Source organism: Agelaius tricolor, unplaced genomic scaffold (genome assembly GCF_023055355.1).
Source record: "Agelaius tricolor isolate 1412-34295 unplaced genomic scaffold, bAgeTri1.0.p SCAF_1, whole genome shotgun sequence".
NCBI lineage: Eukaryota > Metazoa > Chordata > Aves > Passeriformes > Icteridae > Agelaius > Agelaius tricolor.
The window spans coordinates 112,551,965-113,128,680 of NW_027269261.1; the positions used below are offsets into that span (position 1 = coordinate 112,551,965).

The 576,716-nt window shown below is 44.6% G+C and overlaps 6 protein-coding genes and 1 long non-coding RNA gene across 9 annotated transcripts in view; 5 read left to right on the plus strand and 2 right to left on the minus strand.

Annotated features, from left to right (window-relative positions):
* Positions 1 to 6,637: 6,637 nt before the first annotated feature.
* On the plus strand, positions 6,638 to 69,140 carry PINX1 (PIN2 (TERF1) interacting telomerase inhibitor 1). Its single transcript, XM_071447986.1, has 7 exons — positions 6,638 to 6,798; positions 13,358 to 13,467; positions 15,245 to 15,337; positions 15,669 to 15,747; positions 19,459 to 19,551; positions 22,019 to 22,095; positions 66,137 to 69,140. Exons 1-7 carry the CDS (start codon positions 6,780 to 6,782, stop codon positions 66,743 to 66,745), a joined length of 1,080 nt encoding a protein of 359 aa, XP_071304087.1. The 5' UTR covers positions 6,638 to 6,779; the 3' UTR covers positions 66,746 to 69,140.
* Positions 69,141 to 74,933: 5,793 nt separating this feature from the next.
* Positions 74,934 to 79,549, plus strand: SOX7 (SRY-box transcription factor 7). Its single transcript, XM_071447741.1, has 2 exons — positions 74,934 to 75,397; positions 77,275 to 79,549. The coding sequence occupies exons 1-2, from the start codon at positions 75,172 to 75,174 to the stop codon at positions 78,192 to 78,194; spliced, it is 1,146 nt and encodes a 381-aa protein (XP_071303842.1). The 5' UTR covers positions 74,934 to 75,171; the 3' UTR covers positions 78,195 to 79,549.
* Positions 79,550 to 103,897: 24,348 nt separating this feature from the next.
* Positions 103,898 to 150,238, plus strand: RP1L1 (RP1 like 1). The gene is made up of 4 exons (XM_071421877.1): positions 103,898 to 104,033; positions 123,769 to 124,426; positions 139,304 to 139,472; positions 141,428 to 150,238. Exons 2-4 carry the CDS (start codon positions 123,788 to 123,790, stop codon positions 148,798 to 148,800), a joined length of 8,181 nt encoding a protein of 2,726 aa, XP_071277978.1. The 5' UTR covers positions 103,898 to 104,033; positions 123,769 to 123,787; the 3' UTR covers positions 148,801 to 150,238.
* Positions 150,239 to 193,537: 43,299 nt separating this feature from the next.
* LOC139587524 (serine protease 55-like) lies at positions 193,538 to 210,958 on the minus strand. Its single transcript, XM_071421981.1, is given in 7 exon segments — positions 193,538 to 193,825; positions 204,962 to 205,122; positions 208,033 to 208,280; positions 209,418 to 209,607; positions 210,471 to 210,680; positions 210,683 to 210,731; positions 210,851 to 210,958. Coding segments are annotated over 7 exon segments (1,254 nt in total).
* A 1,749-nt stretch (positions 210,959 to 212,707) lies between these two features.
* Positions 212,708 to 450,912, minus strand: MSRA (methionine sulfoxide reductase A). 2 transcript variants are annotated; one of them, XM_071447791.1, is made up of 6 exons: positions 450,728 to 450,912; positions 364,516 to 364,584; positions 339,964 to 340,083; positions 309,509 to 309,613; positions 293,975 to 294,081; positions 212,708 to 213,529 (listed from the first exon to the last, which is right to left on the minus strand). In XM_071447791.1, the coding sequence occupies exons 1-6, from the start codon at positions 450,867 to 450,869 to the stop codon at positions 213,365 to 213,367; spliced, it is 708 nt and encodes a 235-aa protein (XP_071303892.1). In that variant the 5' UTR covers positions 450,870 to 450,912; the 3' UTR covers positions 212,708 to 213,364. The 2 variants fall into 2 exon arrangements, with proteins under 2 accessions (XP_071303892.1, XP_071303902.1); XM_071447801.1 differs by lacking the exon at positions 450,728 to 450,912 and adding an exon at positions 433,119 to 434,659.
* A 54,340-nt stretch (positions 450,913 to 505,252) lies between these two features.
* LOC139599977 (uncharacterized) lies at positions 505,253 to 507,959 on the plus strand. Its single transcript, XR_011682378.1, has 2 exons — positions 505,253 to 505,899; positions 506,248 to 507,959. It is a non-coding gene; the product is annotated as an uncharacterized lncRNA (long non-coding RNA).
* Positions 507,960 to 534,201: 26,242 nt separating this feature from the next.
* KIF13B (kinesin family member 13B) overlaps positions 534,202 to 576,716 on the plus strand; it is a 124,492-nt gene continuing 81,977 nt past the window's right edge. For both annotated transcript variants that reach the window (XM_071447761.1, XM_071447768.1), the window contains exons 1-2: positions 534,202 to 534,313; positions 545,897 to 545,990. In XM_071447761.1, coding sequence (XP_071303862.1) covers positions 534,259 to 534,313; positions 545,897 to 545,990 — 149 coding nt within the window. In that variant the 5' untranslated portion in view covers positions 534,202 to 534,258. The remainder of the gene's footprint in view (positions 534,314 to 545,896; positions 545,991 to 576,716) is intronic.

Genomic DNA, 576,716 nt, shown 5'->3' on the forward strand with positions numbered 1-576,716 from the left:
TTGGGCTTGGAGCAGCCTGGGATAGTGGAAGGTGTCTCTGCCCATGGCAAGAGGAGGAATAGGATGAGCTTTAAGATCCCTTCCAATCCAAACCACCCCATGTTTCCATGATCCCATGAAGCCCAGGCTGATGAAACAACAGGAGCAATAACAAGAATATAAACACTGCACTCATGGAATAGAAGGAAAATCATAAAAATTCCTCTCTGCTGCCTCTTTCGCCACGCTCCCTCCAGCGTTCCCAGCCAGCCACTGCCCAGCTCTGTGCTGGCAGCACTTCCAGGAACAGCACTCCCTCTCCCTGAGCCTGTTTGTGCTCCTCAGTGCCCCAGTAGCTGTTCTTTGAACCCCTCGTGTCTCCTGGCTGCGGGCACTCGTTGTGACATCCTTTGCTCCGTGGGTCACACGTTGTTAATCTCCTGCTCCCTGCCTGGCGCTTGATGGGCAGATTCTCCCACCAGAGCTCACCTCTAATCCATGTGCTCCCTTGAATCAGTGTCCGAAATCAGAGCTGTCTTGTCGTTTTAAGGTCTCCAGGCAATCCTTGTCCCTTGTGCTTCCATCACACCTCTCCCAGGACTTCCTCAATAAGCATTTCCAGCCTGGCCTCAGGCCATTTATCGCACAGCAGAGGCTGATTTGCCTCACAAGGGACTTGTTGCACAGCTGGGACTCACATCCTATTTCTTTCCTGGCTTTCCTCCTCCTTTTCCCCCCCACTTTTCTTTTCCTGGCCTCTTCTCCCTCCTCACATCTCCCTGGTTTATGGGGCATTGGAATGGGGCCCTTCTGCAGGGCACAGAGCTCTGGAAAATGCAATTCTCTCCTTCCAAGGGTCTCTTCCAGGTGGAAAGAGGCAAGGTGAGTATCAGGCTCAGATGTGCTCCCAACCCCCCTCCACTTTCCTGCTGCTTCAATTCCCGTGTTGCTGACTCTGTTCATCCCAGCTGGATTTTTCCCTATGACCCTGATTTTGCCTTGGAGCAGCACCAAAGGAATCCCCCAAAGCCTGAAGGGACTCTTCCTCTTCCTTTTTCCCCCCCACTTCACTTTTCCTGGGCACCTCTCCATTCTCACATCAGAGGCTGATTTGCCTCACAAGGGACTTGTTGCATAGCTGGGACTCACGTCCTATTTCTTTCCTGACTTTCCTCCTCGTTTTTCCCCCCACCTGGCTTTTCCTGGCCTCCTCTCCCTCCTCACACCTCCTTTGTTTATGGGACACTGGAATGGGGCCCTTCTGCAGTGCTCTGGGAAATGCAATTCTCTCCTTCCAAGGGTCTCCTCCTCCAGGTGCAAAAGGGTTGGCAAGGTGAGTATCAGGCTCAGATGTGCTCCTAACCCCACTCCACTTTCCTGCTGCTTCAATTCCCGTGTTGCTGACTCTGTTCATCCCAGTTGGATCTTTTCCTGTGACCCCAACTCATCCTGGGAGCAGCATCAAAGGAATCCCCCAAAGCCTGAAGGGACTCTGGAGCTGACAGCAATGGGTAAGGATGTCCTGGGAGGAAAATTCCCTGCTCAGACCCCGAGCCCTGGGTGATCCCTGTGGGGCTGGCTCTCGGGAAACAGCTCTTTCCAAGGAAGAGCTCCAAATGGAATGCCCACCAGGCATCTTTAGCCTTTTATTTTCCAGAGCAGAGCTACATCTCAACCTCCCCAAGCACACTGGAAACAGGAATTTAGGCTATTTTCTTAGAGGGCTGGAATAACTCATAGCAGAAAATATATATTCAAACATTCATATTTTTTTATTTCCTGTGACATCAGCTTTTAGTCAGGAATGTAATTGGGAAACACACATTGCCCCCGGATGGAACCTTTTCTCTGCCTAATTTCACTGCCCCTATGCATATTCGTGGACTTAATTGTTTTATAAACTCCTAATTTGCAAGAGCTGTGTCGGGTAATTTGGACCTTGACCTCAAGCTTCCCGTTAAGCAAATATTAAATAATAATTAAATCAAGTACGACCTCCTTCGTGTTTGCAGTTGAGATTCTTTGCCAGCCAGGAGTGAGAGCTCTGGAGGCAGAAGTGCTCTGATGCAGCCGAATATTAAGTTCCAAAACCAAACAAGAGAAAAAAATCTCAACCTCAAGGCATCCTTTAACAGAAATTACTTCACATTTTCCACCTCCAGTGATGTCTTTATACCACAGCGAAGCCGTTCCAAAGGTGGGGAATGCTGCTCCCTATTGGAGCGATCAAATACAGCACTCAGCTCTCAGCCAGGAGACTTAAACCTCTCCAGAACTAAAAGCAGAGCAGAATTCGGCTGGTGTGAAATGGATCACACAAGTGACCATCCAAACACTCGGCACACAGTACAATTTCATTGATGTAAAAGAGATCTTAGAGGTATAATTCATGGAAATGGCTGCTGCTGCCAGGAAGGGCACTTGGATCGGGGAAGACAGGTGGAAGGATAAGGGAGGGATAAATTCTTTTATTTCAGATCCAGATGACAGCAAAGAGTGGCCACTACAGAGAATGCCTGGGGGGTGGTGGAAGGGGAGGAGGAGACTTCCTACAATTCCCTCAAAGGACAAGGAAATGGCCTCAAGTTGTGCCAGAGGAGGCTTAGATTGGATATGAGGGAAAATTTCTTCACTGAAAGGGTGATCAAAGATTGGAACAGGCTGCCCAGGGCACTGCTGGAGTCCCCATCCCTGGAGAGATTCAAAATCCATGTGGATGTGGCACCTGGGGACATGGGGCAGTGGTGGCCTCGGCAGTGCTGAGGGAATGGTTGGATTTGGAGGCTTTTTCCAACCTGAGTGATTCTGTGAGGATGCTGGTGAGTGACCTGTGAGCACTGCAAAGCAGATGAGGTGACACAGAGCTGGGGAAGGGGCTGAAGTACCAGGAGAGGCTGAGGGAGCTGGGAAAGGGGCTCAGCCTGGAGAAAAGGAGGCTCAGGGGGGACCTTGTGGCTCTGCACAACTCCCTGACAGGAGGGGGCAGCCAGGGGGGTCGGGCTCTGCTCCCAGGGAACAGAGACAGGAGGAGAGGGAACAGCCTCAAGCTGTGCCAGGGAAGGTTCGGTACAGGAATGTGCCCCTTGTTGATGGAGTGACAAAACTATCCTTTGTCCCTTTAAAAAGGAAATAAGCCTAAAAGTTTCTCTCCTCAATGAGAAAAGACCCCTCATAGGACTTGGGAGACTTCACCTCAAACTTAAGGATAGCTAATTGGACAGAAGCCAAAAAGTCTCACCTAGACAATTTACTAGAAAAAGAAGAGAACAAAGAAACTAATCACTTTTGTGAGGTGTTTTACTAGGGGCAAGAGGGCCTCTTGCACCTAAATCGGTTTTTCTCTGTAAAGAGTTTGTTATTTTGCCTTTTATTAAAACCTTTTTGTTTCCAACACTACCACAAAAGCCATCCTACTAATTTTATGCCTTCTAAAGTAGCTAAGCTATCTTAAATGTGAAATAAATCTCCAAAAGCTTATAAAACCTAACTCAAAGAGACTCCTATTTCAGTTCAGGTTGCACATCAGGAGGAATTTCTTCATGGAAAAGGTGGTCAGGCATTGGAAGGGGCTGCCCAGGGAGATTTGGAGTCCCCATCCCTGGAGGTGTCCAAGGAAGGTCTGGATGTGGCACTCAGTGCTCTGGGCTGGGGACAAGGTGGGGATCAGTCAGAGGTTGGACTCAGTGATCTTGGAGGCCTTTTCCAACTTCAATAATTCCATAATTCTGTGATCCTGTGTGATCACAGAAAGAAGGCTCTTTATGGTTTATTCTGATCTCCAAGGATTTCCTCCTGGAGAAAAGTGTTAAGTGAAACTTTTGAACAGGAAAATATCTCTCTGCCACAAAGTGAAGGTCTAGGCAGTATTTACTTGTTTTCCCATCAGTCAAGCCTGATGAATGTGACCTGAAAGTGCAGAGAACTGGCAATAAATGGCAATAAAGTCTGAAGAGTACAAACCCTGTGAGGATTCCTGGCTGTGGGATATGGCTTGAAAAAAGTATAGAAGGACCAGTTCAATACCCTTCTTTAAAGGAGGAAGTGGGGCAGACAGAGCTGCCAGTTTAATAGGACCCGAAGATGAACTATTAAAAATAAATCACCAAGCTAATTATAAATTTAGAGATTTGCCAGGATCAAGCTCTGGCGTACCAATGTAAGTTTGCTGACAGACAGAAGGGGTCTTAGAGAGGTAGAGACACAGATAAAATGTTTGTTTGGTTTGTCTATGAAGAAAAGACAAAAAACCTTATAAAAATTGTCTTGCACAGTGTTCCCAAAGCAAACAGGGAACTGTAACATAAATCCAAAGGCACAGAGGCAAAGCAGTGGGAAAAGCAGAGCTGGGGAGCTGCAACCCAGCTGCCATCCAGATGGGAGGGTGGATGGAGAAAGAGCAGTGGGAAATCTCTCCTGATCCTCTCTGTGAGGAAAGGCTGAGGGAATTTGGCTTGTTCAGCCTGGAGAAGAGAAGCTTTGGGGTGACCTAATTGTGGCCCTCCAGTACCTGGAGGAGAGCTGGAGAGGGACTTGGGACAAGGCATGGAGGGACAGGACACAGGGAATGGCTTCCCACTGCCACAAGACAGGGATAGATGGGATATTGGGAAGGAATTGTTCCCTGTGAGGGTAGGGAGGCCCTGGCACAGGGTGCCCAGAGAAGCTGTGGCTGCCCCTGGATCCCTGGAAGTGTCCAAGGCCAGGTTGGAGCAACCTGGGATAGTGAGAGGTGTCCTTGACCAGCAGTGCCCAGAGGGCAAAGAAGGCCAAAGTGATCCAGGATTGCACCAAGAAGAGCATTTCCAGCAGGTCAGGGAGTGATCCTGCCCCTCTGCTCAGCCCTGTCAGGCACATCTGGGGTGCTGTGTCCAGCTCTGGGCTCCTCAGGGCAAGAGGGACACGGAGCTCCTGGAGCAGGCCCAGCAACAAGGATGGTGGAGGGCCTGGAGCTTCTCCCTTATGAAAAATGCCAATCACTTGTTTTCAAAATTTTAAGAGTTTAATAGTAATAAAATGGTTATAAAAATAGTAATACAATTAGAGTAATAAAAATTCTGGACAATTTGGCTTAGGACAATATGAGACAATAAATACAAAGAGTTACCAACATCTGGGTACCTTTTTCTGGGCAGCACGAGCCTGAAAAAGGACACATGTTAACAAAGGATTGACCCTTAAAAACAACAGCCTGTTGCATATTCATGCACTTCATACATGATGCATAAATTCCATTCAAACACAGGATTCTGTCTGGTCAGTGTCTGCTTCTTCCTCTGAATCCTGACGGTGTCTTCAGGACTGAGTGAGGCGGGAAGAAGTCAATTTCTTCTGATAAGAGAGCAACAAATTCTCTTTCTCTGAAAGATTTAGGTGTCCTGTGGCTGCTATCTGGTGCGAATACCTCAATCCTTTCTTAAAAAAAGTATCCTACATAGCATAGTTTCTATTTTAACCTTATGTTATAACCTAAAACTATATTTAACACACTACTTAAAAAAATTCATACAGCATAACTAACAGAACACATATAATATTCATTTGAATATCTGTGAAAAGCCAATCATAAAATACGCATTTTTCACACTAAAAAGCCAGAAAATATGAAAGACCAAGGGCTCAAGAATGTAACAAAAAAAAAAAAAAAAATTCCAGTATAGAAGTGCTTTGATTCAGAATTCATCAGAGGGGCTGCTTCACTCCTCAAACACAATTTGTGGCAAAAAAAAAAAATTCTCCCCCCCCCCCCCCCCCCCCCCCCCCATTTCACAGAAAGGCAGGAAGGAGGGGATGTTTCTCAAGATGCCTAGATGCCTCTCTATATTCGTCCACAGTTCCCTCCCACGACAGAGAAATTCGGGGAACTCCAGGGACATCCACATCTGAAATTCCCTGGAATAGTCATCCTGCACCTTATTTCCAACCACACACAGCAAGTGCTGCTCATCCTCTTCCCCCAGCTCGGAAACAGCCAAGATGTGTTTTGAGACATTTATTATGTGAAAAATGCCAATCACTTCTTTTTAAAATTTTAAAAGTTTAATAGTAATAAAATGGTTATAAAAATAGCAATATAATTAGAGTAATAATTATTTGGACAATTTGAATTAGGACAATATGAGACAATAGAGACAAAGAGTTATGAACGTCTGGGTACCATTTTCTGGGCAGCACGAGCCCGAAAAAGGACACACATTAACAAAGGATTGACCCTTAAAAACAACAGCCTGTTGCATATTCATGCACTTCATACATGATGCATAAATTCCATTCAAATACAGGATTCTGTCTGGTCATCCTCAGCTTCTTCCTCTTAATCCTGACAGCATCTTTATGGCTGAGCGAGGCGGGAAGAATTTCATTTCTTCTGGTAATGAAGCAATAAATTCTTTTCCTCTGAAAGATTTAGGTGTCCTGCGGCTGCTATCTTGCTGCGAGTCCTTTCTTTAAAAAAAGTATCCTACATAGCATAGTTTCTATTTTAACCTTATGTTATAACCTAAAACTATATTTAACACACTACTTAAAAAAATTATTACAGCATAACTTTCTAACACAACACATATAATATTAATTTTAATATTTGCGAAAAGCCAATTATAAAATACGCATTTTTCACAATTAGAATTGTAGCAAATTTGCAAACTTTATTTTCTTTTCTTTTTTTTTTTTTTTAAATTTTCACTTTGGTGGCCGCCGCGCTCGCCTGTTTTAAAACTTTTTTTAATCAGGCGCTATTCACGCCGCCCTTTGTGTGCGCCGGCAGTCACGAAAGTCCCCCTGCATGGAGGAAGGCCCCCAAGATGGCGATGCTGGCGGAACGTGAGTGCCCATCCGGGTGGGAATGTCGCGGGAATGGGGACGAGCCGGGGTCCTGCGAGCGGCCTCAGCCCCTCCCCACAGCCCTGCCTGAGGGCTCCGGGCCGCGCTGCCCCTCCCGATGGGTGCGGGGGGGTCCCAGGGCCGGATAAAGGGGTTCGGGGGGTTCCAGAGTTAAGGCAAGGGGAGTGCAGGGACTGGGAGAGGTGGGGTGAGGGGTCCCTCTGCCCAGGAATTTGGGTTCCCTGTGTCAGGGGAAGGGGTCATGGTAGGGGGAGACTCCGGGATGGCGGGGAAAAGGGTTCAGGGGCTCCCGGTGTTGAAAAGGGGGGGTGGGAAAGGCAGGAATCGGGGTTCGGAGGAGCCCGGTGTGGGAAAACGGGGGGGTCTGGGGGCTGGCAGATCCAGGCCGCGGCGGAAGAAGGGGCTCAGGAGGTCCCCGATGTTGGAGAACGAGGGGATTGGGGTCCGAGAAAGGCAGGAATTGGAGTGTGAGGGGATCCTAGAGCCGAGGAAAAGGGAGGCAGAGGGGCTGAGGCAGAGGAGGGGCTCCAAGGGTCCGGATTGGGGTCTGAGAAAGGCAGGATGGGAGTGTGGGGGATCCCAGGGCCGAGGAAAAGGGGGGCTGAGGCAGAGGAGGGGCTCCAAGGATCCCTGGGGGTGGGAAATGGAGGATTTGAGGTCTGGGAAAGGCAGGAAGGAGCATCCAGAGGGTCCCAGGGTTAAGGAAAAACTGGGGTCTGGAGGCTGGGAGGGTGAAAAAGGGTTCCAGGGGGACATTGGTGCAGGATAAGGGGGTGCAGGGGGGTTCTTTGTGGGGTCTGTGTGTCCCAGGGCAGGGCAGGAGCAATGGGAATGTCCCATGGACACCTTTAGGGACAGCTCGTCCTGTCAGTGCTTGGGGCCATTTCTGGCCATGTGTTTGAGGGGAGACACCTCCAGCACAGCGGTGTGAGTGCTGGGGACACCCAGGGAACATGGCAGGGCCAGGTGTGGGTGCTGGGGACACCCAGAGGACATGGCAGGGCCAGGTGTGGATGCTGGGGACATCCAAGGGAGGTGGCACGGCCAGGTATGGGTGCTGGGAACACTGAGGAGATGCAGCAGGGCTGGGTGTGGGTGCTGGGGACACCCAGGGGACACAGCAGAGCCAGGTGTGGATGGTGGGGACATCCAAGGGATGTGGCAGGGCCAGATGTGGGTGCTGGGGACACCCAGGAGATATGTCAGGCCACGTGCGGGTAATGCTGAGGGGGACATGACAGGGCCAGGTGTGGGTGACACCCAGGAGATGTGTCAGGCCAGGTGTGGGTGCTGGGGACACCCAGGGGAAGCAGGGCTGGGTGTTGGTGTTGGGGACACTGAGGGGATGTTGCAGAGGCGTGTGTTGGGTGCTAGTGACAGCCAGGGGTGGTGGCATGGCCAGGTGTTGCTGCTGGTGACACTGAGAGGACGTGGCAGGGCCAGATGTGGGTGCTGGGGACATGGCAGAGCTGGGTGTTGGTGACACTGAGGGGACATGGCAGAACTGGGTGTGGGTGCTGGGGACACCTAGGGGACATGGCAGAACTGGGTGTGGGTGCTGGGGACACTGAGGGGACATGGCAGGGCCGGGTGTGGGTGCTGGGGCACCCAGGGGACACAGCAGAGCCAGGTGTGGATGCTTGGGACATCCAGGAAATGTGTCAGCACCAGGTGTGGGTGCTGGGGACACGGAGGGGAGGTGACAGGGCCAGGTGTGGGTGCTGGGGACACCCAGGGGATGTGGCAGGACTGAGTGTGGGTGCTGGGTTCGGTGCTTGGGTCATTTCTGGGGCAGAGCTGGAGCTGAGCTCACCCTGTGCCAATCTCCAGTTCTTAGGGACCCTTCAGAGGACGATTTGGAGATGGGGAAGGGTCTGGAGGGACCAAATGAGCAGTGACCGAGTCAGGAGGGGACCAAGGTCAGATGTTGGGGGTGCAGAAAGAGGGGCTCAACTGAAGAATTTAAAAGATGATTTATTGCAAAGTCAGTCATGGAAGGGTGAGGCTGTGAGATTCTTACATCCAAAGCCATCTCATCAGAAACCACTGTAATTCTAGTTAAAATAATGCCTTTTATAAGGCATTTATTATCCACATTTCTGATTTCTTAACCAATCAGCTGCTTCCACAAAATTCATTAGCATCTTCATAACTAATTGCTACTATAATAGCCAATACTATAATAGCCAATTGCTAATTGCAATTATAATTCTAGTTATAATGCCTTTTATAAGGCATTTATTATCCAAATTTCTGATTTCTTATCCAGTCAGCTGCTTCCACAAAGTTCATTAGCATCTTCATAACCAATTGCTAATTGCTACATTTCACATGATTTACCTCAATTTCTCTTTTTCTATCCATAGAAAAAGATAAATATCGTATCTATCATTATAGATATCATAAATATCTATCATTTCTATCATATAACCACAGAAACTTACTCCTTTTTATCAACTCTTCAACAAGTTCTATTGTTAAATTTGATTTTTTTTCTGCTATCCTGCTTAGCATATTTGTTCACTTATATGAAGCCCATATCTACTTGCTTAAAACATATTTCTGCTTAAACTACAAATCTTTATCTTATTTTGGATCTGTTTCACTACTCTATTCTAAAGCTTTAAGCCTTCTCCAAGGCCTTAAATCAAACTCTGTATCCATCTCTGTCTCTGAGCCTGCATTTCCCCCAGTCAGAGCTCACCAGGGCTGCAGCTTCTCCTGAGGGACGGCTCCAATTTCTGTTCCCTGTGGCAGGGACAGGACCCAGGAATGGCTGGGGCTGTGTCAGGTTTGGGTTGGAGATCAGGAAAACGTTCTTCCCCAGAGGATGCTGAGGCTCCCCAGGGAATGGTGACATTCCCAAGGCTGTCAGAGCTCCAGAGGGTTTGGACAATGCTCTCAGGGATGCACAGGGGGGATTATTGGGGTGTCTGTGCAGGGCCAGGGGTTGGACTAGATGATCCTTGTGGGTCTATTCCAGCTCAGGATATTCCATAATTCTGTGAATTTTGTTGAAATTTCCCTGACATTAGAAACAAAGAGCTTCAGTTTTGCCTCTGAGGGGATTGAGAATTTGGGCTTCCCATTTCTGACAGGACACCCTTGACCAAGAGCTCAGGGTCTGGTGAATTTCTTTGCTGGGTTGCAGGAAATATGGACAACACAAATTACAAATCTGGTGTACAGTGGGAAATAAAGATGTGATTTCAGGGAAACAAATCTGCATTTGCACATGGAACTTTTTAGTTATTTTCAGTGCAAACTTTAGTGTAATTTTTTCAGAATTTGTTAATTATTTTAATTGGACATATCAGTAATGGACTTATTTGGAGTGGAAGGGACTTTAAAGCTCATCCAGTTCCACCCCCTGCCATGGGCAGGGACACCTCCCACTATCCCAGGCTGCTCCAAGCCCTGTCCAGCCTGGCCTTGGACACTTCCAGGGATCCAGGGGCAGCCACAGCTTCTCTGGGCACCCTGTGCCAGGGCCTCCCCACCCTCACAGCCAAGAATTCCTTCCCAAAATCCCATCTCTCCCTGCCCTCTGGCAGTGGGAAGCCATTCCGTGTGTCCTGTCCCTCCATGCCTTGTCCCAAGTCCCTCTCCAGCTTTCCTGGAGCCCCTTTAGGCACTCTCAGGTCACCCTGGATCCTTCTCTTCTCCAGATGAGCACCCCCAGCTCTCCCAGCCTGGCTCCTAAGCCTTGTCCTTCTTGTGCTCCCCCAGATCATCTCTGGGCACCCAGCAGGGGTTTGGATGGGAGCTTTCAGAAATTATGATTAAAAACATGCTCCAGGCATAGAATTCATCTTGGAAAAGGGATTAGTAATGGATCTTGTCCAGATCATAGAATATCTGAGTGAAGGAGTTGAGTTGTCCAGCCCTGGCACTCTGGAGGGATTTAAAATCCATGTGGATGTGGCACCTGGGGACTTGGCTCAGTGGTGGCCTTGACAGTGCTGGGGGATGCTTGGACCCGGTGATCTTGGAGGTATTTTCCAACCTCAGTGATTCTGTGATTCACTAAAGTAATGTGGATTTTCTCCACTGGATGGTGCTGCTCTCCCAGAGTTCCATCACTGTCTGTGGCATCAATTTTGAAGCAGCCCAGAAAATTGGTGTTAAATTAGGAGCTGAATCTTGTGCCTGGTTTCCTCTCCCACTCTAAAGAGATCAGTGAACAAATTTACATTTCTGATAAATTATTGACTAATTAGTGGATTTTGTTGTTTGTTTGGAAACGAGAGATGATTTTATGTTTTCTGTAAAAGGCATGGAGTTGTTCCTGGCTTTCTTAAATACTTCTCTAAAGATGAAAGCAAGTTTGTTTGGGGTTGTTTTCATCCTATTTAAAAATCAGAGTATGTTAACCTGGCAGAAACATGAGGATTAATCCCACAGTGTAGCTAAGAAGGTTGCAATACTTAGATTGAAAGTGCTGGCTGGGAAAGTAATGTCCTTAATTTCAAGAAATATTTGTGTTTGATGCCCTTGTGCTTTGTTACCAACAACCTCCTGGGAGCAAAACATCACAGGGGCTTCTCCATAGGGAGAGATATTTAGGAAAAACCATAGAAATTCACTTCTGAAGCTGTGATTGAAAAGAAGGGCAGCTGCTCAGCTGGGGAATGTAAGAACTGCTGGAACCCTTGAGCCAGAATCACTAAGGTTGGAAAAGATCTCCAAGACCACCAAGTCCAAACATCCCCCAGCACTGCCAAGGCCACCACTGAGCCACATCCCCAAGTGCCACATCCACAAGACTCTGAATTCCCTCCAGGGATGGGGACTCCACCACTGCCCTGGGCAGCTGTTCCAATGTCTAATCACCTTTTTCATGAAGAATTTTTCCCTCATGTTCAATCTAAACCTCCCCTGGCACAACTTGGGGCCATTTCCTCTCCTCCTGTCCCTGTTCCCTGGGAGCAGAGCCCGACCCCCCTGGCTGTCCCCTCCTGTCAGGGATTTGTGCAGAGCCACAAGGTCCCCCCTGAGCCTCCTTTTCTCCAGGCTGAGCCCTGTGGTTCTCCATGGGGCAGCAGGGAATCCCAGTTTATTTGGAAGTTTAAAATCACAGACCACACTGCTGGTTCCTCATCTTTTCTTACCACCACAGGCAGGGCTTGGAGGAGTTGCTGCTCTCAAGGTTTCCTGGTGGGAATAATCACAGAATCCCAGGATGGTTTGGGGTGGAATGGACTTTAAAGCTCATCCCATTCCACCCCCTGCCATGGGCAGGGACACCTCCCACTATCCCAGGCTGCTCCAAACCCATCCAGCCTGGACTTGGACACTTCCAGGGTTCCAGGGGCAGCCATAGCCCCTGAGGTTAATAAGTTGTTTCCTGTAGAGAATGAACCAGGCAAAAGTTGGATTCCCCTCTCAGCCCTCGAGCCTTTAACCCAGTTAAAAACTGTTTAGGGACCGTTTGGAGCTTCAAAGTTTCGGAAGTGGGATAAAAAAATCCCCCACCTTGAATTCTGACAGTCTTAGTTCCTTAAAAATGAAACAAAACTGGGCAAAAAAATGAGTCAAACATCCCTGTAATATTCAATCCCTCTGGCCCAAATCCCAAATCTTGTCTTTTAGGGAACGATGACTTCCTGATTGCATTGAAAACACCTCGTTGGATTTGGCTTCTCCCTGCCTTGTGTGGCCTTGGGTTAACCGGTCATTTTTGATCCAGCATTTCCCATGGTGTTTAATGAAGTTTGTAATCTTCCTGTCTCCCATTCTTTGTTTGTCTTGTTTATTTAGGTTCTCTTCCTGCCTGGGCTTAGGTGCACATTTGGAGTGACTGGTTAACTGGGCTGGCTGCTCTTCCTTGATTTCAAGGAAGCTCTTCCTGGTGGGAAAGGCAACATGTGGGTCTGGGAATCTGTCATTTCTTTAGGAGTCCACATAGATCAAGGGAGCCTTGATTCTTCTTTGGATCTCTTAATTCCTGCAATAATTTCTGGCAGCTTTTCAGTTTCCCCATAAGTCATTTTTGAGAAATCCAGAAGCTGAAATCCTACAGTTTTCAGTTCTGTCATTCCCTTTCTTTGATCACTTACCTTGGATTTTTCGCTTGGCTTTTGTTAGGAAGCCAGATATTAAAATTTCTGTGTTCTGGTTAAAAGGAATCCTGGAGAATTGATTTTGTCCAGAACTGGGAAAGCAGCTTCATAATTTCCTGCTCTGTAGACTCCATGTTGAAGCCAGATGTAAAACAAAATTGGAATCAATATGGAATTCACACCTAAATGGTAATCCTTAAAGCCTCCCTGAACTGCAGCCCATCCTGTGGGACAGCAACTTCCACAGCAATCCCACTTTGGCATCTTTCCATTAATAATTAATATTTTCACTGAGCTTTAATTGTTGTTGTTGTGTTTTTTCGTTTAGTAAAATTAACCCCCAAAACGTATCGAATCTGGCATAAGTTCTGGGGTATTTTTTTCTGCAATAAGGAGCTTTATTTGGACTGATTCAATACCAAGAACTCTCTGGGAATGCCAGTAAAGCCTGTTTGAATTTTCCTTTCCTGCTGCAGCCCGGAGAAAGCAGAAGTGGTCTGTGGATCCACGGAACAGCGCTTGGAGCAACGATGATTCCAAATTTGGCCAGAAGATGCTGGAAAAGATGGGCTGGTCCAAAGGAAAGGTAGGATCTAAAGGAGAACAGTGTAGATGAAGGTTCTAAAACTGCCAGGGGACAGTTTTGATTTATTCTCTTAAGTGCACAAGGAATTTGAGCAGTGATAGATTTTTACACTTTGTTACAAAGTCTTGTTTGTGCCTCTCCTGCTTTCCAGTTTCTCTCCTTTCTTTGACAATCTGAATTCCCATGTGAGAGCAGGAGTTGGAATATTTAATCAGGTTAAAGGTTTTAAGCTGCCTTTAAACCTTCAATTCTCTCCCTGCTTTTTGATACTCTTTAAAGCAATTCCAGGACCTGCTTTAGTCTTTCACCTGGTTTTAAGATTTTTTTTCTGATCTGTTCCTTGAACCCCCAAAATGCTGTGAGCTGTGTCCCTTCCCAGCTCCACCCAGGACCTGTGGGTGAGGGGACTGTTTTCTGACACTAATAAAAACCTCCAGGTCAGCACAGACACCTGCAAACTGCAGGTTTAATTCCACAGAGGTGCCTCAGCAAAGCTGAGATTTGGGGCTGCACATCAGGGTGTTTAGTGATAAGAATCCCCACAAAACCCCCACTACCTTTAATTATTTTTCTAGATTTCCTCTTCCAGGCTTTCCTTAAAAGGCAAAAAATTTAGGATCATTCTCAATTCTGTAAATGCCTTAAAACCTATTTTTGGATTTAAACTGTTGCTTCAGTTGTCTCACAACATTTCCCACTTGAGATACTGGATCTTCCTGGCCAACAGTTGTACAAGAAGGATTTATGTCTCCATTCTATTCCAAACTTGAACAAATGGAACTTTCTCTTGGTCCAATTAAGGGGCAAAAGCCCATATGAGCAGTGAAATTAGGCTGCTTAGCACCAATCCTGTAAATGGGGAATTGGGTCGGGGAAGGATGTGTGACCAAGTGTCCTGCTTGCTTCCATACTTTTTGGTCAGCAGAAGTTTCAAGGCAAATTTTCCACCCCATTGACCAAATAAACTCCTCTTTGTTTGTAACAGCAACAGCATTTTCCAAATAGGCCTCATCCCTTCAAATCTTCCATATCCCAGGATGTGTCTGCTGGGCTTCTCTCCACTGCAGCACCATATAAATGTTTATTAATTCTAACACATTTGGTGATGATTTGTGACAGATGAGGCAAATTGCAGGTAAATACCAGGAACAAAGTTTTAAACCCACAGCTTTGCCTTTTAATTTTTTAGCCTTGACCATAGAGTTGAGAAAGATAACCCTGGACCTGAATATTGTTTCATAGTAAACAACCCCAAAGTTGTTTGCTCCAATATTTTCATCCACTTCTGAGGTGGAAGGAGTTGTGAATGCCCTACTGGCTCCAGTCTGCCTCTCCCCTGCCCCTCCCTGCCCTCCTTCCATGTAAATTTGGTTTGGATTGTGTGTTCTGTGTGGGTCTGCCTCATTCCCTTTTCCCTTCCCAGTGACAGAGACATTTTTGGGGTGAGGCACATTCTTCTTATGTAGAGTCTTGTTTGAAAACTGTAAACAATTTGTGCTGGCTTAGGAATGTCAGGTGGCTTCCTGATTAATCACCCAACTACTTAATGTTGTTGCTATTTTAGTGTTTATAATGCTTTGCTTGAGGCTTAAGTAGTAAATTTAAAAAAACTTTGTGTGTTGTATGGTAATGCCTGTGAATGAATTCAGCTACAGGCAGGCATATTAACAGGAAGTTGTTATTTTTTTGCTGTATTTCCTTGTGAACTGTCTCACAGTCCAAAAGCTCTAATTGCTGCTGTGAAATCCTTACATTTTTACCCTCAAATCCTACTTAGGGTCTCGGGGCACAGGAGCAAGGAAATCCAGAACACATCAGGGTTAAGGTGAAAAACGACGTGCTGGGATTGGGAGCTACCATCAGTCACGAGGTGAGCACTAGACCCAGGGCAGGGAAAGGATCCCATTTCAGCAAAAGCACAGTTATTTGAATGGAATATTAGAGAAACCTGTGGTCACAGCTGGTGGTAGCATGTACCAAACAGGATTGTTTAGGATTTCCAGGACAACCCTTTTAATTTCATTTCACTTTGGGGTGGCTGTAGGAGCTGTGGTTGCTGTTACCACCTGTGGGGTCCCTCCCACCAGCAAGGATTGGATATATCCAATTAATTTAGTTCTAAGAGTCTTAATATCTGTTTTGTAAAACTTGTGTTAATTCTGAAGACTTCTGCCTTGCATTCATGTGGGTGATATTTACAGGACAACTGGATTGCTCATCAGGATGACTTCAACCAGCTTCTGGCTGAGCTGAATAACTGCCATGGACAGGGTGAAACAGGTAGGTTCATGCTTGGCTCAATCAGATGCTGGAAGCTCAGCAGAGTTTCTATTCTGTGTCTTAAAAAAGTTCCTGAGGCCCAGTTTGTGATGCAAATAATATTTTGGATAAGATTGAGAACTCATTCACCAAAATCACTGGGAGCCAAAGGATGTGTTGCCATCCATGAGCATGGATTTGTGGATCTCAGTGGATCAGTTTTGCTCTCAGTACTCAAAGAAAGGTTTTTTCTTGAGGAAAGAAAACATAAAATGTTTAACCTGTTTATTTCATCCAGGATCACAATATTTGGGATGCTTTCCCTGGCCTGTTCCTAGAGGAATATTTCCTTCTTTATAAAGCACCCAGAATCTGAGGGCTCATAACAATCTCTCAGCACTGCAATGCTTTGCCTTCCTTTTGTTGATGAACTGTCACACTTTGCTTCCATGCTCCAGTGGCTTCTTAAATACCTCCTTTTCCTGTCCTTGGAGAGCTGCTCTGTAGCTTTTGCCTCAGAGTTCTACATCTCTGCTTTGAGTGCAGCATTAAGTGATTTTTGTAGCCCTTTTGTTGAGCACACAAGTGGGGAAACTTTCCCGAAAGGGCTATTTTTAAAGTCTTCTATTTTTGAAAAGCTTCTTACAAACTGACCTTGCTTTGTGAAAATGAAGTTAGGAAGTTGTGGTGGGTGTGAGCTTAGAGAAAGAATTGGTTTATCAAGTGATTTATCATCTCTCCTTTAGTTAAATGCAGTTTAAACTCTGGTTTTGTGTCTGAGCACCTCTCTGGAGTATTGTTTAACCAAGGGCTCCTGTTTGGACACAGCTTGCCCTTGTGCTGCTGGGGCAGAATTGCCAGATTAGTGAATTTAGCAACTTTTAATTCATTCATTCTTAACCTTTGAGCACTGACTTTTCTAGGAGAGAAAATGTAGAAAGAAGAGGAGGAAAACCAGTTAGCAAGGAAGTTTTCTAATCCTGGAGTAATAGGATTAAAATTTTGAGCCTGATGCCTCAAAACATCTTCTTTAACTTGCTGTGCAAGCTGTCCTTGTGAAATCATGAGGCCACCCAGGACTCAGTGGTGTCACTCAGCTCCTGGAGAGGTAGGAGAGCATTTCATGGGGAAATTCCACAAGTTCCTGTCTCCCTGGAGAACTAAATCCTGCCCAAGTTGCAACTTGAGCCCTAGGAAGATCAGGGAGATGTAACTGGTGGGAAACCTGCAGATGAGCAGAGAGCCAAAATGACTTGCCCAGGGCCACAGTGAGTCAGCAGAGGCAGACTCAGGGAGCAAGGCTTGGCCCTAAGCTCTGCTCTCTTCCCTGGGTCACCTCATGCAAAGTGACCCTTGAGAACTCTAATTTCTCCCTCTTTCACTCAGTTCTTTTGGTCCTTTTAGGAGGTGGGACAGTTTTTCAATCACTGAGAACAAATTTGGGTGCACCTTGGAAATTCCAGGTCAGAGTCACATTTGGTGATTTACAGAAAGGCATCACTCTGAAACTTGTTTTTTTGGCAATTGTTGAAGCTGGCAAAACTCATCCAGGAAAAGACTCTGCCTGCAGCTGTGCTGCAGGAGCAAATGTAACATTATTGGCCACCCTCCAGTTTCAAACTGCATTAAAAGTCAGCTGAAAAACTTCATTGTTCTTAAAGAACTGGTGCAGTTGCCAGAGCTGGATTGCAATTAGAGGTTGGAAAGGAAAGGCCCTGTAGGGGTTGATGCCAACATTCAGATACCCTCAGTGTCTGTAGCTTTAGCTGTCTTTTCCTTTTTTTTTTTTTTTCCCTAGCTAGGCACTGAGTGAGGGCAGGTTTAGATTAGATTAAATACTAGGAAGAAATTCATCTGCTGGTGGTGAGGCCCTACCACAGGTTGCCCAGAGAAGCTGTGGATCCCTGGAAGTGTCAAAGGACAGGGCTTGGAGCAACCTGGGATAGGGAAAGGGAGTTGGGACTCCATGGTCTTTTCCCACCCAAACCATTCTATAATTCCTGGTTCTTTTGCTGGGATCCTCAGTGATGGTGACTGTCCCTTTCCCATGGATAAAAAGTGGAAACAGCACCCTGCAGTGCTTTGGCACATCCACCTCGATCACATTTGCTGCAAAAATGCCATTTTGGTGGCTTTATTGCCCCGACTAAATTGCTTTGAAAAGCACATTAATATTCCTGCAGCACTTGCTCAGTTTGTCAGAGGATTTTCCAGTCCCTGGAAGACACAGGGATGTATTTCCCTGCCCACTGCAAGTGCCAGCACGTTCAGTAGTGAAATTCCTCCCTGCAGGCACAAGGCGGTGCTGCTGCCCCTTTCCCTGTAGGAATAACGTGGAGGAGGAAGGCTCTGTGGAAACCTTTTGCTGTGTAATGCTCCTTTTGCTACCAGGAGATTGGAAACCAGGCTCAAAGTGCTGCCTGACTGTCAGGATATTTTAGCTGTGATCCTTGCTTTTCCCACAGACCCTTTTTATTGAGGATTTTTTTGTTAAAAACTGGATTTGCTGGTCCTTTCTCTTCCCATTAGTGTGGGAGAGTGGGATTCAGCCTGCTGGCCCTCAGCTCTCCCACTGCAGGCTGGGGATTTCAGTTTTAGCTCAGGGATTCATCAGGTGGCACTGCCTTTCAAACAGGGAAGTGCTGGAGTTCCAGTGTCAGAAAAGCTTGGGCAGCAGAGCTTTCCAGGGTGGGATCATGTGAAAAAGGTGACTCAACTTGGCCCTCAGGGTATGGGTTGATTTCCCTACCCATCCCACAGGCAGGAAAAAAACACCTCACCATAGTAACCCTCTGTGGAGTCACAGAGCAGAGACTCCTGTGGTGCCCCTTTTCAGGACTAGTAAGGCAGTAATTAACTGTACAACAGGTTAGTTCTCTCTTTCTGGCAATGTTTTGTAAATTAACAGGTTCTGTGGTTGCAAAGAGAACATTTGTACCCCCAAAATAACCTGCCACAGCAGAGGAACGTGATCTCTGTGCTGTTAAATAGAGAGCTTAATCCTTCACGTGGCCTTAACCTGCTCACAGTCTCCCAAAGCACTGCTGAGTGACTCTGGGACTGAGCCAGCCCCAGAAACCATTCCCAGAGGACAGTTTAGATGCAGTCCCTCTTCTGGAAGCCTGGAAAATGAGATAATAGGGATGTGGCAATTTGTCCTAGCTGGCCTTAGGGACAGAAAAGCTTTGTCACCATTTAGTTTCCTTGCACAGATGTATCAGCTTATGTCCAAATAAAGGTATTTTGTGTAGGGTTAGAAATGAAAATCCTCTTGGGGGGGTGGTTCCCCCCTTTTTCTTTCTGCTCAATCAGTATTTTATTTCCTACTATTTCTTGCATCTTTCTCAGCCTCTGGTTCTGGAGATACTCTATGAAAAACAGCACTATTATTATTTTCATACCACAGAGATGGATTTGCCTTTGACCTGGAGTACCTGTATCTGCCTTTTCAAATTACATTGGATTGGAAATGGGAAAGAAAGGGGATGGGGCAAAAAAAAAATCAAGCATTGACATATTTCAGACAAAACTTAGAGTGCTTTCCTCAGTAATACTTTATGATATGTTGTTGACTGTATTTTGAGAGAGGGCATAGGTTGGACTTGATGATCTTAGAGGTCTCTTCCAACCTCATTATTCTGTGAGAAAGTTAATTACACTGGTGTTTGAATTTGGTGCTTAAGTGCCTCTAACAGAACTGGACCCTGTTTGCTTGGGGTTTGTTTTTTTTAGAGTCCTCAGTGAAAAAGCAGAAAAAGACATTCAGCCTCGAAGAAAAATCCAAATCTTCCAAGAAACGTGTCCATTATATGAAGTTTGCCAAAGGTGAGAGGAGTTTTGTTGTTTCATAAGCCCTGGCCAAGATTAGAACAAACCCTTCTCAAGGTGATCTGTTGCCTTGTGGAGTCTAAATTTGGCAAGTAAAACCTGGGTTTAGAAACACCCCCTGCAGCTACTTGCTTAAAGCTCTAATGTTGCTGTTCCTCTTTATTTTGGGCAATTTTGGGTGGCCTTAGGCTGCTGATGTTGGGTATAAAACAATTCCCTAGTGAAGGAACTGAATAAAGGAGCAGCAGATATTCCAAGTGGGCAGGGATGGGAACAGAAGGCAAAGGTGAGATGGGAGTGACTTGGGCATCTGTGTGGCACTAACCCCTGCAATCCCCTGCTCAGAGATCATGTGGATGAGATCAGGGATCAGATTAAACCTGCATGAAGGAAGAGGAAAGCCCTCTTACATCGACCAGGTACTTCATGGGATAAATTAGGGCAGCCAGAAAAACTGTCAAGAATTTGTAGAGTTTAGTAATTTCTTTCTTCCTTAGAGTGATGAGATTATTTCAGTCAGGCCAGGTTCTGGCCCTTGACAGTTGTTGAGTCCTTTCCCTTTTGCTCTGTTCCCCTTTCACACAGTGTGTGCCCGTTTCAGGGCATGGATAGGATCAGTTTCCACTAATGGCTGATTTATTAAACTGAAAGCTCTGTGTAATGTTTTCTGACAGCAAATGCCTCTGCTAAAACAGAGCTAATTGATACCTGAATGGAGGCCAGATTTTCATATCAGGGTTTGGGATTTTTGGTGAAATAATTCGATCTTGAAGTCCAAGCTGTTAACATGAGCCTGCCGCTTTATGACATTAAACAATTAAATTGGTTCAGGGCTTGCAAGTACAGAGGCCGTGGCCTGTTTGAGCAAAGAGGATTTATTTTGATTTGGATTTAACCTTTTACTAAATATAGAGGAAAAAAAGAGATGCCTTTTGAGCATGTAAAATACAGCTCAAGGCTTTCATATTCACAATATCCCTGATTTGTTTGGTCACATTTCCACAAGGCAGACCCTCATTTGCTTGTACCTTCTGTGGCCTGACCCAGGGAAATTGTTCTTTTTCAGGGAAAGAGGAAAAGTTATTTGAGAAAGGCTCGTGTTGTCATGGCCCTTGTTGTTGAAGTCCAGTCCTGCTTCCTTTCAGACTAAACAAGACAAGCTCACACAAAAGGGGGAGAAGGGAACAGCGACGGCACCAAACGCGGCTTCCGCTCCCGGGGTTGGTTTGGAGCCTCTCTGCTGGAGGAACAGCCACCCCAGGATCTGGGAAATACACCCCAAGCTCAGATTAAATCAGCTGCTTTTCTAGTAGCTCCTCCCCTGTGATGCTGCAGGAGACTGGGGCTGTCAGCTGAGCTGGTTTTCTGTTAAAGGAAAAATGGGGGATACTTTCAGGGGGAGGCACAGAAAGGAAGCGTAGCCTGAAAATGGGACCAGGAGGGTTTTAGGTGTCACATTTCAAGCCTTGGCCAAGAGAAAGCTGAGAACAACCCCAGTCTCTTCCAGCTTGCTTGGACAAGGCCATTTTGAGGCGGTGCAGTGAGGCAGCAGGAAGCTGGGGAACACTTCCCCCTCTAGGCTGATGTGTCTCTTTACCCTCCAGGGACAGTTAAGGATCCCAGGAAAAAGAAGAAGTCAGATTTGGGATTTTTTTGTTTTGTTTTGTTTTGGGTCTTTTTGGCCATTACGAGATTCATTTTGAGGTCACTGATTTTCAAGTGATTCAGATCCCAGCAGAGTCTTAACAAGTTGACCTGTCTGGGTTAATTTTGTTTCTTTAACTTTTGCTGACCTTTTCCCAAAGAATTTTTTGACAGAGTCAGTGGACAGCTCAACAACTCCTGCACTGTGGAATTGGCTAAACCTTTGCCTGTATCCCTCAATCACATCACCCTCTCCTTGCTCCATGTCTGATATCCAGCTCACCACACAACAATCAGATGGCAATAATGGCCCTCCTGGAAATCTTTGCTTCACCCTTGAAATACTTTTGAGTTGGAATGACCCAGTGGGTGGCAGAGGTGGAGGTTTTGCTTTTCAGGAGCAACATCAGAAATCAGAGAAAAGTCCCCACTGAGTAAAAATGGATTTTTTTTTTTTTTAACTGTGTGGAGGAGCTGTAACTCCCTAATTCTGTCAGAAATGGGGAATCCTCATGAGAATCCGAAGATCCCAGTGCATATACACATTTCCTCTTGTGTACCTTCATTTAGTGGCCTTAGCATAGAACCACAGCATGGTTTGGGTTTGAAGGGACCTTACAATTCATCTAATTCCAACTCCCTGCCATGGCAGGGGCGCCTTCCACTATCCCAGTTACTCCAAGGTCCATCCAACCTGGACTTCCTGATTTTTGTTTATGTCCAAGAGCAGTTCCTCTCTGTCTGTTGGTCACACTGTTACCAAAATGCATCCTCAGATGTGAAGGTTTTGGGGGTTTTTCCCTCTCTTTCCCCCTTCCAGGTAAGGATCTCTCATCACGCACTGAACAGGACCTGTCCTGCATTTTTGGGAGAAGGCAGAAGAGTGCCAAGACCCAGGTAAACAAGAATCTTCTCCTTTCTCTTATTTCCTTGTTTATTATCCCTTATAACAAAATGTCCAAATGTCTTCTGCCAATTTGTTTTTTCTACTTGAAGTGCTGTGCTTGAATTCTGAGGAAATAAGAGTAAATTTAATCCCTGTTTTTATGGATTATCATGATGTAACTTCTATGGAGATGGAGAACTCCAGTATTTTAATTTTTTAGTAGGAAATGTACATCACAAAGAAGAATTTTGCTTGACCTGAAAGGTCAAAGGTTGGACTTGATGCTCTCAGAGGTGTTTTCCCACCTAAATGATTCTGTGAAAGATCCATGAATATCCAAAATAAAATTGGGCATTCAGTAGCAACTGTGCAATCTCCACAAACTGCCCTTTTTTTCACAAAAATTGGGAAAGGCTGAGGAGCTGCAAAAGATTCAGAGGTGGCCTGAACAGTGATAAATATTTGATGAGAAGACCTTTCCCCTGACTTTAGGTAATGAGATCCAGGTTTGGACCAGTTTTTATTTTATTTATGTGTCAATTAGCATTTGCATTTGCAGAGCACAGACCAGCTCTATCAGTGGATAAAATAACTGTGACATGACCAACATAATTCCAGAAAAATTCTTTGGAAAAAATAACACCTGGAAAAGCACAAATGAATATATTGCAGGAATAGCCCAGTTGGTTCCAAGTTCTTGGAAATCTCTGGTTTTAAGGGGAAGATGGGGCTTGGAGTGGAAATTTCTGGAGTACAGAATACACACCCTGTAGTGTGTGACACCTTGCTCCTTGTGCTCTTGGAAGTCGTTGTGGAGCTTCACTGCAGGTCACTGGGAGCTGAAATAAGGATTTGGGAACTTGTCTGTGAGAGCTGTTGGAGCTCTCACATCCTGTGGGTAAACTTGTACCAGGGAGCCCTGTTGGTTCTGATCACATAAATACACCCTGGATCTTCTCCTTGGCTCCCTTGCTTCAGATCAATGGGAGGCAAAACTGGGATTTAAAGGGACAAACTGGGATTTAAAGGGACAAACTGGGATTTAAATCTGCTCAGCACTGCTGGGGTTGAGGGAGCAGATTTTGCCCACTCATGAGTTGTCTCAAGTAGTTGGTATTGTTTTCTCTCTATGTTCTACATCTTTTGAAATTCAGAGTTGGAAAGTTGCTTCTTCTGGGACTTTTTCCTGCAGATCATTTGCTCTTTTGTGGATAAACACTGCAAATCACACGGATTTTATGAAGGGTGTCTAAGTTTGTGCATGTTTTTGCCAATCCCTTGACAGATGCAGTGGTTGGCTGATGGCTGCTGTGCAGATTTCCTGAAATGGTTCAACATTCTGGCAGAAAAGTCACAGGCTGTTCCCTCCTAAGCACCCAAATTTCCTCATGCAAATCCAGGCAGGAGGGCACAGAATTTGGAGCTGCATTGTTGTCTTCTGGCTGCTGCTGAGCAGCCACAGGGGGAGGAAGCCAGAGGCAACACAATTGCTTCCCCCAGCTCCCCCTTCTCCTTCTCTTCATGGATCAGAGATCTGTGGAGTTTGCACAGAACAGAAGTGCATTGCTCAGGCCCTCCAGCTCTGAGCAGTTTCATTGCACTGCACCCATGAACTCTTATGATCCCTTTCCATCATGTCCTGGAGCCTGCTCCTTAAGGTGGCACAAAGAGAAGTGCCCTGTGAGGCTTTGCAGGAATTCTCTGGGTTTGCCTTCTGGTTTGAAATCCCTGAGCTCTGCTGTGGCACAGAGCTCCCTGCAGGAGCAGGAAGGTGCTGCCATTCTCCTGGAACTGAGTTGTTCCTACATGGAGATGAGGTAGGAAGGGCCCTGCTGCCCAGCAGAGCCCTGGGTTTTCCTGCAGGTTGTAGTAGGCCCCAGTTCCCTTCAAATTTCAGCTCCTACAACCCTGGGCTGCTTTCCCTGGTGACAGGATAAGGATTTCCATGCTTCCAGAGGAGCCAGAGCTGCTCCTATCCATGAATCTGATTGCAGGTTCCCAGCTGTGGGTGCAATGGAGATGATACATGGAAGTAATCCTGTGGATCCTGGAAAAGCTGGAGCAGTGGCCACAGGAATCTCATGAATTTAAAAAGACCAAGTGCTGGTGCTGCATCTGGATCAGGGCGACCCCTTGGATCAGTCCAGTCTGGGGATGAAAGGATGGAGCAGCCCTGGGAGAAGAACTTGGGGGTGCTGGTGGGTGAGAGCAGGACATGACCCAGCCCAGAAACCCCTGGAGCTGCTGGAGCAAGTCCGGAGGAGGCACCAGGATGATCAGAGGGATGGAGCAGCTCTGCTGTGGGAACGGCTGAGAGAACTGGGATTGTTCAGCCTGGAGAAGAGAAGCTTTGAGGTGACCTAATTGTGGCCCTCCAGTACCTGAAAGGAAAGAAAGATGGAGAGAGACCATTTACAAGGACCTGCAGGGAATGGCTTCAAACTTACAGAAGACAGAGTTGGATGGGATATTGGGGGAAAATTCTTCCCTGTGAGGGTGGGGAGGCCCTGGCACAGGTTGCTCAGAGAAGCTGTGGCTGCCCCTGCATCCTTGGAAGTGTCCAAGGCCAGGCTGGATGGGGCTTGGAGCAGCCTGGGATAGTGGGAGGTGTCCCCACCCATGGCAGAGGGTGGATCTGGATGATCTCCAAGGTCCCTTCCAACCCAACCCAGCCCTACCTAACCCATTCCATGATTTTATACCTTCAAGTCCTGTCTCTGAGGCTCTTTCTGAGGTACCATCTCCCTCCTCTGTCCTCAGAGATGCAGTTTGAGAAGCATTCAGCACACTTGATGTGCACTGAATGACCCCCACAGAGCTACCATTCCACTCCTGATCTTTTGACAGAGATTTTCAGCTTGGTTCTTTTTCCCTTATTTCTATTTGTTTCAGTCTGGAATCAGAAAAACTTGGGTGTAACTCCATGGGAAGATGTAGGAACTGATTTTCACAGAATCACAGAATTGCTGAGACTGGAGGAGACCTGGAGGTCTCCAGAGGAGTCACCTGCTCACAGCAGGGTCAGCTAAGGCAATTTCTTCAGGAGTTTGTCCAAACTTTTGATTATCAGCCTTCCCTAAAGCCTCCAGTTTAAGCCCATGACAAAATTTCGGGGGGTGGATAAAAGAGGTCACCTAAGGGGCAGAAGAGATCATGGAATCATGGAATTGTTAAGGCTGGAAAAGACTTATACAGTCCTCAATTCCAAGCCTGTTCACCACTTAGCCATGTACTATAGCCACATTTCTTGAACACCTCCAGGGATGGTGACTCCTCCACTTCCCTGAGCAGCCTGTTCCAGTGCTAGACAAACCTTTTCCATGAAGAAATTTTTCCTAAATCCAATCTAAACCTCCCCACTGTTGCACTAGGTCTGGCTGGTTGGCTGGTGTCACACCAAACTGCCTTTAGAGGTTAGGAAAAGAGAAGAAAAAAAGCAAAACACAGGGAATTCCATCTGTGCTTATGCTCCAAGGGGAATTAGTGGGAGAACTCAAGGCTCAGTGATAGTCTCTGGACCAGCAGGATAATCCTGGCTCTTCTGAAGAAAGTCTTGTCAAAAATCTGTCACCCCTGAACTGCTGCAGTGATGAGCAGAGTCTCAACAAATCAGGTGTGTCACTGTTCCAGTCAGTGCTGCCCACTCTTTTCCACTGTGGCCATTAGCAATCATTCTGTGATCCTGACTGTGCAATCTGAGCTCTCTGAACTGTGGGGCTGATCTCAGACTCCCTTTTTATCTGTCTCAGTGGCCAAGGATTGGTCTGGTAATGGATCCTTTCTCTGGTTCCACACCAGCTCTGCAGCAGTAAGTGGGGAATGCTGAAACTTGGATTATCTGCCTTATCAAAGGAAGAGGGAGTTGGCCAGAGGACTGTAAAAATTGCAAAAGAGGGGAATGGCAAAGGATGTGGAAGGAAATGCTGTTTGCCCCTGAGGTCAAAAGGAGTTTCTCTAGAAGTAATAAAACTACAATGCTGTTGTTTTGATGGTCCTGGGATATGTGTTACTAATCAGAGGCAATTGCAACCTTTAATTCTCCTGAATGTTCAACATAACAGTCCTTTTTTTAAAAATTATTTTTGATAAATCATGTGTCCAACTCAAACCTCCTTAATAAACTACACAGGGACCTTTGTTTAAAACAAAAAAAAAAAATACAAGTCAAAAAAATGAGGTGGGGAAGAAAACAATGGCTGGGCTTCAGAGTGGACCTAAATTGAAAACGTCTGCAGTTTTTCCCAGGGAGAGCAAGTGATCGAAAATATTGAATTGTAATTATGATGCTCTCTGGAGACCTGCAGTGAGGACCTGTTTTGCAGGCTAAGATCTGCCAGACTTGTTTTTTGCCACCACTTTTCCCCGTGATTTTCTCACTTGCTTAGGAACACTGGGAGCTGGGGAGACAGAAAAACAAATTCCATTAGTTCCTATCTGGTTGAACTTCCTGGAACCCCCACTATTTTTTTTTGCTTCTCAGAATTTCCTTCCTCCATCCAGCTGTGTTTCCTGATGGAGCCTTATCACTGGAGAAAATGCTCCTGAGTGAAGCTGAGGATTTGGGAATGAGTTGCAGACGGTCCCAACTTGGTTGCTGAACAACATGGTTCTGGCACTGATTTCACTCTGGGGGCTGGGGGGGAGCAGCTCTGATTTGCTCAAACCCTGTTGGAGATGCATAAAAATCTGAGTGTTTTGCATCCATCTCACATGCATGGCTCAGGCCATTCCATGAGTAATCTGCTTCCTCCAAGTTTGTGTAACTTGGATGGAAACCTGCGTAAGTTCCCTTCAGCCACCCCATCCAAGTAGCCCGAAAGTCTCAGGCTTGCAGTGATTTCTTCCTTGTTAGGCATTAGAAATGGAACTGTCCACCCCTGGTGCTTTTTCACTTTTTTTTTTTTTTTTTTTAATCAGGAAATTGTCTTCTGACACATTTTGCAGAACTTCCTCAACTGATTTATATTTCCCAGCACTTATCAGAAAAGCATGTTGGCTAATCTTAAGGGACATAGCTGAAAATTCATTAAAGTCTGGCTTTGCCATGGGCTCCCTAAAGTTATGGGTGAATTGATACCATTCCCTGCACCTCAGCTTTCTCTCTGCAAAATACCAATCATGATATTGGTTCACAATTGTGACTTTTAAATCTTAGTTGTTTTTTTTTTTTTTACCTGTGACCAAATTTGTTGCAGGGTTAGCACATAAATTAATTTGCTGCACCCTTCTTTGGCAATGCCAGGGAAGGGGAAAAAAACTGCAGAAGAGGAAAATGAGTTACAAATTAACACAGATTTTTCACTGTTCTGCTTTGGAGACCACAGTTAGCATGAGGTATTTGGGACTGAGAAGCAGAACAGAAAAAAAAAATACATCAAAAACCTGGAGAGAGTCCAAAAGGATTTAGTAAAATGGGAGACAGGGTTAGAGGGCATGTCCTAGAAGGAGAGAGTGGAGGAACTGGATACGTTCATCTCAGAAAAGAGGCAGAAAAAAGATGACCTCTCTGCCTATAAATACCTGGGGGTCATGGGGAGGGAGGAGCAGAGGAAGGGAAGGGACAGTAATCAGAGTAGGCAAAAGCCAGGAATGGGACTGAGGGGTGAGAACTTCAATTAGAAAAAGGAAGACTCAGACTTACTCTTCAGCAGGCTTCCTCACAGTGATGTCAGCGGGGCACTGGAGGAGTCTCCTGAGGGAAATCCCAGCTCCTCAGTGAGTGACGCCAAGAAAAAAGGTGAATTTAACACTTTTGGACCCGTTGGGATGGGCAGAGATGGATCATGTTAAGTAAAACAGCTCCCAAAAGCCATTCTGTGAGTGGCTCCAGTACTGAAGTTGGATTCCTGTGGGTGTATTGTGCTTGGATTCTGTATGGCTAAAGGAGATGAGCTCAGGCAGGAATCCTTGTCCTTGTGCACATGGATCTCTTGGCCTTCCCTGTTCAGTCATGAAATATTTCAGAGTCTTCGTATCTTTGAAACCTCTGCTGCTTCAACCAGCACATTTTACTTGCTTCAGAATTTCAGTCCCAAGTGGTAGGACAAGGGGGAATGGTCTTGAGATGAGAGGCAGGGGAGGTTCAGATGAGATAGGAGGAAAAATTGTTCCCTGTGAGGGTGGTGAGGCCCTGGCACAGGGTGCCCAGAGAAGCTGTGGCTGCCCCTGGAACCCTGGCAGTGTCCAAGGCCAGGCTGGATGGGGCTTGGAGCAGTTTGGGATAGTGGAAGGTGTCTCTGCCCATGGAAAAGGGTGGAATGGTTTAAGGTCTCCTCCCACCCAAACCATTCTGTGATTTTTATCAAGGGATTTTTACAGCTTCTGTAGTACTGCAGGAACTTCTTTGGCCTCTCCAGCTCTGCTCTGCATCCCACCATGGACTCTTAACAGCTGAAAGGGTCAAAAAGAAGAGAAAAAAACAACCCCAAACCAGATTCTGCCAGAACTGAGCAGTGCAAGGCATTTGCCTCTGCCTGAGGAGCAGCCAGGGCACGCTGGTGACACAAAGTGACAAGGAGGACAACAGGACAGTACAGCTGAAGGGTTAAATCACAGAACCACAGAATGGTTTGGGTTGGATGGGACCATAGAGCTCATCCAGTTCCAACCCCCTGCACAGGGGGTACAGGTAGAGCAAATCTGGCAGCACAGACCAGTGGAAAGCTGATCTAAAGCCCTGTTGCTTTGAGTTGGTGACTTGCAACATCCTATATAGCAAATCAGAAAATTAATTAGGCTCAAGGTGTTAATTTGAGCCATATAGTTAATATTTCTCCATACAGATGAGAGTCTTTCAGGAATACCAGGAATAATTTCTTTTACCCAGCATTCTGTCCTAGTTGTGCTTTTGATAAAAAAAAAGAGGAAGAGCAAGGTATTGATGTTTTGTTGCCTATTCTATAAGCACCTTGTTAATCAACTGGAGGATAAATTATTGCTGTCCAGATATCAGGAGAGAGGGAGAGGAGGAGATATCTCCCAATCTGGAAGTAAAGGTGCTTTTTCTTCCTCTCTTCATTGGAGAATTCTTGCCTCCACTTTTGTTCCTTGGGGGTGTTGTTAAGGAACAGAAAAAAATCTGGGGGGAGCTCTTTTTGATTTATCTTCTTTCCTTCCCTTTTGGTCACTTCCAGAGGCTTAAAGAGCCAAGTTGGCTTTAATGTGTTACCATTAGAGACCAGGCATTAGCTGGAATAACCCATCCTGCCTCACAGTGAAAAATATCCCTTGATTGGCTAATTAATCAGTCAAAGGGGAATGACATGGCCCTCTGCTTGAGGGACTCTGCTGCACAGGTAAACAGGTCATTGATAAATGGTTTACCCACAAATTCATATATCAAGAAAACTTAGTCATTTTTTAACTACGCTTGGTGTGAAAGCTGTGCTGTGTGTTTTTGGAGGTGGATTTTTGCTGCCTTTGCTTGTTTTTGCATCGTGGAAGCTTTTAGGCTGTGGAAGTTTGTGAGAGGAAAAGGCCAATCAGAACTTGGTCACAATTGGAGTACTTCTGGTTTTGGTTTTTTTTGGAATTAAAAAAAAAAAACCTCAGGAATTTTTTTCCCCTCTCAAAAAGAGGAAATCATTGACATGGCTTTGTGTTGAGATTGAGTGGGTCTGAAATCAGGATGGCTCAGTTGCTTTTGTCATTTAAATATCTTGAGGTTGCTCAGTTGGTCGTATCCACTCCTCAGGCACTGCGTGGACAAAAAAATATATCCATAAATGGATCTGATGAAATAATTGGGGAAAATCTGTGGTGTAAGAGGTAGGTCTTTGTTGGTAAAAGGCTTTAACTGAGCTGATTTCCTATTGGCTTTTGGCATTTCTGTGCTGGACCTTATCATCTGTATATTTTATAACACCTAGTGCTGCAAAGGTGGTTCTCCAGTGAGATTTTTCGCTGAGATTTAGAGAAAAAAAGAGGAAAAAAAATTAAAAGGGAAGGAAGGAAATCCAGCTCTAAATTAAATGGCATAAAATGTGATTTAGAAATACTTTTATCCATGGGGTAAATAGGGTTAAAGCAGTGGAATCGTGTAAGGGACCACAAAACAATGTTTGGCATAGCTGCTTAACTGGGTGCTCAAAACAAATCCTAATTGTGCTTTTTTTTTCTTGCAATTGTCTCTTTTTTTTTCTTTTTTTTATTTTCTTTTTTTAACTGCATATTATGTGAGAAAGTAACACACCAGTACCTAAGAATATGGGTTTAGCTTCTAGGGAATAAACCTCACCTCTTTTTTTTGTCCTGTGTAATCCCTTCCTTTCAAGCAGCCCTTGCCATGGGCCTGAGCTTTATAGACCAGCTTTGTTTTGTTTTTCCTTTTAAAAATATTTGTCTGATCAAAGAGCTTTCCTTAAAAATAAAAAAAAAAAAAAAATTGAAAAAAAAATTGCAGTGCAGCAGTTCAAAACAAGGAAAAGTACCTTTTTTTGATCCTATCATAACAGGATTTGTATATGGAAGTGTGAAGTAAGCAGGTGGCTTCCTGTTGATTTTTAAGCCAGGTGGGCAAGTTCTTGATGATGAGTTGGTCTCTCTCCCTGCCCTGCTTTCCTTGGGGCAGGAATTGACTTATTCCTGTGTCTGGAGGAGTGGAATTTGGGCTGACAACTTGTGGGGATAATGCTGCTGTGGGAATGAGAGGGAAACAGCAGCTTGGTCCCTCTCAGAAATCAGAGATTAGGATACATTTTATTGCCTCCATCTATTCAAGCAGCCTGCAAGGACTGGGTGTTCACAGCGATCTGATTTTTGCTGACTTAGTGTCATTAAAGGGTGTCTAACCTTCCTCCAAGGGTGTCTTCTGATTTTGGCCTCATCAAACTGGTTATGAAACTGCTGGTTGGTTCAGATGGGTTAAACAAACCAGAAGCTGGAGCAAAGGAAATTATTCAGCCTGAGAAAGTGCTTAAAATCGAAAGAAACAAGCTTTTCGACTTCCAATCCAGTATTTCACCTTCTCTGCTGGATTGTTCTTTCTTCAGCTGTGAAAATTTGCTTTTTTAACTCTCCGGTTAGGAGAAATATCTGGTGCAGGAGAATGTCTTGGTGGTAAAGTTCCCCACCAGTGTCCAAACTGGTTCTTTGTCTCTCTGAGGTCTCTCCAGCTCCTTGGCATGTTTGCAAACTTGACCATTATTTGAGTTTTCCCAAGATTAAGACAAGGTTAAGAAATCCAGTGTCTGTTTTTCACTACATCTGCAGCCTCCCTCTGCAAACCACCATCAATCCCAGCGTGTTTCCTTTGAACAATGATGGTGTTGCCATACAGAGAGGGACAAATGTGACAAAAGTGCTGATTAATGTCATTAATTTGACCATCTGTTAATAACTGTGCATATCCCTCAGCTAAGGAAAGAGGAAGAGGATGATGGGGAAGACAAATCATGCAGGGGGACAGTTGATGCCTTTTGTGCTCAGGTGGCTTCAGCATCAGCTTTGAAAGATGTGTCCCATGTCAGGATCCTTGTGATGAGGACTTGCTGTTCTCCCTCATGGAATATGCTGTGGGAAAGGTCTCAGATTTGGGGTTAAGGATGAATATTGTCCTGTTTTGATTTGTAGAGAGGGGAGAGCAGGGACTTGTGGACCTGTTAGAATGTTAAAATCACAAGGATGCTCCCAGGGCTGGAGCCCCTCTGCTCTGGAGCCAGGCTGGGAGAGCTGGGGGTGTTCACCTGGTGAAGAGAAGGATCCAGGGGGACCTCAGAACCCCTTCCATGGCCTAAAGGGGCTTCGGGAGAGCTGGAGAGGGACTTGGGACAAGGGATGGAGGGACAGGACACAGGGAATGGCTTCCCACTGCCAGAGGGCAGGGGTAGATGGGATATTGGGAAGGAATTGTTCCCTGTGAGGGTGGTGAGGCCCTGGCACAGGGTGCCCAGAGAAGCTGTGGCTGCTCCTGGTTCCCTGGAAGTGTCCAGGGCCAGGTTGGAGCAACCTGGGACAGTGGAAGTTGTCCCTGCCCATGGCAGGGGGTGGAACTGAATGATTTAAGGTCCTTTCCCACCCAACCCATTCCATGACAATAACTGAAATCAGCCACAGGAAACTCAAGAGTTTTGCTGAGTTGGACAGAGTTACTCTGCTGAAAAGATCCCAAAATTTCCATGCATACAGCATGGTTTGAAGTCTTCCCTGCACTGCATTAAGGGATGTGATCCATCTGTGGTGTGTAGTTTGTCCCTTCTCCCCTTGGGGACAGTTGGTTGTTCCCTCAGGAGTTTAAATTTGCAGAGTCACAGCACTACAAACCCAGTGGGTGTGGGGAGGAGAGGCTGGAGCTTGCTCTGGCTTTGGAGCACGAGGTGCTGCTGTCTGTGATCATTAATTCCTCAGAAATTCTTGGTTGTAGCCTGGGATGGACCTCCAGAAGGTTCTGCTTCGGTGATCCTGGTGGAAAGTTCTGGAGTCCCGCAGGATCCAGAATTCCCAGGGTGGTTTGGTGGCCACCTTGCAACTACCTCTGCTGGAGTTAAAAACCAGCATGCGTTGGATAAACCTTCAGCTCCCACAAAATTCAGGATCAAAGATGATTTCACCACAGATAGTAGAGTGGACAAAGGCTGAGAAGTGTGCCTGTCCACAGCCATCAATTTTTCATTTTTTATTTACTGTGATTTATTTTAAACCTGCTCTGTTTCACCAGGAGCTGACTTTTCCCATGTTCTGGGAAGTGTTTTTGACAGCAAAATCCAGCCCAGCTCAGGGTAACACTGATCCTGTGTCACCTGTGTGGTACAGGCTGTTTTTTAACAAATGAAGGGAAGATCAAAAATATTGCATGCCCTAAAATCCTGTTTTCCAGAATATTGAAGAATTTAAATGTCACTCAGTGTTTCAATACTTGAAAGAAAATTATTTATTCTCAATATTTTTTTACAAAGAAATATCTGAGCTTGGGAGCAGAAGAAAGTTTCTGTAGTACAAGGTAGTCAAAGGCTAATGCTAATTAGGAAATGTTTTCTAGTTCACAGAAAACACAATTTCTTTTTCTTAAAATTTCTAAAAAATATATTTTAATTTCAAATTGTCAGCTTGTGTATTTTGCAATGAATATTTGCAGTTACAAAAGTAGTAATTGCTACAAACATCTTGCTGTGGTCAAGTGCAAGCTTGAAGGTGCTTTTTTATTATTCATTAAACCACTATATCTCATAAGGGAGTAAAAAAAATCTTAGATGAGGAAAAAAAAAATCAAGCAATTTTATTATTGTAGGAAACCTTTTAATTTATGTATTTATTCTTTGATGTCTCATAATATGGATATGGGGTTTATATGTAGTGGAGAAAAAGAGGAACAGTTCAGGTAAATAAGCAGAAGGTTTTTGTTGGTTCTCTCCAAATCTCACCTACTGCTTAAACTCTTAAAAATATTGAAAAAGCACCAAACACTCCAAGTGCCTGGAAAAGTTCTCAGGTTCCATGAAATATTTGTGAAGTCCTCTGGGTATCAGTGGATGTGGAATTTCTCTCCAACTACTAATGGATTAAACCACTAAGGAATTTGATATGAAATATGTCAAAGACAACATCCCAAATTCTGTCTTGGTGCATTTTGGGGGCGGCTGACTCTCCATGTCCCTGCTGTCTCATCCAAGCAAAAGCTGTTCCTCAAACAATTCCCAAATTATTTTAGAGCTTCAGATCTTTATTGACTTCCCTGGCTCAGCTCATCCCAGTATCAGCTCCTTAATCAGTTTGTAATCACCACATTTAGCCCAGTGGATTATTAAGTTTTCTAAATATCTCCCTTTTCTAAGGAGACAGTGCTGTGTAGCACCAGTTCAAAACTGCAGTTGTTCCATGAAGACCACCCTAATATATAAATTATATAAATTATATAAACATCCAGGTGCTGCTCAGCTCCACTCTGGAGCAGTGATATAACAAAACACATGACTGTTGAGTTATCCAACTCTCAAATTGCTTCCCCCTAAAAATATTTCTCCTCCTGACTTAAAGAGTGAATGTTCTGTGGGGAGCAATTCAGCCTTGGCCAAAGTGACCTAAATTCAGCCTTTTAATATCTGTGTCTGTGCTGATGCTGGGAGCTTAAGCATTCATTTACATTTCATCTTAAGAGCAGTGAGAATGCTGGCCCAAGCTTTGAGGTGATGAGAGAAAAATTGGGTAATCCTACACGTCAGCAAGCGGCTGGAAGAGGAAGTTTTTTGTTGGAACTTGCACACTGAGAAGGCACAATGTCCCTGTTTTAACTTCTGCCTTGCTAAACCTCCTATTAATCACTGCTTTTGAGCTCCTCTCTGCCAGCCCCTCTGGATTTGGAGGATGGGATTTGTCTGTAGTGGATCCCAGGAATCTGGCTCAGGTGAGGCACAGCCAGGCCTTGGTTCCCTTTCACCACCTGCTGTGCAGCCTTGGGTCAAGTTTGCATCCCAATTTCCCAACCATTAAACCCAGGGATTATTCACATGCTATCAGCCTAATTTGTGTCGTGTGTGGTTCTTCATGAAGTGCATTGAAATAGTGAGATGATAATTGAGAATTTTGAAGTGCAAAGTGTATCACCCAGCTTTCTCCTGGGGATTATTCACATGGTATCAGCCTAATTTGTGTTGTGTGTTGTTCTTCATGAAGTGCATTGAAATACTGAGATGATAATTGAGAATTTTGAAGTGCAAAGTGTATCACCCAGCTTTCTCCCAATGGTTATTTCTGGCAGAGCTGTTGGAAGTGTTCTGTGCTTCCCTATTTACCTTTTGAACTTTACAGCCACGGCGCCCATATTGTGGTTTTAAGACATTGCAGCTTAATTAAACTTTCAAAAGTCCTGGAGCGTGACTGTCTCCAGCTTTCCTGAAATCCCTGCAGAAGCAGGGCTGTTTACATAAAATCTGGGTGGGAGAGGGGTGCTGTGCTCCGGAGCATCCCCTGAGGGCACAGCTGAGGATGGGGGTGTGTGACCCCAGAGATTCGTGGAGCTTGGGAAGCTGAGCTCAGGCAAGAAGTGCAGGAGTATCCCACCTTTGTGTAAGTGGCCAAGTGGAGCAGCAGCCCTTGTTTTGACAACCAGGACTTTGTGTATCCCTTGAGCTGCTGATTCCCTGCCCTCCTCTCATTCCAGCAGTCCCCTCTGCCCAAGCTTTCCCACCCGGAGTGCTGCAGGCTCAGGGGTTTTTCTCCCCAACAGCAGGGTCAAGTTTTTTTCCTTTTTTTTTTTTTTTTAATAAGCCTGGTGTTTGTCAGTTACCAAATGGCAAAGGAATGCTGTGTGTAGCAACTGTGATGGATGTGGTCCAAAGGCAGGGAGCGTGGCCCGTTCCTTTTTCCGGCGTTGTCGTAGGGAAATGGGCGTCTCCAAGAGACGCCCAGCGCTGAGCCCTCGCTCCGCAGCACCGCCGGCCCAGGGCTTCTGATCTGAGCACTTGCTCCTGGAAAACAGAGCTTTGTCACTCCTGGCAACTGGCTGTGCAAAAACACTGATAACAATAAAGGGCTCCCTGCCCAGGCCAGGCTTGCTCTTGCTTCTGGGAATCTTCCAGGTTAGAGGAGATGCTGCCCCTCTGCTTTAACCCACAGTGGGGTTTTGTAGGGCCCTTCTGCTCCCAAATTCTGTGCCTCCTCAGACCTAAAGCCTTGCAGGGCTGTGGCAGATCCTCTTCCAATCACAGATTTTGAGTCTTGAAACTCCTTTCTTTCCTGTATCAGCAGAACAAAATGCCCTTCACCTTTACAGAGTGTCTGAAGGGATGGGAACTGTTCACACTCTCAGAGGAAGCTTGGGAAGTAGGAAAGCTTATCTCAAGTTCATGTCAGGCAACAAGAGATTAGAATTTTGCCATGACATCTGTAAAGCACTTTTGGTACTAATTTTCCAAGAAGTTTTTATGGTTGAAAGTTTTGGACTGAAAGCTGCAAAACCCTTTTGTCCTAATTAGTAACTGATTTTTCTGGAACTTAGATTGTCAGGCTGTCAGACTCTGTTTTCCTGGGTCTGAAGTCCTTGAAAGAAAAGATGAGATTGCACCCAAGGGGGAGTTGTGGGGTTTGACACCACTTAAGGGCCCTGACAAAAAATCACCTTCAGGGTGTCACGCAGGAGGCACCCACTTGGCTTCTTGTTTTGTCCTTCAGGATACCTTGTTGCTGTGGAGATTTCTTGATGCTGATTGATTCAAGGCAATATTCTCCAATTGTTTCAGAGTTAAGCTAAATGCCTAAAGGAGAGGGAGATTAATCCCAACTGAGAGGTCAAATACATTGATGTAACATCTAAGAAGCAGGGGAAGAGAAGAGCTTCAATGAAGGGCCATTTAACCTGCTTAAGGTGTGAGCTGTGCATTTGAGGGTCACCTCTCTCCATTGGACATGAAGATTGGAGACTCCAGATGTAAAGCTTCCACTAAATATTAAATATTTGTTTTGAGCTTTAGGTACAAAGCTCTTGTACCTAAAGTTCTTTTATATATATTGCAAATATATAAAAGCTTTATATTATTTTCATTTCCATATAGATACTTAGCAAGGCAATATGTTTTTGACAGTTTCTGTCTTATATTTTTCATAGAGCAGAATGGTTTAGAAGGAAACCTTAGAAGGGACCTTCAAAATCATCTCATTCCAACCCCCTGCTATGGCCAGGGGTTCACATTTTTGATGCTTCTAAAAGGATTCAGTCCCATAACATGGCTAGCACCTTAAGGAACATTGGAAGGGATCACATGTACAAAAATTATTCTGTAGATTAATGCCACTTCCTAACTTATCCTTAGATAAATGATCTTTCTGTCACTTCTGATTGCTTTCCTTTCTCAAGTTCTGCAAATAAAAATACCCCTCTGTAGGAGATACAAGCAGAAATCCTTTTTAAGGCAGGAGCTTTATGTGTCCAGGAATTTATAGGCACCTTTTCCCCAGTGTGCAGCTCTAAATCGGTACCTGGCTCTTATTTAGGAGGGCATATTATTCACTCTTCTCCAATATTTGGGAAAGCAGGACATGCTGCTCATTTGAAAATCATACCAGCTCCTTTATCACTGCCAGTCACAGTCAGCAATGCTGCATTCCCAGCTTGACACGAAGGAGGAGGTTTGCCCTGAATAAATAGAGGAGATAAATGGTCTTTCTGTTCCTCAGAGGAATTTGGGCCACTTTTCAAAGTTGGTGCCAGGAGTACAGTAGCAGAGTGGCATGGTTAAAGTTAATTGCCCTCAGATTTTAGTTAAAAGTCTAACTAGCTTGTCAGCTTTGAATTTATATTTTCACAGTTCACTAGGGAGTGATAATAGGGAGGCTTTGATGTAGCTGCCTGTTTTTTGCTTTGTACGAAATGCTCCAAAGTTTAGTAAATAAACTTTTATTGAGAGGGGGCAGGATTGACAGCTTAGAGCCAGCCAGGAGAATCACAGATACCCCCTCACCGAGGGGTAGAGGGGCAGCAGGACATTGGGGCTTCGTGGCTGGAATGATAAAGGAGATTTTCGTGGAGCACTGTGCTGAGCTGTCTAAGAAACAGTTCATCAGAGATTTGTTAATTGGGTGTCACCCGAGACTTGCTGAAACAGTGAAGCTGCACAAAGCACTACCTAATTAACTCTTTAATAGCCCTGGAATAAACTTGCTAGACCCCTCCACCAGGGAAAGTGAGGAATGCTGGATGAATCCCCTGGGGCTGCCCAAAGCTATCCTGAGCAGCATTTGAGAGAAGAGAGATGAGGGACTGATTCAGAGCTTGTAACAGGAGACTGTGGTTTCTAAACCAAGAAAAGCCTCCCCAGATTAATTGATTACAAAGATGGTCATTCTGGCTTCAACTGGAACCAAAGTATCTTTTCCTTTTTTTTTTTTTTTAACACTTTATTTTAATTTCTGCTTACCCTTGCTCTATACTGTACCTCTGCCCTATAGCCAGCTGGGAGGGACCCGAGCTGTTCAAGTACAGAGGCAAAAAGGCACATTCAAAAGCATTTAAAGGATTTGCTACCTTATTCTAATATTATTATCTTATTCAAGGTTACCTAATAATGTCACTCAGAGGGTGGTGAGGCCCTGGCACAGGTTGACCTGAACAGCTGTGACTGCCCCCTCCCTGGAAGTGTCCAAGATTGGATAGGGCTTGGAACAACCTTGGATAGTGGAAGATGTCCCTGCCCATGATATGGGGCTGGAGCTGGATAATTTTTAGAGTCCCTTCCAACCAAACCATTCTGGGATTCTGTTATTGGTTAACTTTCTAGTCACAACATTATTAGGGTTGATACCTTCCAGGCAGCTTTTCTCTGCTTGAAGGTCAGATCAACTCCAAGAAATTGGGGTGCTTCCCCTAATTCTTGCTAAAATCATTCTTGGGATTCTTTTTAGTTTTAATACATTTTTAATCCTTTCTCATTAAATGAGAAGGAATAACTTACTCTCCTGTTTCACCTGGTGCTGTGTGATCAAACCATTGAGCTCCTTGGAGGTACAAGTGGCTTTCTTGGCTCTGGAGCCAGGGTGGATGAATTCCATTGCCAGGATCTTGCTGCCATACAAACCTTGTCTCAGTGGGCTGCTGGTTTTTGTAATCTTTTTTTGAGCTGTTCTTTTCACTGCAGCTGGTTCTGCAGAGCGAGCTGGCTGCCTTTGGACTCAGAGATAAACTTGTGCCTTTGTGCCTGAGCTTACACAAGCACAGATCACCTGCTGGCCACCAGGAATGTGGTCTGATCTTGTTCTGGCTGACCCCAGTGAAAATGGGAACTTGCATTGCCAAAACTATTGGAGCATCCAGTGGCTCCAAGGAGTCCAACAGGCTGCAGACAGGTTTGAACCGTCTGAGTGGGAAGGGACTTTCTGTTTTGCAAGCCCTGCAATATTGATTTCAGCACTGCCTGGCTGGGGCAGAGGAAATGTCAGCTCCTGGAGGAATAGCTGGGGCTCTGTCTGAAGGAAAACTTAGGATTTGTTCACTCTGAAACCATAAGAGTTTCAGAGTGAACAAAGTATGAACAAGATTATTTCCCTCAGAAAGTTCTTAAAAGAGCATTTGAAGAAAAGAATCCATTTGTAAAGCAAACAATGAAATAGTTAAATGTAAAAAGCCATTATTGCTTTAACATAAAATCATGGAATCACAGGAAGGTTTGGGATGGAAGGGACCTTAAGTTAATCCAGTTCCACCCCCTGCCATGGGCAGGGGCACCTCCCACTATCCCAGGTTGCTCCAAGCCCCATCCAACCTGGCCTTGAATGTAAATTTCCTCCTAATTGGAAAATCACTAATTTTTAGTAAAGTGTATGTTTGAGTTTTGGTTCAACTCAAAATTCTGTATTGTTTCACAGTTTCTGCCTGGTGTCATAAGCACTGTACTTGAAAATTATTTGTTTGAGGGAGAGGATGTTGATCTTGGGTTTTTATGGCAAATTTTTGAAAGACATGTCTCTTTAAAAAGTTTATGCCTTTGGGCTGTCTTTAAAATACTTGAATAAATACAATTCAGGAGTCCTGGAATGGTTTGGATTACAGGGACCTTAAAGCTCCTCTAGTTCCACCCCTCTGCCATGGGCAGGGAACACCTTCTGCTATCCCAGGTTGCTCAGGGCCTCATCAAGGTGGGCCTTGGTTACCAATTAATAAAATCCATCAAAATTTTGGGAGATTTCCCTTTCATAAGACACATGAGGATATAATACAAGGAATTGTGAGGATTTCAGTGCTTTGTACTTCCTTCAGGTTGGAATTGCAAGTTCTCCCAGAGAGATTTTGGGCTGCTTATGCTGGAGTTGGTTGAGTGGATCAGGCCTTGTCTACTAGAGGCCTTTATACAAAGCCCTTCTTGTACAGTCAGGAGTTTAAAGTTTATTTCATCATTTTTTCTCCTCTCTGTAATGTCACTTCTCCACATATTATACTGAACCTCATTCAAAATACCAATTTGTGTAAAAAAAAAAAAAAGAAAAAACACCAAACAAAAAGTCCCTAGAAATGCTGAATCTGAGCTTGATCGTGTAACTCGACTCTCTCCAACCCTACAATGAAATTATTTAGACAATCATAATTGTTAATTACATGATTATGTGCTGTTCATTTCTCTGGAAATGGCACTCACATCATGAACAGCTATTGAGTTTTTTGGTTGTTTTTTTTCATGTAGGGTGTGCCCTTGCTCTTTATTTACTACATGCAATTCAGATGCTGTTTAGAAGAGAGGATTTGGAATATTTTTGCTGGGGATTTGGGAACATTCTTTCTGTGTTGTTTACTGAAGTTTTATCTTCATCCTTTCTGGTCTGGGGGTGGTATCAGGTACTTGTAGAGGACAGTTTATTAAATGCTGAAGAACAAATCAAAATCTGGAATTTGGGTGCAGCTGCCCCACAAGCCAATGTAGATATTTACTGATTTTAGGTTTGCAGGTTGAGATGTCTGAGACCTCAGCTCTTTCTGTTTTCATATTGCTTCAAATGGTTGAATTTGAGCCCAAATTCACACATCTAGAGCTGAAAAATTTTGTGTTTTCACTGCCAGTCTCTAGTGAGATAACTGAAGTACCAAAGAAGAGACAGTTTCTGATGTCAGCCCTGCTGCTTTGCTGTTCATTTGTCATACATGGGAATGCTTTTCTCATCCTTCCACATATTCCTGGATGAAAGGAATAAGCATTATTTCAGGTGATATTCATGACTGCACAGTGGGAAGTCACTGTTTTAATAGAGAAGCAAATTATACCTCAGGGAAGTATTCTGGTCATATCACCTTCCATTCAGAAGGCTATTGCATATCTGACGTGTCTGCAAACAAAGCAGACAAATTTGGAATTTTTTTCCACTATTGGATTAAATCTTTTTTTCATGTATTGACACTTCTGCCTTTTTTGGGAGGGGTTACAGTTTCTTAGATCAGTAGAGTCTGCTGGCTCACAAGGGAAGGGATATAAATACCTGGCTGGGAACTCAACCTCTGGAGTTGCTCTATTAATTCATGCCATCCATCTGGGATGCTGCTGATGGATGTCACCTTGTGAACAATGCAGGTGGGAAAATGGAGCATGAGAGCTTTCCAGACAGAGTTTCCTGTAAAAATACCAGGTGATATTTTCAGAGGCCTTTGGCTACCTGAGCATAAGTGATGTCCTTGTGTGTAATACATACAAGCCTGGTGCTTGTCTGTGTGCCTGGAAATGCTTGTGAGCACAAATTCACAGCTTGTGCCTTGCTGGCATGTTTTATTAATCAGATCCAATTGATGGCTCTCCCTGGGAATTCCCTGTGAGCACTTCAGAGTGCTCCATGCACAGATTTTGATTGCTTATACTTCCATCAGGCTGGAGTTGTGTGTGTGTGTGTGTGATTCCTGGTGCATCCCATGTGTGGTGTGGCCTGAAGGCTTCTGGAGTCTGCAGAGTTCCTCATTTGGGATGGATAAAGGTGCACAGGTACAGAGGGATTCTGCCCCACTCACGTGAGACCTCACCTGCAGAGCTGCCCCAGCCCTGGGGCCCAGCACAGGAGGGACCTGGAGCTGCTGGAACAAGTCCAGAGGAGACACTGAAATGTTCAGAGGGATGGAGCAGATCTGCTGTGGGAAAGGCTGAGGGAATTGGGCTTGGTCAGGAGAAGAGAAGGCTTCAGGGTTACCTGATTGCCCTTTCCAGTCCCTGAAGGGAGGCTACAGGAATGATGGAGAGAGACTTTGGACAGCGGCATGGAGGGATGGGACAGAGGAAATGGCTTCTACTAGCAGAGAACAAAGATAGATGGGAGATTGAGAAGGAATTCTTCCCTGTGAGGGTGGGGAGGGCCTGACACAAGTTGCCCAGAGAAGCTGTGGCTGCCCATCTCTGAAAATGTTCCAGGCCAGGTTGGATGGAGCTTGGAGCAACCTGGGAATAGTGGAAGTGTCCCTGCCTATGGCAGAGGGGAACTGAATGGTTTTCAAGGTCCCTTCCAACCCAGTCCATTCTGGGATTCTGGGATTCTGGGATTGATTCTGTGATCAAGCAAAGCACTTTGCTTGATGCACTTGGGTTACAGAGAGAAAAGCATCCCTGTGTGTTTGCTCAGTGGTCTCTTCCTACTCTGGTTTCCATGGTTGCAACCCAAACCTTTTTCCAATTTCCCACCTTCTCCACAATTTAAGTGTCCCAATCATTTCTGGTGTTTTCATTTAATATGAAACATGTCACAGTGGCAATGTAGCAATCATACAGAGTTTAGACTTCACTGAAATACCTCAAAATACCCATTTTTGTGGATGCACAAACCATTTACTTGTTATTAGTGTGGAGTATTTTAAGAGTAGCAGCAGGAGTATCTGTGGGTCAGGTGAAAGTTTCTTGTGCCAGGGTGTAAAAGCATCAATTATTTGTCAGTATTATGAGATTCAAACTTCTCTAATGTGTCACATTCCTGTGCCATACCTTGTCCTTTTTTCCAGCTCTCCAGCCTGAGCTCTGCTTTTGGGGTGCATCAGGGCAGAAAAGGGCAGCTTTGTGTTTCTTGGAGAGCCATTAAATTTGCTCCTGGAGAGGCAGGAGCTGTCCAGGCTTTCTCCCCTTCAGATACATGTTATCACACATTAACTTATCTTGATTAATTCTGCAGCAGATATGGGAGCAGTTCCCTGGAGTTCTTGTGAAAATGAGAGGGACCTGCTATCTCCCCATCATCCTCCCTCGGCGTCAGAGTGTCTGTCTCTGGCATGACTGGGAGCCAAGGGAAATTGCTTGACATCACTTCAATTTCTGAATCTCAGTTTGGCACTGGGAAGGTGAATTCCAAAGCCAGTTTTATCCATTGGATGGTACAGATCATGTTGACACACTTCCTTTGCTCCTTGTACTAAATCTTCCAGGAACACTTCCCCAGGTGAAGTTGCAGCAGCTTAAAAAATTGAGAATTTTCTTTTTTTTCCCCTTTTTCCTCCTCTTTTTTTTTTTTTTTTTTTTTTTTTTTTTTTTTTTTTTTTTTTTTTTTTTTTTTTTTTTTTTTGCCAGAGGTGGGCAGATGCCACCCTCCTCCCATCTAACCCCAGACTATTTCTGAACATCAAATTTTGATTCTGGTCACTGTAAGATCCAGATGGTTTTCCCAGTCTGAGGTAAATCCTCTTCTGCATAATACAAGCAAATTAATGAATTTTGGATAGAAAATCACATTTCTATGCCATGATTTCAGTATAATATCCAGGTAATAGGTCTGCATGTCTTCAAGACAGAATTTATTAAAACATGTCACTTTTGGCTCATTTTAGTTGATGGAAGCTTCCTTTAAAAAAAAAATGCAAATAGCCTAGTTTCTGCTGGAGAAGCTTTCTTCTGAATTGAGCATGAAATGCCTTTTTTTTTATTCAGAAAATCTGTTTCAGATGTGTTTCAGACTTTTCCTTTGATCAACAAATAACTTGCCAATCAGCCTATTGAAATTCACTTTTCCAAAGGAGACCAAAAGAAAATTTAAAAAAAAAATGTTTTAGGAAGTTCATTCCAAGTTTTGTTTCTTCAGACAACACCTCAAAGCCACTTTACCAAACAGATTCCCCCTGAAATGGCTGGTGTCTGTCTTGACTGTCTTTTTGTCCTTTTTATTTTTTTTTTTTTGGCTTTTCATTTTTGTTGTTCTTTGACAAGATTATCTCAGCAGTGTCAGAAAGGACCTGACTTACCCAAAACAGCAGCAGTTAACAAAATCCAGCCTCTGATCCGGGTTTTCCTCCCGAGACTCTGCTGAGTTTATTTTGCCATTCTTGAGAGGTGGTTGCTTTTCCAGTCAGCTCTGCCTTTGATATCCCAGCTAAGTAAAGCTGCTAAATTTGTCCTGGCTGTGTTTTCTTTTTGAGCATTTTCTGGACAAGTGTTTCAACTCTTCCTTTCCTGTCCTGTCTGATATCCAGGGATAAACACACCCAGACACACAAACACACACACACACATGCTGGTTTATCCTCAGTCCTGGACTCAATGCTGCTTTCATGTGATTGGAGTCTTAAAATACTTCTTTCATTCCAGTTTGAAGGAACATTTGACATTTTTTATGCCATCACTATAATTCCTGAATTGCCCAAAGAGCATTTCATCGTAATTTCCTTATTTTTGTATTATTTCAGGAGGTTTGAGTGAGGAAATTTTTCTTTATTGTGGTAGAACTTAAAGAGAAATGGCAGAATGAAGTTGGAGAAATGCTGAGCCCTCATCATTCGCCTTTTGAATTCTTTACTCAACAGCAGTAAGAGTAACAAATTTTGGTGTTCCATGTATATAGAACAGTGTTTTTCATTTAATGGGGACACTAAGTCATGTTTAAGGGTAAAAATGTATCATGAACACGATTATTTTAAAAGCAAAACTTTAGAAGCTTCTTTTAAGGAGGAGGAGAAACAGGAACTTCTAAGAGGAAAGTTCTAGTTTGCCAAAAATGCCAATAAATTGATTATTTCTTCATTGACCTTTGTTCATTTTGGGTCTCCACATGTTCTTTTGTATAGATATACAGAGTAATCTCTTTCAATCACCTGGAAAGTTAGTAGCATTTAGGATCTTGTGTGCTTTTAAAAATGAAACTGGACTGTTCTTTTAAATGTCTCCCCAAACACCTTGTCCTACAAAGAACTGGTAGCAAAAATAAGTCCAGAATTTGGGAATCTTGAAGTTCTCAAGAACTTTCTCTGCTCTGTCACATCCATGAAGTTCTCCCCCCATTTTTTGGCACCCTATGACATCTGTGACGTGGATTTAACAGCTGCTGCAATTACATGAGGGGTGTTTTCTAAAATTGTTTCAATTTATAAATTGATAGTGCAGCCATGATTTAAATAATGATATTGAGGGCTGAGGAGGAGCAAAGGAGCAATTCTTGAGGTTTCTAAATTCTCTAAATTGCCATTTGGCAATTTTGTGTGGGTATTTACTAGATGATTTTTGGTTTTTTCTACATTAGTAGATCCAGGTGAGGCTTTGTGGAGAGCTGGACACACACTTTCCATCTGGAACATTTATTTATCACCTCTGTGTTCAAGTCTTACTTGAAGGTGCCTCCTAAAATGATGTTGAGTCCATCTCACTTATGGCTGACAATGTTTCAACAAGAAGTAACTCCAGTTTTATAGAGGGTGGAGGCTGAAGCACCCATAATTAAATCCGATGTGGGCAGGAGATGGAAAGATGGGAGATAACCCAAAATCCTTGAAGGCTCTCTCTAGCCTGTCCTCTGCACACTAAGAAAATGAGGTGGCAGGACTGAAGGAACATAAGGAGAAGGAGGGAGCAGTAGAGAGAGAAGGAAAAGCAAAAGAAACCATGAAATAAAACTATTAATTTATAGAATGGGCTTTGGAGCAAAGGAAACCATAAAATAAAAATATTAAATTTATAGAATGGGGCTGGGAGCAACCTGGTCTAGTGGAAGGTGTCCCTGCACATGGGAAGGGGTGGAACAGGTTGATCTTTAAGGTCTCTTTCAACCCAAACCATTCTGTAATTCCATGATCATTTCCATATGCAGGGAATGTCCTTTTGCCAGCTAATTGGTTTTATTTGCAAGGGGAAGAATTCTCATGTAGTAAAGATTATTTAAGTTGTGAGATATCTTTTAAACCCTAAGTCATCCTGGGTGTGTCAGAGTAAGTCAGTTTACATTGAGAATACAGAAGATTTTAGGTAGTTTTCAGTACTCCTAAAAATCCTAGCAGAGTTTTTTTCCCCAAAACTTCAACCTTTTGCATTACAATTATGAGAAATACTTTTTTTTTTTTTTTTTTTTTTTTGTCCTCCTCTTGCTTAAGTTTAATTTTTACTGCCAGCCTTGGTGGTGTCTGTTCTGGAGAGTAGCAGGAAAAGCTGATAAGGGCATAGGACAGAAATCTTTGTGCTTATCTCCCTGCAACACATGGAGCTGAGAGTGCATCCTTTTCCTGTCCTAGGACAGGAGACGTAAACTGACCATCTCCTGACAGCAGGGACTTCAAACAGAGCCTCCAGCGTCCAGAGGGTAGGAATCTTCTCTCAACTTCAGAGGCCAGCTAGGTGAAAGTGGGTCACTGGCTGTTTAGAAAGCTGGGTTAGTGCCAAAAAGAATAAAAATTAAAAAAAAAAAACCCCACCACAGTTCTGATAACTGCTGGGTCAATAGGCATCTCTGTAGATATTGTGGTGTTTTGTGGTGATTTTTTCCCCCCAAAGGGCATAAATTCAGCCTGACTTCTGATTGTTTGTTTAGACTTTGACCAGAAGGTGAATTAAGTTTAAAACTAGGGAAAGAAAAAAAGTGTATTCCAAGAGAGTTTTATAAAATCAGAATTTTGCTGTCAGATTGGGAACAAAGGTCAGACAAAAATTGTCCTCACAGAAGGGGTTATTTGGACAGTGTTGTTACAGATGAGCATTCTTTTATGTATTGTCCTTATGACAACAAAGACCTAAAAGTGACCTAAAAGTGAAGGGTCTAAGGCAGAGGGAGTGGGAATTGGAGCAAAGAGAACCTTCCACCAGGAATGCCTGAGCCTTGGTGTGCCTGGAGCTGAGTGCCAAGGCCTGGGCTGTGACTCCAGGTTGGGAACCAATTCTTGGAAAACTCTAAACACTGTCAGGAATTGGTTAGAGCAGCTCATTTTTGCACTTCATAACAGTTAGGGTTCATTCCTAATTTTCACCATTAAGAGAGGCACAGAAAGTTCCAGCTCTTCTGGCTCCATGTGAAAATCTTCCTCAATGGCCAAAGCCCAGGAAGAGAAATGCAGGAAGAAAACCAGGAGTCCCCACATCAAATATTGATGCTGAACAGTTTGGGACAAGCTGCTTCAGTGCTTCCCAGGCCTTGGTGTCCCTGGTGTAGGACAGCCCAAGAACTCCATGGCAATGCCAAGTTCAACAGAGAGGATCACAATGGGAAAGAATTCTTTGGAAGTGTTTTTCTTTTAATTAAGTGCCTGCCTGGCAGCCTGACCCTTTCCAGAGTGGCTTTGCTCTGGAGTCTCCCTTCAGGGGAGCTCAGCACCAGATCTTCATTTTCCCAGAAATCCTGGGACTCTGCAGGTTTCCCAGCTCTGACAGCAGCTCACATCAGCTGAAGGTGCAGCCTCATTCTCTGAACATTTATTTATTGCTCTGACATTGGCAGGCCTTGCTGAGGCAAGTCTCATCTGCTTCATATGTTCACTTGGAGACCTCACCAAGGCTGAAGAAACAGCGATGATCTCATCCTTTCCCTTTGTTTCAGGATTCACAACAGTTCCTCCAGAATGATTGATTTGTTTTATTTTTTTTTTAACAGTCACTTCTAGTAAATGTGAGGACTGGAGGAATTAGTAGCATTAAATCTCAAAGGTTTTCAGCTCTAGGCTGGGATTTGAGGTTTACTACCGTCCTTAATCTCAGCTCGTGGTCACATAACTTTGATAAAGGCTGGCTTTGAGTGGAAAACCAGTAAACTTTTATCTCTTCCCTCCTTCCAATCTGATATTCCTGTCCCAGACAACCTCAAATAACTTCCCAAATGCAGCTCAGGCAGTGCAGAGCATCTCTAGGACCCTTCAGCAGCAGGATGAATGGGATCCCTGGAGTCATGTGATTAATCCCATTATAATCCAAATTTCCTAGTTCTCTTCCAGTCCCTGTGAATCAGATGCAAATTGTACCCCGTGGGGTTGGCTAATCTGTCATCAATACCAGGCTCTCAGCTGCCTCTGCAGGTCTTTTGGTATTTCCAAAATCATCCTCAAACCTTTACATTGTTGTTCTTGCATGACTTTCTGCTCTCCAGGATTCACATTATTGTCGGCTCTGCTTTAAAGACAAAGCACAACTTCTGGGGAATGCTGTAAAAGCTTTCCTAAAGTGCTGTGAATCTGAGACCAGGTTAAATTTGCTGAGATTTTAAGGCTTTTCTGCAGTCTTCAAACTAGTGATGGACTAAAGGCCTAAATTTGAGATTCAAACCCCAAATATAGAGATACTGAGTTTTCTGAGAAGCAGAGGAGCTGGAGCTGGGAGTTCAGCTCCCAGTTTACACCCACATCCCCTTTTCTCCAAGGCAGGAAAACTGGGAACTGGTCTGAGCACAGGGTGTGAAGATCCCAGTCTGGGAGGGAACATTCTTGTACACAGCTCACCCTTCCCCTGGACTTGGCAAAATGAGCTCAGCTTCCTCCCTCTGAATCACTTTTACCTTCTGCACTGGCACAAAGTTGCCTGCTTAGGTGGTGAACTGGGGTAGAAGATGCAGAGGCAGAAATTAGAGTTATGGATGGTTTAGATTGGAAGGGATCTTAAGGATGATCTAATTCCCAACCCCTGCCATGGGCAGAGACATCTTCCACTATCGCAGGTTGCTCCAAGCCCCATCCAGTAACTCTTGTGTAAGAAATTTTCCATTTGCTGTCGAGCCTGAAGAAAAATTCAAGTAGCTGTGGGTTCTGCAAAAATTTCTGTACTCTGCAACTGGAATTTATCCCCAACCTTCCACATCACTTGGCCTCTGCCTGAAAGGCCACATTACCCAGTAATTCCTGCTGGATGTTGCAGAGGCTGTTGCTCATCTCTGGAGCTGCCCAGCAGCATGGTAGGAACCACTGTTAGGTGAGTCCCATCAGCTTTTCCGTGCCCCGGGACATTTGGGAAGCAAATCCCACCACCTGCCAAGGATTTCAGGGCTGTCAGTAAATTCCTTAGTTCCTGGAGAAGTGTTGCCATGGAAGGTGGCCTTTTATTCCTGTTTGTGCTGGCTTGTCTGCATGAGTGTCAATAGCAGCATCAGACTGGGCAAAATGAAACCTGTCAGTAGCTGCCTCCCGATGTTAACGTTGGCAGCAGCTCCTCGGAACTGTTGTAGGGAAGGAGCTCTGGTGGCCAAATTCTTTCAAAATTCAGAGATTACCTGTGTGAATGGTTAACTCCTTCAGGAGAGCTCTCAATCCATTTCCAAGCTGGTTTCTTTACACAGGAGGTAATTTAGGAAAGGATCTAAGAGCTCATGAAATCCATCACCTTTCCTCTGAGAGGGATCAGCTCTGCTCATAGGAATCTTGACAGATATATTTAAAAATCCCTGGTGCTCTTTTACATCAACCCCACAGGCTGTTGAGTGCCTGACTAAACATGGAAAGGCTTCTCCAGCTCTATAAAAAATGCATCTCTGCTGCTTCTGTTTACAATCATTATTTCTTTACCCCAGGGAGTAGAACATGGAGGTGAGACCATCGTTCTCTCCCAACCTTTGACATTCATGTTGCTCCAGTAATCATAAACCCCAAATCATGCATTCCTGCCTGTGTCCCTGGTTAAGGGTTTAATAGCTACTGGCACTCCAGGCAGAGATGAGGCTGGCAGATTTTCAGGTTTTCTCAATCATCAAGGCTAAATTACCATTTTTCTCCTTACAGCAAGTATAACCTGACCAGCCCTCAGTGTGAATCATGGCAGGCTCAGACTCTGAATCTGTATTCTGGCATCTTAACTATTACTGTGACCCTGAACCAGCAGATTGTTGCTGTGTCTGACCTTTCCTCTGCACATATTTTAGGGAGTTAAACAGGAAAAGACATTTAATATTGTTTAGAAAGTGTGTGCGGGAAGGGGGGAGAAGGTGGGTAGGGCAGGTTGGAAGATGAAGGTGCTGGAGCACCAGGAGCAGCTGAGGGAGCTGGGAAAGGGGCTCAGCCTGGAGAAAAGGAGGCTCAGGGGGGACCTTTTGGCTCTGCACAGCTCCCTGAAAACAGATTGTAGCCAGGTGGGGGTCAGGCTCTTCTCCCAGGGAACAAGAACCAGGATCAGAGGAAATGGATCCTCCACAGAAGTAAATTCCCTCCCAAATTCTGCTTGGAAGTGAATGAGGAAACCCCCTCTGAATTTCTGGAGACGGTGTCAGAAACCCATCCCATTCCAGCCATATGGACTAGACTGAACCAAGTCTGGCTCCTTGCACCCCTCCAGCTATTCTTTAATTCCCAAATGTGGCCTTTCAGAGGATGTTGAGCAGGTACCTTCACTTGCACGTTGGGAAAGCAGTGATGCCTGGCTGTCCTGAGTGGGCTTTGCAACAATTACACTGTCATTAATTGAAAACCAGCTTGAATACACACACACAAAACTTGTAACAAGAATTGCCACAGCAGCATCCTATGGTGAACTCCCTCTGAGCCCAAGCTGAGAGATAAATCCAAATTTCTGCTTTTTAACTCCTAGAGATGTGCAGCAAACAAGGGGAAGGCTATTAGGGAATGAAGAATGTGGTCTCTCTCCAGGGAGTTTAATCTGCCCTGGTGACTCCAGGCTTAGCAGGAGATACAAATGGTTCTGTTTCACTGCTTTGTTTTAATGTTGATTTGTTTGTAGTCTGCCCGAGGTACTAATTGGTGTTTTACAAGTAGAAATACAAAGGTGTCTGCCCTGAAGAACTCACTAACAAAAAGCACTGCAGCACCGTCTTAATGACAGTGAAATTTTCTGCCTAATGAACCAATCGCTTTGATAAAATCTCTACCTCCTGGTGAATTCCCTGCTTTGATTTCCCTCTCGACTCCCATCTCCTTTTACGCCTCACTTTGTATTCTCTTTTCCACTCTGCTTTAAATTTTGGGGGCGGTTCACACTCTAATCAACATTTTACAGTGCAGCTGCTGGAAAGAAAGTGAATCACCTCTTTCATTGGGAACAAACAACACCGGGCTGATGTTGCAACTGTGGATATTTCAGCTGAGAAAGTGGAAGCCCCTGGCCTGGCACTGGATTTTAAGAGGATGGTGGCCTGTCATTAGCTTTTAATCCCTTCAACATGCTGCGGTCCCCAACAGGTTGTAACACGGATGTCAGTGCCTGCATTTGCAATGCTCATACCCAGGATAATAATTGAACAATTCCTTCTCTTCAGTGCTGTGTTGGCTTCTTACCACCTATGACTTAGCATGGATTCTTGCTTTTTTTTTTCTTCAGGAGGTGTTGATTGCTGCAAAAATAGTCATGTTAGTGGTTGCCATCCTCACCTTACTCTCACTGCTTCCATTTGGATGTTTCCACATTTCCAGAGGTGGTTTCCTCTCTGGAAGAGGATCTGTGGCTGCTTCTTGTCTGTTTAAGCACAAAATATTTTTCTAAATGGTCTTTAGTGGTCACTTACACTGTTGTTACTGTTTTCCTGTTTCTCGTTGAGCCTCACTTCCACCTTAAATCAACACTCCTTTTAGCACAAGTCCTGTTTGCATGAAGGAGGTGAAAAATGTCTGAGAAATCAGGTTAAGGGTAGTTGGAATTAATGGTAAATAGTTCTGGCACACTTGATTTTGGGGAGCTTTGGACCAATTGGCATTATAGGGATTTTTTTTTAACCTCTATCTGTGTGATATCTTGTTTTTAAAATTGTCCAGCTTCTTTTAGATATGGTATTTTAGACAAGCAGAAGCACCAATGACATCCAGTAACAGGCTGGATGAAATACATCCTGATTTTCTAATTTTATACTATTTCATATTAGGTTCTATATTACCCAGATGCATTTCTTTTTATTTATCAACACTGAATTATTTTGGTTTTATTTCAACTACTTAAAAGACTGCTTCATTTTTAGCCTGTCTTCCAGGTCACTTAAAGAATAGATGATTTATTTTTTGAATACTTAACCGTTCTTGGAAGTGTTTGGAAGACATGTATGTGGCACTTGAGGATGTGGTTTATGGTGAACATGGTGGCTGTGTTGGATTGACTTTTCCAACCTTAATGATTCCATGATTCTGTGATTTTTTTTTTTTTTTTTTGTTCTATTCCATCCTCTCTCACTGATTTGAGGCACAATCCACAGGCAGACAAAGGCAGACAAATATGAAGTTCCTACTCTTTGTGAAAATAAATGGTTGCATGAAAAGGAAAGACAAATAATTTTCCCAACTGGGTTCAACTGTGTCACTCAACATCAAAGAATCCACATGGAGAAAAAGTGTTAAAAACTCCATAACCACAGTTAACAGCTTCTATCAGAACCTGTTAGAAGTTTTATCTTCCTGATAAAACTTCTATTGTGGCAGGATTATCCAGCCACAATATCCAAAAGCAAAGGGAGTGGAGCTTCTTTGCTTAGAGTTACCACAACCATCCTTTTCTAAATGAAAAACAGAGCTCCCACCTTGGAGCAGCCGTGACCTTCACCTGTGCTTGGAATGAGTTCTTGGAGAACTCCGTGGCTCCACCCTCCTGCTTTTCTCCGGGCATTAAGTGTGGGGAAATGAAGGGAATGAACCTGAGCTGGCATTGCTCAGTCACTGCAGGGATCTGAGATGGGATGACTTGATGGTGGAAGGACCACCCAGCTCTGGAAGCAGCAGGAGGGATCAGCAGAGAGCAATCACAAGGAAAGAGCAGGGCAGTGGAGGATTAACTGGAAGGAGGCAAAGCAAAATTAGCAAGGAGATTTAAGGTGGATTTTAGAGTGTAACTGGGGGTAAGCAACATCTCTTGAAGCTTCTGTGATCCTGCTAAATGCGGGGCCACTCAGATCTGCTGGATGAGGGGACACTCCCCATCCCTGGAAGTGTCCAAGGCCAGGCTGGATGGGGCTTGGAGCAACCTGGGATAGTGAAAGGTGTCCCTGTCCATGATCTTTAAGGTCCCTTCCAACCCAAACCATTCTGTGATTCTTTATTTCCCTTTTCTCTACGCCCTTTTTAATGCTCAGCATCGAGCAAGAATTTGCTCTTTGCTCTTCTCTTTCTTTGCTGGCATCTGTTTTTTTCTCTGCTTCAGGACACTTAGGACTTCTTGCTGAGCTCTCCTGAGCCTTCTCCTCCTGATGGATTTGAGACCCAAACCAACAGCACTTCCCTCTCAACAGCTTCTCACAGCTGAAGAACAGGAAGGGGCTGGGGACAGCCAGCTCTGTGTTGGGCTGATACATCCCTGACAGGAGGGTGCAGCCAGGTGGGCGTCAGGTTCTTCTCCCAGGTGACAAGTGACAGGACCAGAGGAAATGGCCTCAAGCTCCACCAAGGGAGGTTTAGATTGGATATTAGTAAATATGGAGAGGGTTGTCCAGCCCTGACACAGCTGCCCAGGGCAGTGATGGAATTCCCATCCCTGCAGGGATTTAAAAGCTCTGTGGATGTGGCACTTGGGGACATGGGTCAGTGGTGGCCTTGGCAGTGCTGGGGGATGTCTGGACTCGGTGATCTCTGAGGGCTTTTCCAATCTCAATGATTTCACAATTCTGTTTTCTTTTCCTTACCTGCAGACTGCAGAGCATTAGGACCAAATGAGACGTTGGGAACAAATTGGTTTTCCCTTTAATCTGACATTTCCTCTTGAGTCTTCATTTTGCTGCTTATTCCTGGAGCAGTTTGCTGCTGAGCTGTGATAAGCATCCCATTCCCACTCCATTTCCAGAGCTCCTGTGCCAGGAGACATTCAGCTTGGAACGTGAGCGCTGCCTGCGGGGTCGCCTATCTGGCAATTATTTGGATTGTTTTGTACCCACTCTGAGCTTTAACCTGCAAGTCCCTTGGGGCACAGGTTCTGTGTTTTGTGTGGTTCACTGGGCAACCAGAGAGCTCTTCACTCCCCTCAGGGCATTACACAAAGTGTTAATAATAAAATCCTAGGAAATCTATCTGGAATTGCAGGCACGGGGATTTTCTCATTGGCGTTTTTTTGCATTGCTGCAGAATCTTTATGCAGTTCCATAAAGCTCGTGCTTGGTGTAATGAAGGATAAGTGTGCCTTTAAAACTCAACCAGGTCAAAACCAGGGATGCAGTCATCACCAAAACAATAAAAAAAAAGGGAAAGCACCTCTTCTCTGGAGCCAGGCTGGGAGAGCTGGGCAGGTTCACCTAGAGAAGAAAAGGGTCCAGGGAGAGCTCAGAGCCCCTTCCAGGGCCTAAAGGGGCTCCAGGAGAGCTGGAGAGGGACTGGGGGCAAGGCATGGAGGGACAAGACACAGGAAATAGCTTCCCACTGCCAGAGGGCAGGGATAGATGGGATATTGGGAAGGAATCCTTCCCTGTGAGGGTGGGGAGGCCCTGGCACAGGGTGCCCAGAGAAGCTGTGGCTGCCTCTGGATCCCTGGAAGTGTCCAAGGCCAGGTTGGACAGGGCTTGGAGCAACCTGGGATAGTGGGAGGTGTCCCTGCCCATGGCAGGGGGTGGAACTGGATGAGCTTTAGGTTCCCTCACAACCCAAACCATTCTGTGATTCCATGAAAAGCAGAGCAGAAACACAAAGGTCGACCATGGAAAGCAGCCCAAAGAAGTCCAAGGATGGGTTTTTGAAGATGGAAAATGAGGCTTCTTACTCTCAGGGGAAGAATTCAGTGTAAACCCAAGAGCAGGTTGGACAGATATGGATGTGAAACGAGAATAAATCAAATGTTTTCACCTTTAATGCTTGGGAGATCACATCTGTATTGCCCATGAGCAGAAAAGCTGAGATTAGATTCTGACTGTGAGGCTACAAAGTGGCTCAACATTATAGCATCAGAGAATCACAGAAGGGCTTGGTTGGAAGGGTCCCTAAAGATCACTGAGTTCCAGCCATTCTGTGGTTTTTTATCAGTTTTGAAGGGCAAGACCTCTCCTCTTGGACATTTACGACTTCCTTTACCACTAAAGCAGACCTGGGAAATTTCTCTCCTGTATGTGCTGATCTGAGCTGTTCTCTCCTCAAATGACCTAAGGTTAAACCAGGTGAGTTGTTCTGCAGGTTAACAGAGCCAAAGTTGTGCCAGGGATGGCAGATTTCACCAAGTGACCATGAGGATCCTTTGTCCCAGGTCACAGCAGACGTGCTCTGTCTTGCTCAGGCTGCAGGGCTGGGTGAGACATCCTGGCACTCTCAGGCTCCAGGGATTATCCATTAGTTAGTGCCAACTGCTCCATTACAGATTTTCCAGCTGCTTTGTGGCTCAAATGTGCTGTTCACTTTCCTGTTTTTAGTGGGGATCACCTCAGTTTGGTGTTTCAGGACAGGATCAGTGGTGGGTGGATCTAAAATCAGAATTTCAGAGTATGGTCATCATTGTTGATGTACTCAAGGCTGTAAAATGTGGAGATTTAACCACATACTTTCTCCCCCCTCTTTCCTCAATATTATTCCTTTGTACATTCCAAATGCCATCTTTCTCCATCCCAATAATCACTCCAAACTGATCATTTATTCTTTTCTTCCCTTTCTTCATCCTCCTTTATGCTTCCTTGGCTCCCCAGCAGCATTCTGCTTCAGCCTTATTGGAAACCTTTGTCTAATTGCTTTGGCACCTTATTTTTCAGTATTGAAGGGATGCCCAGGATTCATAACACTCCCTAGGAAGTGTGCAGGAGCCTGGAAGAGCTGTCTTACAGTAGGAAGCCTCAGGAGTTGGAAATATTTTATTTGCTGCTGAAATTAGAGCGAGTTTTTAGGCTTTCCCTGATAATTGTTACCATTCCCTACAGGCTGTTGTGGGATGTGTGGATGGAAACCCAAGAATAGGTTCTGTCCTTGTCTCCTCCAGCAGTTTTTTTCATCCTAAATGATGTCATTATGTTGGTGTTGCATCTTGCTCATGGTTACAGTCATCCTGTCTTTCCTTCCTTCAGTGCTCCCGTTGCCAGAGTTAATTTAGAACCAAACTGTGTAAATACTCACAACTAGTCGTGTTAATGAGCAGGGAAAAGCAGCAAAGCCTGGAAATCCAAATAAAGTCAGAACATTTTACATCTCCTTTAAAACACAGCATTCACCTTTGCTTTTGTGCTGCCTTGGAGGGGAATTTGTGCCTCCAGGAACTTGGAAGCTGCAAGCGAGCACGGAACAATGCAAGTCTCTGCAGAAATGGGGCTGTGATAACTTGGCTTTTTTGGCCTACATTTCTCAGTGGTTATTATTTGTTAATTATGTTGTAGAGTGCTCACAAGTGGGCTAATTGCTTCCCCAGAGAGCTTGCAAGGAAATGATGGACAGAACAAGGGCAGGATGTTACACATCTCAGATAGCGAGAGGGTAAGGTAGGACACGGGCAAGATGGGTAGGGAAACACTTGGAGCAGCATTTTGAAGCTGAGAGGAGAAGAGTTGTGTTGGTTTTTGGAGGGGAGGATGAGTCCCAGTTGGAATTGATCTGAGGAGCTGATTGTCAGAAGGGTTGTTTAAGGAAGCATCGGAGAGTTGTACCTGACTGGGTTGTAGTGAATCCTTGAAAACAAGGATAAGATCCTTATGAACTGTAGCCACACTGCATGAATGGTCTTCTTTAAAAAATAAATCCCATTCCTCAGACCAACTCTTTTCTTCAGACCATTATAGATGGGAGAGAAGGAAAAAAATGTGCATTCACAGCCCTGCTGTTCTATTTCAAATTTAATTCTCAGTCTTGCTGTTTGTGTTTCTGCATCTTTCTTTTAGCCTACACAGGAGGGCCCTGCTGGTATTTAAGGTATTTCTGATCTGTCCTGCCCCAAATTGGGAAGTTCTGATTCATTTCCCTGTGCTCTGAGTCCCCCTTTGCACCTGCTTAGAGGCAAGGAACCAAGCCTGATGAAGGCACACTAAAAAGTGACAACAAAGTGACACAAGGTATTTCTCAGGCTCCTGGGCCACTGCTGGTGCTGAAAAACAGGAAATGTCTTTCTCCTTGCCCAGAGGTCTGAGCTGGTTTGGATCCATGGATCAGCTCTCCCACAAATCATCCTCTCACATCAGAGGCATAGAAGAGGCTCAAGTGTCAATTTTCCTTTTGAGAAGCATTTTCTGAGGGGAAGGGGAAAGGAGCAAAGCTTTGGTTTAAATTATCTGCTTCAAATGCTCCTGGAAGTACTTTATTTGTACACAGATCTGCTTTTCCACATTTATTATTAGGAAAGAGCCAGAAGAGTTTGACACAGGCAGGTGTTGTTTTCAGATTTCAAAGCATGTGCAGTTTCCTCTGTCAGAAGCCAAAGCTGTGCTGCTGTGACTGTGCTTGCTCTTGGAATTGCTACCAGAACTCCTTTCTCTCCTCTGGGTGCTTCCAATGATTTTTATTCCATTCTTTCTCTCAGCATCCCAAATCTTCAGAGCCCTCATTGATACCTTTGCTTATATTCAGTCTGGCTGGCCAAGCCCACTTGTCACTTCTTTTGGGGTTCTTCTCTATCTGTGGAGCTCAGGAAGAAATCCTGAACTCAAGAATCAGCAAGGGTTTGGTCTCCTGAATCCTTAATAGCAGCTCCCCATTCCACACACATTGCACAGGAATAATAAAAAGTGCCCAGGACATGTGGAGAAGGCTTGGATTGCTTCTGAGCATGGCACAGTACCCACAGAACTGGGGACAGGGATAGGGATGACTCTCCTGGACTTTTGAAGACTTTTTAGACATTTAGAGTCTGGATTCAGGATTAACAAAGCAATCTGCACTGATTTGCATCCTGGGCTGATCCCCAGTGTGGGCAGCAGGGGAGGGGAGGATTCTGCTGCTCTGCCCTGCTCAGGTGAGACCCCACCTGCAGAGCTGCCTCCAGCCCTGGGGCCAACAGCAAAAGGACGTGGAGCTGCTGGAGCAAATTCAGAGGAGGCCATGGAGATGCTCCAAGGGCTGGAGCCCCTCTGCTCTGGAGCCAGGCTGGGTGGGCTGGAGAGGTTTACCTGGAGAAGAGAAAGATCCAGAGAGACCTCAGAGCCCCTTCCAGGGCCTAAAGGGGCTCCAGGAGAGCTGGAGAGGGACTTGGGACAAGGGATGGAGGGACAGGACACAGGGAATGGCTTCCCACTGCCAGAGGGCAGGGATAGATGGGACATTGGGAAGGAATTGTTCCCTGTGAGGGTGGGGAGGCCCTGGCACAGGGTGCCCAGAGAAGCTGTGGCTGCCCCTGGATCCCTGGAAGTGTCCAAGGCCAGTTTGGATGGGGCTTGGAGCATCCTGGGACAGTGGAAGGTGTCCCTGCCCATGGCAGGGGGTGGAACTGGATGAGCTGCAAGGTCCCTTCCACCCAAACCATTCCATGATTTTTCTCCTGCCTACTCCTTTAAAATACAGTACCTGAGACTCCTGGTGGTTTGATTCCTCACAGATCTGTCACAGAAGTGCTGCTGGGTCAGGTCTGTGTTCTGTGTCCCAGCCCCAGCTGCACATGAGTGGAATTCCAGGGTTATTTCCATCCTTGTTCATCTGGGATACCTCTGTGAAGGGTCTCAGAGCACCTTACAAACCCTTTATGAAACTCTTAGCTCTGCTGTGAGTTTCATGCAGTTGATCAGGCATGTTCTGTGCTTTGATAACCTGTGCCAGAGCTGGAGGGAATAACTTCTCCAGGGTTTCCCAGCAGCTGGGAAGAGAACTTGGGAAACGTGACCTTCCCAGTCCTGTGCTCATTTTGCTGGACTGCACTTCCTCTGTTATTCAAGGTGAGAACAGAACAGTTAGAATTGATTTAGGTGCTTTTTGGGAAGATGAAGTCACTGTGTTTGGATCTCTGCTTCGTGCCAATAGAGAGATCCTAAGGGAAATCTCTCCTAGTAGTTTTGTTTATATCCAGTCTAAGGCACAGATGTAATTTGAAGGGAAATGTGAAGGAAGAGAGGTTGTGCTGGCCTCAGCAGAGGAGCTGGAGTGGAATGAGATGTCACAGGGATATCTAAGTGTCTCTCAAGATATGGAAAGGATTTTCTCTGCCATGTGCTGAGGTTTTTTTTTAACTCATTCCTTATGTGCTTTCAGCCTTCTGCACCTCTTGGGAATTATCCCATGGTGTATTCCCCCTTAGCCTCAGCTCCTGGACTTTACTCTCTGCCTTTGTTGTGCAATAACTTAAATAAATTGTGTTCTTTTTCCTGAAAAGTGTAAGAACAGTAGGAGGAAGTGTGTGTGTGTGTGCCCTGTGGGACACAGTGCCAGGATTCCCAAGCTGCCCTTGGAAATACAGGTGCTGTGGCCTGACCAGGATCTGCTCAGGACAGCTGGAATGAATCCCCAGGACTATCCTTGCAATCACGTCCCTGGCCAAAATTTAATCCGTTGCACTTTTGCAACCCTGTTGTTTCCTGTTCTGCTGGTGTTTGCAGGCTGGAGGCAAAACCTGGCTGAGTGTCACAGCTCTATTGTGAAGCTCCTGTTTCACTGATGGGATCAGGCTGGGCTCCAGCTCATCCTGCACCCCTGGAAATGGATTGTTTGTATCACAAACAAATGGCATTTTGCATTCCAGGAGTATTCAGCAAGAGAGATGGGGGTTTTCTGGTGCGTGAATTATAAGAATGAATGAAAATTGCTAAAATTGGCCACTTGCTGAGGTAGGGGATGAGCTTTTGACAAAAATATAAAACAGAAGGACGAGACAGGCTGGGAGAATTCGGATGTGGTCTTAATAGAAACACATCACCACAGAATTTAAAACTGAAATAAAAATGGAATCAGCAAATACAACATAAATGAAAATCAAGCACCTGTAGATTGTTGCAGTGGGGTGAAATGGGTGCTATTAAATGGTGATAAAACCTCCTCATTAGGATGTGGTGCCATATCCAGGGCCAGGCTGGATGGAGTTTGGAGCACTCTGGGATAGTGGGAGGTGTCCCTGCCCATTGCAGGGGGTGGAATGGGATGGGCTTTAAGGTCCCTTCCCACCCAAACCATTCCATGGTTCTGTAATCACAACAGGGATATCCTGAAGGATGGTAAAACCTCTGTCTTTGGAGATTTAACTCCAAAAAAAGGTTCAGCTCCACTAAAAAAAGTGGAGCTGGTCTAGCACTCACAGTAGTTCTGCTCCAGAGGTCAATGATCCTATTAATAACCTCCAGATTATTTTAGGCATAGACTTACTATAATAAAATTCCTCAGCCTTTTGATTGCTAGAGAAACAATCTGCTCTTTTGTAGTTGCAAATGTAGCAAAAATGGATCTTCATAATTCCATGGAAAACATTTTTCCTTGTCCCCTTTCCATTAATTACTTCCTTACCTCTCTTCTTGTCCTTGCTGGGTTAGAGACAGCTGATGGCTCATGTGGAGTGTAGAAGTGAATATCAACTGCAAGTTAATATCAACACAGCTGATGTTTCAATATATTCTGGCATAGAATTTATTTTAACAGAGTCAAACAGGAAAGTGCTTCTCTGTAATAATTGGAACTTGTCCTTTTAACGAGTGTCATGTCACCCAGGTATTGGACCTGCAGGATTCTCATTCCATTTCCCATCAGTGGATCCATTGTTCTATTGGTACTCAGGATAAATCACAGTAAAATTAAACCTTCCTATGGATATGTGGCATGTTCTGGTGATTACACCACCATGGCCAACAAAAAACAGAAGTTGCAGGAGACCTGAATTTTTACCACTTCTGTCCAGGTTGAGTATCCCTGCTTCTCATCTCTTTCATTAAACCCTCATTTATTTTAACAGGCTGCCCATGGAAGTGGTGGAAACTTCATCCCAGGAGGGATTTAAAAGCCGTGTGGATGTGGCACTTGGGGACATGGGTTGGTGATGGTCTTGGTAGTGCTGGGGAATTTTTGGACTCAATGGTCTGAGAAAACTTTTCCAACCTTAACAATTCCGTGATCACCAGGAGGTCAAATTGTATCCCTGTTCAGGTTTTGGAAGCATTACAGAACTGAAAGATGCTTCTGGAGTCCAGATCTTAAATTTTCCATTCCAATCAAGAATTAACTCCCCCTAACACTTCCCTGGTAGCTGAGTTGTTTTCAGTGGTTGAGACTCCCAGTGATTGTTAAGGCTTCACAAACATACTGATTTCTCCTACTGGCAAAGTTTTCCTGTGGGTAATTTCCACCTGCTGCTTGTCCTTTTCCTCATGGGCACAGAGCAATTGTCCTGTTTTCCCTTTGCATCAGCCCTGTCTGTGCTGGGAGTCTGTTCTCATCACCTCTCCACAAGATGCTGTCTGCAATAAACCAATTTTAATTAGGTAAATTAAAAGCATTAGAGCCTCCTGGGTACCTGTTCTGATGCCAGAATTGACTGCAGAACTGATGGTATGTGGCCTTATTTATGCATGTATTTATTTTAATCCTGCTTAAACTCATCAGGCTACAGGTCTTTGTTCACCCTCTCGCCTGTTTGATCCCAATCCAAATGTTAATGCTTGTACTTAACTTGAAGTTGTCAGCTCCTTAAAGCAAGACTCTGTCATCCTTGATGTCTGCAAGCTCCAGAGTGACTCTTCAGGAATCATCTGCAGCCATTCCTGGGATGGAAAGATACAGGGATGCCCTCAGCTCTTGCCTCTCAAGTTTTGTGCACTGCATGGGGGTCCTACCAACCTCTCAGTGAGGATCTGAAGCAGCAGGAACAGAACAGGATTATTTTAATCTTATTGTTACAGTTTCTCAGCAAGGAAGTTGGTAAGAAAGGCAGAACAGCAGTGGCTCCATTTTAAAGCTAAGAGTGATCCTGTGTTTTCCATGGAACTCAGGCTCCATGTGCCTCATCCAGCCCACTTACTGTCATTTAAGTGAGACCCAACTAAAATAGTTTATCTTTATTCTGCCTTTTTGCTCATCCCTTCTAGACTGTGCCTTTTGTGTCGTTTTTGTGAATCAGATTTCACAAAATCATTGTGAATTAGTACCAACAAAGCAAAGTCATGTGAAATTACTGGGCTTGAGTAATAGTAGTTCATATGTAGCAGACAGAGATGGTACAAGAGATTATTTTACTCCCCTGTTTTATGATTTTAAGTTTGAAAAAGGAAATACTTGCATTCTGAAGAGGAGGGAAAGTTCTCTGAATTAATCCAGGCTGCTTCTCTTGCTCCTGTATGTTTCCAGCACCCTTTGCTTTGCCCATGGGTTTCTGTCTCACTTTTCCTCCCAGGGTAACGTGCAGGTGCAGATCTTATTTTTTAATATTAATTATAATAATCCCAGAATGGTTTGGGTTGGAATAGACCTTAAAGCTCATCCCATTCCTACCTCTGCCATGGACACCTTCCACTAGACCAGGTTGGGTTGCAGACCCATTTGATTTCATGTAGTGTCTAAATCCCTCTCCCTTTAGGCTTCTTCTCTTGTTTTCACTGATGTGAATTCCTTTGATCATTGACCATAACTCCCTGCTTTTTCCTTTCACTAAATAACTGAAAGGTGCTCTGAGAGTGGGATGCCCTGGAGATGCAATCCTGATCCTGCAGGATTCGAGGGAACCAGGATTTCCCTCTGTAAGTTTAGTGCACTCCCTTAATGATTTAATCAGCAACCAAAGAAAGGCAGAGAAAAACACGGCGGTACATGGAGTGCTTTATGTCCTTTAGATTATTTTCCATACATTTCACTAATTACATAAACAGATGATATTTACAGGGAACTTCTGCCTGTAATTGACCTTCATCTCTTCCTGTGCACTTCCCAACCTCTCCTTGAATTTTCCTATTGTTTCCTCTTACTCATTCCACATTTAACACCACATTTCAAGCAGTCCTTTTGTTCTGCTTGGGACCATCCTACCAATTCCCTATTCCCAATTCCTTCTAATTTAATCTCAGGCAATTTTGGAACTCATGGCATGGACAAACATAATTTGCAAGGTCCAGTCTTCAGGTTTCCCTCTAGTTTCAGCATAATTGCTCTTTCCCTTTTACCTGATCATCAGTTCTCTGGAGCAAGAATATTTCTGTCCTTTATCTGGTGAAAATTTTGTCTTTCAGAAGCTTCAGCAGCACAATCCACTTTTAGGGATATCTGCCTTATTTTTCTTTGAATTTTTTTCTCTGTGTTGGGTCAAGCAGGGGAGGAATTACATAAACTGTGAGGGGTTAGAGAAGACCCCTGGTTAGAGTTCAGCAGTGTTCTCATGGCTACTGGGACAGGTACACCACAGAAGCAGGAATACCTTGGCACTTAACAGCCCTTCCAGGTGATTTATGGTTTTACATAAGCTTTTCCTAAACTCAGAGGTTTTCTAAGGTTGGCACCTCTTTGCTTGTCTCCATGCCCTGTTAATTCTGTGCTCAGTGGCCCGTGGTTATTAAAATTCTTATCAATAAAGGAGTTTCTGAGCAAGGTTCTTATTTTCTAAACTTGTACATACCTTTGGAACTCCTCTGCTTAACCAAAGGAACATTTGTTTTTATGCCTAATGTACTTCATGAAAAGAAAGAAATGTGTAGAGTTCAAGTAATATTTGCCTTCAATTACAGTAATTAAGTTGTCAGGACTTGAAGTCACCAAGGCAATGAGAAAATCCTTTCCTGGTTGGCCAGGGAGTAATGGGTGTTCTGAGCCTGAGTGTGTTTTACACATCAGGGTGGGGAGGGAAACGGTTCTGGCTGAAAACCTGGGAGTCTGTTTGTCCTTTTGCAATCCAGGGTGTCAAAATCCTGCTGTGGGGGGAAGGAAAATGACCCTGCTTGCCTGGGCTTCAGCAGGGCCAGGGAAGTGATTGTCCCTCTGTGCTGGCACTGCTGGGGCACCTCCAGTGCTGGGGACAGCTCTGGGACCCTCCCAACAAGAGGGACCCTGGGGGGCTGGAGCTTGTCCAGGGAAGGGAATGGAGCTGGGGAAGGGGCTGGAGCACCAGGAGGGGCTGAGGGAGCTGGGAAAGGGGCTCAGCCTGGAGAAAAGGAGGCTCAGGGGGGCCCTTGTGGCTCTGCACAACTCCCTGACAGGAGGGGACAGCCAGGGGGGTCGGGCTCTGCTCCCAGGGAACAGGGACAGGAGGAGAGGAAAGAGCCTCAAGTTACACCAGGGGAGGTTTGGGTTGGACATCATGAGGAAATTCTTCATGGAAAGAGTTGCTAAGCATTGGAAGGGGCTGCCCAGGGAGGTTTGGAGTCCCCATCCCTGGAGGGATTTCCAAGAAAGGCCTGTACATGGCAGTCAGTGCTTTGTGCTGGGAACAAGAATGGTCACAGGATGGACTTGATGGTGTTGGAGCTCTTTTCCAAGCTAAATGATCCTGTGATGACATGGGATTCTCTGTTTGTTGGTTTAGGTCTTACTAAAAGTATTTAATATAAATATAGCTCAACCCATTTATCCTGGGAATTCTGTCTGGTTAAACTTCTTCTGCCACTCCCCTTTCAAATGTAACCTGTGTGGAGACATGTGTGGATACATCCTGTTTTTACCCTGTGTTCCACATCCCTTTTCAGGCTTCTTTGCCAGAAGTTAAATAGTTTCAATTACTTCATAACCCTTCAGGAACACTACAACATATCCCTACAAGAAAAGTCCCTAATTTTGATAAGTGCCCACACAAACATCACTGGAATCTCAAGTGCAGCCTTACTTTCGTTCCACTGGAATAGCTCTCTTGAAAGCAGATGGATGAGGAAATCACCACTCTTAATGCATCACTAATGACACCAATTTTTGCATTCCTGCTCATGGGAGTAAAGGTTATGGATGCATAAGGAGCCAGACCTGGAAAACCTTACTCACAAACCCTAATAAACCCAACTTCAGCCAGCAAGTTTAATGATGCCCTCAAGAGAGCCAGGTCCCTTATCTGCAGCATCACACAATAACTATAAAGTGTTGAGATAAGTGGGGTTTTATCTCCCAGCTCTTTGCTGGCCTTCCTCTAGTATCAGGTTATGGCAGTGAAAGTGGCTGTGAAATCTGACTGCTCTGATTTGGGCAGGCAGGATTCAGGATGTGTGGGCAGAGTGGATGCTCTTACCCATCCTTGCACTTATGAATGGAAAATCAAGGAATTATCTCTGACTGTAATCCCTGTGGATCCCCTTTCCTTTAGGAAGGGGTTGTAGGGCAGATATTGGTGAGGATTTTACACCATCCTTCCCAGCTTTTCCCATCCAGAGGGGGTACCTGTTCCCTGTGGTTTGTACAAGGCTTTAAAAAAACAAGTAATGAGCTAGGGGAGCTGGGAAAGAGGCTCAGCCTGGAGAAAAGGAGGCTCAGGGGGGCCCTTGTGGCTCTGCACAACTCCTGACAGGAGGGGACAGCCAGGGGGGTCGGGCTCTGCTCCCAGGGAACAGGGACAGGAGGAGAGGGAACGGCCTCAAGCTGTGCCAGGGGAGGCTCAGGTTGGACATCAGGAGAGATTTCATCATGGAAAGAGTGGTCAGGCATTGGAAGGGGCTTCCCAGGGAGGTTTGGAGTCCCCATCCCTGGAGGTGTCCAAGGGGTGACTGGATGTGGCACTCAGTGCTCTGGGCTGGGGACAAGGTGGGGTAAAGTCACAGGTTGGTCTTTATAGTCTTGGAGCTCTTTTCTAACCTGAATGATTCTGTGATTCTATGAAACTTTGGGACATTTCCAAGAGTCATTTGTGACTTTTGCCAAGCAAAAGGCTATACCGCAAAGGCTTTGTTTTGAGTGCTTTGGTATGTATGTGAACAAGCCTTAATTTCAGCTGCCTTTCTGGTTTGTTTCTTTTGTAAATGTCAGATAATTTAACAAATTATACATTTCCATCTTGTGGCATTTGTTGCTTTCTCAGTCAATTCTCTTCATGCCATCCATAACATCCAGCTCCAGAGCTGTAATTTGCTTTTAGTTTGATATTTCTTAGTTTGATATTTCCTTTCTAGAAAGGAGTCTCTTCACCTGCAGCTGGAGATGAGCAGCTCTTTATTTCATGTCTGCAGAAACCTTGTAAGATGTAACCTGTGATGTTGTTTGTGCCATCTGATAACGTGTGATCAAATGGAGCCTGTTTAAATAACAACATCTGGGACACCCTGACAGCAGAGCAGCTCTGAAACAAACATTTCCAAAGATCAGATAAGATGGAAGAGATGCCTCAATGCTGGATTGCTCCCTGGATTACAAGTTCTTTGCTGAAGAGTTATTCCAGGCATGGGATTTCCTTTGTGCCACAGGCTAATGGATTGCAGTGGATCATTTTTCATGCTGGTTTATGTCTTGCAGAGACATGTGCTTTGTAAAGTCAGTGTAATGTACTATGTATGGCACTGGTAGACATGAGTTATGTAGGAGTAGGTAAACTAAAACTGAAAATTGTCTTGGTTTGTTTTCTCTTGCTCCCTTCCCTCCTTCCACCTCTTTTCCCTAAACCTACAGCATCTTTCACATTAAGGACTGCCTCACTTCCACCCAAATCTGTACTTTCACAGTTAATTTTCAAAGCACCACGTTGCTTTTCAGTATTTTCCTTATTAGTGTGCAAAAAAAACAGCATTATGTTTAAAGCCATGACTCCTGACTCACTCCTGCTCCTCTCTGTTCTCTTGCAGGAGGAAATTCAGGCTGATCTTGACTCCCAGGAAGAGAAGGAGAGGAACAAGTGGCTCTCCAGCCCTGGAGATGGTTCCAACACAGTGAAGAGTGCTCTCACTGTCCAGGAATATTTTGCCAAGCGCATGGCAAAGCTGAAGGGATCCCAGCAGGAAACAGAACCAAAGGTGGATCATTCCAGCCCAGCAGCTGATGAAGCTGTGGAGCCTTCAGAAGAGCTGGAAACCAAAATCAAAAAGAAAAAGAAGAAGCAGAAGAGAGATGATGAGGCAGAAAGGACAGAGGACTGTGAGAAACCAGGGAAAAAGCCTAAGACAGGGAGCTTGAATGGAAAAGAACTGGATGATCCATTAAATGAATGTCACAAAAGGAAAAAAAAGAGGAAACATAAAGAGGAAAATGAAGGAGAAAACATCAGTTGTGATGAGAATACAGGCAATGGAGAAATTTCTGTGGGAATGTCTGAGGGGGAGGAGCTCAGCACAGAGGAGCAGGAGGAAAGGCAGAAGAAACGCCACAAGAAGAAGCACAAAAAGCAAAAAGAGGAGACAGGGGAATGTGGGGAAGGAACACCCAGAAAGAAAAAGAAGCACTGCAAGAACATTTAACCCTTTCAGGCTCAGGGGTGAGTCTGTGTTGAAGTAGGCTCTGTGTAAACACAGCACCAATCCAGGCTTGGACACTGCTCCAGCTCCAGCTGGATGTAAACACAAACTGGGTCTAAACACAGGCTAGATCCAAACTCAGACTCTATCTAAACACAGCTCTCCCAAGGGGGAAAACGTGGTGATGGGCCAATAGGAGCTTCAGTCCATGTTCAAAAGGGATCCACATGGAGGATCAACACACCAAGACTGTGAAAGGCAGGGAATGACTTTCTGCTTCACCTGACTGTGTTTTTCTCAATCCAGGAAAAAAAATTTGAAAAGCTCCCTAGTACTGCGTTTTTATTAAAATTGTTTTCACTTGTGAGAACCTTCTGGAAGCAGAGGGGTTTTGCAAAGCTGTTTGTGTTTTTTCATTGATTTTTGAAAAGTGGTGTCTAATTTTTACATTCATCTCTTTTTACATATAAAATGAATGTTGTTTCTTCCCAAAATGCTTACTCTGATTAAAAGTTTGCTCAGAAAATGTCAGCACTTAAGGGTGAAATAAAAAGACCTCCCTGTGCCTCCAAACCATTGTCAAACAGTTGAAAGTTTGCACCAAAGCCAAAGGAAATGTGTATTTACCTTATCATTTATTAACCATACCTAAATCTTTGATTTCCAGGCCATACTCAGGATCTCTTCACTGGTACCTCTGGAATCCAGAAAGCTGCCTTGGTTACAGCAAGGCTTTTTCCTGAAAGTGGGAGACCAAAAGATTTTAAAAGCACAGTCAGATTGCTGTTTCAATGTGCCATTCACACATTGAAAACTTGCTATTTGGATTTATAACCGAACTAGAGCTTGTTTCTCATTATAAGCCTGGAAATAAGGAATGCTGCAACTGGGCACTGCCACAAGCAGTTTTGTGGGAGATCTGAAACATTCAGCTTGAATTTTGGCATTTTAATGTCATTTAGAGCTGTCATGAGAGATGGGTGGGCTTGGAAGTGGTGGAATGGGAAGAAGGATTCCCCTTCCTGGTGTCCTGTTCTGATATTTCTTTGGCCACAGCAAACTGACAGCACAACCCTGAAGACCAGAGAGTTACCCTGGCAGAATCCAGAATCCAAATCCATGAGCTGCTCATTTCACCCAGGCCTGGCTGGATTTCATCAGTGTAAATCTAAAACATCCCATTGGCTGCTCTGCTGAAGAAAATGGGTACATTTTTATATTGTCTCAGCTCAGTGGAGTTGCTTAACATGGTCTGAGGAACATTGTCAAGATGCAGATGTTAATAGGGAAAAAAATTTCCTTAAGCTGCCTTTATTGTGCAGTGGAGGAAGCTCCATCTGCAGCACCCAGACCACATGGATGGTTTGGTTGCAGCTCAACCCTGGTTTTTTAAGATCTCTTGGTTTCCAAAGCACCTTTTTTTCCCCATGCCTTCAGGACATGCTCATTCACTGCAGCAAAATGAAGTTTCACTTCTTGTACAGGAGAACAAGATGCCTTTCCCTGGATTTCATATGCCAGGGGTTTTAACCCTTGTTGCATCTCCTTTTCAGGGTGTACAATTATTATTCACCATAATCTGCTTGTCCCTGGCTTCCTTAAATGGAAGACCACCAAATACCATCAGTTATTGTCAAACTGGGAGGAAACTCGTGCTTGAGGTGAAAAAAATCAACTTCTCAGTGAAAGAATACAGCAAAATAATGTTTTATGTTAAACTGAAGCATCCCTCCTGATTTCTTCCTCACCACAAGTCAGAATTTTTGTTATTAGAATCCAAAAGCCTGATTGTTTCCAATTATTATTTTTTAACTCTTAAGCCAATTAAACTTTACAGCCTCTCTGGGATTTCAGTTTAAAAAGGTGCTACTCAAGGAATAAGGTTTCCTTCCCCAAATATTGCTGGGCTTGTTTGTTTGTTCCCTCTGTGAATTTTCATGTGTTCCTGTGTGCTGATTCTTGTGGGTGCTTGGCCACATTCCAGTATTAGTTACAGGAAGAATAAAACTGGGAATAAACCTTTAAATTTGTGCTGTTGCTTCTGTTAAATTCAGGATACCCAAGACTTAAATCTGGCTCAGATGGAAGTATCAGCTACCAATGGAAGATTTTCTATTTCTGCAATAAATACACGGCACTTTATCCTGGGAAATGTGGAATTTTAATGTGCCCCAAGCTCTGCATGTGGTTGTAGGAGGGGAAAATCATAATAAATAAATAATCATAAATCATAAATTGCTTGTATTTGACAGAAACAATTGCTTTAACTGCTCTGCTCTGTGTTTGTGGTCAACATTACTCAGTGAAAAGCTCTTCTTACCAGATACTGTCCAGTGAAATGGATGATTGGAACAAGAGAAACATGTCTCAGAGTAATAAATTACATATATATTTTTTGTTTGTTTGCTTCTAGTGGGTTTTGAGTTCTGTTTTAACCCAACTCTGGGTTTGGCAAGAAGGCCTTTTTTAGAAAGCACAAGAAAAAGAATTACGTCAGTGCCCAGATGGTGGAATTAGCAGAATGCGAGCACAAAGGAGCGACTTGGTTTCATTTCCGCGAAAATCAGACTTTCAAACTCCGAGGCCTTTTGTTATAAATTCATCCATTGTCCTCACAGAATGAGGTGGCTCCCAGTGAAATTACCTGGACACCAAGGAAAATGAGAATCCCTGCTCTGCTGTCGCTCCACAACGGGGAAAGAGGCACTCGCAGCACAGATATTAAAATGTTTTCAGTTTTGGTAACCCCGGGTCAGCAGTGACTGAAGGAAATTTTTCCTTTTTGCTTTGGGAACGTTCCAACACTGGTTTCTCCTGAGCTCCTCCATTCTTTGCAGGGATGGGGCTGTTCTTGGCTTTGAGGCTCGGAATTCGCTGCAGGATCCACGGCCAAGGACGTGATTGGCAAGTGCAATGTTAGAGCAGCAATAATGGAGGTTCAATTGTGCTTGCAAGCACCTGCAGGCACCAAACTACCCTGGAGAGACCATGGAAAAATAGTCCTGGTACCACTGTTGGACCCAAATCTGCGTGAACTTTGTGGACTTTTCGAGTTTTGTCTGTCTGTGGAGTTTTTCTTGGTGCCAAAGATGGGAGATGGCACTGGAGCACCTCAAGTGACAGCCCAGACATGTGGTAAAGGCAGAATTCCTTGAATTTCCTCCCAAGATGTTCCAGCTCTGATGCTTCACATGCAGCCAGCGTAAAGCAGAGGTAGATTTGTAGAATCATGGAATCATTAGGGTTGGAAAACCCCTCTAAGACCATTGAGTCCAACCATTCCCTCAGCACTGCCAAGGCCACAACTGACCCATGTCCCCAAGTGCCCCTTAGTAACAACCAGGGTTTTTTAAAGCATAAATGCAAGACACCATTAAAGATTTCAGAACCATCTGTGCTTGTGTTTAAGTGAATTTGAGTCTATTGGGATGCAGCTGCTTTGTAACTTTTGTGAATTGAAGAGGCTGAAGTGTTTCCAGGGAAGGGAGCAGAGCTGGGGAAGGGGCTGGAGCACCAGGAGGGGCTGAAGGAGCTGGGAAAGAGGCTCAGCCTGGAGAAAAGGAGGCTCAGGAGGGATCTTTTCACTAATTTTGTGAATTTAAGGGGCTGGAGCATGTCCAGGGATGGGAACAGAGCTGGGGAAGGGGCTGGAGCACCAGGAGGGGCTGAGGGAGCTGGGAAAGGGGCTCAGCCTGCAGAAAAGGAGGCTCAGGGGGGCCCTTGTGGCTCTGCACAACTCCTGACAGGAGGGGACAGCCAGGGGGGTCGGGCTCTGCTCCCAGGGAACAGGGACAGGAGGAGAGGGAATGGCCTCAAATTGTGCCTGGAGAGGTTCAGGTTGGACATCAGGAGGAATTTCTCCATGGAAAGGGCTGTCAGGCATTGGAAGGGGCTTCCCAGGGCAGTGGAGGTGTCCCCATCCCTGCAGGGATTTCAAAGCCCTGTGGATGTGGCACTTGGGGACATGGATCAGAGGTGGCCTGGGCAGAGCTGGGAATGGTTGGACTCGATGATCTCTGAGGGATTTTCCAACCTAAACCTTTCTGTGGCTCTGTGAAGTGTTTGAGGACAGCTCAGCATCGTGTCCATGGCTGCAGTTCTCCTTTCAGCTGCCCTGGTGCTCTCTGCCTCCAGCTCCTCAGCTCTCAGCAAGGACAATTAGCTGCATTCATCAGCGTAATTAACCAATTTTCTCCCGTTTAAACACACGAGACTGAAGCTGTTGCAGCATCCACCTTCAAAAGACACAAGTTACGTCACGAAACCTCCAAACCTGCCAACGCCAAGGGAAGGAAGGAAGCTCCAAGAAGAGAGGGAAACCACACAAAATCTGTTGGAAGCACTGCCCAGCATCACACCTGGCTGGAAAAATAAGATCTGGGAATAGTGTATCCTATTGGATACAGGGTGAGGATTGTGGGCATCTGAAGCCATCCTTTGCCTAATTCCCCCTCACTCCTGGGCAGGAACCCCCAGGAAGGATCTGAGCTCAGAGAACTTGGGACAATAACCAAGGCTTTTGTTTCTGTACCTGTTCTATCCAAGGATAAACCAATTTTGTCTTGGATCAGCAAACTTTTAGTGATGTAGGACTGGGAAATGCAGTACAAATGCATAATTTGTGGTGGCAGAAGTGGGAATATTGTAAAACAAATTGAAGCTTCATTTCTCAGCAAGTCAAAATCCGCTTCTGAATCACGCAAATACATTTTTTTCTTATCTTAATCCATCTTCATAAATTTAAAGGTGTAAGAAGGAAACTCTTCCTAGTTCCATTTAACCTAAAGGCACTAAAATACATATTTTTGTAACGTTTAAACTGCATTTTAAAAGCAGTAAGAGCAGAACTATTCAGCACAACGCTGAAAAATTTTGCATTTCAAGGGGCGGGGAAGGGGAGCTTTTCTGCATTATTTTTGTGTAATGGGAAAGCTCTGGGTTTTTTTACCTAGAAAATAAATGGTCCAGGTAGCAATCCCTGGGGAAAACCTGGTGGAATCAAGGAGGATGGGCAGTGGGCAGAGTTGGAAACTACAGCACTGAGGGAATCTTCTGCTGGGAACCCCCAGCTCTCTCTGCAAAAACTTCCCTTGGGAGCCAAGAGTTTCATCAATAATTAAGGAACATGTGAATATTGAGCTAATTTAGGATTTGCACTTTTCTCACATATTTTAATGTCCCTGAAGGTTGGCGGGGTGCGAGATGGGGGTGTGGGAGGGTGAAAATAAACCCTCCCTTTGCAGGGATAAAATTCCAGATATCAGATCCACCCCAAAAAAAAACCAAAAAAAAAAAAAAAAAAAAGAGGGCTATTTTTAAAGAGGTGGTCGTTCCATATAGGGTTCAGCCACTCATTTTCTGCCTGGCCCATGGGAGTTGTTGCCACTGTTCCCCATCCATGAAAATGGGGGAGAACAAAGCTTTCTTCCCCCCTTTGTCTGCTCCATCTATTTTCGCTCGCGGCTTTTCACCGTAATTTCCCTGTTCCCAAAGCCCTGGGAGAGCTCTGCTGCTTCCTGTGCCCCAGATACAGGTGAAGCCTCGCAGCAGAGAGGGGAAGGTGAGCACACACACACACACACACAAAAAAAAGGTAATCCCGAGGTTTTTCCAGACTAATTACCCCGATCCGGTGGTAATTAAGAGGTGGCATTTTCACATGGCCCCAGCCTCCTTTATGTAACGTGGGAGCTTCCGACAGGACAGGTTTGACCAGCATTTTAGGCAGGGTGCAGAATGAAACCCTCCTTACTAATGCCATCAGAATGCCAGGTGCTGCAGGAGAGGGGGAGAAGGGGGGAAAAAAAGTGGTTATTAATAATAGTAGCAGTGTTTGCACTTAAAATTCTGTGTGGGGGCCCTGGGAAGGGAGGAAATCCAAATGAGGAATATTCTGCTGGATTTCTTTGTGCTGTAACCACACAGGAGCCCCAGATTGGGTCTCGAGAGGGTCTGAAAAGCCACGAGTTGACCCCTGTGATACCTTTGGGAGGTCAAATGTTACTCCCAGGATGTGGAGGGAATAATGAGGATCAGGAACACCCAGAGAGGTACTCCAAGAGCTTCCAGGCTTTGGCAGCAGAGGCAGGAGTGGGTGCAGGTCCTGTCCTTGCTCAGGGTTTTTTTCCTCTCCCAAACCTATCCACCCATCCTGCAAAATGTGGAAACACAGGGCAAGGTGGAAGTAGTTCTGTAAAAGGCATCAACTGGAATTCACCCATCTCTTTCCTTTTCCCAGGAAGGGAAATTCTGCTGCTACTACTAAAAATTCCTGGCCTCTGGGGCCTCCACAGAGGTGTTTTTGTATTCATGATAGACAGGTCCTGAGCATCCTGAGGGTTAAAAAGTTACAGTGAGCCATGCAACATATTCACCATACCAAAAGTACCATCCTATTCAAAACAAAACCTTGCAACCCCGGGCAGCCTCTTTTACAGGGCACTCCCACCCTTCCTAAAGGAACCAAACAAAATTAAGGATGTTCCAGGTTTTCTTCCCAAAATAACACTGCCAACCTCTGCAGCAGCTCCAGCCTGCAAAATGCACCCGGGAGACCTGTGCAGGGCAGGGTGGGGAGTTTGACATCCTCCCTCCCTGCCCCGTCCCGGCACTTCAAGGCGTGACAAAGGATTTTAGGAGAGATCTGGAGCTGCTGGGACAGAACAGGCTGTCCCCAGGAGCGTGCCCAGCTCCAAATCCCAGATAAAAGGCAGCTCCTCCGTGTGTGTGTGTGTGTATGTGTGGAAAGGGTTTATAAATCTGTCCCGAGACCAGGAAATCTCCTGCACCTTTTAGATTTAAGAGAAGTTGCCTTCCTGTTGTATTCCCAGATAAAGCAGCTCTGATGGAGCCCACTTGTAAATAGCTTAATAGATTTAATCAGTTCCTTTGGAAAATGTTGTTGCTTCCGCAGGGTTTTAGTTCAGTCCCGGGGAAAAGCTCGGGGAGGGAAGTTGCTGCTTCTGCTGCGAGCGAAGTTGTCGGATCCCAGCTCTCCTGACCCCAAAATCGCTGCAATCCGCAAGAAACCAGAGCCATCCCGCTCCTGTGCAGAGGGAAGGGAGACCAGGAAGCCCAGGCGGATCCTGCCCGGCTCGCATTTACATGAGCTCTCTCCATCACTCCTAATCTGACAAGAGTCAATAGGAACACCCAGGCACGTGGGAAACCTGCCCGAACTCCCCGGCCTGGGATCCGCGCCGGGGTTTTCCCCTCTGCCTAGGGGTCAGATGGGGCAGCCTCGGCCAGCCCCAGCCCGCCCATCCCAAACCCCCGTCCCGCTGCTTCTCTGGCAGCGCGGAGAGGAAACCCACGGCTTCCCTGCAGCCCCATATCTGCGGGTCAAAATCATACAGGAATGCAGGCACCAAATGCATTCATTCCCCAGGGCAGGCTGCAGGGATGAGCCGGGAAAGGGGATTTTCGGCGCCATCACCTTCCTGGAGATCCCTTGTCCTAGTGGGAGGAATGCTGCTTGGATGATTTTCCCACCCAGCTGGGCTTAGTGGGGGACACCACTGTGTGGCTTTGGGACTTCCATCCCATCTTTTTGGGTTGCACCAGCACTCCATAAAAAGCAGCAGCAAGGAAAAATTCCTTTGTCTCCCAGTGTCCAGGGATGGGCAGCGGGGACCGACTGGAGATGTTTCATCCTTTTTGAGCTCCATCCCTGCCTCGTTTTCCCCTAAAAGCTCCCTTAGAAGTCTGATCAGGCTGGACAAGCACCCATCAGCAGGTTCATTGTGTCCCAATTTCCATCCCATACAAAGGGATCTGGAAATCTGGGGTGAAAACCCACATGGGCTGGGCAAAGCACAGCCTGGGCTGGTGGTTTAAGCAGAAGTGGGGAAAAGTTGTCCCTGTCTGTAGGATCCGTGCCTCGATTTCCCTTGGCAAACAGGGTTCCTGCATCTTGTCAAAGCCCGGGGAGGGGCCCTTTGCACCCCAGTGGGATCTTCCTTTCAGTGCCATTTTCCTTTTTTCCCCAGTTTTCAGTGCCTTTATCTCCTCTCTCTGTGTTACCCCCCAGCCTTTAAAGTTTGAAGATGCCTGAGGGGCCGGAGGGCAGCGGAGCTGTTTGGGGGCGGGACATCTCCAGCTCTCTCCTCACTCCCTTTCGGCGAGCAAAATAAAGAAAAAATAATAATAAAAGAGGGGGAGGGGGGAGTGGGAAGGAGGAAGGGGGGTGTTGGGGGTGCTGCTTTCCCGGGGGGCGCCGGGCAGAAGAGGTGGGGAGAAGTTTCCTCGCAGAAACCATCCCGGCCGGGGCTGAGGAGTTTGCAAACAAGGAGGAGCAGCGAGTCCCTTCGGTGTCATTGGAGGAGGCTTTTTCCAAGGAGCTCATAAATACGGGAGAGGCCGGGCAGGAGGCTGGGACTGCGCGGGGACCCCGAGGGCAGCGCGGCGGGGCCGGGGGGGCCGGGGGGGCCATGGCTGCGCTGCTCAGCACATTCCCCTGGCCGGAGCGGCTGGAGGGGGACGCGGGCGAGGGGCTGTCCCCAGGGCCACCCCCCCGAGCGTCGCAGGGCGAGAAGGGCTCCGAGAGCCGCATCCGCCGGCCCATGAACGCGTTCATGGTGTGGGCGAAGGACGAGAGGAAGAGGCTGGCGGTGCAGAACCCCGACCTGCACAACGCGGAGCTCAGCAAGATGCTCGGTGAGCAGCGCGGGGGGCGCGGGTTGGAGGGGGGAAAATCGGGGACCCACCCCGGGCATCCCCGGGGGTGCAAACCCTGCCCGGATCCGGTGCCCCGGGGGGAGAACCCGGGCACCCACCCAGCGATCCTGTGGGGATTCAGTGCCCAGGGGCACCCGCCGGAGATCCCTGCGGGTGCAAACCTGGTCCGGATTCGGTACCCGTGAGTCCAGCAGGGCATTCCCGGGGGTGCAAATCCTGCCCGGATCCGGTGGCACGGGGGAGGCACCCACCCGGGATTGGGATGCACACCCTGCTGGGATCCAGCGCTCCCGGCTTGGTCCCCAGGCACCCACCTGCGGTCCCGGGAGTGAAAACCCCGTCCGGATTCAGAGCATTGGGGTGGGGATCCAGGCACTCTCCAGCCATTCCTGGGGTGCAAATCCCATTCGGATCCAGCACCCTGGGTTGGGCACCATGCACCCACCCGGTCATCCCGGGGTGCAAATCCCATCGAGATCCAGCGCCCCAGATTGGGAATGCCAGTGCCACTGGCCATCCCTGGGGGTGCCAACCCTGCCCAGGTGGGGACCCGGTCTGGCACACGGCAGGAGGGCACCCCCACACTTACCTGGCTAGTTTTGGGGTGCAAAGCCAGCCCGGGTGCAGCGCGCTGGGGCTGCAATACCTGATGGAGTTCAGCAGCACCGTGCCCTGTCAGCCAGGGGTGCTCAGCCCAGCACTGTCCCACACTCCAGGTGTGCAGCCACTCCTCGGGGTGCAAAGCCTGATGGTGTCCTGCATCCCAGGGGACAGGCACCCTGCCACCCCTCTGCTGCAAACCCTGAGGGTGCTGCCCTGCTCTGCAAGGAGGGACCCCCAAAATTTTCTGGCCTGTCCTTGCTGTGCCACTTTGTATTACATGGTTAGGGGCTGTGTGTGTGTTTTTCTGCTGTTACTTTTGGGGGATCACAACCCATTTTGAGCACACATTTGTTTCCCACTCCCCATCTACTATTTCTCCCTTCCTCCTAAGCCCCATTTTAATGTGAAACCAAGAGGGCAAACCAAAATTATCAGCCCAGACAGCCTGAGAAAGAGCTCCCCGAATTGCAACACAGCTTTGCTGCCCAACCTCTTATCCAAAGTTTGTGTTTCCCTGGACAGTTCTGTGGTGTTTTCTTTGGTGGTTTGGGTTTTCTCCTCGCTGCTTTGCCATGCAGCATCTCAGCTTATTAGTGTTATTTCTGCTGTCTCAGGCCATGGGAAGGCATCAAAGGCTTTGATGTGTATCCTCATTTCTCCCCCTTACCCTGAGGAGCAGCCTGGGACAGCCTCACTGTGGGATAAAACCCCCCTGCCCAATGCTGCTTCTCTGTGCTGTGTCTTGGGGACATTTTATCTCAAACAGGGAGGCACGAGGTCATAGGATTACAGAATTATGGAATAGTTTGGGTTGGAAGGAACCTTAAAAACCATCTAATCCATCCCCCTGCCATGAGCTGGGACACCCTCCACCATCCATACCAGCTGTCACAGTGCCCAGGTCTCCTTGTGCCCTGCTGCAAGCCCTGGCAGGGCACAAACTGGGGCACCTTAAAGGACAGCACGTCCTGACCTTCTGCTCAGCCAGGCACGGCCTTGGCTGTCCCTGCTCCACAGGGAGCTGGGAGAGTTCTTCTGCCTGGATTTATTTACTAACCCCAAACCCACCTTGTGTGGGGACTTGGGATGAAGGGAGACCCTATAGCAGCCTCAATTCCCCCCTTCTTCTCCCACCCACTCCCACCACATCCCTCTGCAGGATTTTTGGGATGTGTCCTCTGTGTGTGCCAGATGGGACATTGGGGCACCCTTGGGAGGCTGTGGGTGCTAAGGGAGCGTGTCCTCCGTTTCAGGCAAGTCCTGGAAGGCGCTGAGCCTGTCGCAGAAGCGTCCCTACGTGGAGGAGGCCGAGCGGCTGCGGGTGAAGCACATGCAAGATTATCCCAACTACAAGTACCGGCCCCGTCGGAAGAAGCAGGTCAAGCGCATCGGGAAGCGGGTGGATCCCGGCTTTCTGCTGGGCAGCCTGACACGGGGGGACCAGAACTCTGTGCCGGAAAAGCGGACCTGCAGCCGGGCCGGGGGGGACAAAGAGAGCCCGGGTGAGTACCCCCCCCGCCCGGGGCTGCCGGCAGTGCGGGCGTACCGGGAGCCTCCAGGCAGCGGCAGCAGCACCAGCGTGGACACCTACCCCTACGGGCTGCCCACCCCGCCGGAGATGTCCCCTCTGGATGCCATAGACCCCGAGCAGAGCTTCTTCTCCTCGCCCTGCCCCGAGGAGCATCACCGCTCCCACCTCGCCAGTGCCACCTTCTCCGCGGAGTACGCGGGCAGCTCCCTGCCCTGCGGCCACCACCCGCTCAGCCCCATGCCGCAGCCGGCCACCTGCATGATCCCCCCGGCCTCCAGCTGCCCTTCCCTTCCTCCTCCTCCTCCTCCTCCTCCCAGCTACTACACACCCGCCTTCCCCTCCCTGCCCCCTCCCAACCTCCATGCCCACCTGGGCCAGCTCTCCCCACCACCAGACCACCACAGTTTTGACACCTTGGACCAGCTGAGCCAAGCGGAGCTGCTGGGGGAGATGGACCGCAATGAGTTTGACCAATATCTCAACAACCCCGGCCACGGTGACCACCACCACCACCACCACGGAGGGGCCTTGGCCAACGGGCACGTCCCAGGCTCTGGCAGCTCCCACAGCTCCGAGAACAGCCTCATCTCCGTCCTGGCTGATGCCACGGCCACCTACTACAATAACTACAGCGTCTCTTAGGAGCCCAGCCGGGGCCGCCTGGAGCGGCCCAGGAAGGACCTGACACTGTTCCGAGGCGTCGCTCCCTCAGGGTGACCGAACCACAGGGCCCTGGAGTCTCCTTGGTGCTGTAGGTAAAGGATTTGGGTTGTTGGGCCACCACCGTGCAAAGCCGGGAGTGCTCTGCTCCCACTGTGGCCAGGGAGCACCTCCCGACGCCAAAGCCCTTTGGCCAAGCCCCTCTTCCAAAGCAGGGATGCTCCTTGGAGCACAGGAAGGCTGCCCTTCATTTTGGGGTATCCCCAGCTCTGCTTTGGAGTCAGGAGTGCGGCGGCACCCTGCAAATGTCAGGCTTGAATTCCCCCTGGAAGGGGGAAAGGCAGGGATGGGAGAAGGGAAGATTTTGGTGAAGGTCCATGAGCTGTGTTTGGGTTCTGGTGGTGGCGTTGCTGCCTGACCACCCTGACCTGCCTGACCACTGCTATGGGGATTAAAGCCCCCATCCCCTGCCCCAGAGCATGGACTGGGGGCTTCATCCCTCGGGAAACCCCAGAGGGGATGGGGCACCAGCCAGGACTGGGGTAGCCAGCCCTGAGAGCGCTGAGCCTGCTCTGGAGTGGGGTAAGATCAGGGCATGGAAAGGCAGGACCCGGCCGGCATCCACCCCAGATGGGAGCAGGTCCTGGGATGAACATTTTGGCCAAGAGGTGATGATGTAGCAGACACTTTTTTTATCAAACATCCTTTGAAGGGGAAGGCTCCGTGTTTGGAGCCACAGTGCCCAATGCCTCTCCTAACTCTGGCGTTTTATTGCTTGTAATAAAGCTGTACATTGATTTATTCCTTCCATTATTCCTCCTGCCCCCCCACCTCAGATTTTGTATTGCTCGAGTTCTCTTCCTTTCCATAAAAATGAAGCTTTATTTTAAATCAGTTATATGACATGATTAATCTTAGTGTTTACTGTATGGCACTTGGTAATGATTAGTTAGTAACGTGGTTATGATTTCCTGGTTTCAGTCCCCAAAATGTATTAATAATAATTGCAAAGAAAACTTTTAAAAAACCCCCAAAATTTCGCCGGTTTTTAAGCTAATACATTCCATCTCTTTTGTGTGACTCTATGCATTTTGAATGAGTGTAGATATGAGTTTGCATAAAATATTTAATTTAAATAAATGTTTTTATATGATGATTGTTCAATGATTTAAATTGCTGTCGCTATTGACAACAGTTTTCAAAACAGAAACATTTCCCGTGCAAGTGCTATTTTTTTATATTTTTGTTGTCATCGTTGTTGTTGGTATTTTCAGCCAAATTTTTCTACTTCCATTTTTTTTATAAATAAAACAAAGATCTGTAGTTATCTTTACAAATTGTGGATTGCTTTCTAACAAACAGACTCAGGGGATGATGAGTGCTTACCCTCACTTTTCATGAGTGTCCCGGGGTTTAGGTCACTGTGCTGGCCTTGATTCTGCTTTTGCCTTGATGGCTTTTGCCATCTCTCAGATATGATCTTTGTAATCCTGTTTCCACATTACAGTGAAGTCAAGAGCTTTGCCTTTGGTGTCTTGGTGAGCACAGATGATGTTGCCAATTTATGGAGTGAGTGCCAGTGCCTGGAGCGTGGGTTTTAGTTGCATTTAAGGTTCTCTTTTCTTTCACAGTTTGGGTAATTCACCTTTTAATGTGTTCCACAGTGTGGGGATCTTGAAAAGGATCCTCATTTCAGGTGCAGATCGAGGCAATGAGGCCTCAGAAATATGTGGGGGTCAAATTTAAGGAGGCACGTGAAGGTGATGTTGAGTGATGGTCTTCAGGCCTGGCCAGCAAAGAGAAAAGCTTAATCCCTGTTGTGGTGGAAAAGCATCACAGCCTGCTCTTGCCAGACATTAAATCAGGCTCTGTCCCTGTTGTCCTTGAGGTTACGCCAGGCACAGAGAATCCCGGAGTTGTTAGGGCTGGAAGGGACCTCTGGAGACCCAGGGCAGGGTAAACATCTCCCAGAGCAGTGTCTGCCAGGCTGGGTCCCAAAAAGTGGAGGAGAACATTTCTTAGTGCCCTTTGTGATGCCACCTCTGTGTGATGGCTGGGAGGGGTCTTCAGAGGTCACCCAACCCAATCCAACCCAATCCAGCCCAATCCTGTCCCTTGTCTCCCAAAAATGACATCACTGATCCACGAAGCCCATAATCCCAGAAGGTGGAGGCTGTGTGATTATTTGGGGAGGCACCAATATGACCCACAGAACCCTGTCCTGTTATCCTTTATCCCCCAGTTGTATCCCCTGGATTCAGGTCTCCCATCCTGCCTCTTCCTTCTTCCATCTCTCAGGCATCCAAATTCACCCTTGGTCTTTCCTTTTAGAAAGGAAATGGATGCCTTGGGGTGTCCTGCCAGCCCCAGGTACTGTGGTGGCTCCCTGACTGGGGTGGCTCAGCCCAAATGTGACTCTTCCAAGAGGATTTTGGAGCTGGAGGGAGAGAAGGAGGTGCCAGGATCCTGTTTGGCCTCTCTGCCCAGGAGCATTGACTCACGTGGGACCCTGCCAGGAGCAGGAGTGGGGCTGCTTTTCCCTTCTCCATCTCTCCCTGCAATCCCTGTGGTGCCCCAGGCCTGAGAGACAGCAGAGAATGGTGAAACTGCCCTGAGAAGGAGGCTCAGCTGTCCCAGCCCCCCCAGAAATTCAGCTCTGGGTATTGCCACCAGCCTGATCAGGGATGTCACATTCTTTTCCTATAGGACCCTTTCTCCAGTACATTAGCTGCTCCTACTGGTCCTTCTCCTTATTCCCATGTCCTGAGCAACAATGGGATTAACTGCACCACCCTATGAGCCTTTTCCCTCCTTGCTTTCATCCCATGCAGGGCTGCTGGAAACAAACCCAGGGTCTGATTTCCCCAGGAAAAGGGGTTTCTCCACACACCCCATCCCCAAGGAACCCATCGTGCCCGGATGAACGGAGAGCCCTGCCAGCCAAGCCTGTCCCCACTTGCTCAACCCAGAGCCACGTGAGGAGAGCTGGGATCTTGTCCCTGTGCTCTCTGCACGCCAGGAACAGCTACAGGCCCCAACCGGGAGCTGGGGCCCCCCGAGGGCGTTGGGAGCCGCAGCCAAGGCGAGGTGCGGCTCCCTGGGAGCCACGGCCGGATCCGGGCACACGCCCAGCGCCTGGAGCAGCCGGCTCCCACCTCCAGGACACTGCAGCTGAGATCAGATTCAGGAGCACCACCCCTCCCTGCTCTGGGGGGATGGAAAATGAGGTGCTGTGGGTCAATCCCCTCTACCCACAGCAATTTTTTCCCTGGGAGCCACGGCCGGATCCGGGCACACGTCCAGCCCAGAGCAGCCGGCTCCCACCTCCAGGACACTGCAGCTGAGATGGGGTTCAGGAGCACCATCCCTCCCTTCTCTGGGGGGATGGAAAATGGGATGCTTTGGTAAATCCCCTCTAGACAGCAATTTTTTGGGATGCAGGGTGTTGCTGCAGGGAACAGATGGAAAGTAAGTGGCTGGCAGAGATGGGAAGGAGTGGTTTTGCTTGGAAAATGGGCATCCATATGAAAGACTGCTGGCCATCACCATTTATGGATGTTGGAGGGGGTCTAGACCCCAAGCAGGACTTGTTCTGCATCAGTCCTGGGCATGTTTCTCCTCCCTCCCCCTCCCAAATCCAGGAGCCCATGGCTGTCTCTGTGCATGCTGAGGAGTCATGTGGTTTGTGGCCTGCTGTCCCCAGCCTGGGAACCAACAGGAAAATCAAATCAGGGCTGCAGGAAGGGAAGGGATAAAACAGCCTCACACCACATTTGGGCTCCTCTCAGGGGCGTCAGCTCGGGCCAGGACAGGGGTATCTCCTTGCCACGATGTGAGCAGGGTGTGAGCCCTCTGCCCCCAGTGTCCAGTGGCCTTGGCCAGTCCTTGGCCCCTGTGGCTGTGCAGGTCGTGGTGCCAGGCATGGGGAGCAGGGATGAGGTCACCTTCCTGGATAGCTGGAATTTGGGCTGGCCAGGAGCTGGCTGCCCTGTGTGTCATGCCCTGGGCAATTTCCCTTGCATCCCTTGAGCAGGTGTTGACTCGGTGTTGACTCCTCTGTCCTCTCTCTGCTTGTCCCAGTGCCACTGGACAGGGGTGGGCCCTGGTGACAAACGGCAACGTGGATGTTCCATGCCTCAGTTTCCCTGTCTGTAAAACAGAGATAATTCTTCCTTCCCTCCCACCCTTCTTCCGACCAGTGCTGGGACATGACCTGTCTCTTACCTAGAATGTGAACAGGACCAAGTGCTTGTTCTGCCTTTAGCACGAGGGTCCCTGCCCTATTTGAGGGACCTGGATCCTGCTACAAAATCAGCTGGGATCCAACAATCTTCCCTGATTTTTCAAAGCAGAACCAGGTGAGGGAAGTAGAGGCAGAGAAGCTGGTGAGGTGACTGGACTGAGCTCACCCTTAAAATCAGCAACAGAGCCTCGAGAGACCCTCAGCACAGCCAACTCCCGCAAGTCCCCACATCCTAAATCCCCTATTTCCCCCCTTTTTTTACTCACCTTTCCCCCTCCATCCCTTTTTTTCCCCCCAACCCCACCCTGACTCCGAACCCTGCTGCACCCCACGGCGGGGAGGGCAGGATCAGACCCTCCCTCCTGTCTCTCCAGAGGAGGGAATGAGACAAGCTGCTGAGTGGTTTCCTGCCCAGCACTGCCAATGGGAGCTGCTTGGGGTGCCGGGAGCAGGGGAGGATGTATCCGGAGCTGAGTGTTTCCTGGCAGATAAGGCCAACCCCTCCTGCCGGATGTTATGAGTCCAGGTCCTACCTCCACGTTTCAAGAGAAGGGGCCGAGGAAAGGCTTGGATGTTTATGTCAAGGAAAAATAACTTCTCCCTCTGTGTACAATCCTCTGGCTCCCCCAGGGCTACGTGCGGCAGGGTAAATGCTGGGAATAGGAAAACGGGCGAGGAGGAGGGTGATGGAGAACACGGAGGGATGTGGGCAGGCTGTGGGTCTCTCCCTGCTTGGGAATGTGCCAAAGAGAGGATGGATGTGGGGAGAAGAGCCTGAGGATGGATAGTGCATGCTCAGCACTGTGGGATCAGGCTCATCATCAATCCAGGGTCACTGTGGCTGAACCCAGCGTGTCACCCCTGGTGTCCATCTGGAGCAGATCCAGGCCAAATCAGGATTTCTCCTCATCCTCTAGGTGAGCCCCTTCAAGGCCAGAGCCAAGGCAGCCCCCACAGCTGGAGATCAGGGTTATCCTGCCCATTTCTGACATCCAGGGAATCAGAGATGCTGGCAGAGGGAGGACGGTGGCAGAGTTGGGTCTGCCTGGGGAGGAGGGGGAAGTTGTGCAGTGGGTATGGAGGGAATGAGGACAACACAGATTTTCTCCATATTTTTTGCAATGATTAAGTAGAATCCAGTGCTGGCCAGAGCATCCTCTTCAGCTTGTGCTATCCTGACACCCTTCTGGGAACATCCCCAAGGCTCAAGCCAGAGCCTGTGCACTGCCTGAGGGCTGGTACATCCAGGGCCACCTCTGGATGATGGAAGAAACATGGAAAGACCTGTAGTAGACTTAGATTGATGAAAAAATTAGGACAGGGAGGACCCCCAACTCTCAAGCATTACCATTCCCACTGAAATTACACCAGATCCCAACACAGCCATGCCCAGGCCACAAATCCTGCCCCAGGACAGGGGAAGTGAGGACATTCCCGGTGAGAGTTTGGATGTGATCAATATTTGGATGGGTCCAGACATTGAACCGCTTTTCATGGAGAGTTTTGTCTTCCTCACCAACAGGGAGAAATCTGAAATTAGACAAAATCTGGCAATCTCCTGTCCGGGGTGATTAACAAGAGCTGAGCTGCCTCCTACTCCCATCTCAATCCAAGAGGGACTACTGGAGGTCCCATTCCCCACCCAGTGTGTCCAAGAGAGGACTGAAGGACAAGCTGAGAAGAAAGGAGAGAGGGAAAAGCCCTGTTTTTCCTCCTTTGAGCTTGAGGAACCCAGGGAAAAGCCCTGTTCTTCCTCCTCCAAGCTTGAGGAGCCCACCGACAGCTGAAGGGCATCCAAGGAGCACATCCAGCTGCGTTCAGGGAGAATTTTGGGACAAGAAGCCTGGTGCTGGAGCCCTGACCTGTGCCCTCCTCCAGTGTCCCTCTTCCCTGAGCCCCAGGAATTCCCCCGTGTCCCATCCAGCCAGGACACCGCCTCGGCCAGGCCGAGATGTTGTTTCTTTTCCCTTTGATTTCCAGGAGCTCCCACTCGGCCCCCAGAGCTCCACGGCAAACAAAACATCAGAAGGGCAGGCTTGGCGGTGCAGGAAGGAAACCGGCTCATGTGGGGCTGAGTCACGATCCCGCTGCTCCTCCCGGCATCCCAGGGAGCGGGAGCGGGATCGGGTATCAAGGGATGCCAGGTCCCACCGACCCCTGATCGGCTGGGGCACCAAAAATCCTCCTACAGCACCATCATCTTCACCACCCTGCTTTGTTTTGATAAACAAAGTGTGACTTGTGGGCTTTTTTTCCATTAAGTTGGAGTGGGAAAGGCTGGATTCGCTTCCCTGCTGAGGGAAAAGTCTCCACACTGCCCGTTTGGGCCCCGGCCAAAATTCAGGGAGGCTGCCAAAAATCTGAGTTTAAAGAGGTTCCTCAGCACCCCTGACCTGGGACCAGCTACTTGATTTTCTCCTCTCAGGGCCAGACTTCTTGTCTAGAGCTTCACATCGTTGTGATTGACACAACTCAGACATTTCCAACTGTCCCCCTCATATTAATGTAGATTTTAAAAAAAATTAAAAACAATAAAAAATACACACACACACACACACACACATATATATATATATATATATATGTATAAGAAAGATGGGTATTCGCAACTCTACCCCTCTCATTTACTGGAAGTACCAAACATACATAAATAAATATAAATATATAACGATAAACCATAGACATATAAATATAAACTATAAATATAACCTATAAATAAAACTTTAATATAAATATGTAAATAAAAATATAAATATAAAGATATATATACATACAGGAGATATGACACATACATGTACATATATACATGTATAAGAGATCCTTGTCTATATATATATATATTAGAAAAACTAGTTCAAACTTTTTAACAAGGCCAGTCATGATAGGATAAAGTGTAATTGTTTTAAACTAAGAGAGGGTAGATCTAGATTAAATATCAGAAAGAAACCTGGTCTAGTGGAAGGTGTCCCTGCCCAAGGCAGGGGGTGGAATGAGAGGAGTTTTGAGGTCTCTTCCAACCCAAGCCATTCCTGTATTGCATGATTTTATGATTTTATACGTATTTGTGTGTGTTCACAGAGAGGACATAGAACACATGGCTTAGAGAAAGCAGCATCCCTTGGTGTCCTTTGCCACAGCTCTCAGCACAGTCTGGAGGAACTCTCAGCAGAGTCCATGTCTCATGCGCCCTTTTAGGGTGGAGTTCAGGGAAAGGTTCCTCCCCCAGAGGGTGTTTGGGCACTGCCCAGGCTCCCCAGGGAATGGGCACAGCCCCAAAGCTGCCAGAGCTCCAGGAGTGTTCGGACAACACTCACAGAGTGGGATTGTTGGGGTGTCTGTGCAGGACCAGGAGTTGGACTTTATGATTCCTGTGTGTCCCTTCCAAATCAGGATCATTTATGATTCCAGTATTCTGTGATTCTCACCCTCTTCTGTGCTGGGAGAGGTGACAGCCTCTGGCTGTGCCTCGATGGCCTGGTGGTTCCAGAGGCTCCAACGCCCCTCATGGATGCACCTGTGCAGGAATATGAAGGGATCAGCTCTGAACCCCACTGGTCCATCCTCTCAGCCTCCCAAAGAGGACAACAGCACCCAAACAGTGTCATGGGAATGATTCCTGGCCTTTGCTCACCTTGAACCTTACCTGGGCAGTTGCATCCCTGCCACCTGATCTGGGCTAAAATCACCCCCAACAACTGGAATGTCATTGGGAAGCCTCTGACCCTGCTCCTATTCCTTGATGGGTTCTTCTGGAGCATGGATTTGTCTGCTGGGCTTTTGCCACCTTAGAAAACATTCCTGCTTCCCTCCCTCATGCCCAGGGAGATGGAAGGTGTGTTGCAGTTGCAGAACTATGTGCTCCAGGATTAGGAAAGGTCCTTTGTGCAACCTCCCTGCTCCTTCCAGGTGCCAGGAATTGCAGGAGAGCTGGAGTTGCAGGAGTTCCCAGGATGTGACAGTGCACTGGAAGGCACTGGTGGATCTTGTGATTGCAGGACCACAATGAACTTTTCTCCCCCCTTGGACCAAAACAGCTCGGGCAGATTTGGGTGCATCCACTCAACATTTAAGTTTTAACAAGGCCTGCCAGGTCCCTTCCCAGTGACTGCACTGGGCAAGCCTGATCAGTGATTAAATGTGGTATTTCACTCCCAGGTGTGCCCAGCTGTCTCCACTCTGATTTGGAGGTCAAATCCATCCTGGTGCAGTTTTCATCTCAGTTGGTTGGAACATGGTGCCAACAATGCCAGAGTTGTGGGTGTGACCCCTCTGTGGGAAATTCCCTTGAAAGCTGAACTTGATGATGCTTGTGGGTCCCTTTCAACTCAGAATATTCTGTGATTCTCACAGAAATGCTGAGGTTCTCAGAGACCTCTGGAGATCCCATATGGGATCTGCAATGATCTTTTCCTGGGTGGAGGCCTGGCTTGGAGGCAGAAGGAGGTGGGACTCTCCTGGGGTTGTCTGTCCCTCTCCAAACCAGCATGGCATTCCAAAATGCCTTTTCCTGGTGGCCTGGAGGCCCTTCACTTGAAACAGAACCCATATCTCCACTAGCAACACACAGGTTGGGTATCTCAGCACCGTGGTCCCATAGAGGATCCTTGGAGGTCCCAATTCTCCCAGGATCTCTCATGCCAGAGCTCCTCCCAATCCAGGCTTCTCTTCCCTTCTTTTACTCAAGGGAAAGAAGAGAAGGAAACCCACAGCCCAGATCCTCCACACCACCCTGCCTACCTTCCATCCCCAACCTCCTGAAAAGCCCCAAAAGCCACTCCAAGGGAATTTCCCCAAGGTATGGAGCTCCCCTGTAAAGGACCTGCTGTACTAAATGACCCATCAGACCTTCCTAGTTGCTCTTCCCTGCTGCCTTCCCGGGTTCAAAAGGTGATTTAGGATGACATGCTCTGCTCTACATGAACTTACCAGCTATTGCCAGCTCTTGCCAGCAGCGTGACGAGACACCCCTTCACTGTACATTAATTCCAGCAGGCGTACGGCCCAGCAATCAAAGTGCCTCATTAAACTTTAATTAAATTTCCCAAGTGATTTGCTCCCGGGCGGAGAACCTGCAAGGCAAGCCCAAGCAAGTCTGTGTGTGTGTGTGTGTGTGTGTGTGTGTGTGTGTGTACATGTGTGTGTGTGCCTGGGCTTTTGGGGTCTTTTTTGGTCTTTTTTTTTTTTTCCCAAAACGTTGTCAACATTTCATAGCTGGGGTATGAAATAAAGCCAGAGGTGGAAATGCAGGCCAGAGGTGGAAATCCAGGTCAGACTAGGAAGAAAAGCCAAACTGAACAGACATTCTGCTCCTGCCACTCCTGCTGAGTGCTGATCTCCTGGAAGAAGAGTCTCCAGGGCCTTCTCTTCTCCAGGCTGAACAATTTTAACTTTCCCTGCTGTTCTCCTGGAAGACCAGGAAGATTTTACACTGCAGTCCCTTTGTAGGATATGGACAGGAGATAGAAAGGTCAGGAATTAGAATTCACCCTCAGATCAGTTCCCACAATCAAAGCTTGGCAAAAAAAAAACAGAGGGACAAAGGAATTCCAAACTTGTAATGGATGGAAAACAAAACTAGATCTCCTTCTATCAATGACAAGTCTTAGGATCAGAAGGGTGAGGGTTAGAAGAGACCTTAAAGATCATCCAGTTCCACCCCCTGCCATGGCCAGGGACATCTTCCACAGGACCAGGATGCTCTAAGCCCTGCTCAACCTGGCCTTGGGCACTTCCAGGGATGGGGCAGCCACAGCTTCTCTGGGCAACCTGTGCCCATCCTCTGCCTTGCTGACCAGTTGGCCTGGTCTGGTCAAAACTCTTTCCAGAGCAAGGTGGTTGCACCTGAACACCCCCAGGAATGGCCCTTGGGCCCTGCTGACTCCTGGGATCATTTGGGCTCACTCCAGCAGACTCAAACCCAAGCCAGGAGCGCAAACGAGCGACGTCCAGTCCACATCCAGGCATATCCAGGTTGTCTCTGTCATTTCCTGCAAGCTGCAAGTTGATCTCCAGATTCAAATTCCCTGAAGGCTCCAGAAGGAGCCAAACCCAAGGCTGTGTTCAGGGAGCTGCACAAAACTGACCTGGCACCAACTCCGCGGATCCCGGGATCCTGCACAAGGTGAAATTTCCCTGTGTTTTTCCTTGGGCTGGAGTGGATGGATAGCAAACAAAAGCGAATACTGGAGCACTTATTCACATTGAAAGAGGCATGAGCACAAAACCCAGTCACCCCCTTGAAACTTGGAGTGAGGTGGGGATTTCCATGTATTGCCTGCGCTTCCAGATCTGCAGATAAGGGTACAGCTGGTCAAACATTTTCCATTGATGATTTCCTTGCAGAAAACATCCTTCTAAGGAAAAAAAAAAAAGCCCAGTAACTTAAAGAAAACTTAGAGTTTAGCTTTGTTTCCCTTAAGCACACTTAAAAAGAAAGCGCATTTCATGCAACTTTTCAGGTTTTTCTCGTAGAAAAGAAAAATAAAAGAGATGAGGGACCAGTCAGAGTGAGATTGTTTGATTTTTTTTTAATGACAAAATGTATATTTTTTTAATGTTTTTCATAACAGTATCCAAACTCCTCCAAAATGTCCATAGAAAACAGATTTTTTTTCATGCTCTGTGCTTTTCCCTTTCCATTAGCTGTCCTTAACAGTTTCTTGGTCTAGTTAAACTTCATCCTCATCACCAGATTCTACCAGTTTGAAGACCTATTTAGTTTTAGGGGTCAGAACAGATGATCTTCGAAGATCCCTTGCAGCCCAGTGATTCTGTAGTTTAAACCCTTTCTATTTTAGTATTAACTATATTCAGGTGTAAAACTATGAGTAAAAACAAGAGATTTTTCAATAAAATTGATATATTATTACTCTCAATTAAACAAAGATAAAACTGAAATGAAGAAGATGATTTTCACTCTAAAAAAAAAGAATTTTTTTTTCCAAAAGGCTTTTTTTTTTTTAAATTGAGGAAATAAGGATGAGAACTTTAACTGGGAGAACAATTGGGATTTTCCAGTGGTTTGTTGCTATTTTGCCTGTCCCTTCAGTCAAACAGGCTAAAATATTATTATGAATATTCCCTATTTTCTAGAAGTAGGGAATATTTATAAAAAATACATTTGGAAGCCGAAGGGAAACAGAGATCTGCTTCCTAACTCTGCAGCCTGCATTATGTTAATGGAAGAGAATAATTAGTAATGGAACCAGATCTCTTCACTTACATGATTTTATTCCAGCCAGCAAATCATTCCACACCCTCTTCCATGTCCCTTAACCCCAGTGAGATCTGTCTAAGCTGTGAGCAGTACTTGGATGATAATTCCTCTCTTAAGGGACCTGGGACCATCTTTTATTCCCTGCAAGGCCCTAAAGTGAGCACAGGCTGTTGTTGCTTTCCTCCAAGGTGACACGAACGAGCTGGAGAGAGCTCGGTGTCTTTAGGAGAGAGATGTCTGTAGGAATAGGCTGGGCCCTGGGAGATGAGGCTGAGCATGGAAACATTTGTCTGGGAAGGAAGATCCATGGCAAAACCTGGCAAAAGCCCAGCCCAGCCCACTGGGGAAGTGTTGGATAAACTGATGTGGTGATTAAGCCCAACATTCCCTCGATGACTTTTTGGTGGGGAATATCAGAGACAGCTTAATTACAGGAGGCAGGAGGAGCCTGATGCCCACTGATTCCACTTGGAGGCTCATTCCTGGACTTTTTTTCAGGCTGGATGTCCAAAAATGAGTCATGTCCCGGGAATGGGGTTAGGGGGTGAGACCAGGAATTGACTGGGTACGCCTCGTCCTGCCTAGGCATGAAAAATCTTTCAGGGATCCTGTGGGATGAAGAGGAACAGGTTATTGTTGTGCAAAGTGCCTGGCTACCTCTCTCCAGCCTTTTGCAATTTTAGGTTCAGTAAAAGTGTGCAAAAGAGTAAAAGTGGAGTCTGCATCCTTTGTGCATTTATACAGGAGAAAAACTTGCAGGAATGAAGTCCCCAAATCCTGCAGCTTTGAACACATCTCCCAGCAGACAAGGAGCAATGTTATTTATGGGGAACTGAAGGCCAGAGAGCCAACCCTGCTTCTGATTTGTGCACAGCATTGCTGAATTCCCCTGTAGTGAAAACGGCAGGATAAACCTCAGCATCTGTCTATTGATCAAGATCTTGGAGGTCTTTTCCAGCTTTAAGGATTCTATGGATTCTGTGAGCACAGAATAAAAGGTGGGGTGCTGTTCATCCCACCTAAATTATGGAAACTCAGAGCTTTATCTCCATTAGTTGTCTAAATATTCTAGGGAAAGGTGTCCCTGCCTATGGTCTTTATAGTTTCTTCCAACCCAAACCCTTTTATGATTCTATGATTTTGCTGTGATTATTTTGCCCAAATAGCCATAATATTAAAGATTTTAGGATGGTGCACCTATTTTGCCTGTTGGGAAGCAACCTAGGAAATGCAAACTCCCAAAATCTGCGCAGGAATATGCTGGGTCTGTGCTGGTTTTCCAAGAAAAAACATTTCAGTGCCTTTGCTCTCTATCAGACAGGACAGCAGTGCTCCAGCACTGGTGCCTTGGGACTTCCTGGTTTGCTAGAAGATGAATAAGCAAAAAATCCTGGTCTCAGCTAATTTAATTTGCCTCTAGTCCAAGAGGAGGACTGACAACCTCCAGACATAGTGAGGGTATTTAATACAGCTAATTTAAAATAAGACAACTTGTCCTTTTGAAAAGTAAAAACTAACAACTTTGTTCTTACTCCATTTTTCAATTTTATTCTCCAGAAGGTGTAAAGGGAAGCAAGAGCTTGGATTTCTCCAACTCCAGGGTGTTTCCTGCAGTTCAGTCAATCCCAACAACACGCAAAGAGCCTGGCAGCCTGTGCCAGGGCTTGACAACCCTCTCAGGGGGCACACTTTTCCTAATATCCAATCTAAACCTCCTTTCTTCCCAATATCCCATCCATCCCTGCCCTCTGGCAGTGGGAAGCCATTCCCTGTGTCCTGTCCCTCCATCCCTTGTCCCCAGTCCCTCTCCAGCTCTCCTGGAGCCCCTTTAGGCACTGGAAGGGGCTCTGAGCTCTCCCTGGAGCCTTTTCCAGACTGAACAGCCCCAGCTCTCCCAGCCTGGCCCCAGAGCAGAGGGGATCCAGCCCTTGGAGCATCTCCATGGATCCTCTGGACTCTCTCCAGCAGCTCCAGGTCTCTCCTGTGTTGAGGACCCCAGAACTGGACACAGTTTAATGAGCCTCATCCCAGAGACTGATCATCCTGCCTTTTCCTTGCAGGAAGACATCACAGATCAGGGAATGAACCAGAAATGTTGTGTTTCTACTTCTCACTCATTTTCTTTTTCATCCAAGTTCATCTGAACGTTGGCTGCTGGAAGCTTTGAGCTTCTTGTGCTCCAGCTGACTTTGCTCTTCCAGCCTCTTGCTGGAGATTTCCCTCCATGGAGCAAAGCAGGAAGAGCCTTTGTGCTCTCTAAATATGAAATAATGCAGGGTGGCTTAAAATTCCCATTTAATCAAAGCCATACACTGTGGTTACAGCCATCACCCTCAGGATTTCTGTTAAAAAACCCTTCTAGAAAGGGACAATTTCAAGGCTTGCAGACAGAATACCCAAGCAAGTCCTGCCAGAGCCCTCCAACCCCCAATTTTCATTGCTCCTTGCCCCCCAGAGCTCCTCTCACTCCCCCATTGCCCCCTCCACTGGTCCCTGTGTTTGTGGGGATGTGTGAGAACAAGAGCTGCCTCAGGATTTATTTTTGAGTATTAATTCTTCAGTTACAGGAGAGGAAGTGCAGGACCAGCATGAGAGCCCAAAAGGCAGTTTCTGAAATTACCCCCTCAAAAATGCACTGCCAGAAATTCATCAGGAACTTACAAACCCCTCAAGGCTGTGCTTTCCATCCTCATTTCTTAAACTGAAATTATTTTTTTTTTTTAAATTGCCATCTCCCCACCTCCTCTCAAAAAGAAAAGAGTTGTGGAAGTACATCATGGCTCCTCTGCAGGACTTTGGATTGTCATTAGCATCTCATGCATTATTCAGTGAGCTGATTATGAATGAATCAGCATAGATCCCTCCCCTTGGAAGGCTGAGAAAAGCTGCAGCTCTGTCAGAATGCCCCATGGCCCTTCCTGACCCAGCTGGCTGCAGAGGGAGATGTAATTTCTTAGTGACGTTTAATTAAAATTTAATTAATTTGTGAAGAAGCAGTGGATGTCCTGAAAAGATTTCTATTTCAAAGGGAATGCTTGAGAATTGCTTGAGAATGCCCTGATCCTGTGTAGTGCTGGGAAAGTACTGAATGGACACTTTTTTTATTAGGATTGGGAGATCAGTGGGGCAAGAAGCACCTGGAGGAGGGTTGGGGGTGGGATGTTTGATCCATGGCTGAATTTGTGTTATTTGCAAAATAAATAAGGGATGAATGATTTTTAAGCATCTTCCAATTAGGAACATCACCAAGAATCAAAGATCCCCTCCAAGTTATAAAGCCTGGGATAAAATCCACCTAAACCCAGCAATTTCCACAGTGAAATCCAGCTGCTTTTCCCTTTTCCTCTTTCCTCCCTCTCAAAATTCACCCTGTGACAATTTCCTCAGCCTGAGAGCTGATCCCCGTATCGAATGTGCTGAATGGATAAAATCTGCAGCAGCAACAAGTTGTCTGTGGGATTAATTTGTCTCTGGAATCAACATTATGCAAACGGGACCCACCCTAATTTGTGTGAACAGGCTGTGTATGTTATCTTATGATTAAACAGCTTTGTAAGCATCAAAATATCTCACCTGGCTTCCCTGAGCAGGATCTGATCCAGGACAGGATCTTCCCTTCAGCTCTGCTCTGCACCTCCAGCCTGATCCTTAGGGTTTAGAAGCTCCCAGCACTTTTTTAGGGAGAGGAACCAATTCTGTGTCAAGGTATAAATGATTGGCATCTTAATTTCATTTTGGAGGAGCCCTAAAAGCCCAGTGGGCAAAGGTTTAACCCAGCATCAGCACAACCCCCTGTTATCCCTCTTTAGCCATGCCATGGACATGGATCACCTCCCAAACGTGGGTGATGTGGGAAGAAAACCAGAATATTGTGCAAAATTCCATGGTGCTGCAGCATGATTCCCTCTTTTCTCTGCATTCAGTGCAGGGGATGTTTTCTCACCCAACTGTTTTGTGGAAATCTTTTGAATTGATTGATGGAGCATCACTGGTTCCTCTCATCACTTGGTCTCTTCTCGTTCTCCATGGAGGCACAAAGGGAAAAGGGATCATCCTCAACTTTCTCTTAGCTTGATCTGATTCCTGCCTTACATGCTTCAATTCAAATAAGAAAACAAATTAAAAATACCAAAAATATGGATATGAAAGAGTCCAAGAGGAGGAAAATCCTTATTACACCTTCTGGAGTGCAATGGGGTGTAACAGAACAACATCAGTGTGTCAGAGGGGACTTTTCTCCTTTTTTATGGGAGGCTTTGGTACAGGTGGGACATGTCCAGAATACTGTGCCTGGTTGGAGACTTCCCAGTTTTGAGCTTTTCCACAAGGAGGGGATTGACAAAATGAAGAGAGTCAGGCAGAAGGTCAGGGCATTTACATATATTTATATTTATATTTATATTTATATTTATATTTATATTTATATTTATATTTATATTTATATTTATATTTAAACTGACATGTTTAGGGAGAGGAAGAAAGGGATTTAGAAGCAGAGGCTGAGGGATCTACGTTTGTTCAGCCAAGGGAGGGTATAGAGAATGCAGAGTCAGATTTTCCTTGGATGTCCAAGAGTGAAGAGAAGAGACAATTGATTTTAATAGCAAGAACAGAAATCTCAGACATTAGGGGATTGAAGAGAATTAAAAAATGGAAGGGGTGACCCAAAGATGCTGCAGGGGCTCTCCATCCTTGGAGATAAAATATTGTTGAGTATGACCCTGAGCAATGTAACTTTGAACTTGCATCTAACTTGGAACTGGGTTTTGGATCTGACACCTCCTGTCTGCGAGGAGCCTGGACATGGCCCCAGCTGCAGCTGTCCTGCCCAGCCCTGGAGGTGAAGGAAGCTCTAAGGAAGCTCTCACCAGACCCCATGGTCACAGGTGATGTCCCAAGGTGAGGGAAGCTCTAAGGAAGCTCCCACCAAGCTCCACAGTCACAGGTGATGATCCCAGGTGAGGGAAGCTCTACTGAAGCTCCCACCAGGCCCAGGGTCACAGGTGATGATCCCAGGTGAGGGAAGCTCTGAGGAAGCTCCCACCAGGCTCCACAGTCACAGGTGATGTCCCCAGGTGAGGGAAGCTCTGAGGAAGCTCCCACCAAGCTCCAGGGTCACAGGTGATGTCCCCAGGTGAGGGAAGCTCTGAGGAAGCTCCCACCAGGCTCCACGGTCACAGGTGAGGATGAGAGCCAAGTTGGGGCACACAGGGCACATCCTGTGCTGTGAAGCTGCTCTGTTATCTCACAGGCAAACAAGGGAAGTGTTAATTTGGGATTATTTCTTGGCAGAGAGTGCAGGAGAGAAAGAATCAAACTGATGATGGTTTTAAATGGCCCAACAATGCAGATACTTCAAAGCACTGAAGGACTGAGTGGGTTCAGCCTGAAGCCATTAAGACAAGAGCACTGAGGCTCTTGCAGGGGGAAGCCCTCAGGATACTCTTATTTGTCTATGCCTAAGATATTCTTATTCTACAACCCACAAACCAACAGAGGCAGCATAAAAAACCTTTATTGCAATATCTGTAGATCAAACAGTGCCTCTTCCATTCTCTGGGACTTCATCCACCTGACATGGTTTGGACATGTCCATCCTGTCAAGTTCAGCCTTCAAAACAGGGTGGACCTGTGCTGACTCCTGATCCTCCACACCTGGGATTTGCTCCTGAGAGTGGTGCAAGGTCATGCTGAAACCCTGCCAGGGATTTGACACTGGGTTTAGAGGTAGCCAAAGTTCCCATGACTCAAGGCAGCAGTCAGGTTATCCATGCACAGGCAGGACACACTGCAGGGCTAATTCATTCCTTAAAATTACCAGTGCATTCCTGATGATCCTTGGGGATCACCACTGGAAGGGAGTAGAAAATGCTCCATTAAGAATCATCCCACCTCTCATTAAAGAGTTGGGACCACTTCAGTGGAGAGTCAGAGCTGGGCAAGGTGGTGACATTTGTACAGCACCAGGGGTGGAAGCCCAGCAGATCAAGACATGGGGTTTGGAAGAGAAAAAGTGCAAAGGCAAGCCTTGTTCTCTGGGAAGAATCCATCTGCACTGGGATTTGCAGCAATGGCATAACCAGGCTTCTGCAAACTCCACCCAGCAGAGCCAATTTCTCTCCTCTGGACAGACTGTAATGCCCAGCATGAATATAATGATCAGCATGAAGTGAGGGGTTGAATTCTGGATTTATTTTAATTTCTGGATTTATTTTAATGATTTTAAAGCCACAGTAGCTCCTTCATCTTCAGTCTGATCAGATCAATGCTACTGTGATGGAGAATCTGTATCCAGACCTGACGCCCAAGAACATCTATAAGTCCAAAGCAATACAAGTAAAATCAGTAGCAATATTTTTTACTGCTGTACAGGGCGCTGAAGTCTCAGGGTTTTTATTTAATTTTTCATTTCTGACATGGTTCTAATGCCAAGGGGACTAGGACAGAAGGGCTCTCATCTTCTGTGCTTGTGTTATGCAGCACACCCTTGCATTTGCTGCACCTTGTGAACATACTCTGAAAAGGCTGGGACAAGGAAAGGAGCTGGATAAAACCCAAGACCTGAGTGCAAATCTGGAGTTAAAGAGCCAGTTTACCCAGGAATCCTCACAGAGCTCTGTCTGGGAGGTGTGTGTGTGTTGAGTAAAGCCCCACAGGTACCCAGAGGTGTGCAGGGGCCGTGAGCAGGACCCCTCCAGCCCAGCACCACGGGGATGTTTTCCCTGCCACTCTCAGATCCCTGCTTGGCAGGGCACAGATGGATGTTGTCATCCCTGTTACAACACAGGGAAGCTCTTCACAGCTCACTGGGAGGTAGGGTGAGGGCAGGCAGGATTTCATACCAGTGTGAACACACCAGCAACCCCACCAGACTCGTTCTGCCGGGCTGCGCTCCCAGACACTTCACCCAGAGCATGACTGCTCCCGGTGCCCCCAGCAACCACAGCTCCGACAAACCCTTCCCTTCTGGGCTTATCCCAGCCTGGGGCCACTCTCAGCCTGCTGTGGAGCTTTTCTGCCTGTGTTTACACTTCCTCTCTGAAACAACACTGAATGGTTTGGAGTTAGGACAAGAGGACACGGATTTAAGCCGCACCAGGGGAGGTTTAGGTTGGACGTTGGGAATTTCTTCATGGAAATGGTGATTGGGCATTGGAATGGGCTGCCCTGGGAGGTGGTGGAGTGACTGTCCCTGGAGGTGTTTAAGAAAAGACTGCATGTGGCACTTGGCGCCATGATCTGGTTGACAAGGTGGTGTTTGGTCGCAGGAGGAACTCGATGATCTCACAGGTGTTTTCCAGCCTAGTTAATTCTGGATTTGAAGGAGCCCTCAAGGCCATCTCATTCCAAACCCCCTCCACCTGCTGTGGCCTGGATTTTGGGCTGAACTCCCCACACTATTCATGTAAAACCTCTCTGGAGACATCTTTCCTGTCTGCTCTCCCCACTTCCCCTCACCTCAGGAGACACAGTGGCCAAACAGCTCAAGCGGGACCAGACAAGATCAGTCCTCCATATCCTTGAGGGGCTTCGCATCTTCCTCATTGCTGTTGTAGAGGACAGCACTGAAGATCCCAAATCTGTTTGCAGTGGCACCTTTTGTGCTTGGGAGGGGTCTTCAGGCTCTGCAAGAGGCTTTTGGGAAGGCAGAGCAAAGATCTGGAGCCCCATTAGAAAATTATTGACTCCCACTCTTCCCTTTTCCAGGGAAAAAGAAAATAAATTCCTTCCTGAAAGTGAAAGAAAAGTGAAAGGGAGGAAAAAAATGGAGAGAGTGCCTGGGAAGAACAGAGTGAATTAGCTGGGAGAGTGGATTTTGAGTCCCAAAAGGACATGTGGTGCATCCTGTAACATTGTCATGTTAGGGAGTTTTAACACATTTCCCTTTTCAGCAAAGCCAGGAGACATCCAAGCCACTTTCCCTGGAGTTGTCACATCCCACAGTTGTGATTAAATCTCTAAATCTCATCCCCTGAAAGTTTTTCCAAGAGGACCAGAGTTGGGTGGTGGGTAGGGAAGGAACCTCCACTTTGCACACAGTGTCATTTCCTTGGGGAAGCGTTTCTGCCCTGATTCACATCCCCTACAGCACTTGAGGGCCTGAGCAGAGCCAGATTTCCTTTTCCTCAAGGTTCTCCACCCTCTCCATCATGCTCCTGGCTTTCCTTTAGTCTCCAGCTTTTTCTGCTCTCTGAATCCAGCAAAGTGGTGATGCTGGGAAGAACAGCCAGGGACAAGCACTGGGTTAACTGGTCTGTAAAAGCTGTTTGACCACAATCCCAGGTCTGGCCCAAACTGGTGCCAAAGCCCACCCCTGATCCCAGACAGGAAGCATTCACTTCATTTTGGAGGAAGTTCAATACTGTGGGCATTGCCAGCCCTGATAATTGTTGTCAGGACCAGAAAGTTTCTCAAAGCACTGATTGGTGTCCTGGTAGAGATGTCACCTTCATGTCCTGTATCAGCATCTCATCCTAAAAACTGAGGTATGAAAATTCTAGAGTGAGCAAATCTGGCTGTCATCACCCAGCCTCTCTAAACCAAATATCTGTTGTGGTTTTATCTGAATTCTGAGATTATTACCCACCTCTCCCTTCCCAGCCTCCTGTGGTCATTTGTGGGACAATCCCAGAGAACACAGGACATGCTCCAGCATTCCCCAAAGGGGTCTTCAACTCCTACATCCTCTGGTTAACCATGGCTGCTGATCAGGTGAGATGAAATAAGAGTTTTTGTGTCCCAGGTTTAGAGGATTTGCTAAAGCATTCCCAGCCTGTGGCCAGGGAATGCTTTAGCACAGCCAGGAGAGCACCAGAGCTTTAAACTTCCTACTCATCATTTCCATCACTGTATTTTGGATGTTAAAGTGTCCAAACAAACACCTCCTGGATGAGTGGGAGAGATTTTCCCATGTGCTGACATGACAGGCCAGATCTTCAGTTTCAGGTTTAAGGAAGTTGCATCATTCCTCAGAATACAGAGATTTCCACATTTCTCCCACCTCCACCTCCCCTGCATGGCCTGAGTTTTTTCCCAGCAAATATTTCCCCTAAGGAAGATCTCCATCTACTCTGTAAATACCTACAGCTTGGTTGGGTGAATTCAGGCTGATGCAGCTGAAATTGTGGAAAAAAAAAAATGAGCCATGAAAAACTCTGCTTTGCAGAAATTCCCTCTGGACTGAAGGCAAGGCCTCAGAGTGGAAGGGTTCGGTTATGGCTACAGCAATCAGGCAAAGCAGCTGATTCCTGCTGGGAAATTGTATCACCTGAGGAGAATGGGGAATACCAGGCTGGTCCATATCTGTATTTGAGTACAGCTGCAGATTAGGGGTGATCCGATAGAGGCCTTCCAGAACATGAAGGGAGCCCACGGGAAAGATGGAGAGGGAATTTTTACAAATGCATGGAGTGACAGCACAAGGAAGAATGGCTTCAAACTGCCAGAGGGCAGGGAGAGATGGGATATTGGGAAGGAATTCTTCCCTCTGAGGGTGGGGAGGCCCTGGCACAGGTTGCCCAGAGAATCTGTGGCTGTGGCTGGATCCCTGGAAGTGTCCAAGGCCAGGTTGGATGGGGCTTGGAGTAACCTGGGATAGTGGAAGGTGTCCCTGCCCATGGCAGGGGTTTGGAAAGAGATGAACTTGAAGATCCCTTCCAGCCCAAACCATCCCATGATTCTGAAGCTCTAGAAGATGAGAAATGAGTGCTGGAAGGCACAAGGAGTAGGCAAGGATGGAGCCCTTTAAAGGCCGGGGGCGTGGAGTTGCATCATTAATCAAGTCCCTAATGCTCTTAGTGCTAATCCATTAATGCCTCAGCATATAAGGCAGTTACTTCTCTCTTAGACCAATTTTGGGCCCAAGGGGATTAGGACAGAAGGTCTCTCATCTCCTGTGCTCGTGTTGTGCAGTGCACCCTTGCATTTGCTGCACCTTGGAAGGTGAAAAAATGCAGTCCCGAAACTGCATTGCCCATTGCAGGTGCAACTGTGCAAAGGCCAGAGATTTATCCTCAGATGGCTCCCAACAGCAAGGTGAGACCCTGATCCCAGAGCCCACCCCAGTGAGAGCGTGGCCAGGGCAGGGATGTCACCCTGTGCATCTGCTGCTCGTGTCCCAGCACCGAGGGATGGAGCCCTGAGGAGATGGCAGACAATGCTCTCCAGGTGAGACGAGTGCAGCCAAGGCTGGCAAAGCTCCAGGTCTCCTTCAGGCTCACCCAGAAGAGCTGTTGCTGATGGAGGGTTCTGCTCAGATCACTATGGGGAGCCTGGGGTTGGTTTTAAAGAGGGGCTCAGGCAGGAGGTGAGGTCTGGAAGATGCTTGAGCATTCCACAGTTTTCTCTTACATCTGTGATGGACCAAAGCAAGGTAATGTCACTGTCCTGCCAGTCAAACCTCCACACAATCCATGTTTTGAGACCAGTGCTTTTGGCCTTCAACTCCTGACCCATCCCAACAATCCCACCCTGTGCCCCAGAGCTTTGTCCAAACCCTCCTGGAGCTCTGGCAGCCTTGGGGCCCTGGCCATTCACTGCGGAGCATGGTCAGAGCAAACCACCCTTCTTTCATAGCTTAATGCATTCATACAGCTACATTTCAGGACAAAACACAGCTTTCAGGCTTGTTTGGTTTTCAGGTGTTTCTATTTTTATAAAATTCCAGAGCAAATGAAGAACTCTCTCAAGTGACCCTGCAAGGCTTAAGCAGGATGTGTGTTTGGTGAGGAAAGAGGAGAGATTTGGCAAAGAAATAACTTCAGTCTCAATGGCAAAGAGGAGTCTGCCTGCAGCTGCATTTCTCAAGTTTCTTGATTCTCCTCATGCAGTCCTATAGAATAGAACCATGGGATGGTTGGGGTTGCAAGGGACCTTTAAAGTTCATGTTGCAGTTCAACCCCCTGCAACAAACAGGCACATTTTCAACTGGATCAGGACAGTCTTGGTAACAGCCAGGCTTTTAGACCTCCTAGAATTGGTCCCACACTATGGGGATCACCTAAGCAAAGCAGTCCTTAAGTGCAGTCTGCCTAAAATTGTACAATTCTGATGTGTCACCACGCACACAGTGAGAATTTAATTTTCTCTGGAAACTATTTTTGTAGAGAGCAGAAACTGATAACTGGCACAGGGAGGTCTAGGCTCATTCTCTTTTCCTGGGCAGCACAGTCACCTCTTGATGAAAGCCTCTGGGAGGCTGAGGTCCTTTCACTACATGGAAAATAACTCCATAGGGAGAAAGTGAGGCCCTATTCAGAAGAGGAAAACACTGGAGGATGTTAAACATCTCCTGGAAATGAGGTGCTGGCTCATATTCCTATGGGAACAGGGGCTAAGTGATTTCCCCAAAATAATCCCAGTTGCACCACACTGTTTTTCTGAGTGAAAAATTACCCAACAGCCTCAGTAATTTCACTGTTAAGTGTTAAACCTTTCAATAATGGATTAGAAACAGGTGCTAATCATATCCAAACATAAGGAGGGGTTTATGGGAGTCAAAGGGATTAGGTTCTCCCTGTATGTCAGTCAGCAAATTTCTCTTGTCTTCTGCTAAATTGCTCCTCGAGAGGCAGGAGGTGTTTAGCAGGGGAGGAGGGGATTAGGAAAGGGGACCCCTGTGTTTGTTGCTGCTGTGTCATGTTCACTGGGTGTTTGAGCTCAAGACCTTACAGAACTCTTTATCTGGGGAGGAAATAGGGTCAGAACAGCCACTGTGGTGAGGAGCTGGGACCTACAGCTTTACTTTATTAAAAAGGCTGGAATCTGGGTTAACAGTTACCCACTCTGGTGCTTTCCCTCCCCTGTAGACTTTCCTGGGGTTCAGCCTTGAATTTGAGCAGTGGTCCCAGCAGGAGTTTTTTCAAGCCTAACACGTTTTCCAAAATGCCTTTTCCCCCCTGCATTCTCCCTTAACACTTAATAAAAGCTCCTCAACCACCTTCGTGGGTGAGTCTATTTTCATTAATGCCTTGAAGTTACATGGAGATTTACAGGTAAAATAGTCCAGGGAGGCTGCCAAAATGTAATTAATTATAATAAACAATTAATTATTGAGACAGTCTCGGAGGAGAAAAGTGCTGGAAATCCCACTCTGAGCAACTCTGTGTAATCTCCTTTTGGAACAAAAACCCCAGTCAACCACAGCAGTGTGAGGTCAAGCTGATCATGTGCAGCTTTAGGTGATGAAGACATTGCACGGGGTAAAGCTGGAGAGATTCTGCCTGTTCTGATGATAACAGCCACCAATCCCTGGGGAGATTTAACATGACACCTGCCTGCAGTTACAGCCTGCAATGTGTAGAATCCTCACACATGGCTGAAATCAGCTCCATTTTTTTGAGTCTCAGAAGGGATGGGGTGAGGAAGGAGGTGGGAGTGCAATGCACCAAGGGAGAATCTTTTTACACCACAGTTCTTGTGGCCTTGTCTTTTGGGGTGTTATTTTGGGCCGATCATGCAGAATTTTAGATTTTTCTCTGATTGAATTTAGATTTTTACAACCATTGAATAATTGCAAGCAGCCTCTGGTCTGTCATCAGTGGGGCAAGAGTCACTTGAAGGGGTAATTCAGAGCTAGCTGAGCTTTCCCTGTTTCCCCCTAGAAGAAACAGAAGCACCTGAATGTAGGTAAGAATTCCTGGGACTTTTTATTTACAGCCACACCTCATTTAGGATTATGGGATTCATTGAATAAACTCAAACATTGAACTGTTTATGTTTCTACTGCATATGTTTTGCATATGAGGATATTCCTCCTGAAGGAGACGCAGTCAAGAGGGCCTGAAAAATGGTTCAGCTCTTTCTAAAGCAGGGATTGCAGGGGTATCTGTCTTGCCCTGGAAGGAGTATTACCACTTGTTAGCTGGCTTGGAGCAATGTGGGACAGTGGAAGGTGTCCCTGACCATAGCAGGGGGTGGAATGAGATGAATTTTAAGGTCTTTCCCAATCCAAACTGTTCTGGGATTCTGTGATAGCTGTTCTGTGTTACAGTCAGTTTTCACCCTAGGATGAAGAAGGATTTTGGAAAGTGCTTATCCTCCTAAATGACTGGGCATGATGAGAGGATGCACCCATCCCATGTAATTGCAGCTGTCCATTCCAGAGGTCAGTATCTGAGCTAAAATCTCAAATTTCACTTATTCCCTGAAGTGATTAGGTCATTCTTGAGGGTGAATCATGGAATCACAGAATATCCTGAGTTGGACAGGACCCACAAGGATCAGAGATCCAACACCTGACCCTGCACAGACACTCCAACCATCCCACCCTGTGCATTCCTGAGAGCGTTGTCCAAACACTCCTGGAGTTCTGGCAGCCTTGGGAATGTCACCATTCCCTGGGGAGCCTGGGCAGTGCCCAGGTGGGAATGAAGCCTAAGAAAACAGAAGAATGATGGAGGCATCATCTGGGGTGAGGGTGTTGAGCTTGGCATTGGGACATTGGGGTCTGCACTTGACCTTACTGTGGGGAAAAATACCCCACAGAATGTGAAGATTCCTCTTCTCCACTTAAAGGATTAAACCAGTGAAGGAAGAAAAACACTCACCCTCACCTCTCTGGGGTTGTTTTTTGTCATTCCTTATAGCTTATGATACAATTTAAGAGTCCCTGATGAAATAGTTGAAACTTTGTCCTGGATACTGAATTTTTCTTTTTGCCACCCATGAGAGTTTTTCAGGTCGGGAGAGGCTTTTGCATTCACTTAATCTGATTTAATTATTGCATATCAGAGGCTGGAGACTTAAAACATGGGCTTGGTGATCAGAGAAGGCAAGAAAGCCTTTGCCACCAGGAGCCAGCTTTTCCCTGTGCTCCAGCTCCAGGCTGGAATACACATGGACAGAGGAGGAGGAGGAGGAGGAGGAGGAGGAGGCGCTGGGTCAGGCTGCTGCTCACAGTGATGCAAAATTCTCCATCACCAAACCTGCATGGGGAACAAGAGGAAAAAAAACCCCACAACTTTAAAACCTCATTAGCTAATCATCATCACCACAGATGGTGCCCAGCTCTAAGCTCCTTTCTGCTCATCTTAATCCCATTCCAAGCAGCTCCCCTTGGCAGAGGAGCCTGCTGGCTTTGTTATCTGCAGAAGTGGCAGAGCGTGGGAGCACCTGGCACTGGGGAGAGCTGCAGGAAGGGGAGAGATGTAAAGATTTAGGAAGGGAGGTGGGGGCCCATCTCCCTGTGCAGGCAGGGACTGAGCAGAAGCATCCCACCCTTCACTTGCAGAGGAGCAGGAGCCAGAGGAATTGGAATTCTCTGCCTGGCTTTTGATCTCCACTGTCAGCGCTCGAGGAAGGCCTGGCCTGGGATGGATTACTGACCTGAGCAAAGCTATGTACCTGGATTACCTTCACTGGGGTGAGTGGAACCTGCCTCTCTCTGTGCCTCTATGAGCTCTTGAACCAACGCTGGGAAAAGGAGTGACAAGGGGAGTGCTGGAGGAGTGGTGTTAGTACTGATTGTCTTTTTTCAGCAGCTCTGTCATCCTTTTTACTTTGTTTCTTACTAGGAAATTGAGTTGTTGTTGGTTACGTGGGAGACATAGGTGCCTGTGATCAACAGGAATTCTGCTTACGGGGAAAGGTTCTGATGGGAACAAGCCATAGCTGGTGGCTGTGCTTTGCTCTGTTGAGCAATGCAGATGTTATCCCTGGAAGGCCTCCAAGGGCTGTGTTTGTGTTTTCCTGGGAGGCTTTGCAGGACTCTGGGTCCATCCTTTTTGAGGCATTTCCCAGGCAAACAGGTCTCCTTTCTGACCAGAGCTGCATTCTGGTTTTCCTGATGGAACTTGCCGTGGCCACTTAAAGCCTCTGCTGCTATTTAGGGGCAGCAGGAGATTGAGTGGATCAATCCCATAAGAAGATCCATGCTCCTGTGCACAAAGAGGGGACTCCTGTCCATTTTAAGCAGTGCTGCCCAGGCAGGGAGCCAGGTTTTCCCCAGGCCCTGATGGGAGAGATGTCAATGTCACCACAACCCCAGCTGGAGTCTAAACCAGAATTTTTGCTCTGATTTTCTCTGTAAGAACTGAATAACCACAAGGCCCTTTTTTTCCCCTTCCCTTTTTCTTTTCTTGGCAGCCCCTCAGTCTCTCTAAGCACAAACTAAAAGGGGGGCCTTGTGTTTTTCTGGCTAACATGAGTCTCAGGTCATTAACCCTTGACAGTTCTTTAATGAATTACTATTAAAAAATGAATTGATTTCTTGGGCTGAAGAGAGATTGATACTATTGGTCACATAACGGTAGTTTAGATAATCAAATGTGACTATTTGTACAGAAAATGGCATTGAATTTAATCCCGTAGCTCCTTTGCTTTCTGATCTTTTCACATTGTGTTGAGAAACTCATGGCAGGAGCATATAAACTGAATTAATACAGAAGGGAATGTGAGAACTGATATAAATTCACCAGAAGGCCGCAAGTCAGCATCCCACTGAGCCTTTGAAGAGAAGAACCTGGCAATCCAAGGTTGTTTCTGCTGAAAACCCAGCTGCTTCCACCTGCCTGTTATGGGAGGATGTTTTCTGCTGGCCATACCCCTCATCTGGGAATTTCTGCACCTCTGTACTCTTCTAGGGTTTGTATCAAGATTTGTTATTTCCTTTTGAAAATCTGAAACTTGAGTAGGTTCTTGGCCTGGCTGCAATCACTATGGACTATTGGTTGTGCTGGTGATTGATTTCTCTTTATCTTCCACATCTTCTACTCCCCCAAATTGCTCCTTACAGCAACTGAGGGCACAAGATAGCATTTCCATCTCTTGCTGCTTTTTTGATTTTGGGTTTTTCCCCCCCTGCTTCATTGGATCTCCCTTGGCTCTCCTTTGGAACTTCAATAGGTCTTTTTCTCCTCTGTTTTAATTTATTCCCCTGTAATAATGGCTGTCTTATTTTGCTTTGAAGAAGCACAAACCTTTGGCCAAGAGGTGAGTTTTATTGCTATCAGTTGTTATTGTAACTGTAATTTGTGCCAATTAATTTAGAAGAAGGACAAACTGCACATTTAAGTATAAAATGACATTTATAAGACTTAGGTGGTTTAAATATATTTAAAATCATTTTTGACAGACAAACAAGGCATCTTTTAATCTCTTCCCTTCACAGTGTGATTCTTTCCCCCCTGCCAGAAAACAAAACAATCTCTTTTTTCCCCACTCAGTCTAGTTTTAAATAACCTGTGGGAAGGGGCTTCCGTTCCCTCATTTGAAGATTATTCCAATCTCAATGACCTCACTTGCCCTTTTCTCAGTTTTATCCTATCACAGCTATTTTTACCCTCTTGCTCTACATTAAGCTGTTCCTCTGCATGCCCGGGAAGAGGAAAAATTAGAGCCTTAACATTTTTGACCACTTAGAGAATAAAAAAATACAGGGCAAAATCAAGACCCAGGTGCCTGGCTGCTGCCAGAAATGTTGTTCCAGAAAAGACTTGATTTCATCTCTCTGTGCAGTGCCTCCACTCCTCAGCTTCCCCTCAGCCTAACTTATCTCCTGGCTCCCAGTCATTCCTCATTGCTCACTTCCAAGGCCTGTGAGCTCTCAACAATGGAGATCCTACTTCTTCCTTGGCTCTTGGCTCCCTCCTGCCTGCCAGCTCTTGAATTTTCCCTTGGGCATTAGCTGGCCAAGCAGTGTATATTTAGTTCTTTCAACATTTTCTTTTCTGCCTCCTTCATCTCACCAACCCCTCAATCACTCTGCTGGTTTTCTCCAAAGCATCCCAAAATTGGCATCATCCTGCAGGCTTGTGGTTGTCCAGTGCTGCCCTCAGTCTTCCTCCTCCTGCAGGGCATGGAAGTTGAGTTTTCTGCCTGGTTTTTTTCAGTGTTTCCACTGATGTTGGTGCCCTGGATGGTGTGAGAAGGATCCTGTGTGTGCTCAGAGGGAGAGGTGGGCTATGGGGAAGGGAGAGTAAATCTTCTCATGGCTGTTTCCAAGCAGCTCACCTGGAGACACTGGAGTTGTGTCAGATATTGGGTTTGTGTCTCTCTCTTTGCTTTAATGCAGAAATGTAAATCAAAATATTGGGGCCAAGAGGACAAAGGTTGTGCTCCTATTGCTGTCCCAATGTCCAAGCAACTGGTACTGGGCAGGTTACTTGATCCACCAGAACCTCAATTTTCCCTTCAACCTGTCTGTGTCTTCTGCCTCACGCTCTGAGAAATTGTGGATATCTAATCCTGGAAGTGTCCAAGACCTGGTTTAACAGGGCTTGGAGCAACCTGGGATAGTGGAAGGTGTCCCTGCCTGTGGCAGGGGGTGGAATGGGATGAGCTTTAAGGTCCCTTCCAACCCAAACCATTCCAGGATTTTATGACTATCACTTAGGTTTCTGTCTCCACAGTTCTGATATCGGGAGACCCAGAGCCCTTCAGGCTACCCGAGTTTTCTGTGGTATGTGCTGGATTTCAGCTGGGTCTCAGCATCCACCCTGTGCTTGGAAGGATCCATGCATGGATACAGGGAGAATGCAGAACTTGGAGAAGAGAAAGCTCCAAGGAGATCTTAGAGCCCCTTCCAGTACCTAAAGGGGCTCCAGGAGAGCTGGAGAGGGACTGGGGACAAGGGCCTGGAGGGATAGCTGAAGGAAAATAGATTTAAAATAGATGTGAGGAAGAAACTTTTGGCTGTGATGATCAAGAACTGGCCCAGGTTTCTCAGAGAAGCTGTGGCTGCCCCTGGATCCCTGGCAGTGTCCAAGGCCAGGCTGGATGGGCCTTGGAGCAGCCCGGGATAGTGGGAGGTGTCTCTGCCCACGGCAGGGGTTTGGAACTGGGTGATCTTTAAGGTCCCTTCCAACCCAAACCACTCTGATTCCACAATCTGAAGAGGAGCTTCAGAGGGCACCTCATCACTCCCTCCAGCTCCCTGACAGGAGGTTGCAGTGTGGTGGGGTCAGGTTCTCCTACCATGACTGCACTGAGAGGACAAGAGCAAATGGCCTAAAGCTGAGACAGGGGAGATTCAGATTAGATATTAGAGAAAACAATATTTTCCCTGTTTGGCTGGTCAGGTGTTGAAAGGGGCTGTCCAGAGTCACCATCAGTGGAGGTGTTTAAGAGGCATCTGAAGGTGGCACTGATGTGGTTTAGTGGTTTAGGTGTTACAGTGGCAGCACTGGGCTGATAGTTGGACTGGATGATCTCAAAGGTCATGTCCAACCTGTCCTTGGAGACTTCCAGGGATCCAGGGGCAGCCACCGCTTCTCTGAGAAACCTGGGCCAGTTCTTGATCAGCACAGCCAAAAGTTTTTTCCTCACATCTAGTCTAAATCTACTTTCCTTCAGCTGTCCTTCCAGGCCCTTGTCCCAAGTCCCTCCACAGCTCTCCTGGAGCCCCTTTAGGTACTGGAAGGGGCTCTAAGATCTCCCTGGAGCTTTCTCTCCTCCAAGTTCTCCATTCTCCCTGTATCCACGCATGGATCCCTCCAAGCATGACCTGGATGTTAGCCAGCAGAGGGAGGCTGGCTCACGTTGTGGCCCCTGGGCAGCAGAGGTGACTCTCTGTGTGCTCACACCTGATCACAGCAAGTCTGCTCCTGCCAGCAGGCCTGGGCCTGAGCTGCCTGGCTGTGTCCATGTCCCAGTGTGAGCATTCCCCATCTAGCCTTGGAGCACTGCTGGAATCCAACCTACCAATAAATCTGTAGAAATTATACCTGCTTGCTCAACAGACATGATGCTCATCCCAAAGCCACCTTGTGCCAGTTCTTCTCTTTAAACAAACATGGGTTTTTTTGATTTTTTTTTTTAACCCAGGTGCAGCCAGTAAAGCTGTCAGAATTAGAAAAGGACTCTTTGCTGCCTGATGGATTTGTGTGTACAGATGCCAGTTAACCTCCAGTTTCTGTGCTGGGTTGAACTGGGTTGTTGAATTTGCAGGTCACTCTGACATGGGAAGAGATGAGAATTTTGACTTCATGTTTCAGAAGGCTGATTTATTATTTGATATATTTTATATATTTATTATTCATTATTTTATATATTGATTTATTATTTTATATACTTTATTAAAAGAAAATTATATAATAAAAGTATATTAAAGAATAGAAGAAAGGATTTCATTAGAAAGCTAGATAGGAATAGAATGGAATGATAATAAAATCTTGTGACTGACTAGAGAGTCTGAGACAGGTGGACTGTGATTGGCCATTAATTAAAAACAACTGCATGAGACTAATCAAAGATGCACTTGTTGCATTCCACAGCAGCAGATAATTATTGTTTACATTTTGCTCCTGAGGTCTTTCAGCTTCTCAGGAGAAAAGATCTTAGCAAAAGGATTTTTCATAAAACATGTCCCTGACACTGGGTGATTCTGGGAGTGACAGCTGAGGAGACCCTGCCTCAGAGCCCAGAGAGCAGTGGGGCTCTGGCAGGTAACAAAAATAACCTGTAAAGCTGTAAACTGGGGAAGGGGCTGCAGCCCCAGGAGTGGCTGGGGGAGCTGGGAAAGGCTAAATCTGGAGAAAAGGAGGCTTAGGGGGGACCTTCTGGCTCTGCACAACTCCCTGAAAACAGATTGTAGCCAGGTGGGGGTCAGGCTCTGTTCCTGGATGAGAGGCAGCGGCCTCAAGCTGTGCCAGGAGAGGTTTTGATCAGAGAATAGGAACAATTTCTTCGCCCCACAGGGTTGTCCAGCCCTGGCACAGCTGCCCAGGGCAGTGCTGGAGTCCCCATCCCTGCAGGGACTTAAAAGCTGTGTGGTTGTAGCACTTGGGGACATGGGTCAGTGGTGGCCTTGGCAGTGCTGGAGGAAAGGTTGGACTGGATGATATTTGAGGGCTTTTTCCAACCTAAACGATTCTGTGACCTAAATGTATAATATTTGATCAAGAGTTACTAGGAAGAAACACATTTGCAGCAACTTTTGGTGCTAAAACTGCACCTAAGAATAATGAGGCCACCACAGCTGCTTCAATAAGTTACAACAATCTGGTGGAACTTTTTGTCCTACTTCTGGGAACATTCCCAGCTGCACCAAAGTTTGTTTAAAGTTGTCCCATACCAACTGCTCCCAGGTTTCTCTTGCATTTCACATTCTTTCTGCATTAGAGGACCAGACTTATTCACCAGGTGTCATCCTGGATTCTTGACTGCACAAGCCAATCTCGTGTCACTGAGATGTGGCCACGAGGCCTGGCAGGGAGGGAGTTCTGACTTGCCCTCCACGAACACCTCAGCGAGCCCACGAGCACATTTGGCAGGTGCCCTTGCCATTTAAAGTTCAGGCAAAGTGAACACTGGAGTCAGAAAAACGTGGCCCTTGGCCAACCCATGGAAAAAAAAAAAAAATCAGCACAGATAATCCCAGGTATTTTTTTGCTGTACTTTTCCAGATCTGTTCCCATACTGCTGGCAATCTACTCACCCATTTCAACACACTATCACTTTCAAAGCTTCCTCAAAGGCATGCAAAGCCTCTTAATAAAGAATCTTGCTATTCTTTATCACACCTGCTTTTGAGTGAGAGGCAGGACAAATGGAACAGCGTTCCCATCTGAATCCAGGTCAGGATCAGATATAAGCTGGGAAATGATGGAGCTGAGGAGCTGAGTGATCACTGCAGTGTTATATAAGCTTTGCTTTAACTCCAACATGTTTTAGAAGACCTGTGGTTTTGGGGTGAGTTTGGGGCCAGGGAAAGGAGGTGAATGACAGCAAGGACTGTATCTCTCCCTAAACCTTCACTTGCTGCCCATTCCCATGGTATGAAAACAATTCTTGCTCCACAGATTGAGAGGTTTGAGCTGTATTGGCCAAACCTTGCAGTCCTCAGGACAGGCAGGAGCAAGAATAATCTTCAGATCAGCTGAGCATGGTAAGGGCAAAGGTGAAAACATGGAAAAAAGCAGGAGGTTAGGCACTGGAAGGGACTGCCCAGGGAGGTGATGAAGTTCCCAACCCTGATAATGTTCAATAAACCACTGGAAGTGACACTCAGTGCTGTGGTCTCCTTGATGAGATGGTGTTTGGTGACAGGTCTTAATGATATTGGAGAGGTCTTTTCCAATCTAAATGATTCTGTGATTCTATCACTGCCAAAGTGAAGAATTTTATAGGCAGGATTTTGAATGGATCTTGTATAATACTGTAAAAACTGATATAAGTTTATGTAAGCTAAAGTCACTCAGAAACAGGTGTTTTACAAGAAGAGATGGCAGGAGGTTTGGGAGCAATTTCAGCCAGGAATCTGTAAAATTTGGCAGCATTCCAGATGGGAGCGTTTGGTGTGAAGGAGATGAAGGTGTTGAACATGACACCGAGGTCGTGAGCTTGGGTGTTGTGTGAGTGAGGGTTATTCCAGCGGGGAGAGAGGGGCTGTGCTGGGAGATAAGGAGGTGTTCTTTTAGCTGTGATTAAAGGATGCCCAGGGATTTCATGGAGTCTCCCTCTCTGGAGGCATTCCAACGCCACCTGGATGTGTTCCTGTGTCACCTGCCCTGGTGGTGTGGTTGGACTGGAGCATCTCCAAAGGTCCCTTCCAACCCAGATTATTCCATGATTCTGTGAGAAGTGTTGACAGAGCCACCTCTGGGGAAGCTCAGGAAGGAAAGGAGAGACCCAGCAGTGGAGAATTGCTCCTCATACCATGAATATCAAGGCTGTGGTCACCAGATGACATCACAGGGATCACAGTGTCAGCAGAGAGGGACTGAGGAGGAGGAAGAAGCACCAGGACATTCAGATCCTACTCTGGGCTGAAGGCAGCAGAGCAGAACTGTGCTGGTGTTCACAGGGGTCCCAGGACGAGGGAAGAGATGAGAATGTTGACTCCATGTTTCAGAAGGCTTGATTTATTATTTTATGATTTATATTATATTATATTATATTATATTATATTATATTATATTATATTATATTATATTATATCTGTACTAAAAGAATAGAAGAAAGGATTTCATCAGAAGGCTAGCAAGGAAAGGAATGGAATGGAATGGAATGGAATGGAATGGAATGATAATAAAATCTTGTGACTGACCAGACAGTCCAAGACAGCTGGACTGTGATTGGCCATTAATTAGGAACAACCACATGAGACCAATCACAGATGCACCTGTTGCATTTCACAGCAGCAGATAATCATTGTTTACATTTTGTTCCTGAGGCCTCTCACCTTCCCAGGTGAAAAAACCTGGCAAAGGGATTTTTCAGAAAATATCATGGCTACACAGAACAAGTGTCAAAAACATGGTGTCCATTGCATGAGGAGAACTGGATCTCAACTACAGGTAACATGGAGGAGGAGGAGGAGCAGGAGGTGACTTTTTTAGCTGTTTTGTTTTAAATCACAAGTTCAAATGCGGAATCTCTTAAAGACCCCGAACCATGTCTCAATATAACATTTCTGTTCTTTTTCATGCATTCTTTAAAATGCTTTGAAAGAGTAATTAAGGTGAAGCAAAACTTTTAATTTAATTTAATGTAATTTCTTTTTTACTTTCTCATCTCTCAAGAATATCGAAGGAATGCTATTTGGAGGGTCAGCTCAGGAGGAAATGCAGTGGTCTCTGGGGGCTTTTTCTCCCTTCCTTCTCAGTACTTCAGGAGTTCACTCTCAGTAGTCCTTTTCAATTCAATTAAAAAAAATATTTTAAACATGGTCTTTGAAGGGTTAGCAAGGAGCCATTCAAGCACTCACTTCTCATAATTTAGATCCAGGACACAGGGAATGAGACAAAAATGATGAAACAACCTTATTGTACCCTTCTGTGTTCATCACCTTGAGCTTCTTCTCCAGACAGTGGAGAAAAACAACAGTTCTAAGTTAGAGTTAATTTGGGACTTCCAGTGAAGGATTAAGGATGTGGAGCTGCTGGAATGAGTCCAGAGGAGCCCATGGAGATGCTCCAGGGTGTGGAGCCAGGCTGGGAGAGCTGGGGGTGCTCACCTGGAGAAAAGAAGCGTCCAGGGAGAGCTCAGAGCCCCTTCCAGAGCCTAAAGGGGCTCCAGGAGAGCTGGAGAGGGACTGGGGACAAGGGATGGAGGGACAGGACACAGGGAATGGCTTTCCACTGCCAGAGAGTAGGGATAAATGGGATTTTGGGAAGGAATTCCTGGCTGTGAGGATGGGGAGGCCCTGGCACAGGGTGCCCAGAGAAGCTGTGGCTGCCCCTGGATCCCTGGAAGTGTCCAAGGCCAGGTTGGACAGAGCTTGGAGCAACCTGGGATAGTGGGAGGTGTCCCTGGCCATAGCAGGGGGTGGAACTGGATGAGCTTTAAGATCCCTTCCACCCCAAACCATTCCATGGGTTGAACGCAGCCTGAAGGACATCCCGTCTTTCTGGTGGCTCTCAAGGAGAGCTGGAGTGACATTCCCAGTGGGAGTCGTTACAGACATCCACATCCAGCCTCCAGTACCCTGCCCAGCAGGATTTATTTGTCTCATGTTATCCATGCACGGGCTGATCCTTGTCCCAGTTCCCTGGCTGCACAGGATCTCCCTGACCCTGTTTAGGGTTTGAGCGGTTGTGGAACCACCTGACTGTACAACCCCACCAGGACATTTTGTTCTCCCAGAAGAGGGCAACCCCACCAGGACACTTTGTTCTCTCCAAAACATCTGGGAAGGAGTGATTGTGTCAGAAATACCCCCCATTGTCCCACAGCTGGCAGGGGAGGGGAAGCATTGTCCCTTCTGCTCCTGCGCAGTGCCCGAGCGGAGCAGGTGTTCAATCCCAAGGGATCCCGTGAGCTCTTGCTGCCTCATCTGATCAGAGAGTCTGGCACTGGGATTCAATGGATGGGGGAAATTAAGAGCAGTTTAATTGTGCTGAAAGTGTAGGCAAGCAAAAATCACAGAAAACACCAAATTTAGACTTTGGCCAGGGTGCCAGTATTAGCAATGCTACTCTGCATGAGAGGTCAGAGTTTTGCTGACATGAACTAAAATTGAGGATAAGTAAGAACTGGAGGGATATAAATCTTGGGGTTAGAGGAAAAGTAGCAGAAAAAGCAGGACTAATAATAAATTAATAAGGTAGGACAATAGTTCAAAACTGGCTGAGTTATTTAACACCTCAAAAAAAAAAAATCACCTGAAGAAGAAAACTATAAGAGAGAGATTTGGACAGGATTTGAAGTGAGGAAGGAAGTCACTATAAAAAATCCAATTGGTAAAGAACAAATGGAGGAATACTTGAAAAAAAAAAAAGTAAAGAACATGGATCAGCTTTGCTGATCTTGACAAGTTGGATGTTAGAGAATGAACTGAGAAACCAACTCTGTCACTTCCCAAAGGCAGCTGATGTGAACTGGGATGAATAAAGGAGAAAAAACTGGGATAATATCCCTGATAATTTTTTTCTTCCTATTGCTCAAAACCAAAAGGAGTCACTCCAGGTGAGAAATTGTGTCTTCTAATACAATGGAACAAATGTTGAGGCTCAAATAAGAGTACAGCTGTATGGCAGAAGAATTCCAGACAAAAGGCCAGATAAACACATGATTCTAGAGAAATTTGACTCTTTCTACTGTTTATCAGATTTTACACAGTGCTGGATTTGGCTTGGAAAATTATTTAAAAGCATTTTTAGAAAGAGATATTGTTGGTTGAATAAATGCTGTCCATGGATTCAACAATACATATTGAAAAAGTGAGAGAGAAAGGATATATATGTTGGATTGTGGAGGGAGCTGATTTGATTTAATATATTTTAAAAAAACTTTTTTTAAGAATGTGAAAGACACCTTAATAAAAATCAGAATTGATAATCATTTGGAAGGAGCTGAGGGCATAAGAAAGGAAAGAGAAATCATATAAAGGGGCCTGGAAATGTTAACAATGGTGAGAAAAATGAGATCTGTGCTGAGGAAAAAAAAGCCAACATTTCATTCAAAGGTTTAATAATCTCAGGTAAATGTCTTATTGGAAATGGAAAATAGGGAAATGATGGTGCCATAGAGGAAATTGACTTGTGCCCTATGGAAATGGAAACACTGGGATGCAAATGGTTGTTGGACATATGGAGAACCACGTGCTGAACTCCAGAGGTCTGGGCAGTAAAATGTCTGTGTATTTCCAAGGTTGCCTGTTGTCCTGAGTGGTTTTTGTGGAAACTGGGGAAAAAAACCTTCCAGCCCCTGCAGTTTCTGGAAGCCGTGGTGAGTTCCTTCTCCTGATGTACAACCTTGAGCTGCCAGGCCAGATCCAGCTGCAGATTGGAACCTCTCCTAAGCTCATGGGGATTCTCTCAGCAATCAGCCTCTGGGTGGCAATTTTTGGGCACAGCTTGCCTCAGGTTCTGGGTTTTGTGCATATTCCTGGTTCTTCAGCTTCTCACTCCAATCCCCTGGTTTGCTTCCCTGGATGCTGAACTATCTCAGCCTCTTCCATCATTCCCTGTTACAGAGAGGAATTCCCTGTTAGAGGAATTCCCTGTTACAGAGGAGCTCACCAGCTTAGGAGATCTCAGCTCCTGCTCTATAAACTCCTTGTGTGCCTGAGCTTCCTCCTCTGAGCTGGAAACAGCCCTGGGATGAGAGGTGGGAGGTACAGGAGCCACCTTGTGTGGCTGCAATTAAGGGATATCCCTACCATGGAGAGGAAAAAGATCTGCTAACATCTGCTCAGCCCATTCCTGATCTTTGTGATTCATGTGTGGTTTTGGAATCATGTTCCTTTCATGTAATTAATTGTACAATTTCAGGTTTGAGTTGGGCAAGCTGCTCCAGTTTTGCCATGCTCTCTCCTCTGTCTGGTGTGATGAATAGAATCATGGAATCAGAGAATCTCCTGAGATGGAAGGGACCCACAAAGATCATTGATCCAACTCCTGGCCCTGCCCAGGGCACCTCAACAATGCCACCCTGTGCCTGAGAGTGTTGTCCAAATGCTCCTGGAGCTCTGGCAGCCTTGGGGCTGTTCCAGTGCCCAACACTCTCCTGGGGAAGAACCTTTTCCTGATATCCAACCTAAACCTCCTTCTGACACAGTTCCAACCATTCCCTCAGGTCCTATCCCTCATTATTAGAGAAGAGAAATAGCACCTCTGTTTATCAATTTCCTAATACAAACATGCAGAGCAAGTTGGACATCAAACTTCACCTCAGAAGGAAATACAAAGTTATTCTCCTCAATATTGCCAGAAATGTGATTAAAGGGCAGTGCTGATTGCCTATATCAATATTACTGGGAAATGCCTGGGCCAGCACTAGGAACACCCTCTGATATAAAAGCTTTGTCCCTGATCCTAGAGGTATTTCTGCCCTGTTGCTGGAGCTAAACAATGCAGACTCTGAAACACCCAGATGTGGCTGTGACCGGCCAAATGGGCTTCCCAGGGAGGTGTGGGAGTCCCAGTTCCTGGAGGTGTCCAAGGAATGACTGGATGTGGCACTCAGTGCTCTGGGGTGGGTAACAAGGTGGGGATCAGTCACGAGTTGGACTTGATTGTCTTGGAGGTCTTTTCCAGTTCAACCATTCTATGATTGAGGGTTGTTGTTTCAATAGACCACAGGTGGGTGTTGAAGAGCAAGTGGCAGAACTGGCCTGTCTGCCTCTAGTTTATAAAACCCTCATTTTCATTTTAGGAAAGAAAAATCCTACATTTCTTTAGGAAAAGAAAACAATTCTCTTTGAGTTAGGTCTTGTTTGATGGGAGAGTGTTTTAATCTCACAGTGGACTGTGCTTATCAGCATCCTGGTGGAGATGTCACAGTGTGATTGAATAGAGGGACTCTGAGATGGGGACAACAGGATGTGTAGGGAAGGGGTAACAAACAGGAATCACGGTGTCCCTGTCCCTGCTCACCAAAAACCACAGAGTCATTGAGGTTGGAAAAGCCCTACAAAGACCACTGAGTCCAAGCCTTACCCAGCACTGTCACTCACCCATGGCCCCACACATCTTTGTGTCTCCTGAACATTTTGAGGGATGGTTACTCCATTATTCCCACATGCAGCCTAAGCAGAAAGCAAAACTCACTGCTGAGGAATTTGAACAAGTCTTGGTTTAGAGCCAGTCTTGGTAAGGCCTGTCCTGTCTGAGGTCCTGATCCTGGAACCAGACCTTTAGGGCTCAGTCTCTACTCTCTGAACTGACACCAGGAGTTTGATCTTCAGCTTCATGAATGCCCCTTTTATTTGCATAGTGAAGGCTCCTCTTGCCAAAGGAATAACCACAGAATGGTTTGGGTTGGAAGGGAAACACCAGCTAGTTTCCAAAACCCAACCTCCAAAGTTTCTCAACTCATGTATTTTATTGCATGTTGAAGGCACTCAGTTTCATAATTTAAACCCATAGAAAATTATGTATCAACTGTAAAGACCTTGTTACAGAATTAACACTTTAAAAATCAGGAACATGGGGAAAAAACACCCTGATTTTTCAGCAAATTCAGATTTTCTTTCTTTGCACCTGTTGCTGATGGCTGGAAAATGAACTAGATAATACATCTAGAACAGCAGGGAGATTTTCTGTAGATGAATCTGATCCCTGAGACTAATTCTTATCCTCCAGAAGGCTGGGCTTCTTTATTACCTGGGTTAAGTGCACTGTAATCCCTTGCATTGGAGGGTGCACTTGGAAATGCAACTTGGATTGCTGTGCTTTGAGGTTTGACTTGTTTCAAAATGATATGGACCCAAGTAAAGAAAAATAAGTACATTCTTTTAAAAAAAACCCAAACTAATAAAAACCCCTCCCTACCCTGTTAAAAAATTCCACCAATTTCCCCTGCCCCACCAAAACCCAGAACAACAAAAAGTCACATGTGTAAATGAATATTTGAATTTTTAGAAGGAAATCCAGTGATCACAAAAGGGAAGAGCAAGTAATGTTAAAGAAATTTGAGGTGGAATATTCCATCAGATCACAGAAATCATCTCTGATGATGGAACAGTGGCTGCAAAGGAAGGATCACATTAAACTGGCATTTAGGTGGATTCCAACTGCTACAGGACCCTGACCCAGTGCAGGCAACCTTTGTAGAAGCTGCCTTGCCTTTGCTAAATCACAGAACAAATTAGGCTGGAAGAGATTTCGGAGGTTCTGCACTCCCAGTCTCAGTAGATCAGATGAGTTTTGAGTATCCTCGGATTTGGCTCTACCTCTGAGGCCCCAGTCTCTGATCATCATCACAAATTATTTCTTTCTCCTGCCAAAATGACCTTTATTCTGCTGCCACTTGTGTCTGCCATGTCTCAATGCTTTGCTCTTCTGGGAAGAGTCTCTATCCCAAACCTACACCATGCCCTAGGCAGTTATAGACAAGGATGTGGGTGTTTCCAAGTCCTTCTCCAGGTTCAACAATTCCCGTGCTCTTATCATCTCTAGCCACAGCACGCACTCCTAGAATCATAGATGGGACCTTAAAGACCACTTAATTCCACCCCTCTGCCATGGGCAGGGAACTTTCCACCAGACCAGGTTGCTCAGAGCTCCATCCAACCTGTCCGTGAATGTTTCCAGAGATGGAGCCTTTACCCATCCATCTACCCTGCAAATTCCAAAAAAAAAAAAAAAAAAAAATCCCAGAAGAGAAGGAAAAGAAATTCTTGATTTTAGATGCAGTGAATCCAAACCATCCTAGGAAACAGTTGATGAAAATGTTCTAAGCTGTAGGTGCTGTCAAATTGAGAACATTTTTTGGCACAGAAGACAGAGTTTGCATCTCCAGCTTCCTTTCTGATCCAGCAGTGAGGTTGAAGGAATGGTGTCAATCCCTGAAATCTCCAACCCTGTTCCTACCTGGAGGTGATTTTCCATGGGTTTAAGACCAGCTCTGACAAGGACTGGGTGAGGGAAAGTGAGGAATGGTTTTGGCTCATCCAACCATGGAATAGAATGACGCGTTAGCTATCAGAAATCTCCTAAACAATAAAAACCTTAAGGCCCTTTTGATAACCTTTTCCAAGTAATTTAAGTAACAAATTAATTGAGGAGAAAACATACATTCTATCCATTTTAGTCTCCTTCTTTCAGATAATTATAAAATATTCATAGGGAAATGGGTAATCTGCTTTCCAATTCAATGCTTTTATCTTTTTATGAATCAAATTTCTTGAAGTTTGTAATTTTCCATACATTACTTTGTCTTGGTCAGACCATAAATACTCCTTGTTAATTAAGATCACTTTGATATATAAAAAATATTTTTCTTCATCAAAAAGAGCACGGAGCAAATTGAAATGAGCTTTTTTTAGAAAAAAAAACATGGTTAAATCTTCCAACTGATTCATCTTCCTAGCTAGAAACTCTCACCTGCTCTGGGAAAAATTCCACATGAAATCATTTTGTTTATTATTTCCCCGGAAGACAAACCTGGAGTTTTCAACAACTGCATTCCAAATGTTTTGGTGGTCTGTAAATTTTTCTTCTGTCTGAAAGAAATGACTTTGCAGAAGTAGAAGCTGCAATAGCTTGTATGGGAAGAGAAATTCCTGGCCAAATTCTGCACCCTGATAAATCAAAAAAAGTCATAAAAAATTGACACTGGGACTGTTCAGGTGAGAGGAAAGACACAGATTTTAGTATTAAGTGAGATTAATGAGCTGTCACTGCTGGATGGAATGGATTCTTGATAATTTAAAGTATTTAAGTCGAGTCTGGAAGCTCTTCATAAAGATCTTGAGCAGTGATGCTCAATTCACAGAGTCACATTCCCTGACAGCTCTCCTGCCTTGGCTCAGGCACCTTCTGGGTGACACCTGGATTCCTCTACTCCTTCTACACCCCCAACAAAGAGACGGAGGGGAAAAAACTTTCCAAGATAAGAGCAGTGCAAGGGACAGAAGGTGAAGGCTGATGTGAACAGATGTTAATGCTGCAAGTGAAGGGGCCCTCCAGGAGAGTGGAGAGGGACTTTGGACAAGGAACAGGAGGAACAGGACACAGGGAATGGCTTCCCACTGCCAGAGGGCAGGGTTAGATGGGATATTGGACAGGAATTCCTGCCTGTGAGGGTGGTCAGGCCCTGGCACAGGGTGCCCAGAGAACCTGTGGCTGCCCCTGGATCCCTGGAAGTGTCCAAGGCCAGGTTGGAGCAACCTGGGAGAGTGGAAACTGTCTCTGTCCATGGCAGAGGGTGGAATGAGATGATCTTTAATGCCCCTTCCAACCCAAACCATTCCATTAGGTTTTGGCTAAGGGGTCACACATCTTCCTCTCTGTGAATTCCAACAACAGAGGTTTGAAATGTTGAGAAGTCCAGGACTCCCCTGCCTGTTATACTTTAGTCTTCTTGAGATTTCATTTCAAACTGTGAAAGGAAATTGAAAAACAGGAACCAGCTCTGGTTCCTGGCACAGCCCTGAGTGTGTAGAGAGGCCTCCATGAGGGGTTCAGTCCTTCCCATGGATGGACTCCTACAAATTTTCCTGTAGAGCTGTGACCTCTTATACCCAATGCAAGACTACAAAGAGATGACCTTGGTCCTCTGGGTGAAGGATTCCACAGGAATGGCCTCTGGACCCTCAAAGATGTGTCCACAGCTGGAAAATGCAGTACAAAGAGGACTGTAACAGCTCCTACACTGGCGTTACATTTAGAAGATTCCTGTTAAGGATCTGAGATGTAAACCTCACTGGATTTATTCTTGCAGGATCCCCAAATCCCTGCCCTTGTAATAGAAGCCCTTTATGACCCTGATCTCTCTGCATGTAATTTGTTTCTGCAAAAGAATGTGCTCAGTGTTGGGAGAGAGAGAGGTGCACAGGCTGTGTAAGTAGTGGAATCACAGAATCACAGTCACTAAGGTTGGAAAAGACCTCCAAGATCATCAGGTCCAATCTTCAAGAATTCCAGTCCATGCAGGAGTGAGATTTCTCACTGATTTTGCGCCTAAATCCAACTGATTTTTTTGTTGTTGTTTTCATATGTGTCTTTTTTTTGCAAGTAGGAACTGAGAGACAAAACAGGAAGGCTCTTAGGGGTGAATTATGACAGAACAAGTTATTTCCCTTTATTTGTCATTCATGTGCTTGTTTGTCTGAATTTCATGCTCAAATCTCAGTGATCCAGCTGCTGAGCATCATTCTGAAACTGTGACTTTGTATCTGCCATGGACCTGAAAATTTTGGGGTTAGGGCTCTCCAGACTTTCCTGTTAATATTCCCCTGAAAAAGTTGTTATGGATCTCACCCATCTCTGTCCTGAGTAAGGGACTATCAGCCAGGTGAAAAGTGACAGATCCACACAAATCCTTCAGAGCCATCATTCTTACTCCAGTCCCATTTATTTCCCTGGAGTCCAAAAGTGAAATAAGATTCCAAAGCATTTTAATGAGTGGGTTGGATCAGGAAAGTTTTCCAGGTCTCTGCAGGCCTTTATTTGAGAGAGGAATTGCATTTCCAGGTGTGATTTCACAACAGAGTCAGATTTATGCTGGAGTTACATGGCCACAAGGAAAAGAGGGATTGGACAAATTGTGGCTAAAGCCCCAGTGGATTTGAGAGCCTTCTTCAGCAGCTTAGGTAGCTTTTCTTTCTATCCTTAGCAACACAGCCCTGCTTAACCCTCCAAGCTGTGGTCAGTCATTTTGAGGCCAGTTTGATTGACAGCAGGTAACCTGTTAACATTTTTCCCTGCCTTTTCCAGTGTGTTTGATCCTGCAGGTGGCTGGTTGGATGTCTTGCTTTTCTAAATTATTATTATTTGGTTGGTTTTGTTTTTAATCCCTTGGATATTCCGTAAGAAAAAGTCATCTTGAGCCAGAGGGATGAAGTATTTCAATGTAAGTACAAAAATATGGATTGAGACTTCTCTCTTTTCTCTAAAAAGGTGTATTTGGGTAAGATGAGCATTTTCCTTTGCAGATTAACAGTAGCATTCTCTTCCAACTCTGACCCTTCAAATGGATAATATTAAACTCCTCTGTCTGTTTATATTTTCTTTTTTTGGTTGATATTTGGCTTTGTAAGAGCAGATCTGAGAGACCCTCTAGGCTGGGGTGGGTAATCAGCTCTATCACCCAAAACTCAAGGAATAATATTCCTTTAAATTAGTCATCCCATAGCAATTCTATGAAATTATTTCCCAAGAAAAATAGTATTGGGAAAGCATGTTATGGTTTGTCCTGTATTTAATTTTTTTCTGTATTTTTTACAATATGATTTAAAAACTTGAAAAAAAAAGTACAATAAATCCTTGGGAAGCAGTTTAGATTTCTGGGAATGCAGTCAGCATATTGTGGATCACCATTTGTCCAGTGACTACAATTTGGATAATGGCTTTGTTTGGAAATGGTGCTGTCACTGTTTGAAAGCTGCAGTGTGGGGCTTGTGGAGAAAATTTGAACCCACCTTTCTGGAAGCTGTTGGAAAATAGAGAAATGAGATCTTTTTTCCCTGGAAATGATGAGTTGGAGTAATGGATTGACCTTTAACTGGGAAATAAATAAGTGAATAATTGCTTGGTGAAATGTGTACATGGAAAGAATAAATCATACTGAAATCTTTGGGGTGTGCCTGGATGTAAAAAAAAGCAGGGATTTGTCACAATAATGGTTTTTCAAATGATGCCTAATGTCTTTTGTCACCTTGCTGAGCTCAAACTTCCATTTATTGCAGCATTTGCCAGCGTACAACGTGTACAAATATTTTACTTGAGGGTACTGTGGTAAGCATATAATGGTTTTGTTCTAAAATGTAGAGAAATTCAGCATTTACAGCTTTTTGAGTGCTTCAACAGTGACAAAATTCCCATTAATGGCAGTGGGCACCAAATTGATTCCTCAAAGGATAAATTGTGATTATCACAATTATTCAAACTAGAACTTTATTCAGCTGCTGCAAGAGAGGTACCCAGGAGCAAACTGAATGAACCATTCAATTATAAATACATTAACTGTTTTCTAATTCATTTGTGAGCACTAAAAGAATTTCCTTTCTTGTAAGATATTTTTTGAAAGTTACCATAGAAAACTGATACCAACTAAGAAGAGAATTTGGAAAATAAATTTAATGTAGGTGTTTGTGGCCAAAAACCCCTTCTGCAAGTTGCAATTCTACTGATTCCTTACTAACAATTCAAATTATTTCCTATCTGTGAGCAGATAAATGACCTGAAGATGACATATCTGAGTGCCATTTTTAGAGTCTCCATTGAAATCTGAGTAATTAACTCAGAGTAAACTGGAGAATCACTGCTTGTTTCATGAAATAAAAGTATTGTGCTCATTGCAGCCAGTTATAAAAATAGTGTTATTTCTTTAATTTTTTTTCATGTCAAAACCAAGTTGTCTTCTTTTTTGGGCATAATAATTTCAATCCATGTGAGGTATAAATTTTTTAGCAACTGGCTTCCATGGCAATGGATTTAACAAGGGCAAGTAAGAAGGAGTCTTGTCTTCATCGGGACAGTACATTAAAACCACTTGTGTTCAAAATGTGGCATGCAACCACCAGACTGAAACACCAAAATCAGTTTATCTTTTAAAAATTGGGCAGACAATCCCAACCAATCTCCAATTTTCCCACCCTTTAGCAGAACCAAGTTTTCTAGTCCTATTTGATGCCTTGTGCTATTTGTTACTTGTTTGCATAATTGCCAGAAATTTTTCATCCAGAACTCAGCACATTATGGCATCGCCTGTTCTAAAACCAGACTGCTCTGCCCCTCAGTGAGCTCAGGACTGATTGTGTGCTACAAAATATAATCACAACATGAAGAAATTCAGCTTTGTTTTGGTTTTTGTTATGCTCCAGTCCATGGGGTTAAAGGGTTACATGAGAATCTCAGTGCTGTGCTTGTAAAAATAAATTTGAAGTAATCACTGGCTCTGATAATTTCAGAGAAAACCTCAAAAATATAAGCAAGGAAGACACAAAACTCCAAAGGAAACAATGCACTTTTTGTGGGTTTTGCTTGGGGTCTGACTCATGTTTTTTATGCCTGAGGGGTGACCGACACTGACTGGATTCCCACTGGAATCTGCAGGACCAGGAGGGTTTGACTGTGAGGAGCAGGGTTATGGATGCTCTTCCTGCTGTGCTTCCCTCTTCCTGCCTGATCCATGAATTCCTAAGAGCCCTTGGTACAATCTGCTCATGACGGAGCTGTTGTGAGGAGCACAAACCTTGCTCCCACAACAATCAGGCCCTGATCCTTCCTAACTCAAACAAACCCCACTCTGTTTTTTCCTTCTCTTTGTAGTTACCTTTAAGCAAGAGGGATGACTCAGGTGCCTGCTGACTACCTGTCAACCACCAGCTCCTACAACTATGAGCCACCCCTCCCCTCCGTGGCTCGGGCCAGCACCCTCACCAAGGTCCCTCCAGCCAAGAAAATAACCTTCTTCAAGAGTGGAGACCCTCAGTTTGCGGGAGTCAAGATGGCCATCAACCAGCGGAGCTTCAAGAGCTTCAACGCGCTCATGGACGACCTCTCCCATCGGGTCCCGCTGCCCTTCGGGGTCCGGACCATCACCACCCCACGAGGAATACACTGCATCAGTGAGCTGGACCAGCTGGAGGATGGAGGGTGCTACCTGTGCTCCGACAAGAAGTACGTGAAGCCCATCAGCATCACCTCCGGGGGACACAGGCCGGCCCCGCCGCGGAGCGGTCGCCCCTCCAGCACCATGAGGAGAGCGGCTCAGGAGGGCAAGCTGGAAGATTATTCTGCACCTTTCACTCACCATGGCCCCAGAATACCCAAGAAAATCACTCTGGTTAAGAATGGGGAAAGCGGATTTCGGCGTTCCATCATCCTGAACCGCAGAAATGCCCGGAGTTTCAAAACGCTCCTGGATGAGATCACGGAGATCCTGCAGTTCCCGGTGAAGAAGCTCTACACTATTGATGGGAAGAAGGTAAATATCTCTGGTGCTGGTCAATTACTCAAACAGGAATCATCACGTTCCTTGTGATGTAAATCCTTTAGCTCATGGGTCCAAAAGTTTATCCACCTTACCTTAATCCTTCAGGCTTTGTCACATTAATCACTTGACCATTAATTACACAATAGTTTGATGCAGAAGAATCTTGTTCAGCCACTCAAGACTGAACTTCATGCCAAATATTGTTTGGGGTCAATAGGAGGTTTAATATTTTGCAGTCAGATATAAACCCCCTTCTAGTTACAGTGTTTCTCACCTTTTTTTGGGAGGCATGTCCCAACACATGTTCAACTTTTCCATACCTGACCACTGGGAATTCAGCAGAATAAGGTGGCCTTTAGGTAGCACCCTGTGGTTGCACAGCCCCCCACAGAACAGGGTCCTGCTCATGATGTGGGATCCTCAACAGAGATGATAAGATAACCAATGATGATAAGATAAAATAAGATAAGATGCGGCGGTTTCAGTTCAAAACTGGGCAGAACACATCCATGACACATGATATGATAAGATCACCAATTAATGCATAAAAAAATAATGTTTGAATGGGATCAAGAGACACTTTCCTATTGATGAATTAGTGAATCTGCTGTGGGGGAAATTCTTATGATAAATTCAAGGCATGGCAATCCCTTCATTCCTATGTTCCCAAAGGAATTTTCTGGACAAACCTGAGATTCTCTTGACTTCTTCTCCATCTCTTTTTAGCTAATTAACCTTTACTTCCATTTTTTGAAGGGATCTCACAAGTTATCCTGACTTGTCCCTGTCCCTGCAGTGAATGGAGATTCCCAGCTCCTTTGCCACTTTTCCCACCTTTACAGGGCTGAGTGCCAGCTCCTCAGTGGTAAAAACACAACCACTTGTGGTATCACTTTCTGAGCCAGGTGACTGAAATGACCTGGGTTCAAATGGCCCATTATCCAGGAGGGGAAAAATGTAGGAATATTTTGCAATAAATTCATTTTTACCTGGCAGAGAGAGAGGAATGTGCAATAGGAAGGAGAGAGGGAGGGGATAATTCCTGGTGGAAGCCCTGTGTATTATCACAGAGCTTTCTGCTATTCTCACCAGTCTGGAAAGAGCTTCCAACCAAACCAAATCCTGCTACCAAGATATTTTATAACCTATGGAAAACTAACTTATTTTGCCACAGATTTCTCCAGTTTTCAAGACTTGGACTCCAGCTCAGTCCAGAGGAACATAATAATCTTGTGAACGGATAGCAACTTCCTCTTCTTCACCTTTTGAGAATTTTCACTGATGTCTCAAAAGAAATGTTTTTCTTTCTACTTCTTAGTACAGTCTTAATGCTCCCCTTGTAATTCCTAAATTAATTCCCCACAATTTTCCTTCTAGTTATTATAAACACCAATATTTTAGGTGAGATATGTGTTAAATATGCAGTCTCTAGACACAATACCCTCAACTCAATGTTCCAGAGGTCTTTTCCAACCTTCCCATGTTTGCCACCAGCAGAAATGTGAGTGTGGGTCAAACACCATCGCTTAATCTCTCCACAGTCCCTTCAGATTCTATTTTTTTAATATGAAAATTTTCATTACTGTTTTGTCAATAAGGAGTTGATTTTTATGCCTTAATAATTCTATTTTCACACCTTTAATTCCTGTGCAGAATATCACAGTGATAGGTGACAAGGAGTCCAACCTCAGCCACATCATCATCTTCCACATAATTAGGAGATGTGTGATTATTAATACCATTCCTGGGAATCTTTTACAGTGAATTTTTTGGCCATTATTAATTTTCGTAATTTACCTCCAGCTTTCAAAGTGTTTACTACTGTTCACTTAACAACCATTTCTATTAGGGCTTCCTGTTACTCTAGGCTTGGGTGTAAAGCATTTAAACTACAAAAAATTCACTCTGTCTTGGATTTTACCAATCCTTTTACTTTCACATGGATTCTCTGTTCTTCTTCTAAGTTTTTGTGTCATAGCTCAGCTTCAAGACCTCTGTTTCTGATACACAGTCGATTGTGTCTGAGTTTTCATCAGATATAACTGTTTCATTGAGGAGTGAAAATTGTGAATTCAACTCACAGTTTTGAGCTTTCCTGAGATAACCTCCTTCCACTGGTGCTGGAGTTTAATTTTAGCTGCACATCTTGTCTTTATACTTAAATTTGCATTTTCTGTTAAACACACAGGAAAGAAGCTTCCATTCTTCCATGATCATTCAAAGGTATCTGGATGTTTCATATTTCTTGGGTATTTCCTTTTTTCTTGCTTTATTCTCTTTGAAGAATAAATCAAATTCTCTTTAAATAATTTTGTAAACTTCTTTTATCCCAATTATCTATGTAATTTTTTTTCCCCATGACTTAGCACAGAGATCTTTCTGGGAAAGAGGGCTGGGATTGAGTGGAACAGTAACTTTTGATATTTATTCCCATATTTTGACAGATTAGCAGAATAATTCCTAAGCAATGCATCTGGACAACTGATGGATTGACTTTGTATTTGACTGGCTCAGAATAACAAAATTTGCACCATTTACTAGCAGGTTCACAATGTTTATTTTTTCAGCCAGTTTTTCCTTGAATTCTTGAAAATCAAACACAAAAAAGGGGAAAAATCTCCTGTCTTGCATGTTAATCAATCTTCCATCAGTGGAAGAGATTTTCATAGACCTTAGAGTGTTTGCTCTTCAATGTCCTTTTGTTTCTTCTACTACTGTAATTCCAGATCTGAACTTAAATCCCAAAATGAGTTTAATCACCTCTGTCCAAAATTCCTGGCTCTCTTTTCATCTGCTCCATTTTAATATTCTCACCATTTTATAGAGTAAATTCAGGACACTTTGAAATTACAAATCTTTATGTGGGTATAAACTTAGACACACATGGAACAGGCTTCTTTTGTGTTCCTTTCACAGAGTATTGATTTGAGACAGCAGAGAAAAGGGATTTCTTCCTTTTGTAGTCCACAAATTTTTCCAGTACACCTCTAAGTTTAATTCAATCATAACTCAAAGTAAAATCATAGAATCTGAGAATTTTAAAGCCCTGATTCCCACAGAAGTACATCCAGTTTGGTTCTACTGGTATTTGCATACTTGTATTTTCATTCTAACTCCTGAAGGCTTGAGTGAGGGGAAACCAGTATTTTGAATTCCTAAACATCAAGCAGATTTCCTACTAGGAAATCCTAATCCCACTGAAGAAAGTAGGTTGAAATGTTTGACTACTCATTTCATCAGGGCAAATAGCCCATTTTCCCAAATTAACCAAGATTTTTCTTGCCTAGAAATTTGATGACTATGGATCTGGAGGGAAATTTAGTTCAGTTTTCTGTAAGCAAAATCAGTAAAATTTTCAGCAAGAAGAGAATTGTAAATCATAAATTTTTTTTCAGGTCAAGCCATTCTTTGATGTTTTCCAGGTGATTAACTGGAAATACTTGGATTAACTGCCCAAATAGAGAAATTTTCTATTTAGGTTAACATTGACATGCAACCAATTGCCCAGTGAAACTCTGTGCACATTTTCCCACTAAAAAGCAGACAATCCTGGATGTAATTCATTAATTAATCTAGATCTGATTGTCTTACGAGGCATTTGGGATGGGGGGGACATTTTGCCTTTTGGACCCCCTTTATTAATTATAGAACAAAGGAAGACTGACTGAGACTAGTAAATTAAGCTAGGCCTAAGTTTTCATATACCAGTGGCAAAGTACTAGAGATATTTAGATATTGGAAACACAAGTGTGGGACTTTACACCCACTAGCTGATGAGATGGTTGGAAATCACGTATTTCCTAGTTTTTACTGACAACATCAGTTCTACACCAAAAAAAGAACCAGGTGTGCAGATATCTCACTAAAAAGAATAATTGTAGGTTATCTTCTCCATCAAATGACCTTTTGACTCCATTCTGGGAAGTTTTTATACCACGTAGTGGCTTTTCTTCCTCATGGTCTAAACCACAGGAATGCACCTCTCTTCAGATCCCCACCACCCGCCTCTGGAGAGGGAAGGATGTCTCTGGGGCAAAGAGACAGAGATCACAGAAAGGGCAGAAATCCTCCCAGGCTGTAAGAAATGACGTGTAGGATAATGAGGCAGCGACAGAGGATTTCCCTTACAAATGGCAATTATCCAGGGCCCACCAGCTGAACAGTCATTAAGACTTTGTTAAGTCACAGGAACCCAGCACCATGACTGTGTCCAGGCACAGATGTCCTGATTACTGAATCACTAGGCCTTCCTTTTACTGCCTGTCCTGAATTAAAACAAAAACCAAACCAAACTCTTCCTTAAAAGCCAACGTTCCTCCTCACATGGTGTTTGAAACCACACTGCGAGATGGCAAATACTCTACATAGTTCATGGCTGCTGGTGGCAATTACCAAGAGCAGCTCAAGTGGGATTTATCAGCCCTCAGAAGAGTTTTCCAGGGGATGTGGCCAGTTTTATGTTTGCTGGAGTGAGGCCAAGGCCGAGATGTTTTTTGTTTGGGCGCACTCAAGGCTGACCGTAAGTTGTTACATTAAATGAGTGAATCTGATCCGGTTTTGTTGTGTGGAAAGGTCGAGTGGGAGACCAGAAAGACTCGATTTTGCCTCAGATTCTGCAAGTGAGAAACGTTGCAGAAGGAGCACTGTGTGCCACTGAATTTCCTTGAGGGATCAGAGAATTGCTGTACAGGTTAATCAGGGGAGCAATCGCGAGTTAAGGAATGTTTACTCAGGCACCACAAACTGGGGACTGTAAAGAATTAGTTACTAGAAACTCCTTGGGGTAAGAACCCTCAGTTTTCTCTTGTGTTTTTGCCAAATTTGTGAAATTTGGCATGAGCTGCACTTAGGCAAGACCAACCATTCTGGGGCAAAGCAAGCCATCTTTGACCATGTCCCAGTCTTGGACAAAGACAGAATTGCCCAAATGAAGTGACTCCTTCCCTGGTGCATCTTTCCGATCTCCAGTAACCTGTAGGATAAGATCTTCAGCCCAAAGCAGCACAATGAGCCCTCACAGCTATTCCAGTAGCCAGGAAAGTACCAGAGCACAAAATCTGGCACCAAATGGCACCATCTGTGGATAATCACACTTTGTAGGGCACAAAATAGGGTCTAATTCCCACAGGGGTGGCCACATTCAAACCACTTCTTAGAAAAGCTCCCTGGCGTGTGTTAACTCCCAGATCTGCCCAGGAATTGTTTGGTAGAGTGCCAGCTGATCCAGGCTTAAATGCTCTAAAAAACACTCTAAAAAGAGTGGTAGAGGCAACTCTGTTCCAGTGCCCTGGATCCAGAACTGACTTTTAGCAGTAAAGGCAGAACTTTTATTTTTAGATGTTACTAGCCAAGTTGGTGGCCTAACTATTATTGCTGAGTAGTTCTTGATAATGACTGTATTTACAGCGACCTAGGGGTGCAAGGCCAGGAAACAGGCTTGTCTGACATATTTCCTGACTCAGATTTACACATCCATAGAGCCATTCCTGGGACATCTGTAGGCTGCCCGCAGGCATCCTCTTGGCCACTCATGTGGCTTTCTACCAAGATCATCTGTCTTAATGACAGGTATCATCAAGATGCTGATGGAAGTGCAGGGGGAAAACGGGATACATGGAGGCAGATAAGCTGGTTTCAAATGTGGTGTGTGTATATAAACAGTGGGAGAAGAGAGGTGATAATTTGCCCCCGTGGGATCGTTAATTTTCTGCTTGCAGGTTGATGTATCTGCTGTGACACTCAGTTTCTGTGCTCAGGTATGAAGGATTGCAGTGAATTCCAGGCCCTGATCTGGAGCAAACTGTTGTTATCAAGTGAGCTGTGCCACTTTTCCACCCACCACGTGTGTGACTCATGGTCTAAAAACAAACCACAGGTTTCAGGTTCGATATTCTCTGATTGCATGCCAAAACCACAATGACTCCAACGAGATTTACACAAGCGATCTGTAAACCTCAGCAAAACTTTCCATGAACCTCATCCACAAGAAGATTCATATCCAGGTGTGTTCTGTGAACCTTTGAGATGCCCTGAGATCATCTGGCCAGGTGCCTTACAAGGTAGAGTTAAAGGGACCCCGTGTTTAGCGACTTTCTTATCTAACGTGCGGCAAATCTGATACTTTCTTATCTACCATACACCAAATGCAGATGATTCCTTTAGCCTGAGGAGGTTTTGTTCTTTCAGTAATAATGGAGTAAAGTGTAATTGCTTTCTAATCCTTTTGAATTTAATCCAGGGCAAATACATTTCAAATAATGTTGTTGAGTATATGCAATACTCACGGAATCATGGAATATCCAGAGCTGGAAGGGACTCCCAAGGATCATGCAGTCCAACTCCTGGCCCTGCACAGGACATCCTAAAAATCCCACAGTGTTCCTGAGAGTGCTGTCCAAACCCTTCTGGAGCCCTGGCAGCCTTGGTTGTATGATCACTAATATTTCCTAATTTTTCCTAATAGCAATATAGGAAATTCTTCCACTCATTTGACTTGGCCTTATGGACTTCAATTAGACAGCCAAAAGTTTCTGCCATGCTATGGGTACCTCCTACAACTATTTTTGGCATTTCTGGGTTTTCCCAAATGAACAAATGATTTGGTTTTTAAATGTAAGTAGTTTTGGAAAAAAAGGAATTGATTTTTTTGTAGGTACAATTTTGTCACATTTAGGTTTTTTCCCATTTTAAACAAATTTTAGAAAATACTTAGAGGAAAGTATTATATAGTTACCAACATATAGAAGCTTAGAAGTCTGGAAAGATTACAGACAGTTAAAGAAGAAACAAAATACCCCAGACTTACAAAATGCAGATTTGTCAATGCAACAAAGGGCACAAAAGTGCATAAGAGTAATTTAAACTTGATATAAAAATCCTGTATCGGGGTTTTATTTATGAAAAAAAACATGTATTGAGCCAATAAAACCAGCTCTATGTCAGTAACAGTTAAATTGCTGGGAAAAATCAGGGTTCATCAGAAAAAGTTGTGTTACAAAATATTTTATGAGGAATATGAAGCTTTTCCTGTTGATGGCTCTATTTACAGTCCAGAAAAGGAGCACTAAATAAAAGTGGATTCAGGAGAGTTAAGATTTGTCAGCATGATCTCTCTATTTATTCATTTGCTGAGAGTACAAAAAATAGCAGAATTCCACCCTCTCCTGGAAAAACTGTGAATTTTTTGTAAGTACTTTCAGTAGAAATCACTTTCTTCAAAGAATTTTCACAGGAAAGACTGTGGGGTTTTTTTCTTGGGGAAATCAGGTTTTACAAATGCAGACTTGGGAGTCTTTAGCCAGTAAAAGGAGAGGAAAAGATAGGATTTTTACATTTGCATCAATTTTCCTCTTTGTTTTGGGCCTTGAACATGGAATTCAAAGGATTTTGCTGCAACTCTTAGCAAGGTCTGGAAGTAGAAATAAAAATCTTCCCACTTCTCCCATTTGTACCATGGACTTTGCAAAATGAGAATGAAACTTGGACTCAGTAACAAAAAAATACTCAAATAAACCAAAATTTTCAGCTGAATGTGTCTCTCTTTGTGCCCAGAGCTGCTGGAGTCCACAGATTTTACCCACAGTGGTTGTGCTAAGAGACATCCAAGATGGCAAGACCATGGATCAATTCCCTATGGATGTGTGAACTTGATCCAGGAGGGTTTATACCCTCAACCCCAGCTCCTAGAGATAATTGAGCACAACTATGTTGTCCTTCCCTCCTTCTCCCACAGTTTCCGACTGGAATACCTGCTCATCCATGATGTAAATATTCTCCATATGCAAGGAGTGAGTTTTGACAACTTCTGGTCCTGGGGAAAAGCTTGAACCCCCAAACTGGAACCTTCCCACTGACTCAGCCACCACAAGGCTGAGCACAAGAACCAAATGTTTCACATTTTTCAAGGCACGTCAATTTTTAAGCTAATCCTGCCCCAGGAGAGGATCAGGGCAGGCTCTTGGGGTGGAGTGGATGTTACTCTGACTCATCATTTTCAAAGGCTGGTGTTGGATGGACCAGATTTAATGAACCCAATGCCAAAGGGGCAGGTGGGGGACTCTGATTTCAGTCAGAAGGTGAAAAACATCAACAGCGAAACTTTTCTAGGAAGGCTGTCCTCTCTTCTCAGTTGTAATTTGCACCTTTAACAGCAGTTTGCTCTTTCTCTGGCTGCTTCACAGCTTGAACACTGTCAGACTTAATTTTGAGCTGACAGGGTGGGTGGGGACAGAAAAGGCCATCAAAACTTGCATATAAGGCCACTGCAACGTGGACAGGGGCAGGACTGCTGGCACCCCTCACACAATCAAAACTTCCAAACTGAACCAGGCTAGAAATCACTTTTCTTCCCATTTATGTCCTCTTCACCTCTTTCTTAAAAACATGCTTTCTCCATGCCTTTAATTTCCCCATCAATCCTCTTCCCTTCCCCTTTTCCCTTTTCCCATGAAGTGTTTCTCTTCTGCTGCTACCCAAGTGATTTCCAACAGCCACAGGTTTTCTGATTGCAGTATTTCTCTTGGAATGATGAAAGAGTTGCTCACCCAAAGTATTTTCAGGGCAAAACCCAGTATGTTTATTTGATATATGTGCAAACTGTCACACACGGGGAAAAAGCATCCATGAGTACTCCAGGAAAAGCTGCCAGCAGAGGAATAGCTGCACATGATCTTTGCCTGTGCTTGACTGAGAAAGCAGAGCAGGGCATTATTGCATTTTTCCTCTCTCTTTCATGTATTTTACTTGGCTCATTGAGTGCTTCATGGCCTTCCAAAACTCTCATTTTTTCATGGATCTTTACACTGTGGGCAAACTTGAAACCCGAACAGGTTGTGTCTGTAAAAATCTAGAGGATGCTGATGTTTGGAGAAATGTTGGAATGGCAAATTATCTTACATTGATGCATTTCAGCACATGGAACACTGGACTTACCCATATTCTCATTAAATAAGCATCAAATAAAGGTGGCACCTTGTAATTACAAGAGCCGTGGACACTGGAATCTGTCCTGATATATGCATTTTTCTTTGGTAAAAGAAGGTTTTGTGATGAGTCTTCCAGTACCTGAAGGGAGCCTGCAAGAAAGATGGAGAGAGACTTTGGACAAGGACATGGGGTGACAGGACAAGGGGTAATGGCTTCAGACTGACAGAGGGCAGGGTTAGATGGGATATTGAGATGAAATTCTTCCCTGTGAGGGTGGGGAGGCCCTGGCACAGGTTACCCAGAGAAGCTGTCCTGCCCCTGGATCCTTGGAAGTGTCCAAGGTCAGGTTAGAATGGGGCTTGGAGCAACCTGGGATGGTGGAAGGTGTCCCTGCCCATGGCAGGGGTAGAACCAGATGATTTGTGAAGCTCCTTCCCACCCAAACCATTCCATGATTCTGTGTGGATCTGGGGACCTGACATTTAATTAAGTTTAAGAAACCATGTGAGTTTTGATCTGGGAGATGCAAGGGATGCTGTGTGCTCTCTTCTTGACCAACAATTTGGAAGCTACCATTTCCAGGGGATTTGATCCATTTCCATGCAGTATTTCCTCACTCCAAGTTCAGTACTACCTCTTGTTCTGTGTTCCTCCCGACGACAGGGAAGAGCCTTCTGACCCCTGCTCAAGTTAGAGAGAAGAATTCATGCACTTCCTGATCTCTTCCTCCTCCTTTTCTTCCACTACTTTACTAATTTGTATGTGGGCATGGAGTGGCAACACCCCATGATTCACCTTCTGACCACAGATTACCCAGCCACTCCCCAGAAGAACCACTCTCTAATTCCTCTGGTGCAAAGTTTGGGGAAGGGAAGGGCAAACGGGTTCTTTGCATGAATAAAATGCAAAATTCATTATCATTAAACCACGATTCATCAGTTCAGAGCCTGGATGCCTCTGGATTGGATGTGGCACATCCACAAAACAACTGGGCTGTTCACACTCCAAGGAGGTGTAAGTGGGAATTGAAGACAAAATGGAGCAGATGGAAGAGCTCTAGGAAAGGAGGCAGTGAGACAGCACAGGGCAGGGACTCAGCCCATTAGAGTTCCTCTCTTTCCAGCTTTTCCTGTTTCTCCCATGCATCTCTGCACTCCTTTGGAAGGTGGATTATAGATTTGTCCTCTGAACCATGACTTGCATTTTTTCCACATTCTAAGTCTCAGATGTCTTTGGCTGGCTGGCAGCCAGCAGAGGCAGAGCAGGGGTGCCTCCTTCACTCTGCCTTCATCAGAAGCTGATATCTGTGCTCAGCTTCTGAGGTGAGCAAGGCTGAGTGGTTCTTCTTTCCCTGGGAAGAGCCAGAGGGTGGCAGGTTCTCCACAACAACCAGCTGCTTCTGTATTTTGGAGGTGTTATGTTTGCCTTGCTTCTGTATAGGTATTGATGGCATTTTATTATTAATTGTGTTGCAGTAGCACCTAGAGGTCCTTGCTGAGATCACAGCAGTTGGTGGGTCCTGTAAAGCAAAATTCATGGAGACAATCCATCCTAAATGGATAGCAGCCACACTGGAAAGAAAAGGGGTGTTTCAGAAGAGAGGATGTCTTTTCATTTACACCTCACTTGAAATGACCATCCCAGTGAAGCTTAATGTCTGTAAATAATTTTTATCGGAAAGAACATCGATGTTTTTTGAACCAATCTATAAATGCCATGTCCCACTGGGGCAGGGAGTTCCTCTGGTGGGGGATAATGAATCATAAACCATAGGATGGTTTGAGTTGGAAGGCACCTTAAAGATCATCTTGCTCCAACCCCCTGCCATGGGCAGGGACACCTTCCACTAGACCAGGCTGCTCTAAGACTCCTCCAACCTGGGCTCTCGTCCAGACCTTCACTCACAGCATCCATAATCCTCTTGGATCCTGATCCAGAGTCTGTGAAGGTAACCAAGGTTCTCTCCATCTATTACAGTGGGACCTGGATCAGGTTTTACAGTAAGATTGAAAAACTCGACTTAATTTTCAGGCATTACACAATAAAGCTTTTATAGGAGTTTATTCAAGCCCACCAAGAGCCAGCTGCTAGAGACTGATCGCATGAATTTTGGTGGATTTTTGCCCCTGATAATCCACAGCCTTAACTGTGACTGAGTTACATCAAGAGAACTCCAGAAAGGCTTGAATGGATGCTGAGTGATCCAAAGGAACTCTTTGATAACCCATCAAACACCTCTATCATAAGCCATTATTTCTCTTCCATTTTATTCCTCATTGTTCACTTCTAATTAAAATAGTTCACTTCTAATTAAAAATTCCTGTATTTTGGGACTCAGCTCGCAAATTAAGATACCTCATTTTCTAACTTTATGAATGTGTTTGATGTTTTCTGCAGAGCTTTCCGGTCTCATATTTATCTTTTATCCTGTCAGCCATCCTCAGGCACATATTGGATACTCTAGAACATCTCAAACTGTTCTGTGAATCTACATTTAGACAACTGAGGTGATTGACTCTGAGAGTCAGGCATGTCCAAGGGGGAATGTTGACCTGCATCAGGTGAAATTATCCATTTTCCAAAAATATTGGCTGCTCTCCACCGAGAAGCCTTGATTGTAGATGATGAGTTACAATCCTGTGTGATGAATTAATGGAGAAATATTAGAGCAGGGCATTCTCTTCTCCATCACATCTCCTTCAGGTGATCACCAGATTTTAAGGATTTACAATCCATTGCCTCTGGGTGTATTTCAGCTAAATATGTGCCTGGGATTTAATACTGTTTTCTCTGAATATCCTAGCATGGCTGCTCAGGAACTGTGCTGTGGCAGCCTGAGGGAAGTGGGGAATTTGTTTACCAGTAAAATCTGAGGTTTTACTATTGCTTTAAAATCATATAATTTCATGGGCCTCACCCAGGACACACTGAGTGAGCTGCAAGTTGTTAAACACTCAAGAGGGGATGTGCTGTTCAGTGATAATTCAGCACTAGTAAAAGGTGTCATATTGGTGGCTCTGAAAACAGATGTTCTCTGGAAATCCCAGGCAGTGTGTTGAGAGGATGGGATTCCTGCAGCAGCGTGGGAAGGCTCTGTATGGAGCAGATGGAATGAACTGTTATCCCAACCCTGCACTGCCCTGAAACAGTGGATGCTGCATTAAATCAATGTGAGAAATGGCATTTATTTAACCCTCAGAAAACATTCAGTTGTATTTCAAACTACCAAAATGCTTTTTTGGTAGTTTGGAAGCATGACAAAGACGAACCTCTGGAATTATTAATTCAAAGAGATTAATCTTGCAAGACATTAGGAAGAAAATTTACATTATAGACACAAACACAGCTAAAGTGCTGCTGATGTCAGAAACATCCCATACTACAAATACAGACTATTTGAAGGGACATAACACAAGTGTAGTCCATATAAAAGAATGTATAAATTCCCTAACTCAGCTGGCTGAGCTCCATGGATCCCTGACTCTCTGTCATTGGCACCATCTATTTTCTGCACACACAGCACAGCAGTGATGAGTGTGATTGAAATATCTACACCCAGACATGGAACCACGTGAGAAAATGTGGGCAGAAATAGCTTTCACTGAAAAAAATGTCCTTTACAAATAGAACAGTCCATAAACTTAGTGGGGCTTGAAAGACAGATTCTTTTACTTTAGGAACAGAACACATTTCCTGTCTATTTTTCTTTTTTTCTCTCTTCCTATTTTTCTTTTTCTCTTTCTTCTTTTTTATCCTCTTATTTTTCCTACTTGTATAAGATCCAGGAGAAAGAGAACAGAAAAGTAAAGAAGGAAATTAACAGAATTTCCTTTAAATTAATAAAGCAATTAACTGAATTTCCATTAACAGATGGCAAAAACCTACTCAAAATATTTGATTTATTAAATTCTAGGCTTTCAATAAACTTTTAAAGTGAGCTAGAAAGCTGTTTTCATTAGGACTATATAGAGATTTTTTTTTTTTAGTAATAGATGGACCAGAAGTGGAGTGAACAGAGGCAAACTGAGATTTGTGGGATATTTTTCTGTGTCACGGTACCCATCACATGAATTTGGCAGTTTCGTTGCTTTGCAGAATTTAATGAAAGTTTCATTGAGAAAGGGTCTCTTATTTTAGGTTTTATAGCAAACTGGATGGGCCTAAAACACAAACATTGTTATAACACAAGCAGAAAATAAAAATTAATAGGAAGACAAAGGTTTTTTTATTGTATTCCCACTAAAAAGTTGATGCCATATGTTCTATTGTAAGAAATGCTTTCAGAAGTGATTTACTGGATCCAGAATGTTCTTCCATTTATCTCTGTCTTGCTCTTCCACCCTCCACACATTTATCCTCTTATTTGCACCAGATCCAACACCAATCCCTTAGTGCCTCCCACAGTCCTGGTGGGACATCTTGGAAAACCCCAGGAGCATCTCACAAACTGAGGGCTTGGGCTTCCAAGGGGCTCTGGTTCTTCATTCCTTGGCTGGAACAATATTTAGAGGCCAAGTCTTTCCTTTACACAGTTATTTCAGGCACACATGACAACTGCAGAACTGTCATTGCTGCTCCTCTGAGATTCCTTATCTTGGTTCTCGTTAAGGGGATGATGATTAAGTGAAAGAGTGAGGTCAGGGTGCATCTTGATAAGCCCAACACCAGAGCTGGCTTGGTAACCCATGGCGTGGTCACCTCTTGTTGAAGTCTTCCCTATGCTCTGGAGATGTTCTCCTGAAGGAGCAGGCAGAGGAGGAAGGGACATCCTACGTTGTGGAGATGCACAAAACTGCCAGAAATTGGCCACTCTAAAAGTCCTCTCAGACTGCAAGAGAGACTTCTTCTTTTGAAAGACATCAAATATTTTACCTGAGAGCTCAACTTGTGTCTTTCAAATGAGAGGTTGCAGAAACAAGATGGAAGATGGCTTCAAGAAGCTCCTGCTTCCCACAGGACTGATTCCTGCTCTTTGAGAGAGACAAATGTATTTGGGTAAAAGCTGGAGGGGGATCTGAGAAACTTGATTCAGCTGAAGATGGCCCTGCTCATTGTAGGGGCTTGGACTGGATGGCATTTAAAAAGTCCCTTCCAGCTCAAACTTTTCTAGTATTATACAGTTCCATGATAAGTGACTCATGAAGGACTTGGTGTATGATCCAGGAACAGGTCATGTGGTGAGGACCAAGGGTGCAAACCTGAGTTCTTGTGGAGGAAGAAAGATTCCTTCACAGGCACTTCCCAGGCTGGAGACAATGTCCCTCATTGTCCAGCTCTGAGGCAATGCTTGGGGTTATAACTGAAGCAGTATTTGAGGGAATATTAAGGGAAGCCACAATTCTTCCTAAAAAGTCCCTCTTCCTAAAAAGGATCAACTAAGGGACAAAATGAAATGCAGCATTTTTCAGGTAATAAAAGCTGCCCCATACAGAAATCAGAGGAATTTAAAGGCTATAATTCTCTGTAAGGCAAACTGAAACACCTCCAGTTTCACCCTCTTCCTCACTACCACATGAAATATGCCCAAATTTTTTCAAGAATTTGTGAAATCTTGTATAATACATAATAAATAAGATATATTCTCTCTTAGGCAATCTCTCCGAGACCTTCCCTATCTTAAGAAATCTGATCAAAACATAGCAGAGCTTCTCTTTCAATGGAAGAATTCTCCAACAGGCTCTGGTAGACCCCAAAGTTCTCCAGAACCATGTTTATTTTCATTGAATCACAGAATATCCTGAGTTGGAAAGGACCTACAAGGGCCATCAAGTCCAACTCCTAGCCCTGCACAGGAAAGCCCCAAAACCAACATTTCATGCTCGAGACCATTATCCAAATACTCCTTCATTTAGGTGACAACACATTGTCAGTTGATTGCAGGCCTGGAAGAACCAAATTCTTGTGTCTGGGCTCATGGTGCTCCCCTTGCTGCTCCCTTTGCAGATCGACAGCATGCAGGCTCTGCTCCACTGCCCCAACGTGCTGGTGTGCGTCGGCCGGGAGCCCTTCAAACCTGTATCCATGGAGAATTTGAGGAAACACTCGGTAGAGAAGCTGCCCAATCTGCCTCCCCGCTCCAACAATGGCAACAATGTCAACGAGAACAATGAAAGTAAGAAAAACCTCGGGGCCGCGCCGCGCAGTCCTGCCCAGGGCCGCGTCCCAGAGCCTGGGGATTGCAGGTCCCTATTGTGCTGTCCCAATGTATGGATTTCACGTGGAAAATGCACTTCCCTCTCCCTGCCTCCCAGGCCTTTCCATCCTCCCCTTCTTTTTCTCTGGTTTCCTTCTAGGATTTCCTCCCTACACCCCCTAGTCTTTCTTTTACATGCTCCCCATGTCTGGCTGACTTCCCTTCCTCTTTCATATCTCTGGGTCTCCTTTTCCTTCCAGAACTCCCTCCTTTCCTGTGTCTGTCCACCCAGACTCTGGAGATTTCCCACGAATCCTCTATCCCCTCGTTGTCTGTCCTATCATGCCTTCCCTCCTGCACTTTCCTGCACCAGGACCAGAGGATGCCCAGGTTCTGCCAGCAGGAGACTCAGTTTCTCCTGCAAGTTACAGCTGGCCTTTTGCAAACAAACTCTGTTTTTATGGAAAGATTATATGCAGGAAGGAGTATGTTATGGATTATTCAGGATTATATTTTTTTGGCACCCCATCATGAGTTATCTAAGGTCACAGGTAATTAAACCAGCCACCCTCAGTAGCCTGGGAAAAGAAATTTCCCAATTCCAAAGGGCAATTAATCTCACCTGTATTAAGGATTTATTGTAGGATAAAATTAAGTGTGCCCCAGAGGTATGTTTGTTTCTCTCCATTGTCAATACCAGAAGCTTGGAAAGATTCATTTGTGTGTGGTCAACAAGTTGTAGAAACTCAAGGACAGAGGCATCCTATGCTCACTATCCAAGACATAAAAAATTGGAGGGAAACATGGGAATAATCTGGAGCTTTGCCCATCAAGAGACCGAGCAAATTCAGTTCAATCATTAGGATGGTCAGGGAAGAGCTATTTAATGTGATTTGGATGTGCTCCTGTTCAGCACTTCACTTCCTAAAATGCCCTCCAATCAGCTGCATATCCATATGCCCAAGGAGGCACAGGATTGTCTGGATATATGTACAAGGAAATTTTGGACAAACTCATATTTGAAATAAGAGAGATGAATGTCTTGCAAGACAGCCTGATAGCAATATATTCTGCTTGAAATGAAGGGACCTACACAAACCTGTGCAGATCACTGCATGGGCCATAAAGATGTTCTTCCAATTCAGATTCCTTAATTTCCGTATTCTCACTGATTTCTTCTACAACTCCCAATATTTCTCTTTGCAATTATCACCAGCTTACAATTCCTTTTCTGATTGTTCTTTATGTTTTAATAAGAATTATAATTACTCTTAGTGGCACATCCCTGCAGGGACTGAGTGTTGCTCTGCTGTATATGGCCACACATTTCCCAGAATAAGAGTGGAGAAGTGAATGTTACACAATAAATGTATGACCAGCTAAGGAAGAAGGTCACTTCTCCATATATTTTTCCCTGGTCAAACAAGAAGAATGAAACAAGAAGAATGAAAACTTTGGGCATTTTTTCACGACACAAATATTCTGTTATTTAATTTTCACAGTTAAATAAGGGAATATTTGTAACATGAAAAAATGCCTGAACTCAGAGACTAAATTGCTCCATATGTATATATATTTTTGATTTTTCTTAATTTTACTTCCTGACATGCACTAAATAAAACAGTGTTTGTGTTTCAATTTATTTTCTTAAATAAAGTTAAGGTGTAGAAGATTTTATTACAGATTATTAATTCAAAACTTAAAATTTAACAAGGAAGTTGGACTAGATTATCTCCAGAGGTCCCCTGCAACCTTAACTATTCTATGATTAATGGACATGACTTAGTTAAAGACAAATTTTCAAACTGTGTAAATTGGCATAGGCTTGGCTTTAATGGAATAATATCAGGATTCCCTAGTTTGAGGGCTTGACTTACATATTTTCTGTCACCTTTATGTAAGTTAACCTCTTTCTCCATCTTTCTTCACTCCAGTGAACTTTGGACTGAAAGCCAAAAAAAGTGTTATCCATCCACGGTCAGCATCCAGCAACAGGTCAATGAGATTTTCCTTGTCATCAGAAAAGTCATACCCCAATGGCCTCGTGGCCTCTCCAGACAACGGGGGACCCTTCTCCAATGGCTGCTCTCACCCAAAAGCTGGGGACCTGGTCCAGTCCCTGGTCAACGATGACATCGAGAAGCGGGTCCACGTGAACAAGGACGGGAGCTTGTCCGTGGAGATGAAGGTTCGCTTCCGCTTGCTCAACGATGAGACTTTGCAGTGGTCCACCCAGATCAAAAAGTCCAACCTGATGAACCAGCTGCCTTGTGAAGAGTCAGGAGTGGAGGAGGACAGCGGAGCAGATCCCCTACAGAAAATGAACCCAGAAGCCAGCTCAGAGGCAGATGATTCCTTATATCCCTGCGATATCGATTCCTACATGTCCAAACTTGAGGAATCAGAATATGACGAGGCCCACTGTCACAGCTGTGGAAAGAAACACCAGGACTATGACATTTGGAAGAACCCTATGCACATGTCCCAGAGGGAAGAGCCCGGCGTGCGAAGCACCTGGCACACGCGGTCATCATGCTCCAGCACATCTTCCCGAAGGAGAGTAGTCCACAAAAAAATGACATCTGTGGACAGCATCCACACCACATCCAGTGAGGAATTCTCTGAGCACATTGTGAGAGAGTCCTCATCCTACTCAGAGACTATAAAGAACAGAGTGGCGTATCGATCTGTTAAAAAGTGTGTGTGCCGAAGTGATTTATCCACAGGTGCTTCCAATGGGGAAGAACAGCAGGAATACACCAGGACAAGCACAGGAAACAGCCAGAGACCTTCATCCTTGGGCTTGATGTCACATTCAAGCTGTGAAAACAACCTGGATACTCAAGACAGCCCTGAAGACCAGGAGATCACCAAAATCATTTCACAAAATGAGGATGCAAATTGTTTTGAAGCTTCCTCTGTGAAGTGCTTGAAGGATGACCCAGAAGAGGTTGAAAGCAGCAGAGTCGGGAGTGTCATGTCCAGGTCATCCCTGCAGTCCAGGCAGAGCAAGAAGAACGTGTGTGAGGAAGTGAGCAGCGTGGGCAGGAGCATGTCCTCCTCAAGCCTTCAGAAGGCAAACCAGGGAGAGAACAGCCAGTGCTCCACCCCTGCCAACAGCGTGCACAGCAAGTCCAGTAACTGCACCACACCAAAAGAAAAGGCTGACACCTCTGAGGACAACCCAGTGGTGTCCTCTTTCTCCAGTGAGTCCTGCCCAAAGAAGGAGGCTGAAGAGGTGGAAGCAGAGCAGGAAGAAAGTGAAGTCAATGAAGTCAGCTCAGTGTCAGCAAAAACAAAGCCAAGCCAATCAATCAGGGGTGAGAGCAGTGAAGGGGAACGATGCTCTACGCAGGGAACCCACCATTCCAAGGCTAGTGACAGGAGCAGCAAGAAAAGTGGCAGTGATGAGAATGTTCCATGCAGTGTCTCTTGCTCTTCCAGAGGGTCCAAAAAGAGCAAACGCAGCCACGTTCATTTGGACGCACAGTCTGAAATATCTGTGTCTTCACTTGAATCCACTCTCAATAAAAAGAATTCCCTACATGCAGATGATGTGAGATCAGGCAGCAGGGCATCAATTTATTCCAAAAGCTCATGTGAAACCAAGAAAAAATCTGCTGGAGACACAATGTCTCATAAGTCAGGATCTCTTCACTCAAACATTTCATCTACCAGTGAACCAGAGGCAACTGCTGGTCCTGCTGAGGACGAGAGCTCAAAAAGTACTGCCAATGGCTACAGTGAATGTTCAAAAAGCTCAAAGAAGAGAAGCCATAAAGAAGAAAACAGCAAGCCATCATCCCTCTGCTCAAGTGTTTCAAGTCCTAATGGAAAATCTGGAAAGGGTCATGCCAGGATTAGTTCTGAACCCTCTTCTTCAAAACAGGGAAGCATGAGTGGGAGTGTATGCTCAAAAGTTGACCACCCAAGTGAAGATGGGATTAGGAATGAAAAACCCACAAGTAGCTCCTCAAGAGTCTCTTCAAAGTCCGAAATAAAAGATAAATGCGTGTTGACCCAGATATCCCAGGAAACTGATGATAGGTGTTCACAATCAAACGTGTCTCTGTCTTCAAAATCAAGACAGACAAACAGGAAAAATCTTCGTGTGAAGGTGTCAAACTCCAGCCGGGCATCGGTGTCGGAGACTATGTCAGTGTGCAGTCTGCAATGCCCCGCCCCACCAAAAGGGAAGCCAAAGAGAAAAAATATGCGTGCAACCATGTTGAAGAATTCCTCCATCAGCAGCATCGGCACCGAGTCCGTGCTGACCGCAGGGAGAGAGCAGAAAGAAATTGTGGATTCCTCCAAAGCAACATCCTACGGCTCTAAATCTGCTGCAACCGAAGGAAATGGTCAGAATAATAAAGAGATTGATGATTCTTGCAACAAAAAAACAGAGGAAGAGGTAGAAGATGCTGGTGTTCAGGAGGAAGGAGGTGATTTAATGCCATCAGCTCTACCAAATACATCTCCAGAAGAAGTTGTGCAAGAATGGCTCAGGAAAATCCCTTCGGAAACATTGCTTATGAAATATGAAATGGAAGATGATGGAGAAGAGGAACATGCAGAGTCAACCACTGAGGTGTCACACTGTACAAATGCTGAGGAAGCCCCGGAGGAGGAAAAAGCTGAGGAAAAGAATGAGGAGGAGGAAGAGGCTGAAAAGGATGAAGTAAAGGATGAAGAAAAGGATGAAGCAAAGGATGAAGTGGAAGAAGAGAAAGCAGAAGACACAGCTGTGGTTGAAGAGGCTGAAGAATGCGTGAACCAGGAAGAAATCTCTGAGGTTCCACCTGAAGCTGCTGAAGATGAGCAGGCAGAATGCAACAAGTCAGTTACATCCAGCCAAAATAACAACAAGAGAGACCTTCCAACCTCTGTCCAAACGTCTGTCCAGATCATGAAGGCCTTGCTCAGCTCAAAGCACGAGACCAAATTTGACCGATCAAACAGTTTGCCCGAAGTGTCCCCCACAATGGGGAGGAAACTGAGTAACTCCGCCAACATTTTGATTACTTGTCTTGCCAGCCTCCAACTCCTTGATGAAGAGTCAGAGGATCCATCAGAAAACTCAAAGCATTTGAATAAGTCAAGGTACACGGAGCTGCTGAATATTTTTCAAGCCCTGTGGTTTGGGTGCACTGCTGAAAGGAGTGGCCCAAGTTCAGGCCAAGAGGAAAGCAAGGTGGCAAAGCCAGTGTCTGGGTCTAAAGCCCCAAAATCCATGGATCATGCCTTCACTCCCATGTCCTCCTCTGGGGTTGATGTTTGCAGTTGCTCTGGTGGCTCAGGAGAAGAGTGCACAGCTGGTGCCACATTGGTGGCACAGAAAACCATGGAATGCAAATCAGCCGAGCAAATGGAAAATGCAGAGACTGGCACAGAAGTGACTGAGGTTGAGGAACAAAGTAAAGAGGAAGAGCAGCCATCCCGCCCTTCCACAGCCTGCTCAGAGGCAAAAGGTGAGGAAAAGGCAGAGTCTGCTAGAGAGGAGTCTGTAATCCAGGAGGAAGAAGAGAATAAGGAGGATCAGGGCAGTAACTGTGAGCATGGTCAGGAGGAAGGGGAAGAAAAGGAAAATGAAGAAGGAAACAAATTAGCTGAAGCTGGAGAACAAGAAGAAGTTGAAGCTGTGAATGATGAAGTCCCACAAGAAAACCCTGAAGAAGAAGCTGACCAGCCAGAGACCACTGGTGATGCCAATGTTGGTGATGCTGATGTTGGGATGGAGCCGAAAGAGGAGTTGCAGGAGCAGCCCCAAGAAGAGTCCCCAAATGACCCTGAGCCCAAAGTCAATACATCCACCAGTGTGGGCACATCCCTTGTCCAGCAAAACTCCGTGGATCCAGACCCAACCTGGGTCCTGAGACTACTCAAGAAAATCGAGAAGGAGTTCATGGCTCACTACGTCAATGCCATGAACGAGTTTAAAGTCAGGTGGAACCTGCAGGACAACCAGCAGATGGATGCAATGATACTGGAGCTGAAGGAGGAAGTGAGTAAAAGGATACAAAAGAGCATAGAGAAGGAATTGAGGAAGATTAAAAGCAGGGCTGGAAGGAGGATGCCGAGACCTCCAGAGGGGCCACCCACACGCGAGTCCAAACTCCAAACCGAGCAGAGGAGATGGCGACTGCAAACTATGCATAAAAAGTCCCTCTTTGGGGACAAGAATGGTGCCCAGATGAGGCTGGAGGAGACATCAGACCTATCATATGATGTAGATAATGACTTTAACCTTAGTGCAGCTTTGGAGGACAGCATGAACGAACAATCCCGTGAGGAGGAATATTGTCCATGTGACTCCTGTGTGAGGAAAAAACTGGCTTCCAGGCCTGCCAGAGCGCCTGTGGTGGCCACCAATGCCCCAGTCATGAAAGCCTTTGATTTGCAGAAAATCCTGAGGCTGAAGAAAGATGGCAATGAGGAAGCCATTGTTGCAGAAGCAGCCCAGGACACCAAAACACTTCCCAATGGTTCTGTGGAAGAAGGGGCAGAAAACGAGGAGAAGGATGAGGACCAACCTCCAGCAGGTGAAACAGAAGCGGAAGAAGAAGAAGGAAAAGAGCCAGAATTAAATGAAGATGATGGCACAACATTGAATGGAGATGGAGAGGAACCCGAAGTAGCAGAGAGTCAAAACACTGAGATGGAAGATGAGGCCAAAACTGAAGAAACCAAAGAAGAAGAAGCAGAAGGAGGGGAAGAAACAAAAGAAGGAGAAGAAGAAGTGGAAGCAAAAGAGGAGGACAAAGAGAAAGAGGAAGAAGAAATGGCTAAGGCTGAAGAGGAGGAGGAAATAAAAGAGGAGGAGGGTGAAACGAAAGAAGAAGATGAGGAAGTAAAAGAGGAAGAAGCAGAGGAAAGCAAGGAGGAAGAGGAACTAAATGAGGAGGAAGAGAAGGAAGCAGAAGAGGGAGTGAAGGAGGAGGAAGAACCAGAGGAGGAGGAAGGGAAGGAGGAAGATGAAGAAGGAAAGGAAGAAGCAGAAGGGAAAGAGGAAGAGGAAGGGAAGGAAAGAGAGGAAGAAGCAAAAGAGGAGGAGGAAGCCAAAGAGGAGGAGGAAGAAACCAAAGAGGAGGAAGAAGAAACCAAAGAGGAGGAGGAAGAAACCAAAGAGGAGGAGGAGGAAGAAGCCAAAGAGGAGGAAGAGGAAGAAGCAAAAGAGGAAGATGAGGAAGCCAAAGAGGAGGAGGAAGAGGCCAAAGAGGAGGAGGAGGAAGCCAAAGAAGAAGAGGAGGAAGCCAAAGAGGAGGAGGAGGAGGAAGAAGGGAAGAAGGAAGAGGAAGAAGCCAAAGAGGAGGAGGAGGAAGGAAAGGAGAAAGAGGAAGAAGCAGAAGAGGAGGAGGAGGAAGGGAAGGAAGAAGAGGAAGAAACAAAAGAGGAGGAGGAAGCAAAAGAGGAAGAAGAAGAAGCAAAAGTGGAGGAGGAGGAAGGGAAGGAAGAAGATGAAGACGCCAAAGAGGAGGAGGAAGAAGCAAAAGAAGAAGAGGAGGAAGCCAAAGAGGAGGAGGAGGAAGAAGGGAAGGAGGAAGAGGAGGAAGCAAAAGAAGAGGAAGAGGAAGGGAAAGAGGAAGAAGAAGAAGAAGAAGAAGAAGCAAAAGAAAAGGCAGAAGGGGAGGAGGAAGTAGAGGAGGGAGATGAAGAAGCAGAAGAAGAGGAAGAAGCCAAAGAGGGAGAGGAAGAAGCTAAAGAGGAGGAGGAAGAGGAGGAGGAGGAAGGGAAGGAGGAGGAGGAAGAAGCCAAAGAAGAGGAAGAAACAAAAGAGGAGGAGGAAGCAAAAGAGGAGGAAGAAGAAGCAAAAGAGGAGGAGGAAGAAGAAGAAGGGAAGGAGGAGGAGGAAGAAGGAAAAGAAGAGGAGGAGGAAGGAAAGGAGGAAGAGGAAGAAGCTAAAGAAGAGGAGGAGGAAGGAAAGGAGGAAGAAGAAGAAGCTAAAGAAGAGGAGGAAGGAAAGGAGGAAGATGAAGAAGTCAAAGAGGAGGAGGAAGGGAAGGAAGAAGAGGAAGAAGCCAAAGAGGAAGAAGCTAAAGAGGAGGAGGAAGAAGAAGGGAAGGAGGAGGAGGAAGAAGCAAAAGAAGAGGAGGAGGAAGTAAAGGAGGAGGAGGAAGAAGCCAAAGAGGAGGAGGAAGAAGTAAAGCAGGGAGAGGAAGAAGCAAAAGAAGAGGAGGAGGAAGGAAAGGAGGAAGACGTGAAAGAGGAGGAAGCACAAGAGGAAGAAGAGCAAAAAGAGGAAGAAGAAACAAAAGAGGAGGAAGGGAAGGAGGAAGAGGAAGAAGGAACAAAGGAAGATGAGGAAGAAAAGGAAGATGAGGGTCAAACAAAAGAGGAGCAGGAAGTGGAAGAGGAAGAAAACCAAAAAGAGGAGGAAGAAGAAGAGGGAGAAAAAGAGGAGGAAGAAGCTAAGGAGGAGGAGGAAGAAAAAGAGGAAGAGGAAGAACAAGAAGAAGAAGCAGCTCAAAAGGAAGAGCAAGAAGCTGAAGAAAAGTCCAAAGGTGAAGATGAAGGTGAAAATGAAGCTGAAGAAACAGAGGAGCCAGAGGATGAGGAAGTTGTGGCTGATGATGAGGCAGAGACATCAGAATGCAGAGGAGATGCTGAGGGCTCTGGAACTGACAACAATCCTGAAGGAGATGCTGTGGAAGGAAATGAAGAAGCTGAGCAAGAGGAAGCTGAGGCAGAAGAAGATGCAAAACCAGAGTCAGGAGACGAGGCTGAGGAGAAAAGCAGTGAAAGAGGTGAGAATCCTGATGAGAATGGTGAGGAACCCACTGGGGATGACCCCGACAATGCACATGAAAAACATGAAGACCAAGGCAACAACAAAGTTTCTGAGAAAGCCTCAAGGACCAAAGGCAAGAGAAGCAACAAAAGGTTAGAGACTCTGAAAAAATCCACAGCCTTTTCTTGTTATTCTTCTGTCGGAAACTTCTCACAGCAATCCCAGAAGGGGTCTGATGATGAAGAGGAAAGAGTAGATGAAGAGGAAGGAGTAGTTGAAGAGGAAGGAATAGTTGAAGAGGAAGCAGTTGAAGAGGAATGCAAAGGTGATGATAACCCCACTAGCGACCACCCAAATGGAGAGGTTCGAAGTGATGAGAGCTCCAAACCCTCTCAGATGTATCCTGACAGTGAGGAAGAAGAAGAGGACAAAGAATCTTCAGGTTCTGATCCTGTGGGAGATGAGGAGGAGCCAGACGCTGAAGGTGCAGATCCAAAGGAGGCTGAAAACGCTGAGGAAGTTCAGGCTGATAAAAAGAAAGAAAACTCTGATGAAATTGACCAGGATGACCTGGACTTCTAGAACTGCTGACTAAAAACTGACTTTTTCTTTCTTTCTTCTTTTCTTTCTTTTTTAAAAGTATATTTTCATTACATATTTCAGTATCTCCGGTGAGTTGAGCCCTCGTAATCGGCTTTTCTTCTGAGCTAAATGTGGTAAACTCAATCTTGAATCCTGTGAGTAATGTTGCAATTACCTGCCCTCGTTTCTAGAGGGCTAGTAGCTCATTAATATCCCGTGGTCTCAATAGATAAGTGGTTTGGGGAAAGGGAAGGCTGTTTTGTTTGGGATACCTTCTAGCTCCCACCCTTTAAGCCATGCTGTTTGCTGCTGGAATGCTCTGTGGCTCTGCTGGGCATCGTCTCTGGGTGACTTTGGGATGCCTTTCACCTGCTGCACGCCATTTTCCTGGAGAGATTGCCAACCCACAGAAACACGACAAAATCAGGATTCATTGCCAAAGTCTGGTCAGAGCCCACAGAGATGTACATTGATGTACATTCATCTTCCCCCCCTACCCTACCTTCCCTATACTTCCCTGTGTATTTATCTTGCCCTCACCTACCCCACCTCCTCTGTACCCAGAAAAAAGACTCTGAGATATCAAAGATTTTCCCCATTTTCCCCCTTTTTTTCCCCCCGTTTAGTAGATGTTGAGCTCATTGCTCATTTCACTGGAAGTCTCAACATGGAGAAAAGTCTTTCCAGTAGATCCTCGTCCAGACCCCATCTCTTTGTACTGTGCTCATCACTGTAGTGGTAGATAAAAAAGATGAGTTAATTCACCCTGTCAGGTCTCTGAGAAGTGGTTGAACTCAATATTGACCAAATTAGGGATAGATGCAATCCCTTGTGATGTCCTTTTCTATGCCAATGATGGTTTTGAAGCACTTTACAACCAGCTGGGATCCCTCTGACAATTTTGCACGAGGCCCTGTTCTGGAGCTGACGGGATTTGCAATGGCTCAATGCCCCATCCTTGCACACAAAATTTAAACTAATTTTCCCTTTAACATGGAAAAGCTTTGGGCATTTGTGCTGCAGCAAACAGCTGGAAGAGGCTGAAGCATTTCTTGGAGAGCTTGGACTTTACAAACCACAATAGAACTGCAAACTTCATTTAGCAAATGTTTTTTACCAGATTGTAACTTTTTTTTTTTCTTTTTCCCTTCCTCTGGGGAAATAAAAACATTTCTGAATAAATGCCCAACAAATGTCAGGAGAAGTTTGACCATACCTCAGCTGCATACTTGTGCAAAGCTCTTAGGGACACAGTTCATTTTATCAAAAATTTGCAGGGAGAAGAAAAGAGAGGGGTTGAAAACAAAATGCCTTAAATTGTATGGAGAAAAAGTATGTGTGTAGTGTTGTGTTGGGTTTGTGGAGATGTATGCAAACATGCTTAAATAATCAGTATTCCAAATTAAGCAGTTCCTGTGGTTTTCATTTCTAGAATCCATTTCTTAAACTTACAGCCAGAGATAAGATTCATTTCACTCAAATGAAGAACTGGGTTCAGCACCAGAGGCAAACACCTAATTTTGGGTCTCTGAGGAGTAGGGGAGTTTGGGAGAAGCCACTGGAGAGCTGGATCTCAGCTGAGCTGTTCCCACAAAGGCTGACAGTGCCTCCAGGGAGATCATCCAGGGACAACAGCACCATCCTCTAGATGGAGGAGTTAAAATAACCTTCCTCAAAAGAAGGAGAACCCTATCTGTGAGCCTCATGGAATCACAGAATGGTTTGGGTTGGAAGGGCCTCGAGCATCATCCGTTTCCAACCCCCTGCCATGGACAGGGACAACTTCCACCATCCCAGGTTGCTCCAAGCCCTGTCCAACCCTGGACACTTCCAGGGATCCAGGGGCAGCCACAGCTTCTCTGGGCACCCTGTGCCAGGGGCTCACCACCCTCACAGGGAAGGATTGCTTCCCAATATCTAACTTAAATCTCCCCTTTTTCAATTTTTACACATAAAGAACATCAAGTCCAACTGTTAGCCCAGCACTGCCAAACCCACCACTAAACCACGTCCCCAGGTTCCACATCTTGTACAGAACCCATTTGGTTTCATAATCAGCTTTGTGACACATCAGTCCATGCAGGATTCCAAAAAGAACTGAGCCTGGGTAGTCACAGCTCTGATCCTGACATGAGGAATAGACTGGAAGTGGTACATGTTGAGTGAACTCTAAACATTCCTGGTGAAACCTCTCCCCCTGAGCCACCGGCCAGAATACCATCATAACCAGCAGGGAGAGAGGGGCAAAGACTCTGATTCATCTGCAGCTCCCTTGGCAGGAGGGGGAGTGCGCTGCCAGCAGGCACATTTCCACCTGCAGAGTGCACAGGGAGCCTAGACAACTTCCTCAGATGAAAATCACACAACCACGGAATTATTAGGTTCTAAAAGACCTCCAAGGCAATCAAGTCCAACCTGTGACTGACCTCCACCTTGTCACCCAGACCAGAGCACTGAGTGCCACCTCCAGTCATTCCTTGGACACCTCCAGGAGTGGGGACCCCACCACTTCCCTGGGCAGCCCCTTCCAAAATGTCTCATATGGGAAGAGCTGATCTCACTGTAGCTACTCTAAAGCATCTTCATGACTTTCAGGCTGTCAGGCAACAGCTCAAGCCAGTCATCCCATGGAAGTTTTAAAAGGTGTTTTTTTTAGCTCCGAGATCACAAAGGGAATGGCTTCAAACTGAAAGAGTTTAGGTTGGATATTAGGCAAAAATTCATCCTGTGAGAGTGGGGAGGCCCTGGCACAGGGTGCCCACAGAAGCTGTGGCTGCCTCTCGATCCCTGGAAGTGTCCAAGGCCAGGTTGGACAGGGCTTGGAGCGGCCTGGGATGGTGGAAGGAGTCGTGCTCTTGGCAGGGGGTGGAAGTGGGTAAGGTTTAACATCCCTTCCAACCCAAACCATTCTGGGATTCTATGATTGCCTCTCTGTGCTATTGCTAAAAGCCACTGTTGGAACTTAACAGGTTAGGGAAAGGGCAAACATTTCCCAGGATTTCTCCTGCAGCTGCTGACTTTGATCACTTTAAAGCTGCTTACACAGTCAACGCCACGCCCTGCTCATGTTGAATCAGTCAGTTCCTCACCTTGCAGTACAGGCAAGGAGAAAGAAACTAAAAGGAACACAAAAATGCAGATGTCAAACCATGAAAACTGAAATCACCCAAGTTCCTGCCCAGGAGACCTGTCCCACTCATGTCTGAGTTTGTCACCATGTCTGGGCAGTGACTCACACATATGCCAGTCACAGTCAGGGCAGAGTGAGCTCTGCTCACCAAAATCCTCACTCAGAGGGGCTGGGGAGCAGCCAGTGGGGATGCAGAGACAGATGTTGCTGAAGGAGGTATCTCTTTCCTCCACTAGTCTCACCCAGGATGGCCCAGAGAAGGAAGCAACCAGCTGGAAAGGATCCCTCACAGCCACATCCCTGATGCTCGCTCGGCTCCCAGCGTTCGCATTTCCCCTTGGCTGCGGTGACTCAGGCGCCTGTTGGGTCTTGCAGCTTCCCCTCTCCCTCTGACAGCACGGGAACACGTGTTCCCAGCCAGCTCCAGGGCTGTCACGTTCAGAGGGGCTGGGGAGATCACTCCTGTCACCACCTGGGAGGGATTACAGCTGCTGTCTTTCAGCAGGGCTGAGGAGGAGGAGGAGGAGGGAGCAGAGGCAACGTGAGACTTGCACAGCCGTACTTCGTGTTTTCCTGTGATCCTCTGCCTGTCTTTGGGGTGGTTGTTTTTGTTCCTTTACCAGCCAGACAAATTGCTTCTTGATCTGCCTCGGTTTTGTTTGCCTGCTTGGTTTTAAAATGGGAAATATCCAGTGAAAGATGAGGAGGAGCGTGGTGAAAATTCAAGCGCAAACCACGGAAACGAAGGAAATGTGCTTCCCAAAGCTGAGGTCTTTGCAGATGTGTGTGAGCAGACTCCTCACACTAATGGAGAGCAATAATCCCCCTTTCCTGGTGGCTCCTTGTTGACATAGTGCCATATTTAGCTCCAGCCACTTGAAATCCCAGCTGCCTGACAGGAAAGGGTGGTTTGTGGTTATTTCTGGACCTCAGGCTCCTCCAGTAGCTTTTGCTCTGGAGGGCAGGGATAGTTTCCAAGCTGGTTGTGGATGTGCCCTGCAAAGCTCCCTCTTTTTTTTAATTGGAAGGTGGAGAACTTTGCACTTCAGGGCTTGATGGCTCCTTGGCAAAGTGCAGGAATCAGTGCTCTTCCTGGATTGGATGGGATGGGAGCACTCAAATCCGTACACACATCAAGCTCCAGGCATTTTGGAGGTGCAGTGTTTTGCTCCAAAAGTGTGACACTCCTTTCCTGGGGGTAAATCCATCAGTCCCACTGCTCCTCCAGAGAGGCACTTCCTCAAGGATGCAGGAAGAGTGATTAGGACATGGGATAAAAAAATACACAAAACTGTTTTAAACTCTGACCGTGCATTACATCCTTGGCCACACTCAGTCCCTGCAGTTTGCCCTGCTCCAGCTGGGATTCCTTGAGCCAAACACTTGGGAAAGGGTGTCTAAAGAAGGTTTGAAACAAACACAGGCTGCCTGGGGCTGTGGGATCTCTTGCCATCTCTTCTGTTGGAGCTGCCCTGCTTTTGGTGAAAAATTTTCCCAGAGTTGCAGGATAAACTCAGCAGAGAGAGGGGCTCATTCTGTATTTCTGAATGGTGAATGACCCAGTCTTTATATCCCCAAAAAATGCCAAGACATCTCCTGAGCTGTGTCCATCCAACACAGCTTTCTAGGAGGTGACTCAGCCAGGGATTCCCTAGTCATTCCAGTCCTTACCTTTTTGGTGTGGTCAGCTAGGTGTGTACACACCCCCTACATGCCAGGGAAAGAGAGGGATTATTTAGGGATGAATTCCTGATATTCCAAACCTCCTGCTAAAGGCAGAAGAAGAGGTATTTTCTGTGATCCTCTAGAAAATATGAAGCCTGGAGATGTTTATTTTCTCATGCCCCTCAGCCACAGCCTCCATGACCTTGTCAGGCTCAAGGAGCGACCTCTGTAACCCCATGGCCACTTCTAATTTTAACTCCCTGCCCTCTGATCCGAGCACCAGGGTTTGTGCAGCTCCAACAGGAAACACCCCTGCTGACCTTTCTAATTCCAGGAGCCTGATGCTTGCTTATCCCTGCAATCCACAGGAAAACCCCTACCTAAGAGCCACCTGCACCGTTTGCAAGGAATCCCATTTTGCTGCAGCTGAGAGGATCCAGCCCTGCTTGGAAAAGGACGTGCTTATTCTCAGCCCTGCGGTGTGAAAGTGGGGCTGGAGTGTGAGGGTGGAAAGGTCAGGCTGTGACAGGCTGGTGGTTTTTATTTTCCCCTCAGTAAAAAAGGGGCTCTGCCTATTGCAGAGTGCTGGCCGACAGACGTGACATGTATTAACCTTTCAGCTCTTGCATAAAGGATGGTGCTGGGGCTCATTTTCCAGTTCTAAAAGAGCTGAGCCAGGCTCTTTCAGGCCTGTGACAGAGAGGGAGTGGGCGTAGCAGCAAGGTCAGGACAGTGCCTCCTAAGCGGATGGAAACGCTTCCCTGTGGTGCCTGATTAGTTTATTCCAGCACAGAAATCCTCCCCCTGCACCAGGCCCAACCTAGGAGCTCTCCCTGGTCCCAAGGGCAGTCCAGCCTGGGGGCAGTGGATAATTTGGTTCCTCTTCTGGTACTCCTGATCCCCTTGCAGAGAAGGCTGTAGGACGCAGGCTGATCCAACAAACACCATCCTTCCCACTGCGATCGCAAAGCATCCTCTCCATCACAGCAACCTCAGCCACTCAAGGCTAATTCCATGCTTAGTTTCATGAGTGGCACGGGAAAGTCTCTGCAAAAAAACTCTTTGTTGTGCACTAAAACATTTGAAGAATGATTTGTGAGTTGCTAAATATTCAAATTTCTGTATTTCTTTTTCAAGTACCAGTATTTCTTCCCACATTATCCAGAGCAGGAACTCTGCTGAAGTACAAGGAAACAACTCCTGCTCTTGAGCAGCAGGACTCACCCTCCTCAAGGAGTCAGCAGCAGGCAAGGAATGCAGCCAGGTTTGGCTCTCCCTCTGTCTGTCCTGGGCTGCAGTCCCTCCCTGGCTGTCCCTCCTTGCATCAGACACCTGATTCATCAAACCTCAGGGAGGGCAGGCACAGCCCAGTGCTGCAATCCCAGCAGGAATTCACAGAGTCACAGAATGCTTTGTGTTGGGAGGAACCCTAAAGCTCATCCAGTGCCACCCCCTGCCATGGGCAGGGACACTTTCCTCCATCCCAGGTCGCTCCAAATCCCATTCAACCTGACCTTGGACACTTCCAGGGACAGGGCAGGATAATGCTCTGCCCTGGGCAGGATAATGCATCAAGTTGTCCTTGAGGAAGGACAAAACCCTTCTGCTCTCTCACCTTGTGGGCTGCACATGCACCTTGCTGACCCCATGCACCAGCTAAGGTGTATTTGGGGAGTTTTAATCTTGCCTTGATCTTTATGGTGACATCAGACACGTTACTTGGTTTGGGCTGATAAACCCAGTCACGTGATGGAGCAGAAAGGGAACAGGGATTTCACATTAAAATCTGCAATGATTTAAAGAACGGAGGGTTTGCTGTTAATAAAAATATCCCTATTTTTCTGATCATCCAATTCATATTTTATGGCAGAAGCCTTGATCTCTCCCCAGCCTCCCACCTTGTCCCAAACCTAACCTTGAATGCAAACACCCATCAGTACTAACGTGCTTTATTTCACTTGGCTTCCCAAGGAACCTGAAGGGTAAAAATAGATCCATAGGATCATAGAATGGTTGGAAGGGACCTTAAAGATCATCCAGTTCTGACCCCCTGCCATGGGCAGGGAATAGAAGGACACTAAGGAGGTAACCTGGGACAGAGCCATAATGCTTGTCCCAGAGGTAAGAAATATTTCATTACACCTGGCACCATATTGAAAATTCCACCCCAAGGACACAAATTCACATCAAGAGTAAAATTCTGGGAGTTACTAGTGTAGTAATTTAGCTTTCTGAGCAGTGATGTAGTAACTTTAGTTTTCAGCCCTGGGGATGCACTTCATAAATAAGAAAACTTAAGGAATGAGACCAAGGTAGTGAGGGCTCTGGCAATATCAGCCCACCACAGCAACGTGTGCTGGGAGGGAAGGAAAACTGAGGAGCAAATTGCACCTCTCACATGTGAGAGATGTTTCTTATCTCACCCCTGCCCACGCTGCAAGGATTTGGTTACATCAGATGTCTTTTGGAGCTGTCAACCTGTCCCAGCAAGGGACCAAATCTAATCTCATCAGGTTTCACCTTCCTGTGACACCCCTGAGCAAGGAAAGAGGATTGTGCATCTCTGGCCACACCCTGGATTCACATCACATGTGGGAGGGCACTGCTGGAGAGGAAGGACAGAAAATGGGGAGAAAAATGAGCCCCCTGTCCCCCTCCCTTCCCTCACTTTCCTGTCACTCCTCCCTATCTCTTCCTGTCTGGTGATCCTGGCAGACCTTTTCCCAGCAATATGACAGGAATCCAATGTCCCTCTTGGGCTCGGGGCTGTTCCCTGCCAGGGAGGCAAGGAAGGCAGCAAGCGGAGCTGGGAGAACCCACAACCCCCGGCCATGGAAGAAAATGAGAGGAACAGAGCATCCATCCTCAAAGAGGGTTCTGGAAACATGAGCAAGCACAGGAGTCTGAGTCTCCTTTCCAATTCAGGAGTGGTTTGAACAAACCTGCTCTTGGTTTTTGCCACAGTTTTTGGAGCAGATCACCTCATGGAGAACGAAAGGGTGGATTTGTATTATTTTCATTAACAATCATTAATTGGAATTCATATCTATACTAATTACTTTTGCATTTGGTGCTAAGATGGGAAGACTTTTACAGTTTCCTGACCCTCAGGATCTCAAGAGACAACTCCATGAGCTGGGTATCCTAAAAGAGTCTTATTGATTTGTGGGGATGATCCACAGAGAGAGGAAGATCCATTTTGCTCTGGCATGGATATACAAACCTGGAGAGGAATTTGAAACAACACCACTGCCTACATGTTATCAGGAACATCTACAGGCTGGTATTTCTCCAGTTAACATATTCATAGGCCTTGAGCATCATAGAATCATGAGTGTGAAGGAACTTTAAAGCTCATCTTGTTCCATTAGAAGGGACAACTTCCACTACCCCAGGTTTCTCACCTGTCCAGCCTGGCCTTGGACACTTCCAGGGATGGATCAGCCACAGCTTCTCACTTCTCCCAGAGGGAAGAATTTTTTCCCAAATATCACCTCTAAAGATCTGGTCAGTGTTTTCAGAGCAGGCTATGCCATGCACAGCCAGCAAAAACAGACACAGAAATGTTTTCTCAAGTCCCACCAGTGTCTTTCAGTCAGGGGTATAAGCAGGGAGTTGAGCTCTTGAGTAGTCTCAAGATCTCCCATCTGGAAAGTGTTTTTCTTGGCATAACTTATCCATGGGGAGAACATGATCTTCCATGGCAATGCCCTAACTTCTGGAATATCCAATCCTTGCCATGCACCATTGGATAATTTTATGGCAGAGAAGCAGTGCAGAGTACCTATGGATTAGTGCCCTTTGCTGTAACACAGGAAATACAGGGTCAAGCTCCATATGGAGCTATTTTAACAAGGGCACCCTGGCATTGAGGAGAGAGGGTCTAACTGCTCAAAAGGCAAGAGGTTCCTTCCTCCTGCTGCACAAATTTGTGCAAGGAACAAGCTGGCACCTCCTGTGTGCACCCTCTGGATCAACCCCCAAAGCCAAGCAGGTAGGGACACGCTCAGCTGGTGAATCCCAGCAGGGTTTAGGGGTGAGTAAGCTCCTCACTGATCATCACTGCTGAGAATCAGGCAGCTCCAAACACGTCCTGAAATGGAGAAATTTGTATGTGGTGAGGACTGGACTGATGGGAATAAAGAGCCACCGGTGCATCTAGGGGTAGGTGGTGGCAAACTATTCCTTTTGGGAATTAACTGCTCTAAATGTCTGCAGCACTGAAATCCCAGGGGAGATGAATAGCACAGGGCCTTTGTTAAGCTCAGGGAACTCAGAATACCAATTTTTTGAAGAATCAGACTCACTAATTTTCTTCACCCCTGATGAAGCAGAAGCAGAACTGGACCTTGTCCTCTGCTCTTTGGTGACCAGGGACAGAACACAGGGAATGGCTGGAGCTGTGCCAGGGAGGGCCAGGCTGGATACCAGGGAAAGGTTCTTCCTCCAGAGGGTGTTTGGGCACTGGAACAGCTCCCCAGCAAATGGTGACATTCCCAAGGCTGCCAGAGCTCCAGGAGTGTTTGGACAACACTCTCAGGGATGCACAGAGTGGGATTGTTGGGGTGTCTGTGCAGGGCCAGGAGGTGACTGGATGATCCTTGTGGATCCTTTCCAGCTCAGGATATTCTTTGATTGCACAATTTCCTGTGGCAATGAAGAGGAGGGGAGAAAGGCCACTACAAAGACAATGGAAGTCTCATCTAAAGACTAAGGAATTGTCTCCCAGTTTGGGGAATGCTGGGTGAATATTGATGGGTGATGAACTGAAGCTTCACCCTGCCTTCCTGGAGACCCTGTCACCCTGGTGGAGTCACCCAATCAATCACAGGAGGACACAGCAGGGAAAGAGCAAAGCAATTCTCATCCTCACCAGATGTAAGGGCACGTGTAACCTCAGGTCTGTACCAATCCCTGTAGCCTTTGGACATCCGTGCCAACATTCCATCACTTCCTTGCATCCATAAATACATGCAGCCCTCCCACCTCCCTTCCATTCTGGACTCCCCTCAGCAGCAAAAGCTGAAATTCAATTTACCAGGGATGAATGAATTTGGGTTAAATTGGTGCCACTTGTGAAAGTGGCAGCAGCTGTTTTGTCATGCACAGCAGACTCTCCTGAATATTTCCTCAAACTCCACTGACAGGAGGGGTTTGCCCTCTGCATGTGGGAACCAGAGAGCACCTCAAGTGGCACTTGCTACCTGTGTAAGGACAGGTGAGTCACACCTGCTCCCTGTAACTGGAATTTAACTGGAAGTTCACCTGGGGACACCTGCAGGTGCCCTGGCTGCCCATGCCCATAAACTGGAGCTCTCTGTAAAGTGAGGTGAATCCTGCCCTGAGCATCAAGGAGAGAAAGGATTAAAAGTAATAAAAGTAATAAAATCCTTTAATGGTTTGGGTGGGAAGGGACATTAAAGATTACCCAGTTCCACCCACTGCCATGGGCAGGGACACCTTCCACTATCCCAGGTTGCTCCAAGTTTCATCCAGCCTGGTCTTGGACACTTCCAGGGATGGGGCAGCCACAGCTTCTCTGAGCAGGTACTCACACAGTGAGTCAGAGACTCACTGAGGGAGAAATTTCACCTTTACTGAGTAGTGCATCCCATTAGTGCATCCCAGTAGTTCATCCCAACTGGCAGAGAGCTGTATTTTATCAGGAATGGTGTTTACAGCTGCAGTAACCCCCAAACCTGGGGAAATAAAATATAATCCAAGCGTAAAATATGAAGTTCAGCCACTGGAGTGAGTTCCCTGCTGGTTCTACTTTTTCCAGAAAAAGGTGTTGCATCATTTGGATCTGCATCTTCCAGGTGGGGGAACCTAGGAAAAGACCACCCTGTCTCCATGTTTGCAGTCCCTTCCTCCTCTGTGAGATCTCTGTGGAGTCTTCCCTCAATGCCTAAAGAGAGGAAAGATAAAACCCCACATCATGGGACAGAGGAGAAATCAGGCAACTGGACTGAGACACCACTGGAACAATCCCTGTGATTTCAAATAATGGTCACATGGAGATATATTAATGATGGCAATCCCAAGAAGCCCAGCAATTTAAGAAGGCTGGAGTGGGACTTTTTACAAGATCATGCAGTGACAGGAGAAGGGAGGATGATTTTAAGCTGACAGAGGGTAGGGAGAGATGGGATATTGGGAAGAAAATCTTCCCTGTGAGGGTGGAGAGGCCCTGGCACAGGGTGCCCACAGAAGCTGCGGCTGCCCCTGGATCCCTGGAAGTGTCCAAGGCTGCTTGGACAGGGCTTGGAGCAACCTGGGATGGTGGAAGGTGTCCCTGCCCATGGCAGGGGGTAGGAACTGGATGGTCTTAAAGGTTCTTTCAAACCAAACCAATCCATGATTCTGTGATTTTGGAAGAGCTGAGTGTGAACAGGAAATGACAGATTGTATCCCAACCCTTCAGAAATGGAATCACAGAGAGACAGAGTGAGACCGGGAAATGGGTTAAGTCAAAGAAAAATAGAAAAATGGGTTATAGAAAGATGTAAAAAGATCAAAAAAGAGAGGGTGACAAGACAGCAAAATTGACATGGAGGGAAGTGCTCCACCACTACAGACAGCAGTGTAAATAGATCAGGTGTGCCAGAAGTAAGTGAAACTACCACATCATCATCCAGTTCCTCTCTCTCCCCTGAAAAAGAGTTTCTGCCTGTCTCTTCTTGTCCAGGCAAGTTTTAAAACCTCCTGAGGTTGGGTTTAAGGAGTGTGGTGTGTGTTTTCTTGCCTTATCCATAGCTGCAGTTCTCCAGTGAACTGCAGAAATAAACACAGGTGGACAAAGCATGGGAATACTGCAGCAGGAAAGATGGGAAGAATGAGCAGGGCAAAGGGAGGAGGCAGCAATGCAAAAAGGCAGCTGGGAATAGCTGGGGATCAGCTGTAAGAGGAAGGCTTCAGTTTGATATATGGTGCCAGAGACATTATTAATGATTTGCTGGGTTTTACCTTTAAGAACTTGGGGGGGGATTATTTATTATGTCACCACAGAGCTGATATGATCTATGAAAGGGTCCATAATATGTACCTGTTCCTGGCCTCTCAGATTCACTGTGTTTTTACAGCCTTTAATTAGGATTTAATTCTGCACTCCTGGCACAGAGGAAGAGTTTGTGGCGTACTTAAAGAAAAGAAAAACACTTTCCCCCCTTGCTTAAAATATCCCATTAGACCATGAATGAACAGCTCTGCTGAGAGACATCACAGCATTTTCACAGGCCAAAGGATTTATTTTCCTCTGAAAATAAGGAATAAACCAGGGAAACACAACTGGACTAGAAATATTGATAAAGCCCTTCCTTCAGTGAAGTTAGCCAGGAAAGCAGTGGGCATTAGCTGCATTCTGAGTGGGAATCTCTGCAGCAGGTACTCTGCATTTGGGAGAAAATGCCTGTGATTTGGGTCCAGAATCATCATTTGAGGCTGGGGAAAGGCAGGAGCTGCACATCCAACATCCCCACTTGCCATGCACAGGCAGAACTGCAGATAACCCACAGTTTTCTGTGTCCTCAACACCATCTTAGTGTTTTGCCCTGGAAATCTCTTCTCTTCTCTTCTCTTCTCTTCTCTTCTCTTCTCTTCTCTTCTCTTCTCTTCTCTTCTCTTCTCTTCTCTTCTCTTCTCTTCTCTTCTCTTCTTTCTTCTCTTCCCTTCTCTCCTCTCCTCTCCTCTCCTCTCCTCTCCTCTCCTCTCCTCTCCTCTCCTCTCCTCTCCTCTCCTCTCCTCTCCTCTCCTCTCCTCTCCTGCAGCCCTGAGCTGGTCCCAGATGGGTGACAATGGCCTTTCAGAAGCCTAAATCCCTCTTGGCCTCTGTCTCCTGTCCCCAAAGGTCACACTGCAGACCGTGGGCATCCTCTCTGAGGATCCAAAGGGATCGTTCTGGGCATGGCACAACCTGGCAGTGAGTCAGCCCAAAATTACAAGGGCAGAGAGGAAAGGTGATGGGTGCCAAGGAATGGGATGAGTGAACTGTCAGAGAAGAGCAGCTCAGTGCAGGCACACCCACGGGTGAAGGTCAGAGCAGAGGAGGTGGATGTCAAGTGCTCCTCCCAAAGCTCCAGGATGGAGAGTGCCTGGATCACTCCAGCTCTGCCTGGCACTGAAATCTGGGGTGAATTTTGAAGCTGTATGACTGAGAAAAACAGATTTTTTGGCTCCCTTGGTTCTCTGCACACACTGTATCAGGCTGAATTTGTTTTTTGGGCAGGAGAAGGTTCCAAACTTGCAGGTGGAGTATAGCCATGGCATTGAGAAGGAGACATCAAAAGCTGTTTTATTACATTCCTGTTCTCCTCCATGAGCAGAGCACCTATTCCTGGTGGTTTGGAGAAGAAAAATAATAAAACAATCAGAGTAAATATTCTGAATAGAAGGAAAGTGCACTTTTATCCTGCTCCTGGCCTGATTCTTCCCCTCCTCAATGCCTCACTGAGTGCTTTTGTTGGTTGATAATTTCAACATGCGTGCTCATTCAATAAATACCAAGGGCACTTGCAATGGGCATTTTCCTGCCCATGGGGCACCCAGGCTCCTTAATTCCACCTGCCTGGGATTTTGTGGGTGGAAATTGGGTGTTGGGGAGGTCAGGAGGTGACTTATCTGTGGTTGTCTCATGGTGGTGATGGCAAGTTTCTAACAGAGGTAGAATATAAAAATCCTGGAGTGGTTTGGGTTGGAAAGGACCTTAAAGCTCATCTCATTCCATCCCCCATGGACAGGGACACCTTCCACTATCCCAGGTTGCTCCAGCCTGGCCTTGGACACTTCCAGGGCATGGAAGACCACTGTTTTTTGTGTGATTTTATAGATTTAGTCCTCAGGACATGGTTTGTTCTCATCACTCCTGCACCAGTGGGATATGACCTGCAAATCCTCACACTGGACTGTCCCAGGATGAAGCTATGAGAAAGAGGAAAAGGGATGGCCCAGGTGTCCCAGACTCATCCACAGTGATCTTTTAGCAGGAAAGTGAGGTACAGACAGCAAAATGCAAGGAATAAAGCTCAGGACAGAGCTGACATGGGATGAGAAGAGTCAGCAATAATTCAAAATGTTCATTATTATGTTCATTAAACTGCAAGGGGGCATTGAGAGATCATGGATGATCTCTCAATGTGATGTGGCTTTCCTGAAACCACTCCAGACACAAACCAATTCTTGTCCTCCAAGATGCATTCCCACCATTTCTCATCCTAGCTGCAAGCAGAGCCTCATATCAGCCCAAAACCCCAGCTGCTGCCAGTCAGGATAAAAAAGAATTAAGAAAGGACCATCTGAAAAATCCAGTGGTCCTTGAGCAAAGCAAGAGGTGTCCATATACCCTGGTGGTTAGACTTTAACCTAAATTGATATTAAAACAGAAATAAGACATGGTCCCTGCTTAATTTAGAGCAAACATTTGCCATTAAAGCATGCTTCAGTTATTAAAATTAATTACATAAATGAGTAGCAGCCTGAAATAACTTTCATTTGAACCATTTACCCAAGCTGAGAGACTCTGGGGCTCATTTTTCAGTTTCAGTCTTGCTGGGGATAATCTAAAGCTCCTCATAACCTCTGTGGCCTGGAAGAAGCCAGGCTCAGTCAATACCCCCTCAGAATGACAGGTCCCAAATCCCCCTGCAAGCCGTGATGGATTGTCCTGGGGTGAGATTTCATACATCTCCTGCTTTCAGAGGGGAGCTGACACGAATAATTGGTGTCACTTTTGCTGGGACCGTGCCAAATGCTGACAAAACAGTTCCTAATCAGAAGTTCTGGGATTTGTGACAACAGGGAGGTGTCACTGTGGCAGCGAGCCCGAGGGGTCTCAGCTGGCTGGGACAGAGTGGCCTCTTGGCTGCTGTAAAAGCTCGGTGTTGTGACAAAGGTTGGTGGCACCAGCTTGGCAAGAGCTCTGCAAACACAGAAACCCCGCTGAAGTCTCAGCCTGAGCCCTGGAGAGCTCAGGAGTTCAGGAGAAAGGGCATCAGCCCCTTTTTCTGCAAGTCAGCCCTTAATCCCCTCTTGAAGACCCACAGGATGCTGCCGTGCAGGATGGGGAAACATTCTCTGCTGCCATAGGGTGCTGCATTGCTGTATATGGCTTCAACCCCAAAAATCTGATTATTTCTACATTTGTTCATGAGTGACAAGAATTAGTGGCTTTCCCAACATCCCAAAGGGAGTCTGGATCCAGGGCCTGACCCTGTTTTCCCACAAAACTCCTCCTGTACCACAGTCCCCACCACTTTGTTTCAGCCAGTGTCCCCCACCTGCTTTTCACCAAGAACAGGCTGTGCCCCCAGCCCTGACTCAGCCCCCAGCACCAGCAAAACATAGCAGGGATAGGGAGCTGTTCCCTGGGAAATTGATCCATCCTGACAGGCTCCTGGGATAAATCACTTATCCCCACTAATCCAGGGATGTGACTGATACCACAGCACAAGGAGGAGTTCCAGGCTGTAAGAGGGATTCACCCAGTAAAAACACCCCCATTTCCATCCTTCAGAACCCGGATTTGGAGACACATGAATAGGGGGAGGCTTTTTTTCATCTCCCCAGGGCTTTCAAACCCTGCTGAATTGTCCTGCTCCTCTCCCACTTTTCCTTTGCCGCATTGTTAGCGTTATCAACAATTCCCATGCTCCAGCACCACGCAGGAAAATAATTCCACACCTGGCACTGGGCTCGCATCCTGTCTGCGGGGGCCACAGGGCGAACAATCGGCTCGGCAGCTCCCGCATGGCACCGAGCACGGAGCGGGGAAGGAAACCCGGGGCAGCGGCACAATTGGCGGGGAAGCATCGGCCGCGCTCCGAGAAATTTTGGCCGCCGTCGGATTTGCTGCTGGAGCTCGGGATTTAGGGACACGCGTGCGTTGGACGCCCTCTGCTGATGATAAATGTGAGGTTGTCTTGTTTCTCTTTTCAGGGATGGAGTTCCAGGCCGGACCCAAGGTCATGGAATCACGGAATCGCAGAGTTGTAGAAATATGGGATCATAGAACCTCAGAAACGTGAGACCGTGGAGTCATAGAACAGCAGAAGCATAGAAAAAAACATGGAATCGTAGAGCCAGGACATCAGAGAATCATGGGACCATGATATCATGGATTCATGGAATCATGGCAACCACACAGCCATGACATCACAGAATCATAGAACCATGATGTCACGGAATACTGGAATCATAAAAATAATAAAATAATAAAATCACAGAGCCAGGACATCACGGAATCATAGAACCATGATGTCATGGAATCATGGAATCATAAAACCATGGAACCATACGGCTGTGTCATCACAGGATCACAGAACAATGATATAGAATCATAGAACCATGATGTCATGGAATCATGGCATCATAAAACCATGGAATCATATGGCTGTGACATCACAGGATCACAGAACAATGATATGGAATCATAGAACCATGATGTCATGGATTCATGGAATCATAAAAATCGTAAAAATTATAGAATCATAAAATCACAGAGCCATGACATCACAGAATCGTAGAATCAAAATATAATGGAATTGTGAAATCATAGAGACCGAACAGCACAGAATCATAGAACCATGATATCATGGAATCATGGAACCATACAGCCATGACATCATAGAATCACCAAACCATGACATCACAGAATCATATAACCATGATGTCATGCACTCATGGAATTATAAAATCATGGAATCATAAAAATAATAAAATCATAAAATGACAGAGCCATGACATCACAGAATCACAGAACCATAATATAATGGAATCAGGGAATCATAGGGCCAGGCCATCACAGAATCATGGAACCATACAGCCATGACATCATAGAATCACAGAGCCATGACATCACAGAATCATAGAACCATGATATCATGGACTCATGGAATCATAAAAGAATAACAGAATCATAAAAATCATAAAATTATAAAATCACAGAGCCATGACATCACAGAATCATAGAACCATAATATAATGGAATTGTGGAATCACAGAGCCAGAACAGCACAGAATCATAGAACCATGATATCATGGAATCATGGAATCATAAAAACCACAGAACCATATGTCCATGACATCACAGAATCACAGAGCCATGACATCATGGAATCATATAACCATGATGTCATGCACTCATGGAATTATAAAATCATGGAATCATAAAAATAATAAAATCATAAAATGACAGAGCCATGACATCACAGAATCACAGAACCATTATATAATAGAATCATGGAATCAAAGGGCCAGGCCATCACAGAATCATGGAACCATTTTATCATGGAATCATGGAACCATACAGCCATGACATCATAGAATCACAGAGCCATGACATCACAGAATCATAGAACCATGATATCATGGAATCATGGAATCACAAAAACCACAGAACCATATGTCCATGACATCACAGAATCACAGGGCCATGGCATCATGGAATCATATAACCATTATATCATGGAATCATGGAATCATAAAATCATAAAATCATAGAGCCATGTCATCACAGAATCATGGAATCTTAGAACCAGGGAATCACAGAATCATGGAATCATAGAATCATAGAATCAGAGCAATGACATCATAGAATCATGGAATCATAGAACCAGGGAATCACAGAGCCATGACATAATAGAATCATAGAACCATGATATCATGGACTCATGGAATCATAAAATCATGGAATCATGGAATCATAAAATCATAGAGCCATGACAGCATTGAATCATAGAGCAATGACATCATGGAATCACAGAATCATAGAACCGTGGATTCACAGTATCATGGAATCATAGAATCAGAGCCACGATGTCATAGAATCATAGAGCCATGACATCATAGAATCATAGGACCATGACATCACAGAATCACGGAATCACAGAATCATGGAATTATGAAATCACAGAATCATAGAACCATAGATTCACACAATCACAGAGTCACAGGATCATGGAAAAACAGAATGAAAGAATGGTTTGGGTTGAAAGGGACCTTAAAAATCATCTCATTCCAAGCCCCTGCCATGGACGACTCTGATTTTGCATGAGCATAAAATAATAACAACAATATGGAATGGAAGGGCCCAGTAGTCCATGCCCTACCCCCAAAACAAAATAATTTTTGCTTGAATTCTGATTGTTGCAGCTTTTTCCATCTTCTTCTTCTTAAACCTTATTTTTCATTATATTTTTTCACTGCTCCATTCTGCTCCTCCACCAGTTGACCTCCAGTGCTGCATCCCAGTGGTACAAATGCAGCCATTGGCTCTGAATTCCTCAGCAGCTCATCCAAAATTTCTCTTTTCCCAGGAAAGCTGTGTCTGCCCCAACCCTGGAAGTGTCCAAGGCTGGGTTGGATGGGGCTTGGAGCAACCTGGGATAGTTCAAGGTGTCCCTGCCCATTGCAGGGGAGTGGAATGGAATGAGTCTTAAGTCCCTTCTAATCTAAACCATTCTAGGCTTCTATGATTGAGGTCCCCACAACCATCACTCCAATATCTCACAGAATTGCTGAAATTCTGGAAAGTCTGGCTCAGCTTTATCTCCCAGGATCATGACTTTCTCCATCCCTGGATGGCACAGCTGAAGTTGTGGACACAGACCTGACCTTTCAGGTTGAATCTTCTTCCAAAACCTCTCTATTTTCATTGACTTGCCCACCTTTTCTGAGAAGATCTCCACACTGGGCTGGCAGCCTCCTGAGGTTGCCTGATCACTGGAGAGGGAGAAGATGCTCTTTAAAAGGTGTATTTTGCTTTGGGCAAAGGCTTGAAATTACCTGATTTAATAATTTTGGCTGTGCCACAGGGATTTTATCCAGCCTGAAATATGTTTGGTGACCTATGCAGACAGAAAACACCCTGCATTTTCCACTGGTATCAAGATTTTTTAATTTGAACTTTTAAGAAATCCCCTTGTCAATTCAATCCCTCTTTCTCTCCAGCTGTGCTGTGATCCTGCAGCCCAGGGAGCAACCTGAGGGAGCACATGTCTGAGAGAAAGTGCCTTGTGGGGTCTCATGGAAACATACACCTTGTGTGGGACTGATTTCTGGAGTCCTGGAGTCAGAAACAACATCCAGGCTGTGCTCTGGCTGATTTTTGAAGGCACTCTGACCGTCTTTCAGCACCTTGGCATCCAAGAAAAATCCTTAGGGAATCAAAGACCCAGTTTCCAAAGTTTAGGTACCCATTCTGAATCCTTTTAGAGTTGTAGGAAAACTTCATCCTCACCTGTCTGCTGATAAAAGCAGTCAGGAGGATTAGGGAAGAATTAGGTTCAAATTCCTCATCCTAAGGGTGCTTCAGACCAACACCTGTTAATTGCATCAAGGTGTAATGGACCTTAGGATGAGCCAGGCTGTGATCAGGGGTCCTTTACTGCACAAATGACATTTGCCCACCCTTTGGGCCTTTCAGAGCCACTGTCACTTGGGGAGCACCTGTGTAAGAGCTTTGCTAGTGGCTTGCTTCAACAGTTTATATACCTATAAAGAGCAGGATTTTATTCAGGGTCCTCAGCTGCTTAGGACCTCTTCCCACCCAAATTCTGTTTGGGACATCTTCTCACTCAAATTTCAATTCCTTGTGCCCACCCTGCCCAGCTGTGTCCCCCCTGCCAAGGGTGTTCTCTGTTTTACACCCCCAGCCAGCTCACACGGGTGACTTACAGCTCCCAGACCCCGTCCTTGTGGGTTTGATTCTCGGGAAATCCAGGGCAGTTTGGATCACTGTTTTTGGGGTTTTTTTCCCAGTGAGAGGAGGCACAGTAAGTTTTCCAGTAAGGGATCTGAATGAGCTCCCCACTCCTAGGGGTAGCTGGATGCCTCCTTCAGCTCCCAGGGATGAAGGCACTTCCAAGCTGTGTCCCACGATGTTCCATGGTGGTGCCAAACCCACTCCTGTCCCTCTCTCTCCCTCACCCCACCTGCACCCAGATGTGGCAGCACTCCAGGCTCCCAAGCCCTGATGAAAGTGTGGAGATTTACTTCTGGCATTGGGAAATATTTCATCTCGACAAAACAACAGCCATATTTCCTGTATCTGTACACAAAAGAAATAACAGGCAAATGTGTATCGAGTGGATTTATCTACACAGGATTTTGCCTTACAAGGAACAATGGAAACTCAAATCCGTGTGGTTGCCCAACCACAGCAGAGTGTTTGGAATTTTTTTTTTTTTTTGGAAAATATTGTGCATAGGGGAGTTCCTTAACACAGCAAGACAGCAGGCAGCTTCCTGTTATGAAAACAGTCAACAACCTGACATTCAGCAATCTGACATTCCCTGCACCCAACGTGATAAACAGGGCTGATAAAGATCTGCCACAATAGGTACAATAGCACCCCCCCATAAAGGAATAGGACGTGGACAGAGCCTCAATACACAAATATCCCAAGCCATCTCTTCCAGCTTCTTTTATACAGTAGATAATCTCATCCTGCTTTCCATATTTTCCCAACATTGATTCATTTCCCCTCAGGCAGGGGTCAAAGTGGGAGCTGGGTGTTTGACACCACTTTCTCGCAGGTCTTTGTAGTTCAGAGGCAATGGGCTGAGATCTGAAAACTGTTTACTGGGTTTCCCTTCCTCCTGCAATTCATGATCCCTGCATTTCAATGCCACAGCTGCTGGAGTCCTCTGGCTTGTCCCCAGAGTCACCTCCTCGATCTGAATTAAATCCCAGAAGCAAAACAAAAAATAGTGGGAACCTCTTCCCCCTTCAGTGACCCTGGAAATGGATGCTGGAGCTGCCTTTTTTTTCCTCCCTGATTCCCTATGTCCTCCACCACAGTGATGCTCTGAGTTTCTCTGCTAAGCCTGCAGAAGAAATATCAGATAATATTAATTTCCCACCAAGTAAGTGTTGGATGAACTCTTCCTCCATCTGAAAGTGATTGCAAAATAAAAGAAGAGGATCTCCTTTACAGCTACTCAGCTCCTAGGCTGTCCAGAGAAGCTGTGGCTGCCCCTGGACCCCTGGAAGTGTCCAAGGCCAGGCTGGACAGGGCTTGGAGCAACTTGGGAGAGTGGGAGGTGTCCCTGCCCATGGCAGGGGGTGGGACAGGATGAGCTTTCAGGTCCTTTCCGACCCAAAACATTCTGGAATTCTGTGATTCCTATATTTATTTTAAAAGGTCTTTGGCCATTTCCCAGCCCTTCCACAAACTCCAGTGAGGTTTAGTGGAGCATCTCCCAGCTCTCCCCCACAGACTGCAATTCCTTTTCTACGTCCTATAGGAAAATAGCAAACACTCAGCTGCTTTGTACTAAGAGCCTTTGGGTACCTCCCAGGCATCAGAAACAGGAGGGACACAGCCTAATCCTCATATTTTCCTCTCACAGAAAGGACAATCTCTCCCTGGCTGGCAGGAGCCTTTGTGGAGGGGAGGATATGATCTGTAACATGGAAAATTTTGAAGCACTCCTTGGAGGCACAAATCGGTCCCATTGGCCCCTGATTCCGCTGCTCTCTCACAAAGAATCTTCCTTTGAAGCTTCCTTTGAAGGCATCATTCCCATCCAGCAGGAGATGGGAATGAGGCTGGGCATCATCCCATGCAAACTGGGCACAGGAAGATTGTGTCTCACATGCAGCAGCTGGTCAGAGGTGTGGTGGTGTTCGCAGGGGTCCCAGGATGAGGGAAGAGAAGAGAATGTTGACTCCATGTTTCAGAAAGCTGATTTTTTTCTTTTATGATATATATTATATTAAAACTATACTAAAAGAATAGAAGAAAGGATTTCATCAGAAGGCTAGCAAGGAAAGGAATAGAAAAGAATGGAATGGAATGATAATAAAATCTTGTGACTTACCAGACAGTCCTGACAGCTGGACTGTGATTGGCCATTAATTAGAAACAATCACATGAGACCAATCACAGATGCACCTGTTGCATTCCACAGCAGCAGATAATCATTGTTTACATTTTGTTCCTGAGGCCTCTCAGCTTCTCAGGAGAAAAAAATCCTAAGGAAAGGATTTTTCATCAAACATGTCTGTGACACAGAGGCAGCATTTATGCTTTACACAGAATTTATTGCTTTCAAAGGTATTTGAGTTCTTTCTGCCACGCTTTGTTACAGGAAGCTTTCTCAGGCTGGTCTTGCTGGTGACTTGGGGACAAGGCCAAGAGCTTGTCCTGCTGCTCCCAGACATCTGAGGAATCCCTCTGAGATGGGGGTGCACAACCCTCATGTCCCTTGAGCTCTGGAGCCTGTGCCTGCCCCCCAGGGGAAGCAAGGACCGTGGCTCCCTTTGAAAGCACAGCTGGAGGAGGCACTTGCTCAGCAGGTTGTTGTTTCCATGAGGATGCTGAAGCACCTTTGTCACTTCACCACGAGGCCAGTGCCTGGAGAGGTGGGGCCTGACATCAGGGAATAATTCTTTGTAGCCAGGAGTCTCCCGGGTCATCCTTCTGCCACTCTGACACATCTGACTGCTGCCTCAGATCTCACTCAAGGAACAGGCTCCAGTTTTTCCCTCTATCACGTGGCCCTAATTCCTTTGTGCACCACCCCATCCAGGAAAAAAGGACAGGTGGTGGTCAAAGCACCAGTCCTGTGGAGGTTTTTGATGGGTATCAGGGGAAGATTCTTCCCCCAGAGGGTGGTCAGGCACAGAAGAGGATCCTCAGGGAATGGTCACATTCCTGACGCTGCCAGAGCTCCAGGAGTGTTTGGCCAATGCTCTCGGGCCCAGGGTGGGATTGTTGAGGTGTCCTGTGCAGGGCCAGGAGTTGGATTTGAGGATCCTGGTGGGTTTCTTGCAACTCAGGACATTGTAGTCTAGCCCAGTCTAGAAAACATCTGTGAATTCAACCCATATTACAAAGCATTAGGTGACATCTGGAAGCATTTGTGTCACCCATCAAGATCAGTCAAGAACACTCAGAAAAACCATCCTGCAAGCCAAGGAGACAAAGAGAAAAATCAAACCCATCAGCTCAGAGAAGCCCCTTCTGTTCAGCCAAGTCTCCTTGTGTGGCTGAGACTGCGAGAGAAGGAGCTGTGCTGCCTCAGGTCGTGGTGACACCGTGTCTGGCACCACTTGGAAATCACAAGGACCAGCATCTTGACCCTGGGGCAGCACTTGAGAGCAGCCTTGGCTCAAACCTTGCAGGGGAAGAAATGTGAAGAGCATCGCGGGCAGCGAGACCTGCACTGGGGATCTGGGAACCAGAGCACGTTTTCCTCCTGGGGAAATGTCACTGCCATGCAAACACTCATTAAAACGGGCTCATGCTCATTAAAAATGGGCTGTATCTCTACCAGCCACTGCCAGGACTTGCTCCTAGCTGTGCCCCTGGGGAATTTGCCCTCTAACCCATAGGACAGGGGTCCCACACAAGATTCCCAGTTGGTCACTGCTCAGTGCTGATGCCTGAGCTGTTCCTGGGCTGGGCCAAACCCCTGTCAAAGATAACTCAAACAATCCAGTGGTGCACATGAAGGAATTCCTGTCTGGGGTAATTTACTGGTGTGATGCAGCCCTCGAGCCCTCCCTGACCTCCTTTGGTCACAGTATCTGATTTATGCCACTGTTAATTGCCATAATTCACTGCAGTAACAGCAAGGAGCCTCAGGCTGGGGAAGAAATGCTTGTGCTTGGTGCTGCTCAAAAGCAGAGCAAGCCCTTTCTGCTCTTCAAAGGGTCTGCAAATCAAAATATAACCTGTGAGAAGGAGAACCAGCACCCACAGGGGCAGAGGGAGGTGGGTGCAGTGACAACTCACACCCCTGTAATCTCCTGAAGGGGTGGGAAAGGGCTTTTAAAGCCAAAAATGAGACTTTTTAGGTCAGATCAGAAGGAGAATCCTGTGTGCATGCACAGGAAGGTCCTTGCTCTCACAGGGCACAGTGAATTTGTTAGAGTGCACCCAGTGCTACCTCCCAGGCACCCACCCTGGAGCAGGAGGGTGCAAAACCTTCCCAGGCCACTCAGAGAATGGGTCATGTCCTCATTTCACAGGTGCAAAATGACCCAAAAGCAAACACTCTGGTGCACGAGTGGCTCATGTGTTGCACTTGGGTTGTTTGCAAACCCTTCAGCTTTTATGTGCTCTGTGCCTGGGGGGTGCTGAGCTGAGCAGCTGTGTTTGACCAGCAAACTCCCCAGTGCCTCCTGGTCCCTCATTGCTGCCTCAAATGGTCTCAGCATCAACCCCAAAAAGTTGCTCTTCCACCAACCAAAGGGACTTTCCCTCTCCCTTTCCATTAGAAATGGAAAAAAAAAAACCAACTTCCCTCAGTTTCTGTGTGCACCAAAGTGGCCACTGCATCATTTATAAGTGGGTAACACAGATTTGGGAGGGATTACAGCAATTTTTTACATCTTTTTTCTTCATAGTTGAGGTCCGTGGAGAGCCTCACTCACCTCCTTTGCTCCCCATTCCTTGAGAGGCATTTTTTGTTAACACAGAGCAGGCAGGATTTGCCCTTGTGCCCCATCCAAGAAAAAGAGAGAAAAATAACCCCAAACAATTGCAAAGCTTTCATTTGAGAAACTAACCCACAAGGGAGCAAGGTTAAAAATAAAGTTCTTTGGCCAGGGCCTTTATAAGCTCTAGCCATATTCTCTGGAATATAATTCATAAGCACAATATGTTTTTTTGTTGTGAATGAGTGTGAAGTACCAGAAAAGGAAAGAGGAAACCCCTAATGTAGTCCTGAATAGACCTGTGAAAAAGGATAATAAAACTTGTCCTGGATTTCCTTTAGCAGCAGGTGCTTCCTTTGGAGCTTCTATTCATTCAGACTTTGGGCAGACACAGCCTGCCAATTTCTTTTTTTTTTTTTTTTTAACTTTTTGTAAACACAGCACTCAGTTGATCTGAATGAAGGTGAATTCGTCTTCTTGGCCACTGTCAAGCTCGTGGGCTCACAAGGTCAGTGGCAAAGCTCCTCCAAGATTTTGGGGTGGGTTCCCCTCCAGACCTGACAGGTAGAAAGGTGCTACCTCGGGTCAGGAGGTTTCCTCAAGAATCCAAGGCTGGAAAGCCCCAAATTTTCATTTTAAATAGACCATTCCATCATTCCTGGTGAGACATCCACACCTGCCCATCCACAGCAAGACACCAGCAGGGGAATGCAGCTCCTCAGCCTCCCAAGGCTCATTTCTGGGGAAAAAAACAGAGATATTGAGCACTGATTGGTATAAAAATAAAATCTTTAACCAGAGGATTAAATTGCGCAGCTTTTGAAGGCCTACATTGTCCAGACCCTTCAGCTTTCAGCATCTCCCTGGTCAACACCAGGAAAACCCAACTTGTCCCTGTCAAACACAGCCTGGCTTCCCTCCCAAGCCCTTCTCTCAAGCAGAGACAGCACCACAAACTCCATTCATGGAATTCTAGAGTGGTTTGGGCTGGGAAGGGACCCAAATTTCCATTTTAAATAGACCATCCCATCATTCCTGGTGAGACATCCACACCTGCCCATCCACAGCAAGACACCAGCAGGGGAATGCAGCTCCTCAGCCTCCCAAGCCTCATTTCTGGGGAAAAAAACAGAGATATTGAGCACTGATTGATATAAAAATAAAACCTTTAACCAGAGGATTAAATTGCGCAGCTTTTGAAGGCCTACATTGTCCAGACCCTTCAGCTTTCAGCATCTCCCTGGTCAACACCAGGAAAACCCAACTTGTCCCTGTCAAACACAGCCTGGCTTCCCTCCCAAGCCCTTCTCCCATCCAGAGACACCACCACAAACTCCATTCATGGGATCCTAGAGTGGTTTGGGCTGGGAAGGGACCCAAATTTTCATTTTAAATAGACCATTCCATCATTCCTGGTGAGACATCCACACTTGCCCATCCACAGCAAGACACCAGCAGGGGAATGCAGCTCCTCAGCCTCACAAGGCTCATTTCTGGGGAAAAACCAGAGATATTGAGCACTGATTGGTATAAAAATAAAACCTTTAACCAGAGGATTAAATTGCGCAGCTTTTGAAGGCCTACATTGTCCAGACCCTTCAGCTTTCAGCATCTTCCTGGTCAACACCAGGAAAACCCAACTTGTCCCTGTCAAACACAGCCTGGCTTCCCTCCCAAGCCCTTCTCCCATCCAGAGACAGCACCACAAACTCCATTCACGGAATCCTAGTGTGGTTTGGGCTGGGGAGGGACCTTACAGCTCATCTTGCTATGTACACACACAGAAAAAGGCCGTTTTCTCCAAGGAGCTGAAAATCTGAATTCACCTTTCCTGAAACTGCTGAAACAGTTGACACTTCCATGAGGAAAATACTGAATATATTAGAATATATCACAATACATTACAAACTTTCTTGTCTGCCTAAAGGAAGGAGGAATTGGAACAAAAGGATCTTTAAGGGTCCCTTCCAACCCAAACCATTCTGCACAAACTGTCAGAGCTGCTGAGGTTTAGGTATATAAAACAAATATATATTATTTCAAGTATATATATTTAAATATATTTATTTAAAATTTATATTTAAAATATTATATTTAAATATATTATATATTATATTATAATATAATATATAATATTTAAATATATTATATATTATATTTAAAATATATGTATTTTAAACATATATATTTTAAATATATATTTTAACAAATATATATTATTTTCTGTAGTTGCTTTTTCTTGCCAAACATCCTCACTGCCTGCTCCAGCTCACTCCTACTGAGGAAAACACAAACAGCTCATCCCATTCCCTATATTTAACTTTCCAAACCTGGCACAGATCTGTACTGGCCCTGGTAACAATGGCATGCAACACCTGTCAGTAACTGCATTTGCCCAGGGATTCACTCTGTTCCATGCTCTGTGTGTTTAATAATTCCTGTGAACAATGGGACAAGTAATTTTTTTTGTTGTGGTGGTTTTTTGGGTTTGTTTTTTTTTTTGCTCAGCTCACACTCAAGCCAACACCACTGTCCAAATTGTACATGAGGGGCCTGCAGAGGCTGGTGGTTGTTTCCTAGACTTGAGGCCTCTTTCCCTCAAAAAAGATGTTGTCAGCAGCTCTGAGCTCAGAGAGGGCATTTTCCACTTGTATGGAAGGAAGGAAGAGGAAGAATGAGCAGGAAAGGGGCAGTGTCCTGCAGGGCTCTGAAGGCAAAGGATGATGAATTTGAACTTCAAGCAGGGGATGACAGACAGATCTTCTGAGAAGGATCTGAGCACAAGGATGAGGCATGTGGGGAGGGCATGGCCAAGGCTGGAATAACAAGGGGTTACAGGAGCTGGGAGCTGCTGACCAGAGGGACTGAAACAATCTGCAGCTCTGTCCTGAACAGTGCATAGGGATGGGGATGGGGAGAATGTGGAGCTGGTGGAAAGGGTTCAGAGGAGACCACGGAGATGCTGGAGTCCCTTTGCTCTGGAGCCAGGCTGGGAGAGCTGGGGGTGCTCACCTGGAGATGAGAAGGATCCAGGGAGAGCTCAGAGCCCCTTCCAGGGCCTAAAGGGGCTCCAGGAGAGCTGGAGAGGGACTGGGGACAAGGGATGGAGGGACAGAACACAGGGAATGGCTGCCCACTCACAGAAGGCAGGGAGAGATTGGATTTTGGGAAGGAATTCTTGGCTGTGAGGGTGGTGAGGCCCTGGCACAGGGTGCCCAGAGAAGCTGTGGCTGCCCCTGGATCCCTGGCAGTGTCCAAGGCCAGGCTGGACAGAGCTTGGATCAGCCTGGGACAGTGGAAGTTGTCCCTGCCCATGGCAGGGGGTGGCACTGGGTGATGATTCTTTCTATGGCTCAATCCAGCCTCTTCATCCCAGCACAAAACTCACTCCCCCAGATCTTATGTGTCCTTCCAGAAATCATTTCCCATCCCTGCACCAGCCCCTATCCCCAGAGCAGGACCCCAGAGTCACCAGCCAACCCCACCCTCCCACGTCCCCTTGTCCCCATGTCCCCATCATTGCCCCAGGGGTGCCAGTCTGAGCACAGCTGCCCTGAGTCTCAGCAAACACCACCAGAACACACCCCAGGCAGAACTTATCACACAAGAGTTATCATTTTAGGTATCTCAGCCTTCCTTAAACAGCAAAAAATCCATCCCAGGGCTGTACTTGAGCACCTTGTGCAGCCCAGCTGGGGACAGGTGATGCTGAGGGACACCCCAGCCTTGATGGACCTCCAAAACAGGAGCTTTCCCTTAAAATGGGCTGCTAGAGGCTGTTCCTGCTTGAAAAACAAAGTCTTTTTAGGTCATTTAACCTATTCCCAGGGTTCAGCAAAGCTTCTTGCAACCTTGTTACAGATATGATTCACACAATGATATTTCAATCACTTCCTCTGGGAGACTCTTTCCAACAATGCAGATTTCTTGGCAGGGGAAGAATTCCCAGGGACTGAGCTGAAGTTTTCCTTCGCCCTTCCAATGCATCCTCTCAAACAGCTTCAAAATGAGAATTTCCCTCCCTTTTCATTGCCCTCCTGAGGCGCCACATCATTCCCCAAGGGCACGTGCCAAGCCCAGGAAAAAACTGGCATGAAAATCCAAAAATCAGAGCTACAGTGATCCTAATCCAGTTCAGAGAAACCCACTGGAGAAAAAAATATGGCAGGTTCTCCACAACTCCATGACAGGAGGGCTGAGCCAGGTGAGGTGTGCCAAGGAACAAGTGATAGGATAAGAAAAAACAGCCTCAAGTTGCAGCACCAGGGGAGGCTTAGACTGGGTATTAGGAGTAATCCAGGGAGGTGCTGGAATCACCATACATGGAGGGATTTAAATCCTGTGGATGTGGCACTTGGGGACATGGATTAGTGGTGGCCTTGGCTCTGCTGGAGAATGGTTGGACTCAATGCTCTTAAATGACTTTTAAAATCTAGAGGATTCCAATTTTTGTCTTTTTCATTATTTCCCAGCTCAGAGGGGTTTTTTTTTGGACCAGGAAAATCCCAGTGACACACCCCAGGTTCTATCCCATGGCTTTTCTGCAGGTGAACCCCAGGTGTCTGTACAGGGATACTAATCCAAGAGTCTGCTAATCCATGAGTCTCCTGATGTCTGACAGGACGAAACTTTGCCATGTCAGACTTAAAAAATGGCTGATTTCTGAAGATTAAATATGCCTGAATGTCATGTAGCACAAACTCAGAATCCTGGAATCGCTAAGGCTGGAAAATCCCACCAAGTTCATCAGGTCCAACCGTTCCTCTAGCAGTGCCAAAGCCACCTCTGACCCATGTCCCCAAGTGCCACATCCATAATTTAACCTCTCCAGGGATGGGGATCCACCACTTCCCTGCCAGACAAGCCACCCCCGTTTTACCAGAAATGAGCACCTAGTCCTGGATCTGCTCCTGGAAAGAGGGGACAAAGCAACGCAGGATGCAGATGAAATGAGAAATTTTTAAATTGTCTTTGAGCAGAGGTGTGGGAGAGGGAGGAACAGAGGCATTTTCCTTGCCTTGGAGACACATCTGTGTTCTTCAGGTGAAAATTGAAGTAGAAAATTTCATTACCATTGGTTGGGTTTTCTTGCTGTACCAAATGATGGTTTGGCCATGATTTTCCTCCCTCTTGCAGCTCAGTCTCTCACTGTTTGTTATTTTGAAGAACTCTCTCCCCCAAAGTACAGGAAAATAAACTTCTTATCCCTGCAAGTAATTGTGGAAGGGATCCAGTAGACAAAGAAAAAGTACAAATACATCCAGATTTGTGGTTTTGCAAAATATTAAATTGCAAAGAAATAGGCTTTGTATTAGAATTGTTTGTTATTACCCATCTCTTGAGCATCTCTGAAAACAAACCTTCTCCCCTGGGAAGGAATAACTCATCCCTTTTTATTATTTTTATTATTATTACGGTGCTCAAGACACCGTTGTGGAAGTGCTGTGGTATCAGATCAGTTATCAAAGATGAGCAGTTTTCTCTTGTATTAAGTAACGTGGAAACATCATGAGACAACCCCTGATGCTGCAAATTTGCAATTTAAATAACTGAGCACTGGGGAAAATCAAGGAGGAAACTGAGGCACAGGAAGGTGTTTTGCCCCCAGTGTTATTTCAGTGCTTCTGAGCAGGAAACTGAAGAGATTCTGAGGGTTTGGGCTGTTTGAGGTCACACAGAGAAAGTTTAGGGTGAACTCAAGAGGTGAAAGCTGAGCCAGATTTCCCAGTGCTTAAATCCAGCAGTAAATCCCTGTTGGATGAAACAAAGGGAGCAAAACTGTTAGGAGCATTATTGCTCATGTCCATCTGTCTTGGTCAAAGCCTGAAAACATGGAATCAGGGAATGGCTTGGGTTGGAAGGGGCCTTGAAGTTCATCCCAAACCTTGCCATGGACAGGGACACCTTCCACTACCCCAGGCTCCAAGCCCCATCCAGCCTGAATAAGGTCCCCTGTGTGATATGGACACGCTGAGATCTTCCTTCCCACATCCCACCAGACCCTGGAGCCATTGCAAGGCCCTGGAAGGAATCCCAAAGTTTAGGGAAGATTCTGGTGAACCCTGTGACACAAAATATCCCTATGTGGACAACAACGCTCAGGCAGGACCCACAAGTGTCATCCCAGCTTGTGCAGGTGGCGGGGTGGACATTCCAGGTGGAATAAATCCCCAGGTGTGAGGCTCATTGGCACCCACTGAATGCTCCATAGGAATTATTTTAAGCAAGGGATGAGGTGGAGAAAGTCTCAGAACTTCCCAAGCCTGGAGTGATAGTGATTGTGCCATCTCTGCAAGCATTCAAGGCCAGCTTGGACAAGGAAGGCTTTGAGCAACCAGATCTGGTGAGTGACATCCCTGCCCATGGCAGGGGGTGGGACTGGATGACCTTTAAGCGTCCCTTCCCACCCAGACCATTCCATGATTCTCCAATCACCGTCCCTGCTGGTGGTAGAGCCTCATGTCAGGCTTTATCCCACCACAGGACATCTTGCACAACCCATCCTCTTCCCATTGTTTGTGCACACACGCACACAAACCCATTTTTCCATCAGCCACGGGCATCCCAGCAAAGCCTCTGGGAAATGGAAGCTGCCCACCAGCCTTTGGGATCTGCTCCCTACGGACCTGGGAAGGGGATGCGAATCCCTTTGGTGTTGGGTCACGTTTGGCTTGTTACGAACACTTTTTTTTCCCTCTTTTCTCTCTGTCTCCCTGGATCAGGATCCCGGGATGAGGCCAGCATGAGAAAGTGGGGGCTGTCCGTGCAGATGTTGCCCGGGGAAGCCGAGGTTCCCACACCGGGTAGGAAGCGGGGCCTCACGGAGCCGGGATGGGGCTGCGGAAGTGGCAGCAGGGCTGGTCCAGGGATGATGGGAGAGGAGAAGCCAAGCAGGGGGGGCCCCGGCCTGGAGAGGGGGGACATCTATTCTTGGAGAAAAAGGGAGGCCCTGGTTGGGGGGGTTTTATTGTAAGGCTTTGTTTACACCCCGAGCTGAATGAATCAAATGACCTTGTTTATTGTCGGTCGCCTGAATGGACAGCACAGGGAGAGGGGGGAGGGATGGGGACAGGGTAGGGACGGTTGTATTATTGTTAATTCTGCCATTTACAACTTCTTCTTCTTATTTAATTTTTTTTTCCCCTACCACGCATTGTTGCCGTGATAAAAGAATAAAAGGTGAAACTCTATTCCTTCCTTTCCCCATCTCCGCAGTATTCTCCAAATCCCCAGGCTGGAGACTGTTGGGATGAAAGTGCCAAACCACGGAGCCATGGATGAGATGCAGGGCCTGATCCTGCTGCTCCTGACCTCATTCCTTCCCAAAATCCTTTCCCATGGGGTGAGACCTGTCCTTACAGGGCTCACTGTGTCCTTTCCCACACCAAACCTTTTACCACCGCCCTGTGATGGATCCCATTTTGCCCCTGGATAGATGCAGCAGCATGCCCACTGCTGCCACATCCAGGGACATTATTCCCAGGGAATAGCAATATCCAGGCATGGTTCCTTACACCCCTGCAGTTTTTGGGAGCTGAACTGAAGCCTTCATTGAAGGACCCAGCTTTGCAGCAAACTACCTGCGCTTGGCGCCTGCTGCATGGAGATATTTTGGTGCAAGTCCTGATTGTGATTTATTTTACCTTTTAATTGGCCCCTGGTGATCCCCACTGCTGCTTGATGACTCCCCAGCCAAGAACTCAGCAGTTTTTTGGAGTATTTGACTTTACAGAGCTATGAAGATCCAGGTTTGAGGATTAACAAGATTGCTGAGGGCATTAAATGGTCCTTATTGGTTTGAGCATCACAAAAACCCTCAAGGAGAAGGACAGAGGATTATGTTGGGTTTGAAATAACAGTTTTCTCTCCTTGTCACAATTTATAAAGATTTTTACATCTCTAGGATGAAGAGAAAGAGTGAAATGTTTCCCAAATTCTGGCCCCTCCAGGGACATCCCTTGGGGTACCCTTGGCTCCACTGGAATTCAGCTCCTGCACTGGGATTTGCCATATTCATGGATGTTTCCTCTATCTCTTCACCTCACCTCTCTTTCCCTTCAGCCTAAGGTATTTTGATTCCTTCAGGATCATATTTTAATTTCTGAAAGACTTCTGGATTTTATTAGCACAGTGTCAGAGATTCTCACTGGGGACAAGTTGAAACCTCATCCCAAAAACCTCATCCTGGCTTCTTCCTCTCTCTCCCAGCAACTCGCAGGTGGTGATGGAGCTTTCCTGGCTGAGAAACATCAGTGCAACAAGGAAAGCATCCTAAGTAGCTTGTACAACCAATCTTCTGGGAATTCAGCACTGGAAAGCTGATTTTTCAGGGGGACACAGGTGTCTCAGGTACTTCAGGGCAGCTCAAATGTCACCGAGTGCCCACATCCTGTGTGGGCAGCTGAATCACACACCCGTGGCACAGACATCCACATCCCAGGAGGGTGTTTATCCCACAGAAACCCAACCAGAGAGTCCATGAAGTGACTCAGCAGACCACAGGGAGGTCTCTGATTTATGGGGAGGTGAATCACTGCCTGGGAATATTTGCTAGAGATCCATAGCAGTGTAAGAGGCTAAAAACCTGAGCTGATAAAAAGACATAAACACTTAGAGGCAGGTGAGATGAGTTGTGGCATCCAGGGCAGCCACCTTGGGAAATGCACCTTCCCAGGACAGAACCCAGGGAATTCCTGGGCTGGAGCTGGGGTTGTGCTGAAATGAGCCTGATCCTGTTTCCCTGAGCTGGCTTACAGAGAAGGAGAGAGATGGGCATGAAACCCCAGACCTGGGCCTACAGAAGAACTCAGATACACATTTTTAGGTCCTTTCTAGCCATCAAAGCTATGCATTTATTGTTATTTCAAGGAATAACAAATAATCCAGCCTTTACAAAGGCACCCTGACCACACTCACTACTGGAGGAGACTGGATGGAATCATCACTCAAGTCATTCAGTCATGACTTTGTACTGCTTTATATTCTGCCTTATGAGCTTTTCCCATTGTTGGTTTACCTCTGCAATCCATGCTTGATCACAGATTTCTCACTAATTAATATCAAGGATTAGCCTAGGTTCTTTGGTCAGTGTTGAGCTAAAATCAAGGTTTTGGTCCTTGGCTTCCTTCATTCATGTGCTCCATTTTACTGGCAGACTCCTTTTTTTTTACCTTATATCCTTCAGATTTCCCCATGGTTGGAGGCAGGTGGATGGATTTAATGAATTTAATGCAACCTGTGGGTGTAGGACACACTGCCAGAGCATACATGAATCTTGAAAATTTACATCAGCATTAGAAGAGCACATTTTGGGCCAAGGTCAAGAAACCCTTGGCAGAGAACAGAGGTGGGAAAAGAGAATTAAAAGCACAAAGAGGTAGAAATGAGCAAAGAAAAGCCCTGTCTGTTACCCAGAGCCAGAAGAGGCGATGGACAAGGTGTATTTTGGCTGTGACACCACGGGCAGGTGGATAAATAAAAGCCCTCTTTCCCTCTCAGTGGCCCAACCCTTTTTTCAGTACCATGTGAACACCCTGTTTGCCATCCATGCCATCACTTCCCAACCTGTGCAGCCCCAGGGGGACTGGGAATCCATAAATTTCAGCAAAGGAAGGCATGAGGCTACAGGAGTGCAGCAGCAGTGGTCCTTGAACAAAGTGGGTGTCCCAAGTAGGAGGAATTAATCACTTGTCTCACTCCATGGATAGCAAAAACCAACCATGAGACCTCCTCAGCCTGGATTCTGAACTTCTAGGGACCAATTTTTACCCCCATACCTGATAATTGTATCAACTGGACTGTGCCAACAATTCTGTAATGCCCCCATCTCCTCTCCATCTCTGCACCAATGCATCCAAATAATCCAATATTTATACTCTGAGCTCATTCAGATTTACACTGAAGGACACCAAAAAGCCCTGGGATCTGTCTGATAAGAGGACAGGGAGATGCATTTTGGCATAAGATTTGCAGTTTGATCAGCAAAAGCAATTTTGGTGGGGTTTAAAATCCACTGATGTCACGTCATGGAATGAGATCTTGGAAAAAGCTGAGTATCATAAATATTGATACTTGAGATTATCCCATGCAGGGATTAAAAGAAACCAAAACACCCCAAAAGAGGGACTTTCTGCCATCTAGGGGTTGTGTTTTTCAATTACAATCAGGACTGAAAAAGGAAAACTGTGATTTCACCTCTCTTGAAACGATGCTTGTAAATATGTCAGTATATAAAAAATAAAAAGAAATTCTTTCCAAAAACAAGTTTTAAAAGGAAGAATTTGAGAAACTCCCCTTTTTTTTCTGTGAATATGCAGAAAGAAACCCCATTTAATTTCTGTTCTACTGCAACATCTCGGCATTGTTTATGTTAGAAATGTGCTGGATAAAGCACATGAGAAAACACAGTTTATTTTCCATTTCCCACCTGGGAGGAAAGTTTTTAGAAAAATCCACAAAAGAGGAGGGAGAAAAGCCAGAGATATTTTATTTTTTTCTGCTTTAAAACCTCAATTTTTCTAAGATATCCAGTAGCATCATTAACATCACATATTTTTATATTTAACACCCACAGCTAAGCTCAGCCTATAAAAGAATTCAACTTACAGTTTAAAAAGTAAAAAAAGTGATTTGATATTTAAAGCGTGCCCCACTCTTCACTGCTTGGGCATTTTGCTGAAGGATTTAAAATCTTTAACAGCTAATAACAGAATAATATTTTAATATTTAATACTTCATTTCTGTGCTACACAGATGGCAAAATTATGCGATGAGGTTTTTTTTGGGTGATGGTCTGGAGTGCCAGGACAAGGGGGAATGGCTTCCTAATACCAGAGGAATAGATGGGATATTGGGAAGGAATTTTTGGCTGTGAGGGTGGTGAGGCCCTGGCACAGGGTGCCCAGAGCAGCTGTGGTTTCCCCTGGATCCCTGGAAGTGTCCAAGGCCAGGCTGGAGGGGCCTTGGATCAGCCTGGGACAGTGGAAGGTGTCATGTCCCATGGAATTTCACAATTCCATGAATTTCCCATTCCTGTCCCATTGAATTTCACAATTCCATGAAAATCCAACATGCCCAGTTTATGACTGGTCACAGCTTCCTCATCTCCATCTCACGTTGACCAAACTTTGCCATCTTACCTGGCTGATAAAGATCCAAAATTTAGTAAGCACATGAAAATCTTTTTTCTTGTTTTCATAACATTTCATTTCTTCCCCAAAGTGGCAACTGAAGGAAGGAGTGCCTGCAGTCAGATCCAAACTGCAGCTGTTTGTCCCAGTTTTGTGTCTCCAGACTTTGTAAGTGGATGATGCCCAGGGGAAAATTTCAAGAGATGATAAGGATAAAATAATATTTTCCTGGTAGCTGAGCCATTGGAGCATCCCTAGCCAGGAATCAGCTGATGAAATCCTTGGGTTTATGGCTGTAGGACACCATACTATCCACCAGTCCAGGATTTTCCCGGAGGCAGCTGGATTGAGGGCACCCATATGGGGAAGGGAGAGTTTTTAAAAGCCTGGAGATGGCCAGACTGGGTCACTTGGCTTTGTGAGGTTGCCACCATTGTTGGCACCATTGTTTATTGACATTAATGCACCTACAAGTGGCACATCAGGGATTCCTACAGCCCTGCCTGGGCTCTGCTTCAGGCTGGACCAGGAGGCGCCTTTGCTTCCCCTTCACTCCTGCATTTACTTTGGGATTTTTCAGAATTCTTCAAAAATTAAGAGTTTTACGGCCCCTCACTGCCAGAAGGACATTGAGGGGCTGGAGCATGTCCAGGGATGGGAACGGAGCTGGGGAAGGGGCTGGAGCACCAGGAGGGGCTGAGGGAGCTGGGAAAGGGGCTCAGCCTGGAGAAAAGGAGGCTCAGGGGGGCCCTTGTGGCTCTGCACAACTCCCTGATAGGAGGGGACAGCCAGGGGGGTCGGGCTCTGCTCCCAGGGAACAGGGACAGGACAAGAAGAAATGGCCTCAAGCCACACCAGGGGACGTTTAGGTTGGACATCAGGAGGAATTTCTTCACTGGAAGGGGCTTCCCAGGGAGGTTTGGAGTTCCCATCCCTGGAGGTGTCCCAGGAATGACTGGACGTGGCACTCAGTGCTCCGGGCTGATGACAAGGTGAGGATCAGTCACAGGTTGGACTCAATGGTCTTGGAGGTCTTTCCCAATCTAAATTATCCTGTGATTCTTTGTCTCTTACCCTTTTATCCTTGCAAATATTCATTTACAAGATGCAGAGCAGCTCCCACAGTGACTCCCACCAACAGCCCATGGAGTTGTGCCCTGGATCACACCTGGGGAGGGAGGGGATGTTCCTCCCACCAGAGTGCAGCAGGTGACAGGAAGGGGTAATCAGGTTGGGATTCTGCTTCACAGCATTGTGCCTGGACATTTCAGGATGCTTTTGTCAAAATGCAAAAGCTTCAGTTTAACCACAAAGCACAACAGGAAAAATCCTCATCCTCCCCAACGTGCTCCTGAGATGGGATGCTCCTTTTCCACCCGTGTCTAATTGGGATTTCTCCTGCTGAAATCATCTGAGGCTCATTATGCAGCGAAGCAGAAACCGATTTACCTTTATTACAGAACAGCTCTGCCTTTCTCCATGAGATCACAGTGGGATGGCACCATTCCCTTCCCTTTTTTGTATTGTTAGCCTGTAATTGTGCCGTGGATTGCTTTGAAACCCTGGCAGCCGAGCAGGGGCGTGGGTGGCATTGAGAAGTTTGGGATGCAGCCCCTTCCCAAATCCCCTGGCAGCAGGTCGGCCCAAACCCTTTTCAGCAGTGACTCAGGGTGCCCCCAAACACAGTGGGGGGAACAGAACACCAAAATGCATCTTTCAAAGCCATTGGAGGGCTTCAATAACAGCTTTGTGACTCCAGCGAGCCTGCCAGGCTGTAGGAGGATGTTTGGGATGGCTGCAGAGCAGGAATCATTGGCAGAAGAGCTGGGAAAGAAGCAGGGTTTGGAGGAGGGAGCTCTGTGCTGGGAAATCAAATAGGGATGAGTGGGTACAGGATTTTTCTGCCAACACAGAGCAGAGATGGCTGAAACCAACCCAAACACAGGCCAGGGCCCTTCGCCAGGAGGCAGTTTGGATCAGCCACCCTAAAACAGAGAATGTCACCAAATGGGTCAGGCAGGACAGGGACAGTTGGTTCTTGGGGTGGAGAAGAGGTTTTGGTACCATTTATGGGAGATGTGAAATATCAACATCTGTGTGCTGGCAGCAAGGAGAATAAAATAGAGTCACCTCAAGATTATGTAAGGAGCAACCTGCAGAGGTGGTTTTTAAATGAGTCTTTGGAGGTGCATGAGTTTGGGATTTAAAATACCAGGAAAGTGGAAGTGCAGGGTCCAGTGTAAAGGCAAAAATCCTCCAGGGTAAGCTAAAGGCTTAATAAGTGAAGCAAAGCTGTGTGCATGCAAAGAGGCACAAGAATCATGGAATTACAGAACGGATTGGGTTGGAAGGGACCTTCAAATTTAGCCCATCTCAACCCCTGCCATGGGCAGGGACACCTTCCTCTATCCCAGGGTGCTCCAAGACTCATCCAACCTGACCTTGGACATTTCCAGAGATCCAGGGAGAGCCACAGCTTCTCTGGCCAACCTGTGCCACCGTCACAGCCAAGAATTCCTTCCCAGTATTCCATCTAAATGTCTCCTCTTTTATTTTAAAACCTTATGGAAAGGCTGAAACACACCCCCTTTCTCCTTCCTTCTCCAATATTTTACTGCTGAGCATGGCACTATGGGGTATGGAATATCCCTGTGGTCATTTGGGGTCACCTGTGTCCCCTCCCAGTTCCTTTTGCCCTCCCAGCCTCCTCACTGGTGCGGTGGGGTGGGAAAACAGGGAAAGTTTTGATGCTGTGTGATCCCAGCAACAGCAAAATCACTGACACAGGTTTGGGGACAAGTCTAAGACAGAGCACGACATGTGTTGGCATAAAGAATGTGAATTCCATCCCAGCAGAGCCAGTGCATGGGGCAGGAAGGTCCTGACCAAGATCTGACTCCCGACAGAGGAGGAACAGCCAAAAAAGGACAGGACAAGGTCACACTCAGAGATCTCCCAGAGCATGGAGCATTTTGGAGAGAATTAAATTCCCCTGAGGGATGGGAGGTGCCAAGATCCTCTGGGAAACAGGTTCAAATGTGAGGCACTGGAGAGATCTGCAAGTGGCAGCACACCCTGAGCCCACAGCCCTGGCCCCTTGGATGTGATAACCAGGATGTGCTGGGAGGTCCTTCTGCACCAGAGTCTTCATCCCGAGATTCCAGCCGTGCAAACGCAGCCACAGCAGCTCAGCCATCCACAAAACAACTCCCTTGTCACCAGGCACCATCAACTGGACCCACCCTGAATAAGCATTTTGGGAATCTTCAGGCTCCCCTACACATCCAGCTCCAGCTTCCCACTCCTGCTCCTCCTCTGGGAGCAGAGCTGAGCATGGACAGTGGCACTCAGACAACTGGAGTTTCCCAAAATGTCCCTTAAGCTCCTGCACCACTCCTAGAACCAGAATATCCTAAATTGGAAGGGACCCACAAAGACCATCAAGTCCAAATCCTGACCCTGCAAAAGACAATCCCCAGAATCCCACCCTGTGCATCCCTGAGAGCATTGTCCAAACCCTCCTGGAGCTCTGGCAGCCTTGGGAATGTCACCATTCCCAGGGGAGCTGTTCCCATTTTTGGGTCCCCTCCCATCCTAACAAAGCCCTCTGCTCTGTAGAGCATCATTTTTGCCTCAAGTCTTTGGCCAAAAGTTGCACAACAGGACAAAATATTAGTGTAGCTTGGAATGGAGGAGTACATGGAGCATTGGCCCCGCAATTCTGGGTTTATGGGGTTGTTTGTAATCTCGTGCTCAGAGTTAACAGATCACTTCCTATTTTTCCCTTGGCCTTTCCCATGATTCTGCTCAGACCAAGGCAGATCCCAGATTTTTTCTAGGCTCTCAAAGTGTAGCTGCAGAGCTGCACACTTTTGTCTGCACTGAGTGCCTAAATCATCCTTTGCCCTACTTTATTTTCCAAGGCACACAGGCAGCTCTGGAATTGTTCACATTGCTGTCAATGCCTGCAGAAGTGGTATGAAAACACATAAGTTCAAAAGCCTTAAGGAAGAGGAAATTTTACATTCCAGCATTGTGTTGAAGCCCAGACTTTGCAGCAGAGGAGCCAAACGCACTTTGGCAAATCATTTTGGTGGTTTGGTCTGTGGGAACAAAGGGAATTCCATATTGAAAAGCCCTCGGAGCAATGAGTCACCATGGGACAGTTGTGAGTACAAGAATTGTTAGAGAGCACAGGACTCCCCCCCGAAAAGGACATGGGAGGCAGATAGTTGGAAATACCCAAAAAGAGGAGGTTTCCTGGTGCTGCAGGGTGTTGTAAGCTCAGCTGCTGCCATTTTACAAATTCTATTACCCACCAGGAGCAGTGACCAGTAACAGAACAGTGAAGGAAGAGGGGTCAGCCCAGAAGTGGCCAAGTTGCTCCTCTTGTTGCCCAGAGAAGCTGTGGCTGCCCCTGGATCCCTGGAAGTGTTCCAGGCCAGTTTGGACAAGACTTGGAGCCACCTGGGATGGTGGAAAGTGTCCCTGAGTGTCACTGTGATATTTTACGAAAAATCCCTTCAACAGGATATCTTCTTCTGGCAAGATGAGAACCCTCAGCTTCTCCATGTTTTGCCCCTCTGGAATGTGATTTGGAGAATTGTTTACCCAGCATGTGAACTGTTTTAACTTAATGACCAATCCCAATCCAGCTGTGTCGGGACTCTGGTCAGTCACAAGTTTTTATTATCATTTCTTTCCTAGCCTTCTGATGTCTCCTTTCTCTTTCTTTAGTATAGTTTTAGCATATCATTTTCTTTTAATATAATATATATAATAACACAATAAATCAGCCTTCTGAGAACTTGGAGTCAATTCTCATCTCTCACCTCATCCTGGGGACCCTCACAACAACACTGCAACACCTGAGTGTCTTCAGCCTGACACAAGAAATGTTCACCAGGGTTTTTTTCAACAAATCAAGGAGTCAGTGGTGTTTTCTGTCTTCTTATTGTCAGTGGTGTTTTCTGTCCCAGAGCCACCTTCAATTAACATCAGTGATTAATCACTCTCACCACTGGCGCATCCCAAGGGACATCCCTGCTCTTTAATTATTCCCATGCTTACAGAAGGATAAACAGAGTCCCTCACTCTGAAAAATGCCATGAAAGCCATAAGGGAAAGCGCTGGGAATTGTGGGAATAGGTTCTGATCCTGTGCAGCCTCCAGTCTCCACCTCAAATCCTAGATTAATATCAATAAAAATCACATTTCACTCCATGTAGTGCATGAGGAGTGAAAAATGGATGGCAGTGGTCACAGTCAGAGCCATGTGTGCCCTCTGCCTCCTCCTCAGAGGGACAAAGAGGTGTTCAGGGTGTGTCACCGACATATTTTCTGAAAAATCCCTTCACCAGGATTTCTTCTCCTGGGAAGCTGAGAAGCCTCAGAGAAAAATGAAAACAATAATTATCTGATTTGCTTCTCCTGTGTTTTGCTGCTTTGGGATGTGATTTGGACATTGTTTGCCAACTGGTCATTGTTTGATTGGTTTCATGTGAATTGTTTTGACTTAATGACCAATCATGGTCAGGCTGTGATGGACTCTGAGGAGAGAGTCACAAGTTTTTAATTATTATCTTTTAGCATTCTGTGAGTATCCTTTCTCTAATCTTTAGTATAGCATAATATCATATCATATGATATCAAATCAAATCAATATTATATATATTATATTATATTATATTATATTATATTATATTATATTATATTATATTATATTATATTATATTTTAATGATATTATATATTATATAATATATAATATATATTATATATATTATATATATACACATATATATTATTACTTTTATATATAATATAATATAATATAATATAATATAATATAATATAATATAATATAATATAATATAATATAATATAATATAATATAATATAATATAATATAATATCCTTCCAAGAACATGGAGTCAGATTCATTCCTTCCTGCCACAGGAGACCCCAGAAAACACCACAGGGATGCTGAGGGGAGCAGGAGAAGACAAACCTGGGCTTTTCATTGTGTTTTTTACCCCTGTGAAGAAATCCAGGCTGGGAAAGGAGAAAATGGGAAATCTCAGTCCCCTCCAAGGACAGCTGCTTTGTCTTCAGATCCCCCAGGTGACATGTACTGAGAAGGAGCTGGGTGACAGGTGTGGGATCATCCCCTTGAATCACAGATTCATGGAATATTTGGGGTCATCCAAAGGCTCATCCCATGGGCAGGGGCACCTTCCATCAGGAGGATGAGTAAAGGTTGGATTTCTCCAGGAGCACTTACCTGTGACCAGGGATTGAATCACAGATTCATGGAATATTTGGGGTTGGAAGGGACCCTAAGGCTCATCCCATGGGCAGGATGGGATGGGTGCATCAATTCCACCAGGAGGATGAGTAAAGGTTGGACTTCTCCGGCAGCACTTACCTGTGACCAGGGGATTGTTGCTTTTCCCACCTTCCTTCTCTGGGGTGGAGCCACACAAATGTGCTTGGAGCCCTCCCCGTCCTTCACCTCCACCAGCTCTTGCTGCCAAAATTGCACAAACATCATCATCTTCAACTCTCCCAGCTCCCTGCTCCAGCTGGGATTGGGCAGACAGGGAAACACAAAGTGGGTACACAAAGCCCTTAATCTCTGCAGAACTAAGCCAAAATTACTTTGATGTATTGGCTTTTAAATTGCTGCCTTCAGTGCTCGGGGGGGCTTTTCTTCTTATCTCCTCAGCAAAACGTGCAAGCAGCTCCTGACCACCTCTTTTCTCTGCTTGAGTACTCATATCCTCCTATTTTTTTTTCCCCTGAATCCTCTTACAGATGTTTTCCCAGGTCTCTAAGCATTTCCATATCCTGTTTATTTGCTGCTAAAGGTGTAGTGATGCAAGCAAAATCTGTCTCTGGAAAGACGGGAAGGGCAATAAGAAATGAGCTGTAAGTTAGGACAAAAAGTGAACTTTGCCAGCTACAGACTGAAGCATAAATGTTGAGGTTCTTCAGCATGGAAAAGCTGCATTTTGATGTTCTAAACCCAAAAGAGAAGCTATGGCTGCCCCTGGATCCCTGGAAGTGTCCAAGGCCAGGTTGGAAAGGGCTTGGAGCAAACTGGGACAGTGGAAGGTGTCCCTGGCCATGGCAGGGGTTGGAATGGGATGATCTTTTAGGTCCCTTCCAACCCAAACCATTTTGGGATTCTACAAATACAGAACACTATAACATAATGAACATTTTACTCCAATGCTGGAAAACTAAAAAAGTTAATGTGTCCCATTGAACAGCTGCATTTTGATTTTGAGTGACTCCAAAATATTCCTGTCAAGTCCACAATCAGAACACTCCCTGAAAACCCAAATACCCTCAGAAAAAAAGACAGCATCAAGATGTTTTCATCAGACCTAATTGCAGCCTGGAAAGTTAAACAGACGTGTCCTTTCTCACCCTAATTATTGAACAGTGGAAGAAGTAACAGAGACGAATTCACTTTACTGAGTTTTATGATGTTTTAAATAAGGAGGGAAAGGTTTTTCCTGTTTATTTCTCTGCTGGTCTGAACTTGCAGAAGTGTTGCTCCACATAGGAGAGTGAGCCTCTTTCATGCTCTCAATTTACAAGCAGGGAAATTGAGGCACCAAGCACAAAGTTATCCCCAAATCCATTGAATAAATAAAGAGCAGGATGAATCAAAGCCCAGAGCAGCAGTGCCCTGCCTTCATTTAGCACAGACCATGATCAATTTGCAAATGCTTCTGATGGAAAAGACCTACTGGGTCATTTTGCAGGCCCCTGTAAGCCCAGGCTTTTTCCCTGCCATGTGCTGGAGACAAAAGTGCTTTATACAACCCCTACATTAAAATAATTTAAGCAGGAGGACTTCTCTCATTTCCTCTGGGGGAAACAATTCCGCAGCTGAAGAGATTGCAACATTAGGAAATATTTCCTGACGTCCATGGCTTCCAGAATCTGTTGATATATTATTAATAGAAAGGAAAATAAATATAGGTATTAATGCCAGCAGACACTGTCTGCTACTAATAGCTGTTAAAGTAATATATTCCCCTTGTTTTTAGCTCTTATTAGTCTTTTTGCAAAGGGTTACAAGACCCTTATGCATCCATTAGCCAGTCAGCCATGTGAAATTAATGTGGAGCAATTTTCATAAGCATTACTCAGAACTAATAATAATTAAGCATTATTTTCTGCTCAGATAACACAGAAAATAAAGCCTGACTTTTATGCCAAGATGGGTTTGCATTAGCTTAAGGTAAATGAATTAATTCTCATTTACAAGGCTTTTCTGCCAGCTAGCCAGAAAATATCAAGGTAATTAAAACCAATTTGTGAGGTTCTGTCCCATTGCACATTCACTGGGTTTTATCATTGCTGCAAATTGCAGGTGCTTTTATGCAAAGGTGGGACATGAAGGGGACTTTGCTGCCTCTCTCCTTCCCCATCACTTCCAAGAAAAGCTGAAACCTCCTTGTGAAGAGCAGAACATGTTTGGAATGCTGGAGATCAATAAAGGAAGGATGGAAGGATGTGAGGGACCAGCTCAGGCTGGGATGTGGAGCTGGGATGTGAAGCCCTCAGCAATTCAGGAAAAAAAACACTTCTAATAGAGTGGGCAAAAAAATCTCTTTCCTTTTACTTTGCCATTGACTTGCAAGGGATTAATTTGATTATTTGTAAGACTGAAGGGTTTTTGTTGGCATCATTTTGTGGATAGTCCCCAAATATTTCTCTCATCACAAAATCCTAAAATGGTTTGGGTTGGAATGAACCTTAAATCCCATCCCAACCCCTGCCATGGGCAGGGACACCTTCCACTATCCCAGATTCCTCCAAGGCCCATCCAGCCTGGCCTTGGACACTTCCAGGGATCCAGGGGCAGCCACAGCTTCTCTGGCACCCTCAGTGGTTCTGTCCCAGAAGTTTGACAGCACCTGAGGAGGGGCTGAGCTCTATGTGGGTGCTCTTAGTAAAAATAAAATTAGTTAAAACCAGACTAAAATAAATTAGTCCAGCTAAATCTGTAAGATTCAAAAGCCCAGAGGTATCCTACAGCAGCTAATGATAATGAGTGAGTGAATCTCTTCCTCTGGGTTTCAACTTTCCAAGGGGATCGGCACCTTCAGATACCATATCTCCACTTAGCAAACAACTGAGTCCAGTGTGACCCAGCAGTGTGGAATATCTGTGTTTTCCAGAGAATTATGGCCCTTCTTGCCCAAATCCTGCCTCCTTCATTTCATTTCATTTCATTTCATTTCATTTCATTTCATTTCATTTCATTTCATTCCATTTCTCCACCCTCTGCCTCCCTCCCTGTCTCATCGTGACATCTCCTGTTGGTCCCTGTGTCCATGTCAGGGACATAGAGCAGGTTGGCCTCAGAAAAAAAGAATGAAGCAGCAGTTCTGACTTTTATTTTCAAAAACCTCCTCTCAGGGTAATTTTATTGCTATTAAAAAGATGAATAAAAGGAGACAATACCCCAGAAACACCACCTGTGTTCCAGCCCTGGAACGAGCAACCCTGACGTGTGTTCCACTGTCCACACCCTCAGTGAAGAAAGGTTTTCCCCTTATGGCTGTTTCCTTCTCAATCCACTCCTGGTAGCTGAAAACAGGTGTCAAAATCCTGTGGTTTGGGTTTCCTCCACTGACGATGCCGACCTGGAACCACTTCATGGTGTCCCAGTAGCTGCAGACCAGAGGTCCCCCGCTGTCCACCTGTGGCAGAAGCAGGAATGTTACAGCTGGATCCAACCTCAGGTCCCTCAGAGCAGCCTGAGTGGGAAATTCAATCTCTGTCCCAGGTTTGTGAGGATTTGGGGAGGGGGAAAAAGGGAATTTGGATTCAAAATCTGGCAGCTCAGCCCTGAGATCCTGCAGAATAAATAGATACAGGAGGCAAGAGGAAGAGATCAGTCCCAAGCTCTGGCTCAGTGCACTGAGTCCCTGTCATTCCCAGCCTTTCCCACATGCTCCTGTGGCCCCAGGAGGACACCTGAGACCTGTCAGCAAGAGACACCATCCCAGAGAGAAAAGGAACATTTGCTGTGACTGCTCACTCAGTCCTTGTCTCCTGTGCAAAGCTGCTGCTGGAGGTGCTGGGTACCTTCCACTGTGAATTTTGGGGGCTGGCAGCCAGAAACTGGGCAGCAGATGAACAATAATCCTGACAAATCCCTCTTGAAGCCACAGTCACTTCCCTGAAAACTTTCCTGCTGCTGCAAGGACCACTCACCCAGCGTGGGCAAGGCTTCAAATGCAGGTTGCAGCCACCTCAAAATGAGGAATATTCTCCTGGTGGCTGCTGTAGCTGGAGCACCCAGAGCACATCCAGCTCTGGAATCTCTGGACACAAACCCAGGGAGAAGAGAAAGCAGCACAAAATCCACCCAAGGCAGTGGCAACACTTTTCTGAGGAAAGGCTGTGTGAGAGCTGGGGGTGCTCACCTGGAGAAGAGAAGGATCCAGGGAAAGCTCAGAGCCCCTTCCAGAGCCTAAAGGGGCTCCAGGAGAGCTGGAGAGGGACTGGGGACAAGGGATGGAGGGACAGGACACAGGGAATGGCTTCCCACTGCCAGAGGGCAGGGTTAGGTGGGATATTGGGAAGGAATTGTTCCCTGTGAGGGTGGTGAGGCCCTGGCACAGGGTGCCCACAGAAGCTGTGGCTGCCCCTGGATCCCTGGAAGTGTCCAAGCTGGACAGGGCTTGGAGCTTGGATAGTGGAAGGTACTAGGAGATTTTTAAGATCCTTCCAAGCCAAACCAGTCCGGGATTCCAGGACATCTTTAGTGCTGTTCAGTCCCTGCTATAAAAAAATTTCCTTCCACAGTGGGCTTGAATCTTTTTTTCTACCTTTTCTGACCAGCACTCGTGGTAAACAAATTCAATACAAATCCATTTCCTAAGACAGCAAACTTTACTGGGAAATGTTGTCCTTCTCTGTTTGCACGCTACTTTGGGAAACATCTTTGTCATTAATGGATGAAACCCCTTCTGCCAGCAGCTACCCTGAGCTAACACACATTAATTAACAAGCAAGGAAGGGGTTGAAGTTCCCTGTGCAGCTCATCAGCACTCGCTGAAGTTTATGGCTGAATTCCCACTCCAGTAGCTGGAGGGCTCTGGTCATTAATATTCTTATATTTTCTTTTTTTTTTCCTTTTTTCTTTCAGTTCAGTATTCATTCAGGAGTTAAAAATTAAGATAAATGCAGAGGAAATGTTTGTAGAATCACAGAATATCCTGAGCTGGAAGGGACTAACAAAGACCAGAGATTTAGGCTGGAAAAGACCTTTCAGATTATTGAGTCCAAACTCATAAAATCAACACTGTTTGTTGTTATTATAGCCACATCCTTGTATCTCAAGCAGTGCTGCTGGACCCTCTTCAGACTCAGCATCTAAAAGAGGTTTCCCGACCCCATTTCAGCCAAGAATTCCCGTGAAAACCACAGAGGTGACCTTGGAGCCGCTCCTTGGCAGTGGCATCCCGTTGGGATCAATGAGCATCCACACAAGATTCGATTCCCGGGGATTTCACTGCGGATACCCTCGGGGCAGGAATGGGCTAAGGCATTATCCTGGAGGCGAGAGGAAGGCGCTGGGAGCCTCCCACACCGGGATAAGCAGCGGAGTCTGGAGAGCGGGACCCCGGGATGCTCCGCTCCAGTTTTTCCCAGCAGCACAAAAAAAAAAAAAAAAAAAAAAAAAAGGAGTATTTCAGTACCGGTCGAGCTCTTGCACAGATCACTTTCAGCTCCAGTTTGGAGGCTGTTCACACTCGTAAAGTATCTTCCTTCCCGGAGCAGCAGTGAATTCCTGATGCCCTGTGACTGTCCCCGCGGGAATTGTCGCATCGCGGCAGGGCAGGGATGCGGACTGGAGGCAGAGCCAGAGATCCCCATTTAAACCCTGCTTCCCTCTCAAACCAGATCTGCTCTTCCCTTCTTTTCCTCTTTAACCACGTCCGTTCGGTTCCCTGCCCGGCTGGTGGGGAAATGGGGATGTTTGGGGGATCGGTGATTTAAATCTTGGGCAGGGAAGGAGTTCAGGAATGCTCTGAGCAGCCCAGGCAGCAGCTGCAAATCCATTTCCCTAATCCACGAGCCCTGGCACCCAAATCCTGATCTCTTTCCACATGGGCTGCGCTGCTCTGCTTCCTGGGTGCTATTTCTCACATGCCATTTCTCTTAACTTCAGCTATTTTACATGAGGACTTTATCACAAGATGGGCCAAATCATCCTCTCCGTATGATAACCTCACATAATTACAGCAGCCTGGATGAATCAAGAGCCTGGTTTTTATAGGACTAAAGATGGAGAGGATAAACTCAGTCCTCGGGCACTTCTAAATATCCCTGTATCCACCTTAAGCCTTCAGGAATGCCGGCCCAAGGTTTTCCATCCTTGTGTAGGAGAGGGTGTGGGAGGAGCGAGTTTTTGAGTGCTGGGACAATTATCTCAGCTCTGTGATGCTTCCAGTAATGCTAATTTAATGAACGCTCAGGTTAATGACTCTGAGGATCGAAGAATTATTAAAGGCTGCTTTTTCAGGCTCCTGCATCCTGGTGCTGAAACAATCTGGTCAGCAGCACACACCAGATACCTGCTCCTGCCTTTCCCTCTAAGTGCCAAGTTTCTGGATGGGAAAAACCAAACTAAAAATAGCAGCTTTGCTTCTGTTTCATGTTTCTTGTCATCTCGAAGATGACTGAAAAGCAAATGCAACAAATCAGATCTGGTGCTGAATTTCTGCCTTAAACATGTTAATCCTCCCATTAGGAGAGGTGAAAGCAATGATACATTCACTGATAAATAGCTGTGGGTTGTATAAAATCTGTCACTGCCTAACGAGGTGCTTTGTTCACTGAGCTGACCAAAAATTTCATCTTTTTCACTGCGGCCAAAACCTTTTTTTTTTTTTTTGTGTGAGCATCAGGAGCCTTTCTGCTGCCTTTAGTGGGCTTTGGATCAAAAGTGTAATCTCTCTTTTACATTGGTATTTGCGTCTGCAGCACAGCCATTGATCAGAACAAACATGTTCAGCCACATAAATCTTCCGAGGTGGGAGAAGCTCTGAGGGTGGGAGAACAACTCATCTGATCCTCATTAGGTGGATGCACAATTTGGATGCACAAGTCATTGCTGCTTTCATTTTCATGTTGGTGAGCTCTGTGCAAATTGGAGATAATCAGCAAGGGAATAACAACACTGGGAATAACAGCAGTGCCCATCAGAGCTGCCCTGGCTGCTGGAGGCAGAATGTCATTTGCCCAGATGTTCCCAGCTGTCTCTAAAGTGGGAGGAAGGAGGTTGTGGCCACGTTAATGTGCAGGTATCAGAAAGGCAGCAGGTAATGCAGGGCAGCTGGACTCCTCTCACACAAACCCTTTGAGAACCTTCAGCTCCTCTGTCCCTCCATCCCCTGGCTGGAAAATGGGAGAAGATGACCCAAATTCACCCAGTGTGATGTCAGCAAGGCCATTAGTGACTGCAGTGGCACAGACAGAGCAGATGCCTCTGGCCAAAGCCCTGTGGCCCAGACTCCTGTCTCTGGCTGTCAAGTGCTCAGGGGAGGAGGAGGAACAGGACCAGTATTTACAGAGTTGTATTTACATCCCAGTGGTTAATGGCCTCAGAGAGATCTTCATCCAGGAAATTGCCTAATTGGTTTTTTGAATCCATTTATCCCTTAAGGATAAATACCCACAACATCCTGGTCAGCAACTCCCGTAGTTTAATTATCGGATGGAAGAAAAAACACTTCCTTCTCTCTGTTTTAGGTCTGCTGCCTGATAAGGCCATCTGACACCCCTCCTTCATGTGCTTGGAGCAGCAGTGACACGAGGACAGCTCTTGACTCCTCTCCATGCTGCCCATGAGGCTGGAAATGTGTCACATCCCCGTCAGACATCTTTCCTGCAAGCCTCAGAGTCTTGCTCTGCTATTCCCTGTGCTGCCAGGAGCTCTTCCATGTCCCTGTTCACTCTTCCTGTTCCACTTCCCTCTTCTTCTGAAATTACCACTCCTTTCTCAGATGGAATGGACAGGAATCACACACAGGGAGGCTCCCGGGAGTAGTGCCCTGGCACAACACATTTGCTTTGCCACTTATTCCCATCCTAACAATTCCTAATGCTCTCATTGCCCTTTTGACCTCCCCAGAGCCTCAAGCTGATGTTTTTGAAGGACTAGCCATAGTTCTTCTGACATGGTAATAGCTAAATTAGAGCCTATTATGGCCAGTGTACAGCTGGAATTGCTTCTCCATATATCCATTACTTTTTCTTTATCAATGATGAGCTGCAGCTGCTGTTTTAACCCCCACTCACTCAGAATAATGGGACCTGCTGCACCTCTGCACAGCCACCTTTCACTTTGACCCCTTTGAAAAATGCTGTGGCATTGGCCAACTTGGTCATCTTGGCATTTGCCCTCCTGGAACATCAAAATTCCTTGCATGGATGCCAACAAAACTATCCCTGTAAGTTCTTTCTCTGTTCAAATCCCTTCCGCTTCATGACAGCTCAGTTTCTCCATGAACCCTTGCTGAGGAATCTCCTTGCAAGAGTTTTGGGAATCTCAGAACATGTTAGATGGTTGAACCACCCTCTTCCACAGGGCTGGCAACTCCTTTAAAGAATTTAGATGTGCCTGTGAGTCACAGCTTCCCCTCAGAGCTGTCATTGAATGAGAAATGGCTCCTCTGAGTCATCACAGCCATTCCCCACTCCCAGGGCAAGCTGGGATTTTGTGTTCAGCTGGATCCAGAGGAGCTCTGCTCCCCACCAGGCACACAAAGCCAAGCTGGACTCCCAAACAGCTTCAGTCTGAGGGAGTAAAATCTACAACCCAGAGGAAGAAAGCACAAGAGACGCCCAACATCATCCTCCTCATCATCCCAGGGTCTTGCACTGGGAATTAATTTCTCACAGATTAAAGAATGAAACCATCAGAGCCTGCCTGTGCTCACTTGTCTGCCCACACCATAAAATGATAAAGTGATGAAAGCCCTAAAAACTCATGGAAAACTGTTCTGATTCTTGTGAGCTGCACATCAAAGGACCCTTCAGAAGAAAACTGAAGGGACTGCAAATGCAGAAACACCTCTCCACTGCTTTGTTCTGAGGCTTCCCACGACACCTTCCTGCTTAAAGCAATCTGTTCCTTTAGGGAAAAGAAACACCTCATGGTGGTAGCAATAGTTCAGTGATGGGAAATCCATGACAAGGGTGGGGAGTGGATTACTCTCTTCCATAGGAAAAAAAGGAAACAGCCTCAAATTGCACTACAGGAGGTTTACATTTAATATTATGAAATATTCCTTCAGTGAAAGGGTTGTCCAGCCCTGGTACATCTGCCCAGGGTAGTGGTGGAGTCACCAACCCTGGAAATGTTCAGAAAACAATTGGATGTGGCACCTGGAGACATGGTTTTGTGGTGGCTTTGGCAGTGCTGGGGGAGTGGTTGGACTCAATGATCTCAGAGGGATTTTCCAATCTCAGCGATTCTGTGATTCTATTTTTAAGGTAAGATACAATAATAAAGTACTTTTATGCAGTTTGGAATAACTTTGGAGTGAAATGTGGATAGTTTTGCCTCCTGGCCCTAGGGAACATTTGGCTGATAGGCAGATGTTCCAGATTGCAAGGCAAGATATATTCTATCACCATCTGTATGGCAGCTGTCTTTTGTCAAGTGGGCAGCTTGCCTTATCTCTTCCAAAATCACTCCTCCCTCTGGGGAGACATCTGCTGATAAGAGGCTGTTGAATGTCACTGCATGACTGATAAGAACTACAGCATCCCATTGGGAGATGTGAGCCCAGAGGGAGGAGCCAAGCATTCCTACCTGGATATAATCTGGAGGTTCTGGAATACCAACACAAATGTTTCACTGGATTCCCCAGAGGAACAGCAGCTGCCTCTTTCTTCCACTGGATCTTCAGAGGAAGCCTACACCCTGTTCTACAGGATCCCTGCTCCAGCAGAACCGCACCTGACACTGCAGGAGGGCTGCAGCCACATTTCCAATGGGACTGCTACCAACACCCTGACCAACAGGGTGTCAGGTTGGGTTCTGACTCTGGCAGTGTTGTTCTAGTTTACTGCATTGTTATTTTTATAATTTTATTTTCTTCCCTATTAAAGAACTGTTATTTCCTGCCCCCATTTTTTTTGCCTGGGAGCCCCTTAATTTTAAAATTTATAGCAATTCAGAGGGATGGGAGGGTTTACATTCTCCATTTCAGGGGAGGCTCCTGCCTTCCTTAGCAGACTCCTGTCTTTTCAAACTGAGACAGCAGAAGGACCTCAGAGCTCCTGTGGATGCTCCCCATCCCTACAGACTGCAGCCAGACCATAATTTAACCACCTCTGTTCAGGTGTTTCGAGCAGCTTCAGGGACTGACCACACTATCCTGGTTTGTGCTCTTCTCCTTGAATCCATGACAACTGCCTATAAAAACACAGTTTTTGCTGGATTTTGCTGGATAAAAACACAGATTTGCTGGATCCTTTCCTTCAGAAAATTCTATTTCACAAGTCTTTCTTGGCAGTTTTGGGGCCATGTTCGGACCAGCAAAAGGAGGCAAGACCTTGTGAAAGGATGCCAGAGCTTTTCCAGTGCCAGTGTCAGGCTCCCATTGCAGTCACTGGAGCAAAGGTTGAGGTGGGAGCAATGGGATACTGGGGGATATCCTGGGGTGTCTAATAGAGAATTAAATGTAAACAACTGTCCTGCCTTGGAGCCAAGTGCCCCTCTCTGAGCTAAACCCCTTCAGCTGGATTTCAGTTCATGGGGAGCAATAAACACACACAAAGGGCTTGATGTCATTTTAACACAGATGCTTGAATCAACCTCAGTGATTCCCATCACCAGGGGATTTTTTTTTCTCCCTTTTGATGGAAAGGTGGTTCTGTAGATGCTGATGTTTATAAAATAGACATTTGTGAAATGGCTGGAAAACCCCATCCAGGTTTGCACAAAAACTGCTGCTTTTGCTCCAGCTCTGTGGGGTGAGAGCCTTGAGCATCCCAGAGGCTGTAAATGGCATTTTCAGAGATGGGACAAGGGGAAATGGCTTTAACCTGAAAGAAATCAGGGTTAGATGGGATATTGGGAAGGAATTCTTCCCTGTGAGGGTGGTGAGGCTCTGGCACAGGGTGCCCAGAGAAGCTGTGGCTGCCCCTGGATCACTGAAAATGTCCAAGGTCGGGCTGGACAGGGCTTGGAGCAACCTAGGATAGAGGAAGGTTGGAACCAGATGATCTTTAAGGCCCCTTTAAACCCCAACCACTGTGTGATTTATGGCCAAAATCCCCCCTGCTGCAGGCTGTAGGAGGGGGTGGATACCTGCAGCCCAGGACTCACCTGAGCTGGAACCACCCCACCGCTCCTGGGGGTCACAGAGCAATTCCTGCAATTCCCTGGAATCAGAGCAGGGCCTGGCCCCCCTTCATGTGCTGCTGAACTGTAGGTGACCTGTGACTCCAGCTGAACACACTTTGTCCTAATCACCACATCAGAGCTCCCCCCACAGCCCCTCTGAACTATAATTGGGCCATTTACTGAATTTTGCCTGGGCAGGGAAGGCACTGAAGGAGGCATTTGCTTTGTGAGCCCCTTATACTCTAATTTTTGTTCAAGTTACCATTGCATCAGAGCCTAACAAAAGATGCTTAAGAAAGCAAGGAATGAGACATCAATTGTGGTTCATGGGGTCACGGAAGAAATGTAGCACACAGAAAAATAATACATAGGCCATCTCCAGTGTCTGTTCTTCAGCACTTGTACCCCCTGAACATCCATTAATGTTAATGTTTATGACTAAATAGAACTATAAGTCAATTACAGCTCCTGGTAGTGTTAATTCCCAGCCAATCCATATATTTGTCTGCAGAACTGCCAGGGAATTGCGATAGAATAGATTTTTCTTTTTAAGGGAATGGATTCTTATTTTTAGGTACAAATACTTGGGAGCTCTGCTATTCAATCTCCTTGAGTTATTGGAGGAACATGGTCAGTTATCCACAAATTAGGCTGGTCTGGTATGAGGGCAGCTGGTGAAATGTCTGAGTCTTTTTATTCTTGGCTTTTCTATTCATGGGGTGGCCTCAAGCTGCACCAGGGGAGGTTCAGGTTGGACATCAGGAGGAATTTCTTCCACTATCCCAGGTTGCTCCAAGCCCTGTCCAGCCTGGCCTTGGACAATTCCAGGGATGGATCAGCCACAGCTTCACCTGTGCCAGGGCCTCACCACCCTCACAGGGAAGAATTCCTTCCTAATATCCCATCTAAGTATGTCTTCTTCTGGTTTAAAACCTTTGTCCTGTCACTGTCCCTGTGTGAAAAGTTGTTCCCTCCATCACAGTTCACAGATTTGGATCCTGATGTGGATCATGTGGACTTACAACCTCGAGTCCAGCAACTTCCCTGCCTTAGCCTGGCTCTGGACATGAAAGCATGGATCCTGATCCTCAGCAAATCCCAGGAAATGTTAATACCAGGCTTTTATCTCCTCTGTGTCCGGACTTCCTTGGGCTGCAGCTACTGGAGCCAACTCAGCATCTCCAGGGTTTGTTCCCTGACCAGGAATCTCTGCCTTGCCAGAGCTTTTAATCCTTCCTGGCCTCTCCTCAGGGACTTGTGGGTGGCTCCTGATCCATGCAAGGGCTGAGCCTGGAGGTCCCTCAGGAGACAGCTGGATGGAGCAGACCAATGCCATGCCTAGGGCTGCTCTGTCTCCATGACAGAGATGAGGATGTGAAGGATTTGGGCATTTTGAAATCTGGCCTCACTCTCATCTGACACAAACCCTGCAACCCTTAGAGGCAATCCTTACACTGTCCACAGTGCAGATGCATTGTCCAGGTCTGTCCCTCACTCCAAGAGGGACACTGAGGGGCTGGAGCTTGTCCAGGGAAGGGAATGGAGCTGGGAAAGGGACTGGAGCACCAGGAGGGGCTGAGGGAGCTGGGAAAGGGGCTCAGCCTGCAGAAAAGGAGGCTCAGGGGGGCCCTTGTGGTTCTGCACAACTCCTGACAGGAGGGGACAGCCAGGGGGGTTGGGCTCTGCTCCAAGACAAGACAAGGCAAACCAGCCTCAAGCTGTGCCAGGGGAGGTTTACATTGGATACTGGAAAAAATTTCTTCCCTGCAAGGGTGGGGCTGCCCAGGGAGGTTTGGAGTCCCCATCCCTGGAGGTGTCCAAGAAAGGACTGGATGTGGCACTCAGTGCTCTGGGCTGGGGACAAGGTGGGGATTGGTCACAGGATGGACTCAGTGATCCTGGAGGGCTTTTCCAACCTAAAGAATTCTGGGATTCTGCCCAGTGGTCCCTGCTGCAGAAGAAGCATCAGGTTCAGCCCTGTCCTGTCCCAGGCCATGACAGGGACAAGCCACAGGGTTGCTGACCCAGACTGGTGAGGTCAAAATGTGTCCCCCATGGCTTTATTCAGGACTTCTCAGAAATCCAGGAAACCATCCAGCAGCAAAACACTTCCCCTCCAGCAAATCAGCAAAATCTGGTGGCAAGTCCTGTCATTGTTTCATCCCTGAAAAGTACAACTTCTGTCCTCAGCTCTGGTTTTGTCCTGTTCCCTTTATTCCAGTTTACAAAGCATTCCTGCCTGGTCAAGATCCCACTAAAATCAGAGAGATGCTGAATTCTGAGTTTTTTCACCCATGCAAAGGACATGTGCTTCCACTGCATGGAAGTCTCACATTCCTACTTCATTCCTCAGAAAACTCTGACAGGATTGTGGATCTAAATAGCTGCTTCATCGGCTTTCTGAGTCCAGGAGATTAATTTTTCTGGGAACAAGCGCTCCTGCTATTTCACCAGCATCATTCACCCACAGAACTTCAGGCTAGGCTGGGCTGGGCAGTGCATCCTTTAATCATGTTAATGTTATCCTCTGGCAGGTTTCTTTCTAAGATTTTTTGATTTAATTTAATGGGGGTGAAAGTCACTCCTTGGATGGTTTCAGAGGCAGATGCACTCTGGCTAATCACAAAATCATTTTGCAAAGGAAACTTTCCCTCAGAGTCCCATGGTCCTGGTGCCCCCAGCCTGTGCCTAAAGGTCGGGGGATCTCTCTCTGTCCTGGGTGCTGGTTTAGTTCCTCCAATGAGTAATTCCTACAGGATGGAGATGCCCAACCATGTGTCTCCCCATCCAGACCCCTCCAAGCCCGTGGACATGTATAAAATACACCTGGATGGGTCATGGAGCAACCTGGGATAGTGGAAGATGTCCCTGTCCGTGGCAGGGGGGTGGAACTGGGTGAGATTTAAAGCTCTGTCCAACCCAAACCATCTGTGATTCCTAAAAAAAACCATTTCCCAGTAGAGGAGGGAAATCTCAGTCTGGAACCAGAGGCTGCAGGAGAGCCCAGTCCTTGCCAGTCTCACAGGAGAGGGGTTGGAATTTGGGTGCCATGAAAGACAAGGTGAATTTTTGGCTTCCAGACTTCATTTGACACCAGGACAGTGATCCTGGGGGTGGAATGTGCTGTGAGGGCACAAGCTGTGAGCGAGTTTTGCCTCATTTGGGTGTTTGTGTCAGCTCCCTGATATCAAATACTGCTCAGACTGTAATTTAGGTTTGAAAAGTCCCTCATTCTCTGCCACCAGCACACTGCCACAAGATGTGACTCATTCAGGCACCCACAGACCGGCCAAGCACATTTGGGTCAGAGCCAAGACCTCATCTGAGAAATGTTTCTTATTTAAATTAAATAAGAATACCCTCAGATTAAACTTCCCTCCCAATTATTTTGCCTTGAAGCTCCTGGACAACCATTCCTGCCTCCTTTCATGGTGTAACCTGAAGCAGACCAGGATGGTCCCTTTACCTGGCAGCCTCTTCCTCCTCCTCCACCTCCTCCTCCTCCTCCTCCTCCTTCTCCTTGCTCTGTCTCAGCACACATAATGCCCCCCACGAGGTGTGGGATGTGCTCCAGGCATTTCTCCCTGCTGATCAGCTTCACCCTTGTTTTCTGCAGCACAGGGGATGCTGCAGCAAATGAAAAGAGAAGGATCAACAAAGCTGCTGGAGATTTCCCTTGGGAACAACCTCAGCTGGATTTCTAAAGCATCTCAGGGCAATGGGGTCTCTGGGCAGAACTGTAGGGTTTGGGGTCACAGGGGTTCCCCAAGTGTTGGCAATGATGAGATTGTGCTCCTGAATTTCTCACAGAAGCACAGAATGGTTTGGGTGGAAAAAGACCTTAAGGATCATCCAGTGCCACCCCTGCCACGTGCAGGGACACCTTCCACTATCCCAGGGTGCTCCAAGCTCTGTTCAGCCTGGCCTTGGACACTGCCAGAGATGCCAGACTACTGGGAAACCCCCAAAGGGATGGATTTTCCTGCTGGGGGTCACAGTGACCGTCTGAGATGAGCTGTCCTGCACACCTGGGGTTCCTCACTCATGGTTTTTTGGGAATTCAGTCTGAGGGGCTTTTCATGGCATCTTGTGCAAGCCCCTGCAGATCAAAGTCCACTGAGCTTTCCCCAGAATTCTAATCTTAGAATCATAGAACCATGGAATAATTTACATTGGAAACAACCTTTGAATCATTCAGTCCAACCATTCCCCCAGCACTGCCAAGGCCACCTCTGACCCATGTCCCCAAATGCCACGTCCACATGGCTTTGAAATTCCTCCAGATGTGGAGACTCCACCACTGCTCAGGGCAGCTGTTCCAATGCCCAACAACTCTTCCAGGGAGGAATTTTTTTCCTAATATCCAATCTAAACATTGTTTTCCCCAGGGAGGACTGCAAGGCCACACCTCGCCCAGCTGTATCTTCACAAAGTGACACAAAGGAAATATCTGCTTTATTCTTCCCTTGGGTTGGGAATACAGAAATCACAGCTGGCACCTGCAAGTGACAGAAAGACTGAAAAATGCGCTGGGCTACTTGGAAAGCCCAATTATTTCACCCACGTTTCTCTCCAAAGAGAATCTGAGACTGAAGGATAAAACTGAGACCTTCAGATTGTTTGGAACTCACTCCTTGTTTCATATTTCGCTGTGCCAAATCCTCCCAGAACCTGCAGGAAACTGACACTCAATGACAAGACTCAAAAGATGGAAAGTTGTCACATCCCTTTTCCAGCTAAGATGGAAGTGCCCAAAGATGAAAATGCTTTGGTGAAGGAATCTCCAGGAGGGTGAAGCTCTCCTGTTATGGAGAGAAGCTGGGAGTGTTCACCTGGAGAAGAAAAAGCACTGGGAAGACTTTAAAGCTTCTTCCAGAGCCTACAGGAGGTCCAGGAGAGCTGGAAAGGGTTTTGGGACATGGGATGGAGGGACAGGACACAGGGAATGGCTTCCCACTGCCAGAGGGCAGGGATAGATGGGATATTGGGAAGGAATTTTTGGCTGTGAGGGTGGTGAGGCCCTGGCACAGGGTGCCCAGAGAAGCTGTGGCTGTCCCTGGATCCCTGGAATTGTCCAAGGCCAGGCTGGATAAGGCTTGGAGCAACCTGGGATAGTGGGAAGTGTCCCTGCCCATGGCAGTGGGTGGCACTGGATGAATTTAAAGGTCCCTTTCAGCTCTAAACCATTCCATGATTCCATGATCCTATGGATCAAGTTCAATGCTATGTAACTACTCAACAGAAAACAGGAACATGTTACCTTGGTGAAGTGGGAGAGCTTCAAAACTATGAGAGTGTTGTGTGTTACTGTTGAGTGAGGAAAATGAAGCTTAAGAAGGCAAATGCAGAGTTTCATGGGAAAAAAACAAACAAACAAACCAGCAATTGGAGCAGAATAGCAAGGACTCAATGGGATGTTCACTTACTGCATCCTTGAGCTCCAAGGCACCCCCCTGCCCTCCCAGTCCTGATTAATTCTTCCAGTAATGAATCAGCTCATTGGCTAATTAGTGACATTTGTTCAGGGCAGACATTTTGGGTCACACTCAGTGCTGGAACTGCTTTCATTAGGGCCTAAATGAGATCAATTAGCAGCAGCGATCTGCAGTCCTAAACGAGTGAAGGAAGGAGTGGCCAGAACCAATAAGTCAATCCAGCTCATAGAGGCATTAAGCCAAGACAGCCCCAGACCTTCATTTCCTTTAGTCCAGACCATTTTAGACCCAGCCTAACTGGGTGATTCATAGAATATCCCAAGCCGAAGTTACTCACAAGGATCCTACAAGGTGAAAAGTGTTCAAGACCCAGCTGGATGGGGCTCTGAGTAACCTGGGACAGTGGAAGGTTTCCCTGCCCCTGGCAGGGGGTTGGACTAAGATGAGCTTTAAGGTCCCTTCCAGCCATAATAATCCCATGATTCTGTGCTAATTTACCCACCAGGGTGAAGCTTGCCCTCATCTGGCTGCCAAAATGAGGTCCAAAGTTTGGATGTGGTGCCAAAATGAGGTCCAAAGTTTGGATGTGGTGCCAAAATAGGTCCCAGATTTTGCTCTGGGGGTCTGTTGGTGTCTGGTTCTTGCCCTGAACAGGGTGGATGTGCAGAGGCTGGGGGGGTTTGGATGCATAAACCATCTTGGCATCTTCAGTGTCATGCTTTCTATAAGCTACAAGAACGTAAAGTTTGGTGGGTGATTGGTCGATGATTTATCATCATGGTTTGTATTTTTGTTTGGTTTTTTGGGGAGGGTAGTTCTGGGATTAATTCTATGTCTGTTTGGGAGTGGTTGTAGAGTGATGATAATGGTTGATTGTTGTTTTTGATATTAGGAAATACAGAGGAAGGTTAATTGAAAGTGTATTGATGACAAGTGATTTGGACAATGTAGGGGTATATGGTTTAATTATTCGACAAAAAAAAAAAAAGTCAAGATAAAAAAAGGTGGGGAGTGAAACTTTGATCTGGGAAACCCCTCATGGGAGAGGACAGCCACAAACCCCATCTTCCATCAGCAAATGCATGTCCCCCCAGCACCTCACCTGCACTTGTGCTCTCCCAGCCAGAAGCCCAGCAGTGCTGCCAGGTGTCCCTGTCACACACGAAGGGCAGGCAGACGGGAATCTTCTCCGTGCTGAACTCGATGGGGCTGCTGAGCAGGATCAGGGCAATGTCATTTTGCAGGCTGGTTCTGTTGAACTCCTCGTGCAGGATCAGGCTGTCTGGGTTGCACTCTTCCAGAGGGAGGCTGAGGTTAACTCCCCCCACTGCCACCGTCAGATCTGGTGGCCTTAAAAACAAAACAGGGCACGGAGAACATGAAGGATTTGGGTTGTGAAGGTTGGTGGCTCCTCCCCAGAGCAGGGCACGATGGTGGCTTAGGCAGCTCAGCTGTAAATATCCAAGGAATTTACCCTCACTCCTAGGAAGGGATGGTTTCCAGGGCAGAGGGGTGCAGAGGTAGAATGTGAGTGAATGTTATAAATAACCCAGCCTGTACCAAACAGATGGAATGGTGTGGATCTTTTGGATCTCTGTGCCCTGAGCTGGCTGCTCAGACCCTGCTGTCCCCAGCCAGCTGCTCCAGGCTGTGCTGCCACAGGTCATTTGTCACCAAGCAGTCTCAGCTGCCACATTTTGGAGGGGACTCACAGAGGGCTGGACTCTGCCCCTGGACACTGCATGGAGTTGATTTACCCAGAATTTGGTGTTTTAAGCTCAAAGTCTCCATGAGGTAAAGGTGTTTGGTATGTGAAAGCAAAGGTAATTTGGGGGATACAATGAGCCAGAAATGGAATACACCACCTTTTACAAGGTGCTGGAACAAGTGCACAAGATGTGCTATCAGAATAGCATCAACAAGTGCACAAGATGTGCTATCAGAATAGCATCAGGGCCATTTATCCAAGGCTGCTCAGGCCATCCCTCAAAGTACTGAGGGATGAACCCAACCACACCCCTCAAAGTATTCCCCTTCTGCTTGAACCCAACCGCATCTCCAGAAGTCAAAGCTCTGGGGACACCAGGAAATTAATTAACCCAAGAAACTCAAAAAGTCCAAAGGCATTGGAAATGGTTATGCAGATTTCTGCACATTTCTGTGTTCCCCCAGAGGAGACAGCCCCTGCTTTCAGGGCTCAGTCACACAAGTGGTGGCACAGGAGGAGATGCACAACCTGCACCCACCAGGAGGAATGCCATCCCCACAGATGGTGGCACAGGAGGAGATGCTCATCCTGCACCCACCAGGAGGAATGCCATCCCCACAGATGGTGGCACAGGAGGAGATGCACAACCTGCACCCACCAGGAGGAATGCCATCCCCACAAATGGTGGCACAGGAGGAGATGCTCATCCTGCACCCACCAGGAGGAATGCCATCCCCCTCCCCATGCCTGGGCTGCCCTCCCACCCCTGGAGCACTCACAGCTCATCTGCAAAGCAGTGGGCTGCAGTCAAAATCCACAGGGCACTGATGATGGTGCCTCCACAGATGTGCTTCCCATGGCTCTGGATGCTCACGTGCCACGGGAATTCCCCGGGGGTGACGTCTGTCCCTGTCCCAATCCTCTTGCCAGTGCCCTGGAAGGACTCATAGGATGGTCGGAGGCCACAGCCTGGGTACAAAAAGGGACATTTTGGACACATTCAGCAGTGTCACAGCCTGTGCTGGACAGGGGCAGGGACATCCCTGAGCACTGAAATAGAAATATCCATGGAATCAGAGGAACAGAGAGGTTGGGGCTGGAAAAATAATTTTTCCAATTCCATTCCAGCTCTAATTTACACCAGACCAAGTTGATCCAAGTCTCATCCAACCTGGCCTTGGACAATTCCAGGGATCCAGGGGCAGCCACAGCTTCTCTGGGCAACCACAGCCAGGTCCTCCCCACCCTTACAGCCAAAAATTCCTTCCCAATATCCCATCTGTCCCTGCCCTCTGGCAGTGGGAAGCCATTCCCTGTGTCCTGTCTGTCCATCCCTTGTCCCCAGTCCCTCTCCAGCTTTCCTGAAGCCCCTTTAGGCTCTGGAAGGGGCTCTGAGCTCTCCCTGGATCCTTCTCTTCTCCAGGTGAGCACCCCCAGCTCTCCCAGCCTGGCTCCAGAGCAGAGGGGCTCCAGCCCTTGGAGCATCTCTGTGGGTTCCTCTGGTCTCTCTCCAGCAGCTCCACGTCCTTCTGCTGTTGGAGCCCAGGGCTGGGGCAGCTCTGCAGGTGGGGTCTCAGCAGAGTAAAGGGTGAGAATGCCCTCCCTGGATCTGTTATTTGATCCCTCCCAAAGAGACATCCCTGTCACCTCCCCAAACCTAAACTCTGCCAAGCACTGCCCAGGAATTTGGGGTGGGAGGGACCATTGACCATGTCCCATAGGCAGGTGGGATAAAATCCTTGTTTAGGGGGTGGAAGGTGCATCAGGCTGCAGCACAGGCCACACGTTTATTCCCTCAGTAGAAGGAATGAGCCCAGACCCATTTCACTTACCCACATTTAAATATTCTGCAGCTCTTCTGTGCTGAGAATGCTGAGAAACAAAACCTGCCTGGACACTGCTGGTCAGGGAAGCCAAACAGGAGAGGGTGAGGAGCAGCATCTCAATCCAGCCTGGTCCAACACTCTCCCAGAGCTCTCAGAGCAGTGATGCCTCTGCAGATGCCTCAGGACATGGCCTGCATTCCATGTCAACACAACCCAGGTGACATCACAGCACCCGCTCCTTCCTGGGGGTGCAGCACTTGGATGCTCCTTCCCAAGGCAAAAGGGTCACTGAGGGCAAGCTCAGGGATTTCCAAAAGGTTTGTGGTTTCCTCTGGCTCTCACAGGGACAGGGCAAAGTGGAATTCCTGTCTGTATCCTGGGCTAACCTCACAGGGTATGGCAATGGAGGATTTCATGAGCTGGGTGCTACAGCCTTTGCTGGATCTTGAACCGTCTTTGAAGACCTCAGGAGCTCTATCAGCTTTCAGCTTCATCTCCAAAGCCTATCGTCACTTTAATTTTCTCATTTCCTGATAATTTTCTCAGTTAGACCATGCCTGGGGTATTGACTTGAATGTACTTAAACAGGAGAGTTGCTCCATCCCTGGAAATGTTCCAGGCCAGGTTGGACAGGGCTTGGAGCAAATTGGGATAGTGGAAAGTGTCCCTGCCCGTGGCAGGAGGTGGGACTGGATGATCTTTAAGGTCCCTTCCCACCCAAACCATCCTGGGATTCTGTGTTTGTAGGAAAAAGCAGCTCTGTCAAAGGACAATTTTCAGAGTGCCCCATCAAAACCCTCAAATCAAAATCAAATCAAGGATGCCAGTAAATAATTCTGTGGTACCAAAATATTTTGGTGTGGGCCAGTTGTAGTACCAATGGAGCCATTATGCTGATTTTTAGACCAAGACATCATTTCTATCAGGACAGGACTCAAAAAAAAAAAAAAACCTCAGCCAGGCTCAGACTTGAGGATATCTATAATAAAAGTTTTTCCCAAAGACTTACCAGCTTGTTCCAAAATAATAACTACAGCACAGAGTGGGAGGAGAGGGAGGAGAAGGGAAGGGAACCGGGAGACATTTCATGAGCCCCCAGATGATTCAGCACCTGAAATGCTTTGCCTTGGAGCACATCAGGAATTATCCCACTGGAGTGTGGATTTCACAGAGGCTGACAATGCATAGGATGAGGGTAAGACTTTATTTCCCTCTCTTTTTTGCTGCTCTGTCACTTCATGCCAAGGAAACGAGACACAAGTGCTGGTTTACTTGGCTGTGAGCACTGAAAAAACTCCATGGCAGGGCAGGTTAGGGACAGAATCAGTTACCACAGAAACCAAAATTCTGAGTGTGCTGTGGACACATTTTGGGGCATCTCCAGGAAGAGCCTAATGGGGCAGTCCTGCCTGAGGCAGCTCCTGTAAGCCTGGCCCAGGTGCAATCTGCCAAGAGGACACATTTCCTCTGGGTTTTGAGACTGGGATGAGCTCAGCATCAGCTGAGGAGCACGAGGGAAGATGGGGAGCTGATTTTTCTGGCACAGATTTACTCCCCATCTTTGGAAACAGTGGGCAGGGCTGCAGCACTGGATTTACAACCCCAAGCACTGACTTTGTGGGGAGCATTGTCAGTTGTCTCCAAGCTTGGAGCACGATCTGCTCTGCTGTGTGGGTACAGAAGATGTTCAGGGAGCTGTTTTGGGCCTTTTTGAGCTTTAAAGCTGAGCTGGTGAGCAGGAAACATCAAACCAAGCTGTGGAGAGCAGTGCCATGGAGAAGGAGGTGCTGTGGATTTGTGTCTCTGAGTGCCACCCTATGTCCCCCAAAACTGGCTCACTCCTTGAGCTCTGGACCCACAGGATCCCATTTCCACATGGGATAAACTGTGCATCCCTGCATCCTTTGTCTGCAGCTCTGAGTCTGCACTCTGAGATCCCCATGAATAAACCCAAAAATTGATTTTTTTCCCCTTTCTGGCTGGCCTGCTATTTTGACTGCACATTCACTGGAGGCTGCCCCAAGTTACCTTTCCCATGAGTCTGCTCTTGGTGGGGGCTCCCCAAGTTATTAAAGAATAAATAATTAATCATAGGGACAATTCCACTCCTCTGTACTGTCATGACTGATGATACAGATTTAAACACCCTGGTGTTTAATTAGAGAGCTGCAGCATTTTATAATATTTGATAATTTTCTTTTAGATCTACCCAGATATCCACTTGGAACACATCACAGAGAACATTGTTCTTTTCTTATTCTGCCATTTATTGCAGAGCAGGACACAAAACTGATTTCTTTTTGTGTTTATTCACTTATTGGAACTGTCAAAAAGAAGCATCACATGACAATTTTATTTTTTATGGCTAAAATAATTTCATAAAATAGGCACTACAGGTGGTACTAAATGCTGTGAAAGTGGAGTTGTGGTGGGAGAATCACTGATCTGATCAATTCATCATTCCCAAAGACATCAAATTCCAGGGCTGTGACAGGTAAGGAACCCAACCACATATCCAGAAGTCAAAGCTCTGGGAACACCAGGAAATTAATTAACCCAAGAAAATCAAAAAGTCCAAAGGCATTGGAAATGCAAAGCAGCTACGGATGCAACCACCTCCTAATTCACCCTTTTAACAGCATTTCAAGCCAAACTTCAGAAGTTTGGAGCTCTTTCCACCTCTCCAGATGACAAGGAAACCCTGGGAGATGCACAGAGCAAGAATGGGAGCAATTCCTGCCTCTACTTTGGCTTTTGAAAACTTATAATTATGGAAAGCCTCCCCAGCAGATTCCCAAATCTTTATCCACAGATGCTGCAGGAACATCCACCAGGGTTCCTGGTCTTTTTTTTTTCCCAAGCTCCCTACAATGAAGAGGAGGTGGTGGAGCAAGCACAGGCTATTTCCTGATGCCCATGGGGCAGGACACCCCCGTCCCTCCCAGGCCACAGTACCCTCCAGGGTTCTTGCTGAGGTACTGCTGGTGATATTCCTCGGCATAATAAAACTCAGGAGCCTCCCGGATCTCCGTGGTGATGGGGCCAAAGCCTTCCTCCTTCAGCACCTGTCAGGAAAGACCACGGAAAGCCATTAGTGGTTTGCTGTGAACGACCTTGGGATTCCTCCCTGAAGGAGCCACAGGCGTCTCTCAGTGCTCACATTCCCAGCTCATCCCTGAAAGCTTTTCATCCCTCCCTGCTCTCGTGGTGCTCTGCTTTGCTGTGGGCACAGAGAGGGAGGGAGCCATCGTCCCCTTTTAATGGCTCATTTGTTTAATCTGCCACGGCCACGCTTTTATTCTCTTTATTAACCCAGGCAGTGATGTGGAGCCATCAATGAAAGTGGAAAACAAAGGGAGAACACGCTGGGATCCACCCTGGGAAGCCGCAGTGTCCAGGAACCTTCCCTGGAAAGTGCCTTGGCTTCAAAATCCACCCCCAATGTCCTTGTCCAAGAAGAATTTCTGGGTGAAATTTCATCCCCAAGGATGTCCTTGAGAAATCAGAGCATTTGGGCTTTTTTATTTTTTTTGTGCAGAGTCACTGCAAACTCATTCTTCAAAGAGAAAAGTTCCATATTGACCAGAAAGTTTTAAGTTTTAAGGCAAATTATGGCTCATTTTGGAAAGATTTGCCAGTGCCGTGGACCAGGAGCAATAACCACTTGGCAGGAAAAGACAGAATGTGGGTGGGGATTTTAAATTAGACTTTAATTGCTTTCTGATATCCCCTAGCTGAATTTGAAACTCCTGAGAGGTTTCTGACAGAGGGAATTTCTTTTTAAGATGAATTGCTGTGACATTTTCCCCATTACATTGTCCTTTCCTAAAGAAACTGGTAAACACCAACATTTTGGAGCCAATTCTCTTCTCAGTGTGGACATAACTTGTGCTCCGAAGTCTGTGCTAAAACCTAGTAAGCACTTTTAATTAATGTCAGAATCCTGTTGCAAATTGTAGTTATAAATACTGGACATAGATAGAATTGATTGAAGGGTTCAGCATTTAGGATTCCCAGAAAAATATTTGTTATCTCATCATACTATTAAATATATAAAATATAAATAAAGGGAGATCATCACATGGAATCACAAAATTGTGAATCTGCCATCAGTCATCAAGTCCATCCTCTTTCATCATGGCAGACTGAATGGTAGCAGCCTTGATCCCAAAAAACATTGGTTATGGAAGATCTTTGGAGATGGAGATCTTCATTCCAATATTTTCCATCCTTTTAGAGAGTCCCTCCTAAGCCTATCCCAGTTAAACCCAGTTCTTTCATTTAAACCCAGTATTGTGGGTTTGCTCATCCTGGAACTGGAGAGGAAATTACTCCCTTCCTCTTTCATCTGCTACATGGCTGGGGAGAGGCAAGGAGGACATGCAATGGAAATACTTCACTTAAACAACAGGTGATTATTTGGGATAAAAAGTTCCCAAATTTCCCCCACTGGAGTTTCCAGATCCTGCCCCAGCACAGCCAAGCCCTGCCCACAGCCTGACAGCAGCTGCTGGGCTTTGGAGAGCACTGCTCTGATTTATTCCCACAATTTCACTGTCTAAAGGACACATTCTGCTGTGTTCAGCCTTCAGTCAGGAATGAAGTGGTAAGATGGATACAAAATCCATGATTGACCAGTCTGGAGAGCCCCGAGTTCCCAAACCTGGACCAGATTTCTCAGCACAGCTTAGGAAGGTGTTGACTCATTAATTCCTTGTGTTCCCACACAAGGAATTGGGATCAGAAGCTCCATTTCACAGGAACCTGGCCTTATTTCCCCATGTAAAACCACCAACCAGCTTTTGTCCACCTTTTGGACTGGATTTATCCTAAGGGAATCAGGTTATTCACCTGTCAGACATGTGAGTAAGGAAGATAAAACATGTGAAGGTTTGCACTACAACACATCAACAGCACCAAACACAAAGAGGTGTCAATACAGCTCCTTTCACAAAGCACTGTTTCACTTTCTAACCTTCCCAGCACAGAGAAAAAAACACTTTGGAGTGATCTTCACTGCTGAAAGATGGCACAAACTCTGCCATCCTGGGCATTACTCATTTACCTGCTGCTGCAAATGCAGCCAAAATTGGCCTCTCACCCTTCCCTGAGTCATGAGGATGCTGCTGGAGCAGGAGAGATTTTTCCACTGTGTTTTCCACAGTGTTTGTTACAGATTTTTAACCTGGGACTTTTCCATTATTGGCTTCATTTTGTCAGTTAGGGAATCCATTCCGTTCGATGTGGCACCACAAGAGGGCATAAACATCATTTATCCCTTCCCAGCCCATTAAAACCTGAATAAAGCAGAACCCAAGATGAGTCCTTATATTGCACTTTGGTGCTGTAATCAGTGGGATCCCCTGGCCCTTACACTCTGCCAAGTCCCACCTTGGATGTTTGGATTTTAAAGGGAAAATGATTTTCCTCACACTGGCGATGTTGATGTGGAGATAAAAACATCACTGGGAGACATGGGGAAGTTCAGGATGTGCTGGCTCTGGCAAGTGTAAATCAGCCCACTCTGGATTGATTTCCTGCCACTGAGGCTGATATAATTTGATGGTAATCCTGTTCTAGAAGAATTTTTAGTCCTCTCTGTCTCAAAATTCCTGAGCCACCCAATGAGACCTCTCATTACTCATGCTGCAATTAACCCTTGGGATTTTTAACTCAGCACAGGAAATTTTTAAGGAACCATTGGATCATTTTCCCCACCAATATTCCACTGCAATTCAAACAGAATTTATTCCTTCAGAGGATTTCTGTGGCTTTTGTCATAGGAGAGATCAAAGCCCTGAAAGATCATCGACTCCAATTGTTAACCCAGCACTGCCAAGTCACTGCAACATCACAAGAGACCCTTTAACTGCTTATAATCCAGCCCAAAAATCCTGTCAGATTCCACCAGGGAGGGGCCAAACCAAACCAGATCTCAAATCTCACCCAGCTGCAGAGGGGACACTGGAACAGGAGCAAGGAATCACAGAATCACTAAGGTTGGAAAAGACCTCCAGGATCATGGAGGTGTCAAAGTCAGCATTGGGAACCTCAGCACTACAAGTTTGTCAGCCAACCTGTATTTTCAGGTTGTAAAAGATGTTTTTGATGATTTTCCTAATTCTTTACAGACTGTGAAAGTTTATTTCCTGTTGTTTGCTTTAAACCTCTGCCTGACCATTGATGACCAGAGTTGTCATCAGATCCTCTGTCACAAAACACTGGATCCCAGAATCCCAGACTGGATCTCAGAATCTCAAACAGTTTGGGGTTGGAAAGGACCTTAAAGCTCATCCACTGCCACCCCCTGCCATTTGCAGGGACACTTTTCACTATCCCAGGTTGATCCAAGCCCTGTCCAAGCTAACTTTGGATACTTCCAGGGATCCAGGGGCAGCCACAGCTTCTTGGGCACCCTGTGCCAGGGCCTCCCCACTCTCATAGGGAAGAATTTCTTCCTAACATCCAATCCAAACCAACTTTATTTCAGTTTGAAGCAATTCCCCCTTGTCCTGCCACTGCAGGCTGTTGTAAATAGCCCCTCTCTACATTTCCTTCAGGCACTGGAAGGTCCAAAACTCACCTCAAATCCTTCTCTTCCCCAGGGTGAACAACCCTAATTCTCTCAGCCTTTCCTCACAGCAGAGATTCTCCATCCCTCTGATCATCCTGGTGCCTCCTAATACAATTCCTTCTCCCCTCTCTCCATAGAAATCTGGATTTTACCCCTTGATCCTGCCGATTCATGTGTTCAGCCAGACCCACAGCCTTTCACTCCCAATCCATAACCCAAGATTATGTGTTGTGGATTCTCACCCTTTTCCTGCATCTCTCCAGCTCTCCTTCCCCACTGCAGTCACCGGGGTGACTGGAATTCCACTGTGCTCAAGAGCCCCAGGGATTTATTCAGCCCTGCACTTACATTTCCTCTTTCATTCCCCATCCCTCTCCCAGCAATTCTTTGCATTCCACTTGCCTTCCTGACCTCTGCTGAGCACGGAGCAGATGTTTCCAAAGCACCATCTGCAATGACGCCAGAACCTCTTTCCCGGGCTAATTTAAATCCTCTCATTGTGCCTGCACTTGACTTTTATTGACATGGAATTTCAGCAGCTATTTTCTGTATTATTGTCGGATTCTTCTACAACTTTTTTGTAGCCGTGCCTGCTTTGGCTCACCTGGAATAACTCCAAACCCTCAGCGGGTTTTGGTGCGTCACCATCCTCTTTTTTCCAGCCTTTTTGTGAGGATATTGAACTGCACAGCTTCCCAAGACAGGTTAATCTCTCTTCACTGCAGCAACTGCACAGTCATTTGTACCTTTTATTTCCTATTTGTAACCAGTTCTTCACTCAGAAGGGCAACTTTCCTCTTATTCCACATGTGGCACCTCATTGTGCATCCTTTCTCTTCAAAAAAAACCTGTATTATGTGTGCAAGACATGAGTCTCCTCATGCTAAAGTCATTATAAATTTGACAAAAAGGCTTCAAAATTGGTTTTGCTAAATGAAACCATTTAATTTTATGAGCAGAGGCATTAGTGAAGCAGGGGAGTATTAATTGGCTTCAAGCATTTTGTGGCTTTTAATAAAAATGGCATCACCCTGTGTTTGATTCAATAGACACTTTATAAACCAGCTTATACCAACATCCATCCACTTTGTCTCGTGTCCCAGTGAGTTGCATGAAGCTGCTGCATTTCTGAAACCTCCTTGAGAAATCCCTGATGTTGGAAACAGCACAGAGCATCCTGACATGTGTGACAGCTCCTGCACCATCACTCCTGATGTCAAACTCTAACAGCAATCTCACCAAATAAAATCTGCTGGGCTCTCCCTTCCACTGCAGTGTCTACTCAAAATTTCACACCAGCAGCAGCAGCAATTCTGAATTTCAGCTCTTTTTCCAAAAGTTCTAAGAATTAAAGGAGCTGCATCATGGAGAAGAACGGCAGGAATTAGTTCTGTGAACTCTTTAAGATGGGAGGCTGTGGGAATCCCAGACACTTGATCCCTGTGATATTTTTAACTGGAAAACAACTTAACTGACTTTGCCAGGCTTGTGGATTAGTTGCTGGCAGGTTTGGGGGCAGAAATCCAGCCCTACATCCTCGCTTGATCCAGAGAAACAAAGTTTGGTCCAGAGGAATGAGCAATCACCAATGTTTTATTTTCTCCTTCATTTATTTTCTCCTTCCCTTCCCTCTCCTTTCTGGCAGTTCAACCCACTCTGCTGTGTCATCAGTGATATATGATCTGAAATTGTTTCCTTTGTGCTGCCTTCAGTTGGCTGGAACAGCTCAGCTTGTCACACTGGGTCCAGTCTCCTCTATGTCACTTACTGATGTTGGCTTTTCCAGATTAATTGATGCCAGCAACCTCTACAAGCGCCGGAATGGGCTGAAATCCTGATTATCTGGTAAAATCTGCATTCCCAGCCTGTAGGTGACCTGCTTCTGGAAATCATGGGTTTATGACAGGAAGAAGGACCCTGCCAAGGGAAATGTGGGAGCAGTGGCTGGTGAGTGCTGAAGTCCAGCCCCAGCTACCACAAGGACTGGGACCAGATATCCACATTCCACTGTTTCCAGCTGGCTCTGCCCTGTGGATTCCATGGCATTGATGCATTTGATAGGTGGTGCTGGGATTGATTAGCAAATGCTTTTCCACAGGGCCGTGGAGTGCTGCATAATGAGCTAACGCTCACAGAGGCTTTGGAGAGCTGTGTAATTCCTGAGTATTGTTAATATCTTTGCAGGGAAGCTGTCTGGTCTCCGAACTCTCCTTGCAGAGTGCCTCTGGCAAATCAGGCAAGACCAAGACTGGGAATGATGGAATCATGGGGGTATAAATTCTTCATCTTTCACAGAATGGGCACATGGATCTAAGGGAAGAAATGGTGAAACCCACAGACTCTACGCTGGGAGCGAAAAGCAGCTGCTGTGGGACTAAATCTGAAGAAAAATGTTATGGAATCATGGAATGGTTTGGGTTGGGAGAGACCTTAAAGACCATCCAGACCATGGGCAGGGACACCTTCCACTATCCCAGGTTGCTCCAAGCCTTATCCAGCCTGGCCTTGGACACTGCCAGGGATCCAGGGCAGCTTCTCTGGGCACCCTGTGCCAGGGCCTCACCACCCTCACAGCCAACAATTCCTTCCCAATATCCCATCTATCCCTGCCCTCTGGCAGTGGGAAGCCATTCCCTGTGTCCTGTCCCTCCATCCCTTGTCCCCAGTCCCTCTCCAGCTCTCCTGGAGCCGCTTTAGGCCCTGGAAGGGGCTCTGAGCTCTCCCTGGATCCTTCTCTTCTCCAGGTGAGCACCCCCAGCTCTCCCAGCCTGGCTCCAGAGCAGAGGGGCTTCAGCCCTTGGAGCATCTCCATGGCCTCCTCTGGACTCTCTCCAGGAGCTCCACATCCCTCTCAGGTTGGGATCCCCAGAGCTGGACACGGAGCTTCAGGTGGGGTACACCAGAGTGGAATCAGCTCCCTTGACTTGGTCACAGAGCTTCGGATGCAGCCCAGGATACATCCTGCAGGAATTACCCATTCCCTGGCCAAAGAGGAGCAGTGCTGCTGCAGGAACCTGCAGGAATTTTTCCTAGGAATGTATCCTTCCAGGGCAGCACAGAGGAAATGCAGGTGAGAAGGAAATAGGATAGAAAAAGAAGATGGTATAAAATCCAAGCTGAAGAATCCTGCTTTTCATCCATAAAACTGCAACACTGACTTTGTCCAAGCTTTTCCCTGTTGACAAATCTCCCACACAACAGAATACATCACTGAAATGGAGAAACTCATCCTGGCTGGAGACACATCTCCAGGAGCCTTAGGGAAAGCTGGGTGTGTGTGTAAAGTGTGTTTTGAAGATCTGCTCTCTCTGAAATGTTTACCTCTTAACCACTTTGCTTGGAGCAGGTTGTTTGGTCACTCCTCCCTGCCAGAGGGGAAGGAATTGCTGGGCTTGGATATCCATCAGTCCTGCCAAGGTAAATCACAGTTGGATGAGAGCCTGGTATTAACACAGCCCCAAGTGGTTGTGCTCAGAGGGTCTAGGGAGGACCAGGAGTGCAGTTAGCCTGATATTTCCTCCTATTTTACCTCTGAGTGTAAAACCTGAGTGTTGCCCACAACAATGAGCTCTGCCAGCTGAAATATCACATTTATCCAGCCAGATTTCATGGTGCCTTCTCCCACAACAGGAAAAGAGGAGCTTTGAGTTTGTCCTAAATCATCTTAAATGCAACTGACAGTGAAATAAAATCTGCAATTCTATTTTTTCCTGTTGGATGCTGATCCTGTGAACATGCATAGGAAGGAAGTCGTATCCTGCCCTCCATCATATCCATCTAATTCTGGATTCAAAGCTTTTTAGCTCCAGATACTGCCTGGTTTAACAGGATCAGCTTGACCCAGAGTCTTTACAAGCTTGACCTTCAGCGTGGAGCTTCCTGAACACCCATCCTGTTTTCTCCTGAGGGAAGAGAGATGAAAGTGGGGAATGGCACGGGCGGGCATTTAGGAGGTAGAGGGAGATAACATTAGCAAAGATAAAAGACATCTTGCTCCAGTAGCATCTGGGAGCTAATTAGGTGTTGAAGGAGCCATTGAGAGAGATGGAAATTCTGTTTGTCTGGCCAATTTGAAGGCAGCCAAACAGCCTCTTACTGCACATCCTGCATGGATAATTGATGATGCCTAAGAAAACTCCTGCCCCATCCTGACTTCCAGTGATCTAAAGCTCAAATCTCCTCTGTGGCTGGAGACAGCAGAGTCTCCTCCCCCAATCACTCATCCATTACTCTCATATTCCTGAAATAACAACAGCCAGGGCCAAGCTGGGATGGGAGAAATGACCCACACACAGAGCAACAAAGCTCAGAGCAGAACCTTCCATGCTGGAGACCACAAGTGGTTTAGCCCTGGATGACTCTGAGAAACCAACTCAGGTCCAAAAATACTCTAAGACCAGGCAGCCCCAGCTGCCCGTGGACAGAATAAAACCCTCCACATGTAAATACTGTGTTGACAAGACTTCCCCACCTCCATTAGCTCAGTTATCTCTGGATCACGTTTTGTTCCAAGTGCAGAGCAGCTTGTGGTGCTCCCTTGGGTGTGAGCCCTTGGCAAGGAATGTAAGGCTCTGCAATTATTTTTTATTAAGGGGAGCAGCAATGAAGAAGTAAAAGTGTTCATTTGAGATATCAAACCCAGAGGGCTCAGGTCAGCTCTGCTGTTACACTGCCATCATTTTATTTTTCTCTCTGGATTTCCATCAAGTATTTCTTCCATGATATATAAGCATGACAGTTTCTCAGGAACACATATGAGTTTTCCAGAGAAACAATTTATCTTTACCTAAACTCATCCTGAAAAAATACCAGAAATTATTTCTGTTGTGATTGGAGGGGAAAACTTCCAGACAAGAGACCATGCACAAATATTTACCACTAAAATAATAAAATTTGCTATACTGGAATACCTTGAATATCCTTGCACTGGAAATTCTTGGGAAATCTGTCATCCCTGCTACCTATTTTGCCTCTAATAACACACTGGGATTTTCTCTTCAGCCTCCTATGACCATTGGTTTATAACCCTAAACCATTTAATCCCCCAAAAAAGCTGGGAGGGGGTTTGTATTTTGCTGACCATTCTCTGGAGAGGTGAACAACTGACCCTGAACACCCACCATGAGCCTCACCTGCTAAACTGGATGCTGTCACCTTTATTTTCAGTCTGTATTGGCAGTTTCTTATATAAGGAAATATCTCAGAAGGATCCAGCATGGGTCTAATAGTCCCAACAATTTACACCAAAACTATTTATGTTACACATTGAATGTTCCAGCAAAACAGAATCATAAAATCACAGAATCTTTTTGGCTAGAAAAGCCCTCTTAAGACCCCGAAGTCCAACCATCCTCAGCACTGCCAAGGCCACCACTCATATATGGCCCATCAGATATTGCTTGTGCTCTAGTGCAGCCTAAGGGGAAGGGATGATAAAGGATGGTCCTGGGAAAGGGAAAAATCAGCACCACGTTTTTCTGGTTTTCTGGATATTGTCCTTTATTTTTTCCCCCCATGGAGACTCCTTCTCCAAACATCTTAAATACCCCATGGCTGCCCTCTCCAAACATCATCAAACAGAGAGGAGATGGATCCAGCATGAGACTGATCTAAACACCACAACACTGCACATCAAATGAAACAGAAAATCGAGGTCCCTGCACAGGATCTCAAGGATCAGTGCAGCTCTGTGAAGTTTCCAACTAAAAATCCCACTCTGGTTCAAAACAGAACCCAAATTCTTCTGCCTCTGCCCAATGTGTGTTGTCAGGCAGCTGCTGCATTTCCAGCCTAGGTCTTTCTGACCTTTCTGTCCAGCTGATTTCAGTGGAATATTTGCTGGATTTTTAATCCACGTAGCAGATCAGAGAGAGGCTGAATACTTTAAAGCAATTTGGATCCTTCAGGATGACAAATTGTTTCTGTTATCGAATATATGCATAATTGCTACTAAAATTATATTTGAAATGGCTACCAGGCAATACAATTTTTAGCCCATTCCAAGGACTGAAAAGTCAAGAGAAAATGAACAGAGCACGTTTTAATCAGAAGATAAGTAGTTTTCCAGCCACTATAAATAGAAAAGGCTGGAAGAACCCATCCAACAAGCAGGAGAAAGTGCGAGGAGGGTAAAATTCCACAGTGTTTTGGCTTTGGACTTCAGAAGGTAGTGAGTATGAGATAGTGTGAAATACAAAGAAGTCTTTGTTGTTTACATCTGAAGTTTAAAAGTGGCACAGTGTGAATAAACAAAGGATGTTCCATGAAACGCTGCAGCAGGGATGCGCTCGCTCCGTTGGAGCTCCGCGTAAACAGAGGCATCGCCTCCGTGCTTGAAAAAGAGAGGGAGGTAAACTTGAAAGCTTTGCCTTCCAGAAAATCTCATTTACCCGGATCCTCAGGCTTTTAAGTGGTAGGAAAAACACACACAAGCTTAATAAGACCAAGATCTGGATCATTTAGCATTTGCTTTCAGGTTGGTTAAGCTCCTTCCTAACGATAACAGTGCACGTGCTCTGCAAAACCCGAATTAGCTGTTCCTTATCTTTCCAGGGAAAATAAGTTTTGTCCTCAAGAACTGGGATAATATCAAGCAATTTCTTTTCTGGCAGACAATAAAGAATACTGCCCTGATAGTTTCATGAGTTAACTGATTGTTTTCCAGGAGGGTGCATAGGATAATTTGTAAGGACAGAATTTAAAGATACCCAGATTCAGTTTGATATTCACTATATTTTCTGTTGAGTAGTTACTCAGCATTGAACTTGATCCATAGGACCATGGCATCATAGAATGGTTTGGAGTTGAAAGGGACCTTTAAATCCATCCAGTTCCAACCCCTGAAATGGGCAGGGACACTTCCCACTACTGCAGGTTGATCCAAGCCCCATCCAGCCTGGCCTTGGACAATTCCAGGGATCCAGGGACAGCCACAGCTTCTCTAGAAAACCTGTGCCAGGGCCTCCCTACCCTCACAGCCAACAATTCCTTCCCAATATCCCATCTATCCCTGCCCTCTGGCAGTGGGAAGTCATTCCCTCTGTGCTGTCCCTCCATCCCTTGTCCCAAGTCCCTCTGCATCTTTCTTCCAGACTCCCTTCAGGTATTGGGAAGCCACAATTAGGTCACCCCAAAGCTTCTCTTCTCCAGGCTGAACAATCCCAATTCTCCCAGCCTTTCCTCACAGGAGAGATGCTCCATCCCTCTGATCAATTGGGTGGGTTCAAGTTAGTTATGGTACCTGTATATATCTTTCAATGCAAAAGTCTCCCCTTATTTGACAAATCTGGTAAAACTTGATTTTGATTCAACACATTTTCAGCTATTTCCTATGATGACAGAGGGTAACTTTTGATGAAGCTAAAAATAAAATTGTAATGATTTCTGCCTTGTCCTGTCCCTCCCGGCCCTTGTCCCAAGTCCCTCTACAGCTCTCCTGGAGCCCCTTTAGGCTCTGGAAGGGGCTCTAAGATTTCCCAGGATCCTTCTCTACTCCAGGCTGGACACTCCCAGCTCTCCCAGCCTGTCCATGATTTAATACAATTCCCTTTCCTATACAATTGTGAAAATTGTTGCAGCAAAACCATTTTACCAGAGGAGGAGGAAAAGATGCACTTGGGTGGAACAGCAGCTGCAAACCCAGCACCATTTCACAGCTGCCAAAACTGCTGAGAGTTCAGCAACAAGGGTGAAAATAAAAATGCTTCATAAGGAAACAGGGTTAATCCTACAGTTTCAGCTCCTTCCCACACCATCCCTACTCCTTCTGGGCACAACAGGGAGTAACAGTGTGTACAGGGCACCTACAATCACAGAATCACAGAATGGTTTGGGTTAGAAAGCATCTTAAAGCACAGCTAGTTGCATCCCCAAAACTTTCTTTTAACTGTCCCTACCTTTTATGAGCAGCAGATTTCTTTCTCAAGCTTCTTGATCAGCTCTAGTGATTTTTTTTATTAAAGGGGTGCACCTCAGGCTTCCAGAAAAGTATCAGTGAAGGAAACCTGTAGAGCTTCTTTAGCTTTTCCACCTGCCCCAGGCTCTGCCAGCTCCCTCCTGGAAGAGTTTAGGTACAATTCTGATATATTTGATTAGTGACCCTCACCACAAACAAACCCCATAGGGGCTGAGATTTGAATGAGACTTACAGTCAACAAGTTAATTTGTCAGGAAGCTTAGAAAATACAAGACCCTTTTGGACTTCAGGGTCAAATTCCACTCATTGTATAAATCACCCACCACCACTGGAATGGATTTATGCGTCTGGAAAGGAGATTTGAATTTGGCCATTAGTAAAACAAAATACCGAGCTGATTGAGGCTGGAGAGGAAGCAAAGAAAATGCAGGGAATGCACTTTACATTTCAGAGAGAACCTGGCATTTGCAGCACATCATCTTCCTGCCAGCTACAGAACAGCAGTGACTTGGCAGAGGCTCCATGGCCAGATGTCACCCTCATCTGGTTCTCTTGGCTCAGGCTGCTCCTTTGAAATGAGCAGCAAAGCAGGGCGAGGATGGCTCTGCCTGGTGCTCCCTGCACAAGGAATAGAAGGAGGAAAAGTTCCCCAGTTCCCCAAACCTGGCATTGCTCTGCACCATTTTGACAAATTCACAGCCCTCACCAGGCAGGATCTGGGAGGTGGAAGCAGAGTCAAGAACCAAAGGGATTTGTTTGACAGCTGCCTCTCGCTGGGTGATGGATACAGCACAAATCCTCTCCGGGTGCTTTCCCTGCAGCTTCAAACACTTCAGCACTCAGAGCCCTGGTGCATTTCCCAGGATAAAACCCTGCACTTGGATTTCTTTGTTTAAAGCCATTGCTGTGTCTCTATTTCACTGCACCTTCCTAACTGGTTGTTTTATTTAAAGTGAGAGATCCTTGAAATGAGACAATCCTTAAGATCCCTTCCACACATCCTACTCTGATTTCTGAATTTCTGTTATATTAATTATATAATCAAGAGCAAGGAGAAAAATATCAGGGCATTCCCTACCTAAAACCTGCCTCTTTTGGAGTTAATTGCTATTTAGGCAATTAAGGATTTATGACAGATATGAAGGGACACAGCCTAACACCACATGTTCCTTCTAAAACCCCTTCAGATACACCAGGAGATCTGAACTAATGGCCAAATTTTTGTGGGGTTTTCACGTGGCAGCAAAGTCCCCAAATTCCTTTAGACCCAGGGAACAAAAGAGACAGGCACAGACCATCCTGGCTAAACCCCCCACATGAGTGACCTTCCCTCAGAAGGAGAATTCCTTTTGAAACCCAACACCTGATAACATGTGTGTGTTTGTATACACATCAATATGTGTGATAAGAAGGCTGCTCCGTGGCAGAACCTGCCAACAAACCCATTTTTTGTCACCATCTGCTAGGAAGAGAGCAAGCACCTGTTAGGAGCAGCTGCCTGAATGCAGAATGTAGGTAAGAGAGAAAAATCAGTTTCATTTTGGACTTGGCCTGCTGCAGGTAGCACATGGCTTCCACCACCAAGGATGCCAAGTGGTCCTTTTTAAGTTTGTCCTAATTAAGAGCGTTATGAAACCTCCAAATTGTTCATTTATAGGCTGTTACAGCAAGTAAAAGAAGCGATGGGGGCCCCCAAAACACCTCCCCACCTCCACTGGGGTCTCTGCCCTGTCCCCTGCCTTTTTCTTCCCTTGAAGCCAACGGAGCATTTGGAGGAGCCACGCGTGGCTCGGTGCCTCTCCTGGCACAGCAGCTGCCCCAGGACATGTTGCTCTGAGGAATCCCAGCATTAGCAATACCCCTTGACTCCTTCCTTTGGAGAACAACTGCTTCCCTTTGGCTGCCTCCTTGTGTCCATCTCTGTGGGGGTCCTGGGAGGGATTTTGGAAGGATTTTGGAAGGAACCGAGGGCGCTCGGTCCAGGCGCTCGCTGTGATCAAGGCACCAGCAGCTGCCAGCCCTGCCATGCTGTCCTTTCTCCGGGGGGAGCAGTGGGGTTGCCACCACCCAGAGAACTTGGAATGGGCAGAAAAAACACATGAAAGGATTTCCCACCCTCATCCAAGCAACAGATCCAAGTTCACAAGTCAGCATGGCCTCTCCCACAGCGCCTGACACCACGGATGGTCTCAAATCTGCTGCCCTTAATCCCCACTTATGGCATCTGTGCATCCATGGAAGGAATGAGGTCATTCAGTTTGTTCTTTCCCAACCTCCCAAGCATGGGCTGTTCCTCATTCTCTTCAGCAAGCAATGCTTTGTGTCCCATGGCTGACTGTGTGACACAGCCTGTGTGACACAGCCACAGTGACAGCACCAGCACCTGCCCATCCCTGGGTGTGAAAGGGCTTTTGGTCCTAAAAATCAGCCATCCTGCAAGGAATCTTCCTCTTCCCCTTTACCACACAGCCCTACATCTAAGAATCATTTGGGGAGGAACAATAGGACTATGAGGAGCTCCTGTCTCCATTACCAGCAACAGGAGGTCAATGGATGGGCTTGCCTTGGAGAGGGAATATTTGAAATGGGCACCAATATTTGGGAGCCCTTTCAGCTCCAAACATGTTCCCATTTTTCTCATTTCCCTGATTCCTCATTTTATCTACCATTTCTTGTCTTCCCAACTACTTCTGTCCATCTTCTGATCTACCCTGTGTCACAATTCCTGTTATGAGGAGGATAAATATTTTTTTATAAATCATCTGTCCGACCCATTTGACCCCAGAAATTTGTATTTTTTTTAATGGCAGCAGAGAACTGGTGGGACTGTCACAACCTGTGAAAATCCAGAGGCTTGTGCACACAGGCAGTGCCTTAAGGAATAAGGGAGATTCCCAAAGTGCTTTTGAGGCTCCAAGCTCTGTGATGTGCTTTACAGACCAAATGCTGATCCCCAAAAAACCCAACCCTGATTTCCAGGTGTGAAAACAACTGTTCAGCTGGATCAAATGCTGATTCAAAAAAAAGCCCCCAACCCTGATTTCTGGATGGGAAAACAACTGTTCAGCTGGATCAAATGCTGATCCAAAAAAAACCCCAGCCCTGATTTCTGCATGGGAAAACATCCATCCAGCTTGAGAGCGAGTGCACGAGGTTGAGGAAGAAATCCCATTTCTCCTGCTTGTAAAGGAGTAAATCTGTTCTTGCTGCAGAGGAACCTGGATAAAATCACACAAAGCCATCCCACAGAGTCCCTTCTCCCTGCAAAGCTGTGCCTCCAGTCGCGTGGTTTAGCACAGATCCGCCGGTCAAGCAGGAATTCTTTTTCCTAATGCAGATTTCTCTCCGTGAGCACATCTGTAAGCTATAGATCCCTGCCTCCTGGGACAGGCCTAATGGGCTCTGCATCCACTCTGCCTCATTTCTTTGGGAAGCACTGGCTCTGCAGTGGGAGGGCTGAAGAGGGGCTTGCACTGAGGGATGTTTCTTCGTTCCTGAATTTAAATGCACAAACAGAGACTGTGGGCTGTTATTGCCGAGAGAAACAACAACAGAGGGCTCAAGAGCCACAGACTGGGGTGTCAGTGTCACAGAAGCATCCCAGGACAGGATGGGGTAGCTAATTAATGTCACCCCTGCACTCAAAATTGGTCATATATTTCCTTAAGAGCTTCTGCTCCCTACCAGCAAAAGGGCAGCAATGCAAGAGCACAGAGAGGGCAAGTTTCAGCCAGGAATCTCCTCCTGGTTCATATCCTGTGATTCCCTGATGGATTTGGGATGTCTGAGGAAGGCAGGGATATTGAACAGCTCAGTGCTGACTTTGCATGCAGAAGAGAAGGGGAAGAAGCTGGAGTTGAGCTCAGTTCTGGATCATGAGAGCAGAAATCAGAGGTGTCCATGCCCAGGTGGGAGGGGATCCCACCAGGAAAGCTTCCCCTCAGAAGAAACATGGGATAAATCCATCCTTGAGAGCAGCCCAGTGAAGCTCTGCTACAAAGCAACCCCCTTTGGGGCACCCTGAAATATTAAAATGCTAAAATTCTCCAAAATTTTACCACCAGCACGTGCTCAGATGAAGAACCTCAAATCGAGAAGAGCTCAGCCTTAAAAACAATCTGGTGAAAAATCCAAACTCTCCTGCCTTCAAAAAAAAAAAAAAAATCCAGCAACTGAAAGGGAAAAAGAGGAGGGGGAAAAAAAAATAAAATAAAAAGGCTTGTTCATGCTGTTACAGTTTAGGAACTGCTGGCATCCCTGTCTCTGAGAGGAAGGGATGGGGAGCTGACTGCTCAGCAGCTGAGAACGTGTGTTCTGGAAGCAGCTCCCGGAGCAGATGGTGCAATGATTACTGCCAGTAAATGTTAGAGCCCTCTTTTCCTTCCTTTTTTTTTTTCTTTTTTCTTTTTCCTTTTTTTTTTTTTTTTTAGCTAGAATTCAGAACAACAGGGGAAAAATAATTACAAAGAATACATGAAAGCAGCTTGATTTCCTTTCTTTTTCCCCTCTTTGAGTGTGTCTTGCTCCTTCTCTAACACCTGACGCTGCAGAAGGGGATGTTCCCTGGGATTGCTGGGATGATGGAATACACCACCAAGCACTTTGTTCCGGGGAGTTTGACACTGCTTTTGTGCTCCAAGCTGTGTTCCCTGGGAAATGAGGAGCTGCAGGATCGTGTGCTGTGTAGGGGATGCTGAAAACAGGGAAAAGGAGAAGGGATGCAGCTGTGTATAATGGAGGGTGTCCCTGCCCGTGGCAGGGGTTGGAATTGGTGGCCTTTGAGGTCCCCTCCAACTCAAATCATGCTGGGATGCAATGATTCCATGATTTAAATTGTCACCCTGCTGGCTTGTGGTGTGATAAACAGTCCTTGGGCCAAGAAATGGGAATTATTTTTCCCTTTCATCACCAGGGTCTGGCTCCCCTGGCCCATCTCCCCCTCCAATATCTCTGAGCAACCCTAAAACATTTCTCCCACATTTCCTCTCTTGTTCCCCTCTCTTTGTCCCAACATTCTCTTTATTTCCCCCTTAAAATTTGATTTTTTTTTTTTCACTTTTTTGCCTTCTAGCAGGGCAGCTTTTCCCCCATCACTTTAAAATCAATTTAAATCCCCAGGAGACTCTGGCTCCCAAATTTTTCAAGAGCAAACATCAGCCAGGATGGGAAGGATCATCCCTGTCATCTTGGAAAACACACCGTGGTGCTGGAGCAGACACAGCCAGAGCAGAACAACACATCCTCCCCCTGCAGCATCTCTTGAGGGCTTCAGCTTTTAAATGCTGTAACATCTCTCCCAAATGTGTCTTGGGGTTTTGGTTTTTTTTGTTTGTTTGGTTTGGTTTGGTTTTTTTGAGTTTTTTAATGTCTATAAATTAAGAAAAGCCAGGGAAATTTCCACTGGGAGATCAAAAAAAAAAAAAAAAAGCAGGATATGCGCAAAAAAAGCCTCCTTCCTGAAATTCACATCCCTGCTCTGCAGCAGGGAGGTACCAAAGCTCCTCGTAGACAGGCTGGGAGAAATATTTTAGAATTGAAAACAACATGTTTTTCTCCAGCTTCCTGCTCCCAACAATTTTGGCTGGAACTTTAAAAATATCAGTCTGAGGAGGCAGAAAACTGGCACAGAAAATGTCACCCCCCCCCCCACCGCAAATTAATGTTTGCTGAAGTATCAATCAACTGAGGGAAGAGACTTCTGAGAGGAACTGTCAGACATCCCTAAAATGGGGAGCATCCAGCTCCACTGGCAAGACTGAGGTGCCAGAATTCCACAGTGTGATTCCAGGTCAAAGCAAATCACATTTTCAATTAGAAGGCTGAGGTTTCTTTGTGACCATACAGGAAAAGGAATGGTCAACATCTGCTAAATTATCAAATTCTTCTTACTATTAGCCATGAAATTCCTCTTTGAAGGTCAGGCATGGTTTTTTCAAGGTGAAGCCTAACAGTGTTTAAAGAATAACATTTTTTAATTTCAGTTATAATAATTTTGAGGCTTTGTTGGGATGTTTTCAATTACAATCACAGCTCTCATCCTTTGACAGCTTCCAGGGAAGAAAAGAGGGGAGTAAATGAAATGTTGCATCTTCATTCAAAGCCTGCAGCACTCACCAAACAAAACTGAAATGAAGGGTTCCAAGAAAGTCAGCACTGGACCATCCATGAATACTCCTCTCCTTGAGATGCAGCACTTGTATCAAGGACACAAACCATCAATAATGACAGCAGCAGTGTTTGTTCTGCAATTTGTGGGTATTCAGAGCCCACTCCTCAAATCCCTGCTTAAATTATGGCAGCACAAATGGAGTTGGACAGAGCCTGCTCCTCGAGTCCTACACCATTTGCTGGGTTCAAAGGCTGAGCATTTTAGCTGTGTAATAATGGGTGGTATTAGCAGGTATTGTGATGAAAATAAATGTTTCTTGAAATGAAAATACCCTCTTTCCACGGAGCATGAACCTGGCTTTCTCTTTCTTCTCTGCTGGATCAGTGGTATTTGCAGAAAAACTCTTGTGCCACTTGTGGGATAGCACTTCATGCTGAGCTATCAAGGAACAGGTCAGGCTTGGGAGTGTTTTCTTTTAATTTGTTGTTCCAGCTAACTGAGGACACCAGATTTAAGATTGGCAGTGCAAACACAGATGCTGCATGTCTGACACACCTGAACATTTCTTGTCTGACTGATAAATTAAAATCAGTAACAGTGAGGAAATGTGCAAGGGATTTGATTTCTTTTTAATATTTTTGTTGTCCTCTCCAGGCTGGATGGGGCTTTGAGCAATGTGGTCTAGTGGAGCCATGGCAGGGGTTGGAACTGATGATCCTTAATGTCCCTTGCAAACCAAAACATTCTGTGATTCTCTTTCAGAGTACATTTGCTGAAACCCCATTTTTCCTGCCCATTAAAAGCATTTGCCCCCAGCTACTGAAGGGTTTTATTCTCTTCTCTGAGCCTGGCTTGGTGAAAGGCAAATTCCCCCCATCTCTTTCTTTATAGGGTTCATAAAGAGATCTTGTGGTCGAGAACAAGGCCAAACTGCATTCCAAGACCCCTTTACAGCCCCAGAGGTGGGATATTGTCTTCATTATTTTCCTGACTGTCTTCATATCTTGCCTGATGCTGATTTCACAGGATTACAAAGAGAGGCTTAGAGATCTCACTAAAAATATCACCAAAAAAAAATGTCTTTGGGGAAAAATTGATTTGTGATCCTGTAAAGTCAACTGAAGATTTATGAGGCTGCAGAATGAGAGGCTGGGGCAGGTCCCTTCCCTTCCTGTCCCACTATGTGCCTGCCTGTAAGGCAGATGTTGCAACATCTGTACTTGCAGCAGAGCTGAATTGTGTGATATGAGGGCACTGCCTGACCACGTGGGAGCCGTGGCATTGCCTGACCTGGTGAGGAGTCCCAGGAGATGCAGCCATGAAGACCATGGTGGGAAAACTGATAAGGAACTGGCACAGCTTGCCCAGAAAAGCTGTGGCTGCCCCTGGATCTCTGGAAGTGTCCAAGACCAGGCTGGAGCCACCTGGGATAGTGCAAGCTGTCCCTGCCCCTGGTGGGAGGGTGGGAACAAGCTGGTCTTTCAGGTCCCTTCCAACCCAAACCACTCCATGATTCTCATGCCTGCCTTCCATTTCTCTTCTCTCTGATTTTTAAACTTTCAGCAAAGCTTTGCTCCTCACCTTTACCCAACGAGTGCCTCTGAAGTGCTTTGGGAACCTGAGGCCAAAAACTGCAACGCAAAACTTCAACAAATCCCATGCTGGCCTGTTGATACCAGGCCTCTTAATGAGGATAATTTATAGAATTCCACTACCATAAATGCATTCCAGCCATCCCTGCCCCCCCACCCCAAACAAGGAATCAATTGAGGGAAAATGGCCCATGACAGGAAAGAAGGAGAGGTGGATTAAATATTTAAAGCGTTACTGTAAATGAATGTGCCGAAGCCAGGTCAGTAATGAGCTTCCCCCGAAGCCACTGGGAACTCACATTAATGCTGCACTTGACTCCTGCAGGTCTCTCCCACATGCCAGCAAAACTCTCCCAAGTTGCCAAGCAGACACATGGAACGAAGTGTTGTGTTGGGCTCTGTGTGTGTGTGCAGGATTGGGAGAGAGATTTAACCCCTTCTGTACATCCAGAGTCGTAAAATAAGACAAAAATCAGAAATTCCTCTTATTTGGTTCTGGGGTTGACTTCCAGAAATGAGATAATCAATTCCCATGAAGGCCTGTGGTTCTCCTGAAGAAGTTGAACCAAACATAGAATAAATGGATTCTGTAGGTTGAAACTCTGAAGTGTCTGCAGAGGAGAGGTGCTGGAAATAGAATCATGGAGTGGTTCTGGTGGGAAGGGACTTAAGGATCATTTAGTTCCAACTCCCCCACTGTGGTAATTAACACTCATTTTACTAGATTTTTCCAAAGAATTCATTCTATTACGTGTGTAAACTGTGTTCTGCACTTAGTATTGTCCAATCACCCTCTTGGAGCCCCTTCAGGCACTGGAAGAGCTCCAAGGTCTCCCTGGAGCCTTTTCCAGACTGGACACCCCCAGTTCTCTCAGTCATCCTACTGTCCCACAGCAGAAGCAGCTCCATTTCCAGCCTTCCCAATGGATCTTTTCCCAATCTTTTCCCATGTCTTCCGGCCTTGCTGTTTTCCACTCCAAATACAAGTTACATTCTCTTGCCTAAACCAGAGCCCTGTGAGCTCCATTCAATGCAACCTTCTCTTTTGACACAGAACAGATATCAAAACTCTTGTTAAATTCTCTGAGTTCAGACTTCCAGCAAATTTCCTGCTGACTTTCCAGCAGTTCCAACTTTCTAGCAGTTCCATGTAGACCTGGTTGTCTTTTCTTGCTTACAAGAATTTTGTGAAGGCTTTCATTATTTTGCCAGCATGTTTCAAGGAATTAGTGTGGTTGATGTCTACACTGCCAGGTTCTCCTTTCCCATTAAGACAGGCACCAAATATTCCTTATTCCAGGCCCCCACTACCTCACCCATCTCCTGCAAGTTCCAGCCCCTTGGAAGTGCCAACAGCTCCTTGGTCAATATGAAGAGGATTGGAAAACCATGAAAAACAACCAAGATCATCAAAAACAATTCTTGTTCATCAAGAGTCGAGCACTCAGAAATGGATGAAAAAGGAAGATTTAAATCCAGGCACGAAAAGCAAAATCTTCAACTATTAAAAAAAAAGGTTAAAAAGGCTCTTGAAAGGGTTGTGGTGCCCAGGACACTGGGGGAGTCCCCATCCTTGGAGGGATTTAAAAGCCATGTGGATGTGGCACTTGGGGACATGGATCAGTGGTGGCCTTGGAAGCACCAGGGAATGGTTGGACTCAAAGGTCTTGGAGGGCTTTTCTTACCTCAGTGATGGGCACAGGCAGAAGAATTTCATAATCAGAACTGAAAGGGTTTAAAGCAGTCCATGGCATGTTTTTATCCCACTAACTCCCCTTCCCATCCTTTCCCAGCACAGTTTCAAAGATGGGGGGCCAGGGATCATTCCACAGGGCAGTTTGCACATGTCCAACCTGTTTCCAAAAGTAGATTAAAAGTATGTGTAATTAATAATACCATGGATGAAAACAGGCTCTGCCCTTCAACCTTCACCCACGAAGCACCTCTTAATGAGGCAAGTGGAATCCAGGGACAGAATCATCCAAGAAATCTCTTGGACAGACATGGACATTAACCACAGCAGGCTGGCAGGCTGGGACTGTCCAGAGCATCTCCTACATGGTTTATTCACATTACAGAACTTTTACACTGCACAATTTCTGAGGCTGTTTGGGGCATCTCTTAATCTGTTTCATATTAATTAGCGTTGTTGCGCTGCTTTTTTTTCTTCCACCTGTACATTATCAAGCAGCTGAAAACATTATTCCACTAATTTATCTGCTGATGACATGAGCTGGGGTGAGCAGTCTTCAGTCATTTGTCATTTGGATGGCACTTTGGCTCTGGCATTTCTATCAATCTTCTCCCACTGGATGATATTTTGCAGATAAATCTTTCAGAATTAGGTGATTTCTACCTCCACGATATCTCTAAGCCTTAGGAGCTGATCTCCACTGTGCCACTGAACCAGAACCTGCATCAGCCATCCTCAGAATGGCAGGGTGCTGAATCTTTCCAAGATTTTGGAAAGATTTCCAGAGAAAGATTTCCAAGATTTTGGGATCAAACTGGCTGTCAAAATAAGCTTTTTTTGGCAAGCCAGTGGGACCTATCTCAGGATTCTGCCACCGATCCTCTTCCCCTGCTCCTTTGGCAGCAGAGCATTATGACTGCATGATCACAGAGGTCTTTTCCAGTGATTCCATGATTAAACTTCAGGACAACTCACTCCATCCTGGTGCCTATTCATTGCTCCATCCCCATATTTTTGCTGTGTTGGGGATCCACAGCCTCAACTCCTGCACTGATGAAAAGCTCACTCAAGCTCCAATGCGAGAAAATCCCTAAATCCTCCATGGTTTCAACCTCCCAAATCATCCATTATCAGCTTTGTTGTAGTGGTTGGCACAAGGAATTAGTCCAATAGGCAATGACTGACAGTTTTCTCCTAAAAAATGGCACCATCTGGCAAAGCAGAATTGCCATTCCATGTTATCCCGGTCCTCCAAAGCATTTCTGTCCCCTGTCCAAGGCCCATGAGCAACAAGCAGATGTGGACAGGGTTGGAGACAGAATCTAAACCACAGCTGTGGCTCAATTGGCCATGAAGACACATGGAAATGAAATAAAAAAAATATTACAACCAAACCTTTTACTCTCGGATAAATGAGGTTATTCCCCTCACAACAGGAATATCTGGGAGAAAATCCTCACTAGGTATTAAATGGTACTTGATCCATTTTTATGGGAAGGATTCTGTGAGATGGTTGCCCAGAATAACAAGGAACCACATTAGCTGACCCAGGGAATCCTTTCCAGACCCAAGTTTCTGTTCTCTTTAAACTAAATGAAAGGAAAATGCAGTTCTCATCTCTGAAAGGAAAATCAGTTTTCCTGGAGCCCTGACATGCAAACAGGATTTTTTTTTTCCCATCTGCAGCAGTTCAGACAGATTTAATGTGATTAATGCTGCTAAACTATGTCACCTATGGCATTTTTCTGCTTTCCAGTAGATGAAAAGGCTTCTGTTCAAAAAGAAAACTGCAATATGTGCCGCATGAAATGCCAGCTGGGAGTGGAGGAAGAGAGTGTAGTGATGGCAGATACTTGATTTAGCTCTGCATCAATAAAACATCCACATTTGTAAGAGAGAATGTGATGGAAAACATCTTAATTGAGTGATATTTGTACCAGGACACTGGGCCACTCACCTGGAATCACTTCCAGGATGCCCTGCTCTATTGCTTGAATTCAGACTTAAATCTCCCCCATTCAAAGCTGTCACTGAAAGCAATGTCACAAGGAATGAACTGAATGGGTCTGAGGCAAATTTCCATCTGATTTGGGTGGGAAGGAAGACCCACGAGGATTAGCCCAGCAACCAAGTTCAACAGGCTGGGGGTGTTCACCTGGAGAAGAGAAGGATCCAGGGAGACCTCAGAGCCCCTTCCAGAGCCTAAAGGGGCTCCAGGAGAGCTGCAGAGGGATTTTGGACAAGGAATGGAGGGACAAGACACAGGGAATGGCTTCCCACTGCCAGAGGGCAGGGATGGATGGGATATTGGGCAGGAATTGTTGGCTGTGAGGGTGGGGAGGCCCTGGCACAGGGTGCCCAGAGAAGCTGTGGCTGCCCCTGGATCCCTGGAATTGTCCAAGGCCAGGCTGGATGGGGCTTGGATCAACCTGGGATTGTGGGATGTTTCCCATGGCAGGGAATGGAGTGAGATGAGCTTTAAGATCCCTTACAACCCAAAACATTTCATGACACTTTGACCTCTAAGGCTGCTGAGTCCAAAAATTCACTGGGTAACATAAAAAATCAATATACCACTATAACAAGCAGAGGGGCTGGTGTCCCCTGGCCAAAGGCACAAGTGCTGCTGAGCAGGGACCTGCTCAGATCTCCCCAATCTCCCCAGGTGAGTGCTGGAGCTCTTGCTGCCTTCTGGACAACTTGCCATGGGAATTGTATCAGTGGAAAACTAACCCACAACGTTTTGTGCCAGTTTAGATCTCTGAAGTGGCTCAGCACACAAATCCATGTGGAAAGGAATCATGGAAGGGAGCAGCAGGAGAGGGGAGAAGCCAGGATCTCCTCTTTTCCCAGCCGTGTGACTGCACCTGGATCTGATCCTCCACCTCCTCCTCCTCTTCCTCCTCCTCCTCCTCCTCCTCCTCCTGCAGCTCAGACTTTGATGCCAGAGGAGCTATTTTGGTGCAAACTGGGTGTGAAGGGAACACAAGCCATGGTGTCCTACATAGCAGCCTGCTGGCAGTGATGGCACAGAGAGTCCTGACTCACGTCCCCTTCACGGAAATTCCTTCTCCAAAGTTTACATCACCTGGCAGCTTTTTATTATTTTTATTATTTGGGTACCTGGCAGTCAGTGTTTGCAGCTCCTCTCTCTGTCAGGAGTCCAAATACAGCAGAAGACAACATCCAGGATGCTACCAGTGATCAGAAATTAACTGTGGTTTTATAAAAGGCAGGATTATTTTTGTTCCTATTTATCCTGATGAAAGGATGTTGCTGACAGGGGGTGTTTTACTTTGTTCTCACTGTTGGGGTTTTTTCACATTATCAGAGTTTAGCCTCTCAACCAACTTTTAAAGGTTTGTAGCAGCAAAATAATCTGAAACATTGTCCTTTTTCCACAACCACATCCAAGCAGGGTTCAGGATATTCTTCCCCCAGTCTGGCCAAGCTTCCCTGTGGCATCCAAATCTCTCCTTGTTCCACGCCATAAGGTCTTGCAAATCCTGCTGAGGAGTGGCTCCAGATCCTCATATTATGGAATTTTCTGCTCTTCAGCACAAGCTCTGAGCTGTGCATGTCCCAAAACATACAGGAAAACCCCCAGAGGCTGGGATTTGTCAGTGGGCACTGGAGCAGATGGCTTTGGGAATCTGGCCAGAGCAAGAGTTCTCCATCCCAGCCTGGTCAACCAGGTGGGTCATCAAATCTGTTCCACTGTCTGAAAAGTGCTGGATCAAAGGCATGCACAAAGAAGGATCTCAGATTCCTTCTCAAGTCCATTCTAAATCTCCAAGACAACACCTCCTCTCTGCATCTTTTTTCTTTGAAGATAACAAGGAATGACATCACAATCTTCCAGTACCCAGAGCTTGTCCTTTTCCTCCTAATACCTTCTGAAAAAGAAGGAATTGTTTTAATCTGGGGGTCTCACATCCTAGTCCAGTCACCTTATCTCCAAACCTGACTGGTTTTGTCTGAAAAAGGAAGGCTTGAGCTGTGCTTTTCCCACACCTCATCATGTTTAAACTGAGATTAAGGCCCAGCCCAGGTGGCTGCCATGGGAGCAAAGGGCTGGGTGGACCTTTGGTCACCCCCAGCAAACCTGGTCCTGTGTTTTCATGCAGTTTGCACAATTTTCAGTGTTGCAGAATAACAGATTGTGTGAAGGAAAATTGGCCTCATGATGGCAGAAAGCTGCTCGCAATTCCCTGCCCACAGAACAGACCTGTCTCTTAATCTGATTCCTGCTAGATTTGGGTCCACATCCACAAACAAAATTATTCCAGGTTTGCATCAGTAGTGCCAGGGGCTGTGAAAATGCCTGAAATGTCCATTAAACCCCATTTGTGCACATTCCAGTCTCCCCTCCACACCTATCCAGACATTTTATTGATCTGATAAGAATATTTATTGTGGGGAGTGCCTTTGGGGAGACGTGTAAATATGCTTTACAAGGGTTTGTCCAACTTTCAAAACAATAAATGCAGCAGCTTTGTAACTCCTGAAGTTCCTGAAAAAATGACCTAATTTACATTTTGTCAAGGTACTTCTGCCTCCTGGCCAGACCTGCTGGGTAACACAGGGCTGGTACTTGGATAGAGCCTTCCTGGGTGTTTGGAACACAGAGAAGGTTCAGATGGGAAGGAAAAAAGCCCTGATTCTCTGAGAGCACAAGGATGAAAGCAGGATTTCATGGAATCACAGAATGTCCTGAGTTGGAATGGACCCACAACATCATCCAGCCCAGTTCCTGGCCCTGCACAGACACCCCAACAATCCCAAACTGTCCCTGAGAGCATTGTGCAAATGCTCCTGCAGCTCTGGCAGCCTTGGGGATGTGCCCATTCCGTGGGGAGCTGTCCCAGTGCCCAAAAAGCCTCTGGGGGAAGAACCTTTTCCTGATTTCCAACCTAAACTTCCCCTGACACCACTCCAGCCACCCAAGTCAGATGGCAAGCCCAGGGTAAGAACACCAAGAGCTGCCATTCCCCCAGCATCACCTCAATACTCCACCTCCAAGTGCTGTGCATTAATTTAGGAATTTATTATTTAACATGATCTTCCATCTGCAGGGCTGTGCAGATTTGTGACTTTGACACCAGAGCTGGGAGGTGGCAGCACAGCCAGGCAGGCACATTAAAGAGCAGAGCAGTGACACTGCCTGCTGAGAATTCAGGTTTTTCTCCTAAGAAGTTACAAGAGGAAACATTTGTAGTGTGTCTCGGTGACATGTCTGGGAATAATCCCCACTGAGCCCCTTCCCCTCTGCTTCTTAAGAAGTCACTACCTACCCTTATGTTTGGAAATCTGTTTCTAAGCAGCTTTACCTCATTTCAGCTCAGTCTTACAATAAGGGAGCTTCCACCATCCCCTGCAGCAAAATTATGAATACATTGTATGTCACTTTCCCAGGCCAGGTTTTCCTCCCCAGTTGGAACCAGTTGCTCTAGGGAGCAGTGTGACTGTGTTCAGGGGTCTTAGGTTGAGGGAAGAGATGAGGATTTGACTCCATGTTTCAGAAGGCTTGATTTATTATTTTATGATATATTTTACATTAAAACTATACTAAAATAATAGAAGAAAGGATTTCATCAGAAGGCTAGATAAGAATAGAATAAGAAGGAATGATAACAAAGGCTTGTGGCTTGGCTCTCTGTCCGAGCCAGCTGGGCTGTGATTGGCCATTAACCAGAAACAACCACATGAGACCAATTACAGATGCACCTGTTGCATTCCACAGCAGCAGATAACCATTGTTTACATTTTGTTCCTGAGGCCTCTCAGCTTCTCAGGAGGAAAAATCCAAAGGAAGGGATTTTTCATAAAAGATGTCTGCGACAGAGCAGCATATGCAGAGAAGCAAAACAGCCTCAGCCTCTTCTTGTTTCCATCAAGACAAAACTCAGGAATTTCAGCTCCAACCCACCAGCTCCTGTGGAAGTGCCAATGTCTAAAGGTTGCCCAGAGAAGCTGTGGCTGTCCCACCCCTGGAAGTGTCCAAGGCCAGGTTGGAGCAGTCTGGGATAGTGGAAAGTATCCCTGCCCATGGAATGAGATGAGCTTTAAGGTCCTATCCCACCCAAACCATTCTGGGATTCTGTGATTTCACATTCAGCTGATGTCTGTCAGAAAGCAGCACATCCTCTGATACTGGAGAGAATCATGCACAGCCCAACTTACGAATATATTATAAATTAGAATTATAAATGTGGCTTGCAGCTGATGTCACTTCAATTCACATCATGCAGATCCCATCAAAACAATGCATCTCCCGTGAAATAATTCAGCATCCTCAAGTAGCAGGAAAGGGGCTCTTTGCCTATAACGTGCTTCTCTCCTTTATTTTAATATAACATTAAATATGCACAGTTAAGCACTCAAAAGTCAGGAAATGAGAAATGCAAGGCTCATAGAGCTTTAACTCTGCCTCCTCGAGGATATTAATTATGTTGTCATCTTTTATCAGATCATTGCATACTGTTTCTTAAATAATCTTTTTCCGCAACCTTTCCCACATCCATACATTCCAGAGCAGCCCTGGATGGCCCTGCTGGAAACCCCACGGATTCATAATGAGCAGAGGACACACTGAAGGATTCACATTTCCATTCTGCCTTGGACTTCCTTGGCTTCCCAGAGTTAAAACGTGCAACTTAAAAGGTTAAAATCCCGCTTGGTTTTCACTGTTGTTCATCCCATTGCTGCAAAGCGTTACCAGGAATCAGAATTGTGGGATGTCCTGAGCTGGGAGGGACCTATATGAATCATCCAGTCCAGCTCCTGGCCCTGCTCAGGCACCTCAACAATCCCACCCTGTGCATCCCTGAGAGTGTCGTCCAAACGTTCCTGGAGCTCTGGCAGCCTTGAGGCTGTGCCCATTCCCTTGGGAGCTGTCCCAGTGCCCCAGCACCTTCTGGGTGAAAGAGAACCTTTTCCTGATATCCTTCTAAGAACCTTTTCCTGATATCCAACCCAAACCTCCCCTGACACAGCTCCAGCCACTCCCTAGGTCCTGTCCCTCGTCAGGGTCGAAGTCCCCCCATTGTTCCCCCCTCTGTATTGAACACTAACGTGTCGAAACTGGCCCTTCCCAGTGCTGAAAAACATTTGAGGAAGTAATAATTCCATTTTATACAGTGAAATTTCCTTCATACTTGCAATATCATATATAATGTATAGATATATAATATAGAAATATCTATCTTACATATAAGAGCATCTTGTCTTTATCTACAGACTAATTTTCCATACAGAATGGAAAAAAATTGCAAATTTTGCACTTAATGATGGAATCAGAGTACCCTGAGTTGGAAGGGCCACACAGAATAATGATGGGTACAGAGAGGCCACTCTTCAGGAAAGACACAAAACTTCCCACCCTTGAAAATTCAATATTAATATTCCACCTCCTTTTAGTTTCACACTGTCTTCCCAAGACATGATCCCATCCCACTGACCTCCACTGGAGCTGAACTTCTCCCTGCAGAGCGTCTCTACAGGGCTGGAAAAATTAACCCCTTTTTTCTTTTTTTCCCTCACCTCTGGTTGTCTCCTCATTGAATATTTAAGGAATAGAGCACACAGGGAAAACAGCATCTTCCCACCTCCATGCTGGACTTTTGAGGTGTCACTAAGAATGACAGACTGGCTCTTCCTGCAGGAGAGCCCCAAACACCAACAAAAAGCCCAGGTTTGTATTGGGTAAAATATAAATAAGCAGGGTTTATTTATTATAAATTATAAATTCTAAATAAAATAGTAAAATAAATAAATAAATTATGATATAAAATTTAAAAATTAAACAAAAATTACTTTATTAAAATTTAATTATAAAATTAAGTAAATAAATGAAATATAATATAAAATTATAAATTCTCAGGGCTGCAGGAAGAGCTGACTTCCTCTGGCAGCCAGGTGAGGTCCAAAGCAGGGGGATGCTCCCACTCCCCCCAAAAAAGCAGCTGCACAACCTTATGGAGAGTTTTTGCTCCCCCAGGGGTGGGTTGGATGCTGTTACAGATAAGGTAAGTGGTCATATGGTTGATTTGAAATAAGAGTGGGTCTGTGCATGAGCTTAACTGCATTTACAGCAGCTTTCAAATCACCATGACAACCTTGGGTTTATAGGCAGGATGATTTTATACATATATATATTTATTTAAATATACATACATATATATATATATCTCATATATATATATGAGATATATACATATCATATATTTATATATATGATAGATAGATAGATAGATAGATAGATAGATAGATAGATAGATCTATATCATGTTGTACCAGCAAGACGTGTATGGCCCTTGTTGGGATAATAAGGAATGACGGGTTTCTGTCCCAAGGAACTTTAAAACTGAATTTGGAGCATATCCACTCTGTGCAGTTGGGAGGGTGGGAAACAGACCACAGGTATCTTCTGCAATGATTTCAAAGCTCAGCCAGATGAATCCACACTACACACATGCGATTTCTTATCTTTTAGCAGGAAAAAGAGTCGGGGGGGAGGAAAGGGGAAAAATCTCTTCTTCTATATAATAATGCTTCTCCATGACATTTTTCTCCCACAGAAAGAGCTGAGTTGCAGGATTGTTTAATCCCCTGAGAGCAAGGTTTGGTTGGAGATTCCAAAAGCACTGGGAGTGCATTGCATCCCTGGCCTGTGCTCCAGGCATGTGGCACAGATAACCAGGTTATCTCCCAGACAGGGAAATCCCAGGCCATTTCCATAATTTATAGATAAGCTCAGCTGAATGAACCCGACACGAAATTGTCACCGTCTGTTGAACAAACTGTGTGGAACTGTTGAACAAAGGGACATTTTCGCATCTGGCATCGCACAACAGAGGCCCCACACGAGCAGCTGTGCAAAGCTGGGGCTGGTAATTGTGTTGCAGCAGGAGCATTTCTGCTCAAAGACGTCTATTCCCAGCCTAACACCATCCAAACACTATTCTTGCTAGTATGTGTGTAAAGGTAATCTAATAATATCTTTTCTTGCAGAGGATGTTTACAAGAAACCTTCTTTTTGTCGGGGAAAATCACTCATTGATTCCTGCCTCCCGCAAAATGCACCTGAGGCCTCGCTGTGGCCCAGAGGCTTAAATGTTACAGCCCAGCTCACAGCCATCCATTAACCTCTCTCAGGCCCCCAAGGTGGGTTTCCATGTGCAGATTCCACACTGGGAATGCTCCTTGGCCTTTGTTGGCTTGTCCACCATGGCCAGGAGCCAGCCCCACTGTGCCAAGGATGTCCCCAAAAGGGACCCGTTGTGGATGGGCCAAGGGGCATCTCCATGGCACAATTTAATGCACAAGGATAAGGCTGTGCTTTATGCATTAATTTCCACTGCCAGGGGGCGAGGTTAGGTGGGATATTGGGAAGGAATCCTTCCCTGTGGAACTGGGGAGGCCCTGGCACAGAGAAGCTGTGGCTGTGCCATCCCTGGAAGTGTCCCAGACCAACTTGGAGTAACCTGGGACTGTGAAAGTTTTTCCTGTCCATGGCAGGGGGTTGGAACTGGATGAGCTTTAAAGCTCCCTTCCAGCCCAAATCATTCTGTCATTCCATGATTTACACTGGGCTTATTTCCCACTCCTGATGCACAGAGCATTTCCAGATAAGTGATGGTATCTCAGTTCCTCCGGATGATGCCTTTCCTGGGTGCTATTTTTTCCACTAATGTGTTAAACTATTGAAACATTGCTACACTGGGGGAGAGAGGCAACGGGGAGTAGGACTATTTTAAAACTTTGCTCTTCCTTCTCTCTGTAATCATGGATCTCTTCTGCTTTTCATTGCTATGTACAGCTCAGTATCCAGGCAGCTTCCCTCTCCATCTGCCACAAGGAGCTGCAATTCAGGGAATTATTTCAGCTTAAGATGGCTGCTCTCAGAGAAAAGAAACACATCCTGTGTCCTACCCTTGGATTTGGACTTCCTGTGTCCTTCTGCTTTCATCTGAAACCAGAGTCCTTCACTCTCCAGGGATGCTGTTGCTCTTGATTTGTGAGCAGGTGCAGCAGCTATGAAAAGAGGCTGTTCCTGCTCTGTCAGAACTCACTTTTTGGCTGAAGGGACCACAAAGGCAAATTCCAAAACTTCTGTTATTCACAGACTAACCGGTCTGAATCACTTGTGAGCACTTGTGCCACCAAGCTTCTTTAGGAGAAAAGGAAAATCTTTTTCACCTCAAATATCCCTGACAATAAACACAGAGACAACACCTGTGAAACCATCAGGGTTTGTCTCAGCTTCCTGCTGCAAAACTTCAGACTCTTTGCAAAGGGCTCAGCCGGCTCCACCCAACCCTTGAACCTGCTAACCTGCCCCATACAAAGCTAAACACATTTTTTACTGCACTGCAGGTGCAGGTTGGAAAGGCAGAGCTGCTGAAAACGCACGAAAAATTCCACGTTGCAAACATGGAAACAGCTCCTGAGAGACAGAGAAACTCTTCAAAATAGCTCCTTGATTCATTAGGAACAACAGCAAGGTTGACACATCCCCCACATTTCATCCCACCCATGGATTCATTACAGGCACCAGAGAGATGCAGGCGCTGAGGAACCTAATTCCTTCCCCCACCTTTCTTCCCCACAAAGCCTCTCTCTGGGTTTTATCTGTAACTTCAGCAACAGCTTTAAATGCTGGGGAACTTGACAGGGTGATTTATCATAGCTTGTTGCATTTTTCTCAAAACATCCCAAGCAGATGATATTATGATATGAAGGAGGGGGGGAAGAACAAGATGTAGTCATTGTACATGACAAAAGCTGATTATTAGGGCATCACAAAACAAAATAGAAAAAGATTGGGGCAGATAATGACAACAAGTGCTGAAGACAGACAAAAAAGAAAGATAACCAGGCAATTGAATAAACAAAAAAAGTGTAAAAATAGGATGGGAGGGACCTCTAACCCAGCCTTCCCTGGGGGCAGGTTGGGCTCTACCTGTGTCAGTCCCAACAGATGTTTGTGACAGAGTCCACAGCAACACCAAAGTCCTGTGCTAAGTAATCACCTGAAAAAACATCAGTGGAATTCTGAAAAGCCCCACACTGAGCCACAGCTGCTGATGAAACAGAATTTAAGAGGGAAGAAATAGCTTGCCATATTGCAAAGGAATAGGAACCCCTTGGTGATACAGAAAGAGCTGACTCTACAAATTCCAGGGGCCTGGGGAGGGGGGCCTAGGAAAGAAAATATTTCCTTTCTCCCCAGAAGAGTCTCTGCTTTGGAATATTCTTCTCCTTTGAGCTTGCTTTGGGATGGCACAAGCTTATGACATCATTTTACAGCAGTATTAGAGACAACAATACTGAATAAATAGATCTGTAACATAAAATTATAATGCTTTCCCTTTTTTTACACATCTGTCTGGGAAAGGCTTCAAAACATCCAGGAGCAACAAGGATTCTGGAAATGTCCTTCACATTCCAGAAATCTGGAGGGCAGGGTGGGTTTGAGCTCACACCTCCATGGGTTGGTTTATTTATTTGGGATGTGAAAGCCAGCTCCAGCTCCAGCTGTTTTATCAGACCAGCTCACAGTGCTCATTTCTGATGACCCTCATGGAGACCTGGAGCCCATCTTTTATGAAAGGCTGGAAAATCACAGAGCTATGAGTGAAAAAGCACTTTAAAACCTGTAAGGCAGAATAACGGATGGGTGACCTTACAAAGCAGAGGCTTCTTTTGGTGCTTATTGCACTAAACATCGGGGAGAGAAAAATAAATCTTTTCTTGAGCCAGTGGTGAGTCAGAATGAAACAAAACCCTCACACTCCACCTGAAAGATGCCTCAGCATCCACCTGAAAGCCACGATGCTTGAAGGTGAAGTTATCCCTGTGTCAGGGACAAGGTGACACTTGAATTCAGCTTCAGCCCTCAGTGGGGTTACACGAAGTTCTGAGCCACTGCTGTGACCCACTTGAGAGTACTTCATCATTCATTTCATAATACAAATTTCACATCGGCTCTGGAGTCAATACAGCTCCTCAAAAAGGAGAAACAGGCACAGAAATGTTTAATCTGTGACCAACAGCATCTCCTGAAGGTGCAGATTGGTCTGCCCTGATTTGCAACAGCGCAGGTGACAAATGGCAAGAAGGATAAACTTAACAGCTCTTCCTTAAAATCTGTGGAATAAATTCTTCTGCATACAACATGATTGTATGTCAATTAAAGAAGAAACAGCACAGAATAACAGAATCAGAATTGGGTGGGAATAGACACCCAAAGCTCACCTTGTTCCAACCCCCCTGCCATGGGCAGGGACACCTTTCACCATCCCAGACTGCTCCAAGCCCTGTCCAACCTGGCCTTGGACACTTCCAGGGATGTGACAACTGTCCTGGTTCTGTTTAAGAACATGCAAAACAAACACTTCAAAACAAGAGGCCACATCCAAATGTCACTTTGGTACCTGGCATGTGCTGCCTCAGCCCCCATCTGGGAAAGGCCCCATTAATCTGGCCAAAATCGTGTCAGAGGCTTTACTAAAAACCCTAGGCCAACATCTGAGCCCATGTCCTGGCTGCATTCAAGTTCCTAATAGAGATGTATTTATTAGGCTCCAGTTGGAGCATATTAAAGTGGTTGTGGGGGGTTGTGGGATCCAGCTCTGCTGGGCTTGGCTCACAACTGGGCTCAGCTCAGTGCAGCTGGAAGTCAGCAACCCTGCCTGGTGTCAGCTCAGCTCCTGTGGGCTTTTTTTTCATCCAAGGGACATTGCCAGCACCCACTGCATATGCTGAACATAATTAAAGCCTCTTTCTTCAATTAAACCTTTTGTCTTTGTCTAATAAGGCAGAATCTGGTCAAATCTCTGTGTAACACAGAGAAATGTGTAAAGAAATGGCTCAGAGAATTCCTGAGCACATGTGCCTCTTGAAAATTAGATTTATTTCCTTTGGACCTTTACATTGTGGTCAGGCCCTGGCACAGCTGCCTGGTGCAGTGCTGGAGTCCCCAGCCCTGAAGGGATTTAAAAGCAGTGTGGATGTGGCACTTGGGGACATGACTCAGTGGTGGCCTTGCCACCTGGTCACGGGTTGGGCTTGCTGATCTTGGAGGTGTTTTCTAACCTGAATTCTATTCTATACAGAAAACAGCACTTGATTGCAGGACACTGGGCTCTCTCTGAGGCTTCTGTCCTCAGGCCTTTCTCCACTTTTATTTCAATTTTTTATTATGATTTTGGATCCCTATCACTGTTAATAGATGTGGAATCAAAAACGTCTTAACTACAAAATGTGCCCGGATTAAAATACCATGAACAAAACCAGTTTAGGAAAAGCCAGAGGGAACTGTGTCCTTTAATCAGGCAGTTTATTAATAATGTACCAAATTCTCTCAAAGTTCTCTCAGGGCACACGACTTCCTGATGGAAGATTTTGCTGGAGGGATGTGAAAGGATCTTGTGCTCAGTGAGCCAAACCACGCTTGGGGCATGAGCTGGACTGCTGAAGAAAAACATTTAAAAATGGGCTTTGTGTCACCTTCATGGGGGGAGATGTTTAAGTCAAATATAAATAAATAATTGCAGAGCCCACGGGAAATAAAACCGTAAAATAAATACACAGCAGAGAGATTTGCCCACTTCCAGACCAGCAAACTCCCAGGGATGCTCAGGAAGTGCTTCTGAGTTGCCCTAATTAGAGGGAGATTTAGGATGCGGCCATCTGTAAATCTATTTTGTCAAGATGAGGCGTTAATGTGAAAGGAAAATAATTTGGAGAAAGCTCTTGGCTAAAAGCTTCCTATATATACCCACCTGTTCTTCTAAAGGTTTTCTATAGCAACCACCAACAAAGGGCTTTTAGAGCAACAGCATCACTGAACAGAAATGTGGAAGCCATTAAATTTTCTTCTGAAAAAATGAATTTTGCCTGGAAATGAAAACTTCAGTGGCAAAGCTGCATTTTTATGAAATATTCTCATTTTCCTAAGAAATCACCATTTTTGAACTCTGAATTGGGGTTCTTCTGGTCTTCTTTGTGCATCACAATTATGTTCACCTTTGTCATGCTTTTTATCCCTGTCTTTTTCCCTCACTTAGCATCAAAAATAATAACAAGGAAATAAAAGATGGCCAAGAAATAATGAAAATGTAGCGAAGAACTACATCTTTTATTATATTACAGGTCAAAATGGGGATAACAACAAGGTGAAGACACAGCAAAATGTGATTTCCTCAAAATGGTCTCACAATGGAAAGATATTTCATTCCTTTCATACAAAGGAAAAGTGTAACTTGAAAATGCCAACATCTCAATAACTTGCCCCCTCCTTTCCACCTTCTTCCCCAAAATAGCTCAACTGAGAACTCACAGATTGGAAGGAGCTGTATTAGAGAATACACTGTATATACAGAATACACACATATGCACTGAACATCTCTGACCAGCCTCAGGTTCCTGGCTGTGAATTTCCCCTTTTTCTCACTAAATTGATGAATTTATTTCACTCCAGGAATGTTACTGCCTCTAGGAATGCGTGACAGGCAACAGGTGTTTCAGGTTTTTAAGGAAAAACTGAAAACACCTCCAGGAAGAATGTCTCAACCACTCTTTGATGAACCACACCAAGGAACTGATTCAAACTAAAATGAAAATCAGCAAAAAACCCAAGAAAAGCCTTTTTTTTTTTTTTTTAACAACATGAGGAGTCTTTTGATCTGGTTTCTTGCATGTTCCCATCAACAACTCCTCTGTGTTGTAAGACTCAGCCATGGTGCACAACCTTCCTGGACAGCCCATAGTATTGCAAAATTATCACAGAAACAGGAATTCAGGAATTCAGACACAGGGGCTTGAGAAAGGTATCTGGTGTCCTGGTAAAAACTTCAAATAAATGCATCATTTTGTCCCTGCCTTGAAGGTCACTGGGATTGTTGGGGGTTTGGGACACATCAAACAAAGGAAGGGCTGAGAATTGGGATCCTCCAATGAAGGGAATGCTGATGGAGATCCCACTGCTTTCTTAGGCTATTAAAGAGGGTACAGAAGACAAATCCAGACTCCTTTAGAGGTGCAGAGTGGAGAGATGAGAAGCACAAGCTGTAACGGGGAAAAGCATTTCACTCACTAAAAATTCACCTGGACACAGCCATGAGCAACCTGAGGTATGTTGGACCTGCCTTAATTGGCAGGCTTGGACCAGAGACCTCCAGAGGTTCTTCCAGTCTAAATTATCTGAGTTTCTACAATTCTAACATTCAAATATCTTCAATTTTACTGTCCCAGGTTGCTGGCCTTGGACACTTCCAGGGACCCAGGAGCAGACATAGCTTCTCTGACTGTAGCAGGGCCTCACCACCCTCACAGGGAAAAAAAATTCCTTCCTCAGAGTTAATCCAAACCCACCCTCAAGTATTCTATTCTATCTCATTTCCATGACTTTCATTTCCAAATGGATCCAGAATTGAACAAAGGGTATCAATGACTGTCTTGTCTCAAAATCACAAGAAATTCCAAGATTTCTCCTCAATACCCTCACTCATGCCATGTCTGTTACCTTTGGATCAGACATAAGGCAGCAGCTCACTGACTAAATAATTTTTTATTGGATTCTGTCTATTTTTCCAGGATACTGACTCCACAACTTGTCTTCTCCATGGCTGAACACCTGCACAGTCTTTGTCTCAGCAAACTCTACATGACATCAATGCTATTTTTGTGGAGAGGGTCAAGCCCTGTCAAGTACAAAGAGCACAAAGAGCACAGAACTTTTGAGGTGGAATTCAGTCCACAGCCCCCATTCTCAGCACAGGAGTTGAACATTTCCTGAATTCCACCCTCCCACAGACAGCATCTTAACGCAGGATGAGTCTCTCAGAGGGAAACAAATGAATGGCTTCTCTCAGACTAAAAACATTCCTTTCTCCAGACAGCAGAGATGCTGCCCAGGCTGAGAGAGGCTTCACTGAAGAATGAAAATGTACATGGGAAAAGTTCTCTCCAGCTTTTGTCCTTCAGTGATCCTCTCTCCATCATTTTTATGAACATTTATACCAACTGCTTCTCAGTGACATCACTCCCATGGCTAAATCTGACCTCAGCAGCTTCCTTTGCCCAAGTTTTATCTATTTTGGTCTTATAAATGGCCTATATACAGACCTAGAATTAATTCTGACGGGCTTTTCTTTATTTCTGTTTCACAAAATGGACGAGTCCATTTATATCAGGATGGAAATGAACTTCCTACCAATTACATCCTTTGCAGCATTTCCTTTCAAAATGACATAATTCAGATGACAACAGTCTGAGAGTCCTCCATGCATTAACTTGGGCACCACACCAAACACAGGGTTGCTCATTGTGCCTTTTCCTTTAAAAAGTTTGTTTTTCAATTAATCCACCTACCATTCCTATGCTTCCTCGGTTTCTTATAAATAACAGTACAGGGGTTATGGACACTAATACATATATATCTCAAATGTTTTCGTTGATACATTTATTTGGGCTTTAAAAGCTTGAAGTTATTTACAGGACTGGAAGAAAAATATGATGCTTGATCTTCTGTGGATAATTCCATCACTGATGGCAACAACACTGTGAAAATACACTGACTTTCACAATTTTTTTCCCCTATAAAAAGTTCTTTAACAGAGACATCAAAGAGATTAACAGTCAAACACAGATTTATCTTCCAGAAACTTGAAGGATTTGGATTCTCATGGCCTGAGCCCACCTAAAAAGCCCAGAACTTCTCCCAAAATGAGAGCAATTTTTTCCAGGTGCTATTTCTTGTAGTCCCTTTTTCCTTTTCTCCCTGACAGCTGCTGAACATTTTTGGTGGCTGACCTTCAGCTTAGGCACAAAGAAGAAACCACAAGATTTGCCCGTAAATGCATTTACTGATAAATGCAAATCACAGAACATGATCTAATCCTTCATCCTCGCTTTTCTAAAAGGAGAACTGTTTTCAAGTGTTTCTGTGAGGTTTAAGAGCACTGGATAGCTGGAATTAAATTCTGATGAAGCGTCTCTGAGACCTTGGACAAGGGGAAACAGATTTTTTGCTAATCCTCAAACACAGCTGGCAGGTGAAAGGATTAGCAGGGGCTGAGCTTCTCAGTATGAATGAGGAGAGATGTGACACATCAGCAACCAGAAGAACTCAGGGTTTGTGTTGATGGCTTTAAAACTCCTACTTTGCCTGTGAGTAGGTTGAATGTGCCAGCCTGAAGCTCAACATGGGAAATTTTCCCTGTTCAGGACCATTTTGGAAGCAATTTGGGTATCAATATCCTCCACTAGTTTTTCTGGAGCTGCAGTAAAGTCACATCTCCCAGCTTGATCCTCGCCACCCTCAAGCCCTGACTGAAGTTATTTTCTTGAGTTTTAGGAGTAGTTTTAGCCTAAACCACCTTTTGTGAGACCTTTGGGAGAGGAGGCACTGGAGGAAATTCATTGAATACCTTCACTAATGGATCTCTTTGTTACCCTGCATTGCCACCATCTGTTCCTTGAAAAATACTTCCTACCTCTCTTCTTATAAAGGAAACAGAAGTGGGTTTAGAGACAGGACAATCCTGTGATGTGTGGCAGCAAACACTTGGCCTAAGTGGATTTGGGGCTTGTAGTAGCTACTGAAATATGAGAACATAAAAAATGCAGGAAGTTCCAAAAGCAGAGTCTGGGTTCTTGCCTGGTCCTGAGCAAACCAAGCAAACCTCGGGCTGCTCCAGGTCCCTGTTTAGATTTTATAACACCTAAAATGCAGGTGCCTGGCAGGAATTCAGAGCACTTCAATTAAGCACGTTTCAATTGAGAGACTCCAGCTACCACCTAGACTGGCAAAAAATGGGCCAGCTCCCATTTGCTGCCCCTGAGGCCCAAAAAATGTGTCATGGCTAAACTTTTTTCCTTCCCAAACCTGCTGGTTGCATCCAAAGAGCCAACTGGGAATAGCTCCTTGTCTGCTTTCTAACCATGGCTGGTCACTGTCCAGGTCCAAATCTGTCTGATTGTACCAGGAACCCTGATATAATTTTAATAGTGTGGAGAATGACTTTCCAAGTGCCCAAAACTCTGCTTGGCTCTTCAACAGAACAATACTAACTTGGCCCCAGGTACTTCTGAAGAGTAATTCAGAGTTCTAGACATGAAGATGGGTCAATCCACTTGATTTGAAGCTTAAACATCTGAATGAAGCATTGCCACCACAGACATCCAGCCCTGACTTGGAATATAAAGTGGTCTCCTGAGGCCAAGTGTTCAACTGAAAAGAGCTCAGCCTTTTGAAAATCAGTGAAAAAAAAAATTAAAATGCATCTGTTGGATCCTGGCAGAAGAAAGACCCAGTGTGTCATTTCTGGAACAAAAAATGGGAGGCAGCATCTATTTCAGTAGGATTCATTTAAAATATAGTCACAGGATCATGGAATTCCGAAATTGATTGGTTGGAAGGGACCTTAAAACTCATCTAGTTCCAACTCCTGTCATGATCAGGGACCCCTTCCACTACTTCAGGTTGCTCCAAGCCTTGTCCAGCCTGGCCTTGGACATCTCCAGGGACATAGGGATTGCAGGCAGGTAGTTCTAGTTAATTTTTTTAGATTCAGCAGAAAGGTAGGGGGAAATTGCCATTGATTCAGACTGACTCCAGACCAATCCTGGGACGTGTTGGATTGTTCCCAGGAGGAGCTGCTGTCTTCCCATGGATAATGGAATGTTTAGGTTAAGGCCATTACTTTTAAACAGCCAAAGCCAAGTGAGATCAGTCCCCCTCTGAGTGCTTAAGTAATCAAATTGATGTGCTCCTGTTCTTTGGCCCAAAACACAAGTTCCATCCAGGTTTACAGATCCCAGAGGAGATGCTGCTGGAAAGGAGTGTTGCTGAGTGTTTAGCATGTATTAGGCACTACAGAAAACCCATCAGACTCTCACAGGGTGCCCCGGGCTGAGATAGAGACATGTCCATTCTGTGATGATTCCATTCGGAAGGATTAATTTGCTATTAACAAATGGATATTGCTCCAAATGCACCTTTTCCACAGTTCTGGGAGATGACAATAGCCTGCTATTATCCCCTGTGCTGGAATATGCACTTATTTTCCCCTTTACAAGAAATAAATACATTGGAAATGCATATTGTGGGCTGACATTTCCACACATTCCTATGTCTATGTTCCTGCACGTTCCATTTACTGAAAGCAACTGATTTAATTGGACTTGTCACTATCCATGATTCCTTCACCAACGAGGATAATTCCAGCACATTGCCTGAAGAAACCACCACATTAAAGCAACTTTTTAGGGCTCAAGAAATTTTAGAACCCTGTGGAAGTTTGGAAGAGGAGAGAGAGAGACAAATGAAAGACTCTTGGTAATATCTTAACAGTTTTTTCACTGCCTTTCATAACAGGCCACAGGTTGGATGTGCTGATGGACTTTTCCAAGAAGAAACATCAGCTGAAATTATGGTTTAGATCCCAGGAACCATGACTGATCAAAGGAACCATGGTCAGTCATCAGATCTTTTATTTAAGCACTTTTACAAGCAAACATCACCTGTGGAAACCTTCACTGCAGGTACAGAGTGTGGGTGTTGTTTGAGTTCAAAAGACTTCTCAAGGCCCTGTCACTAAGACAGAAAATGGTACCATTGGTTTGGAAGGAACATTTAAGATCACTTGGTCCCAACCTGCCCCCTGTGGGCAGGGATATGTGCTAAAGCCTCATGATTTTTTTTAAAAAAACAGGAGAATGTGCTTCTCATTTTTCGTAAATTTATTATTTTTCCTCATAATGACTGAGATTAAGAATTTGGGCAATTTAGATCTCCACAAAGTTAATACTCTGCTACAATGGCAGGCACTCATTTCTTCTGGTGACCAGGGACAGGCTCCAGAGAATGGCTGGAAATGTGCCAAGGAGGTTTAGGTTGGATATTAGGAAAAGGTTCCTCCCCCAGAGGGTGTCAGGCACTGGAACAGCCTGGGAATGGTGTCACGAGGGAATGTGACATTCCCAAGGCTGCCAGATCTCCATGAGCATTTTGGGTGGGATTGTTGGGGTGTCCTGGGCAGGGTCAGGAGCTGGACTGGATGATCCTTGTGGGTCCCTTCCAACTCAGGATATTCTGTGATTCCATGACCTGCCTCATTAATTCACAGCTACTCCTGTAGTCATGAAAACTGTACACACATGGCACACTGAAGGCCAGGAACTTGTGAATATTTAATTTTAAGTATTTGAAGACAGAGAAACTGAGGCACAAGGAGTGTTTGACTCAAAAAAAAAAATGTCAGAGGGTACCAGGCTATGCACAGAAACCAGTCCTGGATCCTACTGCTCCAATCCACCAGCTCCTATGAAATTGCCTCTGTCTGAAAAAAGGAACAGGTTTCCCAGAGAAGCTGTGACTGCCCCATCCCTGGAAATGTTCCAGGCCAGGTTGGACAGGGCTTGGAACAACCTGGGATAGTGGAAGGTGTCCCTGCCCACAGCAGGGACAGGTGACTTTTGCTTGTAAAACCCAAACCATTCCCAGATTCCATGATTATCAAGGAGTTTGCCTTTTCAAGATTAAAATTCTCAGCCTTGTCATCTCACTCCCAATCAGGTAACCAGCAAAATTCAAAACTTTACCTCTCCAACTTTCCCCCCCTTGACTCCCCTCCCCGCTCCTTTCCAAGGCACATTTGGTATTTGTTTTGAATCCTGGCCGATTTTCAGTGCGCAAAACCTGATGCCGAGAGTTGCTTGATATTCCGAAGGCGTTATTTTAAGATGAAACAATGTAAATTCTGCCTCGGATGGCAGATGGCTGGCAGTTCACTGTTTGGCAAACCAACTGGTGGGGTATGTTGGAAAGTCGGAGCAGCAGGTAGTACAGCTCAATTTGAAACGACCACAGATGCTCAGAGAGGCGCGGGGGAAGGGCACAAGCTGGTCAGGAAATTAAGAACAGTAGTCAGAGCTCACAGGGGAAAAAAAAAAAATTAAAAGAAAAAAAAATGACAGTAATTAGCTGAAAGTTTTCTTCTCCCAATCAGCACTTTTTGGATGGGAGTTAGCAGAGATGAGAGCGAGCGCTGTCGCAATTCACGCGAACGCGGCGCTCCCTCGCTGAGGGCTCCTTTCTGTGCTGTGCCCTGGTGGCTTTAAAGCTCTGCACCACGCACATCCCACATGAGGGCTGTGGGTTGTACAAGCCTTGAACAAAGCTGCTCTTTCCAGAGGGATGGATGTCGTCCCTGCTGTCCAAGCAGGCCAGGTGCTTGCTCCTCGGTGCAGGCCTCTGGTGCTTCCAACTGGATGGACCAAGCATGAGGTTGGACTCGATGATCCTGGAGGTCTTTTCCAACCTTAATCATTGAATTGTACAATTACAGAATAGCTTGGGCTGGAAGGGACCTTAAAGCTCACTCAATTCCACCCCCTGCCATGGGCAGGGACAACTTCCACTATTCCAGGTTGTTCCAAATCCCATCCAGCCTGGCCTTGGACACATCCAGGGATCCAGGGGCAGCCACGGCTTCTCTGGGCAGCCTGTGCCAGGGCCTTGAACAATTCCTTCCTAATATCCAGTCTAAACCTACTATCAGTTTAAAACCATTACCCCTTGTCCTGTCATGCCAGACCCTTGTAAATAAACTTGCTCCATCTTTCTTGTGGGCTCCATTCAGGTACAGGGAGGTCACCCCAAAGCTTTCTCTTCTCCAGGATGAACAATCCCAATTCCCTCAGCTTTCCTCACAGATCCCTCTGATCATCCTGGTGCCTGCTCAGGACTCTCTCCAGCATCTCCACATCTTTCCTGTGCTGGGCCCCCAGAGCTGGAGACAACTCTGCAAGTCGAATTTCACCGAGTGGGGAAGAGGGGCAGAATCCCCTCCCTAGGATTCCATGATCTCTGCTCCCATCACTTCCCACAGGAGGAATCTGGCCTCCCCTCACCATCAGCACCCGCTCTGCCACGAGATGGGAAGGCTCTGCACCCTCTGCCTGTCTTTCCCAAATTGGTAACTAAGTGGGATGAGCCACCCTTTGGAGAGCCCGGCTTTCTGCACTCCCGCAGCTTTGGGAGCTCAGAGGAGCCATCTCACTTCGTGGTAGCTAAAAGTAGCTCTGCTGGATCCCAGTGCAAAGGGTGGGAGCTCTAAACCAGAACTTCACTCCAAGTGAGGAGTGAAATTTTACACCTCCACAGCTCAGCTGACCCAGTGCCAAGGGCCAGCTGGCACGGGCTGGCCGTGCCCATGATCTTCTGTGCTCCAGAACTGGGTAGCAGCATCCAAACTGCCTTTTGGGAATGGTCGTTGGAAGGTGCCATCTCCCAAAGAGTGCTTGGGAAGGGTCTGGAAAGTTCACCAGGGCCAAAACTGTGCCAGGATCAGGCAGAAAAAGCATCCCTGGGAGTGTTTAAAGCTGGGTTGGCCAGAGCTTGGAGTAACCTGGGAGAGGGGAAGGTGTCCCTGGACACAGCAAGGGGTGGAATGGGATGATCTTTAAGGTCCATTCTAACCCAGGCCATTCTATGATTCAACAATTAAGGTTGGAAAAGACCTCCAAGATGATTGCAGCCTGTTCCAATGCCTGACCACGCTTTCAGTGAAGAAATTGTTCTTAATATCCAGTTTAAACTTCCCACAATGCAACTGGAGGCTGTTTCATCCCATTTCTACCCAGAGGACAGATAATCCAGCTGTAACACAGGCTGAAGCTCTCCTGTGAAAACAACTGCAGGATCAGCCTGCCATCCACCTTTAGTCTCAACCTCACCTCAACCTTCCCACAACCCAGTAACACAAAGTGGTTTTGGACACACTCCTCAACTTTTAGCACCTTGCAAAAAAGAAGCAGCATTAGGGAAGATCAGCTCATTACAAGGGAGCACATTAATTAACTGATCACATGCTCCAAAACTCTGGATCCATGTTCAAGCTTTCCTGTGTGATCATTTCCAGCCTGGATGCTTCTTCCAGGTATTTTTGAACCATGCCCATGTTGCCTGCTGTGTATCACTGGGTGCTAACGAGCTCTGAGTGGTGTTCAGTTAAAGAAATTCCACTCTGAGCCAAGTGTATGAGGAGTTTTTGTGCAATTAAGCAATCAACAAAATCAGGAAATGCCACCTGCACACTTTCCTCTGGCCCCTCAACAGCACACATGGTTCCTTTCACCTTGGAAAGGGCTTGGAGCAACCTGATCTGGTGGAAGGTGTCCCTGCCCATGGCAGGGAACTGGAACTTGATGGTCTTTACAGCCCCTTTCAACCCAAACCATTCTGGAATTTTACAGTCTTGCCCAGATTTGTTCTGATCCAACTCCCCTGAAATAAATGAAGTTATTTGTAGGAGGAAAGTTTGTTTTTTAAGGCGATTCTGCTGTTCTCTGCTGTCTGTAATTTCATGGACCTCCCTCCAGCAATGGTGTGTCTATAAGAGTGGGCAGCATTCCTTCATGGATACTTACGCAGTTTAACATCACCTTAATCAACTTTAAATGATCTTTCCTCCCTCTAAGATGTGGATTTCAATATTTCAGCAAGCAGCAATCGAGCAACACAAAGCTCTACAACCCCTTTCTGCCAACAATTCATGGAAATTAAGCAGTTAAGCACCAAAGCAATATACCTGTGAACACACACAAATTGCAGACTGGCAGATGAGGTAATTAGATACAGAGTTAATTTATATGAAAAAAACTTAGCAGAGCTGGATATTTCCTCAGCTGTACATTGGTATTCTACAACATTCACATGTAGAAGATTATATAGGAGTTCTGTATTACTTTGCTCATATCATGCTGGAATTTTTTTTTATAAATTGTAGAAAATGTGTGTAGAGAGCACTGGATTACTTGGAAACCTGTCTACAATCAGGAAATTAAAGATCCCTGTAAACCAAAAGCAGGCAGGGGAAGCATTAAGGCTGCTTGGGAAACGTGAGCCTGAAATGACTCCTGAATGTTCAGAGGTTGATGCAAGTTCTTGATGTTATTTATTGAGGGAATTTCATAGGGGCTTGGCACCCCAAATTAGAGAGCCAGAAGAAGGGAAGATCATTGTTTCCATGCTGGGGAGAAGGAATCATTCACAGGGCCCAGGTTCAGGCAGGAGAGAATGCTGACATCCTTGAACAGGCTGCAGAGAGAGGAGGCAATTCCAGGTGTCCAAGTCCCAGATCTACTCTCTCCATTAACCCCAGCAGGAACAGGGAGAGCCCAGCTGGCTGAGTTACCTGCCCATGTTTGCCTCATTTTTACCCTTTTTTTTAAAGGGATTTATTGGACAATATTGACCAGTAATAAACATCACAAGCATGACTACTCCCCATTCATCTGCACCACTGAGAACCTGAGAATTATTCCTACACACCCCCTGCTTCCCACTGGCTATAAAATAAACCACTCCAGCCATTTCCCAAGTGTTGCATCACCTTTTAAAGGCCTTCTCTTAGGTATAACACTATTAAATTTTCTTTATGGGAGCTGGAAATAAACACAAAACCATTGCTGATAACATTTGTGAATGACACAAAGTTTGACATCATAATAAGTATTAAGGAGTGTGAGGTGGCCATAAAATCAGCTCAGATTCCTTAGTACATTAGGCTCAATCAGCAAACCCATATTTTAATATATGAGTGTGTGTTCAGCTAGGAGAGCAGGAAAGCAGGAATGGAGAGAACAAAGGATTACATAATGGAAAATAGCATCTGAAAGTAATTTAGGGGTCACAGTAGCCAAAAAGCTTAGCACTAGGATCCATTAGGATGCTGTGATGAAAAGCACTAATGCAATTCACAGACATGTGCACAGCAGAGGAGGAGTGGGAGGAAAGAGTGACTTGATTTTCATTTACGGCAGCATCGAGACTAATGCTGGAATATTAAATCCACTCCTGCCAACCACGTTTTTAAAGGATCTTGAAAAACTGGGGATGCAGTGAGAAAGGCCTGCAGTAGGAATGGCAGGACTGGAGAGCCTGTCTTTGGTTTCCAGGTGACTTCAAATTCTGCACGTCCAGGAAACACAAATTATTATCAAATCACAGAATGATTTAGGTTAGAGGGAACCTTAAAGTTCATCTCATTCCCTCTCTGCCACGGGTAGGGAAACCTCCCACTATCCCAGATGACTCCAAGCCCTGTCCAGCCTGGTTCTGGACACATCTGCTGTCATAAATTTTCCTCTGGCAAAAGGAAAAGTGACTGAACTGTGCACACAGGGGAATTGATGAAAATTTCTAAGATGAAAAAATCCCAAACCTTGTTCGATTTGGTGAATGATCAGTCCCAGAGCTTGGTACTTCATCAATATTTGACCATCAAAATTTGAGAGCAGCAGCTAATGAGGCAAATGAAAAACTTAATGTTACGTGTACAAAGATGATTAGGATCCAACTGCGGTCATCAAAAGAAACTGCCTCGGAAATGAATTCCTTAAATGTCCTGAGGAAACCAGGGAATGCTGCCCTCCACTACACTGACATATGCTTGGGACTCATGGACTGAATTCCCTGATGCCCTTGAATGACAGATCACAGAATACATTCCTAAACAGCCTGAGTGACACCCAGGATCAGGCTGAGAGCGCTGAGCCCAGGTATCCACACAGACTGGGATCAGGTACCCACACATCAACATCCAGTGTCAGCCAGATGACATCCAGAGGGACCTGGACAAGCTGGAGCAGTGGGAATCTCATGGATTTAACGAGACCAAGTGCTGCTGCTGCACCTGGGTCAGGGCAAACCCCAGGGTCAATCCAGGCTGGGTATGAGCAGATGGAGCAGCCCTGGGAGAAGGATTTGGGGGTGCTGGACATGATCCAGCCCAGAAACCCCCATGGGCAGCAGGAGAGGGGAGGATTCTGGATAGCTTCCACTGCCACAGGGCAAGGTTAGATGGGATATTGGAAAGGAATTCTTCCCTGGGAGGGTGGGGAGGCCCTGGCAGAGGTTGCCTGGAGAAGCTGTGACTGCCCCACCCCTGGGAAGTAAACTTGCAAAACACATTTTATAGTAACTGTATTTTTAATTAGCCCATTGCTACAATAATTCATAATGAACTCAGAAATATGGGGAATCTGAATGTTATGCTAAGAAAACACTGGGGTTTGTCATGAACATCTGCCTATTTTGGGTTGCATCAGGTGAGAAAGAAAATGATTTACAAGAAAAAGAGCATTTGCTTATCTTTCTGGGACCTGCACAAAACTGTCTTTAAAAAAATCTAAATTAAAATTGTTTGTCAGAAATCAGGTTCCCCCTTTTCATGCTGTCACCTTTAGCATAGAAAACACATCCATTAGGTTCCCTTCGTACTTTTTTTTTAAGATGTTTGCATTCAAAAGTGAAGAGAAGAAGGCACAGAGGATTGGATTTCCCCCACCCAATTATGAGACCCAACAAGGCACAGCCTTTGAAGAGTGCAACTGCAATGATAGGATGACACCCTGGGACACTGGGAGTTGTTTCCCAAGGGGCAAAGAAGTGAGGGAGAGGATGAAAAAATAAGGCTGGAGTGGGACTTACCTAAACAGGATTAACTTTTTTTTTTTTTTTTTTTTTTTTTTTTTTTTTTTTTTTTTAATTAGGAAAGGAATAATTGAATCCCAGAATGGCCTGAGTTGGAAGGGACCCTAAAGTTCATCCCCCATGGGCAGGGACACCTTCCACTATCCCAGGTTGCTCCAAATCCCATGAATTTCCTGGTGGCAGAGGATGAACACCTTGTTTTCCTATAACATTTCTATTTCCCTATTGCTTTGAGATATACACAAAAGAAAGGGCTGATCATCACCAAAATCTCATTATTTCTGTTGTCAGTACTCAGGGTTCAGGGGTCTGTCCAGCTTTACTTCTATTTTAGGAGCAGGCTAAGAGGCTTCACTCCTATTTTATTGCAATCCTCTGCCTTTAACACCTTCCCCTAAAAAATATCACCCCCAAACTCATTATCCTTTGGCACTGACATCTAAACCAGCACTAAGGGAAGTAAAAAGAAATTGCCCTTGAGAAGGTTTTCAGAAGATAAAAGAATTTTTCTCCTGAGCCAAGGACAACACAAAGCTCTCCTTTGGAAAGACCCAGCACAACCCCCTGTGTGTTCACAGTCCCCCGAATGCCCAAAATGCAGAGTTCCCTCTGCTGCAGCCCTCAGTGAAAGCTCAAACTCCACTGGTGCCACAGGTGAGAACTGGTTCAGTACCACATGGGCAAGAGACACAGAAGTGATGTCCTCAGGACACAGGGCTAAGCTTCAGTTTCAATTTCCAGACTCCCTGCAAACCCCAGGGAATGGATAAATTGCCTCTCCTGCTGCTGCCCATGCCATGCACTTGCAAGAGATTTTTTTCCTTGATTTAGTCTATTAGAGATATACAGAGTTTAAAAGTCCAGAGTCAGCACCTGCCTCTTGCAATTGGGCATTTATAACACACAGGCAATGGCCAGAAGCTACGAATTACTGATAAAAGTGGAGCTGGTAGGAAAATTCTTTCCGTTCCCCTGAAGAACTCAAATAAAATAAAACAGAAAAATCACATTTTAATCTATTCTTACCCCACTGATTTTTCTAACTGTCATGATAAAGCCAAAAATTCAGATAATGGCTGTTTATACAGCACGTACACACACCCATATGTCAACACACATATACACAATCAACAGTCCAAAATGGATTTTTGAGAGGCTTCAGTATCCAAAGATTTTTAAAAAATCATCCTAATGAGACAATTTACCTTAGTTAAAACCCCATATTTTTGGTCAAAAAATATTTCTGTGCAAAATTTTCAGGGAAGTCTAATTTAGAGCTCTAATTTGCTGATGGTTGAAATCCTTTCTAGTCTCTTTTTTTTCCCTCGAAATCCAAGCTTCAGATGTAAAATGGATAATAAGGCTTTTCTTTTAAGGAATATGCCTGGAGCTGAGGGTTTTAAATTTAAATCTCAGGAGCTGTAACACTGTTCCATCCAAGAGGGGCTCGTGGTGGATGCAGCAACCCTCACCTGGTGTTTATCCAAGTAGGATTCAGAGCAGACACCAACCCAGCATTTCTGCTGTGGCAGAGGTAGGGAGAGAAGGGGATGAAGAGAAGAAATGCTGCAATTCCAGCATGAATCCACATGAATCCACCCCAGCACTCTCTGATAAAGAGTAAGGGAGATGAGAAAGATCCAGGGAGAGCTCAGAACCCCTTCCGGTGCCTAAAGGGGCTCCAGGAGAGCTGGAGAGGGACTGGAAACAAGGGATGGAGGGACAGGACACAGGGAATGGCTTCCCACTGCCACAGGGCAGGGATAGATGGGATTTGGGAAGGAATTTTTGGCTGTGAGGGTGGGGAGGCCCTGGAATAGAATTCCCAGAGAAGCTGTGGCTGCCCCTGGATCCCTGGAATTGTCCATGGCCAGGCTGCTCAGGGCTTGGAGCATCCTGGGGTAGTGGGAGGTGTCCCCGGCCATGGAAGGGGGTGAAATGAGGTGATTTTAAGGTCCCTTCCCACCCAAACCATTCCATGATTCTCTGATTGTGCCACATGATCCCAACACAACAAAACAGCTGCAAAGAGCTGCCCACATGTGAAGTCCAACTCCTCCAAAAGCTGTGGGGCACCAGCCTGGCTGCAGCAGAAATGGAATGGAATCTCTGTCACTGTTCTAGAAAATGCCTGAATTATGTTTGCATAAGACTGACAAACAGAATTAATACACAAAAGGTGAATGAAGTCACTTATCTGCCACTGAGTTGCAAAAGCAATCTGTTAAGAACACAAAAAGAGAGGGTTTTTTTCTTTTTCTTTTTTCTTTTTTTTTTTCCCATTTACAGCTTTTATTTTTAACCCTAGGAATGAAAACAGCTTACATCTACTTCTGTAAGGACTGCCCAGGCACAGGAGTACTCACTCCTTCTCAGACAAGGAGTCAGTCTGCATTCTTTTTGTACGTTGTCTGTAGAAACTTCTGGGTTATTGATAATGTGAGGACAGCGTAGGCAAATAAAAGGTATTAATGCATCTCTTTGTATTTGGAAAGACACACCATGTTCCCTCTCTCCACAAAGAACCCCCCTAGAAAGTTCTGGGTTTTTATATTTCTCTGTGTATATACTCTTGAGAAATGAAGTAGACACAAATGCATTTTCAGAGACTTTGGGACTCAGTGTCATGAAATCAAAGTGAAAATTATTTCAATAACATCACCCAAAGCCTTCTCATTGTGGTGGCAGGGAACCATCCCTTGTTAAAGGACTTACAGGGAGCTGAGCACCTATTTAGACACCACTGTAAATGAAGACAATGCATTTATTTCATTGCTATGGTTACTGAATCAAGTCTGAAGTATAGAAACATGGTGCACAAGGAAAAAAAAAAAAAGGAGATGAAGGAAAATAAATTATACACTGCTTTAGAAATGCAGAGGGAAGATCAAGCAAACAGGCTGCACAGTTTGAGAAACAATTAATTATTAGAACTTTCACAACACATTTGATATGATCTCACTGTAAGCTGATTGCAGCCATTCTTACCCCGGTGTTATCTCATCTCCTCACTTGTACCCATCTCATCTTTTGTCCTGCTGCCAGAGTGGGAAAAGCTGCTGGTTTTTATCTGTGAGATGGGGAAAATGAGGAATCACTGCAAACCTAAAGCTCTGTTGGGAGGTTTCTCCTGGGATGGGCTGGACAGACCAGCTCCTCCTTTCTGGCATCTCCCTGGGACCTGTTTGACACAAATGTGCTCCTGGTGGGGCTGAAGGGCAGCACAGGCTCCTTTCAAATGTCTGGGGGATTTGAACACAGTCAAAGTGTTTCCTGGGGGATGGCTTAAATCACAGAATCATGGAATGGTTTGGGTAGGAAGGGACACTAAAGATTATCCAGTCCAACCTCCTGCCATGGGCAGGGACACCTTCCACTGTCTCGAGTTGCTCCAAGCCCTGTCCAACCTGGCCTTTTCCATGAAATGGAAAACAACTGCTTGGTGAGTGAGGAAAAGTGTGGAGAGCAAATTGCAGCAACCAGCAGTCCTGGTGGATCAGGCACAGTGTGCTCAGGAGCTGGGATTTCTGCTGGGTCAGATTTTGGTGGGCTTGGCAAGTTTTATATGTCTTTGTGACACTTGGGGACATGGTTTAGTGGTGAACACAGTGGTGCTGGGTTAATGCTTGGACTTGGAGGTCTTTTCCAGCTTTACTTCCAGGGATGGAGCAGCCACAGCTTCTCTGGAAAACCTGTACCAGGGCCTCACCACCCTCACAGGGAACAATTCTTTCCCAATACCCCAATATCCCATCCATCCCTGCCCTCTGGCAGTGGGAAGCCATTCCCTGTGTCCTGTCCCTCCATCCCTTGTCCCAAGTCCCTCCCCAGCTCTCCTGGAGGCACTGAAAATGCAGCAGCTCTGATGGCCAGCAGGTCAGAGCTTTGTCTCAGTGACATTCACAGCACCCAGAGTTCTCCATCCGGCCTGGACACAGCTGAGAAGGAATTCCTGCCCAGCAGGTCTGGTTTGGACATTTCCCCACCAAGGGAGCAGATCTAGGCCAGAGATGTGATCCAAAATTACCAAGATCAGACAAGTAACCAGCAGAAATGGTCAACATCACATTTTAATGCTTGGGAATGCTGCAAAGCTGCATTTTTTGTATTGTCCAATCAAGGTGTTAAAAAGGTTTTCTGAACAAAAATTTTAAAAACTACTGGTCAAGACTCTAAATCCCTCTCTCCTTTCTTTAATGACACACAGTCAACAATTTAATTCCCCTCTCTCACCCATGGAACATCCCTGGCTGTGGAGCTGACAGTCAAATTCTATTTATTTCACAGGATCTTCATCAGAACAATTCCAAATTCAAGGCTAAAAAGGCTGCAGTCAAACTCCTGAGCACAGTGGGTGTGAGGCACAGGGATGACACTCTGAGAGAGGATGTACAGAAACCAGGATTAATCCACCTGACACTCTGCTGCCGACTCCTCAGAGCAAATCCAAACAAATTCAGGACAGCAGTTGCAGCAACAGCCTCTCTCTTATTTAGGCAAAGCCAACCACTCAGGCCACTGTGTGCACTTGGCACGCTGAGAAATCACTTTGCCACAGCCAATTAGGAAGAGATCTGATTAATTAGGACTTCTTCATCCTTCTTTTCTGACCAACACATAGCAATGGATTATTTAGTGCATTAAATGGGGTTGTTCAGCTACGCTGCCTCAAACAAGAGCTCTTGTGGGGCCACTGAATAGAGCCAAGAAGATCCAGATGGAATTAAAGCATTCAAATGAATGCTGTTCCCACACAGCCCCGTGCAGGAGCACAGCTGTACCCCAGCCATGGCTATAAAGGAGGACAGGCTGGCTCTACCCTGTCACTGAACATCGTGCCACAGCTCCATGACATGGCACTGGCATCGCTCCACGGTGCTGGCACAGCATGTGACAGTCATTGTCCCCGTTAGATTCCAGAGGAACTTGTCTGAAATTCCCCCAAGTGACTGAGGAGCCTGAACTTTGCTAAATTTATTGAGGCTGAGCCTATTCAGCCATTTCCGACTCCAAAAGGTGAGAAAAGAGATGGAATCAGACTAATAACAAGGACAAGAGACTGAATAAAATTCCTTCTTTTTAATCTCTGACACAAGAAGCAGTTACCAAACAGAGACCAGAAACAAGGCAGGTGCAGAGCTCTGAAAATAAATTTGTTGTATCCCTTACAGGCCCTGGGATCTCTGCTCCCAGAGATCAGCAGTTCCAAAGTCTCCCTAGGAAAGCACAAGTGAGCATCTCAGTGAAAAACAAATTGAAAACCACTTTGCTGAGGTATTTCAGTCTGATTGAGCTTTGCACCAAACCATGTAATTTCCATGAAATGGAAAATAACTGCCTGGTGAGTCGCAGTGAGGAAAAGTGTGGAGAGCAAATTGCAGCAACCAGCAGTCCTGGTGGATCAGGCACAATGTGCTCAGGAGCTGGGAGTTCTGCTGGCTCAGATTTTGGTGGGCTTGGCAAGTTTTATATGTCTTTGTGACACTTGGGGTCATGGTTTAGTGGTGAACACAGTGGTGCTGGGTTAATGCTTGGACTTGGAGATCTTGGAGGTCTTTTCCAGCTTTAAAGACTCTCTTTATATCTGCTCAAGGAAAGGCAAGGTCAAGAGCTGTGATGAACACTCAATTCCCTTTTGATAAAATCTGTGAACCTCATCTTCATCTTTGCTAAACCTTGTTGTGAACTTGCTGCAGTTGCTCTGAGAAGAAGCCACGAAGTGAGGATAAAAAGCTCATGGAATCACAGAACCACAGAACATCCTGAAGGGACTCACAAGGATCATCAAGTCCAACTCCTGGCCTTGCACAGACACCCCAGCAATCCTACCCTGTCCCTGAGAGCGTTGTCCAAATGCTCCTGGAGCTCTGGCAGCCCTGGGGCTGTGGCCATTCCCTAAGGAGCCTGATCAGTGCCCCAGCACCCTCTGGGGGAAGAAACTCTTCCCAAAATCGAGCCTAACCCTTCTCCAACTCAGCTTCATGCCATTCCCTTGGTCCCAAAGAGCTTAAGTAAAGGCAGGCAATACAAAAATAATCAGAATCCAGAATTTTATTAGCATCCAAAATCCAAATACTTGAATTGAAACATCACGAGACTAAAGGGGGAGAAGCAGCTCAACAGAGAAAGAAATTGGGGCAGCTTGGAAACAACTTTCAGTAGAAGTTGACAGAGAATCACCTCATCCTAGAGAAAAAGTTACGTGAAAAATGAGCCATTAGAGCCTGAAAGTCACCCATTATTTTGCTTAAATGAGAATGAACTTGTGTTTCTCTTCCTGGAGGTGGCCCAAAGGAGCAGCCAACAAGTGCATGGAGAAAACTCCAAAGACTCTGGCACAAAGTATTGAAAAGAGAGGTTTTCTTTGGAAGGTAAACTCACTCTCCCAAAGGGGATGAGTAAGCAGACATTTCCCTTGCAGGCAAACGAAAGCTTTCAAAGATGTCATTCACAAAACTGCCCTTCATGGGAGAGCAGAGTGACTAATCCAGGCAGGAAATTAAGAAACGGAGCAGGGACGGTCATTTTGATGAGGAGACTCAAAGAGAACAGAAAAAAGAAACAAGGGGCTCTGTGCAGTGCTGTTATCTCCTTTGACTGGGTCCCATTAATACAAGTCATTTAAGAGAGTGATGAAAAGAACAGGAATCTTTAAATAAAACACAACTCTTTCAAAGGCATAACTCTGAGTTTCCGAATTTCTCTTCCCAAATACACCCAAATACATCCCAGCAGGACAGACAAGCTTGTGCTGTATGGATTATCCAGTGACAGGGGTATTGTCATGGAAACATGAGCTTTGTTCAGAAGTGATCACTAACTCCTGCTCGCCCTTCATATCTTAATAATAGAATTTTTTAAAACTTTTTTTTTTTTTTTATTAAATTAGTGACAGACTATTGGCCCAAATCTTCTCCTATCTCCTGTATGGATTTCATCCTGGATTTCAGCTGGTTTGTTTCTCATTTAAAGCCTGACTGCAGCAGTGGCCCATGGGCACAGCCACAACCCACAGAAAAAACTGGTCTGGTTCAGAAAGGAAACACAACATTCCTTCATTTTCATGGATGGACACAACTGTTTTAGTCTAAGGGCCAGTGAACACATGACAGACGTGAAGAATACAACTTCCACCTCTAATCTAATAAAATAAATGAAATGGGATTCTCCTCTAGAAACTGTGCACTTGGGCATTTATAGGAAGAAATGCAGATGTGGCCCGTGGGGACATGGCTTAGTGGTGGCCTTGGAGGTGCTGGGAGAATGATTTGCCTTGATGATACTGGAGGACTTTTCCAACCTGAGTTATTCTGTGGTGAATTCACAAAGTTATACAGGTTTGGGAGTGCAGTCTGGTGACTTTGGATCATCTCATAATAGGTGTAGGTTTAGAAAAGGCTCTTCCCCCCATCTTGGGCCCAGCCAGCTGCAACCCTGGACCAGCATGAGATTGGGAGAGATAAAGGCAGAGGCCACAAGAAAAAAAAAAAAAACAAAAAAAAAAAAAAAAAAAAAAAAAAAAAAACAAAAACAAAAACAAAAAAACTAGGAAACACAGTAAGAGGAAAGTCTAGAGACATTTGGGTTGGGTAGGAAAGGATTTTGAAGATCATCTCATTCTACCCCCTGCCATGGGCAGGAACACCTTCCACTATCCCAGGTTAATCCAAGCCCCATCCAGCCTAGCCTTGGGCATTTCCAGGGATCCAGGAGCACCCACAGCTTTTCTGGCCAATCTGTGCCAGGCCTCACCATGCTCATGAGGAAGAAGAAGAATTATTCAGGCTGGAAAATATCTTTAAGATGGAATCAGAGCTTTTAACTACAACTTACTTTTCCAAAGTTTTCTGTGCAACTCTAAAAAATCTGATCCTTTTACTGAGTAGAAACATCAGTGACTTCCACCACTGCAGGCCCAGAAAAACCGAGGTCAGATTTATTTCTCAGTTGCATCTGTGTAGCTGCACCCTCCAGATGCATTATTTAAAAATGCAGGGAAACGGTTCTGCTTAATTATTTTGCACACAAAATAGTTGGGATGATGGGTATTGTTACTTTAATGGCACACGAGCACCCTGAAGGCTGCTGGAATGGTCACTGATGAGCTTGGAACAGAGTTTTACAACAGTGCAACATTTACAGCAGAGTTAATTTTTAAAAAGAGTGTGAAATGTCCACCACCCTCTTCCTCCTCCCTCCACCCCAAGCCCCCCAAACCCTGGGTCTGGCTGGTTGTTCTGATCCCTGGAGTTTGATGCATGTTTGATTCACAGACTGCAGCATGTCTGCACCAGATGGCCCCGAGTTAATGAACACAAACTCATCACTTTTACTCACGAGGGAAATGTGCAGCTCAATCTGACTTGTACTCGACAACTAAAAATATTTGAGTATTTTTAGTGAGCGTTTTACTGTTACAAAATGGCATTTGAGGAAAGCAGTAAAAGAACACAGCCTACCCAACAAATGGACTTGCACAGATGAAGAGCAGCACTGCTGCCTTTCGCCCTTCTCATCCCAGCTTACATATTCCCAAACCTTCAAACTGGGAGCAGCACAGAAGGAAAGCTGTAAGACCTGGGCCTCCTTCAGGCACCATTTGCAGAATTTCTCCTGAGCTTGCTGAAACCAGGATTGGGATCTGAGTTTGTTACCACAGCAGGTTGGAAAGGATATGGGTTATAAAAGAAAGGGAATGCCTGGAAAATCCCAGAAATGTGATTTTTTAATGCTGGTTAATGAACTGTCTGCTCAAGGTCACTGTGACCATGAAATCCTGGAATGGTGTGGGTTGGAAAGGATTTTAAAGCTCATTCCATTCCAGCTCCCTGCCATGGGCAGGGCACTTCTCACTATCCCAGATTTCCACAGTTGTGCACAAAATACAACATCATGAGAACACAAAACACAGGCAAACCCCAGCATTACACTGCCAGGATATCTGAAAGATTTTTCTCCAAGAAACCAAGAGCTGTTTGTTAAAGGATGGAACCCAAATTCTTCAGTCTACAATCAAAAAATTGATTTATTGTTTCCCTTAGACTCAGCAGACACAAAGTCAGGATGGCAAACACGTGAGTGACGTTCCCAGAATTTAAAGGAATATTGGTTTCACTTTTACTCAAAAAGCTGTTTGGCATGCCAACAGTTTAATGGAATTGTAGCTGGAATGTGACTTCCTGACTACCCTCCAGCATTTGATTTTACATAGAATTGTTTGGTTTGGAAAAGCCCTCAGAGATGACTGAGTCCAACCATTCCCCAGCACTGCCAAGGTCACCACTGACCCATGTCCCCAGATGCCTCTCACAGCTGTTGGAACAAGATGATCTTAAGGGTCCCTTCCAACACAAACCATTCCATGATTTCATGATATACCAAGTTCATTATAATTTGTGGATCCCAGCTTCCATTGGCTTTGTCTTCCATGAAAAAACTGCTCCAGAATAGATTTATCTTTGCAATGATGACATTATGGAATCACAGAATCATTAAGGGTGGAAAAGTCCTTGAAGATCATCAAGTCCAACCATTCCCAGCACTGCCAAGGCCACCACTGACCCATGTCCCCAAGTGCCACATCCACATGGCTTTTAAATCCCTCCAGGAATGGGGACTCCACCACTGCCCTGGGTAGCTGTGCCAGGGCTGGACAACACTTTTGGTGAATAAATTGTTCCCAATATCCAACCTAAACCTCCCCCAGCACAACCTGAGGCCATTTCCTCTCATCCTGTCCCTTGTTCCCTGGGAGAAGAAAGTGAGGAAGTCCCACTGAGCCTCCTTTCCTCCAGACTGAGCACCCCCAGCTCCCTCAGCTGCTCCTCCCTAGACTTGTGTTCCCACACCTTCATAAGATGCAATTCCTAAAAAAAAAAATATGGAAAACTCTGGAAACTTGTCAGAGGCTCTGCATGTTCATGTAAATGTTTCAGCAGCAGTACACAAACCCTTCAGGTGTTTGTGTACTGCAATTCCAGCTCCACAGGAGTATTCCCACAGAGCATGTGGATTGTCTTGATGGCATTTTACCTCTCTAACTACAAATTTTCCCAACTAATCCCATCTCCATTGAACACTGGAGACAAATTATGAGTTATTAAAGAGCAAAGTACCAATCTAACACCGGTGTCAAGCAGGGTATTCCCAATGGTTGAGGTGATAAAAAAGAAAGACGAAAACCAGAGGATGCTGAGAGGCCTCTGTTGTCTCCTAAGACATGGAAGAACTATCCAAGGGAAACACCCATCAAGGTCCCATTCATCGCTAGGTGCTGGAGGAAATCCCAAAGCTTTGCTTCCTGCTTTGCTTCCTTCCAAGGTATATTTGCTGCTCGCCATGAAGGGATCAGCTCCCATCAGGGCATTGCACCATGCCAGGGCAGGAGGTCCCATCTCACCAGGGTCATCCAGGAATCACTTCTGGGGTGCAATCTCACAGCCATCACAAACTGGACAGGATGCACAAACCCTGCTTCACTCAGGATCTCTGTTCTCTCTCTCACACACACACACACAGATAAAATAATTCCAAAACTTGCTTTAATGTGAAGCAAAAGCAAGCACGGAAACCTTGACAGCCTTAATATTTTCTAAGAAACAGAATTTGTTTTCTGACATGCCGTACAAAAAATCTACAAAGTATAATAGCAATATTGGAAATAAATCTGCTTTAATCAATCAAGGGAGTCAAAATTCAATTTAGAATGGAATATTGTGACTTCACCACTCCAATAATTCCTGTTGATATGCACTGTGATGCAGTGAAGCTACAACCTGGACACATTCTCTGTTTGGAATTCTTTCATTCAGATTCCTCTAAGGACTCAAATGGCTCTAGGAAGTACTTCTTTATCTCATTTATCTCTCCTCCAATACAAACTTTCTGATGCACAAGTTGTTCACTCTCCCCATCCTTTACAACTGGGTGGAGTGGAATGGATGTGGAACCTGAGAGGTCTTTAAGGGAGCAGGGACCATCTCTCACCTGTGACAGGACAGAGTAATAGGACAAGGGGGAATGGTTTCAAACTAAAAGAGGAGAGATTTAGATGGGGTATTGAGAAGGAATTCTTCCCTGTGAGGGTGGACAGGCCCTGGAACAGATTTCCCAGAGAAGCTGTGGCTGCCCCTGGATCCCTGGAAGTGCCCAGGGTCAGGTTGGACAGGGCTTGGAGCAACCTGGGATAGTGGGAGGTGTTCCTGCCCATGGCAAGGGGTGGAATGAGATGATCTTTAAGGTCCTTTTCAACCCAAATAATTCCATGACTGTATAACATTACCAGCATTTCCTACACACTGATTTCAGCTCCTTGCAGAGCAGGATTGCTCTGCAGTGCTGGGCTGGGGTCTCTGCTATCAGGAAAACTCAGCACATGTTCCTAGGGCAGATTTCCCCCTTCACCTTCTCATTCTTTCCTTACTCACCCCACTTTTAAACATAAGCTGAGGAAAAAAATTATATTTTAGCCTATGCCCATGCACCATTAAAAATAGGCATGCAGCACTTCCCATGCATAATTCATTCTTCCTGTATTTCCAGTCAAGACGTCTTCACTTTGCAAGTGCAAAGTGACAATTCTTGCAGATTTGGGAAATAATCCTTTACATCTGTTACAAGCTAGCAGACACCATTTGGCAAGTGTTAAAAAATACCATATAGGACCAGGACTGCGGTGTCTGTTTGGTTATGAGCACTCATGGTCTAAAGTCTGTAGGAAAAAAAAAAAAGAGATGGCTTGAATGTTCTTTCCTTCCAGCAGACATATTCCAGTTTTCCAGCCATTTATCTCCCTTTGTGTGTTATATCTTCCTTATTCCTCACTCTCTTATGTGTCAGAGAATCTCCTGAGTTGGAAGGGGATGATCCATAGGGATCATCAAGTCCAAATCCTGGCTCTGCACAGAACACCCCCAAGGATCCCACCATGTCCCTGACAGCATCATTTCCCTAGGTTTCCTTGTTTTGCACATTTGGGGTTAGATTTTTATTCCATTTTTCAGTCTTTAATGCTGACCCTTCAGCCACCTTTACTATGCCAGACACAGAAGAAGTTTCAGGCTCTGGTGCCCTGTTCATGCAGCCCAACTCCATCCCTTCTCCCCGTCTCCATTCCTCTCCCCATCAGCATCATTTCCCTGGGTTTCCTTGTTTTGCGGATTTTGGGTTCGATTTTTATTCCATTTTTCAGTCTTTAATGCTGACCCTTCAGCCACCTTTATTATGCCAGACACAGAAGAAGTTTCAGGCTCTGGTGCCCTGTTCACACAGCCCCAACTCCCGTGGGCCTCTCCCCATCTACATTCCCCTTCTCTCTCTCTGCCTTTCCCACCAGCCCATGCTTTTCCATCAGCCCAGCCAGTCTCTACCCCTGCCTTCACTTCCCCATCTCCCTAATTTAGCTCTGCTTTTAAGTCTCATTAGCCCTGCCTCAAAGCGTGAGCAGCAGCGCTGTCACAACAAAAGGAGGGAGCGCTCGCAGCCCCGCTCCGGCAGGGCGAGGAGCATCTCCCTGCATACTAATGCTGCTTTAATAACGCTGCCCGAACACCCCGAGCCTGTGCTCGCACTCTGCAGGCTCGGGAGGAACTGGGAATGCTGGATCTGCCTGCACAGGGGGAGTTGAGATGATGGGTGAATGCACATTTCAGCCGAGATTGCCATCACACTAACATCCCCCAGCCCCGACTCTTCTCCCCGCGTCTCATTTGGATGTTTTCTCCTACTCTAACATCACCCTTTTCTCCCTGCGCTTCAGTTGTCTCCATTTGCATTCCAGTCCTCTGTTGGAAGCGGTAATAGGAGCGGTGCCATCCGCACAGCTAAGTAAAGCAATACATTATTTAATTAAAATGATGCTGACGCGGCAGCCGCGCTCACGCTCCGCCTCCGCTGCCGGCAAAGACGGGTCAGCAAAAACATCCCCAGTGCTCCGGGGACACGATCCCGCCACCTCATCTGAAACTGCAAAAGCTCCTTGAGCATCCTCTGGGGTTCCCCCTCGGAAAGAGCCCGGGACTTGCAAGCGCTGCCTCGGGCATGGCTGGAGGGAGCCCGGAGCACGCAGGGACCGACAGAGCCTCGGCTGCGCTGCCCAAGGAGGAATTGGCTTTTATTGCTGTCGTGCTGGCAGAACAGCTGGGAAAAACACACAGCCAGAGTCACAGCCAGGCAGGTTCTAAGAAGTCACATCTAATCACGGAATCACAGGACGGTTTTGGGGTTGAAAGGGATGGTAAAGATCGTCTGGTTCTAACCCTCTGCCACGGGCAGGGACACCTCCCACTAGAGAAGGTGTGAAGGGGGAGGAAGAGAGTTCTAAGCTTATTTCAAGTTTCAGAGGTGAAACTCTAAAATATCTGGGTTTTTTTTTTTTAAAACAAGGGAGGGGGAAAAGCCACTCTCAACTTGTCCTTTTTCAGGTTGAATTTGAGGAACTTTAGACCCGCTGGATGAAGCATATTGATTTTTCCATTTGTGGTTTTGATGGGAATTTAATTGCAAAGCGCTGTAAACGGGGGTTTGAAATTTGTCGGCAGTGTGTTCCACAGGAAAAATGTGAAAAAAGGGGTTAAAAAAACCCCAAACACCCAAGGATTTTTTTTTCTTATCTCCCATCTCCCAGAGTTTGAAATCCCAAGCACTTTACTCACTGCCTGTAGAGAGACACCACATTTTGTCAGTACAACTCATCATGAAACTTGCTGACAATTAATTTTTCATCTTTTATTTTCCTCCTTTTTATGTAATTGGAAATGGTCAGAAGGATTTACATCAGCAACACTTCAATAAACTGAAAGAGGAGGTAACACCCCAGCCCTCTCCTTTAGGGTTGATTTGCTTAATGTGAAACATCGGGGCAAACAAAATCCAACACTTCTGAAGTTGTTCCACAAGCCCATCATGGGTTCAAATACCCTTTATTGTTTCTAGATCAAAAAAATGCCAAGGAGAAGCCTGGAGAAGGAAGGAGTGACAGGGTGGCATGCCACATGGAGGGATCTTTTTAACAGCAAACAGGAAAGAGTGACACATCCCACAGATTTCCTCTCCTTGTTTTTTAGAGAAAAATACCTGCACAAGGCTTTGGTGGTGTCACTGTAGGAACTTGCCAGTGTGTGAAATGAGCTTTTAATTTAGTTCTGGCCTGGAATGTGAGTTTTTTCCCAAACTTCTCCCACTAGTTGCAGTCTTTGCCACAGCAAGGCTCACAATGGGAATGTGTTCTCCCAGAATTGGAGCCCAAGCTCAATTCAGACCTGAGCTAAGGGATGACACAGCTGTCTGTTCATTTAGTGACAATTCCACATGTTTTGCTTTCTCACCTGGAAGTGTTTCCAGTTTGGCATGGTAGTTAAATATTCCCTTTATCTGCAAAGCCTCAGACAAAACTGGATGTGTTTCTGCATTTCCCCAGCAATCATGGAACCATGGAATGGTTTGGGATGGAAAGCACCCTGAGGATCACCCCCTTCCACCCCATGCCATGGGCAGGGACACCTTCCACTATCCCAGGGTGCTCCAAGCCCTGCCCAACCTGGCCTTGGGCATTTCCAGGGATCCAGGGACAGCCACAGCTTCTCTGGGAAAACATTCCAGTGCTTCCCCACATTTGTCTGCACCAGGAGATTTTATCTTTCAGCTTCCCAATGCCCAGGAGAAAAGGGTTGCTTTTTGATAGATTTGAGGAGGATCTCAAGGAAATGAGGATATTTGCATCTAACAGTGACACCCTCTTTTCTCAACTTTCCAGAAAGCTCCTGGCAAACTTCTCCACTGAAATAATACTAATTAAACAGATCTATCAGTGGGATGCAGCAGTTTTTCCTCTCTCTAAGCTGTGCATAAAATAATATCATGTCTCTCACAGCCTAATGGTGGCACATAGAAATGGAACTGCATTATCAGTGCAGTGTGAGGATGAGAAAGCCATCACATGGCAGGCAGTCCCAGGATGATAGTATCTGTCCCACATTGTATTATTTTGGGAATAATAAATATTATATGTAGGAAAATACGATGCCAAAAGAAGCTTGGTCATCCCACAGAGCTTGTGACAGATGGCAATTCCAGCTCTATAATCAAGGCAATAATTAACCTCGTAGGTTAAAAAAAAAATCAAAGTGCATTTGCAATCCAGTTCTCCACATCAGGGATATGCTGGAATATTCAGCAGTGTTTTAAAATACTCTGATAACCTGAATTAAATATAGTTCCTGAGATGAAAGCTCTACTCCTGCTGCAGACACCATGGACCACCAACATCTAGGATTTACTTGATATCTTTTGGAAAATGGAGCCTGAAATTTGAAAACAGGATCTGTTCAAAAGATCTAAATCCACTTTTGCATCCATACCCGGACTATCTATCATTTTACTCCATGAATCACAGCTCTTTTTATTCTATTTATTCAATACCTGAAAAGGCTAATTTCAGTCTTTTAGCTGCTTGTGATCTGTATTCCCTCTGAATTCAGTGGTGGTAATAAATTCTATGTCTATCATTTGTGAGTTGAACTTTCTGTTTATGTTAATGTTTATCATTTCCAATAACATTTTCAAGCTGGAAATGGTAAAATTAATTTAAAAAAAATAAATAGGATACATGTGAGTTTGTAACAAATGTGACCTGCTGGAGTGAGTCCAGAGGAGGCCTTGGAGATGCCTCAAGGGCTGGGGCCCCTCTGATCTGGAGACAGGCTGGGAGAGCTGGGAATATCCAGCCAGGAGAAGGGAAAGCTCCAGGGAGTGCTTGGAGTTCTCCCTGGCCACAGAATTTGTTGATTTCCTGTAGATCAAATCTTTTCAGTCCATCTGACTTTGCAACTTGTTGACCAAAAACTGGGAATAGTGGGACACACAAAACATAGGGCCCAGGAAATTGAATATTGATCAACTGGCTCCCCCAGTTAATCTATAAATTCATAATGGCCAGGCACAGGATGCAGTACAATGGTTTAATGTAGTCACAGCTTTTTTCTTTTATATGGGGAAAAATTAAGAAATTAGTTCATAAAATAGTAGCACTCTGTGGTGATGGAGCCACAAGTCTGGAAAACCTCCTCCCATGTTATCCAGCTGAGTTTCCTGCCACTGGAAGCTCACATCCATCCTTTCATAAACTTTGCATACCCTGTTGCATAAATTGTCAGATTTCTCACCTCTTCTATTCTGTTTGGGCAGCTGTTCCTGAGCCCAGCTGCTCTAATGATTATAAAACAACAGATTTCCAATCCTAAACATAAAGATGGGCAATTTATACCCACCTGGATTTGTGCTACCATCATTCTTCACTCTGAACAGCTTTTTCCCCTCTTCCTGAAATTTAATTTTACTATTTCTAAAAAAAAACAACAAAACAAAACAAAACAAAACAAAAGACCTATTTCCTTGCTCAGCTTGTTTGCTAGGTAACAAATCACAGTCTTTTTGTGCTCAATACTTCCATGTTCCCTGATCAGCCCATTCCTCAGTTCTACAGAAAATATTTCAGCCAACAGATCTCAGATTTACCCAGTGTCACCCAGTGCCTCACAGTGCCACCCACAAGTGTCCCCAGGTCACAGAATCACAGAATGGTTTGAGTTAGAATGAGCCTTAAAAGCTCATCTGGTCCAACCCCCCTACCATGGGCAGGACCATCCAATGGTCCTTGTCTGCTTGGATAATTGAGAATCTCCAACCACCAGAGAAATTTATGGGGTTTTTTGCCAAATATTCCATCAGTTTTCTCAGCAGGCATGAAGACATCCATCTGCATGAGGTGGGTATTGTAGGAGTATTGCTTGATTTCATCACAATTCAAGGAACCAGTGTAAGTCCTCTTCATTCCCAGAAGTAATTCCGTGGAATGACTTCATTCATCCTGGAAAACCGAGTGTGCTGAGTCATCCATCAGTCCCTGAGGTCCAGAAGAGCAGCTGGGCTCACATCCAAGCAGCCAGACCCTGCTGCTCCCAAGGGTCTGGTCCTGCTGGAACTGCCTCTTGGGAAATATCCCCTTGCCACCCTCAGCCCTCTCCTGGGCTTTGGGGCTCCTAAGGCTAAAACCATGTCAGGGACCACTCCAACAGCTGAGGAGTGTGCTCAGGGCAGGGCAGCACCTGGGCCCAGCACACCAAGGTCAGCCTGGCTTCCACCTGGACCCATAACAGAGAATAAACCAGCCCAAACTGGGGTCCAATAACTGCAGCTCGCCCCAGGACCCAGTTCTGTATGACTCCTCAGCAGAGAGATCTGCTGGAAAACTGGAGATTGGATTCCATTGCTCAAATTCAGATTTGCTTTGATGTCCATCCGCTGTTCCAGAAGCTCACAGGACTTCTCCAGATCCTTTCACCCTACACAGCCCCACATGAATGGCACAGATGTCCTGAAGAGTCACACATTGCACCAGGGGCTATATCAGGCAACCAAATTTTTCCTCGACCATCCCCTACAGAATTCCCAAGCCATCGGATATTTGTGTTCAAGTTTTAGAAACTGGAGTAGCTCATCCAGGGTGGATCAGCACAGGCGCATACTGGGCAGCTGTACAGGAAAAAGGTTTGGGAGTTCTACCTCAAGGCTCCACTAACCCAACCCAAAGAGGGAAGATGGCCAGAGAAAGAAGAATGAGAACAGCCATGGAGAAAGAAAAAAAAGCCAGCAGGGAGGTGAGGGCCATGATGGAGCTGCTGGAGAAACTCCAGAGGAGTCCACGGAGATGCTCCAAGGGCTGGAGCCCCTCTGCTCTGGAGCCAGGCTGGGAGAGCTGGGGGTGCTCACCTGGAGAAGAGAAGGAACCAGGGAGAGCTCAGAGCCCCTTCCAGGGCCTAAAGGGGCTCCAGGAGAGCTGGAGAGGGACTGGGGACAAGGGATGGAGAGACAGGACAAGGGAGAATTGCCTCCCACTGCCAGAGGGCAGGGATAGATGGAAGGAATTCCTGGCTGTGAGGGTGGTGAGGCCCTGGCTGTGGTTGCCCAGAGAAGCTGTGGCTGCCCCTGGATCCCTGGAAGTGTCCAAGACCAGGCTGGAGGGGCCTTGGATCACCCTATGATGGTGGAAGGTGTTCTTGCCCATGGCAGGGGGCAGGAATGGGATGGGCTTTAATGTTCCTTCCAATCTAAACCATTCCATGATTGTAAGATAATTAGCAACAATTAAGGCTTCACTAAAAGTGAAGTCACTGCACTTCCCCTCCGTGCAGGGTTACAAAACCACACTAGAAACAAAACCTGCTGACCATGATATACTTTGTGCTTTTTTGCTCAGAGATTGAATTATTTCATTTTTGTCTTTTCTAGCATGGGCAAATTCCAAATGGACAAGTTGAAATGGAAAAACACTCCGTGGCTTTTTTTTTTTTTTTTTTGCAGGCTGCATTTTTCCATTGACCCAGCAGCATTAATAAACATTGCAGAGCTTTCTGAGGGGAAGATTTCCCATCCCCTCTGTGCTCTACCTCATTACCTTTTCATTTTGTTTTGTTTGCTTCCTCCTGTCAGGATAAACACGAGGCACTGTCAGGCAAACAGCAGGTCGGGCGATGACATTTTTTAATGTTCACAGAACAACCTGACCTCCTGCTCACAGCCACTAAAAGGGAAAGAAGGAAACCCCCTGTTTTAAGTCCTAAATACTAACGAGGTCCTCTATTTCATTTGTTTCTCCTTCCCAGCAACACTAATTTCAAATTGCACCACTGACTCAATTAGCAAAATGTTGAATTTCGTGAGACTTTGTATAATAAAATGTCCCAGTAACAAAAAGGAAGCCAGCAGTGGTTTGGTGTCAGTAACTAAATCCATTTTAATGGGCTATTTTAATTAAACAATTAAATTAATGATGGCCTCTGCACAATGATGAATTACACAATTTAATAGATCATTGCTACACGCTAATCCCTTTTTTAATATTATCTTCTAACATTGATCCACGCGTAGACACACAAGTCATAAACTAAACTCAAGTAAGAAAAACAAACAATGGGTGCAAAAGGGCCAAATAATGGAAAACGTGGGATGATCTTAGTTAAAAAAAAAAAAAAAACAAAACAACAAAACCATTTTCAGTTGAGGTTATGGCAATTATTCACCATTATGGGATAATGGAAACCAGGTGGAATCTACAGTGCCCTCCATGAGGGGTTCAGGTTGGATATCAGGAGGAATTTCATCATGGAAAGGGTTGGTAAACACTGGAAGGGGCTGCCCAGGGAGCCATCCTGGAGGTGTCCAGGGAAGGCCTGGATGTGGCACTCGGTGCTCTGGGCTGGGTGACAAACTGGGCATCAGTCACAGCCTGGACTCAGTGGCCTTGAAGGTCCTTCCCACCCTCAATATTCTGTGAGGGGGAGGACCCAGATAATTTTATCATTTTTAAGGAGATCTAACTTTTTTTTTTTTTTTTGCTATGTTTAGAAGGCAAGGGTAGGATTTAAAGATTGGAAGTGGTGACATTGGAGGTTTTTTCTGACCTAAATGTTCTGTGATTCTGCATGTGATTTACCCAACACCTCGAGGGATTCAAGTCAGAGCTGAGCCAGTCCAGAGGCTGCAAAGCCTTTCTGCTCACAGGAAAAAAAGGGGAAAAAAGGTGTTTATAAGGATTGCTAATGACAAATAGAAATGGAATGTCCTTAGGGATGGCTGGGATTGCCATGCAACTGGAAGAGGGTCCATGAAACACATGGGAACCTGAGCAAGACTGGGGGTAAAACAGGAAAACAAGCAGCACCTTAAAGCTGGGAAACAACCATAAATACTAGGGATTGTGGCAAAGGATCTTCTTGTGCCCTAGCCTTCCATAAAATATCCAGTTTGCCATACTTTTCCATTAAAAAGTCCCATTTGGGCTGTTTCAGAACTGCAGCACAGCTCCACAGACACCAGACTCCAACTGATTTTAGAGGATTTATTTATTATGTCATTGACAACTACTGAGGCTGAGGGGATCTGAGGTCTGGCTTGCTGATAAAGAATCCAGGAAAGATTATACAGGATTAAATGGGAATAAGTGACAAAATGGAACGAAAAAAAAAGAGGCAAGGTGCAAACACAGCTGGATAATTAAATCATACAAAGTACATCAGGAATGCTGAAGATGTAAAATATTCTTCACAGAAGATGAAACATTTGGCTTTAGAATCCTGGAATTCCAAGGATTACAGGAAATGGAATAAAAATCACTTTTCAATGAAAATAAATAAATAAAAGAAGCATGGACCTGAAAAGAACACGTTCATCTGCCACAAAGAGAGCTCTTCAGAGTTCTCTGAAGTACATCCAGCACCAAACTCCCCTCATCCAGGCAGGACCTGTCTGTCTGGAGATGTGTCAGAGCTCAGGACACACAGCACACACGGGAACAGGAGGCACAACCTTCATCCCTGACAACCTGTCACCTCCCAGCTGTTGGAACAAGACGATCTTTAGGGTCCCTGCCAACCCAAACCTCTCCATGATTTCATGATTTACCAAGTTCATTATAATTTGTGGATCCCAGCTCCCGCTGGCTTCATCTCCCATGAAAAAACTGCTCTAAAACAGATTTATCTTTGCAATGGTGTGGCATAATGACATTATGGAATCACATGATCATTAAGGGTGGAAAAGCCCTTGAAGATCACTGAGTCCAACCATTCCCAGCACTGCCAAGGCCACCACTCATCCATGTCCCCAAGTGCCACATCCACATGGCTTTTGAATCCCTCCAAGGATGAGGACTCCCAACACTGCCCAGGGCAGCTGTGCCAGGGCTGGACAGCACCTTCCATGGAGGAATTGTTGCTAAAATCCTTATTCTGATTCCATTCTACAAAGAATGTTTAAAAATGAAGAAGTGGGCTCTGTATTTTAGTCAACTCCCTTTTAGCTGAAGTTGAGAATCCTGGCTCAGAATCCTGGTGTTTGTACCTGAGGGGACAGAGGAGTGAAGATGCCCCAGACAATGCGGCAGGATGCTAATTCAGGCTTCCTAATGAATTCAGAGCCAGAGCAAATCAAAGAAGAACTGCATTTAAAATAAATAAATAAATAAATAAATAAATAATTTTTTTTTAAAAAAGCACAGCTACAGGTGTAGATTGTGAACTGGCATTATCCTCCCTTGTTTAAAAAAATGACATGGTAATTCTAATGACAAACTCTGTTATAAATAGACACCTAATTACAACTTGGGTCTGGCATCTGCATTTTCACCACCTTAAAGGCAGAAGCCGAGGAGGGTTCGCTGCAAACTGGAGACCTAAACAAGACAAAAGGAAATGTGAAGTTCAACCAAACCCAAAATCTGCCGCTCTTCACACCCTTCATTTCACTGCTGGCCTGCAGGTTCTTTTTGCCAGGAGAAGGAAGGAAATGACCCTGGAATGTCCCGGCAGCTGCCACCCATGGGAGCCCCTCTCCCAAAACATCCCAGCCCTCTGACCAAGGGAGAAGGGACATCCTACACCTGAATCTGGTCACTTGGAGCATTTTTTTCCTCCCCTTCCTCCTAGTCCATGGGTCCAGTGGCTCCAGCAGCTACCATAGAAACCAAAGTGCTGCTCTGCAGCACAAGGAGCAGATGTCACACACGGAGCAGCAGAAATGGGAGTGTGGGGAGGGGGTGGATGCAGGAGGAGGAGGAGGAGGTGAAGGAGGAGGAGGAGGAGGAGGGAAAGCAGCATCACACATTCAGAATGAAATGTTCCCACCAGAGGGAGTGAGTCATTCCTGAAGTAAAGTGCAAAGCTGCAGGATTTTTTCCCCCGCTGCTCTCAATGCACATCTGCAAACACAGGCATACAAATCTCCACCCTTTGCTGGATGCAGAGGGAATGGAGCAGCAAAGGATGAGGAGCAGGTGGGGGTACTTAATGTCTTCTTTGCTTCATTCTTTAACAGTCAGACCAGTTGTTCTCCAGAGAGAAACAGGGTGCAGAATGAATCCTGTAATCCAAGGCTGTCATCAACCTGCTACAAGCCCATGGGGTGGGATGGGATCCACCCAGAGATGCTGAGGGAGCTGCCAGAAGCACCCCCTGAGCCACATTCCGTCATTTCCCAACATCCTGGCAAACCAGGGAGATTCCAATCCACTGGAAGGCAGCAAACGTGACTCCCATCACACGAGTGGACACAGAGCCATCGCTTGTGGATGGTGAATCCATCACACAGGACAACAGGAAATGGCCTCAAGGTGCACCAGGGGGGTTTAGATTGGATATTAGGAATAATTTCTTTCCCAGAAAGGTTGCCCAGCCCCGGCACAGCTGCCCAGGGCAGTGGTGGAGTCTCCTCATTCCTGGAGGGATTTAAAATCCATGTGGATGTGGCACTTGGGGACATGGGTCAGTGGTGGCCTTGGCAGAGCTGGGATGGTTGGACTTGATGATCTCTGAGGGCTTTTCCAACCTAAACAATCCCATAATTTCATGATCCTAAACAATCCTGCTTTTGCCTCTTGCACAGGTGCTTGATTCCCTCGTGCTCTGCTCTCTGATGATCACTGTGATTTCCTCAAGATGTAAATTAATGCCTGACCTATCCCAAGTATCTCAGACAGAATTACGCTGTCATTTCCAAAATGCTCTTTAGAGCTTTTTCCCTTCCTCTCTTTCCAGGACAGTGCAGAAATACAACTTTGTATGAAGCCAACATATATTAAACAGGGATTTTACATCAAAAAGTCACTCACTTTTTAAGAGCAGCAAGCCATAACACATTATTATTATTTTATATATACATTTGTAAATTGTTCGCTAATTCAAAATAAAATATAATAACAACCAGTTTGGAGCCATGTTTGATTTCCTTTCATTTTACTGTTCAAAATTCATCTCTTTGCCCCAAGGGATGGAGGGACAGGACACAGGGAATGGCTTCCCACTGCCAGAGGGCAGGGATGGATGGGATATTGGGAAGGAATTGTTGGCTGTGAGGGCAGGGAGGCCCTGGCACAGGGTGCCCAGAGAAGCTGTGGCTGCCCCTGGATCCCTGGAAGTGTCCAAGGCCAGGCTGGATGGGGGCTTGGAGCAACCTGGAACACCTGGGAGGTGTCCCTGCTCATGATCCTTAAGGTCCCTTCCAACCAAACCATTCTAGAATTCCATGATAAATCGCAAATAAATGGGATGGAAGAATTGCCAAGCCCTCCTTCAGCTGGAGTGTGGGATGAATTCACAATTCCACACAAACTACAACAGCAGAAAATTATAAAAACCTGATATCTGCTTCTCCAGATTGTAAATATTTCAATGACAACCCAACATCTATGAGTGTCCTCCCCAAAACTCACCTGGGGAATGTTCATTTGGGAAATGCCCATCTCCTGCTTCCCACAGCAAAACACAGAAAGCACAGAATCCTCTTTTGGTCATCATTTATAAACCCCAGCAGGATAATTCTGCCGTATCTGATCCATGAAACGATGCTCCAGGAACCACACAAATATGGACAAATAACTGAAATTACGGAAAACCTGATGGTTTGTGTGGCACAAAGAGAAGGGGAAAGCTCTTCATTCCCTGCCCTTGCAGAGGAGCTCGAGCCCACTAGAGGGCAATGAAAGAAATCAGGATTTCTCCAACCCTGGAAATCCCCCTAATTTCGCACTGAAGGTTTTTTCCTGTGATAATAGATCACGGGATAATGGGGAAATATATTTCCTAGGATCGTTGGCACATAAAATAGCAGCCACATACATACAACGGCAGGAAGAGCTGGAGGAAAAATCACCACCCAGGTTATAATTAGCTGATTGAGATAAAAATAAAAAATATAACAGAAAATAAAATGATGATGATGATGTTAAAAGTGCACATTTGTGTATGTGTGTGTGGAGAAGGGGGAGCAATGCTATAATCCTCCACTGCAATCTTACAACTCCTCTTTTTTTTTCCCATAATTTTTCTTTGGGTGTTTTTAATCTCCACAAAACTTCATTGGTTTGGGCTGAAATTTGTCATTGCTGGAGAAACCTGATTTTTCTCAATTTCTAGGACAGCCACTCAGCCATTTGTGACAAATACAATGGTGTTTATTAAATACCTAATAAATAAATATACAAATTTAATTATTGCATTTTCCATATTTAAAAAATATCTAGGTCATCTAAAAATATCTAGAAAATATCTTTAAAGAGTGCAAAAACCTTTAAGTTTGGGTGTCCTTCAGCATGAAGCACTGGCCAATAAAGCAAAATTTGTCTAAGTTTTTAGCTTTTTAAGGAAAATGTGGGTTTCACATAGTTAATTGATGATTAATACTGAAAATTTTAGAAAAGGGAATGAGCACCAGTTCCATGAGCACTTCAAATGGGAAAATAAGACAACACAAACAACACTGGGCCAATTTGTACATGGGTAAAAAGAAAAAAATAAAACTAAACTAAACAAACAAACAAAAAAATCCACCCCCCAAAAAAGAAATAACATTCAAATGATAGGGAATATAATTAGTGCCAATCAATGTTTTTGTAGAAAACAGGTCAAATATAAACCCAACATCTGTCTGTGATGCTATTACAAGTTCAGCTGACACAGGAAAATCTGCAGATCCAATGCAATGAATATTTTGTGTTTGATTAAGTATCATAAAATTATTTTAATTTAAAAAAGAAGTGCAAAAAAAAGTGCAAAAATTAGGGAATGAAAACTGGATTAAGATGGACTTTCACCAGGATTGTTGTGAATTGCAGTGATCGAGGCTTAGAAATAATTTTAAAATTAGTGCTGGTACAACTGGGAGATCACCTGAAGGTCAGAGTTACTGTTCTGGACCACTGAGATCATTGGAATGGAGTTAAATCTCAAATTGCCTCCATGGCTCCCCTGAAAAAATCCAAAATTCCACCTTCACCCATTGTCTGGATACAGCTCTTCCTCCTGCCCTTCTCTACCACCTCACAAAGGGTCTTGATGTGTAAAAGAGTTTTTTTCTTCTGGGAACACCTTTAAATACAACTCCTTTAAAACTTGAAAGAGACCTGGTTTAACCAAGCCAACTAAAAATAACCAAAGCACAGGAGAAAGGAGAAGCCACAATGGAAATACATTAACCCCAAAAATCCACAGCAGGCTGCTTGCTCAGGGAAAGGTCGGGATTAAAAACTGGATTTAACACTGGGGCTTGAAGCAGGGATTCACTGAAAGTGATTTCTCAGTCTTTGATGACTCTTCCTGCACAAAACTCCATGGCCCTGCCCTAGAAGGTAGCTTAGGATGCTCTAGGCAGCAGGAATAGGAAATATATTTTGTCCACTTTATGTTGGGTAGTTGGATTCACTTTCAGAGCCAGAGAGTAAATGACACCTAATAAGTGTCAGCTGGAAAAAATACAAGTTTGTCTTTGGCTGCAAAGATAAAAAAATAGGGAAGGTTTTTCAGAAACACAGGCCTAAGGGGAAAAAAGTAGAAAATCTGAGGACTGAGGAAAATGTGGGAGAAAAGGATGAGGGACAACATCAAATGACAGAAGATTCTTCCCTGTGAGGGTGGTGAGGCCCTGGCACAGGGTGCCCAGAGAAGCTGTGGCTGCCCCTGGATCCCTGGAAGTGTCCAAGGCCAGGTTGGACAGGGCTTGGGGCAACCTGGAATGGTGGAAGATGTCCCTGCCCATGGCAAGGGTGGGAATGGGATGAGCTTTTAGATCCCTTCCAACCCAAACTGTTCTGGGACCCTGTGATTCCATGATAAAACAAAAGGAAAGACCAGCCTACAGGAGATCTGTGGCAGTTAATAAAAGAGAAAAAAAACACTTGATGGAAAAAGATCACAAGATCAAACCAGACATGATAATGTTGCTGGCTAGAGCATCCTCTGATTTCTCCTTCCAGGAAGTATTGATTTATTTTCCCCAAAGCTGAAAGTTCTCTTTGATGTACACTTCATATAGAAAATAAAACACACAATCCTTCTTTGGGCAACAAAAATACTGAGAGGCACAAAACTCTGAGGCCAGATTTTCATCTCAATTGCATTGCTGGGAACCCAAAGTAATTCCATGGATTTGAATGGTGTTGCTCTGGATTTGCAGCTCATGGATGATCTGCACTGGGTCCTCTGAGGGAATCTTGAGACATCAGCTGGAAAAGAACTTCAGCAGACATGAATTGTCAACACAATTGGCTATCAACCATCTGGTTATCAAATCATGGGCACCTGAGTGTTTAAGTGGACCCTCCTCTGTCCATATTCAGAGGCCTGAGCAGGATATTTTATAAATGTTGAGTATCTGCCATTTCCACATGAGAGCTTTGTGGAACTCAGAACTTCCTGAAGTGTCATCATGCTCAGATACATTTTTTGTTTTCAGAGTGTTTCAGAGTTGGGTAAACAGTGGGAAAGTGTTCCATGAGCATTCATTTGAATCCTGGCTCAGGCACACTTCTGTCCCTGAGCAGATGAGGTTTGAGGAGTGTTCCTGGATCCCACAGCTCAGCACTAGGGGTAAACAAACTGTTTGGAGAGCAGAAATAATGCTCCCATGTTCATTAGAAATGTCACTTTAAAAAAGGCTTTTTCCTGATTTTTTTAATTTGTATGGAAACCTCAAACCAGGCCAATGTCTCTCCCCCTCTCAGCCCATGCAGAGATCCCCACTTCAAATCTTATCCTTCACCTGGACATGGATGGATCCAAAGGGCAGAGCATTTTCACATATGATGAGACTGAACACATCTGGAGATGATTCCTCAGGTTTATTTCCTGGAAATTTTTCCATAGGTCAGTTTTAAGGGCTGTGTTTAACCCAAAGAGAACAAGAACAGCACCAGCTAATGACCATCATGTTCCTTTTACTTTGACCTTTTTCTACTTTATCCTGTCCTCCCCCTAACTAATCTCTCAGTTAAACTAAACTAAACTCCTTGAGAGCTTCCTGAAGAGAAAGAAATTCCATCCTATTCCCTGTAAATCCTGTGTTCACTTAAACCACCATTATTAAGGTCATCATCACATTTATGCACCTGACATTTAATATGCTTGTGACACTTTCAGAACGCTGTAACAGATGCATAATCAAGATCAAGAAATTCAAAAGCCTGGACTAGAAGCTCTTCAGAAGGATCCCAGATACCACTGAATTATGTTAGAGAACATTTCCAGGCTGATGGGAAGGGATTTAACCTCTGTGTTGGCATCTGTGCACATTCCAATACTTTTCCTTGGCACTGGGATGACCCAGGAGAGCTGTGCCCAACTGGAGGCCAGGGCACACATGGCAGAACCCCTCAAACAACAGCTCAGCCCTTTAAAATCTTCATTTTCTGAAGAAACATGAGGATCTGCCCTGGAGATTGAGAATTTATCTGCCTAAGGACATGAAAATGGGATGTCTACACAAATCCAGCATGTTTTTACATTAATGGCAGGCAGAACAGGGCAAGCCACACAAAGCAGGAAATGTTTTATTTACAACCCACTCTTAAAGTCAAATCCATTTGATATTTACATTAGTTTATTACAGGGCAATTTCTAGCATTAGTTTAAATGTCCAATATAAACTTCACATTCCCAGTGCAATAAAGCAAATGGCTCCTTCAGTGACCCCCATGACCTCCCAGATGAAAAAATGATTGCAAAATACAAAGTCTGGTTTCATCCTGCTCTTCCTGGTTCTAAATCCAAATACAGGATAACCTGCATTTGCAACAGCCAAAGGGCCAAATGAAATGCCTGGCCTTTATCAAGTGAAGATAATAAATGCAGAATTGGAAGCTATATAAAAAAAAAAATCTTGCCTTTCTCAGCATTAATAAAAACAAGCACCATGTGCTGCATTCCTGGGGAACAGGAAGAGTAGAAGGATGCACTCAGCATGGGATGGTGGCACTTCTCTGCTTCAGGGAATGCCCCTGGATCCCTGGAAGTGTCCAAGGCCAGGTTGGACAGGGCTTGGAGCAACCTGGGATTGTGGGAGGTGTCCCTGCCCATGGCAGGGGGTGGAATGAAATGGGCTTTAAGGAATCCACCTCCTCCCTGGGAAGCCCCTTCCAATATCTAATCACCTTTTCATGAAGAAATTTTTCCTGATGTCCAAACTGAGCCTCCCCTGGCACAGCTTGAGGCCATTTCCTCTCCTCCTGTCCCTGTTCCCTGGGAGCAGAGCCCGACCCCCCTGGCTGTCCCCTCCTGTCAGGAGTTGTGCAGAGCCACAAGGGCCCCCCTGAGCCTCCTTTTCTGCAGGCTGAGCCCCTGTCCCAGCTCCCTCAGCCCCTCCTGGTGCTCCAGCCCCTTCCCAGCTCCATTCCCATCCCTGGACAGCTCCAGCCCCTCAATGTCATTCCCAGAGCTGTCCCCAGCACTGGAGGTGCCCCAGCAGTGCCAGCACAGGGGACAGGCACTGCCCAGATCCTGCTGCCACCCCAGAGCTGGCACTTTGGCCTCTTGCCCACCTGGGCACACCTGGCTCATGTCAGCAGCACCCCCAGGACCCTTTCCAGCTCCTCTGCCCCAGCCTGGAGTTGCAGAGGGCAGGTGTCACCAAGTGCAGCATCATTCCCCAGCACTCCCTGTGCCCAGCCATCACCAGTTCTCACCCCAGCCCAGAGGGAACCTGCCCAGGCCATGGCTGCTGGATTTTCCAGGGATAAACCATGGGAGATGCTGTCAAAGGCTTTGCCGAAGGCCAGGTAGAGACACATCCACAATTTCATCCTAAATTCATGCCATTAATGCTTTTATCTTGCTGCCACTGTCTTCAAGAAATGGATTAGGATTAGTTTTGAGAGATTTCCCCAATTTGAGGTGCTCGAATTTTATCAGAGTGGCAAAGTCAAATTTTCTGCAGTTACAGTAACATGAAAAGAGTTCACAAGTGCTCGCACAGAACCTCCTCATCCATAGCCAAATGTAGCTTTCTCCAAGAGGCATGAACATACAAAGGGTATCTCTGCAGCACAGAAAAGTGATTACAACCCAAAGAATGGCTCAGCTTATCAGATCAGCTTTGCTTGTCTCCACAAGAGCCACCACCATCAATCAGGAATCAAGTCGTTGCCATTCACAGCAGAGTGAAGCAGAGATAATTTGACACATAAAGCTCTGAATTAGACATAATTTGAAGAGGAGTAAGCAGGTGTTATTTTTTTATTGACTATTGTATTGCTTTAATAAAAACAATCTCATTTTAAAGGAGCTATTTAACTTCTCCCAGCCAAAAATCACATGAAAAACCATCTCCCAGGCAAAGCCTGTTCTGAATTCACACAGCAGTCAGATAAAACACAGATGAAGGTTGCAAATTCCCACTGCCAGGCATTCCTTCATGGAATTAACCACTCAGAACTGCAGATCTCAGAGGTCTGTAAACAGCCCTGCCTCCAGCTTTGACAAGTACAATCCTGACCACTTCACCTCCTTGCAGGTTGCTGCTCCAAAGCTCATTGCTTTTGGAATGCTTTAGGAAACTCCAGCTTTTCAATCTCTTTCCTTGATACCAAATGTAAAGGTCCTATTTTTGCACCTGAGGGTTTTGCTTGCTTGTTCCCACATCATACCACAGAAAGGTGATGGAAGCTTCCCAGTGTCTGCTGTGCTGCAGGCATTGCTGCATCTTCTGCTAATTCATTGTGTTCCTTATCCCATGGAATTCATCCACCCAAAACCTCTGCTCTGGGGCCAGGCTGGGAGAGCTGGGGGTGTTCACATGGAGAACAGAAGGAACCAGGGAGAGCTCAGAGCCCCTGTCAGGGCCTAAAGGGGCTCCAGGAGAACTGGAGAGGGACTTGGGACAAGGGATGGTGGGACAGGACACAGGAATGGCTTCCCACTGCCAGAGGGCAGGCATAGATGGGAATTTGGGAAGGAATTGTTGGCTGTGAGGGTGGTGAGGCCCTGGAATAGAATTCCCAGAGAAGCTGTGGCTGCCCCTGGATCCTTGGAAGTGTCCAAGGCCAGGCTGGATGGGCTTGGATCAGCCTGGGATAGTGGGAGGTGTCCCTGACCATGGCCCATGGATGATTTTTAAGGTTCCCTTCTAACCCAAACCATTCTGTAATTCCCTGCAGGGGAGGCACTCAGTGTATTCTTGCAGCCTTACAACCCAGTGCTAGTGCTTGACAAAACAACTGCAAGGTCTGACTCTGAAAAAAAGAAAAGAATACAAACTTCTTCCCACCCTGATTTCATTCTCTGGATTACAATTGCCTCGATAATTCATTTGAAAACTAAACCCAGCTGAGCAACTGTCTTGAAAATTGAGTAACCTCAGGTTCACCTGTATTAAAAAACCTCAGCTTCAGGCAAAGCTGCTCATTCACAGTGATTTCACCAAGGCCTGGCCCTCATTTGATGTTTTTCTGATTACAGTTCCATTGTGTCACCGTTTAGCAGCAGCACTATTGTATTACAGTCTGTCACCAGCAGCTGACTCTGACTCCTGCACTCAGCTCCCTCAGCAGCTCCAGCCCCATGGCTGGATGTGAATTCAGTGCTCTACTGCCACTTCTCAGCTCTCAAAGCAGCGGCAGGAATCAGCAATAAGTTCCACAACTTAAAATAGATGGGACTTTGCAGGCTACTTGGGTTCGGGGCACCCCGAGGGTCTCACTCACAGCCTAGTAATAAATCTGATTATTGTCACTTAAAATTGAATCTCAGCATCACTGAGGTTGGAAAAGCCTTCCAAGATAATTGAATCCAAGCATCCCCCAGCACTGCCAAGGCCACCACTGATCCATGTCCCCAACTGCCACATCCACACAGCTTTTAAATCCCTCCAGGAATGGCGAATCCACCACTGACCTGGGAAACCCATTCTAATGCTTGCTCACCCTTTCTGTGAAGAATTTTTCCCTAATATCCAGTCTAGACCCCAACTTGGCACAGCCTGAGGCCATTTCCTCTCCTCCTGTCCCTGTTCCCTGGGAGCAGAGCCCAAACCCCCCTGGCTGTCCCCTCCTGTCAGGAGTTGTGCAGAGCCACAAGGGCCCCCCTGAGCTTCCTTTTCTCCAGGCTGAGCCCCTTTCCCAGCTCCCTCAGCCCCTCCTGGTGCTCCAGCCCCTTCCCCAGCTCCATTCCCTTCCCTGGATACCAGAAGCCAGTTAGGAAAAAACCCCAAACCTCATCTAGCAAACCCATCATTTTCTGGTTGAAGGCCATTTTTAGGGCTCTTTCAGCCCCTCAGTTCAAACCACATCTAAGAGCACATGCACAATTATTCAGTGAACAAAAAAATAAATGACATTTTATTTTTCTTCCTTTTCAGTGCTAAAAAATGCTGGAGTCACCCATGCACACTGCAGTTATTGTAATATTTGTTAGTCCTTCCTCCCTTGCTGCAGGCAGCACTGCTTATCACAGAAAAAATTGTGCCATTCCCACATTTTTATCCATGATTATCTGGCATGTGTCACTGCCAGAAAAAGCTTGATATTTATTTTAAATTGCTGCAATATAAGGAAAGTGGCTGTATTACATTTACATTAAAATAATGGAATGCACAGCATTTAATATGAAAAGGGATTCCTGAACAAATTGTTTGCTCAGTGTGTTTCCCACACAACCATTCCACTGCTCCTGCAATACCCCAGTAGATAATATTGGAGATATTGTTGTTAATAATACATGGGAAACACACATCCCTGAGGAATTTCAGTGCATATTTGCTGGGTTTCCTTAGCTGGCAACACCGTCCCTTCCTTCCCCACTTCAGTGCAAAAACAAACTCTACATGTGCTCACTTACAGTTGTGCCTAATTATATAAATGTACTAATTACACACACTTTTCAAAGTAGGTAAATTTTAAATGGTGCCATTAAGGAAATCTATTTGATGATGGAAATTTCTGTAATATCATATTGCAATCTCACACATGGCAATTTTGCTCTCATGTCAGTATTTATTTAATGACAAATAACAGCAGAGGATAATAGAGTTGGGAAAGCAAATTAAAGCTGTAAGATTTGCAGGGTGATGTTGGTCAGCAGATGCTAAAGGAAAGGAATAAAAGGAATTTGGAAAAGCAGTGGATCTGAGGTAAATAATGAGTAAAAAGAAGTTTGGAAGTATAAATATCTTCCAAAACCACCAGATAAACACCTGCAAGGGTGACTTACCCCCCTCAGAAACAAATATAAGTCATTGAGCACTTCATTTATGCACACAGATGTCAGATCTGGAAATCACTTACCGGCAGTCCTGAGCACCTCTTTGCACTCACAATAATTCCAATTGCAAGTAGGATCCAGTCCTAGGAGCTCACCCAGTCATACCCACACTGGTAAAAAAAAATCTGCTGCCTTTTGAGACCTTCTGGCTGATGTAAATAGAGCTTTTTACTTTTCACACCAAATATTCACCCAGATTCCTGGTTCTTTAACATAACACCTGTGAGGTGATTGTACAATTAAATATAATGAACACTGATTGTCTTTTGGTACTACTTAAGTTTACTGCCCTGATGTCCCAGGTGAGTGGGGTTTTTTTCATATAAATTAGAATAATTTAATATTTTTCTGCTGCAGAATCTGGATTTTGCAGAGCACTGGGCAGCACCACAGTGCAACAACACTGCAGGATACTAATCCCTCTGCCTTTACTTAAATAACAAAGTGGCAGGAAAGAGACAGAATGCATTCTCCCCGGAAAACAGGGGAAAACTCAGTGTAAGAAAGGGAATTGGTTGATGTTCTCTCACACAAATCCTTGTGTCACAACAAATACTCTCAGTAAGTCACAGGCTGTCACACCTCAGCCAAGACATTTATGGAAAGGCTTGATAGAAGTATCTCATAAGCATCAGGTGGGTGATCCTGAGTTATCCAGCTCAGTTATTGATCAGCAATGTTCAGGAACTCTTGGATCTGGGATTTTGGGTTCACCCTTCAGGGTTTGGGGTCCAGAGAGGCTTGAATAGCTTTAAGTTCACAGATTTCTGTTCTGCTGAACCCACACTTAATAAATCTGTAGAAGAGACTCAAAATATCTCTGCACAAGGAGCTATATCTCTTTCTGCGTGGTTATAAAATTACACCAAAAAAAAAATCCTAAAAGTTGGAATTTAAAGCAACTATGATGCAAGTTGGGCATTGGACTGAGGAGCAGCAACAGCCGCACAGAGAGTGCAACGCACAGGGAGTGTGATTTTGTGTTAATTGGTGACATCTGTGACCTTGTGCTCACAGCTGAAGCCATTCCACCCCCTGCCCAGTGTTACCTTCTGATATTCTTCCTTGGATCTCAGGGCAGCTTCCATCTGCTCCTGGGAGAAGGTGTAGATGGCCGAGCGGTACTGAGTGCCGACGTCGTTCCCCTGCCGCATCCCTGGGGGGACACAAGGCAGGGGGATCAGCTTGCCTCCTTCCCTGGGGGCTGGGAGAAATCCAGAACCCCCCATTCCAGAGAATCCCAGCATGGGTTGGGTTGAGTTGGGTTGAGTTGGGTTGGGTTGGGCTGGGTTGGGCTGGATTGGGTTGGGTTGGGTTGGGTTGAGTTGGGTTGGGTTGAGTTGGGTTGGGCTGGGTTGGGTTGGGTTGGGTTGGGTTGCATTGGGTTGCGTTGGGTTGGGTTGGGCTGGGTTGAGTTGGGTTGAGTTGGGTTGGGTTGCGTTGGGTTGGGCTGGGTTGGGTTGAGTTGGGTTGGGTTGGGTTGGGTTGGGTTGGGTTGAGTTGGGTTGGGACCTTAAAGTTCATCTCATTCCAACCCCTTGCCATGGGACACTTCCCAGTAAATTCAGCACAGTTTCTGCCATGCACACTCAGCAAGGAGCATTAGGGAGTCCAAGTCTTTGGCTAAAGAGTCCTGAAGGGATTCAATGCTGATATCTCCTTTTAAATGTCATGGAAATGAAATATGAGCATTTTATGGTTTTGTTCCATCACACAATAGTCAAATACAGATGTCAAACCCTAAATAATTAATCTGCAGTCACTGTAATCATGGTGCTCTTAAAAAACCCTGATTTTGGACCATGCAAATGGTTACCAAAAATGTTGATTTTATCAAGTGCTCATAATCTTTCTTGTGGTGTGGGAATACAACTTAATGGGAGAGAGGTACAAAATACTTTTGGAGAAAAATAGTTATTTTTGGGACAGGCTGCCCAGAGAGCCTGTGGACTCCCCATCCCTGAAAGAGTTCAAGACCAGGCTGGATGGGAAATTTTGGCACCAGGATTTTGTGATATTTCTGCTGATACGTGTAACCCCTTCAAAAGACCTGATGTATGAAGTCATTCATGTACAAATTTGAAATATAAGGGATGGATTCTCCCTGAAAACCTACAAAACACTGGGCCAAAGCAGAGAGGGCACAACTGTCCCCTCAGATGACCAGCCCAGATTTGGTTTGGCACTGCAGTCCTGGGAAGTCACTGTTCATTCCCTTTCCCACTCCCATTCCCATTCCCATTCTCTCCAGCCAGCTTTGCTGTGGATCATTCCCTAAACTCAAACACCAGCCTCAGAGCAGCTTTAGCATCAAGAATTCTCTGGACATGCACTTCTGCAGCTGCATTGGCAGCTTTGTTACCACTGCTTTTCTCCCCTTCTTCCCAATTCTGTGTTCAAGAACCCGACTTTATGCTTTGCTGGAATAAAATGTGTTAATTTTGACTTTGCTTAAGAAACTCCAACTTTTTCACTCTCCCAAGTTCATCTACACCAGCAGACAGAGTCCTCCCAAAAAGCTGCAATCCAAGACAAATTGGAAATCATCAGGATTGGTGTTAGGATTGCCACCAGGCTGCAGAAGCCCCTCTGAGGATTCCCATCAAGTGTCAGGATTGTGGAGATGAAATGGAAAAGGAAATGGATGTCCTGATACCCCCCTGGCAAAGGACAGAGGGTGGAGAAAGAGCCTGTGGTACTGGAGGGAAAAAATGCCATCAGCTCACTACTCCTCATTAAATCATGGATTTATCCCTCTTAGACTCCCCAGGGCAACAAAAAAATTATTTAAAGGGAAATACAATAAACAAACAAAAACTGCCTGAAATATTCATGAAAAACAAGATACAAAAATATTTTAAAATATGTATAAGGACAAAAATTCCATTCAATGACCAACAGTTACATGAAAGAATCTAATTCCAAAACATCTTCTGGAGTTTTCTGATGATTTGGGTTATTTTTAGCTGTTAAAATGTATTATTACAATAAAAGCAATAACAATGTTCTTCATCAATACTTAATAGTGGCAAGTGCCACCAGAGGATATTTTGCTCATTCCTTTGGAAGTTCTTCCAGGGTGGCAGGAAGCTCTGGTAAAGCCAATTTGAGATAAAATGAGGACAGGCCAGGAAAGCTTTAATTTTGCCAGAATATGTTAATGCTGATTGATGCTTGAGCTTAAGCATTAACATTCTGCAAATCTATTTATTGCTTAACAAACTGTTTAACAACCAACTAGGGAGGAGATTACAAAAATCTCTCTAAATGGAGGATCAATACAGAGGGTGCTGGTTTCCAGCATGAATTTAGGAGTGTAAGTTTGGTATGAGCTCACATGCACAGTGCTCTGAGTGAAAAAATCAGATTATTTAATATCTGCACGTGCCACCATGACATAGTATCTAGGAACCAGTCAGCTTAATTAATTTATTGAAGAGAAGGTTAAGAGGAGAACTGACTCTAAATTAAAAATACATTTCTAGAGGAGAAAAAAAAAAAAAAAAAAAACAGGGAAATGAGGCTCTTCAGTCTTGCCAAAGGGGTTTAACTTGGAAGGGCAATTGAAAGCCAAAGTATCCAAAATCCAGGTGGGAAATAAGACAACATCCAAGCAACAAAGAGCATTTATCTCTTGAACAATGCACCCAAAGCCACATTCTGTTCCTGAGGGCTTCACTTCAAGGAAATACATTTTCATAGAATCATAAAACAGTTTGGGTTGGAAGGGACCTTAAAGCTCACCCAGTGCCATCCCCTGCCATGAGCAAAACCTGCCAGTTTAGGGATAGTTTTTAGGGTAGCTCCAGTAAATCAATCTTTTCTTCAGGGATAATAGGGAAATCTGTCAGTAGGACCTGAACCTTCCTTTCGTTCAGGACTGAGATGAAAAACAGGTTCCTTCTTAAAGTTGGAACATCTGAATTTCTTAAAGAAAATTTATTAACCCTGAGGAATCAGAGAATCACTGAGGGTGGAAAAGGCCTCAGAGATCACCAAGTCCAACCATCCCCCAGCACTGCCAAGGCCACCACTGACCCATGTCCCCAGGTGCCACATCCACATGGATTTTAAATTCCTCCAGGGATGGGGACTCCACCACTGCCCTGGGCAGCTGTGCCAGGGCTGGACAATTCTTTCCATGAAGGAATTGTTCTCATCCAGATCTACTTTAGTAATATCAGTGGGGCAAGACAGAGACTGGAAAAGGTAAACCCTGTGTCCCTGACCAGGTGATCAGGAACACATCCAGCAGGAACAGGAATAAACAGACCTCTGAGGTAACAGCCGGGCACTCACTAGTGAGGCCTGAAACAAAGAAAATCAGCTGATGCGCTGGGAACAGCCAGAAATCCTCTTGTCAAAGAGATTCTTTGATAGAGAGACTGATTGTAGAACAGAGAGAAAAGCAGAGAATTTGCACCTCTCTGGCAAAAGACAAAAACATGTGGGGTTTGGATATGGTTGTGTGGTGCCAAAGTGTGAAAAAGTCGAAAATCCAACAGCCCAGATCCTGTGTGAGCACTGGGCTGTCACTGTAAGCTCTTGTCTCTGGAGAGCCAGAGTAGATGAGGGAGCTCCAAATGTGTTCAGATGTTGGGCATGGATCATATTCAGGAATTTCCCTCTGGCTGACGAAAGCATCTCAGCAGAGCTCAGCCCTGACCACTCTGGAGAACACAAAATGTCCTCACTGTGCCAGCAGAGCCCGGAGCACCAATTAACCACAAAAAGCCCTCAAGAGCTGAGCTCTGACGTATATGAAATGGAAATTTGTGGTGAGAGGATGGTGGCTGGAGAGAAGAGGGCTGTGATGAGCTCCCAGATTCTGTCAAAGGAACAGCTCCCAGGTTGAAACTGCCATGGAATATAAACACACTGCCACTGGGAAAGCTGATATTTGCCCAAGTGTAGATAATAGGCAAAGAAATGGCTCTAAAAATCCCTTTCTTACCAACACTTTGGTGTCTTCTGATGCACCTGGGTAGGAATGACTTAGTTTTTGTCTTCTTCACATTCTTTGGCATCAAAGCAATGAATTCTGGCTCTCCTTTGGTTTGAATGACAGGTATATGGACTGTAATATGGAATCCCCATCCCTGGAAGTGCCCAAGGCCAGGTTGGACAGGGCTTGGAGCAGTCTGGGATAGTGGAAGGTGTCTCTGCTCAAGGGCAAGGGGTGGAATGAGATGATCTTTAAGTTCCGTTCCAACCTAAACCATTCTGTGACTTTCTGATTAATAAAAAATCATATTTCCCAGTACTATTTTTTTTTCTTTAGAAACTGCAAACAAGCAGATTTGATTCCAAAAAGCCGATGTTTAATACATTACCTACAGAAAGCTAAAGCAAAAGACACTTTATTTCATTGGCTAAATCAAGGAATTCTTTCAAAGACTCAACCCTCTAATGACTTGAAAGTAACACTTATACACCACTCCTTATCTTCCCTCCATTTAAAAATAATAAAAAAAAGGTAATGGCATCATCCGTCAACTTTGCTATTCTCGGAGGATCCCAGGCATAATGGAGATAAATGGCTGAGGTCTCTTCGACTCTTCTCTGCCATCCAGTGAAATTTTAAAGGGCAGTTCATAGCTCTTATTTTTATCATAATTTTTCCTGTGATTTATAGACTTTCCTGCAGCTGTCACTTATTTTCTTATACCTGCAGCAACCTGAGATACAGATTGGTCATTTTCTTCTCCCCAATCAATCCTTGCTGAGTTAGGACTAATAAAACTCCTTCTTCCAGCTCATCATATCATTATTTAGTAAAAATCAATGGCACCATGTCAGCCTGGCTTGATGTCATCACTCACTCTAATGATTACATCCATACAGCTTAAAAGTTGCCAGGGGAAAGTAAAACTCTTTATGGCACATGATTAAAGGAGAAAAATGTTAATAAGAAAGAATTTCGTTACAGTGTTGTGTATTGAGAGCTCTGGACGATTTTCAAGGTGCCGTGGTGCAGGAAGTATAAATTAAATAGAAAATAGTTTCTTCAGGAGGTTTAAAATAATTAATGAGCTTGTACATAATAAAGAGAAGTTTTGCACTGTCAACAAGGTTTAGAAAGTTTTCAATATACACAGTTTTTAGTGTCAAGGAAGAAACACTGGTTTTGGTCCTCTTTTGGCACTAAAAGATTTTTGAAGTCTTTTCCAACCCAAACCATTCATGATTCACATAGCAGGGGCAATACTGCTCCTCTAACACTTCAAATATTTTATACATATTTTTAAAAACTAGAAATTCTCCAGGAAGACTTGGTTTAGAAGAAAAGTTTCCTGTATATTCATTACTTATTAATTCCCTCAGATATAACAATGTATAAATGCATTTTTGAATGCTCTTTGACCTTTGAAGGAAGTGCATCATCAACCTGAACCCAGAAAAAAACCCCTCACAGGTTTGTTTTGGATAAGTGCAACAAACCTCAAGTGTTAACTCAGGTATCACTGGCAGGCAAAAGTGTTAATCCATTTCTAATTATTAATTGAAAATTCATATTTACCAGTAGTGCACAGAACAGATGAATAGAACAGTGAATTATGCACATAAATCATCCTTAATGGCACTAAACTTATTGTAGGGGACTTTTGCTTTAATCAAACTTGAACTTCACTTTAATCAAAAGTTAAATGATTGGATTTAGACAGGATTTTAGACATTTTCTGCCATAAATAGGCATTAGGCTTTTTCAGAGGTACTTTCTCTTAAAAACCTATCTGGGAGCTGGATGAACCTCAGCCTGCTGGTGAAATTCCAGAGGAAACTACAAAGATGCTCCAAAGGCTGGAGCCCCTCTGGATCCAGGCTGGGAGAGCTGGGAATATCCAGCCTGGAGAAGGCTCCAGGGAGAGCTCAGAGCCCCTTCCAGGGCCTAAAAGGGCTCCAGGAGAGCTGGAGAGGGACTGGGGACAAGGGATGTGCAGGGACAGGACACAGGGAATGGCTTCCCAGTGCCAGAGGGCAGGGATAGAGGGATTTGGGAAGGAATTCTTGGCTGTGAGGGTGGGGAGACCCTGGAATAGAATTCCCAGAGAAGCTGTGGCTGCTCCTGGATCCCTGGAAGTGTCCAAGGTCAGGATGGACAGGGCTTGGATCAACCTGGGATAGTGGAAGGTGTCCCTGCCCATGGAGGGGGCAGGGGGGGTTTGATAGTTTTTAAGGTCCCTTCCAACTCAGATAATTCCATGATTCTATGAATATGGGAAGGGAATTAAATTTTTATCCATATTTATTGGTGAAGCTGGAACTGAGGTTTGGTTTAGGCAACCAAAACTGACCAAACACTGATGCCTCATTTGAGTCAACTGTGTTGACCAGCTCTTCCCACACCAGTGGGAGCTGAACCCCTCCATGCCCATGGAAACATCTAAATTTAAGTGGATTTAGCTCAGCCTTTATCCCTCCTGGCTGTGTGGCTGTGCTGGTGAGACAAGCCTGCCTGGAGATCCTGATAGCCTGCAATCCCAAATAAAATGCATGCAGCAGGGATGTGTGGAAGAGGAGGACACAACAGAGGGCAGAAATGAGCTCCACATTCTCTAACTGCTGGAAGACAGGGATAATACCCAAAAGCATCTGATATGGCAAAGGCACTTCTGCTTGGGCACCAGAACTGGGCCCTCATTGCTGATTTTCTTCAGGGCTTAACTTTGCTGTGATGTTACCAAAATCTGGACAACAATTGATGATGGGGAAAAATATAATTAAGAAATGCAGGGATTCAGACTAGTTACCACATGGGCTCAGCTATGGAACCACACAGATTTGCTGTTGTTTTCTCCATGTGCCTTCTCCTTTCTCTTCATTTATCTGCTGTTCATTAGTGCCTTGCCACAATTTAGGCATTTGCCAGCACTACGAATCCAAACCCACTCTGATCCACCAGGTGCTGTTGCAATAGTAATAAAAATAATTAGTGATAATAAAAATAATAGTGTTGTCATTTGCTTTTATCAGCAGATAAGCTCATGGGACACTGCTCTCTCAAAACACAGACAAGTGTGCTCTTATAAATATGCACAAGGAAATTGCAGGCAGAGAAAAACAGTCATTCATTGAAAATATTGTTGTTCAGAAGAGAGTCAGCTTTGACCTCTTGTACCTAATTATACACGAAAACAAAGATTAAAAGCCTACTAATAATCACCATAAACTATGATTAATGATGCCACGCTTCAGTGCCTCAGATTTCCAGACCCAAGTACAGTAAATTCACTATTATTTGAAGAATAAAACAATGTTTGGTATCTCTTTGTTTTGACATCATCTATTGTTTTCCTTGCCTAAGGATTAGGAACAATCCATCAAAAAAATCTGCAGAAAAAGACTTTCTAAGGTGGCCCTCTCCTAATTCTACAAACACATGAAAATTTAGATGCTGTTATTCCCACCACATACCCCTTGGCTTCATGGATAGAACCACGGCATCATGGAATGGTTTGGGTTGGAAAGGACCTTTAAAGATTGTCTCATTCTTATATCACAGAGTCACAGAATATTCTGAGTTGGAAGGGACCCATATGATATTTTATTTTATATAAAAATATAAATATAAATATAAATATAAATATAAATATATATATATATATATATATATATATATATATATATATATCCAGTATAAAATAAACCTCACCTCCCTCAGGTGGATTCATGTTTCCCACAGTGTCAGAGTTTTAATTTTCAGTAGTTCTGGGGGAATGGTCCATATATCCTTGTCAGGTATAAAATAAAGAACCTAAAAGCAGTTGAACAAGGATGTCAGAGCCCGGAAGGACTTTTGCCCTTGAGCCAGAATTGATTCAGCAGCACTCACTTCAAAATGCAAAGTGTTCAGCCCACCTCAGCAAACCACTGCTCTCCTTAATAATCCCCTTATTAAGAAAGATGCAGGGAAAACATCATCTCCTAAACTGCAAATATAGGTCAGGAAAAGTCTATTCTAATTTATATGGATAAGAAGAGTCTAACGTGCAAATTAGGGCACAGCAGCTGAAATTCCTGGGGATACAAAGCAGCCTAATAACACCAATTTATTTTTAATGCCTGTTTACTCCTGGAGAAACACAAAGAGTGGAAACAACAAAACACAAGATTTCAATTCAGGAAGGAGATGAAGCTGCATTCCCAAAGTACAACTCTGGCAAAGACTTTGCTACTTTAAAAAAAAAAACCACAGACCACAGGTATTTTGGAGGTGGTTTTGGGCAGGGGATTAAATTCATAGTTGGTGGGATGAATCACCATCAATCAACTGTCCCACCACTGGGATTTCATTGGAAAGAGCAAGGAATTAGAAGAAGACAACAGAAAGACTCCTATCAAACAGCCCAGTTCCACTCTTGAGTGTCCATCCCTGCAGGAACCACCTCACATTTATCTTTATTTTGTCCTGGCACATCGATTTCCATGGCTTTTGTTAATTTATCAACACAGGGCTGTGCTTTATTCACTTCCTTCAAGAGCCTCCCAGCAATGTCTGTACCACTGATTTAATTAGCATCCTCTTCACTGTATCCTCCGAGTCATTAATGAAAATATTGAGGAGTATTGGACCAAGAATGGCTCCCTGAGGGGCTGGTAATTCTATTTTGAATATATTAAATATGCCTGGTGACAATAGGTTTTGTATTTCTACTGGTTTTTGTTACACCTTGTAATAATGCTGAGACCATCAAGGCTCTTTATAACGTTTGAAATATATGACAAAGGTGCTTTAATCTGAGACTCACAAATCTCACTCAAATTATAAAGGGAAGCGAGTTACAAAAATGTAAAGGCAAAACATAAAAATGGTTACATTTTACAGGGAGTGATTATTTTTTTCCCTTTAATCTCCAAATGGAGTTCCAGGCCTGTAGCAGAATACCAAATGTTGGTTTAGGGTGGCTGCAGCGTTTTTTATGTGTACAGCTGTTCTTCCACTGGTATAAGTAGACACATCTGCTCATTAGCAACACAATGTCATTTCTAGTGTCTAATTTTAATTATTTGCAGATGATAGATTCCTTATGCAATGTCTAAAAAAAGTACAGGCCTTCAAAGCTGGGGAGAAATAAATATCCCCTCTGCAAGCAAACTGGGTCAGCACAACAAAAAGCAGATATTAATCTGGAGAACTCCCGTATCAGCACCAAGGCTAAATGCCAGCGTGTTTGGAAGGTCACAGGGAGGAGAAATGGCTCCTACATTTCTTCTTTATCATGGATACACAAGACATATGGACTGAGAGATGTTCTGAACAAGTCTGGCAGGTGATGAGTTTGTTGTAGGACAGATGGTCCTCAACTGCTGGAAAAACATCAGCCCTGCTTACATTTCCTGCACAAACACAGGCAAGATAAGGGCCTGTCCCTGACAGGAAAGGGGGGAATGAGATGCCCTACAATGACTTTGGTTCTCTGGGTGTTCACAAAGGATCCACAAGGCTGGAGTGGAAATTCCAGCAGCCCCTGAGCAGCAGTGGCCACAGGTTTGTCCTTCACCCCGTGGTCAGTGACCAAAACTGTGGAGTGCTGGCTTCCTCTCTGCCACTAACTCAAAAATGCAAACAGAAAGGCAGAAGGAATGAAAAATGATGGGATTTGTGGACAACAGGCACTCAGCACAAGGAATTGTAGCTGTACCTGAGTTGTTTCCTGTGGGCTGGGAATGATTGGGAACTTTTGAGGAATGTGGGGAGCAGAACTACCCAAACAAACATCTGATTTGGACTGTGCTCAGGAAAGAACAGAGCTGAAGGAGGCAAGTGGATTTTTCATTTCTCCCAAACACGTTTTCACAGCATCACAGAATGGTTTGGGTTCAACAGGACCTTAAAGATTATCTTGTTCCATCTCCTGCCATGGACTGGGACACTTTCCACTAGACCAGGCTGCTCTTAAAATAAATTAGTTTTGTTGTCTGCTTGACTTTTGTACAGACCATGAAAGCAAGAAGGAGCCTTTCTTTAAAGTCACCTTGAGCTGGCTGAAATCCCTGACAGATAAAGGACTTCACCCACACACAGGTCAGAAGAACTTCAAGATTAAAGCCCTTTACAGGACTCACATTTGCACCACGCCACTCTTCTCTGGTATCAGATTGATTTTTCCAAAGGTCTGGAGAAATAGTTTTTGACACCCCACAAAGAGCAGCCAAACTTCCTGATCTGATCCAACATGACACATTCCTCCCCAACCAGGAGCACAGCAGCAGGGTTTGGAATTGGCTCAGGCACTGCAGGTCAGTGCTGATGCCAGGAGGGTTGATCCCACCAGCATCCCTGCTCCTGGCAATTTAAATCCTGGCTGGAAACCACGTTTCACTTCCATTCATGCAGGGTTAATTTTCAGCCTGAGCAGAGAACTTTGTGATTGCCAGAGTCAACACAAACAAAGAGCTTGTATCTGGCCGAAAGGTCGGGGAGAGAGGAGAAAATCACCCTTTTCCCTAACAGGGAAGTCAAATATTACTTTACAGAAATTGTGACACTACAGAAGGGGCACAAAACTGATGGGCTGAAAGTCCAAGTCCCTCTGTATAGGCAACAAGGAGGTGCCAGCAGGACCATGGACCATGGTCAGGGTGCAACTTTAAGAAGACAGTCAGGCTCACAGTCTAAAAAAATCTGGAAAGCTCTGAGGATGGCCCCATTAAAAAAACAGGCAATACAGACTTTGCCCAACACCTCTGCAAGCATTAAAAAATAAAATTATCTACAAAGATTTTTTTGGTAGTATTTTTTGCATATCCCATTCATCCCCCTTTTCTGTATCAATGACAAAGAAACAACATCTCGAGCCCTTACAGAGCCATCCAGAGCAATCCTCTTATAGATCAGCTCATCCCTGGGAGAGCAGGAATGCTGAGCAGGGCACTGGAGGCTGAGCAGAGATGACAGCCATATGCCACTTGGCAGAAGTCAGGGGGTTGTTTGTTGCTTTTTCAGTCTCCCAATTCTAATGAATTATAAAACAGAGCCTAAATTAACAGTCAGGAGGACTTTGTCAGGGCCCCACACTTTGGAGATGCTCATTGGGGAGGATCTCTTTCAACTGTTTGATTTGATCAAAGGTTCTTGCTTTTCAATTGACTTCTGTGCACTCCAGAGCTCCCCTAAACAAGAGCCAGGCTCCTTCCCAGGGACAATTTGAATCCCAGTGAGGTGTCAGTCTCTTCTAAAGGACAACTGCTTGGAAAGCAGGAGTTTTTGAATATTAATACACTCGTACAATGATGAATGATGGGACTGGCAGTCTGTACTCTTCAACAACTTGGTACCGACTAAACCAATACTGAAAGGTCTTAATCTGCCACAGAATGTACACATTTGATGTTTATTGACATCAGAACAATGAGACAAGTCCATTATCTGTGCTGGGGGTAGAAGAGGTGAAATGGAGATAAAACACACTGAGCTTCTGTATTTTTGAATGAGAGCTGTACTCAAGAAGTTCAGCACTTGCTGCATGAGACACTGGATTCACCCAAAGATTGTGCTGAATTTTATTAATAAGAAATCTTCTCATTTACCTTCTTAGTCAAAATCTTCTCATTGGCAAACTGAGTCCTGCATTCCCACAAGGCTGCCTGAATAAAACTCATTGTGTGCACACAGCTCAACCACAAAGGAGAAAAACATTGCAGGTCAGAGAGGGAACTCTCACTTACAGTATCTCTACATAAAGCCACATTTCCCACAGCCATCTAAAAATAGGGAATAGGAACAAATCAAGGCAAAGAAACAATCCCAACTTAGAGGCCTTCTACCCCCCCCACCTTACAAAACAGAAATTTGACATTGGGACCTTGTGGTTCAGGTTTTTCTCAAATCAAGAAATATGAATGAGGCAAGAAGAGCTTTGCAAAATTCTTGGACTGAGATCAGACCAACAGTATCACAGAATCACAGAATCATTTTGGTTGAAAAAGACCTTCAAGACTTCCAAGATTAAATCCAATCTCCACCTTGTCACCAGCCTAGAGCACTGAGTGCCACATCCAGTTTCAATGTTCCTTGGGGACTTCCAGGGATGGGGACTCCAACAGGAAGGGGACAGCCCCTTCCGAAGTTTGACAGCCCCTTCCATGAAGAAATTCCTCCTGGTGTCCAACCTTTCCTGGTGCATCATTAAGGAATCACAAAAATACCCAGGTAAAGCAACCTGTGCAAGGCGGGGGCGTGCAATGTCTTCTGAGAACAATTCCATCTTTTCCAGGGGTAAAGTGCTGGTCTCACTTTTGGCAAATTATTATGGAAGAACCACATGGAAATTCTGTTGCTCCAAGCTTAGATGAAGGTTTGGGAGTGTTTCCACTAAGCACTGCCATGCCACACAGATGCCTGAGACACTTGTGAAGGACTTGGGTATCTCCAGGGCTGGGTGTCACATGGAGACAGGAGCTCACTCCCAGAAGGAATTCAGCCACATTAGCACGGCCTCCTGCCTGGGCTAATTAGGTGATGCTTCCCAGCTGCCAGAAATCCAAGAGTGAATCACACATCTGCCACATGGAGCCTTCTTCTGAAAGCACAGACTGGAACGGTGCTGAACATCAGTTGTGTGAGGATATAAAGACATAATGTCATGATTTTACTTTGGTTTAGAGCCAGAAAGAATCATAAATTCAGCTGATGAGTTTATCTGACCTGTTAGCACAACTGCTACACTTCATCCACATAGCAGTGTGCCCAGATAATGAACTTCAGTCATCCTAAAACCCTTAAGTCCTTCAGGCACTTCCCTGCTCTCAGCAGGCCACAGGCTGAGCCCAACCACTTCCAAAGTCAAGACCACAGACATGGCAAAAGATTGACTAGGTGGGTGCTGTCCAAATTATTTCAGCAGAAATCCATTCCTCATACCTGGAAGATGAAGAATCATAAATTCCTGACCATCAGTTCCCAGCTCTGGCAATCAGGACGAATCCAAGCATGAGTACGACACATGGACCAATTGTCCTGATGTATCAAAACAACCAGCCCAGAAGAGTCATGGAAACCCAGAATGGTTTGGGTTGGAAGGGATCTTAAAAACCATCTCACTCCACCCCCGCCATGGGCAGGGACGCCTTCCGCTATCCCAGCTTGCTCCAAGCCCTGTCCAACCTGGCCTTGGACACTTCCAGGGATCCAGGGGCAGCCACAGCTTCTCTGGACACCCTGCCAGGGCCTCACCATCCTCACAGCCAATAATTCCTTGACAATATTTCATCTAAACCGACTCCCTTTCAGTTTGCAGCCATTCTTCTTTTCCTGTCACTCCAGGCCCTTGTAAATATTGCTCTCTATCTTTCCTGTAGGCTCCCTGTGGGTACTGGAAGGCTTCAATGATTTCGCCCTGAAGATTCTCTTCTCCAGGCTGAAAGAAAGCAGCCACCCTCTGCTGATGGCCAATTTCTGATAATCCAAAGGAAAAAAAGAGAAAGAAAATTATCTAAAACCAGAAACTGGTAGGACAGGAAGAGCAGCTCTTTCATAAACTCTACAAGAAAGCCAGGAGGGCCCATCAGTGTGATTTGAGGGTGGAGATTGTCTTAGAATCACACAATCCTGGAATGGTTCGGAAGAGACCTTAAAGATCACCTCGTTCCAACCCCCTGCCATAGGGAGGGATCTTTCTCAAGGCCAAGCTCCTTGTTTTTCAGGAATTGTTCAGATGAATTATCCTGAACACAGCTCTAAAGGAGGGGGTTGGAAAGGGAGGCTCATCAATCATCATCATGGGCCACTGCATTCAACAGATTCACAGGATGCCTTCTCCTGACTGGAATCAAGCCCCTCTTTTAAAATGATGGATTATCTCATCTGAAAGACTCAAAAGGATGGTGATGGAAAAAGACTCCAATGTTTAATTACACTGAGGGTGTAATTAAAGCTGCTTCATTCCACAGTGGAGCTTTCCAAACTTCAGCTCCCAGCTACTGCAGCTTGTTCTGGTTTATCGGGGTCAGGTGCTCAACCTGTCACAAGGTCCCTGCAAGGATGACTTGATCATGCAATCACAGAATATCCTGAATTGGAAGAGACCCACCAGGATCATTGATCCAATTCCTTGGGGTCTCCCAGGACACCCCAACAATCCCACACTGCCCCTGAGAGCGTTGTCCAAATGCTCCTGGAGCTCTGGCAGTCCCAGGTCCGTGACCACTCCCTGGAGAGCTGTTCCAGTGCCCAACCAACCTCTAAAATAAGAACATTTTCCTGATATCCAACCCACCCCCACATGGCATGGTGCTCTCCCTCTTTCATGTGTCTATTCCCAGCACTGGGGCAGTTTTCCGGGCTCTATATCCTTTTATTGCCCCTCTTCAAATCCCCAGCAATCTTTCCATAGATCCTTGGGATGGCAATAGAGGAACTGCACGAAATGTTCTGATTTCCTGGCCCCGCAGACAGAAAATTCCTGACTCAAGCCCTTTCCATACAGGCAGAAGTTGCAATAACCACTTTGGGCTCAGTGGAAGACACTTAATGCACAATAGTCCCTGGATCCCTCTTTGAGTTTCTCTTTCCTGGGATGGCATCACATTTTGGAGGTATCATCTGCAATTTTTTTGTTCCCAGATGCGGTAACAAGTGGCATAATTACGATGGCTGTTCAAATATTGAAATGAGTTACTTGTGTGCAGCATTTCTGGGAGATGGGAGAAGGGGTGAGGTTTATTGGAACTCTATAAACATGCAAAATGTTTTCTGCACACAGTTTCCCATTTCTGTTTGCACAGATGTGGGTCGTGTCAGCACAAAACCTCTGCCAAGAAGGATAAATTAAATCCAAAGGTTTGGATAAGGCAGATAGGTAGAATGATCCACTGGTGTTTCTGCACATCTCTAACTCCTTTTTGCTCCCCTTCTTCTACTCACAAAATATAGTCAGTACTGGTGAAAAATGTAAAATCCCAAGTTGTGATGAAGGATAAAGGGCCTGGGTCGAAATAAAATAAAGTAAAAGAAAAGAAAAGAAATAAAAGAAATAAAATTTTAAAATAAAATAAAATAAAATAAAATGAAATAAAATAAAAATTTTAAAATAAATTAAAATAAAATAAAGTAAAAATTAAAAAATAAAATAAAATTTAAAAATGAAATAAAATAAAGCAAAATAATTTTTTAAAAATTTTAATAAAATTAAAAAATAAAATAAGGTAAAATAAAATTTTAAAAACAAAATAAAATAAAATAAAATGAAGCAAAATAAAATAAAATTTTAAAAGTAAGGTAATGTAAAATAAAATAGAATAATAGAAATTTTGAAGATGCAAAGAAATACACTCTAATTGAAGAGACAAAAGAAATTACAGAATAAATTGTCATAATCAAAGTTGAAGAGAATTTTCCATTGTCTGCCGTGCCACTCTGTGGGAATTTTCCCAGCCCAGGCAGCTGTAAGGGAGGAGGGGCACTCGGAGCTTCTGTGCTCCCATTCTCCCTCTCCCTCTCTTTCTCTGTCAATAAATGTCTGCAATCATATTCCTGAGCTCCAGTGTGATTTCAAGGTTCATCTCTTCCATGCAGCTCAAACACTAATTATCCCAGCTGTAATTAGTAAGATAATTAAATACTGGCTCGCTCATCACTCTACCTTGTGTCGGGTCATGATTCTCCCAGAAGACCTTGAGCAGTTGCTCAAAGCTGATGTTTTGTGGCTCAAACACCACCCGGACGGCCTCAGTGTGCCCAGTTCTGCCTGCAAATTCAAAATGAAATCAGATTTTAGCAGTGACAATTAGCCAGGGCACACTCAGGGTTTTGTCTCTGCGATTCCAAGCACAGTCCTTTGGTTTTGTTTCATGTTTTCCTAAAAAATACTTGGATTTAGCACCATTCATACCTGAGCTTTTTTGCACAATGTTTTATATTTATGTCAACTCTACTAAATCTGTTTGTTCAGACAGGACCATCATGAAATAAACTGTGTAGAGAGACAAAGAGAGAAAACAGCGACGTTATTCCAGCAGTTTGTTAGCTTAAAGGAGAAAAAATTAAAAATTCTAACAAATATATAACTGAAAACCAGCAAAATATTTGAAATATTCCAAATAGAGCATTAAAATATGAAGATTTCTATGTCTAAGCTGTCTTGACTGGATGTTGTTTCTGTGGAGATATGGATAATATAATTGATTATTAAATAATTATCATTACTATAAAATATCAATAATATTGATGATGATAAAAACAGATGTCAAGGGTGTGTTTACACACAATCATACAGATAATTCCAAACTGTTTCACAATATCCGACAGGCTCAAAAGTGTCAAAGAAAGCCTGGCTGAACTTCAAATTTTATGACAGCAGAAATACAAGGAAGATTAGCAGATGTTACAGCACTTACAAAAATATTATTCCTATTTTTCAGTTACACTTTGGACAATTTTTTTTTCATTTCTGACTTGTTTATGACTCAATTTTATTGAAAGATCCAACTTCTGAAGGATCTGGCCACATAATTCATTTAAATTTTAATTACTAGTGATATTGATGAGTGCTCAGACTTCTCAGGTGAGAGTCCACTGCACAAAGTGCATTTTATGTTTTATATATGTTTTATATTTTATAATTTTAAAATTATACATTCATGAATGGGGGAAAAATCCCATCCTTCAATTAAATCATAAGAAGTAAATATCAAAAGAATAAACTGGATCTGCCTTTTGGTGGGGACCTATTGAGCTCCTTGACCACATTAGGGAGGTTTTTATTTAATTTACAGCAGCACACACCCCAGATTTATTCCACTGATTTCAACAGAATCAGGGAATTCCACAGAGGGTGAATCTGGCCCAGTGCTGGCTCCTGAATGAGCTGTCACCAAACAAGAAAAATCAGATTCAGGGAGTAACTGAGGAGGGTTCAGTAGAGGCATGAGGAGAAATTTGAATTTTAAAAAAATAGAGAGAAATAAAAAGGATGCTGGGAAATACTAAAGAGCCATGATGAGGCAGTGTGACAGCATTTTATCAGTTAACAGGGCACCTGAAACAAAACCTGAACAAGGCACAGAGAGCTGATAAAAGGGATTTGAAAGACTGGGATTAAATTTAGTCTGGAATGCAGAGGAGCAAAGGAGGACACATCTGAGATATCTGTAGTCTAGATCTGATAAAATCAAATTGCTCCCTATCTCAACCTAGCAAAGATCTGCTCAGTGAGATGAAAAGAGAATATCCAGGTTTCCTGGGAGCTGGAGTGAAGCCAGGTCCCCCTGTCCTGCAGGATGTCCCCAGCTGTGACCCAATTCCTCTCTGCCTTTTACAGTCCAGGGAAGCATCTCATAACCTGAAGCCAAATTCAGATGGTGGGAAGCAGGAAGGATCACCCATTCAGCAGAATAAAAACACAAGTTAGAGATAATTGGTTCAACAATGAAGTGAAATGGTCTTCAACAAGAACTGACAGCCAGCTTAGGTCAGGGATGGAATTTATTCCAGATTTCGTGGTTTAATGCCATTGATGAGCAAAAATAATGAATTTGGTGGTGCCCAAATTGGGACTTTTGCTGCAGCTTGAGGAGACAAAGGAGAGACCATGACCAGTGGTGTGTCCAGCTCGCCCAAACCAACACGGTTCTTGTAGTCACACAGGTGCAGGGCAGGCATGGCACATCTCGGTGGGCACGTGTCCTAGGGTGACGTTATGATGCTTGTGTCCCCATTTGTGTGTTCTGTTCATACTGGATATTATGTTCTGTGCCTTCAAGACTGGCTCTGAAGAGTGAAAGCTTTGGTTTGGTTTTGTTATCAGCCACTCCCCCACGGCTGGTGGGACACACAGATGGGGCTGTACGTAGGGAGGCTTTTGCTTTTTGCTTGGCTTTTTGCTCTGCTCTTGCTTCTGCTTTGCTCTTTTTCCTTCTGCTCATTAGTTAGTTTAGCTAAGCAGTCCAAATTTTTCCCTGGACTGTTTTTCCTTTCCCTTTTTTGGAACCACTCAAACCTGCTCTGGACTGGGACCTGGGAAACACTCAGAGTTTGCACCTTGTGGCTGCAGCAGCTGCCCCAGCGCCAGAGGGACTGATAACAGAGTGACCACCCCCAGGAGAGACTTTCTAAATTTGTCATCTTTGTCAGAGCGGTGACAGAGTGGTGTCACTCAGTGTTGTTCATTTTGTGTGCTGGGGGGTGCTGTGCCTGTTAAATAAACAGGTTCTTTCCACTTCTCTCCAAGGAATCCTTCCTTGATTGGGGAAGGGGCCGTGTGGGTTTGCTTTCTGGAGAAAACCTTTTGGAGGTTTTCTCCCAAATTCGACCTAAACCAGGACAGCATGGCATGGAAGTTCGCATGGCAAACAGGGGCGTGGCACATCTCTGTGGGCGTGGCACAGCAATTTGAGCAGTGAACAGGGGTGTGGCACATCCCTGTGGGCATGGCACAGCAATTTGCACAGGCAGGGTTGCAGATTTCCTCCTGATAGTGGGTTTTTTTGCTGTGTTTTTTTGGTTGGTTTTGGGATTTTTTTGGTTTCTTGGGTGTTTTTGTTAGTAATGGTTTTTACACAGTCAAAAACTTCTGTTAGTGGAAGTGTATGTAGCCAAATAGAACCCTCCAGAAAGGATATGTCTGTCCAGACCCCTTCTGGTGCAGAGTGTTTGAATTTATCAGTGGTACCAGGGGGTGTTCCAGAAGATGCCTGCCTGTGGTGTGAATAGGTGAACCATCTCCTTCCACTGGTGGCCGAGCTTAGGGAGGAAGTAGAAAGGAGTATCGGGGAAAGTGAAAGGGAAACAGATTGATGGGGTTCTGCTCTTCCATCCTTGAGGGAGGCCCACCAGGAGGCAGAGGAATCCCACTCCTCCCACCATCAACAGGAGGACACACCTGGTGGATGAAGGGGAGTGGAAATGGGTCCCTACTCCAGGAGGTGACAAAAATTCCTCCTGACCTCCATCACCTTCCCAGGAGCCACTTCAGAGTAAGTATGAGGCCCTGGGTGAGGAAGGTCAGCCAGAGGATGTAGAAGAAAATTAGTAAGATAATTAGCCTCCCAATTAGGATTCATCTGTCAGACAGGTCACCACCTCTGACATCAAAAAGGAAAGAAGGGTAGTTGTGGTGGGTGACTCCTTTCTGAGGGGAACAGAGGGCCCCATATGTCAACCAGACCCATCCCACAGGGAGTTCTGCTGCCTCCCTGGGGCCCATAATATCACTGAGGAACAACCTGGGCTGATTCAGCCCTCTGATTATTACCCACTGCTGATACTCCAGGCTGGCAGCAATGAGATTGAAAAGAGGAGAACCAGGCTAAGGAGTATTAGGGAAAGTGGAAGGGAAACAGATTGGTGAAGTTCCACCCTTCCATCCTTGAGGGAGGCCCACCAGGAGTCAGAGAACTCCCATGCCTCCCACAGGAGGACACACCTGGTGGATGAAGGGGAGTGAAAATGGTCCCTACTCCAGGAGGTGACAAAAATTCCTCCTGACCTCCATCACCTTCCCAGGAGCCACTTCAGAATAGGTATGAGGCCCTGGATGGGGAGGGTTAGCCAGATGATGTAGAAGAAAATCATCTGCCCAGTGAGCCTCCCAATTAGGATTCATCTGTCAGATCACCACTTCTGACATCAAAAAGGAAAGAAGAGTAGTTGTGGTGGGTGACTCCTTTCTGAGGGAACAGAGGGCCCCATATGTCAACACAGACCCATCCCACAGGGAGTTCTGCTGCCTCCCTGGGGCCCATAATATCACTGAGGAACAGCCTGGGCTGATTCAGCCCTCTGATTATTACCCACTGCTGATATTCCAGGCTGGCAGTGGTGAGATAGAGAAGAGGAGCATCAGGGCAATTAAAAGGGACTTTAGGGCACTGGGCCAAGTTATTGATAGGGCAGGAGCACAGGTAGTGTTCTGCTGAGTCCCTTTGGTGGCAGAGAAAAATGATGAAAGGAATAGCAGAGCCCACATTATCAACAAGTGGCTCCAGGGTTGGTGTCATCAGCAGAATTTTGGGTTCTTTGATCATGGGGCGACTTTTCTGGCACCTGGCCTGCTGGAACTGGATGGGCTCCATCTCTCTGTTAAGGGCAGAAAGGTTTTAGCTCAAGAACTGGCAGAACTCATTGAGTGGGCTTTAAAGTAGGTTTGAAGGGGGAAGGGGATGCAGCTGGGCCGTCTGGAAGCAGGCCCAAGGGTGGTAAGCCTGAGTTAGGGGTGAAATCAATAACCAAGCAGTGGTGGAGTCCCCATCCCTGGATGTGTTTTAAAAAAAGATTGGATGTGACACTTGGTGCCATGCTTTACTTGAAGTGTTAGAGCATGGATTGGACTTGATCTTGAAGGTCTCCTCCAACCTAGTGATTTTGTGTGATTCCGTGTGTGATTGTACAACTAAAATCAGATTAAAGAGTGACTTCTGGCTTCAGTATTTTTATTTTTTGTAAGCCAACATTAAGCTTATGAAAGGTTTTTATCACTCAGGAGCAAATTACTTGCCTAAGATGAACAGGTTTAGACCACAGGAAAGTTTCCTAAAGAACTTAAAAACAACAGAGGTTTTACCTTTCCTCCTGACTGAAACAGCAATTACACCTTGTCAACACTGCCTGCTCCTGCTAATCCAGAAGTTCAAAGGATCAGCCTCCTTTTTGTCCCAGAATAAGGAAATAATGGTGCTCCTCTGAGAACTATAGCCTGACCTCATGAAAAATATCCTCAGATGTGTGGCTAAGAGACTGTTAGAATAGATTTAAAATCAATATTCACCCTCAGGGGAAAAGAAAGGAAGTAATGCTGCTGGTCCTACCAGATTCACCTCTCATTTTCCTCAAAGCCTTTCCACCATACAGTGGATTTTCCTTCTGCTGTGGCTCTTTCTAATTACAATCTTGGCATTGGTGACTTTTTGCGATAGGCTTGAGTCTGACTATGAAAAGAGAATAATCCCATTTCGTATGTGTCTCACGCACTTAATCCAATGCCAAAAGAACACAGCATCAACCCAGCTCACTACTCCTCTGTATGGTGAAAAAAACAATTGAAATATTTCTAATCAAACCATTTTTGTAAGAGTTCTTAAAAATGGAGAGGCAGCAATCAAAGAGAAACAATAACCCCACTTGTTCTCCAAAAACCTGCGTGCCTTTGACATTCAACAGCCTGACACTGAGGAGCTGCAAGGATTTCAAATGATGTGAGTGGGAGATGTGATTTTCTCAGTGACATCCAGCTCTTCACCTTAGTGCCTCCTTCAGAACTCCTCCTGAAATGTCCACTTATATTGTCAGAGAGTCACAGTGTCCTCAGTTCACCCTCTACTTTTAATTAGCGAATCTTTAATATCCCACAGCAAAAGTTTGAACGAGTGTGAACATTTCTAGAACCCTCAATGTCTGGATCACATTTTTAAAACTATTTATGGAATTCTAATTCCATAGTTCCATGTGCTGCTCTCTGTGCAAAAAGAAACCCTTTCTTTATCAGAGCCATTATCAGATTTCCAGTGCTGGGGCTCAGTTCTTTCAGCTCTGGAAGGGTTTTAACCATTGAAGAACCTCCCAGCAGAAGAGAAGACTTTATTACACCAAGGCAGAGAGGGCTGAGTGCCAAGAGCAGATTGTCTGTTTATCCTGGATCCATTTCCCACTTAGAAAACACGGCCTCTCCCAGAGGATTAACTCCAGCGAGCTCCTTCAGTGGGGATTCCAGCCCTGGCAAAAACACCCCCCCACAAAGAGCAGGAGAAAAAGATGTCTGAGTGACACATTTTCAATTCCTTTCCTCCCTAAGAGCATTTAGACTCTCACCTCCTTAATCATGTCCCAGGTGAGTGCCCAAGCCGAGGGATTAGGGAAGAGAACTCATTCTTTTTAACTGGCTGGATCCAGGGAGTGTTTAATTATCTCCAGCAAAGTGGAGCAGCTTCCTAGGGCTGGCTGGAGAGCTCCTCACCTGGGAGTGTCCCAGCAGCCACCTCCACCTGGCCCTGCCTCAGGTGAATGAAATCCTACGGTGCAAAAATTCCAAAACTACTCCCTCCTGCCTCCATTCTGCAATGAAAAAGGACCTGGCTCTTTTGAGAAATAAGGTCCTGACTCCAGTAAATCACAGAATCCTACAATAGTTTGGGTTGGAAGGGAGCACAAAGATCCTTTTTTCCCATTTATTTGTACTCAGGCCTATTTAACAGCTCTTCATTACAAGAATGGCCCAGAGTCTGAGGAACAACTTATCCATTACAGCTCCTGCTCCCAGTCTATTCCATAAAGAGCAGATAATGACTTCTCACACATTTTCAAAGGGTTCTCAGAAAATAACTCCCTCTTTTCTCACCTCTTCCAGGAATCCCTGAACTGCCCCTGTGCTTGTCACACCAACAACACCAACCTATTTGGGATCCCAGATTGCGTTTGGATTGCAAGTGACCTTAAATCTCATCCCATCCCACCCTCTGCCATGGGAAGGGACACTTCCACCATCCCAGGTTGATCCAAGCCCCATCCAACCTGGCCTTGGACACTTCCAGGGATCCAGGAGCAGCCACAGCTTCTCTGGGCACCCTGTGCCAGGGCCATGATGCCAATGTGGAATGTAAAGAAACACAATCAAACTTCAGCACTCACTGATTTGGGAGTTAAACCAAACCCTGCTATCCAAAGTCACGGCCCAAGTGGAAATGCAAAATACTACCAAAAAATGGTCATGAGAAGGTCTTTTGAGCTTCTCTTTCTCCAAATCAGCCTGGGAATTTTTATTAAGTAATGGTTATTGCTTCCAAAATTTCCATCGCCTTCCTACTCATTAAATAAACAAACCAAAGTTTCAGCACTAAAATACTGGGAGCCCAAATTTTGGTTGTCCCCTTCCCTTTATATTTTTTCCTTGAAACCAATGAGGATAAAAAGAATGGAACTAATCCCAGATTCATAGATTTTAATAAGGTTCCATTAAAATATTTTTATTTGAATTCCTGCCCCACACTGAAAGAATTTAATGGTACAGACCCTTATTTTGTACTTCTACACTGGCACTAACATGTGGCTAATTTATTTTACCTCCTTCTTTATATTTTAAACCACTTTAATGACTTCACCAGCACTGAACTAGGAGATAATGCTTGGTTTGTTAACTACTGTGAATTTCTGCTTTAGAAAATATCATTGTTTAACTTCTCAGTGTGATCCACACTCTTTTTTCATCCAGTTCTATCAAAACATGTCAATCCTCTCCAGCAAGAAGCCAATTTATCACCATGGGCTGGCCAGTCCTACAGTTCTAAACCAAAATAAATTGTCCATAAATTCTAGAAACTTCCTGAAACTTCTGCCTGGACCACAAAAAAAAAGTATTTTTTAATACCTACAGAAAGTACCTCATACAGTAGCTATGGTGTGGTGCCTCTGCAGAGAAAATTCTATTAAATTTTGTTTATTTGGTTTATTAGAGGACCGGTGAATCACCCAGTAAGTGAAAATTCATGAAGATAAGAAAGTTTGCTGATAAAACAATGAACTGCTATTTTAGAATGACTTCATTTTTTACCCCTTAAAAACAAAACCAAGAGAATAAAATTGCCAGTTAAAAATGGGTTTGAACATGCTGTTATTGTTACTTTTTTTCACAGAAATGCTCATATTTTTCAGTAAACTACTTGAATTAAATTAAAAAAGATTGGCAATTTTCACAAAAAATACTGATTTTTTTTTTAAATCTGCCAAACAAAAGTACTAAATGAACCTGTTTCTTATTTGCAAGTATTTAAAATTTCTGAGGCTGAGCTGTAAAAATTTTCACTGTTGTTTGCTAAAATCCTGTCTGTTCTTTAACAGCAAAATGGGTTTGATAAACAGAGTATTGATTGGTTTTGCTGAACAGAATATCTGGAAGCGAGACCACTGCTATAAACCCTTTTTATTTGTAAAATGGCTGTACATTGAACAGCCAATAAAAGGGGGAAAATAAATTACATAAACCTGTAGGAAAAAAAGGAGATGGTAAAACTTTCCTTATTCACCATACTTATTATAGGTTATGTTTTATAGGTTGAATGTCCACACTAAAAGCCCTTAAAAGGGGATTATTTTAGACTCCCTCTGGCCTGGTCCTGTGGACCAGATGCTGTTCCCAGTTGGAATGTGCTCCTAGAAAAGATATTCTGGTTTAATTTCAGCCAAGTGAAGGGAAAATGTCGAAGATGGGCTTATAATTAACACCATGGTCCTATGGAATACAAGGTCTTGTCAGCCAAACTCCGTTTCATCCTCCCATGAAATTACAAGTCTGGCTGTAATAAATGTGGGATGTAATAGCATGGATGGAACTTAGGCTTTATTAGTGCATTTGACTTATTACTTCATGACTGATTAAAAAATTAACACTCCCCCATATCAATAGTGCACATGTTAAGTGGATTAAGACTTGTCTAAATGACATCTCTAAAAAAAAAAAAAATGGTGCAAAGGGAAAAAGGCTTGAATGGCAGCATTTTTATCTGTCCTCTGCAGGGACTGCTACAGAGCCTGTTGCTCTTAAAGCCCTTCATCAGGAATTCCAAAGAAATATAAAGTCTCAATTTATAAATTCTGTGGATAACTCAGATGAGGAGCTGATGGGATGGTCTTACAAAGCCATTTCTTGCTGCACTGGGGCCACTGAATCAAAAATGTACTAAAGTCAGAGGTAAAATCTCTGCTGGAGGGAAAAAGGGACACACCTGGCACCTGCAAGTGGGGAACAACCTTTAAGGTAAAGGCAAGGGTGGAAATAAACATGGAATTTCATTGCCACACTGCAATAAAAAGAAAATAGGGCCTGAATTGGGATGTCAAAGAGAAAAGGGGTTGTGGGAACAGCTCTGGTGAGATCAACCCTGACACTAAGAAATCCTGAAAAGTCATTTCAGTGACAAGTTCCAGATGAATTTACCCTTTCCAAAAGAAACCCCTGGAGGTTTTTAACTCAAGGCGATGAGCACAGAAGGGGAAGGGGATGCAAAAGGGGCCTTTGAGAAAGCAATGGAAAGGCAGATCAAGAGTCAGAGGTAGGGATGAAAACCAGGGAATTCCAGATGGAATCCAGCTTTTAGATATGGATATGGAAAATGGTCCCTGCTCAGTTGCTCCACTGGATCTTGGGTTGCCCCTCTAAACCCATGTCCTATAAAGCACCTCTCCATTTCCTGACATTTTCAAATCAGATCAGATTTCCTTCTGGGAGAAACACTTCAGTCAAATATCAGCTAAACTTAAAGGAAAAAAAGTGATAGGTCTTGATAAAACAGTAACACGATGAAACATAATGATCTATAATATAAAAATGTCAAACTAAACAATGCAGGGAGCCCTTACCAGCCTTAAAGTCTGGGAATATATGAGTGAATTTTCCCTTTTTCCTTTGTTCATTTGGCTTTAACGAAGCTTTTCTCTGCCAAACTCATCTGTGCAAAGAATTGGGACTTTTCAGTTGTCTTCTTTTCATCATGGTTGATAAGGAAGACTCTGACCCGACTACAAGTTCTATATCATTTCTATATAGTGGAGTTGAAATCTTTTAGCTATGGAGTTGGGAATAGGAAAAAAAAATCCACATTCTCACATTAAAAAAATTCTCATTTAAAGCCCAAATTTAACCCTTAACTGACACATCCAATGGATAGAGCCCGTTACATTCCAATAAACTGCATTTCCTGGCAAATGGGTTATGCAAAGGTGCTCCCTGGAAGTTGGATGGGGCTTGGAGCCCAGAGCAGCTGTGGCTGCCCCTGGATCCCTGGGAGTGTCCAAGGCCAGGTTGGACAGGGCTTGGAGCAACCTGGGATAGTGGGAGGTGTCCCTGCCCATGGCAGGGGGTGGCACTGGATGAGCTTTAAGGTCCCTTCCAACCCAAAGCATTCTGTGATTTTATGCTTAAAATTATCACATTACAGGAAAGATGTCGTGACTGACGATTTCAGATTCTGTGTTTGGGCAGAATTCAGCCTTGAACTGCCCAGTTTAGGTTCCTGTTGGATCTTTTGGGCTGAATGAACTGTTTCCTCTAGGGAAATAATGGAATCATGGAATGGTTTGGGTGGGAAGGGACCTTAAAGCTCATCCAGTGCCACCCTCTGCCATGGGCAGGGACACCTTCCACTATCCCAGGCTGATCCAAGCCCTGTCCAGCCTGGCCTTGGGCACTGCCAGGGATGCAGGGGCAGCCACAGCTTCTCTGGGCACCCTGTGCCAGGGCCTCCCTGCCCTCAGAGCCAGGAATTCCTTCCCAATATCCCATCCATCCCTTCCTCAATAGCCCAAATACTGAGTTTTACCCATTTGCTTCAACTGTGACTCGTTCTGAAGAAGGCAAATGGAAAACAAGAATTCCCTTTTGGCTGGAAAGGGAATGATATCCTAGGACACAGCAGGAGCAGAAGACCCAAATCTTCAGAAAAGAATTTTAAGACATGATTTATTGCCAAAAATGGGTGTAATGTCCCCAGCCAAAGCCATTCTGGGGGTCTGCTCTTGTACAGAAAAAGCTTATATTTAAAAGTCAATAATAAATACATAAACAACATATCTGGATTTAGTAACCCAGCTTCAATCTATAAAGAGAATTGTTTTCATGTCAAAATAACAGAAAACATGATTGATTTTTTTTCCTGAAAACTTTACAGCTTTTAGCTGCCAAGCCTCTGTGCCACTGTTATGCAACACAAAGAATTTCCTTAAATAAATGGGTGTAACAAAAAGCAGAGAATAATAGGAATGTGAGGAATATGTCATATGAGAAGAGCTTTGAAAAGTGATAAATGGAGGTAAATATAATACCTGGGAACATCTATTAATAGCAAGTTGGAGAGTTGGAAAATAATAACTAATCTGGAATTTAAAAAACAAGAAATGAGAGTAAGAGATTCTAATATTTAATATTTTCTATTAAAACTACAAAAATTGTGGTTTTCTCCTTGTCTCTCTAGAGTGAATCCAGTTAGAGATTACTGCTTGGAAGAGATCTCTGATTAAAAGGTTTAGTTTCTGAAATGTGACAATTCTGACTCTTTCTGAAGCTGGAAACCACCAAAGAGCTTAGAAAAAATTGTGCAGATCTTATACCTGAGAACTTTAGACAGAAACCTATTTTTAAAAAAAGTAAAGGGGTTTTTTTTTGTATTTACTGTGAAAGCTTCTTCTTCATAGATGATTTTTATTAAACTACTCTGACAGTTCTATTATAAACATAAATAAAACAAGGCAGCAGAGCAAAGTTTGTGATGACAAACAGACACTCAGAGGGCAAAAAGGGAGCTGGGATGAAAATTCAGAATTAATTTGCACTAGACAAATACTTCTAAGTCCACCAAAATTAATAAAAGAATTCTATAAAGTTCTAAAAATGCCCAAGCAACTATTTGCTGAAAAAGTCTTTAGGAGAAACTATTAAAGAGATTCAAAAGATAAGATTTTGACAATTTATATATCTAGAACAGCTATTAGACACATAATTAATTAAAATTATATTTAATAATTTCATTTACAGTACTTTCCCTCAAAGAGCTTTAGAAATCCTGCTATTTCTTTTAATTATAAATTACAGCCATTGCCCCTCTTCAAGTGATATTCCTGCAAGGTTATTGGATGAGGGGGCTAAAAATTTGCCCAGTAGAGATATTAAAAATTGAAGTATTGAAGTAAGGTCAAAAACTGGGAAATCAGGAATTTGCAGTCTTGGGTGTGTAGTACGAATGTCTGCAAAGAGCAAAAAAGGAGAGTTCAAATCACAAAAAGTTACAAAATTGGTTGTCTGGTTGATAAAAATATATTTAAACCTCTGAAAACTCTGTTAATCAAAAGAGCTTGGAGGCAGAAAATCATCCTGGGAACTCATTTTTGCTTCAGCTCCCTGACTGTAAGTTTATTTTTCCCAACCACCCTCATGAAGGTCCCTGCAGGGAGAAGAATTTTGCTCCATGCCCAGCATCATTGGAGGCTTTATTCCAGAATATCCCATTTCTGATGGTGGAGAGAGGAATTCCTCATTCCTGGAATCTGAGCACAAATCCCCACTTAGTGATGAGAAGAATTTTCTTAAGGATTTGTGAGAAATACACTCCACAAAGCCCATTAAGCACAGAACCACATCAAATACCAGCTGAGAGACTTCTACAGCTGCACGACCCAGGTCTGAGACCACGTTTAAAAAACAAAGAGGAGTAGATCAATCACTGGCCTTTAATAAATCTTTACAGATATTTCTCCTTTTTTTTTTTTTTTGTGGCCAACTTTTTAGACATTATTAATTCTCAATTTTAATGAATGGCTCTGCAAAGCTTAACCTCAAGAAGTCATGTAAAATGAATTATTACCATGATTAATTATGCTGGGATAAGCCAATAAGAGCAGCCTTTATTTCAGCCACTAATACAATTAATTAAAATTAGTTCCAGTAAACAGTGCAGTGCTCGCACAAAACAAAAAGTATTTTTGCTTTTTTTCTTTTGCTAAAATGTAAATATCATCATTCACATTAGACCAGTAAAACCATTTCCCTCCAGTTTAAGCCTAATGAACATTCACTGTATTTGATTATCCATTATTACTGTTCAACCAGCCCCAAAACAAGAGTTTTCAACTACACATCACTTGTATCCTTTTTATATTCCCATTTAAAGGGGATCATTTCAGCAAAGAAGGGATTTTTAATTCAAGTGAAACCAGTATTCTGCGACATTTACTCCTCCAAAAAGGAATGACCAATTTGGATGCCCCAAGGGTATTTAGAAGACAATGAGAAAAAAACCCTATTGTTAAATTATTAAAAAAAAACCCCAAACTCAGAGAATTAATATATGGAAATAATGTGGATCACTGTGCTCTCATTTATGGATTTGTACATCCCTAATACTTGGAGAATTTCTTAGATTTTAGGAACAACAACTCTGGCAAAAGGAGGGGTACAAATTTCCTTTCTCACAGCTAAGAAGCCTCGGATATTTTTTTTTTCTTATATGGAAATGAGCTCTGGTTTTGCTGCACTGGAAGATCCTGTGGCCAAAAGCTGAGGTTACATCAAACCAACCTGGAATAAAATGCAATTTTGCAACACTGAGGGAGAAATGCTTGACATTATTTATCTTCTTAGGATATAATGGAATCACAGAAGAGTTTGGGTTGGAAGGGAGAGTAAAGATTATCTCATTCCAACCCCCTGCCATGGGCAGGGACACCTTCCACTATCCCCAGCTGATCCAAGCCCTGTCCAGCCTGGCCTTGGACAATTCCATGGATCCAGGAGCAGCCACAGCTTCTCTGGGCACCCTGTGCCAGGGTCTCCCCACCCTCACAGCCAAGAATTCCTTCCCAATATCCCATCTATCCCTGCCCTCTGGCACTGGGAAGCCATTCCCTGTGTCCTGTCCCTCCATCCCTTGTCCCCAGTCCCTCTCCAGCTCTCCTGGAACCCCTTCAGGCCCTGGAAGGGGCTCTGAGCTCTCCCTGGATCCTTCCCTTCTCCAGGGGAACACCCCCAGCTCTCCCAGCCTGGCTCCAGCCCCTGGAGCATCTCTGTGGCCTCCTCTGGATTCATTCCAGCAGCTCCACATTTTCTTTTTTCAGCAGGGATTGAGAGCGCAGCAAATGACAACAGCCATGTCCCACAAGGTGGAAGGCTCAAGCAGGACTTTTGGACAACCTCTATCACCAGGAGGACCATCCTGCAGTGCATCCCTTCTGTAACCCCCACCCTGGAGCTGTTCCTGGATTGGCCTGATGGCCTGATGAGTGTTGGAGATAGTCCTGCTTCCCACGAGAACTTGGAGTAAAGACCTCCAACCCCAATCTCCAGGATCCTACTCCTTGACTCTAATTATGGCCACAAATCTCAGCTCATTCTCATCATTCTCCATTTCAAATCAGAAATTTACTTTAGGTGAATCAGACCAGTCTGAACATATCAAGAAACTCTGGCATCTTAATTACCTTTAGCAAAATTTTGGAGTTACTTTACTTGCAAATACACAGTACTGGGAGCTGTCCTAGGTGCTGGGCTTAGATTTCTTCATTTGTCACTTGTTGGAATGGTCACTCCATGGTATTGGATCATCCTGTAAATGCCTCTCTCCCGACGCACACAGTGTCCAAGGCCAGGCTGGACAGGGCTTGGAGCAGTCTGGGATAGTGGGAGGTGTCCCTGCCCATGGCAGGAGCTGGAATGGGATGAGCTTTAAAGTCCATTGTAGGATTCTGGGATTCTGTCATTCTATTCAACAATTTTTTTAAAATAAATTTTTTAATATCTATTTTTCATTTTTTTGTATTATTTATTATGATTCCACTTATAAATTTGCACAGATATAATTCCTGAGTTGGGAAATAAGGCGAGACAAACATGAACCCTCCCCAGAAATGGGATGTAAGTGTGTGAGGGATGGCCCCCCTGTATTATGGGTCATACAAGAGTTCTCACGCGCTCCTTCAGCACCTGGAATGGTTCAAGGATCAGAAATGTGTGCAAATAATCATAAAAAATTATCCTTTCTCATATTTTATCTCTTCTTAAGCCTTCCAGAAGTCCCAACTCCGCTATGGCCTGGCCCAGCTGTTATCAGTCACATGAGAGACTCTCCTTTACAAATCTTCAGAATTAAAGATGGGATTAAAAATAAAAATAATACAAAAGAAACCCCACCAACTTGCATTTAGCAAGCTTATAATAAAAATTAAAAGATACTAATAAATACTGTGCTTATAAGCTGCTCTAAATCTATCCAAAATGCCCCGCAGTGAAGTCTTACATCAGTTATTATTGAAACATTAAATGCTTTTCTTCCAGGCTTCCAGCAATCAATTTAACTTTCAGTCATCTTGTCCCCATATGTGCTGCTCCTGTTGATGAAATGGCTATTAATAAAGGAATAGATGGCTATGAATCAAAGCAAGCTCTACTTAATCACATTAATCCAGAGTATGTTAAAGGCTTCAATTTTCTAAATAATTTTGGGCTTAATGCCTCTGAGATGGGCAGACTGCTCTATTGATGCAGCATCTGGTCCAATTTAAGCTGCATTGTGAAGGAGGAATTGTTAGGCCCTTGCAAAATTAAGGAAGACTGACAGTTTTAGGGATGCAACCAAAACTGCTATGGCTGAGACAAAAGATCCTGCAAGATATTGAAAAAGGGCCCGTGACAATTAAAAGGCAGCCCCTGCTCTGCAAATGCAGCTCCAGTGCTCAGTGAATTGTGTATGATTAACTTACTCCTCCTGATGGGATGAGCACTCCACACACTTCACCAGCGCCGTATTTTCCAGTCATTGAACATCCAACAGCTGCTGCTGTGAAATATGTTCACTTACCCATTACATTGGGATACCAATTAGGGAGGAATTATTTCAAAGGGAATGGCACCACCACCAACACTATCCTTGCAAAAGCAGAAATTTCTGGCTTTGGGATTTTTTTTTCCCCCTGCAGAGCATATTTTTTATTATTATTATTATTATTATTATTATTATTTTGTAAATGGAGGAATTTTGCAATGAAATTAGATTTGCCTTGGCTTGTAGCACTGAAATGCTGCTGCATTCAACTCAGATTTTTTTTTTTAAGTATTTTAAATACTTCTAGGGGGAATAAAATCCTTCATTGGGGAACTGGTTTAAAATGTTTTCAGAATATTTCTGTAGAAGAATGAGTTTTAAAACCCAATCTTCATAGAAAGTTGTCAGTGAAGGAGACAACATGGTACAGTCCATCTACATTTTAATATTAAAACTAACATTACATTTGCTATTACATTTTAATAATATTTAATATTAAAATTGCAAGAGCTTCAGAAGCAGATATTTTGTCAGTAACTTGATTAGAAATTAAAAGTAAATCCAATGAACTTAGTGAATTTTCACTCCATATGTAAGGAATGAATGAAGCCAGAAAGTCACATTCTGCAGAGCTGTAGAGATCTGTCTGAAACCTTTAATTTCAATTAAAATAATGTTTTAGTTAAATATACAGAGCAGTTTAGGGGGTAGACATTGAATGTAGTTTGTAATATTAAATATTGCAAAATGTGGACAATTATAAGGTGCCCAAAGAAGATTTTATATTACACACTGGAGCATCTACTTCATCTTACAGGACTTGAGAGGAATCAGAACTTTAAAATAGAGATTAAAATTAAGCAAAATATTCAGATCTATAGTTCCTCTTCAGCTGAATAAAATAATTTAGATGTATAAATGTCACCATCATATTTTCTGAAAAATCCTCTTTGCCCAGGATTTCTCTCCTGGGAAGCTGAGAAGCCTCAAAGAGAAAGGAAAACAATATTATCTCATTTGATTTTCCTGTGTTTTGCTGCTTTGGAATGTGGTTGGAGATTGTTTATCCAACATGTGAATTGTTTTTACTTAATGACCAATCACGGTCAGGCTGTGTCAGGACTCGGGAAGCAGTCACGAGTCTTAATTAGAATCTTGTTAAGCCTTCTGTCTGTATCCTTTCTCTATTCTTTAGTATAGTTTAGTATAGCATTCTTTAATACAATCTAATATCATAAAATAATAAATTAGCCTTCTAAGAACATGGAGTCTGATTCATCTTTCCTCCCCATGACAGGGGACCCTGAAAATACCACATATAAACACCAAAATATATCAGCTAAAGTTCTCTATGACTCCAGGAGACAAAACACAACTTCTGAGTTCCTTCCCCTTGCTACCTGTGCTTTCCTCCAACACTCAGTCCCAGAAAAATCCATATATCCATGGATTTCAAAGCCCTTTAGAAGATAAGATAAACTATCTCCCTTGTTTTCATGAGTGAGGACAATGGGCAGGAAGAGCTGAAGCTCACCCAAAGTCAGCCTTGGAGCCAGGAATGAAAGGGAAAGAGCTGAACCTGAAGGTAACAGCCCAGCTGCCCCTGCTCTGTCGCCCTGATTTTTTAAGATTTTCTAAGCCTTCTGATGTTTACATTCTTGTAGCAAACATTCTCACACACTTTCTGTAAATAATTCATTGTTTTGCATGCTTTTATGGAGGACGAGAAATCTGATGGACTGTTGGTTTGTCCAGTGTCATTGGAGAGGTGGCACTGTCACCCTCCAATCCACTGGCACTTTTGGAAATCTATAAATGTTGGAGTCAGAAAATAAACTTCCCTTTTTTCACCTTGAGAGCAGCAGTGTGTGCACTCGTGTGGTTTCATGGCCTACAGCAACACTGCTCCTCCACCCATCCTGCTCCAAAGGCCTGCCAGGCAAATTCCAGCAGGGAACCACTGCTGAGGATCACCAGGGAGGCAGGAGCAGCAAAGGGCAGGAAAACAGATCCCAGCACATCCCCTGAGACACCTGTGCTGCCCTCGGAATGGAATGGGAATGGCTTTGGCTGCAGCCAGGGAGAAGCTCCATTCCTAGGAAGGGTTTCAAAAGGGGTTTTATGACCAGCAGGGAAGAGGGGGATTCTGCCCCTCTGTCCCACTCAGGTCAGACCCCACCTGCAGAGCTGCCTCCAGCCCTGGGGCCAACAACAGAAGGATGTGGAGCTGCTGGAGAGAGTCCAGAGGAGGCCACAGAGATGCTCCAAGGGCTGGGGCCCCTCTGCTCTGGAGCCAGGCTGGGAGAGCTGGGGAAGTTCACCTGAAGAAGGATCCAGGGAGAGCTCAGAGCCCCTTCCAGAGCTTAAAGGGGCTCCAGGAGAGCTGGAGAGGGACTGGGGACAAGGGATGGAGGGACAGGACACAGGGAATGGCTTCCCAGTGCCAGAGGGCATGGATAGATGGGATATTGGGAAGGAATTCTTGGCCTGTGAGGAACAATTCCCTGTGAGGCACATGGGGTTGCCCAGAGAAGCTGTGGCTGCCCCTGGATCCCTGGAAGTGTCCAAGGCAAGGTTGGATGGGGCTTGGATCAACCTGGGACAGTGGGAGGTGTCCCTGCCCATGGAGGGGTGTGGGACAGAATGATCTTTAAAGTCACTTCCCACCCAAACCAGTCTGGGATTGTGGTGTTGGCGTGACAAGCACAGGGGCAGTTCAGGGATTCTTGGAAAAGTGAGAAAAGAGGGAGTTATTTTCTGAGAACTCTTTGAAAATGTGTTGAAAAGTTGTATCTTCTCTTTATGGAATAGACTGGGAGCAGGAGCTGTAATGGATAAGTTGTTCCTCAGACTCTGGGCCATTCTTGTAATGAAGAGCTGTTAAATAGGCCTGAGTACAAATAAATAACCACTTGTCGTGCCGCTGATTTATAAAGAACTCATTTCTAGGTGTAATTCTATGGCAACAGCTTTCGTAAGGCACTCTTTGACACTGCAGCAGAGCTCCTGTTTAACAATTCAAATGCAGAAAAGATAGGAATAAAGGAGGCAAAAAGCAACTCAGTGAGATCCCTGCTTGCAGCTCAATTGTTTTGATGAATTCTGCCCTCACACGTTATATGAACATCTCATGTGCAGACAAATCCTGTTTCATGGGAACAATGGGTGTGCATGGAGAAAAGTCTCTTATCATATGGAAAATAAAGGAATTAGAGGAGAATCAGAGGCGATAAATAGATGAATATGCAGGGAGACACTTGGCTTTCCACTCAGTTGGTCTGCAGGATTTGCCTTCCATATCTGCTGTGACACTGATTATTCCTGCACTTGGGTGGATCAAAACTGCCTGGCAGAAAAGCAGGAGCAACAAATGCAGTTCTGCTGCAAAGCTGTGCCATTTTTAATTCATTATTTTATTTTCCAGAGCTGTCTGAAATAGTCATCCCTCAAGCAGGCCATAGAAATGATTCTCTTTATTATGCAAAGTTCCATAAATCTCAACTGCTGTACATGAAAGATACTGCTAATCTTTAGAGACTTTGGGTTGGAGTCTGTAAAATTTTTGGGAAAGATCAGGAAAAGTATTTTGTTCTTCCTAGTTAAATAGATCTGGAACTGTGGGAGCTGGCAGTAAAATATTGCCAAATTTTGGTGTGACAGCCCTTGGTTCAAACACCTGCCCAGGGAGTTTGGGGTCTGGATCCCAAAGGACTCTCAAAATAAGAGAATAATCTGTTGAAAGTCTCCTAACTCCAGGTTTAGGGAAAATGCTCAGGAAGCACATTCCTTACATGTCCTGATAAAGCCAGGCCACTGATGAGACCCAAGTGTGAGATTATAAAATTAAAAAATCATCAGGGTCGGAAAAGCCCCTCTAAAATCATCAAGTCCAACTGTTCCCAGCACTGCCAAGGCCACCACTCATCTGTGTCCCCAAGTGCCACATCCATGTGGCTTTTAAATCCCTCCAGGGATGGGAACTCCACCACTGCCCTTGGCAGCCCCTTCCAATATTTGACCACACATTCCATGAAGAATTTTTCCTAATAATCATCCTGAGCCTCCCCTGGCACAGCTTGAGGCCGTTTCCTCTCATCCTGTCCCTGTTCCTGGGAGCAGAGTCCAATCCCTCCCAGCTGTCCCCTCCTGTCAGGAGTTGTGCAGAGCCACAAGGGCCCCCCTGAGCCTCCTTTTCTCCAGGCTGAGCCCCTTTCCCAGCTCTGTTCCCTTCCCTGGACACCAGGAGCCAGGTGAGAAGTTTGCTTTCTTTTACTGCTTGGGGCAATCTTGGCAGGGAGAAGAAGAAGTGATAGAAAGGAAAGGTCCTGGAATCCATTCCCAGAGTTAACATCTGGGCTGATGCACCTGGCAGCAGCTTCATGCCAGGTACACTGTGGGAAGCCAAATCTCTGCTTCTCCCTGTGCAAGAATCTCATCTTGTTTGCTTCTATTTCCACATTTTGGATTATTTTGATTATTTGGATATGGATTCCATTTTCCCCTTTGGATTACACATTGCTGCACATTGAGGAGAAGAAGGAAGAAGGTCCTCTCTCCACCCAAAATCTGACCTAGTTAATACAAACTGGATCCTACTTTCCTTTTGCTTCCCAGTCTAAATTCAGCTCAGACTAAAGACACCAGATCCCAGCCTATACATTTCCATTTAATTTTAGCTTCACCTAAAGACTTCTGACCGGCTCACAAAGGCAGCTGGGACATGAGGGGAGAGCTCATTACACATTGCTCCTGTCTTTGAACACCTCTGAACACCTGCAGAAGGGTTGAGCTGGCCCTGAACACAGAGCAACGAGGCAGGAGAGAAAATGAAACCATTTGTTAAAACAAAATAAATGAAGCGGTGAAAAATAATGGTCCCATCTGCACCTACCACTGGTTCAGGGTCAGCTCTGCTGGAGCCAAAAATTTCAAAGGAGAAGGATGGAATAGAATCCTGACCACCTCCCCCACCATCACCAGCCCATTCAGATAATAATAATAATAGCAAAAATGTCAATATTTAGCACTCTTGCAATGCTTTGTAGCTTCAAAACATTGCAGAAACAGGGCAGGATCAGTGAGACTGGAACTTCTTTTTCCAAGGTCTGTTTGCTCCTTGGTAGCCACATTTTTATCTTATCATCCTATTAACAGGCTGAGAGAAATGTCTTCCTGATGTAACACCATTAACATCAGCAGAATTATGTCTGGGATCAGTTTGACCCAATTTATTACTTTTTTTAGGAGATGATAAGTGTGCTATAATGGTGTTCCATTTGACTTGGAACAAAGAATTTTCACAGCATTCAGCAGAGGGAATGACATGATTAAGCCTTGTGTCCTTTCCAAATAAAAACCTAAGCTATTATAACACAAAAAAAAAGTAAGTGAAAAAAAAAAAAGGAAAAAAAGAAGTAAACAATGTGAATTATGATAGTCAATGATAGTTCAAACTTTCAGTTTAGCCCATGGTACCTGTTACCTTTCAGGATGAATAAAGCAAGTTTGTGGCCAGGATAAATCAGGATCTCCTTAATCCCAGGTCATGGATCACCTTTTTGCTTTCTACAAGACACTGACAGGAGGGTTCAGAGAGGTGATTTCAGACTCTTCTGATGAGACAAAACAGCCTCCAGCTGCCTCAGGGAGGTTTAGGCTGGATATTAGGAACAAATTCTTCATGGAAAGGGTTATCACACACTGGCTTAGGCTGCCCAGGGCAGGGGTGGAGTGACCATCCCTGGAGTGTCCAAACAATGTGTGGATGTGGCACTTGGGGATATGGTTTGCTGGTAGTGCTGGCTGATGGTTGGACTCGATGATAAACAGATTTTTTTTTTCAAATTTTCCAGCTTTTCCAGCTTTGCTGATTCCATGAATGGAGGCCACAAAAACAGGAATGCAGCTCTGTTTTCCATGGCTTACAAGATCCCTGAGAAGAAGGACCAACCCCATCCATATCATGCTCCAGTGAAACCCCAGTAACAGCCTGGGAACCCAAGGACAGCAGAATTAAAGCTGTTTTCCATTCCCTTCCTCTCTACTCCAACCCAGGCAGTGACATTTCTGTACACACTGAGATCATGGCTTTTCATATTAATTTTAATTCTCCTAAGCTTTGATTTCTCCAACTGTCTGCACAATCTGCTGTCTTTTCTCTCAGTCTAACACAACACTTTGGGAGTAAAGGACTTTCTTTTTTTCCTCTGTTTTCCCCACCAAGGTCCCAGTCCACGCCAAGTCCAGCATTCAGAACATTAAACCCACTTTTTTAGCATTTTTTTGTTCTGCTGCTGCACTCTCTTTGCAGAAAGCAAAGCTTTCCTAGATTTTATGGAAATGTGACATTAGGAGAGAATCACTCGAAGGCATTTCAGCTACAATTAACATTCCTCACTCCTCAGAAAGAAAATAAAAACAGCTCCTAATTGAATCGCTTGACTGAATAAACACTGGATTAAACCGAGAGGGGAAGGAGTCGACAAAAAACTGCAGTTGGACAAATGTTGGGATTTGGGTTTGTTTTCCCAGGAACATTTGATGTGTGTGGATACACTGTGGGAACACAGACACTGCCACTGCCACAGAGCTTTTCTGGGCTCAGTAACAGGCACAGAAATGTCTCCAGGCAGAGAAATCTCACGATTCCTTCTTGATTCTCCCCAGACAGAGCATTCCAAAGATCCATGGATTTAAAAGGGGTGGTTGGGAATGTCAGTACAGACAAAACACCTCAGAAGGATTGAAAACAAGAGCAGGGCAGTGCAAAGAGTGCACTGAGCTTCCTAGAGCAAAATATTTCCTGCTAAGTACAAGTCTAGAAAGAGTCCTGGCTATGAAGTCTAGGAAGAGTCCTGGCTATGTAGAATCATGGAATTAGAATGGTTTGGGTTGCAAGAGACCTTAAAAGTCCCATCCCCTGCCATGGCTAGGGACACCTTTCACTATCCCAGGTTGCTCCAAGCCCTCTCCAGCCTGGCCTTGGATGCTGCCAAGGAACCAGAGGCAGCCACAGCTTCTCTGGGAATTCCATCCCAGCTGCTCAGCACTCTCACAGGGAAGAATTTCTTCCCAGTATTATCCCATCTAAACCTACTCTGTCACTGTAAACCCACCCCACCTTGTCCTGTCCCTCCAGGCTCTTGTGAAAATTCCCTCTCCATCTTTCTTGTAGGCTCCCTTCAGGTACTTCTGTGTTTTCCTTTTGCTTTTAACAAAGAAGCTGCCTTGGAAGACAAACAGGATAATCCTTCAGCTGATTTTTAAGAGCTCCAAGAGGGTTTCATCCAAGGCAGGCAGCTTCTCCTCCTTTGGAAGGACAAATTTAAGGTCAGCCTGGAGATGTGGACAAAGTGACCAGCCTGAGGTGACCTCATCCACGTAGAAATCAGGTTCGCTCTGAGGGCTGTAGGAACCAGATCACCTTAAGGTCCCTCCCTAATTCACAGCTTGGCAGACTCAATAAGTGGCTTTGTAGCTTATTTTCACTTTACAACTGTCTCCAGAGCAAAAACAAGGAGTACTTCAAGTACAAGAAGTACAAGAAATACAAAAAGTAAGGGACCCCACTGGCTGCCATAACAACAGTGAGCTTGTTGATAACATCATTTTCACCAACTCACCAAACTGTTCTAGTGCTGGTGGCCACAGTTCACATCCCAATGTTAATCCTGAGCAGGTGAATAACAGCAACTATTTGAACTATTGGGTAAGAAACAAGACAATCTGACAGCAGCCTTGTGCATAAGTGATATTTTCAGACCTCCTATGTCAGATCTGTCTTTTTTCCCCCATTACCTTGTTTTTTCACCACTTCCCAGCTCACCTATTGCTCTGAGCCCTACTGATGGTACAAAGGTACAGCACATCACTATGGAATGCTCATAAATAAGGGAAGACTATCAGTAAAGGAAATTTTTCCTTCCTCCTCAGAATAAATACTTAATTTCCAGTCATGTTGATTTGTAGCTGCCAAGAATTAACCTTTAGCAAAATATCCTTTAACAAGTTCTCTTTGAAACTTCCTGCACGGGCTCAGCACTGGAGTTAATGAACCCCCAATTTCCCCTCCTATTTGTGAATGCCAGGAATAAAATCATATTAAAGAGGTGGATAAACAAATTAATACAGAAAAGGTCATCAGTGATGATTAAAGACTAAATCATTAATACCTGGAAGGTGGGAGGTAAATGAAGACAGAACTTGGTCTGGTTTGGATGGGAAGGGACCCTAAAGTTGATCCAGGTCCAGTTGACCCTAGCCCAGGCTGTTCCAAGCCCCATCCAGCCCAAGTCATGCTGATTTCTGCTGCAGTAAATTCTTAAATCAGCTGCATCCTTGGTGAATCAGCACAGTAGGTACATTCCAAATAATCCAAGATCCTCCCTTCCTTTTATTGCTTTTCTGAGATTCTATATCCAAGGAATTTCCAGAAAAGTAGCTTAAGTAAAAAGGTGATTTGGTTCCCAAGAGAAGGGCAAAATAAACCTTTGAGTGACCCAGTTATGCCAGCAATGGCCAAGGTATTCATTCCATAAACATCCTGGGGTCAGGAGAAGAGGGATCCACCCTCCCTCCTGCCCCTGTTTGTAGGAGCAGCCAGGTCCTACAACAATTTTTGGGAAGGGTTTTGAAGTCAATGAGCAAAAACCAGCAGGAGCCTCAGCCGTACCTCAATTATTTTTTGTCAGAAGCATTTTGGGTGCCTTGTGGGTGATCCCTGGGGGTCTGCAGGCAAAGACCTCTGCTGCAGTGTTAAAAAGAATTAACTGAGTCCTACAAATCATTTAAGAGGGGGGTTGCACACTATTATTGTGAGGAAGTTGCCCGCAGATGGAAATGGTGGAATTTCCATCGTTCTGGGCGTTCAAATAAAAATTGGATGAGTCTTTTCCATTGCCTACACCCAGGGCTTCCAACCTGAAAGATACAAAGGGATGGATTCTACTTTGCAATAGGTTTTGATGTTTCATCCAGAAGTTTGCAGGTGCCATCCTACACCTTCTCTAACCCCAGCTCCACAATCTGCCCTTTTTTAGTGCACCAAAGCTTCTGAAAGGCTTTTGTCTCTTTTGTCTCTCTGCAAAGAATTCACCTACAATGGATGTGCTCAAATCTTAGCCCACAACAAATCCACGAGGAAATCCAGGAACACCCCTGAGCTCTGGCTTTCCCCAAAATCCTTCTCCAAATACCCTCTAGATTGTTGCTGCTGCAGTGCATGACAGCCATGAGGATCCAAAGGTTTTCCCTTTCCTTTCACTGGATGGAGTTCTTGTCTTCCTCATGGACCAAATTCTCCTCACCTGGAGGAAGCTGAGGTAAAAATGAGTGTCTGCAAAGGTGAGACAGAGCACAACTTCTCTATCAAAATTTACTTATTAAAAGCTGAACTACAACAGTTTGGGAACAGCTGAGCAAATATAAGCTAAACTCCTGGGGTTTGACAATTTTATTATTCATCCAACACCTAGAAACTGTGCAGGTCACTTGAAGAATTATTCAAAATCTTAATTACCTCTGTGAGACAAGAGTTAATTCCTAAACTTTTCTATGCCAGCACAGGAAGACGTTCCATAAAACAAGCAAGTCAGAGGGGGTGATGTTTGCACAGAGTAATTGCAGTGCTCTCCCAATTTCAGGAAAAATACATTATCAGACATATCCACACTGACACCACAGCATTTCAGTCCTGTGCCTGAAAGGAAGGAAGATTTCACCTGGAAGAATGAGCAGCAGGACCAGCAAAAGAACAGGAACACGACCAAATAAACAAGAAAAGCAGGGAAAATACCAACATGTTCCATTACCTGCTTTTATTCCAGAGTCATGGTCTCCCAAGAGCTGCAGCTTCTCCCTGGTTTCATAGACAGTGGTTTGGGCTGGAAGAGGCCTTAAAATCCATCCCTTTCCACCTCCTCTGCCATGGGAACTATCCCAGGTGGCTCCAAGCCCCATCCAACCTGGCCTTCGACACTTTCAGGGATCCAGGGGCAGCCACAGCTTCTCTGGGCACCCTGTGCCAGGCCCCTTCCCTCAGAGGGAAGGATTTATTCCCAAATATCTACCACCTGTAGTAACCACCAGTTCTGGGGGCACAGTTTGAACACAGACTAACTGCCTTTGTAGCTTATTTTTTCTTTACAAGGTCTCCACAGCAAAAAAAACAACAAAAAAAAAAACCAAAAAGTAGGAAACCCCCCCACCAGCCACAAAACAGCACTGAGATTTTTTACAACACCATTTTCACAAACACGACGTGTTCTGATAGTTAAAAAGAAGCAGCTCCGTGCTGCATCTTCTGTTTTCGGGCCCAGTGACACAGGGAACATCTCAGCCCAATCCTGCATGGGGTCTCCTGTGAAAATGAAGCTCCTTTGGGAGCTTCCTGTAGGCTCCAGGTCAGAAGATTTTGTCTTTGACTTGCTCTGTAATGGCTCTTTCAACCTCTGGGGCTGCCACATTTTCATCTTGTATATATCTTTAATAAAGCAGGAGACAGGGAAGATGGAAATGACATATCTCAGTGGAATACGATTCAAATAAAGTTGTTAATAATAAATAATATATTTGGTATTTATATTGCTGCTACAACCCAAGCCTGTGATTGTGGGCAATGCTGGGATAAACAGATGAAAGGAGCAGAGGACAGCAGTGAGGCTATGAGGATTTTAAATTTGCTACAAGGCACAATCAGGTATCTAAATAATAAATATCACTTAGGTTTCTTCAAGCCTGAACCAGACAAGACATTGACCCTGAGAAGTCAAATTCTGAGATGGAAAATGAACTCAGCCTTGATTACAGATGGAGCAGAGCTCCCTCAGCAGAGCTGCTGCCATCCCTTGTGGACAAGGAGCTTTTTGTTTTTCAGGCAATGGCAAATTTACTTACCATTTCTTTACCATGAAAAATACATATTTATTCTGCCTTTCATTTTTAAATGACAAATCTACAGACTTCATTCCTGCACGCTGGTTTTTAAGGTGTAATAAAGTTTTCTTGGTCAACTTCTCAGCTGAAAAATAACCATGTGTCAGTAGTGTCAGCTTTGAAAATTTGGGGGTAGAGCTGCAGAGGAGCAGGTAAGTGAAATTCAGTGCATCTGTTGGGTTCTTGTTGCCAAGGTTTTATCATTACAGCAGCATCTGCCATCACCATTCCAAATTATTTTTGAAGTGAAATTGCTACATTCATTTTATTTCATGACTTAGCAATTCAATGGAGGACAAATTATAGTTTCTAAGGTCATATCAAGGTTTAGATGCACATCCAGGAGGATCCTAGGACGATAATCTCATGATTGCAGAGACACAACTTGTTCCAACTGTTCTAGTTAACAAAAATTACAGATTTTCTACAAAATCCTTTTCTTCAATTGCTACAAAAAAAATACACAAAACAGTAATTCTCACATTTCATGACATTAACTTTGATTGATGCAGTATTTTGTACTTTGGCTGACCTTTCCTTCCTTTCTCACAGGTGAACTGGGGGGGGAAAAAAGGGGAGAGGTGGAGCAATTGGCCAATCCTATCAAGGCACAGATCAAGGGCATGGTGAACACCGAGATTCTTCACAGTCATTAAAATTCCTATATCCTGTTCTTATAAGGATTTAAAAAAAAAAAGACCAGACAAAGGCACAACAGGAATCTATTCTCTTGACAGCAATTTAGTAACAAAAGAAAATGTTCTGAGCCACTCTCATTACTGCTTGGAAACTTTAATCTTGAGGACTTAGTTCCTGTCCATGGAAACCTTCAGATCCCTTTTACAAGCCACAGAAAAGGAAGGGAATATTTGTAGTTTAATTATACATTTAAACACTTTGGAGAGCCTGAGCCACTTTGGAAGAGTGCTGTAGTGTCCAGCTGAAGGGTTCTCCAAGGAGTACAAGGCCATGCCTGAACATCAGGAGAGTCACAAATTCATCACAGCCCTCTGCTCTGGAGCCAGGCTGGGAGAGCTGGGGGTGCTCACCTGGAGAAGAGAAGGATCCAGGGAGAGCTCAGAGCCCCTTCCAGGGCCTAAAGGGGCTCCAGGAGAGCTGGAGAGGGACTGGGGACAAGGCATGGACAGACAGGACACAGGGAATGGCTGCACACTGCCAGGGGGCAGGGATGGATGGGATATTGGGAAAGAATTCTTGGCTGTGAGGATGGTGAGGCCCTGGAATAGAATTCCCAGAGAAGCTCTGGCTGCTCCTGGATCCCTGGAATTGTCCAAGGCCAGGCTGGATGGGCTTGGAGCCACCAGTCTGATTTAGGTGAGGAACCCAAGTCCAAGAGCTCTGGTTATCTCTGTAATCAAGGGACAATAACTGCAATTTCATCATCAATTTATATCTTCTGCAGGACACAGGGAATGGCTTCCCACTGCCACAGGGCAGGGATGGATGGGATATTGGGAAAGAATTCAGGGCTGTGGACCTTGAATAGAATTCCCAGAGAAGCTGTGGCTGCCCCTGGATCCCTGGAAATTTCCAAGGCCTGTTGGATGGAGCTTGGACCAACCTGTGATAGTGGAAGGTGTCCCTGCCCAGGGCAAGGGGTGGAAATGGATGAGCTTTAAGGTCCCTTCCCACCCAAAATCATTCCAAGATTCCAAAATTCCATGAGCAAAGTTGATAGTTTGTCACAGGACTTTCTCCTGCATTTTTAAGGAAGGGCAAATCCAAGAAGCCAAGAACTTTCCTATATTACGTTTTTTTTCTCTATTGCTATCAACAACTCCTGAAAAATTCCCATCAGATTTCCCATTGTTGCCTTTAATATCAACAGTTTATCCACAAATATGTAAAATTAACCCCACGTTACCCAGCCAAACCCTCCCCACACCTTTCCACCCTTAAATAACAACATCCCAACCACCACCCTGCTCTGGGCTTATGCAATTAACTTGGGAAATCACCAGCTGACCACAGGAACAGGAGGTAACAGAGCAAGAAATTAATTTTCCCTTTCTCCACTCTCCTCCATCAGCTATTTAGAAGCCTTCCAGGTGAACTTTGGAAGCCAAGACATTTTAAGGAGAACTGGAAATCCAATATGGAAGAATCGGTCAAAATAATAATTCTTATGGAAGAGGCTGTAGTATTTCTCAGAAAAACATGGATTTTCTGCTTAGGAGATGTGAAACAACTTCACAGCCAAATATTTTACATAACTCAGAGCAGAAACAAAGTCTATGTGGCACATTTTTATATTGAATTGTTAACTATTAGAAATTGTGATGTGTGCATGAGAGAAAATGCCTCAGAAAGATGAGAATTGACAAGATTATAAATTGGTTTAATTCACTGAATCTCAGCCTTCTAACTAATATCATATAATAACCAGACATGCTTTATTTTTCTCTACATTCCAGTCACTGAAGATAAACAAAGAAAACAACTGAAAGCAAACCCAAATGACCTGCTCACATGTGAACAGCCTGAACCACAAGCCTATAAACGACCCTGTTTTTAAGGAAATCATCGTTAGCTGCGTATTTTATATGGTAATTGTACATCCCCAGTTTATGAATAACAACAGCAGAGTTCTTCCCTTCTGATTTCAGTGCCACTTGAGCTATGCAGATTTCTAAAAGCTTATGAATATACAGAGCAACAGAATTGTTCTGAACATCTGTAAGCAAAATATGAAAAGATGTTTGGTGCTGAATGAACATCCTGGGTTGTCTAATGCTGGCCAAAAATGGTGTATTTATGTATTAGGAGAACACACTGAAAATAGCTCCAAATCCTGCACACCCTCCAGAAGGCTTTTTCAGATTGTCCTCTGTATGGCTGTCACCAGAAAATGGAAAAAGAATTTTCCATTCCATTCTAATCAAATTTAATTTCCCTTCCCTTCCTCCATAAAATGGAAAAATAATTTTCCATTTGATTCCATTCAAATTTAATTCCCTTTCCTTTTCCCTTTCCCTTTCCTTTCATTTTCTCTTTCCCTTTCCTTTTCCCTTTCCCTTTCTTTTCATTTTCCCTTTCCCTTTCCTTTTCCCTTTCCCTTTCCTTTCATTTTCCTTTCCCTTCCCTTCCCTTCCCTTCCCTTCCCTTCCCTTCCCTTCCCTTCCCTTCCCTTCCCTTCCCATTTTCTATTTCTATTTCTATTCCATTCCATTCCATTCCATTCCATTCCATTCCATTCCATTCCATTCCATTCCATGCCATTCCACCTCAAATCATCCCTTTTCCCACTTTTCACCATTTCCAGCAAGTTTCTGCCTTTTTGGCTGCCTTGCACCACCTCTGCAGAGGACTTCAAGTGCCCATTATTTGCTCGTGTCACTTTTCACACCCTTTGCATGAAGCCCATGTGAGAGTTTGTCACTAAGAACAAGCCCCAATGTCAGCATTTGGCACAAAAATGTTAACAAGAAAATAAACCAAAGGAAAACTTCCAAGTGTGTCCAGGACAGCCAGGATTTTCTCCACCAGCAGCATTAGTTGGCTGCCAGGGGTTCTTCCTGTGGTTCAGATCACAGAAAGAACCTGCATTGGAGTTTTGTAGTGTAAGTAAAAAATAAATTGAAGGGTTTGGCCTGGAAATGGCAGGATACTGTGCACTGAACTGTGTGAAGAATTAACAGATTATTAATCAGAACAGAGTATTTTTTCATACACTGACTCATTAATTATTAGGAGACAGCAATGGGATGGGCATCCATAGATTTCAGTACAGTTTAGGATGTAAATCCAACCCCAAATCTCCTCAATCACTGCAGTCACTCATTTCACTCTTCATTGTCATTCATAATTCAGAAGTCCACTCCTGACCCTTAAAAACCAAAGAAGAAAGACTCACCTGAGCACACCTCCTTGTAGGTAGGGTTTGGGGTATGTCCTCCTGCATAACCCACTTGAGTGGAATACACTCCTTTCTGCCTCCAGAACTTCCTCTCAGCTCCCCAGAAACACCCCATACCTGAAGAGGGCACAAAATACACATCGAGAGGTCAAAATCTGCCAATGCTCAATCACTCATTTGCATATTAATTGATACAGGGCATAGTGGAAGGAATATCTATAGGCAGGACCTGCTGGTCAAGTGTTGTCCAAGTTTATTTATAGGGTAACTATAAAGAGAAATCCATTCTGCATCAGAGCACGACTCAAGCACAGCCTGATTTATGCTTCTGAATATCAATTTATCACAGAGGACAAACCTTGAAAGGGTTTGAGGGCCCAAACAAGGCGAAATCTCATGCACACACCAAAAAATAGTTTCTTGTAAGGCAATTGTGCTGTTTGTGCAGCACCATTTTTACCTGAACTGATTAGGAAGCTGTCAAAACACAATAATTTGTATTAATGGCAAAGAGTTATTTAATTTTCTGCTTTCAGGCAGAGGTGGAAGCAATAATGGATTATATTATATGTTATAAAAAGGGGAAAATGCTTCAGCTTAACAATTTATGCAGAGATATTTGATGTTCAGACAAGGTTTTTGTAGTCATTCGCCTCCATGGCCAATTATCAAAGGACATCAGACTGTTTAAGGGTCTGAATTAAAACATCTTCTGGTAAAAAGGAATTTAGGAACAAGCACCACCAACACTGACAGTTGTCTGATGGCTTATTTAAATAAATGTTTAAGGGACTATTTATTAAAGTTTTTATTTAGAGTGTCATGGAGATTCCAGTATTGTCAAGTTGGAGCAATGAATTTTCCTTTTCAATGGTAACATCCTGTTATTATTCCCTTTCTAAAACAGTTAAAATAAAGGCAGCAAAAATAAACTAAACATTAAATATGCTATTTCTATATCCACAGAAATCAGTGATCCATGAGAGTTTTCTCCAGGTAACCCTGCAGATATGACAGGGTAAAAAGTTACAGAAATGATCCTTCAAAGCAAAACCAGAAGAGCAGAGCAGCCCCTCCTCCAGCCTTGGTGGCTCGCAATGTTCCTTCTTTGAACCTTCAGAAATTACCTTCAAATATAAGTTTTAATGCACCAAAAAGTACAGAACTGGGATTTCTACTTCTAATTCAGGTGCTTAAGCAAGTTGCAGCAATTTAGAGTCAAGGCTGCTCCTGGAGATCCTGGAAAGAGGCAGGAACCTCCTGAGGACAATTCCTGCAGAAGATATAAACTGATGATGAAATTGCAGTTATTGTCCCTTGATTACAGAGATAACCAGAGCCCTTGGACTTGGGTTCCTCACCTAAATCAGGCTGGTGGCTCCAAGCCCCGTCCAGCCTGGCCTTGGACACTCCCAGGGATCCAGGAGAAGCCACAGCTTCTCTGGGAATTCTATTCCAGGGCGTCCCCATCCTCACAGCCTGAATTCCTTCCCAATATCCCATCCATCCCTGCTCTCTGGCAGTGGGAAGCCATTCCCTGTGTCCTGTCTGTCCATGCCTTGTCCCCAGTCCCTCTCCAGCTCTCCTGGAGCCCCTTTAGGCCCTGGAAGGGGCTCTGAGCTCTCCCTGGATCCTTCTCCTCTCCAGGTGAACATCCTCAGCTCTCCCAGCCTGGCTCCAGAGCAGAGAGGCCATTGGAACTCCCATGGAATTGGGAACACCAAGGCTGTATGAAACTCCTTCCAAGGGTGATTTTACTTGTTTTGGGTGTTTTTCCTTAAATCCCAAGTCTGGATCTGCATGAGACACATGGAAAATAAACTCCTGCCCATCTCTAATACTTCAGTGCTTTGCATCCTTAATATTCCAAGGGAAGCTTGAGGTCCAGCTGCCTAAAATCCCAGCTGTGCCTGCAGCAGGTGAGGCTGAGGTTCTCACAGGAACAGCTCTGGAGGCAATTTATCAAACTACCACTGGCTGGACAAACACATTGAAGGGAGGCCAAGGAGCAACATCATCCATGCCAAGGAATGGGACAGATCCACATTTTCTTCCACTTCATATTCCTAGGCCAGCACCTGAGTGTGAATGAGCAACCCAAGATTAAGAAGACAACCCAAACTCAGGTTTGAGCTCAGATACAGGCCCAGCTTGAAATACAAAGCAGAAATGCTCATGCTTGGTGTTTTATTTCAGGGATTTTAATGCTCAATAAATCCCTAGGGTTGCTGTTGAAATCCCTGATCATCAGAGCTGTGGTCAGTGACCTGATCAATAACTATTATTTGGTATTCTCTCATTGATAATCATCTCTGACCCCTCTTTCCAGGGTAGGGGTGGAGTCCTCATGCCTGGTGGGATTTAAAAGCTGTGTGGATGTGGCACTTGGGGACATGGGTGAGTGGTGGCCTGGACAGTGCTGGGGGATGTCTGGACTTGATCTTGGAGGGCTTTTACAACCTGAACCATTTTGTGACTCTGTGGATTTCACCATGATCTGTGCCCCCATCATGGATTCCTCCATTTTTCCCTCTTCCAGCTGATCCCTGAGTTCATTGTGCCGCCCTTTCCCGGACAGAGAGGGATTTTATTCTGATTTTATTCTCCTGAAGAACTGCTCTCATCATTTTCTCAAGTGTGCTGCCACCTCACACAAACAATAAATCCTCCCATCCCCGAGAACAGATAAAATTGAAATCTTTGTCATAATAAAACAACCTGCTGGTAAAGAGACATCATTTACAACAATCCAGCACTAAATTGCTTTCCCCAGCATTAATCCATTCAGCTGATGTTTGTTATTCTGCTAAAGTGGTGCCACGTTCGACAGAGAAATTGTCATAAGGAGAGAAATATTAACAATAAAATCCCACATAATATTCTGGAATTAGACACGTGAGCTCATGGAGTGCCTGTTTTCCAGAGCATTGGCTGCCTCTAGCCATAGTTCATGTGGACAACTATCACCAAAACAGGGAAATAATTTCAGTTCAAGATTTCACATGGTCTTGCAGTACAAAAAAAAAGTTTACGTCCCTTAATTATTACTACTTTAGTAAGGAAACTGAAGAAATAAATAATTTAAATAATAAATTTAAAGAATTAAATAAAAACTCTGAGGGGGAAACAAGTAAAAAAAAAATAAAAAAAGGAGGCAAAGAACCATAAAAGCAAAATAAGCCACCCATATTGTAATTTAAAACTCAAAAACATGAATGTGATTTTAAACTATTCATGAAGAGATTTGCATAATCCCCAGTAGTGGGGAAGTGAGTGCAGCTTGGAGTTACAGAGGGAGCTTCCGGAGGCATTCCTAAGAGGAATTAAAAAAAAAAAGGAAACAGGGAAACATGCTTCTAGAAAAAAAAAAGTCTTATTTGAACATAATGGGTATTGCAGAGGAGTGTTTAAGCACTGAAGACATTTGTCACTTTTTAATTGCTAATTTGCAAAACAAAAACAAGAATAGTGATGGGTTTTGACTGACTCCTAATTGAAATTTCAAAAGGTGTTTTAATTTTTTTTTCTGGTTTTGAACTTCAAACCCAAACAGATTCAGACAGGAATCTTTAAATGTTCAAGCATCCCTACGAAAAAATATTAATCAAACAATTGGGGATTAAATTATAGAATCTATATTCCTTTCCAGCATCCACATCCATTTTCTCCAGCTATTCTCTTTATGGATCCATACTCCTATAGATCCTCTGAACAAGGTTTTTTGTCACCAAGGACCTTGTGTTTCCATAGGCAACCCTGTAATTTGCATATTCTTAATAAATAGTCAGCATAAACTGAAATATTCTTCTAAAATAATGAAAGCAAAGTGCTAGTCTGATAAGAGAGATAAGCACCCCATTCTTAGAGATAAAAAAAATTTGAAATATTCCAAGACAAACAGAGCAGAATGGAACTTCAGGTGTTAGCAGGGATGAGCAGCTTTATGGATTAACCACATTGACCAGGTCTCTGTTGGCTGCACACGAGCTTCAACATCCAGGGATTTATTTATTTCCCTAAATGGAGACATTTGGGATCGTTTGAGATGCCTGAGGATATCCAGGAGATCTGTGTGCACAAGGCTGACATAAATGACACAGAATTCGGGAGAGACACGTGAAAGGGCAGGGAAAACACCCCTGGACATGGCAAATGGAACTCATGGAATCAGGAATGGTTTGGGTTGGAAGGGACCTTAAAAATCATCCAGTCCCACACCCTGACATGGTCAGGGACACCTCCCACTATCCCAAGCTGATCCAAGTCCCATCCAACCTGGCCTTGGACACTCCCAGGGATCCAGGAGCAGCCACAGCTTCTCTGGGCAACCACAGCCAGGACCTGTCCACCCTCACAGGGAAGAATTCCTTCCCAGTATCCCATCCATCCCTGCCCTCTGGCAGTGGGAAATCATTCCCTGTGTCCTGTCTGTCCATGCCTTGTCCCCAGTCCCTCTCCAGCTCTCCTGGAGCCCCTTTAGGCCCTGGAATAGGCTCTGAGCTCTCCCTGGATCCTTCTCTTCTCCAGGTGAGCACCCCCAGCTCTCCCAGCCTCGAGAGCAGAGGGGCTCCAGCCCTTGGAGCATCTCTGTGGCCTCCTCTGGACCCTCTCCAGCAGCTCCACATCCTCCTGATACTGGGGATCCAATAGCTCCAGGTGGGTCACACCAGAATGTCCCATTTGCGTATTTTAAGGCAGGTGAAACCAGTCCCTACCCTAGACACAGACATTACAAAACCCTGAGAGTCTCTGAATCTGAAGTTGAATCAAATCTCCCTAAATACAGTTGTGTCTGATTTTGTGTCTATTTCTCTTCCACATCCATAAAAAATGACCAACCTGACAAGCTCAGTAAGACTCTGTGCTGCAGAGATGAATCCCAGACAAAATTACTAATTCCAAAGTTGTCTATCCTCATAATAATGTTCACAGCTTGTAATATTGTTAATTCCTTTTTTTGTGTACTGTGTACAGAAGCCATCAAAGAGCACCAAAAAACCTACTGGAAAACTTATTTGAAAATTATTCAACATTCCAAACATTTTCTCCCAATCCCACAAGGAACTCCACGATCTCCAAAGGAAACCTTTCCTCACCTTTGTTCCGATCTCTTCTCCAATGCCTGTTCCTATCGTATCTGAATGATCCTTGGTCTCCACGCGGATTCCCTGATGTAAATTCCTATTTATGATTCCATTATGCAAATGAGCTCGGGCAGTAAATTTGCATCAGAAGGGTGCTCCTGACCCAAACTCCAGCCTCACAAGCTGCACCCATTCTGTGCTAATTAACACCCATTAACTCCAGAGCTCAATGGAAGCTTCGGGGACCCTCAGCCTCCCATTTATTCCATTTATTTAAAGAAACTCACAGGGGTGCATTGTGCTCTGTACTGGCCAATTATGTACACATATAAAATGTTTTCATTTGTGCAATATTTTTTAATGCCTTTTGTCCTTTATTTTTGAGGAATATCCTTCTCTGACAGCATCAGGTGCAGATACACCTGACTTCTCACCGACCTTTCCCTCCTGCCAGCTTTATTTCCAAGCCTTCCCTCTCCCTGCCTTCCCACAGCAGATCCAACAGGACATCCAGAAGACTCCTTTTTTTTTTTTTTTTTGTCATATTTTGAAGAATGAATGCATTATTTCCTTGGCATGCCAAGCCTCTCCTGGCCCGCCGCCTGCCATCCCTACACCCACACTCCAAGGCACTTTTCCATGCAGCAGATTAAGGAGCTGTTCCCATGCCAGCAATGCCTCGCTGAGGAAGATGAACTGCAAAGGACACGGATCCTGCTCCTCCTTCTGTTAGCAGGATTTTGGGATATGTTCCACCAGCTGGGAGGGGTGTGTGGGGTGGATGGGGTGGGGGGGCAGGGGGGAGAAATGTCAGCTTTAAATATAATAAAACGTGCTGGGAGAACAAAGAGCAGAGGAAAACCTCTTCCCAATGCGCAGAGGAGAGGAAGGAGTGGGACGGGATCTTTCCAGACTCTCATGCCAGGCTCTGCTCAGAGTCCCTGGGAGCAGTGGCTGTGCCAGCTGCTCCAGTGCCACAGGATCCAGCCACAGGCTGCTCCCATACATTGAGGCAGCAAAGGACAGCCAAGAGCACATCCCACCGACTACCTCAGAGCTTCCTGCCCGAGCCAGCATCTCCGGGAGCTGCAGGCACAGCTGCCAGGATCCTGCTTCCCTTGGCCAGCACAGGACTTGGCCCAGATTTTGAATACTATTGGTTTTGTTCCCTCTATAAAATCTGGAGAAGGAAATGCTCAGCTGCTTCGACCTGAAATGATTTTTTTTTTCTTTTTTATTTTTTGTTTTCCCCCCCTCCCTGTCCTTCCCCAGCTGGAAGGAATAAATTGAGCCTCGGCAAGTTCCATCCCTATAGAATAATGCTCATTCCATACATTTCAGCCAAATGCCGAGTGTGATTGGCATTTTCCTCCTTAAAAAACTGTGGAGAGCAGTTGGTACAGCTGATTGATTGAAGACAGTCCAAGTACTGATATTTCTGAGCATGGAGCCAAAGAGATATTGATGCTCTGTGCTCTGAAATCGTGGCAACCATTAATTCTTAGAACTCCTCAGGCTGAAGAGGGGACCTTGGCTTCACTAAGGAAGGTCAGGATGAGACCTTGGTGAGCACCATTGTGTTCCCTCCCCAAAAAACACTGGCAAGTAGGTGGCAAGGAAGCTGTGATGGGAACCTGCAGATCTCTGGAGGATCTGCTGGGGAGAGTCCACAGGAATCCATGGAGATGCTCCAAGGGCTGGAGCCCCTCTGCTCTGGAGCCAGGCTGGGAGAGCTGGGGTGCTCACCTGGAGAAGAGAAGGATCCAGGGAGAGCTCAGAGCCCCTTCCAGGGCCTAAAGGGGCTCCAGGAGAGCTGAAGAGGGACTGGGGACAAGGGATGGAGGGACAGGACACAGGGAATGGCTTTCCACTGCCAGAGGGCAGGGATGGATGGGATATTGGGAAGGAATTCTTGGCACAGGCAAAGGTTTCCTAGAGAAGCTGTGGCTGCCCCTAGATCCATGGCAGTGTCCAAGGTTGGACAGGGCTTGGAGCAGCCTGGGACAGTGGAAGGTGTCCCTGCCCATGGCAGGGGTGAAACTGGATGACCTCTAAGGTCCCTTCCCACCCAAACCATTTTGTGAGTCCATGATCTCCCTGTTTGGATAACCAGATAAAAATGTCCTGGGAACCCAGGAGAACATCCAGCATACCCAGCTGACAACAGTGGATGTTCTCCTGGCTACAATAATTTTTCTTGACTTTATGTAACTCCATAGCACCAATAACACCACAGCACCAGGTTCCCAAAAGATTCACTTTTGTTCTCCAGAGGGAAATACTCCTGTCAGTCCCTTTGGCTCCACTCTGATTGTAGACACAAATCCAAGAGCAAACTGGATCCCAAATCCCTTGGGAAGGGATACAGCTTTGTTGTGCTGTATCCCTCAGATAGAGCTTTGTTGAACACTTTGATACTGTCTGTGCACTTACACAACTCTTATTAAGGCCTTGGAAATCTAAAATGATCAAAGCCACGTCCTCAAGATAAAAATACAGCATGAAACTACCCCAGAGCCTTTGTTCTGAGTTTCTTCAAGTTCTTGTCGAGGATCTGGAAAGAATTCCAGAGTTAGATTGAAATGCACTCTCATCTTTTGCACAGCACTGAGACACGTAGGGTGCTTTGGAAGCCATCTGGATCCATATAGGATTAATGTTATCAATCAGGATTTAAAACAAAGTTGTACCACTGATACCCTCAGGGGTTTAACATCCAACAGTCCCTGAATATCTGAGCAATCACAGAATATTTGAGATCACTGGGAAACAATCAGCTAAGAAATGGTTGGGAGGAATAGGGGGAAAAAAACGGTGAAACAGAACAAGTTGAGCTGAAAGAAATAAAACTGCTGATGACAGATGGCATTAAGAGGATGATCTTCCTCAATGAGCGTTGGCTCTAATGCTCCAACAGGGTTGATAAATATGTTGAACAGCTTGCCTGGGGCAAGTCAAACAAAGCCCTGGGCAAGAAATTTAAAATGCAGTTTGCCTAACAGAGCAACTAAAGAGGAATTTCTTGGCTCACCGTTTTGCCAAGATGTGTTCTGTTCACACTGCATGAATTCCCAAGTGAAACTGTTGGGTTTGCTTCTTTTTTTTTTTTTTCCATAGGAGAAGCAGAAGCCTCATGTTCATTCAAATTAACAAATGCCCAGGAAATTGGTTCCTGCCTGTGGCTGCTGACGTTGGACGCGGGCGTGGGCACGTGTTTGTGTACGGATGGATGTTTGGATAAAAGCTGCACAACAGATTATTGCAAAAGGAAAAGCAGATTATCATCAGAGGGAAGGAATATTTTACTGTCAAGAGAAAAACTGCCATGTTTTCAGCATGGGAAATGTGTCAGAAGGATGACTTTGGAAAAAAACCCTTGAAGACAACAGCACTCAAACTGGGAAAAGCAATGGGGAGATACAGAAAACGACTTCAAAATGTGTTTATCAAACCCATCCTAAAGCATGTTACAAGTTATAAATAATACAAACTCAACAGGATTCAAACAAAGCTGAAGCCAATATCCAGAATGTTAATAAGGCACAGAGCACAGTTGCTCTGAACTTCCCAGGCAGAACACAAGAGGTTTCACATATTCCTATTTCAATGCAATTTTGAGCTTAACCAGCAGAGAGCAGGGACAGACCCAAGTCAGTGAATCCCAGCACTTCCCAGGGTGGCCTTATTCACTGCCTCCATATCCTTTCCCACACAAAAAGCAGGAATATTTAAACCATTTTTTTCCTGAAAATCCAGAGAGCTGCTTTCTGGTGACTCCACACAATAAAATTCCATCACCAGAATTCTCTATTGGAAAACTTGCACCTAATTCCCAGAAACTGGAAGATACAGCCCAGCCAAAAAATTCATTTCTGATGACCTGAAAGGTTCTCATCGCACACTGGAAGGAGAATTTGGAAAAGCAGCAGAGGCCAAACTTTGAGACCTTTGAGAGCTGGCCCAGAATATCCCTGTGCCTATGACACTTCCCCAGACCTGGCAGAGCCAGGAGAACATTGGTGCACCTCAACTTCCACCCATGAGCAGCACCTGGACCCTCCAGAAGTTCCCTGTGGATCTGAATAATCAGAATCTCAATAATCCACTTTTCAGGAAGAGAAGGAGAACTTGTGAGAGTGAAGAAAGCCAAAAGCCTCAGTTTTTCCCTCTTTTTCCTTAATCTTGGGATACAGACTTTGTTTCTAATCACTGCAAATAATCAAACTCCATATAAATTATAATATGTTATATATTATTTAAATACTCCACAACTGAGGTATGAATGGTACCAAAGCAAAACAAAGAATCCCCTTTGGAAAAATACCAAAGAATCCCAATTACAGGTCATTGTTAAAAATCTCTTTTTCATGCCTTGCCTGTGACTTTCAAAGGTTGGACTCGATCATCTGAGAGGTCTTTTCCAACCTTGTTGATTCTCTGATTTCGTGTCTGTTGACAAACACCACCTGATAAAACTATGTATTTTCAAACTTTTTCCTTCCCTTATTTTGCTTGGTTTTGCTTGTATTCTTCAGTAAAACTTGGGATGAGTCAAGGGAATTGTCATGGCCCCAAGCTCCAGGAGGGGCTGGACAATGCTCTCAGGCACAGGGTGGAATTGTTGGGGTGTCCTGTGCCAGGTCATGATTTCAATCAATGATCCTGGTGGGCCCCTTCCAACTCAGGATATTTCATGATTCTCTGAAGATCAAGCATGGGAGAATAGGAATCAGAAATGCCAAGCAATAAATAGAGAATTCATCCAAAAAACAGCTCAATGTCTTACTCCTGAAGGTTTCCATCCTTAAAAATGCACTTGGTCTTCGATCATGGAAACATCACAGACCCCAGAAGGGTTTGGGTTGGAAAGGACCTTAAAGCTGATCTCATTCCACCTCCTTCCACTAGACCAGGTCGAGGTCCAGTCTAGTCCATAGATTAGATTGAGTTTCATTCATGAAAATTAACTAAAATCTACTTGGCTTTGTATAAATCATCAATCCAATTATATTTAGACAGGTGGAGCACAGGGAAAAATGAGATGAGCAGGAGGCTTTGGGAATTCAAGGCTGAACTCAGACTCTAAAAGTTTTTCTCTCTGAAGCTGATTTCCATCATTAGTGGTGTTGCTATTTTCAAACCCACAGCACATAAAGCCTTTGCCACAGATTTGAATTCCACTGTGCTGGGTTTTGGGTACAAACACAGAACAAAAGAGAAACATCCCCAAAAGTTGACTTTTTCTATTTACAGGGTCATTGATATTCCTACATTCCATAAACATCAAAGAGAACTGTCACAAAACTGTAAAATTCAGGAAGGGGAAAGCAATAAACACCTGTTTCCTTTCATGTTTGGGGATTTGGGAATGCAGCTGATTGAATGTTTGTGGCTGGGATCAACAGGCAGCATTTTCCATGAACAACTGACTGACATCCAAAGCAATATTGCACCACAAATGGATCTGACCTGCAGGAAAGAAGAGCTACTCACAAAGCAGGGACAATCAGTCCTGAAGTGCAAAGTGTTGGGATTGAAATTGCTTCTGTTTCATGTCTAATCCATTAAAGAGTCATCTTGAGGAGTCCTGTAGACACCTGATGTTTCCAGGCCACAAATATGATGCCTGAAGCATCCCAAGGACACAGAAAACAATGTAAAAATTTATGGTCAAAAATCTGATTCGTTGAACTATTTGTTTACTCCTTCTAATTTCTCCTACCAAATAAATTATTTGAGCAATGAAAATGTGATGAATAAAAGCTTCAGAAGTTCTTAGCTTAGCCCTGAATTGTCTAAAAATGGACTCAAAACTTATCATGGAATGGTTTGGCTTGGAAGGGACCTTAAAGATCATCCAGCTCCACCCCCTGCCATGGGCAGGGACACCTTCCACTATCCCAGGCTGATCCAAGCCCCCATCCAGCCTGCCCTTGGACACTTCCAGAGATCCAGAGGCAGCCACAGCTTCTCTGGGCACCCTGTGCCAGGGCCTCCCCACCCTCACAGGGAAGGATTCCTTGCTAATATCCAATTTAAATCTATTCCCTGTCAGTTTGGAGCCATTCCCTCTTGTCCTTTTACTCCAGGTCCTATTCCAAAGTCCCTCTCCAGCTCTCTTTCAGGTTCTCTTTGGGTACTGGGAGGGGCAAGTAGGTCACCCTAAAGCATCTCTTCTCCAGGCTGAACAATCCCAATTGTCTCAGCCTTTCCCACAGCAGAGCTGCTCCATCCCTCTGATCATCCTGGTGCCTCCTCTGGACTCTCTCCAGCAGCTCCAGGTCCCTCTGATGCCGGAGCCCAGGGCTGGAGGCAGCTCTGCAGGTGTGGTCTCACCTGAGGGGGGCAAAGGGGCAGAATCCCCCCCTCCCCTGAGGTTTCTGGGCTGGGTCATGTCCAGCTCTCATCCACCAGGTCCCCCAATTCCTTCTCCCAGGCCTGTTCCATCCCTTCATCCCCAGCCTGGATCAATCCCAGGGACTGCCCCAACCCAGGTGCAGCACCTTAATCTGAATGAGCACAGCAGAATGAGCCCACAGATTCTGTCACTAATCATGCCTCAACCTGGCCACCCTCCTCTATTCTTTCAAGAAGAGAGCAGTTTCTTAATATATTATGTTTCCAAAGCCTGTTAGGGATAAAAAGAACCTCTGCTACAATAATGTGGTGAAGAGATTGAGATAGAGCTACACGGTCCTATCATCAAGCTGATTATTTGCTTCATTGCAAAGCATCACATCTTTAGTTCAGCCATTGATTTGAGGCTTTCAAATCATTTTGTGATCTTCCTTCACTCCGAGCATTCCAGCGCTTGGCAGAGATTCATTTTAGATCATCCCCGGTCATTTGCCACACTTTAGTGCTCCACTACTCAAGTAGAACTTGATATACACAGAAAATAAGAGATGTCATCAGGGCTGTGTAATCCATTTCATATAAATCCATCTCTGCAATAACACCGAAGCCTTACCCTTGTCTTGTGAAAATCTCTCTAATCTCCCAAGCCACCTCGGGGAGCTTGAGATAGAGAGAAGCAAAACAAAATATATTCTACTCTTATAAAAGCAAAGAGCCACATTTTGTTACCAGCAAAATAGGAATCACTTCTAGGGCCTTGCTGCAGAAAATAATAACTTGTTTACAAGGTTTGTTTACTGCAAAGAATAGAAAAATTGACTTTTCTTTACTTTTTTTTTTTTTCTGATGACTATTGCTGAGTTAAATGAACTGCCATAGCCACATTCAGCAAAAGTAATCTCATATTCCTTATTATATTCGTAGCCTTAGATTTCAAACAACAACAGAAAGCTGTAGGCACCCTGACAATTATTTAAACCTACAATCTATAATTGCTCAGGAGCAAAAAAATAATTACATTCATATAACAAGCAATTCAACAAGCAGCCCTTTCGTCCTCCTTTCCCCTTAACCCTTTTCCAAACCAATAAATGCCTTCCAAGAGCACCTAGATCATTCAAATGGATCTATTTTGAACCATAGCTGTCCTTAATGGAAATATGGAAGTTCCAAGGGTTATTTTCTCATCTGTTGCAAGGCAATGCAACGATGGTGAGTTCTTACTTGCAAAAGAGGATAACTCTTCCTCCCCATCTCCAAAAAAATAAAACCCAAAAGATAATTACTCAAGAAAATACCAGAGTAGATTGTTAGAGAAAAACTAATTTATATCCAGAGGGGCAGACAGAGGCCAAATATTAATGTGGTTAGTCATTTGCCCATGTGTGCAGCACAATCATTCCCAAGAAACCTGGACTGGCAGCATTGGAAATAAAGAACTATAAAAAACTCTGAGGCAGAGAGGCACCAATGGCTCAGCAAAGGAATTGCCATCACTCACAGCAAAGTCCATGACCTGCAGCTCTCCAGATCCATGGTTTCCTTAGACATCCCAAAAAAAAATCACCCTGTGCCCTCCAGACTGAGCTGGAGGGCTGTGGTAGCACAGTCCTGCTGCAATAAACAGCCCCTCTAACCCTGAGCTGGACTTCAGGGAGCCTCTGCCACAGATCCTTGTGGGAATGTGTTTGGATAACTGCAGCTATCCAACCTGGCTGGGATAACTCATGGGGAAAGAGCTGTGGTGGTCCAGGATGGAGCTGCATCATTCCACGCTCTGCACCCAGCCCACCTGAGCCCAAGCACATCTCCCACATCCACGCCTGTCGGAATTCAGGACATCCCTCTGTCTGTCCTGGACTGCCAAGACCCTGCCAGGGGGCTCAGAGACCCTGGCACAGAGCCCAAGATCCTTGAGGTTTTGATTATGACCCATGGAGCAAGTTACCAACCTTAGATGAAGATCTGTAAGCCACGACAGTTTAAGTAGAATGATGGTGAACTTATCACGGGGTGAAAAATAGATTTTTGGGGGTTTTAGAATGGGGGTTCAGGGGGCAAGATGGAGGGATCTGGGCATGTCCAGCCTTTCTCCTTCTTCTTCTTGGCCTCCATCTTCTGCTGTGATGTTGGCACTTTTGGATTGGTTTAGAGTAGAAGCTCACTGTCTAACATAGGTGATAGGTATTGGGAAGTAATTGTAAATATTGTACACGTAGTTTTTAGTATAAAAAGATAACACCAAGGCAAGCAGAGTGCCTCTGACTGTCTTGCTGAGTGGATCTCGGCTGGACAGGAGAAAGAATTTTATAGATAAGATACAATAAACAACCTTGAGACTGAGAAATTAAGAGTTCTGACTCCTTCTTCGAGTGCCAGGCTGGGAAAAGAGACTTTCTAACTCATCCTGGGGTCACTCTGACCAGCTAGAGAGCCCGAGACATGCCAAGCCACAGACACATCCACAATGAGCTGTTGTCTCGTTTACAGCATCATTGTGCAATCAGTCGCTTCATCTCCTTTGGAATTTTGGGGATTTTTATGGACATGCAGCTTCAAGGCAGGTCAGGGATGATTATTGGAATGTTTTATCAAGTTTGTAAAATTTGCCCAGCAGAAAAAGATTCACAAATATTTTAAAATCATTATTTCTCATGACTAATCAAGGAATGAAAAGATGGGTTTGGGTGGGAAGGGACCTTAAAATTCATCCAGTTCCACCCCCTGTCATGGGCAGGGACACCTTCCACTATCCCAGGTTGATCCAAGCCCCATCCAAGTGGCCTTGGACCCTTCCAGGGATCCAGGAGCAGACACAGCTTCTCTGGGGACCCTGTGCCAGGGCCTTCCCACCCTCCCAGCCAGGAATTCCTTCCCAAAATCCCATCTTAATCTACCCACTAGCAGTGGGAAGCAATTCCCTGTGTTCTGTCCCTCCATCCCTTGTCCCAAGTCCCTCTCCAGCTCTCCTGGAGCCCCTTTAGGCACTGAAAGAGTCTCTGAGGTCTCCCTCAAGCCTTCTTTTTCCAGGATGCCCAAGTTATCCAGGATACTCAGGGTGAATTACTCCCAGATTCAGACTGAGATGTCCAGCAAACGACACAATGGTGTGAAGAGGGACCCTGTGAGTGACCAAAAATCCTTCTACATCTAAAAAACTTGCCCAAATCTTCAATGCAGTAAAATGATCTTGGGTTTATTGGTCTCCAGATAGCAAAGAAAATTAAAATCTCTTTATCCACCCCAGGGATAAACCCCATCCCATTGGGTGAGTCCGAGTGTCACCATTCTAACACTTAAACCCCTGCACTTGTCCTCTCTTGGATTTTCAGGAAAATCCCATAGAGCCACCCAAGTGAACCCCATCCTGCTGTGCAGGTGGATGTTGGGAGTCAGGGATTGTCTAGAGCCTTGGGATGTCCTCACTGGTGTAAATTCAGAGTCTGAGGGACAGACACAGTGACAACAACATTCCTCACCACACTTTCCATACCAGAAGAGTCAAAAAGAGCTGGATGACCATTAGACAAACGAGGCTCCACGTCACCCCTTTGGACAGGAGGAGGACACCTTGCCCTCTCTCCATCCCTGTCTGTGGATGCCACCCCTAATTCCAAACACATTCCAGCATTCCAGCTCCATCCCCTCGACTCGAGCACGTGTCTGCTTCTGCATAATTCATTACATGACTCTCAATAATTTTCAGTCAAGGTTCAAGCAGGAATATGTCACACCAGGATTAGATTATTTATGAGCATAATGTTGGATTTAAGCCAATGACACACCAATAAATTTTATCTCCAAGCCTGACATAACTCATGCTGTTTTTCCTGGCTCACAAACAAATAACTACGCCTGTCTCAGAATTACTCACATTCAACTTAAATCAGAATTATATTTTTTTTGTGGTTAGCTCTTATCTTGCTTGAAAAACTGATCATGTTGTTTCTTTCTTTCAGAGGCTGAAGTGTGGTTTTGCCTTCATTTCCCAAGTGTGTCCTGCACAGAGAACAAAGTTAGGTGTTCCAGAAGAAAAATCTGGAATAAGGTGCCGTTTGAGCCTCTTAAAGGATGGAGTTTTTACTCTTTTCTAAAGACCAAAGACTTTTGTCACCCAGGAAAAGCAGAGTCTGTACCAGCCGGCATTAACTGCCATTGAAAATAATCTAATTTGAGAACTACCCAAAATAAAAGAATAAATAATGTGTAATACATAATACATAAATACACATTATATATATGTTTAATACATATATATGTTTAATACATAAATACAAATTATATATAAATGTCTATTAATATAAATATTGTTACATAAATATGTACTGGGACATAAAGGATTCTCTGAGCAATTCTAGGAGCAATTCTTCCCATCCAACCTCATGCAAACTTGGAACAACTGCACTTAAATCTCTACTATTTGTGTTCACATGTGAGAAAATGTGCCTGAGCTCCCATGACAGTCACTGGAGATCCAGTTCCAATGGAATAAAATTACCTTTAAGGTCCCTTCCAACCCAAGTTTTCTGGAATTCTGGGCTTCTATTCCAATTGAGCCCTCCACATTTCAGGAATATTTCTGAGCCAGTATTTAAAAAGTTGGTGGAGGTTTTTTTATCTTTGATCTATCTAATTATATATTTTTTCAATAACTTCATCAGGTGAGAAAAACTCCTGAAAATCAGGAAAATCACTCTAAATTCTCCCAAATTCAATAACCCAAGAATAAGTAATCCATTTTTTTTAATATAGAACCCTGTTTGCTCAGTCTAACATGCCCAGATCTAAAATTTCCAGGCTGTGCCAGCAGCCTTGTGAAGATAAATCCATTAGGATCTGCTGACAACACTTTGTGGATGTCACAATATATCTCAAATTATCAAAACAGCACCATTTTCCCCCTCCAAAAACCCTCTTATATTTTTTTTTTCGTGGCTGAACAGAATAAATCATCAGCACTCCACGTGTTTTATTCCATGTCACCACTCTCTTGTGCTTTATTAGCAGAAATCCAAGGATAAATCTGATGGTAAATGTGCCCATCCCGGCACATAAACAAACACACACACAAATATATCTCCTGCAAAGCAGCATCAATCTGATCAGGGCAGCCTCCAGTCATTAACAGGATAATTTACTTCTATTTCCAACTTCAACCAACTCAGAATGATGCCAAGCATATGTTCCTCCTGCTCACTGATATACTCCTATTTATCACAGGCAAGGAATTACTTCTCTGCAAGGCTTTTGCAATTGCTCAGTGTGCTCATGCTGCCTTTTTTGCATGGGAAATAAAACAATAAATTAATTTTTTTTAAATCCCTAAATAAATAAAATATTATTAAAATTTTAAAATTAATATTTAGATAATTAAGAAAATAATTATCTTCCTCAAGAAAATTCCTGCTGTCGGAGATCACTGAGCCCTATCCCAGAAGTCATGGAAATTAACTGTGTCTCTTCTACTCTTTTCTGTGGCAATATCCCAGAATTAAAAGGTTGTTTTAAGGTGAATGATGCTGATTAAAAAGCTGCAGTCTGACTTTTAAAAACCCCCAGATCTTCCCTAATGCGCAATAGCCACTCCAAGCAGCAATCCACACAAAGCTGAATTCTTCATTTCCTCAAGAAACCTAAATTAACATAAAAAACTCCCTGATGGAGGAGCACAGAGATTGTGTTTGAAGGCCACATTACTTCAGTTTTCCGAAGGAAAAAGAGATGTGGCTCCTTTGAAAGCAAAGGATGCTTTGAAGGGTTGTGTTCATCAAGGACATCTTTCACTTTGTGTTAGGGATATTTTATTGTCCCTTATTAGTGTTTATAAATGTCAGGAAATGTCTTTGGTGAGGACTGAGCAGAGCTGTAGCATTTTGTTTTTATCAGGGTCTCCTTGCCCCGTGCTTTGCCCATTTACATTCCCACAAAGCTGATGCACAATACCATCAAATCAGAGCAGCAGCATTTAAAGCACAATGCCCAGGATATTCCACAGGACAAGAGAAACTGAGCATTGAGATTTTTATTTCAAAAGGTCCCAGAGTTAAGGTTTTTTCTGTGTTTATCACCTTATTGTACAACAGGTTCAGGGGTAAATTTTCAGTTCAGGGCTTTTCTGCTTAGGCTTTAAAATCTAAACAGAGAACATTCCATGGCAATGATTTTAAAAAACAACCCTAGAGGTTTGAACAGCAAACCAGAGCATCTCACTGCAGGCAAGGTTGTGAGGAAGAAGATGATCTGAGGAGAAGGATTTGGGGATGGTGGTGAAGGAAAAGCTGGACACACCCTGGCCAGGAGCACTTGGAGCCCAGAGCCCCCCATGTCCTGGGCTGATCCCCCAGGATGGGCAGCAGGGGAGGGGGGGATTCTGCCCCTCTCAGGTGAGACCCCACCTGCAGAGCTGCCTCCAGATCTGGGATCCAGTATCAGGAGGACATGGAGCTGCTGGAGAGAGACCAGAGGAATCCACAGAGATGCTCCAAAGGCAGGAGTTCCTCTGCTCTGGAGCCAGGATGGGAGAGCTGGGGATGTTCCCCTGGAGAAGGGAAGGATCCAGGGAAGGATCCAGAGCTCAGAGGAGCTCAGAGCCTCTTCTAGGGCCTAAAGGGGCTCCAGGAGAGCTGCAGAGGGACTTGGGACAAGGGATGGAGGGACAGGACACAGGGAATGGCTTCCCAGTGCCAGAGGGCAGGGATAGATGGGATATTGGGAAGGAATTGTTCCCTGTGAGGGTGGTGAGGCCCTGGCTGTGGTTGCCCAGAGAAGCTGTGGCTGCCCCTGGATCCCTGGGAGTGTCCAAGGCCAGGCTGGACAGGGCTTGGAGCAGCCTGGGATAGTGGAAGGTGTCCCTGCCCATGGCAGGGGTGGAACTGGATGAGCTCTAAGCTCCCTTCCCACCCAAACCATTCCATGATTCCATGTTTAGGCAGTGGCTGCAATAATGATGAACCAGGGCCACACAGCAAAGGTTGGGAACTGGGCTCAGTTTCAGACCTCTCAAGGAGGCAATAAAAAATTGACAAAACAGACAAAATCTGTGTCTGGAACAGAGGGAAAAGGAAAATGGGAACTAAGGGTAGATTTCTTTAATAAACACACTGGGAAGGTAAGAATGAGTCCACAATTTGGTTTAGGGACAGAGCAGCCTCCCTTTAGGCCATTCCCTTTTGTTATGCCCTGATTTCCCAGGCTTTTTCTCTCATTGCACAGCTGCAGAAATGCTGTGTCCATTTTCCCATCACTATAAAACAGGAAAAAACCAGGACAGCATTAATTCCTGAAAACAGGACAGCATTAATGCCTCAGAACTCTGCAAGGCCAGACAATTAATACACTTTCTTCTCTTTTCCATATGCTGAAAGAGAATTAACACAAGAGACATGAACCCCTTCTGCAATACATTCCCTCTGGCTCCCAATTCTTCCACAACATGATCCTTGCACCATGTGATGATATTGCTGTGGATGTTTCTCCTCCATTTGGGTCAGAGCAAACACTGTTTCAACATCATCAAGTCTTACATTTTCTTCAGATAGAGATAAAAGATCTTCTAATGTGTAGCATTGTTATAAGTTATTTTTCTTTTTCTTTGAGAAAAATTGCTTGTTCTATTTTTACTGTCTACAAAAAAAAAAAAAAAAAAAAAAAAAAGGTGTTTCTCTTGGGGGCCAAACTTTGTTCCCTGTGATTTTCTTTTCCTGGTGAAAGTAGTCATTGAAAACTCAGCTGGACCAAAAGACTTCCTGACACTGCTCCTCTTCTGACACAGCCACCACAGCGGTTCCAGGGGGGACAAAAAGAAAACCTGTATGAATTTATCTATTCTTGAACCCATCATCCCACTTCCAAGGGAAATCATTTTCTTTTAGTTGAGTAGTTGCCCTAACGAGGCCTTTATCCACAGAAACAGAATGGTTTGGGTTGGAGGGGCATTAAAGCTCATCCTGTTCCACTCCCTGTCATGGGCAGGGATAAATTCCACTACCCCAGGTTGCTCCAAGCCCCATCGTGTCACTGTCATATTTTCTAGAAAAATCCCTTCGCCAGGATTTCTTCTCCTGGGAAGCTGAGAAGCCTCAGAGAAAAATGAAGACAATAATTACCTGATTTGCTTCTCCTGTGTTTTGCTGCTTTGGAATGCGGTTGGAGATTGTTTATCCAACAGGTGGGTGGTTGATTGGTTTCATGTGAATTCTTTTTATTTAATGACCAATCACAGTCAGGCTGTGTCAGACTCTGAGGAGTCAGCCATGAGTTTTTCATTAGTATCTTGTTAAGCCTTTTGTAAGCATCCCTTCTCTATTCTTTAGTATAGTTTAGTATAGTATTCTAAATATAATATCATATCATAAAATAATAAATTAGCCTTCTAAGAACATGGAGTCAGATTCTCAATTCTTCCTTTCGTCCTGGGGACCCAGCAAATACCACACTGTCCTGCCTTTATGGGAAGGAGTTGAAGCCCCCAAGGGAAGAAGTTGAAGCCCCCAAGGGAAGGCTGTGTTGGAGGAGCTCAGTTTTCCAAGAGCCCCAAGGAACAGCTGAGACCTCGCTGGACAATCCTGGTGGACCCTGGTTGAATTTTTAAATAACCTTTGGAAGCAGTGGGAATGCAACTGTGACAGGACACAATAACTCACAATAACTCAGGCAAAACACAACAATAATCCATAACAATTCCATAATCCATGGAATTACTGGAATGTGCTGCTGTCTAATAAGTGCAGAGCAGAAGGTGACCAGGCCTGGATCCGTCTGCCAGCTCCAAAATATCCATAATTAGACCTTATCAGTTCCTTAACATCCCATTTCTGCCTGCACTTTGTTTACATCAAGAAACCAATTATCCCATTACAAGCCACTCTATGTCAAGCAAATACAGCTCAATGTGCTCCTACATTTTAAAAGTGTTGTAATTACAAATCTGAGCTATTGCCAGATTTCACTGGAGGTAAAAAAGAGCCTTTCTATGCTCACATCATATGTATGATGCTTCCTCTTGGAGAAATCAGGTGACATAGAAATGTTAGGGAATACAGAGGTGCTCTGGGATTAACTGGAGTCTTGCAGCAGCAGCTGATAAGGAAAAGCAGTGATTAAAATTCAACAGAAACCTGATCAGAAACATCTCTGAGCATAATTTGCCTGCCCATGGCAGGGGGTTGCAATGAGATCTTTAAGGTCCCTTCCAGCCCAAACCATTCCATGATGTTATGATAATGCAGAAGTGCATTTAAATGTGTTTAAAATATGCAAGAGTTACAATGGTGCTGAGGAAAAGACTAATTTCTTGAAGTCGTGAATGTTCTGGAGCTTTCAGGCATTTGGGGTTTTTTTTACTCCTGGTAAATAAGTTGGATTTAGACCTTAAACTGCTTATTTTCAAAATATTATCACCCTCCCTTATTTGGATTTTGATTAGGTTTGGGGTCAAAATCATTCTCTTAAGACAAAGAACTTTTAACTGAACATATCCATGGCCATAAAACTTCCAAGAAAACTTTCTGGACAGGCATTCATTGAAGGGCTTCTACTTTATCATTCATAACACAAACATGTAGCATTGAGTTCCACTTGTTCCATGGAAACACAGAACCCCAGAATGGTTTGGGTTGGAAGGGACCTTGAAGACCACAAAGTTCCAACCCCTGCCCCAGGTTGCTCCAAGCCCCATCCAGCCTGGTCTTGAACCTCCAGGGATGGGGAGTCCACAACTTCTCTGGGCAGCAGTCAAGGAATTTGGGAATAAGGAATTTTTGACACAGCACTCCAGTCAGGCTGTGCCTGTGCACATCAGGTTCCCTTAGTGCTTTAATCTTAGCTGGGAGCTGGATTACGAGGTCACCGGATGGGGAGCATTAAAAGATTTCCATTAAAGAACCACCCTCACCCTTGAAATGTGGCTTTTTTCCCCCACTGCAGAAACAAGGACACATTTCTTTATCCTGCTGAACAATAGGTGCATCTCCAGCAGCTGGGTGATGCTGAACAGACAACAGGAGAGCCTCGAGGTAATTTAAATAATCCTTTGAAATCTGTGAGGTTCTGCTGTAGATGGGAAAGCTGCAGGAACAATCCCTGAGTACATTCACCCTGTCCCTTGATCCAAACAAGCAGTCACACCATCAAATGAATAATGCACCATTAGGAAAAGCATCTTGAGGAGGTTTTGCAGGAGAGGGAGCTGTGGAATGAAATCCGGCTGCGTTTTGCAGCAGGTGGAAGGCTCAGTGTTTACAGCCCTGCTTTATATTTCATTCTCCTGCTGGTTTATTGGTGCATCTAAAACCATCCAAGCAAGAGGAAAACTCACTGCAAATTGGCTGTCTCTATACAACCAACTTTTGGGCTTTGCAGATCTTTTTAAGCAATCACAGGATGGGTCAGGTTGGAAGGGAGCACAGTGGGGTCATCTGGTTCATCTGGTCCAACTCCCTGCTCCAACAGGGTCATCCCCAGAGCTCAGGGCACAGGTCTGGAATAACCCCAGAGAGGGAGACTGGGATAACCCCAGTGAGGGAGATTGGGATAACCCCAGAGAGGGAGATTGGGATAACCCAAATGAGGGAGACTGGGATAATCCCAGTGAGGGAGACTGGGATAACCCCAGTGAGGGAGACTGGGATAACCCCAGAGAGGGAGATTGGAATAACCCCAGTGAGGGAGACTGGGATAACCCCAGAGAGGGAGATTGGGATAACCCAAATGAGGGAGACTGGGATAATCCCAGTGAGGGAGACTGGGATAACCCCAGAGAGGGAGATTGGGATAATCCCAGTGTGGGGCAATCCACACCCTCTCTAGGCAGGAAGAAGGATCTCTTCTAACTACTGCTCTTCCCTGTGAATCCCAAGGATTAAAGGATCTTTCTGGAAGAGGGGTGTGAAAATCCTCTCTTGGTGAGGTGGAGTCAGAAACTCGACTGGCTCAGGCTCTCTCCTGAGCTTGCAGAGTCCCAAAATACAAAGAACTTGCTGTTAACAAGAACACACATGGACAGGATGAGTAATAATCCCAGGAGAGGAATTCCCGACTGATCGTTTTCTTCTTCTAGTGCTTGTTTTAGAATCAGAGAATCCTGGAATGGTTTCATTTGGAAGGGACCTTAAAGCTCATCCAGTTCCACGGGCAGGGACACCTCCCACTGCTCCAGGTTGCTCCAAGCCCCATCCAACCTGGCCTTTCATTCCCATTCACATGGGTTGGAGGGAGGAAAATGAACTGCAGCTCCCTTTTCCCAATCCCACCCCCCAGACTGGGATGCCAACACCAACAAATGCCAGGGATTATCACCAGAGTTGTGTTTGTGCATGATTCCAGAGTAGGTCTAATAGCAAAAATCAGGATGTGGAGGTTTTCTGTTCCTTCACAGCACAGATGGCACCAGCCTGAGCTTTCACCACTTAAGCCCAACACTTGCAATCGCAGCCTAGTGGAAAATCTAGGGCAAGTGAAAAACAATGGAAGTTCCCAGGCTTGATAGGAATGTTACAGAGTTCCTCAGGAACGTTTTAAAGTGTGCTGTTTAATACGATTTTGCATTTTTCCAATTAAATTCTGTTGCTTTCTGCGATTCTTTACAAATTGTGTACAACAATAGAACCAACACCCATCACAAACACTGATCTGATCATGACACAGAAAATTTTTTAAAACCCAAAAGGAGCTTATTTAAAAAAAAAAAATCTAAACAGCACAAACTGCATCAATATCAGACTGTACCAGAATCCTCTGACCCTTTCTGCTATAAGAAATTCAAAGAAGAATTTCCAAATCCATCTCAGCCTTGGAGCTTAAAAGGTTAAAATCATTTTCTGTTTGCTCCAAAAGAAAATTATGAAACAATCACTCATTCCACCACTCCAATAATTTGTTTATGCTCCCAAAATCCACAGAGAAGGAGACACTGACAGAAAGGCAACACTGGATTGGAGGAACTCTGAAGAGAAGTTGAATAAATCATGTTGGAAACTGAAGGGTGACACCCACAAACCATTTCTCCTCTTCATCCATGAAACTACACCAACATTAATTCCACAGGAAAGATGACACTCACCGAGATTTTTTTGCCATCATCAATTTAAAAGATCATTTTTGGAGAATTAAATTAATGTGTATCAAGGAGTGCTTTAAGATTTACTTCAGCATCACAGACAGAGAAATATTTAATAGAATATAACACATTTCCTAAGGCACTTTGGACCATCCTGCACATGTTAGTAGAGAAATATATCCTTTGTAAACAACTCAGTTGTATCAAAACAGCATTAGGAAATTTTTCATTCTCTGTAGCAATTAATTTTAATAATAACTGCCATAGAAATCCACTTTTTTCTTCCCAGTACATCCCAATGGCTTGCCTTACATCAGCACATCCCAAAATGAGAGCTCTGACAATTTCCAGGTTTGGGTAAAGTTCAGATCCTGGTTAGAAAAGGATGATTTTGATCCATTTTAGGATGTTTATTACTTCCAGAAGTAATTAATTTCTCTGGAGAAACACCTTTTCAAGGCTTCAAAACAGGCTCAAAGAATGAAATTTTCATAGAAAAGAGAGAGATAAAGAGAAATTAAACTTCTTCTCTTCTCCAGCAGGCCCCTTCTCCAGCTCTGATGGTTCCTGACAGGAATTCCACAGGAATTCACAAGGTCAGGCAGAAACCAGCAGGTTTGGTTTGGGGCATGTAAAAGGTAAAAACCCTCCAAGTCCAGGAGATCCCAACCAGCTGGAGTTCCTTGCATGGTTTAAAGTGTGGAGAATCATGGATCATCTTCAGAATTTTGTTTAAACTAATGAATGATCTTAGACAAATTATCATACATAAAAAAAGCAATTACTTTGGAATTTCTAGGGAACAAAATACAGGATTTACACTTTCTGTTTGTGTAACTAAGAAAAAAACATTTTTAGTGTATTTCTTTATATGGAAATGACATATAAAGGACATCTCCAAAATGCACAGTGGCTTTAGCTGGTGTCAGTGATTGGAAAAAGGCAGGAGCAGCCCAGGTTCTGACACTCAAAGGAGTCAGGCTGAAATTAAGAAATTTGGAATGCAGGAACACCACAGAATTTTGAGCTTTTATTTTCAAACTGATGCCTTACCAAACAGAGCCATCTGTGTTCCCTCTGGGAAAGGTTCAACCATTCTGTTCCCATTGACATGATGTTTATCTAGAAGGGAAAAAAAAAACAAGTTAAAATGTGATAGAGTATTTGCTCTGCATAAAATCAATTGTTTATTTCTCACAGATCCATTGAAACCTGAACAATTCCTATGGGCAGGGACAACTTTCACCATCCCAGGTTGATCCAAGCCCATCCAACCTGGCCTTGGACACTTCCAAGGATCCAGGGGCAGCCACAGCTTCTCTGGGCACCCTGTGCCAGGGCTTCCCCACCCTCACAGGGAATTCCTTCCCAATATCTCATCCAACCCTGCCCTCTTGTAGTTCAAAACCTTCTCACTGCCATCTCCACATTGATTTTTTGCTGCTCAGCCACATTTTAAACAATGGTTTCAAGAAATGAAACCGCCTGAATTCAAAATACAACTTTCTGTTCACAAAATATTTCCCAGGGAAAAAATCAAGATGTTTTCTCAAAGCATGCATTATTTTAATTCCTTTAGTCCTGATGCTGGTGAGGAATAAACCAGGTCAGATAAGGAATGTGGGCTCACTTGTGAATTCTCTGCAAACAATATTTCTCATTAGCAGGGAGGCACATTCCTAATCCCAGCTGGCATCCAACATTTACCAACAGTCAGTGAAAAGGGAAAATCAGGGTTATCTGCAAGTGGAGCAAGAGGTGCCACGAGTCAATTGGTGGCATTTAGGAAAATTGATTGTCCTGTGCCTCAAGAGGGAAGCTTTGGGAAGAAAATTGTTGGGAAGCTCCAGAGTGGGAGTAACATGACCAAGGTTTCAACCTTGTTAGCTGTAGCTGCTATTCCCAACATGATCTACAGCCACGGGAGAGGAGTGAACAGTCAGAAAAATTACAGAACATCTTGTAAGATCAAATAAACTAACCCTGCCCTCGCCCTGATAGCTGCCTTCATTTACAGAGTGAGTGACATCCATGATGTATGAAGCAGTTATCATTTCAAATGGCCAGGCTTTCAATATATTAAAATTAAAATTAAACTTTCAGAGGTGAGACGGGCTTGAATGAAAGTAATATTTTCAGAGTTCCCAAGTTGTCTCCCAATGTCTTCATACTTTAATTTCTAAGATCTCAGCCAGATAAAATGATTCATTTTCTTGTCATTCATACTTTGGCTCACTATTTTTTTCCAGTATTTCCTGCACAGATGCATTAAATAGTAAAAAATAAACTCAAAAAACCCCAAATTTAAATGGGCCTTAACAAAATACACATTCAACCTTAGGAAGAAAGTAACAACAGCTAAATAGCAATGTATAAGTAACAACAACTCTCCCCAAGGAGAAGTAAAGAATGTCCCAGTTTGAGGCTTTTTACAGAACAGTTTTCCATGTGAAAATATTTTAATTCTCACCTACAATTTGGATTGACTGAATCCAGAAAATCAGGAATACTTTGGCCCCATGGATTGAGGAAAAAAAATAGGACTATCCCTGTAGCTTGCCAAGAGAAAGAATAAATTACTTTTCCAAGCTCATTGTCATTCCAGAGACAAGGGATTGCAGTAAGTAGGATAAAACCTGGTGTTACAGAGCCATGGAGAGATTTCCAATGAGCACTGGACTGGCTGTGAGTTCATTTCAGATTCCTGGGGCTGAAAACAGCACATTCCACCCAAATACTGTCAGTTTATGGAGTTAATCCATTATTGGGCACAGAAAAGCTGAATTAGAAGGACATGGATCATCAAATCCCAGGATGGTTTGGTTGGAAGGGACCTTAAAGCTCATCCAGTGCCACCTCCTGCCATGGGCAGGGGCACCTTCCACTATCCCAGGCTGCTCCAAGCCCTGTCCAAGCTGGCCTGGAACATTTCCAGGGATGTCTCTATATCATTTTTTTTTTTAATCTCCTTGGTCCTCAGGGTTCCCAAGAAAAGTTAAGGAATAGATTCTTACTTTTATTTCATTGATATTCACGCAGCCCGAATTTTCATGAACATAAATTCATGAACAACAACCTCTAAAAACTTCCAAATGCTGCTCCATCATCAACTGCCAAAACTCTAAATTTTCCATGCTAAACCTGAGAGATTCCTGTGACACACTGATGAAAAGAGCCAGGAGGAACTGAAAACCATACAGATCCTGGAGGACTTGACATTCAATTTCTGCTTCAGGCAAAGTCTGTTTCAGACAGGTGCAGTGTCTGCCCTGTACTCCTCAGAATCTCTTGATTTTAACAGAAACAATCCTTCACAGATCGAAGATACATGGAAAGATAATCAAAAGTTGCTAAGCAGATCCTCAGTATTTCTTAGGCGTTGCTCAGTTTTTGCACCTCTCACTGGATAGTTTCTAACTATGGTCCTACAACAGCCCTTGGCTAAAGAGTCACTGACTGCAGGTGAAGCTCTGTCCACACATGGATTATCACAGAATCATGGAATGGCTTGGGAAGGAACCTTAAAGACCATCTAACCATCTAAAAAATCCAACCGTGTGCCATGGGCAGGGACATCTTCCACTGTTCCAGGTTGCTCCAAGCCTCATCCAGCCTGGCCTTGGACACTCCCAGGGATCCAGGGGCAGCCACAGCTTCTCTGGGCAACCACAGCCAGGGCCTCACCACCCTCACAGCCAGGAATTCCTTCCCAATATCCCATCCATCCCTGTCCTCTGGCACTGGGAAGCCATTCCCTGTGTCCTGTCCCTTCATCCCTTGTCCCCAGTCCCTCTCCAGCTCTCCTGGAGCTCCTTTAGGCTCTGGAAGGGGCTCTGAGCTCTCCCTGGATCCTTCCCTTCTCCAGGTGAGCATCCCCAGCTCTCCCAGCCTGGCTCCAGAGCAGAGGGGCCCCAGCCCTTGGAGCATCTCTGTGGCCTCCTCTGGTCTCTCTCCAGCAGCTCCACATCCTTCTGCTGCTGGCCCCAGGGCTGGAGGCAGCTCTGCAGGTGGGGTCTCATGAGGCCAATTAGAACCATCTCCCTCCCTGCTGCCCTCACCATGAGTCTGTACCACTAAACCACTCAGACAAGTTCTTATCTACAAACTATCCAAGAGTTAATTAGCCTGGCTGAAATCAGGTTTGATCCTATCCCAGCAATTTATCAGCGTGGACAATCGAGTTCCAATGCCCAGACCTGTTCTCTGGCACATTTTAATTTGTTAGGATGCATTTTATTTATCCTCCCTGTTCCATGGGTTGATGGTATCACACCCATGATAGATAAAGGCAACAATGAAATATGTTCAAATGGGAAAGTTCTGTAAAAAATATTTCCTTTCAAACTAGCCTGACTTAGGTCCCAAACAGATTTACAAGCTCAGGGAAATTTAAAGAACTCGGGGTTAAGATACCCTCAGTCATTTAATGAACATCACTTCTCTTTTTGTGGACCCAAATGAAGACACTTAAAAAAGGTTTGGCTTTCAGAGAATGCTTATCCAGCAGTGAATGAAAATCAGGAATTTTCTGGTCTCAAAATATTCAATCTCTAGCAATCACAGCAAAGATTTCAGAACATTTAAATTCTATTAACAAGAGATTCATATGTTCTTCATATTTGTCTTTTGATTTTTTTTAAGCCATTAGGGAATATTTAGATTACATATCCAAACTTGTTTCATCAGAGCAGCCAGAAAGTTATTATTTTTAAATGAAAACTGAGATTCTCACATAATCAAATTAATCCAGGAGTAGGGGTCATATTTATATGCAAGGACTGTTAATTTTCCATGGTAAGTACAGCCAGGAATTGAATTGAAAATAGCTGATTAACCAATTACCAGGAGCCTCCTCCATCTCCTAAAGCACAGTCACGATGGGAACAGGGGAAAGGAGGAGGAAAAGGGAAAAGCAGGGATGGGAACATCCCAAAGAAATCAGCTGCTACTTGAAGGATTCCTTTCCCCTTTCTTTTTTGCCTTTTCTTACGTTTTTCCTACATTTCCTATCACACCACCGTGGTGGAGGATTTGGGATACTGAAGGGTTAGGAATCTGGGAGAAAAAATAGATCAGGGAACATAAGAATTTTTTTTAAGCAGTTATAAAAGGATCTCACAGGTTACTATTTCCAAAAGTGGAATATAAGGCATAATATAACTTAATTATATTTCATTCAATTGCTTTAGAAAATAGGGATCTGACCTTGGTTTGTGCTTGTGCCTGAGTAAATGAACTGATTCTAGGAACTTCTGGGCTCCAGAATTTCTGTTCACTTTTCACTTGTGAAAGCCACAACTGGCCAGTATTTCTATAAAATAAGTCATTCATTTATAGGTCATTCATTTATAGGCCTAAATATCTTCAAGCCTGATTTTTTAAATCTAAGGATGTTTATTTATTTTTTCACTGTTTTCTAACCCAAGAGATACTTCCTTAAAGAATTGTTTAGTTCATTAAAAAGGTACATGATGTGTGTGCCAGGAGAAGTCACACACGCCTCATGTACCAAATTATGCCAAAAATGAGAATTTAGTAAATTGTGCAAGGATGGGATTGTTCCAAATCCTCACTAATTCAAACAGAGAGTGAAATCATTCACTTTATTTACATCCATCCCCTCTCCCAAACTCTCCTGGACACCAGAAAATGCTTTTGGGATGGTCTGCAAAGGACAGAGAGCAAGTTTGGCTGTTAAAGAGAAAGACTGAAGTGCTTCTGAAGGAATAGGAATTACCTGCTAAATCCTCCTTTTCCAATCTACACTAAGACCCTCCCATTTTTCCTTGTTCCTGAAGGTGGAATTTGGATTTCAAAATCTAGGATTTCAAAAACTACCAAAAAAAATGGGAAAAACAGAGCAGGAAATCAGAGATTCACTGGGGCTCTTGGAGGAAGGACTAAAGAGAGGCACACAAGGGAGAGGGCTGCTCTCCTTGAGTGGGATGAGATTTTTAATTTATGGCAGAATTTCATCCCTAAATCCTTCCTGGCTGGTGATGAAACAGAAGCTCTTCTTTCTTTTCAGGTCTAGTTCAACGAGCAGAACTGTCAGTTCTAAAAGCTCCTGCGCAATAAAAAACCTCCTGTCATCTCAGATAAACTCTCAAGTGTTACAGTTCAAACCCCTTTGTGTCCCAAAGGATATTTTCAGCACAGAGACATCGATCCCCAATCCTGGTCATTTATGTCTCCACCTCTGATGAGTCTTTTGGATCCTTAGCATTGGCAAAGATGAATGGGATTTGCTGGGTTTCTTTTACCTCTCATTTCTCCAGTTCCATCCTCTCCATCTGGAGAGATCTGCTCATGACAAATTAAAAGGAGAGGTGGCTATGTCACAGCAATTCAACAATTTGAATTTTGAATTATTTTAATTATTGGACCCACAACTCTTTGTAGTACTGTGGTGCTGTGCTGACATGAGGGATCCTAGCTATTATTTTAAAAAAACCCTGACGTCACTCAATGGAATGTAATAATCACAAATGTTGTTGAAAAATATATAAGTTTATTTATCAAAACAGATCAGGAAAGGGAAGAGTGGCAGCTGAAACCAGTTTGGAAATGTATTCTGGAGATGATGTCCCACAATGTGACACACTGTGCTCTCTGCATCCAGGCCATCAAACAGATTGGGACACAGGAACTGACTGATGGCACAGAATGTGATGTGTCCTAGCACAGCGTGTCAGCTCAGCCTCCAGAACACATGGGCTCCTCAAAAAACAGAGGTGCTGCTTAATGAACAAAGACCAGAGATCACACACTGGGTTGGTTCTACAGCTCCTGCCAGGAAATGGACCAGGAGTGACAGGAAAATGAGGTTTTGGATTGAAAACGAATAAATTTCTTAAAGAGGGTGGTGGAGGTGCAGAGGAGGAGAAATAGTGATTGTGAAATTCCCAGTCCCCTGGGGTAGAGGTACTGGGGACTGGGGGAGTGAATTCATGGCAGCTGGGACAGAGGAGTGGGGTGTGAGAGTAAAATATGAGGATTGGGGATATATTTGGGGTATAAATAAAGGAAAGTATCCTGGAAAGTACAGTAACACTTCCTGCTGTCGAGGAGACAAGGTCACAAACTATGGATTGGCTGAGGGAGCTGGGGAAGGGGCTCAGCCTGCAGAAAAGGAGGCTCAGGGGGCCCTTGTGGCTCTGCACAACTCCTGACAGGAGGGGACAGCCAGGGGGGTCGGGCTCTGCTCGCAGGGAACAGGGACAGGAGGAGAGGAAATGGCCTCAAGCTGCACCAGGGGAGTTTTAGGTTGGATATTGGGAACAATTCCTTCCTGGAAAAGGAAGGAATTTGGCTGTCCAGCCCTGGCACAGCTGCCCAGGACAGGGGTGGATTCCTCATCCCTTGGGGGATTCAAAAGCCCCATGGATGTGACACTTGGGGACATGGATCACTGGTGGCCGTGGCTGTCAGGAATGGTTGGACTCAGTGATCTCTGAGGGTTTTTCCAACCCAAACAATTCTGGGATTGTGAGATTATGTGACCCATGGCAGCCTTATTGTGACCACACATTCTGCTTGATCTGTTCTCTCACTCTGTAGGTGTTGAACTTTGGAGGTTTGGAGTACACAAATTAAATATTCTTAAATTTGGACCCTTGCACTTGGCTTTCATCTTCCACACTGGATATCTGCATCTGAGTATTCAGCCTTGAATCCTCCTGTACTCTGGAAAGAATGAGACATTTGTGTGGTGATTCATTTGGCATACTGTTTTCTTCAGGATAAAACCAATCATACTTAAAAATGTCACTCTCTGAGCACTGATTATAAGGAAAGTAGTGACAAACTTGGATGAATTCCACCTATAACCCTGAAGTAATATCACAGAGATTCAGGATCTGTTCAGGGGAAGGATTAGATGTACCTGTGTGTACACAAATATTTATTAAAATATTGCCCCTACACTGATGGAGATTATGTGTTATGAACCAGAACAAACATTAACAGTAAAATACATTATCAAAATGGCAAAGGAAACAATGGCAGAGGAAAATAATGACACCAACCAAAAGGAATCTCAGATTGTGTAAGAATCCTGTCTAGAAGGGCTGCCAGATCAGAAAGATAACATAGACAGATATATGAGACACACAAAGTAATCAGCTCTTGTGGTATTTTTGAGACTGTGACATCATTTCATTTCCCAAAAGCCTAGTTCATGGAGTTCTGTCATAATATAATGAGCAGTTGTCATTTTTAAAACTTATTCCTTTTAATCTCCCAGAGAAGCTGTGGCTACCCCATTCCTGGAAGTGCCCAAGGCCAGGTTGGATGGGGTAACACAAAAGAAAATAATAAAAATACAGACACCTTCCACTATCCCAGCTTGCTCCAAGCCCTGTCCAGCCTGGCCTCAGACACTTTCAGAGATGGGAAGTCTACAGCTTCCTAAAATATAAAATTGAAAAGAAAATAGAAGAGCCTTAAAGCTGAAGCAGAGCCTGGCATTGAGGTATTCACCTACCACAGACTATCCAGGCCATCTCTGCCATTCCTGCTTTTCATGGAGCCTCTTATTAGAACAGGAACTGAATGAAGATGATAAAACACAACTGGATTTACTTCATAATTACAGACAACACTTCTCAAAACACCACTTGAAACCCTTATATTAACCAGCTTGGGTAAGAATGGCATCAGACAGGCTGGAAAACCAAGAGATCCAAACAAAGGATGGTGATAAACAGAGCGTGAGGCAGCGGGAGGAGACGTCCAGTGGGGTGTGGCGAGCAGGGTTGTTAAGCCTGGGTTTATTTAGCAGCTTTATTAATGAGCCCAACTAAGGGGTGAAAAGCACATGAATAAAACATGCCCTGGATGCTCATCTGGAACGTGGTGTGTGCACCGTGAAAAATGGGAAGCAGCACAAAGCCCTGGGCAGGAATTCCAGAAAGGATCACGGAGAGAGGCAAAGCAACTCCAGGAACACTCTGTTCTCCTGTTGTGGAATATGAGTTTGCATCCCATAATTATTGAGGAAAAAACTGTCTACAAAGTGCAGGAACCACCTGAGGGAAGGCCTGAAGATTCATGGGAGAAATAAACTTTTATAAAGTCTGGAAAGCCACGGGCTGGGGTCTGATCTCTGCTGGTCAGTGAATTTCTGGCACTGCTCAGTTCAATGTCTCCTCACTTGGGAATCAGCAACAGAAATGTCAAATTCTAGGGAAGCCTCTGCAATGCAAAACAATGCAGATGTAGAAAATCCCCTCCAAACTGCTTTTAATCATATTGTTTATTAACAATTTCCTTTTACAATCCTAATCCTTCCCCTGAACAGATCCTGAATCTCTGTGATATTACTGCAGAGTTATAGATGGAATTCATCCAAGTTTGTCACTACTTTCCTTATAATCAGTGCTCAGAAAGTGACACTTTTAAGTATGATTGGTTTTATCCTGAAGAAAAACAGTATGCCAAATGAATCACCACACAAATGTCTCATTCTTTCCAGAGTACAAGAGGTTAATATTTACATAAATAACCTCCTAAGTGTGACTTTGGATTTAGACTGCTCCCTTTTTGAGGGTTCACCCTGAGAGCAGTTAAGCCTCATGGCACCTAGCACTGATGAGCTGGTATTGATTTTCATGTCCATGGCTTCTCAAAATGAGACTCAAGATAATTTTTGCTGGATGTTCACACTCATGTTCAAAGTGGGAGAAGACCTTTGAAATCCGTGTCTGGGCGTGAATTTGTAGACAAAATGCAGAGTTGTGTTGTTTCAAATCTTTAATTACATATATGGAGATTGGAACTGGACCATCTTCAAAGTCCTTTCCAAACCAAACCCTTCTAGGATTCTACAATGGTATGATGTTAAAACTTTACATCCCAGAAAGGTACTTTTGGGCATATTATACCAATAAGACAATGACAGGTTAAAGAACCTCACAACACCATTGGTAAAACATGTCTTGATTCACAAGGCCCTTATTCCAAAGGGTTTGTCCAACTCCCTCTCCAGCTACTTGGAAAAATGTGTTTACTGGGCTAATAAAACCCAGTGGAGGGAATTCAAAAGTCACTCTCTATTAATGAGTTAACATCACTCAGTCACCTACAATTTAATTTTTCTGAGGCCCTGAGATTTTAATTTGGGTAATACTTCTATTAATTACAATGTCTAATAACAATGTCAACTTCAGACATCTGTTAAAAACATGTAATGTTAATTTATTGGAAAATCTCCAGCAGTGCTCAATTAAAATGTTCTCCAGTTAAGGCAATGCATATGATTTGTCATGAAAAGCAAAACGGGATACAGTTAATAAAAATAACAGCAAATTCAAAACAATAAGTTTTGAGTTGCAGAGTGACCAAATTCAAGATGCAAAACTTTTTATGAGGTAGCAGAACAAGAATTTTTGGGATCAGGATATTCTCACACTGGCTGGGGAGCCTTGCTCTAAATTAGCACCTACAGGAAATATTTAATAGAATTATGGAATGGTTTGGGTTGGAAGGGACCTTAAAGTTCATCCTCTTCTACCTCCTACCATGGGCAGGGACACCTTCCACTATCCCAGGTTGCTCCAAGCCCTGTCCAACCTGGCCTTGGACACTTCCAGGGATCCAGGGACAGCCACAGCTTCTCTGGGCAACCTGTGCCAGGGCCTCCCCACACTCTCAGGGAACAATTCCTTCCCAATATCCCATCCATCCCTGCCCTGTGGCAGTGGGAAGCCCTTCTCGATGCTCCTGTAAACATTCCATCTCCACCTTTCTTTTAGGCCCCCTCCAGGTACTGGAAGGGGCAGCACTCCGAAGCTTCTCTTTCCCAAGCTGAACAATCCAAATTCCCTCAACCTTTTTTCCCCTGAACATTGCAGAAAATATGTATAAACCTTCCCTGATCAGATTTTTCCTGCTGCTATTTCAGTCTTCTATCACAAGACATTTTTCTGGTTCTTTAAAATATTTAGATTCACTGAGGCCTGTATTTGCCAGGGTGGATTTTGCCATTTTTAAACAGACTTCATAGCAGAATTAAACTGAGATGTGAAGCACCCAGCCCTTTCCATTCCATTATCATTCCTTCCCCATGCATCCCCACTGCTCCATCCACCCGGATTCGCAAATCCACAAATCCACGGCAGCAACGCCCAGCCCTGTTTTAGCCACACATCCCAATTCCCCCCATCCCTTAAAGCCCTGCTGCTGTTCCCTTTTCTCAGAACCCAAGAAATTCCCCTGGCTGCCCTAGAAGACTCGAGCCCCTGCCCAGAGGGCTCAGAGACCTTGGCACAGAGCCCAAGACCCCTGCGCCTCTGATCTTGACCCATAGAAAAACAATTACCAACCTTTATATGAAGAATTACAAGTCAAGAGAGTTTAAGTAGAATGACAGTGAATTTATCATGGGATGAAAAATACATTTTTAGAGTTTTAGAGTTTTTTAACGCTCATTTCTATGAATAGCCCCAAAAATCGCAGCGGATTCCAGCTGAAAATGAGAATTTATTTTTTTTAGAACGGGGGCTCAAAGCCCCAAGATAGAAGAATTTAGACGTGCCCTGTCCTTCTTTCTTCTTCCTAGCCTCCATGTTCTGGGTAATGCTGGCAGTTTTAGATTGGTTTAGAGTAGAAACTCACTGTCTAACATAGGTGATAGGTATTAAGAAGTTATTGTAAATAGTGTACACGTAGTTTTTAGTACAAAAAGATAACACCACCCCAAAGACGAGCAGTGTGCCTCAACCTGACCTGCCAGACAGACCTACAGCAACTCAGAGAAAGAATATTATAGATAAGAAATAATAAACAACCTTGAGAACGAGAACAAAAGAATCCTGACTTCTTCTTCTTCTACTGCCGGGCTGGGAAAAAGAAGCTTGTACGTATCTCAGAGTCACTCTGACCAGCAGAGATTCTAGGATCCTTTTGCCTGGTGGAGCCATGGGGAACAGTGTGGTGCTGGTGATAGAGTATCTCCCTCGCACACATTCCCTCTCCATGGCAGATTATCTGCCCGGAGGTTGCGCCAGGCTCCCGTCAGCTGTCACTCCGTGGATGAGCGCGAACGCTCCAGTGCCTCGTCCCCCCTGGCCCCGCTGACAGTGATAAATGACCAGCCCCAATGCTCAGCTGAGCCTCCCAATCTGCTCCAGCCTTTTTCCTGGTGATTTCCCCCCTCGGCACAGCGAAGGGAAACTGGGAGAGCCAAGTTGTTGAGAAAAAGGGAATTGTGATTTTACCGCCTGAAGCAGCTCAGAAGCTGATGGCAAAATGAAGGTGAGAATGGTGTTACCAAGCACTGGTTTGGTCACACAGGTGATCTTTAAGGTCCCTTCCAAACCCAAACCATTCTATAATTCAACCAAGCTGAGCTTTGTTGAGAAAAAGGAAATTGTGATTTTACCGCCTGAAGCAGCTCAGAAGCTGATGGTAAAATGAAGGTGAGAATGGTGTTACCAAGCACTGGTTTGGGTTTGGTAGCCAGGTTTGGTCACACAGGTGATCTTTAAGGTCCCTTCCAACCCAAACCATTCTATAATTCCACTATTTCATGCAGATTCTAGAGCCTTTCCCCATGTATGTACAGGCCCAGTGGTGCCTGGCCTGGGAGAGAATTGGCCAAATGAACACAAGATTTGTAAAAGAAATAATTCCTTATCACCAATGTAGCACCTAATTTCACTTCAGTTTTACAGGGAATCCATTAGCCAATGAATTTCACTCCTCTGAGGAAGAAAACAACCTCATCAAGCCTGGTAAGGGCTGAACTGTGCTATGATATGGAGTGGATGGGGAAGGGATTCTAATAAGAAACATTTCTGAATTGAAATGGGAAGTAATTACCCTGATTCTAAAAAATTGTGATGACTTCATAATGAGCAGCTGACACAGTTTAAGGCTGATATTCTCTTTCTCAGTGATGATAATTGCAGAATAAAATATATCATAACCAACAAATTTTTCACTTTTACCTTAAGCCAAATAAATCACTCAAAAATTTAAGGGTCAAATTCTGTTTCTTTACTGGAGCTGTGACCATCGAAAACCAAACCAGCCACCAACCACTACAAAACTGCATCTACAGGATCCATCCTGAAGGGATGGCTCACAGTAAACTCCCAGTTGGCCATTTTGCACCTTCCCAAGTGTATGAGTGACTTAGGATGGGATGCAAAAGAGGGTTTGAAATGAAGGAGGATGAGTTTGGCTGCTCAGAAAACCTCAGTAAGTGACACAAGTTCGCAGAGGCAGCCAGGCTTTGGCACTGAACCACAGAATCATGGAACTGGATCCACAGAATATCCTGAGTGGGAAAGGAACATGAATTCCAGCTCCTGGCCCTGCCCAGGACGCCCCAATAATCCCACTCTGTGCCTGGGAGTGTTGCCCAAACGCTCCTTGAGCTCTGCCGGCCTTGGGGCTGTGAGCAGAGAGCAATTCAGACAATCTAAAATCAGGTTTCAGCTTTGAACTTCCTTCTGAACAAGGTTTTCTCCCACTCTCGGTGCCTCCATTGGCTGTGGAACAAGAAACATGGGAGATTTTAGCTCCCTCATGCTAAAATTAGCTTCTTTATGCTCATTTCTATGAATAGCCCCACAAATTGCAGCAGATTTCAGCTGGAAATGAGAATTTATTCTGAAAATCATCAAAATTAACATTTCGACCTGTTATGGCAAGAGAGATAAGCAAATAAAGCGTGGAGTGTTGTAGGCTGGAAATTCTAAACATGATTCATCTCATCCTAAAGCCATCAGCTAAAATATTCCAATCATTCCTTGAGGACATTTATCCTGTTGTGATGTGATGCAGCCAGGGGTGACTGGCCTGGGGTGAGATTGGCCAAATGAATCCAACGTTTTTTTATTATTTGTAAAGAAGTGATTTGTCATCTCCAATGCAGCACCGAATCTCATTTCAATTTTCCAGGGAACCCTGTGTTTGCAACGAATTTCACTCCTCTGAGGAAGAAAACAACCCCATCAAGCCCAGTAAGGGCTGACTGTGTAATTATGTGTTAGTTGAACCCCAAAATTTATTATTTTAGTAGATAAAATTCCATAAGTAACAGTGAATCCACTTTCCTTACATAACAGAAATCCAACCTTTCCCTCAATCAAGAAACATAAAGTACTTGTACCCAAATCCACAGCCCATTCCTTTTTTCTTAAAAGTTTTCTCCTTTTATTAACAAATAAAGGTCTAATTAATGAAGTGCCCTGTTCTTCCCAGTCTTTTTTTCCTCTGAACAATCATAATAACTGAATTTAAATATTCAGATCTGTCATACACTGAAATTATTGACAAACTGCACTAATGCTTGTGGTTTCATGCCAGCCAAAGCAGATTTTTGGGACACAAAAGAGATGTAGGGGTTTTAAACAATTTTTTCCTTCCTAAAACGACAAACCTAATGATGGTTTTAGTCCTTTAATGTGTCTTGATTTACCAGAAATAAACATAACAAAGTGCCCAGAGTTTTTAAAGCCTATTTAACAGAAAACCACCTCAGTTCTACAACATTTTTACCCTTCTGTTGCTGAAACAGTGTCACAAATGTGACTCCAATTTTGCACTGATTTTTCTTGCCTCAGCTGCAGCTTCTGGTGCTACAGAATCAAGGATTCTTTTCCACAATGATTCAACAGCTCCCATTGAACTGATGGCAGCTTTTCCTGAGAGCTCAGCACTTAATACTGTAGGATCTTTCCAAAAACTGGCTCCTGGGTACTATTACAACTGGTATTCAAGGAAAATAATTGGATTTTAACAGGGTTGGTGCACATTTGATCACATAACCAAGAGAACCTTCCTCGTGATGAGGTTCAAGTTTCTTTCTAAGCTACAACTTCTCACAAATTATCCAGGTGCCAAATTTTACAGCAAGCAATTCACAGAAAGATCCGAGCCTGGAAGTTATGGTTCTGAATTTGTGCTATTTTTCAATTTAAACTTATTTTGGAAAGAGGAGGAATCTTTATCTTTGTACAAACAGAGATGGAATGGGGTTGAGCTGCTGCCCAAATTCAGACAGCAAGTTTTGCCTGCTCCTGACTATCAAAGATTCAGGGGTGATGCCAACAGAAGAAAGGCTCTAAATGACATTACCAGAGCTCAAAAATATCCAGTTAATTGGTGAAAAAAACCCCTATAATTAAGTTTCTCTAACCTTCTCACATTAAAACATTTCCAATAACAATAATTATGTTTTTCTCAACACTTTATAATACCTCTCAAAGTAAGATAATGTTTATTGCTCTAGATCCATAAAACACTCCAAACCCAATTTAACAAGCAGCGAGGGAATAATGAAAATATAATTACTGTCTTTATTAAGTTACTGCTGAACTTTCCCTGGTATTTGAAAATTGGCAACCAAAATTGTGCATTCAATATAAATATATAGAGAGAGGGACGATGATTTATCAGGTAGGGTAATATAAGTTAAAAAACAGTTTTGAGTCAGAAATTACAAGGGATCCTAAAGCTCATCCTATTCCACCCTTGCCATGGACAGGTCCACCTTCCCCTATCCAAGGCTGATCCAAGTCCCTCCAACTCTTTGCTTACTTGAAGGCAAAGTTTCTCTTCCAAGTGAAAAAGTATTCAATTCTCTTTCAGGAAAACCACTTCAAATTTTATTTACTGTAGCCGTGGGATTCTGGAAGCCTTTATTGTGATGGGTTAGAATTGCACCATAAAAATGGGAACTTGAGGAGAATGACAGGCTCATTGTTTCTGAAATAATCAGGCTGAGCTTTTTGTGACACTGATGTTCAAAAACATATTTCATATTTCAGGAAGAGACCACAGAAACAGAATCTCCAAACCAAGCTCTACATCAAAACACAAAGCATCCTTCTAATCTTCCCTATTTTTCTGAATCCTTGCAATCTCAAGATTCTTTCTGAGCTCAGGGTCATGTCTCCATTAATGTTCTACATTGTCCTGCAGAGTGGAGCACCACGTTCCCAACTTGATGTGTCAGTTAAATCAAATAATTATTGTTATTATTGTTATTTTATTTAACAATGCAGCGGCAGAACTTTTAATAAAGGACTTTTCATGATGATGAACGAGAAAATTACTTTGGGGGATAATAAAGGAAGCCAGGTCTACACCTGCAATGATACTTGAAAGTTTAAAGACTGGTAGAAAAAGCAGATCATATTTATCTGAAGAAAAAAAAGAAAATTTAAAATACCAATGGTCACTTTATACAGGTTTTGTTCCTTAAACCTCCCCAACAATAGCAGGTAAAAGGTTTAAAAATATCTCAGCCCAAAACACCTGGAATTCTGAAACAAGTTGGAACAACATCATTCATGTAATTAATTTTAAACCTTCCTATACCACTAATTTCTTTCATACAAAAAAAAATATATATATAAATTGAGACACTTGTCTTTCAGACTCTAAGTTTTCTGCATTAAACACAGCTTTTCATTATTCCTGATCTAATAAGTCCTATTCTCATCTGGGCTATCAGCAACTCAATAAGTAATTACCATCCACCTTGGGCTGTTCCAGTCCATTAGACCAGTGCTGATGACTCAGTGGAGGCACAAAATGAGGAGCACAGGGGCTGACAAAGGCACAGAAAATAAGGAGAGGAAATGCTGCAGCTGGAACTCCTCCCCATGGCTGGGTTTACCGAGAAACGCTCAAATAAAATAACATAAAATTGATATGATCAAAGGTAGACTGAATTTGTAAGGTGTTGCACAAATAAATATAAAAGCTGTCCTCCCTGATGAGGGATGTGAGGGCAGGAATTTATTCCTGATCTAAGCATTAGGAATTTATTCCTGCCTAAGAGACACCACTGGAAGCAAATGGCACCGTTCATCTCCACACAGCACAGGCTCTGCTCCCCCCCTGAAAACCAGGAGTTACTCCATGGAGTCAAAGAGGTTTGGAAGTTAAATTAAATCTGATTCCTTTCTCACCCAGACCAATCATTGTGGCCTTCCAGCACCTGAAGGGAGCCAACAAAAAACGATGGAGAGGGAATTTTTACAAGAGTAAAAATTCCCTGGAGTGACAGGACATGGGGAAATGGCTTCAAATTGAAAGAGACTATGGTTAGATGGGATATTGGGAAGGAATTCCTCTCTGTGAGGGTGGTGAGGCCCTGGCACTGTGGCTGCCTCATCCCTGGAAGTGTCCAAGGCCAGACTGGATAGGGTTTGGAGCAACCACAGAATCACAGAATTGTTGAGGTTAGAAAAGCCCTCCAAGATCATTGAGTCCAATCACTGTCCCAGCACTGCCACAGCCATCACTAAGCCCACAGAATCACACAAGTACAGAATCATTTAGTTGAAAAAGGTCTCTGAGATTATCAAGTCCAAACCATTAAAAGCCAAAGGCTTTACCCAAAAAATTGCTGCTTCTTCACTACTTGTTGATCTATGAAAGCAGAGGATGATCACTTAAAATCCTGTTAGGCAAAGGAAGGAGCAGGAAGCTGGATTTCTCCACTGAGAGCATCCATGTTCCAAACCTCTTGAGTAAACTTCAGCTTTTTTTTGCTTTATGTCCCAAATTGATACACTTGGGTTTAAATCCATGTCCCCAAGAGCCACATCCACACAACTCTTAAATCCCCCCAGGGATGGGGACACCACCACTGCGCTGGGCAGCTGAACCCTTTCCATGAAGAAATTGTTTCCAATATCCAACCTAAACCTCCCCTGGAACAACTTGAGGCTGTTCCCTCTTGGCACAAATTGAGAGGGAAGGTTCCAAGTGGATGTAGGGAGGATTTGAGGGTGAAGCCCTGGAACACTTTGTACAGAGAGATTGTCTGACCCTGCTTTGACCTGAGGCCTCCTGAGGTCCCTCCAGCCTGAGTCAGTCGTGTTCCCACCAGATGATTTGTCCTTCTGAAAGGAGAAATTTCAGGAGATGATTGAAGGGCCACTTCTGTCAGGACAAACAGATTTATAGGCAGCATCAAGTATCCAATAAAACCACTTGGTAATGAACTTCACACCAAGTTTTCAATCCCAGCTCTTAAATTAAAGATTGCCTGACACAGCCTGTCCAGGGCTTGTGACTCACAGATTTGCTCCTCGCTGGTGTTTATACAAATGAATTAAAATTACATAACAAAACCTGTCAACAAAACCTTTACAGAGGATTGAGATGGTTCTGCTGACCAGGGTAACAGCACAAAAACCACTTCTAGATAAGTGCCTGCAATTAAAGGGACATCCAAATATTGAAATAAAGATGTAGAGTTCCCAAATGTAGGAAAAAATATGGCCTGGTTTGTGTGAAGGCTGTTTGTCATTATACAGATAATTTTACATTTGATTTCTCTACTCAGGATGGCTCGTTAGTTTAAGTAAAACGAATGCTCAACACTCATTTTATTGAACTCTGTCTCATCAAATCAAAATCAGAGTTAGAGCAAAAATGCTTTCACCCTAATTGTATTTTTCTGGAACATTCCAATTCAATCTCAAATTCACAACAGCAGTAAAAGACAGGGTATTTTTAATATCAATATTTCTAACACATTCCTTTCATCAAAACAATCCTCTGACCATTTGGCCACCTCTGTTATGTCCCCATTTTACAGACAGAAACCCACAGAATTTTACAGGATCAGTCACAGCCACTTTACAGCCTTGCAGATGACACGCACTAGAAAATTTTTAATGAGCTGATCTGTAAGGAAAAATGTCTTTATTAAGATGTGTTGTTCCTCTCTCAGTGGCTAAATGATTGTTTCCAGAAGCAATAATCAGCTACTGATATGAAAGCACCCAGTTAATTAGCAAAGGGTTGTACTATTCGAGGAAGCTGCATTATTCAGTCAACCATAGGAAACAGTTTTATTTTACAATATTATTAAATGCAGCTTTTGAAATGTTTAGCTGGTAATGCAATTTTTGAAACACGATTTTCACTAGAAAAATATCTCTGTTGGTTAATAACTGCAAAAGAAAACACACAGAGTCAGGCAGCCCTGTTGTTGTGCAACAGGATTATTTCCTTTTATTGCTTTTCATCTTTTAATTATTGTAACAGAGATTACAATAATCTCTAATAAACAATTATATAAAATTCTTGGACAGTGAACTGAGAATCAAAATGCAATTAAATTGCTTTCCTTGTTGTATTTCATGCAGAAAGTGGTGGATAAAGTCTTTCATATCTGACTTTTTGGAATTCCAGCAAACCACTAAAATATTATCTTAAGTGTCAAGGATTGGGAATGAAACTTGGTTCAATTACATAGAGAGAATGTTCACACAAAGACAAGGGACTGCTTTGTTTGCTTCCTCAAAAAAATAAATCCAGATCAACTGAACAGCAGGAAAAGAAGATCTGTAAATTTAAACTGTGACACATCCATTCACAGAATCACAGAATGGTTTGGGTTGGAAGGGATCTCAAAGCTCATCCTGTTCCACCTCTGCCATGGGCAGGGACACCTTCCACTATCCCAGGGTGCTCCAAGCCCTGTCCAACCTGGCCTTGGACACATCCAAGGATCCAGGGGCAGCCACAGCTTCCCTGGGAAAACCATTCCAGCATCTCTGATGGAAGGTTCTGGACTGGACCTCGCCAGTAGTAAATGAACATTGTAAGGGGAGATGTGAAGGCACAAAAATAAATCACCAGGACACAAACAGATCATTGATTTCACCACTGCAGGGAGTGACAGCAAAGAGAAAAGGGTGCATTTAAAAGGCAGAAGTGAAAAGTTATCCCAATTTCATCAAAAGGGGGGGGTTGACAGTGGGATTGACAGATTCTGAGATGTCACAGTTCAACAACCACTTACTGGGGAGGGGAAAAGGAACAAAACAAAAATATGAGCCTGGAGAGAGGTTACAAGAGTCCCATCTTCTCCCCTCCTCCCTCTTCATCCAGTCCAGATGTTCCATATGAATTTCACTAAAAGAAATACATGAAAGGATAAGGGAAGTGTAGGAGAAGATTCTCATTAAGAAGTGAGGATGAGGAAAATTTTATTTATTGACTGTAAATTTGGGCTAAGGAAGCAGCAACTTTCAACCACAGCACTTCCAGGCACTAATAAGGATCAATAATGACAAAATGACACTTTGATTACAGCCAACAGAGAGGAAAAAAGATTTGACACAGTTCATGGCAGCAGGAAAAAGTAGGGACTGGAAAAATGCCAAGCCATTTAATTTAGAGCTTGATTAGGCCACCTTCCCCTTACACCCTTCCACAAACAGCAGAGCAAGATAAGGGCCAAAGCACTCCTTGAACTGGAAGAAGGGGACTTGATTTAATATCAAATTCTGGGAGATTTCCAAATCTGAAATAGGCTGTCAGCTTGTTGATAAGTTATAGAACACGACAAGCAATATTTAGTTTGGGAACTGCTCTCCAAAATTCCTCCTCCTTTAATCTCTCTCCCTCCTTTTTCACTAATCCTGCCTCACCACCACCCCAGGCATGCAAGGGTTGTAAGGAGTTTTTTAGGGCCATCACTTCAGCAAAAGAGTGGCTCAACAGCAATTCAAGGCATCCTCAGAAGCCTCCAAGTGTTTTGAATTTGCTTCTGTTCAGTGTTTTCTTTAAAAAAAAAAACTTGATTGATTGTTTGCTTATCACCTCAAGCACATTCAGTGAGTGCTCTCCTCATGCAGGAGAAAAAAGGAAAACAACTGGAAAACTCTTACTCATCCTGCTCCTCTCCAAGAGACCAAGAACAGGCACAAAACCTTTGGAAAGACACTCTGCCAGATGGAAGACAGCAAGTGGCCAGAAACACGGAGTTCAATTATTTGCTGCATTGTTCTCCAGTGTTAATTCAGAATTTGGGAGAGCTGCTCAGTGGCTCTGGGCCAAAATAAGCATCAGCAAAAATCCCACCCTGCTGAGGGAATAACTCAAAGGAGGCAAGAGGCTCACACTGCTGGTACCAATATTTATAAATGTATATTTAATGTAGTAAAAGAAGAAAAAAAAAAAAGAAACAAAAAGCAAGGAATTTACTGAGTTACCCTGCACACTGGAAATATTCAGGCACTTAAATACGGCTGATGTTATTTTATAGGCCTGAGGTCTCTGAGATACCTGCACAAAAATGAACAAGAGTGAGAGATTTACAGTGATGTTGTGGTTATTACAGTTCATGGAACACGTGTGGAATTCTACATGCCCAGGAAAAGAAGAAAAAGCCTCTAGAAAGAGGGAAGGCTTATTGCAGGAAAGTGGCATAAAGACACACTATTAAAAACACCAATTCAGTTATATTCAAGCTCAAGAATCACAGAATCCCAAAATGGTTTGGGTTGGAGTCATCCACCCCCTGCCACAGGCAGGGACACCTTCCACGATCCCAGGCTGATCCAAATCCATCCAAGTGGCCTTGGAAAATTCCAGGGATCCAGGGGCAGCCACAGCTTCTCTGGGCACCCTGTGCCAGGGCCTCACCAGCCTCACAGCCAAGAATTCCTTCCCAAAATCCAATTAAAATTTCCCCTCTTTCAGTTTAAAGAAGATGACCATGAACAAAAAGTCCTGTTTAGAAAGGAAGGATTCGTAAAGATGATAAAATGATAAAATGGAATATGGGATCATCCAGACTGATTAATTAGCAGACCATTGCATTACATTCATTTATTATCAGAGTTTTTCCTCTATTAAACCTAGTGGAATATCTATCACAGCCACCAAATGGAATCCATCATCCTCACCAAGGAGAAGTCCACAGGTAGAGAGTGAGGACTGATGAACAAGGATGGACAGATCGTGGAGTAAATTAATGTACTGGGAATGGACAGGGCTCCAATTACCACAAAAAATATATCAAAAAAAACCACCCATTATCACCAGCCAAGGGAACAAAAGGAGGTAGGGGAAGAAATTCCTCCAAGCTCTCCTCACACTTCAGGAAAAATGCTGCACCAGAAATTGTTTGTGCCCTTGTGATCCATAACAGATCCAGCACAGCCCAGGTCAGGGGGAAAGCTCCAAACCAGAGCCATTAATATTTGTGCTTGATTAGTGGTTTTGATGTTCAAATCAGTACTAAATGTTAACGACTTAATCAGCAACGGAAAGAGATATAATTTGAATTAGTGCTAGATCTTGACAAGGAAACAAATTTATTACAGGGAAATGAAGTGACTCAAGTAAAGAAGTCACAGTTGCTACAACAGGACATAAAAGTGTGGGAGCTCTAAAGATGCTGAAGTCAGACTTGCAAGATTTGGATTCTGCCCTCAAGTGTCTCACAAGCTTTCTGAACTGGGACAGGACAAATCATTACAGTAAAACATTTGTAGCTGGTGAAAAGCAGAGGGCAAGGCTTGCAAGAGAAGCCCAACTCAGAAATGGAAATCAACAAGCTGCAAACCCAAGGCCTGACCCTGTGAAACTGAACCAAATCACTCCTCCAGTCCAACTGAACTCTGCTATAGGACACATAAAATCATATCATGGAACGGTTTCAGGTGGAAGGGACCTTTAAAATCATCCAGTCCCACCCCCTTGCCATAGGCAGGGACACTTTCCATCATCCCTGATGGGGTCTCTGAGGTCGAGATGACCCCGAGGTGTTAAAAAGTCTCTTTTTCACAGCCCCGTGACTGAAGAAGAAGATGGGATTCCTTGGCTCACATTTTCAAGGTTGTTTATTTGCTCTGATCTATAACATTCTTTCTCTGACCTGCTGAGGTCTGTCCTGCAGGTCGGGTTGAGGCACACTGACCACCCTTGGGGCAGCGTTATCTTTTTATACTAAAAACTACCTGTACTTTATTTACAATAATTTTCCAACACCGATCACCTATGTTAGACAGTCTGTCTCTACTTTAAACCAATCCAGAAGTGTCACCATCACAGCAGAAGATGGAGGCCAAGAAGAAGAAGGAGAAAGACAGAACACACCCAGATTCCTCCATCTTGCCTCTTGAACTCCCATTCTAAAAACCCCAAAATTCTACTTTTTCACCCCATGATAAATTCACTATCATTCTATTCAAACTCTTGTGGCTTTTAACTCTTCACACAAAGTTGGCAATTGTTTCCATGGGTTAAAATCCAAGGCACAGGTGTTTTTGACTCCATGCCAAGGTCTCTGAGCGCCTTGCCAGGGTCTCGAGGCCTCCAGGGCAGCCAGAGGAATGTCCTGGGTTCTGACACACCCCAGGCTGCTCCAGTCCCATCCAACCTGGCTTTGGACAATTCCCGGGATTCAGGAGCAGTCACAGCTTCTGTGGGAAACTTGTGCCAGGGCCTCACCACCCTCACAGCCAACAATTCCTTCCCAATATCCCATAAAAATCTTCTTTTTCCAGTTTGAAGTCATTCCCCCTTGTCCTGTCCCTCCATGCCTTCTCCCAAGTCCCTCTCCAGCTCTCCTGGAGCCCCTTTAGGCCCTGGAATAGGCTCTGAGCTCTCCCTGGAGCCTTCTCTTCACAAAGCTGAGCACTCCCAGCTCTCCCAGCCTGGCTCCACATAATTGATGCACAAAACAAACTCCAACCAAACCCATTTATACCATTACAAATCTCCAGACAGTAATTAGTGATGGAGAAAAACGCTCACCACAGGTACCACTCTGCATTATTTTATAGTGCGTGACACATTAATGCCCCAGCTCTCCCTGGGTGAAGGACAAGAAGAACAAAGGGGCTCCTGGGGGTCACAAGATTTGGGCATCCTGCACTAGAGCTGATCCCAAAACATTCCTGTGGAAATCTGGGCTGAGATTCCAGCAGGATGAAAACCCTGGAATCTGCTCTATTTCTGCCTCAGCAGAATTTGCTGCACAGGATTGTGCTCAGGAACTGGGATTTAACAAATTAATCACACAGGAAGGTCTTAGTCAGGTGTAGCATCCACCAGGAAAAGGGGCAACACAGGAGGAATAGTTTGCAAAAGGCCGATATTTGCTGACCAAACTTCAATTTCAAGAAGTAGCAAAATATTGGAAATCACTCCTAGAAACCACAATCATTCATTGTGAGGAAAATATGGGAACAAAACCCAGGGATTTTCCATCAGGAGCTGCAGTGTCCATACACTGGTAATTGAGCTTGACCATTGCTCACAGTGGATTTATTTCACATTGCCTATAAAACTTCCATTGATCTAAGAAAAATTTTGTGCTTCATTCTGTCTATCCAGTTTTTATAGAAAATTTTCCCATTTCAACATTTCCATCTATTCAATTTTATAAATTTTATATAACTTTAATTCAGCTTCCTCTCAGGACACATTTTAAGAAAATAACGGAATATTTACCCATATTCAGAATAAAAATCTTTCCTAAATTTGAGAGTTCAAGTTGCCCCCTTTATTTTAAAGCAGGAATTTGTCTGTAAATCTTGGCTTACTCAGTGTTAAGTATTCATTTGGATTTCTCAGTCTGGAATTCAAAGCAGAAGCCTCAAAGCTCACTGCTCTCTTCAATCAATCTAAAAACTGTCAAAATCATCTGCTCTGGAGACAGGCTGGGAGAGCTGGGGGTGTCCAGCCTGGAGAAGATGCTCTGGACTTTGTTATTAATTACCACTGACACACCTAATTTGCATTTATTCCCTCACATGTGTCAGTATCCCACATTAAATCCCAGAAATTCCCAGCTCAACAACCTTATTTAGAAGATTTTAAACAAATAAAATTTATAACAATAAATAAAAAACAAGCTTCAGGTTTAAGCTGATGAAAATTCCTGCCTTAGTGATGACTATTAATTAAGTACAAACACACATCTTAAAGAATTAAGCCATTCTATGATTCTTATTAATTTTATGGTAATAATTTGCTATGACATCATTGGAGTTTCTCTCCATAATTTTTCCAAAGAAAAACAAAAAACAGTAGCACTTCCCAGAGCTTTGGTGAAGGTTGTTATCTTATGGTTTGTTTCATTTTCGTTTTAATTTGTAAAAAGGTTCAATTCTTTGTACACTGTAAATCAAATTAAGGCCTGCCTGGGGACTCATCAGCCCAAGCATCTAATGAAGAAAATACATCAGGGCTGATGCAAATTTATTGGCTGATTTCTGCACAAAGGAAACAACAAAACAGCCAAGAAGAACCGCATGTTAATGAGGAAGCAGATGATATTTAATTAAATAAATATCCTCGGCACTGCTCCAAGGAATGGCATTATAGGGGTGTTGGATGGCCAAATTTTGAAGCAGATTACTGAGATTTAAACTACACTGGGTTTTTTGCTACTTATAGAGCAAATGAAAAGTTCCTAGAAATCAAACAAGTAAAAGCACAATAACAGCACAGGTTCTCTGCTGATGTTTAATTGCTTCCCTGAAAAGAAAAAACCTATTTTTGTTAATGACACACTGATACTTATTGAAAGTATCTTCATTCCTTCCAAGAAAACAATTCATCAGGTTAATTATTCTATTACTAATGGAATCTCAAATGATACACTGAGAATAGGTTAGAGAATTTTAAGAATTCCTCCTTTGGATGACAGATGAAGGAGGGCATTGAGGAACGGGTGTCCTCTGAAGTGTTTTAGGAATAGCGCAGCAATTTAACCCTGACAAAGAACCTGGGCTGGGATGGAGATGAGAGAGAAGATTCCTTTCACCTGAGTGAGGCTGAGACACAGCCCCAGCAAAGGTTCCTTCAACTGGACCCATGCAATAGGCTGGAACTGGATCACCTCTGAGGTCTCTCCCAACCCAAACCATTCCAGGATTCCATGAAATTTAAATTCTGTTGGTCCCAGAACCTATTTCAGTCTTGGACCCTCAACAGGAAAAAGCTGTAACAGAACCAGGGTCTCCGTAACAAAACAAAATACTTGGTATCCTTTGTTCATATGGAGTGTGTTTATATTTACTGGGAGGGTTTTGCTATGGTTTTATTTTAATTAGTGAGATGGGGAGGGAATGAAGTTTTAGTGGATGACTAAAATGGTTGATTCTCCTAGAGGAAAGTGAGGTTTAATCATGGACTTCAACTTAATCCTACTTTAGTCTAAAAGCAAGAACATGATGCAATCTCTACTGATTTTTGACCTGTCTCATTTGGGATCTCAAATCCCTTCCAGACCACAAACACCATCAACCACCAGTAAAATCTGACTAGTTCTAGAATCACTTGTGCCCATTTTGGCAGCCAAAAAAGTGAAATTGCCTTCAGTGCAGTTGCAGGGAATTCTCTAAAATATGTCAGGTTTACTCACACTTTTTAATGCATGCATTGTGTGATGTCTCCCAGTTTTCTGTTCCTCCGTGTTCTCTCTCCTTTCATCCCATATCCATTCAGCAAGGGACGAAAATCCACTTTTTATGCTGATGAGCAAACTTTGATTATTACTTTCATCCCTTACATGTTCATTATCAAATACAAACCCAGACAAACATAAAGGATTCCATAATCTGCAAACAGTCTGTGGTTCAATTCCATACAGGATTTCATTACCCTCAACAAATGAGAGCTGTTAAAAAGTCTGAACAGAAAAATCATACAGAACTAATATCTATATATCTGCAATATCTACCAGGGTGTTTCTATCACTTCCATTAAATTATGTAATGCTCTCTTCTTCACCGTAATTCCACCAACAATTTTTTTTCCCGGACTGTTACTGAGCTTTGAAGATTTAGCTGACAGGTTTGTCAGCAAAGCAGCGATAGTTTGAATCTTCCCCAAATCACTCTAATAAACCACAGCTGTACTTTGAACTAAAACATCCCATTATCCCTCTTTTTGCAAGATTCATGTTGATTAGTCCTCAACTAAAGGAGAGTGAACGCCTCTTGAACATGTTTTACAGTGAAGAAACATGCTGTGTGTGTGCATGGGAGATAAAAGGAACGTTCATCTCGGGAAAGTTATCAATAAACTATCTAAAAAAATGCAAATTCTCGCTTTCATTATTATTAATCACTGATTTGGGCCCTCTCTCTTGCTGGGAGCTGAGCAATCTGGCTCCAAGCCAGCAAAGCACTTAAGCATTTTCTTATCCTGCTGCACTGAAGATGATATCACCATTCACACGCTCCAAGTTAAGCCTGTGTAAAACAGAATGTTCAGCCTCGCTCCAGCCTGAGCACCCCAGAACAGTGCAGCTAATGGAATATGGAAATGGGAGAATCAAATCCTAGGCCAGGATGTTCTACAGATTGAAATAATGCTCGTTTTTAAATAGCTCTATTCTTTCCAAGATCTGCTCCGTTTCCTCAGGTTGACGGTGTCTGACGGAGGAGAAGGATGGAGGATTACAATTCAAATATTATCTTATCCTATTTATCCCTGTATCCTATAAAACTGTGATTGCTGGGGACTCAAGCCATGGCTGGTGGAGCTCTGGCTGAAATCAAAGTTGCAGCAGGGCTGAAACTCTCCCCGTGTGCTTTTTCCGTGAATGTTGGGAGACTTCAGGACATTCAAGCTTTTGAAAACCTCCATTAAAGAGCTTTTATGAACTCCTGTTGCAGTTTCCATAGAAACAGCTGATCATAATTTCGGGGAGAATATAAAACCTTTTTCAACACATTTGATAGTAATTTTCTCCAAATGACCTCCAGGTAATTAATGTGATGGTTTGACCCCTGCTTTAACATTATTTTCTAAGAAACAAGCTGCAATGCTCCATTAAAAACCTGAATGCATTGTTCATACCAGGCAAAAAAGACCTTGGAAGTTTGGGATCTACTCAGGCAGGGATTGTGTACGTGGCCACTTCATGTTTCTGGTTCTTTTAAGACGTTTCTCTGATCTTGGGAAAGATCACATTGATGTGATAACCTCTGTGCCTTTGCAGAATTTGCAGTCAGAAACCTTGACTTGAAACCAAATAAAACCAGAGTTGTCCATCTGTCTAAATCTCACTGGGAATCTGTGATGTCAAACTTCAGGATTCACTGCATGACTTGCACACAACATAAAACATTTTATAGTGGTCACCCTCCATCAGAGCAGTGCTGCCTTTCTGGAAATGCTCCTATAGCACCAAGATAATAACTCATTGTTCAGAATTTCACTTTATTTTCTCAAGTTGAAAAGCAAATAAAGTCAAAAGTATATTCCTGTAACACCAGATACTTAAAATGAGTTGACTGATTTCTGTTTACTTCAAGAATTATTTAGGATTTGGTTCTGATGGTGGTATTAGACATTCACAATTTTGGAAAAGTCATCAAATCATGGAACGGTTTGGACTGGAAGGGACCTTAAAGCTCATCCAATTCCAGACTCCTGCCATGGGCAGGGACACCTTCCACTATCCCAGGCTGCTTCAAGCCCTGTCCAACCTGGCCTTGAACCCTTGAACCTTTTTATTGTTCCAAATATTTCACTTTTCTTTACCTTTCCCAGAGGAACTCTGTTTATTCAATTATACTTCCAGTTCTGCCTACAGTCCTATATTTTCTTTTGTTTCTAATTTTGTTTTTAATTCCATAAGAAACAGATCACCTGTTACTTTTCAGAGATCTCATCCCTGCTTATGCACTCCTGTCTTTTTTTATCATTTTACACAGAACAGCACCTTTGCTCAAAAATGAGTAAGTCTAAAAAACTCAAAGGAAAAAGTAAAAGACTCAAATGAAAGGATGCTGCTTTCTGTACAAAAGATTTGCGGTCTTCTCCAAATGGGACTATTTGTAAATGGAATCATAGAATGCCTGGAAAAGGCCTCTCACACCATGGAGTTCAATCAGTATAATCATCAATACATGAAAACCAGCAGCTGATCAAAAGTATCCTGACAAATAAATCCCCCAGAGCATGTCCTCAAACAATCTGGGCTATTTTGTGCATTTGCTTAGAGATCTCTGCTGAGGTACAAAATAGACACCACTGCTTAAGGGAGTGTTAAATCGTGCAGAGCAGAAATCTGTGTCTGACTCAGATCCTTAAATTGTTCAGCTCACGTGGATGTTTCATTTTCCATTGGGTTCTGTTACCATTGGAAACGCTGCTGCTCTCCTGGACAGAAATTTAAAATACAGTTATGATTATTTGCCATGGATCTCAGACACCTTCTAGCTAGCACAGGAGGAATTCTGACATTCCTGGCATGGATGATTTGAGTTGTTTGCTGCTCGCTCCAAGAAATGGGAAGTCCCTGCATAACCTCCCTGGATCATCTCTTTCCACAACCTGAGACAATGTAACTCCATTTATAAGGAATAAAAAGGCATTTGTACAACAAAAGCTACTCTAATTGACTCTTGGGTGGAAAAGGAAGAAAATTTATTTCAATACTTCAGTGGTTTTTCCACAGTTTTCAGGATTTGACCAAAGTTTTCAACTATTCCAACAGATTCTTCAGGCTCCAGGGTGGAAACCAAAGGTTCTTCCTGACAGTGGCTGTGTGACCCATGGGTGATGCTAAAAGAAACAAGAGGTGAATTCCTCCAGTGTTTCTCCCTCACACAGGAGGCTTTAGAGCTGTATTTCCATAAACAAGGAAGAAACCCCTGCCTTTTCTTCTTGGATTCTGCATAACCTTGTAAATGTGCATTTAACCTCATCACTTAGCTGGAAGGGACAACATAAGTTTAGTTTTGCAAAGATACCCTCACTGCTGTCTTCAACCTCTTTTTCTGCCATCTGAATATCCACTGGTTTATTTAGGCTTCTTCCTTCAAAACTCTTTTTTCTATTTTTTTTTTAATATTACACTTTCCTGGAACTTTACACACCAGGAAAATCATTACCTCAAGTTTCATGCTCCAGTATTTATTGCTACAGGACACTGATTGCTGGGTTGGCTGTCCAAAGGCACCGCTGTCCTCCCCTGAGGGTCAAAAGCTGCTCTTTTTCCCTTGAAAAACTGCAGTGGGTGCAAAAGTCCTGTAAGGTCATCCTGCTACAGAAACTGGTCTGATTCCAAATTTTACTGTCAATAAACTTTCTCTATAAATGTCTTTCTTGAGGGGGAGCAAAATCATGGAAATAGAATGGTTTGGGTGGAAGGGACCTTAAAGCAGTTCCACGCCCTGCCATGGGCAGGGTCACCTCCCACCATCCCAGGTTGATCCAAGCCCTGTCCAACCTGGCCTTGGACAATTCCAGGGATCCAGCAACTTCTCTGGGCACCCTGTGCCAAGGCCTCCCCACCCTCACAGGGAACAATTCCTTCCCAGATTCCCATCCATCCCTGCCCTCTGGCAGTGGGAATCCATTCCCTGTGTCCTGTCCCTCCAGCCCTTGTCCCAAGTCCCTCTCAAGCCCTCCTGGAGCCCCTTTAGGCACTGGAAGCTCATTCTTTTTAATCTTGATTTATTATCTTCAGTTTTGTAAAGAACATTTTGTCACCTTGCTAGTCTTTAAAATGCAAGAAGAAAACTGTATTTCCACTCCACCAGAATTTGTTCAATTTCTGGCGTGCATCGCTCAGCTTCAGCTTCTTCTGAAAGAAACCTGACACATGAAATTGAACTTTATATCCCCAGACGATCCTTAACACTGTTCAGGATTTCCAGTAGAAATGTGAAATGCTGAATCTACTGCTCTGTTGTTAAATGAGTGGAAAAATTCCCTTCTTTGTTGATTGTGAACCCTTAGCTTCCCTCAGCTTATTTATTGAGGGGAAACACTTTGAATCCTATTAAAATCTCTACGGAAATTTTGTTCTACAAAATTCAATGTATTGGATGATTACAGACAGAGCCAACCCAGTTTGTTTGTGCTATTTTTAAAGGAGTGTCCAAAATAGAACACAGCACTCAAACCAGGCAAGTAGGGCAGAATAATGACCTTATTGGAGGTGTTTGACATTTTTAATAGGATCACATTGCTTACTCTCTGAAATTCCTCAGCTCCTGCAACCATGAATTCCAAACCTGCAAAATCCAATTTTCTAAGACAATTCCAAGCCCTTTATGTATTTTCTATACACCTCACACAGTTTATTTGCACTTCAGCTGTCATTTCACCACTCTGCATAGCTTTAACACCTCAATCCCTTTTTTCCCCTGCTTGCTTCAAGCTTCCTAAAATTTATCTGCAAATTCTCACGAGCGCACTCACTGGAGATTGTATTTTAGATCATCCAGTGATAATCTCTTCTACCATCAAACTGTAGTTGCAGTTTGGATTAAGAACAACTCAAAGAGAAAACTGGATTAAGAACAACTCAAAAGCCCCAGTTTAGGACACCTGGAGCGTCCTCTGCAAATTGAATGTTTGGGTTCACTTCCCTGCTACAGTGAATGTTTATTTATTAAGTGAAAAAAGGTCATGGAATAACTTAAATTGGAAAAAAAAAACTCTGAGATCATCAAGTTGAACAATTAAAGGTCAAAGGCATTACCTAAAAAAAAAAAAAAGTGTTTTCTTCACTGCTTGATGATCAAGGGAATCCCTTAGAAAGCAGAGGAAGATCATTTAAAATCCTGTGAGGCAGCAGCAAACTGGATTTCTCACATCTGCTGAGAGCATCCTTGTCCTAAAACTCTTGGGTAAAGTTCAGCTTCTTCCTGCTTTATGTTTTCCTAGAGGTGTCCCAAATATGGGACACCCAAAATGGTTGGGTTTAAAACAGTTTTACCCAGTTTCCTTCGTTCAGCAGGAATATTCTGAATTATGTCATAGAGTCACAGGAAATTTTGAGCTGGAAGGGACCTTGAAGCTGATCCAGTTCCACCCCCTGCCATGGGCAGGGACACCTCCCACTGGACCAGATTGTTCCAAATCCCATCCATAATTACTTAAATCAGAGTTGTTAACGAGACAGAAGAGCTGATTGGCTGCACAGATCCATTTCCACCCCCTTGTTTGTACCCCCTTTAATCCCAGCAGGGAAAGATTCCTTGCCCAGGGGCAGGACAGGGACACCCCTCACATGTCACTGCAGGGCCAAGAGCCACCAACAGTGACTGCAATGGGAGCTTGGGAAGAACTGCACTTAAACATCCCTAAATTCACGTGTGTTAGCCCTGAGCTGAGTCCAAGCCCTCAAGGTGCAGTTCTATCTCAGCAGCTGTTCAGATTTTTGGCAATTCTTCCCCCAAGTATTTCCCACCTACTCCTGTGGGGATCAAGTTGATATTATGCTGTTGCTGCTCATTTTTACACTAATCACTTCAGAAAGAGGTATGTAAAGTGTCCAATTTCCATTTATTCTTGAGAGCTCCATACTTAACTCCCTTTTGTCTTCTTAGAGACATTCACCATAGTTTACAGGTAAAAATAAGAGGGATACTGATACAAATTCTTATTATTACCCAATCATTTTCCAAAGAGGAAATTATGATTTGCTGGCACTCCTCAAATAATAACTCAGCACACAAATCTTACTTTGCTCAGAGAACAGGTCCTACACAAACACATTTATCCTGCTGTCAGCTGTTTGCCAGTCGCTGCCTAATTCTCTCCAGCACTTCTGTTTTCCTAAAGAATATTAAAATATTCAATCATGTCTTAAAAATGAGATGATAGAAACAGCATGATAAAAAAAAGAAGAAAAAAAAAAAAAGAGAGAGGGAGATCTGGCAGTTATCACCTTGAAGCTACCCTAGAATTGGGACACTTCCAGGGATCCAGGGTCAGCCACAGCTTCTCTGGGCACATATAAATCTATATAAACACACAAATACATATTCACACACATAAAAACATAAAAGTCCATCTCTCTAACAAGAACAAATTGACAAATGACAGAAAATTACCATTATTTCTTGATGCTAGGTTCCAGAGTTCATTTGATAAGATCATGAGGAACATGATTACTTCACATTTTTTACATTCTTGGATATGATGTAATGTATCCACACATTAATTGGACGTGTGGTCACAATTAGCATGCAATAAATTCCTGATTAGTTGTACTCATTTAGAGGACTTTAATTGGTTTGTTTCCATTGATAAAATGTAATGTGGTTTAAACTCTGTAATTTAGAGGTTGTAGTTAGTTATCATTGATTGGCTCATCAATAGCACTGTCACAAGTGTGGGAGGGCTGCCTTAATTGTGGCTGCAACTCCCATTTCTCAGGAAACAAGTGATGTAACAATTTTCCCTCTGGCTGTGTTAGCACTGCATTTGCTGCTTTTATTAAGTGCTGTGGATTCTAAGATGAGTTTGCATTCTGTCCCTTTTTTTTTTTTTTTTTTTTTTTTTTTGTGAAGCACTTGAAATGTCTCACAGCTCAATTCCTGTCATTAATTTCTTGTAAACTTGTAACTCCAGTGCTCAGAGGAAATATTTACCACACCTTCACCGCAGTGAAATGAAAAGTTCACTCAGCACAGACTGGAAAACAGGCAGCCCTGTAATCACAAATTCTGTTTTGTTTTGAAAGGTTGTGTAGGGTTTTCAGGATTCTTCATTGGATTATGACTCTAAAAATGACATTTAGGCATATTTTAAAAATACGTCTCTTTACTACCTATCTCTCTACTTCTACTCTGAGTTCTTTTTGCAATTCCCCATTGAAAATTGATTTCCTCTGTGAATTTACCCTCCTCCATTTATCCATTTATTTTGTTTTTCTCTCTGATTTCAACTGAACTGAAATCTCGCTTAACATTACCTTCAATTATTTGAGATCTATATCACTTCAAGACATTCTCATACAACTATTTCAAAGTGTTACTCAGCTAATTGTGAGAAAGATCATAAAATCACGGAATCATGGAATGGTTTTGGGTGGGAAGGGACCTCAAAGCTCATCTTGTTCCAACCTACCACCATCCCAGGCTGCTCCAAGCCCTGTCCAACCTGGCCTTGGACACTGCCAGGGATCCAGGGGCAGCCACAGCTTCTCTGGGAATTCTATTCCAGGGTCTCACCACCATCACAGCCAAGAATTCCTTCCCAATATCCCATCTATCCCTGCCCTCTGGCAGTGTGCAGCCATTCCCTGTGTCCTGTCCCTCCATCCCTTGTCCCAAGTCCCTCTCCAGCTCTCCTGGAGCCCCTTTGGCCACAGGAAGGCCACAATAAGGTCATTCCTGAGCCTTCTCTCTCACATTTCTTAGTAAACAAATACAGTGACAATACAATGAGCTTTTGAGGTTGTACCAAAATCCCAGCAATAAATCCCTACAATGGCTGTAAAATGTCTGATGCAGAACTACCAAATTCACTTTGCAGGCCTGAGGCAAAGCAGAGAAACAAACCTTGCTGAGTTATTTCCATTTTTCCCTTGACTCCCACATCAGAGAGTCCAGACGTGACCCCCAAGTTCTGACTTACAACCAAGGAACATTGTAAATGTTCCCTAAACCACCGCAGTAAATTTTCAGGCACTGAGTTTAATGCTTTGGCCTCACAGTCACAACATAGGCCAAGACATTTTAGAAATTGCAAAATAAATATTCCCCCATGTTGGAATGTCAATGACAATTCCCCAATGTCTCTCTCCAGTGGGAGACCACAAGGTTGCATCATGGTTTCATCTGGCTACCAAGGAGGTTTTGGGAGTCACCCAGCAAGGCAAGGGCTGGAGTGGGCCTGGTTCATTCCAAGTCATCAGGAGACTCCCATCAAGGTTCTCATCTCAGTATTCCATACACATCTAAGAACATCCATGCTGGATCTGGCCAAAACCACATCTGGGCTCCTTTCTTTGATGGCGCTTTAGATGTTTCCCAGTGCAGCAGCAGAAGGATATTGTGGAAATCCCACACAGATCTTTCATTCACAGCTGCACTAAAGGCATCCACTAAAGGCATCTCCTGGAAGCTGTAGCTGCTGTTTAACAGCTTCTCATTGACTTTTCTTCTCTGAATTTCTCTCACTCCTGGAATTCCCCTCAGCCTTTGCCAGTGAGCTCCATAGGCTGCATGAGCCACCGAACCAAGAAATTCCCAACCTTCCAATAATGAAAACGGCATTTTCTTGGAGTATGAAGAGACCTCCAAAACAGCAGCTGTCCTAACTGCCTTTTAAAGAATAACCAAGGAATTTGGTTTCAATTTAGGGGTGTTTCAGATGGAATTAGCTATAATTACCCTGTTCCTCTGCGGCTGATGCAGTTCTATTAAAGTCATGTCCAAGTGCTCAGCCTTTCAAATTAGCAAGATAAAAACACTCCAATAAGAACTTTCTGCACAGAATGTGTCATCCAGCAAACTCATGATTTGTTGTGGTACAAATCCTTGCTAAGTGCTTGATTTGGATGTCTTGTGCTTCTCACTAAACACTTGGCCACTCAGAAAGAACACGGCCAATTCACATTCCTGTAAATAGAATTTTTATGTCTCACCATGCACAGCTTGTGCTCTCTTCTTGCTGCTCTCAGTTGTCCCAGTGAACCCAAATGGATCTTGACCCTCTGCAAACTCCAGGTCAATTGTTTAAAGAATCAGTGAAAACAATTTTTATTTCTTTCCACCCACAAAACAGAGACAGTTACAGAAATGTGCTTGTGACTAATAAAACTCCCATCTTAGGAAAACATTTTAAAGGTTAGGCTGCTCAGAGAATGCAAAATTAAAGATTTTCAAACTAAAGGAACAATGTGTAAAATTGTAAACAACAAAAACACAAAGAAGCTTGCCTTACAAAATAGATGATAATACAGATAGATAGTCAGAGGAGCCCAAACAGGTATTGTGCTTTGAATTATGTGAAAAACTCATAAGAAATTGGTCTATTTTCAATTTCAAAATACAAACATCTTGAGTGTAGTAGAAGCTGTGTAAGGACTGATTAAATAGACACCAATTTCCTTTTGAGAGGTCTTTAAAAAGTTCACAAAGAATGACACCTAACCTGAACCAGGTGACACTATCTGCATGCCCAGGTGGGCAAGAGGCCAAAGGCACCTGGACTGTCCCAGCTCTGGGGTGGCAGCAGGAGCAGGGCAGTGCCCATCCCTTGTGCTGGCACTGCTGGGGCACCTCCAGTGCTGGGGACAGCTCTGGAACAAGAGGGACATTGAGGGGCTGGAGCTGTCCAGGGATGGGAACAGAGCTGGGGAAGGAGCTGGAGCACCAGGAGGGGCTGAGGGAGCTGGGAAAGGGGCTCAGCCTGGAGAAAAGGAGGCTCAGGGGGGCCCTTGTGGCTCTGCACAACTCCCTGACAGGAGGGGACAGCCAGGGAGGCCTGCTCTGCTCCCAGGGAACAGGGACAGGATGAGAGGGAATGGCCTCAAATTGTGCCAGGGGAGATTCAGGTTGGACACCAGGAAGAATTTCTTCATGAAAAAAGTGATTAGATATTGGAAGGAGCTTCCCAGGGAGGTGGTGGAGTTCCCATCCCTGGAGGTTTTAATGTCTGAACATGGCACTCAGTGCTTTGGGCTGGTGACAAGGTGGGGATTGGCCACAGGCTGCCCTCAGTGGTCTCAGAGCTCTTTTCCAACCTCAATCGATCTGTGAACAGTTTGTTCAGCAACACCAGCTCTGCTTTAGCTCCCAATTCACCAAACATTTCAGAAGAATGTATTTATTTATTTCTGTGTTTCTGGTAACTGGAAGGATGGCACTCCAGAACTGCACAGAATTACATCACTCAGCTCCCCTCAGTGACATCCCTTCCCCCTCTGGGGCCACTTGATTCTTGACTGAGCTAAAGCACTGAAAAATTAGACTTCATTTCAGTATGCTAATAGCAATCTATCCAAAACAATGTAATCAAGGCCTCATGTGCTCCTATAATTTCATTCTTGACATAAGTCTGACAGCTATTTATTGTTGGAGTGAACTGTGGGGAGGGGAAGAGAAAAATTCCTGTAATTTCCCCTCCCCCCCAAACAACACAACAGCTTTGCAGTTTGAAGCAGGATCTTTGTGAACCACACAAAATGGGAATAATCAGGGGGTTTACATATGTCTTGTCTTAAGCAATCAAGGCCCAGAGTTAACGGAGAGGCACATTCAGATGTGCCAATTCCCAAACTGGCCACCTCTGATGAGCCAGCTGTGAGCTTCAATTGTCACATTATAATTTAGGCGAGGAGGAGGAGGAGGGGGGGAAGAGAAAGGCATCCAGCTCCACACTGGATGAACATAATTATTCACAGCAGGATGCTGCAGAATTAATTTAGCCAATCAGAATTATAGTGGGGGGCTGGGCATTGGCAGCAGAGAACAGGGGAAAAAAGGAGAGGAAAGGAGAAAGAAAATCAGGAGAGGGATCAAAACAATGTGACTAACACCTTGCTAATGTTTTGATTGTGCATCCTTCAGTGTACTCGGGATACAGTGAAGTGGAAACAAAACTGTGACATAGATGGGCCTGGCTCTACAGGGCTGGTTGGAAATGAGAGATGCTGAGAATTTGGTTCATTGGGGGAAAAAAAAGCATCAGTCTGAGGGGGGTTTTGTCAAATATCACATGAAATGCTACCTGGCTGGATCATACTGATGATGTATTGTCAGATAAAGGTTAGGCTGGACAGGATTTGGAGCAACCTGGGATAGCAGAAGGTGTCCCTGCCCATGGCAGGGAGTGAAACAAGATGAGCTTTAAAGTCCTTTCCAACTCAAATCATTCTGTGATTCCATGATGAACATAAATCTGGGAACAACACTTGCAATTTCACATCCTTCTGGGGCAGAACTTGAGAAACTCTGCCAAAATGCCACTCAAGTAACAGAGCAGGCAGGAAAACAACCCCCAGCCCAGGCTGTGCCCAAACAACGTGATCCTCTCAATTTCAGCTTGAAATCCACCACGAGTTTTGTGATGACAACTTTGGGTTGTGTGAGTGAAAGGAGCTGCCCTGGGGGAGTGAAGAACAGGAGCTCTTCCTTCAGAGAGAAGTGTTTTGTCTAATGATTCCATTAAATTCATCTCGGACGAACGCTGAGCAATATTGGTCATCACTTCAGCATAAAACCCCTGCTGAGAGGAACAGGGACTTAAACTCTTCTCATATGTTTTTCTGTGAGTTTTGACTGCAGTGTTTCATCAATTTACAATTTACCAACATCTTATGTTTTTGCTTTTTTCTGAAGGTAAATTATATTTTATATTTTTGGCAGCAAAGAAAATAGTAGGATATATTAAAGGAATCAAGCAGAATTGTCTATATTTAAGCTCTCAGCGTCCAGAGAAATATTTCAACCCAGGTCACCATGTGAGTAAATTTAGATGGAAAAAATTCTCACCATTTCTATTCCCCCTACAGGGAACATATCAGGACCAGGGAATTCACACTCTGACCCTTTGATTCTCCTTTACCTGAAGAAGGATCATAAAACCTACACCTGTTTGTCCCTATTCCTGCTAACACCTCTTTGCAGCTTCAAAAACAGAGGGAAGATTGAAAAATAGGGAATATTTTAGATACCCAAACATGGAGTGTTGAATCCTCCATAAAAATAAATCTCTCTGTTTTCAAATTTCTGATGCTTAGGTGATCTTAAGCTTTAATTCTCCCTTAAGAGATGCTCAAAGAAGGGATATGTAAACAATGGATCTCCAGAATACTCAGCTTAGTTCCACTTAAATGAAAAATAAAAAGATTGTACTGCTAGGCAGACGGCAAGGCTTGGTTTGGGTTTTTTTTTTTCCTGGAATTGTACAAGTGTGACAGATGGAACGGAAGCAGAATCCTGGAGTTTCCTGTAAAAGTTAACTCAAGCTTCTGCTCTCTGCTTCTGGTAATGGAGAGGAAAATGCCAGGAAGGTTGGTCAGGTTTTATTTCTGGCGATAATGTTTGATGAACACCACTGTCAACAAGAGCTGTGATTTAATCTGGAAGGATATAAGGCCTTGTGGTAAAAATGGTATAACTACAAATCCTGATTAACAATCACTGCAACAGTAAAATTGGTTCCCATAGCAACAAGAGTGGAATGATACAACAAATGGCAAAGCCACATAGGATAAATTACCCCATGAAATGGCCCTTTTTGGAAGTCATTTGCCTTTCTGCTGCCTTCATCTTTAAGGACTTGCAAATACTACTTTCAATCTCCTGATCCTTGCTGCTCATCCTCTAAATTCCATCATCATTTGTTCTTCTAATAGCCAATGTAAAAGAATAAAATAAAAGTAATAAGAAGACAATATGGTATTTAACATCTGAAAGCTCATGGCAGAGCCTGACAGTTTTTTAAAAATACACATTCCTATATATATTATAAATTTTCCTCTTTTCTTCCGCTCTATATTTATTTTATGGTATTTCCATAACTTCAGCTTCCAAAAGCAAATAGCAATTTTAGATATTTTGCATTTGTAAAACAAAGGACTGCAGCCACCTGCTTTGCAGGCATTGCTTAGGGAGCAAACATGGAACGGAGGAAGAAAATAGAACTTAGAGATGGAATCGGAGATTAGATATTCATCACTTAAAACACTTAGAAAACATCTTTCAATAAGAATGGCCCTTTGAGTTAAAAAATGTCTAGTTCCAGCTGTGTAGCTCATGTAGCCACATCCAGCCTGGCCTTGGACACTTCCAGGGATCCAGGGTCAGCCACAGCTTCTGTGGACAACCTGTGCCAGTTGTACCCTCACAGCCAAGAATTCCCTCCCAATATCCAATCCAACCCTTCTGGCAGTGGGAAGCCATTCCCTGTCCCTCCAGGCCCTTTTCCAAAGCCCCTTGTTGCTCTCTGTCCAGCTGGAGGATGTAGGAAAATGAAACCAAACTCTTCTTGGAGGTGTAAAATAAACAGACAAGAGACAACAAGGAGAAGCTGAAACAGTGGAGATTCCAACTCAGAAGAAGAAAAAAGAATAATAAATTTACCACAAACCTGGTCAATGAAGGGTTTGGAAAGACAGAGGCCCCCCTGGTTCTCTGACAGTCAGCGCCCTGAGTGATAGGAAATCCCTTCCATCCAATGTGGTCCTGTTTCCCCTGGGCCAGAGACAGCATTCTACTTTCAAATTTTAGTGATCTATCACTCCAACACAGTAATTTTCTGAAAAGAGCTGGAGAAATGAGTCACCCCATAAAACACCAGGAAGCCTTGTGAGCTTCACAGAGTCAGAAAGCAAAACACCAAAACACCAAAACACCAAGCCAGGAGCTGCTTTAGTGTAGTGACTAGGGACAGGACCCAGGGAATGGCTGGAGCTGCGTCAGGAGGGTTTAGGTTGGGTATCAGGGAAAGGTTCTTCCCCCAGAAGGTGTTGGAAACTGAAGAGGCTCCCCAGGGATGGTCACGGCCCCAAGGCTGCCAGAGCTCCAGGAGCATTTGGACAACTCTCTCTGGGATGCACAGGGTGGGATTTTTGGGGTTTCTGTGCAGAGTCAAGATTTGGACTGGATGATCCTGGTGGGTCCTTTCCAGCACAGGACATTCCATGATTCACTTTGTACTTTGTCCTAGGGTGACGTTATGATGCTTGTATCCCCATTCATGTGTTCTGTTAATGTTGGATATTATGTTCTCTACCTTTAAGACCGGCTCTGAAGAGGGAAAGTTTTGTTTTGGTTTTCTTATCAGCCTGGCGGGACACAGAGACTGTAGCTTTTGCTTTTGCGGCTTTTGCTTTTTGCTTTTGCTCTCTCGCTCTTGCTTGCTTCGCTTCTGCTTGCTTTTGCTCATTAGCTAGTTTAGCTAAACTGTCCAATTTTCTTCCTGGACTGTTTCTCCTTTCCTTTTTCTGATCATCTCGAACCTGCTCTGGACTGGGACCTGGGAAACACCAAGATCCTGCACCTTGTGGCCTGCAGCAGCTGCCCCAGCGCCGGAGGGACTGAGAACAGAGTGACCACCCCCCAAGAGAGACTTTCTGAATTTGTCATCTTTTTTCAGAGCGGTGTCATCCGGTATCGTTCATTTTGTGTGCTGGGGGGTGCCGTGCTTGTTAAATAAACAGGTTCTTTCCACTTCTCTCCGAGAAATCCTTCCCGAACCGGTTGGGGGGAGGGCTGTGTGGGTTTGCTTACTGGAGGAGCCCTAATTTGGAAATTCTCCTCCAAATTTGCCCTAAACCACGAAAAAGAAAGAGTCAAAATGACCTTTTATCCCAGTGGCTTATAAAATCCTTTTATTCCTGATTTCTAGGAGGAGAGCCCTGGACACCACATCTGCTCTCAGTGATGTGGAAACCCAGGGCACCAGGAATATTTCCCTGTCTGCTCTGGGGTGCCCTGACCCCAGGGGAGCACTGACTTTGACCCTCATTCATGGAGAAAGTTTTCTGGACTTCAAGACAGACTGGAATCCACAAAAGTGTGGAATAGATTCTAGAGAGCAGTGTAGGTGTATCACTTGGTGAGAAATTTAGGTTTTGGGATTTTTAGTATGTTGTGGATGGAAGCAAGATGGAGGGCACAGGGTGTTTTCCTGGGTTTCTTCTTCATGGATTTGGGTGGAATTTTGTAATTGGTCAGAAAAGTCCACATTGTGGGCTCTTTGGGATCAGTTATTGGGTTAAAAGGGAAAATAATCCAGGTGTCAGCTCTTAATTGGATAGTTCAGTCTTAAAAGACCTTGGAACAAGAGACTGTTGGCCATTTTGTGCCTTCTAAAGAAAAGCTGCCGGACTCACAGTAATGAGACTGTTTTACTGATAAGAAATAATAAACACTTGAGTCTGAACACGAATTACTGTCTCAAGTGCCTTCAATCCAGACCCAGAAAAACCAACGACTGGTACCCCCCCAAGTGACATGAAAGGGTTGCCAGAAATCCCTGCTTCCATTTGGATTTCTGTACTTCCCAAGCCATACAAACCCTTCCTGTCCCCTCAATCCATCCCAAGTTCCTGCAGCACCACTCTCCTCCACGCTGGAGAGTTTACATGAGAGAATTCAAATAACAGAAGAGTGAAATCACCAGGTCTCAGCTCTTCAAAGAGGAGGGTGAAGAGCAGAGCTGCTCCTCCATACTGGGCAGTGCCCTCTAGAAGGGATTCCTGCCTTAGTTTAAATCACAGAACCACAAAATATTTGGGTTGGAAAGGACCTTAAAGGCCACCTAGTTCCAATCCCCCTGCCGTGGACAGGGCCACACGATGCAAATTATTTCCCTGAAAATTAGGAGGGAAAACAGAAAAATTTTTCTATAACACACTAAAATGTAATGTTTTAGCATTTAAAAACGAATTTAAAAATACAGGTGATAAAGTTGTAGTTCTGAAGTTACCCAACCCTGTATAACCTCATATTTCTCCCTTCAAAGCAGCAGCTACTTGGAGGCAGAATGGAAGTAGAAAATCAGTTTAATATCAACTTCCCAAATATCCTGAGTGCTGAAAATCCAAGAAGCTTTAAGACCTATAAAAGGATCTCACGCAGAACCATGCAGGTATGACAAGAATCAAAGAATTCAGCAGAAAAGAATGCCAGGAAGGAGCAAAAATAGCAGTTTTAAAGAGCTTTAACGATGAGCTGGCACCAAATAAATAAGCCTGAAGGGCAATCAAACAATTTTCTGCTTCTTAAGTCTTCAAAATTTACTTTGTCCAGCTATTATTAGAGCTGAATAGGTATGAAGAAAAGAAAGACAAAAGCTTGGGAAGGAGATGTTTGTTGTATCCTGCTCTGAAAAGCAGCATCACGAACCGAGCTGGAAATGTTCTTTTTGTCTCTGGGCAGGAGAACTATTCATACAGAACAAAAAAAAGAAGTATATATATATATATATATATATATATATATATATATATATATATAGACAGATAGATATGTACACATTCAGGTCACTTTATTCAGTGGGGCTATTTAAAGAAGTAGAATATTTTACCATGAATTTGATCAACAGAGTTTATATAGACTGAGTACAGCAGCAAAATATCTTCTATCCATTCATCCCAATGCCATAACTGGGGTGAGCAGTGTGAACTTGGGAAGTTATTCAGATAAATATGAGCATGGAAGTGGCCAAAATAATTCCTCCATCATTACCTTGAATCTATTCCCAAGCTGTTGATTCAGTTTTGTAAGGATAACATCAGCACATTTCCATCTGCTCTTCCTGCCTGGGAGAGAACTTCAAGTCTGTTTGCTGAAAGATCCCCTCAGCATGACTTTACAGGCGCTCGTTGTATAAAATTAATAAAATCAATAAATCATGCATTCAGCTACTTACCTATTGCAATTAACTCAATTTCAGTCCTCAAAATCGTATATTTTTAAGCCCCCAACTGGTTTAAAATGTCAATCACCATATTGAAAGGCCTCTAAAGATATACTGGTCCAATTCTAATTAGAATTAAGATGAAATTTGTGGAATGACTTTGTTGAAGTGAGATTCAATGTTAAAACATTTTCCAGAAAAAAATAAACATTTATATGCACAACACAGCACTTTGGAAAAAACTTCAAATACTATGAAAGGAGACAACCCCCTTTTCTAAAAGTTTTACATAAAGAACATAAAAATAATCTTGTAAATGGAGCAGAGTGAATATTTACCACCCATATGAAATAACAAGGTTTTTCACATGTTTAAAATGTAATCATTTTGCTCTCAGTAGTTACTTAGGCAAAGTAAACAGAATATGCCAGTGAAAGAGAAAATTAATATACATCATATTTCTCCATGAAATACGGCATTTCTCCATTATTCCACTGGCTCAAATTTACAGGCTGATGTACTCAGTAACCCAGAGATTTACCATAAAAGCTTCCTTCATAGAAATATGTGTTTTTAAGAAGCTGAACTGCAAATATCAAGGGTTTTTTTAGCAGAAGGTATGAGTTAATCTTCATTCTATTAACATTGACTCTTGGAATCTAAGACGGCATCTTGCTGGGGCATTTAACCTCAGCATTGAGGCAGCCAGAAATCCACAACTGATAAAACCAAGAGTCAAATCAGATCCTTGGTCCTGGCATTTACACTCAGAATTTGTTTTTAAGTCATAACTTGAAGACAGGATTATTTATGATGTCATGTCAAACAGACACAGACCTTTTCATGAGCTAAACCCACATTATTTGATGTCACACTGGGCTTGCCACCTTCTGAACATTCCCATCATCTGGAAATTCCCTTTTTATGGCAGCAGTTACTGAAGTTCAGATGTTTCACCCCTCAGTATCTCAATGTCACTCCTGAGGGGCCACATTTACACATTTTATTACAGGAGAAAACGAGTACTTTGCTATTTCAAAATATTATGGCCTTTCCCTCTTCCCCTCTAATTAGGGAGGATTTCCTTTTTATTGATTCTTTTTAACTGTGTTGCAAACCCTTTATTCCTTTTCTCTTTTTGATATTAACTCCTTACTGATCCAATGCTTTTTTTCCTCCCTCCTGTAGGAATTCCAACCACAGAGGAGCCCCTCCAGACAAGGGGGACATTGAGGGGCTGGAGAGTGTCCAGGGAAGGGAACGGAGCTGGGGAAGGGGCTGGAGCACCAGGAGGGGCTGAGGGAGCTGGGAAAGGGGCTCAGCCTGCAGAAAAGGAGGCTCAGGGGGGCCCTTGTGGCTCTGCACAGCTCCCTGACAGGACAAATGACAGGACAAGAGGAAATTACCTCAAGTGAGGTTCCAGTTGGATATTAGGAAAAATTTCTTCATTGAAAATGTGGTCAGGTACTGGCCAGGGCAGTGCTGGATCCCCATCCTTGCAGGATTTAAAAGATAGGTGGATGTGGCACTTGGGGGACATGGGGCAGGGGTGGGTTAACAGTTGGATTTGATGATGGATTAGAGGTCCCTTCCAACCTAAAAAATCCTACCCTAAATCATCCTTTACTGCCACATGCCTTCAGCTTTAGGGAACACACCATCCATGGAAACACCAATATCAGGAAAGGTTCAGGGGACACCTGATCAAACCTTTCCCACCGTGTGGCAGAAGCCTTACTTTAAAAAAACCACTATTTTTCCACCATTCTGTCATTCCCTGGGCCAGCACAGCCACACCAGGACACAGCAGTATGCTCTGCACAGACAACATGGCCTTTATATTCTATTTATAAAAATGATGTGATCGTGATGAGACTTGAGACTCCAGGAGCTGAGAGAAGAAACCTCAGGCAGGGCTTCTGCTTATCCAGAATAAATTCTCATCTTGTTATAGAGGATCTTTGGATGGCTCTTTTGTTATTGCAGAAAGAATCTGACAGTGTTGATAACAACACAACCCTGGATCTTGCAGTGCCTTTGAAAGCTCAGACAGAACCTGTCGGTTCAAAAAGTAACAGAGAAAATCTTCTCCTGACTTTAAATCCCGGAAAGAAATCAACACCTCCACAAAAATAGAGGAAAATGCCTTGAAAAGCCTTTGAAGGAATAAAGAACCAGCAATAACGACAAAAAAAAAAAAAAAAAAAAAACCCAAGAAACAAAATCCTCACTGCTTTTTGGGTGACATACACAAAATCCAGCAGTGCAGAAGCCAAAATGTTAAAATTAGTGCTGGTGCCTGAGGGAGTTTGCATTAGCACAACAAAAGTTTGCATAGAGCAGCTTTGATGAAGTGAGCAGGCCCTGCTCTGAGCAGGAGATGGAGTTACAAGGATGTCAAACCCGCTGTGCAGATTCTTCTGATGGTGCCTTTCATGGAACTGAGAAAAAAAAAATTATTTGCTAACATTTTATAGCCTCCTCATGGTGGAGGACATGCCACAGTACAATGAACCAAAGTAGGTCTTCCCAGGTGACAGAACAAAATATTTCCAGGTGTTTAAGGCAGGTAACAGTCACTGGTGAATGGTCCTAAATTCATCATGGAAATAAAAAAGGCAAACAAAAATACTAAGGGCTAACTGAGATATCCCAGTGCTGTTTGCAGCACTCCCACAGCAATAATCTACAACACCTCTGCCTTACTTCCCAAGCCAAACAACCAGGGAGAGCCCAAGATATTAGCAGAGTAATTTGGACCTAGCTAAATAATTTCAAGCACTTCCAGCAGAAAAGGATCTTAAATTCAGGGAAAGAATTCTAAAGGTGCAGAGCTGTGCTGAACTCGTCACTTAATTGAAAGCTTCTATAAAGTTTTGAGGTAAATTAGAGCCCACACAGTTGTATTTTAATATAGAAACACAAGAACTAAGGTCTCACCACTGTTCCTATTAAAAACACTGAGTGCAAGGTTCACCACATGCTCTGAGAGTCAGACACCCCTGATATTCAAATTACTCAAACCATGGAATGGTTTGGATGGGAAGGGACCCTAAATCTCATCCCATTCCCTCGCTGCCATGGGCAGGGACACCTTCCACCATCCCAGGCTGCTCCAAGCCCTGTCCAACCTGGCCTTAGACAATTCCAGGGATCCAGGGGCAGCCACAGCTTCTCTGGGCAACTTTTGCCAGGGTCTCACCACCCTCACAGCCAAGAATTCCTTCCCAAATTCCCATCCATCCCTGCCCTTTGGCAGTGGGAAGCCACTCCCTGTGTCCTGTCCCTCCAGCCCCTGTCCAAAATCCCTCACCAGGTCTCCTGGAGCCCCTTTAGGCCCTGGAAGGGGCTCTGAGGTCTCTCTGGAATCTTCTCAGAATAAACAAAGGATTGTCCAGCCCTGGCACAGCTGCCCAGGGCAGTGCAGGAGTCCCCATCCCAGGAGGGATTTAAAAGCCCTGTGGATGTGGCACTTGGGGACATGGGTCAGTGGTGGCTTTGGCAGTGCTGGGGGAACACTTGGACTCAATGGTCTGAAAGGGCTTTTCCAAACTAAATTATTCCATGATTTTCTGATATGAATAAAAATTCTGTTGGCTGCTCCGAGTCACCAGCAGCATGTCAAGAAGCCCTTTGTCACAGCATTGCTCTATTCAAATAATTCATTCAAGTCACGTTAAAACCCCAAAATCAGGTGCTCAGAAGTTTGGGAATGCCAGAATTATTCCTGTCTACATCCATCCCAGCAATCCTGCTAGGTGTCCCCATCCTGACACTGACTCTATTTTGTCATTCCAATTTTCTGGCAGGATTTCAGCCCTGTTTTGTGACCAAGAACTTATTCTGTGCTTCACTTTAAGCCAGCACCTGCCTCTGTCTCGTGGTCTGTGCAAACTCTTTGCAGCTACAACTGATGGCAGCCATGGAATTGCTCAGCCAATGCTGCAGGTCCCCGTCCACCTCCCAACCCTCCAGGTTTTACAACTCACAAGAGCCACCTTCATCCACCCAGCACAATTAAACTTTCATAATTTAATGTACAAAAGCAGAGGGTTATTCCAACTGCTTCATTAAAACCTCTGTATTTGTGATAAATCAATAAATAACTGTATTCTATTTATTATTCAAGCTGTTTTATGAACATGTTCCCACGGACTGCCAAGATCAAAGGAAGTTGCCAAAGCTTCTCAGAGCACAGGATGCAAAGTTGGGCTCCACAATTTAATTGGATCATGTGGAAAATGCACAGAAGCTGAAATTTAAGTGATGATCACATTTTATCTTACCAGGACCTGGAAGAACACCCAGCAGCACAAGGACTGAGGACAACAGGGACAATATCCATCCCCTTCTCCCTGCACAAGCCTGGAAGCCTTGCCAGTCACAACTTCAAGAAATCAAACTGGTTGTTTCTTATTTGCTTCGTATGTGGTGACCAATTAAATTGGGGCAAAAAAAAATGCCACTCATTTTGATTTGACAGAAATTCAGGATTCTGTGAAGTGTGGGGTTCAGGGCACTCAGCACACAGAAACTTACTCTGAGAAAGGGAGAGTTTTTTAAATGTTGGAGAAAAAAAAGAGATTTGGACTCAAAACTGCCAGGCAGATTCCTTAGGGAGGACCTAGGACAGTACTAAACAAGAGGAATTTGGCACCTTCCAATCCCAGATCCAGAAAATTCATATATTGAGAGGTGTGCCATGGCTCCTGCCATCCATCCCACAACTTGCTTAATGCTGTCTACAAGGCTGGAGGGAATTAATGACAATTGTCGTTGTGTCCTCAGAAAATGACAGACATTACTACTGCAAATCTCACAAATAAATGCCAAAAAAAATCATAAAAGGCACCATCATGGGCTCGAGTCTCATTTTCAGTGTGCAATCACATTTGAAAACCACCCATTTAACAGCAAATGCATAAATACACAAAGTAATCATTTTTATCAGGTAGCTTGCAAGGTATGAGTCTGCATCTCAGACCTGGCTTTCAAATTAACTTGTCATTTTTTTAAATTACAAAGAGTAGTTTCTGCCATAATTTAGTACACTGTGAATGTTGTATCTAAATAAATATTCACTTCCTGTCTAAATATGAAAATAATGCTTTTCCTAACACATAAAACTAATTACTGGAGTTTTGCATGGCCATTTTTTCAAAATTGCATTATGAATTATTCATGATGCTGAGTTTAATACAGTTATTTTAATGATAATATCTCATTGAAAAAAAGTTTTTGAAGAAGAATTAAACATATCTTTAAACAAAAGAAACAAAGGGTACTGAGTTAAAATCATCCTTTTGGTAGTTTCATGGAGATTAAAGTCACAAGCAAATAGAAACTAGGTCTCTTCAAAACCAGGCATTTCTTTGGCTCCAGGGTGACACTTCAAATTAAAATGTAACAGCTGAGCTAGGAGACAGTATTTGAGCAGAAAATATTTCCTTGGAAGTACTATATTGGATTGGGCAGGTGGAGAGGATTTGAACTTCCACCCTCAGATTTTTGACAATTTTTTTACAGTGAGAATGAGGGTGAAATGTGAATTTTGGAGACTCATGCTGAAGGAGGGGGCAAAAAAAGGACAATCCCCTGAATGACAGTTTATTTCACTGCTGTGTGTAGGAAAACCTTTACATGGAAAGCCTGGCTTGGCTTCACACCTTAGAGAGTCACAGAATTCCAGAATGGTTTGGATTACAAAAGATCTTAAAGATCACCTTGTTCCACCCCCTGCCATGAGCAGGAACACCTTCCACCACCCCAGGATGGTCCAAACCCTGTCCAACCTGGCCTGGAACACTTCCAGGGATGGGTTTTCTATTTATTTGCAAACTTTATTCCTTCTACTTTCTCACTGATCACAGCTCCTCTCCAAATGTCAATTGATGCCTTTTTTTTGCTGCTGGAGAAGCAAATGGAGTTTGAGACTGAATGTGGACACAACCAGGACACCCTGATCCATGTGACAAGAGCAGAGGAACTGAACTTTCCTGCCCCTGCACCAGTGTGAGCCCTCCCTGCTCTGTTCCCCTCAGTTCATGCCATCCTTCCCTCAAATCTACCGGAGGAACAACAGGGACATGTGGCACAACCACAGACTTTTTGTGTGGTTCTAACACAGAGCTACAAGCTGGAAGTATTTTTTTTACACCTTAGGCAGAAGGAGATGAAGAAGAAATAACAGAGAAATACGACCAAAATGGCCCAGATATTGAATGTCATAGAATCATGGAATAGTTTGGGTAGGGAGGGACATTAAAGATCATCCAGTGTCAACTCTTGCCATGGGCAGGGGACACCTCCCACAGACCAGGTTGCTCCAAGCCCCATCCCAACCTGGCCTTGGACACTTCAAAGGAGAAATCTTCTCTCCTTTGTCTCCTCCAAAGTCTTCACAGCTTTCAGCAGGATAAATGAACAGTCTTGAAGGCATCTCAGCAAAATGATTCCTCCATTAGGCTCCAGTGGCCAGTGAGAGAAGGTTCCCATTCCCCCATGAAGAGGAAAAGGGGGTCAGGTGGTCACACACATTCTCTCCTCCTCCACAGCAGTAATTCAAGCTGGTTTTCTGCAATCAAACTGTCTTAGTGCTTTTTTCTTTTAATAAAAAGCTTTTTTCCCCCAATTTTTCCTGCAGCTGAACACATATAAAAGATCAAGATATGAGGACCATGGATTGTGTGTTATCTTCTGTGTCATTATATCAGATCTGTCTATCAAAGCTCTCCTTCACCTCTCCCCTGCCACAGTTCATTACAAGGACCTGTTCTTTTATGACTAAACGATGGAATAATATTAATCCCTGCCAAATGTAAAAGGGGAGATATGATAGCAGAATTTAATAAAAATACTTTTATTCGCCAAGGTATTTTTCTGCAACTATCAAATGGAATAATAGCACATCTCAAGACTCCCAAAGAATGGCAGCGTATTTTCCTCAATGAGTTAAAATTTTATCTTCAGCCCCTAGTTGTACAATTCATAAAGGCTGAAGAGTCAAATCATTTTTTAAAAAAAAGTCAGATCATCCGATAAACACAACTCATATTGGAAATTATTTTATATTCTCAGTTACTGTTTAGTTGTTATTCTATTAGGAAGGGACCATCTGGGTCACTGAGTCAATCCCATGCTCCCAGCAACACCCTAGTCCCTTAATTTCTTTATACAGCATTTACATCATTTGCCTCATTACTGCCTTTGGAAAGCCAGTACAGAACTTGATGTTTGCAATTTTTTGAATTCCTCTTCCAATTTTCAGGTAATCTTATTTTTGGCCAGTATTTATTTACTGCTCTAAACTGAAAGAGGAGAGGTTGAAATGAGATGTGAGGAGGAAATCTTCCCTGTGAGGGTGGGGAAGCCCTGGCACAGGGTGCCCAGAGAAGCTGTGGCTGCCCCTGGAACCCTGGAATTGTCCAAGGCCAGGCTGGACAGGGCTTGGAGCAGCCTGGGACAGTGGAAGGTGTCCCTGCACATGGCAGGGGGTGGAACTGGACGAGCTTTGAGGTCCCATCCAACCCAAACCATTCCATGATTCTCTGATACCCCAAGCTGATGCGTTAAAAAGGAGAATTTTAAAAGTCATGAAAGTTGGCAAAAGAGGAGAGCTTACAGGAAAGCCTATTTTTCCCAATAAAAAGTACAGCTATAGAACATGCCTTCTAAGATCTTCTCTCAAAAAAATTATTTCTTTCTCTCCTTGGATAATTACTGAGTAAATTATGTGGACCTCCAAGGGCATCATCCCAGGGCTTTGCCAACACCCAGCAGAGCGAGGTTACAACTGAGCCTGTCCCCCCTTCAACCCCACCACATTTATTTCAGTCAATCACCTCTTCATGTCCTGCGTGTCAGAGAGCAGCAAGAACGGGGCTCACCCTTGTTTTGGGGGTTAAATTTCCTTGTGTGTGCTTCTCACAGCGTTAAATCTCATGTAGAGCAACTTTGTACAAAGAACCTCCCGGAGCTGAGGGTTCATTAGCATTCCAAAGGAAGTTGTTCCAGCAAAGATGATTAAGCAAATACCCCTGTGAGAAGGGAAGAGTTCTTTGAAATGTCTCTCGTGGTTCAAGACAGCGTCTTGGAAAGCGCAGAACGATTTCTGAGCTCCCCAGATCTGCGGCAGGAACAGATTCTCGGCGAGCTCGTCCCCATTCTGACAGGGTTCTTGGTCCCCTCATCTAAACCAGGATTAGAAACCGGCGTTTTTACTGGGACAGAGAAAATCAGTGTGCAAAATGTAAATAAGTACAAAATGCTTTCCCTTAATTATAAAAATCCTCCTCTGGATGGATGAACAGACTTATGTGACTTTGTTTTTTAAAAAATATGGAAAATGGGCAAAAAAAGTCCCTTAAGCCAATTATGGCATGAAATGGTAAAAAGCTGAGAGATCAAGATTTTTCCAGCATTCGAGTTTATCAACAATAACTCTTTAACATACCCAAAAGCTTGCAGTAACTACAGGTATCAAATGCAAAGGTTATGCCTTCATATGTGCTGCTTCTGCTTTGTTTAAAATACAGTTTGCTTTTAAATGCAGGTTTAACTAATATTTAATATTAATGCTCACAAGCATCGATTATGCAGGGATTGTGCTGTAAGACAGAGTGAAAACATGAAGTAGATTAAGCTAAACTTAAAATCCTAGTAAAGTCATTAAATTAATCAAATTAATCTCAAAACCCATTTGGGCAGTGAGCAGAAATCAGGAATTCAGGGACTTCATAACCCACTGGTATAAAAGGACATTTAGAAACTTTTAATCTGGTATAAAGTGAATCACAGAATCACAGAATCCTCTGAGCTGGAAGGGACCCACCAGGATCATCAAGTCCAACCCCTGGCCTTGCACAGGACACCCCAACAATCTCACTTAAAAAGTATTAAAATACTGAAAAGTACTGAGCAAATAAAGAGGAGTGAAGATCTTTTTTTTTTTTTTTAAATATAGCTGCAGTTTTCCCAATTACTAAGAGCATGAAATGAATACATAAGTGGGGAAAAGCAGATTTCTCCATACACAACCTTTTTTTTTAATTGACTTCAGCTGCTAAGACACTACAATTCCAAATCATCAATAATTGTGGACATTATATTAAATTTATCTTTATTAAAGAATGATCAATACAACCTGTAACTTTAAAATTATGTGAAATATCTTTTAACTCAAAAAATTTCTAACACAGTAACTCAATGTCTTGATAAAGAATGTTTGATACATAATCATAGAATAGTTTGTGTGGAAGGGACCTTAAAGCTCATCCCATCCCACCCCCTGCCATGGGCAGGGACACCTTCCACTATCCCAGGTTCTCCCAGCCCTGTCCAGCCTGGCCTTGGAAAATTCCAGGGATTCAGGGGCAGCCACAGCTCCTCTGGGCACCCTGTGCCAGGGCCTCCCCACCCTCACAGCCAGGAATTCCATCCCAATATCTCATTTCTCCCTGCCCTCTGTCAATTTGAAGCCATCACCCCTTGTTCTGTCACTCCAGGACTTTGTCCAAAGTCTTTCCACCTTTCTTGCAGGCTGCAATAACAGAATTATCACTGACAGATTCAAACCAGAGAAAATTTTCAGGTAGCACAGCTCATCCTCTGCTGTCCTGGCAGGTACCCCCTGCCACAGACCAAGAGTAATTTTAAACAGAAACTACAGAAAAGGGGTGAAAGAACTATTTGGTACTTGTGGATAAGGTGAAGCTGCTTAAAGACATTTTAACCTGTGACTTCTGCATCATAATCATAATCAAAATTGAGGTTTTGTGTGCATTTACAATGCAAGGAACAAGGTGGTCTGGCTTGGCAACCAGGATAAATCCAGGTGTTTATGGAAATTGATCTGTAGTTAGCAGAGCCTTCACTACACCAAAAGCCAGAGGGAGGCCATTTGTGCTTGAATTTGTGAGCATGAGGAGCATGAATGTTCCTGGGCTGAATAATGAACCTCCTTGGTGCTTTGGGGCTTTGGTTTATGGTTCCTGGAAGCAGCTGCTTTGTATTCAAACGCAGGATTTTATGCAAGCTTTAAAAAAGATACTTTTCACATTTAGTGAAACCTCTTGATATTAAAAATGTGGGCACATCACATGCCCTAATTTGGGGAGAGTACTCATGAAAGAGATAAACTAAAACCTTGCTGCTCATGGGCTGTTGGGGGATCTGTTTCCAGCACAGGAGGAATCTGAGGCTCCTGCTGGGGATACTGGGGCTACTGGGAACCCCAGCAAGGGGAGCTGCCTGCTCATGGTGTGGTTGGTGATGAGGAGGGAACACTTCAGATTCTTTTGGTGGCCTCATGACCTTAAAAGCTGTCCCTTTAAAATTCCACATCTCCTTCCTGCTTTTCTGAGTTGTGTCACAGCTCCCCTGACAGCCCTGGGATCTCACTGCTCACCTGAGTTCTCCAAGTCATCCTCCTTCCTTCCCTTCTCCCACTCCTCCATTCAGATTTCCTGTGGCTTCATTCTTAGCCCCTTTTCCAGCTTTCTTACTCCTTCATCACTTTACCTCAGGAGGAATTTCAGGAATTTCAGGAATTTCAGGAACTTCAGGAATTTTCATTGGAAGGGGCTGCCCAGAGAGGTTTGGGGTTCCCATCTCTGGATGTGGCACTCAGTGACAAGGTGGGGATGGGTCACAGGTGGGACTCGATGGTCTTTGTGCTCTTTTCCAACCTGAATGATCCTGATTCTATAATTCTGCCTCTAATTCTTTATTCTGTCATGGTCAAATTGGCCTCCTGACTGTCAGCCAGACCTTTGGTAATATTGTTGTTTCTATTCTTGAAAGAGAAATAATAATTAGCAGATCTTTTAAATTAACATTCTTACCCTTAGTCCATAGAGACAGGTTATAGCAGATTCCTTTCTATACTGCAAAATACTTTTTCATCATTTTTTTGTTTTGACATTGACATTCTGGCCACTAAAAACTCTCTTAATAGAGACAGCTCAGAAAAACAAAAAAATTCAAATTTACTTTCCACAAATAAAATATTTTTGATAGAGAGCCTTCTACTTCACCTCCACAGACCTGAAGATGACTCTTCCAACCTACACTACCCTACAATGACCCAACACAATGCAAACCTTCACTTTTTAGTTTTCATTTAAAATAAATTATTACCAAAAAAACACAAAAAAACCAAAAAACCCCAAAAAAACAATAAAACCATAAAAAAAACCTGCAAATGTTTCACAAGTATTAGCTGTATATTTTTGAAACAAAAATAGCCATAGCAAGAAAAACTCCACGAAAGGAAAATATTCTTCCCAATGGAAGTAGTTAAGCACAAGAATAAGGTGCTTAAAAATGGGATTAAAACCTTGGAGATTTTCAGAAGTCAATGAGCAAGGCCCAAACTTTGAAGGCTGCCTTGCTCAGAGCAAGGAACTGAAGTATAAGAACTTCCAGAATCCCTAACCTGTCTGGAACAGTATGAAATAATGATATTTTAATTAATCATTGTCCGTTTTCAAATTTAAGGAGGATAACAACAATTTTAAATGGACAAAAATACTTCTAGATTTTAAATATCTTAACATTTTTACTTCTTTTAGTTTCCTCATTTGATTCCAGGTGTTTCTGAACCCTAAAACACACAACAGACCAAGCTGAACTAGAAATCAGTTCAGAACCTGGCTCTCCCTCCAAGAAAAGAGCAACTTCCTAGAATATTTTCCACCTCTATTCTATATCCCCCAGTGGTTCTTCCGTGAGTTTGCCCAGTCCCTTTTAGGAATGTGGACACTCACAGCTCACAAACCACAGCTGAGATTCATGTCCTGATGTCCTTTGCAGCTTTAAAGCAATTCTGTACCAGGCTGATTTTTTTACAAACACTAAACAATAATTAACTGGAAAAGAAAAGCTTTTAGAGAATATTTTTCCTTAGTCCTAATTCAGTAGGTGGTTTAATATGAAGAGGTGCCTGATCACTTCCCCTGCAGCAGCTGTGTCATTTCCACTCTTCAAAAACCCATTCTCCAAACCTGCCACTGGAATTCCTCTCATTAATCGAGCTCAATAAGTCCTCCAAAGCCTTTGGTAAAACAGACACTAGATTACATTAATTAATCATTTAAATTTTCTTCTGATTTTGCTTCGACTGCCACAGGCAGCTCTGCCTCTTCAAAGGTACCTTCAATGCCAGCACAATAACTACAGTTCAGCAGGGCAGCAGGAGAATTGAAGCCGAGCTGACTCCACATTAAGGGAAAATTTGAGCCAATTTATTTGCATCATATATCCTACCAATTATTGCTCTAAGTGAAGTTAAAACCCCCTCCTGCTCTAACTTCATTTGCACAAAACAATAAGAAATTAAGGGGTGGGGGTGCAGGAATGTATTTCATTTTTAAGGGATGCCTCTCCTGAGGATACATAAAGGGAAAATATTTATTAACCTGCATGTCTCAAACCAGGTGATGGCACATGAGGATTCCTCTTTTCTGAATTTAAATTGGTTCTTCATTAGAAGCCTTTTCAGAGATTTGCTGCAACCAAAACCAGCAATTCAGCCCTTTAAGTGCACAGTACCCTTTTCTCCTGCTGCTTCCCAAAACTCATCCTCCTACCTTTGCATTCCTCCTAATTCTACTTGACAGTAAATAATCTCTTTGATAATTGAATATGTTTATCCATTCTACCCAAAATTTAGACACAGTAAAAACAAAAATGCACAGTACAAGCTATTAAATAACTGCAAATAATTGTAAATAATACAACACCATTCATCAGTATGCACTGTTCAAGAAAACCCTTTTGATATTGTAAGTGTTAAACTGATTTACATGGGTAAACTGAGAAATATTTTTACCTGTTCAAGAAAACCCTTTTGATATTGTTAGTGTTAAACTGATTTACATGGGTAAACTGAGAAATATTTACCTTTATTCTATGGTTCAACATGTTTCAGTGGTGGCTTGGCAGTGCTGAGTTAACAGCTGATGATCTTAAAAGTCTTTTCCAACCTGAACCATCCTGTGGTTCACTAATATTCAAGAATCAAAGACCTTTGTAAAACTGAGGAGTCATCAGCACCAATCACTTAAATCAAAGACCTGAAAAATTCTCATTTCTTGGGCGATCACACCTGTTACCATTTCACACCGAGAATGGCAGACTCTGTGAAGCATCCAAGCATCAAGAATTTCTAGAGGTATCATGAATTCCCTCAAAAACAACACTGAGGATCAGACACCCAAAATCCACTGTCACCATCAGGTGGTGAATCACCAGTGTCTGATCTCAAACAAAATTCAATAGCAGAACACAGTAATCTCCCATTTATATGTCTATAAAACCCATTTGTTACTGCCTGTATTTAAAAAAACCACAAAAAGCAGGGCACAGAGTGTCACTGTGAAACCTGTGCTCTGCCTTATTGGGTGAGAAAGAGGAGTGACCCCACCAGGAGTTAATAACCTCCTTGTAATTCAGTCAAGCACAAGAGGTTCTTGCATATGGAGTGTCAAAAAATTAGTGTGATCTCAGTGTGTGAGGTCACTGAGCTGTCAGGAACAGAAGCAGAGACAAAACAACAAAAAAATCATGAAGCTGAGGAAGACAGAAAAAGGAGAAAAATTCTAATTTAAGGAAATTTAAACATTAGATCCAAGCTGGTCTAGTGGAAGGTGTCCCTGCCCATGGAGGGGGTTTGGAAGGAGGTGATGTTTAAGGTCTCTTCCAGCTCAGGCCATTCCATGATTCTGTGATCCAAGAGAGTCCTGATGGGCATTTTTCTACTCAAAAAGTGTCAGTATGGACCAGGAACCTCCCCAAAAGCTGTTTTGAGTGTTGCTGTAGTGCTCTGTCAGCTGAAGGAGTTTAACAGTGGTCAGACTGACTCAAAATCAGAAAACTCATTTTGGTTCTTCATTAGAAACCTTTTCAGAGATTTGCTGCAACCAAAACCAGCAATTCAGCCCTCAGGAAGTGGAAAAAGACTTAAAAATTTTACAGAAGAGCCCAAAAAGGTCAATCAACAATATTTAGGGGTTCAACACCCATCTTGGTGCTAACAAAAGTTATATGTTATAGCCTATCACAGACAGAAATGTATTCCAGGTGTGATCCTGGGATGGGTCAACCAAGCATGGGCTGAGCTCCTTTCTGTCAAGTATTTGAAAAGTTTGTAAATATTCCCCACTGTATTCTCACCTCACTGGCGATGCATGGATTGAGAGGAGCTGACTCCACAAAGCTACTCCACCAACATTTTGAAAACATTAAATCGAATCCCACTGGGAAATTAAATGGAAATGTCACCTCTAATACTGGGAGAGCCCCTAAAACCAAGGGAGCAGAACACTTGTGCTTGTCCCACACACACAGACCCCAAGGGTGGATTCTCCAGCTTATCCAGAAGTTTCTCCACATGGAGAAACTGCACAGTTCATGAACTTCTAAAGCAGGAGAATGAGAAGATGGCTCCCACAAGCAGTGAGAGCACAGAAAAGCTGTCTGACATGGAGGAAATTCACTGGAACCCACAGCAGCACCTCTTACTTTCAGTCACTGAAGGATGCAGTGTGGAAGGATCACTGAGGGGTGGTATGAGAATGATCATTTGAGACCCCATTTTCTTCATGTAGGAAAAAGCCCATTCTTTATTCTCATAACTCATTTTTATACAACTTTCACAGACCCTGTGTGCAACACCGACTGGTTAGTAGCTTTCTTGCCAATTACTCTATTGGTTAGTAAAAGACATTTTACTTGTCCACCAAATCTCTCTATTATTAAATTGTTTGAAGATTTTCTTCACTGATTCTCATAGGATAGATCTATTGTTATGCAGGTGCCACTCATTTTTCTCCTTAAGAACAGACTGTTCTCCTTCTCAAGATATTTTCACATGGGAACTTAACTAGCTGCTCATCTGCACTTAGAAGAAGTGACAGGCTAGCTGATAATCTAGCAGAGCAAGGGCTGGTTTTATGAGGCCTTTCTTTTATAATTCTTTTACCTATCATAACAATGTGGAGCCCAAACCCCCTGCTCACAGTGGAACAAATCCAACATTCAATCCAACTGCTCAGGGTCACTTCCAATCAAGTTTTTGAATTCTCCAAGGCTGGTGATTCACACTCTGACTATGAAGAATATTTTCCTTAACGCAATCACGCCTTTCCCTGTCATGGTTTTGCTGTTCATCAAGAAAACAATTGATAATCATCATTGATGTAGAGCTGGAGGTGTGATAAATCCTCCGTATCAAACATGGCTCAGGAAGCTGCTGGTCACACACAAACAGCTTCAGCTTCCAAATTATTTTCAAGCATAGTGCCCATTGTATGGAGGCTGATACATAAATAAATCAGGAATGGTGATGCCAAGCACAAATCATAAATGTGACATCCAAAAATACCCATTCCCTCATTGTGCACTGAGCAAACACCCCTCGAAAAAGACATCAGAACATTATTCACACTCCTCCTCAGCACACAAATTACAGGTGATGTTACAAATCCCATAATCTTCCAATTTGGACAGGGTCTATCAATTTGGAACCGTGCTTGGCAACACTTCCAATCTGACTGTCCTGCCAGCTTACCTGGAGTTTGGGAAATGTCCTGCCAGCAACCACCTGAGCATGGCTGTGAACGGCTCCTTGTTATTTCAGCTATTTCTGGACAGCTCCTTTCCACTCCCAGAAAGCCTCAGGAAGTGGAAAAAGACTTAAAAATTTTATGGAAGAGCCCAGAAAGATCAATCAACAATATTTAGGGGTTCAACACCCATCTTAGTGCTAACAATGACAACAGCTTGATGGGGGCACCATGAGGTATCAGGCCACACTTCCAACCTAAGGAGATTCAGGAAATTCAAATAGGTGGTACCACTGGAGTTCCTGGCTAACATTTATTCATTGCAGGTTTATACATATCAGTGGCTGCAAAAACAAGTGGATGTGCGGTAGAAAGTCGAGTAAACTGTGCTTCCTCTTTATTTGGAGAAAATAACTGTGTAACATGCTCATAGAAGAACTCCCAGATTGGAGATTAACGTTCGAGTGCCACAAATCGAGAAAAAAAACTCAGCCTTTTTTTATGAATTCTCAGAAAACAGGACAAAGGCATGAAGGAAAGGAACAGGGATGCTGTAAAACACAAAGTACTCCATGAGCAGAGATTTATAATTAATCAACAAGAGGAATGCAGCACTGTTTTACAAGGCAATAATCCAGTCCCATTCCCTAAGGAAAAGCCTTGGAGAATGAAGGCCAAGTAGCTTTTTCAAACAAGGCAACTGGATTATTGCCCCATAAAGCAGCACAGCTCTGTGATTATTACCTTGGTGCTACATGCCCTTTTTAAAATGGTTTTCCCCCATAAATGTTTAAAACCTCCCAAGTAAAAAAGATCAGGGGAAGGGAAAGGATACGTGGGGTAGAAAGCAACACATTTAATGTTTTGTTCTAATTTCCTGGGAAATACCAAGCACACGACGTAAAAAAAATGCTTTCAATCAGGGTTATTACAAATAGCAGCAATAAATCCTATTAATAAGCAGCATACTAAGATTTTATGTCTCTCTTATTCTTCACATGTTGTTTCCCCTCTCTGTTTGTTCCCTTCCTTTTTCCCACTCTCCCAAAAGTAGAAGCATTTTTCTTTATTTACAATTTTTGTAACATTTCAGTTTCACTTTATATTTGATACACCAACCCCAAAGCAAGGCAGAGACTCAAATATCACCCGGAATCTTATTAGTGACGGCTGATAAAACTTCAAGCCACAATTAGCCTTTGTCCTATACTAAAAATAAGATATTTTTTGAGAACACAGAGTCTTGTCCCCTTGGCTGAACCCTGCCTTGACCCGTGACAACTCCACGTGTGCTCAGGGTCAAAAATCACTTTTATTTAGAACAGGCATATCCAGGACAGCCTGTCGATGTCCCATCAGAGCAGTAATGTAACAAAAGTTCAATATACCAGCTGAAAAAAATATTCCTGGTCAGAATACTCTGAATACTCCAAGGATGGACTAAATTCCTCAAGTGTGAATTAAAAGCAAAGCACCAGCTCCATTCACAGCACTAAATATGCACAACTCACTCGATGAGAACAGGATCAAAACAAGAAAATTCAGCAGACTCCCTAATTCTTGGTTTCTGAGAATATTTAGACATGTCCCAGCTGCCTCACAAGTCTGACATCTATTCAAGGTACCGAATTTGAAAGAAAATAACAAGTGCAAGTTTTACAAATATTTCCTGTCTAAAACCTCTTCTTTCTTCCATTCGAAAAACTTTGCAATTCCCCTCATAAAAAATTTCTTTGTAAAGGCAAACAACCAAAACAAATATGATTTCGACTGATGTTGTTTTGAAAACATTAAATGGAATCCCACTGGGAAATTAAATGGAAATGTCACCTCTAATAATGGGAGAGAAATGATTCATAGGCAGACTCTAACATTTTAAAATATGTTACCTACGTAATTAGAGGAGCCTGATTTTCCAAAGGAGCAGTCTCACACACCTTCCAATAAAATAAAAGCCCAAATACAGCCTGTGAAAGCCACTTTCAACATATGTGCTTCAAATATTTTGTCACAGTGCAGGAATTAAATCTGGGAAGCCCTGGAAGCCTGTTCCTGCTACCTAAGACATGGAACTCACAGGGTTCCAACTGCTTCAGGAATGTCTGTTTGGAATAGCTGCTGACACCAATGACAGCTTGGTTTCACAATGTTTGAGCTACACAAAATATCTGTAATCATCTTTATGACCACTTAAACTTAAGCCGTCCCATTAAAGGCACTGGGACTTTGGAATCTGCGACTGCTTGAGCAAAAAAATCATCAGATAAAGAAGGTGACACTTCTCAGGTAGCAAGGGGAGAAGAATTTCACTTTACAATTTTAATTTCACTTACTGGCAAACAAAACAAACTTTTAAAGACTCAAGTTTTATGTAATTCAGAGAGAAGATGTGTGGGGATAGTAAATGCTCAAGTCCCATCATTCCAGTCCAATCTCAATACAACCTGAGTGAGGTGTAAGTTTTGATTCAGCCAAAAGAGAGTTAACAATACAGAACATTTTCTCCTGGCTATTCAATTTTATACAAAGCCAATTTTATCTGAAACTGCTAAGCAGTATTCATAGGTTATGAATAAAACTACTTAAAGGATAATCTAAGGGAGTCTTTCCATCGATGTTAAAGCCATTGCACATTATACTGAGTTACTGGAGAAGGATATTCCTCTAACTGCTCCCAAACTGTGATTCCCAAACTAGGAATTGCAGCCTGGAATATGGGATCTGCAGGTGATCCATACAAAGCTTTATTTTCAGCTGTATCTTCGGCTCTGCAACTCTGACAAGAAGTTTAAAGTCCTTTTCTGAGCACACACAGGAGTGAGGAAAAAGCCTTTTTTGTATCATTTATTTTCTCACTAAGGAGCCAGGATCTGGGCGCTTTTTTTTTTTTTTTTTTTAATACAGCAAGTGGGGTTTATTTGCAGGGAAAGGTGGGAACATTTTCATCAACTGCATTGCATGTCTCAGTTCCCCCTTCTGTAATTGCAGCATCTCTTTGGGGTAGAGCATCTTTGGGGTGAAGCATCATGGAATGGTTTGGGGTGGAAGGGACCTCAAAGATCATCCAGTCCCACCCCCTGCCATGGGCAGGGACACCTTCCACCATCCCAGGTTGCTCCAAGCCCTGTCCAACCTGGCCTTGGACACTCCCAGGGATCCAGGGGCAGCCACAGCTTCTCTGGGAAACCTCCCCACCCTCACAAGGAAGAATTTCTCCATAATATCCAAGTTGGCTTCACAGCAAAGCCTCACAGCTTCCCAGTAACAGGGAGGAATTTTCCATGCTGCTGCCCTCTCTAGAGGATCCTTAAGGACAAGAACTTTGAGATGTGAGTGTCTGATCCACAAAGACAAAAGGCCCCATCTGGACAGAAAATGGCAGGGGAAAACTCAGGTGACTCCAGCAGAAATCCCAAATTAAGCAAATGGTGCAGCTGCCCTTCAAGGCAGCAGAAAGACCAGTGGAGGTCCTGGCTTTCAGTTCATGAATGGTTTTAGGATCACAGGAAGCACACTCCAAGTTTTCCATCAGGTTTTTTTGACTTTTGGGTCACACAAGCCTCCTGGTCTCATCCTAAGACACACAAATGACAAATTTTATTTTATTTTTTCACGTTCCCTCAGAAAGGCAAGTGAAGGGTCAGCATGTCCCTCATTGCAGCATGAAACAAAAGCCAGCCAGCCTGAAGCTCAAAGGCACTTTTTAAATCTAGTAACTGCTTTCACTACCTAAATCTATAAACTTTTTACAAATAAAAGTGACTTGTAAAAGAAAAACTATGTATTTGAGGCAACATGAGAAACTGCAGCTCCCACCACAGGCTTTTAAGGAAATGCTTCACTACAGGGTGGGCAGACAAGGACTTTACACATTTCCTTGGTTTAGTTTTAACTATTATAAATGAAATTGAAATTATTTGCTACTAAATAATTACAGAGTTTTTGGTCTAACTGTCACTCAGAAACTCAAACTGAAGGAGGTGTACAAACTGAGTTGAATATCAGAATACTTGGAAAATTTATCAGAAAAACAAAAAAAATCTTTAAACAAACTTTACAATACCTGATTATAATGCAAAAATGTAAATGGTTTGATTACCTCAAAGAAGCACATAAGCAAAAAGTCTTTCACCACACACACACACATATATATACATATACATTTACATATTGTATAGATGCATACACACCCCTCTCATCTTTAAAAAAAAATCTTCTATATGAAAGATTACGTTTATTAAAACACGCCAGTAAGCTAAGAATAATTTTTAAAGATGCATATAAGCACATTGCAGTGACCCAAAAACAAAGGAAAAGAAAAATATCTTGAACATAATGAAAAATCCAAATATGCTAAAAAATTCCAAGCAAGTAGAGGGTGCAAATAGCTTTAACTGACATGCAGCTGTAATACAATAGGATTACTGACTCTTAATATGCTGTCCAAAATTAAATTAATTTAATTGGCTCTGTTCCCTCATACCCCAGGAACACAGGATAAAGATAAAACTCTCCCTGCCAGCACAGGAGGTTGATCATTTGTTACAAAGCATGGAGGGCAAGGAAAATCAATGCTGCAGAGTAAAAGAACTCTGCATAACCAACAGATTTCTGTTCCTAATAGCAAAAGAAAAGTAACCATGAAAACTTGTCTGGAGTCACTTCTTGGCAAGACTTCACCTAAAAGCATTTTCTCATCCCCCCCTTTTTTTTTACTTGGTTTCCTTCCTCCTACTTCTGTCGTTTTTTGCATTTTTCTCACTATCTCATTATGTTAATTTTTTTTTTCATTTTCAAACTACCTTTGGGTGCTGAATACCCAAAAGATTTGTTTCAGTGAGCTCCTTGCAAAGGAAGCCACAAAGCAAATCCAAGCCTGGCCACTCCAGGGCACGGGGCTGTGCCCTTTCACAATGAGACACAGTCAGGAATGTTTTCCAGTAATATCAGGCATAATTCCTGCCAGTGGGATTGTGCCTGATCCCAGAGGATGGAACAGGTGAGAGGAAATACCACAGGCAAAACTCTCCACATTTCACAGACAGCTCAAAGGGGGCGTCTGCAGTCAGGAGCACTGAGATTGTCTGTGATAATGACAATTCTGAGGACATTTGTCATGCAAGGGACACACAAGTTTCATGTAAAAAAAGGACAACAGAGCACAGAAAACACTTCCCTGTTTAAAAATAAAAGAGTAGGAAAAAATCCTAAAAGTTCACAAAGAGTGATCAGAGCATTGTGAACTTTGTGGCACTACAAGGTCATAAAATCCAGAGATGCTGTTGGTTGGCACAGGTGGATGCAGGATTTGAAAATATCCTAGAATGGTTTGGGTCAGGAGAGACCTGAAAGTGCCACCCCCTGCCATGAGCAGGGACACTTTCCATTATCCCAGGCTGCTCCAAATCCATCCAAGTGGCCTTGGACACTTCCAGGGATCCAGGGCAGCTTCTCTAGGCACCCTGTTCCAGCGCCTCACCACCATCCCAGCCAGGAATTTCTTCCCAAATTCCCATCTTTCCCTGCCCTCTGGCAGTGGGAAGCCATTCCCTGTGTCCTGTTCCCTCCATGCCTTGTACCAAGTCCCTCTCCAGCTCTCCTGGAGCCCCTTTAGGCCCTGGAAGGGGCTCTGAGCTCTCCCTGGATCCTTCTCTTCTCCAGGTGAACACCCCCAGCTCTCCCAGCCTGGCTCCAGAGCAGAGGGGCTCCAGCCCCTGGAACATCTTTGTCCTCTTGTCTCAAACCTTTCACACATGTCTGTGTCTTTTTATGCTGCATTTAGGAAAAAATGATTTAGAAGATTCTGAGTTTTGCTAGGAACTATTCCACCTGCAGCTCCAATAGCTTGGAATTAGATAATGACCAGAAGTGCCCAGCTCTGGCTGCTGATTCTGAGGGAAAACAGGAGTAATGAGTGCCACACATCTACACTGCAGATCCTGATCCTGCCCCAATTCTCTCATGAGAGTCTGAAGAGACCATTTCAAGTTAAAAATCTCACAGAGTAACAGCTAAGACCACAAGAAAATTAATTTACAAGTTGTTAATTGAGCATCCATAAAATTATTCTCCCTTTTAATCAAGACACATTGGGCAAAGTGCATCACTCTTAAAATTGTTGTCTAAAAAGTTAGAAAGGTTGGAGAGAACTGGCAATAGTTGGGCCTTTACATTAGCATAAACACATCAAATATTCATTACAGCCGAGCACTCATTATGTCAGCAGCTGAATTAAATAACAAGAATAATGTTTCCCAACTATAAAAATAAGTGCCACAACAGTCTCCTGCACCAGAGCAATTTTCAAGAGGACACAGTGAGACAGTGTTGCAGGAGCCACATTGTTCTCTCTGCTAAAACTGCTTCATTCACTACAAATATATTGGCTTTTAACAGTTCTTTTTCAGATGAATTTCTACCAAAGAGAAAGAATTATGTTCTACAGCATGCATCCGTATGAAAGGAAAAGCATTATGCTGGGACAATAGGGTTTATTGCAACAGCAGAATGTATCTTAAATGCAAAATTATACCAACACTATGAGTTTACCAGTTTAATCATAGCTTGAAAAAAAATAAATACAGCAGACATTACAAAAACTCATTTATATGAAGTTTTTACACTGGGTGCACAAAAACAGAAAAGTAGAGCCAGAAGTGTAATGGCAGCAGAACAGAACGTCTCAAGCCCCTGAAATGCATCACAACTGTGAACAACTAATGGAAAGACTTATAAAATATAAATATAAAGCCATAGATATAAACAAAAGCCATATAAAAGGTAGGTAATAAAGCCATTAGGACAAGGAGGAATGGCTTTAAACCAAAAAAGGGTGGATTTAGATTAAATAGAGGGAAGGAATTATTCCCTGTGAGGGTGGGGAGGCCCTGGCACAGGTTGCCCAGAGAAGCTGTGGCTGCCCCTGGATCCCTGGAAGTGTCCAAGGCCAGGTTGGACAGGGCTTGGAGCAACCTGGGATAGTGGGAGGTGTCCCTGCCCATGGCAAGGGTGACACTGGATGAGTTTAAGGTCCCTTTTAACCCAAAGGATTCCATCATGTCAATGAAAGCAATAAACCTTAACTAATTAAGGAAGAGATCCTCTTTTTCCTTGAAGTCCTTCCTGCCTTCCCACCTTTCTTTTTCAGGAAGAAAATGGGCAATGAACAAACGATTCACAGCCAAGGACAGAGCAACAAACTCTCTCCAGCTGGTAACAGATTATAATGGAAACTCATGGGCAAACACCAGGCTGGTGTTAGAAACGGGAAAACTGCCAAAAACAAGAGGAGGCTACAAATGACCTGGAGAAGATTTTCTCAGTGGATAAAATCAGTACAAAACTTCCCGACCTACCAAGTTCAACCATTTCTACCAAAACAGGTCAAAACAAATTGAGATTTGATTGAGATTTTCTGAGTATGCTCCTCCTGAACCTACACATTTTCTCGCAGTCTGTCCTCTCCACAGCCTCTGCAGGTGCTTTAATCTGGGATGGAATTTTTATTACCAAAATTTTTATTAGCTGTGGAAAATGAAAATTTTAATCATCTTGATTAACGCTGTACTGTCTGTAGAGTTCTTAGTTTTTACTTGCTGTGCATTAGATGAACAAGAAAAGACTTTATTTCTATTCCTGTCTGTAGGACCGGAAAAAACACAGCAGTGGGGCTTCCAAAACAAAACCACACAGAAATCTTTCATGGAGCAAAGCTCTGTATCTACTCTTACACTCCAGCTTGGTGTTATGCTGAGGTGTAAAAGGGACGAAGCTTCGCATGGAAAAACCAATACAATGGAAACCTCTTGGTGCTGAAATCCAAAGTTTGCATTTGCAGAATGAGGACTAGACCCTTGTTATGTGTCAGGAAAAAAAAAGAAACTCTTACATGCATAATCCAAGAAGATGGTCAAAGAAATTTTCCACTTTGATGAAATTTAGCAGAGAAAAAAAAACCCAATGTTTTTATCATGCTTCTTCTCTTATTCTTTTAATTTTAATTCATATGGAAGAGCTTTTCATTGTAGTTTACTGAACTCAACCAAACCATTCCAGTTTCCTCTGGCATTCAGTAGAAGTGCTGCGTCCGTATGAGTGAGACACTTTTCTTGGGATCTGATCAATTCCTAAACTGTGGATCTGAAAGCGTCTGAACCATCAGTCATGGACCAGGGAACTGCTGGATGTCCCATCCCTGGAAGTGTCCAAGGCCAGGCTGGAGGGGACTTGGAGCAGCCTGGCATAGTGGAAGGTGTCCCTGCTCAAGATCAAGGATTGGAAATTCCCGGATTTCTCTTCTATTAATCTGCTGATTAACAAGATAAGAGCACACAGAGCAAACAGTGGTGCAAACACTGTGCATTTCCTGTCATAAAACCCCAAAATTTGATAGTACAGAGGTTGTGACTTCAGATAAACCAGAATTTGACACAGGCTGAAGAGGTCAGCAGCAAACAGGAGAAAAGATGACACCAAGACTCTGCTTGATCCAGGCAAACTTAGCAAAAATAGGTGATAAACAAACGTAAAGGAAAGACAATAATGGGATTTTTTTGCATGAGCTATGATTTATCCCTAAAAACTTTTTCAATTTCATAGCATCCAATAAATATGGAAAAACTGTTTTAGTGACTCAGAGGGACAGATGTACACTGGGCATAACTTATTTATAGAGAAAAATAGGAAAAACACAGATGTCCATAATTATTAACAGTACAGTCTTCTATTATTTCTAAAACAATTTCATTAAGAAAATTATCAGAATCAGCTCACAGATCCTAAACAACTGTGAGCTATTCCTCATCTACAAATATATGACAATATAACTTAAAAATACTACAAATTAGTATTTTTATATTCTCACCATTTTTTCTTCTTTTTCCCAATTATTTATGGTCAATAAAGAGAGTGGCTCAAAGGACTGATGGGACAACTTCCCTAATCACCTCCTAAAGGTGTTTATTCCTCCACAATGACTACAAGAGTAACTCAACTCACTTAAATGACATTTTAAGAGTTACAGTGGACGAAATAATATTGACTTTGCTCAAATTTTTTGTGGCATGGATAAAGACTGTGGCTTATATGGAATAAAGAAGTGGAATTCCACCCAAGTCAATCCCACTGTGCCAAGAGAAAACACCTTGGAATGGTGGACTACAAAATAAGCAATTATTCTGGATTAATGGTAAAGAATAAATGGAAAATTGAAAGAGCCTTAAAATATATACATCAAATATAACTTTTTAAATTTTTTTTTAAATATTGTTACAGATGCTGAGGACACCTCAGCACATGGAGTTCTACCATATGCAGAATCTCAAGACAACCTCCCATGGCTACAGAAATGCAAAATAACACCCAAAACCTCTATAAACTGCATTTTAACATTTGTATTATTGTCCTACAACCATTTTTAGGGAGAATCCACAGTCATACTGAGAACTGCTCATCTCTTCCTTGTCCAATAACCACAAGGGTTCAGAGTAAGAGCTGATTTTTTAAAATGTATTGATATGTCAATATAAAAGGCACAAACTAAGCCCATTCCAGGCCCATTTTGATCTCAAACTACTTTGACACTAATTAAAACAGCAGAGTAAACCTTGGTTTATGTCTATTAATCACCACAAGTGAAATCAGACATTGGCCCATCACAGTATCAAACATGATGCTCTAATGTGAAATACTATCTGTAGTTTAATAACAAAAATTAAGTTAAACCCCAACCACCAACCCTCACCTCCACACTGAAATATGCCACATTAAGGAACTGTACAATCCAATCTAAAATAGATATTAATGATTCATTAAGAATTAAACACAAATTGTTAATTTATGAAGTTATTAAACCTATCCAATAATTAAGGATCATAGATGAATGGTGGCAATGAATAACCAGATTAAAGTATCCAGAAAAGTCCAGCTGATAAAGAAAATACATAAATACAATAAACCATGTCAAATTACACCAGAAATTCCATTTGTATGCAATCCAACCAACGTTCAGGTTCCAACCATTTAAACCTTGCTATTCCAATTTCCTTTTTAAATTGCCAAGTTGGGATATTTTCCAAAAAATTAGCACTTAGATGAACTTTCAAAATCAAAGAGTTCAGCAGGAACAAAAAATATTTTATTATGTAGGCCAAAAGAAATGAGCAGTGGTGTGTATCTCATTTAGGAACCCAAAATGTACTGACGAGATATTTGAGAGATAAACAGTGCTTCCAGCATTGTAGGAACAGCTTCAAAATAACTTCAGTGAACACAGATGTTGAAACATTTTTACAAATATCTCTCTTTATAAATGCACTGCAAGCACCCACATGTTGATCATGTTTAAAACCTGAATTTATGAAATTATGTAGGTACTTGGGAGAAAAATGTAGTTATTTTAATGTATCACTTAGAAATGTAATGGTCATTTTAATATTTCCCTTAGAGGCAGCATCATAAATGTTTTCTGTTGTTTTCTGAGTTTTAATAGGGACACCCAGTAAAGATTTGGTTTGGAATGGCACGATTAAAGAAAATAGCAAATGCTTTGAGACTGCACAGGATTTCTGAGAAATAATGGGAATTCCTTCCAGAATTCCCCACAGACAGACAAACTTAGGGCACTGTTGTGATGCAAACTCAGCCCAGCACATCCCCGTGTCCCCAGGCACATCCCATGGCAATGCCTGCGCAGGAACAACAGACAAGAACCACACAGAGAGCAGAACTCAACTCCTCCAAACACTCCCCTTCCACCCAGGATCCATTTGAAATCCCCCACGGCACACCTATTCCCACACTGAGCTGCTGAGGATATCTTTTAAGGATTTAGAAAGGCAGAATAATAGAAATTTTTCTTCAAAACTCCCTAAGAAACCTTATTAAAATGTTTCAGTGAACCAAATAGTAATCACAACAGCATCTTACCCACTATTTAACTACAGCATCTTTCAAAAGGCTCACTGATGTAGTAAAAAATCAAACAGATCATGCTAAGAAACCAATTTAATGTAATATTAAGTAACCCAAGTTTTTGACATCATCAAAAAGAGCAGTTAATTTTAGCAGTCTCATAATCCAAATGCCACAGTTAAAACACAAACACATTCCTACTAAAAACCTTTCCATTAAGGTTGTTTCTTCCCTTCAGCAGGGAAGAATGAGGGAAATGCACTTGTGCAGCATGCCAGGAATTGCACATCTCAGGCTGAACAATCCGGTTTTTAAGGATAGGGTAATACTTACTCCAAGCGAAGCCGATCCATAAAAATCTACGGTTTACAGTTACTCCCTGAAATAATAATGCTGATTGTCACAGCAGCAGGAGGATAATCCCAGCACATCCAGGCCTAATAGGCAGTGTGATCATATTTGCTCCCAGGAAATCAGAAGGCAGGTACCTCTCTCCCTGAAAAACCAGGCACCTTTGGAGAAAACAATGGACTTTTAGGTCCTTCATTTTATGGAAATCGTAAAGCGTCCACGCTTCAGCCGTCACTGATTTTCTTAGTCCATTTTCTTTTAATTCCTGAGAAAAGAGCAGATTTTTTCACTGTTTGCAGCAAACAGGTCCTGTAACTACAAGCTGAAGTTTCCATATCCAGTGCCATCAACTGTGTCATCTTCAAACATCCCTCACTTGGCAGCAGCCGATATTTTTCCATCTCTTGTTGCTTCTAAAAGTAGAAAATTTCAGCGATTCCAGAGGCTCTCTAGGAAGATGCACTGAAGGGAATGTTTGAGAGCAGGAGCAGAAAAACCATGCTCTGATTTTGCCCTTCAGGCACAGCCTGGGTGTCTTCGGCGTGTCCTGCTGGGTCTTCAGGTTTGTCCCTAAAGGCTGGGACATGGAGCCAGGACAGCACCAAGCAGCAAAAACAAACGTTGTGGCTTTAAGAACATACTCACTTTTCTATTGAAGTCACAACTTTCTCTCTACTCTTATTTCACTGCTGGGTCAGATGAAATCTTTAAGGAGGTTCCATTAAAAGTTCGTTTCTGTCGAGAGAAACGCTGGAATTCCCGTTCCGAACGTATTCCGAAGGAGGTCAGGTTCGGTTTTAAAGCATGTTTGTGTCGATGAAAAGTTTTTGTTTTGCTGCAAAAAAATTAAAATTCTCCCTTTTATTTACACATTCCCTCTGTAATCTTCCAAGTTACTCGGCTCCCTTACAGTTTAATCAGACATAGGGGAAAAAAAAAAAAAAATCACCAAATATCGTATTTCCCATATGTACAAACTGACATTGTGGAGGCTTCATTAAAAGCTTTTATTTCTCTGCTCACTGCTAACTGGACGTCATTTAATGTCACCACCACTTCCCAAGAGCCCAAGAGACTTAAAAAGCGACGGAAGTTTGAAAACCAAAAAAAAAAGTTGTGAGTTTTTCTGTACCCTAGGACGGTTTTCTTTCGCGAAGCTCAAGCCGAGACAGCAGACAAAAGAAGCTGATTTGACTGAGCCGTGCCAAGTCTTGCCTTTTTTTCTTCCCTCGCCTCGCTCGCTCTCTCGCTCTCTCGCTCGCTCGCTCCCAGCATGGCAACCTTCCCGAGCAGTCTTGGCGGAGCTCCAGCCTGTGCCAGCCTGTCTGAATCCCTGTTTTCCAAAAAGATGCTCTTTGCGAATCAATTAATAGATTTCCAAACAGGAAACTGTGGGTCAGTAACCAAATCTTGGCACCAACAGCAGCTTCTCCTGCCAAATCGGCTTTATAGATTTCATGGTTGCCTACCTTTTACAATGGATGCAACGTTTGTGCTCCCGGATCGTGGAGCACTGGAAGCCATTCCCTGTTCTCGCAGGGATAAGAAATCTGCTCGCTAAAAATGTCCGCATGCGACACATGAACAACCTGCAGTAAATCAAGACTCTTTGGAAGGCGGGCGTTATGTGTAATTTTAATAAGCACCAAATACTCCTTAAAATAATGTGTTTTCATTCTCTCCTCCCCAGAATCATGGGAAGGTGCCAGGAGCAGGAGACGTATAGATTTGAATTAAGATCACACTCAGAAGTCACACACGTTTTAACTTTATCTGAACCCCAGCTTGAAAAGAACCAGTCTTCTCAGTTCCACCATTATTAAAAATCAGCTGAAAATTAATAAGAAATTGGATCCCAGCTCATACACAAAAAATCTCCCCACATCCATAGAGCCAATGATGTCATCTGTTAATTCAACAGCTCAAGTTCTTGTGGCACTCAGAGCAGAAATGGCTCAGCATTAACAGTCAACTCTGGTGGGAAATTTTCTGATGCGTTGCAAGACTTAAAGGATAGAAAATTATATTTGGAACTTCATTCAAGATATTCTAAATGACAAGAATTCATGTGAGGAAAATTACAGGAATAAACTTTCTTTTATCTTCAAGCTATTTGCCAAGGCAAAATGCCAACTTTTTAAAATACATGCATTACATTAATGAGCTAAATAGAATATTCTGAGGGAAAAAACCTTCCTGAAATGTTTAGTTTTCTAAGTTTATCCAATAGAGAGTCTCAGAAGTTCACAGGATCATAGAATGGTTTGGGTAGGACACTAAAGACCATCCAGTTCCACCCCCTGCCATGGACAGGGACACCTTCCACTATCCCAGGTAGCTCCAAGCCCTGTCCAACCTGGCCTTGGACACTTCCAGGGATCCAGGAGCAGCCACAGCTTCTCTGGGCACCCTGTGCCAGGGCCTCACCACCCTCACAGCCAACAATTCCTTCCCCCAGTATCCAAGGAAATCCCTCTCTGTTTCTAAAGGTTCCATTCTGACAAAGATTGGGTGACCTTATCTAATGATTTTTTTTTAAAAAACAGGTTCATTCTCCACCCTTCAGACCTCAGACACCCACACAAGGTTCCCCTTGTGTGACTGTAACAGACCCATCCATGTTTCTCCCAGTAGCCTCCCAACTTCAGAAGAAACATCATTAACTTTAAAATCACATTTTTGCCTCAAAATATTGCACACTCTCTCATTTCCATTTGCACCTTGCATCCTCACGACAGGGCCAACTTGGGTAAAAAAAACTACGTATAGTCTTTCTATTCCTTTTCTTTGTGCACTTGACAGCAAACTCTAATATGTCACTTTGCCTTTACTGAAAGACCATCAGGCATCAACACGGGAACAAAAAGATCTCATGGAAATTATTGACAGTGGAATTAACTCTGAAAGGCTACACCACTGCAGCAGTCACTATTAAATGCTCAGCTTTTAATTAGTTTTCCTTCAAAAAAATGTATGTATTGACAACAGGGGACTGCAGCAATACTAAAAATATATATAAAATTCCAAGAGAGATGAATTATTTTAACTATTCCTTCTTTACTCTTAATGAAAGTTAAGGCAGTAAAAGCAAATATATTCCTCAGCAGCCAAATGTTTTCCTGAAAAGAATTTGCTAACAGGATGAAGAACCTTATTTTATCCCTCAAAATACTGGTCCAAAGGCAGTGGACCCAACAAAAGTGGATTTCATGTGCAGGAACTCTCAGGAGTCCACTCTTCCTACCTTAAAGCCTTTTGTCCAAGGTGTATTTTACTGCAGCTCTCCTAATTCTCTCTCTCAAGGACTCCAACTGCACCACTCCACTGGAATTGTTCCCAGCTCCCTCTGTGACACATTCCAAGATGCATCCTCCAGCCCAAGGTGTTGATATCTCTCAGTGGAACTCATTTCTCCTCCTTCACTTCTTCTCCTTCACATAAAAAAGTTTCCAGCCCAATTAATTGAGCATTCAAGTAACCTCCAACCAGGAAGAAAACATAAAACTTTCTCCACATCTTGTTTTGGGCCCTTTTTTCACATTTTCTGCCTGGTTTTCACTGTGTTCCCTCCTCAGTTCCTCCAGTTTGCTCTTCTTCTTGTTGTCTCCCACAGTCCTGAAGTCAGCCCTTTCCTCTCCTTCCTGCACAAAGTCTATGGGTTTTTCCTTGAAAGGCTGCAATAATCCAGCACTCAGCTTCCAAATAACTGGACCTGACACTAGGTTCTATATTAGTGACTCCATAAAATGCTTTTCTACCCTCACATGCTTCTCCTGAGCCTTCTCCCCTCTTCAGCTGTCCAACTGATGTTTCTTTCATATTATTCTCTTCCAATGCACAAAATATGGAAAGAGTCAAATTCCTCATCATTCCAAGTATTTTCCTATCCATCTCCAATTCAAATTTGACCATCTTTGATGTTTACCATTACAGAACCACATGAAGCTCTGTCCTTCAACACCATCTATATCCCCATGTTCAGAGAAAAATCCCCAAATTTGTCTTTTTGCAGTATCCTAGCTATCACTGGTCTTTCTTTGAAGAATTAGGAAAAAAATTAATATTGATTTGTGCCTTGGTCATCATTCACTTCAAATTTTTTTTTCCATCTTGGACTTGATGATCTTAGAGCTCTTTTCCAACCTTAATGATTCTGCGATCTTTTATGCATTTTACCTTCATGCCCCTGGAATTTGTTCATTTAAAATTCTCCCAGTGAAAGCCTCCTGATGTCATCATATTCCCTTTTATCCAAGTATTTTTCCATCTCTCTCAAATGCCTCTGTGTCTCCCCAGTGGGGTATACCTGGACACCTGTCCCTGTGCACCTGGGAAGTGAGAATGATTTCCCTCCTCCCAAGTGGAAAACTTCAGAATAGAAGAAGTAACTCATTCATTTAAGCTGTTCTATTCGGAATATAAGCCCAAAATGTTACTTTCAAATGTCAGATATAGCTTTTTATTTCCCTTTTTCTTTTCCTTGCTGGACACCTCAGTGTCATGGACCAATGAAAGCTGTGTAATGCTTCATCCTGACCACCTGACACGAAGTCAGTCTGGCTGTGACAGCCCCCAAAATATTTTATTTTAAAAACAAACACATTGGAATATCTGGTGTATCAGGGCTAACTTTATCAGTCTTTCTGCTACCACACTCCTGTTATCATTTGTGGGCATTTCCATTAGAGACAAGTGAAGCCAATGCCTCTGAGGACAAGCCAGAGGTTTTTTAGGAGTCTAATTTCGGAGCCCGATGCTTTGCTGATTTATTATTGAAGGGTGAAAGTGCATCATGTGACAGGAAAAAGGCTCCTTTTACCTGGGCTGTTCATACTGAGATGATGGCAAAGAATTTCCTATTGACTCTCTATTTTTCTGGGTTTTATTATTAAACAGCAAACACTGGGGAAGCTCTAAGAACATAAAAGTGACTGTAGCTGTTATATAGAAACCAATAAAACAAGAAGGAACACTGAGAGAAGGAAAAAAAGAAGGAATATTGCAGCCACCCAGAAGAGGCAAGGGAAGACAGTGAGAGCTGAAGTCAACATATCCAGAATTAACCAAATAGAATGAAAAACAAAATACAAGAACACAAGAATGAAGTCCTATAAATTCATGAAAAAATGGACCATGAAAGACTAGACCTGCAAGGGCCTCGGGTCCTGCAGATTCCCAAGGTCAGTCGATATAGTGACCACCTTTGGCAACTTCTTTTGCACAGTTTTGCACATCCCAAATTAATTCTGGTCCAGGGTGGGCTGTGTCCTCCTGGCAGCTGCCCCCCTACTAGCTGCACTTACCATTTATCATTTTGACAACATTATTTATGCCTGACTGTGGTCCTTCCCATGCCATGGAAAACATTAGCCCCAGGAATGGAGAGTTCCAGCTGAATCCAGGTGAAAATCAAAGCAGCGGATCCGCAAGCCCCGGTGGGTTTAGGGCTGGCACTGTCCCACTGTGGGGTGGAGTCTTCCAGCTTTGCAAGGCAAATAAATGACAAGATCAAACTCTATGGGAAGCTGTCAACAACTTCCTAAAATCACTGTGGGATTATCCTTCAACTGCTCATCATGTGCTGGCATTCTGCCCCAGTTTGAAATTCCAAATCCATGGGTCAATCTCCACTAAACGTGCTCTTCTTCAGTTCCTTTAAAACCAGATGGTTTCCAGAGTACAGCAAACTCAATTTGCATTCCTAGGTTAAAATATTTTCCCATTCTCTCCATCCAGTATCACCCAGAACACTTCCAATATAAAATGTAACATGGATTTTTAAATATCGTTGGTATCATTGTTTATTATCTCCTTTTAGTTCTCAGGAGAAAAACAGTTACAGGCAGGGATGAGTGGCATTTAAAAAGTGATTGCAGTGTGCAACATGAAAAATAAATGCACAGAACTTGAGGTAGAAATAGTTATTCTTAATAAAATCCACTTACAGTCAACTTGGGTGGAGTGAAAATAGACTTGTGGCTAGAAATTCTCAAATATCTTCAATTATTATGAAAACAGAAGCTCTAAAAAAATCAAATAACTAAGAGAATTCATCCAAAATTTGGTCCAGTTAGGCTCTCATAATTCCAGGTATGAGGAATAAGAACATATTCTTTGTTTTGCAATAATAAAGGAATTTATTGTAAAATTCAGGTACAAAGTGCATTGTGTTCAATAACTGAATTTTCACTAATTAAATATTTTAAATGGTTCTACAGAGATCAGTATCTCAGAATTCCTCATATTCATCCAGCCATCAGCACAGAGGGTTCTGGGTTTTCCTCATTTTCCACTTCCATTATACTTTATACTTTCACAATAGGAGTACCTGGGAACATCTGTGCACAGGTATCCAAAAGGATAAAATACACATTTGGTGATTTTTTTTTGCCTCTCACTCAAAAAGTTTGCTTTTACTTATTGTAAACTAAATCAAACACAGAGTAGGTTTTAATTGGTGTGTGAATGTTTAACACAAAGATGACTCCTTAAACAAGGACTGGAGGAGAAATGAGTTAATGCAAAAGGGCGAGTGTGGGAGTGTGCAATTCCACAGCACCAAGGACTGGATGGAGGGACACTCAAATCCTGCTGATGGCTCCTCCATATCCCATCCTCTGGACTTGTGTCACCAGCCCAGGCACAGCCAGCAACATCCAAAATATGATGTTGTGCCCAACTGCCAACTGGGAACGCTTCCAAATCCAGGAATTTCAGAGGAATGTACTGGTTAACCAAGGAAAGGACATACCCAGGATCTCTCCAAGGATTTAAGGATGATCTGAATCATCTCCATGTCCCCAGCCAGGGGCACATTCACAGTCACAGAAACAATCTGCCATTCCCACCCTGGAATGCAGCCTTAGGCTGCACCTAGCTTTTCCTGAGTGGGATGGGATCCTCCTCCAGTAAAAGACAGCGTCTTTCAGGCCATTTGAAAAGCAATTTGATGGCTAAGAATGGCACAAGGGACCAGGTTACATCAAACAGCAAGAAGTGTAGACAACTGGTAAAAAACCAAATTCATTAAAACTACTCGACAGGAAGATATGAGGTGTGAGGTCCTACCCCAAATCCCTTCAGTGCTCAAAACTCGGGTTTTAAACAGGAATTGTGTTCAGCTGCCAACAACATGAGATGACCTTTCAGAAGCAGAACTTCAGAACTGAGTGTGGCAAAAAGATGGGCCATTGGTCAGGCTCCTTCATTCCAGAGGATGCAGCTGCTACCCCAAATCCTTTCAGTGCTCAAAACTCGGGTTTTAAACAGGAATTGTGTTCAGCTGCCAACAACATGAGATGACCTTTCAGAAGCAGAACTTCAGAACTGAATGTGGCAAACAGATGGGCTGTTGGGCCTGCTGCTCATTCCAGAGGATGCAGCTGGACTCCAGAGCAGTTATATCCATTTATGACTGGATTTATGAGAAATGCTAACAAAGTGGAGGGTTAGAACATCCTAAAATTGTTTTCAAAAATGGCTTTTCTCTAAGTTTTGACTTTCTGAAATTAATATCTTATGGACCAACTGTAAAGTTATCTCTAGATCATCTTATGAGTATTTTTCTTCTTCACATAAAGACGTATTAGAACATATTAGGACATTCTGCTTAAGAATCCGCCCTCTACATTTGGTTTGCCTGCTCATTTGTTCCCTTTCCTGTTCCCTTTCTGGATGGTAACTCAGAAAATTGTCACTCAAGGTCCTACTGAAATGAAGCATGACTATTCTGTGAGAAGCCTATTTTATTAGAAGTTGTCTGAGTGCAACCTCTTCAGCATGAGATTTTATCTCTGCTGCTCCCCAGGACAAGCTCAGTAAGTGCAGAAGGAGGTTTACATATCCCTGTTTAGGTAAGAAGGAGAATCCTTAAGGAAGAACATAAAAAAAAGAAGAAATATAAATAGTCCACATAGACCCTATATATTGTCATGTTATCTCTGGTGCATTTATTTTGATCTGATGATCTTAGATGAAATCTTATTGCAGTTTGCTAAATCAGCCACTGATTGCCTGACTTGGAATTTTGCCATTTTTTAAAATGTAAACTCAGCATTTAGGAGGAGCAGATGACAGCAAACATTTTTTCTCCAAGAGAAGCAGATCAGCTGCCAATCTACTGCTCCCAATCTCAATGATCTCCTGAAGTCCCTTCCAGCCTGGATCATCCTGTGATCCCATTCTGCCATACACAGGTACCAGTCCGTGCCAGTCCCACCAGGAGCTGTCTGGAGTCATCCCTCTCCTCCCTCAGCCTGTTAAGTCATCAATGCCAGACTCTCTCAATTCCTGCTCCCATTTTAGGAGTTCTGGGATGAAATTTTGAGGACTTGAATGTTTGATGAACCAAAAAGTGTATTTCCAAGCCTGTAAACGGTGATGGGCAATGTCAGAAACACGAAGACACTTCCACTGTCTGTCCCTTGCACAACACTTGTCATTCCTCACTGGGCTCCTAAAAGTTTTGAGCCAGAGGCTCAGGCAACAAATCTCTACCGCCAGAGTCCTCAAGCCTAAACAAACTTTCTCAAGAGGAGGGATTTCTGTCTCATATTGAGGACACTAAAAAAATTCATTGCCACTGGAGTTCTGCTTCTCAGCCATTCCTAAAATGTGGGCATTCCTTAAAGCATCTCTGGAGGCTCCTAGAAAGTCAAATTCCTGAGCAATCAAGCCCAAACTACAGTAAAAATACAGGTATCATCTACCTGGCCACATTTCTCAACAGAAAATAACATCTTATCTTCAAAATAAAGACCCATACAATATCCACTTATTCCAATTTTGCCTTATATGCAACAGGAATTAACTACAAGCAATACATAAGAACCTGCAATAACCAACCCTGGATTGTGATGGGTTTTATTTATCTGATTTGTACTAAGGGCTTATTTATGTGCATTATTTAATTGTACTGGAAATTTAAATGCAAGTTTCATACGTATCATAAAAATTTGCAACAAAGTAAGTGCAATAATCAAATGTATCCATATCACAGAAATTCCATACATAATAATTAAAAGATAAGCATGGAAGGATAAAGCAATGCCTATCACACAATAAATTATAAGCCAAATAATTCAGTGATTGCAAAGTAAAAATAAATTAAATAAAAAGTACATAAACCTGAAGTTAAGGCAATGTACACCACTGTAATTTGAAGGTATAAATTTGACAGGAAGACATTAATTAAACCAGAGAAGCTTTTAAAGCTGAAAAAATTCAAAAGGAAGTATTGTACATCAAAGAAACAGAGAAGGACTAAGACACAGGAATTAGTACCTGAAATATTCAAGCTACCTTAAATCTGCCTTAAGGGCTATTCTGCACTTATCTTCTCTCAAATCAGTTAAAGTGAGGATTTTTATTATTTACTCCTTGCGTCTTCTGAAGGAACTAAAGATGCTGCACCTTTGCAGCTCCATGTGTAAACAACTTCACTCTCATTTGGATAACCTGACTTTGGAAATTCCTTCATTATTAGCAATACTGTATACAAGCATGAACCAGGAAAATTAAAGAAAGTAAAGGAAAAAACTTTGATTCTGTGAACTGGTATTTGATGTAGAGAGTTAAATAAAAATATAGCTTTTGACTCTGGGTAATAAATAAATTTTAAAAAAATTAAAGGCTTTATACTGACTATCATCTACATGGGCAGGTCATTAATACAGCAAAGCCAGGGCTCTGTATGTGGCTGGTTATCACACAGACACCTCCATGAGAGCTGGTCACTGGACCCTCCTGCAGCCAGTGGAATAAAACAGCATTTTTGGGCACCATTTCCCTGATTTAAATGTCTTTTGATGAACCAAACACACCAGTGCCTGTTCTACCTGTGACAGCCAAACTCTGGGTATTCCTGCAGCACCACCCAGCCCCTTCCAGTGCTCTGTCCCACCCTGTTCCCACTGCAATGGAAAGTTTGCCCCACGCTCTCCTACCTGCTGTAGAAAGAGAAGCAGTGGGAAACCTAATTCCATGTTTGTACCTGGGATATTCATTCACTTAATTATGGAGGAACATGTGGCATCCAGGGCACAACATGACCTAAATGTGTAGTGCAGGGTCATTCCTGCACTAAAGATAAATGGACACAATCAGCCAAAGCAGCCAAATGTATCCTAGGGTGTTGGGAAGGATGAAAGTTTGACAGGAAAGTCTCACAGATATGTATCTTTAGCAGAAAGATTTTAAAATGTAGAGTCTGACGAAGGAATAGAGATGGAAGCAAGTTTTGATACAGAAGAAAAGAATTGCTGAGTCTTACTGGATAACCAAGAAGGCAAAAGTTATGTTAGTTAGAAGGGGTTTTTATGACTTAGAGCAAAACATAAACCCACCTCAAACAAGATGTTTTTGTGTACCAAGCAGAAAGATAGCACAGGCAAACAAGTCAGCTAATGTTGCAAGTAGAAAAAAGGTCTCAGAATTTTCCACTGCAAGGAAACTGAGTAACAACTTCTAGCTTAAACTGTAATATACTAACTTTTAGTGATTGGAGAATAGTAACGTGAATTATAGTAGTTATGATAGGCTATAGATAATAGTTAAGGTATAGATTGGCTCTACTGTATTAAGATGCTAAGCAAAGAAAAGTATATAATGCAATGTAACCAAAACCAAAGGGTCTCCTGCAGCTGGAGCTGACAGCTGTAGGTGTAGGCTCTGTTGCCCACCACCCTGGACTGCTGTAGCCTCTTAGAATAAACTGCATTTTGGAGAGCCGCCTGGAGTCCCACATCCCTCATTTCAGCTCTTACACTAGGACTCAAACAAAATCAGATACAATATTCTCTAGTCAGGAAAAATAACCTGAGTAAATATAACCTTGTGTTTAACTCTCATAACTGATAGGTTTAACACCCCAAATCTGGCAAATTCAGACATTTACATCCCTTTTCAAAACAGCAGCACTGAGAAGCTCCTGAACCCTGCTTACCACAACCACCTTCACCCAGGAATAATTATCCCCTTTTATTACCCAGCTCTGATCCCCTCAGAGCAGCATCCACACACAACCCTCTAGGTAAAGATCCTCTGCATTCCCTTTTCATTTCGGAGAGGGAAATTACAACATGAGCACGAGAAGCCTCCAGCAAGGCTCATTTGGATGCACGAGGCTGCCAGTTGGGTGAAGTTTCTCCCCATTTAGGCGCTGCTGTCTCCCAGCAACCCGGGCTGTTGCCAGGAGAAGCCCCGGGAGCGCTTCCTCCGCACCCCTCCGGCTGTGAGCCGCATGCTAAGCAGAGCTCCAGGAACTCCAAGGCCTCAAACAACAAATTTTTTTTTCTCCACTTTTTTTGTTGTATTTTTGAGGGGTTTAGTGATGAATGATGTCAGCCTTTCTCTTGGGATGTAGTGAGAGGTGATAAGTAAGCACAGGGTGATTCCGTCAAGGTTATTCCACCTCAAAAGCAGCATTTGGCAGCTGGATGTGCAGCTCTGTAAATATATTTCCTGTATGCTTTCCATCTCTCCAGCATCCTCTGTGCCTGTTAACTTCCTCTGGGTTGTTTTTTTCCAGCTGCCAAGAGCAAAAAAGCACGTGCAAACAACAGCAAAAAAAAAAAAATCTCTTTATATTGACGTAAATCTTTGCTTCTCCTTGCAGCACCTTCCAAAATGTAGAATGCAACGGGGGGCTTAAAAGCAATTCCTGTTTTTCCAACAAGAGCACAATATTTACAGCTGTACAGTTGGCTTGAAAATTAGGTGTTTAGTGTGTGAATATAATTACCTGACAAAGCGCACAAAAAAAAATTAAGAGAACTGAAAAAAGCCATGATAGGCAGGATTTCCAAGGAAATTCATCCTGCATGTACCTGTAAAGGAGTTGCAACCACAAATTTGAGAAGTCTTTTCAGATAATAAACAATCACTGGGGTGAGGTGTTTTCTCTGCTGTGCATTCTGCTTTCAATAACAGAATTGTAATGAAATTTAATAATTTATGGAAATTGATGGCTTGAGTGTGTTTGAGGCAAAAACTGCCTCCTAGAATGAAGAAATAAGTAATTAAGTCTTCTGAGTTAGAAAGGTAAATTGCAATTTGCAAAGTGCTAAACCACATATGACATTGTTACTCAACACACTCCGCTGAACTGCAATGGAAGTCAAATCTCACATTTTTTGGCCCATATTTCATAGAATCTCAATAAAAATTGACAACTAATTAATTCATTATGTAGAATTGTACCACATAAATAAAGTGGTGGGAATTTTGAAGAAACAAATCCTCCTAAACCTTAAGATGAATTTTATTTTGAGGTTTTGTCCTGAGGTATGATCTCAGGAATCTTTATTTTAGACCTAAAATACAGTGATACTGATTTAATGTCTGAAAAAATTTTGTATTTGCTCATTATTACAAATTCTTTTAATCAGTAAAGGAAATGAACATGGATATTTTTCATTTTATTCCTTATTTTGAGGACATAGTTTAATAGTGAGTGGAAGTACCAGACCACAGAAGTACCAACCAAACCACAGACCACTGGTTTGATCACAACAATTTCTGTTCAGTGTCTTAAGAATGGTAAAAAAAGACTAACAGGGAGAGCATGTGGATCCTCTGTCAAATGACATTTTTAATCAATGTTTTCTTTAAAGAGCGTGACCTGATTCAAGCAAGAATTAATTCATGGCAATGCTGTGCTTTTTTTTTACACAGAAGGTCAGACTAAAATTCACCATGACCTCCTTCACATTTGTAATTACTGCTCTATTAATCTTTAGCTATAAAGCTAAGAAGCCTAATGGGTTTAGACAATCCTAAGGCTCTCTACCCATGAGCTGGACTTTCTCTGCCTCAAAAAAGTCAAATCACTACAGATGTGTAAGATATTCTCTGACACTGGTCATTGGAAAAAAATTCTTTTAATTTATTAAACATTGCTACCTCAGGATATTTAGCAGAAAAAAACCCTCTATATGCATATATGCATGTGTGTGTGTATATATATATATTACTCAATGTCTACATTCATAGGCTCCTTGACTACTGCTCCTACCACTGTCATAAAATAAAACAGTTCATTAAATAGTGTAAGCAATAAATCCTCACATACTCAGAAAACACAGACATGTTTCAGCAGCAATCAAACTAAAATCAACTCTGAAAAGTAGAGTTATACTGGAAAGGTAGGAGCAATAAATAATCTGTGTTTTTACTATAAAGCACAACATCTTATTGCACCATTATACAAGGATATGAAAGAAGTAATTTAAAGAAATGAAAGCAGATGCTCTATTGCAAGGAAAGAAAACTGCACAACAAACTTTAATTCCCAGATTATGAAATTTTTACAAGACCTGATAAACTCAACTTGCTTACAAAAAAAGTAAGTGATGTTTCCTAATGTCTCTACTCCTTTCAGCTACTCCTTCAGAGCAGTTTATCCAGGTCTAACTGCATGATTTTCTGGGATCCTCAGTGTGCACTAACACCTCTGGAACTTCAACCTCCCTCCAGATGAGCTCTGGGAAGAGCCTGGTGCTCCTCCACAGGGATCTCAGCAGTGGCAGCAGCACTTTTGGGAGCTTTGCTGTGGCAGATGGAGCTGCTGCAGCACAAAGACGAGCTCCAAGGATGTTTTATCCCATCAGGACGAGGAGCAGGGAATCAATGGGATCTCCAAGACACAAGGAGTGAATGTTCTGCAGCTCTTCACCTAGGAAAGTAAAAGCTGCTAGCACCACTGAAGGTGAAGAGGATGGACACTGCAGGTCCAGAAAGCTCTGGAAGAACTTTTCCCTCAAGTGTCTGCACCCTAAAGCAGAGCTTGGCTCACCTGGATGTCCAGGTGTGGTCACAGACCTCTGATGTGACAAGAATCAGAGACTGGCACAGCACACACAGCTGGAGCAGGGATCAGAACAGGTTATGCAGGATGTAGGAATAATCCTTCCTAGCACAGAAAGGAGCTGCACTCTTCTGAAACACAACTCCTTGGAGCACAGGGCTCCAGAGGGAAACAGTCTTGTATGTAGCCAGAAGACAGTGGAGATGGGGATCCAAAGGAAGGCTGGAAAGGGACACAGAGTTAGCATTTTCTACTTGCAGAACTCTGGCTTATATAGGGAATTATCACAGAATAACAGAATCTCCTGAGCTGGAAAGGATCACTGAGTCCAACTCCTGACCCTGCTCAGGACACACCAACAATCCTGAGCGCATTGTCCAAGTGGTCCTGGAGCTCTGACAGCCTTTGGAACGTCACAATTCCCTGGGGAGCTGTTCCAGTGCCTGACATCCTCTGGGGGAAGAACCTTTCCCTGATATCCAACCTAAACCTGACACAACCCCAGCTGTTCCCTGGGCCTTGGTCACAGAGAGCAGAGATTGGAGCTGCAGCCCCTGAGAGGTAGAAGCCCCTGGGAGGCTGCCAGTGGGAGAAAAAGACTCTTCAAGGTGGTCTGAATTTGGAAAAAAAAACCTTCTAAGAGAGTTAAGAAACAAAACATCATGTGGAAAAAGTAGGAACTTCATCAGAAACACAGAGCTGCTTAATGGATTAAAATACAGAGACCAAAAACAAATAACAAAGGAGGCAAAGAAAAGCACCACCTCAGCATTTAGACACAAAATCAGCGAGGCCAAAGCTGGAGTTCAGCCTAGCTGGGGACACAAATGGCAACAAGAAATGAATTCGCAAAAATTACCGGAGTAAAAGGAAGCTCAGAAAGAATCAAGGTGCATTGATGCATCCGGGAGACAGCCTGGAAGTGTGTACAGAAAAGACTGAAGTACTCAAAACCTCATTTGCACAAGAAACAACAACTGCTCCAAAACCTCTCCAGGCTGGTACAATCAGAAAGAAAAGCACCAAACAATGAGAGGAAAAATGGGTTGTGGTTACTTAAAGAAGCTAAATGTGTTTAAATCCAAGGAGCCCTATGGAGTTTTCCCAGAGCTGGGAGGCCAAGTTTGCTGGTGAGGCCATCAGAAATAATGAAAAATCAGAAGGATCAGAAATAATGAAAAACCACAGAGACTGGGGATCTCTGATGATGAGAACTCAGCTACAGTAACAACTGCTTTTAAGAAAGGGAAAAACAGAACTGAGGGGGTATAGGATGCTCAGCTTCAGCTCAGTCCCAGGAGATGCCATGGAGAATGCCCCCTTCCCTATTTCCAATCATGGAACAAGAAAGTAATCAGGAATAACCAATATTTACCAAAGCCAAATCATGCTTGTCCAGCTGAGCTGCCCTTTCAGGCTGAAATGATGGCTCTGCAGAGCAGTGGCTGTAGCACATGTTGACTTCAGCAGGGTTCTGACACCCTCTCTCCCAGCATTTGCTGTGGAAGCTGACAAAGTCCTGGCTGGAGGAACAGCCTGCATGTCAAAAATGGGCAGGAGCAGCAGGCTCCAAAGGCAGGGATCAATACCTGCATGTCTGGTGGGCAGCAGGTGACCCCAGGGGCTGATGTGGGGCCAGAATCATTGGATAGCTGAAACAGCAAAGTGAGTGATGTGACAGGAAACAACGCTCAGCAGATCTGAGGGCAGCGTTAAACACACAGCCAGAGCAGACACAGCAAACAGCAGAGGAGATCTGGAACAACTCCAGGTCTGAACCAACAGAAACCTCAGGGAGGTCAACAGCAAGAGCAGGATGATCTCAGAGCTGCTGGGAAGGAGCTGTGGTTCTGCTGGATGCCAGGTTAAATGTGCTCACGGTGCACATTTTCACAGAGAAAGCAAACTGTGACTCTGGACAGCAGAGAAAAGAAAAATCCCTCTCTTCTGTGCTGTGCTGGTGAGAATTCACCTGGAATACCAGGTCCAGTTCTGGTTCCTGACTCACAAACAACATTATTAACATGGCAAGGGTCTGCAAGGTCAATCAGCCTTGAGTTGATCATCAGCCTAAATTTTAATTGCTATTCTTTTCTGAGCAATTTACATCTTAACACTGACAGTCCTCTGGAGGCCCATGCTGCTGTTAAATACATAATACCACATTCAGCCACAGAAAAACATTTTAAAAAATTGAACTTCCTCTTATCAGGATGCTTTTTCTACAGCAGCCCAAATTTGTTCTACCTGTGCAGTTACTCAGCATACAATGAGCTTGGTGTGTCTTCTGTTTTCTCAACAAACAACCTGAAGCTGCCACTTCAGTCCAGGCAATGTGCTACTGTTGGTGCCAATTCTGGCACTCCTGGTATCATCTCTGGAGTTCACTGCTGTATTTGCACCTCTGCACCCCTCCTTTGAGTCTGCTTTCTCTACAGCAGAAATAGCATTCTTCCTGCTACCTTTCATTCCACCACCACCCTCAGCTTTTTACTAAGTATCTGTAACATGCAAGATTTTATTATCCTCTTGACCACTGGGCCTATGCCATCATCCATTTATAATTCTTCCACCAGCACTTATGCATTTAAGGTGTTTAAGCATTATTTAAGCCCTAAGTTCTCATACTTTGTTGGGGCCCATAGGACCCTGCAAAAAAGATACATATAAATAACACCTTGTTCAATAAATAGCTCATATGTCAACTATCCAATACATGTGTTAGAGCACCTCAGCGCCACTAAAACTCCTCCTGAACAGCGCTGACTGTCCTCTTGGAACACCTTCAGTTCCTAGGACTGTCAGAAAGTAAATTCATTAATTCTAGTTTGCTTACCTGACAGCACACATCCACTCAAAGGAGAAAAAGAATAGGAAGAATTATTAGGAACTTAAAAGCACTTTGTAAACAGAATCACAAATTTATTTGGGTTGGAAGAGACATTAAAGCTCATCTCATTTCATCCCCTGCTATGACCAGGGACACTTTGCACTATCCCAGGTTGCTCCAAGCCCTGTCCAGCCTGGCCTTGGATACTTTCAGGGATCCTGAGGCAGCCACAGCTTCTCTGGGAATACCTGTGCCAGGGCCCCACCACCCTCTCAGGGAAAGATTTCTTCCTAAAACACCCACAGAAGATACACAGCATGTCATGGTTTTATTTTTAAGTATTATTATTTAACAAAAACAGTAAGAGCTAAGGAAATCTGCTTAAAACCCTGTTGCTGGCTTTAGTAAAAAATAAAAGAGAAAATTCATATATAGCCAAGAGAAATTATGGAAAATAATCACAGGATGGTTTGGCTGGAAAGGAATCTTAAACCTCATCCAGTTCCATCCCCCTGCCATGGGCAAGGACACCTTCCAGTATCCCAGGCTGCTTCAAGCCCCGTCCAGCCTGGCCTTGAACACTTCCAGTGACCGGGCAGCCACAGCTTCTCTGGGCCAACAAGAGCCGCGCTCGCTGGCTGCTCCAACAACCCGTCCATCCCTATTCTTACGGCACACAAGAAACGTCACTGCGAGAGCAAACCTCGACACGAACCCCTTCCCAAGGCACATTTACCCCCCTGTCCCCGTCCCCCCTCACGGGACGCGCCCCCTGCCGCCGCCGCCATGTTCTTCCCCACGCCCCCATCCCGCCCCTCAGCGCGCACGCGCCGCGTCGGCCCCGCCCCGCCGCCGGGGCACCGCGCATGCGCACGGGGAGAGCGGGGAAGGGGCGCGCGGCTGAGGCGGCGGCGGGGGACGGGGAAGGAGAGGAAGGGAAACGCAGTTCGCACTTACCTGGCACCGCCATGCGCTGGGTCCTGCCGGGCAGCGCTTCGCTCGCCTGCGGCAGGCGGGAGGCCCAGTCGCCCATGCCGAAGGCAGAGCCGTGCAGGGTGCGGAGGAAGAGCAGGAGGTGGAGGCGGTGGCGCGGCAACATCGCCCGCTGCGGGGCTGAGGGAGCCCCGGGGAGGGAGGGGCGGGGAGTGCGCCCCCTACCGAGCGGCACGGCAAGGAAATTCAGTTCACCTCGCCGCCCTCAGGGGAGCGCCTCAGGTGCCCTCAGTGACTCTTTAACCCGAAATGTCCCTTTCCATGGGCTCTGTCCGCTGGGCCGCTTTCCTGGTGTGAAAAATGCGTATTTTATTATTGGCTTTTCGCAAATATTCAAATGAATATTATATGTGTTGTGTTAGAAAGTAATGCTGTAATAATTATCTTAAGTACTGTGTTAAATATAGTTTTAGGTTATAACAAAATGTTGAAACTATGCTATGCAGGATACTTTTTTTCTAAAGAAAGGACTCACACTGAGATAGCAGCCACAGGACACCTAAATCTTGCAGAGAAAGAGAATTTATTGCTCCATTATCAGGAGAAATGAACTTCTTCCCGCCTTGCTTGGGCAGGATGACGCCGTTAGGATTATGAGGAAGAAGTTGACGATGACCAGACAGAATCCTTTGTTTGAATGGAATTTATGCATCATGTATCAGGTGTATGAATATGCAATAGGTTGTTGTTTTTAAGCATTAATCCTTTGTTAATGTGTGTCCCTTTTCGGGTGTGTGCTGCCCAGAAAAAGGTACCCAGACGTCCATAACTCTTTGTTTTTATTGTCTCATATTGTCCTAATTCAAATTGTCCAAATTATTATTACTCTAATTATATTGCTATTTTTATAACCATTTTATTACTATTAAACTTTTAAAATTCTAAAAACAAATAACTGGTGTTTTTCACACTGGGATGCACCTCTGTGGAACGCTGCTTGCTCTGAAGTCTGCCCACAGCGTTGTTCCCAAGGTTTTGGGACCCTCATGGAGTCCACACTGCCTCCACCTCATGTCTTCATCCGTGTCACATCCACCCTCTGGCGTGTCCACGCTCCTGGTTTTAGAGGGGCTTTTCTGACACATTTAAGAAAACACGCTACACATTCCTTTCATGTTGTAATGTGCTTTATTTGTACAATTACCACAGAGTGGTTTGGGTTGGAAGAAGCTTTTAAGCTTATTTTGTTCTAGCCCCAATAATATAAATATATTTAATTTTTTTCCATGGCTGTTAATTTTGACAGCATTCTCCTGTGTTGTGTTTAGCCAGTGTACTGTACCATCCCAACTTTGCAGAGTATTTCTTTATTGAATATATTTCAGATAACATAAATCTCTCAGGAGAATATTCTGCACCTATGTTTGCAATAAAAACACATAAAAAGTGATCAGAGTGTGAGTGCTTGTGGGAAATACCCTCTGTGGATTTGGGGGTAATACAGTGTAAATTCCTACAATCGTAGAATAATTTGGGTTGAAAGGGACCTTAAAGTTTATCTCATTCCTCCCCCTTGCTATGGGCAGGGACACCTCCACCAGACTATACAAGAAACATTGATTACAAAATTCATCTGGGTGGGTTTTGAAAAAAATTGAGTTGTTGGCTGAATAGAGAGAAGATGATAAGCAAACAGACTAATGCCTTGTCTGAGAAGAAGGTCAGATAATTCTCTCAAAAAATTGCCTATGACTGATGCAGTTCCATTCAGTTTATAATCAAGCTGGGTTTTGCATGGATACTCCTGAGGCCTGGAATTTAATTCATATATATAAAGGTGTTGGATATTTACAGCAATATTGAGAGTTCCCAGGTGCTCTTGAAACAATCTAGAGGAGTGGGAAAATCATGTTTTAGGAGTCAGGTTTTCTTCAAAATTAAAAATTCAGGTAGAAACAGGAGACACAAAACTGTCCCACCTCAGCTTTTAGGTTCCCTGTTTTGTGTTTGAAAGGTGAACTAAATCCTCTTGAGCACAGGTAGTCCCAGGATTGCAGTCAATTTTTCAACTTTTTTTACATGAACAAAATATATTATTAATGATAAGTAAAATTACTGAGGTCAGGACTGGAGAGGATCTCAGATGACCTCAAAAAATATCTTGTAATAACCTGGGGAAAATCCATTGAATAATGAGTATAGAGATGTTTGTCATAAATAACTGTGATATTTTGAGAGTACAAGTAGGTAAGAACCAGAAATGCTCAATAACAAAGTGTGAATTCCATTTAAAACACATTTGCCTAATTAGTTACTCTCTCATTATGGTCCCAATGTCAAATCCCAGCTCTTTCTTTGTAAGAAACCACTAAAGATGACGACATCCACTGGTTTTACACTGCCCATCTCTTCATTTTCACCACACCCCTCTGCCAACATGTTCCTAAAAAATGCACTGCTCAGTGTCACGATGGATGGCAATGGAATTTTCCCCTCAGAATTAATGTCTCCACCTGCGAGCTTGATTTTTTTTTGCCTCTTTGTGACCAGTTTTGTTTTTATTGCCATCTTTCCTGCATGAACTGAGGGCAGTCAGAGGTGAGGGGCAGAAAAACAGGCTGCTCAGCCTCACAGGTCAAGTGGCTGAGGTGCTCCCAATTTTGGAGCCCTGATGTGCTCCAAAATTCCAGCTGCTGAAAATCCAGCCTTGCTCCTCCAGTGATCCTGGCTGAATGTGCTGTCCTCGGGTGTCGATATTCTGTATATTCCTCAAATCATGGGTGCCTTTTCCACTGCTTTAATTCCTCCAGGGAAAATTGCTTCGTCACCCATCACCCAGTCGAGCTGCTTTGTTCCTCTGCTGAAAGCAGCAGAGGATTGGGATCCAGAGCAGTGACAGCAGGACTGCTGATGCTGGAAAATTACAGCTCTTGGGGGCAGGAATCAGCCTGGCGTTCCCTGTTTGCGTGGCACTTCACGCGCCCTGTCCCTGACTTGTCACTGAATCCCAAGTATTAAATGGTAATAAGCCACCGTGCCACTTAACAAATAAAAACTGATTTTCACAAGGGTTTAGTGCTTGTTGGCTCCATGGAAACAGAAGACTGTTTAAATTAGATAAATCCCACTTATATTTCAGGAAAGTGTGGGCTATCCCCTCCTCTTGTTGCAGAGGGTGAGGTCTGGGTGAGAGACTCAGAAAATTACACTCTAACTTTAAATAAAGTTTACTTATTTTTTTACCTCTCCAAGCAACAGTAGAATGTGATTATTTTTTTATTTATGGTATATTATGCTTCACACTTAAACATAGACTTTCCATGTACTAACACAATGAATTAAGAAATATATCAGGAAAAAAAGCCTGGCTTATGGCACCTACATGGTGCTTGCATTCTCGTGTAATTATCACAGTATTCCCAGCACAGCAATTTTATGGCAGATGCTAAAAATTTTCTGTGAACGTGGAAAAAGAGAGGAGAGAGAGAGAGCAGGAAGAAAAGGGACATGGGCTTACCTCTCTCCTTTCAGCCAGAGCTTTGCACAAATTCCTACTCATCCAGTCCTAGGAACTTGCTCAAAATACACACAATTTTTTTTCCAGGACCTGACATTTCCTATATATAATCCATCAGAGTTAAATTTCCTAGTCTTTGTGGTTTGGAATAGATGCGTTTTTCCCGTGTAACAAAATCTGCCGTATCTTGAAACTGATAAAGCCCTGTGTGGCCATCTCCGTGGAAAAACAGGGATTGGGAAGGCAGGTTTGTGCTGCAGTGTGCATCTCCTGGAAAAGCAATCTCTTTTTTGTCTGAAAACATGCAGTGAAAGAAGATCCTCCACAGGCTTTAGTGGATTATTCAGTGCTTGATTACTGTTAAAAATATGCAGCTTATTTTTAGGTTGGCTTTGGCTCCCACCCGTCACAGCTTAGCTTATCTTCCCTGGAATGAAGAGATTGCTTTTATCCAGGTTTTGTTATCCAGACTTAGTGCTGCAGGCTGCGGTCATCCCTCAAGGAAAGATAAACAGGACTCTGGGAGTTCATCACTGTCAAGGATGTTTTCTAATTCTCTTAAGTCATTGCACATCTCTGGACGCTGTTCAGGTTTTCAAGTGACGTATTTCCTGATTTTTTTTTCCTGCTTTGATGAAGATGTGAGTGAGGAATTCACCATTCTGGTGCGGCTCAGACCAAGCAAGTGCCAGTATAATCTGGTTTCTTGATTCCTGGTTGGATGTGCCTTAATCTGTCCAAGAGCAGTATTAGACCTTCCAGCCTCACAGATGCATTGCTGTTACTTCTCGAGGATTCCCAAAGGAATTGATTACCAAAGTATAGAAATATAAAGGTGATTATGGCAGATATGTAGAAAATTGAGTTCTGTGCCTAGACCTTGTCATCATTTAAATCACTAATCTAGGCTTGTTCCAATCCCTTGTCTTTGTTGCTATTGCTCCTGCAGCTTCTCCTGAGCTGCTGACAGAAATCATTTTCCCAGCTCCACTCCATAGCTGATAAAACTGTCAAATAGTGAATCACAGAATCACAGAATATCCTGAGTTGGAAGGGATTCAACGACGATCATCAATCCAGCTCCTGGCCCTGCACAGACACCCCAACAATCCCACTCTGTCCATCCCTGAGAGCATTGTCCAAACACTCCTGGAGCTCTGGCAGCCTTGGGGCCATGACCATTCCCTGGGGAGCTGTTCCAGTGCCTGACCACCCTCTGGAGGAAGAACCTAAAGACCCAAGAGGGGAGGATTGTACCCAGGGCATGCCCAGGGCTGCTTTGGGTATGGGGACATGTCTGTGAGTCCAACACGACCCAGCCTGTCCTGGCTGTCTGGCTGCTTCTGCTGGGGAAGGGCCTCAGGGGAGTCCCCCTCCAGGACTGCCTGCACTGCTGGCAGTCACTCAGATCTGGGGACTTCTTGGTGCCCTTTGGGGCTTGGTGGCTCTGCTGTGGGGCTCAGCGATGCTTTTGCACCTCTGGGCTGCCATTTCCTGGGGCCCTCTGCACTCCCTTCCCACTGCATGCAGACAATGAGAGGTTATGGATGGAATTGTTTTAATGGAAAAGCAGAACAGTGAACATCATCTACATCTGAATCTACAGCTACAGCTACAGCTATAACATCAAAAACACCCTGGCTCCATCCCCAAGCAATGGGAGCCCTCAAAAGGCCTAATCCCACATTTCTGCTCCACCTCTGCCTGTGGGAGCCTTGAGCTTGCTGTCAGCTCTGGGCAGAGGGTCCTTCTTCTTCTTCTTCTTCCCTCACCTTTCCAGCCTGGTGCCATGTGTGGACACGCTGCCCTGGGCTGGTGGCACGTCTGTCCCTGCATCCTGCTGTGGCTCCTGATGATTCCTGCCAGTGGCCCTGCCATGCTCTGTGCTCAGATGACTTTGGAGCTCTGTCCAGTGAGGGGCACCTTCCCAGGCAGCCAGAGCTGGGGGGTTTTGCACTGGAGCTGGTGCCACTGGTTCCTGCAGAGTCCATGGGGGCATGGGGACGCTTCTGGGGTCACCCAGGGCCCCCAGGACCTGGCAGAGGAGCTCTCAAAGGTCTGTCCTGGGCAGATGTGGCCCAGGCAAGGCCAGGGGTGCTGGCCTTGCCCTGCTGAGCCCACTGGCCACAGCTGGCAGGGGCACAGGGCTGCTGGGGGGGCTTGGCTGATCCTGTGGGAGGTCACAGCCGAAGCTGGGGGTCAGACACTGAGGGCACTGAGGAGGAGGAGGGAGAGGGTCAGGGCAGGAAGGGCTGGGAAATGTCCCCACACTGCATCCCTGGGCTGCTGCATTCAGGATCAGGCCCTCCCTGTGCTGCAGGAGGCCTTGGGGGAGAGCAAGGGCTGCAGGAGCTGGGCCATGGGGGAGCTGTGGCTGCCACAGCAGAGCCACAGAGCTGACAGGACCATGGTCACTCAGGGTCTGGTCAGTCTGCTCTGGTGACTGGACACAGGTCTGGACTCTGCTCTTGGAACATCTCCAGGGCTGCAATGTTGGGGTTCCCACTGTCCTGTCACACAGCCAGGAGTGCTGGGGGTCCCCTTGTCCTGTCCCAGCCACAAACAGCTCTGCCAGGTCTTGGCGGGAAGAGAAAGGGTGAACCACAGAGCTGGAACTACAGAATATCCTGAGATTTATGAGACCTACCAGGATTATTGATCCAACCCCTGGCCCTGCACAGACACCCCAACCATCCCACCCTGTGCATCCCTGAGGGTGTTGTCCAAATGCCACTGGAGCTCTGGCAGCCTTGGGAATGTCACCATTCCCTGGGGAGCCTCATCAGTGCTCAGCATCCTCTGGGGGAGGAACCTTTTCCTAATATCCAACCTACAGCACCTCTGGCACATCTCCAGCCTATACCTCAGTTTGTAATGGAGCTGAGGATTGATGCTGATATTATATCACTATAAATACAGCAACCCCATGATGGCTGTCTCATTGCAATCCCATTTTGTGTCTGGTCACATAACAAGACCTTTGAAAAAGCCCAAATTTTCACCAGGACACACAAATCATTTTCCCAGTTTTAGCAAAAAAGCCACAAGATAGTTCTCAAGGGTTTTCAGTCAAGGGCCCCAGAGACTTTAAGTGCCACAGTTCTTTTTGGAAACATGAATTCCTGTATCAACAGCTGTATCTATTACTCCAGAAGGACAGCAAAGATGATAACACAGTTAAGGAGCGATGTGAGATGGTTTCTAGAGAGAGGAGGGAAGATTAATCAGTCATTCATCTGCCTTCCATTTGGGATCTAGATGAGCATTGAGATAGAGATTAAGCTACATAAATTATCCTAAAAATGGAACTGACGTAGAAGAGCCATCAGCGCTGTACCTCAGGATAATGCAGTGGTTTGGGATTTACAGAGGGATGTCAAAAACAATCGGCAATTTCATGGAACACAGTCTACCATATGTGCCAGGCAGAAGATGAAAGCACAGGATACAAACAGTCTCTTCACACAGGTTCTTTATTTTTCCATGGCACTGTAGCAATGAGGGAGAACATGCTAATAAAGCACAAGCTCTCTGCAGGGAGAACCTTTGGTTCTCTCTTCCCTTCACCAGCATTCAAGGGACACTTTTATCACCACACAATCCCAGGTTGTGGCTGCCCCACCCCTGGAAGCATCCAAGGCCAGGTTGGATGTGCTTTGGAGCAAACTGGTCTGGTGGAAGATGTCCCTGCCCATGGCAGGGGTGGAATGGGATGAGCTTTAGGGCCCTTTCCAACCCAAGCCATTCCATGACTCTGTGACAGGCATCTGCACTCTGGTGGCCCATCTGCCTGAGGTCAGAATTCACACTTTGCAGCCGGGTACCCCCAGCTTTAGCAGAGATCTCCTTCAACAGCATGGCTTCTCTCAGCTCCATGGATTTCCTAGGATTGAATTCCAAGCAGCTGAGGCTCGGCCCTGCAGCTTTTAAATCATGATTTCCCACTGTGGTACAGAATACTCTGTAGTCATTTTCAGAAGAGGAAAAATTCCTGGGCACATCAAGTGGCCAGTGCTGTGCACATCAGATTAGATGGTCACTGGCAGTGTCTTTGCCTAAAACCTGACATTTTAATACAGATTTCACTAGTTTGTGTCATCATGACACTGCTTTTTTTGTAAAGCTGTAATTTTGGTAAGATATTTCTCAATAAATATTTTTGATTCAGTTTGCTTTGGGATTTCTATGGTTTTATCACCCTGAGCTCTGTTTTTGCAGGACTGACTTTATGAACATTTTTTCTTTTATTTAAATAGGAAAAATTGGAGAATTTCAAAGCAAATTTTAACCCCATAAAAATATTGCTTATATTACACATTGATTAACAACTCCAAAATAAATTTAGTCTTCAGCACAAAATCCTTCACATTCTCCATCCTAAGTAGCATTTTACATTCCCTACTCCTGATTTGCCATATTGATCTCATAGTCCTCAAGATTTCATCCCTCCCTTACTAAAAACTTTTTTTCTTTCTGAATCCCAGATTCCTATTTGCTCAAATATTTGTTTTTAATCACTGAAAATCTGAAGTCCATTCACAAGCAAGTGGCTGAAGTATGTTAATGACTTTTATTTACTTAAATTACCATTAGTGAAGAAATAAGCATGATATTAAATTATCATTAGTGAAGAGATGAGCGTGAAAACAGATAAACTGTTAACTTTGGGGTAACATTTCACCAAGACAACTGCTCTGCTGGAGATCCTGGTGGGATTGAGCTGGAAAATACAAGGGGATGGTGAATAACTGGGTTTCCTTTGTATCTCCCATAGTAAAGAATGATATAAAAAAAATGTAATCAGTTATATTTTTTGGTGGAAAATTAAGGATGACACCCATGTTCTCATGGTGGTTCTAAATGCATCGCCTCAGCCTCATCAGTGGGTGCTGGTTTGTGTTCAGTAGCACTGATGACTTTATAAAAACAGATGACAGAGTTGTTTACGCTGCCCTGCTAAAGAAAATAATCTGATTTAATGGTGCTGGTTTCCCAGTTTAAAAATAAAAAATAAAAAGAAAGAAAAAGGAAAAAAAAAAAACCACCAAACCAAACAACTCCTTTGCTATGTGCTGTAATAAGCTTTTTATAAATGTGCTCATGTGGTGCTGAGCAGAGCCCGCTGTGCCGACACCATAAAACCGAGAGGGAGCTTCATCAGCTCTAAGTGCCATCGTATATTCCCTGCAGCAGCATTCCCCAGGATTAATAAAGTTTGTAAGAAATACACAGGCAAAAGATTAAAAATACATGCGTGATACTACCCGTGGTAATAAAAGCTGATGTTGTTTGGACTGCTTGTTTATTGGCTTGCCCTAGATGAGATGTTTTAAGGTGAATATGATTGAAGAGATGAGCTTTCCCTCAAGGCCCTGCTTTTCCCTGCCCAGCAGCTTCCCAGGGATACTGGTCCAGGGCTGCTTCCCTGAGCCCTCTCGTGGGCTCCTTCCTCCACTGCAACAGCACATCCTGCAAACGAGGCATTTACTGGTCTCCAAGAAGGTGATCTTTATGGAATGTGAGCTGTATTCCTCAAGGAAACATGCAAAAATAAAGCAAAATTAGTATTTCATTAAAGGCATGAGAAATGTTTATGGTTTCGACCACAAATACCTTGTCTTTGTTGTGGCATCCAGCAATAACAGTGATTATGGAATTGCAACACAGGAAGCTCTTCTGGGAATAGATCTGCAGCGCAGCCTGTCACTGCTTGGCAAAATGCACTCAGGTGCTGATGGAAATGGAAAGGTTGTGTATTTGAGGTGGTTTCATTGAAAAAATCAAAATAAAGTGGATTAAGAGACACCTGAAATGCCTCCTGGCTTTAAACAAAAATATTAGGACATTTCCTGACAGCATCTGGATCCTTGAGGGAAATTAAATGCCAGGTAATATTCTGTTTGGAAGAAAATTAATTAACATATATATGTAAAATATATCTGATGCCCATTAGATTATCTTTAATCATCCATGGGTTGTTGTGACTTTTGATTCCATTCTTTATTGGAATTGCTACACTGCTTGATGCTGTGCAGTGCTTACAGGAAGACACAGGTCCAGATCATTGAATCATAGAATGGTTTTGTTGGGAAGGGACCTTAAAGATCATCCAGTTCCACCTCCTGCCAGGGGCAGGGACACCTTCCACTATTTCAGGTTGCTCCAAGCCCTGTCCAGCCTGGCCTTGGACATTTCCAAGCATAAAAGATCCTTAGGTATTTAACTTCTGTTGGTATGTAGATATTTTGGTCCCAGGGAAATCAGTGGGACTTTGTCACCTACTCTGACCCCCAGGAAGTTGCATTCCAAATGAGATAGAACATCCCAAAGTGGGGCTCTGAGCAACCTGGTCTAGTGGAAGGTGTCCTTGCCCATGGCTGGGGATTGGACTGACTGACCTTTGAAAAGCCCTACCAACCCAAACTATTCTATGATTCTGTGAAGGCCAAAACGAGCCTGGTGCAGATGTTGTTTATTGAATTTGTTTTTCATTGTGGTGGGGTAGAATTGTGAGGCTGGTTTGGAAACAGGAACATGAAGAGTAAAAAGTACAGACCATCCACAGAAGAGTGTCATGACTATTGTGGGGTGTAAGGCACCAAAATGAGCCTGAGAGGGTTAGCAAGTGACACAGAGGATTGGGCTGTTATCAAAACAGATTAGAGAGAGGAATAGAAGATGGGAGAGTGGGATATGAAGAGCTGCAAAACCAGGCATGACTTTTAGGGGCTGTCAACAGCAATATTTTCACAGACAAAGTGGGCAGAGCATAACTTACAACCCATGTCCATGGATTAAGCAAAGGTTGTGACTTTGAGCAGCAATGTGCTTGGACAACCAAGTGTCCTGCAGCTGCTGTGAATAAAAATTCAACATTTGTCATATCTCAGTAATTGCAGTCCCTTGGTACCTTCTATTCTGAGTGTTGGAAGTTATAAATATTATTGATGACTCAGCATTTGCTTTAGACTTCTTGGGCTTTACCAGCCGTGTTTGCACTCCTTATTCCTGTTGTCACTGTTTGTCAGTGTGACCCTTCACCCAAGTGGAGATTTACAATGAATTCTGGGGGACATTTGTCTTAAGTTCATCTTACACCAATTTGGACCTTTCTGTCATAAAGATTTCTAAAATTGATTTGCTTTTCATTGGACGATGCAAAAGAGGAACAAGATGATGCTGTTTTTACCTCACTTTGGGAAGGGCATGTTCCTTCAAATATTTTCCAGGATGGCTGGAAGGATACAAAAATCCTGATTTGGGGATGAGCAGTTCTGGCACAAATACCAAGAGACGACACTTCCATCCTTAAAATAAGCCCCCCGACATAAGTGATAATTTAATATACATCATGCCATCTGCTTGCAGAACTGTGCAAGCTGCTCCCAAAGAAGTCAATGGGAAATGTATTTTTCCTATTATTTTAAACATTCTGGGATCAATCTTGATGTCACAAAGGCAGGCAATAGTCACCTTTCCCCAAAGACAAATACAGCTTGTCACTAGAGAGAATAACCACTGCTGCAAACCCACCATTTCTACTCCTCCTCCTCCTCGGGATGAAAACACAGAGTGCTCTGCCAGTTAAAAAAGCAGATGGGGAAAGGAGAAGGTTTCAGAGCTACAAAGCACAGGAGCCCTGGCAGCAGCTTTTCCCTTTATCCCCTGTGAGCTTCCATCTTGGAAACTTTTACTGATCTTGACCTGACCTACAGAAATGTGTCAGCAGCATTTGAGGTCGGAGGAAGGTCTCATTTCACTGTTTTGCCTTTATTCTAGTTTATGCAAAGGCTGGGTCAAGCCTTGCAGATGTATTTTTGTGTGTGAGTCTTCTGCTGCTTTACTGCAGGCTCATTGGAACTTGGGAACACAGCACAGACTCCACTGGGGTGATTTCTCTTTCTGATGAAATCGCTCACAAACACGTAGAAAAAAGGGAGATTGAGGCTGACTCGTCCCCAGCTCCTCGCTGCTGGTGAACCTGTATCTCAGGCATTTGCTCACATGATCTCTGGATCTTGGGCTGTGAAATTATAAATGTTGCCTGCTCATCTCCTTATAGCAAAGGAGCTCCCTCCCTCTTTTTTCAGCTCAAGTGTGCAGTTTAGTCAAATTCCTCTCTTCTCATGTTAGCGCTGTTCCAACATTCCCATCATCCTTATTCCTGTCATTCATACTTTTCCAGCTTCCCAGCATCCTTTTTGAGGGGGGAGAAAGGAGACTCAAGCAGCACAGATTTTTCAAGGTGCAGAGGCACCAAGATTTAGAGACATGCAAAGCAATCCTGGATGGGAGAAATATTTTGATGTCTCCACTCAAATAGTAGAATCATGGGATTATGGTATGGTTTTGGTTGGAAGGAACCTTAAACCTTATCCAGTTCCACCCCCTGCCATGGCCAGGGACACCTTCCACTATCCCAGGTTGCTCCAAACCCCATCCAGCCTGACACTTCCAGGGATTCAGGGCAGCCACAGCTTCTCTGTTATAATTCCAAGCAACTTTGTCTGCCCAGACACTTCAGATTCAAGTTATTTTGGTGCTCTTTGATCCATCCACTATGGCCTGCGGATCAGAAGTTACTCATTTTACACCCTGCTCCTTTCTTGGCCCTCCACACTGCCTGGCAGGCTTCCTAATCCACTCGTGTTTGTAAAAGGATTGATAATTCAGTCCTTCTCTTAGAAAGTAGTTCTTCAAATCTCTTAGTCTACCTTTTAATAGAATGCCTGCTCTCTATTTTTTCAGTGTTTGAACACGAAGTCTTCTTACTTGTAACAGCCTCCTTCGCTCTGATCTTTAATTACAGTAGCTTTCTTCTGGTCTTTTTAAAAGTCTTTTTTGATACACTCTGAGCATTTTCTCTGAGCCTCTAATATGGTGTCTTTAAACAATATCTCTGCTGCTTGCAAACATTTCACCCCGTCGTGGCTCGTACTAATTTCCTTTGAACGAGTCGCCTCATTTTTCGTAGGGCTCCTTTTTAAATCCAGCGCTGTGCTTGCTGATATTTTTGGCTGCCTTGTTCCTATGACTATAGTGGAGCTCAGCACATTATGGCTCTTCTCTTACAGAGTCTCTCTCTCTCTTTGATAACACCATAATGATCCTGGGCTGCACAAGGAGTTCTTTCTCCAATGACTAAATCTCCAAGGAGTGTTTGTTCACAGGTATCTAAACATTTACCCTCAGTATCCATTATATTTATCCATTGTACATAAACAAAAAGGTTTCCCCTTTTTATTGCATCTTGTGTACCCACAGTGTCTTTGGGGTCCTCTAGGACACCTCAGGCAGTGGCACTGCCCTGGCCTAGCCATTGAGGAGTAGCTCTGTTGTTGTCCTATTCTTGGCTCATGCCCAAAGAGATCTTCACCAGTTCCCACCGTGTCTTTCTCACCTTTCATCGTACCCTTCACTCCAGAACAAACAATCCTTGGCCAAGATTCAATTTCCAGACAAACACCATCCTTTACACTCACACCAGGGCACTTGTACAGCCAGGAGGGATGAGCTGAAGGTCAGAAGAGCATCTTCACAGCTGGGAGCAGGAGTCTGGACTCTCAGCAAGGAAAGGACATTGCCTGGAGGGTGGGAGATGCTGCTTTTAATACACTTCATGTAATGACTCTGAAAATTGGGCTCTGAGCAGCCTGGTCTAGTGGAAAGTGTCCCTACCTATGGCAGGGGGTGGTAAGGAGATGAGCTTTAATGTCCTTTCCAGCTCAAACCACTCAGTGATTCCCTGATATTATACAATACATCTTATATAACTTTATGTTCCTTTATGTCTATATTTGATCCTGTTTTATGTGCATTTGCTCATGTTTTAGGGGACTAAATCTTTCCTCAGCCCTACTTTTTGGAGGGGACTGCCACCAAACCCCAGTGGCATTGTTGATCTGCAAATTCTGGAGCAGCACGAGGCCCTGCTGGAATCCAGGCATTGTCTTCTGCATCTCGTGAGAGTGGAGCTGCTGATCTGGGAATGGAGTTGGAAAACATTCCAATGCCAGGAGCTGTGTGTACTTGCTGCAGAGCTCGTACAGGTGTGCTAATGAGAGACTCTGCTCATCACAAGCCTGAGACCTTGGAGAATATCAGTAAAAATGCCAATTTGCATGTCTTGGGGTTAATTGAGGAAATCTCCGATGGAAAAATCTTGCTGTCACTTCAGAAGCCTGTTCTGAATACAAATTGTGTGTCTCCATTGGATATTGCAAAATTTTTTCAACTTCTTTGCAAACCTGTAGGAACAAGGAATGTTGTTGGCTCCCAGAAGTTTTCCTCAAAATTTCAGACATTTTTTATCTGTGTTGACATTAGCATGGGACTCCTACACCAAGCATGGAGAATATGTGGGATCCTCCGCCAAACAAACAAGAAAGGGGCATGAATATTTTCTCAGATATTCCCCAGGCCACGTGTCTTTCATAGGAAAAGACACATTTCTGCATGCAAAATACCAATTCTTTTCAAGTGGGCAACATTCTTGTTTTATGCCTGTACTCTAATCCAAGTTTCTTGCATATAAAAATAATTACTGGATGTTTTTATCTTTGCTTGAGCTGAGCAGTTGTTTGACAATATGCAGTTGTCTCATTGAGAAACAGGGAAGCAGACAATTGCTTCATTCACCTGATCCTGATTAAGAATCAGAGCAGGTTTTTATTATCCTCGGATCACAATGTATTTTCTCATCACCTGGTCTTCCAGGGGGGTTTCTTTCCTTTTACAACTGTTTTATTGTATGCCATTTTAAGATTACCACCAACAGGGTAATGCACAACTAGAAATCCCGTATATTTCTGTGTTTAATTGCAAATGTTTTGTGATGCTCTGATCATTCCATCAGCCATTGGGGGATTTTATAAATGTCTTGCTCCACATTATGTCTGTATAATTAACTACTCTTGTTGAAACACCTAATTTTTGGAGGAGTTTATGGAAGAACACGAGGGAGAGGCATGGGTTTGATGCTGATTTTAAATGAATTATTCCTTGGTTTTCAAAGTTTGCTTTTAGTAGTTTTGACATTCAGTCTTTCTTTTTTTAAACTAGCATGTCCTATGGAACAAAAAGATAAAAAGTTAATTAGAAAAGACAAGAAAAGAGAGCAAAAAGGCCAAATTTTCCCCTCAGCAAAAGTTTCTTAAAACCAAACTCAGTTTCTGAGCGTCCAGCAGAACAGGAAAGTTTCACCAAATTCTTTTCACTTCCCTTTCTCCAGTTTTCTCGTTTGAGCATTCCGATGGGGCTGTGCGACACTGCTGATTTCAACGTGTCACAAGGGGTGTAATTAAAAGCAGAATTCTGCCTTGATTATGGCTCTGATACGTGCCCTTCCCAGCAGTTGGAAGATGATGAGCTCTAAAACCATGGAACCATGCAAAGCACTGCTGCATGGATAATGCTGCATGCCGTGGTACGGATGAGTGACAGGACACAAGGACATGGCCTCCAGCTGTGCCAGGGGAGGGTCAGGTGGGACATCAGCAGGAATTTATTCATGGAGAGGGTGGTCAGGCATTGAAAGGGGCTGCTCAGAGAGGTTTGGAGTCCCCATCCCTGGAGGCGTCCAAGGAATGACTGGACATGACACATTGGTCTGGGTGACAAGGTGGGGATGGGTCACAGCTTGGACTCAGCGGTCTTGAATGTCTTTTCCAACCTACACGTGCCCTCATCTGGGGTGGGTTTCTATTTCATGCCACAGAGGCACCTGTGGGGGCAGAAAATCTTGGGATGAAATCCCAGGGGCATGCCAGAGCCATGTCTGGGGTTGGCATCATTGCTCCAGTGTTGGCTTGGGTGAGTCCCAATTCTGCAGGCCCAGGAGAATCTGTGGCTGCCCCTGGATCCCTGGAAGTGTCCCAGGGCAGGAGCTTGGAGCAGCCTGAGAGAGTGGAAGGTGTCCCTGCCCATGGCAGGGGTGGGATGAGATGATCTTTAAGCTCCCTTCCAACCCAAGCCACTCTGTGATTCTGTAGAAATTCTGTAGAACACCACATCCATGAAGTGGGGACAAGCACACAGTGTTTCTCTCCTTGCAAAGGCAAGGGGTGTTGTGAGGATAAATAAAATTAATTACTGCCTGAAATAGTAAAGATACACACTACGCTGGGGAACTGTACAATGAGGACAGGTTTCAAGATCTGTCACAAGCTGCTGAAGGAGAAATAAAAATCTATTTTTTTCAACAGGTTTAACATGGGAAAAGCAACCCAGGCAGTCGCTTTTGAAGAGAAATTAGGAACAAAAGAGAACACATGTGGTAAAATGTTATAATAGTCAGAGCCAGAAGATCCTACTCATTTCCTGTAGGAGGAAAGTCACCAAGATTTGGAGAGGGGAAAGCCCACATGATTAAAGGGAGAACAAGATTGACTTCTCCCTGACTGACAGTCTCTGCATCAGTGCTGTTCTGTTCCAAGACTCCTGTTCCCAAGGTAGTACAATCCGGCCAAAGATAAAGCTGCAGGAAGGCAGAGAGAGAACATCAAAGATTCGCTTACTGATGGAAGAAAGAGGCAGAAAATTAAATCTCAGGTGGCAAATGAGGTTTCCACCCAGGCTAAGATTGACCAGCAAGACAACCCTAGTATGAGATATGAAATAGCAAGTGCAAGACTGGGGAAAATGGGGTGTTGTGGGTGTGTTTTATTTGTGACACACAGAGTTCTGGCAGGGTGTTGAGCTCCATTTCCACCTCTAGTCACAATGTGGGTATGAGTTGGATGAAGCCACAGCAAAGCTGCTGCATCCTCAAGTTTTATGGTAAAATGAATCCTTTGAAAGAGACATGTTTTCCTATTTACTCTTTCTTGTGAAATTACTTTAAAGTTTCAATGTTTTTGTGTGTGTGTGTGTCAAAATCAGGTTATGTAGATGTGTTTACATAGAGTAAAATAAAAAGATGTGCAAATATTTGTATAAATAGATACTTGTCCTTTCACCCATCTCTACTTTTATATACAGCTCTATGTGATAAGCCTCACACATGGAACTCATTTCTTTGCCAGACCGTAATTTTCTCTGACCACAGACCTGTGAGCAAATTTTCTAGGACCAGAACTAAATTTTCCAGGACCAGAACTGAATTTTCAAAGGAGGCTTGCCATGTCCCAGAACCATAAAGCCAGGAGCAGGAGCTGTCTCAGCACCTCGGTGTGCTGTGTCTCCTGAGATCTGCAATGCCCCCCTGCACTGGGTCAGGGCTGGGATGGGCAGCACCAGCCTCTGCAGCTTTTCTGTGGCATCAAAAGGGCACTTTTGGGATATGTTTTTCCATGTCTTATATAGGAGCCTTCCCCCTTATAGATTTCACAGTTCAGATACTTGAGACTTTGCTGTCATGAAAAAAAAAATGAGGTTTTCTTTTCAAACTCAAAAAATCAGTGCTGTTACAACACATCCACTCATCAGTAAATTGGTGAGATGGACAAAGTTTGCCCTCACATTTCTTCCTCTCAGGGAGGGAAGCCTTTTAACTCCCTGTGCTGAAGCTGTTGAGATGGGTCTCTAATGGGCCATATGTTCCTGGAGCTGCTGGGAGAGCCCTGTGACCCAGCCCTTGCTCCATCAATTAATCCCTCACCTTCCTTCTCACTGACAAACTAAATGGGAATGAACGAAGCCCAGGGAATGGCTCTTTGCCCTGAGGCCAAGTGGTACAACTGAGCTCCCTGTCCCCAAAACAAGGCTGGCCATGTCCACACCATTCCCTGGGAATGAGCCCTGGCCCTTGGATGTGCCTGAGGAATTTTTGGGTCGATGTTAGTTGGCACTGACCTAAACTAGGCCAGGGAATGTGCTGACCATTCCTCTGCGCTCACAGCCTTATAGCCCAGCACCACAGGACTCACCTGGGCCTCCCTTCCGGGCTAAAGGGCTGTGTTTTCTTTAATTTAATATTCAAATGCCAAGTAAAGCTGAAAAGCTTCCAATGAAGAAAGATAATGCACCTACACCCCATCTTGGCATCAAAGCTCTGAAGAGAGATTGGGGCTGAAACTCTTCAGAGAAAGGAGGGCATAAATCCCTGATATCCAGCATCCTGCTAGAGAAACCCATTCCCAGAATTAATGGAATAAAGCCATCCTCCAATTCTCTGGATTGTGCTGGTCCTGACTCACTAAAACCTTGCTACCAAATTGAACCTCTGAAGTGGGATTGATGGGGGAAACATAAAACATGAGCCATGACAGACTCAGTGCCCAATCTCATAAACTGGATTTAGGAATGGCACATTTAATAAACCATTTGACCCATGAGATTTACCCAAATACCTTTGAGAGTCTCGTTCACATCTCCCCACTCCTCACCTCAATGAGAGAATCACACAAAGAGAGACAAGGCATTGCTGGGGGCTGAGGCCTTGTAGAAGTGGCATTCTCCAGGCCTGTCCTGTTAGCAAAATCTGCAGATTCCCTGCAGCAAGGTATCTCTTTCATCAACCCTTTCAGCTGTGCCTGGGGAAAGCAGGTTGGATATCAGGAAAAGAATCCTCCCCAAGAGGGCGTCAGGCACTGAAGAGGCTCTCCAGGGAATGGTGACATTCCCAAGGCTGCCAGAGCTCCAGCAGCATTTGGATAACACCCTCAGGGATGCACAGGGTGGGATTGTTGGGGTGTCTGTGGAGGGCCTGGGGTTGGATCAATAATCCTGGTAGGTCTCATAAATCTCAGGATATTCTGTAATTCCAGCTCTGTGGTTCACTCTTTCTCTCCCCACCAAGACCTGGCAGAGCTGTTGTGGCTGGGGCAGGACAAGGGGACCCCCAGCATTCCTGGCTGTGTGACAGAACAGTAGGAACCCCAACACTGCAGCCCTGGAGATGTTCCAAGAGCAGAGTCCAGACCTGTGTCCAGTCACCAGAGCAGACTGACCAGAGACCCTGAGTGACCATGGTCCTGTCAGCTCTGCGGTTCCGCTGTGGCAGCCACAGCTCCCCCATGGCCCAGCTCCTGCAGCCCTTGCTCTCCCCCAAGGCCTCCTGCAGCAGAGGGAGGGCCTGATCCTGAATGCAGCAGCCCAGGGATGCAGTGTGGGGACATTTCCCAGCCCTTCCTGCCCTGACCCTCTCCCTCCTCCTCCTCAGTGCCCTCAGTGTCTGACCCCCAGCTTGGGCTGTGACCTCCCACAGGATCAGCCAAGCCCCCCCAGCAGCCCTGTGCCCCTGCCAGCTGTGGCCAGTGGGCTCAGCAGGGCAAGGCCAGCACCCCTGGCCTTGCCTGGGCCACATCTGCTCAGGACAGACCTTTGAGAGCTCCTCTGCCAGGCCCTGGGGGCCCTGGGTGACCCCAGAAGTGTCCCCATGGACTCTGCAGGAACCAGTGGCACCAGCTCCAGTGCAAAACCCTCCAGCTCTGGCTGCCTGGGAAGGTGCCCCTCACTGGACAGAGCTCCAAAGTCATCTGAGCACAGAGCATGGCAGGGCCACTGGCAGGAATCATCAGGAGCCACAGTAGGATGCAGGGACAGACGTGCCACCAGCCCAGAGCAGCGTGTCCACACATGGCACCAGGCTGGAAAGGTGAGGGAAGAAGAAGAAGAAGAAGGACCCTCTGCCCAGAGCTGACAGCAAGCTCAAGGCTCCCACAGGCAGAGCTGGAGCAGAAATGTGGGATTAGGCCTTTTGAGGCCTTTGCTTGGGGATGGAGCCAGGGTGTTTTTGATGTTGGAGCTGTAGCTGTAGCTGTAGCTATAGCTGTAGATGTAGATGTAGATGTAGATGTAGATGTAGATGTAGATGTAGATGTAGATGCAGAGGCAGATTCAGATGTAGATGTTGTTCACTGTTCTGCTTTTCCATTAAAACAATTCCATCCATAACCCCTCAGTGTCTGCATGCAGTGGGAAGGGAGTGCAGAGGGCCCCAGGAAATGGCAGCCCAGAGGTGCAAAAGCATCACTGAGCCCCACAGCAGAGCCACCAAGCCCCAAAGGGCACCAAGATGTCCCCAGATCTAAATGACTGCCAGCAGTGCAGGCAGTCCTGGAGGGGGACTCTCCCAACCACCAGGAGTTTTAGTTTGAATGTCAAATGTTTTTATTCACCTCCTGGTTTTTGCAAATGCTCCATGTTTTTCAAGAGTCATAAAATCCTAGACTAGTTTGTGTTGGAAGAGACCTTTAAGATCTTCTAGTTCCAACCCAGCCCTCCATGGGGCCCAACTCCTGCAATATCTCTGCAAGTGCAGGTGATAAAAAGTTCCTTCAAAAATGAAAGTTGGTTTTCTCATGCAGGGAAATAACAGTTCTTGGGAAAAGGTCCCAGGATTATTCTTAAAATTGTGAGATGTGCAATGAAATCATGGGCGGTAGTGACCTCACCTTTCTGCCTGGGTAGGACACTCTGTGTTTTTCATATCCTAAAGGTACAACAGTAAAATATTTCAAAAAGAAAATAAATGTAATGTATTCATAATTGCTAATGTGATTGAGAATGTACATTTAAGAAATGTAATGGCATAAACCTGAAGAAATCTAATTCTGAAAGGAAGCTGTCTAAATTTAGAGTGATGTAGTAATAATTAATCCATTTAGCATTCCATGCTGGTTTCAGCCCCAGGAATGACTAAACAGAGGACTGCCCCCAGCTTAGGAGGGGCAAGGAAAATGGAAGAGATTATTTATATAAATATATGGGCACTTTTTCTGCCAAGTCAAAACAGATCATCTCTGATCATCTCCAACAGAGATATTTTTTCCAGGTCAATTTGCACTCTGGGTTAGAAGAAAATGCTTTACAGCAAATTGAGGGCTAAACTAGACCACTATCCCAGGTTGCTCCAAGCCCTGTCCAGACTAGACCTGGACACTTCCAGGGAACCAGGGCCAGCCACAGCTTCTCTGGGAAACCTGTGCCAGATCCTCACCACCCTCACAGGAAAGAATTTCTTCCCAATATCCCACCTATGGTTTTGTTGGAGGTGTCCCTGCCTGTGCCAGGGGGTTGGAACGAGATGAGTTTTAAGGTCCCTTCCCACCGAAACCATTCTGGGATCCTGGGATTCTATGGAGCATCTCATAAAGGGAGTGTGTGAGGGAGATGAACCTGATCAGCCTCAAGGAGAGAGGATTGAGAGGGGATCTTATCCATGCACACAAATAACTTAAGGGCACCTCTCTAGAGGATGGGCTCAGGCTCCTTTTGTGGTGCCCAAAAACAGTGCAAGAGACAATGGACACAAACAAAACACTCAGAAGTTCTATCTGAATATGGGGAAAAACTTTCTTATTCTGAGGGTGAGGGAGTCTTGGGGCTTCTGCTGGCCACAGTGACCCCGGGATGCATTAGAAAGTCTCTTTTCCCAGCCCAGCAATCTAAGAAGGAGTCAGAGCTCTTCAGTTCTCGTTCTCAAGGTTGTTTATTGTTCCTTATCTATAAAATTCTTTCTCCTGGCCTGCCGAGGTCTGTTCAGCAGGCCAGACAGAGCCACTCTGCCTGCCTTGGTGTTATCTTTTTATACTAAAACCTATGTGTACAATATTCACAATAACTTCCCAATACCTATCACCTGTGTTAGACAGGGAGTTTCTATCTTAAACCAATCCAAAAGTGCCACCATCACAGCAGAAGATGGAGGCCAAGAAGAAGGAGAAAAGCTGGACATGCCCAGATTCCTCCATCTTGCCTCCTGAACCCCCATTCTAAAAACCCCAAAAAATCTATTTTTCACCCCGTGACAAACTAACTATTTTTCTACTTAGACTTTCATGGCTTGCAGATCCTCCTATAAGGTTGGTAATTTGCTCCATGGGTCATAATCAAAATCACAGGTGCCTTAGGGTCTCTGAGACCCCTGGCAGGGGTTCAGACAATCCAGGACAGCCAGAGGGATGTCCTGAATTCCGACAAGGAGCACTGGAACAGTCTGCCCAGGGAGGTTGTGCAGTCTCCTGCCCTGGAGATATTCCAAAGCCACCTGAATGAGACCCTGTGTGGCCTTTTCAGTGACCCTGTTCTTGCAGGGCGGTGGCACTGGGTCATCTCTAGAAACCTCTGCTAATGCCAACTCTCCTGGGATGCCATGAAAAGGGTCTGCACTCAGGTCTTAGTCCTGGGGAAGAAAAAACAATGAAAAATAACCAAAACAAAACCAAGCAAGAAAAAAGAGTCATTGAGACCATGGGACATAAATAGAGACAGAGATAAAATCCATTATCATTTCTGGCCTTTGAATCACGGTAACCATAATATAAGCAATGTTCTTGTTTAATTCAGTGGATATCAATGAGTTCTTCTCAACTGAGCAGCATCAAATCCCAGTCCTTTTGCTTCCTGTCAAATATTCAGCCTGTTGTTTAACTATTTTTGTTCTTATTATTTATTTTTCCCCCTGCTCCTTACGAAAAACCTGATAACTGTTTTCAAAACCTAAAGTCTGAACCAAAAAGTTAGTGAAATGTTGAAATGTCATACAGAGCTCACTGAAACACACACAGCTTCATTCTCCATGAAGCTTGCAGTGAAAAGGAAGCAATTACATTGTAGGATTGAAGACTAAAGTGTCACCTGAGTGTCTTGTCACACAGAGCAGGGAATGTGGAGACCCCAGAGGCAGAACTGTCACCTGAATTGAAAGCATTCAGTGTCAAGGGACATTACCCTGAGGGATGGGGGACAAGGGAATTTTTCTCTCTGTGTTGGTCAGACATATAAAGCTGTGGGGCTCTGGTCCAGGTGTGCAGGAGCTGGTGAATGACAATCAGGCCACACTTGAGCTGTCACTGGCTCTGGGCAAACTCTTCCCATGAAAATATCCACTGGGAAGCCCCAGGACTGCAACCATATCTGACACTGTGACAGGGAGGTCTCCTGGGGGACTGCCATGCTGGGATGAGCATGATCCTATTGGCCTCTAAAAAGGAAAAGCCTGCGAAATCTAAAATATAATACATATATACATATATTTATATACACATCCATCTCACTCTGTTTGTGAATAAATAAGATTTTTTTTTTTTCCACATTAGACCCTTTCTTCATACCCAGCCTGGCCTTCAGGTGCTATAAAGTGATGTGCCAGGGCTGTCTGAGCTCTGCTGGCTGCGGACATGAAGCCACAGGGAGAAGGGAGCAGCAATGAATGCGGCTTCGCTGGAATTACGTAATTACTTTCTTCAAGCTAAAAGTATTTCAAGTGTTTGATTGCCAGTGCTACATAACAATCTGGAGTAATTATATAATTAGCAAGAAATTGCAGCTCCCATTAGGTACTTAGAAGAAGTCAGATTTAGGTTTGATTTTTTAAAAAGGTGGGAAGTTGTGCACATGTGGGTTTTTTGCATAACGATATGACCTCGAAGAAGTGAGGGAGTTGATTTTTTTCCTTTCTATGAAGGAACATTTCAGTGTTCATTGTGAAAGTAGATCAAGTAAGACTTGCTTGAGAAGATTGAGGAATCTAGAGAAATTGGTGATTAAAAAGTTCATTAGGATTAATTGCTTCTAATTGTTACCAGAAAGCTTGCCAGGATAGGTAATATTGGATTTCAATACCCCTCTGAATAGCAAAAGACTTGGATTAGCTCCAGGGACAGTCTTCCTGGGGAGAAGGCCAGAGAGTGGTTAGGGTTGGAAAGGACCTTGGAGATCACCTAATTCCAGCTGCCATTGGAGATGGGAGAAGACCCAGATCGTGATTGTTCCCCTCTGTTGGGAGCTGCCCTCTGACACAACAGTGTTATCTGGTACTTCATACCCAGGGTTGGAGAAAAGGGCTATCACATCCCTGCCATATTGCTGATCCTGTTGTTCAAGTGATCAGCATTTCATTCATTAAAGCCACTGGAGCCTTGCCATAAATATCAGCCAAATTTCCTCCCGGAGTGAGCTCCTGACTCTTCCAATGATAAACAATTTTATACAAAAAGAAAACCAGCATAAGAGGGGGAAAAAATACCTATGCATTTTCCACCCAGATGTGCAAAATGAAGATCCTGCCTAAGTAACCTCTTTTAAAGTCTTGAGCAAGGCCCAGGAGATATAATTGATTTGGATTTTTTAAAAGCTGGTGCCAATTTCATCAGAAAGATGCCTTGTGCAGCTCAAACCCACCGGGAGCCGGCATGAAATAATGGAATGGTTAAGTAACTTATTATGGACAGCAAGGAGAATTTGTAGCAGAAACTGTCGGCATGTCATTCCAGTGCCAGGGCAGAGAAATCAGTTCTAAAATTGATTTCATTTGGTGGTGATGCAAAAACACAGCGGTGCCAGACAAAGGGAGATGGGGCAAGTGTAATATTCCCGTTGCAACACCAAGCTGCTGAAGGGGGAGAGAGCAGTGAAACAATGGGAGAGGAGGGAAAATGGCTTGAAGAGCTGCATATGAGACTGAAATTATGCTGCAAACTTTGGAAGCTCTGCTGTCACGTGGAAAAGTAATTTAATAGCCAGGCAGACAGAGGACTGAGCCTCGGTTAAATGCAGGGCTGAGCAAGCCTCATTGATTTCCATGGAAGGCAGCAGTGGATGCAGACAGATCCTGCACTGGGGCCACAAAAATAGGGAGCATCCTGGCACAGGGATGGGGTGGGGACCAGCATCCCGTGCCACGTGTGTAGCACCAACCTTTCCCCACCACCAAGCCCCAGCAGTGGGATTGTGCCCGAGATGGGATGGGAGCTGCTGCTGCTCCCTGCACAGATTTTACAGTCAAAAACGGGGGAAAAAAGCAATAAATTCTACCAAGGACAAGGAATTTGATGGTGGAGGTGGTAAAGCGGGGAATGGCTTTGGGAGATAACCGGTGTCACGCCGTAGCGGATGTAAATCCCCGCAGCCGGCTCTGGCCGTTTACACCGTGAGGATCCAGCCCTTTGTTCCCCGCAGACTCCGGGATTAGGGAAAATGAAAAGGATAAAGAACAGCCCTCCTGAAGCTGCGATTCACCCGCACGTTAATGTATGCGCATAAAGGAGCGGCCACCCGGGCCAGGCTGCGCTGAGAAAAGATGCGAAGGTCATTCAGGAGCAGATGTCACCTTAGCAGAAAACAAAGCAGTAAAATGAACAAGCCTCAATGGACCAAATGCCTTTTCAGGCAGGCTCCAGAATCCGTGTTCCAGTAACAGAAATAAATGTACAGGGGGAAAATGTGTGTGTTTGTTTCTTTCTCTCGCGGCAGTAGAATCACGTCCCCGCGTCTGGGCAGGAGCTACTTGAAATAAAGCTAGAACAACGCTTATCTCTTATCAGCACTCGGGATTTGCAATAATGAAAAGATTTGCATAACAAATGCTTCTTCTCCTTCGGGTTGGGATGGAAGTATTAATTTCCCCTACTTTTCTACCTTTTTTTTTTTTTTTTAAATATATCCACCTTCAAGCCAAAACACAAACCTTTCTACTTTATAACCACTGCCTCAACCCTCATCTATGCTGACTGTCTCCTGCTGCAGTTTGGGGATTGAAAGAAACACATTTTTGGCCTCATTTATATCCTTACAGCCTCCTTATGGCTCCTATGCACTTGCAGAGAAAATAAAGACAAAAGGCCTCATTCATCCCTCGCGTGGCCCCATTTTACACCCGTGCCACTCTGCTCCTTCAGAGCCGGGGAGGTGAGAGAAGGATCCTCCCCGCGTAGTCAATTAATTATGAAGTCAATCAGGAGGTAAATATATGCATTAGCATCGGCGAGGGCTGGAGGGGATCTCTGCTGCTGTATCACAGCTTCTCCCTGTACATCAGCCTGCTCTGCCCTTTGATCATTTATGCTGCAGCCGGGCCCCCTCCCGCGAGCGCGTGTTGGAGCTCCCAAGCTTTGTGCCTCGGCAACGGGAAGGGCTGGGAGCCAGAGGGATGGATGGATGGATGGATGGATGGATGGATGGATGGATGGATGGATGGATGGACATCCAGAGGCTTTCCAGGATGGTGGTCAGACTTCTCTTACCCCAGAGTAGAAAGAAATAGGCTCAGTGAATATTTGACTCATCCCTTCATCCCACCAAGGGCTTTCTGGGACCTTCCCAGGCCATGCACCAACATAGAAGCATGAGTGAGTGATCAACACAGAAGCATGGGAGAGTGTTCAACACAAAAACATGGGAGAGTGATCCCCTACAGCCAGGACCTGTCTGAAACTTGATGTGGGTCATGTCAGATCCATGAAGTTCCCCATTCAAGCCACAACTGCTTCTTGAAGTTGTCGCAGTCATATCAACACATTATTTTTTTACCAGGTTCTTGGAAAAAGTCTTCTTCCACTCTTAGAGCTTTCCTCCACTCTTCTTCTTCCACTCTTAGAAGATTTCCTTATATCTAACCCTAAATCTTCATTCTCCAAATAAAGCCTTTTTCTACCAGTCCTTTTACTGGGGAACAGCTGCATTTGCTCCATGAGTGCATGCACACTGTGCATGCCCTTCTCATGCCACATCATTGTATTTCCTGTTTGGTAGCAAAAAAAAAACCCCAAAACCTTTTTTCTCCCCTTCACTTTCTCTTTATTCCTGCATCAGCAAAAAGTAAAAATCAAGTGTCAACCTGAACTGACAAAGCTGAATTACACCTGTAACCTCCTGCAAAATCATCATTTTACTGACTTTATAACCAAGGCTGGCCAAGCTGACTGCAGGAATTTTCAGCTGTTTTCAACCCCAGGTCACTCAGGAAGAACATCCATGAGCCTCCTCTGGAAAACTCATTAGAATTTGTAGCATTGATATTGTTTTCCCAATAATGAGACTGCATTCTGAGATCCCCACAAAATCCAAGATAAAGGCCAGAAGTCAGTGTATCACCCATGTGAACATTACTGTGGAAAAGCATCTATTTCTCCCCAAGAGAGGAAATTAAAAATTTTACCATTCTTTCCAGTTCATTGTGCTGGAACAGTCCATATTAATGATATCTATAGGTCAAAAAGGAAAAGGGGGATGCTTCTTCATTCATGGACATTATGGAGAAAATTTAACAGCCTTTTTATTTGTTTCTTTTTCTTTATTTAGGACATTCATGCATGCCATCTCTTATTTCAGGGCACAGGGTTTTTTAATTAGGGCATAGACTTTGAAATGCACTTTGGAATTCCTGAAGAAATAAAACCAGAGGACCTAAAACTAAAATGACAAGGAATTAAAAATTTATATGATTTCCCCCAATTTTGAAATTGTTGGGCCAGGGCCATCACTTTTTTTTAACTTAAAATAAAAGAAACTTTTCTTTCCCTAATAGGGTGGTGAATCTCTGCAACATAACAAATAATTGTTGGGTTTTGAAATTCCACACTTAGTAAAGTCTAATTCAGTATCCAGACACCATTCTGCAATGACAATGTCCATGACTGACTTCCACATTCCTAACTACTAAAGGAAAAAAAGTCAGGTATTTCTATCTCCAATGTTGGTCATACAAGAAATGATGCCTGTCTCCCTCAATTTCTCCTCTTGACAGTGAAGTGCCGAACAAAAAGCAGGAACAAAAAGGATCAGCATTAAAAGTTAATGCTGTAGGATTCGGCTTTTGTGTCTCACTTACAGGGGAGGAATTACAATGACAGGTGAATTGATCTGGTTTTCCTGCCCAGGGATGGGTGACAAGTTCAGAGAAGTTATGGATAGTCTAAGGATCTTCTTCCAGAAGTCTTCAGAGTAGAATCACAGAATGATTTGTGTTGGAAAAGCCCTCCAAGATCATCCCAACTGTTAACCCAGCACTGCCAAGCCCACCTAAACCATGTCCTCAAATGCCGCATTCAAATAACTTTTTAATACTTCCAGGGATGGTTGCAGTTGCGCAGTCTCAATCCTTGGGTGTTTTTAAGACCTAACTGGATGAGCAACCTGGTCTAAACCCAGGGCTGACCCTTCTTGGAAAAGGAGGTTGGACCAAAGACCTCATAAATGCCCTTCCAGCCCAAATTCTCCTACAAACAAGCAAGACAACACCTCGTTAATTTTCCTTTTTTAGCTCGAACCCCTCACACTCAATACTGTCCCCATCTTTAAACAAGGGACTCTGGTAGTGGTTGATGACCTGGGATATCCCATTTCAATCTCTGCTTCACCTGACTTTGCTAAAGGATTCTCCATGTCTCCATCTCCATCTGCAGAACAGAGACATTTCTCTGTCTGCAAAAGGCAGCTGCGAGATGAATTTGTTAGAGATCAACGGGTCCTGAATTCAGTGGTAATAAGGGCCATAAGACAGACAAAATACAGGGTGGGAAAAATCTGACAAGATTTTGATATCTGGTCTAGTTGCCTGGATACTCTCTCCTGGCACAGAAAACTCATGCGCCACAGCCACCGTCACATGGTGTGAGCTCAGAAGTTGATTCACTTCAAGGCAGGAGGAATAAACAGAAAATAGAATGTCTTCCACGATTATTTCAGGGCCAGAACATTAGCAGTTATAAATTGCTCGGGACCTTTAGCTTTCACACCTAAGAGTACCTTGGCTGATGCAGAGGAGCAAAATTGTCTTTTTGCCACGAGGCTTGGGCTTGGAGCAGCCTATGGGTGCGTTGTGTCGGGAGCATGATTTTGGAAAGTGGAGTGTGTTAGACAGTCAAGATCTGCAGCCTACTTCCATATGGCCACATTAATTTCACGGCAACTCTGCGGAGAGGAAGATGATGCACCTCCCACCATCCTTGTGGGGGAGAAGCAGTGCTCCTGCCAAGCAGTTTGCACAGGACAATAATTCTGAGCACTGTCCCCTCTGTGAACAGCCTCAAATGGGGCTGCTGAATCCTCCCATCACTTCTCCAAACCACTGCCAGGGTAACCCTTTGTAAATCTAAGAGCCCAGTGAGTTTTTTTTTCTTCCTGGGCCACAGCAGAGTGAAATGAGAGAAATAGAGTGAAATAACTTCCCTTTGCTGAGGAAGGAGAAAAAGTGTAACTGCAGTTCTTAAGGAGCTTGAGGAGCTTCCAAAATAAAAGGGTTGGAAGTGTAGCGAATTCAGGGAGATCCTTTTAAAGGCATTAAGGGCATTATGATACTGAATCACCAAGAAAAGTAAATGTAGATCCAGCTTGAAGACCTGTGGTTCTCTCATGACAAGGAATGAGCCAGAACATGTTCTGGAGCATCACCACCATGGAGGGTCCCTGCCAGCTCTAAGTCAGTGTGAGCCTGCATCATTCAAGGAGAGACCAGCCTGCTGTATCCCATGAAAATGCCAGGCTGGGATTCATTTAGAGTTAGGAAAGTCTTTCAGGAAGTGGGTTATTGGCACAGTGTTCTGGTGCTGTGGGCATTTATCATGAAGAAATTGCTTCTTCAACATTTTTTCCCCCTCACGTTTTGTTCCATTGGAATTTCTCAGTGAAAAGTTTGATTCCCATCAACTTGGGTCAGAATTTGAAGCTTTAGATTTGAAGTTTCAGGTTCTAGATCCACAATGGAAAGGTCCTGACCCAGTCTCTCCCTCTTTGTGGCTGGACAGGAGAGGTGAACAACAGGAATTTGTAACAAAATTGGTTTATTTATTGGATTTATTGGATGGGGCCTAGAGCAACCTGATCCAGTGAGTGACATCCCTGCCCGTGGCAGGAGGGGGAACAAGATGAGCTTTAAGGTCCCTTCCAACACAAACCTTCTGTGATTCTTTGATTACAAAGGTTCTTTCAGAAGACTTTATGAACTTTGGTTTGGCTCAAAATTTAGGATCCCACAGAGACAAACCAATTAATCCCAGCAGAGCACCCATAAATATCGCACTGTAGGAAAGGTTTTAAAACTCCAAAGACTGATCATTTTAATAATTTAAGGACCACACCTCAAGTGCCAGCTGCCAATCCTCAGGCCTGGAACACGCCTGTTCTTGGCTGCTCAGCACTACAATTGCAAATGGCCCATTTTGCTGCTTCCCAACATTAGCCCAGTGAGAAATACACAGAAAAAAAAAATTACTCTGCAGAACATCTGAAAAGGCATTTTCTGTTCATTCAACAAACTGCCCAGTGCAAAACCTACAGGCAGGAGGTGCCTGCTGGGTGGGAGATCCTCTGAAATTGCACAGGATTGGCTTTGGCCAAAAAATGGCAGGAACTGAAGTGAATCCTTCTGTTTGCTCCCTGGAGTCCCCCCATCACTGGGAGACTTGTCAGTTGTAGATGAACAGGATGGATGGATGGACAGAATACTCATATCAAAACCCAAGTTTCAGCCTCTGGAGTTAAACTCACATCCATCTTCCTCAGAGCAAATTAAATATTTTTTAAACAAAAAAAAGCAAAAGGCAGCCACTCCTCCAATAAGTTTACTATTTAAACTAGGAGGAGCTTCTCATGTTAAAGATTCTCGATTATCACTACCAGAGATAGCAATTAATTTTCTGGAAGACTGCATGACAATAAAGCCCAAATCAGTCCTGGCACTTGGTCATGCTGGACAATGTGCTGGTGTTATTAAAAAGCCAATTACCATCAGCTTGTGTTCCAGATGACAGCAGGAACAACTTGGATGAAGTGGAGTGTTCTAGGGAATCCTGACATCCTTGCACCACTCGTGATAGGTGCAGCTCCCACCTAAGTAATCATTCAGCTGCAAAAGCAGCCCTGATTAAAATGTTTATGGGAGCATTTCTGACAAGAAAGGAATTTCATCCTCACCCACTGATAGATGCCTTGCTCCTTTCTCTGAAACATTCAGCAGCAGCGTCACAGGGGTCGGCTTCAATCAGCTAAGATAACTCAGATATTCTTAAATTAAAATCCAGAAGAAAATAGAATATTTCCTCTTGACTTCCACCTGGCAAGTCAAATGAGGACAAAAAAATAAATGAAATTTTATGATCGACTTATTTGGTCTCTCTTGCAGGGGGGAAGGAAGACTCATCTCATGGGTTTTGATAGGAACTGTTACAGAGGTAGGACTATGAATATCAAGGATATTTTCCATTTCAGAGATCCCTTTTGGAGAGAAAACACTTCCTAAATTCCTTAACATCTGTGAGTATGGGTGGAGAATGCTGTGATGGCTGGATCCACATCCTTTCAGGACAACTTCTGAGAAGGAAGAGAGCGTTCTATCATTTTGTTGGTCTGTATTGGATGGACATCTTTAAGCTATAACAATCCCACAAGTCCTGGCTGTACAAAGTTGGGATCTGCAGCCTCTGGCTGATATGGAATGTTGCAGGTGGCTTTCACTCCTGTGCTTGAGCAGCCCTGGGTGTGTCAGTGCTGCTCTGGCCTCCAGAGGAGGCCTCAAGCTTGGTTTGTGACCACTGGTGACATTCATGGTGCCAGCACACGTGTCCTTCTGAACAGAATTAAATGCAGTGTTCTGCCAAGCTCTAACTTGAATAATGATGGTCTGTTCTGCAATTTCTCTTTGAGAAACTGAGTTTGGTGCTCTAAAGAAGGGGCTCTTCATCATGAGCATGTGAGATCCCATTTCATGGATGTTCATGGCTACCTCCCCACCACAAAGGGCTGGATTTTAGTCTGAGGTAGTGAATCTTTGTGTCCCTGACGATGGAATCACAGAATCACAGAACTGGAATCATCTGTGTTGGAAGGAACCCACAAGGATCATCAAAGTCCATCTCCTGGTCCTGCAGAGGACAGCCCCAGGAGTCCCACCATGTGCCTTACATGATGGATCACAAATCACCTTCTGAGGCACTTGCTCAGTCCATAAATGCAGGACCAGCCCGAGGTCTGGGAATTGTGAGAGAGAGGGAATTGTAGGTGCAAGAACAACATGAAAACCATGGATGACACCTCCCAGGAGCACCAGTTGCTCCAGTGACTGCTTTAGGGATGGACTGTCCTGTGGTCTGGGAGGTAAAACTATAGATCCTAATGTCCCCAACTTATTCACAGGGGACTTCAGTGCACTTTCTTTGATTAATACTTGTGAAGGACTTTCAATAAAGGCCCAGCAAGCAAAGTGCCACAAGGTTTGTGGCACTAATCATGGAATCACAGAATGGTTTGGGTGGGAAGGGACCCTAAAGTTCGTCCCATTCCACTCCCTGTCATGGGGAGGGGGACCTTCCACTATCCCAGGTTGTTCCAACCCCCGTCCAATCTGCCCTTGATGGCACCAAGGGTGGTTATTCTGCCACTTATCTGTTCATTTTGTCTTGAATTTTGATTTTTTTGCCAGGTTTGAGGACACCAGGTGGGAGATGGACCAGACCAGACATGTGCAGAGATGCTTCTCTTTTATTGTCTGATATTTCCACTCTTCCCATCTTATTTCCTTCCCAAAGAAGATAGATCCTACAAGAGGCTATTACAAAGTGCAATGAGTAACTTCTGGTTGTCAGGTTTTCTCCCCTAATTGACTGGCAGAGAATAATAAAACAGCAGCAGCAACAGCTCCATGCTGTCTTTCACTTGAGCTTTCCCAAGCACTTTGAAATCCTGAGTGAAATAAACTTCCCAGCCTCTCCCGAGGCAGGTGGGGAGAATAGGAGGGAAGGTGGAAGGGAAATCATTTCCTGAGCTTACCCAATAAATCGAGACATGGTTTCATCTCTCTGGACTCACTGTGATGAGATGGCTACAGGATGGGACCCAGCATGGAAATCAGGGTTGTGTTTGCTGGGGAAGAGTGAGGAAGGTCCCCCTGATGTGGAAAAGAATCTTAATGCTGGAAGTTTATTCCCTGCATTTTCCCTAACAGTCAAACTGACCTAACTGGATTCAGTGCTTTGCTTCCTATTCAAGCCTGTGGAAAGGAATAATCACCATTCATCCCTCCTTCTTGTGTCCTCTGCAACCTTCTTAAAGCCAACTCCTTCTCCCAGAAGCATCACTTGTTTGCAGGATGCCCTAAAAAGTCGCATTTTTCCCCAAAAGCAGCAAGCACAGAGTGAAGACTGTAGCTCCAGCTCTTTGAAAACCCCAGCTGGGCACAGCCCCACTTGGGTAGCTGGCTCTGAGGGTGCTGGGTTCCCTGGAGGAGCTGCCATCCCCGACACAGAGCGGGGCATCAGCTGCTCGCCGCATGCCAGGGCTCGACGTGCCGAAAGTGGAGGAGGACGAGCTGCTGCCGCCCTCTGGGAGAGCCGTCAAAACATCTGTGATATTTGGGACCGTTCCAGGGCTCGGGGAATCAGAAGTGGATCCTGGAAATCTGCCTATTATCCTAATGAGGATGTTTCCATGTCGTGGCAGGGAGGCTGATGCCGGGGAAGGGCTGGTCCAAGTGACCTCCTGCTGTCCCAAAGGGTGGCCCAGCACAAGGGCGTCCCTGTCCTCCCCATCAGGATCACTTACTGGGTTGTGTCGTGTGTTATTGCCTGTGTAACTTCAGCTCCCAGGAGTGTTTTCCCATTAGGAAAAGGAGGGGGGGGAGAAAAAAAAAAAACCCAACCAAAAAACAAACTAGAAGCTTTGCACGGGCTTTTAAGCAAACAAAATGTGGAACATGTGTGCACACAAGATTTCACACCCACGCACAATTTCCCTTTTAACGTTGCAAATGGCTCGTGCACAAGGACCTGGCGTAATGCAAGGCAGGGAAAAGTGGGAAAAACAAGGGGGAAACAGGGAAAAAGACAAAAAAAAATCAGTCATTGTTTCATTTTAGGGAAACCATATAAATTTTCAGCAATGAAAATCAACCCTCATCCTGTTTTGTCTGATGTTTGATCAAGTTGAAAACCCTTCCCATGCTCTACCACAGGGATACTGTAACGCAAACAAAAATTGGGAATAATAATAACAAAAACATATCTGGGGTGGCAGAGTGATTTTATTTAGCACTTATTGCCATCAGTCATTCCAGGTTTGCTAAAGCCTTTTGGACTTTCAGGTGGGAGCCATAGCCTGGCTCATAGGGGAACAGCCTGAGGAAGATTCTGGATCATAATTAAAAACTTCTCAAGATTTTATGAATGACAATGGGGATGAAAAGTCCTGCTATTCCCAACTTTATTTTTTTAAGGAAAAAAAAAAAGATAAATGAAACCCACAGTTCCACAGTTTCTCTGTGCACATCCAACAGTGGCACTTTGCAGACTTTTCTGAATCCTAAAAATATTCCGCTAGATTGGTGTTTTATTACCATGGCCATTTTTGTCAGAGAAGGTTTTCCATTCAATGATACATAGAATTTTGGGAAGATATTAGGAATTAGGAAGAAATTCTTCGCTATGTGGGTGATGGAACAGGTTGCCCAGAGAAGCTGTGGCTGCCTCTGGTTCCCTGGAAGTGTCCAAGGCCAGGTTGGATGGGCTTGGAACAACCTGGGATAGTGGAAAGTGTCCCTGCCCATGACAGAGGGTGGCACTGATCTAAGGTCCCTTTCAAAGCATTCTGGGATTTAATGAAAATTACTTTAAGTCAAAACCACTTGCAGAAAAACATCCCAAATGAAGTCCTGGCCAGGAATCCCACGTGCCTCATCCCCCTGATCTTCTCAGAGCCAATTTCTCCTGATGCTCATTGAGTGTCCGAGTGCTTCCTCCCCACCACGTCAGAAACACAAATGTGAAACACGTGCTCTGCTTCATTAAAAATTATGCTAATGGGAGGCATCATTTAAATTGCTAATAGGGTTGGCTGTTTCTAGTAAGACATGACAAACTGTCTGGAAGGAATTTTTGCATTTTTAAAGATCCCCTTTATTCCCAAAGGGAAGCGAGTTGTTTCAGAGGGGAAAATATATATATGTATTTATATACACACACGAGCACGCACACAAACACACACACAAAGACAAACAAGTTGTTTTTTCTTTTCCTCAACAAAATGCAAGTGCTACAAATCAGCTTTTCTTTTGTGGGTGCATCTTTTTTAACCCCAGTGGCTTTGGGAAAGGGGTGTTTGGGTGCCACTGTAGCAGGAGCTGCTCGAAGGGTGTCCCTTCAGCACCCGACCACCTCCCCACACCCTGCACACACCAACTCCTGCTGCAGATTAACAGCTGCTCTTTGCAAGGAATGCTGATTAGCAGCAGGCAGGGGAGGGAAAAGCCGCAGGGATGGATAAAAGATGAAGCCAGAAGAGCAACCAGGAGTTCTGCTCCCTCCCGGGACCGGCTTGCCTTGGAATAAGTTATTTTTGTGACAGATTGGAGCAAACCCTACAGCAAAGGGGCAGCCTCGTTTTGTCTTCACTGGGCAGGGCAGTGTCTATCCCATTCTTGGGCAGAGTTTTGAGGTGCCTGCATCCCACCAAGAGATATTTGCTCCCCTCAGCAGTGAAAGGAGGGAAAACCTGACCCCTGGAAGCGCTCAGGGAGCCCATCCCTGCCTCTGGATTGTGCTGGCGTGAGGGGGACAGATGGCAGCACGTCCACTGGGGACACCCCCTGCAACACCACCAATCTGCCAGAGGGAAAGGGCTTCCAACAGGGAGCAAAGGAGGACAGGGAAGCATTGGGAGGTGAAGCCAGGAGATAAAGTCAACCGAGGACCTCTGGCAGGCGCAGGCGGCTGCTGAGGGACCGCAGCTGAGCTTCTCCGAGGGATCTGGGCACCTTCCACAAACTTCCCAGCAGCCCCCCCAGCTGCATGGAGCATCTCCACGTGGTGTTTCTGACATCAGTGGCCTGTTTGCATCCTCATAATAATAATGTTTTGGTCAAAACCTGAATCAGCTCTTGCCCCTCACCTGGGATGAGCTGTCCAGCAGCAGCTCATGAAGAGTCGTGGCTTAAATGCTGCTGTTGGTTGTCACTTCATCATTTCAGTGGTAATTAATAAATTGAAGCTTTGATAGGGATGTCCATGAGTTAATTGGTATTTTAGATGACCTCCTGTCATGATTTGACACTGGCCCACCACCATCTTCTTTCAAAGGCATTTGTGTTGAATGTACCTGGTTCTGTGGGGGCTCCTTTCAATCCTTCAGTTTTATCTATTTGTCCTTAGAGTTCCATATTTAAGAGCAGAAAAAGCCTCAATATGTGGGTTTTCCTTGTGCTTCAAGCAGGTTTGGAAAATTATCTTAGTCCAGATAACCACGTTGTGCTGCTTGGGGTTCCTCTGGGTTTTTCAGCAGAAATGGGTGCAGAGAGATGTGGATTCAGCACTGCCCTGAGCTGATGGGAACTGAGCCGGGAGCCCAGCTATGGAAGAGCCAGCACAGCCAGAGGAGGTGACTGTCCCCCTTCTACCAAGGCTGCCACATCACCTAAAGATGATCTTATCCCAGGAGTACAGGAAAAGTGGCCATTGTGCCCATGGACAGACACAAAATCTCTTTGTTTCTGCTCTGGACTCAATTCCAACATCAGCTCCTTTCCCTCTCCCAGTCCTGGCACAATATTTATTATTAACAGCATGACAACCACGAGGCTGAACTTGTCTGATATTTTATCTCACTGTTATTTTATCTCACCTAAAACCACTGCTTGGCCATTCCATCTTGGCATTTTCACCTTTTCTTTTGCCATCCCTTTTTACCAGCCTAACTCAGCGCGCCAAGGTCCACAAACAAGAGTCCCAATAACCAATATTTACATGTGTCATGGAAAAAATAAAGGAAAAAAACAGCAAAACAACAAACCCAAGGAAGGCCAGTGGGCCTGTGCTGCACTTAGCAATGAAGGACACACTGGCTAATTCTGCCTCTGATGGAATATGATTATGTCTGGCACACCATACAGAAGAGCTGCCCAACAACCAGGCAGCCACTAAATTAAATTCCAAGACTCCAATTGCAACTTTCTCGCTGCACAGCTTCAGGAAATGCAGATGAAGCTCACGATGCAATAAATACCCAACAGCACAGGAAAATGGCTCCTCCAGTAACAGGCTGGGATTCCAGGACATTTGTCCTGGTGAAATGAACAGTGCCAGGATCTGTCCCTAATCTGGGTTTGAGGATTATTCCACAAAAACATCAAATCACAGAATGGTTTGGGGTGGAAGGGACCTTTAAGGTCATTTAATCCAACCCCCTGACACAGGCAAGTACGTCTTCAGAGCCCCTTAGCTTGGCAAAACTTATCCCAGGCCAAAACCATTCCAGAGTCATGATGCTGATGATTTCTGGGCTCCAAAACTCTTTGAATTCCCTGTTTCTGATGGACCCTGCTGTAAGATAAACACTGGTCCTCAAGGACATGAAGTTTGGGTCTTGTATCTGATTTATAAATTATGGCCTGAGGTAGAAACAATGGAAACAGAGATTGGATGAGGCAATCCTGGAATATCAACCGGCTTTCTTGGGCCCCTCTTCCCTCCTGGGCATTATCCCATGGGACTGAACCAAAAAGATCCCTGAAGAGACTGAAATTTGCTCTCCCGAAGCCCAGGGTAATGCGCTTGCTCTGCACCCTCCTTGCTGCCCCAAGGGTCCCCAACTCCACCATTCCATGGTCCCAGCAGCCCAGGCTGCCCTTGAGCTTTCACACATCCCACCAGCCCCTCCTTTTTGATGGGAACAGGTCCAGCCTGGCCCCTCTCCTCCTTGGCTCCTCTCTCCCTTGGAGGAGGAAGTTGTGGCAGCACATTCCAGGAGTGGGATGGATCCAGGTTCTGCTCGTGTGAGCGATGCAGAAAATATGATACACACTTGAGTAAACAGGTGAAAGTACTTTACCTGCCATGTTTCAAGGGAGTTTAGTGAAGAAATGTGTTTTTTAATATGAAGAGGCTGTTCAGGAAGATCTTGTAGCCTCTTTTTTTTTTTTCATGAGAGAAGAGTGAAGTGTCAGAACCACCTTCAAGGCTCACAACAGGAGCATTGGAAAGATGGGAAATAGTGTTCAACCCTATAAAAAAGGTCCATAAGATCTGCTGCAGCCAGAGGTGGAATAAAACAACACAATTGTTCCAGGTGGAGATGGTACTCTGAGTTTTATAAGATTGGGATTGAAAGGATTACCTCAACTGCAGATTTATTTCAGATGTTAGATTGTATCAGCGCAAGTTTATACCAAGAGAAGGTCCCAAAGGAGTGGGTCTATACCAGAAAAAAAAAAATCCATTGTAAGCCTTTAAAAAGGTTTTTAAGGTCATTAAGAGATGTGAACCTCATCCACTTCTGTTCTCTTCTGGTTTGCTGTATTGATATTTGGAATGTGTCTGAAGTTTAAGGCAGGACACAGGGAATGGCTTCCGACTTCCAGAGGTCAGGGTTAGATGGGATATTGGGAAGGAATTGTTCCCTCTGAGGGTGGTGAGGCCCTGGCACAGGGTGCCCAGAGAAGCTGTGACTGCTCCATCCCTGGAAGTGTCCAAGGCCAGGCTGGATGGAGATTGAAGTAACCTGGGACAGTAGAAGGTGTCCCTGCTCATGGCAGGGGATGGGATGGGATGGGATGGGATGGGATGGGATGGGATGGGATGGGATGGGATGGGCTTTAAGGTCCCTTCCAACCCAAAGATTTCCATAATTCTGTTTTTCTAACCATACAGAGCCTGCAGCAACATGGATTCTGCCTCTGATGAAATATGATTATGTCTGGCACACCATACAGAAGAACTGCCCAACAACCAGGCAGCCACTAAATTAAATTCCAAGACTCCAATTGCAACTTTCTCGCTGCACAGCTTCAGGAAATGCAGATGAAGCTCATGATGCAACAAATACTCAATAGCACAGGAAAATGGCTCCTCCAATAACAGGCACTGGAAAATCACAGAAGAGTTTGGATTGAAAGGGACCTTTAAAGGTCACCAACCCCCCTGTCATGGACAGGGACACCTTCCACTATCCCAGGTGGTTCCAAGCCCCATCCAGCCTGGCCTTGGACACTTCCAGGGATCCAGGGGCAGCCTCAGCTGCTCTGGGTAACCTGTGCCAGGGCCTCACCATCCTCACAGCCAAGAATTCCTTCCCAATACCCTATCTATCCCTGCCCTCTGGCACTGGGAAGTGAGTCCAGGCTGCCCAGGAGAGGGTGGCTAACCCTGACTGTGTGTGGCACGTGGCACCACTCGTCCCTAGGGCTGAGTGCACTCTCCCGGCCTCCGTTTTTGTTGTATCTCCCACTAATCCTTCCCCCCAATGCCTCCCCTAATCTCTCCGAGCCTTTCCCCCGTTGGCTGGCACCCCTTAATCCTATTACAGAGATTTCTATTCTAAAAGTTTGGCTGAACCACCCCTCAAGCCCTGCCCAGGGCTTCACCTGGGTTGCTGAGGAAGCCGCCAGCCCTTCGGCCGCTCTGGTTCTTTCGGGAATGATGCATTGGAATGCTACTCCTGAAATAAAGCCTGAATCCCCTGTCTCTTCTTTAGCCCTTGCTCAGCACAGCCACTCACAGGGTTTGTCCTGAGAGACCTCTGGGGAGATCAGGGAAGGCTTGGATTCAGTCATTTTGAGACTGGTTTAGTGATACTGAGATGGGAAAGAATTGAGGATAAACAGCAATCAGGATCGCTGGTCTCAAAACCCATCCTGGCCTATTAACACTTTTAGGGTTAGACCCATTTTTTTTGGATGATCCCATTTCCCATTGCAGCAGCTTTCCCCAAGCATTGGAGGGGGCCTGACTTCAGCACAGTCACATCATGGAGGGGAAAATGGGATGAGTTCTCATTTGAAATGCAACCTCCAAATCTCACCTTTTGCTGCCTGCTGTGGGATGAGTGATGAGACAGAAAGCCAGGAGACCTGGACCCACATCTGGTTTAACCCCAAATTTGGGCACTTCACACACTGGGCTCACCCTCACATTCACTGTCTGAGCAATTGGGGATATTTTATTTACATTTCAAATAACTCACAGGCACCTGTGTAAGCAGAAATCTCATCTAGCTGAGGCTGGTTTGGAGACATGAAGTTTAGCTCCTCATCAGCCATTTCTCTTTCATACACTTGATGATAAATAATTCTCAGACCCCTAAAATTTCATTAAAAAAAAAAAAATCTCCATTTGGAGACAATAGCATTTAAGTGTCGTGGCCCTTAAAAACTCCCTCCCCAAAAGGCACTGATTCCTCCCAGCTCTGTGTGCAACAGAAATGAAACATCAACTGCTTGAATTTCCCTGTTTCAGCCAACAATTGATTTCCAGAAATAAATCCCAAAATACTCACCAAATTTTCCTCCCACATTGCCTAATTTTCTGCTGACATTGCTTACTTTTTCAGATTAGTGATACTGAAAATAGTCAACCTTCTAATCACATAATCCAAACAAGACTGGTTTCAGTTCCTCTTCCTATAGATTTATCTTCTGGTCTCTCTCTAGGACATGAATTATAACAAGTTTGTGGGGTTTAAAAGTTGGATTTGATGCTTATTTGGCCTCACAGTGGTGTTTTTTCATTACCCCAATCCTTCTTTGTGTAAATAAACTGACCAGTGGTTGGGAACTGGTTCCAGAATTTCTTCCTAAAGCACCAGCAGGGGCATTTTCCAGGATAGCATAAACCACAGCAAATTTGGGTGAACATTCCTGATGCATTTACAGCAAATCCCACCCTGGCCAAGGCAATGCTATTCCCAGGCACCCTAATCCACCCAACACCAGCTCTCTCCCACTGCTGCAAAATCAAAGGAAGGGTGACCATCACCTGTAAAGCTCCTCCAGGTGCCTCCAGGAACCTTCCATGTGATGTGAGCTGTCCCGCCATGCACAGCCAGGCAGCTTAAAAATAGGCTGAATATATTAAGTGGTCAAATCAGGTTATAAATATTAAACTGTCTCTGCTGCCTGCTGGCACATTGAGCTCAGCTGAGCCAGCCCAGCGTGGCAGGGGGGGCTTCATTTGCAGGTCTGTGCTCTACGGGGCCACAGCTCAGCTGTGGGGTGGCAGGATCCCAGCAGAACTCCGAGGTAATCACAGCCCTCCCAGAGCTGACTCCTGAATTTCTGCTCCTGTTTGTGGCATTCATCAGGCTTCAGAAGAAAGGAGAGAGCAGGAGCACTCCATCCACTAATGAGCTTCCTCCCTCTCTAATTTCCTCACTGCTTTATTCTCCTGTCCCACCAGAATCCAGGAAAGCCGACTCTAAGAGCATTTGAACTGTAAAAAAAGTGCCTTTCACCATTAAACATGGCTCCATTAGCAGGACAGAAGATGAATACCTGGAAAGAAAAGGTCCAAATGCATCTCCCCATCCAGAGCGACCTGGGATAGTGGAAGTTGTTCCTGCCCATGGCAGAGGGTTGGAATGACATGATATTCAAGGTCCCTTCCAACCCAAAGCATTCTGATTCTAGGTTGTGACCCAGCACTGACAGTAGAACAATCTCCTCCATGTCAACAGCACAGCACATATTTTACAGAATTTAAATGCACATTGCAAATGCCTTCCAGACATGCCACAAGTGACCATGCATGGATCCTGGTCGTGAATCACAGATCAGGGCCAGAGCAGCCATCATTCTGCAAGATCAAACCTCAAGAACACTGTGCTTCTGCTCAGAGAGAAAAAATCAAAGTATGATTGAGATAATTCTAAATCAGCTTGTGTCACAAGCAGCTCTTTGCCTAGATACAGGAAGAAGAACAAGTTAAGAGTCTCTTCTGCTTCAGGAACCAGCACTGGTGATTGAATTCTGACAGCCAAACTCGGCATATGGTCACAGAGCATGGAAGAGAAACAAAGAGAAGATATTTTGATTTAGTAGAATCATAGAATCACAGAATGGTTTGGGTGTGAAGGGACCTTAAATCTCATCTCATTCCACGCCCTGCCATGAGCAGGGACACCTTCCACTATCCCAGGTTGCTCCAAGCACCATCCAGCCTGGCCTTGGACACTTCCAGGGATCCAGGGCCAGCCACAGCTTCTCTGGAAAACCTGTGCCAGAGCCTCCTTACCCTCATAATAAAAAATGTCTTCCTTCACTCTAGTCCAAATCTCCCCTTTTTTAGTTTAGGTTTACATCATTACCCCCATTTTAGCCAACACTTTTATTTTCTCCCAGATCCATCTTCTACCCACTGGCAGAAGTACCACAAGATGCAGGACGTGGCTGTGGGAAGAAGAAGCCATGGCTGCCCCATCCCTGGAAGTGTCCAAATCCAGGTTAGACAGGGCTCAGAGCAATCTGGGATACTGGAAGTTCTCCCTTCCCATGGCACAAAGTGAAATGAGATAATCTTGGCATCCCTTCCAACACAAACCATTCCATCATTCTGTGTCTGTAAGAGCAGCCCCAGCAAATTCATCTTCCATATGTGCCCAAATCCTTCAGGGAAAGCAAAGCACAAGCATAATCATATGCTGCCCTGAAGGAGGAGTCATTTTGTGTTTCCTAAAGGACTTTCTGGAATATTGGGGTGACACTGGCGAATGAGTAAAAAAAAAATCTATGCTTTGAAGGCTGTGAGGGATTTACAGAACACTGAGCCTTGGTGGTAAGAGGAGGGTGATCCCCCTGTACAGCAAGCCAGCCCAGCTGGCACCAGTGCTGGGAGAAAACATGGGTTGCTGTGGAATAAAACCTGGCTGGGGGCTTGCAGATGTTTCTGCATTAAGGGGACGGCTGCTTAATGGTAGAATTAAGTGCTGGTATTCAAAGTGTGGCTGTAAATTGGTTAAACAAACAGATCTGCTCTGTTGGGCTGTCTGTGATCATGAAATCACAATCAACAAACAACTGGTGGAGGAATAAACCTGTTGGGAAGAATTGATGCACCTCACACCAAGGCTGAGCATTCCCAAGCTCCTTCCTGCACCACAAGAATTGATTTGCAGGGAAGAGATTGTTGCCAATCCGGTAAATCTCAGATTAGACTGTTCAATCCAGCTAAATTAATTCTGCATAGCCCTCTTTAGGCACTCTGGAAAAAGTCATGGCTCTGGGACAGATCCCAACATCCCTTTTCAGGTGCTTTAAGGAACCCACGTGTTACAACTCCTGGTTAGCCCTGGCTGTGCAAGATTTGCCTGATGCACTGGAGATGGTTGTGTACAGATTTTCAGATTTATTCCTACATGGGCAGCAAGCCCCACATGAAGCAAATCCCTCTGCCAAAAAGGTGAGTCTTGAGTAGTGTCCTGAGCTTTGTCTCGAGGAGGTTTCATGCTCCATCCCCCCTGGTCTGGCAGCAGTTTTTGTGTGCTGGGTTCAGCACTCAGGCCCTGGCACAGTGGTGGAAGGAGGGAAAGGACCATTTCTGCCTCACATGGTGGCATCTTACCCCTTAAATTTGTCCTTGGGGTGATCAGGCTAAGGGGGTGAGGAGGGCAGCAGAGCACACAGGGCAATTTGGGGGTCTCCAAGCCATATTAAAATACGATTTTGTCAAAAATGGGGAAATGCTCCCCTGCAATTTGATTTTTCTCCTCTGGTTAACTGAGCCAAGATGACATTGAAGTGGGAAGTGGAATAAATACACACAAGAAGTCTTTTCACCAAGTTATTTAATTCACCAGAAGGGACACTTAACCATACAGCAGCTCCTTATTTACATCGAACTGCTCTTTATGCATCCTGTAAACATCAGAAGCAATTTCTAATAAATTACAATCCAGGGAGCAACAAATCAACAATATCACTGAGTTGTTTAAACGAATTCATTACAAAATATATTGCCTTTTTCCCTGTGACTTCATTCAGACTGCACTTGAAAGCATTATTCTCCTGAATTTTCTGTTCAGGATATACATGTGCAAAAATATCTCCAAGCAAGAAGATATTGTACTTTAAACTTCATTGCCCTTGACCTCAGGTCCTTTTGAGTCTGTTATGTTCCAGCCTCTCTGGCAACACCATCACTGGTGACATCTAACAACAAACAGCCCCAACAGCAGGTCCCAGCTAATTCAAATTGAGATCACAGATTCAGCCATGTAAGAGTCTGAAAAAGAAATCCCTAAAATTTCTATAACCTCTGGGCTTCTCTTTACCAGAAAGGATGTTCTACACAAAGTAATAGGAAAATGTAATATTGTTTGCCAGTTTAATTGGATGTGCTCCTGTTATGAAAGAGATTGGCTCTTGCTGACCGTGTATAAAACACAGGATGAGAGCAGATCCTGGTTGTTCAAAGTGACAAAAAAAGCCAGCTTTGATTTGAGATGATGTGACAGCGATGGGGACATTTTCTTGGCCTCCATTCCAAGTGCAGGAGGGGGCTTTGAACAGGTTCTTTGGGATGGACATCACTTGGTGGAGGACAACCCCATAGTGCCCAAACCTCTGCCTGTTTAAAATGAGGTCCAAGGCAGCCCCAACAGCACAATTCCTGATTTTTGAGGTTAGTGGTGGTGGTGCCCTGCATCCCACTGCCCCTGGCCATGCAAAAATCCACTGTGGAAGCAACGTGGATTCCAGGGATATGATGGAGAGCAGGATAAAAGGCCGTGTGGGACTGTTCTCACTCATCCCTCACAGCCCTGACCACTATTTTATTATGAAACCAAGAGCTGGAAGAGCAGAAAAGGGAACCTGGGCAGAGATGACAAAGCAGCAGGAGGTTCATCTGCGGCAGAAAAGCCTTGTCCCAGCATTCCCACAAAGCTCTTGTAGCCTAGGACTCTCGGGGTGGAGTGGTTCGAGTAGCTGCTGTCTGCCTCGCTTTCTCTGCCTTTACTTACGGAAAGCCACAAGAAATATTTCATCCTCTTTGTTGAGACAGTTTCCTTGCACTTAGAGAGGCAGAACAAGTGCATTTATGCTCTCACTCCAGGACTTTGCTGATGGCTGTGAGAGGCAGCTGGGGACCAGGACTGGGCTTGTTACAGCTTCAGAAATTCAGCGCTGGAGTGCCTTTGCTCTGGGTGAGAACGAGGAGAGCTCTGAGCTGCCTGACCTCAGCTCCCCTCCTGAGCTGCCACAGGAACAGGAGAAGGTTCCCTGCCACGGGAAAGTGGTCTCCAGTTAATTCCCAGCATCACAGAATCACAGACTGTCCTGAGTTGGAAGGGACCCTCCAAGATCATGCAGGACACCCCAACAATCCCACCCTGTGCATCCCTGAGAGCGTTATCCAAACACTCCTGGAGTTCTGACAGCCTTGGTGCCCTTCCCGTTCCTTGGGGAGCTGTTCCAGTGCACAGCCACCCTCTGGGGAAAGAACCTTTCCCTGATATCCAACCTAAACCTTCCCTGACACAGCTCCAGCTGTTCCTGGGCCCTGTCCCTGGTCACAGGGAGCAGAAACTGGAGCTGTCCCTCAGGAGGAGCTGCAGCCCCCAGTGAGGTCTGGCCTCCATCCCCTCTTCTCCAGGCTGAACAAACCAAATGACCTCAGCTGCTCCTCATAAGGCTTCTCCTCGAGGTCCTTCACCATCTCTGTAGCCTATTTTGGATGCTCTTTGACAGCTTTAGATCATTCTTCTTTTGCAGTGCCCAAAACTGCTCACAGTGTTGAAGGTGAGGCCGCCCCAGTGCAGAGCAGAGCGGGACAATCCCTTTCCTCTCCCTGCTGGTGATGCTGAACCTGGGACATTCTGAGGGACATTCCTGTCCTGACACCCCCAGGACAGGGATATCCCTCCTGGCTGCCCAGGGCACTGCTGCCCCAGATCCAGCCTGCCATGAATCATGGAATGGTTTGGGTGGGAAGGGGCCTAAAACCTCATCCTGTTCCAACCCCCTGCCATGGGCACCTCTCAACTAGACCAGGTTGCTCCAAGCCCTGTTCAACCTGGCCTTGGACCCTTCCAGGGATTTGTAAATTACAGGAATAAATAAACCAGTTCCATATTCTCTTTCCTTGGCTATGAGGCCTTGTCTTTGGGGTGGGGGAGCTGTCACCACGGGGTGCATGTGCAGTCTCAGCCTTCCCTTGGTGCCCCCAAATTGCTGCTGGTTCAGAGACACCTTCGAGCAGATTTTGGCACTGGGCAACAACATTCCTGAAGTTTGGAGGGGTGAATCCCACTCACCAGACCTGAGTAAGCCTTCTTCTTTCACTCTATCAAAGAGCTGAAGCACATTTTGCTATTTTTTAATAAATTAGGCCATGAAGAATTGTTTAAGAAGGGTTTCCTGTGCTCTCTGGTGGGATGCTGTCAGCAGCAAGGCTTGCCTGTCCTCCATGGAGCTGGTGTCAAACCCAGTCCAGCAGAATCCTTTTTTGTTTCTCCATCCATAAAATGCCTTCCCTAACTTCCAAAAGGAGAAAATCCCTGCACTTTGGTGCATCTCTGCAGTCAGCCATCCCAAGATGGAAGATGTTTCCTTGGCTATAATTATTTCCTTGGCCATGGTAGACTGGTGCTCTACTTATCTCTCTGCAAGTATTGGCGTATCTCCTGAATTTTGGAAAAGGTGCCATTGTTTTTTCTGCCAATCCCAACAAATGGAGGTCACAGCTGAAAGGCTCAGCCAGGGATACCCCATAAATGGACAATGGTTTATCCCTTTTAGGAAAGAACATTTTCTCCAGAGAGCTGAAATTTGAAGTTTGGGTGGTGACAGGAAGAATGCACCTCAGGGATTTGGGCTGTAATGGGAAAAGTCTTAACAAATAAAAGCAGATTCTAATTGTGCCTGAAACACCGCCTATAAACACCTAATTCAGCTGAAGAAAATGCTGAGAGCAGGAATGGGGAGAGAACCAACTGCATTTTCTGCACATGGAAATGGGACAACTTCTGGAAATGGATAAGATTGGGCAACCTGAGTGAGTCCATTTTTGGAAACCAAACCCATTAACCTCTGTCTTGGCACAGGGTGGGATTGTTGGGGTGTCTGTGCACGGCCAGGAGCTGAGAATCGATGATTCTCATGGGTCCCCTCCCACTCAGGATATTCTATGATTCTAAGATTCTCTAATAATTACTATGAATTCCTGTGTTCTGTTAATGACCTGGGTATGATGAGCTCAGGAGAGGACCAGATGAGGCTCAGGCCGTAGCAGAGGGCTCAGACTGTGAAGATGGAGCTCAGTTCTTGCTGGACTCCCTGGGCCACCCTCATCCAGGTGCTTCTCCTCACACCTTAATTCTGCATATGCAAAATAGAGCTAATTCCCTGTAATTTACTCAGCGTGTGAGCCTTAATTAACATTTTTAGGAGAAACCCCGGGCAGACCTGGGCTGGGGAAGTGGTTGTTGCCGTATCAGAGCAGGCATCATTCCAGGCCTGGGCCAGCAGCAGGAGCTGGCTGGGATCCAACCTCCCTCTGCTCCGCGCGCTCCGGGTTTGTTAACATCCCAATCAATACCACCACGACACAAAATCCACCTTCAACTTTCCAGCTGCAGCACGGGCTGTGGGTTTGGGGTTTTTTTTTTTTTGTTGTTTTCCTTCCCAGCTCACACCCTAAATCCTATTTTTCCAGCTCCTTTGAGCCCCGCTGGGAGATATTAAGGTGTTATTATCGTTCCCCGTTGCTGCGGGGGAACGGGGGGAATGCTAACGAGGGAGACGCGTCCTGTCCTCTCCATCAGTTCACCTCTCCCGCCGCTGTGAGCTTTTAAAAATAACAAATTGCAGGTTATCCTTCCTTTCTTTGGGAGGGTGACCTTTAGGGTTCGCAATGCACTTCGCCGAGGGATAAAGAGAAATTTATTTTCCAGGAGGAAAAGGAGAGGAAAGCTGCGATTCTCACAGGCGTCAGGAATTGGACCTTAAAGGGGGGGGGGGGGGGAAAGAGTATTTTGAGGAGCTTGATAAATTTAAGAGCTGCTGGAATGTGGATTTGCCAGGAGCAGGTCGGTTCTGGCTGGCGTGGGAACCAGAGGGATGAGGGATGGGGTCTAAGCAAATATGAGCCTATTAATAATCAATAACTGCTCGCAGGGCAGAGATGATTCAGGCCAGGTTGGTGTCTAATTGCCATTATTGTTATTCTGGTTTAAACCCCGTTCCTCTCCGCTGCTGCCACCAGTGATCTGAGGCGCTGTATTTTTAATTTGTTCCCAGGCACGGCACAATCCATCACATGCCTGGATCCAAATGCCAGCGCCGGAGCAGCAGCAGAGAACACATTTTTGTTATTTAAGTTACTGTATGCTAAGTTTATGTTGATTGCTCTGAGTATCATCTCCCAAAGTTAACTAGCGTTAAAGTGTTGATAATGTCCCACTTTCGCAATCAGATTTGCATAGTGCACAACGGAGTTTAGCAGGAGAAAAAAATTAGCTTAAGTGCTGTTTTTCATCAGCCCTGTCAGTCTCACACTGTTTGCTTCATCTGGGTGCACGGGGCGTTTGGTGACAAATGGTTATGACATTTTCCATCTCAGCATTACGTCATTACAGAATCGCTGCCGTCCTCTGGCTCGAGGCTGCGTCCTGGCCTGGCAGAGAGGGAGAGGGGAGGGGGTGAAAATGGGGGCAGAGAGGCAAGAATTGTCTTTGGGGTTTTTAAAGTATTTTATTATTTAGGATTTTCATTCTCTCTGAAAAAAAAATTTTAAAAAATTTCAACCTCTCTCCCTTCCCTCCCCCTCTGCTTTAGGTAGCATCCAGGAATATTCCCATGGGCAAAAGGAAAAGCATCCTGTTCCCGTTGAAGCCAGTGGTAAATCCCTGGATGTGCAGGACCTGGATACAAACAGGGGCGACCTCTCTTTGTTCGGGGTGCAGATCCAGGACCACTCTTCCCAGAGGCCTTCCCTCCCTCCCAGCATCCTGGCTGACATCCCCCCCACCTTCCCATTCAGCCCCGGATAAACGATGGAGAATCAGGCTGGAGATCGTCCCTGCAACACTGTTTTATAAAATATAATTCAACCATTTCCTCGGTGTTAACAGCTCTCAAATAAAATCCCCAGAACGCAGGAATATGTGATATCCATAGCAATTTTGGTTTGGTTTTGTGTTAAACTTCCCCCCACCACTGTCATCCCTTACTTTTTATCTTGGTTTAGTACCTAAATTAAGGAGTAATTTATTCAATTTATTCCTACCCTGGATCAGGCAGAAGTTTTCACCTGCATTTTGTGGGGTGTTAGGTGTCAATTCCTCATTTTGAGGCTCTGGTTTCTGTTTCACCCCCTTGCTTTAGGGGTAAATACAGAGCTGTTAAAGCACAGCATTATCCTGGGATGTGTTTTTAGCCTGAGCCCCCCCTCCATACATTAAGTAATTCATCCTTATTGCCATTAGGAATTCAGATGTTATTTTACAGAGGGGGAAGGGAGGATGGATGTGCAGAGCAGAGTACAGCTTATATTTTACAGATATTCCTTTCTGCTGTGCGAGTTGCTGATTTATTCTTGGAAACCTGCTGGAGAAAGGTTTGAAGGACGCTTTATGGGGGAAAAAATAGGGATTTTTGATGTAATTCAGGCTTCTCCCTGCTCCCGTGCAGCTCTCGCTGGCTGGGTGTGCAGAGCCGAATAGGGAACGGCCTCCTTTGCATTAATAATAGTCCAATAAAACCAGACAATATTCCTGCTTAAACGCACTGAGTTATGTAGATCCTAATTCTAGCACATCAGCAAGGAAAGAAAAGCAGATATTTCGTCCTCGCCACAACAAATTCCGTGATACAAATGCGAGCCGACATATGGTAAAAATTGCCTGCAGCCCTGCTGATTTACAGAACTGTTTTCACTCACAGATAATTCATTAAAAATCATTTCATACTGGCTGTATATACATAAAAAATATTTACTTGTGTAAATATCAGTCAGGAAGGTATTGCTTTTTTTTTTTGCTTTTTTTTTTTTTTTTTTACCTTTCCCCTTCTTTTTTATATTATTGACAGCTGATGGGGAGGGGGGAAAAAAAAAAATCCAGTGATGTATGATGGACATGGGGAAAAGCAAAGGTATTCCTGGCATCCATCCATTCATCCTGGATATAGGTCAGGCCCGGGGGTGGGCTGGGACAGCTTTAAATCCGCTACCTGAGCCATCTGCTCCTCCATGCCAGTGGAATCTGCGTTGGGGAAACGCACACTAGGCAGACGTGGATATTGTGGGATACAGCACAAAAGGGACTTTTACCTGATTCAGGGCTCTCTGCTGACCTGTGGAACAATAGGGGAATGCACACCCTGGGAGATGTCGCTGGAAAAACGGGAGCAATGGGATTCCAAGGCCGCTGCTGCTGCTGTGGCAGAGCAGGCTGGAAAATAAAGAGCAAATCCCAGCAAGGCAAAGGGAGTTTTGGGGGTTTAATCGGTTTTTCAAATTGTCCTTAAATGATGGAGGCACCAAACACAAGAGGGACAAATGGCACGATGGGTTTTGGGGCTCCTAAAGATGAACATTCCAGGTATAACTGAGACAAGTCTTGAAATCTCCCTCGCAGCCCCACGTTTTTCCCTCTAAAATGTGTTACACTACTCAAAATGCTGAACAATGCTCATCCCAACCCTGCATCTTTCCTCTTTTCCCTGTGCTTGCTCCAGTAGATTTGCCTAAATATGATGCACATTTTTAACCTGAAGCTTGGAGACCTTTTGATGATTTTTTTTTTCCCCTCCTCAAGGAAAATTCAGAAATAAATAACGGAGTATGAGAGATTTGGGGTGTTTTGTTCGCTGGGTTTTTTTCTCTCTACAGCCAGCAGGTGAAACAACATTATTTAAAGTATGGAAGGGGAATAAGTACTTGGAAGAGGGATCTGGTCCATCAGCTTTCATCCTCCATAAAACCCAGTAGTAAACAAAGCAATAATATTTGGGGGCTTGGAGAGGGCAGCTCTGGGGAGAGCTGGGATGTTGATTAAGATGGAATGGCTACGTGGGGAAAGGGGGGGACGCTGGAATCGCATCCCACGGCTGCGCCCGGCACGGCGGCAAGGGGAGAAAGTTTGGGCCCTTTTCCTCTGGAATTTGGTGCCATGTCTCACTCCGTGGAGCTGCTGCATCAATGGGAAGTTTTCCTATCAAGCTGAACCTGAAAGGGAGGGTAAAATCAACTCTCACTTCCCCATCAGAGCGTCTACAGCACGAAAGCCTCTCCCGCTCTATTTATACGCTGGATAAATCAGTCTCCAGACTGTTACCATAGATAACAGAGTTTTTCTCCTGCTGTTGTCTCTAACAGCTTCTTTTTCCCCCCACTATATTTTGCACGGTTCCTACCTATCACCTCAGTGAGTAATTCCCCTGCTTTAAATCAAATTACTTGGGGGAGAGACGGGTTTTTCAGGCAGAGGGAGATTTTTCATCCCCCTCTTGCCGAATTTTGATCCCAGTTCTCTGAGTAACCCTGAGAAATCCTGCAGAAAGGGGAGCTATAGGTAACTGCTTCTGATCCTGATACATATTTAACCTTCTCACAGTCTCCAGGAATTAACTATTTAGGAGGTGAGCAGCCAGCGCAGGCGTTGCTCCAGGATAACACGGCCAGGCTGGTTCGCAGTGATGCCGAAGCTTCCCACAAAAATCCCTAATTCTCACCACGGAGCTTCTGCAGAAGACATTGCCACGGGCTGGGATCTTTATTTGAAATAAATAACTCACTCGATGCGGCAGGTCCCTATTTCGGGGACCAGTGGATGCAGAGTTTCCCCTCCCAGGGATGGGGTGTTAATGGGATTTGTTGCTCCTGGCTGGGGAGCGAGGGGGGTTAATCCCTTTCTCCATGTATATCCCTGCTAAGCTGGTTTAGGTCATGTTTAGAGCTAAGTTTTGTGGTGCAGGCTCTGTCCACCCGTCCATCCCGCAGTGCCAGGCACAGGGATGAATCCAGCTGCCATCTTTGCTTCCCTCACACAGCGTTTAACAATTCAAGTGAGCCCCAGAAAGAAATTAAAGGAAAGGTTTAAATTCCACCAAAGTGGTGAAAAAGCCTCTAAAGGCTTTTAGAAACCCTGCGTTGTCACTCGGGGAAAGCTCCCAGCGAGGCCCAGAGCCCTTTGTTTGCTGCAAGGGGATTTATCCTGGAGTGGGTAGGGAAGGAAAGGGACTTTTTCCCTCCACCTGCAGGGACCTATTCCCCCAGCATCACCTCTGCCATCATCCCCAGCAGACGTGAAGCTGCTTGTGGGGAGGTGGCTTTGGGGGTTTGGCATCATTTTCTAAAGCCTTCAAGGAGGCTGCAAAGCGTTAAATAGCCTCACCTGACCTCCTCCAGCAAAGCCAGGCTCTGCATCCTTATTTAGGGACATACATCACCTCCACAGCTTTCCCTCTGGCGCTGGGGGTGGAGCAGAGAAGTGAAATGTCGTGAGAGGAGGAAAAAAAAAAAAAATTAAAAAAAAAAAGAAGTAGCTCTGAATCCATCTGAATTTGCCTTGAAACCCCTTTCCCAGCCCAGCCTGGCCGAGCACATCCCGGCCGAGGGCCGGACACATATGCTGTGCCATATGGAGCGGCGCGATCCCAGTCAATCGGATCTTTGGGAGTTTTACCGTTTAATTTCTTAATGTGCTAATAGTGCACAGGGAGGGGATGGATCACCGCTTAAGTCCGAGGATTTATGTTTTTAAGGGAGGGTAATGTATTTCCGAGCGGGCTTTAAATATCCTCGGCCAACGTGACGGGCGACGGGCAGGAGGGTGAGCTGGAAAAGGCCCTGGAAGAGCCCTTTGAGCTTTAATCCAGCACAGGTTTATAACGTGACATCCAGCCCCGTGTCAGCTGAAATTCAGGCAGAAAATCCCCGTGTCCATTTGACAAAGCCATTTTGCCCAGCCCTGAGGGCTGCAAGCCCTGTTCTGGGTCTGTGTCCCCCTGCTGCTCCCATAATTTCCATCCATGGTTCCGTTCCATTTGAAGCCATGAAGGATGGGTGACAAAACCTCCCCAAAGCCCCCGACCCTCAGTTTCCCCTCTTAGAGAGAGAATTGCATTTCCTTCCTTCAAATTGCCATTGGGATCAGGGCTTTTGCAGACTCCCAAGGTGCCTTCGGCTCCTCAAAAGGAAAGGTCTTACAGAGAGATAAAAAATAAATGTTCATAAAAAAACAAGCAGAAGTAATTTCAGGGGAATATTGAAATTGCAACCGTTCACCTCTAACCTGCCACGAAACTCATCTATTTATTTTTAAATAAACCACCTCAGCTCTCCATAAATCTCCAGGGCAGGGAACCAAGGAGGGGATGAATTAGGCAGCACCGTGACCCCATCCCGGTCCCCGCTGGGCAGCTGCCTGCGGGGCAGGGATGGATGCTCGCGTGGCCCCGTGGCTCCAGCTGCGGTTGGAAGCGTGGCAGTCTCAGAGGGATGCTCTGGCTGTTGGCTTCTGTCAGCCAGACCTTAAAATCTGCGCCGTTCGAGGCCTTATTTGAATTGCAAACGGCTCAAGGGAGGTGTACTGTGGAGTTGCTCTCTCAGGGTAAATAGGGTTTGGGGTTGTTTTTTTCTTTAAGCTAATAATATTGTGTCATGCTTTGAGGGGGGTGATGGTATAAAGGGCAGGCGGAAAGATTTCTGTGGCTGAGCTGGTGGCTCTCCCCAACCATTTTTGACAGCTAATTTCTAGCTTTTCCTTGAAAACTCCTCAGATCTGATGCGTTAAGTGAAATGTCATTAAGGCAATGGGAACACAAACGGTAGGACTGTGAGACAGCACTAAGGGGAAAGGGCAAAGGCTCCCAGAGGCTTCCAGCCACATGTTTTGGACCCCCAATGTGCCCAAGGTTCTTGTGCTTACTCAGAGCTGGACGCTCCTGCCCCTCTCTGAGCACCCAGACCCACACTCAGGGCACCGACCACCTCCTCGCGCTTCCATGCGGGTTTTTCTCAGCAACTTCTAGGCCTCGACTGAGGAGGGAAAAAGGAAAAGAGGAGAGAGGGGATGTGTTTGTGTTCGTGCAATGGGAAGGGATGGAAGGAAGAGACGTGCGCTGCGACTCGGTGCGGCGCTGGAATGATCTCAGGAGCTGCGGCTTGTGCAGAGAGATCCCAGGAGCGGGCACATGCCCTTGACACCAAATCACCCGGCGAGTAATAAAGGATTTCCTGCCTTCAGAGCCTGCTTGAGCCGAGGTTTTAGCCCAGGTCAGGCTGTGCAGCTCCCTGACAAGGTTACAGGGTCTAACAGGGTGCCCAGCCGGGACTGGTGATGCTGGGAATGTGTAGATATCCCTGGATATAAACGTGTGGATAACCACGGCGTGCGCTCCTCGCCACAAACAAAAACCGCGCTCTTCTCCTTGAAATTCACCTTGAATGCAGTGAGATGGGGTGGGTTCGTTGCTTGGTTTGGGTATCATTATTATTATTATTATTATTATTATTATTATTATTATTATTATTATTATTCCCCCCCTTTCCTTTTCCCTGACAACTGTCAGCAGAGAGGCTGCAAAAAAAGCTGAGGAGCCACTGCAGGCTGCGCAGCGCTGGGAGCTGTCAGCCCCACGCCACTGCAGTGATGTCAGCCGCAGCCACAGCCACTGCCACCCCCAGCCCCTGCACACACGCGAGTCGCAAGAAGAAGAATTCATAATTACAGTAGCGTAGCCATGAAACCAGCAGTGCTGGGGGTGAGGGAGGGAGGGGGAGAGAAAGCGAAGCCTCGGCCAAAATTGGTACTTTCTTTTTTTTTTTTTTTTTTTTTTTTTTTTAAATACCTTTTTTTTTTCTCTCTCCCCCTGCAAAGCTGCACCCAGCTCTGCAGCATCCTTTCTCCGCAGCGGGGTTTGGGGGGGCCAGGGCAGGGGGTTCCCCCCCGCAGCCCCCCCAGAGCGGGTGGAGGGTGCGGGGGGCTGCGGGGGGAGCTGGGCAGGGCTGGAGGCTCTTTCCCCGCGGGTCGCTCCTTGTTTTAAAAGGCAGCATTTCTGCGGACAACACCCGGAGCATCTCTGCGGGAGCGGGGCTGGGGGCGAGGGCTGCAGCCGCCTTGTTTGCGGCGCACGGAGTCAGCAGCTGGGATTTTTTTTTTTTTTTTTTGGCTGAATAATCCTTTACGGGGAGGGGGTGTGCGGGAAAAAACGGGGAGGGGGGGGGTGTGGGGGGGAGCTGGGGGAGGAGGGAGGGAAAGTGAATCAACATCACCGAAGGAGGACAGCGAGCAAGATTAGGGCTGGCTAATGATAAATGAGAAGGCGCCGCTGACAGCTCCGCGCTCCGCGCAGCGCCCGCCCGGCTGCTCCGCGCTCCCTCCGCACCCTCCGGCCGCCCGCTCCGCTCCCGCCGCCGGCCTGGCTCCAGCCCCCTCCTTCCCTTTTCTTTTCTATATATATAATTTTTTTTTATTTATATATATATATAATTTTCACCCCCCTCCGCATAGCGCGGGGGGGGGGGGGGGCACATCCCACCCCCTGCCTCCCCGAGCATCCTCCGCGGGATTACGCGCCTGGCCGCGCTCCGCACCGGCTGCAGGACGGAGGGACCACGGCGGGGCTGCCGCAGGGGGTATTTCCTTCGCTCCTCTTCTTGCGGGGGGGGGGGGTCGGGTTTGGGTTGGGGTCGGGCCGGGAGAGGGGGGGTTGGATAGACAGGACACCCCTCAGCACCCCACGGGGGAGGGGGGATGCAGTGGGGGCTGCGCTCCCAGCGCCCCCCCCGCGCCCTTTCTTCCCCCCTGGAGGGCTGGGGCGGGGGGGGGGATGAAGGATGAAGCCAGGGCGGTTTATCCGTGGGCTCTGCCCGCCCCCCCCCCTCATCGTACCCGGTTGACCTTTCAAATCAAAGCCCGGCTCGTACCTACCAAGGTGCATTGGGCAGCCAGGGCTGGGGGGTGCTGGGGACGGGGGGGGTGATGCACCCGGGCTCTCCCCCTCCCTCTGCCTTTCCCCCTCCCTCCTCCCTCCTCCCTCCCTCGCTGCTCCCTCCCTCTCCTCTCTCTGCTGCATTTTGCATGAGCTATCTAGGTCATTAGCATTTTAGCGTATGCAAGACTTGACAAAGCTGATGAGAAGCCAGATGGGCCCCTCTCCTCTTTTTTTTGCACCACTTGGGATCTGAGCGAAAGGATTGACTGCAGCAGGCGAACGGGGGAAGGTTTATTGCGCTCCTCCAGACCCCCCCCCGCTTATAGCAGCGCGGCGGGGCTCGGGGCAGGCGGCAGAGAGCGGGCAGCGCTGGGCAGAGACGGAGGGCAGGTAACGGGGCCCCCCCGCCGCCCCCCACCCCACAGCCCGGGGCTTCTTTGATTTGATAGAAGGGTGGGTTTTTTTCCGACGGGGGGGTTGGGGGGTGTTAGGTTGGGTTTTGTCCCCCCCCTCCCCCCCCGCCCATGGGGAAGGGCGCGCCGAGCCTCCGCGGGGCGCGGAGAACAAAGGCTGGGCTCCGCGGGGTCCCTCTCCCCCCTCCCTTCCTTCCCCCCTCCCTTTTTCTTCTTTTCTTTTCCCGTTTCCCCTTCTCCTTCTCTATATTTTCATCCTTCCCGAGGAAAGGCCCCTCTCTCCGTGTTCACAGCGGACCTTGATTTAAATGTCCATACAATTAAGGCACGCGGTGAATGCCAAGAACGAGGCTGACCAGCATCGAGGCCGGAGGCGGCTCCGCGGCTCTCCGCACCCGCGGAACCCCCCGCACCCCCTGACATCGCCCCCTCCATCCCCCGAGCTCGGCCGCGGGGCGCGCAGGCAGCGCTGCGCACCGGCGCAGGTGGCACCGCAGCGCGGGGAGGGGGCGGAGAGGGATGCACGGCATGGGACGGGATGCGATGGGATGCGCTGGGATGGGATGGGGACGCACGGCAGCATTAGGGGGGCTCTCCGGGATGAAGGAGAGGGGGTCCTGGCGAGTACAGGAGCCCGGGGTGTGGAATCCGGAGCTGTCACTCGGGGGTGCCCCGCGGGTGGGCCCCGGGGGGACGCGGCTGCTGTCCCCGGGGAGGGGTCGCGGCTGCTGTCCCCGGGGCTGCTCCGCTGCCGCCGCTTTGTGCTTTGCCTTTTCTCTCGCCTTTTCTCCACAGAGCGATGGGGTTTTTCCCTGCTAAAAGCAAGGGCAGGTCTTGGGGTCACCGGGGCTCACGCTGCTCCCCCGGCGGAGGCGGGTGGGGGGGCCATACTGAGGCAAAGCCGCTTTTTTTCTTTATTTTTTAAAAGCTTTATTATGATTTTTTTTTTCCGGTGGCTGTTTGTGTGTTTTTCCCCTCCGCCCTCCCTCTCCTTTTAATCCTTATAATTTAAATCAAAAGTGCCGGGTAGAAGAAGGGGGGAGCGCTGTGTCTGCAGGGCGAGGCCGGGCGTAAATCTCTCAGAGGGATAAACATGTCATTTGTTCCCTTTGTATGGTAATGCTGTCCCCCCCCAGCTGCCCCCCACCCCCCAGCAGCTGCCCCAGCCATACATCCTCCCTACAAAAGATCCCAATTACCCATCGGCTGCCTCATTATACTCCTTACACAGCCCCGGCGAGAGGCGTGTGTGTGCGAGGAGCCGAGGGGAGGTGGGGGGGAGGATGAAGAGGGGGGAGAAACAGCACCTGAATTATTCAGAAAATAAAATAAAATTCAAAAATCTGGAGGCGGTGGGAGGGAGGGATGCTGCGACCCCGCAGGGATGCTGCGACCCCGCGGCCTAACACGGAGCAGGTGCCCCCCAGAGCCTTCTGCAGCACAGGGGCTGCTCCCCCCTCCTCCCCCCGACACGCCATTGCTTTCTTTTTCCCCTTCTTTTTCACGCTTTTATTTTTATTTCGGGTTTTTTTTTCCCCCCTCCACCCCTGTAGCCATCCCCACCGCTCTGCCCTGCTCCCCGCTGGGGCCCTTCACCTCCTTTCCCTTCTCCCATCCCTCTCCTCCCCTCCCTTCTCTTTGCAGCTGGAGGCCGCCCTGCATCCCTTCATCCCGGCCCATCCCAGTGCTCCCAGCAGGTGCCTGGCACTGGGGGAGGACAGGCCTCACTGCAGGGGACAGTCCCCCACCCCTCAGGGCATCTGCAGAGCTGTCCCAAATTCGGGGGGCCCTCGGTGACAGCGTGGGGGGTCCCATCTCTCTTTGCAGCTCCGTGCACAGAGCCTCACCTCTGGAATGGTGCCCTTGGGAACACTGACAGCAGCCTGGGCTCCCTGGGACGCCTCTTTGCAGCCGCCGAGGGGTTCTGCAGGTATTTGGGGCCATCCCTCCCCCTGGGCTCGCATCCCGGCCGGTGCGGATGCCGCAAGGAGCCCGTCGGGTCGTGCCAATAAAGCTCTTTCCTTGCGGGTTCCTGCATCCTCTCCTTTGTTCCTGGAGGTTTCTCGCCCATCTCTTTACGGTGGCGGTGGCAGGACCCCCCCTGAAGGACCCGCACTCAGCACCAGGTGGGGGATGAATGTTAAAATCCGCCCCAAAATAAAAACCTCAGCCTTGCAATTCAGCAGCCCACGGTCACCTGCTCAACCCTGGGTGGGCACTGCTGCATCCTGGACCTCCAGGAGGGTCTGAACAGCCAGAGGGCTCCTGTGTAGTGAATAAAAGGGGGGAAAAGAAAGAGATTTGGGGGTGCCTTCTCTCTGGGATTGCCCCCATCTCGGCAGGCAGATCCCTGCCATGCCGCACTACGTGCAGAACATCCCTCTGCGGCACCGCCAGCCCCACAGCGCCCGGCCCTCACAAACAGGATGGATTTTGTTTTAAAGCTGCGGCATGGGAGAGGAAAACAAGACCTAAATAACCCCAAATAAATACACAACCTGTTTTCTGTCTTGTGAAATGGCCGGGATGAAGAGACGCCATCACCGTGCATCCAAAGGCCTGGTACCCCCGGCGGGGCCCGGCTGCCTCCCTCGGGCTCAGCCCAGAGGGATGGAGAGGAGGGGGCAGGAGGCTCTTATTAATACTAATCCCAAGAAATATTGCTGTGCCCTGAATAAATCAGGTCGGGGGTTCCTCCAAGACCTTTGCCCCCTTGAGATGAGCTGCAGTGCAGCCCCTCCTCTTTGGGGTGGACACTTTGGGAAGGGAATTGGCACGGGGAGGGGGGGGGTTGGGGGGGTGGACAGATGCGTTTGATTTTTTCGCTGAGGGATGGAGGAGGAGGTAGCATGGTTTTATTCCAAGCACGTCAGCTCCCCCCTCCCTCCCTGTCCCCTCCTTCCTCCCTCCACCCGCAGTCCGATGTAAACATAACGGCAGGGACCTGCCAGGCTCCGTCCCCACTTGGATTATGGGGGGAATTAAGCAGCTTTGATTAACACAGCAATGCCCCCGAATAACCTTCAGGCGTCTGGCCCTCAAGGTCGTGCGCTAGAAGGGGCTGGGGACAGGGACCCAGGGGCACCCATCCCGTGGGCAGAGGGAAGGGGTGGATGGAGAGGATTTGTGGGGGGCAAAGATCCTTCCATTTGCAATTTTATGCTGGTTTTTTTCTCCCTGCCCACGCCCACCCCTGACCGATTCGCTCGCCACTGCAGCACTGGTTGGGCTGGAGATGCTCCGGCTCCAGCAGGGAGGTGGAATGGAAGATGTGGGAAATTCCTCTGTTTCCCTCATTTCCCAGATCTCTGTCGAGTGCCAGCCCCACTGTTCACCCAGTCCCAAGCAGGATGATGGTCTCCATGTAGAAAGATCTTTTGCTTCATATCCCTGCAGCATCCAGCTCCTTTTTTCCGTTTATTTTTATGCCGTGCACCTCCATGAACCAAAAGCCAACACATCTCCTAGCAGCAGCAGTCAAAGTGGGCGTTTTATTGGGAAATCTAATCAGGTTTCGAGGGGAAAATCCTTTCCTAATGTCTCAGCTTAGCAACGAGCTCAATTAAATTGGTTAGACTATAAAAAGGGCCGAGAGTCCCATCTCCTTTTTCCTCCCTGCTCTTCCTGGACAGCGCTGTCATCTCCGCGCTCCACTCCACCGTCTTTAAAGCCCAAACGAGCCTCAATGACACAGGACTCACATGTCATTCCCCGACATCCCCCCCCGCCCCGCCTCCCCCCAGCAACACAGTCACAAATCATCTCAAACACTCTAAATTTAGCCCGGCAGCGCGACCACGAGCAGGGATTTCAGTGACATCACTACGGGAAATTAAGGGGTCAAACAGGGAGGCTGAACGGGGCACCCTGAGGAGCGGGGATAGCGCTTCACTGATCCTTCCACACAACGAGGCCACCCCGTCCTGAGACATCCCAAAGCATCCCCTCAAAATACATTTCTCCCAAATGCCCAGAGTGGAGCAGGCATTAGATTAATTCCCATCAGGAGCTGTGCTGGAAGGCCCCGATGGATCAGCACTGCGGAGATGCGCGGTGCGACCGCGAGAACCCCAAGGAGCAAAGCCAGTGAGCTTTGCCCAGGGCAGAGGCTGGGAGAAAGGGGACCGCATCTCACCCTGGAGCTGGAAGGTGGGTCCAGCACTCCCTGCATGGCTGGGAATGCCAGGCCAATGTTCCCATGGCATCTGCAGAGCTGTGTGTGCTCATGGTCCCCACTGGTGCTGTGGTTACAGGGCAGGGGTGCTGCTGTGATATCCCAGTGCCTGGAGTGATTCTTGCTTGCTTTGCTCTGCAGAGCCAAAGAAACCACTGCACATGGGGAAAAGGGAGCCAGGGCTGGGTGGGAATGGGGCTGATCTGATGCACAAGGTCCCATATTGCAGAGGATGAAGAAGAACAGAGATTGGCTGCGCTCTGATGGCTGCTCTGCAGTTAGAGGGGCAGATCCTGAGCTCCTCAACAAGATTGGATAGATTCATAAACTCACACAATCACAGGATGGTTTGGGCTGGAAAAGACTTGGAAGAACCTCTCATTCCACGCCCCCTGCCATGGGCAGGGACACCTTCCACTATCCCAGATTGCTCCAAGCCCCATCCAGCCTGGCCTTGGACACTTCCAGGGATCCAGAGGCAGCCACAGCTTCTCTGGGCACCCTGTGCCAGGGCCTCCCCAACCTCACAGGGAGGAATTCCTTCCCAATATCCCATCTATCCCTGCCCTCTGGCAGTAGAAGTCATTCCCTGTGTCCTGTCCCTCCATCCCTTGTCCCAAGTCCCTCTCTTGGATCCCTTTAGCCACTGGAAGGGATTCTAAGTCTTTCCAGTGCCTTCATTTCTCCATACTGAACAATAAATTACTGCTTGGAGGGCCATAACCAGAGAAGCTGAGATGATACTTTTAGGGACCTGTTACTCACAGCACCTACACCATTTAGTGGTCAGCAACCCTTCACTTCTGCTGTGTTTTTCTGGCAGCACAAAAAGGCTAGAAAATGCTGCCTCTGCCTTTTGAATGTCATGTTCCCCTTGCCACAGTGGTGAGCACTGAAAAATAAACCAACAAGCCAATGTCTCCTGCAGCATAAATTCCTCCTACAGGCACAAAATATGATGTGGTGGGGAAGAGGGAAGAGGTTAGGGACTAAAATCTGCTAGAAATCCCTTAAACCACAGCAGCGCACGAGGATTTCTCTGCCATTAATGCACACGGTGGCAATTCTGTGAGCATTCACTTATTTTTATGGAGATTTTGCCTTTTCAGACCAAGTGTTTCCATGTGGCACCAGCTGTAGGGATGAGCTAATGCAAAGCTCAGTCATTTCCCTGCTCACCCAGGCCTTCCTCCACAGCCACAGAAGCTCTCATCCAGGGAGAGACAAAAGTGATGCGTGTGCATGTGTAATTTCCAATGTCAATGTGTTCAGCCAGGAGCTGGAATCATAGAAGTTATTTCATTTATTACAATCATACATAAAGCCTCTTAGAGCTGCAGACTTGGAATAGGCAATTATGCCCATAGGTTAATAACACACAGCGATTTGACTGACAACTGGAATTAGATTTAAACACGGCAGAGTGGCAGCTAAAGGCACTTTATTAAAACTGTGGCTGGGGATTTGTTCAAAATACCAGTTGCATACCTTTCCTGGTAAAATATTTATAGGTAGCACCATATTGTGGCCCATTATATCGCATTTTCTCCTCCTTTCCCTCACCACTCTGCTGCACGAGGAATTTCTCTGGTCAGAATTTCCTGGGAGGGAGGGAAATGCCTGGGGTTGGTTCACATGGGATGATGTGATGGGATGTGATTCACAGTGGGAAAGGGCCCTACAGCAGTGATTAACTCTAGACCTAGGAGGGACCTGGATTTACCTCTCCATCCTCTCTCCTTATCATTCCCCAGTGCCGCATCCTCTTAACGCTGCCCTCATTAGCCCAGAGTTAATGATCCCAACAGCCCAGAAAAAAACAGGGTCAGTGACTGATAAAATCAATACAATAAATATTGTTTGATTCTGTTGATACTGGGAGTTTTTCTTGCTATCAGGGGAGATCCTCCTTGTGAGATTAGTTTAGTGTGAGATGGATTACCCGCAACCAGGATGGAGTCCCTGCTCCTGGGGGACTCCTTGAGATCTCCTTGAGATCCAAGTCAGAGAAATGTGTAACAGGAATGACAGGAGAAAATACTTGATCCTGTCTTAGGATAAGGGCCTAGGTTAGAGCCCAGTATTTTCCATCATTCTTGGAAAAAAAACCACTAAATTGCTTTAAAATAACAGCTAAGGACCAGCTGGGGCTGGGCCAAGTGAGATCCAAAGGTCTTGTTCCACCCTAACATCAGTCCATCAGTCCAGCTAACCTGAAAACAACAATTAAAATCCCAAAGGCTCTTTGTGTGCCACTTCCTTCACTGGCAGCCAATGGAGAAGAGAGGTGACACCTGAAATGCCCTTAAAAATAACTCCCAGTTCCCATCTCTTTCTTTCTTGCCTCATTTGTGTGGTGTGAAAAATCTCTGTATCATAAGAGCTGCCTTGTAACCATCCATGGGCCAGGGGTTAAAATTCAGGAGCATTGTATGGGATTCAAGGATTTCCCTTTAAAATTAGCAAGGCCAAAATCAGCAGAGAAGAAAGGGCAATACAGTGTCTGGAGAGGGAAAGCTGACAGTTTTTAACCCACTGAAGGATGGTACAAGTAGATCTCCAAGCTGGTGGCCAAATCCAGCAAGGTACAAGGAGGAAAGGAGGATTCTGCATGGATTTAACAGAGGGAAAACTTCCCAGCCAGCACCTCACTGGCAAACCAGAGTGTACACTCCAGACCCCCAGATTCCCATTCTTCTGCAACAAAACCTAACGGCTCAAAATCTGAGTTCAATCCAAAATACTTCCTTTAGTTTCAGGGAAGGAGAAGCTGGAGGTGCACTCAAGTGAAAAAGGAGCTTGAATCCACCATTCCATCATCATTCCATCATCATTCCCTGCCTGGCTCCAGCAAATTCCAGACCAGGAGCCATTCTCTGGCTGAAGATGTCCCAACTCCTTGCAGGGGGCCGGACTAGGTGACCTTTAAAGGTCCCTTCCACCCCAAACTGTTCTGTGATTCTGTGGTCCATGGGGTCCCCAGTGGTCCCGGTCCTCAGGATAAGGAATTGGCTCCAGCAAAGCTCTAACTCCAGATTTTGATCCTACAGACCTCTCCTGCCAACCCAGGGGCCCAACCCCAAATTTCAAACCTCTTATTACCCAACAATTAAAATAAAACAAAGTCTGAGAGCATCAACTATAAAAAGATCATCCCAGTGCTCCCCATGCATTAAATATGAAGGCTCAGATCCTTCCTGTGATGCCATGGCAGGGGAGCAGCTCCCTGGGCTGGGATTACCTGCTCCTGATGCCTTGACCTTTCCCCAGAGAGCAGCCTGTGGAGCAGGGTCAGCAGTGGCCATGGCAGAGGTGGCACCAGCCCCACACACAAACACAATTCCCAGCACCTTTTTCCAGCAGATTTCCTGAATGGCAGCTTTGGAGGAGAAAGTGCCAGGAAGTGAAATAACCAGAGTCATGTGAGGGGCACAGACTCAATCTCAGGGCAATCCCCTTTGTTAAAATGCCCAGGGGAGAAGAGACCTCCTTTTAAAAATTTTTTTTAATGTCCTGAAAGATTTATAACCATTTTTGTCATTTTCTTTCTCCTATCACTGATAAAACTCATCCTGGCACGACTCGAGCCCAGGATCAGCTTTTAAAGCACGGCAGAGAAAACCTCTGTGATTTAAAGCAAGCATCCAGTCCTTGGCTGCAGCCCAGCCCAAATTCAGGGAGTATCCCAATGTTTCCAGACATGGAAAGGGGGTTCATGTGTGAAACCCACAAGGGATCAGCTCAAATGAGCCCAGCCAACCTTTGCCCTCTCACCTCAGTCCCTGTTGCATTGGGTGTAGGTGATTTGTCACCCTCTCAAAGAGATTCTTCTCACCAGCTTGTTTAATTTTACCATTTTATGAAGGCATAAATATCTGTAGGAATATATATCCATACATATATATATATATGTTGTATTCCCTAAAGCCCCTGACCCCAAAGGCAAAACTCAGTTCTTAAAAACCTCAGTGTCCACAAGCTTTGAGGGATGAGCTGAGTTTACTCAAGCAGCTAAAAAAAAAAAAAAAAAATAGAAGGCAAACCCAAAGTACATTAGAAAGAGAACTAAAAATACAATCAAGAAATGGGAAGCAATTTTGTGATCCGGGGGTTTCTTGCTGGGTTTTCTGGGAGTTTGGGGTTGGAGATAATGGCAGTGGGAGTGGAGGGCAGCATGGTTTTATTTCAGGATCAATATCAGGGTGGAGCAAATGGTGTATTTATCTGCAAGGCTGAGAAGATCTAATTGTGCCCTGTTTTGCACTAATGCAGCTCTGTGGCACCACCAGACAGTCCCAGAGTACCCAAAATGTGCTTGTTTTCTATTTCACCCCCGTTTTTTGTTGTGCATCCTGTCCATCCTGGTCTCACCCCAGTAGTTTTATGGGTTATTTCGAGGATGTCCAGACCTCTGCTCCATCCCTCCTTTATACCTCAGGGTGAAAAAAGGGACCAACATCATCCTGTAGGAGTTCCCACTTGGAAATAAGGTTTTTATTGATGATTTAAATTGGGGGGAGACTTCAAGGACATACCCAGAGATATCCAGGAGCAGTAATTGCACAAGGAGATGAGATTCCCAGGGAGACCCAGCCCAGCCCCATGGACACGAAACCACAATTGTCATCTGTGATGAACAACAGAGAGGGGAACGTACAGGAAACAGCAATTAAACCATTAAAGTCTTGGGCAGCTTCCCAGTGACCAGCAGGCTTTAGATGTATAAATATCTCACATGGCATAAAAGGAGCTGTTCTCTATACCCATTATGTCCCCAGTGACCTTCAAGAGGGACAAGGGGGTTGGGATTGTCACTTTGAACTGGCATCTTCTGCTCCATCTGAGCAGTGACACATCCCTTGGGACAGGGATCTCCTCCTCCCCTGTAGCACTGCTTGGAAATCCCAGCCTAAAGTTGAAAGCCAGTGGAGATCCCAGTTTGAATTATCCTTATTACTGCCCAGATCTGCCTCCTATAAATCCCTGGCTGTGATGCAGGGAAATAACTGAGCTGGAAGGTGGCAAATGTGCTGCTGTTGCCATATTTCAGTGTTAAAATAGAGGTTTCCATATTTAATGTGAGTGTTTTGTACTCGTGTTTTGTATCACACCCCAAACACCCTGAGGGATCAGCCCCAGACCAGAGGGAGTTTCTGAGCTCCAAATCCTCGTGGCTCCAGTTTACTTTAATAGTCAACCTGAGCAAAATGCAAAATATCTCAATGAGCACTGAAAATTTTGGTCAGAAATTAACAAATGGTTGTCCTTTAATTAGCCAAAGGAACAACCCTGAGACTGAGATTGGAACCAAGATAACCCAGGGAAGATCCATGATCATAAAAGACAGCAACAAGCTGAGTTTTCATCAGTCAGAAATCATTCTTGGCAGGTGCTGCTTGTTGAGAGAAGAGTTTTGGGGACAGATATCAAGACTGATTGCTCCATTCAGTCTGGATGGGTTTTGTTAACACCACCACCAGCAGATTTAGTGATGTTTACATTGAAATAATCACCCTGGGTTTCCAAAGCCATTCCTGCTTCCACAGGCCTGGATCTGCGGCTCTCGGACGAGCAGTGCCTCACACACCTCTGGATATTCCCCCTGGGGAGACTCAGATGTGCTGCTCTGGTGGTCCCTAAGCTGGAGGAGATGCTCCCCTGCACCCCCATCTTCCCAACACCTGCACAACATCCCCCAGCTGGCCAGAAACCCCCACTGCTGTGCCAGGTTTGGTGGTTTAACCCCAGGAAGGGCTGCAGGGTCATTCCTGCAGGCTGAGCTCCACAGGGATGGAGAAGAGGAGATGTTGGGAGTCCTGCAGCGCTTTTCCCTTCCCACCAGGCGTGGAGGCTTCCCCTGCAATTCCTGCTGGAGTGACGCTGCAGCAGAGAGCGTCTGCAGGATGATGAAATGCAGAGGGGCCGTAATGAGATTTCAAATAAAGCCAGCTTCTCCCCTGGCATGTCTGGTCTGGATAAATCCAAACTGTTGGCAAGGCAAAACCGCCGGGAAGGAGAAGCGCCCTTGACCTGATGAGGCTCTTCACATTCCCACCCCTCCCTGGGGATGGGGATGGCAAATGTGGCATCGAAAATGTTACGAGTAGAAAAGCTGCCCATTTTTTTAAAAAAAGTTGCAGAGTTCACAGGTTGGGCTAGCTGCTGCCAGGGTGGAGTTCTAACTGTTTGTGGTTGTAATCACCTGTTGCTTTCGTTAACTACCTGTTGTTGATGGTTAAGAACTCTCCCTTTTGTCAGCGGCACCCTGCTGCTTCCCGGAGGATGACACCTGGATGGTGAAGAGGAGGGGACATCAGAGTAGGCATGCAAATGACATCGGAGCCAGCATGCAAAGGAAGAACCCCCTCACCAAACCTAGCAAAAAACCCCCTAAAAACAACTAACCAACACAAAATTGACAGATTGAGGTGACGTCTAGATGTGAGGACCAGAATTCAGTATCCACTAAGACTCTTTTTACCCCTCACCCTAACCTAAAAAAGATATCAGCTAGACAGAAGACCTTGAATGTCAAACCAAAAATGGGGAATCTCCTGATACTCTCCTGAGGACAGAACGCCCAACTTTGCCCACAGACCAGTGGACACAGCTACACTCTTTCTCCTCCTCCGAGCAGCGGCGGTGTGATCGGTTCTTCCCACCCGAGCTGATTTTTTTATAAAGGCATAAAAAAGGAGAAATATCTCCTGCCCTGTTTATTTCAGCAAAGAGCTCATCCCGATGCGCTGTGGGTACTCATTGGAATTATTACCAATATAGCCGGACGGGATGTGCCTGGGCTTCTCTGGCCCTTGCTGCTTGACCAAAGGCGGCAGCTGTAGTGGTTTCACCTCAGAGGCACCTTTGGCTGGCTGGGTGCTGCAGCTGCAGCATGCAGGTGCATGGAGTCAAGCCCAGGCATGCAGGAGCTCAGGTTTACCTTGGCGGATGTTCCAGATTGCAATGCAAGATGTGTTCTGTCACCATCTGTATGGCAGTTGTCTTTTGTCAAGCGGGCATCTTGCCTTATCTCTCTCTCTGAGTGATCACAATCACTCCTCCCTCGGGAGGGACATCTGCTGGTAACAGCCATTGAATGTCACTGCAGGACTGATAAGAACTACAGCATCCCATTGGGAGATGTGAGCCCAGAGGGAGGAGCCAAGCATTCCTACCTGGATATAATCTGGATATCCTGGAATAACTGCATGGCTTCTCCACTGGATTCCCCAGAGAAACAGCAGCTGCCTCTTCTTGATTTTCAGAGGAAGCCTACACCCTTTTCTACAGGATCCCTGCTCCAGCAAATCCACACCTGACACTTCAGGAGGGCTGCAGCCACATTTCCAATTGGACTGCTACCAACACCCTGACCAACAGAGTGTCAGGTTTGAGTTCTGACTCTGTCAGTGTTGTTCTAGTTTACTGCATTGCTATTTTTATCTTTTTATTTTCTTCCCTATTACAAACTGTTATTTCCTGCTTCCATATTTTTGCCTGAGAGCCCCTTAATTTAAAATTTATAGCAATTCAGAGGGGTGGGGAGGGTCTCCATTTCAAGGGAGGCTCCTGCCTTCCTTAGTACACTCTTGTCTTTCCAAACCGAGACAGCAGAGAAGCTTTAAGGTGAGGTGAAGGAAAGGAGTTGGTTCTGCTGGAGGGTTTTATCCAGAGCTTTATCCTGGCCCACAGACCTCTGAATCCAGCAACAGCTCCAACAGAACTCCCAACCACATGGTGTGCTTGCCCTTTTAACCCGGGGGAGCGGGGGAGCAGGGGGAACCAGGGACCACCAATCAGGTACAGGGAGGCAGATCTCAGGTGAAAGGGACACCTGGATGGGCCAGTGGTCCCTAGGGACGGAGAGCATCTTTTGAATCTGCCCAATCACTCCTCTGGAATTTCTGGGTTGATAGAAAGTGCCCAGCAGGAGTCAGGGTGGGGGAAAGGAAAGGTGGTTGACACCTGGGGAAGAACCGGGATAACTGAGGCAAGCCATGACATCACACCAGGCAAGCCATGACATCACACCAGCTGCTGCTCCCTCTCAGGGCTTCTGCTGCTCAGAGTGACTATTAGAAAGTCTCTTTTCCCAGCCCAGTGGTTGAAGAAGGAGTCAGAACTCTTCAGTTCTTGTTCTCAAGGTTGTTTATTGTTCCTTATCTATAAAATTCTTTCTCCTGTCCAGCCGAGGTCCACACAGCAAGACAGTCCAGGCACTCTGCCTGCCCCCAGGGTGTTATCTTTTTATACTAAAAACTACGTCTACATTATTTACAATAACTTCCCGATACCTATCACCTATGTTAGACAGTGAGCTTCTACTCTAAACCAATCCAAAAGTGCCACCATCACAGCAGAAGATGGAGGCCAAGAAGAAGAAGGAGAAAAGCTGGACATGCCCAGATTCCTCCATCTTGCCTCCTGAACCCCCTTTCTAAAAACCCCAAAAAATCTATTTTTCACCCCGTGACAAACTAACTATTATTCTACTTAGACTTTCATGGCTTGCAGATCCTCATATAAGGTTGGTAATTTTTTTCACGGGTCATAATCAAAATCACAGGTGCCTTAGGGTCTCTGAGCCCCCTGACAGGGGTTCGGGCAATCCAGGAGAGCCAGAGGGATGTCCTGAATTCCGACAGCTCCCCATCACGCAGGAACCACAGGATCTGATTTTGGCCATCCCCAAAGGGGCAGCACATCCCTCCACATTCCAACATTCCAGAGCAGCAGCCGCTAGAGGGGGGCTCAGCACCAGGAGAGGGACTCAGAAAATCCCTGAAGCCTTTGGGGAGGAGGAGGAGCGACTTGAAATTCTGCGTGGAGGAAGGCAGAAGGCTTGGGGAAGGATGGATGCAAGAGATGCACGAAGGAAACCACACCAAGAATGCCTGTGTGGCTTCCCAAAGTGCTGGCTCCGAGCAATTCGTCCTCTTGTTAAATATTCCTGAAAATCTTTGTGGAAAGCGATGCCCTTCCAACAGCACCGAGGGGCTGCAGGGCTGGAAGGAGGCAGTGCAAGAAAAATATTTTCCAATTGGAGAAACACAGCTACAATTTGCTAGTTTTAAAGAAAAGCTGCCATAAATATCCATGGCTTCATCCCTGTAGCCAAAGCTTTTTACTTTTTATGGGAAAACAAGCCTTGGGCATGAAGAGCTGCCAGGTGAGCCACATGTTTAGGATGCTAAAGCTGCAGATGTTCACAGAATCACAGATTAATGAGGTTGGAAGAGACCTCTAAGATCATCAAGTCCAACCTATGCCCTAACACCTCAACTAGAGCACTGCACCAAGTGCCATGTCCAGTCTTTTTTTAAACACATCCAGAGATGATGATTCTACCACCTCCCTGGGAAGAGCATTCCAGTACTTTATTGTTCCTTCGGTGAAAATGTTTTTCCTAAAAAAATGGATGGACATATCCAACATTTTGCTCACTCCTGAGGTGTCTCTGCCTCTGGATTTTTGAGAAGCCAGGCAAGGTCCAGCTCCCACCCTGTCCCTGCCTGACCTTTCCCATCACTTCCTGTGGCTTATAAAGGGGACAAACTTTTTATCAGGATTTGTTGCTACAGGACAAGGGTTGGTGTTTTTAAAGTAAAAACCAGGTGATTTAGACCAGATATAAGGAAGAATTTTTTTATTATGAGGGTGTGAGGCACTGATAGAGGTTTCCCAGAAAGGCAGTAGATCCCCATCCCCATAAACATTTCAAGGTCAGGTTGGATGGGACTTTGAGCAATCTGATCTACTTGAAGATGTCCCTGCCCACTGCAGGGGATGGACTAGATGAGCTTTAAAGGTTCCTTCCAACCCAACCATTCCATGGCTCTGTGATCACACACCTGGGGACCAGGGCTGGACCTACAAATGTCCCATTTTGCTCCTGCTGATGGAAATCCTCCTAATGCCTCCCTGTGAGCCAAAGCAGAGAATCTTCCTGGAATGGCCAGCTGTGTCCATCTCCCAGCTGTTTGCTGCTGCAAAGCTGAGGTTGCTGTTGGCTGGGAGGGGAAGGGTGGGGTTTCCCCAAGTGGAATCAGGACAAAATGGTACCCACACGATGGTGTGCTGGTGCTGCTGGTGCTGCATGGATGGATGGAGGCTGCTTAGCAGCTCCTCAGCACTGGAGAGGGAGAGCAGGAGAATGGAAGGGCCACTGCTGCTGATGTCTGTGGGGCCACATGTGGAATTCCCCCAGAGCATCTGAGACCTCTTTCCCAAAAGGTTCCTGACACTGATGATGGATGTCTCAGTTTGGAAAGACAGGAGTGTACTAAGGAAGGCAGGAGCCTCCCTTGAAATGGAGAATGTAAACCCTCCCCACCCCTCTGAATTGCTATAAATTTTAAATTAAGGGGCTCTCAGGCAAAAATATGGGAGCAGGAATAACAGTTCTTTAATAGGGAAGAAAATAAAAAGATAAAATAAACAATGCAGTGAATTAAAACAACACTGACAAAGTCAGAACACAACCTGACACCCTGTTGGTCAGGGTGTTGGTAGCAGTTCCATTGGAAATGTGGCTGCAGCCCTCCTGGAGTGTCAGGTGTGGTTCTGCTGGAGCAGGGATCCTGTAGAACAGGGTGTAGGCTTCCTCTGACAATCCAGTGGAAGAAAGAGGCAGCTGCTGTTCCTCTGGGGAATCCAGTGGAGAAGCTGTGCTGGTATTCCAGAATCTCCAGATTATATCCGGGTAGGAATGCTTGGCTCCTCCCTCTGGGCTCACATCTCCCAATGGGATGCTGTAGTTCTTATCAGTCATGCAGTGACATTCAATAGCTGTTATCAGCAGATGTCCCCCTCCCGAGGGAGGAGTGGGTGTGGAAGAGATAAGGCAAGCTGCCCACTTGACAAAAGACAACTGCCCTACAGATGGTGATAGAATACATCTTGCCTTGCAATCTGAATAATGGACTCACAGAATCATTAAGGTTGGAAAAGCCCTCCAAGATCATCAGGTCAAATTGTTCCCCCAGTCCTGCCCTGTTCACCACTAAACCACATCCCCAAGTGCCACATCCACACCCTTGGAACACTTCCAGGGATGGTGTTCCCACCTCAGCAGTCCAAAGCCAACTGGTCCCAAACTCGCCAGCTCTGGGACCCACATGACATGAGGGTGCAAAAAACGGTCCTGGGACATCCCAGGGGAATGCAGCCCCTGCTGGAGAGTCATGGCTGGGAAGCTCAGCTGGCAGCTCCAGTGCAGAGCAGCACCTGGAAAAATGAGCTTATTTGGAGAGAGAATCTTCAAAAATCACTCCCAGTCTATACAGCTTTGCTGGGCTAGATTACAGCTTTGCCAATACAAATCTGAGTTTCCTAAAGTTATCCCTAGAGAGCTCTGCAGCTTTAACCTGCAAGGACACAGGCAGGGAAAACTTTCCATACAGCCTGAACAGCTTAAAACAGGAATGTCTCCATGCCCAGGGAAATGCTCAGCCATGGATGTTGCCTGCTTCTCCAAGGCCTTCCCAGCTTGGGTTTTTCCAGTTTTGCTTGAGCACTGAAAATCCTCCTCCTTTTTCCCGCCATGCAGAAGGTGTCTCTCTCTTTCCCAACCCACTGGAGTTTGTACATGGGAATCACATTTCCAGGCTGGGAAGCAGGATCAGATCCATGCACCTCTGCTCTTCCCTATCCCCACTCTTGGAGACAGAATTCTGGGCTGGATGGACTCCAGTCTCCTCCAGGATATCCATTTTTGGGATATAAAGAGTTCCTCAATGGCTGAGGAGCAACTTCCCTAGGGGTCCTGCCCTTTTTATGTCTATTTTAACACCATATCTGCATTATTCTGAGGCTGAAAAGGCTTTAAACCATGCAGTCCCCTCAGAGTAAACATTTTAATTTTATGGGAATCCCTAGCATTTGTGTTTCTAATCCAGAATTAACATAAGCAAATGAATGCCCCTTCAGTCTACAGATTTCTTAAAATATATTTAGCTATTCACACAAACCTTTCCTCCTGTGTTTTTTCCTGTTACAATTTCTCTCTTGAAGTGCACAGGAATACCCTTCTCTCCATCTCTTCCCTTCCCAGTGTTTTGCAGATTCCCTGACAATCATTTGATACCCTGCTCTCCTGACTGCTGTCATCAGAATTTTTTCTGTTCCTCACCATCCTGCCACCAAATTATTTTGGCAATTGCTGGCAATTTATTTCTGGGGTAATTATTTATTTCCATTAAAATATCCATGAAGACAGATGTTTGGAGTACAACTGCAAAAACTGTACAATTTTAAGTAATTCAATATTATGTGGTTTAAGTATCACATCACCTCTACCACTTTGTGCCTCTGTTCAGGGGTGGGGTTTGGGTGGGGATTATTTTAAGCTGCAGAATAATGTCCCTGTGCATTTCAATTGCTCTTTTAAACATTGATTCTTATGGGAAAATTTGTTTTCCTTTCCACCAAGCCACCATAGGAATTTTTTTTTTTCAGGACTGTTTAGTGGAGCTCCTCTCTACTAAAGTTTTCTATCCTAAGTTTATATTTGGGGCATTTTTTATTTTCAAAACTTTTGTCTTTCTTTTGCTATTTCTATTATTCCATGTAGAGCTGCTCTTCATTTGTATTTTTGTACTTTCCATCTCTCTGAATTCCTGAACATCATCTCCATCAGTGCAGACAGATTTTCATCATTTGAACAGAAACACCATTGCCAGTTTACCTTTTTGAGTTTATCTTTACATCAGCCACAAAACCACAAACACTGGGGAGGATTTCTCCCCCATGTAGGCTGAAACCTCCTCCTGTTTAATGGGATGTTTTTCTTGGCCAAGCTTCTACTGCAATTTCAAGTAAAAGTTAATACATACTTCAGCATAAGAATTCGATTTCTATTCTTGGGCTGATTATATTCTGTGTTCTCCACATTTTCACTTCTAGTTTTAAGAGATCCCCTACCAGCCTTTAGCTGAGGTTTTCAGCTCCAAGTCCTGGTACAGCCTCACACTCCTTTAGCCCTCCAAACCTGCACATTATTTTCCCAGTCTCAAATTTCTTTTTGGGAACGAAATCTCTGACATAGAACCAGCACAGTGGTAGTGCCATTAATTCCTTCTCTCTGGAAGAATTTCTTGTCAGGAAAAATTTGTTTGCAGGAGCAATTTCTTCATGGAAAGGGCGGTCAGGCATTGGAACTGCCCAGGGATGTTTGGAGTCCCCACCCCTGGAGGTGTCCAAGGAAGGGCTGGATGTGGCACTCAGAGCTCTGGGCAGGTGACAAGGAGGGGATCAGTCACAGCTTGATGATCTTGAAGGTCTTTTCCAACCTAAATGACTCTGGAATTCTGTAAAGAATGGCAGGGATGGTGTTAAAACCACAAGTCAATAGAACCTCCTTGCTTTCAAACTCCTCAGAAAGAGCAATCAAACCTTTCATTGGAGACAAGTAACCAGAAACCCATCCCAGGGGGATGAACTGTGGGGGCTCTCAGAGCTCAAACAAACTCAGGGATTTCCCTGGATGCACAGGCATGGATCAAAATGTTGTTCATGGGCTGGAGAAGGATCTGTGACTAAAGACATGCCTGGAAGCTTCCGTGCTGAGAAAAGATTTGAAGGGGGTTTGGGCAGGGATGAAAAAGCCTCCCCAGTGCTTTCATTCAGCTGCTCATCCAGAGAGGAGTTCCCAACAAAAGCCCAGAGCTTGTTTAATGGTTTAACATTCCCCTGAATCCTTGGGAAGCATCTGACACACTGCTTCTGTACAAATAACCACAGCAGCACTGTACAGATGACTTATTTGGTTTCCCAGTGGGTGTGTAAGTAAATTAGCAAAAAATAAATGTCACGCGGCAATGACTTACTCTGTTTCTAAAGGCTCTGTTTTACCTCTGGATTTTTGTTTGTTCAACAAGTTCCTAATTAAATTCTGCTTTCTGGCATTCGAGCCGATGCGATGACACAAGATAAAGTTGTTTAGAAGTCAAATCTTCCTCGATTTCTCATTGTGGCAAAGGAAGAGATAAGAGCAGTCAGGCCCTGCCTTCCCCTGGCTGTGTGTGGCTGGAACTCCAGCCAAGCAGGAGCTCTCAGCGTTCCAAAATCCCTCCTGCTCTCATGGGTTTGTCACTGCTTTGAGATGATCACTCACAAAAAATAATGTGTGGGCTCCCCCTTCTGCCTGAGAACATCAGTGCCTGGAAGAGAATCGGGATGATGGAATGGTCTGGGTGGGAAGGGACATTAAACCTCATCTCAGTCCAGCCCCAACACTTTCCACTATTCCAGGTTGATCCAAGCCCTGTCCAGCCTGGATTTGGACACTTCCAGGGATCCAGGGGTAGCCACAACTTCTCTGTGCCAGGGCCTCCTCGCCCCCACAGGGAACAATTCCTTCCCAAAATCCAATCAAGCCCTGCCCTCTGGCAGTGGGAAGCCACAAAGGGGGGCCAGGATGAGTTCCTGAAGCACCAAGTTCCTGTAAAATACACCAGGCAGGGCACTGAGCATCTCTGAGCAGCTGGAACAACCTGTTCCCAGAGCCACACACCTCCCTGATAACCAAAAAAAAGCAGCACCACTGATTCCTGGGATGGTTGGAGAGACAGCAACGAGGATCACTGCAGATCTGCAACCTAAAACTTGGAAAAGGTTGTTTGGAGTGGGAGTCATTTCCCTTTATCAAACTATAAATTAGACCCTCTAAGCCTCCCTGTCCCCCAGAGAGAGATCAGCACCAGCAAAAAAAGGTGATTTATCCCATGTATCTTTGATACTTATTCCAGAAAAGCAGAATTGTCTTCCAGGGTTTTTTTTTTCCTTCTCTTTCCCACTGCAAAGACAGGGGAGATGACTGATCCCATGGAACTATAGAATCTTTAAGGCTGAAAAATGTCATCAATGAGGCCCAGCACCATGGGCACCCATAAACCACATCCTGAAGTGCCACATCCACACGTTTTTGGGACTCTCCCGTGGAAGGTGACTCCACCACTGCCCTGGGCAGCCAGTTCCAGTGCTTTACACCCTTTCTGTGATTGGATTTGTAATTTTTTCCTGTATTTTTAGGAGCTGAAGTAGGACAGAAAGGTGCCCTCCTGTTCCTATCCAAGCCTTCAGCAAGTTTCAGAGCACCTCTGTAGAAAATATGGAGAGGGAAGCAAACAATCTCATCTGTCTAAAATACAGTTTAGAACATGGAGACAATGATCTGAAGGCTGAGATGAAAACCAAAACTGACTCAAAGTGGAGATAAAGCACTGGCAGCTCTGGTTAAGGAAAGAATTGAAGATTTAGGGAAAGAATCAGTGCGTAAATTCATCGTTTCCATAGAGCAGAGGGCTCAGAGGCTTCAGTGGTCCCTCCTTGCTCTGGGATATATCATTAAATACAAATTCTGATTTGGGATAAATCTGGGCATGCCCTGGCCAGTCTCAAATCCACCACTCCAGTATTTCTGGTTCTGCTGTGAATCAGTGCTCTCCTTTTGCAGGGTGATTTGTTTAGCTAATTCATGTGAATATTCCACTTGTAGGTGCCTATTTTAACCCAGGCAGTGCCCTGAGGGATGTGCACAGCATCGCCCATGAACTCAGATGAGTTTTGGGCTGGAAAAGTAAGGGATGGCCCCTTCCTACACAGCAGAGGTGTCAAAAACTGGCCAAGAAAGGGATGTGCAAAACTGGAAATAAAAGATCTCCTGTGGAAATCAAGGGGGAAATTTCCCACTAACCCTTGGTGAACAACACAGCTTTTCCTCTTTTCTTTTCTTTTTTTTTTTTTTTTTCATGATTTGAGCACAGATTAACAGTGACTTAGCACAGAGCACATTCAGTGAAATCTTTAGTGCCACACGAGACCCCTGGGACAATTGGAGGCAGTGAAGGTTGGCTGCATCTGGCAAAGCCCTGACCACATCATTTCCACAGGAGTCCCCAAACACAGCATCTGGATCAGCCCTTGGACTCAGCTCAGCTGAGTCTTCCTGATGCTTCACATTTTGATGCTTCTTTTTGCCTTTTCATTATTTTCATCTCACAAGGGAGAGGAAGAAACAGAGAAGCTCAGATTGCTGAGGTTCTGTGTTGAGGCTGGGCAAGGATTTCTGTGTGGCCTCAGGGGTGTGGATTTCTGAGCTAAAGATTCTGAAAATTTCCATTTTGCTGCATCTTCGCCAGTGCCAATGCTTCAAGAAGGGAAAAGGGAGATGGAGGTGGAGAAGGGAGTGGAAAAGAAGGAAAAGCCAAAGGGCAGCCTGGCACAGGAGGACATTTTCATTCCAGAGCCACTTTCTCCAGGTGCAATTTGTTGATCCAAAATTTGCTGAATGCTGAGAGTTATGTTGAAGCTGTGAAGCTGTTTGACAATGGAAGAAGGAGGTTTGGATGTTTGATGTTTCCCAAAGGTTTTGGATGTTTCCCAAAGAAGGGAATGGGGCTGGGGAAGGGGCTGGAGCACCAGGAGGGGCTGAGGGAGCTGGGAAAGGGGCTCAGCCTGCAGAAAAGGAGGCTCAGGGGGGACCTTGTGGCTCTGCACAACTCCCTGACAGAAGGGGACAGCCAGGGGGGTTTGGGATCTGCTCCCAGGGAACAGGGACAGGAGGAGAGGGAACAGCCTCAAGCTGTGCCAGGGGAGGTTTAAATTGGATATTGGGAACAATTTCTTCCTGGCACAGCTGCCCAGGGCAGTGGTGGAATCCCCATCCCTGGGGGGGTTTAGGGCTATGTGGATGTGGCAGCTGGGGACATGTGATGCCCATAATCATGTGGGTTTTTGGCATTTTGAAAACACAAAATATTTAGTAACACAAAAGCGATGCTCCTTTCTACCACATTCAAGAGAGAATTTCATTATTTTCACTCAGATGTTCGCACATTTTGAGAGATTTCTGCATTTATTTACTTTTGCAGCCAGCCATGAGTGAGGGATCAGAGCACCAAGATCTCTCTCTCCAACAACCCTCCCCTGCTCCATGTTTCCAATCTGAAACCATCACCCAGCTCCTAAATCCAGCAGCACCAGGGAAGCAGAGAACTGGAAGCAGAGCCAGCATCAAGCTCCAAATATCAGAGCTGGGCTTTATCTTCCCAGTAAAGCAAAATGGAATGCTCAGGCCTCAACCTGCTTTTCTTTGCATGCTGTGATATGGGTGGGTGCCTTAGGGAACATGGAATGTCATGGCTCTCCTACACAGAAACATCTCAGGAACTCGGATTTAGGAGCCAAACCATTGGTTTGCTCCATGGACACATTTCCAGGGGAGTTTGTGACACCAACTCTGAGCAGGGCTCTGCCAACTCTTGACATTTATTAAAACCACAGCTCAATTACCTGGACATTTTCATATTCATGTTTAGTAATTCCAAATGAAAGTCCAAACAAACCCCATTTTTCATGAAAGATTACTAATTTATCTATTTTTTAACACTCTCCTTGGGATATTTAACCATTCATACTGCACTTAATAACCACTTAGTGAAGGCATTCGGGTTACATCCACAGTAGTAGTAGAAAAATGCTGTTTCATTCCTTTTGTCCCACAATTTTTAGTGTGTAATAAACAACATCTAGCAAGCACAAAGCAAAAAAAAAACCTCCCAGCTATCCACCTCTCTCTGATAACTGAGCTAATCTTGTTATTTTAAATGAAACATGGTTAAAATAAATCCCACCTCATGTCCTAATGACCACAAGCCTGGACAAAACCTGGGAAAGGCTACGGCAGTGGAAATCCAAATTCAGGATGCCAGGGCCCCATCTGTGCCTCCCTGCTTGGCTGCAGAGTTTTGGGAGCCACGGGAGGGGTGCCAGCATCCCTTTGCTCTCCCGGTTTCCTCCCAAAGGAGCTGGTCCCAGGAAATCCAGATCCCAGGGAATCTGTGCCAGCAGGTGATGGATGGATGTCCATTCTCCAGGGGGTAGAAGTACATCCCTGTGCCAGCTCTTCCTTTAAAATCGGCAGGGAAAAAAAAAAAAAAAAAAAAAAAAAAAAAAAGGCAGTAAATGAAGACAGAAAAGGGGAACATCGCAATCAGAGCTGATTTTATTTTGCTCCACAGGCACCGGGTGTCGCTCTTGCCTCTGGAGTCGGAAAGGAATTTTTTGGCGGCTGATAAAATCCTTTCGACTCAATAAAATCCTGCGGCTCCCACCGGTGACAGCATCACCCCCCACTTATCACAATTTCAGGGTTCCAAAAATCGAATCACCAGCTCACTAGATCTGGGGAGATCTGGAGCTGGCATTTTGGCCTGGGATGATATTTGCAAAATGCATTAAATCTTTTTTTTTTTTTTTAATTATTATTTGTGTAAATGCAGCTGGAAAAATTTAGATCTGGATTTAGATCGGGTGTCAGAAGGAAAGTGATGAGGCAAGAAAGTGGGGATGGGTGAAAAAGCCCAAAAATGTGTCTTTTGCAGGTGTCTCCTCTGCAGCAAGAAGGTGATTGAGCAGATGAAGCCGTGACACATTCCAGCCTTTGAAGTCGAGGCAGTTCAGGTCTCACCGATCCCGTACCTCAGAATTAGGAGGAGATAAAGGCTGCAAACATTACACAACTCCCTAAATATGCATTCTTCGGAGTATCGATGACTGCCTTTTGTTGGGGGGATTTTGCTTTTCTGGGATAGCAAACTTGTCTTGCAACAGCTAAACCTGCTCTCCTGCTGAATTTTGTATTTTTTGAGGTCCCTGGAGATTCTCTGTTTCCTCCAAGGACAGAAAATCTATTTTATTTTCATACAGATTAAATCCAGCGTGGAATCTTTATCTGAGGAAGGAGCCACTCCAATAAAATGCAACCTGACGGGTAAAACCAGTTGCTTTGGCACAGGCTGAATCAGCAAACTGAGCTGCTGATAAGGAAAATTAAAATTTTTTAGTCAAAAAAAGAGGAGAAAATTCTCATTAGGGGCCTCATTCTACCAGCACATAAATTGCTGATATTACCTGACCCTGTGTTGCTGACAGAGGTAAAATTTGTGTTGAAATCCCACTATTAAAAGCACAGCTATAAGGAATTTCCCTTCCATAAACAGGGCATGGATGGGATTTATGGAGAAATCAGAGCCTGGGACTCCCTCTGGGTAACATAAGAATAAGCATCACATCCCATAATGCCATAAAATTTATGGCCAAGACTTTAAACTTTGGAATGACTTTTAAAAAGTGGGAGATGTCTATAAAAAGTTTGTTTGGGGCTTGACTCTGTTATATTTTGCTGCAAGAAGACATCAAGGATTTGTTTATTTATCTGGGGATTCTTTTCACAGTGAGGGCAGGAGGTCACACACAAATACCTTTAAAAATCCATCTCAGGATCAGTGTAATTCAGAGTTATGAATGGCCTTGGAAACGATCAATCCTTCAAATTTACAAAGTTCCTATTAAAATAATAAAGCACAGAAAGTGCTTTGCAAGAATTGGGGTGAATCTCCTGAATCTGCTCATTTGCACAACATGTTGCATGAGAAATTTCAGCAATTCCTCTGGAAATAAATTTAAAAAAAAATTATAACAAGCAGAATTTTGACACAACTGATTTGGAAATATCGGTTTGCTGCTTTATCCAGATTTCTTTCTTTCACCTGTTCTTAATATTGGTTTTTCTTGGCACTTTCTTTCTCTATTAAAGTAGAAATGAATTCATAATATGTCTTCTGTTTTTGCTCATGCCTCCAAATTTCTACTTCCTTTATACATTCATATCTTTAGGCTGAGAAGCTAGATAAACCAGAAGACAAAATCAGGTGAAAACCTATTACCCCAAGGACTGGACAAAACAAAATTTTCTGAAAAATATACAATAGCAAGAGGTTTTGCTTTTTAAACACTTCATCACATATTTTGTGCGGAGGATCTGATCACTGCAGGTGCTTAAAGAGCTGCTGGATGCATCCCAGGACTGTCCCAGAGATGCTGGGCTTTTTGCAAAAGTGGTGAGGGCTTCAAAGTTGGACTAAATCCTGCTAAGATCCCACGGTTTGGTTTTCCGACTCTTGAATGATTTATGGGCACAAAGTAGGTCTACAGCAAATCCATAATTGATGCCTCTCTTTCGGCGCGCAGCCGAACAAATGGAAAAGCGGATTTTAAACGCACTTGATTTGTTGCTTGTTGTGGTTTGGATGAACGGACATCCAAAGGGCTGTCGTGTTTTCTGGCTTGCCCGGAGATAGAATTCTTTCTAGATGATCTTGAGAGCTGAAACATTCGGTACCTTCATCAAGATAAAAGCAGAAAACTTCTTCCCTGGCAGGCTGGTGACAGCGCACGCCCCGGGCAGGACACACGTAATCACTTATTTCTAAATAAAAGTAATCAAATTTAGTTGTTTAAAAAAGAAAAAAAAATAATGAATAAAGATAATTTTTAAAAAAAGAGATGAAGGACCTGGTTTTTTGTCCTCCACATCCCTGTTCCAGCCCTGCCACAACCAGGTGGGCACAGCAATAACTGTGGCTCCCCAACCTGATGAAAAGAGTGTCGCATTCAGAAACTCGATAAATGAATGGGAGGGACGAGTAGTGCCTCCCCCCCACAAGGATGTTTTGTTAATTAAATTAGCATTTAAATAGCCAGAGCTAATCTGGGAAGTCAGCCTCTCATTACAGTAACTAGGAAGGGGGAAAAGAGCTGCAGACAATTCCCTACAAGATGGGGTTAAGTTGGCGTTTCACAAACTATTTGCCCGGCCTGTCCCTCCCAAGTGAAAGCTGCCACCCCCCCCTTCTTTCCTCCCAGCATAATTAGCATGTTCCAGGGCTGTGAATGGAAACAATATCCTCCCTCCAAGCTGTGCCCCTCCAGGGAGATGCTTCCCACAGATTGTGGAGCCCTGAGCCAGGGAAAGGGCTTGTCGAGGAATTCACAGCGGGGTAATTACACCGAGGTAGAGCTTGTGCCAGTGCAAGAGGAGCTGCGCTGCTGTAATTCAGCGCAGGAAACAGGCAGAAGCATAAAGGGAAAGTCCAGAGGCAGGGACTTGCAGAGGGAATGAGAATTTATTGCTCCCGAGCATCTTCCCAGAGCGACGAGCAACAGCATCAAAATTGGGATGGGTCTCTAGACTCTAAGGATGTCTCTGTCCTTGAAGAATTTTGCAGAAAGTAGCAATGGTTATATGTAAATATCGTTTCTTCTTGGCTATTAGAAGTGAAGGAAGGCTAAAAGAGAGATTTTTCAGATTTTAAAACGAATTCTTCATTCCGAGTAGAAAACTGGAGCAAAGCTTGCAAGAACTGTGTGATTGCACTTAAAACGCACCAGGCACCTCTTTGGAACAAATTAAAAAGTGGTTTGTGATCCTTCCCCTAAAGGATTTGCTGTTTAATTTTACCTAAACCAGTGGTGAGTGGCACGGGAGAGGAGATGCAGGAGGAAGGGCTGGCTTTGGGTGGCACCTGCCATCCCCAGCAGTGAGCACATCTGGCCATGGGCTTCCTCCCATTTCTCTAAATCAAATTCCCGAGGTAAAAACCACCCACCCTCCTCCACTCGTGGTGCTCAGCTGGAAAGTGAGGATTAAATTCATCTCCACGGCCAAAGCACTCGGTTTCAGAAAACCTTGGTGCGGTTTTGTTGAGGCCCCAGCTGGAAAATACCACAAGTTCAAAGCTGGGTTTCATCCTGTAATTGGATCCTCAAGTTCACAAGTGCAAGGACCAACTGTGCAGGCTCAGAGTGGGATGTCCCCTCTCCCAGGGAGCTGCAGAGATGATGCTTTCCCCTGCTGCAGATAAAAACTGAGTTTTTGCTTCAAGCTTTCACAACTCTGCTTGCTCTGAGCTGTTATTTAATATTTTTTTGCAGCTTTAAGACATCTTCCCAACCTTCATGCTTGCTTGGGATGCTCTTAGGAACGTGGGCATTAATCCCAGCGTGACTTAAATGCCAACTTAATATTCGTTTTCTCTCTGCTTTGACAAGATATTCTTCAGGTCAGACAGGCATGAAATGATAAATATTGAGTGCAGTTCTTCTGGGCAAAAAGTGCCACCTGCCAAAATCTTATCTCGAACCCACTTGGACATGTGTTATTTATTTATTTCTGTCACAAAACCTCGTTCAGTGTTGGAAAGCCAAAGGATTACAACTGTGAATTCTGGAGGGGGGGGGCTGTTTCTGTCCTTGCTGAAATCTGCCTTTTCAAAACAACATTGAGAGAATCCTTGTTTTGAACTAAAATAGCAGCTGCAAGGTTTTTCAACCATGACCATTTAAATGAGGTTTGGGGGTTTTTTGCATCTTTGCATTTTAGTTTCGTTCTCAGTCTTTGCAATAGGCGGCTGTGGTTGAGCAGTTGAGGGGTCTGGTGAGGATAAATTGTGATATTGTTTGATATTGTTCAGGCTGTGTCTGATTATTCCTACTGATGTTCTTGCTGAGCTGCCTTTGCTGACACTGAACCCATCAGGGGTTGCTCTGTGAAACCAGACCCAGACAGGACCTGACCCATGGTCTGTACCTTGGCTTGTGGCTCATGATGGTTCTCTGGGATCCTCAGCACAGGGAAGAGGTGGAGCTGTTGGAGTGAAACCAGAGGAGGCCACAGAGATGCTCCCAGGGCCGGAGTTCCTCTGCTCTGGAGCCAGGCTGGGAGAGCTGGGGGGTTCATCTGGAGAAGAGAAGGATCCAGGGAGAGCTCAGAGCCCCTTCCAGAGCCTAAAGGGGCTCCAGGAGAGCTGGAGAGGGACTGGGGACAAGGGATGGAGGGACAGAACACAGGGAATGGCTTCCCACTGCCAGAGGGCAGGGATAGATGGGATATTGGGAAGGAATTCTTGGCTAGGAGGGTGGGGAGGCTCTGGCACAGGGTGCCCAGAGAAGCTGTGGCTGCCCCTGGATCCCTGGAAGTGTCCAAGGCCAGGCTGGGTGAGGCTTGGAGCACCCTGGGATAGTGGAAGGGGTTGGGGTTGGACCGAGATGAACTTTAAATGTCCCCTACAACCCAAACCATTCTGTGATTCTGTGATCTTTAACGTGATGTGACTTATAAAGCGATTTCTGATGGACAGAAATCCCATGGAACACAGAGGAAATCCCAAGGTGAGGTGTGTAAGTTCCAGAGGCAATGCTGTTGTCTGCTCAACATGAAATACCTCAGTATTTCCCCAAAAGGAGGAGACTGAGATGCGATGGGCTTCCCTTGCAGCCCCCCAAGGGTAGAGTGGCAGGGTCTGGGGTGACCCTGATCTCCCTCCACTCCATAAATGCTATTTTGGCTGCACCCTCTCACAAATCAGTTTATTCTGAAGGACTCCACATCCGAGCATTCAATGCTTGGGTCCCTCAGTTCAGTATGGACATTGAGGGGCTGGAGCATGTCGAGGGAAGGGAATGGAGCTGGGGAAGGGGCTGGAGCACCAGGAGGGGCTGAGGGAGCTGGGAAAGGGGCTCAGCCTGCAGAAAAGGAGGCTCAGGGGGGCCCTTGTGGCTCTGCACAACTCCCTGACAGGAGGGGACAGCCAGGGGGGTCGGGCTCTGCTCCCAGGGAACAGGGACACGAGGAGAGGGAACAGCCTCAAGCTGTGCCAGGTTGGTCATTAGGAAGAATTTCTTCACAGAAAATCTGGTGTCCGGGAAATTCCACCTGAACATGAGGAAGAGCTTCTTTCCTGTGCAGTGACTGAGCACTGAACAGGTTGACCAGAAAGGATGTCGAGTTTCCCTCACTAGTGATATTCCAGGATTATCTGGATGCAATCCTGTGCCCTGTGCTTGGGTTGACCCTGCTTGAGCAGATGACCCACTGTGGTCACCTTTAAGTTGACCAATTCTGTGATTCTGTGCTTAGACATTTGAAGAGGCTGCCCAGGGAGGTTTTGGAGTCCCCATCCCTGAGGTGTCCAAGGAACACCTGGACATGGCACTCAGTGCTCTGGTCTGGTGACAAGGTAGTGATGGATCACAGGTTGGACTCCACATTAATTCCACGTTAATTAATTCCGTGATTCAGCCAATCTGCCTCGTCACCAGGCTGGGGGCAGCGGGAAGAACTACATCCCCCAGCGCGCACCGCGGCGGTCCGCCGGGAGCTGAAGGGGCGTGGCGCTGCGCGATGCTCGCTGGGAGTTGTAGTCCGTCCGACATTGGCCCGGCGCGGCGCCTCCCTCCCCGGCGCTCCTCCCCGCTCCGGCTCTCCCTCGGCAGACGGAAGCCGGGCAGGGAAGGGGGAGCCGGGAAGGCTGGAGCGGCAGGATGGGGGACTCCAAAGTGAAGGTGGCGGTGCGTGTCCGCCCCATGAACCGGCGAGGTGAGACTCCCTCTTCTTCCTCAGCATCCCCCTGTCCTGTCCTTCCCGGGAGCGGCGCGGGCCGGGGGTACCGGTCCTTGGGGACAGGTGTCGGTCGGGACAGGTGTGTCCCAGTGCGGGTGAATCGGTGCGTGTCCGTGTGTCCTTCATTATTTACCAGGAATAAACACAGCCCGGCTAGGCACAGGCGGCTGTGCGGCCGCAGCCGCGCTGTGCTCACCCCCCTCTCCCGATATCTTTTCCCAAACCTGAGGTTTTGGCTTTATTTTGTCTCGTCCTCCCCCCTGGGGATCAGCCCTCTCTGCACCTGCTTTACAGCCGGTTCCTGCTGGGACAGCCCTTCCTTCTTCCTGCTTTGCGGATTTGGGGGAAAATGCCTCTTTTTCTGCATTTTGCCCCGTGCTAATTCACCCCGTTGCTCTCCAGCCCTCTGTGCTTGAGTGAGTGGACGCTGTTAACCAGATGACAGCGACACAAGGACAAAAAACAAGCAAGAAAATACAGAAGAGGAAGCGAGAATTGACAAGAAGAATTTTTTTTGTTGTTGTTTTTGGGTTGTTGTTGGGTTTTTTTTTTCCCCCTTAACGAAACTTGCCTGAGGGTTATGTTAATCAGACCGTGGTCTGGGCAGCTGTTTAAATGTTTATTACTTGTCTTAATTAGAAAAAAACTTGCTCTGGATGATGAGGAAGCGAGTATGAAAAGGCAGCTTCAGCCAAGGAATGGGAAGGTGAAGAAGGCAGAAATCCAAGAAAGTGTAGAGTGGCTTTTTTTGTAATCCCACATTCTCACAGGAGTATGCCAATAATTCCTTTTGGGGAAAGGGAATCCAGTGAAGTCAGTTTAGTAGTTGGAGCAAAAACAAAAAGAGGGAGAAGGGAAGCACTTTATTGCCTACATCACCTGACAAATAATATATTTTTAATTCCTTTCTATAAAATAAAAAGGGTTAAAGTATTAAATACGGTGATTCTACGCCTATAAAACGTCAGCAGGGGAATGTTCACTGAGTTCACAAGAGCTCCTGAGTCCCACTTCCAGCACAAGAGTTGATATCTTTACAGTCTGGTGGTTTAGGGAAACTGAGGATATTTTGACCAAAAGTTTTGTTAAACTTCGGGTGCCAGCTCTCAAAACAGAGCAGAACCCATCCTTCCAGAGAATAGGTTGGAGGAGATGGAGTGGCCGTGTGCAGGAGTTGGTGGGAGCTGGGACGGGAGCTGGAAGGTGGTGCCCGGTGTCGGTGACAGATTTGGGCTTTCCTCTTGCTCATGTCCCTTTCCTGACATAGGTCATTTCCTTGGCTGTGCCCCAGAGGTCTCCTGACTGCTTGCTGTTCCTCACCCCCGGGATTAGACAATAATTCAGGTCGGAAGGGACCTCTGGAGCTCGTCAGATGAGATGAGGTTGCACAGGCCCTGGATCAGTGAAGTTTGGGATGTCCAGGGGTGACTAATGCACCTCTCCCTCCCACATTTATCCTTCATCTGTTCAGCCCTGAGTTTGTCCTCATGTCCCTTTCCAGCCAGGAACTCTGGGGAAGCAGTGGGGGAAGTAAAGGAATCTAGAGGAAATCTAGATTGTATCTTGGTATTCTCTTTCTTAGAATATCCTGAGTTGGAAGGGACCCACAAGTCCAACTTCTGTTTGCCTTTTATTCTGTATAAACTTAAAAATCTTATGGAGAGGATGACTCCTTTCAGGAAGCTCATCCAGGAGTGAGGGACATTTGAGCATCAGTCCTTGATGCTCCTAAGAGAGAAGGGGGGGCCTGAACCCCCCACTCTTGGCAGTTTGCTGCTATTAAACCTCCTGTTATTTGTGAGTGATGCCTAAATCCATTTAAGTCTAGCCTAGAAGATCCATGTAGTTTTCTCCCTCAAACAAAATATCCTGGAAATGTTTGGGTTTTTTTTTTTTTTTTCCAGCAGATTATTTGTCACAGTCCAGATGTTTTGGTCAGGTCTAAACAACTGATACCTCCCTACTGTATTTCTGATGCACCTTGAGTTTATAGAAACAGACAGTGATACCAAGGCTACACTTTTTCTTATCTTTTTAATGTTAAATTTAAGCATTTGTGCAACTGATTTTCTGAAGAGTCATCCATTTGTAAGACTTCTGTGGCCTTGCTTTTTTTTTTTTTAATTAAGTTTTGAGGCAAGAGGCAGCTTTCTTGGAAGCTCTTTCATACACATTTTGTTCTGAGCAGTATTTTTATGGACTTCTGGAGCTTTGGACCTGAAGCAAGTATTTGTTTTCTTCAGGATCACGAGTAATGTTCTTTCCTTCCCTCTGCACTGAAGGGCTTAACATTGCAAACCTGTCAGGTGGCTGAGACTGTGGAAAGTTAAGCTTTGAAATGTTCTCGGTGTTTACTTGTGGTGGTGGTGGTTGTCTTTGGTGTTTGAGTTATGAATTTCTTAAGGCAAGGGTTTATTAGGTTAATAAAAGTGGTGTGCTTAACTGTTAGCAGTTTTTACAGCTCATAAAAGTATAATGGGTTCCTTGCCTGCATGTGGAAGGGATTTGTGTATCAAATAATTGGTTATTTATAGCACTCACATTTCAAGGTGTTTGGATTGAGGGTCCGGCTTCATTCTCATGCAGAGTGGTAATCCATAAACTCAGTTTATAGCACTAATTTTTAGTGAGGGGAAGCATTTCTAATTGTACTTGGGTTTGGGTTTTGGTTTTTTTTTGCATCCAGGCTACTTTATTTTGGGTCTCTCTTCAAATTAGACCTCAGTCCTACCAAGCCTGTGTGGAAGTTTTGCTTTTATAAAAATGCTGCTGTGCCCACACGTTCTCAGTGCCACGTCTGAGGTTGGAGGCTCTCCTGGGTGGCAGCTGAGGCGTGTTTTTTTACATCCCTCCTACTTTGCAAACTGGGATCTCGATTAACAGGCTTTTATGAATTAAATAATTCAGTACTGCTCTGTTAGATAAGGCTCCTGGTCTTTTATTTTCTTGGCTCTGTAGTTCACTGAAGTATTTCCTAGTGCACTGTGTTATTCAAATGGGAGTTTGATAACAATCAGGAAGTTCTTCTGCTGTTTTATTTAAGATTTGCAGTGGATTTCCTTTCATAAGTGTCGTGTTTGAATTCTCTTAGCAGATATTCATCATATTTCAGGTAAATGCAAATCTCAAGCCATACCATGAAGCAAAGCAAATGACAGCTGAAGGCTTTTTAATTAAGATTTTTCTGACTGAATGCTTTGTTTTCAGGTGATGTTTGGGTACAGGCAGTACATAAGTACATTAAGTCATTGTGTTTCCTTGTGCTTTTGAATCAGTTCAGTGTCATGTTAATTAATACTGATAAAAGTTGTTCTATTTTAAAAGAACATGACTTATGCTCAAGGATATGGCTGATGCCATTTAAGCCAGTCCAGACTGATCTCACTTGGGTCAATACTTTTTGAACAAAGAAAGGCAGGAAAGCAATTGCTTGTATTCTGGCAATGCTGCCATATTAAACTATCCTAGGATTGTAGTGTGAGACCTGCAGTTCCAGTTTAAATATCTGGATTAAACTGTTCTAGAACTGTAGTGTGAGACCTGCAGCTCCAGTTTAAATATCTGGATTAAAGTGTTCTAGAGCTGTAATGTGAGACCTGCAGTTCCAGTTTAAATATTTGGATTAAAGTGTTCTAGAACTGTAGTGTGAGACCTGCAGCTTCAGTTTAAATATTTGGATTAAACTGTTCTAGAGCTGTAATGTGAGACCTGCAGTTCCAGTTTAAATATCTGGATTAAACTGTTCTAGAACTGTAGTGTAAGACCTGTTTAAACCTCCAGTTTAAATACCTGGATTGTCTGTAAATACACATTCAGGTATCTATGATGTTGATATGTATATTTATCTAGACTATCAGTGTTGAAACGGGGATCTTCTCATACTTAGATGCTAAAGGTTCTGTTTCCAGTGCTTGTGAGGAAGGAATTTGCTTCTGTATCTGTACAAGCTGCTGATCATTGTGTCAGGTGGTAATTTTATGTCCTCCTACTCTTCTTGGAGGAGGTTTCATTTCCAGCTACTTGAAATGTTTTTGGGGTTTGAGGTGAGGAGGTGGGGGTTGTCCCTGTGCTCTTGTTTGTTTGTTTTCCCATGGAAATTACAACAGAGACAATTTATCTATAAATTGGAGTTTGTGCAAGCTGATTTATGAGATTAATTACAGTATTAGAGGACTTGAAATGGCACCTGTTGTATCCTGATGGCAATGTGCAAACCACAAGGCTTTTCTTCACCTTTATCCTTGTCATGCAGAGTGCCCGGAGTTTGGAATATTTCCTGGTGATGGTTGATAAGCTATAAAACAGTGTTTGGGCTATGAGCAGGATTAACCTTGAGATAAAGTGCCAAATGGGTAAAGGATGCAGAGTTAATGTTTCATCTTGTGAGGCAATTTGTATTTTAAGAGCTCCTGAGGTGCTACAGCCTCACTCCTCCCCACAGCCAGAGACTCCCAGACATCCAGCATGGATGCCACAAAGGAATTTTAGTACTAATTGCACCTTCCAAGGAATTTCAGTGCTAATTACACCCTCTGAGCTCCAAGTGCAGGAGGAGGTTCCCTTGCTGCTCTGGTTTCAGGTTGGCTGCTCCTCCTGAAGATCAGATACACCTGGAATAGCTCTGCCTTGGCTTTTGGCTGCTTGGTGGCTGAGCAAACTCTTGCATTTCATGCCTGTTAATAATTCCAGGGTGCTGAACTTCCCTGGGAGCTCCCCAGAGTGCCCACACTGATTTATTTACTCTGTCCCCACGAGCCCAGGGGTGTTTGCAGCAGCAGAGCTGGCTGTGAGCAAGGTCCATGTCCAGATCCATGAAGCGCCTTCACTAAAGCTGTTTGGGAAGCTCTTTCTTTGCAGAAAACAAAGCAGCAGAGAATAGAACACATTTTTAAGCATTTTGACAACATGGAATTAACATGAGAGGGCACATTGCCTGTTCCATGTGCTCGTGAGTTTGAGTTGATTTTTCCCTCGTCGACAAGCTTTGATAGCATCGTGTGCCCTTCCAGATGCACTCTTACATATTTAATGACCTTTAATTGCTGCAAACTGAAAATTTCATGACTTATATTGGAGCAGTTCATATAACAAGAGAAGCTTGAAAGGTGCCTTCATGTTGGTAGATGTGAAATACAAGAAATTACTCTATTTTTATCAGAATTTATCACTATGTCTTGCTTTTACACTCTTTTTTCCATATAAGCCCTCAGCATTACCATGTAGATGGAAGTTATTTTCACATTCACTCATCTCCTCAGTTAGTTTTGCTTTTATTTGTGTTGGCTCCTACTGGCAAAGAGATAAGTCACTCTTGGGAAACAAATCTTGGCAGGGAAACTTGAGGACTTTTTGTCTTTGAACTGGCTTTCACATTTCTTTTTCAAACAAAAAAAACAACAGAAGACCCCAAACAACAGCTTCTCTTTTTTTTTTTTTTTAGTTGGTTTGTGTGATAAACAAATATTTTAATTTACTGTTTAAACATTTCTCAGTTTTTGCCACTTGTTTTTCCAGACCAAGAAAGTTATGAGAAACCAATTGTGATTTCTTATCCAATGCAACTTGATGGCTCAGGGTACAACATTCCAGGACTAACCTCTAAGGGAATGTTAATCTCCTGAAAATCTCCTGGCAATTTAAAATATAAAATTTCTATCGTCTGTCTTCACAGGAGATTATTTGAGCTTTTGTATTTGGGGCCAATTTTGGCTTATGAGCTTAGGAGGGGCACTTTAAACCTTTCACATTTTATTTGTTATACTTCAGTTGGCTTTTGCAGCTTTTGTGAAGCTCTGCAAGGCCAGTTGTTCTGGTTCCCAGTGACTCTAAAGAACCTGAGGCCCATCTCCAAAGGGTCCTGAGATGTCACTGAAGGTACAGCTGCCCTAAATCTGGTAGTGGGACCAGGAGGAATCTGAGACAACTTTTATTTGACCTGTCTTGTAACAACACCAGGTTCATGGCTCGGTACTTGAAAGGGCTGGAATGTTATCAACCTTCATAAGCTAATTTCTTAAATTGAGATCTAATGGAAAAACTTACCTGGAAATCAAAGCTCTTGATTAATTGGGGAGTGCTTTCCCTTAATTCATAGAATCATGGAATGGTTTGAGTTGCAAGGGACTTTAAACTCATCCTGTTCCACCCTCTGCCATGGGCAGGGACACCTTCCACTATCCCAGGTGGTTCCAAGCCCCATCCAACCTGGCCTTGGACACTTCCAGGGATCCAGGGCCAGCCACAGCTTCTGTGGGCAACCTGTTCCAGGGCCACCCCACCCTCACAGGGAAAAATTCCTTCCCAATATCCCATCTGTCCCTGCCCTCTGGCAGTGGGAAGCCATTCCCTGTGCCCTGTCCTTCCATCCCTTGTCCCAAGTCCCTCTCCAGCTCTCTTGTAGCACTTCTAGGCGCAGGAAAGTTGCTGCCATCTTATACAATGAGAAAAAATAGGGAATACCAAGTTGAAAATGTGGAGAAATAATTTGTAACAGACCTTTCATCTGCCCTGGCTGTGGTAATAAAAACTCTTATTACACCATGGTCCCCCAAACCTTAAGTTTCAAATCTTGCATATTCCCTTATTTACTGTATCATTGTTCACTTCAGGATTATTTCAAGCTGCCCTGCAAAAGCCTTCTCCTAGGAACTCTTTGTTTGGGTCTAAAATGCAGTGACCTGCAGTGGGATGGTTTTGGGGTCATGGCTGAGGAAGATGCAGTGTCACCACGTGGCAGTTCAGGTGTTTTTGTTCTGCCACCCAAGGCAGCCTCTAGAGCTGGGTACACAATTATCCAGCCTCTGTTGTCAGTAGTTGCAGCCAGTCAATGGAAACGGCTCCCTGCCAAATCCATAAGCAAAATAGGAGTTTCCCATCCAACATTTTCCAAAATACCTTCCTCCCCTTCCTCCAGGATTCACACACACTCCTTGTCTCTGCCCCAAACCTGATTAGAACCATTTCAAGTGGCACCTTTGCCAGTGTTTCTTAATTCTGTTGTGGAAAATCTGCTGTGGTGAGTTTATGATTACCAGACACGTGACTGCTGTTACAGAGGGATTGGAAATTCTTACCTGTGGTGGGAATGGGCCAGTGCCTGCTGAATCCACCGTTCCTTGCAGTGCTAGGCTGCTCCTGGGTTTGCTTTTCCAGCTCTCTCTTGCTTGCTAACTTTTCCACCCTGTTTGAAACTCACTCAATTTCTTAGTGAAAAAGCCCAAAATGCATATGGAGAGTGAGTTATTTTTATAACACCCACAATGCTTTTATCCAAGGCATAGTAATGATTTGGGATTTACACAAGTGTGGCTTCAACTGTGATCTACACTGAATCCCAGTTTTAGAAAAGTCATGTGAGGTGTTGAAAAATCAAGGGAATGGGGAAGGAGAGTGGCTTCCTTCAACCCCCACCTTCCTGTTTCACAAGTGAAAAAAAAACTCATCCAAGGAACTCTCAGTGAGCACTTGGACACAACACTCTAACAATTATTCTTACACTCAGCCCAGCTTTGCTTAACACTTCTACTGCTGTGAAATGTAAATGTGGAGAAGTGACTCAGATAAGTGTTACCCTTTTATTATGGGTGTCAGAACTCTCTTACTCTGAAGCTGTCGAAGAGATTTTCTTTCTCTGCAATAACTGGTTCTTGATGTTGAGAGTTTGAGTTTTTATTCTTCAAAGAGGAATTAGCTGATTAGTTTTTTGATTTGATGAAGCAAGTGAGTAGTTGATTGTGTTCGCTCAGTAATGACTGAAGGTAGAAGCAAGTTAGCAATAATAACAGGTGAGATTTTCTTTTTGTTTGAGGTGCAAAATTTGAGACAAATCTCCAGTGTGACAGTGAGCTGCTTCTGTCATCTTTTAATTTCACCTTTAATTTCTGAATTTCATGCTGCCTGAAAAAAACACACCTAATTAGTTGAAGAAAATAATACCAAAGTTTGACAAATGAGTCCTTACTACAGGAGGAATTAATTGGGGTGTTTGGATGTGCATCCTTATGATCTTATCTTGGTGCATCCCAATTTTGCTTGTTGTTCAGGAGCAGCAAGTACCCAGCTCACCTGGGAGACACTGAAACTAGTAAAAGTAAGGGTGGAGTCCTTGTGTGATCATATCCAAAAGAGCAGGCAGATAATTTGACTATAAGCTAACCTGCTTTAATGATATTAAAAATGTAATGAGGTGGAAATGATGATGATATAAGTTTCAGTAGTGGCTGATGTAAGATTCATCTCTCAGTGTACCGGAAGCATTAAAGAATTTAGAAATCTGCCAAAGACTGTAATGGAGGCAGAATTTGAAGAAAGTGAGTGATGTGCTGTTCAAACAGGATTTAAACTGTTTCTTCAGCTGAAAGGAGAGTTTCCATGTGAGCCTCTGGCCAAGGTAACTGGGATAAGCAGCCTTAAGGCTGTCTGGATCCAGACCCAGCTTAGAGGCTCAATATAACTGTTTCTTAGGGGTTTGTTTCATGTGACACCATGAACTGGTGGAGCAGTTCATCTCAGCTGGGACAAGGTCTCTCCCAGCTCCTCTCTTCCCTCTGCACAGGTCTCTCCACCTGTTTGCACGGCCAAGATTTCAGTGGGCTGATGGAACTTTCCGTGGGGTCTGGACACATCCATTTTCCATGTTGGGTAGTTTTCTGCTGTGGAAGTAACTTGAGATGACTTACAGAGGATCTGCTGAGCATGGTAGTGGCAGAAGGTGAGCAAGAGGCACAGGAGAAAAGGACTGGAACCTCTTTGTTTGGAAATAGCTGCTAGTTTGGCTCAACACATTTTCCAAAATCATGCTGCACACCAAGGTGAGGGGTTTTAACATTACCTGTGTGAGAGTGATAATCAAACAAGGTGTGTTGCACAGGACAAATTGGCTTTGAACCTTTTTTCTTGCCACAACATTTGACTTTAAGGAAGTCTTTTATTCTGCTTGTGTGCTTGCTTAATGTCATTTCACAAAGAGAAGTTTAATGAGCACTGGAAAGATGGAGTTCACTGGGCAGTCATGGATGCAAAACCTGCCATGGGCGTTCTCTCTCAAGAGCTGAATCAAAAAATGTGGCAGAAAGCATGCTGCTTGCAGACCTTTATGCTTTGCATGAGGCAGGTAAAACCCTTCCTCAGGAGCTGGGAAAAGCAGGTCACTGCAATACAGAGTGTTAATCACTAACCAGCCAGACCAAGATAAAGTGCCTTGTCGGATATGGGACATACGGAGAACGTGGTTTCATCTGAGCAAGCATGTGTTGCATATAGGCAAATTGGCTTTCAGGGTGTGGGGAGAAATTAAAATAAACACTGGCTTCTGGAACTCGTCTGGCTCTTCCTCCTGCAGAAGCACAGTGTAATAACAGAGGAGCAGTTTTGCTCAGGAGAATTGCAGTTTCATGTGACTGCCTGCTTTGGCCAGTGATCTTGAGTTTTGCTGTGTGTGAGGTAGCAAAAAACTATAACATTTCTTTCCAAAAATGGAAGAAACTCCCTCTTATTATTGTCTCACTTATCAGGAGAGAGAAGTCTGCAAGATGCTGTGCAATAAGCACAGCCTGAGAGATTTCCAGACTGAGTTTATAAGGTGCTGTGAGGTGAAAGAGCAAGTACAGGTGACTGAGGAGGAAAGAGCAGAGATGAAGGAGGATGAGGATTATAATTAACATGATTAGACACGAGTGTATTTGGGTGATTCAGCTGAGGTGCTGAACCCTGTGTGGAGGTTATTCCCTGCAGCCCCTCGTCATCCTGGTGTGGGAGGGTGTGAATAGTGTGTCATGGCCATCAGAATCAGCACTTGGGAGCCTTTTCCAGGGCCAGTGTCACCATTCTTGAGCTGCAAATTCTTGACCTGCTAACTTAATTTAGTTCTGGCCTTAATTACAATTTGTGCTATCATCTCTAAAATTGTAAAAATAGTCTTTGGAAATTTGTAGGGAAGAAAAAGTTATTCTGTTATTAACAAAGGACCTGTCTCAGAAGGGTTCTACTGAAAAATGAGACTACAAAGTTGCATTTTTTTTTCATAAAATCGTAAAAAAGAAAGGTTTTTTTGGAATACAGAGAGTTTCTATGACTTGTCAAGGGGTGTATGAGCTTTAGGTGTTAGAGTTCTAGGAGAATTGATGTCACAGCTTTTTGTAAATAAATTGAAAAGTGGACTTAGTTCATAGTTGGTAATTCCCAAAACAGGTCTTACTCAAATGATTTTTTTTTTAGAAGCTGTTGTAAATGTTTGTGTGCAGGCCCCACATTCTGGGTGTCTGTAGCAATGACTTTGGGGGTGAACAGTGTGTCATGGCCATTGGAATCAGCACCTGGGAACCCTTTCATGGGTTAATGTCACCATGCAGGGACATGTTTGTGTGCAGGCCCCATGTCCTGGGTGTCTGTAGCCGTGACTTTGGCCATGACACACTGTTCACACCCATTGGAATCAGCACCTGGGAGAACTTTCACAGTAAGTGTCACTGTGCCAGGGACATGTTTGTGTGCAGGCCCCACGTCCTGGATGTCTGTAGCCGTGACTTTGGCCATGACACCCATCAGAATCAGCACTTGGGAGCCCTTTCCAGGGTTAGTGTCACTGTGCAGGGACATGTTTGTGTGTAGGCCCCACGTCCTGGGTGTCTGTAGCAATGACTTTGGGTGTGAATATTGTGTCATGGCCATCAGAATCAGCACTTTCCAGGGCCACTGTCACTGTGCAGGGACATGTTTGTGTACAGGCCCCGTGTCCTGGGTGTCTGTAGCCGTGACTTTGGCCATGACACCCATCAGAATCACCATTTGGGAGCCCTTTCCAGGACCATTTGTGTCCAGGCCCCACATCCTACAGCAGTGACTTTGGGTGCAGGCTTTGTGCTTTATCCCATACCTAACTCCATTTGTCACTGGGTGGATACCTTGGACTACTCTCAGTGTTATCCGAAGCTTTTATTTTGCTTTCCCCGCCTCTACTGCCGAGAATTCTCACACACTCCAAATATCCTCATTAGTCATAGTCCACATCCCACTGCCTGATGTCACTTGGGAGAGCTGGACTTGCCTGGAGCCTGTGGGGGAAGGACAAGCCCTTTTCTACGTGCTTGCACCTAAATTATTTTTGATGGGACTTGAATTTCTGCGAGCAGGTGCCCCAGGACTGACAGCTGGCACTGTATCACAGCAGTGGCTGGGGAAAATGTGCTGCAGATGGCAGGGGCAGCTTTCCCTGTGAGGCATTGAGGGAGCAATAAGAAGAGCTGTCAAAGTGGTACCAAGCCTAAATGGTTCTTTTCCCCCAGAAGAAATTTCATACTGCCCTTGTATATGCTGATTGTCCTTCAGTGAAACCCAAATGCTTTTTCTTGCTTTGAAAAGAGTGCTTGCTTTAAAGCTGGACAGGATCCATCCCATCAGAATATCCCTAGAAGTGGAATTTGGCAAAAGTCCTGTTTCTATTCTCTGGCTGATGGGTGGCTGTCAGACTGCATGAATAAATTTGGTGTCTGGAGGAAGTAATGGTGTATATAATCCCAGTGCTTTAGGAGCAGCACTTGACACTCTCTCATTTCTTTATAGAGCTTGATCTGCATACAAAATGTGTGGTGGATGTGGATGCAAACAAGGTTATTCTTCACCCTGTAAACACCAACCTTTCAAAAGGAGATGCCAGGTAAGATTTTTGAATTGGGAAGGTCCAGTTGCACAAATTAAACATGAGTCTAACAACTAGGAAATGTAGGCCTTGATAGAAGGCTTTTAGTTAAAAAATTATGTATATTCTTTCTGCAGTGTCATTGCCATCATCCATAAAATAAGGCTGATTTTTACCCTGCTGGGAAGTTGCTTTGAAAACCTTGTGCATTTTCTTCTTGCTCCCAACAATGTGTTAGTGGTTAATGAATCCATGAACTTTCATTTTTTTCTCATATGCTGCTATGGGACAGGAGAAATTCAAATCTGCAAAACAACTTGAGCAGAGCACAGTTTCTCATTTTGGAATGAAATTAATTTTCACAGTTATTTTCTTATAATGGGTCATGGTGTAAGAAGGTGAATGAGAACATTCTGGAGAGATGTACCTCTAGGAGTTTCTTTGACATCTGGGGGGGGGCAGGGAGTGTGTATGTGTATTCCTGAGGCTGAGACTTGACATCCAGGAAGATTTTTGGGGCATTCCATGCATCAAAAATCCGTGGAGAAGTTTATGTCAGAACTGGCATTAATCTGTTAAATTACTGTGAAACTGAAAAGTCATGTAGTGAGTGATAGAGTTAAACTTGTGACTACTTAATTTATTGCTTGATGCAAGGGGAGGAAATGGAAAAAATACATGCATGAAACAAAATAATGGTGCAGGAAAAGGCAAAACCTGTTGCTGGATGTCTGCTGTCAATTGTCTGTTTTCTGGGAGGGAAAAAGGGAAGAGGTCTTAAGGGTAACAGGAGAAAAATTCTATGTGCTAAATTAAACACATAGAAAAGCTTTGTTTAAATTTTCATGTGATGCTGAGCTGTGTATCAGGGGTCAGATTTCATTAACTGATCTCTGATCATTTCAACTCCTCAAACCCAAGTGGACAAGGGAAGAGATCATCAGGTGCAGTATTTACCTTCCATTGTCATTAGCTGAAAGATTTATTACAGACAGTGGGACTGGAGCTTTAATAAGTTTCTTAAAACCAAGCAGGCTGTGTGTGTGGGAGTGTGTTTTTGTTTGTATCAATATCCTCCTCCTCCAGGAACATGTGCATTGTTCAGCTGCCAAAACCCTACGTTGATTTGAGCCTTTAAAAACGGCAGGAAATTGAGATTTTCAGAAGCCAAGTCAGCCACAGCTGGATTAAAAACGTTACTCGTAGTTTCTCTAAAACATGGCAATGAAGTGCCCGGTTTATAGTCCCTAATATATGTTTTGAAACGTTCATGGGGCAGCCACACATCATGCAAATCCTGTCCCTTGGCAGGGGAGGGCTGGGTTGGCAGTGGCTTGAGGTCCCAGACAAGGTGGTGAGCTCAGTGTGAGAAGAATGCTTCATTTGCATCCTCACAAATGGCCACTGCTAATCTAAGCAGGAAGCAAAGGAAATTTATCTGGGGTGATTTAATAGAAGAGGGGAAAGTGGAGGCCCATTAACTGCACCGTGGGTTTGCCTGGACATGGTGAGACAGCAGATCCCAAAAACACAAGTTGGAGCGGTGAGGGTTTGGAACAGGGTCCTTTTGGAACAGGTTACACCCTTGGGAGGCTGCTGCTGAATTGTCTTGGCTGCTGCAGCTCCATCAGAGGAATCTTAAATATCACCTCAAGGAAAAGGTTAGTTGTAGCTGCAGTTTTTCTAAGTCTGGGGTTTCATTTATGCTCAGGTTCTTCTTCAGTTTCCAAATCCACCATCAACTACTTCGCCTTCTGTTACAAAATCAATTCCTTCGGATTTCAGAGTTTTCTGGTGTCTCAAGTGAGCTGAAGGAATTCTGGCAAACCTTTTAACTAAAGAGGGAAAAGAGAAGTAATTAATATTGTAAATACACAGTTTAGCTGCTTGCAAAGCAGGGCAAGGTTGGAAACCTCCAGAGCTTTGCTGCATTTCTCATTGAGATGCCAGGGTCAATTTAGGAACTGGGAAGAGAATTTTAGAGACAATTCAGTGCTGTCACCTCCCCACTTGTCATGACTCAGCCTTGGTCAGGCAGGGACTGACATTTGGAAAAACAACCCATGACTTTTGGATTTAAGCGTTTTTTTCCCCACTTCCACCCTCTCTGGAACAAACCAAGTGTGGGAGATAAGGAGAAGCAAATAAATCCCTTAACTTGAGGTGTGTGGGACCTGACCGTTGCATAGGGCAAATTGTGTCCATTAATTGCCACTGAAATATTCCTAGGTCTTCAGAAAAGTGTCTGTAGCTGTTTCAAATTTGGCATTAAAAATTAAGGAATGTTTTGAAAATCCTGGTGATAACTGATGGATCTCAGTTCTTCTTGTGTCTACAAAGTGAATGTATTATTTATACATTAATCTAGAGATTTGAGGCTTAATAAGTACATGTAAAACACTTGCTCTTAAAAAAAAGTCTCTTCTCATATGGCTGGAAAAAATGTGGTATTCTCCTGTTATTCCTTAACCAAGAAATGACCTTTCCTGAGCTGGAGAGAGACAGCAGTTATTTTATTGAGCAATCCTTAATGCTGTTGTGCAGGTTTCAGTAACTTGATCACGTACAAAAGATCAATTTTAAAATCCATGGGATGACCTCCAGGCTGGGCAGGCTTTGCTATTAACCTTGGGCTGCTGAGGGGGTGGCTTGGTTGGTTTCTTGTGTTAAAATTAAAATTATAGTGTGTGGAAATGCTCACCCTTTTCTTTAGCTGCCATCACAAAATTAATTGTGACAGATCTTCGAGTTCTGTCACAAATTTCCCCAAATGACCTCTGTAAATGAAAACCTCCCCTCAAGGATGTGTGAAGCTCCAGGGATTCGCTATGGATGGATAATGTCATTAGCATGACTTGTCCCCTCTTTTGTTTGCCTTCCTGAGCTGTCTGCTCCCTCTGCTCTCCCTGTTGCAAAGGTCAAGGCTGAAGTTTCTTTATCTACTCGGGATTTACTCCGTGCTGCAAAGATTACTCACAGCATTCTTACTCGGTGGCTGGGGCTTGGAAGAGGGTGTGAACTCATTGTGATTGAAGTTAATAGATAAGTCCTGGGCAACAATTGTAATGTTTATGGGAATTAATTTTTTGGAAAATCTCCAAATTGACTCTAATTACTCCAGGTTCCTTTGTAGCCTTTTTTTTTTTTTTAACCATCAACTTGCTTGTGGTGTAATTTTACATCTCCCATTCAAGACCTGTTAAAAAGATTGATTTTTTTTTTTTCAGACAAAGGAGGTTTATTCTGTCTTGCAGACATAACTGTAATTGATGTGTAACTGATATGAGCTCAGAGATCAGTGGTGTATCAGTCTGGCACAGCCCTGTGAATCAGCTGTGGTATTTGTAAGGCAAAGCATTCATTAAATCTGCCCTGCAAACCCTCTGAGCCTTCCTATTAAGAGAAAATGCTTAAAAATGAAACAAGTGCTGACTTCACTGTACTTTTGTTGCAGTTTGTGGTTTTTCTAGCTGCTTTCCCTCTTGTTTTGCAGAACAGAGAGATTCCAAAGACTGGCACAGGGTAAAAACTCTTCCAAGGAGTGAGTGCAGCTAACTGGAGCTGACAAGTGTGTTAAACCAGGCTGGGTTTTTCCTCTTCAGCTATTGTAATGTCTTTATAATTAGTGCTTTGTAGTAGATGATTCAGTAATTGAGGATCTTTATAAAGATTTGCTTTTAAGGTATCTATTTCTGGATTTAAACCAGTTTACTTTTCTATACTCACACACACAGTTTTTTTGCTCATGAGGTTGTTGTGCTTAAACTCAATTTGGTTGTTTTTAAGGAGTTTTGGAAATTGAGAAAAAATCTTGAGGATTTTTGTAGCCTTGCAGCAGCTGAGCTCAGTGATTTCTGCTTTGATGAGGAACTGGGTGAAGCCCAAGTATATTTTACACATAGAAAGGATTTTTTCCTATATTTTACATATAGGAAAGAATAGTTTTAGAAGATTCTTCTGCCATTCCAATTCCTGTTTTCTTTCTAAAACATATGACAGTCCTGAAGAAAGTTGTGAGGAGATGGGGCTTGGAACAACAACCTGGGATGGTGGAAAATGTCACTGCCCATGGCAGGGGGCTGGAATGGAGTGAACTTTAAGGTCCTTCCAACTCAAACTATGTTTCAAGTGGGTAATAAATTGCTGATTTCCAGTGGATGATGGACTTCAGGCAGCAGTTGGGTTAAAGTGAACAGCCCAGTGTGTTAAAACTTTCCTGAGTTTGTCTTTGGACTGAAGTTTCTTTCTTCTTATGAAGCTGAAGAAGCTTTTAATCCTTTTGAAGAAATGAAGATTAAGGCCAATTCAGACAGAATCCTGGCAAAGATTTGGATATTGAGAAAACTCTACCAGAAAACAAGAATTAGGGTCTCAAGAACCAAGCAACGCTAATTCACTCTTTTTGAAGGGTTAGGCACAAAGTGGAGGAACGGTAACTAACACACGACTTGGAATTTAAAAACAAACAAAAACTGGAATGGGGTGTTCTTGCAAGCCCACACAAGCTCCCTGTGCTCTGTGTTAGCCAGGAATCCCGTGCTGGGGAGGCAGGATAAGCCCTGCTTGGCACAGCCTGGGCAGTTACACAATGCTGGGTCTGCCCAGAGCAAGGTGAAGCCGCCTTTCACCTGCCTGGGGTGTGTGGGTGACTCCTTAGCGTGACTCCAGAACTCCCCTTAAAGCTGCTGAAAGCTGAAAATAAGTCATGACTTAGGAGCTCTTGCTGTGGGGAGTGTCAGAGACCTCGAGATCCCTCGATCATGATGGGAAATGCTAATTTTAGTGTGGAAGTGGCTGAGTGGTGAGGTGGTCAAAGTGCAGGTAAATTGATTTTTTGTGAGAAAATTATTGATAAGGGAGTGTGTTGGTTGGGGTGAATGTACATGGAGTGGAAAAACAGTTATAAATTAAAAAATACCTCTGTGATGTGACAAAGTATATATATCACATATTTCAGTGAACTACACAAGGAATACATGTGGAATAATAAGCAGAAATCCCAGTTAAAAAATCTGGCAAAAACTGAACACATCATGGTCCTTTTTACCTTTGTTCTATATCTTACAATTTTGCACACAAACATCCATTTGCACAGAGTGGAGATGGAAAGGAAATGCTGACAGGATTATAGAGATGTTCTTAAATATGTAGATATGTATGAACTGGAAAAGTTGACTGATAGGAGTAACCAGGAAAAATTGACTTTTAAAAAATAACTCATGGCAGCATGAGCACGTTGGGGTGCAGACTTCACTTCCACCCTAGGAAAGAAAGGACATGCTTGATCAGAAAAGGAGGCAAATGTATGAAAGCATTGCTATTTATGGAACTAATCTGCAGAACTCCACACTCCCAAGAAAACAGGCAATTACTGGTGGATAGTCATGGAAAAATGCCCACATTTTCTTGAAATCACCCAGGATCCTGCCTGATGTTAGGCAGGAACCACTTGGAGAGCTGTCTCATCTCAGGCATCTGTGTCCCCAGCTGTTCCTGCATTTGATTGAGGAGTCTCAGCTGTTGGACACCACCAGAAATGGAATATTGGGCTCGCTGAGACCATTTGCATGCTGTGGTATGGTTGTTATTTGACAGCAAAGCAATTTAAAGGGAGAAATATTATTGTCTTTGAAGATGGGTGAAAGCTAATTGCTGTGCCTTTGCTTCTCCATATCTTTCCTGGCATTGTATTAATTCTGTATAAACCACTTGGGGGGTGGGGAAAATTCAGATTAGGATGTGTGGAAGGGACATAGAGTTGCATTAAGCAGGAATGGCTCCCCTGACTGAGGTGTCACATTGGTGCATAAAATTCTGAGAATGAAAATTTCTGGGTTAGATGTTATTTCAGCATTGTCATCCAGGGAACAGATTTGGCAATGTTTTCATGTGCAGCAATGTTCCAGGAAGCTGGGGGGGCAGGGAATGTGTGTGTATTCCTGAGGTTGAGAGCTGACATCCAGAAGAAAGGGAAGTTTGCCCTTCTTGACATCCAGACTGGTGGGTTTTGGGCACAGATCAGCTCACAGGAAGTTCATGTTTGCAAAAACAGCACCATGAGATTTTCCTGTACTGCCAGCTTGGCCTCTGTTTTATCCCTGCTCAACTCTTACTTCCAGCATGAGCTTGCTCTGTAAAATTATAGTTATTTCTGCTGGATTTTATTGGTTACTGAACAGCCTAAAACAGTTGGATGAGAAAAATAAGAGAAAAATAAGACTAATTTGCAATTGACAGAGTCATTTAAATGAGTGAATGAAATTGCTTTTCCAGTCTACTATCAAAGTTTATTTTGTAGGAAGTGGTATTAAACCTATAATTTGGAGGTGAACTTGTGCTGGGGGATGTTTAGGTTGGATATTAAGAATTTCTTGGATATAAACAATTGGATATAAACAATTTCTTCACTGGGAGGATTTCAAGCATTGGAAGGGGCTGCCCAGGGAGACGCTGGAGTCCCCATCCCTGAAAGGATTTAAAAGTTGTGTGGATGTGGCACTTGGGGACTTGATGGTTTTAGAGGACTTCTCATAATTTTGTGTGCTAATTAAGGCTAGACTGCATCCAGCTGCCAGTCATTTGTTACTCTCAAAATTATCTTCTGATGTAAAAATTATATGACTAAACACTTCTGACGAGTTTCTGCAGTACTTAGAAATAATTTTGTTAAAAGTGTGCTGGGGACAGCAGGAATGGCACACAAGGCTCTGCCACTGCTCCTCCCCAGGCTTTGTCTGCACAAAGGAGAAATTAATTTGCACAAGGAGGTGAAGGCTCACCATATGAACTCCTTATCTTGTGTAAAATTGAGAAGTGGGAGTTCTGCCAGGAGAGAAGGGGGTTGCTGTGCTTCCAAGCTGTGCTTTTGAGGAAGTGTTTGCTCCAGCTCACGTGCTTTGACTGAAGTAAAAGTGAAAATCCGAGACAGAAACCCTGCATTAGTTTTTGTGATGGATAAAAAGGTAAACAGAAATTTTTAACTGTGCTTAAAACAGACCTGTAACCTATTTTGTATTGCTTAAGTAAATAAATGGTGAGACTTGTGTTAATGATTTCTTTTATAGCTGATTTCCCTTCCCACCAGCTGGATCACACCTATTTATGTCTACCTTTTTTAATGGCAAACATTGTCATAATTAATTAGCATTATCTGTTATTTAAAAGCTTTGTGCCCACGAGGCAAGTGGAAACTGCTTTAACATGAGCCATATCCTCCTGAAGTGAGAATTTGGGTGGCTCTGTCACTACTGGAATCATCCTTGCCCCCCCATATTCCTTGGATGAGCATCAAAGGGGCCTCTTCTGATCTTGCTGCTCATTTGACCAAGCTGGTAATACCCTGCTGCATTTGAGGGAAAGAGCAAATAAATGAAAAATTCATTTGTTTCACATCATGTGATCTGAAGTACAAACCTCAGCTTGTGCTTTATTGATTCTTAATCTCTGGTGCTTTTTCTCCTTAAAACCCAAAACATTTGTAAAGTACCTGCAGCCTTAATTCTTCACTAAATTGAAGGGTTTTGCTGTGCAATGTGTCTGCAGGGTCTGAAGTATTCATGGGATTATTGATCTGCTTGCAGACAGCATTTGCAGGTTGGTGGTGATAATTGCTCAGCATCCAGGAAAACTTTTTTCCTTCAGGAAAACTCTGGGGCTGGCAAAGGGTTTTGGCTGGGATTTCTCTGAGGAATTGACTTCTGCTGCAAACAAAAAATTGCCTGTGGTCCCTTCCCAACAGTAGAGCCACTTCCCAGAGCTGGGTTGTTTTCCTGAGAAAACCTCAAGCCAACCAGAAAACAAAACCAAAACCCCTCTTGGTGCCATGTTGAAGCTATTAGAATTAATGTGTTTAATGTTTGAGTGGAATGTAGCTTTAGTTGAACCATTTATGGCAATTTTGAGGGAACTATCTCAACAGTTTTGGTTTTTAAGCCCACCTGTGTCTGAAACTTACAGTAACAGGTTGTTGAAGCTTCAGGGAGATTGTGAAGTTTTACTTGTTTTCTTGACTTGTTAAATCTACAAAACAGACAAATTATTTTGTTTTAAGAGGAGTCTCTCTCTCTCTCTCTCTCTCTCTCTCTCTCTCTCTCTATCTATCTATCTATCTATCTATATATATGTATCACTGTTTTTATGCTCAACCAATTTTGTTCTGCAGATGTTTGAGTTTAAATTCCAGAATCTTGATCTCAGATGAATATAATGAGATCAGAAAGAAATGCAAGAGAGAATATTTCCCACCCTCCAACGTGATGGATCAGAAATAACCAGGATAACTTTGTGCTGTACAGCTCTCCCACTCTCTGTTGCAGTCATTTTGATTGTGTAGATGTGTCCCCCAGGCTAATTTGAAATAAGATAATCTGAATGTTCAGGGTTTGATGCTCTCCTAAGAAGGTGGATGATGCCTCATCATGTTATCAGTGATTGTATGGTCAACTGGAAGGCACAGGCAGATAATATCACATATAGTCTTCTAATTTCCTTGTGTTTCAGAAAATGGAATAGGAAAACTATCAGGGTTTGTTTCCTAAATTATATACAAGCTTAGTATGAAAAGTAAGGAAAAGGAGAAACCTCTTAGTATCTTACAGTCATTGTCCTGAGGAAACTTGAACAAGTTTTTAGTTACTTGAGTGTATCAGTCTGAGGTAATTTGTCCTTTTTTGTTGTAGTGGTGTTAATTTAAGGATGGCACTGTTGCACTTGATGCTGCCTTACACTTATGAGGTTTATTCTGATTTTGTCACCAGCTCTGAAGTCTGAAATAAAGCTACTGAATGCAGAGGAACTTGTTTCTGTGTGTGTTACAGTAAAATGAGAAACTTTGAACTGCTGTAGCACCTCAAGATTTGCTTCAATATTTGATGTTCCTCTATCTGAATTTCAGTAGATGAAGAAAAACACAACAGGCCTGTTTGTTATCCTCCTCCTGTGAGGAGAAATCAACAATCAGCATCTTGTAGGTATTTCTGCTTTCTGTTTTCCATGAGCTTGGTCTGCAGAAATGCAGCATCTGCTGCTCGTGCATGGGCAGCACCCTTCCCTCTGCTGGGGATGCTTTTCCATCCTGGAAAGAAGCTTTGGAAGTCTGGCTGTTTATGGCCTCCTCCTAAAAGCAGCACTAAATTTTGTGGTTTTGCAGTTTTAAAAGTACCAAACTATCTTCCCTTGGTTGTAATTTGCATTCAAATAAGTTGTGTCTTTATCCATTTGTTTTGTGTGGAGCAGGACAGATTCTGGGGATATAAATCTGCCTGTGGGATGTGCGTTGCATTCACTGCTCTGGGAGTATGTGAAATAAAATGACATTTTAATTAGTGCTCAAAAGTTCATGGCAGCCTTGATAAGCATGAGGCTTGATAAGCATATACTGCTTTACAAATCTAATTATCCAGTTGGAGCTCCTTTGAGGAGAGGAGCAGTCAGAGTAATGGTGATTTTTTTTTGGCTAAAGGAAGAGGACTGGACATGAAGGATATCAGGAGAAGAAGGATGGACTTCTCTAAGAGTAGTGGCTGCACAAGGGTATTTAAGTTTTGCCTCAGCTCTACCATATGCTTCTTATCTGACTGTGAACTGCAGATTCCCTTCTTCCATTGCAAGCCTCTAAAACAAATCTAGCATTTTTCCCATTTTTTTGGTTGCTATCTAGTCCAAGAAGCGTTTTACTGTGTGGGAGGGTGGCTTTTTATTGGTTTTTGGTTTGTTCTTCTTGTTATTGTTGTCATCTTGTGGTTTATTGTGTTAGGGGATTTTTTTGGTCTTTTTTTTTTACCCCAGCAAGAAGCTTCCTGTGCTGGTGTATAATTAATTGGGTCACATCACTCAGTGGGGCCAGAACTCTGGGCATTTATATTTTGGTAGTGACGTAAAGAAACCCTATATCTTAATGTGTATTGTCTGAGGTTCTTAGGCTCATCCACTTCACTTGAATTTTCAGCCTTTTGGAAAGCACAATACCATTTTCTTCCTTTCTCCTCAGGGTTTGTAGCCTCCTGCCAGCATTTTGTTCTGTCCCTCAGCAGTTGTAGCCTTACTGTGCTGATCAGATAAATGAAATGAAGGAACAGGACATCCACTCAGCTTTATCTGAGCAGTCCTGCAGTGATGAGCACTTCCAGCTCTCTGGATTTTTTAAAGCATTACTTCATGTGTACATTCATGATCTGAATTTTAGCTATGCTTGGGAGCAAAAAATAGTACCTAATATGAATAGCTCCAATCAAAATTGAGCTCTGATCAAACTGCCAGAGGTCAGGGTTAGATGGGATATTGGGAAGGAATTGTTCCATGTAGAGGCCCTGGCACAGGGTGCCCAGAATAGCTGTGGCTGCCCCTGGATCCTTGGAAGTGTCCAAGGCCAGGCTGGACAGGGCTTGGAGCAGCCTGGGATAGTGGAAGGTGTCCCTGCTCATGGCAGGGTTTGAAAGTGGGTGATATTCAAGGTCCTTTCCCACCCAAACCATTCTGGAATTCTATGGCAGTGACATTATCCACTGTTTTATTCTTCTGTTAAACCTTTTCTTGGTTTGAAGGCTCTTCTCCCTCTTCTTCTGAGCTCTTGGAATGGTATTTGCCATCACCTTACTTCCATGTTGGAACGTTTGTATGTCACAGACCCTATATTTCTTATTTCTTCTCAGAAAATGCACCAAAAGATAATATCTTTGCAAAGTTTGCAGCCATGGCACCGTGGAGAGGGAGAATTACAATTTCTGCAGAAACTTTAGAGGTGTGAAGTTAAAAAAAAAAAAAAAAAAAAAGACAAAAGACAGAGAAAAACCACATGCAGATTTTGTGGCAGAGAAGACAGAAATAGGGATGGTTGTGAGAGGAAGCAATTTTCTGGTTGCTGACACCACATTTGCACCAGCTGAGGCTTACCAGCATCTCTAGTGCAACTCTACGAGTTTTCTTACTTAAACACCTGCCCTAAGCAGCAAAGAGGCTGTGAAGCCACTTCTGCTGAAACCTCCCAGCCTTGCTCTGCTCCTGCCTGTGCAAATCCTCTCTGCAGAGCTGGCACACGTGGTTTTATCTCTCCCTGTCACCACTGAGGTGTCTTCCTGTGCTGCTAAGAGTTTAATTGAATTGCAGGAGGAGCACTGGCAGGCCTTTCACAGGGTTCCCAGTGCAGGAATTATGAGGGATTAGTAGAACCATGGCAGGTTCGCACTGCACAGGAGTGCAATGCTACAGAGTAATCTCAGTTCTGGGTGCTAAGTAATTACTGCAGCATGTGGACATAGGTTTGGAATTGGGCATAGTCCTCCATGACCCCATTTTAGGTGATAATTAAGAATCTCCTGGTTAAGTAGTGAGGTGTTTTACTTGTGAAGGTGGCACAAGGTGAAACTGGTGGAGTTCTCTGAGTGTGTGTGATGTATATCCTGGTGTAGATGCTGGTTCAGCTTTTTGTGAAATGATGTCAGTCTTTGGAATCACAGAATGGTTTGAGCTGCAAGGGACCTTAAAGCTCATCCCATTCCACCCCCTGCCATGGGCAGGACACCTTCCACTATCCCAGGCTGGTCCGAGCCCCATCCAGCCTGGCCTTTGACACTTGCAGGGATCCAGGGGCAGCCACAGCTTCTCTGGGCACCCTGTGCCAGGGCCTTACCAACCTCACAGCCAAGAATTCCTTCCCAAATATCTGACTCAAATCTTCCCTTTTCCAGTTTGAAGCCATTCCCCCTTGTCCTGTCCCTTGTCCCCAGTCCCTCTCCAGCTCTCCTGGAGCCCCTTTAGGCCCTGGAAGGGGCTCTGAGCTCTCCCAGGAGCTTTCTCCAGATGAGCACCCCCAGCTCTCCCAGCCTGGCTCCAGAGCAGAGGGGCTGCAGCTCTCAGAGCATCTCAGTGGCCTCCTCTGGACTCTCTCCAGCAGCTCCATGTCCTCCTTGTGCTGGGTCCCCAGAGCTGATGCAGTGTCCCAGGTGAGGTCTCACCTGAGCAGGGCAGTGAGGGAGAATCCCCCCCCCTTCTCCTGCTGCCCACGCTGTGGGTGAGCCCAGGATAGTGTTGGCTTTCTGGGCTGAGATAGTTGTGCACTCTGTAGCCAAACATTTCCTCATACCTTTATGTTTTTTGTCCTCTAGTTCCTGTTCAGGTTTCTCAGGTGACACTTCCCCAGGTCAGGTCGTGCCACCAACTCCTTTCCAGAGGCCAGGGCTGATGTGAAAAACGCCAATCACTTGTTTTAAAATTTTAAAAGTTTAATAGTAATAAAATGGTTGTAAAAATAATAATACAATTAGAGTAATAACAATTTGGACAAATTGAATTAGGACATTATGAGACAATAGAGACAAAGAGTTATGGATATCTAGGTATCTTTTCTGGGCAGCACAAGCCCAAAAAAGGACACACATTAACAGAGGATTAACCCTTAAAAGCAACAGCCTGTTGCATATTCATACACCTCATACATGATGAATAAATTCCATTCAAATACAGGATTCTGTCTGGTCATCCTCAGCTTCTTCCTCTGAATCCTAACAGCACCTTCAAGGTGGGAAGAAGTTCATTTCTTCTGATAAGAGGGCAATAAATTCATTTTCTCTGAAAGATTCAGGTGTCCTGTGGCTGCTATCTCAGTGCGAGTCCTTTCTTTAAAAAAAGTATTCTATGGCATAGTTTCTGTTTTAACATTTTTTATAACCTAAAACTATATTTACCACACTACTTAAGATAATGAATCCAGCATTACTTTCTAACACAACACATATAATATTCATTTGAATATTTGCGAAAAGCCAATCTTAAAATACATGCATTTTTCACAGCTGGGATTCTGTGTGCTCTGTGACAAGCAGAGCAGGGATATCACCTGGCTGCCTCCAGGTGAGAGGCAGAGGAGTCCTGGAATGCTTTGGAATTGCTGTTGGAGTCATGGCAGCTTACTCATGGCACTCTTGGACCCTGGGATGTGCCTGTGGAGTCATGGGCTGGAAGGAGCCTCTGGAGGTATCTGCTCCATCCCTCCCTCCTCAAACAGGGTCTCCTGGAGCTGTTTACCCAGGATTTTGTCAGATGTTTCTTTGTTATCTCCAGAGATCATTTATGTAGCTCTCTGTGCATTAATAAAACCATAAGGTGTTTGTGTGCTGCTGAAGAGTGACCTGGTTCCGAGTGGAATTTGGATTGCACCTGCCTTGGTGAGATGTGGGAACTAAGCTGACAGAACTCAGTATAAATACCAGCTGTCACTGGATAATTGTGTCCATAATTAATATGTTTGAAAGTGAGAGACAAGTTCGTTTTCAAGGCAGTAGTGATGTCAGCAGTTCATTGTAGCTTCATTTGTGAGGGGTTGTTGGCAAGCCACAAGTCTGCACCTTTTGGTAAATTCTGTTTAACAGGACATCCATCCAGAAACTGTAAAAATTAATCACAATTATCTGATGTTCATCTTGAATAATTATCTGCTAAATGAAAACTTAGTTACCCAAAGAAATTCCAATTCAGGCAGTGCTGGGGGCTGCTTGTGTAATTGGCTGCTTTGTTTTGTGTGGACACAACCTCTGCAGGACATCCTTTGTCCTAAAAAACCAAGGATTTCAAAATCATTTTTTCTTTCCTTCAGTCATTTTTCATTTGGGGAACATCTTGCCTGAGTTTTGGGGTTAACTCTGGGAGGTTTTTCAGCACATCAGTGATTATAACCTTCAGTAAAATTTGCAAACACCCTCCAGGTTGCCATGGCATTTTAAACACTTTTTTTTCCTCACATTTTGGACATTAACTACTTAGATCCTTGAACTTGACAATGGCAGATGCTGGTAAAGTGTTTTTTTAAATTTCCTGTAAGGAAAAACATTGGATAGGAGAAAATTTGAACAGATTAATTCAGACACTGCAGGTGAGGTAGAAAGATGAGTGTTTAGGAGTGCCCTGCTCATGCATGTGCCTTGCTGCAAATTTTGGCAGATACAATTCCAAAGACTTCACTGGCACTAACAAGTTCTAAAACGGTTGCCAAGTTTATATAAGTCATTAAACCTCGTTTATTGTCAGGATTAATGCTTAGAAAGAGCTTGATTCCTTCAGGAAAAGTATTGAAATCCATCCTTGCAGAAAAATGAAGTTAATTTTTATCACAAAAGAAAGTAACTTGACAGTTTAGTCTCTCCTGGCATCCTTAAGCCAACAAGAAACTAATTACAGCATAATTGTGGTTTCTGCTGCTGTTGTCCCATCTGTGTACAGTGGTTTATAAAATATTATGAAAATTGAAGAAATGGCCATAAGTTAAAAATCTTTGCTGTTTTGCAAATGATTGCACTTGGAATTATGACTGGAGTTTTGGAGCAAGTTTTTAATCTGTATTTGCAGAGGAACATAATGAAAAATAATGAGGTTAGAGTCAGACTTGAAAATCTATTTATGGGAACTCAAAAAGGGGGAAAAATCTTATGCTGAAACAATTAATTAATTTTTAATTATGATTTGAAGGATGTCATTTGAAGACATTTTAAAACCTATTTATAAATCAGATTCTTTTAGAACACAGTACCAAAGGCAGTATGGAAAATGAGTAATAATGGCAGGAGTACTTGTTCTGCCTTAAAAGGAGATATTCAGTTTATTATTTGAATTCCAAGTTGCTGGAGCCTGTTCTGTGAGTCTCTTGCCACTGATGCTTTATAGAGAATCTTTTTCATTGCTAAACCAAGTGAATATACTCAAATTATGGCTTCTCCTATAAGGTTCATTTGTAGCCTTTTTCTATTATTAAATGCTAAAAGAAAGAAAATTTAAAAATCAGACCAATGGTGCATCCGAATTTGGGGGAGGGTTTCTTCTGTCTCTCAAAGCTTGTTTAAGGTTTTTGAGTGACAGAAGGGAAGGGACCCCAAAATGTCTTGCAGAGTGACTTCACCCTGTTGCCATGGTGGAGCCTCTTCCCAGGCAGGGCACAGTGGCCAAGACAAATCAAACTTGTCCAAAAAGAGAACTATCTGTGCTGCAGGATTTGTGCAGAGACCTGTAGTGATCGCAAAGGACAAAAAACACCCACTGGAAGTGATTTCAGTGCTTTCAAGATGATGCTTCTTCAGGAGGTTCCTCTTTTTCCCCTTCCCTGTCATCTCCTTTCCCTTTCATCCATCATGTTTGTGATGTACAAACATGGATAAGCAAACTGTTGCCTTGATCTGAGTGGAATATATCAAATTACAGAATGGTTTGGATGGGAAAGGACCTTAAAACTCATCCCATTCCAACTCCAACACCTTCTACTATCCCAAACCCCATCCAGCCTGGCTTTGAACACTTCACAGATCCAGGAGCAGCCACAGCTTCCCTGGGCAGCCTCTGCCAGGGTTTTACCACTTCTGAAGTATTTTGGGGAGCACAGTACTCATTCCTATCTGGTCCATCCGTTTGCTGCCCAGGAAGCAGAATTAGATTGATTGATGAATTTTTGGGGTTCCAGCCAGCCATTAAATGCTGCAGAGTAGTTGTAACACCAAACTGGGGTGGTTTGGTCCTGTGCTGGGTCTGAGTAGCACTTTTCCATCTCTGAGCTGCTAATGTAGGGTATTTAAGGTCAGAAAGGCCAAACCCAGGCCTGAGCAATTCTGAGGAGGCATCAAAACCCAGCATTTTCTGCCCTCTTGGGTGAATCTCCCTTTTTAAAGGGAGCACTTTTCCTGGCCTGGTGTACTTGCTCAGGTGACCACAGCTGCTCTAAATGGTTTATTAATTCTTATTAATTCTTATTCTTATTAATTCTTATTAATTTTTATGATTTTTAATTATTTTTATTAGTTTTTATTTTTATTATTTTAAATAATCTTTAATATTTTTTATAATTTCTTATTATTTCTTATTATTTTTAATTAATGCAGAGCCATGAGTTACTTCACCAATCACTTGTAGTATTTGATGGAATCAGTGAAGTGAGCATGTGGCAGCTTTGTCTGCTGGCTCACAATTCTCCCTGAAGCCATAAAAGAGCTGCAAGTGCTGGAGTTCTGTTTTAACCCCCTGCAAGGTTTACCTTGCCATTTATCAATGGAAACAATGCAGCCACAGAGAACTTCAAAGTCTCTTTGTTTCACAGCAATGATCCAGGCAGAGCAGGTTCCTTCCTGTAAACACTCACTTTCCATGGCTCAAAGTCTTTGTTTTTAAAAGTATCTTTATTAGGAATCACCTACTGATGCTGTGTCCAGGAGTTTTTCAGTGTTTATGATCCTCCTGTGCTGTGGGAAATTAAACTAATCTTTCCATATTCTTACGGAGTTGGACAGGGTGGATTGAAATGAGTTTTTTTGTTGATTTTTTTAAAAAATGTTTCTACATGCTATAACATTTTATTCCTGGTAGTTAAAGGTAGACCTTGCACACAGAACCACCAGTGCATATCATGTTTATCTGATGAATCACTGCTTCAAAATAGCCTATTCCCTTTCATCAGGTTTTTAATTAGCAGTGGTTTAGGATCTGATGCAGATGGAAATATTGTTGATCATCTGAGACTGCTTATTGCAGTGAAAGATTTACTGCTGATAAATCTTGTGGTGTCAGCAACAGAAGTGATGCTGGTTCAACACTGCTCACTTCAGGTAAATAGGGACAAATTAAATTCTTAGAAATGACAGCTATTTTCTAATAATCTGAGTGATTAATTATTCCCTTTTCTACCTTCTGTCCCACTTGTTTACTGATACTGTCTGCTCATCTCCTGACACTTGAGACCTCTGATACCATGGAGATTTTGGGTGAGGATCTGTGCTGCTCTCATGTGGGGATCCTTCTTTAGGTGGAGCATTAGTGTAGCATTTTCCTTGACAGAAACATGAAGAGCCTGTTTATAGATTTGTGCTTTCTATTTAGCTAAAGCAAAAAAAAAAATCTTTCTGCTTTTTGGTACTTGAAAATTTGGTGCTTTTAAATTTTTTTGCAGTAGCTGTTCTGTAAAAACAAGGCAATTTTCTGTGCTGTAGCCTTGTGTGTTTGCTCTTTTCCATGGCATTTTTCATTCTTCAATTTTATTGGAATAATTCAGTAAAATATCCTTTCCCATTATATAAACCACATAGTCTGTAAGCTGGGAGTATGGAATGGCTCTAGCTGCTTATCCCTTGTTTCTTAATTCTTGATAAGGAGGTCTCATGGAAAGGTTTGTAAGACACCTTAGGATGGGACTGAAGATAAAATGTGGTATTTTGTGTGTAAGATACATTCTGTCAGCATGTATTTGTCACATTACTGAAATTACTTTGTTTTGCTGAAATATACCTTCACACCATAGGTTTTAAAGGCTGAGGGATCATAAATAGTGAAGTATTTAATGAGCTGGAACTACCAGATGACCTCAGTGCTTGATAGAAAGTGCTGCCATCACCTTGGGAACTTGTGTTGTGACAAGGGAAAGGTGGCATGAAAGCCTCAAACTAGAAAAATCCAAATTGGGAATTTATCTGTATCACTCTTAAGGGTAAAGGTTATGAACTGTTGGAACAGGCTGTGACAGGTAACAATGAGTTCTTGTTGGCAGGAATGAGGATAAGTTTCCAAAGGGAGCAGTGGTAGCCAAATGTTGTCATTGTGGAGTTGGTGTTTGCAAGGTCAGGTTGGCTCTGTAGCTTTTCTTTCCAGCTTTAATATCTCTGAATATTGAGAGGCTATGATGGGCAGACTTCATGTGGTGCGTGGTTGTGGTGTGAGTTGGAAGGAACCTTAAAGCTCATCCAGTTCCACCCCCTGCCATGGGCAGGGACACCTTCCACCATCCCAGGATGCTCCAAGCCCTGATCAACCTGGCCTTGGACACTGCCAGGGATCCAGGGGCAGCTACAGCTTCTCTGGGCAACCTGTGCCAGGGCCTCACCACCCTCTTGGAGAACAATTCCTTCCCAATATCCCATCTATCCCTGCCCTCTGGCGGTGTGCAGCCATTCCCTGTGTCCTGTCCCTCTGTCCCTTGTCCCCAGTCCCTCTCCAGCTCTCCTGGAGCCCCTTTAGGCTCTGGAATGGTTCTGGTCGCCTTGGCAGGAGCAGCTCCATGGACAAACCTCAGTTAATGTGGCAGAAGGGGACAATCATCTGGGATAAGGCAGGGCAATACTTTGGGTTTGGCAATACTTGCGGTTTGGGTTTTAAGAAATACCATCTCCTTCCTCTTCCCTGCTTTCTGAAGGCCTTCAGTGCTGGACAAAATGATTTGTGCTGTGAAATTCTCTTCCTTAGGCTGGCATGTGTGGCAGTAAAACATGGAGCAGGGAGGGGGGATGAGAAATCCTGAGCTCAGGCTCTGCTGCCAAAACAGCCTTGGATAAGTTACTGTTCCCTTTGGTCATCTCCATGCAGTGGAAACAATGCAGGAGGCATCAACAAACTTGTGATTCTTTTATTTTATTCAAAAAAAAATCAAGGAAGGTTTCACATTTATTCCATCTGTTTCTCAATCATCCAGTGTGTGTTGATGGCACAGGTAGCTGAGTTAATGTCAGTGAATCAGTGGGCAGATGCATTCAAGAACCCAAAGCCAGCCTGATCTAAGGTTTATAACATTTAAATGTAGATATTTTTCAGTAACCATGCTATGCTAGTTTGATAAGCCATGTTTAAGAACCTAAAGCAAATAAATTCACTGGGGTTGAAATGCTGCCTGCTTCATTGTGTATTGGTAATTGATAGATCTCTGGGCTCATTAGTTAAACTAAGCAGAGTTAGTTTTATTTAATTTTATTTGCATCAAGTGCAGGGATGTTTGTGTGTACTTGTCCATGCTTTTCTTTCTAATGAAGGGTTGTTTCCCATTAAGGGTTGTGTCATTTGAAAGGTTTTCATATTTAATTTTTCCTTTAAGCACTCCTAAGTCATTGGAAAAAATTACATTTAGCAGTTGAACTTAAAAAAGCAGTTCCATTGGAGAAGAATAAATAGGGGAGGATATTGAAAGATCTGATTTTTTTTTTTCCCTGGTAATTTCTTTTGGGTTTGCTCAGTGATTTTTAGGCAGGCCAAGTCCTCTGCTTGATTTCTGAAAAGAGCCTTGGACTTGACACAAGCCAGGACCCTTTGAAAGTCTAACAAAAGAGCTTGAGAGTTTAAAAAATCACTTTCTTGCTATTGGAACCCACTTCAGCTTAAAAATAAAAATCATACTAGGTATTGCTGATGTTTGTAATGTGCATGGGTTACAAAGGAGCTGTGGGGAATTGCAGCACTGGCAGCCTTTCAAGCAGCCTCTTACAATGCAGCTTTATGCCTGCAACATATTTTCCCTTCCTTTCTTTTTGCAAGTCATGTTTTAAGCACATTTCATTCCCTTTCAACTCTGGAAGGCAAATGTAATGTTTGAAATGCTGTGTTGTACTTGGAGAGGCTGGATTTCCCTCTTATTCTGTGAAACAATAAATGGAAACTTGCCTGTTTGGAATTGCACAACCCAACTCTTCCCCCTGGGAGCATTTGGTCATTAAATTCCTGATGGGAAAATTGAAATTCGAGGGTAGAAATAGAGGTGTAAGGAGGGAGATGTGTGCTAGGAACAGTTTTTGTCAGGAATTTGCTTTTAACACAAAAATATTTTGAAGCTCTTCTGTATAGGCCAAGTGTTGAAATTTATTCCAGCTCTGATTCTTGAGAGTTTACAAAACCCTGTGTCCTTTTGGGATCAATTCTACTCAAAACCAGGTGGCCCTGAGTGCCTGGGCAGGTGAGGCTGCATCCCAGTGTTCCAGTCTTGCACAAATGCTCATTTATGGATTATACTGGGGAGGAGGAAGAAAATGGCACAGGAGCCGCCCCTCCACCCCTTTGATTTATAATTGTGCCACTTGTACAAAGTGCTTTATTCCCTGGAGATTGATTTCCTGGACTCTGTGACCAGCAGTGCTTTGCTGTCAGCCCTCAGTCCAGCCCTGAACCAGGGCCAGGGCAGGTTGTCCCCAAGGATAAACCCCCTCTGCTCATCCCAAACATGTTGGAGTAGCCATAGCTCACAAGCTGCTACTGATTAATTAAGCAAAGAAATGGGATGTGATGAGGCTGCAGTGACAGTCCATCATTCAACATCCTGTCCTCACCCTGTGCTTAAAATAGCACCTTAAATTTCTGTGTGGCTTTGTTTTTATGGGAGCTGGTTAGGAAATCCTGGATTGCACATTCCAAGAGCTTGGGCAGTTCTAACAAGGGCAGTGCCCGTTCCTGCAGTACCTGTAAAGAGGAATTTTCTCACTGTATCCTGTGTTCCTGGGGCATCAAGTGACCAAATTGAATATCCAGCATCTTTTCTGTGTTTGTTGTTATGCTTGGACAGACTCATTCAATCAGCTGCATGAATGAGCATTTAAGGGTTTTATAAGCCAGAGTGGCAAATTATGGTAATTAGACATCTTGTCTATTTTGTTATCTTGGCTGTAGAACAATAATGAGGTTAAAGGGATACTGTCAAGGTGACAAAGGTACCAGACTGTCTTTCCTAAAACCTGTACTTTTTCTGCTGTATATATCTGAATACTTTGATTTTAGAGTGTTCTTTCTGCCTGTATTTAATTTCATGACATTTAGAGGCAGAAACAGTTCAAATGTGTGGTGTGAAATCCATATCAGCTTCTTATTTCTTGAAGCTTGTATCTTTTAAATGCTGTCAAATAACTTGACAGTCTCTGAAGTTAATTTTATACAATAGGTCACCTGTAATGGTTGTAGAAATTAATATCTCACTACTGAAAATGGCAAACATGCATTTAATATTACAGAAAACTGAATGCAGTAGAGAAATGAGTCACTCCTTAGGGTATTGCTGCTTAAGAATGCCAATGTTTTTTATATGGGCTTTGCTAAATAGTCGTGTTTACATGGCTGAGAATTTGATGCTCATAATCAGAGGTGATTAAACAAACAAAAAAAAAATGCAACCAGCTAAAAGTCAACCAGTTTAGTAACACCAAAAGTGGACAAATTCGCTGATATCATTTGTTAAAATCAAGCCTGTGTTCAAGGAGAACCAATAGTAGTAGCCAAGGACAGCAAGGCTGTGCTGAAGGCTGATTTTTGAGGAACTCACTCAGCTGGAACATGTGATCTGGACTTTACATCAATATCCCTTTGCTTTTTTTCCTCTCCTTTACTGTGTCAATTCTTGTATTTAGTTCTTACGGTCTCACAGCTTTTTATCTGAAAGTCTGATACTCATTTCAGACATGTTAAGTTTGGGGTTTTATTTGTCAAAATCCTTTCCCTTTGCAAGAAAAAAAAAAAAAAGATACTGAGGGAAAAGGACTTCTTTTACCCCCACTTTCAGGCTGTGTTTTGGGGAAAACAACCATTAACAAACTATTTTTTTGCAACATAGGCATCATCCTAGAGCAGCTGACCTTGGATAGTCTCCCAAGCTGCCTGCAAAATAAGGACTTTGCCTTTCTTGTTCCTGTTGGCAGCAGCAGGAGGAGGAGGAGGAGGAGGATAGCCTGGTCTGTCTGCAGGAGTGGGTTCCAACCCATGAGTTTAGGGCTGGCTGTGGGAGGGAGACATGGGTGTCCTGCACTGTCACTAAAGGCTCTGCAGAAGAAGGTCTGCTGTCTTTAAATGCAGATTTGTTCGTTTTGGCCTCACAGGCTTTTTAGAAAATTGTGATGGTTTTGTTAAGTGAAGGGGGAAAAAGCTGAAAAACATTTCTAGATGGTGTAAGAGCCAGAAAACTTCTGTCTCACTGTGGCTCCAGCCATGGGCTGTGTGAGACGAGCAGCAAGAGCAAGGAATGTGGAAAAGGAAAGTGTGTGTGGCTGTTCAGAGTGATTCGATTTTACCCTGGTGCCTGCTCATCTCCGTGAGCTCAGCCCTGTGCTCCAGATGAGCAGACCAGACTGTGACTCTCAGAGATAATTTTGGCTGTAGATTTTCACCCTCTCCCTGTTCAGAGAGGAAATACTGACTAAATGTCTGTGTTTTCCCTGGTGCAGCACACTTGCAGTTTGTCTCTAAATCTCTGCTAGCTGCTGGTGTTCAGCAAACTTCTTGGTGAAGTTACCAGTTTGGGGGTTATTATTTTTCCCCTCAGTTACTGCTTTTATGACCAAATGATGGTTTGCAATGCTGGACAAAGTGTGAGCTCTGTGGAACAACTAATTCACAAATATTCTGTAGTTTATTTTTAATGAGATTTCTGGTCAATTTTCACACAGTAACTTTAACTCCCTCTTTGACAGGAGTCCTCATTCCCATTCCCACCCCTACCCCCACCAAAACAGAGGTTGGCCATTAAAGATAATGTTTTCTTTAGCAACTTGTATGTGTGGGTAGGTTTTGCTTTGTAAGGAACTGTTTGGGGGAGTTACAGCCAGGGAAATATCCCCATGGAAATGAAGATGGTTGAGTTTATTTGATCTAAGTGGGCAAAGAATTGTAACAAGGAACTGTTGTTAGAAAACATTTTTTATGGTAATGGTACAAACAGAAAGGAGGGGAGAGAGGAGCTGACCTTCAAATTCCACGTTATGTTCTAAGTGTGATTGTTGGGTTTTTGCAGTGGCTGTGAAGCTGCTTTGTGACTCTGAGCAATGCAGTCACCAGGGAATCCAGCAGGGCAGTTTTAGAGGAATAATTTATTTAATGATTCTTGTTTTGTCGTTCTGTATGAAGAGGTGTGTGTTGAGCATTAGATGTATAATCTTCAATGGACAATTTAATATTTGGCTTCCAGCTTCTTCAAATGGTCTGGTGTCTTTTGGATTTAGAAGAATAAAATATGGGTGATTATAAGAGCAGTTGCTTCAGATTGAGAGTAAGCCAGTCCTGTTCATCTGATAAGATTCCATTATCTGCCTGTTCATCAACATAGACACTCATAGCTGCTCTGTGTAATTCAGGATGAGCAGAAGGTATTGTTGAGCACATTTCTAACCCCCAAATTTCATTCAGCATTAGCAAAAATAACGCATTTCTTGGTGAGATGTGTGTTGAAAATAATTAAAAGAGCTTCTTAAGATACAAGTAGGCAGCTGCTTTTATTCTTATTTTAGGGAACTGCTGTGCTCAGTGCTAAATCACGATAATGTCACGTAAAGTGCTTTTGCATGTGCTGTCCCATATGAAGCACAGTCAAGCAGGCTACAAGTTGCATCTAAAAGCAAGATATTTTTCAGCCAGAACAGAAGAGCAGTAGGCAGCCTGGGAGTTCAAAGTTAAAATTCGACAGGAAACATCCTTTGGTTCTGTTCAGCGCACATGAAAAGCCTCACATCCCATCCCTGTTTATGAATACCAGCAACTTGCTGTGTAGCCCACACTTGCAGGCTAAAAATAACTTCTTTGCAATGCAAACTTGGCATCAGGAGCTGACAAGTTTATTTGGTATCACCTTTAGGTGGTTTTTTTTTGTTTTGTTTTGTTTTGTTTTTTTTTTAAGGAAATGAATGGCTCCTTTACTGTGTATGTGAACTATCACACTATTTAATCACTGACACCACAAAACACGAAACTCTTTTCCACGTGGCACGTACGAGAATTTGTCTTCCAAACAGATCCTTGGAAAAGGAAAAGAGAAGTTTTAAGTGAAACCAGCTGCCAGCAAGTGTCTGGTGCTGGTGGCTACTGTGGAATGAAAGAACAGTGTGAGGAGGTAAACATTAGTTCAAATTTTGGGTGGAGTTGATTTTTTTGGTCTTGTTTTAGGTTTCTAGGCTTCTAGAATTTCAACTTTTTTGCAGAGTGTTGTGCCCCAAATGAGCAGAACTCACATGGAACACAGGTTGTATTTCCCTCATAAAGAAATGATACAAAATTTGTTATAATTGTGGTATTGTAGTGATGGTAGATTAAAGGTTGCAAAAGTGCACGACTCCCTGATAGGAGCTTGTAGTGAGGTGGGGGTCAGTCTCTCCTCCCAGGTAACAAGTGACAGGATGAGAGGAAATGGCCTCAGATTGTGCCAGGAGAGGTTTAGATTAGACATTAGGAAAAATTTCTTTGTGGAAAGGGTTTTCAAGCATTGGAACATGCTGCCCAGGACAGTGGTGAAATCACCATCCCTGGAAGTGTTCAGAAAAGCCTGGATGTGGCACTTGGGGACATAGTTTAGTGGTGACTGTGGTGGTACTGCTGGATGACAGCTGGACTTGATGCTCTTGGAGGTCTTCTTTGACCTTTATGATTCTGTAATTCCACATTTAGGTGAAGAATTTAGAAGTACAAACAAGAAATTCCTCAGATTCCTACAAGGAAATGTGATTGCTCTTCTTGGTTATTAAGGGTTTTTCTCTCTTTAATTAAATTGCTTTTTGACAGAATTAACTGGTGACAGTATTTTTGCAGAGCTATAGCACATGGTCATTGATGAGAATGGATATATTTTGATATTTCCTCAATGCCCAAGTATCCATTTTGTACAAATCATTCGTGGCAGTGGGAATCAGACAGGGGTCCCAATTTTTGAGTGATGGATTGCTCTGGGACTTCCTATAAAACCACTTTACTATGGTGACGTTCACAGAAAAGCCAAACAATTGTTGTCTTCATCCAGGATGGGCATTGTAGGTGTTTTAGTCCAGAAAAAGAGCATTGAATTTACAGCATTAGATCTGCCCTGCACTTGGAGCAAAGTGATTTTATAGATCTGAGAGGGTTTTAAAAAGAGGTGCTGAGGCACTGGCACAGGGTGCCCAGAGAAGCTGGGGCTGCCCCTGGATCCCTGGAAATGTCCAAGGCCAGGCTGGATGGAGCTTGGAGCAGCCTGGGATGGTGGGAGGTGTCCCTGCAGGGTTGAATGAGATGACCTTTAAGAAGTCCCTTCCAAACCATCCTAAAATTCTTTTCTCAGTAACTACATGAGACTCACAGCCCTGGGGCATCATTTCTTGTTATCCAGCTCTGTGATTCCCTGTTCTGTCTGTTATTCTCCCTATTTTCAGCCCCTTTATATTGTCTAAGTGAGGGGAAGTACTAAAGAGCCACAGAGCTGCATTTGTGCAGCACAGAACACTTGACCATACAATGAACTTTTAATTGGCCTGAACTGAATATAACCCAGCACATGTGTAATGTCCTGAAAAGGACTTTTTAAAAATATCTACAGCCTTAAACAGCTTTTGCTCCAGAAACAGCATTGTGGAAAGGTTTCAAGTCTCCTTTTGGGGTGCCTTTTTTGTTTGAGGGAGAGGTGTTGAAAGGGATTTCAAAAGAGAAGGCATGCTGGGGAGATAAACAGCTCTGGGAATAGGAGCAGCACAGGAAGTGAATCCATGGTGTTGCTTGTGGGAAGCTCTTAGAAGTAATTAGGGATAAGAGTGAGGCAGGAGGAAATCTGGTTGGCAGCTGTGGCACTTTCAGCAGCAACTCTGACCTTGGCTTGGAGGTGCTTTGAGGCTGCTGGGGAAAGATTTGCTGCCAGAGCTCCTGGGTTTTACCTGAATTCCCTTGGAAAATCTGCTGGCAACCTGCAGAGCCTAAGTTCTCATCCCATGGCTAAAGGCCCTGCATCCCTCCTTCACTTCAGGCACTGCAAAAATATGTGATAAAAGTCAGTGATGGACCAGAGGACTCATGTTTGCAATTTTTAGAAGCCTAATCTAATCCTGGAGCACCAGGAGCAGTCAGGGAGGTGGGAATTGCATCCTCCTTCCAACATTTCTCTGCCCTGCCCTGGGACAACATGAGGGTTGGCAAAAGCCAGCGAGTTTCTGGTCAGAATCCAGGCCCAGGAGATTGTTTGGCAGGAAAGTGCACGGTGGGATTTAGTCTGACACAATTTACTTGGCTGAAAGGGATAAGTGATGGTGCATGGTGCATGTTTCACCTTGTTAAAGATCTGCTGCCAGAGCATGAAATGATAACTTAATCCCTGATTGCTCCTTACAGCCCTGCAGGCCATGGTCTCTGGAAGAATGTTTGTCAGCCAAAAATGATGTGTAGCTTCACCAAGCCCAGTTTCAGTGCCTTTTCCAGCTAACTCATTTCTGAATTAATTTGGGGCCAGATGGTTTTGCACTCTTGATGTTGTAGCTCCTGCACTCGGTCCCACCAGTCACACTCCTCTGCTAATGCCTGTTCCTGATTCCTATTTTGCCCAGCATGAATAAATCAGCAGAAATAATGAACAAACCCTTCAGCAGCTGCCACATTGGTTTTTGGGGTGCTGGCTGTTGATGCAAGTGTTTAATGAAAGTATTTTTTGTACACAAGAATAACTCATTGCAACAAGAAGTAAAGAATAAAAGCATGTTCAAAATTATCTTCCTCATTAGATTCTTCAGGATTATATGATTGTCCAAATGAGAGCTTAAAGTTGGAACACAATAGGCCTGAAAGAACTGCAGTGCTTTGAAATGGTTCTGTAGTGTGTTGACTCTAGACTAGTTCACAAAATATTTCTTACACTTAAAAATGACCACAGCCATTTGCTGAGGTGAGAGGGAGAAGAATAGACAAAGCAGATGGGTAGGTTCATCATGTGGCCAAAAGATGCATTTGGGAAATTTAAGGTGCAGAGGAATGCTACAGTGAATCAGCAACACCTATTTAGGAAGAAATAAATTAAAATATTGAAAGAAGAAATAATTCACCAAGAAATAGCAAATCAGCAAGACCTATTTAGGAAGAAATAATTGGGTTTTCCCCACCAAATAATGAAGGGATCTCTCTTTCCTTCTCACTCCAAAGATGCTACTTTTTGTCTGCAGAACAAGTTCCCGATGCAGATCTGTTCACTTAAATGCAATTCTAAGTTTAAGCAAATATTTAATTCTGCCTAGAGCACTCTGACTTTTTTTTCAGCAGTCTGGAGCCATTAGCAGGGCAGATACAGGACATGGGAGCTGAGCTGTCATGGTGAAGGCTTGCCTGTAATTTTCATAATATGCTGTATTTTCCCTTTGCTTTTCAGCAAACAGGTCAATTATAGCTTATTTCTCATCCTCATGCTGGGAAGGAAAAACAGCTGATTGCAGTGGTAGGATGAGGATTGCTTTTCTAGGTCAGCCAGAAGAGGAGCTCGGTTCAAAAATGTTACCCTGGAAAACAGTTCTTTCTTGCTTTCTTTGGGACAAAGTTTGTGTTTATTTCCTCATGCCAGGTACTCCTGTAGTAAGATTTCTGGACTTAGATGGGATATTGGGAAGAAATTGGAATAGCAGAATTTTAGAATTGTTTAGGTTGGAAAAGAAATTGGACAGAAATTGGAATAATAGAAATTGGATAGAAATTGGAATAATAGAATTTTAGAATTGCTTAGGTTGGAAAAGACCTTTAAAATCTTGGAGTCCAACCATTAGCCCAGCACTGCCAAGCCCACTATTAAAACATGTCCTTAAGCACCACATCTCTGCATCTGTTGGATCTCTCCAGGGCTGGTGATAAGGATATTGATTGCTCCCTCCTTCCTTATCTCCATGCTGTCAGTCAGTCGGTTGTCTTAAATGGCTTGGAGCAATATAGACAGCATTGAAAGCTTTGATCAGGGAGGGTACAGAGTCTGTGCTCCTGGGAAGAGCAAAGGACAGCATGACATCATTCTTTTTTGATACATATAAACACTTATTTTACTCCAGCTGAATGTTTGAGGCTTCTCATACATGTCAGGTTTTTGTTGAAGTGCTCTTTTTGAGATGCCAGTGCCTTGACAAGCTGCTATTCTAGTTTGCAGCACGGTTCAGATGAGTTGTGCTGTTCTTTCACCTCCCAGGCTCCTCGGATGCTGATGGAGGGTTCAGGTTGAGTACCCAGATCTTGTAACAGCCTCTGGGTTATCACTGTGATCATGGAATGTGGATGTGCTGAAGTGAGGAATTTCAGGGTTACTGAATGGTGGAGCCAAGACAAATCTCTTTTTTATGCTAATGACCAACCCTTCTTGCCTACAGCTCTGATTTTCTCCCTCCTCCCCATCCACCATCCATCAGACCAACATAATTTGTGGTTTCCAGTGTGTTTGTATTTTAAATACTGTTTGAATCCCTCATTTGGAGCTGGATCCAAAACAGGCCATGAATAGACTTTACCACATGAAAATAACACTGTGCTTAGCAGGCATCTGGTTCTGGAGGCACCAGAAACGGCTCTGAGGTAGAAATTTTGGCACTGTGCATGCACCCTCTTCATCAGCTGGAGATCCAATGGCGCTGAAATTGCATCAAGGTTCAGAAAGTGACAGGTTGCTGTACCCAGTGAAATTCTCAATCTCGTAAATGCCTTGTGCATGCACAAACAGCACCATTAAGATTGATTTCTTTACAAAATGTGGCCACAGCAGTGTTCCCTTTTGAACTGCTGCCTCTCCAGACATTTCCTACTTGCTTAATGCTTGGTGGATGTGGTAGAAGTTGGAGAACCAATTCCAAAGAGAGGAAGGTGAAAAGTCCTCCTCTCCTCTCCACTGGAGGACAAGGCAGACCTGTGGAACAAAAAAAAAAAAAAGTGAAGGAAGCAATTTCACTTCTTATTTAGGCCTCAGGGCTGGAAGGTGTTTCCCAAGTTGCATTGGTGATTATCTAACACAAATTGCCTGGACAGCTGTGAGATAAATGACTGAAAGTTCTTTGGGGATGTCAAAAAATGTTGACTGTCAAGTGTTAAAAGTACAGAGCTGCCTCATGGTGTTGGTAATTCAATAGGAGAGTAGATGGGGAATGAACAAGTTACTCAAGAGACACCTCTTCTACACATTTGTGTTTGGAGGGAGCTAGTGCCTATTTAAAAAACATAGAAAACATTATCAACATTTTCAGAATGCTCTTGGTGAGGCATTTGATTCCCTGAGTTGAAGAGTCCTTACAGTAATTTTCTTAGAGTGGAATAAATTATTAATGTGAGGGTGAAGAGCTTGTGGGCTGCTCTGGAGCCTCCTTGGCTGTAGACCCCTTTGTACTCCTGCAAATGTCTCGCTTTTTCTCTTTTTCTCTTCCTTGTTTGAAGCAGAGAGGGGCTGAAGGAGATTTTAGAGAGAAATTCTTCTCTGGAAGGGTGGTGAGGCCCTTGCACAGATTGCCCAGAGAAGCTATGGCTGCCCCTGGATCCCTGGAAGTGTCCAGGGACAGGTTTGGATGGGGCTTGGAGAAACCTGGGATGGTGGAAATTGCCTCTGCCCATAGCAGGGGTTGACATTGGATGAGCCTTAAGGTCCCACCCAACCCAAATTGTTCTGGGATTCTTCTTTCTTCAAAGAATATTGGGTGCACACATTTGTATTTAGGTACTTGTGTGAATATCACAGAGTCCATGGAAAAATCTACTGCCTTTCCAAGTGATTCTGGTCCGTGTATCTGTGTTTTCAAGGAAAACAGAAACTCATACTGGTGTAAAGTAGAGGCTCTAATGAGTTTATGGATTGGGTGATGCAGCTGGGTGATCTACCAAAGGTGGAAAACCCGGTCTTGGTGGACATGAGAGAGTTCTTGAAATACCCTTTGAAGGATTAAATTCCTTGTAGTTCCAATCTTTTGCTTTCGATAGTGCCCAGGAGATCATTCTGGGATTAATCCTGTGTGCCAGTGGCTTGGCTAAAGGTTACCCTGGATGTGAATGCTGAGTTTGTTGATGCTGTAGAACAAGATTACCATATATTGTGTATTTTCCTGTACATGCTGCTCCACCTGCCATCATTTTCCATTTAGAATCTCCTAGAGGAGTTAAAAAGCTGCCACATCCTAAGGAGGCCCTTTCCCTCCCTCTCATGACTATAAAAAGGTAGCTACAGCCCACTTGATTAAAAAATACTGTAATTCACAATAGTAATTGAAAGTTTGGGGACTGGCTGTTCACCAAACATTCTCTAGAGCACAATAGTATCCTGACATCTGAGTATTTACAAACAAAAGGATAAAGTTGTAATCCCCTTGTCATAACACCAGCTTTATGGGATCCATGCACCGCTTGAATGTGGTCAGGACTAAGCAGATTATTGTACCAACAATACAGAAAATTTAGCTCCAAGTACAAAATACCCCAAACCCACAAAGCTGCTGCTCAACCAGAGTTCTTGGTGTTTGGGGCTTTTTTTTTTTTTTTTTTTTTTTTTTTTTTTTTTTTAATTGTTTTGAGTGAGCTGGCAAAAATTAGTTTTGTCAGTAGAAACTAAGTAACCGCCAACTACGCCTGGAATGCCTTGGAGCACTGGAGGAATTTTCCAAGGAACAGTGATTACCTTTGTTCCTTGTAGCTACACAAGTTTAGGCTTTGAACTGTGTATGCTCTTTCACAGGTTTTTTTGGGGTTTTTTTTTAATGTTATAGGGGATTTTGTTTTAAAGAGGCTGTTTCTGATTGCAAAAAAATCTTTTGCTCAAAATAGGGCAGTGTGGTTTTTTTTTTTTTCCCAAAAAATTCAGTATTTCTGTGGAAATAAAAATGAGGCTCTGTAAGAAAAATATTATTTGCAGAACATCATCAAAAATTGGAGTTTGGTGCGCCTCAGCATTTTGATACCACTTGGCCTGAGTGTAAAAATGGGGTAGAAACATTTATAAACTGCTCAACAGTTGTGAAACCAAATAACCTTAAGCACTTTACAATCTCTAGAACTATTCTGTGAAAATGGATTTCTGAGTATCACAGGATAAGCTTGAAGTGATCAGACTTGATTTAGTTGACTTTTCCTCTCATTGTATATACCTGGCAGCAGCAAAATGGATTGCAAGTTGAATTTGATAGGCAGAAGGAGAGGAAACAGCTTCTCAAAGAATTCTGATTTTTGTTATCAGCTATCATACTGCTGCCTTTTGGTTATATCTGTGTTAGTAAAATCATTAAATCTATTCTCTATATTTTATTTCACCATTGGCTGGTGCTTTTTTAT

Excerpts from the sequence above, each read along its gene's own strand:
- MSRA (XM_071447791.1), bottom strand. The coding sequence starts at position 450,869 with ATGTTGCCGCGCCACCGCCTCCACCTCCTGCTCTTCCTCCGCACCCTG. Across the intron at positions 309,614-339,963 it reads CTACAAGGAGGTGTGCTCAG|GCAGAACTGGGCACACTGAG; the intron begins GTGAGTCTTTCT and ends TTGAATTTGCAG. Across the intron at positions 213,530-293,974 it reads CCAAGGAAGAATATCAGAAG|GTGCTGAAGGAGGAAGGCTT; the intron begins GTAACACTGGGC and ends CTTTCCTGACAG.
- RP1L1 (XM_071421877.1), top strand. The coding sequence starts at position 123,788 with ATGACTCAGGTGCCTGCTGACTACCTGTCAACCACCAGCTCCTACAAC. Across the intron at positions 124,427-139,303 it reads ACACTATTGATGGGAAGAAG|ATCGACAGCATGCAGGCTCT; the intron begins GTAAATATCTCT and ends CTCCCTTTGCAG. Across the intron at positions 139,473-141,427 it reads TGTCAACGAGAACAATGAAA|TGAACTTTGGACTGAAAGCC; the intron begins GTAAGAAAAACC and ends TCTTCACTCCAG.
- PINX1 (XM_071447986.1), top strand. Across the intron at positions 13,468-15,244 it reads TGGGCTGGTCCAAAGGAAAG|GGTCTCGGGGCACAGGAGCA; the intron begins GTAGGATCTAAA and ends AATCCTACTTAG. Across the intron at positions 15,748-19,458 it reads CCATGGACAGGGTGAAACAG|AGTCCTCAGTGAAAAAGCAG; the intron begins GTAGGTTCATGC and ends TGTTTTTTTTAG.
- SOX7 (XM_071447741.1), top strand. The coding sequence starts at position 75,172 with ATGGCTGCGCTGCTCAGCACATTCCCCTGGCCGGAGCGGCTGGAGGGG. Across the intron at positions 75,398-77,274 it reads GGAGCTCAGCAAGATGCTCG|GCAAGTCCTGGAAGGCGCTG; the intron begins GTGAGCAGCGCG and ends CCTCCGTTTCAG.